The sequence below is a fragment of the Meriones unguiculatus genome, chromosome 2 (genome assembly GCF_030254825.1).
Source record: "Meriones unguiculatus strain TT.TT164.6M chromosome 2, Bangor_MerUng_6.1, whole genome shotgun sequence".
Classification (NCBI taxonomy): domain Eukaryota; kingdom Metazoa; phylum Chordata; class Mammalia; order Rodentia; family Muridae; genus Meriones; species Meriones unguiculatus.
The window spans coordinates 173,802,919-174,379,634 of record NC_083350.1 but is presented as its reverse complement, the minus strand read 5'-3'; the positions used below and the strand labels follow the sequence as shown (position 1 = coordinate 174,379,634).

Here is a 576,716-nt window from a genome sequence, read left to right as displayed (position 1 = left end):
CCACCTCCCAGCCACATATTTTATTTTTTAAAAACCATGTGTATATGCATATCCTGTATGTGGGTGCTCATGAAGACCAGAGGTGTTAGGGACCCTCAGGTAGTCATGTGACACATGGCATGGGTGCTGGGAATTGAACTCGATCCTTTGGAAGAGTGATAGCAACTCTTAACTCCTGAACCATCTCTCCAGCCCCATTTTCACATATTCTTCAACTAAGTTCGGTGAAGGGAAAGTCTAGGGCAAAACAGGCATAAAAATTTATGAAATGTGAAATGTGCTAGAGGAATAAAACTTCTAGAGGGAATCACTATGTAGCCATAGTATCTAATGCCCTTTGGATGAAAGAGTTTAATATGCTGTCCGTGGATGGAGAATCCCTTCGAAACTACTGCCATGCCAGTTTAAAGACCTGGGCATAGATGGATGAAAATTAATAATCCCTTCCAAAGATTTTTATCTGCAGAGTACAATGTTCAATTAACTCCTACTCAGCAGAAAGCTGCCCATTCTTTCCAACACACACACACACAGCTGATAAAGCCTTCACTTTTCCACCCCTCACTTTATTAGCTTGCAGCTGGTTTCTCTTCTTTCTAAGGCTCTAGGTCAAAAGATAAAAACGGACAAGGTTGTTTTGTCTTAGAAAACTTTAAAAAAGAATTTATCCTAGCTGGGCATAGTGGTGCATGCCTTGGGGATTCCCAGAACTTGGGAAGATGGAGGCATACGGAGCTCTGTGAATTCAAGGCCAGCCTGGTCTACAAAGTGAGTCCAGGACAGCCAAGGCTACACAGAGAAACCATGTCTCTCTCTCTCTCTATATATATATATGTGTGTGTGTGTGTGTGTGTGTGTGTGTGTATCCTATTTTCCTTTTATGAATATGAACGAGGGCATTACCTGCATGTATGTAAGTGCACCACGTATGTACTTGGTACCCTTGGAGTCCAGCACAGGGTTCCAGATACACAGAACTTGAGTCACAGGTGATTGTAAGCCACACCTGTTTGTTGTAAGCCAAACAGGTCCTCTGCAAGAACAGTAGATGCGCTTAACCTCCAAGCCTTCTCTCTAGTCCCTAACACTGTAAACCTTTTTAAAGGACCTCTTCCTTCTTACCAAGTCATCTGGGGACAATGCAGAATTCTATCTGGATATAACACTGTGACACAATTCAGCTTCGTGAAAGATTTAGCTTTTTAAGGCTGGCACAAGTATTTGGTAAGGGTTTTCCTTTCAACCCTTTGCTGATTTGTATAGCCCACCAGCACTCCTGTTTTGTAGTAGAAAGGACTGAGTCACAAAAGGAAATTTCTTGTGCAAGATCCTATGAAGAGACAATGAGCCTCTAGCACTCAACCTACCAGCTTCTTTGCCCCAGCCCCAGATAAAATTAAATTAACCGATGTATTGTTATTTTAGAATTGTCATTTGAGTCAACTTGCTTTCAAAACCTAAGGAATGAGTATTGTAAAGGAAATTATCAAAATTTAACACGTTAGGGTTAGGGTAAAAAAAAAAATTAACACGCACCAAAGAGTGCACAGCTCTTATGAACTCTGATAAATTTTCTCTAAGTGGAATACATAAGCATCAAGTAAGCAAGAAAAAGCACAGGACCAAAAGACTAGATCCCCCCCTTTTCCCAGCCTCAGGAGGTCACCACCGCTTCTGTGACTTTTACACTAAGATCATTTTGAATTTTATGTAAATATAAGCATGTAGTTGTAAACTCAAGAATCTGGCTTCTCATTCAGTATTTCATGTATGAGATTGATCTGCGTGGGAAAGTGTACCATTTTGATCATTCTTGTTCAATTCGTCATGGTTCATTTTCTTTAATTATTGACGAATTTCACACTTGCTTCCATGTAGGGGCTGTTATGAACCATGCTACTGTGAAGAGTCCTGTAAATGTCTCCGGTGAATATATGTGGACGTTTCTAAGGTGCAGAGACCTAGGAAAAGAATCGTCAGCTCATGGGATTTTTCCCTTTTTCTCCTGGCAGGTTCAGTGGTATGCAGGAGTTGCTCCCCGGGACCTCTCAAGAATGTGTTTGTTTGTTTGTTTTGTTTTGTTTTTTGAAACAGGGTTTCTCTGTGTAGCCTTGGCTGTCCTGGATTCGCTTTGTAGACCAGGCTGGCCTCCAACTCACAGCCATCTACCTGCCTCTGCCTCCCTGAGTGCTGGGATTACAGGAGTGCGCCACTGCGCCCGGCCCTCTCAAGAATTTTGAAAGTTGGTTGTTAAATGCGGCTTTTTGTTTGTTTGTTTGTTTGTTTGTTTTTGTTTTTGTTTTTCAGTTAAGCCCAATAACCTTAAGTACATTCAGTTATAACAAAGACAATAAATATTCAAATCTACACTGCTTCCTTCCTGCATTCACCTGCTGTGTTCACACCTGGGCAATAGAAATGCTATGTAATGGGCCGCTGCGCATCTCCTCGGGTACACCATGGAGAGAATGTAAAGTCATTACTGTAGATGTTTATGGATGGGAACTAGAAAATGCTGCTGATCGGGGCTCAGCTTGCTCCTTCGCTGGTTTACACAGACTTCAAGTGATGAAGAAAGTGTCAACACCACATATTAAACTCAAACAACACGTTGTGCTCATAGGGTGCTGTGAATACGAAAAATCGACAAAACTTGTTTGAATTGCTACTTTAGATATAAACACACAAGTTTAACAAAGTCCACACAAACATTCTAGAACAGTCAATGAGCTGTTGGAAATTCGCTGTAAGTTAAAATATCACTGTTTACAAACTTGTGCTCCACACCTGTGCCTGCCTGGTCATTCACACACACCTTTTCTTCTGCTTCTGGGAAGTCTGTTTACCAACACGTCTGTAACAGCCCTGTACTGAGTGCATGGGTTGTGTGGCTTGGGTGCCATAGCTCTGACTAGGGGCGTCAAGGGAGTGGAGCAAGGACAGACACAGACACCAGGTTAGAGTTTTCCAACCACCAACCACAGAAACCTGGAACCTCGGCCTTTTATCAGGTACAGCACAGGGGTGAGGGGTCTCAGGGGGAGGAGGAGTTTCAGCGTGTGAACACCCCGGAAGAGGAAGCCGCGCTGCTAGTCTTTGTATCCAGTCGTTCATGAACACTCAGATTTCACAGGAGAGCTTTGCCATCCCTCTAGAGCCTGTCCCGTCCAGGCACCCAGTTTTGTTAATGTCTCGGGGTCTGAGGCCTTGGAGCCTTCACACGGCTGAACAATACACATGTGAACCCATGTGAACACTCAGTACTCAACTGACTCAGGTTTTTCTCCATTGGGGTGGAGTGGGGGAGGAGAGGCACTGCACGACATCATGGCGGGAGTGGGGCTAGAGCTGGGAGCAGAGGACAGCTTTTGAGAGTTGAGTTCAGGTTGTCAGGCTTGCTTTCCAACCGGCGGAATGGTCTTACTGGCTCTGCAGAGAAGCTCCTGGCGTTTCCTCAGTCCTGTCTTCTCTGTGGTGCTCAGCGCTCTGTTGCTGTTTGAGAAACATTTGCTCTGGGTTTCTGTTTTCTTCCAAAAGCTTGATATTTTACTTTTCTAAAAGTTTTAAGTTCTGCTCAGAACCAGAAGACCAATAAGTAAATGTGGTTCCCAAGTAGCTTAACATAATGTCCAGGGTTTGCTATGGCGCATGTAACTCCATTGCGTTGCTCTTCCCACGTATCAGGAGCCCCGTTCCTCAGAGAAGCCCTCCAAACAAGACACTGTGGCGGTACTTAGTTTGACCTCTTTGATATTCAAATCTGCAGTCTTCCTGGAGAAAAGAGGCAGGATAAAATAAAAACTGAAATTTATTTTGCGTTTGTGTCCATGACTATGCACTCGACTCGGAACTAGTTGTTGAAAAAGAAAACTCTTTTGCTCTTGTATTTCATTTCAGTGCTTGCTTTGTCCCAGCCCAAGGAGCACTGTGAGTTTGACAGTGTCTGACCACTTGTAACCAATGGAGCAATGGATGTTAGCATTGTACAGATATTTGCCACCCTAATTATTTCAGTATTTCATCCAAAAGAGATTTTCTTTCAAATAGTTAGAGGATAACATGTCTCAGCTCATATTTTCAGTGCTTACTGATTTCCATTTAAACAAGACTCTAAGCCTCTGAGAGCATGTGCCACACTCCCCTCAACTGCACACAGTCAGTCTTTCTTGAGCACCTTGAGTCTAGAATTTATAAATCAAACATTTCTATCTTCCTTTAATAGAAAAGTACCATTAGATCTACTCATGGCTTTGCAAAGTATTTTCTTTCTTGACATTAAAGCAATTTCTTTCTTAAAAGTAGATGGGGGAGATGGTTATTGGGAAAAGCAGTAAGAACACTTGCTCCTCTTGCAGAGGCTCTATGTCTGCTTCCCAGCACCCACATCTGTAACTCCAATCCAAGGCCACCTCCTCTGGCCTCCACGGGCACCGAGCACACACATGGCACACACAGCACACATGCACACATTCCGGTAAAGCACTAAGGCACATAAAACAACAAATAAATATAAATAAATATAAAAATAATTTAAAAAACATTTTCAAAGTAGATTCTGATTCCCTATGGAACATCAAGATTTACTTGTATAAGCTTATGAGAAAGAGTAGATTGGCAGATACTATTTTTAAAACTCAATATTCTTATCTTTCTTTCAATTTTTAAATTAAATTTATTTATTTGTGTGGGAGAACTGTGTAGCTCCCTGGGATTGAATTCAGTTCCTCAATCTTGGCAGCAAGTGCCTTTACTTACTGAGCCATCTTGCTAGCCCACAAATACTACTTTTGATTAGAGAAAATCACAGACTTTGGTGACATGACATCTTATAAGACACTCTTTTTTTTTAATAGAGTAATGAATTCCGAAGCAATTAACATAAATAAAGTCCTTTTAAGAACAGATAATCTGGGGGCCTGGAGAGTTGGCTCAGCAGTTAAGAGCTCTTGTTGCTTTTGCACAGAATCCAGGTTTTATTCCCAGTACCCTTGTGGTGGCTCATAACAGTTACTCATAACTCCAGTCCCGGGGGATGCCAATACTATTTCTGGCCTCCTTGGTACAGGCACACATATGGTGCACCGACATACATGTAGCCAAAACACTCATAGGCATAATAAAAATGAATAGATCTAAAATGATGTTAAGAATAAATAATCTGTGAGGAAATTGATTTTTATTTATAGTATTGGTTCTGTTGTTCATAGCAAAGGCAACAGCTTCCCATCACAGTTGAACATGTGCAGCACTTTATAAAAAAAAAAAATTATAAAGATTCTCACTCTTTCAATTCTAGTGTAAAGAGGACCTAACCTTCCACAAGGGGGCATCTTTACACCACTTGGTGTCTGAGAAAAAGTTTTTTGCTTTGATATTACTTTACCTTTTAACTACACCTGGACAGAACTCAGAATTATATGAAGTGACATAACCCAGACTTAGAAAAAAAATATCACACATTCTTCTACACATGCACATCCTCGTTTCTAATTTTTTAATGTTCATGTGGGAATGAGTGAGGTCATGAAGCTAGGAAGGAGCCCATGAGAGGAAAGAGGAGAGTTTTAAGGGCAGGAGAGCAATAGAATGCAAATGGCACTAAAGTGGAAGGGGAATACTGGGGGTAGAAGAGTTTGAGCAGGGATGAAGGTCAGGGAAATGGGGTGCAGCGTCAAACAAAACAAGAACCAAGAACGTATGAAAATTCCACACTGAAGCTTATTAATCTATATGCTAATTAGAAACAAATAAACCACAAACCCCTAGCAACTACAGTGTAACCAATTCAGACAACACCTTGAATATAAAAACAAAATTAAAGTGACAAATGAGGAACAGGTGATACACAGATTGCAGGCCTCTGGGTGTGATACCTTGAGGCTACAAAATTCTATATGGGATATTCTGGTCAGGATCAATGATCTAAAAGCAATCATGAGAAGGTATCAGACAAATGCAAAATAAGGATGGTTCTAACTTTGTAAACAAAAAAATGAAAACTGTATGTCATAATAGTCAATAAAAAAAAAGGACACATTTCATGTTCAGACAAAAAAAAAACCATAACTAAAGATAATATATTACAAGTGGGGATCTTGTGCTGGAAAGGGGAAGAGGGCAAAACTATAGAATATATTACTGGACCAATCAACAAGGTTGGAAAATAAGTGGTAGAGTAGAAAAAAGAATAGGATCAATGAAAAGTCTGCTAAAGTTGAACTGGACTATGTTTGTGTCTACAAGACTCAACCCTGTTCTTAATAAATACAAACTAAAATTATTAGGATAGAATTATTAAATATTAGCCACTGCAAGCATAAGCAAAATATAAAGCTGTCTTTCTTGCTGTCATCACTGCAAGTACAAAATGACTGCCTGTCACCTACCAGAAAATGCTGCCAAAATGCTACAGGAATTATTAGATTTTCCCTCCTCTCTGTAAAAATAGACCATAGAATTTCCAAGGCCAGGACCGGTGAGTTCTGACGCATTCGCGGTTCATGAAACACTATCACTAGACATTGACCATTCATCTGTCAGAAGCTTCTCGCTGTTAAGAGACACTTTCTATGTCCCTTCAGAATGGAATTTAGTTTAGGAATGCCGTAAAACCCACACGTTTAGCCAAATAAGAAACAGGATTTTATTTCCTTGATAAGCTGTCTACAAACAGCCTGCTGCTGCTGTTCTTTTATGTTGCTACAGTGCATTACCTGAGGGAGAATACTTCATAAAGAAGTAAGGTTTATCTAGTTCACATTATTTCTGAAGGTTTAAGAGAATGACACCCTCGTACTGGTGAGGGTCTCGTGGCTGCATCACAGTGCAGCAAAGTACTAGGAGCGTAGGCTGCACGAGTTCAGAGCCAATAACTCCTCAGGAGACCAGCTCACTCTGCAAGGCCTCTTATTCAGGGCTCGAGGGGATACTGAGACAGATTATCTTTTGAATTAGCAGTTTATTAGAATTGTTGACACCACGGAAAGCAGCATAACAGGGCCTCTGAGGGAGTTTAGGCCCATGAGGCAAAGTGAGGGTCCCTTTACAACTTTAAAGGTCCCATGCCAGTTGCTTCATGAGGAGCCCATACCTTTGACATTCCTGGGCTACGGCAAGAGGAGCAACATTTTCGTCCTCTAGTTAAATATATGTGCGCCACTCTGCACCACCTGTAACCCCAATTGCTTAGTTCTTGATAAACTTCCTTTGAGGAAGTGAGAATTACAGATTGACAGCTAGACTCTCTCATTAGAATGCCTGCCATTTCCCTGTGTCTTAGCTGGGGTTTCTACTCCTGAGAAAGAGAAACACAATGACCATAGCAACTCGTGAAGAAAACAACTAATTGGAGCTAGATTACGTTCTCAGAGATTTACCCACTTCTCACCACGGCGGAAGCACGACACAGGCAGACTGGGGAAAAGGCGCTGAGAGTTCTACATCTGGGCCAGAAGGCCATTTCTATTCAAACCACCACACCCACTAACAGTGGGAATGGCTGAGCCAGCTCTGAGGGAGGAAGTGAGCATGGCCTGAGCAGCCCTTTGCCTACACCTAACAGTACTTCCATAGCTTAACTTCCTTCCACTGTGCCCCACCTCTTCCAGGTTCCATTCTCAGCATCGCAGACTAGGTGCCAAGCTTCCAACACGTAACTAAACCACATCCCAACCATGTCAGCTGCCGAAGAAATGCCCGTCAGGAGAACATGATTTGTACCTTATCATATCTGCATGATGACGGGCAGATATGATACATGTGAGAGAATGCCAGCCTTTTGTTTTCCTGCCACCTTGGAGCCTACAGAGGTCTGCTGAAAACAGGATGCCTTTAGGCAAGTATGAGCCAGACATGGTCCCAGTACTTGGGAGGTAGAGGCAGGAGCATCTCTTGAGTCCAAGGCTAGCCTGGTCAAAAGATGGAGTTCCAGGAGAACTAGAGCTACACAGAGAAACCTTGTACCCCACAAGCAAAACAACAACAAAAAAGTTAAAAAGCCAGTATGTGTGCAAGGCTCAGTGATACAAGGGCATGTTTGCTGTCAATAAGCAGGGTACTCAGAAGCAAAGGGGCCCCTGCACTTCCTAAAATCAAAAGCGCTCCTATCTGAAGCCAAATTCTACTTGGGCAAAGATGTGCTGTGTACACAAAGCAGAAACCTTGTCTCCTGGTAGCAAACTGAACCAACCCGAGGACTCTGAAGAAAGGTAGTTTGGGCACATGGTAACAGAGGCATGGCTCATACCAAATTTCAGAAGAGTCTTCTCGCCAATGCCACTGGACACAGCATCTGTGTGATACTCTTTTGTTCATGAAAAGTACACAAACGAGTGTGCTTTTGATGTGTGTTCTTGTGGGAAAAAAAACAAAAACAAAAAAACAGAAACAAAATCACAAGGAAGTTCAGGACTCAGATTTCAGTTGCAATTCTGAACAGAAAGGCGTTAGCTATGTGGCCGAACCGCATTAAATTCCTGGGGGTAGCCATAGCAAATGCCATAGCATAGGCAACTTAAGCAGCAGAACTTTATTTTCTCCCAGCTCTGAGGACTAGAAGTCCAAGGTGAGTGAGTCACCAGGCTCAGTCTGCAGAGACTTCTCCCCTTGGCTTGCAGATGACCACTTCCCCGCTATATATTTGCAGGTGGCATTTCCTCAGTACATAGCCAAGTGATCTTTTCTTGATATGTGTTCATCCATTTCCCCCTCCTCCTTCATATCTACCCTCTCCCTCTCTTGTTTTCACTGTTAAGCCCGTTTCCCTGCTTCTAAAGATGCCAGCCATGTGGAATTAGCAGTAACTCTGACAATTTCATCTCTTCAGGCACCCTTTAAATACAGCGCCATTCCGAGCTGGAAGTAGGCTTTCAACACATGAATTTGGGGAAAAATCAATCCTATAACATACATGTATTGAAAGCTAATATGCATGTTATGAACTATCTCCTTCACCCCAAAGACCTATATTAATTTATGTAAACTCTGACAATATATAGTATTGTAGAATCTAAGAAAAGCAATTTATATAAAACTGGAGGAAGAGGAAATTATTAATAGTATTAAATAGTATTGAAGTATTAATAGAATGAATACTCTGTGCATAAGGTATTGATTAGTCTTTATTCTCCAGAGAACCAATAGAAAAATCTATCTATCTATCTATCTATCTATCTATCTATCTATCTCTTTCTATCTATCTATCTAAGCATACATCCATCTACTTATCATTGATTGTTTGAGTAGTACCACCAAAACTGCTGTTCATATTTAATCGCCATCATGAAGTTTTATAAGTTGGGACTGAAACGAGCATAGTGGTGCATGCCTTTAATCCTAGCACTTAGGAGGCAGAGGCAGGCAGATCTCTGAGTTCAAGGCCAGCCTCGTGTACAGACTGAGTTCTAGGACAGCCAGGGTTACAACAGAGATCCCTATCTCAAGAAAAAAAGAAAAAAAGAATTGGTGCCAGGTAGAATGTTAAGATGTGACTGAGTCATGAGGACTCTCTGTCCTTTTAAATAAATTAATCTATTCATAGAATAATGAGTTAATAGGTTCCTGAGTCACTGTGATATCAGGTCTGGTATGAAAGTTAGTTTGGTCCTATCTCTGAGATGAATTCCTCTTGATACGTGACATCACACACCACCTTGAGTCTTTTTAAGAGTCTCTAGCAGTGGAGCTGGGGAGGTGGCTCAGTGGTTACGAGCACTGACTTCTCTTCACTAGAAAAGCCATAGGTTCTCTTCATGGTTCTCTCATGGGTTCAATTCCCAGCACCCATTATGGTAGCTCACAACTGTTTGTAACTCCAGTTCATGGGATGTGACACTCTCACAAAGACATACATGCAGGGAAAATACCAGTGCATATAACAATAAATAATTATTTTTAAAAAGAGCCTCTAGCAGCAAGAAGACCCTTACAAAACAAAGTTCATTGATCACAGATTGCAAACTCCAGACCATGAATGGGATAAGCTTATGTTCAGTCACAGAAACTAGATGACAACATTATTGAGAAAGGTTTATTCTAGAGAATTAGCTCATGATATTGTTGGGACAAGGAAGCCATACAACACAACCCCTATAGAGTAAAGACCAGGAAAGCTGGTGGGGTAGCTCAGTATGGAGCTGAAGGTCTGAGAACAAGAAGTGTGGATGGAGTAGGTCCCCATCTGAAAGCAAGAGAGCTACTGGATTTAACAAATCGCCCCGATTTCTTTTCTTTGCAAATCTAAAATGTATTCACTAATGAAAATTTTTCATAGGCTTATATTTTAAACGAATAAAAGTATCGGTTTTTTTTTCTTGTATAAAAGATGAGATGTTGCTTGGAGTGAGTTCATTTTGTGTCTTGTCCAATATCTGCTACCAATCCTAATGTGAGACTATAGAATCCCTGAGTTAGTCTCTAAAATAAATGTGACTCAGTGCACAAAGCCTATAATCAATGAAATCATTCTCTTTGCCGTTTTATTTCAGAAGGCTTATTTTTCAGGTCAGACTCAGAATATAACAAAATTTTATCAAACAGACCTCTAAAAAAAATAGTTCTATCTTTTTAATGTAGCAGTAATAAAAATACATACATTGTGAATAGCAGCCCGGGGGAGGCTAAATGTGCTGTTTTCTCACATTTCCCACCAGTAAGAAAAGAAAGTACTTTCTGCTTTGTTAATTCTGCATTTATAACGTTCCTGAATTGTGGTTAAGGAACAATAGGTTCAAATGTCCCATGAACAATCTCAGCGAATGAAGTAATAAACATTGCTAGAATGGAAGCAAAGGCTAAACAGACAGTGTGTCACTTCTCGGTGCTCCGGTTGCTGACTTAGCTGAGGTGCTGCAGACAGATCCACAGCTGCCCTTCTGGCCCTTACAATGAGTGACTCCTAGCCTACTGGCAGAGGTCCTCAATGAGGACTTCATTCATTGTCTGCTCCACTGGGTGAGCACTGAGTCATAAAATAAGCCATGAAGTCTCCGTGGAAAAGTGATCACAACCCCTGTGGAATATTTTTCCCGGAGAAATTAAGCTAGGGGTCTGGAAACGTCGTTAGGTGGTTGAGCACACGCTTGAAAGGGCTCAGCCTTGGCTTCAACCCCCACTCCCACCTCACCCAAAACAAATGAAACATTTATATAGCTTTGTCTGCATGACTGAAGCCTCATTATGAAACTTTAAGTGTGTCAAAGTATAAAATTGTCTCCACTTTCAATTCTAGAGTCAGGAAACCCTTTATTCCATAAAATATAAGAAGTGTTCCAATAAGCTGAGGAGAAGTTGGTTCCATAAACGGAAAAGAACTGAAAAAGGAAGCAGACAGGTCATTTCCTTGTGAGGCAGGAACAGGGAATGGGAACTATGGGAAAATGCTAACTGATTGGCTACCTTTTCTATGAAAAGATAAAGCAAAGGGAACTTGGTTATCATGTCAAGAGAAAGTGGCCTGTCCCTGAAACCTGGCTGTTTTCCTGGAGGCCTGTTTTCTCAGATGTCCAAAAAAACTGTTTAATTTAAATTGGTGGTTTCCAACTTTATCATGAATGACTCCACTTTGATATTTAACTTCCTGGTCTATTGGAGCCCAAGGAAGGAACTTAATCCAAATTCTCCTAAAATTTTTATTTCGCGAACATGACATTCAAACGATGCTGGCCTCTTTATAGGTGTCATGCACTGGTTTGTACTCCTGGGCATGTGCAAAAATGAGCTTCTGATGCTTTCTTCTCATAGACACAGCTTTTCCCACAAAGTACTGCCTTCGGGTCAGACACATGGCTTCTTCCTTCTCTGGAACCTGGAAGATGACTGTAACCCACACGTGTAGTTTATTTGTTCTACAGTGCTTTAAAGGGCAGCACTGGGGGGTGTAGCTTAGTTGGTAGAGTGCTTGTCTAGTGCTCCTGAAGCCCAGGGTTGGATCCCCGGCGCACTTAAACCAGGTGTGGTCAGTCTCACAGGCCTCTCTCCCAATGAACACAGGAAGATCTGAAGTTCAAGGTTAAGATCAGAAGTTGAGGCTAGCCTGGGATACATGAAACCCTGTCTCCAGAGAAATTAACACATGCAAAGTTCACCTGAATTTTAAAACATATAAACAGGAGTCCATATTTCTAGTCTTCTCTTAAAAATTTGAAGACCCTGTCAACCGAGGATTCAGATTTCTATAGGAGAAGCCTGGGTTGGGGTGAGTGCATGTTTAAGGGTCTGGTACAATCTTTAAAGAGCTAGGCCCATTCGTTTTCCTAAGCTGCACTGCCCTGGAGTTAGTTGGAGGCCTGGGTCTTCTCTGTGCTGCTGGGGCTTTAAGCACCAAACACATGTACAGAATGAGTAAGCTATAGAGTGAAGAAATGATCTCAAGATTATGAGAGCAACAAGTCTATCATCAAACCCTTACATAGAAAACTTAGACTTCTGAGTAACTATCTCAGCCACCACAAACCATTATTTTTCTGTATTAACCATTTCTTTACAATGTAGTTTCATGCTTTTTAAACATTACTTACTTTATTATGGTATCTAGGAATTTACTGTTTGTCAATCGTGTTTCTAACATGAATTGAAAGTTGAAAGGTTGTAACTCTCAAGTGAAGAATAGTGGGAAAATTGGAGAAACAAAACAAGAGCTGAAAGTTATCAAGGCATCAAAAATTGAATTCAACAACAGAATAAGTATAACCTAGATACTTTTTGACCAAAATTCAGATAGAAAAAAAAACAAAAACCTATGATGGTTTTATTTAGCTGCCATTTGTTCCCATTTAATCACAGTGTGATCATGTGATGTGGATTATAGTTTAGTTATCTTTATTTCATTAGAAGCTGCCCTAAGTTTAATACCACAAGCAACAGGCCTGGTGTCTGATTAAATGTCAATAAGACATGGGGAATCTGGCAATGCAGAATTTTGAAAACATCTCTTACATGTTAAAAAGCTAGAACTTTGGCTGGACCTCTCAGTCAAAGTTAATAATACACCTTGAGGTCACTCAAGACTGCTATTCTACTGTGTACTCAGGCTGTTTGTTTAAGCGGCCTTTAAGGGAACAATGCAACAATCAACCCTACTTGACTTGGATTTCCCATGTAATCAACATTTACAACCTAAGCTAAAGAATAGCTATAATCTTAAATTTTGTAGTCTTTGATGTTCCTAGCCCAGGATATGCTTGTATATCATTTGCTGAAGTCAGCAAATGCAAAGGTTGGAAACAATCTTCTAAATTGAACATCTACTTATGGACTTTGGTTGATAAACAATGATGTTTGAAGTACTATTTATTGTCTAGGCCAGTTGGAGTCAGTGACTTAACCCATTGTAAAACTCTGTTAAAGATTTCTGTAACGAATGTCCCATCCCTTCTCTATGTGATGATTTCTATGTTGTTCAATAAAGGCAGAGATAAGTCTTTTGTGAGGGACACACACAGACATACAGTCGCACAACACATAAAGACATACAAAGACAGGGACAGAGTCCCAAGGCAGCCTTCAGGCAGGGAGAGATTCAGATTCACATAACAGACAGACACACAGAGGAGAAAGACATGGTGGCATGAAGCAGAGAATTCAAATCTGTACTCACACTTGGTTAAATGTCTCCAAGGGGAAAGGTTTTGATTTCTTTCTTCATTGTGATACCGGTGTACTTACTAATGCTAACTCAGCTAATCACTAATGCGTTTAATCAGCGCAGGGAAAATCTCTGTGATGACTGTCAGTGGTGAATAGACACACTCCAAGCTGCAAACCTCAGAAGCCCTGATGAGTTCCCTTCATCTTTTAGAGACTGCTTCTCGGGCCAACTCAGTGCAGCAAAGAACTTCAAAAGTAGCCAGTATGAAGCCGAGTTGGGAAAGTATCAAAAATGGAAAGCAAGCTGCTCAAGGAAAGAATAAAAGCGCCTACTCACTTCTTTGAGTAAAAGTGGCAGCTTACATAAAAAGAACAAAAAACAAACATATTTTTAACATAGGCTTTAGACACCAGGGTTAAGGAAAAATTGAGGTGCTCAGAAAAAGATATACTAAAGTGTGGGTATGGATTTCCCAAGGGACAGCTGCAATTAATTGTCTTCCCATTAGCCATAGATATTATATGGTATCTCTCAAGTTACATCACAAACACTGCAAAGAAACTGTGCGTGTGCTCATGCTCACATGCCCGCTCACACGTGTGTGTTTTCCTTTTATCTTTTGATGGTTATAGGATGACTCTTGGCAGAGACGGCTGGGGTAGAATTCTAATCCCGTTAGGGTTGCTTGAGGGATTTAGTGTGTGTCCTTTCCCAGCAATGTGGTTCCTAGTAAGACTCCTAGGAAATCGTATGTTCACAGGCAGAAAAAGAGAAAACCCTAAACAATTGTCAGCTGTGCTGGGATTCTTGCTTCTTTTTTTTTTTTTTATTTTTTATATTAGTAACAGTTTATTCACTTTGTATCCCAGGTGTAGAACCTCCCTCATTCCCTTCCAATCTCACCCTCCCTCCCTCACCTCCTTCTATACCCCTCTCCAGGTTCACTGAGAGGGGAGGTCCTCCTTTCCCTCCATCTAACCTATCAGGTCTCATCAGGACTGGCTGCATTTTCTTCCTCTGTGGCCTGGTAAAGCTGCTCCCCCATCAGGGGGAGGTGATCAAAGAGCCAGCCACTGAGTTCATGTCAGAGACAATCCGTGTTCCCTTACTAGGGAATCTGCTTGCACACTGAGCTGCCACAGGCAGGGGGTTCTAGGTTATCTCCATGCATGGTCCTTGGTTGGAGTATCAGTCTCAGAAAAGACCCCTGTGCCCAGATTTCTTGGTTCTGTTGCTCTCCTTGTAGAGCTCCTGTCCTCTCCAGGTCTTCCCCCCTTCTTTAATAAGATTCCCTGCTTTCTGCCCAAAGTTTGGCTATGAGTCTCAGCATCTGCTTTAATACCCTGCTGGGTAGAGTCTTTTAGAGGTCCTGTGTGGTAGACTCCTGTCCTGTTCCTTGTTTTCTCCCTCTTCCAATGTCTATCCCATTTGCCTTTCTGAGTGAGGATTGAACATCTTACCCAGGGTCCTCCTTCTTGCTTAGCTTCTTTAGGTGTATAGATTTAGTATGTTTATCCTATATTAAATGTCTAATATCCATTTATAAGTGAGTATATATCATGTGTGTCTTTCTGCTTCTGGGATACCTCACTCAGGATGATCTTTTTTAGATCTCACCATTTGTCTGCAAATTTCATGATTCCTTGTTTTTAATTCTTGAGTAGTGTTCCATTGTGTAAATGTACCACAATTTCTGTATTCATTCCTCAGTTGAGGGGCATCTGGGTTATTTCCAGGTTCTGGCTATTACAAACAAAGCTGCTACAAACAAGGTTGAGCTAATGTCCTTGTTGTGTACTTGAGCATCTTTTGGATATATGCCTAGGAGTGGTATAGCTGGATCTTGAGGAAGCACCAGATTGATTTCCAAAGTGGTCGTGCAAGTTTACATTCCAACCAGCAATGGAGGAGGGTTCCTCTTTCTCCACATCCTTTCCAGCATGTATTGTTACCTGAGTTTTTTATTTTGGCTATTCTGATGAGTGTAAGGTGAAATCTCAGGGTCGTTTTGATTTGTATTTCCCTAATGACTAAGGATGTTCTTATCTTTCAGGGAAGGAAGATTGTTTTTCTTCTCATGTCTGTCTTAGTCAGGGTTGCTATCGCTGTGATAAATACTGTGCAGGTTGGGAAGGAATGGGTTTATTTGACTTACACTTCCACATTATATTCATCATTGAAGGAAGTCAGAGCAGGAACTCAAGCAGGAACTCAACTCCTGACAGTAGGAGTGCTGCTTACTGACCCACTCCTCATAGCTTGCTCAGCCTGCTTTCTTATAGAACCACCAATCCAGGGATGGCACCACTCACAATGGACTGGGTCTTCCAACATCAATCACTAATTAAGAAAATACCCTATTCCTACAGCCCTCTCTTATGAAGGCATTTTCTAATAAAGGTTCCTTCCTTTTCAGTGACTTTAGCTTGTGTCAAGTTGCATAAAACTATTCAGCACACTGTCTCAATTACAAAATTTAAATACATACTCTCTCTATATTACACAATATATATCATATTATGTATAAATAGACCCTGCCACTTATCCAAATCTTTTATAATAATCATATGAATAGATGCATGAAAAAGTAATACATATATATATGGTATAAGTAACATTATGTCAGAAAAAAAAAACAATAAAACAATGTTTTTCATGTGAACTGCTTCTTCCATCCATCACAATCTTTTTAACAGTGCTTCTTGGTCTTTAGCAAGTCGAGAGCTTCATTGCTAAATTACTTCCCTCTTTTCTTTATTTTCCTTTTACTGTATCCCTCATTGCCTCTTCAGGAAAAAAAAACTCATTTACAAATTATATTTGAATTTTATGAGCTCAACTCTGTTCTTGGGGTGCCCTATATGAATTGGAAAGTAAAATGCATTCAGTTTTTATGCTAACATTTTGGATGAAATTAAGACTGTGGTATAACAAAGCATAAATTGCTATTATAGGCTTTTCCATATTACAAATGAAATAGTTGGCCATAGGACACATGCAACATCTGGTAGTTCACATTAAAATGAATGAAAAACTGAAGCAGAGTTGTTTTCTTTCCGTTTAATGATGTAGAAGACAAAACAGTATGAAGGAGGCATGTACAGTGAAAACATATTATGAAGGAGGCATGTACAGTGAACACATATTATGAAGGAGGCATGTACAGTGAAAACATATTATGAAGGAGGCATGTACAGTGAAAACATATTATGAAGGAGGCATGTACAGTGAACACATATTATGAAGGAGGCATGTACAGTGAAAACATATTATGAAGGAGGCATGCCTAGTGAAACATTATGAAGGAGACATGTGTCGTGAACACATACCATGAAGGAGGCACGTGCTGTGAAAGCATATGATGAAGGAGGGGTGTGTAGTATTTTCATAGTGTTGCCCATTCGTGAGCTTGGTACAGTAAATTGAAACAATAACTAAATTAGTATCCGGGGGCTTTGAAGAAATTGATAACTGTGGCTGCCTTGGTACGTAATTAAACAGCTGAATATGGCTATCACAAAACACTAATTCAATAAAGCAACAGAAGATGCAGATTCGTACTTAATCTGTAGCCGATACTGGAGTCCTTTTAATTGAGCTGAAGCATGTTCAATTTCCTTGATTTACTTACCCTACCCCCTACCCTCTATACTCTCTCAAAATTTGCATAGCATAGCAAAGCAACTTAAATATCATTTTTGAATTCTGGATTATAGATTCTTTATAAAACAGGAGAGACCAATTTTTTTTTTAAATACCACATCATCAAATATTTAAAAGCCAGAAAGGCAAAATAAAACTCCATTTCTTGTTGCTTGTGGGTAGAAACCACCACCTCTTTCCCCTTCCTGTGGTTCTTCACGCAGACTTTTGTAATTATATTTGTGTGACAATATTTGCGAAGTTTTGGAGGTGTGTTTTTTCTCTTTTTAATCATTCTGATACCCTATAGAAAATTAAATTTCCTTCCTGTCCCCTTTCAAAAGTACATACACTGCTACAGTTTAGATATTAAATCTGCCTGTTGTTTTTAAAAAAAGAAAAGGAAAGGAAAGAAAAGAAAAGAGAAAATCCCAACTGTTCTGTTTTACCAATAAAGACTCAGAAGCCAGATCCTGGGGTGATAGCCTGCTAGCTCAGAGAGGCAGAGAAAGCCCCCAGATGACCTTCCTACTCAGCTCACGTCCCCATGGAAAACACCGAAAAGGCTCACTAACTCAGCTGACAGTCCAGAAGGAAAAGGCCAAAACAAACAAACAAACACACAAACAAACAAACAAAATCCAAGGCCAAAGGCTTGCTAGCTCCAAAAACCCCAAAAGCCAGAGAGCTAAAGCTGAAGAGCTAGAGAGCTAAAAACATTCCTTCTACATCTACATGGTCTTAAATACCCTCAATTCAAAGTCCCTCCTACGCTTTAATCCCTGTCGGCTGGTTTCTTCCTTGCTTCACCTCTTGACCTAGGGTTAACCTGGCATATGGAAAGCTCTTGGATTAAAGGTGTGTGCTAGGGCAGGCTGAACCACACCATGATCACCTGTTTACAATAAAAAGAAAGTTCTTAAAATAAAGGTGTGTGATAGGGCTCAACAACACCAAACAAGAAACAGGGTTTTACAGATCACAATTTTGGGGTTCACAATAGGAACAAATATTTTGCAACATCTGCCCTCAAAACTCCTGTGTTGACAACTTGTCTCCCAGTATTCAGAGGTTAGCCTTTGGGGAAGTGACTGGATCATGGGGATCTTTGGCTAACTTGGAGTTATCCAATTATGGATTTATCTTTTAATGATGTTATTAGGAAGCGATTAAAAACTAGGAGGTGGGGCCTAGTTGGAAGAATTAGATTCACCAATGTGAATGAATGCCTTGAAAAGCGTATTTTGTCCCCAGTCACTTTATTGCTCTACTTCTTGGCAACAGTGACGTGAGCTTTGCTCTTCCCTATTCCTTTGCCTCAGTATTCTTACTTCACAGTCCAGAGTGACTATAAACTGAAACTCCGAGTCAAAGTGATTCTCTTTCTTTTAAGTTTTTATACCATGTTATTTTGCCATAGTAAGAAAAGCTCACAGTAGACCAAATCTCAAATACTGGATTATCCTCACCCTAAACCCAAAATGATATGAAAATCATCAAATTATTCCACATTTTTCATTTCCAAAGATAAAAAATGATATGTAGTAGTAGAAATTATCTTCAATTATATGCATATCAATATAGTATATTTTACATTGTATTGGTTACTTTCTGGATTCTGCGAGAAAAAAAAAAAAAAAAGATGCCTAACAAGAAGAAATTTAGAAGGAAGAGTTATTCTGGTCCATGGTTCAAGAGCATCCATTATGTCATTGTGGAGAGGGCTTGGCAGCAGGGGCGAGAGGCTGGCTGCCCACACTGCATTGAAGGTGAGAAAGCAGAGGGTGAAGAGGAAGCTGGGATACACAACCCATTTCCTCCAGCTAGGTGTATCAGCTCCTCCAGGTTCTAAAGCCTTCTGACAGCACCACCCGCCAGGAACTAAGTGTTTGAGTGCATGAGCCTATGGGGGACATTCCATGTTCAGGACTGTCTTAGTTACAGTTCTGTTGCTGAGAAGAGATACCAAGACCAAGGCAGCTCTTACAAAAGAGAGCATTTAATTGGGGACCTGCCTATAGTTCCAGAGGTGAGCCCATTACCGTTCCAGAGAGGATGGCAGTAGGCAGGCAGGCAGAATCTCTTATGATTCTTCAAATAGGTAATCAAAGCTTAAATAGCTTTCTGCTCTAACATTACTAAAGTATCTTTTTCATCTTTATGAACACTTCAGGCTACCTAAACAGCTGCATGTCCTTCTCAATTCCGGGGAAGAATAACAAAATAGAAAAGAGACAAAAGGTATGCACCAACTTGGTTGAGGTCTTTTTTGTTTTTTTGTTTAAGAGTGCTTCCTCAAACATCTTACATAACAGATTTATCTCTTTCCTATCCAAGGCTGTGTCATATGTCACCTTCCAGTTTAACCAAGTCTTACAAGCTGCATTCACTGTCATTAAATCCAAAATGGAGTTCTATTAGGAAGAAAGGCATTAGAAATTCATGCCAACTACCACTGTCTCGTAGCTTAGAGGACGGAAAGACTTGAGGGTGTCATGATGAACACAGATTAATGTCACTTCACAGCACCTGATAAAATGAGTACCAGATGAACATAAGAATATATGCCAACATAAGAATAAATGATATCCCAGAGAAGAACTCTAGATCAAAATAGGAAATGCAGATTGGAGAGATGGCTCAGAGGTTAAGAGCACTGGCTGCTTTTCCAGAGGTCCTGAGTTCAATTCCCAGCAACCACATTGTGGCTCACAACCATCTATAATGAGATCTGGTGCCTTCTTCTGGCCTGCAGGTGTACATGCAGGCAGAACACTGTATACATAATAAATAAAGCTTAAAATAGGAAATGCATTTTAAAAACTAAATGAAGGGCTGCAGAGATTTCTCAGTGGTTAGAATACTTGAACAAGTGGGTGGATGTGCGTCTATATCCGTATAAACCAGGTAAAACCATGCTATAATCTTAGTGATCCTATGATGAGACGAGCGATGGGGACAGAAGAATCTCTGGAAGATTGTGGGCCAGCTAACCTGGCATGGGTGGCCATTTAATTAACAGAGAGAGACCCCAACTCTAACGAGATGGAAGGCAAGAACTGACATCGGACGTGGTCTTCCAACCTCAGCATGTGGATCATGTGATATGCACATCACAAATTTAAAAAAGTAGTTGCTACAGTGTGCAAGCCGCCAGCCTAGTCATGAAACACTGTCTCAAGGGACTAAGCTAGAGAATGAGGGTTAGAAAACATAACATCCTCTGGCCTCTACACACACAGGGCCACACACAAACTTACACACACGTATGTATACACACTTACAGGTGTATAGGCAGCTTTGACCTGAGAAGCCACCCAGCTTTAACGAATCCTGAAGCCTGCAGCTGAAGCCCTGAAGCCCTGAAGCCCTGAAGCCCTGAAGCCCTGAAGCTCCTGCACAACTTGCAGGCTGCTCCGGGAAAGACTGTTTTTTTTCTCCGGCAATTGGCTACTGCTACCTAACCCTGGGGAGGGGCTGCTGTGGCCTGAGAGGTTCCAAGCCTCCCGACCATGGTGGGTTACCCGCGTTTCTTGAGTCTTAGGGGCCTTCCTCCTTCCTGTAGCAGGGAATATTTTAATTCCAAGGAAACGACATGCTTATAAGCTTAGTAAATTTGAACCATCACTTTTAATGACCTTCAATTAGTAGCTGGTTTCATTTTCAGACTTAGTTAATTAAAATGTTAATATGTTTTAAGCTGAGTTTTCTGAATGACAAAATCTTCTCAAGTAATAAAGTCAGTCTTAAAAACTAAAATTAATCAAAAACTATGGTGTACCTTAAGGACTATTTAGGCATTCTTACACCTTATAGAGAATAAAAATTTTACTTAAATTTTCAAGTTCAAATCAATAACTCATTTCAGTATTCTAAACTGAACTTAATTAAATAAAAACCAAACTCATGCTTATATTACCAATATATGATACTAATTATTACAGAATTTTTAGTGAGATAAAAATGTGTGTATGACAAGTTTTGTTCTCTTAAATGCTAATTACTAATATTAATTCCATAATTTTATGGCCAATAAAATGATATCTAATTTAAATTTCAGATAGCTGTTTTCTATAAAACTTCAGTTATAAATTTTTAAGGTATTCTACTATTCTTTATGACTAATTCGAGTAAAACAAAGGACTTTTTACAGGCTTTGACTTCTCTTGATCTTCCTATGATGAGAGTAGGGGTATATGACATGTGTGCATGCAATTTTGCTTTATGTATTAGAAGGGGGTATTTGTATATTTGTACATACTTGTATGAGTGTGTGTCCACCTGTGTATGGAGGGGTAGTAGGAGATATGACTCTAAATATTCTCAAATGAGATATGGAGATCATTTTCACCAATAATAATACGGATTACTTCAAGATACTAAGATTTAGACATTGCTTTACTTGAAAAATTTTCCTATTAGTTAAAAAAAGCATGTTTATTTTAAGAGAAAAATGTCTAACTATTACTTGCATTACACTTAATTTGTGTGTGAAAGAAAGAGATGCGTGCATCTGTGTGGCACAACACATGCATAATTGTCAAAGGGTAACTTGTGGGAGTCCGTTCTCTCCTTCCACCATTAGGGTCCTGGGGATTAAACCTGAGTCACAGGGCTTGGGATCAGGTATGCTGCTAAACTTTGGTGGGCCTAAAATGTTTAGAAAAAAAAATTAATGTGGTATAAATACAGATGGGTCTTAAAAGATTCCCACCAATATTAAGAGTTAGAGAGTTAGAGCATTAGAGAGTTAGCTCAATACTTAAGGACACTCGTTGCTCTTTCAGAGAACCAGATTCAGGACCACGTGCTAAGTGGTTCACAACCATATGTAGCTCTAGTTTCAAGGGATCTGATGCCCTCATCTGATCCCTAGGAGCACAGACAGACAAAGCTTTCAATACACATAAATATAAAAAACAATTTTAACAGGGTGTGATGGCACTCACCTTTGCCTCAGCAGAGGCAAGAGGGCCTCTATGAGTTCAAAGCTAGCCTGGTCAACATAGCAAGTTCCAGGGCATCCATTGCTACATAGAAAGATTCTGTCAAAAAAGGTTCTGAGTGTGGCTGGGATGAGAGTCAGCACATAAGATTTATAAATGCCTAGAAAAGAACCACTAAAGAAAAATACTTTTTCTCATATGTCAAGTCCAAGGGAAAGCTAAGTGGGGGCCCTTGGGGCTCTGGGTCATTTGTTCTCCATCTGAGTGTTTTCCTTACCCAAAGTCACAAGGTTGCCTTCAGGAATTTTCTCCAAATCAATCACTGAAAAAAAAGAAGGAAGGAAAAAGGGAAGGAAAGAAGGAAAGAAGGAAGGAAGGAAGGAAGGAAGGAAGGAAGGAAGGAAGGAAGGAAAAAAAGAAAGCAATATGGGCCTGAAATGTGTGTGTCCTTTCATCAGGGAAGAACTAGCTTTCCAGGAGACCCTCCCAATAGACTTAAATTTGTACTTGATTGACCAAAACAGTGTTGTGCAGCCACGCATGAAGCATGGATGAGAGCGCCAAATAAGCAAGCCTACCTTGTGTTGAAATGGCATGTTGTGTATGCACTTCTCTGTATTGCTTCAGCTTTCTTAAGAATATACTTGTCATATGTGCTGAGAAGAAATGTGTGTGTGAGATAAAGAGAGCATTCCAGAGATCAAACAGCGTGATTAATCTAAAACCTCTAAATGTGTGAGAGAATTTCATACAATTGTCTATAATTATATATTTAGTTTAATTAAAAAGTAATTGCTAAAAGGATACAAACTGCTCCATTTCCCTTGTGGCACCATTCATTGTTTCTAAGAAGCCACGTTTAATTAAGCTCCAGGCTATACTCCAGGCAAATCTTCATGTCGGAAGCAATGGGTTGGTTCTAGTCTGGCATTTGCTCACCTCCAGGTAGGGGGGAGCAAGCTACACAGACTCCAGTGGGAATGGAAACAGTATTGTCCTTGTCTTTGTTACTTTTCTGCTGCTGAGATAAAACACCAAGATCAAGACAACTTGTAGAAGAAAGGGTTTATTTGGCTTCAGGTTCCAGGGAGATAACCATCCATGATGGCGGAGCCAAGGTAGCAGCCTGCAGGCTGCTGGAGTAGCTGAGAGCTCAATGGCAAATCACAGACAGGAATGAGAGAGATGACTCAAATGGCTTAAGTCTTTGGAAACCTCAAAGCTGCCTCCTTTGAGGTTTTGCTCCATATTTCCTTCAGCAAGACCTCCTAAACTTGCCCAACTAGCATCCCTGGGGCCTAAGTAGTCCAAAGCCAGAGAATGTGGAGGTGTGTATCAGTCAAAAGCTGTAGGTTTATGCTTTACTCTTGGATTACTTTATTTGCTTGAACTAGTTAATGTGGCAGGAGAAACCTCCCTTCAGCCCCTCCACAGCCATTTTTTATTTGAAAGAATTTCTGCCATGTCAGCTCCCAGCCTTCTGAACAAGCTTTACTTTCCTATCTGTAATCACAAATGATTTTCTGCTTTGTGAACTAGAAACCAACAATTACTGAGGGAAGCTAATGCAAACATTTCCTTATTTGCATAATCAAATAAAAAAGACACAGCATTGAGGTCTGAGAGAGTAAATAGTGCAATGTGCTGTATGGGCGTTTTTGAAATTCCGGATTTGAGAGTAACAGATTTGCTAGTTCCATTTTTAACTTTCTATTTAGATTTTTTCCTCACATTTGCTCTGTGTGTGTGTGTGTGTGTGTATGTGTGTGTGTGTGTCATAGTGCATCATGTGACACTGAGATCAAAAGACAAATTTGGGGAGTTGGTTCTCTCCTTCTTTCTACCCTATATATTCAAGGCCGGCCTTAGCTGCAGAGTGAGACCGTTTCAAAAAACAGCAACAAAAAGACATCTACTGCTTTCCAGCTCTAATGAGGCCTGATCATCTTCCTGCTAGATGTTCTGTGAGATTTCTGTATTCCACTGTCCTTCACTTAAGTAGCTGGAGTTAGAATTGTCTTCTACAGCTAAGGCGTCTCATATAAACACACTTTGCATTGTGCGTTGCTCATTAAGTGCTCATTGAATTGAACTATTAAACAGTACTATCCTGAGAGGAATTCTCTTGGGCCACCCTGGGACTAAGTCCCTGGATATAGGATGCCAGTGTTTCACATGACAGTTGCCAACCTGTCCAGAGTGAGCTCAACATGTGCGCAAGAAGAAAGCCTCCTTGTGCTACTCTGAAATGTCTGATACATATTCTATCAAAAAAAATCAAGAGTCCTTTCTCCAGAGCAACATACGCTTATTACTTTGGCTATTAAAAACGAGTAATTAAAAAAATGAGTAATTCAATATTTTATATGTTTTTCCAAATTTTCAGTAATCTTGGGGTCAACTTGTTATTGATTGATGAAATGAGCACTATTGCTAGAAGGCCACATGTAAAATATTTACTAGCAAAATCCTGTGGAGCGCTTTAATCACAGGAGACTTGATTAAAATGCATGAAACTCTGTCTGTGTAGATCTTTTATAGGACAGTGCAGAACTCCTGCTACAACCAGACCTGCCTACCAGATGAGAACTGACTCATGGGAAAAGTTGGCCACTATAGAGATGGTCACTTTAAAACCTTTTCTGGATTAGAATAAATGAAAAAAAACCATCAGTGCTGAGACGAGCAATACTTTAAATATGAAGCTGATCTTCCATACACCATCAAGGCTGTTATCAGAAGCAAAGCTTAAGGACACATTTTATCTTACAACCATTGCCTTTTCGGATGTACACAAAAATGTGACATAGTGCTTAGGCAGTGACTGCCATATACCACAGTAGGAAAAAAAAAGTCAGAGGGCAGCCATATTGCTTCTTTGAAAGATGATGTTTTCTCTATTCTTTCCTCTTTCAATTTTTCTTTATTTTTAGTTTCTCTCCCTTCCGCGAAGGGTCTAATGGACTGAGCTCAGGTGATCAGGCTTGCACAGGAAGCACTTTTGTACCTCTGAGCCTTCTCATTGGCCCTCAAATTTATTTTTCACATGGCCATTTGCACAGTTAGTTGTGTGCAGCACATTGAAATGCAGAACCTAGGTCATTTGGGCCAAACAAATGGAAAATTTAAGGGCTAGCAAGATGGCTTAGTGGGTAAAGGTACTTACTGCCACTTGTGAGGACCTAGATTTGAGACTTCAGGGAAAGAGAGAACCAACAACGGAAAATTATTCTCTGACTTCCGCAAGTGCCCCACAGCGCCCCCCTTCTACATTTCATAAACATATAGAAAGTGGTAGCTCTTCTTTAAACCATTCACCTCTGATGGGGAAAATGAGGAAATTAAGAAATGATGTCACCTTCCAGAAGGAGATTACATACACATGCACACATAGAGACATCATTTATGAAGAGCCATAGGGGTACGTTACAGAGGCTTTAAAAAGAAAAAGAAAAAAGAAAGCAACAATGCCCTGGAACTCTTCAGTCTTTTTGAATCTTTTCTATCAGCTTATTTGTCTATAAGGTTTTCACGTAGTCTTAACCAGTCCTGCAAATTGAAGCAGATCAGTCCAAGCCCACTGATTCCCGAGGTGTCGAGGTCAAGCGCCAGTGGGATCACACAGGGGAATGAACTCTATGCCAACACTGCCCACATCTGTCAGCCAATTCTCTCCTTGACCCATGGACTCTCAGAGTGTCAAATGTGGTCAGGAGAATGTGTTCTGAGTAACTGAAGAATGTGACATTTCACATTTAGAACTCATCATGCTTTGGGCCAATGCTTCAACTAGATTCATTATAAATGTTATATCAGGAAAAGGATCTGGATGGCTAAGAAATGTTAAAAAATTATGTTTAAACTACTGGTGCATAAATGACCTCTCCTGGGGAGGTAAAAATGATGTCTTATTCACTCCACACAGGGTATCAATAACAGACAAGGAAACAAGTGCACCAAATCCAGCTTGGTGAGTCTATGGCTCTATGAGGTTATTTACAGGGGTGTGGCTGATGCAAAGACAAATGTATCACCAACAAGTACATGCTAATATGACAGCTAAGGTGACAAGCTCAGGAGACCTGCATCCTGGAGAGCCCTGCCCACCCTGGAGGCAGCTCCACAGGAGAGAGTCTTCTCTTACATGTTATTGCTACTTATATAGCTTTAGGAAGGAGCCTCGTGAGTATCAAGACTTTATGTTCTTCCTAATCCTTGTTTCCTTAGCTGCCTCTCCCTCCTACTTCCAAAAGGGGGTGTTTCAGTTCAGAATAGCTACATAACAATGACTAGAAAACTAGACTTATTTAAAAAAAAATGTGTGTGAGCACATTCACCTGTGCTCTGCTGGAAACACATGTAAGTATGTGCATGAGTCCATTTGGGAACCAAATGATATGGGATGTCTTGCTCTCACTTTCCACCTTACTCCGTTAAGTAAGGTCTCTCACTGTATCTGAAACTAGAGGCCGCAAACCCCAGTGATTTCCCCTGTTTCTAATTCTCAACACTGAGATCACAGGCACATGGGACCATTTTTTTCATGGCTACTAGGGATTTGAACTCAAGTGCTCACCTTTGTGCAGCAAGTGTTCTAGCCCAACAGGCCAACTACCCAGCCCAACTTTTCATCCCTTTCAACTTCCACTGCTGATTTTGGTCTTGCTGCAAAGTCAAGAGATTCATCCAATGGGAGAGGGGAGGCTTTTAATAGCCACACGCACAAGAAACTGTTTTTGTGGAAATAAGGCACCCCTCTTCCTCAGCTGCTGCGTGTGTCTTCAGTTCTCTAATATGCAAAGGCCCAGCAGCTGCTTGCAGAGATGCTGCATCTACGATCTCCACGTAAGGTTTTCTCTCACAACCAAGCCTACTATGGTTGAGTACCTAAATTTTCAGCGAGGTAACCAACCTTTACACAGGGTGGCATCATGGCTCTGCGGTCCTAACAAGTAGCTCTATCACTAGCCTTCTTTTGTAAGGCATATTTCATTAGGAAAGAGACCATCCGCAGGAATTAATGCCCAATTTCATATGGGGCTTCCCTTTCCCATCTTGCCTTTGCCAGCCCTGACATCATACATACCAAGTGACCTGCATGTAGAATTAAAGTTTTTTTTTCTACACCCATTCTAGCTCCCAAATAATGACGCAGCAACCTATTAGATTTATTAATAAGCTTTAAAGCACTACAGCTGGGCAGAGATTGGTCTATTCTAACCTATCTACACTAGCTTGGCTACTTCCCAGACACTTGCCCCGTGTCACTTGCCATCTTAGTCTTGCCTTGGCTGGTTCTGCTGCATCTGTCTGTCCTCATATCTCCTGGCAACCTCTTCCTCTCTCCTTGACCTTCTTCTCTCTTCCTCTCTCCTTATTCTTCTCTGGTCCCTACTTGAGACCCCCTGACTGGCCTCAGAAGTCCTGCCTTCTGTCCTCTCTTCCCCAGCTAGAGGCTAATCAGCTTGTTTATTAACCAGCCAGAGATGATGGAGAACAATTTTTAATTAATTTTTTTATTGTTTAATATTAATTACAGTTTATTCACTTTGTGTCCCAGCTGTAGCCCCCTCCTTAATTCCCTCCCAATCCCACCGGCCCTCCCTCATCTCCTCCCATGCCCCTCTCCAAGTACCCTTCCATCTGACCCTCCCTTATCAGGTCTCATCAGGAATGGCTGCAAAGTCCTCCTCTGTGGCCTGGGAAGGCTTCTCCCCACCTCGGGGAGGGAGTCAAAGAGCCAGCCATTGAGTTCATGTCAGAAACAGTCCCTGTTCCCCTTACTAGTTCCCTACTTGGATACTGAGCTGCCATGGGCTACCTCTGAACAAGGGTTCTAGGTTATATCCATGAATGGTCCTTGGTTGGAGTATCGGTCTCAAAAAAGACCCCTGCCCAGATATTTTGATTCTGTTGCTGAGAACAATTTTTACCCAACACTGAGACAGAAGATTTTTCATAAAAATGACAATGCCTGTATCCAGAGTGCAACCAGATCTCAGGGCACAGAAATCAACATCTGAGCACAGAGTACACTAGACCATCCCTCTAGCATACGCCACTATACGTGTTTAGTATTTCCTTGAAAGAGGAGTTTACTTGATGCAACATATTTGATAGAATCTATCAGCAGATAGATATAGGTAGGTAAAGATAGATAAATAAGAAAGGTAGATAGAGAAAGACTGATTTTGGTATTTTGCTCCTGTTGGTCTCTGCTGCATTTTCTCCAGCAGTTTCCATCATATGAGATTCACAGCTCTGGCCTCCCTTTACAAATATTTACAGAACGAAGCAGAGAATACAGGAAGTAGAAATGACTGACTCAACTTCTGCCTTCCTCATCCTTCAAATTTCTGCTGGGCCTCTTGGCATGGTGTAACAAGATTGAATAGTTAGCTGCACTCTCTCCCCCTTCAAAAAACAATTCATATAATTTCAATTAAAAAAATCTTTATTTCTTTTTTAGTCTTTAAATTTTTTTGCCCATGATTCTCCAGAAGAACTTTCAAAATATATTATATAATACTAAAAATTTCAGCATAATTTTAGATGGCTATCATTTTCGATATGCAATAACTACTGAAAATTTAAAATAAAATGCCATTATGATAAAGGAATTAAATATAAACAATACAAAAGCTATATGGAAGTCACTAGCATCCATTAGAAATAGGAGCAGATGGTTAACTTTTGCAAGTTTTATGTAACTTTTTTCTCCTTAAATTTATATTTGTATTCTACTCCCATTGCCAAGCTTAATTCTAGCATGTTTTATTTATATAATTGAATGTCTGTTATTAATCTCTTACATTTCTGGGCAACAAAATTATGTATATAGACTGAAATTAACTTTTAAAATTCTGCATATATAAGACTTTAAGGTTGTACACATCTTCTGTATTAATTAATACTATATATAATTACTACACAAATGCAAATGGCTAAATTAACATTAAAATGTTTTTGTAAATTTAAGAAATAAAATTAACATATTTATTGGAGAATTATCTATTATTAAAGTCCATGAGGCTTTTAAAACACCATATTTCAGGGCTGGCAGGATGGCTCAGCAGGTTAAGGCATTTTGCAGCCAAGTCTAATGATGGTGGAGTTTAATCCCCCAAAGCCACACACAGGAAGAATGGAAAATGTCATTGAGTCTTATAATTTCCCCAATTTGTCATCTACAACAAAAGTTAACTCAAAACAAACTATTGCCAGCATGCATATGCCGAGCTGATGACAATGTGTATGTGTGTACAGATGTGTTTTTACACTCAGGCACACAGATGTGTCCTTCTGTAACTTGACCTTTTCTGTCCCATCATTTTGTGATACACAAGGTGGTGCTGATAAGAAGCACAGCTCTGTCCTCAAAGGGAGAGAGATGGTTTATTCTGGAACCAAATATGAGTGACCATGGTCTGGGAAACACAGATTTATTTTGCCTCCAATACATGTTACAATATGGCAAAAGTTTCATATGGTTTTCATATGTAATAGAGCAAAGTCATAAATTAAGGCACATTTATCCAATTAAGACACATTTATCCAATTTCTAGACCTTGAATGCTACAATAGGACCTGTCAGACAGGATTATCCACTGGTGTAAGATGGCAGGAAGGTTATTCGGATAACCACTTTCTAACTGGATCTGAGGCCTCCTCCACAGGAAAGAATTCCTACTGCAATGCAAGCCAGGTCAAAAGTCCATGGCTTGAGAAGGCATAGTTCCTAGGGATGTGGGGTGGAGGGGAGGGTTTCATTACTTTTGTAGGCTTAGATTTTTTTAAGCCTACTTTATTTAAGGTTCTTAACCGTCTTTACCCCCCTTTCAGCTCCCTGAACTTCAGTAGAAAATTAGTAGGGAAAGCAGCTGCAGATCTCTTTTATCTACTTCCTGCTGATAAGGTTAGATGGGTCCTTTGGGGATTACCAAACTTAGTCATCAGGACACCAGTAGTCTAGTCGAACAGCAAAGCAGCAGCAGAAGGAGGAGGAGAAGGAGAAAGAGGAGGAGGAGGAGGAGGAGGAGGAGGAGGAGGAGGAGGAGGAGGAGGAGGAGGAGGTGGAGGAGGAGGAGGAGGAGGATTCAGTAGAAGTGGCTAGACTCTGCCCAAATGATAAAAGTCTGCTAAAACCAAAAAAAAAAAAAAAAAAAAAAACTCCGTCAGCGAAGGATGCGAACCATAGCCATGCAGAAGCGTAGAGATGCAGAAAGTGTTATCTCACTGTCTGCGGGCTTCTATTTAACCCTTCTCAGAGTCCACACAAGGATATTTTGCAGCTCACAAAAACCAGGCCCCTTGCACAAGGTAGCTTTCAGCTGTCCACCATCACGTGCCCTCTCACAGGGCCTGTTTTCCTCAGGGGCTGTTTTCCACAGGGGAGAAACATTCTCAAATCCTACCCTTGGAACCAAAACAAAAAACGTATTCACATGACACAACAAAGTAACCAGAACCTTCCACTTCAACTACTGTTGTTTTGCTACATGGACATGTTCTTAAAGTGCTTTTGAAATATTTATGTTTATACTCATAGGTTAGCGCTTTCCTCAGCCTTAACCAGAGAGGCCTCTCTCGGCCCTGGCCTCCACTGCAGAGAATTGTAATGGGGTCAAGTGATGAGAATAAGTGCCTGAGATTGCTCAGCCCTCTACCCCTCCACCCAAGGCTTGGGGAACATCAAGGCAGGGGAACAGAAGGCATGTAAGAGCTAGAAGAGGAAGAAGCATGCTATGAAATGCTGTCTTCTGGACACTCTGTAACTCTTGTACTCGCGAACTCTCTGCAGCTATGGTTTCATGCAAAAGTCGAGCCAACAAGATCAGTCAGCTTTTCAGCAGGCAGCACCAACTGGATTCTCAGTTACAAATGAGAAAACAAAAGATGACATGGAAGTGGGAAATGGACTTGTGCAGAGGTGTCCAGCAGGAGCATGAGGAAGGAGTTGCCTGAATAATCAAGATGTATTGTATATGTGGATGAGATAGCCAAATAATATGTAAAGGAATTCAGTGGAAAGAACAATGAAGTAGATTGGTGGGAGAGTCTGGCAGGCAGGTACATCAAACAGGGATATCTCTGTGAGGAGCCTCAGATCTTCTCAGAGTGACCAAATGGAGACAGAAACCAGCCTGGAAGTTTAGGGGCAGGAACTTTGCTTTTTGTTCTTGCTTCCATTAGTAGTTCTGTCCTCGCCGAAAAATGCCAAAATTGTTGAGGGGAACTTATATATGCTTTGGTTTCTCTTTAGCTTCCTTCTTTTATACAGTGTAAAAAACCCCACAACTGCCTGGAAGCTAAGTATCTGGGCTGACCAGCTCACACCCGATCTCTGTCTGTGTCAGTCAGGGTTCTCTAAACAAACAGTTTATTCAGCAGTTTCAGTCTGGCACTGGAACCTGGATGGTTTTTGGAGAGCTGCCACCGGAAGGTGTGGCCCAGATAGAGGGGGACTCTTTCTGCTTCAGGAAGAGTCCTGAACGGCTACTCTCAGAGAGTATCGGTTGTTCCGCAGCCATCGAGACTGTAACCATGAGTCGGCTTTATAGATGCTGCTGCAGGTACAGGTTGGGGTGACCTCCCTGCCCCGCCCTCCACCCTGGAGCTGAGAATGATGAGACTGAGTGGGCGAGAGAGCAGTCTTCAGAAGACAGAAAGGCTGTTGAAGCTGCTGAGGAATTAAGAACTCTCTGGACAGATCAAGCTTTAGCAGCCATTATTATCCAGGCTTGGGTTCTCATTTTTTTACCCCCTGTATCTGACACAACACTTATGTGTGACATATAAGTATAATAGAAGTATGTTACCAAAAGTTAAAATAATCAAGAACACAATATGGCCTAAAGAGTTAAGGCAGCAGATGAAAGAAGAGGACATTTTAACCAACCAAAAACCATTCTTTAACCAGGCTGACCCTATGTTTCCCCTGTGTTTATAGGTATCTGTAGTCTATGAAAAAAATCGGATGATGTTTAGAATGCTTGAAATAATTTGCGATCTTTTATTTTTGTTTCTCTTTGAGTAGTTTTGTTTTGCAGTTTTAACCATGTGCTAGTACAGTATAACTTATTAGTGACAAATAACTTTATTGGTTCTGTTATTTTGGTATTCTATCAGATTTTAGTTTGGAAAAGTAAATCGAAAGTGAAACTATAGAAGAAATAAGATAACAACAGAACATCGTTTCAAATTTCCTTTCAGCCAGTCCTGGTAGCACATGCCTTTGATCCCAGCACTCATGAAGAGGTAGGCAGATTGCTGAGTTTGAGGCCAGCCTGGTCTACAAAGCGAATATAAGACAGCCAAGGACAAGAGAAACCCTGTCTCAAAACACCAAAACAAAACAAAATCAAATTTCCTTTTATGAAAATTGTCATTTCAAGTGTTATTACTGAAATGGACAGAAACAAAAGGCCAGACATCAGAAATAAGCTTCTACAGATTTTGTGGGTATAATCAAGACATTTCTTTTTTTCACAGTTATTATAAAGGGAAGCATGCATCTCTCTATAATATTGCCCAATTAATTTTCATTGATAAAATGTTTATCAGGATTATACTTTGCATTTATTTTAGAGTCAGAGTTTCAAATAGCCCAAATTGTCTTCTAACTTACGATGTTCTGAAATTGGCCTTAAACTTCTTATCCCCCTGTTTCTCTCTCTCTCTCTCTCTCTCACACACACACACATTGTATCTGTATATACATGTATATGTATTTGTGTTGTTGTATTTGTATTACGTGTGTGTGTGTGTGTGTGTGTGTTACAGGCTGTGGGCCACCTAATCCAACAATGGCTGGCTACCAGTGGAAGATTCAAGAATCCAGTAGCTGTTCAGTCCACAAGGCTGGATGAGCTGGCCTTTGGTATACGCCAGAATCCCAAAGAAATAGTCTCTAATGTCAGCGAAGGAATGAATAGACTTGTCCAGTAAGAGGAAAAGCAAGCAGGCAAAAAGCAAGCTTCCTTCTTCCATTTCCTTTAATGGGTTGCCAGCAGAAGGTGTAGCCCAGATTGATCTTCTCACCTGATTAAAAGTGGCTCTTTCCACCTCAAATGATTTAATTATGAAAAAATCCTCCATAGGTGTACCTAGCCATTTGGGTTTTAGATAATTCTAGAAGCAGTCAAATTGACCACCAACAATAACCATCACAAGTTCCAACCCTTACTTACTGCTTTTTGTTTCTTTAAGATTTAAACTAACTGTATACTATAACATACCTTAAATATATACTTGATCAATAGCCATGAGCTCTTAAGGTAGAAAACATCATGAATGTTGTCACCGGAGATTGATTTTGCTGTTGTTGGATTAGAAAGACTCAATTCAAATCTTTATGTATCTCTAATAAGAGTCAAAGGAGTAAAAATTACTGTAAGTTACTTAGAAACATGAGTATTTCATGCGGCTTCCCTGGGGCTTTCCTTTCTTGCAGCGAATATTTTAAATGGTAATAGTAGAACAGTAACTCAATTGAATGGACCCAGTTCCTATTTTTCTTAGTAGGAGGAAGTTTGCTACTAAGCCTTAAAAGTTTGGATTTAAATTAGATGTACCCCAAAATAAGGTCCTCGTGGAAGAGCTAAGATAACCATTTGCCCATTTACTAACGAGAATTGCAATCCAATTTATAGTGAATAACGAGAAAATTCTTTTATGAAGGTAGCATAAAGCTTAGCTCTTTTTAAACATGAAGACCCGATTCAGATAAAGTAATGTTATTTTGAAATGTTAAGTGCCACGGACCAGCCCAGTCGGGCTCCCGGCGTCCGAGGGAGAACAAGGCTTTGGACAGGAAGACACGGTTTCGGCAAAGAATTGACAGACAGAGACACCTTGATGGTTTTGACTCTGCTGCGACTTTACTGAAGTCAAGCTGGTATTTTTATAGTGATCTCACAAGGAAGCACCTTAAAATTGGCATGCTTTCCAGAACATTCAGACTTGTACCAAGGATACAAAGTTTTATGTTTAAACATAGGGCAGTGCCCACAAGAAATCTTTGCCTAGAAACTTTCTGATCAACGCAAACAAGAAACAAAAACCTCAACTATGGCTCCATTATCACTGACTAGTGAAGAAGAAAGTCAGGAGCTGCAATAGTCCTCCGAGCCAAGTCTAATACCTGCCAAAGTCTAAACACACCTTTGTCAACCATCCTCCCTTATGTCCTGCTAAAGATTTATGATCTTCCCTAGGAACAAGACGCTGAAGGGAGGGGTAAACTCGTGCCAGCTGTACTTCTCATGTTATTTTTTCTTAAGAAGGAGCCCATTATTTTTTCACTATTCTTATAATGCCTATTAATACTAAATCTAATTCATTACTTTTCTTAAACTTATTCCTTTTACATTTTATTTTTATTAAAGCCTTTAATAATCTACTAATAATAAATTTTTTTATAAAATTAGTTGTGCTGTTTCAGGAGTCACAGAGAAAGATCAAAAAACTCAATCCAGCCCCACAACCGCAACCAAAAAAGCGTAGAAATCTCAGAACACGTCTCTTTGCCAGACGGGGGGGTCTGCCAGGGACCTTCCAGGGAGCGAATTTCTGAAGAAAGCGTGTCTCCTGCCCTGTAGCACATGCTACTATGGCGACACTAGCGTGGGTGTAGCAGTTAAGGTTATTAAGCTCAAAGCCTGGACCCAGGGAGCCCTAACAACTAGATAACAAATTATGCAAGCTGTAGCTAGGAGAAAAGACCCAGTACGGATGGCAGCCACTCATAGCCAGTGGTCCTCGAGTACAGAGGAAGATCCATCGGGCGAGCACGGCTACTACAGTCACTTACTTCAGGGACTTAAAAAAAGATTTTAAATGTTTTATCTATGAGTGTGCACACGCCCAGGGATGCCAGAACATGGTGCTAGGTCCCCTGACCTGGAGTTACAGGTGGTGACAAGTCACCCAGTGTAGAGGCTGGGAACCAAGCTCAAGTCCTGTGGGAGAGCAACTGGGTGCCTTTGACCCGGGAGCCACATCTCCAGCTGCAAAGGACTTTTCTAATTTTCCCACATCAGTGGGTATCTACTGCTTTGCAGCTCAGTTTGGTGAAGCAGCAAAACGTGTATTCGTTTCTGTGGTTTCCGTACTGAACTCTGTTTTAGACCCTGGAAAATGTCTACCCTTTTTGTGAGTTTCTCCCTGTGAATTTGGGGGAATTCTTTTCAACTATTTTGGTCGATGCCGTTTGGTAACTAGCTTTGTCTCCGGGAGTTCTTCTGAGCCATTTCCATGCAACTATTTGACATATGATGCCATTTATGGGGCAGACTTTGCACGTTGGAAGCCCTCATTAGCAAACGGGGAATTCTGTTGAAAAATCTGGTAGTCTATGAAATGACAGGGAAGGGTGAACTGTGTTCCTCTATTGTTGTTGAGACATTAGGGGTCCATTGAGCTATTTGGAAAAGCAAACAAGGCCATTGAAGATTTCTCTTTTGTGATTTAAATCATTGGAAATCGTAAGTTTGTCCTGTCTTGGGCCCTTCTATTTGAGTAATCTTTTGTGGATTCATGATGCTGTCTAAGGCAGCGTTACGTAAACCTACCTTACCCTTAGAGTTCTTGAAAATAATTTAGTAACAAACATCTGGCCCCTACAATTTTTCATTTCTTTTTGAGTTTACTATGCTAATTAGTTTTTTTTTGCCATGTCTAATTTAGTGTGTATGTATGAATACATGTTTGGGAATGATTTTTGGGCTGCATTAATATATAGGATGCCTCTTTTTCTCTTTTCCTTTGGAAAAGTGGTTAACTAAAATACACAGTTTAGTAGTTAACTATAGAATTTGAGACTGAATGAAAACTAGCTATGTAAGAACTTGACTCAGTTAGACCTAAATAAAATACTAAATAATTGAAATTTAATTTTGAGTTTCTTTCCTGGAGCTTTCAACTGTTTCTTTTGGAAACTAAGTCTGAAAAAACTCTTACAGTATTTATAAGAGCTGCTGATCTTCTAAAACAAGCATCTTAGAGAGACAATATACATCTAAATTATTTTCTGGAAGTCAAAATACCTCTAAGTAATGCATATTATAACAGTGTATCAAGATAAAAGCAGTATGTGGTCCAAAGTCTTGGTTCATTGAGTCAGTATTTACATTTGTAACAAAAAGTGCCCTTTTTCTAAGGTCAAGGAGAAGGATAGGTAGACAAGAAAATAACTTCAGGACAGAACCAGGGTTTGTTTTGCTTTTCAGAAGAAAAACCTGTAGAAGGACTCTAATGAAAAGAATCAGTTCCCTGCTTGCAAGCTTAGGTACTTATAAAACAAAAAGTGAGGTGGGGTGAAAAGATTGAAAAGTCCCCATTTGGGGGCAGGGATTGGCATTGCTAAGGGTCATAGCTTCAGATCAGGAGAAATTGAGTTGAGAGGTATTTGGCAATAGCCCCTAGTCATAAAGAGTTGCTTGTCCCAGCCTGACAGATCTGCTCTACTTGCAGAAACAATATGCCTGGGTATGAGGAACCCAAAACAATCCACCTTGTTTCTAGTCAAACCACAAAATATAGCTGTAACTTTTTGGTAGCCATCCATATTTGTGTGTATATGTTTACTGTAAGACCCACCTGCCCAAGAACCAAGCAACTTCCTGTAATGCTAGGAGTTGTAGTTCTTGGAGGATAACAAAGCCTCATGGGAAAATATGGTGGCTTTTTGGTTTGTTCTCAGTATCTTAAGGCTACTCAGCTGGGAATTCCAGAAAGTGGTCCTGACCAAAGCCCATCCTGGTCAGTATTTAATTAAAAACTTGCTTCAAATTTGGCTTAAGTGGTGGAACTGGTTTTTCTCTTGGCAAACCTCAGGATTAACAAATCCCAGGCCCCCTCAATGTGCCCAACCTTCATCCCATGGAAAGGTTGGATTCCTGTGAGGAGAATTCTGAGTGCTTGTGAGAAAACACCAAGAAAAAAAAAACAAAAAAAAACCCAAGAGTCTTTTGACCTAATTTCTTCTAAACATGGAATTGTTCTTGATCTGTGTTTTCATTCTCCTCCCATGTGTATCAGATAAGAGTGAGTTTACTTCAGAGTACTCATTATTGCTTGCTGATGTTATTCAATTATTCCTCTATGGTAGCTTGTACTGACATTGTATATGGCTTGAACTCATAAGAACTTCACTCATGTGATATTTTTAACCCTCAGAGTATAAATTGTCTACGGCTCCAAATAAAGTTAGCCACTACATGAGGCTTTAGTCCACCTCTGTAAAATAAAAGTTTTTCCACATCTGCTCTAGTTGCTAAATAATGGCACAGACATCTATTACATTTATCAATAAGCTTCAAGCACTATAGCTTTGAGATTGGCTATACTCATCTATTCTAACTTGACTAGGCTTGCCTGGCCTGCTTCCCAGCCATGTGCCCCCTTACCTGCCAACTAATCTCACCCTGGATGTTCCCGCTCCATCCATGGCCTTGTGGTGACCTCCTCCCTCTCTTTCTCCTCTGCTTGGGACCCTTCTCCGGGGATTGCGAGTCCTGCCTGAACTCTCCTCCTAGCTATAGGCTGTTCAACTCTTTATCAGCAAATCAGAGGTGATGGGCTGTTAATAGTTATTTTTATAAAGTTGTGTTTATTTCTCATTTTCTCTCTTAACCTGGCTATCATGCAAATGATTGAGACTCCATTATGTTATTTTAACAAGATTCACAGCACAAGAACTGAGCAGCATTAGGTCTATTCTTAACCCTCTAAGCTAATTTGGCTTTTTCCCAATGTACATCCCAGAAATACTTGCACTTTGTGGTTTTCTTGCTCCAGCTCCTCTCTTTGGTACCTCCTGGACCTCTGCCTATAGCTGAATCTCCCACTTCCTCTTCTAACTCCCCCTCCCCAGACTGACAGGAAGTCTGGCCCTATTTTTTCCCTGCTTATCTTACAGCAATTGGCTATAAAATGTTTTACTAGCATATCAAAGGACAATTGGGGAGCAGTGTTTACACAACATTGAGATAGGAGATTTTCAGAGCAAGGATTGCAACCAGCTATGGGCAGGGGGAAGGGGTGCAGAAATCAGCATTTGAATTTTACAATAACCTTATGACTACACTGGAAAACAATTTTTACACAATATTAAGATGGGGGCTGGAGAGATGGCACAGAGGTTAAGAGCACTGGCTCCTCTTCCAGAGGACCTGGGTTCAATTCCCAGAACCCACATGACAGCTCACAACTGTCTGAAACTCCAGATCGAGACCCTCACACAGACATATAGTCAGGCAAAACCACTGATGCACATAAAATAAAAATAAAAATAATTGTTAAAAAAAAAAAAAAGACAGAGATGGATGCTTCAGAGAAATGCCAATGCCAATATCCAGACTGCAACCAGATCTCAGGGTACAGAAATCAGGATTTGAATACATAGTACACAAAACCACCCCCCAACACACCTCATTTATTGGCTCCATTCTCCCAAGTCCCACTGCCTCTAGAAGAGTGACAAGTGATACCCAAACAGGGACTTGAGGTCAGCTATAAAGAAGGAGATGCGTGAGAATAATGGGACAGAGATCAGGGAAGGTTTCGCCTTGTGTCGAGCTTGTCTATCACTGTTTAAAGAGAGGAGGATCACAATTATTAAAACCATGGCTCTTAGATTGCTCGCAAGCTGCTTATGAGTATAATCTCTGGTTTCCAGAAGAAAAAACTTTAGATGAAGAAGTCTGGGGCACAGTCTGAGTGTTGAAAAGGCATATAAATAAGGGGAAAGGATCCCTGATCAATTTATGTCACTTGAGCATTAATTCGGACTGCTATTAAAATACTTATGATAAGAAGGATATTAACCATGAGGAAGAAATGACTAATTCCCTAATTAAATATAAACTGGATGATCAAACCTTCAGATTGATAAAAGATACAAAAAAGGAGATGTTTCCCAGTTAGGCAAAAGCAAAAGCAAAAACAGTGCCACTAACAAGTGTGCTAGCAATGGTTCCATCAGCTTTCTTACTGGAGCCTCCTGTAAGAACTTATCTTCTATTGCTGAAGATGACCATGGGGTGAGGCATTTGATAAATCAATTGAACCGTGAATTCTCCCTACTTCCTAATGAGGACTTAGGAGAGCCTATCAAATCCTAACTTCACAACCTAGGCAAGCTAGGTCATGGCAGGGAAAAGGAATTTGTTTACCAATCACTCCCTGGCCTCGTGAGCTGTGCTTGTTACTTCCAGCACAATTTCAGCCAATATTTGTGACAAGCAATTACAAGAACAGCTGTTAAACAAACAAACAAACAAAAAAGTCCATTAGAAATCTTAAAACTGTTAACAGCTTTCAGTAATTATTAAAAACTATTAATTGGCTATGCCCTACTTTAGGAATACACAATTATGCACTAACCAGTCTGCTTAAGGCTCTAGAAGGAGAGACAGCATTAGATAATCATCTCATATTCTCTCCAGAGGCAAGAAAAGAACCACAGCTCTTCAAATCCAGACTAAAAGAAGCATTTGTGCATTGTGTGGATCTTTGAGAGATTAATTTATCAATTTAATGTGCAGTGGTGTTTTGCCTGCATGGATGTCTGTGTGAAGATGTCAGATCTCTTGGAACTAGAATTACAGATGGTTTCTTTTTTCTTTTTCATCTCAACAGATGGAATAGGCTGTTTTGATTCATCTATTCTGGTCAATTCATAGGTCCTTAAATACTGTTTCTCTTACCTCTCTTGTTGGCAGTGTGAACCTGAGAGATTGGGGCCTAAAAATGAGGTGGACTAAAGTCTCATTCCATAGACATCTTTATTCAGGCCATCAGAGAGTTTATATTCTGAGAGTATTCTGAAGGTTAGACAAAGTCACAGGAGCAAAGTTCACCTGAGTTCAGGCTCTGTACAGTCAAAGGGCAAAGTCATGTAACTTTAAGCTGTATGTAGTCAGGAGGACAGCTCACGCTTGGAAACATCATTCTGAAAACTAGTGGATTAGATGGCAGGGGGTCTAAGGTAGATGCATTCCTGTTTGTTCTACCTGGCAGGGGCATGAAGTACATTCTAAGAATAACCCATGTTATGGAGGGGCAGAGATTAAAAGACTTTTGCCTTCTTTCCTTGGCATATCTCATAAGGTCTCAGAAACCTCCTACTCAACTTCATTCATGGACCACATTCTGACAATTTCAGACTCTGCTTAAGTTGTAGGATTGTTTCCAGCAGTAGAAGCTGCTTTAATCTTGTCTTTTCATTCTGTTATCCTCCCATCACTGTAGGAACTACAGCATGTAGTTAAAGCCTGTATCCTTTGTTATTCACACTCATGCATAATTTAAATTTTCTGGTTTTATTGCAGAAGGAAATAAGCAAGCTAATGCATCAACCTGCCCTACTTTTTGCTTCTCAAGAACAGGAACATCAACACCAGACACTAATGCTGACAGGCTTCATGTACCGTACAACATCCCTCTTAGACAGGTAAGACAAACGGTGTGATACTGTCTTAGTTGTGCTCCCTTATGCTGTCGTATTCCTGTAGCTGGAATTTATCCCACAGGTAAAAATGCTGATGAATTATGGAAAATAAATGTCACTCACTTTGCTCTTGTGCCTTGGATGCCTCACCCGCACATTTGCATTGACATATATTCTAAACTTTTTTGGGGTATGCCTCAGTTCTCGGAAAACGCTTCTGTAATATGTTCTTTTCTTGCACAAACTCTTGTTGTTGTGGGAATACCTATTTCTACAAAAATGGACAATGGCCCAGTCTACTGTAGTAAAAAATTTACAGATTTCTGTAAAGAACGGAACTTCACCATGTTGCTGGGTATTTCTTGTAATTTTTAAGGTCAGAGTATAATTGAAAGAGCACATAGAACATTAAAACAACATTTATTTAAAAAAAAATAAAAGGGGAAGCACCAAGAAAGGGATTTTTTTGTACTTTCCTTATTTACGCTTAATTTTTGCTCAAAAACATTTCTCTGCAGAACATTCTGAACTGGTTTTAGATAGGCCTGTGTGGTTTTATACATCTTGATACTTGAAAGCACAGCTGTCTGAAGAAAATCGGGAAGGGGTCTGTCATTGCAGATGGATCCACTGAAACATTATGATTCCTTTTCAGCTTCTTTGGCTCTGGGCCATCAAAGGACAGTGGCAGAAGGAGAGGAAACAGCAAATCTCCAGCTAAAGGGCAAAAGGAGATATCGACCATATTTTCAAAAGTCAAGTCTGCCCAACTGCCAAGTTAAGGCCCTGTGTACCAAGAGAGAAGTTATTCTATGAAACATACACGTGTCACCTGAGACTCTCTTTCTGGAAATGCTATCTTCTATGACATGAGCATCTGCGGTGAGTGCCTCTTTTGGTCTTGTGTTCCTCATCCCCCTCTGTTTCAGCTTGTAGGCTGGGTTGATCCACCTCCGATTGTCTTCACTAATGAGTCTGTATTTATGACTTGACTTGGGGACTATAACAGACTCAATCATTCATCAGGAGAAGGGACTGCATTTAATTTTTTTTTTCTTGGGACTTAAATCACTTTCTATTGCATAGGAAATTATAACATTTGTATTCCTATAAAAGGAAAATACAGACTTACATTCTACAAGATACCAGAACTGCTAATCCCACGGCTCTTTCCTCAAGCTATTCTGTAGATTTTTCTGATCAATATAATAATGTAGCTGATTGTCTTAGTTAGGGTTTTATTATGGTGAAGGGACACTATGACCATGGCAACTCTTAAAAAGGCAAACATTTAACTGGGCTGGCTTACGGTTTCAGAGGTTTAGTCCATTATCATCCTGGCAAGAATCATGGCAGCATGCAGGTGGACATTATGCTGAAGAAGGAGCTGAGAATTCTATGTTTTCACCTGAAAGCAGCAGGAGACTGCCCCACTAGGCCTAGCTTGAGCATATAAGACTTCAAAGCCCATCCTCACAGTGACACACTTCCTCCAATAAGGCCACATCCACTCCAACGAGGGCACACCTCCTAATAGCACCACTCCCTATGGGCCAAGCATTCAAACATATGAGTCTATGGGGGTCATTCCTACTCAAACCACCGCACCAGTAGTACTGGACATAGCTGAATCCTATTCTTGGTGGCAAAGTAGTACACACAACATTTTTACTGTTCTAACATTCATTATGTTTATATTTTGTTATTATGTTTATAATTTGCTTGCTCATATTCATGCATTAAATGACAAATCTATCTATAACACCTCAATCAAAACCACTCTGTCTATATGTGATTTTTAAAGATAAAAAAGGGGACATGTTGGAACATAGTCCCGGAATGGAGTCATGTTAGGAGAATTCTGAATGCTTGTTGGAACACTCCAAGAAAAAAAGAAGAGTCTTGTGACCTCTGTTTCTTCAAAATATGGTGAGGGAGGAGGGGGTCCCTGGGGGTCCCTATAGGGAAGTGACCCACTCAAAGAAAGAAGAATGAAAACCTGGTGCAGATTGACTTCAGCAACCTGGATCAGACAGGTGTCTAATGACAGGTGGTTTATTCCCACTGTCTTTAAACTCAGTATAATTTTGGGGGAAAATGTTTCCTGGTGTAACACAAACCCTCATACACAAGGAAAGGTTCTGACCAGTTCACGAACCCCAAAAGACAAGGAATAGACAAACTCAGCTGTAAAGACATGAGGTTCTTTTTTATTGTAAATTATAAGCTGCAGCTTGGGCCCACACACCCCTACCGCCAAAGCCAAAGTGGTGGGAGCTGAGAGCTTCATGCTCAGGTTAGTTGGGTGATTTAAAGATTCTGGTCCCTCCCAGCATGCCCAAGGCAGGGGCAATTCCTTCCTGGCAAGCATCTATTGGTCAAAATGCTACATTTTGAATTGATTGGCTATAAGGAAGGTCCCCAGACCATAATGACCTGGTGTCCTTCCCTAGGAGGATGGGCCAGTTTCCTAGCAACTGTATCTCTAGTGGGTGGGGAAAGAATGCAGTAAGGCAGTCCTTCCCCTCAGGGCATTACTAGACTTCTCCACCCACCTAGTTCAGGCCTTAATTAATAGCTGATAATTTTTAATCTTTTTGGTCTCTCAGAAGCATCATTACATTGAGACTCAACTCAGGGTATGTCTCATTTCTTTCGTGAAGATGGGTTCTAGAGACAGGCTACCTCACTAGGTAAGGGCCTAATGGTCTGGTCTGGTTTTGGTCGTATAAACCGTCTAGAGGACATTTGGGTTATTACCCGCCTCTGCTCCTGGCTGTGGGAGCTAGGCATGGCCTGGCCAAACAGATAACACAGATCACCAGGACATTAGTCACTTCCAATTCTCAGCTTTCCGGGTGGAAGAACAGGTTTTGTTAGCTTGTTTGCTTGTTTCTAACATCTTTCCCATTGGAAAGACAATCCTATGTGCCTAACACTCTGTGTTTCTCTGGAGAACATGGAATGTGTTTTCCTGTGCCTCTCAGGTGACTAAGGTAAGAGTGAGTTTACTTCAGATTACTTACGGTAAGAACCAGAACCTACTGTCTGCTTACGGGCTGCAGCACTTACAGGGCAGAAAGAGAACAGGGAGAAAATAAAAACATTTCCTTTTATAGCCCACGGTTTGCCGTTGCTAGGGGCAACCAGGGAGTGGTGAGTTAAAGAATGTCAGATGACATTAAACATCTCCAGTGCTGTCCTTTATGGGAGTCAACTGGACCGGGAGAGCCGGGATCCAGGAAAACAAGCTATTATGATTCTATAAATGCAAATTACTGTACTTTGGGAATTATGGTGATTTTAACCAAAATGGAGGAACTTTACAAAATGGATTGTGATAGGCGTATTATAACAATGCTTGTATAACAAACAGAACATCTGTAAGTGTTACAGCTCTGAGAAGAAAGGTATCCTGGCAGGTGGAAGCCAAAGGATGCCACCGCAAGGTCACACTGCACCACAAACCTCACACAAGAGATGTACTGGGGAAAACACAGGAGGGTGGTCCGGTGAGACGCTACAAAAAGCTGAGCAGGGGGCAGGCTTTATGTGGGGCAGTGGTCCTCAACCTTCCTAATGCTGCAACGCAGTTCCTCATGTGGCGGTGACCCCCCATCATAAAATTATTTCTTTACTTCCTCATAACTGTAATCTTGCCCCTGTTATGAATTGTAATATAAGTATCTGATAGGCAGATGCTCTTTGTCAACCCCTGTGAAAGGGTCACTCAACCCCCAAAGCGGTCACAACCCCAGACTGAGAACCACACTGCTCTAGGCTTGGTGGGTGTTCAAGTCCGGAGCTTTTCTTTTTTTCTTTTTACCTACAACATTGAATGAAAAGGTGAAATAAAAGGAAGAGGACATGACTACTCGCAAAGCATGGAGATTTATATCGTCGCTGTAAGGGAGAAAGCAGGCAGAGGAGAGAGTCCAGGTTGAACATGACCAGCTGACTAACCCAGACCATGAGAGGAGCAAGAGAGGAGCCACCGACCAAAGCCAGGCCAAGAGGCCAAGAGACTGGCAGAGTGAAAATGGCTGAGTCATACAGGGATCAGGATGGGGTGAGGGAGGCAGACGCCCACCCCCCATCCCCCACAAGGAAAGGTTTAGGATAGGGGGCAGGTTGAGAAGTGCTGAGAGGACCCACAGGTACTGAGTACTGTGAGAGCTGGTCAGCCTCCACTTTGTAATCTTATTACAAATTAGAAATTTTACTAGAAATTTTGTTCATTTAAAATATTTTTCAAAGCCTAGTGTGATGACTCTTTTTTGAAGCGTCTCGCCGGACCTGAGGCTGCCACCCTCCTGTGTTTTCCCCAGTACATCTCGTGTGAGGTTTGTTGTGCAGTGTGATCTTGTGATGACATTCTTTGGTTTCCAACTGCCAGGATATATCTTTCCTTTCAGGCGCCTTTAATCCCAGCACTTCGGAGATCTGGTCTGCATAATGAGTTCCAGGACAGCCAGAGATACATAGTGAAACAATGTCTCAAAAAAAAAAAAGAAAGAAAGAAAGAAAGAAAGGAAGGAAGGAAGGAAGGAAGGAAGGAAGGAAGGAAGGAAGGAAGGAAGAAAGAAAGAAAGAAAGAAAGCTGATACAATTTCAATAAATAGACAACAATTGCATCTGTAAATGTCATGAATAATTTTTCTGATTATAGACATACATTTATAAATTACAGAAAATAAGATTTATGTGTAATTAGATTGACCAAATGTAATTTTGGTCTACCATTTCCAAAATGCAGTTTTTAAGAGTTTTATATTCATACTTTCTGATTTATTTTCAGACAGTAGGAACAAGGCTAACTTTGAAACACAAAACTTTAAGCCTGGTGTGGTGGTGCAATTAATCCCAGCATTCAGGAGGCAGAAGCAGGCAGATCTCTGAGCTGAGGCTAGCCTGGTCTACAGAGTGAGTTCCAGGACAGCTACGACTACACAGAGAAACCAGGTCTTGAAAAAACAAAAACAAAAACAAAGCAAAACAACAACAACAAAAATCCCAATAAGACTTTACTGTTCCCTGTTTCCTGTTAATTTTGTCAGGCTTTTTAACAGGATCAGGACTCATTTAAATGTATGCATAGGCTGTTGCCTTTTAATAACTTTGGCTCTGGTCTTGTAAGCCCATCAAAAATATGACCTATACTTATGCACCAGGTGATTACAGAAACGATTTTCAAAAACTTAAGAGATGTATCCAAAATTTATATTTTAGGGATTTTTTTTTCAGAGATCAAAATTTATTATGCCAATGAAATACCAGAACCCAACTTGTGTGCCTAAAGCAATGAAACTTTCTTGAGGATAGTGCCTTCTCTTAGTAACAGAAAAAAGGAATTGGCTTAGAGCAAGATTTTATACTTTGTCAAGATAATTTTTTATCATTTCTGCCAATTTTGCCAAACTTTTGACTAGTTAGGAAATTGTGTCTTACAAAGTCAAGGTTCATATGTACCTGTTTATGTTAAAGTCTTTTAAATTAACATTTTATCAACAACCATCTTAAATTTATTTTAGTACATTTAACGTTCTATGTATCCGCACCCACAAATGTGTAATATCGTGTATCTAAACTTTACGTTGTATGCAAAGTTTACAGAGATAAAACATGCATGCAAAGTAGCCAGTAACTATTTTGTACACCATGCCTTATAATTGAACAGTGAAAATCTTATGACATTCTCTCTCTCTCTCTCTCTCTCACACACACACACACACACACACACAAGATCTCACTGTGTAGCTCTGGCTGGTCTGAAACTTTCTATGATTGGATCCTATTTTGTTTGGATAGCTTTTTCTTTCTGATACCCCTCCTTGTCTTCCTACATAGGAAAATAAAAACAAATGAAACAAACAATGTAAGCCAGGCAAGGCTTGAACTCCTCCTCCCTCTGCCTCCTTAGTTCTGAGATCAAAGGCTACCACAACTAGCCATTTCTGATATTTTAAGTAAGTATCATGTGGACAAAAAACTTGCCATATTCGCAATCTTACCATTTGAAACTTTTGTGTATATTTATTTGTCTTAACTAAATACATCTTCATACTTGTATAGGTGAGATCCATTTGTCCATCAGAAAATGTAACAGTGGTCCCTGGCATTGGTCTCTGACTTTTTAGAGGTCTAAAACTGGATTTCTGTCCATGTTGTGGAATGATTATCCTACTGAGCCATAGATTCTGAATTTTGCTTCAACAATAGAAGCTGAATTCCTATGTAAGTCCTGTGTGGTTCTCTGTAATCGTTGCCGGCTCCTTTCTTTATGTGTTAAATGCATATAAACTGCCTAAAAGGTAAAGCTTGGGGAAACGCTTTTCCAAGTTGATATCTCCAAACTACACTGTTAATGCTGCTAATCTTTCCCAGGTTGTGCTGAACCTTGGCTATTCTCTTTAAGCAAGGATATCTGGACATATTTTAACCCTGTGCATTCCAAGCAGTGTTTCCTAATTAATAAAGATTGCTGGACATCATTCACCTAAGACTTCGTGCGTCTGTGTCATACTTGCTTTCTTTAAATATTTGCTCTTATTGATTGCATTTTTGAGAAGCTTCTTGATTGTTGTCTGTTAACATCCTATGGAAGTACTTTTGATAGAAAGAATCTGAATAGTATTTGCAAGATGACAGGCGATAGAACAGCACCCATAAGATGCACAGAATTCAAGTAAAAGAGCCTCTGTATGTGTTTAACCTAAGGACTATCACTTCTATACATCAGGATTGCTTAAAGGACTCTATTGGCACTAACTACTTGATATCTGCCACTAAAAACCCACGACAAACTGTGACAGCTCTCACCCTGAAGTTAGTTTCAGGCTTGTCCTGCACATTTGTGGGAACTCTGGGAAGACACCATGATCACCCATTATGTGCATCTTCCTGAGTCAACAAAGTTCCTTCCAATCCAACAAGCCATGGGGGTGTTGACACCTTCACCAGGCTGAGCTGGAAGCAATGTTTCTTATCTGTCTTCTATTTATGTACAGTTGTTCACAGCTGTCTGTAACTCCATTTCTAGGGTATTCAACGCCTTCTTCTTGTCTCTGGCAGGCAACAGGCCCCCACTTAAGACACATACATACATATAGGCAAAACACTCACAAAATAAAAATAGTCTTTAAACACATACACAAGCACAAACATATCAAATACCTTGATTTTTTTTTTCTCAGACACAGAATTTTCAATGCACTTGTCCTTGATGGGTTGATCTGTCAGAGGAGACTAGGTTTCTAGTATGGCCACCAGAAATCAAAGTCAATGCCACATCTGTCACTGTGATAAGATAGGCAAGTACTGAGGAGGGGCCAGAGGAATCAAAATACAGAAGCTGTGATTAATGCTGGGGTCACGATGGCAAAATAAGACACCCTCCAAGGATAGACACGGCATACTGCAGATGAGTGCATGTGTCGTTTGTTTGTTTGTTTGTTCTGCTTTTCCAAGACAGGGTTTCTCTGTGTAGTCTTGACTATCCTGGAACTGTTCTGTAGACCAACCTGACCTTGAACTTAGAGATCTGCCTGTCTCTGCCTCCTGAGCGCTGGGACTAAAGGTGTGCATCACTAGGCCTTGCCTTGTGGTTGTCTTTAAAGTAGCCATGATTTTGTGGGATTGTGAGGGGAGCAATAAAAGTTTTTCTTTGTTCTGTATTAGTCTTTTGACGACGTCTTTCTTGACTTTTCTAAAGTCGTGAGAATGCAAACCACTATGTTGAGGTTTGTGGCACAGGGCAAGCAGATCCTCAAGGTGAAGGACACTCTGGTTGTCCTCGGTGATCTCATAGCCAGCAGTTTTCAGCGTACTATGGAAACAGCTCACTTAATATAATGCTGTGTGCATTTGTTTAGAGAACAGAATGCAGTATCAGCCTTCACGCCTATCAAAACTGAAAGGGGTAAATAGACCGTGAAAGTAGAAGTACTATGTAGCATAATGATGTTGATAGGAATTTGACAGGTAAAATGCTTCCTGGAAAAACTGTGTTGGTCACCTGGCAATGCAGAACAGATAGGAAGACCTAGCAGGTTAATGCATCAGGTCCTGTCTCCTGCCAGGAGCCCAGGGATTGGGTGCCCCTGAGCCTCTTAAGAAGCTTCTGTCAGAGAGCCACCCCAGCCTTCACAGTCTCAAGGCTCCAGTGAGCGTATCCGCTTCAGGTTCATGACTTTGGTGGCTCCTTACAGTCTTGAGGTCCTAGCTGGCTGTTGGGCAGACAGACATGTTCACAACCCAACACTTGCATTCTCTAGAGGAAGAACTAGGAAGGAGCAAAGGAGAAGAATAGAGGGGGAAATCCGAAGAGAGAGAAAAAAAAGCAGAGAAAGGAGAAAGAGAGAGCCTTTGAAAGACAAGGGCTCACCTCCACTCCACCATTTGACAGTCACGATGAATGCTCAGACTCAACGCCATGTAATCCATTAGAGCTATGACTCTTTTTCATGCTCACCTTGTCGCAAATTTGCCCACAGGAACAACTTCAAGGCAGCTCCTGCATTCTTTCGACACGGTCCCACCGTTTTTACACAGCCTCATTTCCTTCTATCAAATGCTTCCAAATAACCATGTGCTTTTATCGCAGACATGGATTTGCCATTTCTCCAAGGAACTTGGGCTCCTTTCAGGAGGGAACAGATTTCATCTTGAAATCTGTTTCTGAGGGGGAGGCATGGTGGCTTTGATCTCTGCTGCTGCTGCTGCTGCTGCTGCTGCTGCTGCTGATGATGATGATGATGATGATGATGATGATGATGATGATAATCAGTGTCTGGGGAGCAGGTGAGATGAATGTTTTGGTTACCGTATACTATTGTTTCTAAGATATTTCAGAAGTCAGAGACAGACAAGTAGAACTTCAAAGGTTCATGGATTATCCTATCTCCAATTCCAATCAAACCAAATTATAAAAACCTTCTTAAGTGTCTCTTCAATGTGCATCCGCTTCTCCCACAGCAAAGAAAGAAAAAACAGGAAAAAGAGAAATGCCTGGTTTTCTCTAATGAATAATGCATGTTGTCACTAAGCCAGGCAAACTGCTAGATTAATTCACCTCCAAAGCACCTTTTTCTTTCTTTTCAGCTGAAACTGCAGGACACCAACAGCCTAGAAACACCAAGATAAGACCGTGAACCCTGCAGCCATAATCACACGTCCGTGTAAGTGGTTGTTTCAGGTAGATTGTCAGAGCGACAGGAAAACGAACTAGTATGTTTGTCCTGCAGACAGCTAAACTCAAAACAAAACATCATGGCTCTTTCCTATTAGCACAACTCCTCTGCTTTGAAAGAGGAGTTATGGGTATGTGATCTTTTCTAAATGAAAAAAAAAATCTCTTTATAACCATGGCACAAAAATAATATTCATTTAGGTTCATTTTTTTCTTTTTGTTTTCAATTTTAAAAATTAATTTATCTCTCTTTTTTTTAAGTATTTAAAATGTTCTTATGGTTCCAAAGCCAAAACTACCTAAAAAAAAAATCCGTATTGTATCTTTGTCTCTTAATCCTGAGTTCTCCATTCCAACTGGAGAATATTATTATTATTATTATTATTATTATTGTTATTGTTATTACGTGTATGGTTTAATTGTTTTAAAAAGTAAACAAACATATTTCTCTCTCAGTATTTCTCATAGGAAAGAAAGCATACCATAAATACGCTCTATTTGCCTAACAATGTAACCTACAGCTGATTTATACCTGTATTTAAAGATAATCTTTATGCTTTCCCTTTCTTTCTTTTTTTTTTTTTTTTTTTTTTTTTTCTTTTTGAGACAGGGTTTCTCTGTAGCTTTGGCTGTCCTGGACTTTGTAGTTCAGTTGACCTGGAATTCCCAGGGATCAGCCTGCCTCTGCCTCCCTGAATGCTTGGATCAAAGGCGTGCACCATCACACCTGACTTAATCTTCGTTAATCTTTTTGATTTGCTATAACTTTTTTCCATTGCTGTGACAAACAGAAAGTGCTTACTGGGAGAATAGTTTATTTGGCTCAGAGCTTTGAGGACATCAGTCCCTCCTGGAGGGAAAGGCAGGGTGTCTGTATGGTTCTGTCCATGGTCTTAGGAGCTTGCAATGTGGTTTATTCCCATCGTGGTGCATCAGGAAGCTGAGACTTTGGATCAGAACCATAAGTACACACACCCGGCAAGGCCTTTTCCGAAACAACCCACTTCTGTTAGCTAAGATAGAGTCCAAAATGTTTCACAACATCCCAAAATAATGTCACCCACTGAGGTAATGACTAGATGCAGTATTCATACGCAGGCATCTGTTGGAGAAATTTCCATTCAAGCTATAACTTGTGTGTCTCCACTCCTTGGAGGTGACACGGCTCATCTAATCCCGCTGGACACTTAAGTTATTCTGGGTTTCCTGCTGTTGCTGTTTCCTTGTTCGTCTTGCTCTGGAACATAGACCACCTCTAAGCCTTGTGTGCCTGAGTCTCCATTTATCTAAGGTATATTTTGGGGAAGCATTCCTGAGTTTGCGATTTCCTCGTGGTTAATGATGAACATCTCCGTGTTTTTTTTTTTTTTAATTTATTTATTTATTATTTATACAGAGTTCTGCTTACATGTATACCTTCATGACACAAGAGGACACCAGATCTCATTACAGATGGTTGTGAGCCACCATGTGGTTGCTGGGAGTTGAACTCAGGACCTTTGGAAGAGTAGTCTGTCCTCTTAATCTCTCCGTGTTTTTATTGGTCACTGTATCACCTTCTTTGGAGAAGCGTCTATTTAAACCTGAAGTGTTGTTGTGGAGTTTGCTTCTTTGATTTTTATGGTTTTGATTATTTTTTCATTGAGTTTTAGGTGTTTATAAATTCTGGATATACACTCCTCACCAAATAGATGATTCCAAAATATTTTCTCTCACTTTGAGCCGCCCTCTTACTACTGGTAGCAATTGTTCAATGCACAGTCTTTTATAAAAATAAAGTCTAACTTGTCTGTTGTTTATGGTGCCAACACCTTGGAAATATTCAAGAAATCATTGTCAAATCCAAGTCAGAAAGTTGTTGATCCTTTGTTTTCTTTGAAGTTTTTATAATTTTAGCTCATAAACACAGGTATTTGATCCATTTTGAGTTAATTTTTGTCACATATTGTTTTGCATTTGGATAGTGTGTTTTTTTCATTATTATTTGCTAAAAAATCTTTTAAAAATCTAAATAAATAAATAACTTTGGAAAACATATCCTTTTCCTATATGATCTAGGCACCCTTGTTAAGAGTTTCCTTAGTTAAGGGTTATTTCCAGCTTTTATTCTATCCCATTGTTCATTCATCCTTTTGTCTGTGTTGCACTGTTTTGATTATGTAGTTCTGTCACAGATTTTGAATCAGGTTGTATGAGACCACAAACTCTTCTTTTTTATTTAATCATTTACCTAGAGCTTTACCATATCACCTCCTCTTTTGTGGGATTCCCTGAGTTCTGAGGGGAGAGATTTGATAGAAACATCCCATTTAGAAATGTGTGTTCCAAAGACTCCCTCTCTAAGTAATGACTAGATGTGGGTCTCTGCATGTGAAGGAAGGAAGGAAGCAAGCTTCTCTGATAATGATTGGATAAGGCACTGATCTATGAGCATGGCAGAATATCATTAGGAATCATTTTATTAATATATCTATTTTAAGACCAGTAGTGTTTGGCTTTACTCTAGGCTATCTATTCTCTGGTTCTTGGTTACCCAAGCAGTGTGAGGTATGGGTTCTGTCTCATGGAGTGCACCCAAAGTCAAATCAGACATTGGTTGGCTTCTCCCACAAGTTCTGTGCCACCATTGCCCTAGCATATCTTACAGGCAGGACAGATTGTAGGTCAAAAGTTTTTGTGGCTGAGTTGGTGTTTATATTTCTCTTTTGGTAGCTTTCAGAGTGCCCTTCCATACCATTGACACTAGAATGTAGGCACCAGCTTGACTTCTCTATTGTTCAATTAGTTGTGTGGGTGTTGTCTCAGCAAGTATGATTTATTTTGTGTTCCTGGACCTTTAAAGAACTCTATACTCTTCACTGTCTTGGACTTCTGGGAACAGGAGAGTATGTAAAAAGTCAGCAAAAGCTGAGAGCTGAGAGTAGTAGGATTGGGCAGTAGGCAAGAGTAGGGTCTACGCACAGAAGAACAGGGTCAGAGAATACAGCTGATGCAAGGGGAAAGAAAAGAGAGTAGGACTAGAGAGAAGAAGAAAGAGATCGAGCAGAGTGAAAATAAGAGACAGTTGAAAGCGAATTAGCATTGGTGGCAGATGAGCCAAGAGAAACCGAGCTGAGCCAGTGAAGATATTGAAGATATTGTTAAGATGCAGAAGAACTCACTAGAAATGCACAAAGTAGCTAAAAAGGAAGGAAGGAAGGAAGGAAGGAAGGAAGGAAGGAAGGAAGGAAGGAAGGAAGGGGAAAAAAACAACATATGTAGATCTTGAAGACCAGTAACACCCATCAGACTAACCTCCAACACAACAACCTGGGTTGTTTGGGGCCAACAGTTCACTTGAACATAATCCAGTCCTTCTACTGGAAGACTCAGTAACAAGAGATGGCCAGTTGAGACTCTGTAGCCCCCCCGACTATTTGGAAACCTCATTAGGATCACCTTCATATATTTTAGGAAGTTTCCCCGCATCACATTTTCATATAATCCCTCAAATGCCTCTCAATTCCAGCTGTCTCTTCCTGCATTCTCTCCCTCTCCCCTCTCTCCTCTCTTCCTCCCCACCTCATCCTCCCATTCCTTTCCACATCCACATTGGTTTATGTGTAAAATCTGTTTCTCCTCCCAGGACTAGCTGTGTGTTCTCCCTAGGCTCTTCCTTTACACCTAACTTCTCTTGGTCTACATTGTAGCTTGGTTATAATTCAGTTAATAGCTAATATCCACATCTAAGGGACTAAATACCATATTTATCTTTTTGGGTCAGGGTTACCTCACTCGGGATTGATTTTTTTTTTTTTTTAAAACACCTGAATACTATTCGGTTGTGTAAATGGGCCACATTTTCTTTGTGCATTCTTCTGTTGAGGACATCCAGGTTGTTTCCATTTTCTTGCTATTATGAATAAAGCAGCAATGAATGTGGCAGAGCAAGTGTCCTTGTGGTAGGATAGAGCAACACTTTTGGTATATCTCCACAAGTGGTATAGCTGGATCTTGAGTTACATTGATTCCCAACTTTCTGAGGAACAGCCATATTGGTTTCCGTAGTGGTTGTATAAATCTGAACACTAGCAATGGAGGAGTGTTCCCTTGCTCCACATCCTCACCAGCATTTGCTGTCACTTGTGTTATTAATCTTAGCCATTCTGACAGGTGTAAAATGAAATCCCAAAGTAGTTTTGATTTGCATTTCCCTGATGGCTAAGGATATTGAATATTTCTTTAAATGAAAACCATCTATTTTCAAACAAGAGTTGAATTCCAGTTGCATACGCAGTATGATATAAGATTATCTATGTATAGATTTTCAGTTACCAACCCCTTTGTTATAAGTTTTATGCTAAATTTTTGTTACAGGTTTTTAATTTTATTTTCCAGTTTTTTAACCATTTCCAGTAAACTTATAAATTTTGAGGTACAGAAAGTTTATGTAATAGTCTTACAAATCTTGAGATAAACTCTATACTTTAGCAAAAGTTTTAGAGAGTTAAATATAACCTCCCCAAAAGTATGAGTATGAGTTGAGTTGTGTGGCAATAACTCCAATTGAGAATAGCTAAACAATCCACATTTTTAGCTATTTTGTTTTTCTCTGTCATAGGTCATTGGCCACAACAGAATGACAGAGCCAGCTTTCAATCAAGTAGGACAGCATATATAAAACAATGCTTTACTGGTATCCACACCCAGAAGATGGTCCTGGACCTGGGCCCTATGAGGTGGGACTGCGTGAGGCCAACTGAAGGCGGAGTTTTTGTGCCCATGGGACTCGATGCTGGGGTTGTCTGCATTGTTCTAACGCAGTGGTACAAAGGCGGCAGCTGTCGGAGTTCCAGAGAGAGCCCTGGTTAAAGACAGAGGACACTGCAGGAGGAAGCTAAGACACGTGCCAGTGGGTGGCACCCAGGGCAGCTGAGCTTGCACTCTTGCGTTCTCCCTAGACTACCCTCTTACTCTCTCCCTCACTTATGGTCCGGCTCCCAAGTCCGAAGCAGATTTATGGGCACATCAGAAAACACAGATCACCAAACAGTAACTTAAAAAGACGGAGCGTTCATGTAGTGAGAGGACACGCCTGCAGTGGCCACCTTCATGTACCCAACAGTTCCTAACCAAGGGGACAAGAGAACATCTCTTCTGCCCAGAGACTGGGTTAGTGAGGGTGTCTGATCCACCCTGACCTCTCCAGATTGTCTAGATGGCAAGACCAAAACAACTTGCCAGTTTGCAAAAGGGCCACGTTGGACTGGCTCCCATTTGGATCCCAGGCTAGTGATAGTTAATTTGTGGCAGCCATGATCTCAGGCTCCCCAGACTTCTAAGTCTACCAGGGGCTCTCTGTTGAAGGCTCCCTCGGCAGCTAAGTCTTAGGGCTTTTCCTGAACCCTTGGCCCTGAGTCTGGGGTCTCCCAAGGGTCTCACTGGGACCTCCAGAATGTTACAGAGTTTGAGACAGATCACCAGGGAAAGATCCCCAAACAAAACAAAATTTAAGTTTAAAAGACAAAAAAAAAAACAACAAGTTTATTTTCCTAATAGCAATATTGGGACAGCCTCTTTGCCATATGACAGCTGCTGCAAAAGGAAAAGACTGTGGAGGGAGTTTTTAAAGGAACAAACTACAGATGTCTGAACGCTGGGGACTTTTGTTTGTTTGTTTTTCGAGACAGGTTTTCTCTGTGTGGCCTTGGCTGTCCTGAACTCACTTTGTAGACCAGGCTGGCCTTGAACTCACAGAGATAAACCTGCCTCTGCCCTCTGAGTGCTGGGATTAAAGGCGTGGGCCTCTGGGTACTTTTGTTACCTGAGGCATTATCTTATTTTTTTTTCTTCTGAGCAAGCAGTGGTAGAGTCTGATAGTTAACATTACATTTAAGGTTTTAATAACTATTATATATGTGTGTGTGTGTGTATTCCAAAATGCCTCTAGCATGTCAACCCCTAGCTTGTACAGACTATACCCCGTTAGCTTGCTTCCTGTTTCCTAGATATTAAAGACTATTCTTAAATTGACTGATCTTGTCAAATTTCTGCAAGATAGTAGGCCATAAGACTAATTACTATTTATGTTTTTGTAATCAAGCTTTCTCCGTTCAAAAAGACAATTACAAGGCCCATACTTTTAACTTTATGGTTTTTTGTTTTTGTTTTTGTTTTCTTTATAAGTTCTGGGCTGATATGGCTAGATGCTGCATCTTGGGGGTGCTCTCAATGCAGTCCTGGTGCCAGGTGCCTGGTGCTGGCATCTAAATAAAAAGCCTCTTTTCATTAAAATTTATTCATGGTCATGGTGAATCTCTGAGTAACCCCAGTCTCATAACAAAATGAGATTATGGAAGTCGACTGAACATCTGGTTAATGTTTCAGATAGCAGTTACACAATAAGGGGAAATGAGCTAGGTGCCTCTGACATCAGTCTCCTCTTTAGATTGTTGTCAAGACTCAGCTGCTGATGGGGCTGACCTTAGGATTCTGGTCTAGACATCCTGTGGTTAACAGTTCTCAGACTAAGCTTTAAGTTCCGGCTGACTCCTGCATGTCCCTGCCCCCTCTCTTTCACAGTACCTTAATTCGAAACTCAGTTTGAAAGGGAGCTAGTGTGTAACCATTACAATAAAAGCTGTAAACAGAGGAAAGGAAACTCTTCCAGGGAACTGATTGGTTGGCATGGAAGCTGGAGAGGGAGCCCCAGGGGTCTAGCTTTCAGGAGCTGTCACCCATGTTCTGGAGAGCAGCTCCAATGATACAGCTGCCGTTCTGCGTTCTTCTAAGTAAGTCCTCAACCCTGTCCCTATAAGTAACCCCAATAAGCCCATTGGCATGCCAAAGTTAAACTTAAGTGCAATCATCTTTGGGGATGCTGTTGGGAGTACCCTATCTGTGGTACACAGCTGTTTGCTCTCATTTCTCCAGGAAATATGTAGGATGTGGCTCTTTTTTTCTCTCTCTCTCTCTTTCACAACTGAGATTTTATTGGCTGAGGAGTAGAGTACACAGACATTTCAATTCTTAACACAAGTACCCAAACTCTGAAGTCACAGGTTGTGTTCAAATGAAGAGACACATATCCGTGTTCAGGTACCCAAATGAAGAGCTATGTGCTGTCTCTCTTTGAACCTATCCCAGTGACATTCCTGCCTCAAATTTAACGAGTTTTCCCTAAGACCTCACATAACAACCGAATACTCGTAATCCTCAGTTCCACTGACTCACAGTTTTATTGCACATACAACACATGCTCAAAATTTCCATCTTTCATAGTACATTATCACAATTGCTAGGAAAATGGACAGTCATGACCAGAGAGATGTTAGGTTCTGACAGGACAAGGACCAACAAGTGGTTTTCTTAGGAAACCACTAAAAACGAGAGACCAGATATAACTGAAACTATCCCAGACACAAATGCATAACTGAGGCTCCAAATTGCCCTTTGGTGTGCTTTGTATTGTAGGATAAAACTAGCCCCCTCTACGGAATGTTATGGTGACCCCCAAGACAGCCACAGCCTCTCCTGATTCAGAATCCTGCTATTTCCTGGTTGTACCAAAAAATAAACAACCAGCAAATGATTTAGCCTCTTTAAAAAAAAAAATCACTTACACTTAAAAAACTGGGATGAAGTGGAATTCCCCCCAGCTCTTAAAAATGTTGCTAGAGCTACTAAAAACTCGCATTTACAAAACAGTTAACAAGATTATTCGTCTGGATTGTACAAGAACGGAGGCATGGCCCACTGACAGACGCTAGTCGGACTTGGCATCTTTTTCTTCTCCGTCAGAGGCTGGACTCTGGTTCTCTCCATTTTCTGAAGGCAGATCTGCAGTGTGCTGGTCAGCCACGTCAACCTGTTTGCCCTTTGCTCCCCTCTTCCCTTTTGTTTGCACTTTTTTTTGGGGGGGGGTCTGAAGATTTATCCCTTTCTGTGGCCTTTTTCAGCTTTTCCTCCGCGGGAGGGGCGCATGCGCTCTGCCTTCCCTGTGCCGTCCTTGCTAACCTTCCTCTTGTGCATCGAGGCGGCGAGGGGTGGGAGATGTGGGCATCATCAAACAAGTCACAGAGCTGCACTGTCTAGCCGAACTGTTGCAGCCCGACCAAGATGTGGCTTCTCGTGGTCTCAGTGAAAAAGAAAAAAAAATAATTTGTTTATTTTTTTGAGCACGGCCTCATGCAGTCCACACTGGTTTGGAACTTTTGATATCGACAATGAGGACCTTGAATTCCTGATCCTCCTGTCTCTCCTGGGATTACAGGTTTGTGCCACCATACGTGGATTTTTATGGCACTGGAGATGGAATCCAAGGTTTCATGCACGCTAGGCTAGCATTCCACCAACTGTAGCTCCAGCCCCCATTCTGAGACTCCATGGCCTGCCATGTTGGATTAAAGGAGAAAGATGAATCAAAGAACAAATGTGGGGAGTTGATAAATGATGCTGCTTGGATCAAAGGAGATTCAGGAAAGCCATCATGGAAAACTATGGAGATTGGCTTTTGCGTGTGAATCTTCAGATGTACCCGATAAATGTCTGAAGGAGGAAATACAGGCCTGGTCTGTAGCCAGCTTACTTGGCACACTGCGTGTCTAAATAAGAAGCCTGGCACACGGTGCTCCAGAAGGCAGAACCCTGAATTCTGATACAGCTTGAGCGGGCTACGGTGGCAGGCCTGAGTCTGTACCTTCCTTGTCTCCTTTAAAGTGCTTCTTCCACAGAGAGACCCCGGTGGTAGTGAGTTCTCTATCCAATGCAAGGTGACGTGCTAAGCAATCACAGCCACTAGGCTTCCACTACATAAGTGGTTGGTTGCTTGCTCGCATGCAATAAAGACAATAAAGTAGTTGCTGTTCTCTGAAACTATCTCTGGAGTAGTTTCTTCACCTCACGCCCTTTATTGACATAAGGCTATTGCAATCTTGGGGGACACACACAGACACACACACACATGCACACACACACACGCATAAATGTTAACAAGGACAAATGTCTTCACATACCAAATGGCAAGGACAGTATCTATCAAATCCGGTTGATTCGTTAATAACCAATTGTTGCCATACAGGTGAATATTTTGTTAATGGTTTAATGTCAGGTTCCTTTTAGAATCACGCCTGCATGATTCTGTAACCTAAAAGAAGGAGGTGGGGGAGAGATTGAAGACACTGCCTGCATTTGCATAGGACGGCACCATCCATCAGTCCAGCAAGACAGCAGGCCCTGGAGAAAATGCTCAAGAGGATGAAATATGAAGACAGTCGAGGAGGAAATATAAGAAAGCAAATCGTCAAGTAGGAGTACATCCCAGCTGCTTCTAAAAGTAATAAATTTTCAAACTTTCCCATCGAGTGAAGCAAGACAGGGTTACAGTGAGATTTTGGAAAAACACATGTTGAATAATTCAACTGAGCAATTAGCAGCAGCCTTCACTGTAGATTAGAAACCCTATCTGGAACCCATCCTAGAGTGGAACAGGGACTGCACAGACTCAAAGTTTCTGTTACATTTCAATTTTCATGTGCAGATAAACCTAAGGCTAAAATTTATAATATTTTTAATAAATGCACTTGATAGCTTAAACTTACAAATAAGCACACGGCTACTAAACTCTTGATCATGTGTTTGAAAACTGCTAGTACGTTTAGCCATCGGGCTGATACAATACTTGGGCATGAAATGTGACCTCTTGGTGCCTGCTTTTCTTCTGGAACCTGTAGGTAACAGTGGATTGTTCATTTGGTTTGCCTCTGTGAACTATAACCTGTCTTTAAGCCCCATTAAATCTCAGTAAGATCCATGCATACCTATGAAATATGTTTCAAGTTGAGGCAGAGCGATGAGGCCCTGGTCTCTTTCCTATGATAGCTCATCATGTCATGACAGACACCTGTAAAGAAGTGCTCAGAAAAGTGAGTTAGTGCTCTGCATTATAGCAGGGCAGGGCTGTATAGTGGAAGGGACCAAGAGCAACAGCTAGCATTAGAATTAAAACGTGGATATTTATGCCACGGTCTGAAGCTGTTTAAAGCCGGGAAATCTGATCCTGAAGTCAGCATCACCTCTTAAGAGTCCCTTGGTTGAACATATGGTAGAAATCTTCTCCTTGGGTTGTGCTATGCCCATGATATTGTAACTCCCCCCTACTGAGAGGCAGGATCGATTTGTCTGTCCCTGGAGTGCAGAGAGATCTTATAAGTTGCTCCGACACATAAAATATTGTATATATGACCTTTGGGGGTTGGTCTGGTACTATGTATTCTGATGCTAATGACTGCCCCCCCACACACACACCAAGATCTAGTTGCTGCCCAGAGAAGCAGACACTCAGGTACCTTAAAATGATGTTTGTAACCCTGCCTGAAAACTTATTCCTGTTTGACCAATAAAAAGCAGACATATCTGGGCAGGGCAAATGGGGTAAACTTGGCTAAGGTTCATGGGCTTTGGGGACAGGAGAGGATCATGGGAGGATCATGGAAGAGGGGGAGGAAGGAAGTGGAGAGCAGCCATGGGTGAGCGTGGAAAGACGCACATCACGGCCACGGATGGAAGAAGGGACCCAGATGAAGAATAAGCAAGTATTTTTGGAACTATGGATGGGAGGTAGCCTGGCATGGGGCTGGAGGTAAAGGAAGTTTAGAGGGTTAATACCTGCGCTGCTCTAGGTGAAATAAGACAAATCTAAAGTCTAACAGGTGTCTGTGTCTTTATTGATTGTGAAAAGTTTAGATAAAACCGCTATAATAATCTAAGGGCAAATAATAAACATTATCAGCCCACTACCATTGAATTAACAGCAACATATGACCACATGGTTTAAGAAGTCCACCTGCTTCTACCTGTACTCTCCTGGAGGTGGCCAAAAGCCAGGTACCTTATCCTACTGGAGAGTGAAGGCTACCCAGTGCTCATAGCTACGTGAGGCCACCTGTGTCCTTCAGCTCAGCTGATTCTCCAGTCGATGGAATTGCCTCCTAGTACGTGACATTCCTGAGGTGAGCCAATGTGTAAAGGGAAAGGCTTTCGTTGGCTCACAGTTTTCGGATTCTTCATGTATAGTCAACTGGCCCCATTGCTTTGGTGCCTGTGTCAAGGCAGTACATCACTGCAATGTGGGAGAGAAAAGCCACTCACATCATGACTTGGAAAAAAACCTGTCATTGGTACATACTGGGTACCAAGCCTTTAACACTCACTGCAGATCTAAACCACAGCAGAAACAAAGCCTAAACTATTTACTATCTAATCCTTTAGAGAAAACTTTTTCAACCCTTGAATCCTTGAAGTAGAGCATAATTTTGTTGAATGAGCCCAGACAAATCCAGAGAAACCACACAAACAACTCTCAGAACTGAAAAGGATGATGATGATGAGTTTTTTGGCCTGGAGACTGAACCTAGGAACTTATGTATGCCTGTTGTATGATGACACTTTTCCTGGGGAGAAGCAGCATACATCTTCTCACTCCAGACATTGATTTCTCTACAGACCAGAGCACAGATACCAACAGAATCCAACCTGATGAATGAATCACTGAGTCTTTTTGGAGTTAATTATAGGAGCAGAAATGATTCAAAGCTACATCACCAAGGTCCATGTGGGGCACACTGCTGAGCTTGCTCAACAGCTTGGAGGGTGTCTTTCCAAAGACTGGTGACTCTGGTCTAAACCAGCTCAGCTGGTTTCTGCTTGTTCCAGGCATGTTGGCTAGCCTCAGAGTTCTCCTTGCTGCTGGGGTTGTCTGAGAGTCTTCTTTGTAGCTCAGTTTCCTTCCCTCTGAGAAGGGCTCTCAGCTTTCATTGCTGACGCTGGCAGGGAGGGGTCTAGTGAATCTAGTCAGGCTCAGGTACTGCCTGAAGCTATGTTGAAGCTGTTTACCTTCTTACAGGTTGGAATGTTCAATTTCCAAGGAAACTTACACAGCAATGCCAGGTAAATACTCTACCACTAAAACTATTATCAGATTAAATTAATATTTGTATAGGCAGCTAAACTTTGGGATGGCTTATTCCAGCACAGATAGCTGAGTTCCCAGCCTTTAGATACTATAGGAAAGAGAGAGAGATTACATGTTAAAAGCTTCTGAATGTCATCTCCCATTTTTCATTTTGAGAACTTAATTCCCTTGATCTGAAGTTTCTGAGTCTCTGTGTTCTAGAGAGTTCTGGAAGTGAGCTTATGTACTTACTAGTTATTCAAGGATCATTAAAAAAATTGGAATGAGGTGTTGTAAGTTTCTTAAAATTAAAAAGTGAAAATCTAATATTAATATCCTCAAGTCAAACACTGAGGTCTATCCCTTTCTTCAGTATATTAGTCTCTTTGCAGTGGAGCACGCCAACTTTGTCATTAATAGACCATTCCTCCATGAAGTGAGCTGTCAACCCAGGTGGGTGAGGACTGGCAGTGATAAATGGATAGCAGGGCAGCAATCACTTTACCCTTTGCATTGGGTACCTACTAAGGCGGAACTAAGAAAAGAATCATGGCTATGATTCAGATCCAAATGTTTACACAATGCCAGCTGAGTCCTGGATTACACTACCAATATGTCAGCTTTTCTTGTGTTCCCACTTCAATCTTCAGTCCATCCCTGTTTCCAGAAAATGTTCTAATCACCACAAATGATTTTAAATGTCTTTGTTCTTCTTTTCTTTTGCAGCAAAGAAAGAGCTGATAAGAAAGAAACTGTTGAGCCGAGGGATTAAATAAACGGACTGATCTTGATTTTGAACTAAGAATCAATATAATCAGTTCTACAAATCTGAATTTATTTTTTGCCTATGCCTCTGGTATCTGCTTTCCAAATTGTGCTCCTATTCTTAGCTTCATCTTCTGGTGATTATGCTTTTGCTTTGGATCTCTTCACTTTGGGTCTTGGACAGTCTTCTGCATTATGGGCGCGTGCATGGGTGTGTGTGTGTGTGTGCGGTGTGTGTGTGTGTGTGTATTTGTGCGCGGTGTGTGTGTGTGTGTGTATTTGTGCACTCACATAAACACCTGTGCTCTTAGAAGCCAGAAGTTGTGTTGCTTAGGCACTGCCTACCTTGACTTTTTTTTTGTTCGTTTGTGTGTTTGTTTGTTTAAGCAGGCTCATTTGTGGCCTGGGACTCGCCAATGAGGTTAAACTGGCTGGACAGCAAGCCTCAGGGTTCTGCCAGTCTGTTTCCCTAGTTTTGGGATTTAAAGCACTTAAAAAAAAAAAAAAGTGGGATCTGGGAATGCCCTTGCTGCACAGTACTTTTTCCAATTGAGCCATCCACCTGGAATCATATGACTCTTAGATAGTTTTTATCGTGTCTTGGACTCCGAGAATATTGGCTCTGATGAAGTTCGGGTCAGTTGTCCAGGGTAAGTGTAGAAGAATCTAATCTACGTGCACAAGTGAAGACTACCAACAACATCCTGACTGGACTGACTTGGACTGAAAAACTGTTTTCTTTGGGAGGAAGATTTCCAACGTCACCTTTGCCTGTGGAATAGATGATGTCTTTTGAGAGTTCCCTTGCAGGATGGAGATGGTCATTGTTATTATATTTACAGACTTGGCAGAGCTCTTGCCTAGCAGAACTTGAGATTTTAAACAGATGTGTGCACACCCATAAGTATTTCTGACATAAGTCAGCAACCAGAAGATTGAAGTAAAAGATTATATAATGTTGTGAGGTGTGCTTAAATCCAACTTAACTCAAACACCAGGTCAATGGAGATGACAAACATTTATTGTAATCAAGCTGTTACTAATCGATCAAGGCCAAAGAACAGACTCGGGAGCTGAACTGTGACCCTGAAGGAACATTGTACAGCAGGTTAAAGGATGAAACCATACAGCAAGGGGGAGCTGGGTGAGCTGTAGCATTGTCCAATCATATTTTGACATAATGGGTTGAGCAAGGTAGTTTCCATCATTCAGGACAGAAATAGGTTTCTGGGCCTGGGAACATGAATTTAATCTGACCCTGCCAGAAAGATGGAGAAGTTGTCCTTGAGATGTCTAAACTCAGACAACTTCTCCTTACAAGTTATTCCTGAGATGTCTGGACTCCAACAACTGTTTCTTTACAACAGAAGCTGTTTAGCTATTAGGAAGTCCCCAGCAACCCCTAGGGCATGGGACCTTGAAATTAGTCTGAAAACAAAATGGTAGTACTTAGAAACTTAGAATAAGTTTCTTTCACTTGCTCTCAACACAGTCTTGATTTCTCTCCATGATTGAAATGGCTATGGGAAATTTGACCATATATGCCTATGTTAACACGGGAAACACTTGGATTTTGTCAAATCTGAAAATGTACATCACAAGGCCCCACAGAGCACCATTGCTTCTAGTAGAAGTATCCATGGAAACTCTTCAGGAGGCCCAAACTGCACAAAACACAGGTCTCTGGGAGCCTTTTGAGTAAAGCTACTCAATTTTGATGTATCTACTGCTAGGCTATCTGAAGTCATAGGTGCCAGAAAAATCTAGAGGCTTATTATGGTATGTATCTAAGCACACAGGCTTGTTTTCAAAGTCTCCTGACAGATGTCACAATTTCTTGTACTGAAAACTCACAGCACCTGGGGACACAGTAAAGGGACAGCTGATCAAAAATTAGTTTGGCCACCAGTATCAGTGGCTTTCAGTGGTGTGCCCAGTGTCCTGGTGTTCCTACAGTCTCCCTCTATCCTGACACCTCCTCAGCAGGTCTCATCAACAGAAATTATCCTGTGTGTGAGTCTTAAAGGACTTTGTTTCTCTTGCTCACTGACTTGGCTCCAGTGACAATATTGGGAGTGTTACTGCCTTATCTACACACAAGTCTTAAGTACTCTCTGTTCTTGAAGGAATTTAAACATGCTCTCAAGAATTTTCAAAATCTTCATTTGACATTATTACCTACTAACCACTAAGAAGAAATATTCTCCATCCTTGTTTATAATGGAAAATTTTGGAGACCATCTCTCCTTACTTCAGTGGTATTAGTTTTAGGACAACTGAGATGGTGTCTAAGATTTCATATTCTCCCCCGTGGGAAACAATACAAAGAACACTACAGAACGTATGAAGGAGTTGCACCGTTATTATATCAAGCTTCTCCTTCCACTTAAATTCCAAGCTAAAGATAAGTTAAATCACACTGGGAGGGCAAAACATCAGACGAGCCCAGCTGAGCAACTTCCAAAAGTACTGCTATGAAAACAAAACAGGTTGTGCTAGAGGCAATACCCGATCTTGGTTAGATGATCTTTCTAGGAAACCACTATGACTTTTCGAATTATATTGATATAAAGTTCTAGTTTCTCAAAAGCGATAATGCTGTGTAAAAGGTCCGGGAAAAGTAGGGCCAGTACAGCAACACCCAGCTCTCATGACCAAAGGCCGCTCCCCTCCTCTCCCCCAGGGAGAAATCATTTGGGTGGCGCCGACTCAGAAAGCAACAGGCCAATGGATTATTTCTAGAAGCAGTTGGAGGCGCGCAGGGATGGGGTGGGGTGACGGTGGGGGGTTGTGGATGGGGTCTGAGCCCACACAGACCTAAGGAACCTGAAGGGTTCCTCACCTTTCATTCCCCGCACTCTTGGAAGGAGAATCCGCCTTCAGGGAGTGCAAGGAATTCCTGCCAAAGGCTTCCGAATTCTTTCCTGCTCTGCCCGGTGAGGAAATCCTGCCGGTTGGCTCTGCATTTAGGCAGCTTGAGGAAAGATGGCTCGTGGCTAAGAGCAGGGCGTGTGTGTGTGTGTGTTGGGGGCGGGGGGTGTCATAAGCAGACCCCGTCCTTCAGGGCGGCAGAGATGCCAGCGCTCGCGGCAGAGGCCCGGAGCCCTGGCGAGGACAGCGCTGGCTGCGGGAGCCGGGTCCCCGCGCGCGCGTGCGTGGACGAGGCGCGCGCCGGGAGTGCGTGCAGCTGCGGGGAGCCGGTGGTGGCGCGCAGGAAGCGAGCCGGGTTCGCACCGCAGCGGGTGCTAGTGGCTGGCGAGCCGGGGGTGAGTGCGGGCCAGGCGGGCGGGGAGACGGTTGGGCGGCGGCGAGCCGCCCCTCTCCGGGCGCAGCCTTCTCGGGACGCAGGGCCCGGTTCCCAGGCCCCAGGCGCCGCTCGCCAGTGGCTCCTCCAGGGAGCGCAGCCCCGCGAGCTGCCACGCCCTGGGCCCGGGCCTCCGCTGCTCGTCTCCTCTAGCTCTCGAGGCTTGGGACAAGGGACCCGGGAGTCTGGGCTACTGGGAAGGGACGCCAGTGCTCGTGGCGGGCCAGGCTTCCTCCGCCGCTGCCGCGCGGATCCCTCCTGCTCTGCTCCGGGCGCAGTGAGCCTCGGGGTGGCGGGGGCTGGGAGGGTGGCTTGGTTGTCACCGTGGCCAAGGAGAAGCTGGGAATACTGTCAGCACTGCCCGTGGACCTGCAGCAGGCCCGGACGAACGCACATTCCAGGCGGGAAAGGGCCGGTGGTCCCCAGGGTAGGAGAGTGCTTCATGGGGAGGGATGGCGCGGAGGAAGGGAGTGGGATATTTGGAAAGCGGAAGGAGGAGACACCTAAAGATATTAAGGCTACATAATTAATAAGAGGTCTGAATGAACATACAAAGCATTTTAAGGGAAATCTTAGATGGAGGGGGCCTCACTGTTTCGGGGTGTAAAGGAAGGTGCGGGCCTCTAGCACAGATAGCTGTATTTGGTGTTTGTGACTGCTTGTGTCTGCAGGACTAAAAGGCAGGCTTTGATTTTTGAGCAGAGTAGATTATGTTTTCCACATTGCCAGCCTTTAGGAGAGGCCGCCGCTTTGTTAGGAAATTCCAAGGAAGAGATTGCCCAACCGTTTGTTTCGGAGGTAGGACAATTGGAGTTTGCAGTCTTCACCCAGAACGAATTTGTTTTAACTCTGGTGTTTGAGGCAGAAGCAGGGAGTTAGTGCGGTCTGAATGATTGACAGCTCATACCGAACGTCCAGTACTCTAGAGAAGAGATCTACCTGGTACTAGCAGAGAGCGAGGCATTTTCTCTCTATCACATTGAAAAAGCTTGTTTAAAATGAATGACCATTGGGGAACTGCAGCGTTAAAAATAGCCCATTGTCAAAACTGTTCAAATACAATTCTTGGTTAGCATAAGGGACAAGAATAGAACAGAGATGAAGAAAGGACCCAGGTCTACCCAGAAACCAAGAGCCTGCTGGTGCATGCTAACTTTTCCTAAAACAATTTGATAGAAGATAGGTTTTAGCTGTCATAGTGTTGATGTTACGATATAAGACTTTTTTTAAAAAAAGATTTTCTAAAAAGAAAAAAAATCTATGTGTTCTGCCTGCATGTGTGGATGTGTACCAGAGGTATGCGTAAGTGCCTGCTGGGGTCAGAAGTGGGGCATTTTCATCCCCTAACCTGGAGTTCCAGGTGGGGTAGAGCCACCGCATGAACACTGGGAGCTGAACTCCCGTCGTCTGCAAGAGCAACAAGTGCTCCTAACCACCAAGTCCTCTCTCCAGCCTCCAGATATAGTATTTTCTTACATTCAGTTGTGTGCAGCAGGTCTATTTTAACTAAAGCAAAGAATACAGGAATCTCCCTCTCTCTTGTCTCTCTCTCACACATACACATTTATCTAGTGCTTTAATTTCATCTGAAATTCTGTAAGTGGGCTCTTTGTATTTTTAATTTGAATTTATCTAGATTAGTTGAAAATGCCCACAATGGTACCCTGTCTGGGTTTTGGGTATCACTGACATAGCTGCAAACTTTAGTATATTCTGGTGTTTCTTTCCCCAGCAGGTTTGAAAAGGTGCAAGACTTAAGCTTTACTAAGTCATTTTGGATAATAATATATTTTCCCCCAAAGTTGATTTTTTATTAAGAACTGTGGTGCTTCAAGAAAACTTGGCAGATCATATTCAATTGTGAATTTAGAGTAAATTTTTTATCCCTAATAAAATGCTTCACTAGGTGCCTTGCTTTTCCTTCCCAGCCTACAGCCCTTCTCTGTCCTGGTGAAGGTAAAATGTCATTTCAGGAAATGTCTTTGTCCTATTTATACCTATGTATCCAGGGAAAGTACGCTTGGCAGATGCAGCTTGTCACGTGATAGGAACCTACTGTATGTTAAAGAGGCTCATGGTACCATCTCGTGGGTAAGGTCAACTGGAGGTCAAGCAAGGTACTCTTGAATGAGCCTATCCAGAGTTGCAGGGCTGATGGCAGACATCTCCTTAGGGACTGTAAGAAGTGATTTCATTTTAAGGAAAGTTGCATAAGCATTGATTTGCCTTTATGGACAAGATTCCTGTCTTATTCTGAATTAGAGGAAAGGGGAGATAAAGTGTGAACTAGGGCTAGGTCTCCGAGCTATAGAAGATTTACGCTCCTTGAAGCCCTGTGATATTAAAGAGTAAAGACCAGAAAGCAAAACCAGATTATGACTGTCTTCTGTCACTCACGTGCCTTTGACCCTTCATATAATTAACTAGGAATTCAGTCCTTTTGCCCTCTTGTACACACAGCTTAGGTAACCGTTCCCAGCTCCATCTACCCTTCTAGAGCCATTTCATATAGGGAATGTGTGATTGGTTGGCCTAGGAGTTCTCCTTTGGGTCATGAGGGAAAAAAAGAAAAGTTAAATCTCTGGAGATTTGTGACTTTCATAGATAGAGAGCAAACATTTCCAGACTGATACGGGATAGATATAATCAGTTCTTTGGGTGCAGAGGTTCCGTATTCATAGACTCTGCCAGCCTTGGAACAGAAATACTTAGAAAAAACGTCCTAAAAAAAACGCACAGATGTTCTTTTCTTGTCAGCATTTTCTAAACAATATGTAGAACAGCTGTGCACATCATATTTGCATCGTGGTTGAAGAGCATTAGCTGCTCTTCCAGCAGACCTGGGTTCAATTCTCAGCACCACCATGGGAGCCACAATGTCATTCACTGCAGTTCCAGGGAGGTCTGAGGCCTTCTTGTAGCCTCCATGGGCGCTGCTCACATTTGGTACACTTACATACATGCAGGCAAGACACCCATACACATAAAATAAAAATATATCTCAGAAAGTATGGGGATCTGTAGAAGATATACGCAGATATTGCACTTAATATAATACTATATATACTGTGCAAATATTGCATTTGATATAATTATACGTATACATATACAACCGAAGCCTCCTTGAGTTTTGTTTTCTGTGGAGAACCTAGATATACCTGTTTGCTTATAGTTGCCTGTGGGTCCATTGTTTAACCCAAAAGAAGAATCAAGTAGCCAAGATAGATGCATATAGCCTGCAAAGAAAATATTCACCATCTTGTCTTATGTGGAATACAAAATTTTTGCCTACCCTTTGGACAGCACATAGAATTCTGAAAAATCCCCAAGCTGTATACACATTTTTTTTTTTTTTTTTTGAGATAGGTTCTTTCTGTGTAGTCTTGGCTGTCTGGGAACTCAGTATGTAGACCAGACTGGCCCCAGACTCGAAAAGCTCCACCTTCCTCTGCCTCTCCAGTGCTGGGATTAAAGGCGTGTTCCACTTGTTGATCCGCCATGCCTGGCTTGTTGAGAACACTCTTACTAGTTAGAATAAAGAGATGCCATTGCCTTTAAAGCATTTCACCAGTCTGCAGCCTGCCGCTGTAACAGCAGAGCTTCAGGTGTTGTATTTGGCTACTTGTTTAGTTACAGATTTCGGTTTTGAAATGCAGTTAATCAGTTTCTTTACTATTATTATTATGTGTGTGTATGTGCTCGTGTGGAGATGGATATCTTTTTTGTTTGCTCATCACCTTATATTTTGAATTTTTAATTAAAAATTATATATATATATATATATATATATATATATATATATATATTTAGCAGACAACTTGGAGGAGTCAGTCCTCTCCAGGTACCAGATTTAAATTAGGCTCTTATATCTGGTTTGGTGGCAAGCACCTTTACCCAATGGTCTGTCCCACCAGCACTTACCTTCTTTATTAGAGACGGGGTCTGGACTGAATCTTAAGCACATGGGTTTGGTTACATTGATTGGCCAGCAAGCCCCAGAGTTCCTCTTGTCCCTGTCTCCCTAGTGATGGGATTACAGGTGTTGCTGGACCCAGATTTTTGCATGGGACCAAAACCCAGGTCTTCATGCTTGCATAGCAAACACTTTAGCAACTGAGCCATCTTCCCAGCCACTATCCCTACCCTCCCACCCCGGAGAAAAAAATTATCATAGTATTAATTAAATATTTCTTTATCTTAGTGTAAGCTGTGTAATTTGCACCTTTATTAGGCATTGGCATAGTTTTTTCCTATTTATTTATTTATTTGTTTATTATTTTTAAATTAATTACAGTTTGTTCATTTTGTATTTCAGTTATAGCCCTCTTCCTCATCCCCTCCCCATCCCATCCTCCCTCCCTCTTCTCCATCCATGCCCCTCCCTCAGTCCATTGATAGGGGAGGTCCTCCTCCCCTTCCATCTGATCCTAGTCTATCAGGTCTCATCAGGAGTGACTGCATTGTCTTCCTCCGTGGCCTGGTAAGGCTGCACTCCCCACATGGGGAGGTGATCAAAGAGCAGGCCACTGAGTTCATGTCAGAGACAGTCCCTGTTTCCTATTACTAGGGCACCTGCTTGGAGACTGAACTGCCATGGGCTACATCTGTGCAGGGGTTCTAGGTTATCTCCATGCATGGTTCTTGGTTGGAGTATCAGTCTCAGAAAAGACCTCTGTGCTCAGATTTTTTTGGTTCTGTTGCTCTCCTTGTGGAGCTCCTGTCCTCTCCAGGTCTTTCTATCTCCCCCTCCTTTCATAAGATTCCCTGCACTCTGCCCAAAGTTGGTCTATGAGTCTCAGCCTCTGCTTGGATACTCTCAGGGTAGAACCTTCCGGAGGTCCTCTGTGGTGGCTCCTGTCCTGTTCCCTGTTTTCTCCCTCTTCTGATGTCCATCCAGTCTGCCTTTCTGAATGAAGCACAGTTTGAGAGTACAAAGGTAGTTCTCCACCTTTGCATGCTGATTGCTAATTTGGGGGCATTTGAAGTGGGAACCTTCCTAGTTCTCTGTAGAGGGTTTCAGTCCTGAGGTTCGGGTTGAACCCGGAGTCATGAATCTTCCGCCTTATACTTTGCCAAGCGGCAGCAGTGTGAGGGGTGAGCTTGTCTCCCGCCCTTGCTGTCTTAGTGTCACAGAAATTAGCGTATGAGGTGTGTAAATGGATCAGTGAGTGAAAGATTCACAGGTAACTAAGGGGCAGACCATTAGTGACTTAGCCTGATGGAGGAGATGCATGACAGAGATCTGGGCCAGTCCCAAGGAAGTGGGCAGCAAAGATGGACAGTTAACTAGAGCTGCTCTCCTGCCCCCTTCGGTGGCTGAGGCTTTAGAGGCTTTCAGGTGCAAGCTCTTTGCTCCCTCTTTAGTCTCTCTGCCCTGACACGCTGCTTCTGTTCCCTCTGGCTGTTCTGCCACATTCTGTACTCAGCCTGTCCACGCGGAATGTAGCGGTGTCTTCTCCCTGGCTCCCCTGGACCTGGGTGTGAGGTCTGACTCCCAAGCAAGTGCTCTGCTTTGGGAAAAGGGGCACAGCATTTGGAGTTGAAAAGCTTCAGGTTCTAGGTCTGTCTGTTGAGAGTGGATGGAATGAAGGTAGGCAGAAGCAAACTGAAAACGACACCTGAATTTTGATTCCTGCTGCTTTTGGTTCTGTTTACTTCCCAGTCCAAAGACCCTGCAGAACCCAGCCACCAAGTCGAGAAAAAAGTACTATCTTCAGGGTTGCTTTAACAACAAGAAACCTATTGGCTAATAGTCCTTAACACTTGCCAACTTTTTTCTTTAGAAGCCCATTTGTCTTCCACCCTGCATGCAGAGGCAGCGGGTCTCCATTTCCATCAGGCTGGGATGAAGGCCCCTCTTCTCTCTGAACACACCAGACTGTGGTGCTGCAGCGGACCTTGGGGACCTCAGGGGCAGAACTGAGACGGAGCAGTGGAATGACGGTATTTAAACCTACTGCCTATTGAAAATGTGTAACAGTTTCAGGGAGTGGTGCTGAGTGTGCTTTTTCTCTTCTTAAGGACAATGAATATTTCAGGTTCCTTATTAAATACTAAGCAGTTAGGGTCTAAAGAGATGGCCTGCTGAGAACACACACTGTTCTCATGTCGGATCAGTGTTTGGTTCCCAGCACCACATCAGGTGGCTCATGACCACCTGTAACTCCAGCTCCAGGGAATCCAATGCCTTTGGCATGTTCGGGTACCTGCACTCATGTGCACATAGATACATACGTGCATATAATTACTTTTCAAAAGAAAATTGAGTAATTAAAACTTGTGCACAGGGGATGTAAAGATGTCTCAGCAATTAAGATCCCTGGCTGCTTTTCCAGAGGACCTGGGTTCAATTCCCAGCACCTACATGGCAGCTCAAAATTGTCTGTAACTCTTCCTCTAGGAGTCCCACAGAGACATAGATGTAGGCAAACCACCAATGTACATAAAAATTTTAAAAAATTTTGCCAGGTGGTGTGGCAGGAGGATCACTGTGAGTTCGAGGCCAGCCTGGACTCCAGAATGAGTCCCAAGTTCCAGGATAGCCAGGGCTACATAGAAAAACCCTGTCTTGACCCCCCCCCCCCCAACACACACACACACACAAAACCCTTTTGTACAGGCAGGAAGCCTAGCTATGATGGATTAGCCACTTTCTGAGCTACCTGGCTGCTTTCCTTGGATGTGCAATCCATTTTGTTCTTAAGGAATTATAAGCACCTAGCTCTCATCATAAAATGTAATTTTCGGGTTCGCTCATGTTTCTTTGGACTTTGTGTGAAGGAACCCTGCAAAACATAGGGTGAGCTAGTCAGATGGAGAGTCTTTTTTTATTCTTTATTAATTATACTTTATTCACTTTGTATCCCCCCTGTGGTTCCCTCCCTCCTCCCGTCCCAATCCCTCCCTTCCTCCACCCTCTGCATGCATGCCCCTCCCCAAGTCCACTGATGGGGGAGGTCTTCTTTTCCTTCCTTCTGATCCTAGTGTATTAGGTCTCATCAGGAGTGGCTGCATTGTCTTCCTCTGTGGCCTGGTAAGGCTGCTTCCCCCTCAGGGGGAAGTAATTAAAGAGCAGGCCAATCAGTTCATGTCAGAGACAGTCCCTGTTCCTATCACAATGGAACCCACTTGGATACTGAACTGCCATGGGCTACATCTGTGCAGGGGTCTTAGGTTATCTCCATGCATAGTCCTTGGTTGGAATAGCAGTCTCAGGAAAGACCCCTGTGCTCAGATTTTTTGGTTCTGTTGCTCTCCTTGTGGAGTTCCTGTCCTCTCCAGATCTTACTGTTTCTCACTTCTTTCCTAAGATTCCCTGCACTCTGCCCAAAGGTTGCCCATAAGTCTCAGCATCTGCAGGGCAGAGCCTTTCAGAGGGCCTCTATGTCAGGCTTCTAATTTGTTCCCTCTTTTCTCCTTCTTCTGATGTCCAGCCTCTTTGCCTTTCTGGACAGGAATTAAGCATTTAAGCAAGAGTTCTCCCTCTTGATTAGTTTCGTTAGACGTACAGATTTTAGTAGGTTTATCCTATATTATATGTCTATATGAGTGAGTATATACCGTGTGCATCTTTCTGCTTCTGGGATAGCTCACTCAGGATGATCTTTTCCAGATCCCACCATTTACCTGCAAATTTCATGATTTCCTTGTTTTTTTATTGCTGAGTAATATTCCATTGTGTAGATACAGATGGAGAGTCTTAGTGAGTGTCCGCTAGTTCCTCATGGTCACTGCTCTTGTGTCTACATCCCTAACGCTCATATTGCTCAGCAACTTATTCAGGGTCACTTCAGATATAGATTCATTAACATCATTCTTTCAGCATTTTCCCCTCGGCTAAAAAGTGATGTAGGATGGGAAGGCTGTTGGAAACTGGGTAAGAATTTGGAAGACCTGAGTGTGATTTGCATGGAAAAAGAATGGTGCCTGCATCCAGGTTCTCCTTTGAAGTTTTTGGTTCAACTCTAACTACTTTTCATCCCCAGGGCAAAATAACAGAGAGGCTCCATTTGAGGAGAGCACAAAGATCTCTGGCCAGCAAGATAAGACAAGGTACAAGGCTGTTACTGGGCAGTAGTTAGATTCCATTTGCACGGGGAGAGGGCTCTGAAACCTCAAAGCTGCACTGCCAGCTTGGGTCTCCTAAGTTACTGGGCACAAATCCCAGGCTCCTTAGCTGGAAGTGAACTATTACAGCATTAGTGCTAATGCAGAAGGCTATTGAAGCCATCACACAAATAGAAATGTGAAGAAGGCTTGCCTGCTATAGTGCCAGGATAAGCTGTTGGTAAAGTGATAAAGAAGGGGAGAGTGTAAAGGCATTAAATAGGAAAGAAAGGAAGTATTTTTAATGTTAAGTTTTTACCAGGAGACAAATGTAAACTTACCAAATGCGCATAGCAGGCTGGGGAGATGGCTCAGTCTGCTTGACAGTGGGACCCTCAAGGGGAATGAGAGAACTGACTCCCTCAGGTTGCCCTCAGACATCTACACATGTGCACTGGCACACGTTAAATCTTTGTAAAAACAATTAAACAGAGGCATATCCCTCAAATAGTGTCCCAGTGCTCACTACTCCCTTGGCCTGAGAAGGAAGGTTCTTGTATTTCGTGGTTGCTGGGAGTGCCTAAGCTAGGACTCGCAGCCGTACACGCTGTACCCAGAAAGGAAGAAAGGAAATTCAGTGCAAAGTGACTGTGGGGTTGAAAGAGGACTTGGAGAGAGCAGAGCATGTGGGAAAGGAGCCCGAGTCCACCTGCAGCTGTGTGGCTCTCCGCGGAAATGCCTGGGACACAGAGGAGTGGGAGGCAGCAGGCACTGATCTTCTAGTGACATCAGAAACCGTGGCCTCTAGAAAGCAAACCAGTTGGAGGGAGAAGGTAGGCCTCGTGGGCTTTATTTGCATGCTTAACCATATTGTAGAGCGTGCAGAATCATATCACACTTGGGAGTAGCTGCAGGCTTTGTAAACAAAGTACAGGCAAATAAGAGCTGGAAGCGTGGAGAGAGGGTGCCAAGAGCGCCAGTACAGCTACTTAGCCCTGGTGTGCCGGCTCCGCCCCCCATGCTGGCTGTGCTCCGTTCATGTGGCCTTCACAGATGTCCCATGCAGAAGCCATTGCTCTTCCTGTTCCATGAAAACAGTAACCAATGCTTCAAAGGTTAAAAGATTTGTTCAGGTTGGTAATCGAAGCTTCTCACATTCCCTAAGTCTTGAGTCTTGTTTAAAAACATGGATTCAGGAAATCTGGGGAGAGGCCCGGAGCCCCGCGATTCTCCTGTCCTGGGTGTATGCTGAGTGGTGAGGGCCTGTGAGGACTTACTGGAGTCATCTGGGAGCTAAGAGCAGCGTCTCTGCAGGCCTCCCACCCTCCCAAGCTGAGTTGGTTGGTTTGGGCGTGGCCAGACACCCAGTCACACAGCGGACAGGGCCTGGGCTCAGGGCGGGCCAGGAGACCGGTGGTTGAATGGCAGAGGTGGGTTCTTTGAGCGCAGCTTCCCTCAATGGCCCTCAGGGCCTCCATGTGGGGACACCTCTGCCTTATGGTTGATCTCAGCAGCTTTCCTTAACCTCTGAGGAAGAGTCTACAACCCCTTTCCTCCCGTATCCTTCACGACTCTAAAGCCAAACCACGTGGCTGATGTACTGAGTACACATTGTTCTCAGTATCGCTGTCTTTCAGACTCCTTAGGGTGCCATTAAAGCCCCTCTACAGCACTCAGCTGCTTTTCTAGACCAAAGGTGCAAAATCTTCCACATTCCTTCAAAACCCATCAAGGTCAGACCTGCCACAGCAACTTCTGTCTTAGTTACTTTCCTACTTCTGTGAAGACACCAGGACCTAGGTACTTCATAGAAAGAATAGGTTATTGGGTTTTCTTACAGTTTCAGAGGGTTAGTTCGTGACCATCATGGAGGAGGACATGGCAACAGGTAGGTGTGGGACTGGAGCAGTAGCTGAGAGCTTACAGGTTGAGAGAACAAGTACAAGGCAGAGACAGACAGACGAGAGAGAGAGAGAGAGAGAGAGAGAGAGAGAGAGAGAGAGACCGAGCTGAATGGGGAAACCTCAGAGTGCACCTGTAGTGACAGACCTCCCCAGCAAGGACTCTCAATCCATTCTGAACAACTACCAACGGGGACCAAGCATTCAAATAGATGAACGCAGGGGGACCACTCTCATTCAGATTCCCACCCAGCCCAGTAATGGCCCCAGCCTGTAAGCAGATTGAAAGCTGTTTCTTACACAGAGAACCAGAGTTTTTCTCCTGAATAAAAGCTTGCGCTGTTGAGTTGTCATTCCTTCCTTTGCTTCTTGCTGATCTTACGGGAGTCCAGATGCAGGCTCCCCAAAGGAGTTCCCCTCTGTCTTCTCTCGATCTGGTTTCCTCCCCAATTCCTGCACTACTGCTTGACTGACTCTAGCAGAACTGACCGTCCCCATTGTTTTGATCACATTAGTGGCTGACTGATCCCACAGTGGAATAGTTTTCAGATTGTTTGCCCCTCCCTCTGGAAGCTCTTCTTCTAAAACTCCACCTATGGGCGGGCAGGCCCGTGCACATTTCTGCTCCCTACTGGGTTGAAGGATGCCCCTTTTGGCATGCTTTATATTTAGGAAAAAATACTCCATCTGCCAACACTCCTTTTTAAACAAACAAAGGTTCCATTGAGTCAAAATCTCTCATGCTCTATGAAGATGCTCTGGCCAAAGTACCACCTCACATATGCCCAGCTTTGGCCAGAGAGTGGGTTGTTTAGTTTCCAAATTCTAAGAGACCCTGGACTTTTCCTTTGGCACAAAGTTCAAGCCTTTATTTGGCCGCTTCTTCTCTGCAGTCCTTAGCCACACCCCTGCGAGTCAGCTCCGGCTCTCTAGCCAGCAGAATTGCTGTCTCAGTGTTCTCTTTTCTTTTCTTCTGTAGTCATTCTTTCTCTCTCTCTTTTTTTTAATATTTAATTGTTTATTTTACTTTTAAATTTATTACAATTTATTCAGTTTGTATCCCAGCTGTAGCCACCTCCCTCATCCCCTCCCAATTTTGCCCTCCCTTCCTCCTCTCTTTCCCTGCCCTTCCCCTAGTCCACTGATAGTGGAGGTCCTCCTCCCCTTTCACCTGACCCTAGCCTATCAGGTCTCATCAGGACTGTCTGCATTATCTTCCTCAGTGGCCTGGTAAGGCTGCGCCCCCCTTAGGGGGAGGTGGTCAAAGAACTGATTCTCCAACCAAGGACCATTCGTGGAGATAACCTAGAACCCCTGCCCAGATGTATTCATGGGAACAGGGGCCATCGCTGACAGTGTTCTCTTTTCTAGCCAGACTCAGCTTTGCTCAGATAAGGGAGGTTACAGTTGGCCCAGAATGCTCACCTTCTGGTTCCCTTTCTGTGGCTTTGTTGTGACTCCTTCCTCCTCCACTCCCATATACCTGACAGCCCTTGGCCGCTACCCTCTTCCCCTCTGACAGCTTCTCTGTCAAGATGTCCACCAGCTTCCCACTGTTCTCTTTACTGACACTGGCATTTTCTGTGAGGCTGTCTGTCCCATGCTTGCTCTGCAAGACTTGCCTCCAGGCTGCCTGAGGTGCCCACCACGCCTGCCACCTCCTTCAGCCACAGCCTCTCCTCTCCTCTCCCTCTCAGCCATTGTGTGGCCCACGTAAATCCATGGTTTAGTCTCCATAACACTCTAGGTTGCCAAGCTCCTCCTTCATTGGTGTCCACTCCTATGGGATTCACCCCTTTAGTTACATTTTAAAAGAACTAAGCTGGGCTTTGTGGGCCCACACCTATAATCAGAGGCAGAGGCAAGCAGATGTTTCTGAGTTCGAGGCCAACCTGGGCTACAAAGTGAGTCCAGGACAGCCAAGGCTACACAGAGAAACCCTGTTTAGAAAAACAACCAACCAACCAACCAACCAAACAAACAAACAAACAAAAAGAGCTAATTTGTGTTCGGTCCTCACATTTCCAAATTCCTTTTTTCAGCCTACCAACACCCTCAGCCACACCTGTTTCTTCTTTTTCTCTTCCTACTTTAGGGACCCATACACCAGAGCCACAAAGCCTATAATCCTTGCTCTTGAACTCCACCCCCTACCCCATCCTCCATCCCTGGGCTCCCAAGCCAGGCTGCTGTACTTCTCTCATGCAAGTCACAAAAGATAGCATGTTATTTTAAAAGGGGGCTGGATTGTAAATCCGCTCAGAGGCACAGTTCTTTCATCTCACCCAAATTAACTCTCCTGCAAACTTTCTTTAATAACTGAAAGGACTGAAAACTTCCCCTCTGTCCTTTGTGTGCTTAGTGGTTAAATGTGACTGTGGCAGTTAAATATCTTGTAATTTTATGTACTTTGGCTGTTTATTATCTAGAGGTTACATGCCCGTAACTTGTGTTTATGAGGGTTTTTGGCTCAAAGTTATATAGGGACATCTTTAAATTGACAGATAATATTTGTGCTGGCCAGTCTTGCTTGTCAAAATTCACTACACTTGGAATTAACTAAAACCCAAGTTAGCGGGGCGAGGAGGCACACGCCTTTACTCCCCAGCACTCAGGAGTCAGAGGCAGGCGAATTGCTGTGAGATTGAGGACAGCCTGGTCTACAAAGCCAGTCCAGGACAAGCAAGACTACACAGAGAAACCCTGTCTTGGAAACAAACAAACAGACATACAACAACAACAACAAAAAACTAAAACCTAAGTTGTTGGATACACCTGTGAGGGATTTTTCTTGATTAAATCATGTGACGTGGGAGGAACCACCTTTAATCTAGAAGACGGACCTTAAACCTTGGCCACACTGGCTGGTGGCAGCCTATAGAAAAGATATTTTTTATAGCACTGTTCTTTTACAATGTATTTGGGATAATAACTAAGTTCTGTGAGACAATGTAACTTCCTGCGTTTTCCTTTATTTAATATGAGTTATAAAATATATCTTTGGTAAAAAGCATTAATATAATTTCAGAGGATTGTTATTCTAAGATAATTATAATTCCTAAGTTCAGTATTCTGTTACATCAAGTTAAAATGGATGCCAGATTCTGCCTACAACAACAAGATTTTCTTTTTGTTTTTTTGAGACAGGGTTTCCCTGTGTAGCTCTGGCTGTCCTGGACTTGATTTTTAGACCAGGCTGGCCTCGTACTCACGGAGATCAGCCTTCCTCTGCCTCCCAAGTGCTGGGATTCACAAGTGTGGGCCACTGTTCCTGGCTAACAAGGTTTTCTTAAGTATTGATCAGCTCTCAGTAATGTTTAAAAAGCTGACCTTAGGAAAACACCAGAAGATCTTGTTTTATCTTTTTACTAAGTGAGGCATTTAAAACCTGTGATTAGATTTCTCCAGATGCTGTTGATATGTTTTCCTGCTGGATAAAGTCATCCCTTCCTGGATGGACACTGCTGTAATACCAAACAAAAAGTCAGAAAAAATGATTTCTCCTTGGAACATACCTGAAAAAGTACATAGTAATGGTAAAATGTACTTTACTGGTCAAATAACTTAAATCTGTTTGTAAATTTGGCCTGCTATACAAAATCATGTTGGGCCTCTTGTGCTGAATAGTTTTATGTCAACTTGAGGCAGGCTAGAGTCAAGAGGGGTCTGTGGGTAAAACCTCAATTGAGAAAATGCCTCCCTAAGATTGGGCTGAAGGCAGTATGGCATTTTCTTAATTAGTGATTAATGTGGGCCCAAATGACCGTGGTTGGTGCCATCCCTGGGCTGATGGTCCTGGCTTCTATAAAAAAAGCAGGCTGAGCAAGCCATGGCAGCAAGCCAGCAAGCAGCACCCCTCCCTGGCCCCTCTGTCAACTCCTGCCTCCAGGTTTCTTCCCTGTTTGAAGTTCCTGTCCAGACTTCCTTCTGCAGTGGCCTATGATGTGGAAGTGTAAGCAAAACACACCCTTTCCTCCCCATGTGCTCTTTGGTCCTCGTGTTTTATCTTAGCAGTAGTAGCCCTAACTAGGATACCTGTCATCCTCAGTCCTCTAGATTGATAAGCGGAACAACTGTCGTTAATATATTGGGAGTTTTTCACAATAAGTCCCTAGGAAATAAACACAACCAAATGGTTTCACCACTTTCTTTTCTTTTTAAGAAAGGACAGGACTGTACTTTGTATTTTGCAAATCTTACTGTTTTTGAGAGATGTTTACAAAGCTGCTTGGTATACTTCTCAAAGATAAAATGCTGATCTTGATTCTGATAGGATTTCAGGTAAAGACAGCGTTAGGTCCTCCAAGTCTGTTTCCTCAGGCTTGCCATACTCGAGCCATTTGGAGGTACTGTATTTAAACTCTTCTAGTCTCAGTCAGAGTGCCTATCTGCTTCAGGTCCTCTCCTGAGCTCCTTCCAAGCAGAGTATGTTTTTATTATTGCATCTGATGCTGCTATGCTGTGCCTGTAGTGTCAGAGTTTCAGTGGTAAGGGTGTGGTTTAAATAAGCGTGGCCCCATAGGTTCATATATGTGAATGCTTATCACCAGGAACTAGCACTATTTGAGGATTAATAGGTGTGACCTTGATGGAGGAGGTATGTCACTGGGGGTGGGCTCTGAGATTCCAAAAGCTGAAGCCAAGCCCAATGATTGTCTGTCTGTCTGCTGCTGTTTCTTTCTCGCTTTGTTTCTCTGTCTCTGTTTCCCTCTTTCTGCGTATGTGTGTGTGGTGTGTATCTGCCTCCAGGTCAAGATGTAGCTCTCAGCTACTTCTCCAACACCACACCTGCCTGCTGCCATGCTCTCTACCATGATGTACTGACCTAACTTCTGAAACTGTACACATGTCCACGGTTAAATGCTTTCTCTTATAACAGTTGTCTTGGTCATGGTGTCTCTTCATAGCAGTAGAACAGTGACTAAGACAGCAAGAATACAGAGCAAAAATTGGTACAGCTCCAAGCCAAAACAATCCTGGGCTGTCGTAGGCTTTTGCGGGTTTCTTGTTGTTGTTGGTGGTGGTTTTGTTTTGATTTTTAATAGCCCATCTATTCTCTTCTTCAGTATGTGACTTATCACTTTTGTGACCCAAACTCAAAACTATGTAACGGGATTAACTTAAGGAGATCTATAGCAACGCTGTTTAAATCCTGTCTTTGGTTTCTGATGCCTTAGCTACATCTTTAAAAGCGAAAGGTTGAAATCTTACAAATACCCATTGCTCTGCCACCTATTCTGGTATTTATCTTCTTTTTAGGATCTCTGTCCTCTCAGAGATGCTTGGGCCATGGCTATATGTAGCTGTGTCTCCCCAACTTCCTGTTTCCTATATTCTGTTAGGGTTCTTGGTGGCCCTCAGGCTTTTCCCTATTTGTGGGATTTCTGGTAGCCAATGTTGGCTTTGTCCTACTGTGGAGTTTCTGGTGGTCCCTTAGGCTTTGCTATACTGTTGGAGTCCTAATGCCTCCTCCTCCTTACTGGATTCTTTGGTTAACTCCTGGGGTGCTGGTACCCTTCTTTTTGTAGAGTGGGAGACAGTGGTAAGGTAGCAGATACTGGAAGGGACATGCAGAATTCTATTTGAGTTTTTTTCAGGCCAGGTATGAGCCTGGTGGGCCTAAGCCAGCTGCTTTATGAAGACATCTCTTACACTGACTGCAACAGTGACAAGCAGACAGAATGATCAGCCGGGTCCCGACTGTGACTTTGACAGAAGTACACAGTCCTAAGAGGAAAGAACAGACAGGACCCTCGTGTAGCTCCACACAGATGGAAAATCAGAGCTCGAGCAGGGTTTCTGAGCACCCTTAGCCCCTCTCCACCCGTTCTGTCCCCTAAGGCTCCAGCAGTCTGTGTCCCAGCACTCCAGTTTGTCTGCTTTCAGCCTTGTGTGGATGGAAATTTGGCCCATGGAGCAGCTTCTTGTGAATGTCATACCATTGGTGTTCCTCTCTTCAACTACAAGAGGGTGTTGGGTGGCTCCTGTTTTGGAGTTGGCGCCACATAGAATGGTGTTACGAGCTGTCTTATGGATTTTTGGGGCAGAGCCCTCAATTGTGACAACTCGGACCCCATTTTCACATTTCTTGGTACACATTATTATAAGTGTTCTACTAGAGTGTACTTGTGTCACAGGGAAAATAAACTTTCAGCTTTATTGAATCACATCAAAGTGATTGAACTAATTTGCATTTACTTCAAATTCCTTGCTAAAGACACTAGAATAGATGCTTTGTTTAGATAACTTGATAAACATTTCATATATTCCTGGAGAATGCTGCTGAAATCTCTGAAGATGTGAATTACTTCTAGGTGTTTCTGTCCTGGTTCTTCTAGGACTGTTTCAAACTGTTGGTGTTACTCTCTTCAACTGCAAGAGGGTCTGGGTGGCTCCTCTTTTGGAGTGTCCTAAATAGAGTGCTTTTATAACACTTCTCATTTATTTTGGGGAGGACTGAGTATGATCACAGTATCATACAAATGTCTGGATTAGAGGGAGCTGCAGCTGGGGGTGAGCAGAGAGTGGGACAGGGTGGACATTTTTTTGCTCCGAAACTGAGATACCAAGTCCTTCTTTGAGGTGGTGATTGAGACACTGGTATGCATCATGGAAGAAGATAGAGAGATTGTAAGAGCTGAAGGCCAGGAATAAGGGACATGGCCCCTCTAATCACAAACATACACGGTAGACACTTGCACAAGATGAGGCCCTTCATCATTGTGTCATGGATGGAGGAGGGTCTCATGAAGCCCTACCTTCCAGGAGGAGCTTTTGGCATTTAAGCTTATTGCAGGAAGGGGAGCAGTTACAGGTGTCATTTTCTTCCATGGTGTAGCCTCTGGTAAGCTGCCCACACTCCAGTAAATGACACCCTATCCATGTTCATAAAGTGGCCCTGATTAACTCAGTGGGTTAAAAAGAAGTAGGTGGAAGAAGGGGGTCAGCAAGAGTGAGAGGGGAAACGGGGCAATAGGGAGTGAGTATGATCACAGTACATTGTATACATCTATAAACTCATACCCAGGCAGAGTGGCTTATGCTTCTAATCTCAGCACTTGGGAAGCAGAGGCAGGTGGATTTCGGAGTTCATGGCCAGCCTGGCTTATATACTGAATTCCAGGACAGCTAGAGCTACATAGTGAGACCCTGTGTAAAAAAATAAACAGACAAATGATATGTTTATATCTATAGAAAATAAGTAAGGGGATTTACTGAAGCATTTAAGTGACATTAGAAAGTCTTACTTTCACCCCCTTACTGGCAGGTGCTTCATACAGTCGAAAGTTATTTCAGGTGACAGTGAAGTGGTATTGCTAAATTTAATGCCTCGGAACCATTTCCACTATAAAAATCTAGATCGCTGTCATCGTCCCTCTATACCCTCAGGCCCTTTTCGTGTTAGTGTCTGGCTACATACCCAGCTGTTACTGTGCTGGCTAGTCTTATCTCAATGGAGGTTACCTTAACTGAGAAAACGCCTCCATGAGATATGGCTATAGGGCATTTTCTTACTTAGCTATTGATGGAGGAAGGGACCATTGTGGATGTTTCCATTCTTGGGCTGGTGGTCCTGGGTTCTGTAGGACAGCAGGCCAAGCAAGCCAGAGGAATCAAGCCAGTAAGCACCACCCCTCCTGGCCTCTGCATCAGCTTCTGTCTCCAGGATCCTCTCCTGTTTGAATTCCTGTGCTGACTTCCTTCCACAATAAACAGCAATATGGAATTATAGGCCAAATAAACCCTTTTCTCCAACTTGCTCTTTGGTCCTGCTTTTCATTGCAGCAATAGAAACTGTAACTAAGACATGCAATGCAGTCATACAGTATGTGGGCTTTAGTGTCTGGCTTCTTTTAGTTAGCAGTTTTTAGTTTCGTGCACGTCGGGAACTCTTTCGGCTAATGTTTGTAGCAACACTCCACTTTATAGCTGAGTAATGTCCTGTCACATGGCTGTTAGTACATTGTCCTCATTGAAGGACATTTCCTTTTGCCCTAGTTGATATTATCATGCTTTAAAAGAATTAGACTCCTTGATAACCTCATGCCTAGATTGCCTTCAGATTTTCCCGGTCCCAAACCAGAACCACACATCACAATTCTGTGTCCTTATTCTCTCTCTCCGCACTCTGAGACCATGCTGGTTATCTCATAGACTCACCATTGCATGATTGTTTCCATGTGGTGTTCCTTAGCTTGTCCTGTCATCTGAGTTCTTGTAACACCGATCAGACTACTGTTACATAATTTTGGCCAGGCTGCGTCAGAAATAACATTGAACACCTTCGCTCACAAGGAGACCATAAGGTGCTTTCCTGTCACTTACAGGGTTACCACAGACGGTCCGGTTAAAGCCATGACGTCTTTACTCTCACTGCCCATCACAAGTTTTATATGACTTTAGCACTTGCACCAAAAAGAAACTTTTGTGATAATCTTTGGCATCACATGCCCGCTCCCCCAGTCAGCCTTTCTTCTGATGATTAAATGTTGTTTAATGATCAGCACTTGAATCACTTTTGTGAGATGTTGCAAGATGCTTGTTTTGTAATTAGATCATTTCAACTATATTTATAACTTCCATTTTTCCATAAAGGAGACCATTTCCTTATCATTTAGAGTTACTTGTTTATCTTAAGCAACACATCATTCTTTAAAGCAGGAAAAAGAAAAAAACTACTTGTTACCCCCACACCAGGAAATATTTTTCAGATTAAGAGTTGGTGAATTACTAAGTTGTTGAAGTCCTCAGTTATGGATTAAAAAAAAAAAATTTACAATGTGACTGAGACTCTAAGTTTGTGGCCTGTATGTGTAAGGATTTTGAGTTCCTAAAAGTGTGTCTGTGTGTATGTGTTTTGCTGGAAGTTGAGCCCAGCAATCATACATGCCAGGCAAGCTTTTTTAAAAGATTTTTTATTAATTACACTTTATTCACTTTGTATCCCCCCTGTGGTTCCCTCCCTCCTCCTGTCCCAATCCCTCCCTTCCTCCACCCTCTGCATGCATGCCCCTCCCCAAGTCCACTGATAGGGGAGGTCTTCTTTTCCTTCCTTCTGATCCTAGTGTATTAGGTCTCATCAGGAGTGGCTGCATTGTCTTCCTCTGTGACCTGGTAAGACTTCTCCCCCCTCAGGGGGAGGTGATCAAAGAGCAGGCCAATCAGTTCATATCAGAGACAGTCCCTGTTCCCATTACTATGGAACCCACTTGGACACTGAACTGCCATGGGCTACATCTGTGCAGGGGTTCTAGGTTATCCCCATCAATGGTCCTTGGATGGAGTATCAGTCTCAGAAAAGACCTCTGTGCTCAGAATTTTTGGTTCTGTTGCTGTCTTTGTGGAGTTCCTGTGTAAGGCAAGCTTTTTACTACTGAGCTGTATCTCCATCCCCTAGGGAGATTTTTTTCAAATCTGTTTTTCATGTTACATTTTTGTAGTTACTAGAACTGTGTTGTAGGTAAAGAATGTAGCTTGTATTGGGTGTTTAAGGATTGCCAAGTAGTGAAACTATTTCTGTGATGAAACAGCAAGACCAAAAGTGACTTGAGGAGGAAAGGGTGTGTTCATTTGGTGTCCAAATACTGAATCACAGTTCACTGAGGGAAGTAGGAACTCAAACCCAGCTCCGGAGACAGGAGCTGATATCATAGAGACGTGCTGCTTTTTGGCTTGTTTAACCTGCATTCTTAGAGCATGCAGGGCCACCAGGCCGGGGTGGTGCCACCCACAACGGGCTGGGTCTTCCCACATGAGTCACAGATTAGGAAAATGGCCTACAAGCTTACCCACAGCCCAGTGTTAAGTAGGTGGTTTCTCAATTGAATTTATTCTCTCTGAGATGACTACAGCTTGGTTCAAGTTGACGTAAAGCCAGCACAATATGTAATCTAGTGTCAGGTTTGTCTTTTTTTCTTTTTAATGCGTGTTTGATACAGTCTTATAGACAAGTAGAGTGGTTGCTCACCATGCAAAGGATGATCTTGGGCTCCAAGGTAATATCACACTCAAATTCCTATGTACGGTGGGTAATATTTGCATACAGTGTGTGTAGTCTCTAAATTAAAAAACCTAATGCAGTATTCTAAATTATAGATAAGTAGCTTTTTCTCAATATTTCTTAGGGAATAATGACAGAAAATAAATCTGTGCATGTTTAATACAGAAGTACAGACATATCTTCCTTTAGGGGGAGGCTGTTTTTTGGTTTTATTTTCAAGGGGAGAATTGTTTAGACAGGGTTTCACCCCAGTCTAATTCAAGGCCTTGTATTCACTATGTACCCAAGATTGTCTCAAACTCTTAGCCCTCCTGCTTCTATCTCCCAAATACTGCCAACACCAGCTGACATGCCAACATAGGCCTCATATAGGCCCCACTGCTATATGAGGAGCTATAGATTAATCGCTGCCAAGAGAATCAGTCTTCTCCAGGGACAAGCCACCTGAGAGATTATCCAGTCACATGTGTATACAAACAAGCAACACTTAAATAGACTTAACAGACTACATACACAAACATACATGTGTGTATATACACGTATACCACTATACACATATATAATAAAGAGGTCAGTTTGGGAGGGAGCGAGAAGCACATGGGGGCAGTGGAGGGGAGAGAAAGAGGTGGAAATAATGTAGACACAGTACTCACATTCTCAAAAAAAAAAAAAAAAAAGCAAAGATTCCTGGGCCGGTGAGGTAGCTCAATGTGTAAAGGTGTTTGTCACCAAGCCTGATGACGTGAGCTCAGTCCCCAGGACCCACTTCTCCACCAGCTGCTGGAAGTTGTTCTGTAATTCCCAAGCATGCGTGTATAAACAGAAGAAACAAACGTAATTTTAAGATTTCAAAGAGATCACTGGCCTGACCTGCAACCCTCATCCTTACTTTCCATTGCGGGAAATGCCTCTTAGTGCCATTGGCTGTTTTCTGTTGCTAGAACAGGTCCATGGTTAGGCGGTGTTTAGCTCGCGGGTCTAGAAAGCAGAGAGCCTGGTGTCAGTATATGCGGGCTCCTTGAGGGGCTGTATGCTGTCCCACACAAAATGGAAGGAAACGGGATGTGTACAGGAGCACATGTGCAGAGGGGCTGAGGGGAGCTGCCAGGCCCACTTTGTAAGAGCTAACCAGAGACGACCATCTCATTTCATTAGGAACCATATTAATTCCTCTTTAGGCCCCATTACACTGGGGACCAAACCCCAAGGTGGTCTTTGGTGGGGACAAACTGTTGAGATCATAGTATTTAGAGCGACACAGGGACAATCTTGAAGACCAGAGTGGCGATACATACTTGTCACTCTAGCACTCGGGACGAGACATAGAGAAAAGGAGAAATAAACCAAAACCAGGAACAGGAGGCCTTGCATAAGCTGATGACTTATTCCAAACAAGTTGTTTTTTTTTTTCCTTTTGTTTTTCAAGTTAGGGCTTCTCTGTGTATCCCTGGGCATTCCTGGAACTCAGTGTGTAGATGAGGCTAACCTCAGACTCAGAGATCCATGTGCCTGTGCCTCAAGAGTGCTGGGATTAAAGGCATGTGCCACCACACCTGGCCCAAGCAAGTTTATTAAGAAGCACAGCATCTTATATCATACATACTATCTGCAGGAGGAGCAATGGCAAGGTCCGCAGAGAGCTGAGGTAGACAGCGCTGGCAGAGAGAATGTGAATACTTAGACAGCTCTCCAAGGACTGATAGCCACAGCCCTGGGGAAGAGCTGGGTTCCCAGAAGCTGCAACCTTGACTTCTTCAGAGACACGAGCTCCAGCCCTAGATCAGCCTTGCAGCATCCTGCACAAGGACACAGAACTCAAGTTCCCTTTCCCTCTCATCAGGACCTCTGAGAAAGTCTTGGGTGGGACTGGCACTGATGCTTATTTTTGTGATGTTGCTTTATGATTGTTACGTTATGGTGCTTTTTCTTGAACTCTGGCCTTCACACACTTACCCGAATGCATGCAATCATATCCACACATGCACACACACAAACACACATACACACACACACACACACACACACACACATACACAGTGGATAAAGAGATCTTTCAAATAGAAATTAGCAACAAAATATTCTTTGTTTCTCTTAAATGCTACTCACTTAAAGTATATGGCATGAATGGTTAGCTATAGACTATGGTCCTAGTTGGTTGATGGGCATTTTCCTGGTACACACATTCCTGTTTCTTAATTTTTAAACATTTTGTGTTTTGTTTTAGGTGTGAGCCCTGTAAGTAACATATGGCAGAAATCTAGGCTAAGCCGTGAAAGTCCTGTGGTTAAGGTGAGCCAGCACCCCATTCCGATATATGCTGATGGTCACAGCTGATGGTCTTTTGTGTTTTCCATTTGCCGCACATTTTCTCTGCGTTCCCTCTCTGTGTCGTCCTCTTTCAGTGTGTGTCACAGGTGGCTTGCTTTGCTTGCTTTTTTTTTTCTGTCATTCAACTCAGAAGGTTCTATATCTATTCTTCTACTGCTTATGCTCAAGGTTTATTTTATTGTCTTACTGAAGGGGTGTGTGGACAACTTCTACTGTATATGTACTCAGTGTTTTTATCGTAGGTCGTTAAGTGTTTGCTTGCAAGCATGAATGTGCACACATGTGCACAGTCTGTGCACAGAGACCCAAAGAGGACATCAAGTGGTCTGCAGCTGGAGTTAGAGATGGTTGTGAGCCATGTGGGAGTGGTGGGAACCAAACCTGTGTCCTCTGCAAAAGTGCTGAGCCACTTCTCCCATCCTAGTGTGTGTATGTATGGATATACTCATACTCATATATATATATATACACTCACATACACACACTCATTTTTTTAAAGCAGAATGCTATGTTTATCCTTATTCCTGCTGAACAGTCTGTAGAGTTTAGAGTTTTTCATTTGTAATGTTTTTGAAGGCAGGTGTGTGTGTTTGTGTGTGTGCGTTAGCGTGTATATGCAAGCTTGGAGACTAGCGGTCAACAGCAGGGCCTTCCCTCAGTTTCTGTCCGCATCTTTTGAGACGGGCTCTCGCACTGAACTTAGAGCTCACCGATTTGGTTAGACCCGGTGGCTGCAAGCTCCAGGGATCTGCTTGTCTTTACCTAGCCACTCCCACCCCGGTGTGGTCACAGACACGTGCCACCATGCCTGGCATTTATGTGAGTGCTGGAAATCTCAACGTGGGTCATGCATGGCAAGCATTTTACCAACTGTGTCATCACCCCAGCCCATCACTGTGTATGTTTACCTGGTATTTCAATGTGTGTGTGTGTGTGTGTGTACTTGTCTGTGTGAGAGGCAGATGCAGGTGGATCTCTGTGACCCCTGGAACTTTTGAAAATATTCCTTGTGACTACTCTAAAATCCACGTATAAACTAGGTAGAGTAAACCCCATTTCGGCAAGGTGTGGAGGACGGTGAGTGCTTGATACACACACTTCAAAGTGTGTGTATTCAAATGGGCTTCTCAGCAGTCCCTGGTTGAAATGACACACACCGAAATAACGAGACACTTACCCAATAGAAATGCCATGAGTTCCATGTGGTCACACCCCTCGGGGAAAGCCAGGGCAAGGTGTCACTCCGGCTTCCGCCTGTACTTAGTGGATTGCAGCACCATAGAGGCCCAAATTCCAGGTTTTGGGGTTTGTTTTTATTTACGAAGAGACAACACAGGAAATCCACAGCAATGCATGTACATCCGACGATACAGACCATTGCCTTGGCGGAACACATCCTTTCGGATACCTTGCTCTGCAAAGTGTGTGTAGAACGGTAGGTGGTTGCCATTCCACCTTTCTGAAGGAAAGGACATCATGGACACCGCTCTGTATTTTAGTCAGTGACGTGAGCGAATTTGGGAAGCCAAACTGCAAGTAAGGAGTGAAGATTTCCTGTTGGCTGACAGCTGTAATTTCACTTCACAGGTTTCCTAATGATGGACTTTTAAGTCGTGTTTGTTTGTTTTTTGTATTATGAAGGACCTCCACAGTTTTCTGATTTTTTTTTTTTTAGGATAAATTTGTAGCAGTGGTGTTGCTTGAGTTGGACACAGACTAGAAATCCTTCAAAAGACAAGCGAGACCTGCTTACTAATAAGTAAGTATAGTAGCCAAGATATGGAGTCACTGGAGACTCCAGTGATGGGTAAAAACAATGTGGTAGTCCACAAGATGGAGTATTATTCAGCTGTGAAAGGTTAGAATCCTGGCACTTGAAGCAACATAAATGGAGTAAAAAGAGCCAAGCACAGAAAGACAAATATTTCATGTTCTTATGTGTTTTTGGAATATTTTTAGCTTCCATCTTTCTTTTTACTTTTAATTTTGAGACAGGGACTCTCTAAGTCACCTAGGCTGGCCTTGAACTTGTAATCTTCTTGCCTCATCTTCCCAAGTAGCTGGGATTACAGTTATTTGTGTGGTGTTGTTTGAAAATGATTCCTGGGTCTGCTTTTGTTGTTTTCAAGACAGGGTTTCTCTATGTAGGCTTAACTATTCTGGACTCACTTTGTAGACCAGCCTTGAACTCACAGAGATCAGCCTGCCTCTGCCTCCCAAGTGCTGGGATCACAGGCACGAGCCACCACGCCTGGCTTTTGGGTCTATTTTAACCTCGGTGTCTGTGTCCACTCTGGGTGGTGGTCCATTTGTGGGGGTTAATGCAGTCAGGCAGGCTTCAGTCAGGCCGTCTACCTTTGCGTGCGAGCTTTCTTTTCCTGTTGTTTCTTTTTGACTAGCTGACGTCAACTGATGTGTGTGTTGGGGTGGAGGACACTCACCCAAGCTTTGCTCCATCTTGTAGAAGCTGTGCCTTCTGTACTCCTCGGCTGCTCTGGATGGCCCCGCCTGTCTTGACTACCCTTCCCAATAAGATGTCACTGAGGTCCCTCAAATGGAGCCTCCTGCTGCTGTCTCTGCTGAGCTTCCTGCTGATGTGGTACCTCAGCCTTCCCCACTACAATGTGATCGAGCGTGTGAACTGGATGTACTTCTACGAGTATGAGCCCATTTACAGACAGGACTTCCGCTTCACGCTCCGAGAACATTCCAACTGCTCTCATCAGAACCCGTTCCTGGTCATCCTCGTGACCTCGCGCCCCTCCGACGTGAAGGCCAGACAAGCCATTAGAGTTACTTGGGGTGAAAAAAAGTCCTGGTGGGGATATGAGGTTCTGACCTTTTTCCTGTTGGGCCAGGAGGCCGAAAGGGAGGAGAAAATGTTGGCACTGTCCTTGGAGGACGAACACCTACTCTATGGCGATATTATACGGCAAGATTTTTTAGACACATATAATAACTTGACCTTGAAAACCATCATGGCTTTCAGGTGGGTCATTGAATTTTGCCCCAATGCCAAGTATGTCATGAAAACAGACACTGATGTTTTCATAAACACTGGCAATTTAGTCAAGTATCTTTTAAATGTAAACCACACGGAGAAGTTTTTCACGGGTTATCCTCTAATTGATAACTATTCCTATAGAGGATTTTTCCAGAAAAACCATATTTCGTACAAGGAGTATCCTTTCAAGGTGTTCCCTCCCTACTGTAGTGGGCTGGGCTACATTATGTCCAGTGATCTAGTGCCGAGGATCTATGAAATGATGAGTCACGTGAAGCCTATCAAGTTTGAAGATGTTTATGTTGGGATCTGTCTGAACTTGTTAAAAGTGGACATTCATATTCCAGAAGACACCAACCTTTTCTTTCTGTATAGAATCCACCTGGATGTATGTCAGCTCAGACGCGTGATTGCAGCCCATGGCTTTTCTTCCAAGGAGATCATCACATTTTGGCAGGTGATGCTGAGGAACACCACGTGCCATTATTAAGCCCGTGCTCCATACATCCAGGGAGGGGGCTCTGTAGAAAGGGTCAGAGTGAGGGCTGTGGAGAACTCTGGAAGTTTGGTGTGCTGGCTTGCCTGAACCGAAACTCCTGGAGTTCCAAGGCCTAAGCTGACTAGTGATTTGTTTTAATAAAATTTAACTCCTTTGATCCTTTGAAGGTGATAGAGAAGTTAAACATAAAGCAAAGTTAAACAAATGGTTTTTCTAATAAAATCAAAGGAACAAACAGTCTGGGTGACCTGGGTGTTAGATTAGAATGTCTTAAGATTTTCCTGAAAGAAAAGCTAACTAGTCCACAGCAGCAAAACAGTGCGGGGTTGTAATTATTAGATAGTCTAGTCACATAATGGTTCAGTGTGTATCTTAGGCAGTTATTATTAATATGTATATTTCTTGTAAAAAGCTTTACTGAAGTTATTCTGAAGAAAATTTCATTTATATTGCTTTCCGTCACAAGATACTTGATGATGTGGTGTTTGAGAGTTATCAAATATTATTTAGTGTTATTTCAATTTTCTAAGTTTAAAGGCTATGGTGGTTTCAGTATTATATAGTGAATCACCTTTCATGTTTGGACTTTGCTTTACTCCACTGATCAGTTGAACTCTGAAAGTACCATTAATGTGACATCATAGGTTTTCACTAACAATAGTCTGTTGAACTTCGTTGCATCCTTTCCTGTAGACATATGGAGAATTAAAGCAAGAAAAGTCAAGTTATGTACAGTTTTTTAAAAATGTGGTCAGTGTTTCTAGATGTCACTTCATCTGCCTCATTTTTCCCCACAGAACTTGAGACTAATACAGAATTCCAAGCAGTCCCTTTCCTAAAGGCACAAAAGGCTCAGGTGGCATAGAGTATACTATTATTGCAGTATTTAAGCTGGAAAAGGAAGGTGGAAGATTCATGTTGCATTGTGAACCCACCCAGTGTGTATTTTCTACTGAGTAATCAATTGGTGAATAAAGGATTTTAAAAGAGAAGAAAAACCACTTGTGTCGTTATTAGCTGACCATGGAGACCGGAGTCTGCCTTGGAGTCTGATTTAAGTCTCCTGTCCTTTCCCAGGGCTGGTGCTCCCTTGCAGACCTGTTACTAAGAGAGGAATGGGGATTCCCCCTCCCCAGATTCCAGCGATTATGCAACTTTCTCTTAGAGTTGATTAAGAGCAGGTGACAGCTTTCTTATTATCTCTTAGTGAGAGTTCAAACTTATATTTTTGGTTGTGAGCCTAGCCTTTAACGGCTGAGCCATCTCTCCAGCCCTATTATTTGTAAAAGCCAGAAGTTGGAGACAGCCCAGATGCCCCTCAGTTGAGGAATGGATACAGAAATTGTGGTACATCTACACAATGGAATATTACTCAGCGATAAAAAACAAGGAAATCATGAAATTTGCAGGTAAATAGTGGGAACTAGAAAAGATCATCCTGAGTGAGATATCCCAGAAGCAGAAAGACACACAGGGTATATACTCACTCATAGTGGATACTAGACATATAATATAGGAAAAACATACTAAAATATATACACCTAAGGAAGCTAATCAGGAAGGAGGACTCTGGCTAAGATGCTCAATCCCCATTCAGAAAGGCAAAGAGGATAGACATCAGAAGAGGGAGAAAACAGGGAACAGGACAGGAGCCTACCACAGAGGCCTCTGAAAGGCTCTACCCTGCAGGGTATCGAGGCAGATGTTGAGACTCATAGCCAAACTTTGGGCAGAGTACAGGGAATCATAAGAAAGAAGTGGGAGATAGTAAGACTTGGAGAGGACAGGAGTTCCACAAGGACAGCAACAGATCCAAAAGTCTGGGCACAGGTGTCTTTTCTGAAACTGATACTCCAGCCAAGGACCACTCATGGAGATGGCCTGCACAGATACCTGCACAGAGGTAGCCTGTGGCAGTTCAGTATCCAAGTGTCCTCCATAGTAATGGGGACAGAGACTGTCTCTGACTTGAACTGATTGGCCTGCTCTTTGATCACCTCCCTCTGAGGGGGGAGCAGCCTTACCAGGCCACAGAAGAAGACAATGCAGCCATTCCTGATGAGACCTGATAGACTAGGATCAGAGGGAAGGGGAGGAGGACCTCCTTTTTCAGTGGACTGGGAGAGGGACACAGGTGGGGAAGAAGGAGGGTGGGATTGGGAGGGGAGGAGAGAGGGAGGTACAAGGGGGATACAAATAAACTGTAATTAATAAACTGTATTACAATAAACTGTAATTAATAAAAATTTAAAAAAGGAAAAAAGAGTTCAAACTTCCCTCAGAAAACATAACCATAAGTGCTGCAGTCAGCTCCCGTGATAGGAAATTCATAATTCTGTGTGGGAACTACTGTGATGTGAGTTCTGTGATCATCTCCCTGGAGTCATCAGTCCATGCCCCATATCCACATGGAGGTAGTGATATATCCATATCTAAATCTATATCTATATCATCTATATCTATATGAATGTATTTTATCAGTTTTGGAGAAGTTTGGGATGTTAAGAGATAAAAAGATTTTTCCCCCCGAAACAGGGTTTCTCTGTGTAGCCTTGGCTATCCCGGACTTTGTAGACCAGGCTGCCCTCAAACTCACAGAGATCCACCTGCCTCTGCCTCTGATGGGGTTAAAGGTGTGCATGGTTCAAAAGAATTTTTTTAGAGAGAACTTATAATTTATTCTGTAGTCCAAGCCTCAGAAAAGCCAGATCCAGCATTGAGGTGATTGTTCCTTCCAAAGTAACGATTTTCCCCTAAATATCTGTAAAATGATTATGAAAAACGTCAAACTATTCCACCTATTTTAGCTGCATGTTTCATAACCTTAAGGTTTGGGGGTGATAAAGATTAGTCAGTTTTATTATTAGATCTGTCACCTCTGGGCTGGTGAGATGAGTCCACAGGAAATAAAGGAACTTGCCATTGATCCCGACAACCTGAATGATCCCTGAACCCACATGGTGGATGAAGAGAATTGGCTCCCACAAGTTGTCTTTTTACTTTCACATTTGTGCTGTGGCACACACACGCCCTCTCACCCTTTCGGTAAACAGATAAATGTTCAAAAAAATTAAAAAAACACAATCTCTGCTAGTTTGGTAAACAGCTTTTAAAACTTCGGCCATAGGAAAGTTTAGTTCTAGAACCTGCCCTTTGGCTGAGCCTGTCCAGCCTGTGGTAGCCCTGCAGTTCACGTGTTCATACACGCCAGCCTCTGTCTGCTTTGCTTATGTGCCAGCACCGAGTCTGTGACCCTAGCACACTGCTTAGCTTGTGTGAGCTTACGCTGCAGTAACTCTCACGTCTCGGAAGTGTAAATGTAGTCTGTAAGCTCACATTTCTGGCCAGCAGTTGCCTAGTATCCTGTGCCAAGTGTCTTTTCACACCAGGGCACACATTCAAGGGCAGTGCCCATCTGAAACATGCCATTCTTACAGAGAGAAAGAAAAAATAATCATCGTTGGGGGGGGGCACAGCGAAGAAGCCACCATCAAGCAGTGCCATGGTTAGGGGGAAGGTTTTTGTTGTAGATGAGAGAGAAGAGCCAGAGCCATCTGGGGGAGTCTGCCATAGCTACCTCGCAGCGACAGACAGAAGACCAGGGACAAAAGGCAAGGAGAGGCAATTGCTAGGGCTATAAGAGCAGAGAAGATAGCAAAAATGGTTGGGAGAGTCCTGTCAGTTATAAGGGGTCATGTTGCAGAGGGAGGAGGGCAGGTTAGCTGGGACAGCCTGGGAACTAGCATTGACCTCTGATCTGTTGGGGACTTGTGAGAGCTCACAGAGAACTTGATGCCTTTTGTGGAAGTTAGGGGGCTGTGAGAACCAATAAAAAAGTAATGGCTTTCCTTGTAAACAGAAACCCACTTTACAAGGTTTCTGAGGAGTGCGGAGTGTTTGCAGAGTACAGCCTGAGTGAAGCCCAGACAGCCTTCTCAGGGTTGAGACTTGACGTAAATACAGTGGCATACATGCCAATGCAAAGGGCAAAACCACTCCCAAGCAAAGCCCAGTGTCAGGAGGGCAGAGAAGTGTATTCCCGTCACCAAAATGAATTGTGAGCCACACTCTAGCATGCACAAGTGTATTCTCGTCCCACATGGGAACGAGTGGCTAGGTGCAGTTACTGTAATCTGCCATACATACTGTGTGAAAAAGAGGGGGCTCGGGGGCCTTGGGTTCTAGTCTGGGTTGGGGTGTAAATGTCTCCAAAGGCCCATAGTTCAAGGTCTCATCTCCAGCCTGTGGAAGTGGGAGAGAGTGGAACATCTGGGAGGTGGGGCTGAATGGGAAGAGGTTAAACTCTTAGAATTACACCCCTGAAGGAGATACTGAGGCTACAGTTCTTTCCTCCCCACCCTCTACTGGACACTGTGAAGGGAGCAGTCTTTCTCTCCCGTGCACTTGGGCTGTATGGCTGCTCGTCTGTGAGCTGAAGTACCCTTCCTTCTTGAACTCTGAGTCTCTTAGGTATCTGTGACAGCAGCGGAGGACAGAACAATGCAGGTTCTGAGGCTCGCTCAGGCAGGACAGTTTTTCTGGCTCACTTGAACTTGTGCTTTGGGCTGTTGGTCATTTTCTGAGACGTCTGCCATTTTCCCATTCCTTAACCTTGGCTTCACCCTTACGTGGCATCGGCATTATTGTGTTCTCATCAAATTCCCAGACGCAGAGTGGCCAGAGAACAGCCATTGCAATGGGGGCATGCAGTGAGCGTGGGGTGGAGGGATAAAGCCCTTTTCCTTGAGGCCCCTTGTGTGGGCTAGTCCTGCAGAGAGAAGGGTAGGAAGAGGGCTAGCTTTAGGGGAGAGAAGGATGGGTGCTGTAATACCACTAGCCCATGCTGGCTTCTTCTAGATTCTTATATCCTTTGTACCCTTTCATCCGCCAGGACTCAGTTTCTCAAACTTGCAACCCTCGTGCCTCACCCAGCCTCCCAAATGCTGAGATTACAGGCTTGTGCCATCATACCTTGTTAAATTCATGTTAAAGCGAGTCCTTTGCATTTGTGAGGAGCCAAAGACCAGTTCTCAGTTGTCACTCCTTCATACTCCATCAGCTCCATGGCCATCTCACATGAGGTTAATGTGAGACCAAATTTTCAAGGAGTTCTTCAAAGTTGGCACTTGGCACGTGCCAACATTTATAGAAAGTGGCAGGTGTTTCTATGATCCTACTAACAGCACCTTGAGGTGTGTGTATATAGAGCTCTGTTGACTACATAGCTCCAATTTCTTGATCCTAGGTCTCAGCTATCTAATCTTGAATAATTTTTGATCATCCTACACTGCTCTAAAGGAAGCCCTCCCTTGCCGTGTGCCGAAGACCCAATGGTTCAGCCTGCCTCTCCCCTGGTGTCTTTCCCTGTTACAGCCCTCAAAGCCTGTGTCAGGGTCCCTCCTCACAGACACTGCTACCAATGTGAAAATACCACTCTTTAAAGTAAATTAGAAACCGGCTTTCTTTCTCATATGCAAATACCAATGATCACAGTCAAGAACGTGGGCTCTGGTTACCATGAGTGATGTGCTTTGCCATGGAAGAGATTTATGAACTTTTATAGCCACAGGACAAAGAAGGTCACAAGACAGCAGACAGGTGGTAGCAAAGTGGAGGAAAGGCTAAGGTGGTAGATTTAGTCAGTGACAATGTTGACCCACTAACTCAACCTCCAAACCACATACTTTTAAACCTCACATATGCAAAGTTACTTTTCTGGGAGCCTAGTGGTTAGGCCCTACTGGAGCACATCCTTACTACAGGGACAAAAAGAGTGCTCTTCTCGCTCAGGGATGCTGTGGCAAGGGCGAGTGGCAGAGGTAAAGAACTCTGTCAAAGTCTGTTTTCCACATGGCCAAGAGGAGGCAGCTGCTTTGTGGCCAGGGAGTCCTGGAGGTTTGCAAAGGAAGCTAGACCCCGGCTCCTTCTGCATGCAAACAGTACATTTATTCAGTCGATGAATCCACCTTGACACATGCTGATCACTTGACTCTTGGAGAGCTCTCAGTAGCACAATCCCCAGAGGCCGAATCTTCAAAGGCCACCAGCAGTCAGAAGGTCAGAGCGGAAGTAGGGTATATCAATCACACATTTAAGTATAATAAGGGTCACGGCATTAGGAAGGTGGAGAAACACGGCCCAAAGTAGAAAGGTTGAAAACAAACAAACAAACAAGCAAAAAACAAAACAAAAACAGAAACCCAACAAACAAACAAACCTTTCCTCCCCAAATTGCTTTTGGTCATGGTGTTTTATTACTGCCAAGTTCTAATCCCCCAAGATTTCATGGCTCAGCTGAGGCTGGACTCCAGCCCAATAAAAACTCAGCATTCCTCAGAAACCTTGTAAAGTGGGTTTCTGTTTACAAGGAAAGCTATTACTTTTTTATTGGCTCTCACAGCCCTCTAACTTCCACAAAGGGCATCTGTTCTCTGTGAGCTCACACAAGTCCCCAACAGATCAGAGGTCAATGCTAGTTCCCAGGCTGTCCCAGCTAACCTGCCCTCCTCCCTCTGCAACATGACTCCTTATAACTGACAGGACTCTCCCAACCATTTTTGCTATCTTCTCTGCTCTTATAGCCCTAGCAATTGCCTCTCCTTGCCTTTTGTCCTTGGTCTTCTGTCTGTCGCTGAGAGGTAGCTATGGCAGACTCCCCCAGATGGCTCTGGCTATTCTCTCTCATCTACAATACCCTCCCCCCGACTATGGCACTGCCTTGATGGTGGCTTCCTCACGGTGCCCACTCACACACATCAGGTGCCGAAACCCGAGAAGGCCACAAGTGTGCCCCCATGCCACTCCCAGGGCCCACCCTCTCCTAACTGAACTTCTGATTTGCCTACCCCTCCTTTAAGGTACAGATCATTCGTGTCTGCTGTCTTCTGCAACCCACCATATTGGATTCCACATTCTAGAGTCTGCCTCTTCAGCGCTTCTCCGCGACCTGCTCTAACCACTCATCTCTCTTCATCTCTCTACGAGCTTCCTGCTCCTACAAAATTGTATTGGTGCATCAGGCAGCCTCCCTGTGCCATTTTGGGCACCCCATGATCCGTCTGCTGATCCTGGGCATCTCTAACAAGTTATGATCTCCTTGGGGACACCCCTGGATCCAAACTCTGCCCCATGGCCGTTACCCTTTATGGTGTCACCCTTGTCTCTATAATCACAACATTGGAAACCCCAACTAAGACAATGGATTCTTTATTCTGTTCTGTGAGTTGCTTTCCTGTGCTGTCTTGATTACTTTGGCTTTTTAGTAAATCCTAGAGTCAAGCAATACACATCTTCTAATGCTGTCCTTCTTTTAACATTTTGTGTTGTTTTTAAACTTGTATTGGAATAGAATTCGGGGCCTTGCACATGCTAGCACTAAGCCTTCAACTATCTGAGCTACATCCCTGCCCTACAGAATTGCTTTGACTACTACAGCCCATTGTAAAGTCTGGGACCAGCTTGCTGATTCCTGTGACAGTCTTCCAAAGCATTAAAAGCATTTTTTTTTTTTTTTTTTGCGACAGTCTTGATAAGTAGTACACACTTAACTATACTCATTACTCTCCAGTCACAGCCTCCGAATGGCTGGGGTTACAGGGGCATGCCACCATGGCTGGCCTCCTTCCATGTTGTTTTATATATTATGATTGCATTAGATGTAAAACCTGCAGGCAAATAATTTTAAAGCAATATATTTCCAGCTTATGAATGTGGGGTTTTGTCTATTCAGATTTTCTTTAAAATTCTTTCAGCAATATTTTGAAATTTTTGATATGGTTATTTTATATAGTTTTTATTTCATTAGAATTAACCCTAGGCATCTTACCTTTTTAATATTACAAATGATATTTTTGAAAGGGATATAAACTACTTGTCACAGAACTTACATGGTCAGGTCAAGGAACTTGGGCAGTTTTATATATCAGTGCAGCCATGATATCAGACAAATCCCAGTCCAGTCCATTCCCACCGACGCACAGAGTTTCCAAATGCTGCTTTCCCTCAGTCCCTAGCAGAGTCTGATCCCACTGAAGAACAGTGCTCTCCAGTCGCCATCCTGTTTAAGACTTCATGTCAACGACTTTAGCCATTGAATCTGGTATCTTTGACTACTATAATTTATCTAAGATTAATACTTTTTTTTTTTTTTAATCTGAAGTTTATTCTCAGGGCTGGAGAGCTGCCTCAGTGGTTGAGTGCCTTCTGCTCTTCCAGACAACTGGGATTTGGTTATCAGTCTTCATGTCAGGCAGCTTAGAACTCTGCCCCAGGGGATGTGACCTTCACTTCTGGCCTCTGGGAGCACCCATATCTGCATCTCTCTCTCTCTCACACACACATTTAAAAAGAAACTTATTCTTTTAGTTGACAAATTATCCATTTAGACTGTTTATCACTCGGAGCTGTCATGAACAAGGCTGCTATGAAGATGTTAACCCTGTTCTGTTGACTCATGTTTTTATTTTCCTAGTGTAAACACACGTGGTGGATATATCTCCATTCTAAATGTCAAATAGCACCATGGTTTTTTATGGCCTATGATTTTTGTGTCTATTCTATTTTTACCTACCATGACATATAGACTTGTTTTCTTTGGTTTGGTCAGAGGACCTCCATTTAGGTAGATGACCCATTTCAAGTTTAGCTTTTTTTATTTCATTGATACAATGTCTTTCTGTGTAGCTCATGCTGGCTTTGAATTCAGGATCCTAGTTCCTCAGATTCCCAGGTGCTTTCTCTGGCAAACAGAAATGCACTTTACAAGGTTTCTGAGGAGTGCTGAGTGTTTATTGGGTTCTCCGGGTCCAGGCTGAGCTGAGCCCAGACTGCCATCTTGGGGGGTTGGGACCTGTCAGTGGACATGATCAATGCAAGTATGTGTTACATATCTGCCCCAAATTTACAATTTTTTTGAAGTTGGAGAAGTGTCTGAAAAATCACTTTCTTCAGAAAGGTATCTAGTGGTGCCAGGAACATTTTTAAAGATGACTCCTTCTTGGGAGTGTTGAGCTGCATAAAACTAATTGTCAGGACAACTGCATAAGTATAGCATCTTGCCAATTTGCATTCTGCACACTCTGCTCAGTCCTGCCTTCTTTTAACTATTCATTAGTGTTTCCTTTCCTTTGCTCCTGGTACATGTCTTCTATCATTGTAATTATTTTAGTTTGCTGCTTTAAGGCAGAGGTGTCCAACCTTGACACTACTGGCATTTTGGTGAGATGATTGTGTTCTTTCCTTGTATTGAGCTATCTTGTGGCTTTCTGTATTCTCAGAGTCTAGATTTGCGTGCCTTTTGTGTATAGAATTTGGAAAACATGTGGACAATACTTCTGTATCTTAATTTATGGTACCCCACAACTCTCAAAGGTTCTTCTAATTTTCCTGCAGTCTTTTTCTTGTCTTTTCTTCAGACTGGCTACTTTGTACCGATTATGTTCATTGTCAGGTCCAACTCACCATTTTTGTTATCTTCTCTGCTGCCAGAGCCCTGGCAATTGCTGGTCTGCTTCTCTCCTGAATTTTCTCTCTGCTCCTCTCTGTCTCTGAGAGATGGCAATGACAGACACCCCCAATGTCTCTGGCTACTCTCTCTCTTATCTACAGTAAAGACCTTCCTCTTACTGTGGAACAGCTTTGATGATGGTTTCTTCACTGTGCCTCTTGCTTATATTCGCGGCTACTTTGCTCATTTCTTGGTCCTGATGAACACACTAAGTATATTTTACATTTCAGGTATCTATTTCTACATTTATTTTGTTTTATTTTTCATCATTTTAATTGTTTGTTTGAGACAGGCTCTCTTTATGCAATCCTGGGTGTCCTAGACCTCGTTAGGTAGACCAGGCTGGCCTCGAACTCACAGAGATATGGCTGCTCTGCCTTCTGAGGCTGGGATTAAACATTTATGTCACCAGAGACAGCTCACAGTGCTTTAATTTTTAATGTTTTATCTCTGTGCTGATCTTCGTTTTCTCAATAGGACCATAGTTACTTTTAACTTTTAAAAGTTAACATTAACACATTTGCAGCTGTTGTAGGGTCTTCAGAGCGTACTTTATGGGTGGCTCGGAATTGGTTGCTACAGAAACTGTTTCTCTTGACTGTCAGTCACATTTTTTCTTTCCTTACATGTGATAATTCATTGGTGGAACATTGTCTGGAACTATGGGAGTGATATTATGAACACATAACTAGCCTAGCCTGGACTCTTTTCTTCCTCTGAGTAGTTTTGAGTTTTTAGTTCTAGGCAGTAGCTTAGTCCCTGTTACTATCTTGAACTTGGGAGTTTTTTTGAGGTAGACCGTTTTAAGGGTTACCTAAGCCAGTCACTGAAAGCCTAAGAGATTTCCCATGCTCCTCAAAATTGTTGGGGCTCAACTTTCCACTTTTTTTTTTTTTTTTGTAGCTCTTATGAGCAATTAGTCCTAAGCTCAAGTAGATTAGTGTGCAGTAGGCCTCAGCTGAGAGTGTGATCTGTATTTCTAAAGCATAGAATCCAGGTGTTAGCAATGTTTTAGTTTGGTCTCTCCATTTCATGTGGTCAGAACTTATAATTAGCAATGCTCAACCTCTGTATTCTTCTTCTTCTTTCACATCTGTAGCAGCTAATTCTTCTATTGTTCCCCCTAGTCCCAACCCTATGGAGTAAAGCCCTCAGCCGCAGACTCAGGAGAGAACCTATACCTATACACAAGCTTTTGACCCCCCCCCTGCCCTGCCTCCATTTCTGCAGATCCTGATCTCTGCTTGCCCTAATCCATGTGTCTGCATTGCATTCTCTGCACCTGGATTCCCCCCACCCCCCGTGCTGCCCTGGACTCTGATGGTCATGGGATAGCTGTGGCCCCTTCCTTCCTTCCTCGAAGGATCACTGTCTCAGACTTCCTGAGAACAGTTTCCCAGTGTATTTTGCCCAGTTTAGAACTTACCTTAATGGACAACCAGAACTCCACCAGGGTCAGACAAGGAATTCTTTCAAATTTATTCTAATCTGTGACAAAGATATCTTATTATACTCTTAAGTTTGGTTAGAAAATTCTACCAAGAGAAAGTGGTAGGTCAGAATTTAGGAATGCAGTTTCTATTGTATAATATCTATTATTAATGTTGAGAAGATTTTGCTAGGTAGTGGATTTGCCTTGAATTTATGATTCTTCTGGTGTAACTTCTTGAGTGTTAAGATTACAAGTATGAACTAACGTGTTTGGCTCATGTTGTTTTTAATGAAAAAGATAAAAACCATCAAAGGCTACATTTTTATGCTTTATATACACAATTTGTTATACTCAATTTCAAATTCAGCAATTTGGTGGCTGAGACTTATTTAGATGCCAGGTTCTTTCACGTTTGAGCATTTAATCTTCAGAGTACTTAAAAACAGCCTAGCATATACCTGTACACACACAATCTCTGCTTCATTGTCCCCGAACTCCAGTGTTGCTATACATGCTGTGAAAATCTTTGCAGATAGATATTCAGTTCTGTAATATTCTAGGTTATGTCATGTGATGTCGTCTAATCTACATACATCTGTAATTCATCTAACCCTTATTATCTAATACTGATTATTAAAGAAGGAAAGCTGTGTTAGGAACAACACGTATGTCACGTACATTTGTATGCATTTAAAACTCGCTTTTTTTTTAAATCAGAGCCAGGCTCATTACTGATCCAAACTGCCACCTGCTCCTCCTTCTTGCTTCTGTTTAGGTGTCCTCTACCCGTGATTTTCTGCCATCTCAGCAGACCCCAAGCCACCAAAACTCAAAACCACGTATCTTTCAAAACAGAGATTATAACAGAAAATGAGTATAGTTTCAAGGAAAAGAATGGTAGGAACATACAGTTTAATAGCTTTAATGTGTTTACTTTTTCTCTTTTAGCTGTTCATTTTGCATACAACATAGAATCAGTGATTGCATGAACACAGCAGTCTCTACAATGCCAACTATACCCAGCACATCAAAGGGACCAAATGACACGCCATGCATCTTGAGTGGCTGCATTGTCAGCTCTCTGAGCTCTCCCCAAACCCACTGCAGCCCCATTTCTCATGTCTCTTAGAGACAAGTACAGACGTAGAAATGAAAAGCTTTAAGTAGCTCCAAGTGCATGGCGGTTTCAGCAAGGTTTTGATATACAGATGGGTTTTGGGGACTGACGTCAGAAAGCCTGGTTGACCTGGCTGTCACACCAACCTGTGAGTTCATTAAACACAACGTCAAGAGTTTTTAAACATGGCTGATACATTATGGGTCTCGGTATCTTCTGATAAACAACCCCCTCTGATGTTTAAAGCAGGATGAAAATGCTGCCAATGGAAAGAATTTCATGACGTCAAATGGATATAAAGAACAACTCATACACAGCCAGCACTTCTGGCGGGACCAGCTCCGAACCTCTGCACTGTGGCAGCACTCACAGAAACTACTTCTCAGCTGTGACAGCTTTTGCTTCCCTCTTTCCCTTTCTCCTCCCTTTATTAAAAACTGGGCTCCACCCATGGCCTTAAGCATATCAGAAACTGGTGATATTTGTTCTGCAAATGGTCATTTTAAAAACAAAATCATCAAAAGCTGGGTTCACATTACTATAGATGCTGTTTCTGCTCTGAGCAGGCAAAGGACTGTAACTCAGTACGGTTCAAATAGCTTAGGGAAGAGGACAGGGCCAGCAGAAGTTAAAAGTGATTGCTTCTTTGCTTAAAAAAAAAAAAAAAAAAGTCTGATACTTAGTTTTTTTCCTTCACATAGAAAATAGATTTTGCTATTCTTGTTCAATATACAAAACATAAATCATGTTTAGAACTTGGAATGTCTACTGCTATGAGACCATTTTTGTTGTTAAAAAAAATCTGGCATTCAATGTTTGTTTGCATTTGAAGTTAAGTAATTGCACTCCTGAAATATGCTAGCTTTCCAAATGACAAATTCACCACCTACATTGTCAGGAAGGCTGATGATAAACACTCTCAGTCCTGGGTTTTCTTTCGGGGCATGACATCATTACAATTTATAGTCTCTGGGGGACAAAAATAGAAAAGACACATGGCCCAAGGTTCTCGTTCCTTCCTGTTGTCTCTCTCTGGAGGACAAACAGCCTGGCATCCATGACACCACTGCCGAGGTCATGCATACCCACTGTCCTCTCAGGTCTGAAGACTGCTTCAGCCACACTCTCATCGCCTTCTGTTCAGATGCTAAATGTGATGTCGTGCTTACTTAACACAGTATTTCTACTCGAGACCGTCCATAGTTGAAAAGATGTTCACGTAGAACCAGAGGTAAGACTAACAGTCAAGGAGCCTGGGGAGGGACAGTGCCCAAGACAACTAGAAAGTAAACATGTAAAAGTTATCAGAAATGTGGCTTATCAGACTCTAACCAAGTGTAGGTTCCACTGTTCCTCACTGGGGTAGTCCTCGGCCCTCGTCCTAGCCCCTCAGTGCTCTACATTCCAACCTTGCCCTCCTCCCTTAAGGAGGACATTGACAAGACAGTCCTAATCTCTTTCACAGAGCTACGGTTTTAAAACAGCACAGTAAGAGCTAAGAACGGAGGAGCTGTGAAATGAAGTTGAAGTTGTGGCATTTTTCCAACTTTATGTCTTAAAAAGGATAAAAGGATCTAGATGAGAAGTGCACAGACTACAGGAGATAGCCTGGGCACTTGTATGAGGGTATTATATTCTCGACTATGGTCTAGGGCTTAGGTGCTCCCATGTGACAGAGTTCAGAATTCCCTGCATTGCTCTAAGCAGTCCCTATTTGTCCTTACATAGGCTGGGGCAAATTTAAATTTTACAGGGTATATCACCTTCCCAATTTAAAGATGTCTAATACATGATTTCTATCAGGCTAACTGAAAATTATGAGAGCACTATGACTTTGTATTACATGGAGAATGCTAAATTGCCCCACAGTATATTTCTGTGAAACTTCCTGTTATCAACCAGGTAGTCACTGTTTTCCCTGTTGACAGCTGACATCAGGAACATTGCCAGCATGTTCAAACCATCTCATCTAGGTCAGGATCTTTAAACAGTATAAAAAGGAGAACGTTCTAAAGGAGAACGTTGAAAATGAGAACGTTCTAAAAAAAAAAACCTCATCCAGGGTCTGGACAGGAGTAGAGTAAGAGGGTGGCATGCTTACGGCAGTGCTGGGTGAGACCACATCTACCAAATTCTATTGGTGTGGGGGGGAAGGGATTTGGGACACTATTTACAATTTTCACCTGTTGAAAACTGAGGCTTCCTTTTCAAAGTGTCAGTTAGTGCCTTTAAGAATGATACCTCCTGCCTCTATCATGCTTTTGTACAGGAGTCAGAAGTTACTATCCAGAGCCACGAATTCTCAGGCATCTGGAAACGCACACTTGAGACAAGCCCCTTTCAGTTCCCTGTGGTTACCCTCACCACTCCATTCCTGCATCATGGCTTCTCCCTCTGCTTCTGCACGAACACACTTTAAATTATGAATGGGCTGGTTAGATGGTCTGAAGGATGCAAGCACTCCCATTCAACACCTGGATGGTCTGGAGTGTCGTGACAATGCACAGCCAGTACACTTCCTCGTGGGCACTGCAGGAATCAGGTAGATTTTCCTGCCGTGTCTCAAAACCTGCTAGCCCTCAGCTGCCACCAGAACCATTAAATGATCCCCTTGTGCAAAGAGGGAGGATGCTGGCTCTTAGAGGCCTTAAAGCTTCCTTTTGATGTGGCAAGTGCACCAAGATGTTGTGGTTCAACAATACAAGACTTCTAGAATAAAAGAAAATATACCCCTAAATATGATCTTTGCTTCATTCTTGCTTTTTGGTGCAATTCTGAAAAGCAAAAATTCCCATGATGATTTGTCAAAATGAACAGCATATGTTCTCCTCAGTGACGATAACTCAGATTGTACGAATCTGTAGCTATTACCAAGTGTATAAAATGATAATAACACTCAGCTTAACAGTATACAGCTTGGTGTTAAACTAAACCAATGATGGACAAAGCACCGGCATGGCTAAGAATCTACAAAAGCTCATTAGGAAACATTTGGAAACATGTACCTGTAGACCCCACAGTACCAACTGTCCTCGCTCTTTGCAGTCTACAACCTAGGTAAAGGGATGCTATTTTTAGCTTTATTTATATATACTTTTTACTATTTTACATTATTTGGTGGTATTTTCCCCACAATACTGGATGCAATTTTAAATTAGTGTCTTTGCCCCAGATTTACTCTGTATTTTACCCATTGTTTTGGGGTTACTTGTTGCAGCTTCCCAAGAAAAATGACCAGGCAGAGGAAATTGGAAAGGAATATGGCCAAGCCTTATAAGTTGCCAGATTTAAACACATATATGAAAGACAGGATGACATAGGGTATGAATTTCGGAAGTATGAGCTCTAGATTGCAAATTATTTCACAGTCTGGAGTAAACAGAGGAAAAATAATAAATGTCTGTTAATAGGTGACATTTCTAGTATACAGTAAAAAATAGTCAAAATGTCAAAAGTGAGTTAAAATCAAGTATGTACTTTTCGTGTGTGTGTGTGTGTAATTACTGTCAATGGAGACAAAAATATTTTGGTTTAATCTGGAAAGCAAAGCTAACTTCAGAGAAACAACCGAAGACTGTGGCGGCACAGCTGAGAAGCACCCAGCGTGGCCAAGCGTGTGCTTCTTACAGAAAGAGAGAGCTACCACAGCTACAGTGCCAAGTATGGCTGCTAGGCCCCTGCTGTCAACAGCAGACTGTTGGTCACATAAAATCAGCACATTCCAGTTTAGCAGGCAAAAGGCTCAGAGCTTCTGACTCACAAACTATACCGTTGGTTATTCCAAAGTGGTAATTAGGAGTCCACTGAAATGTCACAAGGGGCTACTCAGATCAAGTTAATTTGGAAAAGTTCCCAGACACTGTCTTAGGGTTTTATATGTGTTTTCTCCTGACCCATATGGCATTTAGCTTGGCCATGAATTTATTTTGTACTATGAAGTATGGTACCCCAGCTCCTCTTGGAAAGATATCTTTAGAATGTGTGTTCTCTTGTGTTGAGGGCCAATAGATTCCTGTTACTTCAAGATGCAGCCAAGTAGCCCAAAGGCCTAGATAAAAACGACTTAACCAGGGGCAGTTCACATGTCATAGTTCACAGCCACCATGTGGTGTCTGACTGGCGTCTTTTCCAGAGCAGAACCAGGAGTGCGGGGGGAACAGACTAAGGCAATTTTGGGTGACTATTCCAGGAAGATCTGTGTAATAACGTGTCAAGGGAGGAAAAAACATCTCTGGAGTCAGGAAGAAGAGGAGGAGGTGAAGAAACAAAACAAGCAGGAAAATCAAAGTGTATCTGACAAAGGGAAAGAGGTCACTCCTTTCGTGAATCCCTCATGCATTTCCAGATACACAAGCCAACAGAGCATCCAGTTCCCTGGAGCCACTTGAGAGAGGATTAATTGCGTGCAATTGCTGTATTTGTCCACGATGTCCAGATCACTACACTTGCATGACAGAAGGTAGCTGAAGTTACCAAGCGTGTAGAACTCTACACTAGAACCTTCTCTTGGTCATGTTCTTGACATATACCAGACTCAAGAGGCCAGTCCCTTCAGTTCAGAGCAAGGAACAGAATGTGCCGCTGGCCAACAAGAATGTGTGCATACGCTCACACTGTAGAACAGCGATCCAGGTTGGCCTGGGCAAGGAGGCCACATTAAAAAGTACAGGTCTTGGGGAACTAGCTTTGGATTGTTCTAGGTTAGTATAGTTTGTTTTTATGATTCAATAACTGCGAATGCAGCGAATTCTTAAAAATCCCTTTCCCTGCCCTCCCACCCCTATCTCACCTGAAGAGTACAAATTACCAGGGGAGCAGCAGCTGAGAAGTGGTTAACAGGGACCCGGGGCTGGCATCGGCTTTACTTCTAAAACACTGTAAAACCCTCCCAAAATTTGGCACTGTGGGGACTGTTGGCAATTAGAACTCAGGCTAGGTAGGGAGTCTCGGCAGCCTTGGGGATGATCCCAACGCTTTGGCAGTGCTGTTTATGGAAGCCTTCCACGCACTCTCTCAAATCCATCTCTCCTGCAGCTAGACTCACCCTTTCTGAGCTGCCTGAGAAGGGGGGCGGGGGGCAGAGTGCCCAGCCACGCCTAACTGCAGACTCCCACAGCTGGGCATAGGCCAGGAAGGGAGCATTCCAGGAGGACAAGGAGAAGGGCAAGGGTTTTATATGTAACTACTCATCAAACCGCTACCATTTTGCCTAGAATTTCTATCTTTTAAAAAAGGTCTGCGAGCCATGGGGGCGGGGCAGGTAAGAGGCAAGAAAGGAGTATGATATACATATATATATATATATAAATACATATTATATATATGTATATTCTATTTGGTTATAGTTAGAAATAATAAGTTACTTTTCCAAAGCAAAATTTACAAGTTACCCATAAACCTCAGTTAGAAGGTTTTGTAGCTAGTGCAATCAGCAGTGCTGGTTAAGAAACCTTGCTTGTTCAAGGGCTACCAATGGACTAATTTGGTTAGCTTTCCTTTCTTCTTCACCAAAACAGTTGTTTTTTGTTTTTGTTTTCTTTCACAATAAAAATGTTTCTCAAATTATTTCTTTCCTCTTGTTATACACTTTTGCATTAAGCAAATACAAAAGAAGAGAAGTTGACCACGTGGGCTCTGAAGTCAGGACCTTCGGTTAGAATAAGGGCTGCGTGGACTTCTAGAGCAAGAACACCCAGACCAACAAGCATCACTGACTGAACCGGCTCCTTTCCCTTCCACTTGACGCTTAACAACATCCGTGCATCCACGCCTCTCCGCACGCCAATGCTTCGGTATAACAAGAAAGAGTGCACTGTCATACTGCAGCATTCTGAGAAGCAGTAACGGAAACCCTAACCCCAATGCTGAAAACACAGGATACAAAAGGAAGATGGCTTCCTGGGAAGCCATTATTAAATCTTGATGCAGTCAAAGAAACGCAAGTTCCTGGAGGAGTCGAGACAGGTTTAGTCCTTGGAGCCCCATTAATCTTTCATTCTCCAATCTTTCATTGCCCTGGGCTTTGGGCAAGGTACACAGTGAAGGACAGAGGGCTGGGCAATGGGGTAGGGATGGCTAGCGAGTGGGCCTTGAGAGGCCATGCTGACAAACACCCACTGACAGGACAAAACAAGGCGGGCTCTGCAGTGAAAATCTTAGCTGTTTGGGGTGGGTTCAGTCAAAAAGGACAACCAAATATGTTCTATAAATTAACTTGTGAAGTACAGAGCCTGGGGGGCGGGTAAAAACCCCACGACTTTGGTGTTTGGAAGGGGAGAGCAGCAATCCAGGCCCCCAAATAACTCTGCGTTGCTTGAATTCCCCACCAGCTCTGGCAGTGCACACAGGCCCCCAACAGCCCGTCTGCTGTTTTCCCTGCAGGCGTCAGCAGTCAGTTTGAGGTTGCCCGGGGGTTGGGGGGGGGGAAGGGAGGGATACTGGGTCTGGACAGAGATTTGCAACCAAAGATGAAAGGCCTTCCTCTTGCCAGGAAGCATGTCCCAGTCATTTGCCATCAAATACCAACCTACGGTGGCTGGGTGACTCTAGGCTGCTGTCTCTCCCAACACTGCTTGAAAGACGTGAAAGCTACTAAGACAGGCTTGGGAAGGGCTTTGCAGAAGCCAGCAGCTGGTCAGTGTAAGCAGGTGATCCCTAGCTCCTGATTTCTCTCAGAAGCCATATTCCTCATTGAAGACGGAGGGTCACACAGCACTGCGAAGTGCCCCGCTCCATTCAATTTCTGTGGGTGCTTGGGAAGGTGAGACAAAAACTTGGGTCTTGTGGTGAAGTCAGCGGCTGCCTCTGAGGTGAGGTGTGAGCAAAATGGTAGAGTTGCGCTCCACAAGGAGAGGCGTTAGGGCTGCCTAACTGTGTTCTGACTCTGTTAAATTAATGAAGGGAGTAAACAGAAGGGGGCGAGGTCTGGCTTTCCATCCTTCAGTCTCGGAGAGCAGACAACGGATAAGAAAGGGCTGCCTGTCTCCTTCCAGGCTGCTGGAGTACTGAACACAAGCTCAGAATGGAAAGCATTTCCTAGGAAACAGCTGCGGCTGCCAGGCGGAGGGAGGGCTCAGCCAGCACATCATCTGGGGATGCCTGCAGTAGTAACTGGGCTGCCCCGCCCACAGCTGCACAGAGGGCACCAGGGCAGGTGCCTGAAAGACCACAGAAGAGATCACCAAAAGAACATTAAGAAGGAGAATACATGGCCCGTCTTCCCTCTGCCTCTTAGGTGGGATCTATGACCCCCTATGCACACATTTCAAACACTGGCAGAAGGGCTGGGGAACACACACTCTCTGCAGCCTCTCAGCAACGGCAGCCACGGGACCCTCAGCGCTCACAACTCAGAAGGGGTTCAAGACTGCCAGGGAGGGGGGTTCTGGGTCGGGACGCAGGATCCTAATTATAATTCCCCACCCCTTTTTACTACGTTAAGAGAACAGTGTGTAGAGAGTCCTTTAGTCTGGGGCAGCAGAGACCCTGCAGGGCTCACTGCTCTTCTGTCTTGCTACTATTCCTGAACTTCACCACCATGACTGTAATATTGTCAGGGCAGCCTCTGTAGAAGGACTGCAGAACGATGCTTTTGGCCCCAAAGTGCGGTTCATCCAAGCGCTCCTTGATGAACCGAACCGCCTCTTCATTGCTGAAAGCATCCCACAGGCCGTCTGAAGCCAAGATCATGAACTCAGGCTGCAGCTTGTCCAGGTCAAAGGTCAAGATGTCTGGGTCTGGGATGACCACGTTGAGATTTTTCAGTGGATAGTCTCCTAGGGATCGAGACATGGCTAGGATCCCCTGGACCCTCCAGGAGCCGTTGAAACTGATGAAGCCACCTGCAAGGACAAAGTGAGCCTGTTAGCTCGCCCAGCGCTTCTCTCTCACGTTTGGTGCACTCTGGGTGTGAGTACCACAAGCTGGCCTGCTACGTGTAAGCTGAGCCACAGGTACTCCTTCGCCTCCGTCACTGCCAAGGCCAACAGCATCTCACTGCAGAGCGTGGGGAAGAACTTCATTCTCTCATCCTTGGCATTGCTAATATTTGCAAGAATATAATCAAGGGCGGAGCACAGGTGAGATGGAGAATCGGTTTTCACAACAGGCTGCAGCAGCTCAGTGACTGACAGCATGGAGCTGCAGCACGGGCACCTGAGGGGCAAAGAAATGCTGGACAGCAAGTGGACATCTCTGAAGTAATCGCTTAGCAAGGTCACTCTTGGATGTACTGATGTGGATCCCAAGCCGAACTGGGATTAAGGGAAATCGCATTTTAGGCATGTTTAATGACCTTGGATGAGAGATACTCCCCTCATGTGATGCTATATTTTCCTAGCTGCCAAATGACTATAATATCTATTCCATTGGACTGTGAGAACATAACAGGTTATTCTATACAAATCCTCTAGCAAGTGCCTGACAGCACATTTGTTCAGTGTTATTTAGTCTCTCCTCTCCCTCTCTTCCTTTTGTTTTTTGAAAGAAAGCCTCTTTTAGTCCAAGGTATTCCTGAACTCACCATATGGCCAAGGCTGGCCTTACATTTCTGATTCCTGTCTCCACTTCCTGAGTACTAGCCCTAGAGACACTCGCCACCATCTCTGGCTTCTAGGATGCTTTCTTTAAAGGAGCTGGAACTTTGATTATTCACACATTTGTCCAATACTTATTGAATATCTACTCTGCAGAAGGGGTGTTTCAGGAGATGAAAGTTATAGAAGATCTAGACCTTTTACTGACAACCTTGAGGACAGAGAACTGCATTTGTCGCTGTCATCAAGCAGTGCTCTTCTGAGAGAGAGAGTGTTGCTAAGCACTGAAGCAAGGGAGGGGGGAGGGATGACGTGTGGCAGTGACCACTACAGAGGAGGGAACTTTAGCAGAACGGTGGGCAGACACTGGACAATCCCTGCAAGTGTGGCAGAGAGGTCAGGGACAGGGGCTCTGCGGTCAGTCATGCTTTCAGTTGTGGCTTCATCACTCGCTAGCTGTATGTCTCTCTGCAGTTCTGACTTACTGGCTATACAGTGATTACAGCATTATGGGCTTCACAGAATGTGTATAATGTAAGTGGTACTTGGCTTCTAGCACAGTGAGCACAGTGAATGGAAGCCAATACGAACACTGTTAGTAAAACAGCAGAGACAAAGAGATCAACACATTTGGTGCAGACTGGCTGGGACTTCTTGTCATGCTAAGCAGGAGGGAGAACGATGTTTTGAAGTCTACAGCCATAATAAACAAAAATAAAGATGACAAAACTCGTCATCATTTCTTACTCCTTCCTAGGGTGATTGAATCAGAGATTCACAACTGGTCCAGGCAGAGAACTATGACTGCAGAGCACTTAGCCCAAAATGGAACATCTGTACCATGCTCTCTGTGCCCAAGGTTCAGAGACCATTGAGGCAGAGGTAGCAGAGAAAGCATCAGAGCAGAGTTGGTATATGACTACAAGGAAACTTTCGTTTGTTTTGTTCTTTGAAAACAGCAGGGTAGCTGCATATATGAACTCACAACAGTTGTGACGAAATGCACAGTCTGTGTGCAGGTCAAGTCAGGCAGAATTCAAGCATGAAGGTGGGAGATGGGTGTGAAATTCCACCTCTGACAGCTGCTGGAAGAAAGGGTCAGTTTCATTAAGGGTGTGGCCCTTCGTACCTGGACTATGTTCTCAGCAGGTAGCCACACTTCTAAGAGGATTCGGGCAGTACAAACTGGACTTGGTGGGTAGGGAAGACAGCCACAGTGGCTTTCTTGACTGTCAACTTGACTATATCCAGAATGCACCCAAATGAGCTTGAGCATGTCTGTGAGGGAGCTTCTTCATTGGGTTGTCTGAGGCGGGAGGACTCACCTAATCTAGGCTACACATTCTGGTGGCAGCCTACACACATAACAGGACATGGGAGGAGGAGGATCTTCCTTTTTGCCTGCTTGACGTCATCTGTCCTGCTGCCGAGGCATTGCTTTGCTGGTATTAAAACCTGTTTCTTTGGGATTCTAATGTAGACTGAGACATCCAGCCTTGTGGACTGTACAACTGATGGAGTCTTTGCCTTTCCATTCTGAGACAGCCACTGTTGAACTAGCTGGACCACAGCCTTCAAGCTAGTCAAGTAAATCTCACATGTTTTTATATATGACTGTTTAACAATATATATATATATATATATATATATATATATAATTATATATAATGTTCCCAATCAGTTTTGTTCCTCTAGAGAATGCTAATAAGTACAGGTAGGGGGTGGAGCTGGGAAAATTTTGAGTAGGAAAGTGAATATGAGCAAAATGCATTGTATAAAATTCTCAAAGAATAAAATTATTTTAAAAATATACCCTTGCCTACTTTATGTAAAAGAACGAGCATGTCAGATTAATTTGCTTCTATAAGGAAGCCCTGGAGAGTGGGAGCGTACGCGTCAGGCATGACAGGGAAGGGACAGAGGATATAACATGATAGTGATATCTCAAGAACATATGCTGGATACTAAAATGGAGTTTCCAGGTGTATCTGTGTCCTGCCAAACTTAGCTGCCTGGATCTTCAGTTTGGACTCAGGGTGGACTCTTAGGGGACACGGTGCTCACATAAATGACTGTCAGAGTGTTTTACTCATCTTGCCTAAGCTTGACAGATGCTCTAAAAACATTGTTCCATTTTATCAACAGAAAACCTAAGCAAAACTTTCAAGAAGTTGAAAGTTCTTGAAAACTGTTCTGTACCACAAGCAGGAACTGAAGCGGGGAGCTATAAGAAAATTCAGCACACAGCTTCCTGCTGTGAAGACGTAAATGTTCATTAGGCTCCATCATATGCTCATTGGGCAGAAGCTAACCTGCAATAACCAAGGGTCATTCTGGAGGTTTACACAGGTGACAAGGGCCAGGTTGCTCTGCGCCTTGAACATCTCTGGGCTGTCAGTTTAGAGAGAGAAGGGACTGCTGCCTTCCATATATAGGAGCCTCTCAGATGTAATAACCCTCCTCAGAGTTTTGGTCTCAGTAACACTTTACTGACCCATGCCTATGATTGAAGGACTTGGGAGGTGGAGGCAGGAGAACTGGGCCAGCCTGGGCTACCTGAAATCCCATCTCAAAAATGAATACCACCTTAGTGATTTCACATGGACCAACCTACTTAAAGCTACGGCTTCCTGACATCCCCATCTCTTCATCTGCTCTATGCATGTACACAGCAGTCACCACCTTATGATACACTAAGGTATCCATTTCTCTTTGCTTGGTCCTATTAACTCTATCTTCATGTCAACCAACTTAAGAATGTAAGTTTTGTGAGGGCTGTGTTTGTGAGGGGGAGGGCATGCTGAATGAATAAATAGTGGGACCCATCTCCACTTAGGCTGATCACTGAGTTGGGTGCTGAGGTATAGAGATAACCAAAATCAAGCTCTTGCTTCCACATAGCTCACTGTTGTGTCTGCCTTGCTTGGCTCTGTAGTGCTGAGCACAGCTGCATTCCAAAGAGCTCACAGTCAGGAAGGCAAGATGGGTAGGAGCCAGCTACATGCATGCATTTTTACAAGCCAAAATGAGACTTACCAAGGATGCTGGAAAGAGAAAGGGCAGCCACCCCAGACTGTGGAAGTCTGCCTCAGTGGGACCTGAGAAGCTTCCAGCAGTTGAGTTTTAAGGGATACATACTTTTAATCCCCTCGGAAGTGGAAATGACACTTGCATAGGCACAAATATATTGACACTGGAGTTTTAGGAGTCAGGCATGGCTGCAAGGGAGCAGGGGTCCAATGATCAAATTAGACTTTAAATGGAAAAAGGATTGTCTTCGGCTCTTTTGGACTCTTTGGCCATGAAGAGTGGCAAATTAAGTCATCATTAATTATTAAGAAATGTACAGTTTAGGAATATACAAACGTAGAAATTTAGATCATGTCATAGTGTTCCCGTGTGCTGCTTGGTAAGTGAATGTGATCCTTAAAGAGTCTCCAAGCAAGCACCTAGATCATAAAAAAAAAAAAAAAAAAAAAGGTAGACTTCCTCCAAGGTGGGGGGGGGGTCACAAACTCACCAGCTCTCTTTATCCGTTTCCTTTCCTTCAGCTGGTAAGGCTTGTGATCATGAGACAAGGGAATGGCATTCCCATCTTTGTCACACAAGACTCCTCGAGAATCACCAACATTGGCCACGGTGAGGTCTTTATCTGATAGTAGAGCAATCAAACACGTAGTGCCTGCAAGACAGGAGAGAGAAGCAGTGTGGAGGTGGGCAGTGGACAGATGGTCCCTCCCGTCTCCTGGTCACCAGACTCCTCTGTCATCAAAGCCTCGCTTGCTAGGAGGGAGCCCGACTCCAGCTCCTCTGGGCATGATCACGGTTCACATCAATAGCGCTGATCAAACCTGACAGTCCATTTTCTTAACCGCATTACACTGTCACCGAAACAGGCTAGAAGAACAGTATCATTTTCCTAAATCACTTTGTTTCTGCTACTCCTAATTTAAAACACTGCTCTTAACAGGATGAGGACAGAATCAAAATCAGTTCAAAGCCCCACACAGCTGGTGCGTGTTGTTATCTTCTCTTTGGTGCTGAGTCTCTGAGAGGTCCCAGTGGCAAGTGTGAAAGTGTATAGGTGTGGGCGGGGGCTGGCTCCCGAGGCAGACGTTAACAACCATATCCTGTGGCGCTGTGACAGGACTAGTTCTGTCAGGAAAGGTCAAGTCTCAGTACAGAAAGTCTGAGAGCTGAGACCGGGCAGCTAGAAAAAGCACAGCCTGCCTCAGGTGTGAAGGGCTATGAAAGCAGAAGCAGAAAAACCTACAGGGAAGATAGCAGTGGAGCAGTGATGGTCAGATCACGTGCTTGCCTGAAGCCACACAAGACACACAAAGGCAGGCTTTCCTTAGTTCCTTTAGAAGTGAAAAGGAACAAAGCAAAGAGAATCGAACACTCTTTCGCCTCCCTCTCTGTCCTGCCAGTCATTGTCAACGGTCAACTATCTGCTGAAAGGCACCGCTCACAACTTAGCTCAGACTGAGAGCTTTATTTGCTGGAAAGTACTCACTGTCTTCCTTAATAGTCCCTTCCTCAGTAAGAAAGCCATAGTCCATAACAAAATATAAACTGTATCTAAATTACCTTTTAGTTTTTGTAGAACAACAAAAAGAGGACTCCATTTGTTGTTGTTTGTTATGTTTTATGCCTTTACCTTTTAAAGTATTGTGTGTGTTCATCCATAGTCTGGTTCCAGTCTTTCCTCTTCCCACTGTAACTATAATCTTTGAATTTGGGTTTCTCATTGCCTCGCTTTTCAGTATTTTTTTAATTTGTGTTTGTTTATGTATTTGTGTTTGTGTGTATTTGACATGCATGTAGTGTCTGTGGAGGCCTGAAGAGGGCATTCGATACCCTGGAGCTGTAGTTACAGGTGTCTGAGCTGCCTGGTGATGTGGGGGCTGGGACCAACCCGGGATCTTCTGCAGGGACAGTGATCACTCTCAGCTGCTGGGCCACGTCTCTAGCTCCCTTGCTTTTCTTCTTAGATTTTTATATTTTATTTTACGGTACATGCCTTTAATCACAAACAATGAAAGTAAAGTTAGTTTGTCAAAGGAAGCACCCATGTTTGAAAGTGATGTCTAACAGAGTGGAAGAAAAAGTGATAAAAGTGGTAAAAAAAAAAATCAAAGATTTGGCAGAATAGGATATACCCAATTCTCACAAAAAGAAAGAGGAAAGGAAAGCCACTTAAGGGGCAAGAGAGAGAGAGAGAGAGAGAGAGAGAGAGAGAGAGAGAGAGTGTTTTACTGGGAGAGTTTTACAGAGAGAGGTTGAGTGAGAGAACAAGCTAGACCTAGGTAAAGGCAGGATGAATCAGAGAATGAGAAGGAGCCAAGATATTAGAGCAGATTTCTTAGTTTGAGGCCAAGCAGAACAATTTAGAGGCTGAGAGAAAAGCCAGATTGAATAAGTTAGCTGGAAGAGGAGTTTGATCCAGAACAGCTGAGTTGAATCCGCAGCCAGAGCTCAGTAAGAATAAGAAAGGGTGAGTTTATTCAGCAATAAGTCTCAGAGGCTGAAAACATTCTAGGCCTATGTTAGATTGTACAAAGGCTAAAAGCTTCCAGGTTTAGGCCTAGGCTAGCAGACAAAGGCAATAATACTCCAAGACACTAACTGAAGCAGGCGAATAAAAGTTCCTTTTACACGGAGTCCTTTCTGTTATCAGGAACATTATCCCACAGGGGCAAAGGCTCTAGGGAGGCAGCAGCTAGACGTCCCCATGTTCAATAAGGTATGTAGGTATTGTCTTCCTCTTTAGATGCCTTGACATCTACAGCCTTGGCAAGAGCTTGGGTTGTTTGGGGGTTCTCACGATACCCTTTTGGCCAACAATTTAATTAGCTGTAACCCATTGCTAGTACTGAAGCTTCATTTGGTGATAAGAGATAAGATTGAGTTATGCTCTATCTCCCCCATTTTTGGATGATTTCATTGAGAGACATACCTCAACATTATAAAAGCAGTTTACAGCAAGCCCATAGCCAACAGGAAATTAAATGGAGAGAAACTCAAAGCACTGCTACTAAAATCGGGAACAAGACAACACTGTCCACTCTCTCCATATCATTTCTGTATAATATTTGAAGTCTTATCTCGAGCAATAAAACAACTAAAGGAGATCAAGGGAATGCAGATTGGAAAAGAAGAAATCAAAGTATAGTTTTTTGCAGAGGATATGATGGCATACATAAATGACCCTAAAAATTCCATCAGAAAACTACATCTGATAAACACAAGTAGCTGAATAAAAAAATTAACTCACAAAAATCAATAGCCTTCCTTTATGCAAATGGCAGATGAACCGAAAAAGAAATCAGGGAAAACAACACTTTTCATAATAGCCTTAAATAATACAAAATTTGAGGTAACTCTAACCAACCAAGTGAAAGATTTGTATGATAAAAACTTTAAGACATTGAAGAAAGAATTTAAAGAAAGTATCAGAAGATAGAAAAATCTCCCATGCTCCCGGATCAATAGGAATAACATAGTAAAAACAGCCATCCAACAAAAGCAATCTACAGATTTAGTGAAATGCCCATCAAAATTCCAACACAATTCCTCATAGTGAAGGGTGAATTTTCAGTTTCATATAGAAACACAAAAGATCCAGGATAGCTAAAACATCCTGAATAATAAAAGAACTGAAGGAGGTATCGCCAGCCCAATCTCAAATTGTACTACAGAGGTAATAATAAAAACAGCCTGATATTGGCACAAAAACAGACACATTGGTAAATGGAATGGAATTAAAGACCCAGACGTAATTCCATACACCTATGTTCACATGGTTTTTGGTAAAGAAGCCAGAAACACACTGGAAAAAAGACAGTATCCTTCACAAATGGTGCTCGTCAAACTGGACAGATGCACATGGAAGAATCCAAATAGATCAATACTGATCACACTGCATAAAACTCAACTTCAGATGCATCAAAGACCTCAACACAAAACCAGACACACTGAACCTGACAGAAGAGATAGAGGAGAACAGCCTTGAACTCACTGGCACAGGAAGAGACTTTTCTGAACAGGACACTGATAACAGCTTATAAATGGGACCTCAGGAAACTGAAATGCTTCTGTAAGGCAAAGGATATCATCATTCAGACAAAGAATTTTTCCTAATACACATATGATAGATGGCTAATATTCAAGATATATAAAAAAACTCCAAAAAAAAAAAACCTTAAAGACAATCCTATTTAAAAATGGGATACACATGTAAATGGAGATTGCTCCAAAGAGAAAACCTAAATGGTGAGAATCACTGAAAGAAATGTTCAACATCTCTGTTTGTTAGTGATACTACTTCTGTGATAGAACATCATGACTTAAAAGCGACGTGGAAAGGAAAGGGTTGATTTGCCTTGTGCTTCCATATCCCTGAAGGAAGCCAGGACAAAAGCTCAGACAGGGCAGGAACCTGGAGGCAGGGGCTGATGCAGCAGCCATGGAGGGCGCTTGCTCCCTATGACTTGCTCAGCTTTCTTAAAGAACTCAGGACCACCAGTCCAGGGATGCACCTCCCACAATGGGGTGGGGGGCCTTTGCTATCAATAACTAGGTAAGAAAATACCTGACAGTGTTGTCTATAACCTGATCTTATGGAAACATTTTCCCTCCTCTCAGATGACTTCAGCTTGTGTCAAGGTGACATGAAACTAGCCAGGACAGCATCCTTAGCCATCAGGGAAATGCAAATCAAAACTATTTGAGATTTCATCTTACACCTGTCAGAATGGCCAAGATCAATAAAACAAATGACAGCTCATGCTGGTGAGGATGTCGAGTAAATGGAACATTCAGCTATTGCTGGTGAAAGTGCAAACTTGTCCAGCTACTGTGGAAAACAGTGTGGCAGTTCCTCAGGAAGATGGGAATCGATTTACTTCAAGCTCCAGCTGTACCACTCTTGAGCCTATACCCAAAGGATGCTTCATCCTGCCACAGAGACACTTGCTCAGCCATATTCTTAGCTGCTCATTCATAAAAGCTAGACATTACAAACAACCTAAATGTCCCTCAACAGATGAATGGATAAAGAAAATGTGGCACATCTGCACAATGGGACATTACTGAGCTATTAAAAAAATTAAATAATGAAATCCACAAGTAAACAGACAGGACTAGGAAAAACAAAACAAAACAAAACCATCCTTGAGTGAGGTAGCCCAGACACAGAAAGACAAATATGGTATGTGTTCACTTATAAGTCGATATTAGCTGATAAGTCTATGATACTAAGCTACAATCAATGGAACCACAGAGGTTATAGAGTAAGAAATCAGGGGGCAAATAGATCTCCCTAGGAAAGGTTAATAGCACATATATTTATGGATAAATGTGGGCCACTGGAACAGGAGGATCAAGTGGGGAGGGGAGGGAAGAGAGGAACAAGGTAAGGAATGTGGGGAGGGGCAGCTAAAATGAAGGGCCATTTGAGGGATAGTATGGAAACCTAATAGAGTAGAAGCTTCCTACATATATATACATATATATATGCATATATGTATATATATACATACATACATACATATATATATATATATATATAAAGATGATCTAAATGAAATCACTAAAACAAATTTTAACATCCTACAAAAACAACTGAAATAACCAGAAATAATCATCACCCTTAAGTTTTTGTATTGGTTGAACTCGATCTGCAACTATTTTTACTTTGTTCTAAGTATCTGCTTGGCTAAACTTGCTCAATACAATCAGAGCATAAATTCTTCTATGTGGCACATTAGTGTTGGAAAGGTGAAAGGCTGCATTACTGGGAGTTACATGGCATGCGGGTACGTGCAGCAGAACTCATGGAGCTTTCTTTGACCTTCTTCCCTTCTCTATGCTCTCAGGGCAAGGACATCCCGACCAATGACTTCTACACTATTTTAAGTCTATGCAATTAGCCTCGCTGGCACTCAAGTTCACCCCAGCTTCTCCAGGAAAATGTCCTCCTGTGTAAGGAAAGGGGGTCCACCTGGCTGGGGGCTGGGCCTTTCCCCAACACCATTTCAGCCATACAGCTCTCCGTCTATCTGTTAGCTTACTGAGCTGTCAGATAAGGAAGAGGAGTCAGCACTGTGCCTACAAAACAGCCTGAAATTTCATTCTGTCTATGATTAAGAACCGCTAAGTGCACTAGCATACAATATGAGAATTTTTCCCGTGCTGCAAATCTGTCTAAACAATTGTCTAGCTATATTATAGGTAATTGGACTGGAGAATTCGATACTATGATGGAGCAGCTGAGAGTGGCCATTGTCACGGTAAATTCTACCAGAGTGGACGCAGGACTAGCCACAAGATTATCATCATGGATTGCTGCAACCATGAATCATCTGAAGGAATGGGTGGGCATGGGAGCGTTAGCAGGCCTTCTGGTGTTGGTCTCCTTGGGTTTTCCTGTGGTATATATGCAAGATTAGAGTCTCACAACAGCGTAATGCAGCCATGGTCATTCAGGCCTTTACAGCCATTGAAGCAGGACAGTCTCCCCAAGCATGGTTGGCTACCATAAAAAGCTAAAATGTTACGCTCAGGATGCGAGGCTAAGCACTGCACTCAGGGTCAGCTGCTTTGGACCCAGAGAAGAGCATGTCTGATTGCATGCGGGTTGATGCCCCAGGTCCCGTCTCTGAGAAAAAGGTATCGGACGGGTCTGATGCTCTTTGGGTGGATGACACCTAAATGAACATCGGTACAAAGTCCCAATTTATTTCTAATATCAGAGATCAGACCTCTACTCTTGCCTGCTGCGTCTAAAACAAAAAGGGGGAACTGTAGAGAGCTGCGTAATGCTGCGCCTTAAAGAAGGAGCTGGTTTCCGCCTTCCACCTTCCTGATGGTGAGTGCTCTCTGTCACAAACAACTCCACATTTGGCTAAGGCTGAGGATCTGGCTTACTTCCATGTATGTGGACCTATCTGCATTGCCCATGTGGCACGCTGAGGTTGGCTACCCAGAGGCTATTTAAGCTGTGGGCTGGCTTTCCCCAGGGTCAGATGATTGTTTAAGGTTCCTGAATAAACTAATAAACTGCATTGAAAAAAAAAAAAAAAAAAAAGAACCGCTAAGTGGATCTTCAGCACTATAGTATTACAATGAGGACAGACTGAGTAAATGAGGATCAGAATTAATATAGTAACCACAGGGGCAGATGGATGGCACACAGATTTAAAACCAGATTGAGGTCCATCAAGGAGGCAGAAAGGAAGAAGGGGATAGCTTAGAAAAATGTCTCTGTATCCCTGGGCAGGAAACTGGGCACACTCCCTGGAACTCAGGGAGGTTTACTATGAGTTTCTGGAAAAGGCTTTTGCTTTCACAGGCAGACACAGAGCAGAAAAGGACCATCTCTTTGGCTCAGTTTTGTCCTGTGAGTTTCACCGAATAGGGGACAACTATCTTGCAAGTGAGGGGATGATCTCAGCATCAAAGATTAGGGACTAGAAAGCACATAGTCCCCATCACGTCTGTCAGCATGAGAGTGAGCAGTGGCGGAGCTTACATGATCTGGCCCCATGCCAACTCTCCAATGTTGTGAAAACTGCTGACACAGTCTGTTCCACAGCATATTTTTGTTCCATAAGACAATAAAGCTCTTTTCTGTTAAGAGTCTTTTGAGCCAGGTTTAAGATCTATCTCAGGATGGAGGTTTCAGTATTATACTGCCTACACTGGCAAGAGAAGTTAAGGCTTGGCCAAAATGGTTGTATGCAGATGGCAGAAACAGAGCTATCGGTGGAGTTCTGGATAGCTGGACAGGGTCCTCTCTACAGAGAAACAACAGAACAAACCTGCCCACTTCCTCCAGAGGCCCATGTGGGTCTGGAGAAATAATCTATGTAGAACCAATGCAGAATGATCAGAAAGAAGCCAGGACACTGCGGCACAAACAATGCATTTAGCCTAAGGTTACAGAATCGTTTATAATATAATATTACTCAACTACTCTGTTGCGCCAATAGTCTCCAGAAAAATGCTTCCCAGGAGAAAATGCTTGCAATCACACTTTCTTTGGTATTTTGGTTAATAGTTTTGAGATAAATTGATTTATTCCATTTTAATGCTATTCATCAAAATACTAGTGCATAACATTATTCCTTAATTTTGAACCTCAGTAAGTATTTTCACATTAACAATTCCATTTTCAAGAAATTGTTAATTAACTGGGAAGAGATCTTGGAAAATTAACATAATAGCCTCACCTTACAGATGAAAACAAACAAACAAACAAACAAAAAAACAAAAAACAACATTCTGAACCTGGGTATACCTGTAATTTCAGCACTCTGGAGGTAAAGGAAGGGTTATCAGGAGTTTAAGGCTAGCCTGAGCTACATAGTGAGTTTGAGACTATATACAGGAGGCCCTGTTTCAATAAACAATAACACCAAAAATATCAACAAACACCTGGAAAGGTGAGTTTGCAGAGTCTAGACTTCAAAGCCTAGAGTGAGTGAAGCCTGTTTGAGCCATCTGACATTTGTATCTGAGGAAATGGGACTATGATCCACTCAGCTGCTCGAGCCAGAAGCTGAGGCATCCTGCTTGGTTTTCTGTTCCCCAATTGAGCCATCTAATATGTCACGAAGAGCTCTCTCCTCTAAAACAAATCCTGTTCTCACACTATTGGCACCAGTATAGGCCACTGTCATTTCGGCCAGCAGGTTACATCAGGTGAGCAGCAACAGCGGCAGAGCCTCCGTGCTCTGGCCCCAGCTGTCCATTATCCCCTCCCCCCCCTTGCTCACACAGGCCAAGCCTTTTGTCATTTGGAACCTCTTTACTCACTGTTCCCTCTGCTCTTCTGTCCTTGATACTGGCTAACACATCTGCTCTTGTCTGAGCTTGAAAGGAGGTTTTCGGAGAGTCCCTTTCTGATGGATTGCTCTCCTCTTTATTTCCTTATTGCCCTCCAGCACAACATTACATAGATACCCTGTTTATTTATTTAAAGCACTGACTATCAGTCTTGCCCTGTAGAATATAGGCTCCTAATGATAAGAGACATTGTTTCCATTAATCTGACGCTGCCTAGACTACTGCAGGCACTCAGTATTTGCTGAGTAAATGGATGAAAAGAGGACTGAATAAACAATCACCTGACATACTTATAGTCTGATGCCTTGTTCTGACAGGTCTGCCTAATTCAAAGCCTTACCGTACATGACCTTCTAGACACTACCATTCAAGGAACCACTCAGGGTTTTTCTTTTTGGTTGCTATTTTGTTTTCACCACCTGCTGAAAACATGGCACCCCTCCTGGGCAGGCAGAGCCCATAGTCCCATACACACTACAAATGGGTGGAGAAAGTGTGCAGCCCAGGTGAGTCCCCCAATGTTTCTGCTGGCCCAGGATCTGGTCTAGTACAAAGGAACATGGCTGGGACGCTCATTCTCACCCCGAGTTCCAAGGCTGTGTCCTTACAGAACAGTGAAGGTGCAACACGGTGGCTGTTCAAGGCGCCATCTTGGTCCCATTCTGCAGAGCAACAAAGCAGATCTGCTTTGTATGGCCCTAATTATTTGGGAACTACTCATTGGCTTACCCCTCCACACTCATATCCTGTCTCCTGAATTAACACCCTATAATGTAAAGGGAAACACGGAGAGCTTTTCTCCACAAGGTCAAATGTTTCAGGTGGGTGATATAAGGCTAAGTTTACTTTAGTCAATCAGCTGAGTTTCAAAATGTATATCAAATGGTGTTTAATGCCCCTAACTAAGTATTTTTTAATTAAAGAATTTTAAGTAAAATTCTTAACAACTCTTCACTTGTTATAAACTCCACTGAGCAGCTCACAAACTCACCTCAGCTGGTTTTCAAGGGAGGGTAGGAAGGGTACTGTTCTTTCCTTTCTACAGAGAGATGGGACAGAGCAAAGCGCTGTCGCTATCATCACATCACTCCGCTGATTAAATGATTATGTGCTAAACGGTTAAACAGCCCCAACCCAGCAATCCCAAACAATTAGTTCACTGCTAACAATGACCTGCCCCATTGCTCCCATACTTTACTACCTCCCTATACATTTTATAACTTAACTTCTGGAAAGACAAAGACAAAAAGGAAAGTGGCTTGGAAAAGTCCAGCATCTGTTGGTCTGAATAATTTTGCAAGCTCCGCGCCCTCAGGGACACAGGTCAGGTACAGCAGAAAGACTTGATGGCCCTCTGGGAGCAGCTTTAGCAACTACTTTTGGTAGGAATGTGAGTTCTCAAATATTTTCCTACTCTGAGAAGAGCAAACTTGGCAGTGGGTGTTGGGGCTATGAACGGAAAGTTGGGAGATGGCAAACTGGAGAAGGCAGCCGTCATGGGATGTGGAAGTAGCTGCCATGCAGGCAGGCAGGTCCATGGACACTTCTTTCAACCTTTTCAAAGTAAGTCATTTTTATACAGGCTTTCCTGATTATTATTATTTTTTTTAACGTAGGCAACTTTTGCTTTAACAGATATTGTAAGACACAAATGGAGAGGGTCAGGTTTTCCTAGCAGTAGGCTATCAGGGCTCCTAGCTTTCAATAGTGACACCAAGGAGACCTCACACTCCTGGCCTGCCAGCCAGGCTCAGAAATGTAACAACCACGGAATTCTCGAATCTCATCAAGTACGGGGAATTCTCATATCCATCTTTTAAGTGCATAAGTGATCTGAGGTGTTTGTTTAAGGTCACATAGGCCTGTGAGATGCTGTGGAGAGGGGCCTTCAATAGGAACCCAGGGTCTGCAGCAAGCTCTCTGGGCCCTGGTTAGTTGGCACTTCTTGTGGAGCTCCTGACTCCTCCAGGTCCTTTTCTCTTTCCTCCCACTTTTCTACAAGACGCCTTACGTATCACCCGATGTTTGGCATCTGTTTTGAGGCACTGCTGGGTAGCACCTCTCAGAAGACAACTCTTTCAGGCTTCTTTCTGCAAGTTTAGCAGAACTTAGCTCATAGTGTCAGTGTTGGCACTCTCCGATAGGTTGGGTCTTTGATTGAGCCTGGCATTGGCCGGGCATTTCCTCAATCTCTGCTTTATCTTTATCCCTGCACATCTTATAGGCAAGGTACAGTTGGGGTCGAAGTTTTTTGGTTGGGTTGGTGCTCCTCTCCCTCTGCAAGGAGACCAGTCTAGCTAAAGGGTGTCCTCTCAGTCTCGATGGCCTCTGCTACTAGGAGTCTTTGCTTGAGTGCCCCTCATATGCTCCCAGGAGCCTACCCTGACTTAGGTCTCCAGCTTGTCACAGAGATACACCCACTCTCAGTTTCTCTTTCTTTACAGACCTTCTGTCCTCTCGCCCTTGCTCTCCTCAGGTCCATTCTCCACTCTCTTAGCTGTCTGCACCCCTTCTCCTACCTTGTTCCCTCTCTTCAGTCACTACCTCTGTCTATTCTACCTACTTTTCTGAGTGAGATTTATGTGTCCTCCCTTGGATCCCCTATGTTACTTATCTTCTTTGAGTCTGTGTCTTGAAGTATGCTTATGCTGTACTATATGGTTAAAACTCAAATCCAAGCGGACCAAAGACCTCACTATAACATCAGATACACTAAATTCATCAGAAGAGAAAGTGGGGAAGAGCCTTGAACTCATTGGCACAGAAGACAACTTCCTGAAGAGAACAGCAACATCTCAGGCTCTAACATCAACAATTAATAAACGGGACGTCATGAAACTGAAAAGCTTCTGTAAGTCAAAGGGCAGTGTCAATAGAACGAAACAAGAGCTTACAGATTGGGAAAAGATCTTCACAAAGGGCTAATATCCAAAATATATAATGAACTCAAGAAATCAAACACCAATAAACAAAATAACCCAATTAAAAAAATGGGGCACAGAACTAAACAGAGTTCTCAATAGAGGAATATCGAATGGCCGAGAAACATTTAAAGAAATGGTCAACTTCCTTAGTCATCAGGGAAACACAAATTAAAACAAATCTGAGATTCCATCTCACACCTGTCAGAATGGCTAAGATCAAGATTACAAGTGACAGCACCTGCTGGTGAGGGTGTGGAGAAAGGGGATCCCTCCTCCATTGCTGGTGGAGTGTAAACTTGTACAATCACTTTGGAAATCAATCTGGTGCTTTCTCAGAAAATTGGGAATACCATTACTCAAGATCCAGCTATACCTCTCCTGGGCATATACCTAAAAGATGTTCCACCATACCACAAGGACACTTTCCTGAGTGAGGTAACCCAGACCCAAAAAGGCACACATGCCCTTCATAGGCTTTTGATTCATTCGAAACAGAGTTCCTTTTGGGGCCAAGAGAATGCCCTTTTCCTCACTGATACATTCTTATACCAGTGACCGGGAAACTGTAGCTTCATGCCAAGGGAGGGCCTAGTGGCTGGGTGTGAGGAAAGAAAACAGTCACCCCTTTGCACCACTTATACATAGGCACTCTATCTGCAAATACACATGCGTATAACACATATGTAACAGAAAAGTTTCCAAAATATAAAAAGGTAACTTGGTGAGGGGATTTGACCCATTTTGTTAGCTTCATTTAAACTTTTCTGTAGTAAGGTAAACTTTCTATGCTTCGTAAAATTATAATTTATTTGCCACATGGCAAAAATTATAATTTATTTGCTGACGGAGAACATTTACTGCATAAAGCAGTACATACATACAATGGGGGAGAGGAGGAACAGCCAATAATTTTGGCGACAGAGAATGAGATGGGGCAGATGGAGAAAGGCCCAGAGCAATAGCAATGGCAATGATGGCGGAAGCACTGTCAATAATTCCAGTTCAGATTCATCTTCAGCCACCAGTGATGTTCCTCAGCACCCTCAGTGATGGATACATGATGACAGCCATCTCTGCGCACCCTTGCATGACCTTACCTGTGCCTGTGCAGGGCGCCTCTATCTCCGCAGAGGGAGCACTATGTTTTTTGTGCCACCCACGTCATTTCCCCCTCACTTTCTAGAAGACCCCTGTACTCTTTGTCAGACACACAACTATAATTTTAAAACTAAGGTTGCGAGAACCCTTAGTTATAGAACTTCATCTTTACCATAACATTTTCCCCAAGTGAGTGATCCGTTTTGTTTGTGTTTCTTTTTTTTTTTTTTTTTTTTTTTTTTTTTTTTTTTTTGTAGCTGTGCTAGGGTAGTAGTCTTGATAGGCTGAAGAAAGTTCAGCTTGCAGAGATGGCCTAGTGGCTAAGAACATTTGCTGCTCTTGCAGGGGGCTGGAGTTTATCTTCCAACACAGGCCTCAGGTGGTTTACAACTGCCTGTAACTCCAGCCCCAGTGGACCTGATGCCCGCCTCAGGAGTGGCTAACATGCAGGCACGTGTGTGTGTGTGTGTGTGTGTGTGTGTGTGCATAAACGCACATATAAATAAAAATAATTTTTTTTTTCAAAACTAAAGTTTATTGGAGTGAACACACCTTGTTCAGTACAGCCCAGGGACACTCACTTACACAATGCTAGATTGCTCATGCAAATGACATTTCTATTAAATTAAGTATGAAGAATAAGGAAAACTGAAAGATATTTTGTCTTCTTTGGGAAAGAGAAAGAAATTGGTGAGTGTGGGAAAGGAGTGACAAGGGATAGAAAGCAGGTGCCCACAGAGAAAAGGGAAGAGACATAGGGATACTGCACTTCAAAGATTTCATTGATGTGTTATGATGGCCAGAGGGCCATCCTTTATACACAGTATGGGAGAACCAAGATATTTCTATGATCAAGGATCTTGCTGTCTTTCTCCCTCCTCATTTTATGTATCAAATAACTTGCTTTATGCAATAAATAGTCTCTTGAAACATTGTGAGTAAATTGTAGTTTTTATAACACATATAAAATTTATTTAACACAGAAGAGTATTGTCGGAACTTGGTCAAAAGAATTATACTTGGTGAACAATGCCCTGGGGAACTATAAGAGAGACTCCAGGGAAAAAGGCAGAAGGCAATTTTTCTCAGGTATATTTTGTTCCCTGGATTGTTCTTGGATGTGATTTTGTGCATCCAGTGTGAAACATTTACATTCCATTTATAAGAAATGTTACTCTTGTTGGATGTCAGAAAATAGGGATAGAACCCAATCTTGTCAATGAACCCTGAACCTGGACATGGTCTTCTGCCTTGCTTTCATGCTTTCCTAGATATAATCTGTAATACATGTCTGGTAATTTAAATTGGTCTGTCCTGAGAAAGTTTTGGGAAGAGGCTGCTCTGGTAACATTGAGTATGTGTTTACTGGTGTTTATTTACATGTTTTTCTGAACTCAAACAACCTTCCTTGGATCCTGGCTTTCTTTGTTTTATTTGTGTATAAAAGTACACTGAAACTGAAGTAAGGTTGTCTACAGCATTGGACTGCAGTTCACCTCATTCTTTCAGGTCCTTGGACCCTAGGTCCAGAAGACAAGATCTACACAAGTCAATGAAAGTCAACAACTATCAAAGAAGCAAACAAAATGGGCCAACACATTTATAAGACATTAAGTAAATTTATCTGATAGAGAGGTCTGGCAATGAGTGTTAGTTCAGTCACACCAATTTCAGGTTCTCAATACATCAGGCCTAATGATGGACAAAATTCCTACTGGCATGAAACATACTGAGAAAAGCAGAGGACGCAGGTCATTAGTGAATATATCACCCAGGAATGTTGAGATCACTGCAAGCAGAACTTTCCAGCCAGGTCTCCCACAGGCAACACTGTGGTCGCTTCCATCTCGAAGCACAATACTGCCCTCAGGTAACAGTCAGCCCTACCCCTATTGGCATTGTCTTTAGGCCTGAGCTACTTAGAACATCCGCTGGTCTCTTTTCTAATAGTTTAAGCTGTGGCACAGACTGACTTGGCAGGACAGTAGCTGGTCTAGAATATGAAGCAGTAGGCTCCGCCCTTCGTCCTTTATTCCCTCCTGTTTATTTCCAGACTCCCTGCAACTCTGCTCCAGGTCTCCTCACAGGCAGCCCCTCTCTGGTACATTATGTTGGCTCTGCCAAGATAGTACAATAAGATTGTAAAATTAATGATGGTTCACACCACAAATCCCCTGAAATGAGCCTGATAGTTATCAGCTTGTAAGTCATTTTATGTAAAGAGAGTTTGATTGAAAGTGGCTGAAGACAGATTTTACCCATCTGGAAAGTCATACATGGGCACAAGAGTTGCCACAAACTGAACATTCACAGTGTCTGGCTATCTGCCTGGTTCTGGGAAGAGACCATCTTAAAAGCCTACGGGGCACTACTGCCACCCTTGTTTAAAGATGATGGTATTGAGTTTAAGCAAGTGATTAGTCTAGTCAGAGGTATAACATGCCATTGCTCTCATTCACGAGACAGCTACTGCCAGACTGCATTTAAGGTAATATGCTTACAAACCAACAGCAACAAAGAGGCATCTTCTCCTTAAAAGACTTTCTACCATCTTTGTCATGTTCAAAGAGACAACAACCATGTTAAGTATTGTGCCTTCAAGAACTAGACACGTACCATGGTGTGGTACATGTCTGCTTCTAGGCTATCCCTGGTCTGTTTCAGCTAACTCCAGAAAGAAAAAATATCACAGGATGAAAGTAGGTGGAAAGGAAGCTCAGCAGAACAACATTACTAGAGGACCCTCTTTCACATCAACAGGCTGGTCGCCAAAAAGGATAGCATTCAGAACATGAGAATCTTTTTGTTTGTTTTGTTTTCCAAAACAGGGTTTCTTTGTGTAGCTTTGGCTGTCCTGGACTAGCTTTATAGACCAGGATGGCCTCGAAGTCAGAGATCCACCTGCCTCTGCTTCTGTGAGGGCTGAGATTACAGGTGTGTGCTACCGTGTCCAGCTCACATTAGACTCTTTTGCCAAAAAGACCTGATGCGCCAATGTGGCAGACTCTCTTTGTGGACTTCTCCAAGCAGGGAGAGGGTAGACCTTTATTTGCTGGGAGGCTTAAAGCTCCACGGACTAACGATGCCCAGGACAGCACCTCCTTGGGTCTTACTCTGCAACAACAGCTGCCACAGTTTCCGCTTACCCGATATGAAGAACAGTTCAGTGGGAATGACACTTTGTATGAAATAAGTCAGTTACACATGAGAATTTTCATCTCTGAATTTGTTGTTGTTGAGAGAGGGTTTCTCTGTGTAGCCTTGGCTGTCCTGGACTTGCTTTGCAGACCAGGCTGGTCTTGAACTCACATAGATCCGCCTGCCTCTGCCTCCCCGAGTGCTGGGATTACAGGTATGTGCCACTGTGCCCGGCTTCATCTCTGAATTTTTATATAAGCTAAAATCTCAAGTATTGAGTCTGACACTGGCTGGATTTGAGGTCGTCAGTTTTGTGGCAAATTCCATTGTTTTAAACCCTAGTAGAATAGACTTTGGATCTAAGTTTGGGTATATTTGGGTTCTTCCACATGTTATCAAACTACAGTCATAACGCTAATCATGTGTACTAGAGCATCTTAGAAAATCACATCAAACCCCCATGCTGCAGGGGCCATCATGTATACCCTCTTGGTCACGGCTCATGAACATTATCATAACTACTGCTGCCACTTAGTTTGGATTCTAGCATGTAACTAAAATTAATTTATAGTTACATAATTACAACCTGAATTCTAAGTCCAGCACCATTTCATGGTTAAAAAAAATAATTTCATGGTTGCTTTGATTCTTCTTACAGAAAAAGCAGTTTTTGTGCTTTGCATATCTTCATGTTATTTAAGAATTCCTCCTTTAAATGTCTCGCTTCTCTGCAGAGGTCCTAGCTACAGGTTCTGTCTCCACTGCTCAAATGCAATGTGCATGGGGAGAATATCAATAACTTCCAAAACTGAGCTTTATTAAGAAGGGTATCAGGGGGCTGGAGAGATGGCTCAGTGGTTACGAGCATCTGTCTGCTCTTCCAGCATCTGCCTGCTCTTCCAAAGGACCCGAGTTCAATTCCCAGCACCTACATGGCAGCTTACAACTGTCCATTTCCAAGGGATCAGACACATTCATACTAATGCACGTAAAATAAAAATGAAATAAATTATTAAAAAAAAGAAGGGTATCGGCCTTTAAAAAGGTGGGGAGAGGACAGAGATAGGGCTATGGAAGAAAACAGCTGGGGAATACGACACATCCTGCATTCATCTGTCTGGCAAAAGAAAATTATACTTTGACTTTTTGCTTAGCGTGGGATCAGCCCTTCTTATAAGTCAACTGAAAACAAGCCTGGCCTTTCCTTATTTAAGTTCACACATACCTATATTCTACTACATAGACTTGCGACGGTAGGATGGTATTTAGAGATATTAATGCAAGATGCTCCCCCTTCTCAATGTAAGACATTCATTGTCCCAAGAAGATTAGGATTCTTATGGCTGAAACAGAAGAAGGAAATAGTACTGCTTAGCTTTGGGGTCTCAGAGAAACTGGAAACTCTCAAAGAGACAGTGTTCTCAGCAGAGGAATCTGTGAATATTGGCTAGTGAAGGTGAAGAGGAGGCATGCCTCAGGGTCTCCTCTTCCACTGACCAGCAAGGCCGGCAGGATGGAGACAGTGGGGGCAGGGAAGAGGGCAGACAAAGAGGAAAGCCACACAAAGTTTCTGATGCTTGGGATCTGAAAACCTGTGTGTACAACAGCAGAGAGACTTCAGCTTTGCACAGCTGCCCAGTGCAAGAATCCTGATCCAGTATGGGACAGCAGTGGCCAAGTCTAGTGTAAAGCCCTGAGAACACGGCCCTCCCTTAGGAGAAATGGCAACTTGAAACCTTCACAGCTCAAATGAGTCCTCCCTTTAAACCACAGGCCATGGGACCCTGGCTTGTTCCAGCAGATACCAGGTTAGTAACAATATAGTGACACAGGGGTCTCCACGGCAGAGGGGACAACTCAGTGTGGCATTTCCATAAAAGAATCTGAAAAATACCAAACCAAAGTGAAATGAGCAAAATTTTAGTATCCAATATGGAAGGAAGAGCCATACTATTTTCAGGTCTGGAGAGACAAATCAACTAAAATCTCTGCACGTTTATTCTTTAACTATGAAATGTGCCCTGGCCTAGGATCTACAAGATCAATGCTTTAAACACTGTAGTAAGTACAGTTAGCCAAATAAATGCTGACTCTGCTGGCCACTGGGTTCACCTATCACCGAAGACCTTCAGTTGGGAGGCAGACAAGTTTCCAGAGCCGAGTTTGCTTCTGTGAAACATGCCATTGGCAGGTTCTAAAGTGACATAATTATTCCAGATGATCTTTTTCATCCGAATAAAGCATAGGCACCTATGCCCTCATTTAAATGAACAAGATAAAGATTGTGTAATTAGGTGCACTCCAGATAAATACCTATAATCAGACATGGGCAATCATATGAAGTAATTATCTGCTTGTTTTGGGATCAGCGATTATAGAAATGACTTTAAAGCTTTGTCCTTAGACACAGGAAGAGCACTGTCGCAATGACTTGTTTAAATTCTGAGTCTGATTCCAAATGTATTTATTTGGACACAAGCTACACACATCTTTAGTTGAGAAAGAAATAGCCCGTTACTTCTTGTCTCTCTCACTCACACCTCTGTTTCTGGTGTGAAGTATTAAAGGATTCCCTGTGTATGTAGTCAAGCACCGACTATATATTTTATGATCCTTGTCCCTTCAGTGAGTGCCTACATAGCACAGAGCAGCAGCCGTGGTGCTAGAGCAATAAAAATGAATGAGATACAGACAGCCCTCACCACAGTGGTGCTTGCTGTCAGTTATCAGCACAAACCCATGCACCTGGAGCCTAGCATGGAACAGCGTGGCACTGGTCTGAGAGCCTGGGACTTGCCTCAGTCTCAGGGAGATGATAGGCAAGAGGACTATGGGGAGGGCATCAGGGAGGAAGTGAAGCTCTTACTTTCTCTTGAAAAATGCAAGCTGGTAAAGAGTTTACTCAGCAAATATGGTTCTTGGTACAATGAATGAGGAAGAGAAAGTATCTGTGGAATAAACATGAAAGACAAGAGCAGCTTTTAAAGGACAGTTTTTTTTATTTTCCCCTTTCCAAATAAAAATATAGAGAGCAGGTCTAGATTTATATACTCTGACCCACTAATGACAACTCTTGAATTCTGTGCTAAGAAAATAAGCAAGATATGGGCAGGGTTGTACAAACAAGGACTGACCTCTCAGAATTGTCTATAAAAGGGGGAAAAAGTGGCTAAAATGAGTAACTGTAGGATGACAGGCCTCATGGTGGGATATTTAGATGAAAACGCATTGCAAAGAAAGTGCATGCAGCATTTCTGAAGAACATGCATTGCTGCTTTGTCCACACTGCTTGCTCACGCACTGCAAAGACAGTGTATGCAGCATTTCTGAAGAATATGCATTGCTGCTTTGTCCACATTGCTTGCTCACGCACTGCAAAGACAGTGCATGCAGCATTTCTGAAGAATATGCATTGCTGCTTTGTCCACACTGCTTGCTCATGGACAAAACTGAAAAACCAAGTGTGTATAAAAATTTTAGCATGAAACATTTTTTACTTAAAAAGAATTAAGTATAGGGCTGGAGAGATGGCTCAGAGGTTAAGAGCACTGTCTCCTTTTCCAAAGGTCCTGAGTTCCCAGCAGCCACATAGTGGCTCACAACCATCTATTATGGGATTTGATGATCTCTTCTGTCATGCAGGCAAACATGCAAATAGAATGCTCATATGTATAAACAAATAAATCTTTAAAAAAAAAGAACTGAATATAAATTATCCTAACTGAATTAATTTACATAAATAAACATGCATATAGATATGGGTCAAAATATTAAGATAACATTGGTTTTTAAAGTTGATTTTAAATATATTAAAGATTTTTTTCTGAAAATCTCCACATTTTCTATATATAATGTATATAGTGCCCTCAGGTCCACGTTCCTTGGTTTTAGCCATGTTTATGTTCTCCTGTTGAGAGCCGTCTGCAATGGTTTACACGGTTTGGGTATTTGCTTTTCCTTGCTGGGCTGACCTGCCATTCCAGTCCTAGAAGGCTGCAGCAAAGCTGATGAACACTGATAACCCTCTTCGGTTTCCATTCCGGTCTTTGTGCTTCTAGGAAAACAGTGCTGCATCGGGGAAGCAGGAAAGACCAGGACTAGGACTCATAAGGAGAAACCAAAAAAAGCTGACACCATGCTTACATACTGTGTCTTACCTGTGCTCAGCTGTTGCTGCCCCAAGGGACCAGGATGACCATGGCAGGCAAGGGAAAGTGGCAGAGGGCAGCAGGAATAGGCTAATTATGAAACATATTGCATGGGGCACCAAGGCCAGGTGGAGTCCTCGCCCAAAGGCAATGGCTGTGAACACATTACTACACGGACAGTCGCTGAGTGGATGCCATGTACAGGAGGCCAACTTCACAGGCAGGAGGTGGCATGAGGAGGAGTTTCAGAATGTCAGCCTCAAACTGGATGCTAAGTCTCCTTCTCTGTCTTACACACACACACACACACACACACACTCGGGCTACAGTGGGTCAGGCATTACACCTGTTGCATGCACGCTGCAGATCTCATTTTCTTAAAGGCAACCCTGCAAAGCATATCCATTTGTTTATTATCCTCTTGCTTCTTAGTCTGCAGATAATGAACAAGAAGCACACCAAGATCACACAGCTTTTGCATAGAAGAGCCAAGTTTTGAACCCTAAATCAACTGTTAACTTCCTCCACAATTCAGAATCTTCCTGGAGTGTGGGAAGGAGGCAGACAGCTTCATGGAAAGACACCTCAATCTTTCACTAAAAAGATAAGAGTATTGGTTTTTGTTGTGGTTTGGCTCTAAAATGGTTCTAAGGCGTGCATGCTGAAGGCTTGGTCTTTAGCCATGCTATATTAAGAAATCATTGAGGTTATGTTAGAGACAGCCCCTGTATCCCTTATTAGGGCATCCACTTGGGAACTGAGCATCTAATGGGCTTCCTTTGAACAGGGGTTCTAGGTACTCTCTATGCATGGTCCTTGGTTGGAGTATCGGTCTCTGCAGGGCCCCCTGGGCCCAGGTATTTTGGCTCTGTTCTCCTTGTGGAGCTCCTGTCCCCTCCAGGTCTTTCTATCTCCCTCTTCTTCCGTAAGCTTTCTGGCACTCTGTCCAAAGTTTGGCTATGAGTCTCAGTATCTCCTTCGATACCTTGGTGGGTAGAGCCTTTCAGAGGTCCTCTGTGGAAGTCTCCTGTCTTGTTCCTTGTCTTCTCCTACTTCCGATGTTTATCCTGTTTGCCCTTCTGAGTGAGGATTAAGCATCTTCCCTATGGTCCTCCTTGTTTAGCTTCTGTAGGACTATAGATTTTAGTATGTTTATCCTAGATTATATGCCTAATATCCACTTATAAGTGAGTACATATCATATGTATCTTTCTGCTTCTGGGACATGAACTCAGTGGTCGGCTCAGCTGGCTCTTTGATCACCTCTCCCCAGGGGCGCAGCCTTGCCAGGTCACAGAGGAAGATGATGCAGCCAGCCTTGATGAGACCTGATAAGCTAGGGTCAGAGAGAAGGAGAAGAGGATCTCCCCTATCAGGGGACTAGGAAAGGGCATAGAGGGAGAAGAGGGAGGGAGGGTGGAACTGGGAAGAGATGAGGGAGGGGGCTGCAGGATACAAAGTGAATAAATTGTAATAAATAAATATATAAATAAAGTTAGATATAAAAAAGAAGTCATCGAGGGGTTGGCAAGGTGACTTAGGATGACAATCAGGGTTCCAGTCCTGAGACCCACAAGGTAAAAGGAGAAAAATTATTTCCACAAGTTTTTCTTAGACCTCTACACAGTACTGTGGCATGCACTCACACACACAAACAAATGTAACAATTGTTCTGCTGGGTGTGGTAGTGCATGCCTCCCATTCTAACACTTGTGGGCAGAGGTGGACAGACTGGCATGAGTTTAAGGCCAGCTTGGTCTACACGGTGAGTTCCAGGGCTATGTGGTACGATGCTTGCCTCAGGGAAATGAATTTTTTTTTTTTTTTTTTTTTTTTTTTAAGAAATCACTGCAGAATGTGGGCTCTGATCAGATCAATCTACTGAGAGAGTCACCATTGGATGACATTATTGGGAGGTGGTAGCAACCAGAGGTAGTGCTGGTTGAGGGAAGTCAGTTGGCGGGGATGGGTGTGCTGCACTTAAAGGGTGTACCTTGAGCTCAGTCACTTCCTTTTCCTGCTTCCTGACCACATTCAGGTGCCCCTCTACCTAATCACAGGCTCAGAACCAATTGAGCCAGTGCCCAAGGATGGAAACTATGAGGTCAAATAAAGCTTTAAGTTGTCTCAGAAAAACAAAAACAAAAAACACAATCAAGGGCTGGAGAGATGACTCAGAGGTTAAGAGTAGTGGCTGTTCTTCCAAAGGTCCTGAGTTCGGTTTCCCAGCAAACACACGAAGGTTCACAACCATTTATAATGAGATCTGGTGCCCTCTTCTGGCATGCACGTGTACATGCAGGCAGACTATAATAAGTCTTAAAAAACAAAATCAAAATAAAAAACAAACCCCTCATCTAGCCTAGAACAGTGGTACTGAAGGTGGGATTGTTGATATAACTACATAAAATTCCAAGGTCCAAATGGCAGTGGGACTTGTTTGTGAAATGAAAAGTCCTGACTTTCATACATCCAATGAGGCAACAGGCTCAGGGAGCAAGAAACTGTTTTTAAAGATGATTAATCAGAGCAGGCAGACAAAGATGAGGTGAAGGGAGTGGCCCATGTGCTGGGCTGGGTGGGGCTCAACTCCCCGTCACCCCCTGAGTCACGGCACCAGATGACTGAAATAATGGAATGCGCTGATGGCAAGACAAAGTTTATAGTAAACAAACGCAGGTTCATTGGAAGCAGCTCTCTGTGACAAGCTGGAGACCTAAGACAGGGTAGACTCCTGGGAGAATATGGGGTGAGTCTACTTGAGACTCCTAGTAGCAGGGATCATGGAGACTGAAGAGGACATCCTTTAACTAGAAAAGACTGCTAGTGGAGGGAGGAGAACACCAACCCACCCGTAAAAACTTCAACCCAAAACTTACCCTGCCTACAAGATGTGCAGGGATAAAGATAGCGCAGAGATTGAGGGAATGTCCAACCAATGCCCGAACCAACCTGAGAACCACCCATGGGAGGAAGCCAACCCCTAACACTATTAACAATACTCTGCTACACTCACAGACAAATGTAGCATAGCTGTCCTTTGAGAGGCTCCACTCGGATTGAAACAGATGCTGAGACTCACAGCCAAACATTAGGCAGAGTGGAAAAGTGTGTGTGTGTGTGTGTGTGTGTGTGTGTGTGTGTGCGCGCGCGCGTGTGTGGAGGTGAAGTATAGAAGGACCTGGGGGTGACAGGAGCTCCACAGGAAAACCAACAGAGCCAACCAACCAGGGCCCAGAGGGGCTTGTGGAGACTGAGGCACCAATCAAGGACCTTGCATGGACTGACCTAGGCTCCCTACATAGATGTAGCTGATGGGCAGCTCAGGCTACATGTGGGTTTCCTAGTAAGGGGAACAGGGACTGTCTCTGACATGAACTCTGTTGCCTGCTTTTTGATAACTTTCCCCTGGGGGGCTGCCTTGCCAAACCACAGGGGAAGAGGACATGCTCAGTCCTGATGTGATTTGATCAGCTGGGGTAGGTTAGTAGGGGGAGGCTCCCCTTTTCTGAGGAATAGGGGAGGGTAGATGGAGGAAGACAGAGGGTAGGACCAGGAGGAGAGGATGTAGGGGCTACAATTGGGATGCAAAGTGCATAAATAAATAAATAAAATTAGAAAATTATATAATTTAAAAATTTATCTATTTATTCACTTTACACCTTAATATATATACATGTATATGTATATAATATATATATATTATATACATATGTAAACTAACTAACTCAAGATCAGTGGAACTCACCCTGCACTTTCCCTGTTCAGTGCAATCCTGGGAACCTCCCAAGACTCCAGCACACTCCAGGCTGCTGACTGGAGGGCCTGCTCAGTAAGAAGGCTCTCCCTTCCCAGCATAAGAAGAAAGGCTCAACAGTTACAGTCCAACAGTTTACACTTAGGGTGAGCAGGTGACCTCCCTGAGGAGACTTCAGTCATCAGGTTTTATGTTAGTGCTCTCAGTCTGTGGGTCACGACCCCTTGGGGGTTAAATGACACTTCCTCGGGGCTGCATATCAGATACCCTGCACATCACACGTTTTCATTACGATTTGTAACAGTAGCAAAATTACAGTTATGGAGTGGGAATGAAACAATTTTAGGGTTGGGGTGGGCACACCATGAAGAGCTGGGGGAAAGGACCGCAGTATTAGGGAGGTTGAGAACCACTGCCTTATGCGGGTCTAAAACTCCTCTCGGTCCCCTGCTTCAACTTTCGGACTTCGGGGGACATCTTTTGGGCAGACAAAACAAGACCGCTTCAAGAGCATTTATCTAAATCCCCTTTCTTGGGTCCTGTGAAAGTCCTGGGTCTGGCTCACAGCTGAGACACAAGGCTTCTTCTAGCTCCTACCCCTTCTCGCCCCCCATTACAGATCCACTCTTACATTGAACTGGCTTCTGCAAGTAAGCTTTTCACCTGTTACCACTGGCATATTTTCCAGACAAGAGGAGTTGACTGACTTGAGTGAAAAAATGTTTTTAACCATTAACCATTGAATCCTGATTAGACTTGATGAGCTGAGGTGGGCTGGTGGGGGGGGGGGTCCTCTTTTCTGAGGAAGAGGGGATGGGGATGGGGGATGTGGAAAGGGAAAGGGAAGGGTGAGACCGGAAGAAGGGAGGAACTACAATAGGAATGTAAAGTGAATAAAGAAAGTTTTAAAAAAGATTCCACAGGGAAAATATGGCTCTGAGATTTTTTGTTGTTGTTGTTTGTTTTATGTGTTTGTCTACATGTATGTCTGTGTACTGTGTGTACGTGTGTGTGTGCTTGTGGGGTAAATAGAGTCCAGAGGAGGGTCCCCTGGAACTGGAGTACAAAAGGTTGTGAGCCACCATGTGGGTGCTGGGGACTGAACCTGGGTCTTTTACAAGAGGAGCTAGTGCTCTTAACAGCTAAGCCATCTCTCCAGTTCTGTAATTACACTTTTCTTAATTAAAATGTTGGCATGCCAGTTCCTGAAAGAAAGACTTATTTAAAGAAGAAAGTAAAGCATTACCTGGAGATAAAAGACTACATTTCCCTAAGTACTAGCAGTTAGTCAGCGAGTGGTTTTCATAGGATGGTGAAGTGTCAGTCCTCAGCCTATAGGGGACTAAACAGGACAAACTCATCTCTCATCCAGCATTGTCAGATTGTTTGGCTGTTAGATTTACGTATGTGTAGGAGTCTTCTGTCTGCATGTATATATGTATATACACCATGCGCGTGCCTGGTGCCTACGCTGGCCAGCAGAGGGTGTCAGATACCATGAAGTTAGACTTACAGATTTTTGTGAGCCCTGTGTGGGTGCTAGAGGTTGAATATGGGTCCTTTTGAAGGGCAGCCAGTATCCGCAACCACAGAGCCATCTCTTCAGCCCCAATGCTGCTTGATTTATGCCTAGTTACCAAAGTAAAAAAAGGTTGCCTAAGATCCCAGAGAGCCCTTAGAATCCAACTTTTAAAGACTCAAAAGCTTTAAGAAGTTATATTGTTGCCTTAACACTTGACTCAGGTTCCGGTTTGTTCAGCAGAGCGCAAACGGGTTCCCAGAATGCTTTCTATTGAGTTTGGCCAATGGCATGTTATTATATTTTAAAATACAAAGTAATATGAATTTTGTACAATTCCCAGAGAAACTGAACCTTGGCAGTACCCCTACCGAGGAAGTGCTGAATGAAAAGCATATAACCTGCTCTATAGCTCCTATATTTAGCCACCCTACTTGCGAACAGGGCTGAATACAAGAACCTTGATCATTTTCTATAAAGAAGCTCTTCAGTGTTTAATTTCTTAAGAGGTAGAAGCTCTGAAGAAGAGTTTTCACATGACTTTCAGACTTCCTGGAGAGAACAGAGCTGCCTATGGTCCATTCAAAGTGACCGCTGCCAGTAAAGCAGGAAGGTCCACGAGGAATCACTTTTGCTCTTCAAAGGCAGAATAAGACACTGCTGTATGCAGCCTGTCACCAGACCTCCACTATAGACCTCTCTGAAGCACTGTGCCTGAGACTTGCTGAGGAAATGGGTACAAGACCGAATCATTCCTCAGAACTGTGGCTTGGAACTTGCAAGTATTTATTTCATGACAGCTTCTGAAAACCAAGACTCCTGGGCAGCTTCTCTGGGTGGCTGAACCTCTGGGTCTCACATGGGGTTGCAGTTAAACTGTCAGCCATCTCATAGCTCCTAAGGGGACCACACTTTAGGCTCATTTGCATGGCTTCTGGTGGACTCAGCTCCTCACTGTGTAGGACCCCACTAGCTACTTAAGTATCCTTATGGCATGGCAGCTTGTGTCTCAGGACGAGTGACTCCAGCAATAGACAAGAGCGAGAGTGCACTCTCAAGTCAAAAGCCACAACCTTTTAAAAACTATTATTTTAAAATAAACCTAATATAAGAAGCATCATCCCACCACCTCCTTCCTATTCATTTGCTGTAAGGGAGTGACTAAGTCCAGCCCATACTCATGTAGAGAACACTTAAGCCCTACTTGAGGGGAGACAAGGAATGTGCAGACACATCTAAAACCATGATTGTGTTTGCCACAGAGTGGGGGAATAAGAATCTGAGTCAGGTACCATTTAAGAGGATGTTTGTTTCAAATACCGACTTCTTTTCTGATCCCCAAATGATGGGCTCCACAGAGAAATAATAGCATCAACTCAAGAAATGGCCACAGAGAATTTTATAGTGGGCACTCAGGGTCGGCAGGAAAATGGGATTTGTCTCATCCCTTTCAGCCTTAGTGGGAACCCCCCCCCCCACATCACTGTAGCTGTGTGACCTCAGCAAGTTTTTGATGGCGAGAAACTCCTCCCCGTGAGGTCACCGAGTCTAGCTGTCCCGTGAAACCACCCTGCTGGGTCCTCCAGAGGGGAGACTGCAACAACTAACACGAAACTTCCGGAACACTGCTATTTCCTGCGTGAGACTTCCAGCTCCACACTTTGTGGTGGTATACGTGAGCTGCTGCCAGCCTACGCACTAAGGTGTTTTGGTGTGCACATGTGCAGGCTCCAGCAGTGGATCGGAGGGGAGAGAACAAGCATCGTCATCACTGAAGTACTCATGGGCTGGGAGTAGCAGAAAAACCGCAAGTCCATTGACTAGTCATAAGTCAGCCTTCTGTCGGTCTAGATGACCCTCCTGAGTCCACCCTGACCACAGTTCATCAGGATTATGGCCAGTACACCAAGCTGATGCTGAGGGGTACAGTCTTACTAATTAAAGTCGCAGAGCGCATGCACACTGTTGTCTGTCAGCATCCTGATAAGCTTCAGTTAGTGGTCACATCAGGCCTGTGGCAGCCTCTCCTAACACTCTCGCCACCTGCAAGGGTGTTATCCGCCGCCCGTGGTATCAAATAACTTTCGAGGCAGGTGGGAGGGGTGGTGGTGACATCCCACTCCTTTTCAGGACGGCTTTGATTCGTACCAAGAGCCAGGTCCGGTCCGGCCCTTTTAGAACTGATTTTCTTCTGAATTCCTGGGCTCCTGTTTTCCCTTTTCTCTTTTCCCTACCACTGCCTACTGTCTCTTCATAATGTAGTTTAGAGAAGCTTCTTCTTCCATTTGTTCCTTGGGGCTTGGTTCTTGGACACTTTTGTCTGCTGCTACATAAGGTTGACTAGACTATCCCATGTATCTTCACCCACGACAACCATGTATGCCCAACAAGTCTATACTTCCAGCTTTGGTGTCCATCTTCTCCCATAAAACCATATACCCTGCCTTCCTGCTCCTAATTCTGAAATCTATCAATTCTATATTTTTTTTTATAGGAACCTCACCTCGAACATATGCATTCTATGTCTGTCTGTCTGTTTCTCTCACATACACACACCATCTTCTTTAAACTTACACCTTCATTTGTGCAGTATGGATCAGAGAATGATGCCAATGGTATCAAAATCCAGAGGCCTGGGGGTCAACACTGGCAGCTTTCTTAAGGCCCATCACTAATCATACAGTGAGTCTTGCTAATTCTATCAATTTATGCCCTCTGGGGAATAAAAGGGACTAAGAGGGAGCTCTTAGTAGTTATGAGATGAACACAGTGGTTGACAACACAGGATTTGGGTATCATTCTTAGAATGACTACATCCCAGCTGGGTGACTGAGCAAGGACCAGAAGTGAGAAAGAAATATATTTGCCAAATCCTGACCGACCGAAGGCTGAAACCGAGGTCGGCTTGACCCTCAGGTGTGTATGGTACTTATAGGAACTTCTAACCTGCACTGTTTGCTTTCTGTAACCACAAGGCTTTCTGAATACCATGATGACACAACTGTGCTCTGTTCTTGTTAAAGGTTTATATCCTGTCATGCTTGCTAAAAGCAATCACAGCTTTGTCAGTGGGAGGTACCTGCTCACTCAGCTCAGGATGCCTGTTTGGACTCGTTAGTTACAAAAGTTTGTGTCCCTGGCCAGGTCTCTGTGGCCCAATAAAAAACTTCAGATTCATAAAGAGCTCCTCTGGGTCTCCTTGGTCTCTTGGGTAAGAACAGCCTACAACAGACTCACCTCTTAATACCGTTACAATGGCAACATTTGGGTTGGTGAGAGAGGAGCATGGCAAACCATAGCACTATGATGTAAGATGTCCAGAATCGCTGAGCGCGTATCTCCAACGACCTGCTCCGCTGTAAAGCAACTTGAATGCTCAAGAGCGGTCAAAACCAGATTTCTCAAAATTATTTTTTAGAAATATTCGAGGCTTTCAGCAATCAAGAGGTTTAATCAAGGAGAGAAGAAAGCCACACTCTTGGTACAATAGTGAAACCTGCGGTACTGTAGCTCACACCTGCCCCCCTCCATTGCCATCCGGGCAGCTGGCTAGCTCTGTGGCAGTCTTGAGAGCAAGGGGCCTTATAATCTTGGTAGTGATCAGGAGTTGCATCCTACCAGAAAGGGAGAACAATTCTGGAATTCTCCCAAAGAACCCCAGCCCTCCGGAAAATGGTAGCTATCTGATCTGTTTGGAATGCCTGCAAAAGCCTTGTTTTATTTTAATTTTATTTAACTCAGAGCTGTCTCATGAGGAAACTGCTGAAAATAATAGTACCACTTGCTAACAGTTCAGCTGGATGGTAAAAGTGAAAACAAATCTAGCAGGAAGATTCACAGAAGAGTTGTCCACACTTGGTGTCTTAGTTTCTTAATTTATTATTTAATGTGCATTTAGTGGGAAGGTGCCAGATCCCTTGAAATGCACATTATAGACAGTTGTGAGCTGCCATGTGGGTGCTGGGAATTGAACCCTGGTCCTTTGGAAGAGCAGACAGTGCACTTATCCACTGAGCCATCTCTCCAGCCCCGTGTCTTAGTTTCTTAAAAGGCTCTGATTTATTTCCTATAACTGATCTAGTGGTCTTGCATAAACAATAAGTGCAAAAAAATTACAAAAAATTTAAAGCAGCAACAAAAAACAAAAAAACAAACTGTCCTATCAACTTGACACAAACTAGAGCTATCTGAAAGGAGGGAACCTCACTTGAGAAAATGCACTCGTAAGATCCAAATGTAAGGCATTTTCTCAATTAGTGACTGATGAGCAGGGGCAGCCCATTGTGGGTGGTGCCATTCCTGGGCTACTGGTCCTGGGTTCTGTAAGAGAGGCTGAGCAAGCCAGTGAGCAGCACCCCTCCATGGCCTCTGCATCAGCTCTGCTTCAGGTTCCTGCCCTGTTTGGGTTCCTGTACTGACTTCCTTCAATGATGTACAATGCTGTGGAAGTGTAGGATGAAGAAACCCTTTCCAACTTAATGTTTGGTCATAATGTGTAACTGCAGCAATAGAAACCCTAACTCAGGCACGAACCAACAAAGAAACAAAACAAAAATAAGAACAATCCGAAATCAATCAACCAACTGGATGAACAAACAAGAAACAGCAAAAAAGAATGATCCCCTCACAGGAGGAAAAGCAGTAAACAGAAACTATGAGGCGGCACAGAAGTCTTCTGAAAAAAGACTGGAAGTATACTATCCTAATTATAATGTTTTACAAAAAAAAATAAAACTCCATCCAAAGAATTAACGTGTAAGTGTAGTACACCAGAGAATGTCAACAGAGACTGAAAGTCTCTTTTAAATGATCATGTTACCACATGTAAATTCTGGTTTCTATTGCACAGTTAATGAAACCAAATTTTCAAAAGAAGGGGTCACAAGTACATTAGAGGATGTAGGAGAGTCAGCAGATGTGGAGATGGGTATAAGCTTACAGGTGGTCCTGCTGGTCCGTCTGCCGGGACCTCGAAAGTGCTTATGTCATCACCTGACACCACCACCAGATGTGCCAGGTGTGCTGCAGATAAAAAGGGCCCACACGCCACCCCAGCTCTCTCTGTTCCAGGCATTCTCTCTCCTCACCCTCCTGTTCTCTGCAGGCACCCCTCCTTTCTCTCTCCTCTGCGCTCATGGCTCTGCTCCCCATCTGTCTGGCTGTCTACCTGCCCACCTGTTTGCCTTTATCCCTCCCTCAGGTCCTCACTTCTCCCTTCTCTGCCCTCATTTACAGCAGGCCTATTGCACGGCATGATTTCTCAGGAGCATACCTTAACATGGACCCACTAACAACCCCTCACCACATTACACTTCATAACAATGAGTGTGTTGAGATTATTCTGAAAAGCAGACAGGAAAAAGAAGGAATCTCTTGTAGAAGCCCAGTGATCTCCATGTAGGGTAAACTCACAGAGAGCTGACTAAGATGCCTCATAAGCAAATGTTAAAAGCCAAAAGCAGAAAGGAAAACAATTCATCATGTATAAAGAATCCTCACGAAGACGAACAGTCAATTTATCACCAGAAACCATGCAGGCCAGAGGTGGTGAGAAAACAGATTCAGTGCTAACACAAGAGAGATATCACAAATGGCCAAGAGCCATCGATATAATTCCTACAATCACTTTGGAAAACAGTCTCACATTTCTTCAAAAAGCTTTAGTTAAAGTAAGACTATGCAATTGTGATCTTAGATCTATAACCAAGAGAAATAAAAATACATGTCCACAAGTCCAGCAGTGGTGGCACACACCTATAATCCCAGCACTCGGGAGGCAGAGGCAGGCAGATTTCTGAATTCAAGGCCAGCCTAGTCTATAGAGTGAGTTCCAGGGCAGTCAAGGATACACAGAGAAACCTTGTCTCAAAAATAATAAAAATTAAAATATGTATGTCCATGTAAAACCCATGTAATACTGTATATACACCACAGGAGCCCCGAACAGAAACAATTCAAATGTCTATCATTTGATGAAGCAGATAATGAAAATGTGGTACTCCCCATACAATGGAACATATTTATTTGGCTGTTCCAAGAAATGGAGTAAATTACACACATCACAACATGGATAAACCTCAAAGACACTGAGTCAGATAAAAGAAATGAGCTACAATAGATCACACATCTTTTGATTACACTTACATCAGAACAGTGGACAGTGCAGGCAATCGACAGAAACGGGGATCAGAGTACTAACTGCCTGGCTCTTGGAATACAAGGCTGAGAAAGGAAGGGGTGACTGCTAAGGAGCACATGGCTTCTTTGGGGAGTGATGATAACATCCTATAACTAAATAGTGGTAGCAGATGTGCAAATTTGGATTTGTATCACAAGCAACTGACCATGAATGCTATGGTCTGTATATTATTAAAAATATATTTTATACCTGTCCATCTAGCTACTTACCTAAAAACCAACTATGCATTATCTATCCATCTACCTACTCACCTATCATCTACCTACCTATTAATCTATCTATCTGCCGCTCTACCTACCTATCATCTCTCTACGGACTTATCTATCTACTATCTGTAAGTCGTTTGTAGTCTTCGTCATCTCTTCTCTTCTGTGTAGGTAAGTGGCATAAAGCACAGTGGAGTTCCTAGAGCCCCAGTGTTGTGCTCTGGGAAGGGGAGACTGGGTTGCAAACCCTAGAATATGGTTCTGCTACTCCAAGTGGCTGCTGTGCAGAGACCCCTGGTTGAAGCCAACCTCACCCTGGTCTGCCCGGGATGCAGAACCTTCACTGAGGACATGAGGGTAGTGCAAGGAAGGAAGGAAAGAAGGAAGGAAGGAAGGAAGGAAGGAAGGAAGGAAGGAAGGAAGGAAGGAAGGAAGAATGTATTAGGCTCACAGTCACTGGACAGGACAGCAGTGAGATTACCATCACTGTAAACATGAGGACACATTTCAAGCCACCAAAAGAATCATACTGCCAAGGATGGCAATGACAGGGAATCCATTCTTTGAAGAGAGAACTGCTGATAAGCACAGTACAGAACTGAGAGCAGACAGGGTGTGACTGCAGGGCATCATGAACAAGCTGGGCGGTCATCTCATAGTTTACTTTCCTCTCAATACTCAGGGCTAGAGAGATGGCTCAGTGGTTGAGAGCACAAAATGCTTTTCCAGATAGACCTGGGTTCAAATCCCAGCACTCACCTGACAGCTCAGAACTATCTGTAACTCTAAGCTCTGACACTCTCACATAGACATACAGGCAGACAAAACAAAAATACACATAAAATAAAGGTAAATAAAAGTTTTAGAAAAAAAAAAACAAAAAAAAAAAACAAGCAGCTTTGTGATGCTCACAGTGAACAAATCCCAGAAGTTCATTTCTTTAAAACATCTTGTAATTTTGAATTCTAGAACACAATACTCATAATTGTTTTTCTTGTGCTTATTTTTGGTAATCAGACTTAAGCTCCTTTCATATTGCCCTCCCTTAAAAAAAAATCACATGTGTGCACAGAGAGGCCACCCTTTTCAGGAGTTAATAAGGTTGTGAATTTCAGGTTTGTGGCATCAAATATTTTCAAATAAATATCAAAAGAAACTTGAACAGCACTCAGTCCCTTTGCTTCCCAATGCTGGATGTGATTTAGCCAGCTGCTTTGCTTCCCAATGGTGGAGTTACCAGCTGCACTGAGCTTCTGTGCTACGATGGACAGTACTGATTAACTGTGAGCTGAAAGAAACCATTTCTCCTTTCAGTTGCTTTTGTCAGGGTATTTTAGCAAAGAGATAGGAAATAAACTAGGACCTCAGTTTTACAGTCAAGATAACAGACATGTGACAGCAATGTCTAACTCCAAACTACTATCTGAAGAGGAAGCACTTAAAGATTGTCTAAGTCAGTGTTCTATTGTCAAGAGACACTGTGACCAAGGCAGTTCTCATAAAACAAAGGATTTAATTGGGGCTGGCATACAGTTCCAGAGGTTCAACTCATTATCCTCATGGTGGGAAGCATGGTGGCACACACGCAGACATGGTAGCCTAGAGTTCTACAGGCAGATGCCCAGGTAGGAGGAAGAGAGAGACCCTGGGCCTGGCTTGAACTTTCAAAACCCCAAAGACCATGACTTGTGACACAGTTCCTCCAACAAAGCCACATCTACTACAACAGGGCCACACCTCTTAATCCCTCTTAAGTAGCCTAATGACCAAGCATTCAAATAGATAAGGCTATGGGGGCCACTCCTATTCAAACCACCAAAAAGATGTTCTAAGGCTCTTGTGAGAAGATTCCAGAAAGTTTCTGAATTTTATTACCAGTTAATAAAGCTGTTGTGCAGAAGTGTATACTTCTCATATATATACTGGTCTTGTACATAGGTTTTAAATGGACAGTGTCTGCACCAGTTTCATTAAAAAGTAATTATTCTGCCACCCTCCCCCCTGCAAAGACCCAGTAACCCCGATTTGTACATGTGATCACCTAAGCATGTACACTTTTGATCACTCTAGTATCTCTTGAAACTCTAAATAATCCTTTCCAGAAAGCACAAGTCAGATATCCACATGCTCCTTTAGGAAAGGAGATGTGCTGGAGGGACAGTCTTGGCAGCGAGAAGTTAAGCATTCCAGCTCTCTTGCCACATTATCCATTCTTTGCACAGACCATGTGAACAGCCACACCTAATGCTGCTTGTCCTCTTGTACAGAGGACAAGTGCTTCTCCCTGCCCCCTTCTGGTCTCCGTATGTCCAGTAGGCCATGGCCACATCTGTCCAGTTTTAGTTGAACAGAGACTACTGCAATACCACAACTCCATCACCTACATCGGAAGCTGAGGTGACAAATGACCAATGTGAAATGAAGTGAAAGGGCCCCAAACAAGCAGCCCTTTGTATGAAGTCTCATGTAGAAGAGCCAGGAAAGCAACTCCTAAACAGAACACCCCGGGAGGATTTTCACCCTTTGATTATTGACCTCACGAAAGCATCAAGCATCCATTTCTGAACACTGGTATTGGGGACTGTGATTAAAAACATGTCCTCAACTCAAAGACCTACATGAAGATTTCTTCCACAGTTTCTAAACACACACATGCACGCACACACACCCCACATTCTGTTTCTGTTTTCTAACTGTAGCTCTGAATTGAGGAGTTTAGTGCTGGGATTTAGAAGAGCAGAGAGATACAATGCTTCTTGGCCTGCATTTCTTCAGCTGTGACTGATGGATTATGACTAGCGCTCTATTTTTAATTTGAAAAATCTAAGCACCATAAACAAATTCTTTTCAATGACTACAACTCATTTTCATCATATTCGGCTAATTTTATCCTTGGTTAAAGCGGTCCAGGTGTGCAGAGCTGGCTACAGAAGCAAATCCACCACGGGCGCAGATTATCAGCATTCTGTTTACCACGGCCATTTTCAGACAAGGGCCGTGGTGCTCGCATAAAACACTCTCATTACAGAACCCTGGAAGCCTCGGCCTCAGAAACAGCTGCAGGCCTCAGTCACAAATGGTTTCAGGATGGTGTTTCTGAAGTCATATTCATCAGCCATAGGGACAAATAAATGGTATGCTTGGTGGACATAAACCACAAAAGAAGTCAGCGACCACTGGACTGAAACTTATGGGGAAATTAAGATTTAAAATTAGACTTGGCTTCCTTGCCTTTTTTTTCTTTTAAAGGACTGACTCATAAATCAGTTCAAAAGAAGCGTGTCATTTCTGAATGGTAATTTTCATTATTTACATAGAGAACCCACCTGACTGTAACCAAAGATCTTATCTACCTGTGGTTATTTATGAGCACACAGACAACAAAGCGGTTCTGCCTCCTTCCACAATTCAGAGAGCAGAGTAGTCGCCGTGCCCTCGTTTGTATCCACCGTTTCTGGCAATGCCTAGTGGAGTTGTGTACAGCATAGTGACTGCTCAATATCAAAAAGGGGAGGCACTCGTGTTTTGCATTGCCTACGGTTCTAATATCAGTAGCCTACATGGCCTTGGGTGAGGGCTCTTCTTGGGGAGTAGTATGGGGAGACTTTTTGGAGATTTAAACTATCAGAAGCAACCTTGTTTATTATTATTATTACTACTACTATTATTATTATTATTATTATTATTATGAAAGGGTATCAACACCAGGAAGAGCCTAATGCTATGGAAATTCTAGAAAAGGGGAGAAAGGATAGGCCAGAGCCAGGCTGGCCAGAGTCGTTTGGCAGTCACATACAACATGTAACCAATTCTATGGTGTAAGGACTTACAACAGCTTCAAACAGCCCAACTTTCTTATCCCTTGAGTGCTGGAAGTCTGGACCCAGCTGTGCTAGGACCTCCACTTAATGCTACAGTCAGTGACAGCAGAGCTGTGGTTCATACCTGGAGCCCGTGGGCCTCTTTCAAGTTCACTCATGGTGTGGCAGAACTGGGCTTCTCGGGTTGAAGGTTCCTATTTACTTCAAGGCTTTTTCGCTAAGGATCTCTCCCCGAGCCTAGGAGCTTCTGTCTTCCGTTCCTAAGCAAACAGCCATCTTATGGCATAGTAGCTGCAAAGCCATCTAGAGTAGGAATCTTAGAAAATGTAACATCATTATGGGATTCCTGTCCCGTCACATTTCTTAGACAGAGTAGTCTAATTAAGGGAGTGGCTAGCCCACCACAGTCGCAGATCCCTCACCCTACCATATAGGGCATGCACAGGATGCGGGTAATCTTTGGTACCATTTTGGACTATAGTTACTGTAAGGGATTTGAGGAAAGGCTAAAAGAAGGCTGAGCCACTCAGTACTCTAATGGGAAGCATGTAGATTTTTCTTTTGTAGTTACTTTTGTAGACTGTTATTAGTCATTAAAATGGTATTTCTTGGGGCCAGTGAATAGCTCAGTGGAAAATGGAGCTGCAGGCACTTGCCCCTAAATCTGATGACCTGAGTTCAGCCCTGGGAACACATGGTACAAGGCAAGAATCAACTCCAGCAACTTGTTCTCTGACCTCCAAACATGCACTATAATGCATTTGCCTGCAATAAATAAAAGTATATAAAGACTATTTCTCTGACTGCAGGTTCTCGTATAGCAACTCATTTATGGAAGAACCCAGGTGAGCAGGGCATAGTGGGGAATGCCTTTTGTTCCAGCTCTTGGGAGAGAGAGGCAGTCTGTGAATTCAAGGCCAGCCTGACCTACATGGGGAGTTCTAGGACAGCCAGGGCTTTGCAGAGAGACACTGTCTCAACAAACAAACAAACAAACAAACAAACACAAGAATTCAAGTGGGAAACCAGGAAAGTGGAACTCTGGGTAGTTGCCTGGAGATGGTGCTCAATCAGCACAGGACTTACTTCTGAAGGGAGAACAATGTGGACCTTCAGGAAAGCACCAAAATAACAGGGAGCTCTTTCAGCAAGGTACTGAAACCTGGGAGATCTTTGCAAATTAGGTAGGGAAGTAAATAATTCAGAGTCTGCGTTCTGAAATGAACTTCTCTGTGAAATTCCTCTATAAATTTCTTTTGTCTTTTCCTTAAGAATACCAAGGTCTGACAAAACACCTCAAGTTTCAAAAAAAAAAAAAAAAAGGCAAAATCCATATTGTAAGAAACCAGTGCAATTCCCCAGCCATGATGACAGCTACAGGCAATAGAGACGTGCAGCCTTGGTGCACCGTCTCCTTGCTTTTCCTTACAGTTTAATCAATACGGTCAGTTGGATCTATCCATGTTGATATATGAAGCAGCAATTAATTAATTTTCAATTCTTTTCTTGCTGGTGAATACTTTTGTTTCCAAGTTTTAAAACTAAAAAATAAGTGGCCACAAACATTCTTATTGCTGTTTTCTGAAGCAAATATATAAGTTTCTGTAAGAAAAATAAATGGGGGTGTAAATGGTGAGCCATGATAGATACCTAATGTTCTAGCTTCATTTCTGCTGCTATGATAAAACACGATGGCTGCTCTTCCAGAAGACCCAGGTCAGTAGCAAACAACCAGTTGTAACTCCGCCTCCAGAGGCTCCAATGCCTTCTTGTGTTGTCTGCAGACAAATTCTGTATTTGTAACCCGCCATGGCAAACTCCCTTATAAAGGCTACCCTTCATAAAGAAATCCTACACCGATGTGGGGAAACCACACATCACAGAGAGGTGGAATGCCTTGTACTCTGCTCAGCTTAATACTTGCAGCTCAACTAAATGTCGGGCTGGATACCCCATTTCCTATTCTTTTAAAAACATTTAAATAAAATTTATTATTAAAAAATATTGCAAATAAATAAATAAATATCACACACCACAATTAAGCAAACCACAGCCTATAGTTTTTCAATGAACTTCTATACTGTTAGAAGAGCCATTCTTTCACTATCAAATATATTTTATTCACTTATCTATCATCCAAGTAAAAAATCTAGGCCAGAATTAGAATTAAAAAAGCAATTATCTACATATTCACTTTCAAAATAATTTCTCATTATTTTGAAGAGCCATTGGCTTGCTTTGATTCATTTTAAGCTCAGCTTAGGAAAGGTGGTAGGGGAAGGTTTTCTAAGATTTCTTATGTAAATTCAGATACTGTGTTTTTTTTTTTTTTTGAGTACAACAGACTCTTCATTTCTACAGGTCATTTATGTTGTAAAAATGCTCCATGTTGTTTCCCCATGTGTTTTCTATTTAATCCTGGCTCCCAGAATTAAAAGCATTTCTTTTTTCTTTTTCATCTGCAGTGGAAACCTTAGCATCAGGCAGCAACAGCCCTAGGTCGGACAAGGAGATACAAGCCATTATGCTATTTCTTTTTACAGTCGAGTTAGCACCTTTATATGAAGGACAAAATAGGACACGAAAAGGATGTAAGCAAATGCCCCTTTACCACGGAAATTTTCAGTCTCACATTGCAGTTCAGGTTTAGTAGAGCTGTGACACAATCAGCACAAGGACCCTTATTTCTGAGGGGAGAATAATGTGGCCCTTCAGAAAAGCACCAAAATACAGGCTAGGTACTGAAAACTCAAAGATCTCTGGAAATTAGGTAGGGAAGTAGATATAGTGCTAGCAGCATCAACAGTTAAGCTGACAAGCTCACAGTCTGTGTTCTGAAATGATTGTGTGATCCTTCACTGTTATCTTCCTCAAATCTTGCGAGTTTTGGTAATTTCTTTTTTTTTTGTATTCTGTGGCATTCTATTCTTTAATTCCCCATGGCAACAGTGTCAACACTTTTTTCTGTTTTGTTGCTGTTTGTTTGTTGCTTTTCCAGAGCGTCGCTGTGTAGGCAGTGTTGGCTTCAAGACTCAGATCCCTGCTTCAGCCTCCCGGGCCTACAAGTGTGTTGGTTTAAATGTGATGCCCCCGTCGTCCCAGACAGCTAAAGGCTTGGTTCCCGTGTGAATGTTCTATTTCCGTGAAGAAACACGATACACCTCTTACAATAAAAAGCATTTAATTGGGCCTTGCTCTCACAGTTCCAAGGGTTTATTTAGTCCATTATCATCATGGTGGGGAGTACGGCAGCACAGAGGCAGACATGGTGCCGGAGGCATGGCAGAGAGTTCTACACCCAGGTCCACTGGCAGCAGGAAGATAGCAGCACTGAGCCTGGCTTGGGCTTTTGAAACAATCCCACTGACACATGTCCTCCACCAAGGCCACACCTACTCCAGCAAAGCCACACCTCCTAACCCTTCTCAAATAGTGTCACTCCCTGATGACTAAGCACTCAAATGTATGAGCCTATGGGGGCCATTCTTATTTAAAAGAACACAGCCCCCAGATGACTGTGCTGTGCAGGGGAGCTCAGGAGATGTGGCCTTGTTGGAGGAGGCAGGCCACTGAAGGTGGGCTTTTAAAGCTCCTGCCATTTTTAGTTTGCTCTCTTTGCTTCCTGCATACTGTTCAGGATGTAAGCTCTTAGCTTCCACGTCTAGTCCACATGCCTCTGTTCTACCATCAAGGACTCCAGCCTCCTGGTATCACAACTCTAACTTTCTTCTTTGACAAGTTTCCTTGGTAATGGTGTTTTATCACAGCAACAGAAAGCTAACAAGCATGTGCCACTACACTCAGTTCAAAACAGACCTTAATTTGCAATCAGATGGGAAAGAATTTCACCCTTAAGATGAATGAGAATAAATTCTCAATTCTTCCTTCCCAAGAAGTAACATTCCAAAATGAAGACTATGAATTATCTCTATTTTAAAATGAGACATTTCACAAGCTTGTTCCCAACAAGAAGTACCAGTGTTTCAGACAGGTTCTTTCATGGTTTTTAAGACAACTACAGACAAGAGAAAAGACAGAGCATAGCTAACTGTGGTTAGTTACAGCAACATTCCAAATACCTTCTTCCCAGAGTGTAGAAGACACAATCCTTTCTTCCAAAATGAAGCCCAATCCACAGTCAAGTGCTCTTTTAATGGCTCTTTGGATAATCTCTTAGAAAGTTTCCTCAACCACGGACACAGTTATAGTCAGAACCACTCTAAAACAGGATGGAGTAAAGGAGCCCTTGGAAGTTAACTTGCCCAGATCTGTCTGGCCAGTGGTCTCTTCCTGGTGTTTATACTGCCTTCCCATCACAGCCTGTCTGTATTCTGCTTTGCCCTCTAGTAGAGACAGCATAAAATGAAAGTTTTCTGCCAGAAGCAGTTCCTTTACTGCTTCATGGTCTCTGGAGAGAACTGGCTTTTTAGATACTACATTCTCGGTGCTGGGAGAGCACCTGAAATCCAGCTGAACATTCCTTCCTATCTCTCTCCTCATGCCACCTGTTCCTTCCTCAACAGCCTGTATCTTAGTTAGAACATCATCATCTGCCCACTGACCTAATTTAGATATATGAGAGACACATATCACATCATAGTAGAATTATTTGTTTGAATATCTGCTTCATCCAAAAGACTAAAAGTCTTGGGGAAATATGAAGGGCCTCTCCTACAATATAATACCACATAATACCAAATAACATATTTAAAACAGAGACCACAGTCCAATGCAGTCAGCCAGCTGGGACAACACTATTCTTTTTTTTAATCAGTCACCTAGAATTCTTTTGTCAATGAAATGATAGCATTGTTGAAGCTTCCATAACTTGTTATCCACTTGGTCCAAAAATGTTGACTTTTTTTTAAAGCAAGCTAAATAGTGACTTTAAATGTATTTCATGAAGCCAAATGTCATATTGATATAACTGTTTCTCTTGGTGACCTGCCACCAATTATGGTGGCATTAGGGCTGTTTTCAGACCACAAGGCTCATTCCAAAGGATTTCCCCTAAATTGGGGATTGTGGGTATTCTTCACTCTTCAAGATAGGAACTATTTCCACAAGACATACAATCAAAAGGCAAGGTTTAGGCTGGCTAATTGTTGTTTACATGTCCATCCCTTCTAGTTATAAAAACGTCACGTTTTGGACTAAGTTCCATGCATGGAGGCTGCCTGCACACACTGAGCTGCTGTTGTCAGTCCAAACAGCAGCTGGTTTGGTAAACTGATGTGCGCTGCAAAGTCAAAGCAAACAGCAGGAGAAACACAGAATCCTGTTGTGCAAAAGCAGGAGCTAACATATCCCCTCTGCTATGAAACATAGGGCCTTGATGCGGAGCAGCTGAACCAGAACACCTTTGTCTGGGAGCTGGGCCCCAGGTGGATGGTGTTTGCTCTAACTCAGGGGATTTAATTAGTAAGCCAGCCGGGGAAGGCGAGTTAGGACCAGCTTAGAGATTCTCCGAGTGCATCTTTAGAGAAGCTCAGTCAGCACAGGTATGAAGGGAACCTAACTGCTGGGAAATCCTCTTTAGGATTTCAGATCACATCTGACAAATGGTTTTTATTACATTTGGACTACATCTAAGCCCAGGCAGTGAGCTGTGAGCACAGGTGTGAGGCCTGGCACACCCCAGTAGCAGACTCACAGGTCAGACTGTGGACCTCACTGAGGTGCCTATAAATAACTGCTTTCACTTTCCAGCTGGTTTGGGAGCCTCCAGTGAAGGGATAGTCACCTGCACTACCCTGAAAAGATGACAGCGTCTGCAAGAGAACAGCAGGGCCAAACTGCCAAAGGCTGGGAAGCGCAACCTAGTAGGACTCATAATGACTCACTATAAACAGACCATGTACAACTAAAGAGTGTAAGCTGCTTTAATGCATGTATATGGAAAGGAGTTCAAGGCCTCATTTAAAGATGCTCTTACTCCTGATGCCTCCTCCTGCTAACCTGACTCTATACACACACCAGAAGACTAGTGGTTTTCTAATTTACACTTGTGACTTTCCACCGGTGACACCGCCAGCTCCTGGAGATGGAAGTGAAGGTCTCCATGCACCAAAAAAGCTGGGCAGACTGATTTCCTCCATGAGTAATGGAGTGATTCCAGCTGCTTGGAAGGAAGCACATACAAACATGGCCTTCCAGACACAACCAACACACATCGCGAGCAGAAGGCGAAGGCAAGATCAGAGAGAAGGGAGAGGCAGTGCTTACGTTCATTTCTACTATTATTAAAAGTCTCGACTTCAAAGAGGAAAATGGCATCTGGCTTTATGAGCTGACAGTATTGACTGGCTCTCTAAATTGGAGAATACAGACATAAAGACAAAGGCAGTGAATATTTTCCATTTGGGAGTTGATGTTAGAAGCAATTTCTCCTGGAAAATGACACGCTGAATTTGAACATGTTCTTTAATGCACTTTTAGGAAATCATGAATCGCAGAAAGCCCTGCTTCCTGTGCTTAACTCGCAGGCCGGAGTGAGGCAATGAGTTTGGTTTTAGAGAATACAGGTTTCCAGTGTAGGACATGTTTTTGGCAGCTGGGATTAGGCTTTGCTTTTAGCACCTTCTAGTTAATTTTTTTCCTCCTAAAGCTCTTTTGAAGGAATAGAGGAGGACAGTCTATATGCAGCCTCGTTTTCTGACTCAAGGCTAATTTGTGGTAAGCGGCTACAGGGCTGTGCTGTAGAAAGTGAAATCAATAGGCTTGCCCGCGCCCAGCAGGTTCACTTGCACCTCAGAGGAGGCTGCAAAAGGCTGTTATTCACTGGGTGTGAGGCATGGGGTTGAGGGATGAACAGAAAGCAGGATACGATCATAAATCCAGCAAGACTTACAGTCAGCTAAATACTAGTTGACTGGAATCCTATTGAAAAAAAAAAAGCACTGCATCTCTAATTGATACAGACTAACATGTAGTCACATATTTGGAGGTAAATTTATCTTATTTTTAAGCTTTGCATATGTAACCTTACACAGTAGCTGTTGAGCCATTCCAAAAGAAGGAAGAACCCTGAAAACTTCTGTGGAGGAAACACCACTGGCAAACTTCCAGCTTATTGGTCTTAGCACATCCGAGTCCAAGATCATCAGCATTCGTGTATCCAGGAGGAAAATCACCCTGGCAGCTCACTAGAGCCCACGGAAAAACTATCAGCATTGATGAACCAAAGTGTCACTTGCTAATCAAAGATTCAATTGCCAATGCATTTGTTTTATATGTATTACATAACTTATACATTATTGTTTATCTGTGCATGTGTTCTGCAGCATGCATGTGAGAGTCAAGAGGATAAATCATGAACATCATTCTCTCCTTCTACCATGTAGGAATCATGGGGAATCAAGCTTGGCAAGCCTGGGTTGTCAGGCTTTGCAACAAGTGCCTTCACCTCCTCAACCATCTTGCTGGCCTGAAAGAACATTTTTGGAGACTACAGTCTCCTATATACAATTGGCACTGGCTACTTCTTTACTATGTTGCCTCTTCTGTACCATCCCACCTTTGAGTGGCATCCTAGGGTTCAGTCCACAGAACCTTTGTCAATTACCTTTATTATGGGGCTAGTGGCACCCACTCTACTGACTTTAAATATCATCTCTACATAGAAGATTTCCAGCCTTTATTTTTCTGTTGAGCTTCAGACTCATCTATCACACGACTGACATTACAGCCATGTCAGATATAACACACAGACGACTAGCCTCCCTTTGCAGCCTTCTCTCTGCTTTAATTTACAGTAACTCCACCTAGACAGCTGCTTTGGTGGAAAACCTGTCCCCAACAGCCTTGTTAATGAATGGTGTTCAGAAAGTGAATATTTATACGTACAAGAATGAGGCTCTGGGGGTTGGAGAGATGGCTCAGTGGTTAAGAGCACTGGGTACTCTTCCAGAGGCCCTGAGTTCAATTCCCAGCAACCACACTGTGGCTCACAACCAATCTGTAATGTGATCTGATGTTCTTTTCTGGTATGCAGATAGTGCACTCATATATAAAAATAAATCTAAAAACAAACAAAAAACCTTAAAAAACGTTAAAAAAAAAAAGACTGAGGCTCTATCAATTCAAAATGCACCAAAGACTTTACCGTAAGACCAGTGGGATGTCCATCAGCAGGGGAGTGGACGACAAAGTGTGGATCTAACACAAGGGAGTTTTAACGAAGAACAAATCATGTTAGTTTCCAGAAAATGGATGGAACTGAGTATCAACATGCTCAGTGAATAAGTCAGACTCAGAAAGACAGATGTTGTATGCTTTCTCTCATGTGGGGAGACATGCATTTGACACCAAAATAAAAGGGGTCTATTAACAGCGGAGGAGAAGAACTAGCAGAAGTGATGAACAGGAGAGGGTGGAGATGAGTGTGAGCAGGGCACGAGATAGGAATGTGTGAAGATGTCATAATGAAACTCATGATTTCATGGGCTCATTAATAACAAAAAAAAGGAACAAAGCTCTTATTTCTCCCATGCTTCCTATCCAACTCTTTAGGAATGCCCTTCACGATGAACTCAGAATCTGAGCACATCTGGGACCGCTCTTGACATACCTGGTCTCAGCCAGTACCACTGCACTCCCAGACTGTGCACGTTTAATTTTTAATTTATTTGTCTGTTTATTTTTAGCTAGGGTCTCTATGCAGCCCTGGCTGTCCTGGAAGTCACTATGAAGACCCAGCTGGACGTAAACGTACAGACCTACACCTGTCTCTCATTCCCAACTGCTACGATGAAAGGTATGTGCTGCCAGCGAGGCTCTCTAAAAACTTTAAATTACATTCATGTTATTGACTACGCCGGGCACACATGTGCCAAAGTCCGAGGACAACTTCCAGGACTCAGTCCTCTCCTGCTACCATGTGGAGTCTAGGGATCAGACTTATCAGATTCCACAGCCTTTACCTGCTTTACCACTCAACAGCCCCGTCCTCACTGGTGGTGGTTTCATCCACTCTGTGGGCTGCCTTTTGTGTGACTATTTGCTTTGATGGGCACAGGCTGAAGCTTGATAAGGTCCCATCTGCTCATCTTTGCATTTGCTGCTTGTGCTTTTGATCTCTGTTCAACAAAGCATTGTCAGCTCAGTTCTTTTCTCCTAATAGTTTTAGGATCAAAATTTTTGCTTTGTTTGTATGGTGGGGCTGGGGATTGAACCCAGACCACTGTACATGCCAGACAAACACTTCCATCAGTGAGCTACATCCCAGCTTAAAAAATGTACTTCAAAAAACAAAACAAAATACAGTCACATAAACAGTGAAGATTTAGGCCTATTTTCGTTAATCACGTTATAGGAATGGATTTGTTGTAAGTTTTCTGTTGCTGTGATAAACTAGGAACTAAACGGGAAAAGGTCTACTTGATTCATGGTTTCAGAAGGATGGAGTCCAACACAGCAGGGAAGGAATGACAGGAGCAGGATACTGGCTGATCACATTCATGAACACACAGGAAGTGGACAGGAAGAACAGGAAGTGAATCCAGCTGTAGGACCTGAACATCCACCACAAGGCTCCAACAACTTTGCCAACAACTCTGCCGACCCTGTGCAGATACACAAGCCTGTGGGGACTCTTCTCAGTTAAACATCACGGTTGTGGTCTCATACGAAAGGAGTACAGTTGAAAAGAAAAGCAAGATTTCGAAGAGAATTCAAAGGACAGTTCAGAGACTAAGAATGTAAAAACAGCACCACCTGTGAATTCAGCTGAGATAATATTAAGCTTCCTAGTTCAGGAAGTAGAAAAGGCAAGATTGAAGTTTCAGACAGTATGAGAAGTGAAAAAGAAAAGAAACAGTGAAGCAAGGGAGACGTATCTCCTAACTCTGTGAAAAGGTTCTGGCTCACTTGCTGGTTTGCATCCAAGTACCCACAGCTCTTTTATGTGGTAATTTATCAGCTTATTTGAGCAAAGAACAATTCGCAAATCGGGCAGTACACAAAATGGGAAGAATTCCAATAGCCCAATTCTGCAGTGAGAGTCATTTAACAGGCTCCACCAGGCACCTGTCACTCAGTAACGCTTGGCTACCTATAGGAGAACCTGCTACTAAAATGTACTCTGACGTTAGGCTTTAGCTTGCGTGTAGGTTGAGTCAGGGTTCAGGCCATCTTCCTATTTAACATTTTTTAAGAGATTGGGTTTTTTTTTCATTACATGTACATGTGTATGGATGTGTGGGAATATGCACAGGAATGCAGGTGCCCACGGAGGCCAGAGGAGGGTGTCGGATCTTCTAGAGCTGGAATTAGAGGCAGCTGTGAGCTGCCCACATGGGTCTTTTTGCTCTCTTTCCTGTTAAACCATCGCTCTAGCACAGTGGTTCTCAACCTGTGGGTAGCGGCCTCTTTGGCAAACTTCTACCCCCCCAAAAAATTTTACATTGCAATTCATAACTGTAGCAAAATTATAGTTATGAAATAGCAATGAAAATAATTTCAACATGAGGAAGTGTATTAAAGGGTCGAAGCTTTAGGAAGGCTGAGAACCACTGCTGCAGCCATTGCCTATTTAAAGAAACATGGACACTGGATTTATTTTATCTCAGGGAAAGCAGACTAATCTTTGCTCTTACACTGAACAGTCCACAAAGCTTAACCCTCTGGCTGGATGAGTCTGAGGTAAAAATCATCATGCTCAAAATTCAATGGTGTGGACAGCCTAAAGAATGACCGGGGTAAGTCCAACAGATAGGTAAGCATCAATACAAAGTCATAAATGTAAAAAAGAATTACTCAACCAAAAATGTAATTTTAGGAGCCCAAGAATAAGAGGATGTGTGGTGGCGCACACCTTTGATCTCAGCAGTCAGGAGGCAGAGGCAGGAGCGTGTGTGTCCCAGGGCCAGCTAGAACTGCAAAGTGAGACTCTGTCTATAAACAAAACTGAGCCACATTATAACTGCCCCGCCCCATTCATCGGCTTTTCCCCTTATTTTTCTTGGCCTCTCACATATCTGACTTGCTTACCATCCTGTGTTTCATTTCTAATTTCAGTAATACCTCCAGCAAATGCACTTCCTTTTCTATTCCCAATACACGGATGAATTGCTTGTCTGGGCACCGCCCTGCCCTCCTTCGCTGGACCAAGTGGGCCTTGTGCATGTTCTTTAAGGCTCACACTTTGCTTCTGTCTTTCAACGCTGCTTCTCTTTAAGATCTACCTTGAATTAGCTTCAATTTTGAATTCTTCACTAGGGATAAGTAGCTGAAGCTTTGAGCTCCAGTTTCTGAGTCTTATCTTCTCATTCATTACTTAAAGCACATTCGTACTTGAATGTTTCTCTATCGTCGTTAAATGGTGGAGTCCAAACAGAACTTGCACAAAGCTACTCCTTTCTGCAACCTATTTATTCAACCATCTGTTCAGATAGCAAGCATTTGCTGGATGAGTGGAATGCGCCAAAACCTTGGATGCCAAGAAGCATGACAGTTCCTAGTTTGGAACATTTTAGTCTTGGCAGGAAGAACACCTGTCAACCAGTTCACAAATACAAATGCGAAAGATGGGGAAGCCAGTGTGCACCACCACTGGATTCTGGGAAGGGTCTACTAGGGAGCCAAAGGTATGTACCTATGTTTAATTTTTTATTTGAGCACAGCAAAATGATTCACATTATACTTCCTTCTGCTGGAGGGGTTGTTATTTAAGCTGCGTGTGTGAAGGTTGAGACGTGATCTCACCTGAATTCAGGCACTTACGGGCAGGTGCCTCATTTGTAATCAGAGTGGGAACATTAAGGTAGATGCACCTAATCCACTGATTAGGCCCACCACGGCAGCAGTCTCCTCAGAGGCAGAAGTGCAAGCCACAGAGGCAGCAAGTAAAGAGGCTGGAAAACGAAGTCCCAACACAGATGAAGCTGGGGAGCAAGGGCTGGTTTCAGAGGTCCTTATTTCCCTCATGGTCCAGTTATGTGGATTCTCGGGAGCTGGTTTCAGGGGTCCTTCTCAGCACGTGGTTCAGTTATGCAGATTCACAAACACGTTACAAGGCCAAGGCAGATTATTAGGTCAGTGATCTGTGGTTCACTAAGATTTTAAGCCTTTGAGGATCATGTGCTCTAGAATCAGACTGTTATAGAAACTAGTTTGGCCACTTTCACGTACCATGACCTTGAGAGACTCAGGAAACTTTACCATGTCCCAGTCTCCTCAGCTACAAAACTGGACTTGTCATTTTTTCTCCATAGGGTGGTTGGAAGGGCTCCTTCAGTTACTACATGCAGAACACATGAAAGAGAGCAGGAACTTGACATAAGCTTAAAAGCAAACCACCATCAGTATTTCTACACGTTACTACACAGTGAGCCAAAATAGAATTTGTTGCATTAATGCACAGAGCAACTGCATCAAACTTGGTGTGCCTTTACATTCACAGTGGCTTTCGTAAGCAGCCTTCTCAACTTATAAAAATGGGAATTTGTGGGCTGACAAGGTGACTCAATGGGCAAAGGTACTTGGCGCCAACCTGATGACCCCTGGGGCCCGCATGGTCCAAGGAGAAAACCAGGTCCTAGCAGCCGTCCTCTGACCTCCACATGTGCACCATGGCGACGCTCCCTCCATGTGCAATTAATGAAGAATAAGAAAAGTTCATAAAAACCGAATCCATTATTTTATTAGCTGAGCTCTTTATTAAGAAGCTGTTCTTCCTAGCTCTATATTAACGCAGACCACTGTAAGATGCCTTTCAGGTCTACGCTAGGAGCTGTCCTTCCTAGTACTCGTGAATAATACCTACCTTGTAGTGTCATCACTTAATGGCCAATACTTATTCTCTCTTCACCAAAAGTAACACTGAGGAATGACTTTGAACAGACTTTCTCATACTGTTAATGCATCTATTTATCTGTGCTCAATTTCCTGAAAAGTCATCCTGGGGCTCCAAGTCTCCCCAGATATCTCTTTAAAGAAGCCTGTCAAAAAAAAAAAATCTCCTTCCAAAAGTTTCTTTTTAATTCAATGACCCAGAAGAAGGTGACAATAAAGCCACCTTTATGATTTGCTACAAAAGGAAAAAAGGAGCCAAGAGGAAGAGAGAGACACAAGAATGATAATGACAAAACCCACGTTGAGAGTAAATCTCTTCTAGGTTTTTGTTCTATTATCTTGAATATACTTTTTGATATTTGGCAAATAGACACACACTCTAGTCGAGGTGATAATAAAAACATTAGCAACTAGCAAGGCACAGATGCTGACTAATTAGAACAGATGTTAGCTATAAACAACTGGAGCAGTGAGTCTCGGGTGAAAATCGACCTGCTTTACTCGCCTACCATTTCTGGTCATTTGAGGCACACCTCCGTGAGCTGTTTTCAGGGTAGAAACTGCAATGTGGAAATGTTTTATGACAGACACATTTCCCCAATTACTGTTGCTTGTTTGAGTGCAAGAGCTACAAAGGAATTTGTATAACAGGGCCTTTCAGCTACGGACTACTTTCCTTCTATTCTTCAAATACGTTCTGTAATGCACTTCTAAAACTTGAATTCTGCTTGGCAAGGCTCTCAGCTGCTCTAAGAGCTGGTAGACTCTTCACAGTACACACACTTTTATTTTGAGATTTCCACAATAGGCTACTGTATTAGCCTAGAAGCAAACAATACATTATACTAGAAAAACTGCATAATGCATCTTCCTGCTCACCCAACTGACTTTTTTTCTCATCAAAAGAATTTCAGAGCCTGAATGAAGACAACTGCCAACATCCAGAGTTTTCTGTATTTCCCAGGCGGGAGGACTCCCTTATGAGGGCAGGAAGTCATGAAGCTAGTCCAGCTTGGTACCTGACAAATGGAACCACCAGCATTCCTCACGATGTGCTTCAACAGCTGTATCCAGCCCAGGTAAAGAACCCAACACACTGTTTTCCATGTTGTGGTCCACATTCATTCCCAGCAGCATTATCCGTGTCCTTTCACCCAAGCTGAAAATCCTGAAAGTCATCTCCAGTGGCTGGATACCATGTAAGGACAATTCTCATCATTTTAATAACCAGGAGGAGGCAGAGTACACTCCCTGCGACAGACAATGAAAAGTCTATCTACTCACTTTCCCAACTTCCCTCGCCAGCTAGGATGTGGTATATGACCTCACTAATCAGGTCACCTTGCCCTAAATCCTAAACCTGGAGAAAATGGCAGAAGGTTCTAGGGATGTTAAAGAATTCTTCTAAGGACTGGTTATATAAGCCACTGTCCAGGAATGCCAGCGCCAGCAAATCTAGCTCTCAGCCTTGTTGATGTAAGAGGCAGGAAGGGTACGTGTGTGTGTGTGTGTGTGTGTGTGTGTGTGTGTGTGTGTATCTGTGTGTTGGGGTGGTGGAATGGTTCAACTCTGTGGCTTCCACCATTCTTGTAATTTTTTTTTTCAAACTTGGTTCTTTTTCAAATTTGCTGCACAAATCTCCCTAGCAGATTTGTGAACTACCCAATTGCCTTCTAAATTTTTTTATTTTCTGATTAAATTATCTAGAGACTGTTTTTACTGCTTACAACCACCACCACCTGAAAGAACCCCAAATTCCCAAGCCTTCCTCATCCACAGCATCCTGTTACTTTCACAAATTCTAAGTACAGTGGAGCCCAATACTTTCGGAATAGCCAGTTTCTGGTTGTCTTTTTAGCTTAAACCATGCCTGTCAGGAATAGTACTGTCCCAACTGTGAACCATCACCAGCAGCCCATCCTGAACTTCATGAATCAGAAACTCCAATGTGCAGCTTTACCCCTCCAGGATATTTTGATGAATGATGAAGTTTCAGAACCATAGATCACATTCTTCCAGTTTCAGATGCACCAACACAGAGCAAAATCTCATCCACCATCTTAGTTGGGGTTACTATTGCTATGACCAAAAGCAACTTGGGCAGGAAAGGGTTTATTTCACTCACAATTCTATTCATCAGGAAAGCAGTGAGGGAAAGCACCTGGAAGCAAGAGCTGATGCAGAGGCCACTAGGGGGTGCTGCTCACTGGCATACTTCTCTTGGCTTACTCAGCCTGCTTTCTAATACCCACCAGGACCACCAGCCCAGGAGTAGCCCCACCCACCATGAGCAGTGTTCTCCCCTATCAATCACTAATAAGAAAATGTCCTACAAGGTTGGCTACAGCCTCATCTTATGGAGGCATTTTCTCAGTTGGGGCTCCTTCTCACATGACTCTAGCCTGTGTCAAGTTGATATAAAATTAGCCAGCACAGTCACTTAATGACTAACGCAGAATCAATCTGGGAGCCTTCTGTGTGTTGACATTTTTTTTTCTCATTCATTCATTAATTCGTAAGACAACACGTGTCAGGCATTAGTCTGTAACAGTTAGTATTCGTCATCAAACAGAGCAAATCCCAGGACGGGCAAAGTTGACACTCTAGCAAAGTTATTCTTCTGAAGCAGGTCTCTTCTGTAAGCTCTTTCTCCTATGCCACAGCTTTCAGATCAAAATTAAACAAGTGGTCCGAAAATGGACATATAGAATCTTCCCTTTGGATATACTGGCTGGCCTGAAACTCATGATGTAGACCAGGCTGGCCTTGAAATCTGAGAGCCGCCTACCTCTGGCTCCTGTGTTCTGGGATTAAAAGTGTGCACCTTGCTCTTATACTCTGAAACCTCAACCATCATTCCAAAAGACTGGCTTAAACAGACCGGGAGTAGAATGGTATTGAATGTAGGACATCGCCAGTATTTGTACAGCTATGTTTGTTGTTGCTCTATTCACTAGCAAGGAAATGGAATAAGTCTAGATGTCCATCAACAGATTAAGGGGGGAAAAAGCATGGTACATACACACCATGAAATTTCATCGTCTCTAAAGAAAAATGAAGCTGAAATTTACAGCAAAATGGATGTGTGGTTATGTCAGGTGAGGGCAGCCAACTTAGACAAAGGCCATATTCTCTATTGCATGCCAGTGTGTGCCTCTCTTGTCTGTGGATCCTAGGTGTGTGTGTGTGTGTGTGACAGAGAGATTGAGAGAGAGGAAGGAGGGGGAGGGAAAAGGAGAAGAGAGGAGGAAGAAGAGTACATTTTATAAAACAAGACCATGAGCAGGAGGAAAAAAGACATTTTAAAGAAGAGGACAGACAACAGAATACGTGTGACCTAAAGGTAGAAAGGGGGCTATTAGGGTAGGAGAGACAAGGGGCAAAGTGGAGGAGGAGGAGGAATATAGAGAAGCGTAAGGCAGGAGGACCGACAACAACAAATCATGCATGAAAATTACACAATGGAACCCACTGCCTTGTATGCTAATTAAAAACAAGCAGATAGAACAGTTAGATGGTAAAAAAGAAAATTAGAACCTCTTCATGTATTATTCATTACTATATTCTGTACTAAGCTTTACAGCGCAGTACAGCTCCAGCTGGCCTTGAACTTGGAGCCTCCACCTTGGCCCTCCAAGAACTGTGATTATGGATGTGTGCCACCACACTCAGCTGTCGGTCTTGCTGTGTATCTTAGGTATGGATAGAATAACGATTGAGAACTTGGTTTCTGGAGGCACAGATCAGCTACATTCAAATTTGGGTGTTGCAACTTATTAATTAGTAATCTCAGGCAAATTAGTTAACCTCTCATTGCTTCAGCCATCAGGGTTGCTGAGAGAACTCAGCATACTAACACAGGTGAAAGCCTGAACCATGTCTAATGCCACCAATGCTCACTTACAGCTTGTCACCAACAGTTACTGTGTAAGAGTGAGGAAAGCTGGCTGGCCATGAGCAGCAGAGAAGCAAGCAGGCACGTGGAAGCATCGTCTCTCTGTCCTTCATTTCAGATAGGAAGGAATGAGCTGCCTGAGTTCCTTCCTTGACTTCTTCCAAATTATGGACAATAAACTGGAATTGTAGGCCAAATAAGCTCTTTCTTCCCTAACTTGTTTTTTGCTCAGATCTTTTACCACAGAAACAGAAATGAAACTCAGCAGCTCAGAATGATTGACATCAGCTACCTGGACTCACGCCTGAAACGGTTTCAGACTGTACAGCAGTGCTTTTGAGTGGGGATGTTTGAGATCTGGGGAAGGAGATTACTGGCCGTCACTATGGCAGTGGGTGTCCATGAGATTTCATGGGAAGGGGCCACGGATGCTCAGGACTCTGCAGTGTGACAAATGGTCCTTCAGAGCAACAGCTTCCCCTCGGTGCACACAACTCTCACATAACAGTGAAAACTGATTGTAATCAGTTATGCCTGCCGTTTTCATGTCAACAGAGTAGTTTAGAAAAGTCATCATTATGCACTGACTTTTTTTCAGGAATATAACTACTGTACAAATGGAGAGCTTGCACTTTTACCTTAGAACTTTAAGGAGTTACCAGCACCTCAGAAAAATCACCTCTCATTGTACTGAGCTGTCAAAAGTTTGTCAGCTGTCAGTGTGCATTTGTAGCTGTTGCTCTTGTGGGTCCATGGTTTAGCATCGAAGTCCAAGAATCTGACAGGTCCATTATGAAGCCTAATGTGTGGGTGGTAGTTGAATACTCTCATATAAAAATACCTATAGATTATTTTACATTAATTTCCATTTATATTGTTAGGGCACTTTGTTGAGTTTGAAAAACATGCATAAATATGGAGTATTTAATCTACGAAGTTTATGTCATGATGTCACGAAAAATATATTAAAAATGAAACAGCTTCTATTTCCTTAAGGAATATAGGACTATTTTTTACCTGGTCTTGATTTAGCTTTGGTAAGTGGAATCAATCAAGAAAATTGTCTATTTCATTTAGGTTTTCAAATTTTGTGGCATATAGGCTTTTGAAGTTAGACCTAATGATTGTTTTGATTTCCTCAGTGTCTGTCATTTCTGATTTTGTTGATTTGGATTGTGTCTTTCTGCCTTTTAGTTAGTTTGGCGAACGGTTTGTCTATCTTATTGATTTTCTCAAAGAACCAGCTCTTGGTTTCACTGATTCTTTGTTTTATTTGTTTTTAATTGATTGATTTCAGCCCTGAGTTTGATTATTTCCAGCCATCTAACCCTCTAAGGTGTGTCTGCTCCCCCCGCCCAATGGCTTTCAGGTGAGCCATTAAGATGCTTGAATGAGATGTTTCGAATTTTGTCTTGAAGGCACTTAGTGCCATGAACTTTCCTCTTAGCACTGCTTTCATTGTGTCCCATAAGTTTGGGTATGTTGTGCCTTCATTTTCATTGAATTCTAGGAAGGCTTTTTCTATCTATCTATCTATCTATCTATCTATTTATCTATTTATTATTTCTTTCCTGACCCAGCTATCATTGAGTAGCGAGTTGTTCAGTTTCCATGTGTGTGTGGGCTTTTTGCTATTTCTGTTGTTACTGAGATCCAGCTTTAAACAACAAGGACATTTGCTCAACCATGTTTGTAGCAGCTTTATTTGTAATAGCCAGAAGCTGGAAACAACCCAGATGTCCCTCAGTTGAGGAATGGATACAGAAGCAGGCAAATGGTGGGAACTAGAAAAGATCATCCTGAGTGAGGTATTCCAGAAGCAAAAAGACTCACATGGTATATACTCACTTATAAGTGAATATTAGACATATAAGATAAACATACTAAAATCCGTACACCTAAAGAAGCTAAACAAGAAGGAGGACCCTGGGTAAGATGCCCAACCCTCATTCAGAAAGGCAAATGGGATGGACATCGGAAGACGAAGAAAACAGGGAACAGGACTGGAGCCTACCACAGAGGGCCTCTGAAAGACTCTATCCTGCAGGGTATCAAAACAGAGGCTGAGACTCATAGCCAAACTTTGGGCAGAGTGCAAGGAATCTTCTGAAAGAAAGGGGAAATAGAAAGACCTGGAGGGGACAGGAGCTCCACAAGGAGAGAGAGAGAGAGAGAGAGAGAGAGAGAGAGAGAGAGAGAGAGAGAGAGAGAGAGAGAGACTGGGCCCAGAGGTTTTTTCTGAGACTGATACTCCAACCAAGGACCATTCATGGAGATAATCTTGCACAGATGTAGCCCATGGCAGCTCAGCGTCCAAGTGGGTTCCCTAGTAATGGGAACAGGGACTGTCTCTGACATGAACTCAGTGGCTGGTGTTTTGATCACCTCCCCATGAGGGAAGAACAGCCTTACTCAGGTCACAGAGGAAGACAATGATGAGACCTGACAGGCTAGGGTCAGATGGAAGGGGAGAAGGACCTATCAGTGGACTGGGGCAGGGGCATGGGAGGAGAATAGAGAGGGAGGGTGGGGTTGGGAGTTGAGGGAGGGAGCTACAGCTGGGATACAAAATGAATAAACTGTAAGTAATAAAGAAATAAATTAAAAAAAGCAAACATTCTGTTTCTTTGTCATCTTTGCTCTAGTAGCAATCCTGCCTCTACCAGACTAGCAGATCTGTGTTTTTCCATTGCTTACCGCCCCAGGATGCTCAGCAAAGCTAAGCGGATCAGTTAAGCAGCTGGAGATCTCAGAGGAAAGAGGCTTCATTTGATGTGGTTATTTATTGACTGGGATTGACAGACTGGAGGTGGAGGAGGGCTGATACTTAGCATCTGTTTCGAAAGGTACAAATCTCTAGCAGCTGTGCAGGGTTCTATCAATTTTTTTATTTTGCTCAAGGTCAAACGGTTCTCATTTTAAGAACAAGGTGTATTTTCCGATATCATTCACCAGCTCCCTAACCTGAGTACTCCTGCGCCTCTGTGGACATCCCCACTTCTTGTGGATGACATAGAAACATCAGAAAGACAAATGCCGGGCTCTTGGCAGCATCTGTACTGGAAGGCCCTGCTCGTGTTTTTCCATTACCCCGAGTCCGCCCCCTCTCTCTTGCCCAAGTTGTTCACGGAACCACCTGTGGAAGACAGTGAGCTAGATACCACTAGGTCATGTTCATTCTTCCCCATGCATGAACTCTAAGGATCTGACCTTTCCAGAGTGAAGACAGGTACATTCTGCTGAATTTGACATCTTTTCCTTTGACATGACTGTTAGGACCAGAGGGACCAATTCATGGAGTAAGCTGAGCTGACTAGATTAGACTTTTAAAAGGGAAGTGGATAGTCCAGCGAATCAATTTTTAAAATACATTGACACTCTTCCTCCAGAGAGATGCAGCCTCAGTTCCCTCTCCTTAAGTCTAGGCGCGACCATGACCATTTCTAACAGCTAATGTTGGACAAAAGGCGCCCCAGTCCAGGTCTGAAAATGCCATATGACTTTCACTGTCTAGGAGTGACATGCTTTGGCTGCCACCTCTTCGGACAGAGCTTCTGAAAACATCGTTTTTCCCATGCACAGCATCTATCATTTGGTTCCTATGCTAACCGACCCATGTGCTTGGGACAGCTCTGGCCAAGAGACACTGTGAAGTCCAATTTGTTTCACCATTCTAGCCAAGGTGCTAGAAATAACTGAAGTCTTCCCAGATGAAGCCCAGGGAAGATAAGACAAGCCTTTCCATTTTCTTTGACCCATAGAATCCACATACATTACAAAATGGCTATGCCTCTGGGGTCATTTGAGACACGATAGTAATTAGAATATCAAATCACATAAATGGCAGAATGAAGACCTCTACAGTTTTCATGTTTCCAGAGATGACCTGATTACATTCTTCTCAAGCTCAGCTTTTCCTTGAACTCTAAAATGTTTAGCTCTACTTAAAATGAAACAAAACAAAAACTGCAGATAATTTGATGTTGAAGAATTTTAATTCAGAACACGACTGTTCTGGCAAGAGATCACACCCAAAGACCTTCTAGGTCTGTGTGATCTGGCTAGAATACAAATACACCTTTGATCCAGGAGACAGAGGCAAGTAGTTCTAAGTTCAAGACCAGCCTGGTATAGAGCAAGTTTCAGGTGAAGAAAAGCTTAGGTCCAGGCATGGTGGTACATGCCTTTAATCCCAAACAATGAAGGTAGATTTAGTTGTAGAAGCACCCATGTTTGACAGTGATGGCTAACTGAGCGATAGAAACAGTGATGAATCAGAGAAAGAAGAGGATACATCCAACTCTCACATGAAGAGAGAGGCAAGGGAAGCTACTTAAGGAGAAACACAGAGAATAAGAGAGGAGTTTTTTTTGTTTTTTTTTTCTCAATGCAGTTTATTCAGGAACCTTGAACAATCATCTGACCCTGGGGATAGCCAACCCACAGCTTAAATAGCCTCTGGGTAGCCAACCCCAGCGTGCCACGTGGGCAATGCAGATAGGTCCACATACATGGAAGCAAGCCAGATCCTCAGCCTTAGCCAAATGTGGAGTTGTTTGTGACAGAGAGCACTCACCATCGGGAAGGTGGAAGGCAGAAACCAGCTCCATCTTTAGGGCTCGACATTACGCAGCTCGAGAGAGGAGTTTTTACTAGGACAGTAATAGACAGATTGCAAAGATAGAGAACACAGGTAAAGACAGAATGAACCAGAGAATGAGAAGGAGCAAGAGATTAGAGCATATTTCTAGAGTTAGTATGAGGCCAAGTAGAGTGATTCAGGGGCCAAGAGAAGCTAGATTGAATAAACTATCTGGAAGAGGAGTTTGATCCAGAACAGCTGAGTTGAGCCAGCCATCCCAGAACTCAATAAGAACAAGAAAGGGTGAGGTTATTCAGCAGTAAGTCTCAGAGGCTGAAAACATTCTAGGCCTAGGTTAGCTTGTACAAAGGGTAGAAGCTTCCAGGCCTAGGCTAGCAGACAGAGACAGAAAGCTTCAGAGACAACAACTGAAACAGAAGAATAAAAGTTCCTTTTACAATTAGATATGTTTTGTTCCTATGATGAGGTATATTCTAAAGGATCATCCATTCATCATATGACTGTATACAACAAGGGTACTATTTCCTTTTGCCACCAAACCTGTCAGTTCTTAAGAGGCCTAAGGGGTGCCAGGACAGTGGTGTGACATGGGTCCTCTCCCGCACCTCAGCGCCTCAGTCGTAAGCAGTAATGACTATGGTGGACCTGCACAAAGCCAGATATTAACAGGGATTCCTTAACTTCTTTTGAACTTCTTACCCAAATCTCTGTCCACTGGGGCTCAGATCCATTCTAGGAATTACATAGGCAGACAAGTGAGACATAGAGTTGCAAGGACAGATTATACAGAAATGACACTGAAGGTGCATGAAGACTGTGGGGACAATGGACTACTTGGTATAAGGATTCTCGAGGGGAGCGCTGGACCCAGAGGACAGTCTATGGACGAACTTTCTTCCTCAGCAGCTACAACTTCTGAAGGTCCAGGATCTGCAGGGGTTGGCGAGCCGGCATTCACAGCTAACACTAAGCTTATGCCTGCACTAAATCTATACCACTCAGAGTCTAACCAGTTTGTGTCCTCATACTGAGAATAATTTTTGGTGTTTACCTTCTGTAGAGGAAAATGAGGTGGGTTTTCATGAAGGTCTGCCTTCTCTGCAGAACAAGCCACCATGGCGTGTTTGCTGGAGTGTCCTGGCTATGGACACACGTCCCTTCACATTCCAAGAGAATGAGTGAATCTGTCCTCATGAGCACTCCCTTCCCTAACAAAGCCATCACCCATTTCACATTGAGGACTTCCCTACATGCTGGGGTGTGCCAGGTGAAGGCTCTGTCAGTGCCTTAGGCTTGACTGTGTGGACAGCTCAGCTGTCTGCTCATCACTGGCCACGCACTTTACTCCTTCCCTTAGTAAAGGAAGTGAGAGAGGCTCTAACTTTTACGGACTTTCTAGATGACATGTGGACAGAACCTGAATGAAACCAATCCCCGGATTTCATTCTCTAGACCTCGCCTTTGTAGCTTGAGCTGACACTTCCATCTGCTTTTCTACTTTTCCTCTCTCCACTGTCCTCTTATCCACATTACAAAAGGATGACATCCCCACACCTGTCAAGAATCTTGCCATGTAGCATTAGCTAGAGTGTAAAGAGCTAGAGGCCAAAGGGTAAAGTATAGTCTTTCCTAAATCCACATGCGTATGTAAAGGAGTTAGATCCTTCACTTTCCCCTTCCTTTATCCACCACCCATGCAGTTATTAAAGTTAAAATTAGACTTCTGAGTATGTTTTTAGAACTGAGGGACGGGCTGAGGTTGAGAAGCGTGTGACCTGGTAATCTCCGGAAACACTTCAAGCATGTTCTTTCTCCACATGTTGCTAACCCCTCTCTCTGACTCTGTGACAGGGAAAAGCAGAACAAAACAGTCTAAGAAATTAGATACATAAGGTAAGAGTTAGAAATGAGTGGGTCGTTCCTTAGAAAGACCTGGGAGCTTCTCCTTCGCACTGCTGTCTTTATCTCTTAAAAACAAAACAAAACAAAACAAAACAAAACCCCACCACTCCCAACTACTCATGGATTCAACTTCCTCGAGCAAAACAGATATTTATGCTATAATCAATGTTTTAAATTTGATACAATTTATACATTCTATAAAACACACTATATATGTTTTATATGATAGACTAACATACCAACAAAGAGAGCTAACATTTTGAGACTGACAAAAATAAATGAATAGTAATATGCACAGATTACTACAGTTGCTGCCATTAAAGAGCTATAAAGTAGGTTCTGCTGAATCATAATGCCTAAAAAGATGATTTCTCCCACTCCAAAACACACTTTTCCTATTATACAATTGCTTTAAATAAGCAGGACATGTGCATGCTCTTAAAATGTTTTTATATATTAATAAACATATAAATACAAATGTTTTAAAGAATTTTAAAGATATATTTTTACCTTTACAGTGTCTTTACATACAAATTAATAATCAAATGGGTTTTTAAAAGCTCTAACACAGGGCTTTTGACTTACATTCTAAGTTAAACAACTGCTATCTTTCTAACAATTGTGCCAGCATAAAACAATCCCAACAAAACCTGTTAAATGTTAACACTCTTCACAATAAAATGAGATAAACAGGCCATCCCCAAAAATTTTATTTAAAAAAGAAGGGGTCTATTGGAGTATAAAAATATATTAAAAAATATGTAATAAGAAGAAAAAGATACAATATTAAAAATAAAAATTTTATAAGGACAAAATATATGGTATCAAAATATATTATAAAGATAAAATTATAAAATAAATAACATATATTGAGGTATCCTGTATTCTCTTTGCCAACACTGTCTGATTTAGCATTCTGTTAACCTTGGCCATTTCTCTCTCTCTCTCTCTCTCTCTCTCTCTCTCTCTCTCTCTCTCTCTCTCTGTGTGTGTGTGTGTGTGTGTGTATGATGCTGTACTTTTTAATAAACTTGCTTGTCCAAGACTCCTAGTACAAGCTCTTGCTTTTGTCTTCTTTATTTCTTATCCCCCATCCTCCTACTTGACATCTCATTGTTCAGGACTTTTATTCCCATGGGTTGGGCCATGTTTTTAAAACCCTTTCAGGGTATCCTGAAAGATGGCTGAACCCTCTGGATGCCATGTTGACAAACCCAGTCTCAGTTTAGATTCCGGACCTATGGTCTGTAAAGTTTCTACTCACCACCGGAGACACTTGGTCCTGGTTACAAAGGCTTCTCATTTCTCTGAAGTCTGTTTCAGGTTTGGACCCCATTCCTGAGATCTCAGGCTAGCTCTGAATCTCTCCTCTGTCTCACTCAGGTCCTCTCCCTCAGCCTCCAGCTGGTTGGAGACTCTCAGACAGGCATATGCTGGAGTGGCTTAGGGCTAAACGCTGGAATTCCAGGTTGCTGCTGGATTTCCATCTCTGTTAACTCATGCTCTCCTACAAATCTCAAGATCAACTTGCTTCGGTCACAGCATACTAGTCACACTTTTGACTTCTGTGTGTCATCAGGTCTCACATTTGGTTTATAGGAGACAGACTCTTGGTCTGGCCGTCTTACACTGTCAGAATCGCTATCTCACTGCTGGTCTCATCTTGAAACCTGACATTTATGTTTCTTTGCTGGTCTAAAATGTAATTAGTGAGCATCCTTTCTTATGCATCTATCCTGAAGTGCAGCAACTGCCCAGTGTTCTAATGTCCAACTGTTTCATTACAGGATTACATAGGAAGGGATGAATACACTTTAGGCCAGAAGTGCAGTTATTTGAAGGAAATGAAATATGAACTTGTGGTCCTTCCCAAGGTCTGAACTATGTGTTTGTGAAAAACGTGAAGAGGATATAGGGGGAACTAGGGCATTATTAGGTGACAGCACCTTCTTTACTCCGCTTGACTGTATTGTCCTTGTTTCTAGAGTGTTGTTAGATTGGCCTCCCTCTGGGATCCAGCTAAGTCAAGGATATGTTTAATTGGGATGTACTGAAACATATTTATGTGGTTACCATTGCTTTCCCATCTAATTTCTTGCTGACACAACTTCATAGGCCAGAGGCTGGGGAGAGGGAAGATAGTATTCGAATCAGAATTTGGCTGATCCTAAGATCAATAATGTCATTACTTCATATGCTTGCCAATCCAAAACAGTCCTGGGCTTCTTAAACAAGTAACAGATAATCCACCACAAGCTGCTTAACGACTTCCTACACATTCCCCGCTTGTTTAGCTCATTCTGCTGCACTCTCCAGCTCTGCTGTGTCCGCCTGGGAAACTACACTATTCCATCTGCACTGGAGACTGTGCCTTTGCTAAAACACTTCTGTTCTCTCTGTATCCAAGACGGTCTTGTCATACCTGCAGGTTCTTAAAGATAACCTGAGATCCAGTGAGGATAACTGATTATTTTCAAGGAGGTGCTATCCCTTAGAGCTTCTACCCTTTAACACAGCCACACCGGAAAGCAGGCTTTGGGGACAGAAGCCTTTGAAGGACCAACTGTTTATCAACTATAGCATCCCAGACAGGCCTGTGGGGGCACCAGTACTATGAGCAGATTGATGAGCCAGCAGCATATGGTGTTCTACAAGTCCCACCTCCCTCAACTTCTTCCAAGAGCTAAATAAATGGTTTTGAGATGGGGACAGCCTAATTTGCATGATGCTCCGAGACAAACATGGGGAGGGCAGTTCATGGCAGGAAATAAGCATGCTCTGGTCTTCTAGACGGAAGAGTTTTTACTAAAATTGTTCCTTTTACCCTATCAGAAGGTTTGAGACATGTCATGGGTTTTCTGAGCTCTCTGAGAACCTGTACCAGCCACAAGAGCAAACTAAAATAAAAGTTAAAATGCTATAACCATAACCCCTGGAGAATCTGGAGTTCGGGCCAACTGTCTGTGAATTTTAATATTTAATTTTTGGTGTGAGGAAATAGTTGATAAAGGAACTTATGGAGAAGACATTGAGTAAAATCTTAGTAAAAGTACATCAGGCATTTTGCAAGGCATAGCAGTCCGGGTAAGTAAACAAATAATGACATTCATTACAAACCTTCAAGAGAAACAAATTACCAGGGCTCCAATACAGCAAACATTTTGTGGGGGAACTTTACTGACGAAAGCTACTGATAAACACTTGCTATCTACATGGGGAGAGAAAGTGCTATAGAGAAAGAACCAAGGGGAACACACTCCCACGATAGCACCAGGAATGGCTGTTTTTAAAGCTGTGAGCCCTGCCTTCAAAAGGCAGAGAGGGCTCTTACAATTCATTTGATTTCACCATAGTGACGGGTCGCCTCCCAAAAGGTCAAGTCACACTGGAGTGACTTCTTCTACTTGCTTTAGTGAGGTTTTAGAACTATTTGTGGGGATGTCTAAACTAATCTTTTCTTTCAGACAAAAAAAAAAAGATGTCTTAAAGTAGCATGTCTTGGTCTTGGCTGAGGACCTGGGAAGATGTAAAAATGAAGCTGTTTGGGCTCCACCGCACAGAAAGGATGTTGCTGTTCTGAATGCTGTCTGGGGTCAGCGACCCACACTCCTCCAAGGTGATTCTAATCTGTCAAAAGGAATTGCTGTTCTAAAGTAGGTTTTCAACTTTGGTGACAATGACATTTTTTTGGTCAGATAAATTTAGCTGGGGCAAGGTGACTTGTACATTTTAGAATGTTTAGTGGCATCCTTAGATTCTGCCTATTAGATACCACCAACTTCCCTCTCATTCCCACAACACAGAATGCTTCAGATATAGTCCTGTGAGACTTGGGGTAGAAATTTCCCTTGCTAAAGCAGCCATTTTCTAAAGGAAAAGCTGTTACAGAATAAATCTACTTTAGCTATCACTAGTGGTTAGAAATCAATTCCTACCCAAAACCGAACCCAACCAAAGGCAAACGGAGCCTCTAGTGCTTGGGAAACTGTGGGCACCGGCACACAGAACTGTTCACCGACTCACAGAATGCACTGAGCACTCCTAACAGGAAGTTTAGCACAGCTGCAAAGCATTCATTTAAAAGTCAGCCCAACTGAGCAGGCCAGGCATTTCCAGAGAGAAGGGGGATGTGACCACATCTGTCACATCTGACCTCATTTCATTTTATGTAACTTTCGTATTTAAAAAAAAAAATCTGCTAAAACCTCAGCAAAAGGCAACTATTTTTAGCTAAGCCCATCTTCTTTGGTGGCTGTGTAAGACTCATTTCCCTCCAGGGGCAAGCTTATAAGGAAGTAGAGTCAACCAAAGGGGTCAGAAGTTATTAGCAAAGCATTCCAGAAAAAAGGGAAAACTAACACATTTAATTGTATTCTGAGGCTGACCTCGGAACTATGTGCATTCTGTTTGCAAATGCAATTATATCTCACTCATACATTTTCAGATGTGATTTTTAAAATGTATTTATTTATTCTTTCACAATTCCATACAGAAAGATTTGATCTTTTATTCTCCTCTATTCTCAGTCTCTTTCACCTCCACTGGAATCCTTCTTCCAACTCTCATGTCTGTCTCTTTTCTTTACTCTCTCTGTGTGTGCATACCTGTAACACACTGCATTTACATAAGGTTGCTTGACATAATAAATTAAGTTAGAGCTGAGCTTGGAGCTTCCTCCCTGTTGGCTATCTTCTCTAGTGCTGGGGGATAAGTCGACTGTCTTGGATCTTACCCAGCTGTGGACCTACAATGCCAAACAGTTGCCAGATGTGCCCATTGGTGCCATGGGATCATCAACCATGTTTCTTACTGGACATGAGGACTGTCCCAGAGGGAAATCACACCTAGCACCATAAACTTGAACAAAAGACTTGTGCGTAGGGAAGTCATAGGCCCTGGGGTAGGGACGACGTGGGGCAGATGACCTCTGATGGTTTGCTAAATGGAAATGTTGTCAAATCATTTTCTAATATTCATGCTTCTACTTCTAAGATTAGTGATAAGAGAAGCCTCTTTGTGCAGTAAGTGGTCATAAATGCAGAGACTCATAATAGGTCAAAGAGATGAGAATAGATGATTATTTGGTGTGTAGTCCTACATGAGATATTTTTATTGCTCCTGGAAAGGCTCAAGGAATTCGTAGGCAGTGAGCTCAGCTCGCCTAAGCTAAGCAACGTCATGCAAAGATGACAGAGGATGATGCTCAGTATGGTATATGTCTACTACTTTCCAAACGTTATATGTACTTCTCATCAAAACTCTTTACAGTACTCCGGCATAAGGAATCATCACAAAGCCAGCGGAACATCAAATCCAAGGACTTCTCTTATTTTTTATTTTATTTGCTTCTATTGCACTGTACGGCTTCACAGTGAAAACAGGGAGGGTCTGGTTATAGCTCAGGAAAGCACCTGAGAAGATCAGGCCAGGGAATGAAGGAAGCACAGACGCAGACACACTGCGAAGCTGCGCTCCGGTGGGGTGACCACCACAACCTGCTACCTCAGCATGTTTATCAGGTACCGCCCAGGGGGAGGGGCTGGCTAGGAGGAGCTGCTCATAGGCCAGCAGTCAGTCTGTAAATACGCAGGAGAAGAACGTGGCACTTGCTGGTCTTTGCACACACTGTTCAGTCAGTCATGCATAAACACTCATTCAGACCTCCAAGGGAAACTCCTCCTGAGCCTTGCATCATGGGTAAGGGATTTGCTACTTTACCATGGGGCCAATTGGTCTTGCAGTCCTCAAAAGCCGTGCTCATGTCAAAATACACATTTGCTCAGGACTTAACTCATTCAAGGCTTTCTCTACTCCCTATTCACTCCAAAGATCTTATTAATTTTCATTTAAAAAAAGAAAATATACATAACAAAGTTAGAAATATAAGCAATATGTTGTCAGCAAAAAAGTTAATTTTTTCCTAGTTTTTCCATGTAGAGTAACTGCTAAGAATTTCTTTTTTTTTTTAAATATTTATTTATTACTTACACAGTGTTCTGCCTACATGTGTGTCCTGACACCAAAGAGGGTACTAGATATCACTGTAGATGGTAATTAGCCACCATGTGGTTGCTGGGAGTTGAACTCAAGACTTTTGGAAGAACAGCCAGTGCTCTTAACCTCTGAGCCATCTCTCCAGCCCCGCTAAGAATTTCTTATCTCTGTTGACCACTCTTTTTCACACATATGAAAAGACATGCCTCAGCTGTAAGCCACAGCTTACTGTGCCGCTAAGATTGAAGAGCCTAACTACTCGAATTCATTCATCATAGAAACAATTAGCCAAGCTTTCTGCTTTGAACTACATAGCTGTCCTGCTGAGCTGTTACATCAAATAAAAATTACCCATTCCTTTCACCTTCTTCTACATCTAAGATTTTCTATAGATGCAATTAAGTACTTAAAAAAGAGTTTATTTACAGGTACACCTGTAGTATCTTAAATAGGGCGTGGGATGCAGGGGGGCAGTGCAGCCGTGCCATTTGATGGTTTGGGTTAATCTTTCTCCTTGCATCTTTGGGATTACCAATAGTTCCCAAACATTTCTGGTCACCAGCCAGGACAGGACTAAGGGTATTTCTGGTTTAAAGGCCAGACACAAATTGATGCCCCTATCTCCAAATTTCCTGAAATTTCTACTTCATATCTTCATCATCCCCACTTCTGGAGAGGTAGGCCTAAGTGCTCGTAGGAAGTAGGTTCAGCAGTCTATTGGGCTTTTTTAGGCTGAGTTGGGCCATCATGTGTAGCAGTTGGGATAGTCCTTCATTGAGCACTTTATTGGACATATCTACACGTTGCACAGAAAATCTAAGAAGACAGCAACTTATCCAAGCTTTTAAAGATGGCTAAAGCAAGAAATGAACATAAGATAAATTCACTTGCATTTGGTACACAAAATTTTAATATTCCACCTTCTGTGCTGGTCAGGGCACTTCTTCCCCATTGGCTCACAGTCTCTTGGTCTTACCTTTTAATTAACTCCTAGCAAGGGCACTATTTGAGCCTAGATACAACCTTGGTCTAGAACCCTTTACCATTTTTAATTTTATTTTAATTTTTATTAATTACAGTTTATTACTTTGTATCTCCCCTGTAGCTCCCTCCCTCTTCCTCTCTGAATCCTCCCCTTCCTCCCTCCACCTTCTCCACCCAAGCCCCTCCCCAAGTCCACTGATAAGGGAGGTCTTCCTCTCCTTCCTTCTGACCCTAGCCTATCAGGTCTCATCAGGACTAGCTGCATTGTCTTCCTCCTGGCCTGGTATCACTGTAAGGCTGCTCTGCTCTCAGGGGGAGGTGATCAAAGAGCAGGCCAATCAGTTCATGTCAGAGACAGTCCCTGTTCCCATTACTATGAAACCCACTTAGACACTGAACTGCCATGGGCTACATCTGTGCAGGGGTTCTAGGTTATCTCCATGAATGGTCCTTGGTTGGAGTATCAGTCTCGGAAAAGACCCCTTGGCCCAGATTTTTTGGTTCTGTTGCTCTTCTTGTGGAGCTCCTGTCCTCTCCAGGTCTTACTACTTCCTCCTTCTTTCATAAGATTTGCATTCTACCCAAAGTTTGGTTATAAGTCTCAGCATCTACCTTGATACCCTGCAGGGTAGAGCCTTTCAGAGGCCCTCTATGGTAGGCTCCTGTCCTGTCCTTTTACCATTTCCTTCCTTCCTTCCTTCCTTCCTTCCTTCCTTCCTTCCTTCCTTCCTTCCTTCCTTCCTTCCTTCCTTCCTTCCTTCCTTCCTTCCTGTTTTGTTTTTGCGATAGGGTTTCCTTGTGTAACACTGGCTGTCCTGGACTCACTTTGTAGATCAGGCTGGCCTTGAACTCAGAGATCTGCCTGCCTCTGTCTCCCCCTATGCTGGAATTAAAGGTGTGCACCACCACACCCAGCTTCATTTGTTTTTCACCCCCTCAGGAATTACACTGACATCCAAGGAACCTATGGAGCACATGAGCATTGCTAAACCAGGAGTGAAGGGACATGACTGACATGTGTGGCCCTTGACCAGTATGGGGAATGGGAAAGCAGCTCAATGGTTCTGTGTGTGATCCACAAGCTTCCTAAGAATGTAGTTCTGCTCACGCAGCAGCTGTCAAGGAGACCCAACTCCACCTGTGTTCCCTGTTTCCTGCTTCAGTCCCAATTTCCCCACTCTTGTTGCCTAGAATCATACTCCTGAGTCAACTCTAAAAGGCTGTTTTTGAGAAACCCAGAACCCAGATGAAAACAAGCTCAGTGCTCCATATACAAGGTATCACAATGTTGTAGAGTGAAGAGTGCGGAAAGCGCTGAGGAGAAAGTAAATGAACTTATTACAGCGTGTCTGACATTTGGATTGCATTGTTCTTTGTGGTTAGTGCATTTATTTCACTCTTTATGGCTTTGATTTCCTGTTCTATAATAATATTATTGTTAACTATGGAAAACCATACTTTTGGTTATAAATAAAAAAAAAACGATTATTTGTGGTGCTTCTCTTTTTAATGAACTGAGCTCTGGCAAAGAAGAGGTACATTGTACAGACAGCAAAGATTAACAATAAATTCAGACAAAATTCTTCTAACTGTCCTTCCCCACAGCTCAGACTCAGCACCCAGCTAGAACATTGTACACAGTAAATGTCTGTGTTAGTGAGCATTAGTTTCTAGTAATTTCTCTGTGCTGTTTGTTAGCTCCCCTTGGATTGATGACTACAGGAGTTTCTCAAGGATACATACTACAAAAATGCTCCACCGCACCAGCCTCATCAGAAACGGACTGAGGCACACAGCCCAGAGACAAGGACATTAATTAATGATATAAACACAATGAACCCCTGGGCACTAGAAGGCGCCTTGAAAGCAATGCATCTCATATGGCAATTTATCAAAAAAAAAAAAATTACAAGTGTTTAGAAATGCCAAAGACTGAACTCAACATGTTGCAAATGACTTTAACAGCAAGACAGTCTTGTGGTTACAGAGCTTCTACAGTCAGGCCAAGGATGCATTTGTTTGACTTTTATACAGTAAGAAGGCAGTCCGTAGATAAGAAATCCTATCATTTAAATCACCATCTTGTTTTTTTCTCTAAAGTAAAGGGCTCACTTTTAACTTGGAGCACCTTAGAATTTATAACAAACATTGCAGCAAGCCCACAAAATACAGGTCACAGAAGCGCAGCAGCACAGAGAGCAAGTCATCCCTGCAGTAGATGTCAGCAGCTTCATCCTAATCGCCTGGCACCAAGTATTTTCTTTGATGTGTGTATACGTTTTCCTCAGTCCTGGTAATCAAACACAACTTCAGAGACAGGGAGCAGCATCTCTGCTTCCCTTGTGGCAAACAATGACAACTTGATTAGAAAGATAAACAGAGCTCTACCCCAAGTGTCTTAATCACTGGAGGCGACACCTCCTGATAGTCTAAATATCAGCATTAACCTGTGGTTTCCAGCAGACTCAGCAGAACTTGCTGAAATTTAAATTTTTTATCTTGCCCTCTATAAAATCTGCACTAATATATTTTCAGAGTGGAGCTGAAGCCTTCTATTTAAAGACTAAGCAGTTGAGAAATGCGAATTGATTTTCTTCTTTCAATAACTCCCTAATCAGACCATTTTTTTTTATACAAGATTCAACTGAAATTATAATTTTTTCTATGCTGGGAATTTCATAAGCGAACAGGCAATGCTGCTCACATATTAATGCAAGCTAATCAAACCCATTAGAGTTAGTTGGAAGCATTGCTTAGGACATCGTAGGTGGCAGCATGGCAGAGGGCAGGGACAGCTCTCTAAGGCAAGGGCTCCTAATAGCAGAAGCAAAGAAGAAGAAAGCATTGCTCAAAGCCTGTGTTGAAGATGCAGCCAACATTAAGGCTCAGGCTGAACAGTTCAAAAGACTTATGGGTTCTCTTACAATTTTCCGATTTATTTAATCAAACCTTCCCAAACCTAAGCCCAGTTTCTTCCTCCTCTGCCCATCCACTGGCCTCTGGAGGATCTAATGCACTAAGTTATCTGTTTCTGCTGGCTGCTGCCCTGGGGCTTCCTACCATCACATACACGCACTCAGGCAAATACTCTATGTCCTGACTGAAGGGTCAACTAGTGGTATATCATGCCTGGCTCAGAGGTGCTCAGGCAGTCAGGGTTTACTGACGGGAGACAGGGCCACCTATTGTAAAAGCTGGGAGAGTCTTAGAAACCAAGGCTGTTGCTATTTACAGTGGAAGAGCCAAGCACAGACATGAGTGTCCCCTTAGCTGAATCATATGTGTAGGGACTGGTAAGCTGGGAGACGGTTCCTGTTTTGCAGGTAAGAAGGCTTAGCTTTGGCTCTCCACCACCAAAGTGGGGGAGTTGATTTAGCTGTTTGGAATCTTGATATAAAGGAAAAATGAAAAAAGAAAAACCCCATAAATTAAATAGAAGTTGGCTTTGCTTAAAAATTAGAATTAGGAGCTGGGTACATTGTTCATTTGGTAAAGTGCTTGCCTTGTAAGCTTGAAGCCCTGGTTTTGATCCTTGGCACTTGGGTAGAGGGTTAGGGTAGGAGGCAGAATTATTGGCCAGAAAATCCTTGGTTCATACGTGAATTCTGGCTACCCATTTTCTCCACTCCTTTCACATGGCTAATAACTGGTTACATTAAAAAGTCTGTACGTATCTGTTAATCACACCACCATTCATGTTTTCTTCACAGACAAAAGACAACCAAATTCAGGGGTCCTATATAGTGATGAGAATTAAAATATGAATAAAGAAACATTAAAAGGCCACAGGCATGGTGACTGTGATATAATTACTCAACAAATACCAACCATTAAAGGAGTTTATAAGATCATGAAGAAATAAGTTATGCGTTAAATTCTGTGGAAAGATATAACTGTCCATAAGTAACTAAAACCCAGCAGAGAAAAAAAATGACTAGAAGGAAATGCACTAAGGATATTAAATGGTAAGATTAAAATATTTTCTTATTCTTTTCCATTTTTTTCCCCTACTTTTGTCTCAGCCTGGTGGTGGTGGCACAGGCCTTTAACCCCAGCACTCAGGAGACAGAGGCAGGTGGATCTCTGTGAGCTCAAGGCCAGCCTGATCTACAAAGAAAGTTCTAAGACAGCTGAGGCTACACAGAAAAACCCTCTCTCAAAAAACTGAAGAAAAAAAATCCCAAGATGTATTTATAATAGGAAAAGAAATCATATTTTAAATCTTTGACAAAGTCTCAGAAGGTGCTAACACACTATACCATCAGGACTGAGTGTCCCTTTGTACGTCCCTTTTGGGCCCCTGTTGTTCTCTTTCTTCCAGTTCCTGTCAGCAAGTCCCGAGAAGAAAGCTTTTAAACCCAGGAGCAGATTGATGGGAGATAAAAGTAAGGAAGCCTTACTGTTTCCTTCTCCCTTAGGACCTGTTTGAAAAACATACTGAGAAAGTCAGTCTGTCAGAGTGAAGAACTTCCCAAAAAAGGATGTCACTGTGCTTTCTAAAATGCTCTCAGAAAACCTGGAAGGGCCCTAAATAATTCCCACGCTCCCTCTGGGTCTGGGTTTCTGGATGTGCAGTCAGTTTTTGCCTCTGACAGTAAATGGCTTTCCTTTGGAGCCTGCTGATTACTCTGACACTAATGGCTCAATTAAAACACGGATGTACGTCTCAGGTATCGGCTGTTTCAAAGGGAATAAAATAATCTCAACAGGGGGGACCTTTCAGCTACTCCCTAAGTTGCTAACAGGACATTTCTCTTTCCCTTTTAAAAGCTACTTCTCCAAAAAGCACACCAGTGTTTGATGTGTCTTCACCATGGTTTCACTTAGTTTCTGCTCGCAGGCATTTCTTTTGTAAAGCTCCATCGGGAATCACAAGGAAGACGCGGAAACATTGCTGCTGCTTCTCCATTCTCCCCTCCTCTGGGGAAGCTGTGTGGCTGCCTGGCACTTGTAGCTGATCTGCAGGCCCCAGGTTTACCTAAGGGCTCAGTTTAACATCACACACAGCCAGCTGAACTCTCTCCTTTGGTCATCTGCACCACATGGTTCTCTTAGGTCCCATGTCTGACACTTGTGCTCACTGTGAAGCTGAATTTCTGGTGAAACTCTAAGAACAGAAATAAAGACCCTTGCTGGTCTGAGGAGAGAGCTCAGAAGTGGAGATCAGGCAGCATTTCAGGCAGCTGTCTCAAGGCAACACGGGCTACCACTGGGCATCCTGCAGGCACGAAGGAAAAGCCTGAATCTCTGCTCCTGTTTCCAGACTTCTGTTTAGGGCTCAGTCATTCTCAAATAAAAATGGGCCTCCTCTTCTCAATCCCTCCCACACAGAGCTACTACTATATAAGCCGTACTGCTATTTCTCTTGCAAAGAACCACAGGTTATTTATTCATGCAGAAGGACCCAAGACAATTAAGAACAGAATGTAAGGTCACTTACAGGAACATAAGGAATAGATTAGCATAGAGTAATCAAGGTGCAGAAAACATCTGTGTCCTGCCCGCTGTGGTAATGAGCAGCGGCTTAGCCATGCTTTCTCCTGGTGAACCACTGTTTCAGTTGTCTGCATAAATCATGTTACGGCTTGCCTTCCTTGGACACCTCTCTAAGCTAACTCTGATTTCCTTAAAATGTGTGAACATGTACTTCAACTTAAATAAACACAGTATTAAATATAAGCCACACCTCACTTCCTATTCTGCATTTTGCTTAGCATTGTCAAATGCTGATGAAAGAGGTCAAACCACCTTATGGAGAACCCATGAAGGACAGATCCCAGAACAAACCTAGGGGCTTTGCTGTATTTGTTTTTTTTTTTTTTTTTTTTTTTTAAAGACAGAGTCTCTAGTAGTCCAGGCTAGCCTTCTGATCCTCTTGCCTTTATCCCTGAATTGGTAGGATTGTGGCCATGGACCAACATGTGCAGCTGCAAAAGCTACTTTTGTTTGACGCAAGAAGTCAATGTCACTCCCCATTCGTCACCAAATATTTGCATATACATGTGCAAATACTGAAAAGACCGAGGGATGGTCACCTTTTACTCAGTATTTGGTCAATGACAGTGGCAGTGAGAGAAAGGTGACAGAATAAACAGGAGGTTCGTATCTACTGCAGTCTTCAGAAATTACAGATACCCAAATTTTCCAGTCTCAGGAGACCAGAGGTATCACTTCAGAAACAGAAGGTATCCATGAGATTATATCCATGCCACGGATTTGTAGGCAAGTGGGCTTTATGAATGTTTGGTTGCTTGAACCACGTACCTGACTGGCAGCAGCATTAGGAACAGAATCTGTACCTGTTGTTTCTAAACCCAGTGCCAACCTCTCTAGAATAAAACTTTATTTCTACAGTCATCAAAGTCTAAGCCATTTAAGTAATGATCCTAAACCAGTGTCAGTTTTTGTTTGTTTGTTTTTCATCTTCATCCCTATGTTAAATTCTGTAATGACCCGGATATGAAGCCCACCTCCCCACAAAGCCTCATGTGTGGAAGGCTCGACCCTCACCTGATGTATCTGATGATTGTAACTGGTCCGTGGTGGCTCTGACCCAATCAATGTACTGATCCATCAATGGATTCCTGGCATTGTCTGAAGGCAAGGGAAACCATCAGGGGACAGTCCTTGGAGCTATGTCTTCCCAAGGGCCTTTCTTGTCTCTCTTTGCTTCCTAGGCACCATGAAGTGAGCGACTGCACTTTGCTTCATGTTTTTGCTGTCATGATAGTCGGTCCTATGGCAGGCCCACAGCAGTGGCTAAAGACAACCACAGTGGACGCCTCTACAGTGAGACTAAGGCTTGCCTGCTGGGAAAGGGCTGCTCTCATGTGACAGCCTTGGAAGTGTAAAGAGCTTAGCAAAACCTTGTACCCTCAGTGATGCCACTTGAACTGTGAGTAGGCCAGCAAGGCAGGGCCCTCTTGACTAGAGCTAGCATTCTTAGAACAGGGGCTTCGGAAGGATTCGGTCATCCCTCATGGCACTTGAAGTTACAGGCAACAAACAGCTGTTTTACAATGAAACAGTTCCTGACTCTGAACCTGTGGACACCTTTTTCTTGGGCATGCCATTGTCCAATAGGATAAAAGATGACTTTAGAGCTACATCAATAAAAGTGTGTAGATTCCAGGAGAGGGGAGACATCCTGTTTCCAGGGACGTGACATTTGTCATGTCTCTAAGTTCTGTGACATGGTCTGGATGCATTTTCTTTTTATCCCATTTTGAGACAAGGTATCTTATAGCTCAGGCTAGTCTCAAATTCCCTGTGTAACAGAGGAGAACCTTGATCGTCCTGTCTCTATTTCTAGAGCCCTGGGATTATAGATATGTTCTATCAAGCCTGGTTTTGCACACATAGTTCTTGCTTATCTCCCATTTCTTTCTTTTTCTCTTTTGTTTGTTTTCTGTTTTTGTTTTTTTTGAGACAGGGTTTCTCTGTGTAGCCTTGGCTGTCCTGGAACTCACTTTGTAGACCAGGCTGGCCTCTAACTCATGGAGATCCACCTGCCTCTGCCTCCTAAGTGCTGGTATTAAAGGCATGTGCCACCACTGCCCAGCCTATGTCCCATTTCTTTGCTAAGTTTTAAGTTGCCTGAGATTGACCATTTAGACAATTTGGGTATGCAAGGTTTAAATTTTATTGTATTTAAAGGAGATGAGAAAAGGCAGGAGCAGGGGAGGAGGAAAGGTTTGGAGCCAATGCTGTAGCTAAACTTTAAAGGACTTTTCCCATCATTAATTATGTTTTAGATGTTTGGAAGCCACAGATGGTGATGACTGCCATTAAGGTCACTAAGGCTGGCTCTGCAGCACATGAGCATTAGGGACAAATTAAGCTCTCTGGAGCCTATGGTACAGCTAACTGACAATCCACCCCCTCCTAACACTGGGAGAGTGGAGGTTAAAATGTGAGAAAGCAAAAGCTGGGACAGCGTGGGAAGAGGCAGAGCACTGGCCGTGAGGATCCTAGCGTATCGTGCTGCTCTCACAGTCTTGGATGCTGCTGGCTTCTGGATCCTTCATGTTGCAATGTAATAGCTTTCTGCTAAACAGCAACGGCTTTTCCTATTTTTCTTGTCTTACTTTGGCTGAAGTCAGTAGTGCAGGGGCTACAGAGGAGGAGGTAGTGACTGTCTGGTTTTACAACATAGTGTCATTTATTCATCCACATTTATCGTGTCTCCTCCAGACCTGCCGCCCTGCTCAGACTGACAGCGATGACCAAAGGCAGGCTGAGCTCATGCTGTGAATTACATAGATGTCGCTTAGCTTCTCAAAGTTTCTGAAGATACTCTGAAAATTTTTCTGTCTCCCAAGCACCAGCTTCCCTCCACCCACCCCACAAAAGGCCCTAAGAAGTCCTTTACATGGTCTGAGGAATTAGCAAGATCCAATCTGTCCTCAAGCAGGGCTTGTGGAATTAATTGGCCGTATGATTTCTAAGGCCCTCGTGACCAAATATCATATCCTTTATTATTTGAGCAACCCAGTGAAATATTAGCTCAATTATATAAAATGAAAAGCAGAGATTCTGAGAGATTAATTTTCTAAAGATCACAGCACTAAGGTGGAGCCTTGGACCCTGAACTCCCAGGCCTGTGTTTATTCCTGCTACTTATTGATTGATTCTGCACAGAAGGATTTGTCTCTAAAGGCCAGGGCCAAGCGCGTGCATATGTCTGAACACGATGCATGCTGGGCTGATGGATGAGGCTCCGAGTTTTATGTGGTCCTGGGGCTCAAAGCCAGAGCTCTGTGCATGCTATGCGTGAGGCTTAGTTTGACAGCCTGACGCAAACAGAGTCACTTGGAAAGAGGAAACCCTATTTGAGGAACCGCCTCCTTCAGACCGGCCTGCAGCATGTTTGTGGCACTCTTTCTTTCTTTCTTTTTTTTTTTAAATGGTTGAGATAAGGGAGGGCTCAGCACCCCATCGGTGATGACAACCCCAGACAAGGTCCTGGGTTGTGAGAGAAAGCTGGCTGGACAAGCCACAGGGAGCAGGGCAGTAAGCAGCATTCTTCTCCAGCCTCTGCTCAGTTTCTACCTTGAGTTTTTGCTTGGACCTCCCTCAGTGACGGATTGTTCCCTGGGAGTGTAAGATGAAACAGACCCTTACCTTCCCAAATCACTTCTGGTCAGCATTTTATCCCAGCAGCAATGGGAAACAAGCTGGGACCGTGGGCAGCCGAGCCACACCCCAGCTGCAAATTTCACTTTACTAAAGGTTTCAATGGGTTCAACAGAACCTGTTGTAGCTCACAGAATATGTAACAGATAAAAATGGCATAATGAGGAAGTCTGTGCGTGACTCGGTTGAGAAGTCCTATTGGAGGAGATAAAGGGTACGTGGTCATCCAAATGTCTGTTGTGATATTAAAGAACAGATGCCATTTGAGTGGTTGAAGAAAAGAAAGTCAAATCCAGATAAAATTTCAAGGGGCTAAGGAAGTACCACTTGAGAAAACCTAATCTCTGACATTTAAAAAAAATTACTCAAATCAAATATAGCTGTTAGATTACCAAATGTAAAGATTTTCATCTGGTACTCAAAATTGAAGTGACTTCAGAAAATCAGATCCATAGCAGTACAGCTGACAAACAGACAGAAATACTCCTTTTAAAGTGAGCAAAAGCTTAAGGGGATTTGATATGTAAGAGCCATTGCCCGGAACAGTTTTAACACTAAAACTGCAGAGAGTAAACTCACCAATAACCAATAGAACATCGAGTCCAGTTTGCTCTTAGTCACCTACTTTAGAAAAAGACCCTGATTTAGCCAAGGTCTAGGAGTCCAGCAGAGATGGAGGTGTGTGTATTAATACCAAACATACCTGCTTCATCATAGGATACGGTCAACTTCTCTAGCATTTCTCGGTCAATTGACAAGATCTGCTGCTCCAGGATGGTGTGGTAAGACAGAACACTGTTTTCTTTATCCTTCTCATAATCCTGAAGATGCTGTTTAAGCGCCTCGGGGAGTCGGGATTTCACATATTCCGCTGCAGTCTGTAGATAAACAGAGAAGCCCATTAGTACTTCTCATCTGAGGCTTTTCATTTAGTCAGAGCACTGTGCATCCAACGTCCAAACACAACTGTCCTTGTCACTGTGACTTTCAGATGGATCTTCAAACTGTCAGACCCCAGACCTGTATGAGTTTTTTTTTTTTTTTTTTTTTTTTTATCTAGTCTAAAAGCATGAAAGATGATGCATTGTATGTTCACAGAGTAAGTACTCGGACTTTGAATGAATTCAGTCCCAATGAATTCAGAAAGGCTGCATCACGTAATGTTTCTGACACACAACAAAACATTCTGCAAAAACCATTCCCGGTCCACATCTCTTTTGCACGTTGCTGGTCTCCACCCACAGAAGACACTTCCATCCTGTGTGGCGCACACTTCACTATGGTGCTTTGCTGTTTTCCACCCACCAACGTTCAGAAGAACTCCTGTGAAGTGAGTGGAAAGGAGAAACTTCTGCTAGACTGATAATGAAGTTCTGGGACACATAAAAAGAGGGATCTAGGCTGGTGCTGTAAGTCAGAGGGAGAGCGCTTGCTCTCTAGGTCCTAGCTTCAATCCAACAAACAAACAAAAGTATAAATGCTTACTTAGAAAAAAACGAAACCCTGAAAGACAACCATTTACCATTTAATTATTATAACCTTTACATTATTATTAATTATTATTATGTCAACTTCTCACTCCTTTTGCCTGTTTGCTTATAGTTTGCTTCTACATCCCCTGCATAACATATTTCCAACCAGTAAGATCTGAAATTATGTGCAGAGAGTCTCAGGCAGCTAGTCACACTCTGCCTGGGGACTGAAGGGACGGCAGATTTTGAGGAAGGCCTTCCTGAAGATTCTGATGGGTTCTTCTGGTAGGAAGGGGGTTGAATACTCTTTCTCCCTCCCAGTTGAGAATCAGTATGATAGTTAAGCCTTACTTTATGAGAGACATTAAATCCTATAAATCAGAGGAATTCTCTAGTTCCTAGACTGTATCTCTGGAGAGCATCAAGTTCGACATCTCCTTGTACTTCACACCTGTTTCATTCACACAGTGTCTAAGGTCAATAATCCAATAAATGAAGGTGTACATATTGTTCAAAACTACAATATAGTCAGTGGCTTACACCTGAAAACCCAGCATAAGGCCATTCTTAGCTATAACAGTGAGTTCAGGGCTAGTCTGGGCTACATGAAACTGACTAAAAAACAAATATGCCAAAAAAAAAGCAAAACAAAACAAAACAAAACAAAACAAAACCAAAAACCAAACACTGTATCTATAGCACTAAAGAATTTCAAGGATACTGTGAATGAGGATCATCTGGTTTGAGTCTAGAATAAAGCAAAGACCCATCTACAGAGTTTATCTTTTAAGACCCACACAACTATTAATTGTGAAATATTCTAAGGTATTGGCTACAAATAAGTGAAAAACCTTTATGTTCATAAACTAGAAAATTATTATTATCCAATGTGATCCACAGGTTCAATGCAATCCCTACATTGATTTATAGGTTCAATGCAATCCCTACCCAAAGTACCAAAGACATTTTTCACAGCAATAGAAAAAAATCCTAAAATTCATATGCAGTACAATCTCAAATATAGCATTAAGAAATTGATTTCTTAGAACTAGACTGCATGGTCGTTATCAGAGGCTGGGTAGTGGTGGAGGGGATGGGAGATATAATTTTTAAAGTTTATTTTCTTACTAGATTAGAGGAATTACTTTCAATAGAACTAATAAAAATGGTAATAACTGATAATGATACATTATGTTCCGAAAAACACGGAGCATGGATGTTTTGTGTGATATGGTCATCACTAACAGGATAACCATGTGAGGTAATTGTTTTTGTTGTTTCGTTTTGAGACAGGCTCTTCCTATGCAACACTGGCTGGCCTGGAACTTGCTGCATAGACAAGGTTGGCCTTAAACTCACGGAGATTTCCCTGCTTCTGCCTCCCATGCATGGGTTCAGAGGCGTGTACCACCATAGCCAGCTAGCAATGCATTTTCAGTTAGGTTTCTGTCAACTGAAAAGAGAAACAAAATACATGTACCTTAAAATAGAAACACACATACATTTGTGTTTGCCGTGAATCAAAAGAAGGTCAGGGTGTTTCCTCACTTACAGACTAAGGTAATCTGTATTCTTTGGGAAACATACAGCAGGGGCTATGTGCTGGCCAGGAAGAAATTGTGAAGTGCTGATGAGGTTATAGGCAAAGCTATTAAGCACCAGATACAGCACATCCCTTCTGGGTAAAGCACACACACCTGCACATACTGTATTTGGGGTTCCTGACTTGAGGACCCAGGGAAGGATCCACCCAACTGCAACACATGCTTTTTACTGTCTGTATTTCAGGAGTATTTTCATTTTCATTATTATCATCATTTAAAATGTATTTTCTTTTTTTTAAATTTTTATTTTTTTAATATTAGTTACAGTTTGTTAACTTTGTATCCCTGCTATATCCCACTCCCTCTTTCCCTCCCAATCCCACCCTCCCACCCTCATCTCCTCCCTGCCCCTTTCCAAGTCCACTGATAAGGGAGAACCTCTTCCCCTTCCATCTGATACTAGTTTATCAGGTGATTTCAGGACTGACTGCAAAGTCCTCCTCTGTGTCCTAGCAAGGCTGCTTCTCCCGCTGGGGGAAGGGACGGGGGGGGGGGGGAAGAGAGACAAGACACACATGGTATATACTCACTCATATAGGCCTACCTACAAGATAGGATAAACATACTGAAATCTATCCACCTAAAGAAGATAAACAAGAAAGAGGACCCGGGGTAAGATGATCAATCCTCACTTAGAAAGACAAATGGGATGGACATTGGGTGTAGGAGCAAACAAGTAACAGGACAGGAGCCTACCACAGAGGGCCTCTGAAAGACTCTACCTAGCAGTGTATCAAGACAGATATTAAGACTCATAACCAAACCTCCGGCAGAATGCAGGGAACCAAAAAAAGGGGGGAGGGGTTAATACGACCTGGAGAGGACAGGAGTTCCACAAGGACCAAATATATCTGGGCACAGGGGTCTTTTATGAGACTGTTTCTTAAAATGTATTTTCTTGTAGCCTTCATAGCTTCTAAATGCTACCACAGCATACTGTGGAAGGAAACTCGCTGGACAAGGGCTACTGGCTTCCCAGAGGGCATCCTGGGAAGTGGTAGGCAAGCTCTGTTGGGGGCCCACAGAGTAGCTAACAATAGTGTCCAACACTGATTTCCAGATTTAGAAGTTGAATTTTCTAAATCGGATACTGATGATGCAATAGCTTCAAACTATCGCCAACTAGAGCTCACTTTCTCTGCCAGCCAGCAAGTGCAGAACAAACAAAATTATTCCATCAAATGTGAACGGACTCGGCACTACATTAGCATAACGCATTGAACTCTAGAGTTTAATAACAAGTTTCTCCTGACATAAGAAAGCAACACCCGATACCACAGAATAACTATATTTAAACACACTACCCTGCTAGTCACTGTAACATCTGTCTTTAACAATTGTGTTTGTTGGAATATTTATGGAACACAGGCAATGCCTTTGTAATTTATCACATTTTAAAATATTGATCTAGTCTTTATTACTGAAAGTGTACCACATTAATTCTTCCCAGTTGTGCCTCCTGATGGTGTCTAGAATGAAATTTACTTCCCTAATTAGATTCATGCTGCCGGTCTCAAAAGAGTTTCTGTATCTCTGACATTAGGGCTACACTTTGGCATTTCAACTCTGTAACTTCACACACAGAGCTCTTGCTAGAGATGCATAAGAGAAACAGAAGGAAACAACTCTCAGCAAATATTAGATTCTGTTACAATATTTCGAGAACCCTTTTACACAGAGTGACACTTTAAATGGATTGAAATGGCAGCTAACCCTTATGTTCAAGCAGGAGCTTATGTTCAAAGCATATTTTTAAATGAGACTGGAATGATCTCAGACATAAAAGAAAATTCAAAGAATGGCTTACACTCAAAATTTTTACTGACATTCTAAATATGAACTGAAAAAATTTAAAATTTGGGATTATTTACCTAGTTTTTATTTCATTTCAGATTTATTTATTTTATGTGTATGGGTGCTTTGACAGCAAGTAGGTATGTACGCGCAGTCTTAAGCAAAGGAGCTGATCTTTGCATCACGTGACAGTAGAGTTAACGCTTCTCTCACACACAAATGTCAGATCTTACTCTCAAGCCCTCAGATCAATGAGGTGCTCAGTAACCTAGCGTGGCATAAGAAAAACACAGGGAGATAAAAGGAGAAATCGATTCTGAAAACACTGAGCTGGAAAGAGCTGGGTTTGGGGACAAGGTGGGGATGGTGGCTAGGTATTCATAGGATGAAGCAGAGAGTGACATGGAAGTAAGTCCTTCAGAGTCTGTGCCGACACAAGGGTGCTGCATCTTCCTGCACTGTCCAAGCGACCAACAGACCCGGCCGGGGCAGTGAGGACGTAGAGAAAAGGAACACACAGAGACATGTGGAAAGGCTGAGTGGCATGGACTGGACTCCCTGAGGAAGCTCAGAACCCCAGAAGGTCTGCATCTAATTATATCCAGCTGAACAAGAGGTGGGGTCGCTGCAAACAGTGGAACAAGGAGGTGGAGTTAGAACATACAGATAAACAAGGAGGCAGGGGGAGGATTGGGAGGGAAAGAGGGAGAGGGTTACAGCTGGGATAAAAGTGAATGTATAAAATTATTTAAAAAACAAACAAACAAACAAAAAAACAAAACAAGAAGGCAGGTTACAGCTGGATCACGGAGGCAAGGGTACCTAATCTGGGCAGGAGTAGTTCTCTAGAGTAGTTCTCTAGAGAAGACTTCAGGCCATAAACAGGGGGAGGAGGCTGTGGTGGGGAGAAAGCTATGGCGAACGTTTGCTGCATATGGACAAACATTTGCAGTAGACCAGGAGAGATGGCTTTTCGCGTCGTCTCCCTCTGAGCCTACTCTTGGGAGAGGCTCACCCACTTGTTTTGGGGGATGACACTTTGGGGTCCTTCACATGGCTGGCTCACGTCAATTGCACACATCCACCCGGGGCTTCTCACACTTGGGGCTTTCTATACTCCCTACAAATGAGCAATATTTCATTGCAGGCAAGGTTTCCCTGCCCTTGAGTGGAAGCTAATGTTTGTGTGCCGATTTGGCACTAGCCAGCACAGAGCCTACACATTAATTCTCTGAGGTCCACATTGGAATCCATCTTTCTTATGGTAACATGTCATTAACTTCTGACAGGTGTTCTTTGGCTCCAGGCACTTTAAAACAAAGTCAGAGTGAACGCCCTTGCCCACCAGGACAAGGACAGAAAGCAAGAGTGATTTCTCTTTTCTGCCTGCCAACACTGTCACTTTTTGCCATTTTTAGTCTTTGCTACTTCTAACCTGGAGAGATTATTTAAGGAAAGAATCCTTGAGAGACCATCTTGTATCCTAAAACTCATAATTCTGCCTCAGGAAAACAAACTGAGTACCTTCAAGAGATGGCACCCAGGTGGTCACCAGAAGCACAACAATGAAATCTTGATCCTATGGCAATTTAAGGTTGCTGTGGAGCGCTAGGGCTGCTGACGTGAGAATGCCAGTCAGCGATTTCGGTGGAGGCGGAGCCCAGCATGTGGAGGACTGGAGACTACGAACATACTTAATGTGGCAGCTCAGGTTTTAACTTGAGCATTAAAATGGTGACCACTAAGACCACTCTCCATCACTAGGGATGATCCCTCTGAGATTCCTCACGAAACAAACGTTTAATCGCTTTATCAGTCTGCTAACTCACATTTCTTACCAGGTCAAGTTCATGTGGTAGCATGAAGATTGCCGGGACACTTAAATTCAACTCTTATCCCACACAGAGCATGTCCTCCTAGGCAGATACAGATCACACCACCCCATTTTCCAGATTTCTGGTATAATTATTCCAAGATATAATCAGCCAATGGATCAGACATTGTCTAGCCATGAGTTAGCTCCACTTATTATTTTGATCAAACCTATATTTAAACCCTCAGGCTTATTTTTATAAAAACCTGTTTACAGATAAAAAGTTGAGGTTACTTCTCTACTACCAAGTTTAAAAAGAAGGAATTCATTGCTCCTCAATCACCACACATACTCCAGGGAAAAGTTAGGATTTCAACAGTAAAGGTCACACTAGTCTGATGGTTCTTCCTTTAATTTTGTTTTGAGAGCACACATACACTTTTAAATTCTAAGAGATGGCAGCATAAAAACAGCCAGCCTACCAGCCCAATGCTTACCAATGAAGCAGCACTCAATCAAAGTTGTAGAGCTAATTTTTTTTATGAAGGGCAAGTTCCTAACCTTTTCAGTAGTCATACAGAAGACATAAAGAAGAAATTGGTTACACACTTATGATCTATAGAAGAAAAATCCAAAGTAATATTTATTTATAAAGAAATAGGTTTCATATTTCAAAAATTATGTGGTTTATTCCTTATTAAATTTCCTTCCATTTTTGAATCTTGGGCTATAGAGCTTGGGGAAATATTAACTTCCATAAGTACTACTCAAATGTATTCTCCACAGTTCCACAAATAATTCTTACTGAAAATGCCCTTGAGAACTGAAAAAGCCAATGGGACTGTTACAAATGAATTATAAAATACTCGTGAGTTATTAATCAAAACGATAGCATTCCAATGCCATGACAGTAGAGCAGACCCTGGAGGTCTCAGTCAGAACACACATAAACTGCTCTTGGCTTGCAACAGCTATTTATACAGGAACAATTCCAGAAGACTCCTGCTGGGCCTCACTTGGCCGCTACCCCATAGCTACCTCCAGGAAGCAGGGGTGGCCAGAGTGGCAGAGAAGTTTCAGATGGGAAGGGCTGATGTCCCCAAACTGATGTGGCTGAAGAAGGGTTTTCAAGACCAGTGTCAGATTGAGGGTCCTTTTATACGGAATGGAGATGGAGTTAGAAGGGTTGGACTTTCTAATCAGGGAGCTGGTGACAATTTTATCTAGCCTCTCATGACTAATTCAAACAGAACCCCCACGCCCCTTAACCATTTCTTTTTTTAGCTTTCTCTGGTGCCTGAAATTCTGTCCTTGTTGCTCCTTTCTTTCTTTCTTTCTTTCTTTCTTTCTTTCTTTCTTTCTTTCTTTCTTTCTTTCTTTCTTTCTTTCCTTCCTTCCTTCCTTCCTTCCTTCTTTCCTTCTTTCTTTCTTTCTTTCTTTCTTTCTTTCTTTCTTTCTTTCTTTCTTTCTTTCTTTCTTTCTTTCTTTCTTTCCTTTAACTGATAAACTCACCTCTATCAAAAACCAAGTGTTTTTCTAACTTTCACAGGGATGGCTCCAGGGGTAAAGGCACCTGCTGCCCATCTTGATGGCCTACGTTCCATCCCTGGGACTGACATGTTAGAGCTAGAGAATTGATTTCTGCCAGTTGCCCCCTGTGAGTGCCGCACTTGCAAGAAGTAAATGCAACAATAAATGCAACTGCAACAAAAGATTTTTTTTTTTTTAAATCAAACATTTTAAGGTGCAGTTGCGAGTTCCGTAATGTTCAGTTTTAGGGTGGGCAAAGTGGTCAGCATCGTTTTACATACAGAACAGTAGACTGCACAGCAGGTGCCCTGGGAAAGTTCCAGGAACAGGACATAATGGGAGCGCAACATCTACTCAGATATGGAGCTTCGTGTAAAGGAAAACACAAAGATGCGAACTGCTCGAAGGTTAAGCACCTCCGTTCCGCCTCTGTCCTGGGTCCACCATCAAGTGTGTTTGAGGATAAGCGACCAAAGCAAATGTGGTTTGCTGCACCTCACGTGTGGGTAAGAACGCACTCAGCAGCATCCGCCGTGATGCTGAGTTTCTCCTGAACAGCAAGAAGTTACCTCTTGGGTGGCAAAAGTAGGATCTGCAGGAAAGTTACAGTTAGTCACCTCTAGGCCACGGCACCTTCCACTGTCTGAACTTCGCGTTCAGTCAGCTGCTTTAGAGTGTCTCCATCAGTCCCCTTTACCTGTGTGGCTTTCCTGAGCTCTCCAGGTAGGCATGCCAGAAGCAGAGGGAGGGGGTGTTTTGAAACCAGCCTTAATATGCTGGACTGGAAATTTGAGGGGAGCACATGGGAAGATTTAAAAAGACCAGTGCTGTGCCTTCCCTGGTGCTCTTTGATAGGTCTTGAGCAATGGGTCCTAGTTACACAGGGACTGTGTTGTCGGGGCCACTGGTTTGTAGAGCTCAACATTTCCAAATATTTAAAAACTATTTTTGTATAATATTGAACCTTGTTAAAAAGCTTTGTGAATAATAGCTTTCTTCCTAACACACATACAATCAGACACACAAACACACACACACAATCAGAGAGGGGGGATACCTAAGGCCTCATTATTGAAATCTGGGTATCAAGGTCATAGAGCGTCACAGGGAAGCCTTAGTAGATTCTCACATGGGAAAGGCCTCAGTTTTCTCCAAATTGGATGGCTGACCTTGATCAGCATCTTTGAGAGGTGATGACTTCCTTTAAAATTAGCCATGGGTTGTGTTCCATTCAAATTTGCTTTAACCTGGCTATATACTACGCAAAGGTAGATCTCCAGATCCCACCTGCTAGAGTTTGATACGATCCAGCATGGATTGCTACCAAGCTTTATAACAAGTCCTGATGACTCTTAGGATTGTACCAGACCCATCACGATGACAGTCCTTTGCATATCCCAGGATATGGGCTGGCTAGCAAAGGTTTATAATTATTGTTATTATTACTAATAATCTAGTTTATTAAGTTATCTGTATTCACTTATTTCCGTATGGGCATCCAAGGGTGCCCAGGGGACAACTTTCAAGGATTCCTTCCTCCCTTCCACCCTGTGGGTTCTTGGGCACGAACTCAGGTCATTAGGTTTTGCCAAGGCTTCCTTAACCCATTGAGCCATCCTGTCAACCTCTAGGTCTTATTAAAACCACGGCTATATGTACTGACATTGATGTAGGGCCTCAGTGCCACAGGCTCCTTTTTTTTTCTGTCATTTAGAAATGGCAGTTGGTTGGGCCTCAGAAAGCCAGAGCCTTCCCCCTCCAAAGCAAACTGACAATCCTAGGAGATGCTAGGCAGCAATGAAATGCCATCCTAGCAGCTTGTGGCCAACCAAGCGATCCTTGGAAAGCTGTGTAAAACAGGCCACAAAATGACCTCCAGAAAAGCACCTTGACCACATCTTGGTTTGCTCCTGACTGCACTCTGCATGGTCAGGATATCACCCTGACCTCTGCTAGGGTCAGCCAGAGTGCTGCGGCAGGAAAAAAAATCAGCAGGCAAACAGAAAGGACTAATGTGTCACCAGCACTAATGTGTAACTTTACACACAGGATTCAAAAGAACATCTTATTTTAGCAAAAAAAAAAAAAAAAGGGGGGGGGCGGAGGATACCTAATTGCATGGAAAAGCTGTTGTTTCAGCAGCGAAGGTGCCTGCTTATGTAAATATAAAGTGACACATCCTTAGCTCTGAATAGGCGAATCCTCTGTAGACCTTAGAAACAAACTCCAAATGAGGACAGATCGGCGCACAGTCAAGGGCCAGGACCGCATTCTTGCAATTCGTTTTTATTGTATGTGCCAGATAAAGCTGTGCTAGAGATGGGGATAAACAGTGGGGGAGGGGCACCGTGCCTGCTCCCAGAGTGCTCCTGGGCTGTAGTGGAGACGAGGAACCACATGCTGACTGAAGTAAGGATATTCTTTCAGGAGAAGCAACCAGGAAACCTTACAGCCTGGAGTGACCCCAAGGCTTCTGGAGACAGCCAGTTCCGCCAAGAGCTAAACATGGTTTGAAGGGTCACAGGCAATGGGGTTCAAGGGCAGGAGGCAACAGAAGCCCAGCTACATCGGTGTGAATTTTAAGATGTGGGTAAACTGGGGTCACAAGGAAATGAAACTGGTAATTTTACAGGTAGAAAAAGCTCAAGACTGACCTGTCCTCTGCAGTGTTGGAGAGCAGCCCTCAGGGCCTGTAGAAGAACGGGTCTGAGCAGGTGGTGGTGTGTGCTACCCACCCCAAACAGAACCAGCAATTTGCCATTTGCTGTTATGAGAAAGAGATAGTTCCCGGCCTTATCGTTAACATGGATTTAATGTAAAGAACCTGAATCTAAGACAAACTTAGACCCCAATGCCTTCCTATTTCACAACTGTTTTTCACGTCATCTTCACCTGCTCGTTGCTGTTTTCCTTCAGCCTTAGCCTCCTTTCATGTTTCTCTGTCGTGCTGAATTTACACCGTTTGAGTTTTACCACGACGTACAAAAACATGACACATCTGTTAAAGCAATTTTTTTTAAAAGTCAGAAACATTATTTTCTGAACGAAACTGTGAGCTGAAAAAAAAATCAGCCTGACAGAATCAGGCGCAAACGAACCCTGATCTATTAAGAAATGTGTGGGCGCTCTCCCAGTGGGGATCGAAAGAAGCATTTGTGCAATTGTACAGGACAGAGGCCCAATGGGCTCCGCTTTCCAAACCCCACCCACACCTCACTCTCCCCTCACGCAGCAGAAAGCTCCCCACCACAGAGAATTTGAGAAAGACAGACAGACTCAAGTACAGAACAGCCCAGTATTTCCCATTATGGGAGACCCAGTTCCCAAGGGGAAGTCCAGTGGGAACACCTAACAGTGACAGGCGTCTACCCACCTAGGTGTGCTCCTTCGAGGAGAGCTGGGAAAACCACACACAGATTCACTCACCCTTCTGGGTGGGCCAGGCACACTCCTAACCAGCCCACGGGCGTACAGAGTACTGTTATGTCGTAGGTTCCTGTCTCATTTAGCCCTTGATACAACCCTGCCAGGCAGGTATGCTCAGCGGTTCCACCGGCATGTCCTCAAACACTCTAGGAATCATCTCCTCTTTAGCAAAATCTAGCCTTTCATGAATATTTTGCATGGGCAAACTTCAGGAATCACAGCTAAAAAGAACATGCTAACAAAGCTGACTGAAGCTAGGTAGCTCAGACACACCGCACATACGCATTTAGATTTCTTTTATTTGCTAGAGATGAATCAGAGACAGACTGAGTTTCTTGGCATTCAAAACAAAGAAATAAAAGCCACCATCTGCACAAATCACAGTATCATTCAAATAAATTATAGGGAGGATGAAAACAATGCCCATGGCAGACATAATTTATCAGTCAAAGAACACGATGTGTGAAACACTCAACAAATAATTTCATTTCCAGGATAAGTTGCATATCTACATTGAAGAAGAAAGACCATTGGACAGCTATTAACAGGCTAACCTGACAACTCTGAACTATTTTCCTTCAGGAGCAGAAAACAAAATTTTATACACTCATATCGCATTTTAAAACACACCATTTGAATGTCTTCTTCCAAAGAACTAGATGAATCTTCAAAGCCTTTTCTAGTTCTTCAGTAAGAAGATAAGTATGGAAGTCCCATGGCATTTTTTAAATGATGTCTATAAATGGCAGCTTGACTGCATAATACCCCATTGCACATAAGCCATCAGGCAAACAAGAGTTTTGTATTAGCATATCACTTATGATAAAAAATGAATTTCTATTGAAAGAAACATATATTCCCTAAATTTAAGAAATTGAGCATCTCCTTGATAAAGTAAGGCCAACAGAGGAACATATAAAAATGGTGGTAGTGTGCATATCTAAGGTAAAAGGTAAAGAAATATGAATTTTGAATGCATATGCATGTTTAATCAAAACTAAGAATTTCCCTTGAGTTGCACATTCTCTAAGAAAATCTATCCAAGCAGCCTGAATAAAATGGTAATGTTGTCACTGTTTCTAATGGACATGAACGGGCCATGAATGTAAGGAATATCTATAAAAATATAACTGTGTTGAAAAAAAAAGTAAACTCTTGAAAAAAAAACTTGCACATTAGGATGTATACTTTATGTATAATAAACAAAACATAGAAACAATAAAATATATATATATATATATATAACTGTGATTTGTATGCTTTTTCTCTAATCTAAAGATTCATTCCTTGGAACAACACTGCTACTGTGTTTTTCTTTCAGCTCTTTGTAAAAGTGTCAAGCATTTAGTAGATGACCAATAATGTTTTCTGAATGAACAGATCAAAACTCTGTGTAACAGAAACATTAAAACATTCAGTATCTGTAATCCCAGCACTCGAGGAGGCAGAGGCAGGCAGTTTTCTGTGAGTTCGAGGCCAGCCTGGTTGACAAAGCAAGTCCAGGACAGCCAAGGCTACACTGAGAAACCTTGTCTTGAAAAAAGAATTTCAACATCCAAAATTTCAATGAGTTCACCTTAGATCACATAAACTAGTAAACAATGAACAATATTTAATAAGGTATATGTTACTGGGCAAATTAATGTTTTTAAACATTATTCGTGATTGGCCAACTCCCTAAAATATTATGGAACCATACACAGAAATGGAATTACCATAAAGTTTTGCCTTAGAACGCTTCTGAAATATGCTAAGCCACAGGAAACCTTCCATATTCATGAGCAGAAATACTCTTCCACATGGTTTGAGTGAAGCATGTGCCTGGAGTTTCCTCTTTATCCACCAGATGGCACTGAAGAATCAAACAAAATGTCTAACTTCTGAGCTCCCCTGGATGGACAAGGAGAGCATGAGATGCTGGTGGTCCTTTTGTTGACTAAACCAACCACTGCCAGCACCCTAAATTACAACAACCAGAGGCCTGGATGAACTGCGTTACAAAGCAAGCCTTACGTCTATTCATGTTTGTTTAGTATTTCCTGACTATGTATGATGATGTTCCAAGGATGATAATGGATACAGAGAGCTAAAGAAAGTTCTGGCCGTTGAAGAACTTAAGCAGATAACCAGTAAACAGATAAATACAAGAAAGCATAATCAATTATCTGACTGAGACACTTAAGAAACACTTTCTAGTGGGATATGTGAGCCAACTCCTGAGGAATGAAAGGCGTTTGCTAGGCAGAACACTCGACTACTGCTGTGGCTCAGATCTGCGGGGTCTCCAAATGGCGTGGTCCTCAGCTGCTGGGTCATCACTGACAGGCCACGGGGTTATGGGACCACTCGCTTCGCCAGTGCTGCGATGCGCGCTGAGTGATGCATTCTGCCCTGCAGTGCCTACCAGAGGGAGGTCTTGTAAGGTGAACCTTGACCCCTTACCTGTTACCCTCGGCTCCCAAGCCACTAAGAAGCAAGAACCCTTTTTACAGGTTGCTCTGGGTGCCATGATATTCTGTCACCTCTCAGGCCCGGAGTGACAAAACCAGCGGACCAAGAACTGAAACCTCTGAAACCACAGCCAAAATCTTTGTTCCAATACCCACCACCCCCATCCCAGAGATCACGTACTTTGTCGATATTACAAAAAGCTACCTACCACAACAGGGTAGAAGCCCAGGCAGAATCCACACAACTCACACAGGCACAGAGCTGAAATGGGGTTATGGGTAGGGGCGTCAGAGGGTCAGAGTCAAGCAGATGTAGGAGTGTTGGAGGGAGAAGAAAATGTGAGGGAAACAGAATATAAGGAAGTAACAGCAGGTTGAAATCAGGTAAAAACCGGTCAGGAATTTTAACGATAATTATTAGTAACAGCTACTATTTATTGAAACTTTCAATATGCAAAACACTAGGCTTAACTGTCCTATTGTTTTTCTTCTTCTTCGGAGTCCTAAAAATGCACACTAATTTTCATACCCCCTTCTTAGAGTCTACCTTGCTCTGTTCTTGACCTTGGAGATACTGAAACAACGAGTCTCTCCCCGCTACCCACCCTCTTTTAAAAACCTTAGAGGACAGCTTGGTGTGCGATCACTGGGCAACATTCTATTCCTAAATAGGACATGCAACCTAGAACTGCGTTCTAAGTCGCAATGCAATTGCTAGCTCTGTGGCAGATGCACTTGAACATAACCCTCAACCTGGAGGTGCCTGGTCCCTTCACCTTCAACACGAGAGTGAGCTGCTGCGAAAACAGTGGCTTCGGAGGAGCTTCAAGGACCCCTCCCCCTTAAGTTCTATTCTATGAAATTTCTTTTCCTCTACCATACTACCCCATGTTAGAGGTGCTGGAAGTGACATGACACAGGTTACAAACAATCCATAAAGCCTACACTACCTGGAGACTCTATTTAGCCCAGAGGCTGATAGATATACTGCAGAGGAAAAACAATGCAATGTCTTTCAGGTCCTGATGTGACTGCTTTGCTTGCATCACATTAAGTGACAATCTCTCGAAGTTCAAGTTATTCTGTAAGAGCCTAACAAACAGAAGGCACATTGATTATCCAGAATGCTAAAAATACGCCCATAGTTTTAAGTATTTCTAAACAGAAGTTTCTCTAAAACCTCTACATATTAACCGTCATCACTTACCAGCCTTTGATTGGCAGCATGAAGCCATTACTGAATTAACAGAGCCAGTGAGGAAGTCACACGGCTTTTAAGTCCTGCCGTCGCGTTAGTGACAGGGAACCAACCCACTGATTAAGTCACAGAGATGTTCCCTCTGAGCCTGAACTGTGGCAGCAGGCATGACAGCCAGCGTGACCGATTCGCAGCATGCCAGACTGGGCAGAAAAGAGAAAGAGCGACTTCTTGTATGGAATTCCTGTAAACCTCTTTACACACTTAAAAATTTAAGGAAAGCAGTCTGTCCAAAAAAAAAAAAAAAGTCTCAAAGAAACGGCACACTCTGAATTTCATACAGACCAGACCCACAGAAAGCGATGTTGAACAATAGTCTAAATACTAAGATAACCTTAGAAAGTGCCCTGAAGTTAGAGCGTTATAGCCTCTACTGGCTGAAAACCATGATAATCTACCAAAAACATATTTTAAAACTCTTTTAATTCAATGAGACTGTATAGAAAAATTCTCAGAGAAGGAATTCAAACAAAAACATGCTGGCTTCTGCTAGAGGTGAAATTTAAAAAATAGAAATATTTTAATGAACATGATAAAAACATTCCCAAGTACTAACACCTCTGTACATTAACTTTAGGCTGGACACTAAACCAAGAACCACGTGTTTGTGTCCTCTAAAATCAGGAGATGGAAGACGAAGGATGCGGCCCAGGGGCTTGTTGACTGTGCAGTCTCTACTCTCGGTCCCCAGAACTGGAACCATACTGAGAGGAGGGGGGAGAGGGAGGAAGGGGAGGAGAGGAGAGAGAGGGGGAGGAAGGGGAGGAGGGGGGAAGAAGGGGAGAGGGGAGAGGAAGGGGAAGAGGGAGGGAGAAGAAGAAGAAGCCAGCACAACATTTACACTAGATTGGGTCTTCAGCACAATCCATTCTATCAAACATTGCCTAGCTAGTAACACATTTCAACGCAGGTGCTACCTATATGAAATGATAAAAAAAAAACCTAATTGAGAAATTAAAATAATAACATAAAGGTGGCAAATGAATTAAATTCTCCTAAAAAAGGAAACAAAATATCATATATCTTGTTACTTATTAAATCCATTTGGGAAACATAATTATTTTTAATGCTTCATATTTTGTGTTTTGTTATTATAACACCATTAACTAACTGGCACAGTTACTCCAGCCTACATCCAGTATGTTAAATGATTTGTGGATACTGAAGCCATATTACAGAACACACCATGGTAATCTTAGAGCAACGCTGAACATCTGCAAGACTATCCACTTAGCTGTTCGGGAAAGACACTGATTAACTTTTTCACGTGTCATTAGCCTGATACCTAAGCTTTAATGAATTCTGGACTATTGAAATGATGCAAAATTTCAATTAAAAATTCTGCTAAAAATTCAATTAAATATTTTCCCCAATGCCTCACACAACTCTGTTAACTGTAGCATAGAAGGCGGGAACCTGGGGAGACCCAAACAGGGGGGAAACACTTATGTTACACCCACTTCAACGCCACAGCTTTTACTCAGGTGACTGCTCGCTGCCCAGTCTCTCACAGGTTTGTTCTGCAGGGCCCATCCAAGAGCAAACAAACACAGGCTGGAGAGCAGGGATGGCTGGCTCTACCAGCTTTGCCAGGCTGTCAAAATGTTTTCCTGATGTTTTCACAGTACAAGAAACAAGAACTATTGAAAGGGAAAACACATTCTTTTGGAGCAGATTCAGTACATGGGCCCACTGACATTTCTAGCAGTGGAGCAGCCGGTAATTAAATACCAGGGAGTTAATGACCTGGCTGATTCAATGAGCTTTGATTTGATGCACTTAGGACTCTATCAGCGGGGCTCATTTTCTTATGAGACTCCTGAGGTGCACAGCTCTGGGCCCCATGGCACCTCGGCTGGTCAGAACAATCGAGGGAGCTGCAGCACACAGCCTCTGCTCTTTCAGGATGCTCAGTGTGCAAGCATGTGCTTCCTTTGCCTTTTCTGGTGTCTGTGCGGCGATGCCGAGGTCCTCCTCCCACCAAGGATGGATCACTACTTCTTAAACTACATCAAACCAAAGGATGCAGGTAAGCCTGTGCACACGCACACACACACACACACACATACAAACACATGCACACACCAGTCTCTCTCAGCCTCTACCCTCTTCAAAGTTTACCCCACTGTTGCAGGTTACCCTATTTTTTACAGAAGATGAAAATGGAGTGGAGAGTCCATGATGGGTCAGAATCTCAACTCCTCCCTACGGAAAAAGATGAGAAGACCGTCAAGGTAGAGTTCACAGGAGCCGTAGTCATTAAAAGGAGTTGAGTGGCCCTTGCAGACTATCCGTTCTTTGGCTTTAAAGGAAAGGAAATTTCTCTATCAATTCTCTTATTCCTTTTGAACAATAAGAAGAGCGAAGAACAAGCTGGGAGTGGTGTCTCACACCTTTAATCCCAGCACTTGGGAGGCAGAGGCAGGCGGATCTCTGTGAGTTTGAGGCCAGCCCGGTCTACAAAGAGAGTTCCGGGACAGCCAGGGCTATTACATAGAGAAACCCCGTCTTAAGAAAACAAAAGAAGAAGAAAGAGGAGAGGAGGTAAAGGAGGAGGAAGATAAAGAGGGGGAGAAGAAAGAGGAAGGGGAGGGGGAGGAAGAAGAAGACCTGAGGGCACTTCCCTGAGGTTATCCTCAGTCACCTAGAGAGTGAAACAGACTGCTAAAAAAAGAAAAAGGAGGCCATGTAGCCCCTCGTGTGGGGCTCTTCAAGCCTCTGTGTGGTCCTGGCAGCTTCCTCATCTGGAGAAGAAATACAGATCTTCTGGTGCCTGGGTTATATGGCTTTGACTTCCACTCAAGGTTTCAGGACATCGAGGCTTTTGACATCAGATAACTCCATTTTGATTCTGTCCCTATTTGCATGCATTCCTATGGCAGGGAAAACATCTTCAGACACTTAAAAGGCAGGACTCGGGAGAGGTTTTCATGACATGAAGTATCTACAGTTTAATGAATGGGGGGAAGACGCCGAGCCACCAGCAAGGGTGCTTGTCAGGGCAGAGGAATTACACGATAATTCTGTTTTCTCCTCTAAGTTTTTGTGTTTTTACGATTTCTACAACAATAGTAAATCACTTCCCTAATAACACAATGTTGGCAGAAAGAAAAGAACAATTGGCCATACTGTCTCTTTCTCCCAGAGAAGAAACGGGGGAAAGACTGAACACGTCATCTTCTCCTAAATTAGTCACATAAGTGTTAACCTTTTCTCTGCCAATTTATTATTATTATTATTATTACTATTATTTATTTTGGTCACAGCAGGAAAACTACCTTAAGAAGTCTCTGGGAAGACTGGGAAGAAGATGGGAGGGGGGGAAAAAAAAGTACCACACCGAAAATGGAAACCTAGAGATGAACAGTGCAACCAACTTCACACCAGAATAGCAGGGGATGGGGAGGCCGCTCCTTCAAGGATGGAGATGAATAGTTTCCACTTTAAAAAAAGGATCATCCAGATTTCTTATTTGTCATACCCTTAGCTTGTCAACACACATTTAAAGTGAATAATGCGCTGGAATAGAAAACATTTGCTCTTACTGCACTCCAGCTTTAAAAGCAAAGAAAGGATGGCCTCCGTAGGAACAGGATTGATGGCATATGGCGCTACACGATTAGGTTGAAGGATCCATAATAGCATAAGCTTCCATTAAACACATCCCTCAAGAGGCACACTTACTAAAAGAAATCAGGTCATTTACAATTCATAAACAAAAAGTCATGCGTTAAAATCTTTCTTGTATAGATTGTCTGAAGTCATTTTTCTACCACTTCTGGCTCGGGACCATTTCAGAGAAAGTTAAATGACACTGCAGGCAAGAAGCAGAAGATCTGCAGCTGTGATGTGTGAGGCTCCCAACGCAGGCGAGGCTGTCCAGGCCACAGGAAGAATGCACACCGCCTGTCGGCATGCTGTAAAACCTGGTCAGCTGTGGCTCATTTCCAACTAACCACCCAGGCCTCTCAGGTCTCCAGACACAGAGGAGATGGTGCCACCAAGTGAGGAGCAGTGAGGAATGATGGCAGATGGTGACAAAATGCATCAGGGAGCCACCCCAGCCCTCCTCTTCCCTCCAACCTTGCCATCACCATCACTTGCTGTCAGACATCTGGAGACACACGCCTGTCCAGGTTCCCTTTTGCCTTAACTTCACTTTCAATTGCCTCGGTTTCTACTGGGCTTCATTTCATTAACCATTTAAAAACTTTCCTAGGACCAAAAAGATCTAGGTCTGACTAGGTCTGACACAGATATCAAGAATGCTATAACTCAAGTTATAGCATTTCAAATAAAGTAAATAAAAATGTTTGCTGTACCATTTCTATCACAGAGTAGCTGTACTTAATTCTCTGTAAAAGCTGGCATTCACTAAACACTTTCAAATTCACTAAGACACTTTCAAAATGTAGTTTTTTGGTTTTTTTTTTTTTTTTTTTTTAGAAAATAAGTGCAGATGTGATGTGCTTTCACAGCTGCAGCAGAAGTTGAACAGAAACTGAATTTCGTCCATAAAGAAAACAATCTGTTAAAATAAATACTAGGTTCCATTCTGTCTGTTTTCAAAGTGAAGAAAACATTTTAAGGCCTACCATAACATTCAGCAAGCAGTATTCACTTCTACAATTTCTACCATTTTATGTTTACAGCTATTTCACAGATGAGGAGACTGAAGTACAAAATAAGCAAATTCTCCAAAGCTATTTAGTGGTCAGTGGTGGAGCAGAAACTCAAATCCAGGTATCTCCAACTTTGAGAGACACGTTTTCCTAACATAAATGGCAGCCTGGAAAATCTGTGTTAGTTTGAGTCCCATCAAAAAACTTTTATCTAACCTTTGGTTGGGGAAGTAGCTCAGTGCTAAAACATATGCTTATAATGTTCAAGGTCCTGGGCTCAAGTTTTACCATCACAAAGCAATGATGCATACATAGATACACACACACACACACACACACACACACACAACACAGTCATATATACCAACAAAATGTGAGTCTGGATCTAGACACAGTGAATTGAGGTAGAATAGCTTAACAGACTAAGGTCACTCACAAATGTCAACACTCAAAAACAAATGACAAAAAGAATTGTTTTATCAACTGTAAAGGTTTTTATGATTTATAAAAGCCTTAATTGTATAATAATACCCTGTTTATTCCCTCAATAATCTTGAAAATTAATGAGGTGTGATGTGCTCAGCATCTTTACCTTTACCTAAAGAAACTGAGGCAGAAATGACACCCAAGGTGAAGCAAGAGGCCAAGGTTCCCAGTGGCGATCAGCCCTATTTTTATGACATGCAGAGTCCAGGAAACATTTTATCAAAATAAAACTAAAATTTATCCTTCAACAGGAATGAAGCATTCCTTGTAGAGTGAACCTCAAAGAAGTACTGTAGTTCAATGGAAATACACTTTTGCTCAACCTGTACCATTGTAGTCAGTCAACCTGTTAGTTCATATTCATAACATGCTCTCAACTATGTTCATTTTCTTGTTTCGGTAATTTATTGGAGAAAACAGCCTAAGCAAATTCCTACTGTCTACTATCTTATCCAAAAAGATTTTGCCATGTTGCAGTCATTCCCAAGGCATCTCTTATAAAAGAAAACATTGAATTGGGGGCTTACAGTTTCAGAGTTTTAGTCTATTAGCATCATGGTGGGGAACACAGTGGGCATGCATGGTGTTGGAGCAAATATTCTAGAGCTACATCCTGATTAACGGCCAAGAGAGACACTTGTCTTGGCACTGGCTTTTGAAACCTCAAAGCTCACCCCTAGTGACACACCTCCTCCACCAATGCCACACCTCCTAATCCTTCTAATCCTTTCAAATAATGTCACTCTCTGGTGCCTAAACATTCAAATATATGAGGCTGTGGGGGCCAATCTTATTCAAAGTACCATACTCATTTTTCTGTGCCTCATATTTTGCAACAGAACAAAGGAACCAAGTAGAGAATAAAAGCAAAGCAATCAAATAACCCCCCAAAAATTAACAAACCAAAATAATAACTCTCCTGAAATAGCTGTTCCGTTTTGACAACAAAAGAGCTGTAAGAGGGCAGAGATGACCATGGATAGCACAGAATTCAGAGACTTATACTGCAAACAACGAGAGATGTTTCCCAGCACAGAGCTTGTAAAGAAACTCTGAGCTCTACTTGACGAAAGGGTCACACACCATCTCAAGGAGGAAAGGTTTGGGAAGTAGAGGTTGTCTGAAAAATCCCATGTCTGAGATATTTCATTTACATATCAACTAATGCTATTCAGTTAGGAATATATGTGAATGGCAAATAAATTGGTGGCACCAATACTCATAGCTCCTCTAGTAAAAATGCCTTTAAAAAGTTAAGATTGGGAGACCATTGTCCTCCCCATCCTGTTCTTTTCCTTCTTACTTAGCACTTAGAACTAGGCATGTGTCAGATGTCTGTTTGCCCCCATGAGATTGCAAGCTGTTTCTCAGGTTCTTCCTGCTAGGTCTACTGGCTAGAACGATGCTTACAGAAAAACAGGTGTGCAATAGATAATTGCTTATTGAGCTAAACAGATGAACAATACACGTGGATTCTAGGTGACAGGTGGAGCTTTCCATTTATTATTTCTCCCACCTTCTGTCACTTCCTCCAACTCTTGACTGAAGAAAAGTATTTCTTTGGGTATAGGATGGTAAATCAGTTTGTGCATGTGGCAAAGTATCACAACTCTAGAAACCTACATTAAGCAGCCTTACCAGGCCACAGAAGAAGACAATGCAGCCAGTCCTGATGATACCTGATAGGCTAGGGTCAGATGGAAGGGGAGGAGGAGATCCCCTATCAATAGACTAGGGAAGCGGCATGGGAGGAGATGAGGGAAGGAAGGAGGGCTGGATTGGAAGGGGATGAGAGAGGGGGCTACAACTGGGATACAAAGTGAATAAATTGTAATAAATGAAAAATTATATTTAAAAAAGAGTGTGGACATGATATGTCTTTGTACAGAGTGCAGGCTGTCTCAACTACTGGTGACAGAAAGGCTGGCTCCCGGGCAACTCTCCCTCTTTTTTTTTCATTTCAAATATTGGTCCCTACTGTCTCAATTATTGCCATTTATATATTTGGTTAGGAGAGCAGTGTAAATCGCAAGTTGTGTATTAACAGTTCTACCTTCACTAACTAAGAATGCATTAACTGGACATAAAACAAAGTTACCTGTGTAAATGCACATCGAGCACTTACAAGGCCTGCTTTGTCAAGTGCAGACACATTTAATGCTCTGTTCTGTCTCATTAGGTCCTTGTGCCTCTTTAGCATGAAAGGACCCAACTCCCTGCACTTGTAGAGTGCTTCAACTCTACAGAGTGCTTCTTCAAAGAATTGTTATATCAGCAGTTCAACTGAGGTGCCAAGATACCGTCATGAAATGATAACTTGAAGTTCCAAACCCACATGCAAATTTGAAAAGAGAAAAAAACGGCTCTGGTCCAGTCAAACAAAGCAAAAGTGTGGACAGTAAGGGAGAGGGCAGGAGGAAGACTCCTTGGACGCACAGTGTGCTGTGGATCCCTCTGCCTCTGCAACCAGGGGGGAGGGAGAGATACACAGGGAAGTTACGAGAGGAAGACTTCAAAAGGATAGAAGGCTGTCACATACCCTACACTACAAGAATGTGGTGGGTATGTGCTTGACTCTTCCCTAGGAAAGGCCAGAGAGCAAGAGCGGAAAAGGAGCTAGGAGGCAAGATGACTGTGACTGCTGAGCTGTGCTGCCCATCCCAAACTTGTCTAGCTAAGGTCCACATGGCATCCTGCAGATAGAGGCAGGCTACCAGAGGGAAGGAACTGTTTTGACACCTCACAGATGCTGTTCAAAGGGACAGCCTATGGGTTAAAAGACCTCATCACAGAGTCTCTTTGGACCTAAGAACTACAAATCCTGGAGATGAAGAGAGCCCGTTGCTTACAAGTAAACAAGATGGGAAGTACGAGAAGCTCTCACAGAACACTCCACTTGAACCAAGCAACACTAAGCATCAAGCCACGCTGGAGCCAGCAGTAAGAAAGCACTTGCCTGCTTCTCTTGTCCTTCCTTATCCAGCACAGGCTCTGCCAGATCAGACTTTGGCTATCAAGAAGAAACTTACAATAGGCTTTTCAGCTGGCAAAGAGCTTATTTACCTGGGGAAGGAAAGGCAAGAGATCTAATTTCATGGCTTGAGTTTTGATTACCTCGTGAACCGTGATGGATTTGCAATTGAACCTTATTACAGTGAAGAATAGTGCTGAAACTTACATAGATTGCCTGAGTTTTCATCCCGGAGATGAATACTTAGTCTGGGGGAAATACTTATATTCTGAATATATTCTGATTTGATGTCAGTAAACAAAAATAAAGACCCTCTCAGATGAGAGCCCATGAATTCTATTTGACCTAGATCAGAGGAAACGATTATTAATAATCAACTCATCGAGCCCAACAAACTGCCTTAATCTAAATGGGGACTTGGGGTTAAAAACAATGAAAACCACAGAATAGTAGTTAGGTCAGCCTCAGGATCAATTTAAATGAGAAACTTAGGCTCCATCCGCCTTGCATCTCTGCTTATAACTGCCATTGTAGCATGTTCCTGTTGTTACAACCAAATGCTTTAGACAGTGTCTTTGTTAGGGTTATTATTGCTGTGACGAACTCCACGATTAAAAGCAAGTTGAGAAAGAAAGGGTTTATTTGGCTTATACTTCCACAGGACAGTTCATCATCAAAGGAAAACAGGACAGGAACTCAGGGTAGGGACCTGGAGGCAGGAGCTGATGCAGAGGCCATGGAGGAGTGCTGCTTACTGGCTTGCTTCCCATAGCTTGATCGGTTGGCTTTCTTATAGAACCCTGAACCACCATTCTAGGGATGGCACCACCCATAATGGGCTGGACCCTTCCCCATGATCACGAATTTAAAAACTGCCTTACAGCCAGATCTTATGGAGTCATTATTTTCACTTGAGATTCACTCATTTCAGATAACTCTAGCTTATGTTAAGTTGCCATAAATCTAGCCAGGACAGACAGGGTAACTTATGAAGACAAATTTACTCTCCTTTGGTTCCAGAAGAAGAATGCTCCAAGGTCAAGGCTTGCTGTCCCTTACAGGAAGAGCTACGTAAGTGTCTTCACATGGCAAACATGACAAGCGGATAAAAGAGACCTAAAAGTTTGCTTTTGGTCCTTCAGAGGTCACTAATCCCATTCGTGAGGGCTCCCATCATGACATCATCACCTCCTAAAAGCCCCCTCTCTAGCACTGTTGCACTGGGGAGTAAGTTCCCATTTTGGGAAGGCCACACTCATCAAAATATCATCACCCACTACTCTTCATATGTCACCTTTCCCTTTCAGTAATGGGAGAAGACAATGAGGACTAGCCTCTCCAGAGTCAGAGTCAGGTCCTTAACACTAGTCAGGTTTGTTTTGAAAGAACACCCCAGAAAATCTCTAGTTGGCCCTGCTTCAGTCAAGTCCCACCTCCTGAGCTGATCACGATTCAATGTGGTGAGGTGTCAGCCAGCCAGTCCTGTGGTCACGATGGTAAGGGGTCTGAAGTGACCAAGGGTGCTAGGCAGAACAGGGGTGAACCTTGACCCACATCCATGGTCTAATCATTGAGGAGAAAAACCAAGTAACACATCCAAAGTCATACAAAGAGCAAGCAATCCTTTGGCTGTGGAGCCCTGCTCAGCTAACTGAAATCTGGGCCATCTCTGCTGCTCCAAAGCTCTCTTTTACACTCACTATTTATGGAGTGTGTGTATATGTGTGTGCGTGCACGCGTGCATGCAGAAACACATGCCAAGACATGCATATGGGGCTGAGAACAAGCTGTGGACCCTTCCTCCCTGTGGGCTCCATGACTGGGACTCAGATTGTCAGATCTGGCAGACAATACCTTTCCCAGCTCAACCACCTCACTGGCCTCGACCCTCTCTTTTAAGAGATTTTCTAGATCACAGAGTAATTCATTTGCTATCATCCAATGAGAATGTAGATTAGATGGCCTCTAATGTCATGTGAAAGCACAGCAGGTCACAGCTGGTTTCTTACAGGAGCCATTCATTTCCTTTTGATTCATTCCATATGTATTTACTATCTCGTGTGTGCCTGACACTCCTCTTCTAGGACTGTGCTCATGAGCACCAAACCAAACAAATCCCCAGAACCAAATAGTAACTGACTGACAAAAAAAAAAATTAGCATAATAAGTCCACAGAAGTCCTCAATTAAAAATAACCATTAATGACTGATTTTCTTTGATTGGCTACAGGAGGAGACAGGCAAATAGTTTTTCTTACTGACATGCTAATCATTAACACATACATGATAGGAATAACAGATGTCACAAACCCAAGACATTTTATGGCATAAAAAGTCATATGCCTTCCAAGAGTTTCACTGTCAAAAAGTTTGTATCTAATTTACCAAGCAAAGTCATCGGCACTGGAACACAGCCATGGCTATAGAGTGAGGAAGGGAATCAGACAGCAAAGGGTGGCTGGTGGCAGAGGATAGCAGGCAGCAGATGGAGGGTACCACACAAAAAAAGGAGGTTAAAATTTTTTACGGAGGCTAAATTTAGGCCTTAAACAAGGCTACACAAGCAGTCGTTTTACACTGTCACTCTGACTGCTCGCTGCTTTCAAACTCCCCACAGCGTGTCCTAACACCCACCACAGATGACCACACAACTTCAAAGGCACAACTAGAAATTCCTTTGCTTTTCCAAAGCTACTTCCTTGAGAGCACTTCTGGTTAGGAGAGATAACACAGCCCAGCTTTGATTAAGGGCCTCTGCCAACGTTGGCGTATTAAAGTAACACAGGTTAGGAGCACTTATCTTTCCTTTCAGTCGTGAAATGCTCCTTGTGCATGGAGCTCCTGGCAAAAACAGATACAGCAAAACGGTCCCATCAGCAGCCTTTAGAGCATCTATTTGCACACCACTGACTTAGGTAGAAAACCTAATGGCTCTTGCTTTATTGAACCATTTGCATTGTGCTGTGAGGCATCCTGGGAGGATCAATGATTATTTATAAGGCTATACCAAGTTCCTTGGCATATACTTGAAATGAAACAAGATAAGTGATTTACCTCTTAAGAAACTCCCTCTAGCAATCCAGGCTTTAAATATCTAATAAGCTGAAAGAGTTAGAAGGGCTCAAGAGAGCCCCATCCAGATGTCCCTATTTAGGGTCAGAATGCCATTTGATGACGCTTCCTTGACTGTATCTGCCTCTCACACCCCGCCCCCCTGAAAGGGAGTGATCCCTGTGTGTTATGAGTCTGCAGAGTAAAGAAACAAGGAGGCAGGTGAGAACAGGACCAGACAGGACCCTGTAGGAGACCCCCAGTGGATAGAGGTCCTGCCTTAGAGGTCCTTTCTCCAGGACACACCCACACCACCACCTCTGCTTCCACTGGGCTATCAAAAGCATTACCTGGTGCAGGAACTCCGAATCCAGAAGTTTGTGCTCAGGAGACCAGCTTTCTAAAACAGCCAGAACAGACCCAGCCAACCACCACCACCAACTAAAAATAAGGCAGTGGATCGTGCTTGGTGGGGTCTGTCTTCTCTCCCCCTAAACAGCTCTTCAACCCAAGAGTAGACACCTCTGTGTACATCATTTTTCTCCTTCCAAGTACCTGCTTCCCTTTCGTTGCTAATTACCTTTGAGACTACTACATGAGTTAACAGGTAACTAAGCCCCGGGGTCGTCTAAAGACATAGGGTAGAGTCATTTTTATCTCATTAAAGCACAGATCTGAGGACTTACTAAGATGATGAAATTAAGGACTTGGTACTCCTTTTCCAGTAATGGCAGATTATTTTGCAGCAAGAAGAGCAAAGAGTAATTTTCTAAATGTATTATAGCAGGTGTGGAAATGAAAGATCGCAAATGCTACCACTAAGGATCAAATTAGAACAATATACCGAATTCAAATGAATTGTTGTCTTGATCACCCAAATAGATAACATGAAGTGAAAAGGCATTTTATTTCTATCTCTTTGCCCAGTAACATAGCAATGTTAAATATAAAAAGAAAAAAAAAAAAAAAGCTCAAAACCTTTAGGATCCCCTTTCCAATACCCACCAGCAGTGTGAGTGTGAACTGGGATTCAGAGTTCAATTTTATGTATGTAAATGTGAGGTTTTAGTGGCTGGTAACTCGAATCTGCAGAGCAGCACTGCAAAAATGGTCAGGACTGCTTCTCATTTGAAAAAGCACTAGCTTTTCATAGTCAGAATTTTAAGAGCTAATTTCAATGACCAGGGATGGCTGCTTGGTTTTTCTCCTTCTTGCACGTTGAGTTTTTTTGGACAGATGCAGTTTGCTATGAAAGTGAGCATAAAGCAAACAGGAACAAATGGTCTCTTTACATGCTTCTTGTTCTGCTAGGTAAAATGAAGCCCCAGGCCTTCCTCAATGAGGCTTTAAGCCAGGAAAGAGCTGACAGGACAACAGACCCAAAAGGAAGTCTAAATATGACATATTTCCTATCATCTGGCATAGGTCAGAATTTCATTTATATTCTTAGGTTCACTTTGCAAAAATCTCACACCTGACCTGTTTGACCCCTATGGCAACATTACCCTATTTTAACAGATAGTTCGTGAGTTGCTGTGTGTTGCATTTAACTGAAGGCATACACCAGCACCCTCTATCAAGCCTTGAAATGGCACAATTTCCTAAAAACCAACTAACTTGAGGACACCGTGTTTTCGCAACGTGTAATCTTTGTGTAAGCTCTATTATATGCTTTCCTAGCAAAACATGGGAGGCACAGAGTGACTTCTGTAAGTTGACACTTCCAGTGACATCTGGAAGTCGTCCCACCATTATCAGGGTAGACTTGGCTGGCTCCACTTTTTCTATATTACAGAACCTTCAAACAGGAATGACCTCCTTTCGGGCTAGACTCCCTTTCCATCCTGAGATTCTCACAATAGAAAGAGATCAAGAACACACAAAAGCTCTAATGTCCCTATCAAATGTAACACTGCCCCCACCACTTCTGAACCTCCCCAGAATACTACATTACTTCATGTCTACTAGATTCCCAGGCTTAAAACTGTCATGCCTAGGCTTCACTCATGGCCAACTGCTACCCTCTGTGGGAACAAAGTGCGGGTACCGAAGAGCATGATTATCCCTAGACAGCATCTTCCATCGTTTGAGGGTGGGTAAGAAACAAACAAAATACAAGCTCTAAATGAAGACTGTCAATAAGACACCTGCAAATGACAGCCTGCCTCTTCTGCTACAGTAGCTGTGTTCATGGGCAGCGGGCACAGAGGCCATCCAAGGGTACACTCTGTCTGGTTCCTCCTTGTGAAGGCATCAGGAGGAAACTACCCAAAGGACCTTCTACTCTCAATGTTTCGATGGACTTCAACAGATTTTGATAGAAAAGACTCTTCGGCCACCCGAGGACCACTCTGAGGCGCCATCAGATGCCATCTTGGTCTGCATTCCTGAATTTGTCGCCCAGCCTCACATGCTAAGTTTAAAAGTGAGGGGCATCTCAAGAGGAAGCTGCCATCTTCCAGTTGATTGCTTCGCTGCTTAGCATTCTAGCACCATTTCTTTATTCACTTATGGGAGGCGATTTGGGCACAATGTTAACAGAAGCTATTTACAAAGCATTACTGAAGTGAGCCCATTTAAGAACCCAATCACATATATCGTCCAATGACCTACAACTTGCTAAAACAAGGCCACAGTTTCCAAGTCATCTTGAATGACTAGAACTTCCAGCCTCCTTCACCAGAACAGCTTCTGAGTCACCTGAAAATCACAAAATAAAATAGGACTTTTATCATGGGGTTTAGAATAAAATATTCAGAAAATATCTTCAACGGAAATAAGGCAAGAAGGACACACCACAATGGCTTCTGTACTGTTTGAGTCAGTTTCCCAGCTGGCTTTCAGGGAACTGCCAAACTCTCACCATCAAGCATATTTCATGTGTATATGAAAGCCTCAAAGGCTTCGGTTAAAGTAAACATCAGAGGACACAGAATGAATACATCGCTTTTATAGGCAAGCTTTTTTTTTCTTGTGTAAGATTACCTTTCCATTAGTTAATTAACGAATTAATTAATTATATTTCATGTGAGTGGGTGTTTTGATTGCCTATAAATCTGAGCACCATGTGCACACCTAGTAACTGTGGAGGCCAAGAGGGGGACGGATCTACTGGAACTGGATTTACGGAGACTTATATGCTGCTGAATGGGCTTAGGAACCAAACCAGGGTCCTCTGCAAGAGCATCAAGTAACCTTAACGAATACAACGCTGTTTCGGACTACAATAAACTCGATGCACTCTGCCACAAACTCATTAACCTGCTGCCAATAATCTCTAAGTTAATTCTATTGCAACTCTTGAATGGCATTGATTTAGACTTAGAAAAGAAGAAAATTAGTACATTTAGTAGTTTACTCAACAGAAAAAAAAATAAGATTTAGGTACCTGATTACATAATCCTGAATTTCACTGATGAGTTGTGTTCAACCTCGCTTTACCAGATGCTTTATAAGGAGAGAACTCATGTCTTTTAAAGCTAAAATCACATTCCTTTTGTCTTACACAGTGCCTGACATATGGATAGTTCTAAAAATACTATTACATAATTTTGCTTGCTGTCCATGCCAAAAATACATAAATCCTTTCAACTGCACTGCTGTGGGGGCCATGAGCACACCCGAGTTCAACTGACGTCATTGTAAGTGTTGGGACTGTGCAGCCCAAGGGAGCTCACCTAGATCAAAAGTCTTTAGGCCTAGGTGGACCCTGGTGGTACAAGGTAGGTCCCAGAAGATAAAGCTCGGTCGATAATGAAGATTTTTTGATTAGTTAGCTGTCCTGGATAGTTTTATGTCAACTTGACACAAGCTAGGGTCATATGAGAGGAGGGAGTCTCAGTTGAGAAAAACTAAGATCCAGCTATAGGGCATTTTCTTAATTAATGGTTGGTGGGGCAAAGCCCAGCCCATTGTGGATGGTGCCGTATCTGGGCTGGTGGTCTTTGGTTCTATAAGAAAGTGGGCTGAGCAACCCGAGAGGAGCAATCCAGTAAGCAAGCACCCCTCCATGGCCTCTGTATCACTTCCTGCCTCCGGGTCCCTGCCCTGTTTGAGTTCCTGTCCTGACTTCCTTCCATGGTGAACAATCATAAAGAAGTGTAAGCCATACAAACCCTTTCCTCCCCAAGCTGGGTTTCAGTTGGAGTGTTTCATTGCAGCTATAAAAACCCTAAGCAGAAATGTGGGAAAAATCTGAATCCAGGGACTTCAGACATACAAGATAATGTGCCTTTTTCAAAGTCCTTGAAAAAGTCCTTGAAAACTATGAAACGGGTTTTATGAGTACCATCCAGGTAGCTACGAATCTGTCTGACTTCGGATGGAAATCTCTGGTCATGCGTCCATGTACTAAGAAATATCGCTGAACTCTGTGGCATTTGACAGTGTCCTCTGACAGTGCTTTGCCTATTCTAGGCATCCGCAACTCTAAGATGATAACTGACTGAATTGCCCACTCACAGTATTCTTGACAGAAATGTCAACTGCCTTCCCTAAGTGGGATTGTATTTTTATGTCCTTGATCCTCAAAAAGTTTTGCAATATAACAAACCTTTTTTTTAATAAAATTAATTTCTTATTCGGGAATCAATTCACTTTTGGCATTTTATGTGATTTAAAACATAAGTTTAAAGGTGATGGTCACTGTTATTTATTAGATTTAAATGTATTATTATTTACAAACCACTGACATTTAAAACCAGACAATTTACATAAAAAGGGAAAGGAGATTTATTGTTTATAAGCATACTTGAAATGTCTTATTAACTTCGTAAATGAGATCACACTCAGCTTAAAATTAATATGAAACTTGGGGGCAGGGGGCAGGGTACAGTTGTTAGGAGCAGTTGCTGTTCTTGTAGAGAATGCTGGTTGGATCCCCCGCCCCCCAAGTGCCTCAAAGCTGTCTCTAACTCCATCACAGAGGGTAGGATGCCCTCTTCAGATACTGCCCACACATGGTGCACTGACATGCAGGTAAAAGAAAAGTAAAACGATTAAACTTTACCTAGTTATAAATAAGAGAAGACAGTAGAATTGGAAGTTAAAAAAATAAAGCCTAAAGAAAAACTAAGCTTTGAAGACAGCAATAAAAGTCACACATGCACTCGTGCACACGCATACACACACAGAGAGACAACCTAAAGACCTTTAAAAGTAAAAATAAAATCTCGCTTTCTTTCTCGTTCTATCTCTAACTCCATCATCCTCATGTTTAGCCTGCTGGTTGCCCAGTTATTGTGGCTGAAATAGATACAGAAGGTTCCTCCAGTGATTTAGCAGCATAACTGTAGGCTCCTCCATTATTATGCAGGAGGGGAGATTAAAGAACATGGGCTTTCCAAATATCAGGTATTTCAATACGTTTTGCCTAGTGAGATCTGATCTAATTTTCTGTGTCTAGCAAAACTAAAATTAAAAAAATAGTGCTTCATAAGTTTTGGATCCAAACTAAGCAAGATAAAGCTAGAAAGATGAAGAAAGATACAAGACGATGCAATCACAGTCAGTACCATGCTGCCCTCTCACGGGTGTGGCCATGTTCCAGGCTGCCACCTGAGACTTGGCATGTACGTTTCCATACTGAAATTGGACCATGCTATAGTCAGTCTCTAGCATGTAGTAACTTTAGAACGTCAGCATTTTGTGACAGAGACTCCCCGACCACATCCTTCTACTGTTAATAAACGGGATGAGCCAAAACAATTATCTGCAGGGTGTGTGTGTGTGTGTGTGTGTGTGAGAGAGAGAGAGAGAGAGAGAGAGAGAGAGAGAGAGAGAGAGAGAGAGAGAGAGAACAGATTGAGAGGGGTTAGGAGGTAAGAAAGAGTAACCATTTTCTGTGAAGTCTCTATGGCAGGGTATATGGAATCCTAAATCCTTAAGCTATAGAACATGTCATGACAGCCTTTGAAAAACAGTACAGCTGACCAGGAATTTAATGTAGCAGGATACAGAAATCAAATGCATAAATAACTCTGGTGAGTTTCACCTGTCTCGAGGAAGCATGCCGTCCATCTTGGGGAATAGAAAATCTTACTCTGCACCCCTAACCCAAGTCCTTCTGAGCAGAAAGTGTTAACAGGCTGTTGTGCTCAAGCTTTTTCCCTTCAGTCCCCATTCTCAAACTCCACTGTAAAGAAACAGGCATTTTAAGGAGAGGCGAAGGTCTGCACAGAGGAGGCAGGTCCCGGTCCTTCTTTGCCATAGAGTTTTAGAGACTGTAGACTTCTGACAATGATAGCTACAGATGGATGCGCTGAATGTCTGCCCCTGGCACATGCTTGAGTTTGGTCCTGTGGGATACACCAACAAGGACAAGGACTGTGGGGCAGGCGCTTTGGGAAGCGGCCCACCTACACACAGTGTACTGACCTTTGGGCCTTGTCAAAGAGTCGGACATTACCATAACTGATAGTGACCTCCCCACGACCCACTTTAACCCTGGCAGATTAGTGGGAGTGTGGTGGTAGGAAACTCCGACGATGAATGACATTAGATTTTCACAATCAAGAACAGCTCAAGAATTGACTTCACCTGGGTATCAAAAACAAAGACAAGTGATATGCACAGAGCAATTTAGATTAGTTACTTGCTACCTTTCTGCGGCAAAATGGGGTGAGGGTGAGTGTGTGACTCCTCCCCACCTTTTTGAGACAGGATTTCACAGTATTCCTCCTACCCGAGCCTGCCATGAGCAGGACTGCAGTGTAAGACACCATGCTCTATGTCAGTTTGATGTTTCTATTTCTAACAGGATAGTTTTCACCAGTATAAATGAAAAAGATCTTACAGTTCAGCTTCTGTTCAACAAGGGTACAGTACGTGTAACAGATACACTTTTCTTCCAAGGGCCTTCCTCCAATGAGATGCAAGCTAGGGACAAGCCACTCTACGAAGCCCAGGGGTAATTCAGGGAAAGGTGTGTGTATCTTTTTATTGTTAAGGCAGGAGTTCTCAACCTTCCTAATGCTGTGACCCCTTCATACAGGTCCTCCTGCTGTGGTGATCCCCAACCATAAAAGTATTTTCACTGCTCCTTCATAACTGTAATTTTGTTTCTGTTATGAATCATGTTGTAAATATCCAGGTCTTAAGTGGCCCACTTATGAACTCAGATGAAGAAGAAGCAGAAAAGTACGCTAGACACACAATGAGATCAGACAGAGAGAAAAAAGGACAGGTAATTGCTTAGAAAAGCTTTGCTGTGGCAAAGCATTCATAGATGATCCGAAAAGAAATTAGTTCAATCAGATTTTTCATGTAGTATTTCATAGGGTTCACCTAAACCAACAGTATTGATGGCATGATTTGCACGCATGCAGATAAAGGAATTCAAAGTCATTGTCCTAGGCTGAGAGACTGCAAGGTTTTTCATTAACCATCCCAGTGTTCTACTCCCTGTTCTAAACACCAAACTTGGTCCCTCTCATGTATGTATTTCCAAATTGAATGACTTGAGCGTGGCATTCTGAAATCCAATGCTTTGCCTCATGCTATTCTCCTCTACCCCGATTTTTTTTTTTTTTTTTTTTATCATTACCAAATTTGTCACCACTGAACTACTTCTCTTTTCCGGATTAAAATTTTTCCAGGAAACACTTAAATAACACTCATTATTAAAGTAAAATTGAAAGTGAATTATTAATGGTTCCTAAAACATCATTTTTCAGAGAGGGTCTCACATAGGCCAGGCTGAATGTAAACTCACTATGTAGCTCACGACAGCATTGAACTCCATCTGTCTTCATCTCCTCAACGTCGATGTTATAAGCATGCATTACTATATTGGACCAATGCGGTGGTAGGGCTTGAGCCCAGAGCTCTGCGCATGCTAGACAAGCACTCTGGCAATTGAGCTACATACCCAGCCTTCCAAAATGATATTTTAATGATTATAACCCTTTAAAAATATATTTATTTATTTATTACAAATACGGTGTTCTGTCTGCATGTATGCTTGCAGGCCAGAAGAAGACATCAAATCATTATAAATGGTTGTGAGCTGCCATCTGGTTGATGGGAATTGGACTCAGGACCTCTGGAAGAGTAGCCAGTGCTCTTGACCTCCTCCAGTTCCCAAAATAATTTTTTAGGTTATAAGAATATAGCTTATCTAATTCTGCATTTGCTATTAAAATTTTTATAAAAATGAGAATGCATAAGGAAAGATACATCTAACCCATTGTTTTTCTACTATTTTAGAAAACACAGAAGTTCTCAAAATTTCTCAGATTGTTCTGTTTTCCAAACCATAAAGATATCCCTGGCCCTCTCCTGAACTCATATTTATCATGATGCTTCATGACATAAATTTTCATGCAGATTAGAGTACAAAATTTTGAGAAGGTTTTGTCAGGCTGAGCTTTCTAAAGTAGCACACAGATCCTGGCTCCCCAAAAGTTTCTCTGAGACTGGCTTAAATCACTGAAATGACTGTGAGTGGCATGATCATACTTGCAGAAGGTGACAGAAGGGGGCAGCTGGGCCAGCCTGTCTTAGATAAAATGGCCTTAAGCAGGTGAAAAAAAAGGACAAATGGTGCACGCAGGGACATTCAGGACGAGCAAGAAAATTTCCCAGATGGTACAAATATTCAAGGTGTAACAGATTTGGTCTAGTTGTTTTGGTTTGAAATCTATGTAGAATTTTATCATAGAAAAGAACAAAAGAAGCAAGGTGATGCCTTCTTCATATTTCAATCCCATCGTGCTGTCAGTATGTGCTGTCATAAAGAATGTCCACGGGATCCACTGGGCCTTGCTACCCCTGTATTAAATGGTCTTATGTTGGCCTCACTGAAAAAGTAACATCATTTTTCATGCAGGCTTCTGCAGCCTGCTGTCAATGCTTATGTGTACGAGGGTCCTTTTCCACCTGCTCTTTTGTGTTTAATAGCTATCGACATAGAAAAAAGATCACAAAGGTTATAGAATCATCTTCAATATAAGAACACATAATCTCTAGGTGAGGGTGGAAGTGTTAATGCAGGTGAAAGGAAGAAAAAGCTGTACACTGTCTATTTTATCATCCAGGGATCACTTCACCTCCTGTTCATTGATTTGTTATATTCAAGGTAATTAAAGCCGAAATGCAAAGTCTAGTAAGGCCAATAATTTCTAAAAGTAGAAACACTTTCCCTGATGTGTTACTTTAAAGGTTACATAAACTTAATTCTAGGTATATTCATCTGTACAACCAGACAGAACAGGCTATTTATGAGGCCACTCAATTGGGATTCCTTTAATACTCTTAAAACCTTTAAGCATCAGTGGAATGTGAAACAAAATCTGTCCCACTAACCATTTGCTTGTGTGTGTGCACAACTCTACTGAACCAAATACTTGCTGTCTTATATGCTTCTCAGTGATAGCCAATGATATATGATGTTATGAAGCCCAGAGACAAATGGAATTACATGGGTTCAACAATCTTAGCTCTTTGTCAGCGTCAGCAGCTGTTCTCCAAGCATCTGTGCCTGTGTTCTTCTCTAGGAACTTGAACTTGAGACAATGAACAAAGATGGTACTGCCTTCCCTCTGTGTCCCACCCAATCCTACCCAGTACCCCCACCAGCTGAAGCATTAGCCCCGTGCATGGTTTTACTTTACATAACTCCTTTTCATTGTTTGTTTGTAATGCTGGGATTGAACTCATGACCTTCTGGATGCTAGGCAAATGTTCTACCACTGATCTACATCTACAGCCAGAAGAGCAAGTTGCTTACATAGGTTACAAATGAAAACTGGCCTGGGGAGGTGGCTTTGTGGCTAACCACTCGTGGCTCAAGCATGAGGACCTGATATCTGATCCCTAGATCATACACGAGACCAGATACAACAGTGCGCATCTGTGATCCCAGCACTCCTAAAGAGGAAAACTTCCAAGGCCTGCAGCAGTGCCAAGAGGCTGTGTCAAAGTGAAAAGCAAGGACAGATATTCAAGACTGCCCTCTGACATTTACCTCATCGCAAAATGGCAGGAACGCACTTGTGCTAACACAAGAGATCACCCATTTCAATTTTTAAAAATTAAAGTTGTTGTTAGATAAGAACTTCGTGTTATATATTAATATCTATAAATATATGTCATATACTTTATATACATTTTCAAATTGATGATGCTCTCTTTCTCTCCTGTTTGAAGGCATGACCCCAAAGCTCAATTGTCTTAACTACACATATTTTCAACGCAAAATGTCTTCCTGATGCCTAGAAATGGGGCAAGAAGCATATGGAAGTAAAAGCAGAAACTAAAGTTAGAAACACATTTCTGAAGGGTGTTGCAGAGGGAAAATTTAGAATCTAAAACTGGTACCCAACTGGCAGATGCCTAAAACAAACAAACAAAAAACCCAAAGAATTTAAAGTAGATTGCAGAGTAAAGTGAAGAGACAGGAAGACAGGTATCAGGACTAACGCTGGAGATAAGAAAGTAAAAGATGACAACAGGAACATTTTAATCTGTTTTTTCTATTACATTTATCAGTCAGCATTGACGCCCCCACAGTAACTGCAGCAATCCCCTGAACTTCATAATCTTGTAATAAATGTTTCATGGACTTGTACATAAAACCACCACCACACTGTAACTACCACTTTCTCATCAGTTCTGTGTGACACACATCTATATTTACAAACATCTCCCAGCATAAATCATATCCTACAAGAAGACCTCGGAGACTTAGGAATGTTGTCTTGGCATTAGTGGGATTTCAGGATTAGAGGAAAAAGAATGCCTTCAAGATCCTTTTTCTTGATAGTTTTATTCTTATTCTTAAGGAGTTTGTTCTCTTTACACAGAATCTTTTTTAGCTGAAATCAGTAGGTGCAATCAAATAGGTACAGAAAAAGCAGCATTGATGAAAGCAGGCAAAGCAATTCTGAAACCCAAGCCCTGGCAAGAAGATCCTAAGTTCAAGGCCAACCTGAGCTACATAGCAAGCCTCTGTTTCACATAAAAAGAAACAAACACAAACAAACAAAGGAAGAAAAAAAAAAAAAACAGAGTTGAAGAGATGGCTTCCTGGGTAAAATGCATACTGTACAAGCAAGAGATCCTGAGTCCCCAACAGCCATTAAGCCGCACAGGCCTGTAACCCTAGCACTGGTAGGCAGACACAGGAGGGTCCCAGGAACTCAAAGGCCAACTCGTCTACCTAACAGGTTGAGTGACAGACCCTGCCTCAAAAGTGTATGTGCCCTGACCCCGACATACACTTACGCCAACCCTAAAGAAAGGATTTACCCAAAGAACACATTCCCCTGTGGTGGTGGGCGGGGTTAAACTCAGCACTGCATGTGCAAGTGCTGTGTAAATGCAGCACCAACATGCCTAATGGATTCCTTCCTGACCTGTGCGAGGCTAGGAGCCATGGCTTCGCTCAGGAATGCCGGGCTGAAATCGTCTGTGTAACAGCTTGTCTGAATTACTACATTAGGAAGCGCGGAGAGGGTTTGGCCTGGGCCCTGGAAGGACAGGGCTGAGCTCACAGAATATCCCAGGTAACTTCCGAATTTCAGTTCAACCTTTGTGATTACTACTAAACCCACACATCTTCCTGCTCCGCCACGCCATTAGCATCGTCAGTCAGGTTTCCACCTCACTACTGTTCCTTATTTAACACAGATTAACTTAATAAAGTGAGGAAGCCTTTCCTGTTAGCTTCTCTCTCTCTCTTAACTGCAGAGATACAAACCGCTCTTAGACATTCAAGAGTCCTGATCCCCAACTACCACCTCCCACCTCAACCTGCCTCCAGCAGCCGAACTGGCTGTGCTGTGGGATTAGTGACAAATGTTCCTTCCACATGTCAGCAAAATAATGGATAGAGATCTTGGGTCCACTCTACACGCCCCTTCTGGATTTCTCTACTGGAGCTGACAACAGGTACTAGGTAACATTTGGGATATTCCTCTAACACGTGACAAGTCTGCCTCTTGCTTACCCTCTGAAGGCTGGAAAGCAAGGCTAAAGGTTTGGCAGGAATCAAGAATGAGCGTAGGAGGGCGGGACCTCACAGAAGGAGCCCAAGGACACTTACATCTACCCAATCAATCAGAAGGATGAAAAATGGACTTATAAGAAGTTTGGGTCAGACAGGTAGAGCTGAGTCTTCTACAGAGCTCTTTAGGGTCAGCCCAGCAATCACAGAGAATGCTGATTTGGTAAGAGCCTGCAGAACTCTCTGCAGAAACTTTGGCAGTGTTAGGTGGCTATGGTTAAGGTTTGGGGCCTGCCTAGTCATCTTTCAAGCTCTACATCAGAGATACATAACCTATGCTAGATCTCATCACTCTGACAGCAGTATCTTCTCTGCAATATTAACTCTTAGTAAGATTTCTTACTTGTAGGCTTATAAATCTTAATGCTGAGGATGAGGCTATTGGTAATTTAGAAGAGCCTGGCTGTCCACAAAATCCTAGCTGTTCACAAAGCAAGGTGAGGACCAGTTTTTCTTCAGCACACGTGACTGGACGCTAAGTTGTTATGTCCAATCGGGCACTTTAGTCTTTTAAAAGGACCCAAGGAAGCCACGGTGTCAAAGAAATTTATAGGGTAAGTATCATGGTTTGAATGTGAAATGTCCACACTGGCTTGTGGATTTGAATATCTTATCCCAGCTGGTCCTGCCATTTGGAAAGAGATGGGTCATTGGGTAGGCCTCTGAGGGTAAGAGCTCAGCCCTGACTTTTGGCAGTCTCTGCTTCCCAGCTTGTACATTCCCACGGCCCGGGGCCAAGCCACTCCACCCGCCATGCCCTGATGGACAGCACCCTTGACACAGTGCCCAAATGCCTCCCTCCCCTTGCCTCTGTGTGGTGCTCTGCCACAGTGACAAGCAACCATTACAAGAGTGTCTTCAAATCTCAGTTCCTGAACTCCTGGGTTCAAGAAAGTTGTTTTGTTTTGTTTTGTTTTGTTTTGTTTTGTTTTGTTTTGTTTTGTGTGTGTGTGTGTGTTTCAGAAGAAATAGCTTGCCACAGTATATATCAACATAATGACCAACTGCAGCCTGCAAACAAACTGCCACATTAAAAATTACTCTTCCAGCTGAAGAGACGCTGAGCAGCTAAGAGCATCTGCTGCTCCTGCACTGGACTGGAGTTTGACTCTGAGCACCCCCATCGGGAGCACCCCTGAGCACCCCCATCGGGAGGCTCACAAGTGCCTATAACTCCAGCTCTAGGGGATCCAATGTCCTCTTCTGGCTCCTGCAGGTACCTGCACTCATAAAGTAAAAATAAATAAACATTTCTCATTTTTCTCACGAAAATATAGAATCACAAAAATTACAACTTCATAAAAATTTACTTAGCATATGCAGTTGTCGACAAGTTTTTAAAAACATATGCATACAAATAAGATTTAGAAAAAAATTGACTTTTAAAAATAACAAAACCCATAAAAATGAAATAATTAATGGACTAAAAATAAAAAATTTAGTCTGAACTCTGAAAGTATGTTTAAACTGAGAAACCATAGTTACACACCCTGTTGTGGCCATATGTTTAATTGTTTCTTTTGTTGTCGTTTTTGGTGGTGCTAGGGATCAAACCCAGGGCTTTGTGTAGGCTAGGCAAGGGCGCTACCCCTGAGCTATTTTTCTGCCTCACATATTCAGTGTTTTGAAGGAATAGCCAGGCTCTTTTATCACTTTTGACTTGAAGACACAAACAGTTACTGCTTCTGACAAGACCTGACACACTATGACAAGATCTGTCACTACAAAAAACAGAACCTTCCTGCGAGGCACCATGCCTCTCCCCAGGATGACAGCGCATTAGCTGGCAGGCAGCATCGCCTCAGCCCTGCAAATTTGCCTGCAGGATCTCAGTAGGGCCAGAGTTTCTCCTGTCAACATTGTGGCCTCACCAAACCACTCTCCAAAACAGAATTTAAAGTTTCTGCAGGGGACTAATTTACAAGTTGCTATAAACACAGCTCTTAAGTTGCTTAAACACAGCCCTACTGTTGACTTCCAAAAACTTTCCTCTGCAGCCTCTATGACAACTACGGTCCTGATTTTCCTCTTAGCCCTTTGATCTCTACTTTCTTTATGGCCTTTTAGGCAACTTATCCTTAAATGGTTCTCGCTTTGCCCTTCTTTTTCACTCTGAACTCCCTCCACGGAGAAGGGCTCTCTTTATCCTCATGGCTTTAAAAATCAACTTTGGTTCAGGGCAACCTGGCAGCAAACAGCAGTCTTCTCTGTCACGACTGTGCAGCCTGCTCCCAGTGTGCATTTCCTGCGGGACCCTGGAGCCTGCCCCTTCCAACACATGTTCATGTCTGTAATCGCTGGCTGTTTACACATTAATCTCCGGATAGGTATGTGTGGGTGAAGCCTTTGGGGAGCCCCAGGGCATTGTGGTCGGGGCTCACACTGGCCAAGCCATTATGTCTAACCACACAAGCTGCAGAACAAAGACCATGAGATTGAGGCCCTACATAAGACAAGTTTAAAAGCCTGGCTGACAGAAGATCCCTATTTCAAAGTAGTGCTGTTCCTCTCGACCTTGATGCCATGGTGGCTGCGGGCAGACCATCTCAGACAGCAGTGGAGGCAACCGCCCCAACTCTGGCCCTCTGGAGAGGTCGTGGCCTCTGTGGTCATAATAGCCTCTCCTTTGTTTCTTCCCTTCCTGGAGGCACATTCATCAACAAATCCTACTTCCTGTCTTTAAAAAAAAATTACTTGCAGGTTGATGTGTTTGGTTTAGATTCCTGTCCTTAGGCCCAGACAATTTCTTGCTCTCCTGATTAAAACAATTGTCGATATTGGACAAATGTCTAATTCTATTATTTTATAACAGTTTTTAAATGTTCTTGCAAGATCAGATCTTTCCTTTCTATTGCCTCTTAGTTAATGATGGCACCTCCTGACAGTTACCCATCCTCATCCCCCAAGTCCCCTCATCTCCCCTACAATGTAGCCAAAGGCCCCTCTCCACCAGCCTCTTCATGCTCAGTTTCTCCCTTACTTCACAAGTACTTTTCTCCCCGTCTCAAAAGAATCTTTATAAGCTGTGCAGAATAGCAAAGTTCTGAGCAAAATACTCAGGCGTTTGACTGACAACCGGGCCCTGTTGTCAGAGCCAATCTTCCATCACCTCTTCACTCCCCATCGCACTGTGCCTAGCCGTTCATGCCAAGGCTCCCTTTTTATCCATTCTCATTGTGCTTGTATTTCTTGTTCACTCGTGCTTTGTCTATAAATACCCAAAGTCTAAAGGATTTCTCCTCTCTTTACCAACAATGTGGTAATCAAAACTCAAGGCGTGGACATCTTGTACGCCAGCACCTCTCAGGTCACTTTCTGCTTATCCTAGTGCCTGAGGCACAGAGGACCACAAGATGCTGTCTACCGTTACAAGTTTACACGTCAACGGCCTGTGCTGTTCATCTCCGCGTAGTCATGTTAAGTAGACGAACCTCTATAAATACTTGGGGAATTTGTAACAACCTTTCCTTCTGTATATTAATATAATGTGCCTTAAAAGCCATGACGCACATTAGAGTCTTCTCCCATGCAGATGTTTTCTTTCACGTTTATGAGTATTTATAAATCAGGACTTGAGGAAATAGGTAAATAATTATCCAACAAAATTAAGTGTGTGGCCAGCATTGCTTCCATTTCATATAACTGCAAATGTAACAGGGATCTTTCACAGTAAAGGTGACCCAGCCCACAGCTCTCACCTCCCCACAGGACCATGAGCTAGAGGCTAAGCCTTCGACACACAAGTCCCTGGAGTGCATGGAATACCCAAATCGTAACCACAGTGGGCACATCTGCAGTGGGTGCATCATCCTCAAACACAGACAACACAAAGAGTCCATCCTTTGTGGATACTCTTCTACACTCCTAAAATTACTGGCTCTCCTCCTCTGTGGTCTTATATAGTGAGTGGCTGACCAGCAAGTTCTCTGCTTCTGGACTCTCATGGAGTTCAGCAGCAGCAACAACAACAACAAAAGGCAAGAGATCAGAGGTGGGAGGAGGCAAAGAATGAAGTCCCCCCCCTCCATGGATTCTTTGTTGTTGGGTCATAGCTCTGGCCATATCTGTATTCCAGTTGAGCTGGCCTTCTCTCCTGCCTTCAGCTCTTCTGAGTTTCTAGTAAGTGACATAATTCCTTCGCTCTCCATTTGCTTCTTCAGGCACGAGCCTGTGACAGTGTCTCATCACTGCCAGCCCAGGGGTCCATTACTATTATCCTTAACTCTGCCACACATTCATCAAGTCATTCATTAAACCAGTGACAGTAACTGAGACAAGAATTTGGTGCGGTAGTTTATGATGAAGTTGCTAGAGCTTAGCAATTTAAAGAAATAATGTTATACTCAGAAGACAAAAATGCTATACTGTCATTTAAGAGAAACAAGCTATGTTAAAAAATATAACATAAAAAATGCACAGAGGTTAGAAATGGTGTTACAATCAATTCTGGAACATAGATTGCTTCATTATTCTTGGATTTTTCTAACTGTCTTTACTTATAAAGAATCAAGTAGTGGCAATGAAGAGTTCATTAAATGAAGGTAAAGAGACTGAAGATAAAGAGACCGAACACACAGTGATGTGTTTTCTCCAATCTTCATCTGTTTATCTCTCATTATCACATTTTGATACAGCTCCAGAGGGACGGAAACAGCCCTGCTCTGAAGTCAGGAGAATTGGACTCTGGGTAAGCGCCACCTCCGTGAAGTGTGACCAAGAACACATTCTTCAATTCTTCTTTTTCCAAGGACTTCATGAGCATGAAGTCCACACTGCAGACCCTTAGAGGTCATTTTAAGCTCTGCATACTCAGTTTCATACTCCATCATATTTGTTTGTTTGCCTGGGTTTGGGCACCATAATGAATCTCCTGAAAAATTATATGATGCTTAAAAGCCTGGCACTCACCAGACCGAGGTTTAAATTCTAGAGCCGCCATTTCCTAACTCTGACAACATGCAAGTTACTCATTTCTCAGGGCTTTTCTTTTCCCAACAAAAATTATAGTAATACTATTGCCATGAAGACAGAAAGACAGACACACAGACACACAGAGATACTGTGCATGTAGGTGTGTGCATTACATACACAATGGCCGGCAAAGGCCAGGAGTGGAGTTCTGGGAACTGCAGCTCCAGATGGTTGTTAGCCAGCACACGAGCATGCTAGAAGCTGAATCTGGGACCTCTGCAAGAGCAGCCAGTGCTCTTAGCCAAGCGGCCAACGCTCCATCCTTCAAGCTCTGAATAAATGGTAATGATGATGTAAGCGGCATAAAATTTAGTCCATGCTCATTAGCACTAAGGCACGACTCTTACCTGCAATAGAACAAACGCACAGGAGGCAAATCCTTCCTAGGATAGCAAGCTAACAGCATGCCCAACATCTGTGACAATCCCGGAAATCCTCTGCCCGAGTCCTGTTTAAATGATCACACGGCTTCTGGGCTTCACAGTCTAGGACAGATTTCCCAAGGATGGACACTGAACTGAGCTTACACAAAACCAAAAACCTGTACAAAACAAACAGATCATTTACTAATATGAAAAAGAGTCGAGGAGGGTTGTCTGAGGTTTTGGTGGTTATTGTTGTTTAAACAGCCAGCTTACAGCCAGACATGGCAGTACACACCTGTAAATCCAGTACGCAGAAGCTCAAGCCTAAGCATGAGGAGAAGTTTGAGGGCAGCCTGGGCTACAGGATGTCTTCTAGGCCAGCATGAGTTGTGAGAGCCTGAATTAGAGAGAGAGAGAGAGAGAGGAAGAAAGGAAGAAAGAAGAAAAGAAGGATGGAAAAAACCTTTCTACTTCTTATTTACTATTTCAATGAAATTATTAAAAACAAGGTTTAAAAGCAAGGGCTTAAAACCATAAGAAAAGGTTAGAGAAGTAAAATTCTGCTTAAAGAAAGGTTAGAGGCTAAAATTTATATGTCAAATAAGAGTTGAAAATAAATTACTTGAAAAATGTATGATGACTAAAATATTAATAGCAACTTGCTTTTCATCAGCCTCTTCCTTTAGAGAGCAACTCAGTTCTAAGAAATAGAACCATTTCAAATTTTAAAAACACACACCTTGGTGATACTGTAATTATCTTTGTTTTGCAGCTGTTGTTAAGCCTGTTCCCATGGGGTGCAACTCTCCCAAAACAAGGTCATTTATTTGTTTTGTTTTATTTTGTTTTGAGACCGGGTCTCACTATGTGACCAGGCTGACCTCGAACTCACAGAGATCTGCCTGCCTCTCCTTCCTGAGTGCTGGGATTAAAGGTGAACAGGAACACAGCTGGGAAAACCTTGTTCTTAGGTGATAGAAACTGTTCATTTCATGCAAGAAATTGGATTCAGCTGATAAGTGGCTTTGGCTGATGAACTTTCCATCATTTCAATTTCTAGACAATCTTAGTTTGCTCTGTTCCATCTTATCTATGAGTTGTAGACTATAGATTGCTTTAGTATTTTTATTCACTCAATGCGCTGTGCTCAATCTCAACTGTTTTGTTTCCAAATACCATGCTTGATTTGTTTGTTCAACCTCGCTCCACCCACAGATACTAAAAAAATAAACATAATTTTAAAAGAAATGAAAATAAAATCTTCAAATATCGCAAAACAACTCGTCTTAGACTTTCTGAAGGTTAAAAAATGTTGCTTTCAAAGGTAGCTAAGAAATGGCCTTGGTTTCCTTTAGTCACTAAGATCTATTAGAACTAAATATAAACAACAACAAAATGTAAAACTAGAAACCACAAATACAAATTATTTTTCTGAATAACTCAATGAGTGAAAACAGAACAGAAATATCAATATGTAGCCCTTTCATGATTCACTTCTACAGAATGGAATTTTGATGCCAAGGTAATCTAAGCACAGCTGGTTCCCATGGATGGAGCTCTGAAGGCAGATTCTGAAGACCTCGTTCTATTTCTGACCTGCTTCCAAAGCAGTAGAACACAAATGGATTATTTATTCTGTTCCCCGTGCTTTAGTGCTCTTTTCAACCTTTTTTGCAACCTTTATTGCAAAGATCGGGCAAAGCCCAGAAAACTATAACACTGAACTTACAGGAAAAACAGAATGAACTGAGGCAAAGTGAGGCTTAGTTCGGATGTCACAGACTAGGATTGCCTCCTAGGGGACAGTGGTCCTAAACATTGAGCACCCAATCAGAAGCACCTGTAGGATGACCTTTTGACCCTAAGATTTATTTATTTTTCATTTCAAGGACCTATGAAACACCACAGTCCTCCAATTTGCCAACCAGAAGCCAGCTTCCTAACAGTGTCCTGAGGATGCTAATGCTGGTGCGGCTGGCCAGGAAGGCACACTAGGATATCAGTTTAGAGTACTGGGTACCACGAAGCACCCAGCCTTTACACCAAAGGGCAGGCGTGGAGTACACAATCAGCTATGAAACAAATTCCGATCTATCCATGATCACCCAGACATTTTACGTCAATTAACCAGAAAATGTTAATTTTTAACGCTCTAGAGATCTTTTCATTATATACTGAAAACAAGATCCAGTTTTTTCACAAACTTTGAGCATAAGTTTAACTAAACTGATTAGGTTTCTGCAGGCAGCCTCTCTTTCACACCGGGCTCAGAGAGTATTGGGTATCGGGTGCCAAATCTGAGCTCTGTCCCTAAGACCTACACAGACAGAACCTTTGAATCGCTCCGATTTTCTCCTGTGGCTGCAGTATGTGGCCTGTACCACATGTGTTCCCTTGTGTAGCACATGTGTACTAAATAAATGCAATAAATACTCTACAGCTCATACAAATCAATGCGTGCTGCCTAGCTGTCCTCTTCCAAATGTAGGACTGTTGATGGTTTAGGAACTCGATGCTAAGATACTGTGTAAATATAGACAGCTTTCGTGTCATTTTATAGAAACCTTTGCTTAAGAGTCTAAGAAACTTATGGTTGCTGTTCAATCAGTTGTGGTTTTTTTTCCTGATATAAAAGTAATACATATTAATATTGAAAAACATATTGAAAAGTCATTCAAGACCAACTATAATCCTTCCGCCACCAAAGAGCTTTGAAACTTCTAATGTATTTACTTCTAGTCTTTTTCAATACATACAAGGATTATACCAATTATTGCTTAACATTCATTTTCCTCTTGCTAATAAATTATAAGTACATCAAGCCAGGCAGTGGTGGCACACTCCTTTAATCCCAGCACTTGGAAGACAGAGGCAGAAGGATCTCAAGAGTTCCAGGCCAGCCTGGTCTACAGAGCAAGTTCCAGGATAGCCAAGATTGCACAGAGAAACCATATCTTAGCAAACAATAATAACAATAACAAATTAGTTAATTAAAATATTCTTGTAAAGATATTTTGCAGCTTCTTAACATTTTACTATACAGATGAGCCAAGTTTCGTGCTATGTATTACCCAGAGAAACATCACCCTCAGCCTACACAGGAAATGTCTTCATTCATTGCTTCTGAAGAGTCTCACCAACACCCTCCTAAAACAGCACAGCTGCCTGGCCCACCACAGTCATGGGAGACATTCATTCACACAGTGATGTCAACCAAAGCTCATGGTAATTTTTATATTCCCTTCAACTTGAGGCAAATCTATTGACTAGAAGGGTGAGTGGATAGATAGACAGACAGACAGATATACAGATGTATAGATAGATGATAGAACTGAGATATAGGTATATATCTTTACTATACACATTTATCCACATGTAATAAACAATGTGATGTACAGTATACAATGATTTCTGTTGATGATTATAGTATTGTCTTCACAGGGCTGGAGAGATGGCTCAGCAGTTAAGAGCACTTTCAGCTCTTCCAGAGAATACAGATTCAATTACCAACTCCCACACGGTGGCTCACAACTCTCTGTAACTCCAGTTCTAGGTGATCCCATGCCCTCTTTGGCCTCTGTGGGCACCAGGCACATGTGGTACATGGCCATACACACAGGCAGACACTCACACCCGTAATTTTTTTTTTTTTAAGAAAGGATATTAACTCTGTGGTCACAGGCCCTAGAGGAGAACTGAACACTATTTACCGTATTAAGTTAAATTGACATGTGCTAAATAGTCTTCTAAATATTTATGTTTATTCTCCTAGACAGTTGCCATCCTCAGCTTTAATCAGAGCAGCTTCTCTTTCGAGGAGCGGTGGTGAATGCAAACACTCACGGCTGCAGGAGGTGCTGAGAGTAAGTGACAGATTAGTGTCAGCACTAAACAAGATATCTATGCCATCCTCTCTCAGGCTCGGGGGTGCTGCGGAAGACGGCGTGGAAAGAAAGTAAGATAAAGCAAGGGGCCGTGAAATGCTACCTCCTTGACAAGCTGCAATCACTGCAATCATGAGCTCACAAGTGGCTACAGATGCCGCAACTAGGGCTGCGCAAGAATGTGCCCGACGACAGGCAGGCACAGAAAGGGAGGGCTTCTGGGACCCTAACTCTCACCATTCAATGCTTGATACTCATAGATTCTAGGGGGAGGAGAATCATTGTCCTCAGCCATGTACCCACCAGGCTCTCAGCTGTGACCCTTCCCCAGGCTCCAGCGAGATGGCTCAGTCGCTAAAGTCACTTGCTGTGAGGCCTGTTAACCTGAGTAGTAAATGTTGGGAAGGCCAGATAGGTCTAGAAATGGGTCCTAGCTCTGCCAGATTCTCTCTGGCATTGGGGCCAGTGGCTTACTCCTCTACCTCCTCCTCTCTCGTTTATAAATAGGACTGGTATCATCTACTAAGTAGGTTTGCAAAATAAAACCCCAACTCAGCATCTAGAGTTTGGTGCGAGGTCAAGGGAGCGTATTATAAATACTGCGAAGTCAGATGAGTACAGAAAATGGCCTGAGGTTGCTAGAGTAGAAAATTGTGTACTCGGGAGCCTAACAAACTTAGCATATCCTGGTTCTGGCCCACTATTTAATAAAATCTGGAGCAAGTTAATGAATGTCTCCAAGTCTCCCTCTCCACACCTGTAATTCTGTAAACTTGCTAAGTTGGAAATGAAGAACAGCACCTCCCAGAGAGCCCAGCACACAGCAAATGTTCACAGATAGTGGCTGACAGCACCACGCCCACTCCGCTTCAAATGCAGGTCCTCATGAGGTCTGCTGAGGTGCGAGCCTGACGAGGAGGTGCGCTCCTGAAATCCCAGCACTACAGAGACTGAGGCAGAAGGATCACAAGTTCAAAGGCATCCTGACCTACACAGCAGCAGTTTCACCTGGGCTGCACTGACAGCAAGTTATCAACATGGTAAGTTAAGCTCGTAAAAAATCCTGATGTGTGACTGTGGTTTGGCAGGGGCTAGAGTAACTGAATCTTCACAATGAATAAGCAGCGTCTCTCATCAGGTTTTCTTTCTGGATAATTCATTTAAAATCCTTCCCATGAAGTAAGATCATTAAAATCTGACACTGGGGCAATAGCTAAGAAAGCTCTAAGCAGGTCTCACTTCTCATTAATATAAAATTAAATTTCTCAAGGGATGCATGACCCTCCACCTGACACTGCTGATATTTATTGGATTTCCCTCTGACCTCCAAACAACTATGAATAAGCTACTATTTTGACTTTGACTTTGCAAATACCTTTGAGAATAATCCACTTGCCTCCCTCCCCCCGACCCCCGGCCCCCAGAATGGCCTTCATTTAACATATCCTTCTATATCTCATGCTTGGGATCAGGTAAGATTCTGTATTGTAACAGAAGAATAGGTGTGAAGGGGACCTCAGTTCTGGTCCATTATTCTTTACTAAAGACTTTTGTTTCTCCATTAAATGAAACAGGTGATTTGTTTTTCTTCCTTCAAAAGTCAAAGCTGAAATTCTTACTGTGAACTGTGTTAAAAGTATGCACTCTATATTAAGACATCACTGCTGGTTCACCTTGTGGGCTCTGATGGGTTGCATTCAAAGGGAGGAATGGGTCCTTGCCAAACAAGTGACTGGATAGAGTGGGGACACAGGATACTGTTATAAGAAGCAAACACGGAGCTGTGTGTGGTTGCTCACACCTGTCATCCCAGCACTCTGGAAGCTGAGGCAGGAGGATTGCCGTGAACCTGAGGCCAGCCTACACCACAGGGTGAGATCCTCTACACCATAAACAACAAACGGGAAAACAAAAACATGTATATTCACCAGGGAAAGCACAGACTGGAATGTTCAGCCCTACCCTTTCTCTGCACCTACCTGTCAGTCTAATTATCACAGTGCTGTTCTGGCAGATGAACTGTCAAGTACAGAGTCGGGGTATTTCTGACATCACCTAACCCAATGCATGTATTTCAAATAAGAAAAAGGAGATCTACAGCGGTCATTTGCCTGAAGCTTTCAAGCTTCTTGGCTGTCAAAGGCAATGCTAGCATTGGGCTTTCTTGGTCTCTTTACCCCATTTCATGTTTCTTTACATTAGGATTACCAGCTCAGATGAACGGCCTCCTCTACAGTACACAGGGAGGGCCACGGGCAGAAGCCTCAGAAAAGTAAAGGGACCATCTGGTCGAATTGAGGGGCAGTGCCAGCATCTGGGGATAAATGTTTACAACAGAAATGGCAGCCACTTCCTATAGCTAGACCAGGAACTGACTTCTACAAAGGATGTTCACAGTCGAAGAGGATGCACACCAACCCACGCTTAGCAAGAGCACTCAAAGCTTGAAGCACACCAGGAAGTGAAGCCCTTCTCCCAACTCATCACAGTACCACCGGTCATGTGGAGCTTTCAATGGTTTTTTTTTTTTTTTTTTTGTAATGATGTGAAACATTCTAGTCACATCTTAAATTATTTTTTAATTTTAATTTTTATTAATTAGTTTATTTACTTTGTATCTCCCCTCCCTCCTCCCCTTCCAATCCCACCCTCCCTTCCCCTTCTCTACCCATGTCCCTCCCCAAGTCCACTGATAGGGGAGGTCTTCCTCTCCTTCCTTCTGATCTAGCCTATCAGGTCTCATCAGGACTGGCTGTATTGTCCTCCTCTGCGGCTTGGTAAGGCTGCTCCCGGCCATCTTTAGTCCACACAAGTCCTAAGGGTTGATTGCTGCAGTGCCAGACTGAATTCTGACTCTCAAATTCCTATTTTCAGAAGTACAAGCTTATGAGGCAATAATGTTTTTATTTTCCCAGAAGCAGAATTGTTCTTTTAATCACAACAGCTAACGAACTGCAGCTTCCCTGAGGGAGTAGTGACTGTGTGTATACGGCACAGGGCCTCAGGGGTTTCAGAGGGTGAAAGGCAGACACTTCGGATGGCAGACTCCACTGGCAGGTCAGATCCCCTGCAGCCTCAGTGTGGCAGATACCAACTCCAACAGGTTTTACCAGTCAGGTCAACTTTCTTCTCTGGAGCTTCTTAGTCCATCTGAGGTGTTTAGGTCATTAACCCTTCATTCCAGACCCTGAGGACAGATAGAAAGACTCAGGGCTACAAATTCTCTCACCGGCTACGTCTTGAAGAACAGGGGCAAGGGAGGAGGACTAGGCTCTCTCACCACTATCTCTGGGGCATAAGTCACAAAACAGGAGAGTTTTAACTTGGTCAGGTGCGAGTGGATCCTGTGATTGCCATCACACTCCCCTGGAGAAACTTCTGGAAAACCGTTAGACAGAGGTCTAAAGTATGTGAGATGAGACTACAGATTAGGGGAACCAGTAAGGAACCTGGTTGGGACAGCCACTGTCCCACTGTTGATCAGGTGCCAGCAGTGATTTGGCCCAGGAGGAATCTATTTAAAGTGTTTAAGACATGTTAACAATGTAATTATGAGGATAGTAAGGAGGAATGAGGTGATCAAGGAGGGGGCCAGAAGCCCATCCAAAGGAGGAGGCTTGTCACTGGGTTTATGTTTATCATTCTCAAATGAGTTTGGGTTTGTTGGTACAGAAGCAGCACTGTTCCTGGAGGGGGCACAGATCCCCCCCTTAGAGTATTCAGGAGGTCTAGTCGCCTTTACTTCTGGAGGGCTGCAGCAGCCAAGCAACCAAGTGATCTCAAAGGAGGTTAAATTCATCTGAAATTTAAGGCTTTCTAAGAGTTGGTGAGACAGCGAGGTTAACTGATGCAAAGAAGCCTCAGCCCCACTGCTCTGGTTCTGAGTCCTGAAAAAGCGCCCACTCGGCAAGAAGAATGATGAATTGGGTGGCCCATCAGTCCAGTCCCCTTTACTTCTGTCAACCAAGGGAAAGTCAAGCCAACTGTTTTAGGGGTCTGGGGACGCGGGTGCAAGGTCTCTTCAGTGCTCTGAGCTGGCAAAGGGGGTAGGGTAGAAAGGGCAGCAGTTAGGCAGCCTCAGAGAAGGGACCACCTAAGCAAGGGGCCATGGTAAGCCTGATGCAGAAGACAGCATTTGATATCAGATGCATCCTTCTGGGTACAGTGCAAGGGAGGCAGCATGTGTAATGTGGCAGAGGGGAACTGTTAGGGCCATTATAATGCCCGCTGAGAGTGTAGTTAAGGAAGTAGTTTTGCCCTTATTGGAAGAAGAGAACAGGCAAGAAAAGCACAGAAAGAATCCTTGGCAGGCTTCGCCATAGGTGTTAAGAGACTGGTGTCACTGTTGCCAACCAATAACAAGACATGAGCCATAGGTTTGGTGGAAGAGCTTGAGACGGTTTTCACTGGCCAGCATAGGTTCAGAATGGCTCACTGGCTCTCCTCTACTACAACCTTGTGGGAACCATTAAGAAAAAGCTAACCAGGAAAATTATTATCATGATTAACATACGTTTTGTTCAGTAAGGTGAAATGTAACTGTACAGCACACTGGACCACCACATACCAAAGTCTGATAGAAGGCTATGGCAACTGTAATCATCCATTTGAAGGAGAGAGGCAGGGCTATATGGAATGGTTGGGAAGGACGAAGAGGAAGAGAGAAATGTTTGAAATAAGTTATAATCTTTAAAAAACAAAAGCCAAATCTGTATTGTGGCTCCTGCTTCCAGTCCCGGGGCTGGGAAGGCAAAAAGACCACTGGCCATTCTGGGGCTCACTGGCCAGCTGGTCTAGCTACTTGAGAAGCATCAGACCAACGAGAGGCCCAGCCTCAAAGATGAGCAGCAACCGAAGCATGACACTTGAGTGGACTTCTGGCCTCTACATGCATTTGCAGACATGTGTACACACATGCACCTGAGCATATACGTAGACACACTCACACATTTACCTAGTCACATGTACAAAATTGTACAACACACACATACACACACCTTGTACATACGTGAACTCCTATTTACCTAGTCATATATACAGGATTGTACAGCACACGTACGTGTACACGCGCACACATTGTATGTATGTGAACTACAATCTCCCTCACTTGGGTAGTCATGATACTTTTGAATCATGTTTCACTGACTGGACACTGAAAGTATTTTTTTTTTCTTTTATCTCTTTTTCTTCCTTTTTTTCAAAAATTCTGGAGCTGAACCCCAACCTTGAATATGCTCAAACTGGCCCTGTTTCCCAAGCACACTCAGAACACGCTCACTCTGGACTATGCACCTGACAGTTACAAATGCCAAATGACATAGCATCTGCGGTGTAACAAACCAAACCCAGTGAAACCAAACCACTGGAGAGCTCTCCGTAAAGAATCAAACCATATCGCTTTCTTGTCTAAAGAACTGATTTCAAGCTTCTCAGAAACCGGATTCTAGGATCATGTGTCAATATACAGCTGTGTATTTTAAGTGAATACATGGTAGAACACATCGGAATTGTTATTAACCTTGTAGTCTTTTCATTAGCCTCATCTCTCTGAGTGTGAGAGAAATGAAACAGAAATAAAACGCTTTCTTTGCATTTTGCTGACCCAAGGGAAAAAGTCTTTATTTAAATTATAGCACATTTCATTGCCACAGTATTGAATATTAGAAATTGATTGCCCTGTTTCTTCTGTAATAGCTTCATTAAATTTGGAGGAAGCTGTTCTTTTGTTTTTGAAAATTAGAAAAAAATAAGTTATGAAAGTAAAATCTTTATTTTATTGTATTTTTGATTTCAATTAAAGCACATTGACTATAATTATAGCATTAAAACCTTTATTTTTCTTCTTTTATAGGTATGCATATGTACCTCAGCGTAGGTATGTGCATCACCTGTATGCAGGTACCCAAAGAAGCCAAAAGAAGAATCCCTGGAAAGTTTCATACAATTTTGATCAGCTTAATGTGTGTGCTGGGAACTAACCCAGGTCCTCTATAAGAGCAGCAAGTATTCTCCAGCGCCTGCAAAACTTGGGAGTGGTAACTGCTAACAATGTTTGACCAGCTTAACTGTATTTTCAGGTCATAAAACACTTCACCTTTGTCATCATTAGTAGATATTTGGGGATCATGGTGATAATTCTTAATGTCCTCACTTAAAAAACAAACAAACAAATGAACAAAAAAACAACAAAGAATCAAAAGCTCTGAAATGAAACTAAGCACTCCACTGTAAATCTCTAACGCTCTGAACATCACATTTTAAGACGAAAAGGGCTAAGTCTTATTTCCAGTATATCAATCAGGAAGTCATTTCAGAAGTCTGAGGAATTACCCAAATAAAGCTGGAGTAAAGGAGTGCCCTGGGCTGGGTTTCCAATGACAAGAACATCTCTAGATCAGGCTGTGCCATGTCCAGCCCTCATCCCCAAGCAGGACAGTAATGGAAAATAGTCTAGGGCAAAATCCTTTTCTTCCTTCCAGATACAGTTTAATGGAAGGCATTGGAAAAACAAGACGGAACACAGGCAATTTACTACAAAGAAGAGAAACAACAGTAAGTTAAATTCTTATGACATGAAGCAAAATATCACAAGACTCTTCAGTGGTGAAATCATTAGATTTACACTTCAAAACTGATCATGATACCAGTTATGGAAAAAAAATGCTGAAGGCAAGCTCATCATTAAATGTAATTTTGTACCTACAAAAGAAAAACCTCAAAAAGCTTAGACTTAACAAAACAGGCAAAGTGAACACACTGTGGAGACTGCAGGTCTCCAGAACTGAAAAACAAGTAAGAAGCCAGGTTAATAGCAGAGCTGAGATGGGGGAGGGGCTCTGCAAGCCTAGAAAGTGAGGAGCCTGGCCCAATTTATTTTTTCTTTTTGTTTTGCTTTGCTTTGTTTTGTCAAGATAAGGTTTTGTTTTTGTTTTTGTCTCTGTGTAGCCTTGGCTGTCCTGGACTTACTTTGTAGCCCAGGCTGGCCTCGAACTCACAGAGATCTGTCTTCCTCTGCCTCCCAGAGTGCTGGGATTACAGTTGTCTGCCATCTCATCCAGTATAACCTTGGTCTTTTTTATTTACGGACTCTGGTAAAAAAGTTGCATGGACTTTCACCTTCAGATTTTGACATCTAGAGACTGGTTTGTGGAATCAGGAAAATGACAGACAAGACTTAATAGCAAATTCTATTTGTTCATGTCCCAGGGACATAATTGAACAAAAATGCTGAGTGGGCAGTTTCAAAGCCTCGCAGGAGGAAAGGCACTCACTGTAAGCTATTTATGATGTATTTAGAAATATCTCAGAGGGAGAAATTTTAACAGCCTACACACATTCCTGCAGGCATTTCTCTACACCAACTCTGTCTTCTATACAGATAAAACATTTTCCACAAAACTAAGGGAAGACGCTATTTCCAATAGGAGGCACATGATGAGAGGAAAGAATGCTGAGAATATTCTGATGTTTTTGGTCAGGAATTTAGGATGCCTTGCTTCTGGGGGAACCACAGATAGCCTTCTCTGTCTATGATGCTATGATACTACATTTAACGTGCAACAATTGGATAAAACCTATTTTTGTGGCAAAAACATAAGGGCATACAGATAATGGAGACAAGATACAGCTGTATCTGAAAACTAGAAAAACAAAAACGAAACACTCAGACTTTTAAAAGAAAAACAGTTATGTTGAAGCCAGGTGTGGTGGCACACATCTTTAATCCCAGCCCTTGGGAGTTCAAGGCCAGAGCAAGTTCCAGAATATCCAGGACTACAGAGACAAAGCCTGTCTTGACAAACCGAAAAATGAAAAGGAAAAGAAATAAAGAGTTATGTCTATAACAATAATGATTTCTATCCTTTTCAGTAAACTGCAGGACTCCAATGACTAATTGCAATCTCCTTTACCCCCTAGAGAAGATGATGTGTAAAAACGTGACTTTTATCTTGCCTCTGGTGTCCTAAGTGTTGAGTCTGAGAAACACACATACACAGTGAGACATGCTATTTAGTCACACAGTAAACCATTCCTAACACGAAGCCAAACTACAAAATCCACATCCTACTTTCTCTTTGCTAACACATTGGTATGTATGTTTTTCTTCACACTTTTTATAAGATCTTTTCTGAACAAAGATTTACCCATTAGGGAACAGGAGAGTAGACATTAATTAACTGTTCCCACAACTGATAAAAAAAGGATTTCTAATAAGTTAGGTCAGGCCAGAGAAGGAGCTGGGACAGAAAATAGGAGAAGGGCAGAGGACGGTTCCTGGCAATCCTGAAGCTCACCAGAATTGCCAATGAGCCTATACTACTCCTATCCTTCCCCATATGTGCCCACCCCCACCCCTACCCACCTGCAGGATGATGCAAAGGGAAAAACTGAAGGAGAGAAACAGAAGACCACCAGCACCTTGGTCATGGAAAGAGAATGGCTTTGGGGAGGTATAATTTTGCGCTCTAGAAGCTTTGGTCCCAAAATCTCAAAAATGCCACATCCTGAATTGCCCTTTGTGAGAGTTAACACTATTTCTTAGCTCAGCAAAGCTTTCTGAGAGGTTTTTAGTAAAGATGCTTGGTTTTTACTTGAACTAATGGTATGAATTCTTATCTATTATGCTTTCCTTCAATACTATTTCAGGAAACCCTAGAATAGTCATGAAAATGGCCCTATTCCACTGTATGGAGGCTGTATTGGATAAAATCCCTCAAACCAGCCAGAACCCAAATGTAGCTATCAGCTCACTGTTTACTGCAGAATGGCTTCACAGTGATTAGTAAATATATTAATCACTGAAGAGTCTCTAGGAACAAATCTTGCATCATCAGCTCCACGGGGTGCCTCACACCACAGGGACAAGCTCAAACATCTGGTTAATCTCTACTGTCTATCCACTTGTCATTTCTTAAACGTCTTTACTTTCCAATACTAATTCCTTTGTAGTTGGTTTTAGCCACTACAAATCATGCACGCATCCTAAGTGCCAGGATAGCTATGAGTTCAACCCACGAGCACAGGGTTATGCTGCAATGTCAGCTAGCATGGCATCTACTCCTTGTTCTATCTAAAGCTGTTACCCTCTATGAAGATTTCAAAGGCAAAGTCTAATTAATCATACAGACCTCCCCCACAACTGAAATGCTGGCTTTTCTATGAAGCCTTTTAATTGTCTACAACTGCCCGGTTTCTCCCTCTCTTAAAAACACCCACTCATGATGTATGTCTCTTTAGAATAGTCATTCTTCTTCCATCACCACTGGTCTTCCAATTTTGTCCTTCACTTGGGTGGTAAATTCTTGATGGATCAGAATAGCGTCATTACTCTATTTAGATGAATAAACTGAGGCTCTAGGAAGTGCAGCAACTTTTCTAGGGTCAAATAATAGCAAGTGGCAATGTTGGACTCACACCAGATCTGACCAACCCTAGACCTAGGCTTGTTGCTTCTCTTAACCTCTGTATCCCTGAATGTGCTGTAAACAGCAGCAGGTCAGCTGTTCCCACAGAAAAGAAGAAGAAGAAGAGGAAAAGCACACCGCCTATTGGAGGTGGGAAACACAAAAGTTCTATTATTCACAGGCCACCATTCCTGAAAACATACTCTGGAGAACAACAGAAACACCACATGTAACTGAGTCCGGAGGTTATTTTATTTTTATTTGTTTAATATTTATCAAGTTGGGGGTGTGACTCTGTTGGCAGTGCTTGCCTACCATGTACAAAGCCCTGGGTTTGATCCCATGTGTGTTATAAGGCAGACAGGGTGGCAGACATCTGTACTCCTAGCAGGAGGGAGGTGAAAGCAAAAGGATCATAACCGGTAATCCTTGTCTACACAGTGAGTTCAAGTCCAGCCTGGGATATATAACAGCCTGTCTCAAAAACAGTTTTTTTTAAGTGGGAAAGAAAAGGGAACATAAAGAAGTTAAACAGATACAGGCAGCTTTATTCAGGACTCATGAGATCATTTAACACTCATGAGATCAAATACACACAGTTCTCTGTGTGTATTTCATATTGTAAAAGATAAAGAAAACTAACACATCTTGTCCCAAATCACAAAATACAACCATCCTTCATGAATTTCAGCCAAGTCAGTAGAGGAGTATCATGTAACATGGGCTTTGACAGTAACATTTCGCAGGTATAACCCAGACAGTAACAAACTCACTTCAAAGCCATGGAAAAACCCCACGGCTATTGCCAGCATTTCCTGGTCAATCCTCCCGCATCCCCACTGCTTTCTTGCTTGTGGCAGTGCAGAAATGAATCCACCAAAACTCATGGAACTTGTCAAATACTTGTTCGTTATTAGATGTAAATTATAACTCGATAAGGTTGATCAAAATGCTAAGGCATGCATTTAAATACAGTCCCAAGCCAAATGCTCTAAGATTTAAAGAATTAAAAATTAAGAATGGAAAACGAAAGCCAGGAATAGCCTACCCTGTGCCAGCACATGGGTGAGCCAGCGCTGCAACCCACACGCGTCTGACATTTAATGAGGAAGTCATGGGAGAGCAGAGCGTGCTTCACACCACGATTAATATAGGATCACTATATTTAGTTTCTGTTTGAACATTTCTCCTTCTTTCCCCCATCCCCGAACCCTGCTGAGGACATGGGATAAATCTGAAAGGTAAAAATCACAAAGTTTTGATGAATGAAACAGAGAAGAACAAGACAGACTTTTCTAGGACAAAATGAACATCTCTCCCCCATTGTCATTTTTAAACTAGTTGTACTTATTCAAAGCAAAGTAAAATGATGTATGTAACCTCTTGGGGTGGCGAGCTGGGGACAGCAATGATGTCACCTCTTCATTTACACACTTTTATCTACAGCAGATAGTACAATGTTCCTTCCCAGAGAGGCATGTTCAAATCCTACTGCTATACTTATGGATGAACGTATATGATATGACCATATTTGGAAATTTGGTATTTAGAGATGTAATTAAGTGACATTATGTCACTGAAGATTGTAGTGGGCCTAATTACAGCAGCCCTAGAAAACTAATACAATGCTTTCAATTTTTTATACAGTGTAATTACACTACCTATTCAAAAAGCAATCCAATTAAAGAAAACAGGTTCTGCTTTTTTAAAAAAATTAGTTTAATAACTACCTTGAACCTATGACATAAATATGAAAATTTTTCATCAAAACTTTACCTATTCCTTCATTTGCTCATTCATTCAAGCTCAACTAAGTGTCTAAAGAGTCTGTGTCAGCCATCAGCACAGGCCCTAAGAGCAACAATCAATAAATGGGACCTCATGAAACTGAAAAGCATCTGTAAATCAAAAGACACTGTCATTAGAACAAAACGACAGCCTACATATTGGGAAAAAAATCTTTACCAACCCAACATCTGTCAGAGGGCTGATATCTGGAATATATAAAGAACTAAAGAAGTTAAAAGGCAATAATTCAAGTAACCCAATTAAAAAATGGGGTATGGAGCTAAACAGAGAATTCTCTGTAGAGGAATATAGAATGGCAGAGAAACACATAAGGAGATGTTCAACATCCCTAGCCATCAGAGAGATGCAAATCAAAACAACCCTGAGATTTCACCCTATACCCATCAGAATGGCTAAGATCAAAAACTCAAGTGACAACACATGCTGGAGAGGCTGTGGAGAAAGGGGAACCCTCCTCCATTGCTGGGGGGAATGTCAACTGGTACAACCACTATGGAAATCAATCTGGCGCTTTCTGAGACAATTAGGAATAGTGCTACCTCAAGATCCAGCTATACCACTCCTAGGCATATATCCAAAAGATGTTCAAGTACACAACAAGGACATTTGCTCAACCATGTTTGTAGCACCTTTATTCATAATAACAAGAACCTGGAAACAACCCAGATGTCCATCAATGGAGGAATGGATACAAAAATTGTGGTACTTTACACAATGGAATACTACTCAGCAATTAAAAACAAGGAAATCATGAATTTTGCAGGCAAACGGTGGGATCTAGAAAAAAATCATCCTGAGTGAGGTATCCCAAAAGCAGAAAGACACACATGGTATATCCTCACTTATATAGACCTATAAGATAAGATAAACATACTAAAATATGTACACCTAAAGAAGATAAACAAGAAAGAGGTCCAGGGTTAAGATGATCAATCCTCATCTAGAAAGACAAAGGGGATGGACATTGGAAATAGAAGAAAACAAGAATCAGGACAGTAGTCTACCACAGATGGCACCTGAAAGACTCTACCTAGCAGTGGATCAAAGCAGATGCTGAGACTCATACCTAAGCCTTTGGCAGAGTGTAGGGAATCATATGAAGGAAGGAGGAATTAGTATATCTTAGAGGGGACAGGGAGCCCCACAAGGTCTAAATATATCTGAGCACAGGGGTCTTCTATGAGACTGTTTATCCAACCAAGGACCATGCATAGATATAACCTACAACCCCTGCTCAGACATAGCCCATGGTAGCTCAGTATCCAAGTGGGTTCTCTAGTAAGGGGGACAGGAATTGTTTCTGACATGAACTCATGAGCTTCCCCTCCCCCCGAGGGAGAAGCAGACTTGCTAGGCCACAAATAAGGCCTGAAGATACCTGATAAGCTAGGGCCAGACAGAAGGAGAGGAGGATACCCCCTCTCAGTGGACTCGGAGGAGGCAGGGAGGAGATGAGGGAGGGAGGGGAGGATTGGGAAGGAAAGAAGGAGATGGCTACAGCTGGGATACAAGTGAATGTATACAATTATTTCAAAATAAAAAAAAAAATATTTAAAAAAAAGAGTTTGTGTCAGACACTGTCTGTCCTTCAGGATGCTGTCTATTGTAGGAAAACAAAAACAAACAAACAACAACAACCCCAAAAAAACAGGGAAACAGATGATAGACATCAATACTGAATGCTCAAGTCACGATAGATTATGATCAAGGTTTGAAGGGGTCTTTGGCCATGTGTTCAAGGTAGATGACCTCTGTCCTTCAACTCAAAGATTAATGATATAAAATTGATGTCTATCACTTGACATGGTATGAGGTATGAGGACACAAATCGTAAGACAGTACAGTCATTAGGTATACACCATGGCTTAAAATTCTATCACAAATACTGAAAATAATAAACGCTTTTTATTTTTTAAAAAAAAGCATTAGAGAATACTGAAAAGATATGTAATTTCTTCAGTGACTGTGAGGATGAGAACAGGACATGAGTGAATCACATTGGAGGGTCCCTCCAGCTTAAGGAGAAGAGAAGGGCATCTTCAAGTCATTTGGAAAAATAATACCCAAATCGGAGCTATGCACAGGTCAGGCTCAGCACACTCCCTCACACTGTCCTCTGTCCCAGCTTCCTGAGTTAAGAAGAACAACAGAGTACAAGGGGCTGGAGATGTAGCTCACTTGTAGAGTACTTGTCCAACAACACAAAGCCATGGACTCCACCCACAGCACTATATAAACAAGGGGCAGCGGTGCACATCTATGATCCTAGGAAGTGGAGGCAGGGGGATCAGAAATTCAAGGTCATTTTTAGCTACATGGCACATCTGGGCAGCCTGGACACACTAGATGCAGGATCAAGAGAGGGAAGTGATGGTGGTGGTGGGGAAACAGTATAATTCAATCATTTCCCGGTCTTAATGACAAGAAGGAAGAAAGGGAGAGACAGAGGGATGTAGGGAAGGAAGGAGGGTGGGTGGGTCCTAGGGTTACCACTGCTGTGCTGAAACACCATGACCAAAAGCAACTTGGGAAGAACAGGGTTTACTGGGCTTACACCTCCATATCATGGTCTACCATCAAAGGACATCAGGACAAGAATCCAATTGAGGCTCCCTCCTCTCAGATGACTCTAACTCGTGTCAGACTCACATAAAACTGTTCAGGACAGGGAGGAAGAAAGAGACAGAGAGGGTAGGGGGAGAGGAAGAAAGAGGAAAAATGGTAAAGAAAAAAAAATAACAGTGCCATTTCTTGGAACCAGAGCCTCTTATTAGAAGTAAAACGCGACAAAAGTAACAGCTATCACTTGACATGTATCTTCACATTAAAAATAAAACATTTGTTGTCTCGGCCCTGTAATTTGCAACATAATAGCACAGTACACTTTGATACCTAATTATGAATATGCATTAATATTTTAAGACAGAAGCATTAACTTAGAGAAGCCTATTTTCTTTTCTTTTTTTTTTTTGAGAAGCCTATTTTCAAATGCTTCTGAAAATGGGATAAATAATAAGCTGTTCTCTTTATTAAGAATTTGATGCAATTAAGTATTCTAAAATTACCATGAAGTGAGACAAACACTTACTGTTCTACTATGAAATAACCCTGCATTTTACCATACCCACAACCCTATTGTCAATGGATTTGAAAGGAGGTTGAATATGGCTAATTAAGAAAACAGAAGGGATGACAGAACAGGATCTGAAGCAGGTGGGCTGGGAGGAAGGTGGAAATAGGCGCAAGGAATGGAAGACAGTGTTGACTTCTCCCTGCTCAGTCAGTTTGACTGAATCAACAGTTGATGTTGGCTCCTTGGAAGTTGGTTACAGTTAAAAGCGGAGACACTTCAGGAGAGGTTTTTATACTGCTCAAAAGGGCATTTGATAGAACTTTAAAGAACATGAATCTAAGAAACCCCAAAAGACACTATTCCCCAAGGAATGTGAAGTAATTGGAAAACACACTTGGGAGCAGAACAGTTTGGACTATGCTAATCTAATAGCAGTGAAACCTCCCACTCCACTACAGTAAAACTTTATGATAAAGCTCCATGCGGAGGATTGGAAAATGTTGCTGTGTGAGTTCCAGGAATATACACATTCAATCAGCACAAGGTCCTCTCAAAAGCACAAACCAGCCCCTTCCCAGGAAGCTTGTTTGCTGATCCCTTCAACTTTAGTAATCTCCGAATAGCGCTCATCTCCATTTTTCTAGTTTTGTGGTAAACAGCCATAAATCTGAAAATTCACATTTCCTATTTGCTTCTGGGCATCGATAAAAATAACTAATTTACATCATGGAACACAGGGATGGAAGGAGGGAAGAGAGTGACAAAAAGTTAAGTTTTACAGTCAGAGCAAAACCAATTGCATCGCTCTGCTCCTACTGCCGCAAGATGGCACAGACTTCCTCTCCATACAGGGGCTGGCTAATTATAGAGAAAAAGCATGCCTCCCTTTTATATCCGCCTTTTATATCAAAGGGGATGTTTCAGGGGATGCTGCACACAGTTCTGGGAAAATGGGAGCCGCACAGGAGTGAGGGGTAAGTACAACTCAGGATGCTGGCAGGAGCCCACCTCTGCGTATACCATCTTCTCTTCCTCTCTTCCCCACTCCCCTGAGCTCTGCCTCCCAAACTGGGCTCAGCAGAACAGTATTATCAGCACTGCTTGAGAACTTATTAGTAATACAAATAACTGTTGACCCTTCACAATTCAAAACTGTGAAGACTTGGGGGCCTGTGTCTTCACAAAAATTCTACAGGAGTCTGCTCAGAATAATCAGAGTCCTGCAGAGCTGCACTATCTGTCCATCCATTCTGCTTTTGAACAATATGCCACTTAAGTTGTTGCTAAGCATTTGCATGTGTAAACATGAATTATTCAGGGTTTTCTAGAGGAACAGAACTGATAGAATATACATACATACACACACATATATACATTTATGTATATATACACACATGTATATATATTGTGTGTATATATTCTATGAAGAGGGTGGATTTATTAGTGTGCCTATGGGCTATGGTCCAGCTAGTTCTACAATAGCTGTCTACCAACAGAAAGTCCAAGAATCTAGTAGTTTCTCAGTCCACAAGGCTGGATGTCTCAGCTGGTCTTCAGCATCTTCTGGAATCCTGAAAGCAGGCTCTAATATCAATAAATCAATGAAGGGATGGACTGCCATCGAGAGCAAGGTCAAGCATCCACACAGAGAGCAAGCTTCCGTCTTCTATGTCCTTCATATAGGTTGCCAGCACAAGACACGGCCCGGATTAAAGGTGGATCTTCCCATCTCAAAAGATCTAGATTAAAGGTGGGTCTTCAAATTATTTAATTAAAAAAAAATCCCTCACAGAAGTTTAGTTAATTCCAGATGGAATCAAGTTGACAACCAAGAAGAGCCATCACAATACATTTCTGACAAATTTATAAGATCCTCAGGGACAAAAAAAACAAAACAAAAAAAAAAAAAACACACAACCAAAACACAACACTCTTTTCCTTTTTCTTGTCCTGTATCCAGGAATCCCTCACCTTATAGAGCTAACAAGCAAAAGCAAATGTAATGACCGTACACTCATAATGACAGAAGCTGGAGAGGAAGCCCAGGGCAGAGCTCTCACCGCACGTATGACGCTCTCATCCACCTGAGATTTTCACTCTCCATAATTATGAGGACTCTGGACCTCTAATCTTCGGTCTCTGGGGATCACTAGCAAAGAGCCCTTCTCTTCAGGGACGGAACTGCTCAGCTTCAGGATGTGAGTAAACCCAACACAGAATCTGTAAAAAGTATTTCCCCCAAAGGCTTGGGGACCTTAACTGGGGAGGAGGGGAGAAGGGGCACGATTCCCCTCCCAGAAGCAATGGGGGTCTTGGGAGAGGCTTCCTCAGCTCCCCTGTGGAAGGGTATAACTTGGCCAGCTCTTTTCATATAAAAACGCATGTTTGTTTGCCTATTTGCCTTCTGCTTGTTCCATTCAAGGAATGAAAGCCCGTATTCCCCCTCACACAGGGTGTCATCACTGTCCTCGAGCAGTGTGGAACCAGTTCCTTGGATAATGACTCCGGTTCTACATTTCCTGTTTGAGGCTTGATGACGGTTCCAGGGGAGGCCACAGCACAGGGGAGTTCTTGAGTGCAGCATAAATGAACTAAGTGTCTTCCATTAGCACGGCACATAAACACTGTTAAGCTAAATGTGCAAAGTTGTTCACATTATGACTGAAAGAGCACCAGGGCCTCTGTCTCCTAAACATCATGCTTTAAAAAAATAAAAAAAGGAATAAATGAGGCTTCCTTGGTTTTACTTCTTCTTGTTTGCTTCTTCAATACATACATCTGCAAGTTTGAAGGTCAGTCTGAGAGGAGCCAGGCTCTCCTGAAATGTGTGTGGAAAATCCTTAAGCCCCAGTGCCATGGTACTGAGGTATTAGGCCTTTGGGAGTAAATAGGTCAAGAGGGTGGGGCCTTCATGATGCTATCTGTGGCCTAATTAAACACACTCAGACAAACACACACACACTCACACACACAGACCAAAAGCTTTCGTTCTTTTTCTTGTTCTTTCTCTTCCCCCTTTCAACAGATACACAGACAGAAGATGGTTATTGGCACGCCAAGAAGGACCACACTAGGAACGGGTCATCCGGGACTCTGACCCTAGACCTCCCAGCTTCTACAACTGTGGAAAATAAATAACTCTACCAGTGTATTGTATTTTGTTACAGCAGTGCAAGGAGTTCAATCCTGAACTTCTTAACTTCTCAATGCTCTCTCGCTAGAACTCTTAGTTCAAGTATTTGTTAAAGGTAGGTGTTTGGTGTGATTGTGTGACCATGTCACTGCTGGTGTGAACTGAATTACCTGTGTACAGTCCACTGGACCACAGTGGTAGGCAACAGAAGCAACTGGGAGCCAATGTTCAAAAACAAAGGTCAGTTTCATAAAGCAGACAGAGCTGGAAAGTAACAGAAAAGAGTGTGACTGGATAGATGAGGTGTGTTCAGGATGGCGTGGGATGTCATGGCTGGAGACAGGAAGCTACTAGTCAGGAAATGCACAGCAACATGATGCAAGAGGCCCCTCGGTGGAAATGAATGCCATCCCAGGTTGCCATGAGCCTGCAAGTGGGAAAAACTCTTAAAGATGTTAGATGTCTTTCTGGCTTGGTGAGAATGGAGAAAGTTCTTGGTTGGACATTAAGCTATCCAAACAACTTAACTGTAATATTTTTCAGACCCGTATGAAGACATGTTTATACCCTTGAACCACACAAGAATGATAACTTTTGGGAGAATACTTAAATCTAGGCCTCTCCTCTGAAAAACTCTACCCAGCAGAATATCAAAGCAGATGCTGAGACTCATAGCCAAACTTTGGGCAGAGTACAGGGAATCTTATGAAAGGAGAAGATAGAAAGACCTGGAGGGGACAGGAGCTCCACAAAGAGAGCAACAGAACCAAAATATCTGGGCCCAGGGGTCTTTTCTGAGACTGATACTTCAACCAAAGGATTGTGCATTGAGATAACCTAGAACCCTGGCACAGATGTAGCCCATGACAGCTCAGTGTCCAAGTGGATTCCCAAGGAAGGGGAACAGGAGCTGTCTCTGACATGAACTCAGTGGCTGGCTCTTTTATCATCGCCCCCTGAGGTGAGGTAAGCAGGCTTACCAAACCACAGAGGAAGACAATGCAGCCATTTCTGATGAGACCTGATAGGCTAGGGTCAGATGGAAGGGGAGGAGGATAGCTGCTATCATTGGACCTGGGGAGGGGCATAGGAAGAGAAGAGGGAGGGAGGGTGGAATTGGGAGGGGATGAGGAATGGGGCTACAGCTGGGATACCAAATGAATAAACTGTAATTAATAAAAAATTAATTAATTTTTAATTAATTAATAGCAGGCGCAAAACAAAAACAAAAACACATATGTTTCTGCAGCAAAATTCCAGAAAAAAACAAAACAAAACAAAATATTTTTCAGGCAAAAAAAAAAAAAAGCAAGGCTTTGTCTTTGAGTAACTTCCTGCAGAGCAAGACATTCTAGAAAGTGACAGTGGTACCTTTCTCTGTGGCCAGTTGGCAAAACCATGCCTTTCCTCTGGGGTTCTCAGACTATGATTAGTTGCCTAAGTGCAGAAGTCATTCCTGGACCATACAAAAATAGCAGTGGCTTTTTGTCACAGCCAGGCTCAGGCTGCTACATTCCCTTCCATGTCATTAGGGAAGTGGGACCGCACCCTTCCACCATGGCACTGCACACACTACAGCTGTGCCCAGCGAGATGCTCTGCAGTAAGTGGACTTCTGGTAACCTGAGGCAGGGCTGCCAAGTTTGCAGAGGCCCCGCTGTCGGCTAGGAAATCAATTCATCTAAATAAAAGATCCAATGAGACCGCAGAGAGGAATAATTCAGCGTCTGTAGCAATGTGCAGAGCACAGCTTCGGGCTCTGGTGAGAGGCAGAGAGAGACTGAATTCTCCTCACATTGTGTTTGCCGATGTTCTGCTGTAAATCATCTAAGTGCGTGGAATGAGGCCTGACGCACGTACAGAACACCATGTAATCAGGGTCTCACTAAGTGCCGCCATAACCTTCCTGTCCTCAACCCGAGGCCAGCACAGTTTGCCCTCATTCCAGGCTAGGAGATGTGGCAGGGAAAATGCACACATCAACATACTCAGAACCAGAATGGCTCCACATTCTTCCTCAGAAGCCCTGAACTCTGGTTACTTTGAGGAGTCATTTAAATATGGAGCACTGAAAGCAATGTAAACACTCAACAACTGGTATTGAACTTATTTTGTGTCACTTGGGTACAATGTATATACTTGCAACAACTTCAGAGCTGGGGATATGCTCAGGCAGTGTTGAGGACCAGACTTCAGATCGCCAGAACGCAGGTAAAATGCTTGGCGGGTGTAAAAGGACACCTGTAATCCTGGCACTTAAGCGAGGCAGCTGGGTAGCCAGAGGAGCTGTAACCCACTAGAGTTTGATTCAAGGGAGAGACCCTGTCTCCATGAGTAAGATAGAGAGCAATAAAGGAAGATTCTCGAGGTAAATCGCAAGTATCTACATGCACATGAACACACCGACATACATGTGAACAGGCATATACACATGTGTATCATATATACATAATAAAATTTTTTAATAAAAGAATGCCACTAACCAAACAAGTCCTCATAAAACTCGTATTTTCACACCTTCTCTAACAGGGTAAGAAGCAATATGCCTTAATGAGACTTCAGGACTAGGCATCCTGCCAAATGAAGGTATAGAAAGTGTGTTCTTTCTGATTCAAAGTGAAATGTGTGGAATGGGAGAGTTTCTGTGAAGAACCCTTTAAAAAGGTGTCAACAAAGAAAGAAACAGAGAGAGAAATGCAGAGACCTCGCTCAGCCGTTACGCATATACGGCATGATCACTCCAAACACACAGACCCTGGACTGACGCTTAGTCCTGGCTCTGAATTCCAGACACGACCTACCTTACCCAGCAAGTCTCGCTTTGTAGGGAGCAGGGAAGTGTTAACTCCATGCCAGGCACTTCGCAAGTGCAGGCAGCCCTTCTCACTGAACACATAGCGCGCCTGGCAATGGAGCTGGACTAGCTGGCCCACAGCCTATAAGCCATATATATGTATGCATGTATATATATATATATATATATATATATATATGTATGTATGTAAAACATATTTGGTAGATTTTCCAAAAGTCTAAAAAGAGTGTCACAAAATCATCAGCTGGGCCTACCCACTCATTCAAGGCAGAGTAAAATGAAACATTCCTACATATATATTATATTATTTTATTTTATTAATTCAATTTACATCTCAGTCATAGGCCCCTCCCTCCTCTTCTCCCACCCTCCCTCCCACATCCCCTCTCCCCTATTCCTCACAATATGGGACCCCCCCCACCCATATACCCCAGCTCATCTACTCAGATGATTTATTAATATATATATATCATTCCTGTTCCTCTAAAGAACTCCAACTATTATTAACAATAAAAATCTGTGACATTGCTCCCAAAAAATAATTTTACAATATTGGTAGAAGGGCATAAAATTGCAAAATGGAATTGGGAGAAATAGATAATAAATAGAAGGCTCGATTCGAGGTATTCTGGTTGGAATACTCAGGAAAGTCATCAGTTTAGATACGTAATTCCACACCCTAAACACAAAGTGGACAATATGGCGGATGGCAGAGAGCTGGAGAAGGAAAGGAGCATAAGGGGGCTGAGAAATGGCTTGTTGATAGTGGCTATGGGGACATGGAGACGGGGAAGGCCACTGAAACCACGAACAGAAATCCTTGAGTGCTGGACCCTACAGACCACTGATTTCAAACCAAGCATGGACTCGTCAGCTTTTGTTAGACACATGTGAAGTCCTAGCCACTGGAGCTGGTGACTTAGGATGCCGGCTCCTGTCAAATCGGGAATTGTCTGGTTTTACATAGATGCATGTTATAGACATGAGCACTATAATGTTTTTAATCTAAATACAGTTTTCATTTAGGTCTAAAAATGTTGAAAGACCCAAGGCTGAAGTTGCTTCAGGGTTCGTAAGACAGTGTTCTTAACTGCGTCGGAGTCCCACATTTCAACAAGACTTACCATTTTAACAACACTTTCTACAGACATTTCTTTTTGCTGTATGTGGCCTGGGCTCTGTCATAGCCAGAAGACAGATCGATGGAATGCTAATATCGCTTCTAAATTATGCAGATGGTATGGTAAATTATGAAGTTGGATGCAAGCTCCACGTCCCTTTGCTAGATGGAGGACAGAAGGCTTTAAAGGAAATGCCCAGGTGACTTTGCCTGAAATCGCTGCTTGTACCGAATGCACACTGGAACTTTATCCACCAAAGGACAATTTCCCCGTTTGCACCACTGCATCTGTGCCCAGGCTATGAGAACACTGTATCAAGCATGTAAGAATGTTGAAGCAGCCTTTGTAGATGGGATTCCATTAGATGACCCTTAACATATTCAGTGGATTTTCCAAAATCTGAAAGAAAGTGTCACAACATCAGGTTAGAGTTGCACTGCAACTGAGGTTTCTAAGTTAGCCCCGCTTATAATCAGCTTCCTGAAAACACTCGGTGTTCCCTGTCGGGGAAGCTACAGGAAGTTCTAACAATCTAACCAGAAGTGTTCTCTGCAAATGAAATCTCCGGCTATCACAGCCACTTTAAGGGGAGTAACAGGACACTTTACTTACTGTCAGTAACGTCTACTGATGAACTAACAAGGCCAAATCTTCACAAGTTGTTAAAAGAACTGGGACTCGCTGATGGACAAGAACTGGCTGTTGTGGATGTGTGTGTGTGTGTGTGTGTGTGTGTGTATGTACACATATATGTATATACACATACTATATATATATTCATTCATTCTATATTCATTCATTGAATGACTCTTTTTAACTTTTTAAATCTCTTTTGAAGACTGAATCTTGAGGTTGGGCTGGTCAGAATTTTCATTAATAATATGGATAATGATACCCAGAGAGAAAGATAATGAACAAATACACTGCTTCCTTAAAGCAGGACACACTGTCTTTCATGTGAGTTTGTTATTATGGTCAAAGGCTTTTTCCTCAGCTTGAACTTCGGTGTCCATGTGCATAGAAATGTATCCTTGAATGGAAATAAGGACTTAAGTTTTAAGAACATTGAAGATTACAACCTGACATCTAGCTGTTTCTTCATTACTACTCACATAATTGTGGCTATTTAAATGTGTATTAACTATTTAAAGAGTTTAACTTGTTCATAATAATTAGTAAACAGTATTATAGCTTAATACTTATGCATGAAAATAGCAAATATTTTTATGTATTTATTTGCAATGCCACAGAGACCAATATGCACAATTTTAAACCATGGCTGCTTAAAAAAATTAATGTTTAAACAGTTGTCACCATTTTATACAATTTATTAATAAAATTGTACATTGTCTAAAAAAAATAAATAACCCAAAGTGGCTTAATATAATGACCATGTTTATTGTGTTATGAATCTACAGTCTGGACAGGGATTCAAGATAGTTTACATCTGTTCCACGTTGTCAGCTGGGCCTCCTCTTGAGCTGCAGCTGGGAAATCCTTCGATTGCTTTCACAAATCCACCCTGTCACCTAAATCAGGACAACAGCTGGGTGCTGGACAGCTGGGCTCCTCTGGCATTCTTAACCGTCACCTCTCCATGAGATCACCTTTATATGGTACACTCAGAGGACCTGGGCTCAGGACTCCTGCAGGAGTTTTCCACTGTTATAAAAAGTACCTAAGATACACTGAAAATTATGGAAAGAGGCCAGTGAGAGATCGGTGGCAAAAAGTACCTGCCACCAGGGGCCTGGATTCAATCCTGGAGACCCACGTGGAAGAAGAGAACCAGCTCTGTGTTATGTTCTGTAGTAAGTAGGCCCCTCCCGCTATACAGCACCTAAACATAATTTTCTTACCAAAGGAAAGATTTATTTTTGCTCCTAGTTTTAGAGCTTTAAGCCCCCGGTCAGCTGACCTGATGCTTTTGGCTGTTTCCCCTGATGGTGACAGGGAAAGCTGTTCACTTCAGAGAATTAGGGTATGGTGAAGCAAGGAAGCAGCTGGGGTCCTGACAGCCCCTTAGAGCGCATACTGCCAGCGACCCAGCTTCTTCCCACCACAACCTCTTACAGGTTCCACCTCGCCACAGCCGGGCAAAAAATCTGTAACGTCCAGACAAACAAACAACAACAACAATAAAATATAAAGAAACAAGCCCGACAGGAAGTGGCATTGCCTATTATGACATAGCCTAATAACTCACATTATTTCCATCCCACACCTTTCTCTTCATTTTCCTGGGTTTAAGGAATGGGAACACAAACTCCAACCACTCAATGGAGGAATGTGAAGCCACACTGCAAGAACTTACAGGACAAACAGGAAACGTGTGAGTGGGACCAGTGTTAGAAGGTACACTCTGCCTCAGTTACCTTGCTTTTCACACAGTGTACTGGTGCAGGTTTTGATTAAAAGCCACAGGAGCCAGTTTGGGCAGGCTAACAGGGATTTCCTTGGTAAGGCATTGAGGGCTCTAAGACCTGAAGGGAAAGATGGAAGGCTGGCCTGGAAATGAAGCAGGATTGTGAGAGTCTGAAGGGAGGCTGTCAACAGAAAGCAACACACCTTTGTCATCACTGCTGTGACCGAACAGCAAAGTCCCTGGGCTCTCAGTGCCACTAATGGTAAAAGAGCAAACTGTCGTTCCATGTTTGAGCCATGTCCTCACAGTCTGAGGCCTCAAGTCACACATCTGAGTGGTGCCATTGCTCTGTGAGCCTCCCTCTGTGGAAAGCAGGCCTTCTCTAAAGGGGTCACACTGGACGCTAGAACTCAGATGTGTGACAAGGTCCACCTCTAAGCAATGGCCTCCCCACAACACAGTGTGCTTGCTGTCTTCATGGAGAATGGGTTCATATGATGGGTGAAGGACAGGTGGCAGACAGTATCCACCTTGAGCTGCTTGGAATTAAGAAGAAAACATAAGTGATGGCTCAGATGACAGTTCATCCCATCACACCTGGGGTTTTGAACGATTTATGTGGCCTACTTTAGCAGCAAAACTCAGTAGACCCAGTTAATTCTACTGTGGGGGACAGGAAGCACACCAGACCTTACAGCGTCTGAACTCTGGCGACAGACGCTCTTGTCCTGCTTTATTTGCTAGCCTGAGGAAAGTACTACGTACTGGTGGAAGTAGACACTCACATGAAAGGTGGCTGTGTGGAAGAAAATGCCACACTGATTTTCTTTTATAAAATCACCCTAAGCAACGTCAAAACCTTAGGATAAAGAAACTACACAAATCAGTCATAACATTTTGAATGTAAATGCTGACAGACAATCCCCAAATGCTGCAACTGAATACCTTTATACAAAATTTTGAATGTGTGGACTAAGTAGCATATTTAGTGATTTTCTCATATTAAGAGTAAATTAAAATGCAGTCAATTTTTTTTTCCTCTGGAATTACTTCTCAGCATTAATTCTGATTTCGTTCTTTGTCAGGTAAGTGAGTACAAAAGGTCGGATAAATATAACTTTCATGAGATCAGGGGACTTGGCTGCTGTGTCATGTTCACTTCTGTATCTCCCCTGTTCACGGTAGAAAGGATATGGCAGGAGATCAATAAATGTCAATGATAGTAACTGTCAAGTGTTTAAGATTTGTTTGTAATTACGAGCTTTGTTTTCTAAATATTTTTATTATTATCATTTATTACAATTTATTCAATTTGTATCCCAGCTGTGGCCCCCTACCTCATCTCCCCCTATCCCACCCTACCTCCCTCTTCTCCCCCTAAGCCCCTCCTCTAGTGCACTAATAGGAAAGGTCCTCCTTCCCTTCTGTTTGACCCTAGCCTATCAGGTCTCATCAGGACTGGTTGCATTGTTTTCCTCTGTGGCCTGGCAAGGCTACAGCCCCCAGCGGGAGGTGATCAGAGATCCTGCCACTGAATTCATGCCAGACACAGTCCCTACTCCCCTTATTAGGGATCCCACTTGGAGACTGAGTTTATGGGCTACATCTGAGCCAGGGTTTTAGGTCCTCTCCATGCATTGTCTTTGGTTGGGGTATCATTCTCTTCTGGGCCCCCAGAGCTCAGTTTTGTTTTTGTTTTTGTTGACCCTGTTGGTCTCCTTGTGGAGCTCCTGTCCCTTCCAGGGTTTTCCTATCTCCCCCTTCTTTTGTAAGATTCCCTGCACTCTGCCCAAAGTTTGGCTATGAGTCTCAGCCTCTGCTTCAATACCTCAATCAATAGAGTCTTTCAGAGACTGCCTGTGGTAGGCTCCTGTCCTGTTCCCTATCTTCTCCTGCTTCCGATGTCTATCATATTTATCCTTCTGAATGAGGATTGAGCATCTTTCCTAAGGTCCTCCTTATTGTTTAGCTTCTTTAGGAACATAGATTTTAGTATGATTATCCTATATTATACGGCTAATATTCTCTTATAATGAGTATATACCATATGTATCTTTCTGCCTCTGGGTTACCTCACTGAGGATGATCTTTTCTAGTTTCCACCATTTGCCTGCGAATTTCATGATTTCCTTGTTTTTAATAGTAGAGTAGTATTCTGCTGTGTAAATATAGCACAATTTCTGTATCCATTCAGAGAATTCTCAATAGAGGAATATTGAATGGCAGAGAAACACTTAAAGAAATGTTCAACGTCGTTAGTCATCAGGAAGATGCAAATTAAAATAACCCTGAGATTTCACCTTACACCCATCAGAATGGCTAAGATCAAAATCTCAAGTGACAAGACATACTGGAGAGGATGTAGAGAAACGGGAACCCTCCTCCACTGCTGGTAGAAATGTAAATTTGTACGATCACTTTGGAAATCAACCTGGCACTTTTTCAGACAATTAGTAATAGCGCTTCCTCATGATCCAGCTATAGCACTCTCTCCTAGGCATATATCCAAAAGATGCTAGAGTACACAACAAGGGTTTTTGCTCAACCATGTTTGTAGCAGCTCTATTCGTAATAGCCAGAACCTGGAAACCGCCTCGATGTGCTTTGTTTTTAATTATGTACACAGGAGTGCAGTGCCAGGGAAGACCAGAGCTGTCAGATCCCTGAAGCTGCCCAGTGTGAATACTGGAAGTTGAACTCAGATCCTCTAGAAGAGCCTTCCTTATTCTTAACCAGTGAGCCATCTCTCCAATCCCTAGAGAAAAGAAAACAGAAAAAAAAACAGGGCAGGCATGGCAGCTCATGCCTATAACCCCAGTACTTGGGAGGCCAAGGCAAGACAGGCATTCAAGGTCAGCCTCAACCATATGTCAGGCCCAAGGCCACCCTGGGCTTTATGAGACTGTGTCTTTAGGAGAAAAAGATGAATCAGTAATATCTAAGGACCTTTACTTTGGGTATCTGGATGCTATCAATATACTCCCTAGCTCTCTCTCTGAAATGAAGATGCTTTAATATTTCGCCCCTAAGCCTGACAGCAAATGTTCAAGACAAACACTTCTTAAATCACCAGAGCTTGCTGACTGTTGCTTCGGTGCACACTAAAAGCCCTTAGCATCTTTCAACACTGACGGAGCGCCTGCCTCAGTTTGGGACTTATTTCTCAAGGAAGACTTTCCTGAATATGATGAGGAAAGATCTGCCTTGTACCAAACGCAGCTTCGGCATTAAGGATCAGATGTAAACACAAATAATGGAGAAAAGGGTGTTTTAACTCCAGCACGTAAGTAGATGTTTTCTAATCAGTATTCCTGTTCTTTGCTATTCAATCTACAAGAGTCACAGGGAAAGGGAGACACTTTAATAAGAAGATTCTGAATGACAGACAGCTGGATGTAAAATGCTCTTCAATGTTATAAGGAAACTGGGGGTTGGGGGGAAGGAGAAGAGAGAATAAACCCGAAGGGCTTCAGAGCCTGTTAAAGTGAAGTCAGTCTCTACATCTCAGCACCAAAAGTAACCTGAGGGTGGAAAAAAAACAAAACAAAACATGCCACCCCAACTCAAAAGCTATCCTGGCAGGATCAAACAATCTGCAGCCCTTTCTGACAAGTGGCACAATTAGAAAAACAGAGGGTAGGTAGAAAGGAAGGAAGGAACCGAGAGGGGGAAAGAGAGGAAGAAGGGGAGTGATGCTACCCAATCAGCCGGTCCCCTAACCGTACAAAGAACAGGATGAAAACAGTGACGGAATTGTGCCTAGCTTTAAGATATATATCTGCAATCTAAAAGAGTGAGTTCTTAGTTCATCTTCCAAATCTGTTTTAAAGATCCCTTCTCTACCTTTGCCTTTAGTGTTCAGTCTCGGCCCTTCCACCCTCTGTCTCTCAGCAGAGTGAAGAACAGCTAACAGCCAGTCCAGGAAGAGCACTCCACGTGCATGAAGACTTCTGTGACAACATCTTGGCCTTCTGCTCCCCCACATGAGCTCAGCTGTGTCCCTTCAATCTCCTTTGCTTTGGTTTTTACATCCTACTGTTACATGATTCTTGATTCTTCCAAACTAGACTCTCTTCCCACTCAAGTTCAAATCCTACCCAAAACAGACTCAAGCAGCGCCAATATAAGAAAATTATATATAGAGGTGTAACAGCAGACTCTAAAAGTGTATATATATACATACATTTAATAAATAATAAAAGGAGTGTGTGTGTGTGTGTGTGTGTGTGTGCGCGCGCGCGCACGCGCACGCGCACACGCATGGATGTGCTGGACTGGAAAGGGAATAAAATTTTCAAAGCCTCCTAAAATGGATCCTTGGATTTCAAGCCAATTACTTTAAAGTTGTGTATTAAAATTCTAGATTTTGGATACAATCTAAAGGTCATGTTATTTAATTTCTGAAAAATTATAAACACATGCTCAATAGACTAGGAAGGTCCCACTTCTCTAACAAGATTTAAAAAGAAATCTTTCTCACATCCACCTTCTTTTTAAAATTATTAATTCATGATTTGCCAAAAGCTAAAGCCAAGCTTCCACATTTAAGTGAAATGTTACAGAAGAGGAATTTAAATAATCTCTATTAATTACTGTGTTTTCAAAAATTATATGTAAAGATCTCTCCTATGTGGGAGGCCTTCAGTAAGTCTAATTATCAGCTTCAGAAACACTAATTACAATTATAAAGCTTCAGATTCAATGTTTTTAAAAGCCATCTGTACCTGCAAGGCAAAGAAATGACCACGAACCGATGCTCCTTGTTCACCGCAGGGGCACAGAAATGTTTCCACCACTTCGTGTGGGTCTTGCTTACTGTGTGACACCTTCAATGCTTGATTTACCAGTGATTGCTGTGCTCCACAACTGCCAACCCCTTCAGGCAAACGCTCTTAATATAACACATGCACGTTTTTTTTAACGTATAATAAAGTGGAAATTCATCTCTTATGTCCAGTGTCTTTACTGTGTAAGAAACAGTATCGTATGGGGTTGTTACATTCTTGGAGCCCATTTAGTGGCCAATCATTTCCTTCATTCTTTTGGAAGGAAGGGGAGATGAGTTTTCTAGAATGGAGCTGTGGCTGCTGCTGCTGCTACTGCCTTCTATTTTGTGATCTACCTTAGAAAGTTTGGTCTAGGAGAAGCAGGAGATACTAGGAAAAACTATTAGCCCTGTCCTCAATGCAATTCTAAATTGTGCCACCACAGAGGCAGGTATGAAGAGGGACTAAGCTAAGAGCAGGTGGTGGAGAGGTCCAGCAGTCAGGGCAGCATGCGATTCCAAAGACAATGCACAATCCAAGTCCCTGAAACAGCAAGGCCTGCAGTACATGCCCAGAGTTCTAGATCTAAGCAAACTGTTCTTCAACAGTTGTCTTCAAACAAAACATTCCAGAGCTTGTCATCTTTACAATTACTTGAATTTTATTCATTTATTCTTATTAACTTTTGACCAAGTATCTCACGCTTTTCCAGATGGCTTCAAATTGGCTATGTGGCAGTGGGTGACCTTAAACTTCTGATCCTCCTGCTCTGATCTTCTAAATTTGGGTTGATAGATGTGTACCACCATGCCCAGTTTAAACATCTTTCTTCTGAGTGCAGAGAATGAGCCCAAGTTAAACACACGCACACACACAAACACAAACACACACACACACACACACACACACATGAAGGAGGGACTATAGAAAAGTGTAAGTGAATCTATGAGAACCATCAAAAATTGAATTCTATTTAAGTGATGCTAACAACTGTATCTTCACATTCTGATATCTCTGAAATCACAGGCCATATAACCAAGTGGCTGTATAGTCCATGAAAAACAGTAGATCTGATGACTTAAAAACAAAATGTGAAACTTTTATATGCCACAAAACACCATATATACTGTTAAAAGACAAGGCTGGAAAAAAATGCTTAAAATATGCCCAACCTATAGTTTCTATCTTTAATCACTAGATTTTTTTACAAATGAGGCCAAAGCTGAACAGACAGGAAAAACGGACAATACATGTGAACACAAAACTTACAAAGAGACAAATGTCTGTTTATAGTTACACCATTATTACATTGTAATTGTAGAGTCCTGCCTCTTCCCTAGCACTCCTATTAATATACTTACCAGCATCTCTGACCCACAAACCATGTGTCTACATGTTACCAGCATGAGCTTGTTAAAAGCCTCTCACACACTTCCTTCCATTTCATGAGGAAATCAAGGACACACACAGGTGGCCCGGAGCAGCTGTGAAGGCGGCCCAACGCAAAACCATTAAATTCCTTAAAATACAGTCTCTGCTGCTGGCAGTGTCTGTGACTTGCTCAAGTTCGCAGGCGCCGTCCTGCTGCCTTGTCAAAAGGACAGGCCTGCTAAGGAGTGAATAAGCAGCTGAGATAAAGCCAAGGCTCCAAGCTTGGACTATAAAGCTCTTTACGGCTTCTGATCAAAACACATGTCTAGAACTAGTCAGACAAAAGATGTACCCCAAGAACGGTGCGAGGCCATGATGTTCTAAACCCACAGTAGGCAGCTTACTAGTGAGAAAGTGGATGTCATTTCGGGAGGCACCTGTGTTTGTCTCCAGCTCTACCGGTGATTTCTCTGTGTTTCTCTTCTGAGAAAGCAGACGCCAACTACCATATTAAATATGTTTGATATTAAATATGTACCAAGTTCAGAGAATGTGGTACTCCTGGTGAAACATGACTGAAAAACAAAAAAAAATCTCTATTCTGAAATATGCAGTTAAGCTCTGACCACTTTCCTAAAACATAGCATTCGCATCAAGACTAAGTAAATTCCTGTTCTCCCAAGTCTCAAGTGAGGCCGTGAAACCTGATTCCAATGTCTAGGCTCCTCTAAACACTGAAATTTTGGCAGGGTATCTTAAAGACAAGCTATATTTCTGGAAATTGCCATGGTTGTATCTGCCGGCAGACCCCTCCCTCACCAGGGGTTAAGCAACAAGACTTCCTCAACAATGGGGAAAAGAAAACATATATGTCTCTTACCCTTTGTTAACGTATCAGATATTAAGCATGTTCAGTAGTGAAAGTTTTGTTTGTTTTTTTTTTTTTTTTTGGTTTTTTTTTCATTTTTTTTTTTTTTATCCCAAATGTAGGATGTGGAAATGTTTTTTAGTTAATCCTCAGTTGAAAACAAACTCATGAGAGGGCACACGATCTTGGTCAGCTGAAAACAGACATGTGAGAGGATGTGCAATGTTTCCCGAGAAGCTGCCTTTTACAAGGGACATGGTTTCACCCAGCTGGGAAAGCCTTCTGTGGCATCTGAGAAGGGACAAATAGAAGCTCACAGACAGAGACAAAGCTTTTGCATCGCTACGCTTTGTTAAGGTTCACATTGCTTCCCCGGTCTTTGTTTTCCTACACTTCACTTCTCAGAAAGAAATGTTCCAGAGGACTTGTCGTGACACTCTGGCTGAGGCTGTCTGCTCTCCCTCACTCATGGTGATTTGGCAGGATCTTGTTTCTTCTGAACTGTGCCACTGCTGTTTATTTATGATGCTCTTAAGTGTTTGCTTTTTGACTGGACTGTTGGTATCCAGACAACGAAGAGTGGAATCTCCCCGAGGAACTACATCTACAAAGGTCCACAATCCCCTTTTCCTAATATCCTTCTTTCTCCTCTGTTCAATGGGTTGAAAGGGAGGTTTTCCATTTAAGAACCCTAAATAAAGTAGGTTTTTGAAAAACCTAAGCCTACAATACTCACTGTGGTGGACAGCTTTTGTGTCAGCTTGACACAGGCTGGAGTCACCTGAGGAGAGAACCTTGACTGAGAAAATGCCCCCGTGGGGTCTGCTTGTAGGCAGGCCTGTAGGGTGTTCTATTGGTGATTGATGGGGGAAAGCCCAGACCAATGGTGGTTAATGCCACCCCTAAGCTGGTCCTGGGTTCCGTAGCAAAGCAGGCTAAGCAAACGGTGTGAGTAAGCCAGTTCATAGCAAACCTCCTTGGCCTCTGCGTCAGCCCCTGCCTCCAGATTCCTGCCCTGTTTGGGTTCCTTCAAAGATGGAACAGTGACTGGAAATGTAAGCCAAGTAAACCCTTTCTTCTCCACCTTGCTGTTTTGGTCATGGGGCTTTATCACAGCAATGGAAGCCCTAACTAAGTCATTCACTTGGACACTCATGGCTAGGTTACGGAGGACTAAAGCAGGATGCCTCCAGTTGTGCAGTATCGGAGCCGGTCTTCAGGACCAGGACTAAGATCATACTTCTCAGCTACCATGATTCCTCATGGCCTGCTCATAGGCCAGCCTCATTTTTAAAAATCCACCTCCCTTTCCCCTCAATGAGAAAAATGTGATATAGTATGAAGTCAAATAGCTTAGACTATTTAACCTGAATTTTTATCATTAATAAATATATATATTCAATTATTTATATATTTATACATGTGTATATTTTTTTTCAGGACAAAATTTTCTACTAGATTCAACTTATAAAGAAGGGTAGAAGAAAAAATTTGAGAAATGAGAAATATAAAAAAAGTTATCTGGAGAGTAATAATATTTTAGTAACATCATAACACTACAACGGGGAGAAAAAAAAAACAACTGGGCACTCAGGTATCTGAGATTAAAGGATAGAAATGAAAACAGCTTAGCAAGTCTGTTTGCCCTGATGCAAAAGACTGAATAGAATATAGACTTGATTCTAGACCAAAGTATCAGATAAGAATCTGATTTTAAAATTCCTGTTATGTCAATTATAAGATTATAGGCACTTTTAAGTGTTCATTAAAAATTCAAAAGCAATAGTTTCCAGTAACTGCGTATTATTTGCTGATTGCCTTTCCTCTCAGTTTGTTAGGAAGTTGTAAATTGATTCTAAAGAATATAAAAGGCACTAAAAGAAGGCTGTTGTTTGGGTCTCAAAACAACAACAAAAAATGTTATTCTGGGTGACTATGAATTAGAAAAAGAGAAGTAATCAAGTGTCATATTAATTGTTCATAATATCTCACAAATAAGGTTAAAAAACTTGGAATATAAAAGGGGTGAGTTATGTGCCTTGAGAGAGATGTTTTACTATTGTCACAGCTTGTAAACACAGTACCATGAAACTCACACTCCATTTTGTAAGGGATCTTTAAAGCAATTCTAGGCTTAAAAACAAACAAACAAACAAACAAACAAAAACCCCTCAAAATTCAAAGGCATTTGATGCCTACATTACCTGATCCATATCATTATCATCGAACCACTAAGAATTAAGTAGTGAGTTTTCTGTTATCTTATAGTAAATATACAGATGTCAAAGAGCATGAACCTTCTGAAGAAAACAGAGAAATATTGTAAAGCTCTTGTCCTATTTTCCTAGGCCAGGGCTTCAGTAGGAATAACTGATCAAATAGCTTCGGAGCCTTTTGGTTCCTAACACTAGTGTATAGACCCACCCTGGCAGTAATAAAGGCCTGGGGTGTGTCTGCATGCCCATTCTACCTGCAATCAAAGACAGAAAGAATGGTTTACAATCAGGCGAGCTGACTGTCTTAATATCAGTTTTAGCTGCATATCTTTTTAAGCATGGCTGGGTAGAGGCTCAGGTAGGAGGGTGAATCTCATTTCTAGAAGGAAGAGAAAAAAGCCACCAGCTGTTTCCACTTAGGACAGGCTTGTTGAGTCTGAATAAGACCAACTGGCATGGAGACACTCTGTGTACAAGAAAAACATCAAAATACATTTTTAGGAAAAACTACAATTGTCCTCCACTAACTCTGGATGCAGGATACACATTTAATATTGCCTATTTGTTCAGTAATTCAGTGTGACTCTACCACCCATTGGTTAACAGGTATCCCTTATCAGTATTAGTAAGTCTGCATAATTCACTGAAATAAAAAATTAAACTCTATTAATCTGATAAATCTATATTACTCACTTAAAGAACTTACTACTTAAATTTGGAACTCTTGTGGAGGACACCTTTGACATAACTAAATTCCAATGGGACAGCACAGTTTTAGAACTAACTGAAGGGGGCTAATTACTACAGCAGCCAAGGGCATGGCTTTTGAAACGGCTTCAGATCAGGCAATCTTGAAACGCTATCCTTAAGGTCAACAATAAAGTACTCCTTGGACTTTCCATATTGCCTATTGCTATGGCAACATGCTCTCTAGGGCTGGATGCAGACATTTGGGTGTCGCTTCACTACGTAGTTTATGATCTCATCAAGGGAGTCATACGTTTGTTGAGACTGTCTTTCTGCAAGCAGTCTTCCTTATCAGTCACTGTACTAAAGCCATGCTGGAGCCTGTTATTGGCCTTTTCAGAGGAGCTCGGCTCACTCTCTCTGACGCCTGGCATCAAGGCTGGCTACATCACAACAAATGATACCAGTAACGAACATAAGAGAACTACTGTTGAAATTTGGTTTACAAAACCTCTTCTTTTTCTGGCTAGGTTTTAGTTGAACCTGTAGAAACTTCTCTCGTGAGCTGTCTCCATCTGCAGACACTACCTGGTAGATTACAGTGCTGGCTCAGTCTGTGATGCTGGGGGCTAAACCCATAGGTTAGGAAGGCGCTCCACAACTGAGCTACATCTGTAACCACTGGGCTTTCCCCTCCAGCTTGGGCACCTGCTAGACTCAAGCTCAGTTATTCATTCACTCATTTGTTTCTGTGCTTCTATGTGTTGGGTGCCTATGGAGACCCGAAGTTGACATCTGCTGTCTTCATTAATCACTCTCAACTGTACTGGAGCAGGCTCCCACTGACTTAGAGCTCTCCAATACCACCTAGTCTTGCCAGCCACTCAACTCCATATGCATACATGCATATAGGCATACATACATGATACATACATATATGCTGAGACCTGATTTCTCTGTGTAGCCCTGCCTGTACTGGAACTCACTCTATTGACCAGGCTGGCTTGCACTTAGAGATCCACCTGCCTCTGCCTTCTGAGTGCTGAGATTAAATGCACAAGCCACTACCACCAACCTTCAAATCCATATTTTTATAAAATACAATTAGTTTTTTTTTAGTATTTCTACTTTGTACTTACAAATTTGAATTTGTTGTCAATTTTTATACCTTATCATAAGGTCTACATTACTATTCATATCCTAGATGCAGTCTTTCTTGGAATAATTGCTATAGTCCCAGCACTAAGGAGACTGAGATAAACCAGTCAGTCTGAGGTCAGCCTGGGTTAAACAAGAAAAAAATTTTTTAAAAAATCGTAACTTTGATACTTTAAAGATTTAAACAGCCTTTTATTACCCACAGGACCGTTCTCTCTATGTTGGTTGGCCATTTCTGTTTAGGACCTAGCCAAAAGTAGATGCTCAAGAAAACACACCTGCAGAAGGAACTGACACGGATCTGAAACCAGCCCTGCCTGAACAGAGATAAGGGATTGCTGGGGAATTCTACCTTTTCTTTAGACACCCTGCACACCGTGGCCAGAAAGACAAATGAAAATGAGATTCCAAGCTCTCTTTGGGATGTGAGTATTTAAAGAGTGTCAGCCGGACCCTAGCAGTTCAGTTGAGGATGGTAACAAATCTAATAAAATGTTCTGAATTAGGGAAGAGATTCTTTGGAGTTCTTCAGATCTTTGGGCACTGCTGGCACAGTTTCTTTGTCTATCCAAAGTCCCCCCATTGACCTGCATTCTCCCAGCTCATTTGTCCTTCTCAGCTTATCAGCTAGATTAGCTGATTAGCCCTCAAAGAGATGTGTTGGCTCTGTTTTTAAATTCTACTCTATCTGGGGTTCCTTTTGCCTCTACCTCCTCCCTTTAAACCCCCCAACCCTAGGCATGAGAGAAAGAAGGTTAGAAGGGAAAGGGGATGTAAACCCCTTTAGACTTAGTTCTGGCTGGTTAGGGTTTTCGGGTTCTTCGGGACAATACTAATCTCAGTCATCAGGATATCTAGCAGTCCAGCAACAACAATGGCAAACAGGAGTAGCGGGAACGAACAGCAGCCTTCTTTCTCCTCCATCCTTCTATCTCCCCAAAGCCACCCCACCCACTTTCCCTGGGCTCTTGTATTTATACTCTCCCAGAGTCCTCAGACTTCCACTACCTCCAACTGGCACCTCTCGAGCCCACACGAGGCTGTTACTAGCTGGCAAAGACCATGCCCCACATGAGGCAATTATCATCTGTGGACAAACTAAATGCAACTTCATATCCCACACTTGGAATTAGACACATATATTACATATATATATTTACATAACATAACTGAGTTTTTAAAGAAATCAAAACTTCCCCTACAGAGGTGTTCTTAACCAGGTTCACAGGAGCAGAGGACTGTAGATCCTCTAGAACTGCATTGCTCTGCATGTGAAATAGCAGTATCTAAACAGTGAGAGTTGAGGATCTCAGGCAGAACTAACAGTTTAGACAGGCTTGGGCAGAGGAGATGATGCAAGCATGAAGACCACAGTTTGGATCTTCAGCTCCCAGGTACAAAGTCATGCTTGGTGTCACATGTCTAACATTGTACCACTAGGAATTCCAGACAGAAGGACTCTGAGAGTTCACTGGCTACTAGGTCTAAGCATTTAGTGAGCTCTGGGTTCAGTGAGGGACCTTATCTAAAAAAATAATGTGGATTTATAGGAGGCCCCCAAAATTGATCTTTGATCTTAGGCATGCAAGCACTCACTCACAAGCACACATTCACATGCACACACACACCACACACACACAAATTAAACAAATAAGAAAACATTACGCTTATTTATATGAACACTGAACAACTACTGACAACAAATTAGGAAATTTCAAAGTACAGGGGCGCTGGGAATCAGTGTAATGGTAGAGCACTTACTTAGCGTGAACAAGGTCCCAGCTCCCCTCTCCAGCACCACACACGCACATATGCACATACATGCACACACACGAATACACACACAAACGAGCAAATAAATAAATAATTTAAAACTGCAGCAATATGCTTGATAGCAACATACTTGATACTTAATGCATGAGTGGCCCAGTCATAGCGCAGCGATTTTAGAGTCACACTACATGTGTGTTTGTGAGTGTCCGTGTGTGTCTGCCTATTCAGGTGCATGGACACCAGAGGACAAGCCCACAGTCTGTACATTGTTTTTAGTTAAGCAGGTTTCCTCACTGTCCTGAAACTGCAAATAGGCCAGCTGGCCCGTGGCACCCTCTCCCTGCCAAGAATCCACTTGCCTCTATCTCCCCAGCACCAGGATTACAAGTTGCTCCACCACTGTCCAGCCTTTTGGCTTTGTTCTGGTTTGCTTCCTATTGCTCCCCAAAAGCACCCTTGAAGAGGAAAAGGTTTATGTCCTGATCACCACAGTCTATTATTGATGGAAGTCAAGGCAGGAACTCAAACAGGGCAGTAACCTGGAGGCGACATTAGAAGCAGCAGGGAACAGGACAGGAGCCTACCACAGAGGGCCTCTGAAAGACTCTACCCTGCAGGGTATCAAAGCAGATGCTGAGACTCATAGCCAAACTCTGGGCAGAGGGCAAGGAATCTTATGAGAGAAGGAGGAGATAGAAAGACCTGGAGAGGACAGGCGCTCCACAAGGAGAGCAACAGAACCAAAATATCTGGGCACAGGGGTCTTTTCTGAAACTGATACTCCAGCCAAGGACCATGCATGGAGATAACCTAGAACCCCTGCACAGATGTAGCCCATGGAAGCTCAGTGTCCAAGTGGGTACCTTAGTAAGGGGAACAGGGACTGTCTCTGACATGAACTCAGTTGCCTGCTCTTTGATCACCTCCCCCTGAGGGGGAATCATCCTTGCCAGGGCACAGAGGAAGAAGATGCAGCCTGATGAGACCTGACAGGCTAGGGTCAGATGGAAGGGGAGGAGGTCCTCCACTACCAGGAGACTTGGAGAGGGGCATGGGAGGAGATTAGGGAAGAAGGGTGAGATTGGGAGGGGTCTAGGGAGGGGCTACAGCTCGGATACAAAGTGAATAAACTGTAATTACTAAAACAATAAATGAATTTAAAAAATACTCTCTGAAAAAAAAAATAGAAGCAGACACACGGAGAAGCAGGACCTACTGCCCTGCTTTATGGTGTGCTAACATGACTCCTGATACCATCCATGACTACCTGGTGCCCAGGGGTGGCACCACCCACAATGGGTTATGACCTTTTATATCAATGATCTATAAGAAAAACACCCACAGACTGGCCACAACCTGGTGGAGGCAATTGCCCAACTGAGTTCTCTCTTCCCAGATAACCCCAACTTGTATCGAGCTGACCAAAACCTAAGAGGACAGACACGGAAGCTGGGATTGAATTCGGGGCCTCGATCGTGCAAACACACGCTTCACCGACTGAGTGTCCTCCAGCCCCAGGGCTGGGCTCTCTGCTGGTGGAGGGAACGTCTCCCACATCACAGATAGTTTGAGCTTGACCAAAGGGGCTGGAGAGCTGATGGCTCGGGGGCTAAGGGCATCTCTGCTCTCGCAAAGAAGCCACGTCGGGCATCTCACAAACCCCTGTATCTCCAGTCCCATGAGATCTGATGCCCAAGGGTGGAGGGAGACAGGTTCCCGGGACTCGTTAGGGAGCCAGCCTATCTGAGAACACAGCAAGCGCCACGTCCAGAGACAGACCCTAAGTCCGGGAAATAAATGACGGAACTCCAGACTTCCTCCTCTGGCCAAAGGTGTGCACTTGTGCAAACTTACACACACGCATTTAGCATTCGAATTGAGTGTTTTATTTAAAATATGATTGTTTATACTTACCATAAATCGCAAAACACTTAATGCATGAAAATGTGTCAGGGAAAAGTGGAAAAATAGAAATCACTAAGGTATTTAGTGGAGGAGAGTGTCTAAGAAAGGCAGGAGATGGATATACAGACTGCCCATCAATCAAAATTAGCAGAGCCGCCCCCTGCTGTGGGCAATCTCTCGGATTTGTGTTTCCAAGAGAGCAACAGCCTGTCCTTGTGTTTCTGTTAAGCAGACCTATCATTTGTAATAATTGGAAGAAAAGCTAAAGCAAACGCTATCTTTTCCCAACAGTGTTTTTAAAAGCTGATAGACATTTTATTTCTGTTGCTACTTCACTTTGTTTTGTTTTCATTACTACTTTCCTGAATGTGACCATTTTGGTCCATAGTTTCCCCCAAGAATTGAGACTTGTCTGTGGATTTGGTAGTATTAGGATTTCAAAATTCTGTGTATATAGGCACATATGTGTGCATAAAAAGTCCGAGTATGTACACGTATGCACATATGTGTTCACAAGTATGTAGGTGCATGTACATGGGCGTGTGTGTGTGTGTGTGTGTGTGTGTGCTCGTTCCGTGTGCACATGGGCACATGCACACTATGGTTGGAGGGAGATAAAATTTGCTGTGAAATTTTGAGTAACAATGTCCACTAAACGGGACCCAAAGAGGTGACTGGCTATTTCAAACACGGAAGCTAAAAACTTCCCTCCTGTCACTAAGTCAAAACCCTCCTGTCTTCACGTGTCCTTAGCACTTTCCATGTGTTGGGACAAACAGTTGTGCTACTGTCTACAATTACTGTCTCTTAATTTGAGGGTCATCCAACCTAGGCTCAGCCAGTCATCTGAGCCAATGAAAAGTTAATGGCAAAAGGCAGGAAAAAGAGGCTTATTCAGTGTACCACATGGGAAGGGAATGAAAGGATCCAGCAAGCCCTATGCCTGACTTCATCTCTGGGGTAATGAAGTGAAAACGAAGTTTAACCAGAGGGCCAGGGATGTAAGCAGTCAGGTATGGCCCCGCCCGCATCGCTGTCTGGGGTCCACGCTGATCCTATAGGGTGGTCTGAGGAGTTACTAAAGCCCTGTGGAACCTCCTTCCTAGACTCCCCCTCTGACTGCTCTCTCAGAGCAGAATATTCTTTTGGGACAGTCCCATTCACTTGGGGTCCATTATGCTACTCATCCGGCAGTCACACTGGGAGGCATAAGTGTCCTTTTAGAGAAGCTTCATGTCATCCAGGCCAGTTATAGTAGCTGGTCACATGCATTTGCTGACTTTCAATGCCTGAATCCAAAGGGCTTAGTGTAAACATTCCAGAAGTGTTCAGGCAGCTGTATGAGGAAGTCATCTTTACCTTCAATAAGGAAGCTTTCATAAAGTCAGTTTGGCTTGATGCTACTTCAAAAAAAAAAAAAAAAAAAAACATGTTTGGGGACAAAAAATTTGGTTTTATTTATACTTTTAAAAATAAAATATTAAAAGCACTTGGGGGCATATTCAGGTGTAGAATCTTAGACTCAGAGAGCTCTCTCTTTCCTTTTCTTTTCTCTGTCCTTTTTTTCTTAGGTAAGGGAAACGAGACTGAGAATAAGGGAATATAGAAATATCATATAGGAATAGTGAGAATAAAGGGATAGATTATTAAATCTCCTCTTCAATTATAGATCTATTGTTATTCTCAAATATTTTACATTGACATGGATTACTGTATGTTGATACAGGTTTAAGGTTTTCATTGGTTTATATTATTTGATATTAATACAATTTTAAGGTTAGTTTTGATACACAAAATGTATGTATATTTCAACTCTTATACAAGGTATTGTGTCTATGCAACTCATTTAAAAATGCAATGTGAAATTTGAGTCCTCTTGAAAGCTACTATTACAAGCTGTTCAGGAAAATTAAGTAATACAGATTGACAGTCAGACAATCAAACTCATGGTCATGTCAGATACTAGTCTAGTTTATCAGATATACATCCTAGGTTGACAGATAGTCAGTAGTTAGGGACAAGCAATATTTGCCTATTCAGATTTATGATAGATAATAGGCAGATAGATAGATAGATAATTATTATACACTACATAAATATAAGTATATAGGTGATCTTTAAAAACCTCAGAGACAGACAGAATGTGGCATTAAAAGATGGCTGTTTGTTTTTGTTTTTATTAATGTAAGGCCTTATGACACTGAGACATGTCAGCTTTTACATCCTCCTTGAAGGAGGATGATGAGTATCGAAGAATCTCCTTTGGGACTTTGCTTCAGAAGTGGCAAGCTGCCACTGGGTAGAACTGTTCCTGTTCCCTCTGCAGACAATATGCTGTCTGAAATGGGAAAAAGGCAAAACTTGGACACAGTCAAAGTCAAGTGCCAAGCTCTGCCAAGGCAGGGTAAGCAAGTCCTTCATAATTCTGCTTCACAAATATGTCTGTCAGATATTCTGGGCTAGAAAGCTAGAGATGATGCTCCAATGTTACAGAGAAATTTTGGGTGACTGTCCAGGCAGCCAGCTATCCGTCAATTTAAAATTGGAAGCTGCTTGCCTGCACTTCCTACATAGCAAAGGAATACTATTTCTTTCTCAAGTCTCTGATAGGGTTGAAGACTAGATAAATACAATCTCACAATTAAGCTTAAATTATTTAGGATTTAAGGAAATGTTTTTAATCCTGAACATCTATGCCCCAAATACAAGGGCACCCACATTTGTGAAAGAAACACTGATAAAATTTAAAGCACATATAGATCCCCACACATTAATAGTGGGAGACTTCAACACCCCACTCTCAACAAAGGACAGGTCAACAAAACAGAAATTAACAAAGAAACAATGTCTCTGACAGAGGTCATGAATCAAATGGACCTAACAGACATTTACAGAACTTCACACCCAAACACAAAAGAATTTACCTTCTTCTCAGCACCTCATGGAACCTTCTCCAAAATAGACCATATAGTGGGTCACAAAGCAAGCCTCAACAGATACAAGAAGATTGAAATAATCCCATGTATCTTGTCTGATCACCATGGAATAAAGCTGGACCTCAACAATAACAGAAATAACAAAAAGCCTACACACACATGGAAACTGAACAACTTGTTACTAAATGACAGCTGGGTCAGGGAAGAAATAAAGAAAGAAATTAAAGTCTTTCTAGAAATCAATGAAAATGAAGACACAACATACCCGAACTTGTGGGACACAATGAAAGCAGTGCTAAGAGGAAAGTTCATAGCACTAAGTGCCTTCAAGAAGAAATTCAAGACAGCTCATTCAAGCACCCTAATGGCTCACTTAAAAACCCTAGAAAAAGAAGAAGCAGACACACCAAGAAGGAGTAGACGTCTGGAAATAATCAAACTCAGGGCTGAAATCAATCAATTGGAAACAAATAAAACAATTCAAAGAATCAATGAAACCAAGAGCTGGTTCTTTGAGAAAATCAACAAGATCGACAAACCCTTAGCCAGGCTAACTAAAAGGCAGAGAGACACCACCCAAATCAACAAAATCAGAAATAAAAAGGGGGATATAACTACAGATACTGAGGAAATCCAAACAATCATTAGGACTTACTTCAAAAGTCTATATGCCACAAAATTTGAAAATCTAAATGAAATGGACAATTTTCTTGATCGATTTGACTTACCAAAGCTGAATCAGGACCAGGTAAATCAACTAAATAGTCCTATATCCCCCAAAGAAATAGAAGCGGTCATCAAAAGTCTCCCATCCAAAAAAAGCCCAGGACCAGATGGCTTCAGCGCAGAATTCTACCAGACCTTCAAAGAAGAGCTAACACCAATTCTCTTCAAACTATTCCACAAAATAGAAACAGAAGGAATATTATCAAATTCATTCTATGAAGCCACAGTCACCTTGGTACCTAAACCTCACAAAGACTCAACAAAGAAAGAGAATTTCCGGCCAATCTCCCTTATGAACATTGATGCAAAAATACTTAATAAAATACTTGCAAACCGAATCTAAGAACACATCAAAGATATTATCCACTACGACCAAGTAGGCTTCATCCCAGGTATGCAGGGGTGGTTCAATATACGGAAATCCATCAATGTGATCCACCATATTAACAAACTGAAAGAAAAAAACCACATGATAATCTCCCTAGATCTTGAAAAAGCCTTTGACAAAATCCAACATCCATTCATGTTCAAAGTATTGGAGAGATCAGGGATACAAGGCACATATCTAAACATAGTAAAGGCGATATACAGCAAGCCTATAGCCAACATCAAACTGAACGGAGAGAAACTTAAAGCAATCCCACTGAAATCAGGGACAAGACAAGGCTGCCCACTCTCTCCATATCTCTTCAACATAGTACTGGAAGTCCTTGCTAGAGCAATAAGACAGTTGAAGGAGATCAAGGGGATACAAATTGGAAAGGAAGAAGTCAAATTATCACTATTTGCAGATGATATGATAGTATACGTGAGTGACCCCAAAAACTCTACCAGGGAACTCCTACAGCTGATAAACACCTTCAGCAAAGTGGCCGGATACAAAATTAACTCAAAAAAATCAGTAGCCCTCCTGTATACAAAAGACAAAAGGGCTGAGAAAGAAATTAGGGAAACAACACCCTTCACAATAGCCACAAATGACATAAGGTACCTTGGAGTAACCCTAATCAAGGAAGTCAAAGACTTGTATGAAAAAAATTTCAAATCTCTGAAGAAAGAATTAGAAGAAGATATGAGAAGATGGAAAGATCTCCCATGCTCATGGCTTGGCAAGATTAACATAGTAAAAATGGCCATCTTACCAAAAGCAATCTACAGATTCAATGCAATGCTCATCAAATTACCAACACAATTCTTTACAGACCTGGAAAGAAAAATTCTCAACTTCATATGGAATAACAAGAAACCCAGAATTGCTAAAACAATCCTCTACAATAAAAGATCTTCCGGAGGTATCTCCATCCCTGATCTTAAGTTGTACTATAGAGCAACAGTTTTAAAAACTGCATGGTACTGGCATAGAAACAGAATGGTGGATCAATGGAACCGAACAGAGGAACCAGAAATAAACCCACACACTTATGGACACCTGATCTTTGACAAAGACGCCAAAACCATACAATGGAAAAAAGATAGCATCTTCAACAAATGGTGCTGGTCTAACTGGATGTCTACATGTAGAAAAATGCAAATAGATCCATACTTATCTCCCTGAACAAAACTGAAGTCCAAGTGGATCAAAGACCTCAACATAAAACCAGACACATTAAATCAGCTTGAAAAAAAAGTGGGAAATACCCTAGAACTCATTGGTACAGGGGAAAACTTCCTGAACAGAACACCAACAGCACAGGCTCTAAGAGCAACAGTCAATAAATGGGACCTCATGAAACTGAAAAGCTTCTGCAAAGCAAAGGACACCGTCATCAAAACAAAGCGACCACCTACAGATTGGGAAAGAATCTTCACCAACCCTTTATCTGACAGAGGACTCATATCCAGTATATATAAAGAACTAAAGAAGCTGAAAAGCAGCAAACCAAGTAATCCACTTAAAAAATGGGGAACAGAGCTAAACAGAGAATTCTCTGGCGAGGAATACCGAATGGCAGAGAAGCACTTAAAGAAATGCTCAACCTCACTAGCCATTAGGGAAATGCAAATCAAAACAACCCTGAGATTTCACCTTACACCCATGAGAATGGCCAAGATCAAAAACTCAAGTGACAACACATGCTGGAGAGGTTGTGGAGAAAGGGGAACTCTTCTCCACTGCTGGTGGGAATATAAACTTGTACAACCACTCTGGAAATCAATCTGGCGCTTTCTCAGACAACTAGGAATAGCACTTCCTCAAGATCCAGCCATACCACTACTGGGCATATATCCAAAAGAGGCTCAAGTACACAAAAACGACATTTGCTCAACCATGTTTGTAGCAGCTTTATTTGTAATAGCCAGAAGCTGGAAACAACCCAGATGCCCCTCAACTGAAGAATGGATGCAGAAATTGTGGTACATCTACACAATGGAATATTACTCAGCAATGAAAAATAAGGAAATCATGAAATTTGCAGGTAAGTGGTGGGATCTGGAAAGGATCATCCTGAGTGAGTTGTCCCAGAAGCAAAAAGACACACATGATATATACTCACTCATATAGACATACAACATAGGACAAACCCACTAAAACCTGTGCATCTAAAGAAACTAAGCAAGAGAGAGGACCCTAACTAAAATGTCCAATCCCCATCTGGAAAGGCAAAGAGGATGGACATCAGAAGAAGAAAACAGGAAACAACCTAGGAACCTACCACAGAGGGCCTCTGAAAGCCTCTGCCCTTCAGACTATCAAAGCAGATGCTGAGCCTGATGGGCAACTGTTGGGCAGAGTGAATGGAATTTTAGGTAAGAACTGGGAAATAGTAAGAGCTGGAGAGGACAGGGTCTCCACAAGGAGAGCAACAGAACAGGAAAATTTGAACACAGGGAACTTCCCAGAGACTCATACTCCAACCAAGGACCATGCATGGAGATAACCCAGAACCCCTGCACAGATGTAGTCCAGGGCAGTTCAGAGTCCAATTGGGTTACATAGTAATGTGAAGAGGGACTGCCTCTGACACAATCTGATTGGCCTGCTCTTTGATCACCTCCCTCTGGGGGGGGCAGCCTTACCAGGCCATAGTAGAGGACAATGCAGCCACTTTTGATGTGAACTGACAGACTAAGATCAGAAAGGAGAGGAGAACCTCCCCTATTAGTGGACTTGGGGAGTGGCATGCAAGCAGAGGGAGGAGGGAGGGTGGGATTGGGAGGGGAGGAGGGAGGGGCTTATGGGGGGATGCAGAATGAATAAAGTGTAATTGATGAAAAATTTAAAAAAAGGGAAAAAAATAATTTAAGAACCTTAAATGACTTTCAAAAGTGGAGGAAAACATGGAGTTAGTCAATTGGCATGGAGCATGTCTCGCCCCTGGGGGCAATGGTCTCCTGAACCTACTCAGACCTCGGACACCACCACTGCTAGTTCTAGAACTGACGCAGGATGTTCCAACGAGGGGGTTAAGGCTTCTCATAATATTTCCTATAAGCCCACACTTGTTTGTCTATATCCCCCATTTTTATTCATTATTAGCCAGATAGAGCCAAGTAATTGTGGTGATGATACTTGCTTTTTTGCCCAATGCTGGAATGCCAGTAAATTTAGGTATGCCCTGGTTACTCACATGCCTCACTGCATGCCTGTGCCCGTTGATGCCCCTCACGCTATGACTCTCTTCAGACAGAAAAGGGATCTTGGAACTACAGCCACCATTGTTACTACCATCTCATTGGCGGCTGTTGGAGCTACCACCGCGGCATTAGCCAGGAGTCATACTGGGCAGACTGCTCAGACCCTGAACAATCATTTAGCCAATGTAGCTCATGCCTTAGTTGTACATAAAGGAATTAATGCTCAACTAAAAGGAAGCTTGATGGTGTTCAATCAGAGGATTGACCTCGTGCAGGAGCAAATTGATACCCTATGGCAAATCGCTCAACTTGGCTGTCAATGAAAATATGCTGGACTTTGAGTCACTAGCATATAACATGAGAATTTTTCCTGTGCTGCAAATCTGTCTAAACAATTGTCGAGCTATATTTTAGGTAATTGGACTGGAGAATTCGATACTACGATGGAGCAGCTGAGAGTGGCCATTGTCACAGTAAATTCTACCAGAGTGGACGCAGGACTAGCCACAGGATTATCATCATGGATTGCTGCAGCCATGAATCATCTGAAGGAATGGGCGGGCATGGGAGCGTTAGCAGGCCTTCTGGTGTTGGTCTCCTTGGTTTGCCTGTGGTATATATGCAAGATTAGAGTCTCACAACAGTGTGATGCAGCCTTGATCATTCAGGTCTTTACAGCCATTGAAGCAGGACATTCTCCCCAAGCATGGTTGGATACCATAAAAAGCTAAAATGTTACGCTCAGGATGCGAGGCTAAGCACTGCACTCAGGGTCAGCCGCTTTGGACCCAGAGAAGAGCATGTCTGGTTGCATGCGGGTTGATGCCCCAGGTCCCGCCTCTGAGAAAAAGGTATCGGTCGGGTCTGATGCTCTTTGGGTGGATGACACCTAAATGAACATCGGTACAAAGTCCCAATTTATTTCTAATATCAGAGATCAGACCTCTACTCTTGCCTGATGCGTCTAAAACAAAAAGGGGGAACTGTAGAGAGCTGCGGAATGCTATGCCTTAAAGATGGAGCTGGTTTCCGCCTTCCACCTTACCGATGGTGAGTGCTCTCTGTCACGAACAATTCCACATTTCGCTAAGGCTGAGGATCTGGCTTGCTTCCATGTATGTGGACCTATCTGCATTGCCCACGTGGCACGCCTGGGTTGGCTACCCAGAGGCTATTTAAGCTGTGGGCTGGTTTTCCCCAGGGTCCGAGGATTGTTCAAGGTTTCTGAATAAACTGCATTGAAAAAAAAATATGCCAGCCCTGAGGGAGGTACAGTCTTGCTAAGCCACAGAGGAGGACATTGCAGCCAATCCAGAATATACCTGAGAACCTAGGGTCAGATGGAACAGGAGGAGGACCTCCCCCAGCATTGGACTTAGAAAAGGGCAGGGAGGAGATGAGGGAGAGGGAGGGAATGAAGGAGGGGCCTACTGCTCGGATACAAAGTAAATAACCTGTGACTAATATAAAAAAAATAAAAATTATAAAAAAAGAAAAAAAAGAGATAATTTCAGGTCTAAGTAGATTTTTTTTTTAGGTTGATAAATGTAACTTATGATAGAAAGTGATTTGGGTACAAAACTCTGAACTCACCAAGATAGGATAGATAACAGAATACTTTCTCCTAAGTTGCCCAATATATATGGACTGGAAACTAATGAAACTCTTATGTGACGGTTTTCCTGATTGTTTTATAATTGTCCTTACTATATATAGTTTATTATGATAAGAGAAAGAGGCTTTTTATTTAGACAAAAGGGGGAACTAGTGGGGGTTGGTCTGGTGTTACGTCGTCTAATGCTAAATACTGATCCTGAAGGGCTGGTTGCTATCCAGACAAGCACATTCTCACAAATATCAAGTGATGTAAACCTCACTCCCCAATTTAAAGTTGGTTTGTTAATACAATTAGCTAGGTGCCTGTGACTGTGCAGAGGAGAAGTAGGCAGAGTTTGTATTCCTTAGCATGGCATCAGAGAGGAACCATGAAGAGGAGAGGGAAGCAAAAGAAAAAAGCCAAAGAAAAGAAAGTCACCATGCGGCAATATGGACCATGAGTGCTGGCCTGATGGAACAGAGCAGCCCAGCAGGAACAATTATTGTAAGTGATGTGGAGCTGGGAAATAGCAAAATGTCTTAGAGGGTTTGTATCTGCCCAGTTACTGTGCTTCAAAGCTTTTATAAATCCAAGAGGTTTCTGAATTAATTATTTGGGAACTAGCCAGGTGGAGAAACACCCCTAGAGGCTAATATCCCTTAAACACCAAGCCACTCTTCATTTCTATCACCATCACCACCACTATCATAACCACCATCATTATCATCATCATCACAGGAGTAGGCAGAGGAAAGAGTAACATCCTCTTAGATGGCACATCCTAGTCCCTAAGTCCTGTGAACATGATTCAGCATAGAAACAGATGTGATAAAGTAAAAAGTTTTGGATCCCCTTCCTGGATCGTCTAAATGGACCCAAGGTACCCATGTGGCCACAGGGTCCTAATACTCCACAGGCAAGAATAATAGTGCTGGGACAGGTATAGCCCTATATTTATCTTTCCATGTCTATAATCCTGGTACTTGGGAGGCAAAGGCAAGAGAATTGCAAGTTGGAAGCCAGCCTGAATTGTATAACATGTTCTAGGCCAGCCTTGCCTATAAAGCAAGACTCTGTCTCAACAAAACAAAACAAGTCAACTTCAGAGGAACGAGAACAGAAACTGCAGTGATGCTGTGGCTGGAAGGAGGCTAGGAGCCACGGAATGTAGGCAGCTTCTAGAAGCTGGAAAGCAAGGAGTAAATTCTCTTCTAGAGCTTCCAAAAGGGTGACAATTAGCCTTATGAAGGCCATTTTCAGAAGCATTATCTGCAAAAATGTAACAATAAGCTTGTGGCATTTTAAGCCACCAGTTTAATTGTAATTTGTTAAGTAACAGTAGAAAGCATTATAATCAATAAATTCTATGAGGCAACTCTACCAATGGGCATAATGATAGATGCCTGTCATCCCTGAACATGAATACAAAAACAGAAGGTCATCAGTTTGAGACCAGCTTAGGTAAGGCTGCAAGACCTTGTCTCAGAAGAAGAAAAGAAGAAGAAATAATAAAGGAAAGAAGACCTCAGAAGGTCAGAGGGAGCTCACTACGTTTAAACTGCTTTGAACATTTGTTATCTGTCCTAATATAAGGGCAATGCAGGCCTTCATATACACGCACACACAGAAGCATAAGAAAGCAAAATGTGTATGGGTATCTGAGAGGGAGAATGAGAGAGGAGGAGAAAATTCCACAAAAGAAAATAACCAGGGCCTAGAAAGATAACTCAGTCAGAAAAGCGCTTGCTGAACAAACATCAACACCTGAGTTGAGATCCTCAAGACCTATGTTGTTGTTGTTTCTTTTTCTTTTCTTTTTTATTGCTTTATTATTTATTACAATTTATTCACTAAAGTCTAAAGTCCGAAAGAAGCTAAACAACAAGGAGGACCCTAAGGGAAGATGCTTAATCCTCACTCAGAAGGACAAATAGTATAGACATCGGAAGTGGGAAAAGACAGAGAACAGGGCAAGAGCCTCCCACAGAGGACCTCTGAAAGAATCTAGCCAGCAGGGTATTGAAGCAAAAGCTGAGACTCAAGACCTGTGTTAAAGAACAACAAGAGAGAGTGGGCAAGATGGTGCGTGTTTGTAATCCCAGAGAGGCAGAGACAGGAGGACCCCAGAGGATCCCACTTGGGCCAGTCCAGCTCCAGGCTAATGACATATCCCATTTCAAAACAACACAGACTGTCTAAGACATTATACCCATCCTCTGTCTTTCTCTCTCCCTTCCTCCCTCTCCCTCTTTCTGCACGAGCAAGTGAGTGAGAGAGGGGGAAGAAGGGAGAGGAGAAAGGGACTAGGGGCTGGGGAAAGGACAGCACTGGTAAACTGCCCGCTGCATGAATATGAGTCCATGAATTTCAATTCTCAGCATATAGTTAAAAACCTCAGAGTACACCCATTCAGGAGGACCTGACACTCCCTGGCTGGCTAGTAGCCAAATCCAACCAAGGAGCTCCAAATTCAGTGTCTCCTGTCTGAACAACAGTAACAACAATAAGAGAAGAGTAATTGTAAAAGACACCGAACTTCAACCTCTGGCCTCCACATTCTATAATATAATGTTTTTATTTCCTCAGAAGAGGGGATGAGATGAGAACCATACCCAAGCAAGTACATGGCTTAGGCTAAATCCAGAGCGTTAACTATCCCTAGGCCTAGGCCTGGGAGCTTCTAGCCTCTGCACAATCTAATCTTCTGCAAAGCTAGACCTTGAAGGCTTCAGCTTCTAGCCTCTGTCTCTGTCTCTGTCTGTCTATCTCCCTCTCTGTTGTTCTTTTAAGTAGTTTCTCTTTCCTGTCTATTCTCTTGAGAGTTGGGTATATCCTATCTCTGACTCAATCTTTCAAATCTTTCTCTGATTTGTCACTTTGTCTGTCCCTCAATTAGATGTCACTGTTTAAAATTAAAGTTGTGTACTGAATTCCAGCCAGAGGGATTAAAGGCATGTCATGTCCAAGGGCATGCTGTATTTCAACCGGATCACACAAAACTAGGTCTTTGGATGTGATCCCTTGCCAGAGAAGCCATGTTGCTGGATTAAAATTCCTCTACAACATACACTTTATGCAGCCACAGGAACACATACATAGCATACATACACACACACACACACACACACACACACACACACACACATACATGCACATTAAGAATTTAGCCAGAAAGTTTAGGCCCCAAGAATGACTTTGTCTCACCACTACAATAGCATTTATGACTTTAGACTGCAATTGTTTGTCTTTGGCTGCTGTCTGGCAGTCCAAAAGCTTTCCCTTTAAGGTCAGAGACCATTCCTTGTATTTTGCTATGCTAAGACTAGTATGGAAGAGTGAACTAATGGTACCATATAAATGAATGAAGTTCAGAAAAAAGATACAGTCCAGCTATAAGACAAATTGTTGTTGTTGTTTTTATTTATTTGTTTGTTTTGAGATGGCTGCTTTTCAAATCATGTTTGAAGAGAGGCATTTTCAATTATACTCTGAGTCACAGAGGGTGGCCTAGTTGATCTAACCAGCAACACAATTAAAAAAATTTCAGCTGAATACCAAAGCAGAATTCTGGTTTTTCTGTTTTGTTTTGTTTTCTCTTTTTTCTTTTTATCCTAAGCCCAAGGTCCTTTTTGTCCTTTTTCTTGATTTTTCTTACTTATTCTTTAAGAGTCTTATACAATGCATTCTGATCATTATCACCCAACTCCTCCAGAGCCTTTCCTACTTCCCTAACCCCAACTTCATGTCCTTTTTTCCTCTATTTAATAGCCCACCAACTCTAGTTTGTGCTGTTTGTATACCCATGGGTGCGAGGCCATCCTCTACAGCATGGTTCACCTACCAGGGGCCCTTAAAGAAAACTGACTCTCTCTTCCCTAGAAGCAATCAACTGGCCACAGCTCCTCGCTAGGTCCCTGTGCCCTCCATGATGGAATGTTGACTGCCTTGGTCTTGCATGGGTCCTGCAGGGAGCCACAGCTACTGGGAATTCCTAACTATGGTCCTGTCCTGTCTGGAAGTTACTGCTTTGCTTGGTCCTCCCAGACCTCTAGCTCTTACTGTCTTTTCTCCCATCTTCCCTGTGGGTCCCTGGATGCCCCATGTGTGGCTGAGCACGCCACTGACACTTATTGTCTGAATTTTGCTCATTTCTAAGTCTGTGTTTAGCATCACCCGCTACATAAAGAGACTTTTCTGATAAGGACTGCAAGGCACACTAACCAACAGAGAGATGTGCCTACAGTGTTCTATCGGGAACGGCTGAAGTCCTTAATTCTGTTCAGGCTAAAGATGTACCGTGTCTAATTTTAAGAAAAGTGCCTTGAGCAGTAGGGTGGCTCCACACTGTCAGAGCGCCAAAGAATGGAATTAGAAAACAAGAAATCATGACCTTTCTGAAACATTTCCATATTTTGCCTGGAAACAAAAGGCACTCTCAGAATGACATGCAGCAGGGGTGCAAGCTTTTCCCTAAAGAGGAAGAGACTTAAACACAAAAACCCGGGGGCTTGTGTTTGCCGCCTTTGGCTAAGAAGAGGGTAGAAAATATGAAATAAAATGTCAAAATACAGTTTTGGACAGCCAACTATAAAAATACTCAGAGTAATTCTATTGTCATAGGAGGAGAAGGAGGAGGAAGAGAAAAAGGAGAAAGAGAAGGAGGAGCGAGAGGAGGAGGACGTGAAAGGAAGCACCCCTAGCCCAGGCTTCAGTTCCTGCCAGGACTCAAGGAATCATCCTTACATTTCAGAGCAGAAGGCAATGCCTTGGGAACATCCAGATGAGCACAACCTATCACTACCTTGTCACGGACACTATCAGTTTCACCCATTTCCAGGATGGGGAAAACGACTCCCAATCAAGAATCCAAAGAGAATCCTGTAGCTTGCAGGAGCATGCCAGGTGGCTACGGCCCCTTGGGCAGAAGCTTTCTGAATCTCAGGAAAGCATGGGCAGCCCAGGCTCCAGGCTTCACGTTTAAACTGAGCCACACAAGAGGGTCAAGACATCCAAGTGCTCTACACATCTGCTAGAGAGATCTCGCCCAGTAACCCAGCATATCTGCTTGGCACACCAGTACCACCCAGCAAACCAAACAGCCTGCGGGGGCAGTGCAGATTTCTGGGTACCCTCTGCTGCAGCTGGTGCACAGGTTTGTAGGTGGAAGTATTCATTTCTATAGAGAAAGCTTAATTAAGGTTTGACAATACATACTCCCTTCTTCCTGAGCACTATGAAAAGGGAAAACACTGTATTGCCCTCTATAAAAATGAGGTTAGAAACAAATTTACTACAAGCCATCTTTAGCTACACACTTTGTGAACATGATCATAACATATGTGGCCCATAGATTACCATTTACCACATTTCAATCCCAAGTAAGTTATTTTCAATTATATCAAGGATTTTCAATTACTTGAAACATCTATTAAAACATAACCCAGATGTATTCTAATCACTCGGTAGTTTCTGGGTGTAGAAATGATGGAAAAATAATTTTTAATATTTCATGGATTGAAATACCTTTGGACTTCACTGGTGGATGAAGGTCAACTAGAAAGGGCACTGAGATTACGCTCCTTTTCAAGTTTTCTGCTTTTTAATGTTGTCATCATAGCATGCGTCATCAAAATCGGGTTTGTTACTGAGAAAGATGAAGGTCATATTTTTATTTTCATCTTCATTTAAATTATGATTTTTAGAATGGTATATTCTTAGTAAATACAGACTGGGAGTACTGAACATATAATAAAGCTTAAGGACCAATAAAAATGGGTAAAGTACCTGCAGTAAATTGAAGGGCACTCCCCAAAACGATCCACGCTGTGCCCCAGAACCTACTGCTGTTACCTGATGTAGGGAAAACATGTGATTGAAGCAAGAAAAGGTGCTCATCCTGGATTATCCGAGTGGCCCCCAGGTGTAACCAGAGACAGTTCAGACAAAAGGAAACAGAGGTTGGAGTTAGGTAGCCACAAGACAAGGGATGCCAGGGACAACAGAGCTGAGGCCCAGAACTATGCTCATCTGGAGATTTCAAAGAGAGCCACCCCTTTGTTTGAGACAGCTGGCCTCCAAAAACAGGAATGAATATATTTCTACTGTTTTAAACCTCCAAGTTTATGGTGATCTGTAACAGCAACAACAGGAAACCAACATAGCACCCTGACGAATATCTGTTTGCAATTAACTAGAGAAATGACACTGCTTCTGGTGAACTCTAAAGGACATAAAATTTGGGTGGCGTTGTATTATAAACCGAATTCTGCGGTAAATCGCCTGGAGTACAGAGGACGAACTTTCTATAGAGTGGCGTTGGAAAAATGCAACATGAAATCGTCTCAGCTGACTCCACAGCCACTGAACGGCTAGGGCACTTGCAGCAGCTCTGTACAGGGAATGAGCTGGACCGGGCAAGGACCTCCTCCTTCAGCACAGGGGTCAGTCTGCATTCCAGGGACATGCTTCTTCAGACGAATGAGGTCAAGAAGAAATTAGCAGCCCACTCCGTCCTGAATCCATGACTGGAATGTGTAGGTTTTATGGGAGGGGTGGGCAGGGTGGATGGATGCATGTTCCTTTAAACTAAAATGATGTTTTACATGACTATTCTTCTTTGGTTTTAGGAGAGAATTATACTCTCCCCACCCCCAAAATAATCGGGAGTGGTGGGCATTATGTTCTTGTAAGTCACAAGACAGCAGCACAAGCAGCTGCTCCAGTTGACCTGGATACTCAGCTGCCTGCAACCCTCGAGCCTCTGATTTCACCATAAATCTCACTGTTCCAAATGGTTTCTTATCAACAGTTTCCTTCTGAGGAGGGATAATAGCTGGCATCTTCCTTTATGAAGCACTAGTCGTGAACATTAAATTCAGAGTTCAATACATTCTAATCTTCATTTTCCCTGAAGACTGAAGCAGAATTACACTTGATGATTCAGAAAATGATTTTTATCTATAGAACAGATAGGGCCTTTTTCTTCATCAGAGATCTCTCATCATCTATCCCTCAAAGGGGGAGGGGTAAGGGCATAATGGTAAAAACAACAGTGCAGCCTGGGGAAGGCAAACCCAGTGCTTTATTTGAAAGAAAATGGAAAGTCTCAGCTCTGAGCCCAAGCTCTAGCAAGAACAGCCTGGGGAGTAAGAGTCTTGGGCAGCTGCCCTCCTTCTTCTTCCCTCCACTTCCTGGTTTGCCTCCCTTCATTCAAGGGTAGACCCCTTTCCCTGCTGGCAGCTAACGATTTTTTGTTTTTTGTTTTTTTAACTAGGAATGCATGTACCGATGCACTCTTCTTGCAGAAGTTCCCTTCTATAAGTGCATCTCCATTCTTCCCTCCAGAGCATCCTGTTAAGACACTGAACAAGGGAAATGCTTTCACTATTTGACTAAGCTACTCTTTTCAGAGATGAAATGTTTAGTTCTTCCAGGAAGATCTAATTTCCTAAGGAGTAATTTACCTCCATTTGAAAACTACTGTGCTCGTAAATTACTTCTGCCAAACAGCTTTGGAATCTACTGGCAAAAGGTAACTTTTTTTTTTAAGGACTCATTTAAATGACCTATTTTCACCATATTTGGTCTCAAGTTTATACATAGCCCTTGATTTTCAAATATAAGAAGAAAATAAAAGCTTTGATGCCCCTTTTCTAATCCCAAAAGATAATAAAAAATGCATCTATACAAATAACTACAGATTAACCAGAGCAAATGCTGTCTTTAATTTTTAATCATCTCTCATGGAAGAAGCTGCCCCTGTGTTTTTGTAAACAATGGGATCTCACTGTCCTACCCTCCAATCTGAAACACACACACACACACACACACACACACACACACACACACACCCCAATCCTGTCTACAAAAAAAGAGAAATTTAATCTCCATCAGCACTGACTGTTAGAGTTGCAAATCTATGTCCTGGAGGCAGCTGTGATATCACCAGGTTCTTCTGCCCCGAGACTCGGAACACACAACTAGTAATAGAAATAGAGACAATTTATTAAGAAAGAAATTGACATGCCCAAGTAAGGAGTGGGCTAGTTTAAAAAAAAAATGACATATACTTTAAAGCACAGGGCATAAACCTCTAGACCCTGATACCCACAACCTGTGATTGGTCATTTACACTGCATCAGTCTCTCCTGTGGGTCCCAGGAACTGAACTCAGATGATCAGGTTTGGTGACAAGAGCCCTTTACCCACTGAGGCATCAGTGGATTAAAAAAAAAAAATCTTGACATCACCCTTGCCAATCCCTATTTTCTTGCCATATTATAGCTGAACTACATCCTTTGTGACAGAGGGAAGAGAATGAAAATCAGTGTTATGGGATGATGATAATGTCAGGTGCATCTTCCAGAGAATATGGACTAGAAGGACATACAAGCCCTTGCAGAGGTAACTACAACAATTACCTCCTCACCAATAGATGAGGGGACCGAGGACAATAACAGAAACGCAACTCCCTAAAGTAAGCATCCTCCTTTCATGGCATCTGTAGTGATCCAGAGTTAGCCAAGGGCCAGCTCAGTGAACCTGTTCCCTGTGGAGCCCATGGAAAAAATGGTAACTGCAGCCAGGACTTAATAAGAACAATATGCTTGCTTGCTCTCTGACCCAGTTGCCTGGCACAAAGCTTCCAGCCCCGTTGGAATCTCCAAAAGTTATGAGTTTCTTTTGGTATGCTAATGAAATGACTGGTGGCTGAAGGGTCCTGCCTAGCCTCAGGAAGGGGGCTGGTTGTCAGGGCAACCAACCCTGACTGGCAAACTGGGACTTTCCACCTTTGCTAGCTCCCGAAGTCCAGGGAGGTAGACACAGAAGATGCTGGATGTTGACCTAACTGCTCTAGTTTGTTTCCATGGCAGTGACCAAAAGCAACTTAGGGGTGAAAGGTTTTATTTGCATTTCAGCTGCGGGTTACTGTCCATCATTTCAGTGATCTCAAGCAGCTCGTCACATACCACCTATAGTCAAGAGCAGAGAGAAACAAATGCATCCATACCTCCCGATTGTTGCTAGCTTTGGCTCTGATCTAGCTCTCTCCTGTCCCAGTTGGCTTGGAGTCCACTGGGTTTTCCTACATCAACTATCAATCAAGATGATTCCCCACAAACATGCCCACAGGGCAACTTGATATAACAATTCCTCAGCTGCAGCCTATGACCCATGTGACTGTAGGTTGCAGCAAGTTGACACTTAAAAATCAACCAGTAGAGTCACCAATGACTTAATGGTTTTACATGCCATGCCTACATAATAAGACTCCTCCCTCCCAAAGAAAGTTCCAGAAGGACAGCATTTAGAGAGCATCCACACTGAAAAACACATGGAGGTATCTGGAAAGCTCGGGAGTCCCTCCCCCACCCTATAAGCAGCTTTCATGTCAGTGTTCTTAAATTGTATACTTTATGATAACTAAGTCAGCATGTATAAAATGAGCCCTGAGTTCTGTGACCCATCCTAGCAAACAATCAACCTGGGGAGGGGTCACGTGGGCCCATGATTTACAGAGCCAGACAGTCAGAAGCATGGCTGTCTGCCTGGCTTAGGATTGGCGTCATTTGTGAGAGCAGGCCGTATGAACTGAAACCTTACTCTCTGGGATCTGAAGCTATCTGCAGAGAAGACAGTGTTGGAACTGATTACTATTCTGAGACACCTAACTGGTGTTAGAGAATTGGCTGCTGTAGAGAAAGTACCACATGCTCCGGCGACCAGAAGGGCCTTAAAGGTCAAAGTGCTGAGTATGAGTGTAGAGACGAAAACAAAGTTTGTTCTTTGTAATCAATCACTGAAGACAAAGCAGAGAAAGTACATCTTGCACATACATCAGAGCCTCTTCCTGTTACACACAGGGTATCTTTCATTTCAGAGAAGAAATTTAAAAACAAAACAAAAAAACCTCCCCTTGTTTGGCTCTAAACAGGGCCGGGATCTTTCAGGCATAAGGTAATTCAGACAACTCTAGGCAACTCAGGCCAGCCAGATGCTGTGAAGCATTAACACAACAGCACATGTGTTAAGAAAAGCTGTGATTGTAGAAATGGCAGGACCATTAAAAGCAAGCTCATTTAACGTTTGACACATATTTACATGTGTGGCCTGTCCTGAATTAGGGACCTGGGATTCCAAGGGAGGAAACTAGGAAACACAGTCATTTTTCCACTCCTAAGAAGCACATTTTGCTGCAACAAACAGAACCGAAGAAAGAAGACAGTGTCTTTGGAAATATAAGTGCAGAAAACTTAGGGGAAATTTTTTAGATTTTTACGGTAAACTTGAAGGAAGAAAAATCCTAGATTTCCAAACCTGCCAGTCAAGACCCCTTCCATGCCCTACAGATTTTTACTCAAATAACTATGAATACTAATTATGAATCATGAAGAAATTTCTTTTTAAATAATTATTTGATTACATATTTACTAAATAAATTTGTGAAATAAATTTGTATACTAAAGAGAAGAATGCACTTATTTATTCTTATTCAAAGAATTAACTCTTGGCTGGACATTTTATACTGGATGATATAAAGTATGTTTGATGTGTGTCAGAGTAGATCAATATTTTAATTTCATAATAGGCAATCCTGAGAATACTAATTTGCATAAATACATAGAACAAAATGGAAGAGGGATGTTCAAGGCCATATCAGAAATATCCTGGCCTAACCCCAAGCCAAAATTCATTTGATGATTTTTTTTTTTAAATGAAGGTCAAGTCAGAAACTCAAATAGCAATTTTTTTAAATCAAACATTCTGATACAACACAAGCCAAAGATACACTAATTTGACAGATTTAGGGAATAACAACATGAAGATATTAAGAAAAATGTTTCTCAAACAAAGGTTGCTGTTGCTGCTCCTGGCTGCCTGCCTAAACTACATGGTAAGCCCCCTCTGATGGGAACACCACACACTCTGCTTGCAAGACAAGGAGATGAAAGTGATCCTGAAACTTCCTGCTGACCTTTGCCAGTGCCAGAAACTGCCATGCAGGCTGCTGGGGAAGAAAGGCCAACAGCGGTCCTACCGGGCACTGACCGTTCATGGGACAGTACTGACTCTCCAGGCAAGATGTGTCCATGGGTGCGATGTTGTTGAGGCCTGCTCCCTAGCAGGCAGTCAAAAGCCACGGCTGCAGAGGACATAGAATAAGGGGCCGGGGTGACCTGTTTCTGTTTTGCTCAGTGTTACCCTGTTATCTGAATATTTATTCTTACGCCCAGAGATTTGTGCTGCTCTCAGTCTTGCTCAGAGAAGCTTCCTTTTGCAGTGGACAGTGGTAGATGCACAGATTCATAATTGGTAAATGTGCAGAGAATATGTGACTGGGAGTGGTCAGCCCTGCATGGGACATCTAACACACACACACACACACACACACACACTAAGGGGGACTCTCCAGGAACGTTGCAGATGAGGAGGCTGAGAAAATGTGGAGCTGGATAATGGGGCGGGACTGTGAAATGTTGTCCGATGCATACAATGTGACCACTGCACTCACGAACTCGCAACAGTTGCCCAGTAAGGGTCCTGTGTAAAACATCAAGCCACTCAAAATTCCAGCACGAATCCGGGGGAGAAGTTCACAGGGTCTTTCTCTGGCTGAGAAACCACTGGCAGTTAATGATCGATGGGGGAGGGAGAGTCGTTTTTCCTTCAAAGGTATGACCACTTGTAGGTCACTGTCCATACTCAAGCAGATGACTCCAGACCCAAGTGTATACTGGAAGCAGAAACTGGATTCAGTAGTTTATTTCTTTAAAAATAAAAAAGGAGGTCAAGGAGGAGATGAAGTTGGGAAGGGAATGTGTTGGGAGAGAGGCCCAAAGGAAACTGGAGGAGTCAAATGGAGGTAAATATAAAATATTTACCTCCATTTGACTCCTGTATAAATATAGGAAATTCTCAAAAATAAAACACATTTTAAAGTCAGTTTTTTCATAATTAACCTTTATGTCTCTATAAAAAAAAACACTGCAATAAAAACACTGGAGTTCGTAATGTACTATATATATTCTCAAATCTGAGCTGAGGTGTTTCAGACCATGTGACTTAACCCTGTACAAGGCAGAGTGTGCATGCTGTGTACTCAGACCCAAGACTACAGTAAAATGCAATTGCTGCTTAAAACACCTTGGAGTCATGAGTAATGTCTTGGTAGGTTTTAATCGTTGCCCATTCAGGAACCTTTACCAGTGCTAAAGTTTCTGCAACCTCTCCGTTCAGTTAGTGACCTAACATGGGTATGACCCACTGTTTAAAGAGCTATGGCCTAGAGACTTGATTTGCAGATACATTCCTGGCTTCATAAATGGAGCTAGCAAGAGATTGAAATGACTTTTATCTTTTTAAAAGATAAAAGTCACATAGGGGAGAAGAGTAACTTCCTATTTATAAAGTGGGTGAAGCAGGACTATTCTGGTATAGGGTCAAAATGCAGCTATTAGGACAAAAAAAAGATGTTTATGGAAGAGAACTGGATTAAAAGATGCAAGGAGAGTGGCTGAGAACCCCCATAATCACGCTGTGTAGACAAGGGCAAGACCTGAACAACCTGCAGACACTGAGACCAAGATGCATGCTGGCAAGGAGAGTCTGGGATGTGCTGACATAGGTGTGGGGGTGTACCATTCCAGAAATGAGAGGAAAGAGCTTCAAAAACAGAAGGGTTAAAGTACTTTCAAGTGTAACAGGAAGTTCCAGAAACACAGCAATGGGTACAAATAAGTCCTGGATTTGAAGACTGGGTCGTTGGCAGAGCAGAGCAATTTCAGTATTCTGATGGGTGTCAGGAACCTATCTGCAGAAAATAAGACAGGCACTTCAACAACAAGCCCTCCATTTACCTGGAAGTAAGACAAGGGAGAAGGGAGAGAGGGAGGGAGGAGGGAGAGAGTGAAGGGGAAGAAGGAGGAAGGAAATTCCCTAAGCTCATATGAGTAAAACTACCTTCTATCTACAACCAACATATGCCACAAACTGTTGCTCGGAGAAGCATCCATGCAGTTAAGAAAACATCTGCTAAGTCTCTAATACGGTTCAGAAACACTACAAAGTACCAGGGGTACAAGGATGGTAAAGGTAAGCCCTTTACTCGAGGGGTTTGCAGCTGTAGAGGAATACACATACATCACCACCTCTCTGTCTCTACCTCATCAGACACCCCACTACAGAGTGCTAAGGCCACTGCAGCAACACAGGCTGGAAAAAGAGCTGAGAGTCATAGCTGTAGGGCACCCCTGTCCAGAAATCTCACAAGCTGAGGCTTGGGGGATCTAATGGGTTGCGGTGGGGTTGGGGATGGGACCAGATTCACCAGAACATTGGCATATCACAAAGGGTTTATATGAGCCTGCGGGTCTGGAAGCAGAGTTTGGGGCTTTGCTGGGTTATTTTGTCTGTAGATTCCCTTTCGTCTTGTCTGGTGACTGTTTTGGTTTCATATAACAGAAATTCATCTTCATTTCAAAAGCAGAATCACTACTGGAAAAAAGCGAAGCAAACAGGTCTGGAGAGGCAGCCCACGGTTTAAGAGCACAGTCCTTCCAGAGACTTCTGGTTCTGTCCCAGCGTCCTCATGGCAGCTCACAACGGTCTGTAACTCCAGTTCCAGGGATTCTGGTGCCCTCTTCTGGCACAAACATCCACGCAGGCACTAACCACCGAGACACATAAAATAATTTAAGCTGCGAAGGGGGTGGGGCGCAGGCTAGGAGAAGTACGGAATTCCTAAGATCACACTGCTCACCGTCTGGGAGTAAGTCCTTGTTCGAAGTGTTCTGGGGCGTGCAAACGCCGTAGCCTACCCCACACGTGTTTTCATACCAAGCAATACTTTGCAATCAACACGTGATGCGGTTGGCCTCTGTGTTTACGTAAGATTGACATCATAGGAAGGTGCTCGTTCCTCAGCACATTCCTTCAGATGTTCGCCATGCGTGAGCCCCTGCCCGCATGTGAAACAGGGCTTCCAGCCGAAGAGAGGAGCAGGAGCTTGGAGAGGGGAGCGGAGGGACCGAACTTGTTTAGGGGAAACAGGTTAAATGGTTAGTCGATGAATAGGCGCTACCAGACGAAGCTTCAGGATAGAGCGTTTCCCCAATGAAAAAATAGTACTGGTTTCAGCTGAGGTCCATGCGCACGAGTACATGCGTGCTGGCTACGTGCCATGCAGACCAGGCTGGCCTCAAACTTAGGAGCCTCTGCTTCCTACGCGCAGAGACAACTGGCACACACGTCTCGCTCCTACGGGCATCTCTGCTCTCTCCATTACACCGGCCTTCGGATAATTACCGGTTACAATGTAAGCTAGTTCAAGTCTGTTCTGGTGTGCCACACATACACAACAGTGAACATGAACCAAAAGTGGTCGTTAAGTCCTGGGATGAGCGGTGACCCCTGCACAGCTTTGTGAGCACACTCAGGACCACGATACTGCACACTCCAAAGGCAGAACCACAGGCTTTGGTGCACGGCACACGTAAACTATAAAATTACGCATCAATTTTAGAAAAACTTTAAGTCAGTGCAAAATACTATGCACATCATCTAAATATACAGCCAACTAATTTTACTCGAGACTCGTCTGCAAAGTATATGTTAATTCTGATTACTTAGCTACTCCTGAAAACAAACTGGTGCGCTTTTTTCTATTTTTTTAATTGGCATAAGTGTGCATTTGTGTGTGTGTGTGTGTGTGTGTGTGTGTAGTCATGTGCACATGTGTTACAGCACACACACGTAGGCCAAAGGATCACATTCAGGAATTCACTCTCTCTTTTCATCTTGTGGGGCCCTGGGTCTGAACTCAGGCAAACACCTTTATGGCTGAGCCATCTCACCATCTCATCTCATCTTTATGGCTGAGCACGGCAATGATACAAAATTTTTAAAGTAACACAGGGAGGAATCTGGGTGTCTGAAGGGTAAAGACACTCCAAATCTGGGTTTCCCCAGCTTCTTGGGACAAAAAGCCTCATCTCATCAACAAAGGCCTTTCTTCAGGCAGAGCTGAAAGGAGAAAACAGAGGTCCTAGAAAGCGCAGGCTGCATCAGCACTGAACAGTAAGACCCATGAGTGTGCACGGTTCCAAAAAAGACTTACGTTATGAAAGACACAATTACTTTTAATTGTGGTTCATTGTGTTCACTTATAAATTTTGGTCTTTTATAACAACAACAACAAAAATGTAGCCAGGCAGTGGTGGCGCATGCCTTTAATCCCAGCATTCAGAGATAGAGGCAGGGAGATCTAGCATTGGAAGCCACCCTGGTCTACCCAGAGAAACCCTGTCTTGAAAAAAAATTAAATTAAACAAAACCAACCAACCAAACAAACAAAAAAATAACAAAAAGTGTTTTTTCCTGCAAAGAGAAACTTTGTATTTACTACAAGAACCCCATTAGATGCTATTCTCTTCCAAATCTCTAACAATGCTGTGAGACACCTTTATATTGAGAATCATTTTGTTCCTTTTGTGGGTGCTGAGGACTAAGGTCCCATACCTGCTAAACTCCTCCCCTTGAGCTACACACAACCCCAGGGTAAAAATGGTAATTTGGTTTTCAACAGTCATATTTTTATTTTGGCAAGAAGATTTATCTGTTTTTTTTGTAATTTAAAAAAAAAATTGAAGGTGTTAACACATTCTTCCAAGCTCAGTCTCTCCCTCATGTTTATTTTTTTTTAAACCTAATAAAGTAGAAGATTGCTTCTCAAATGTAATTTCTTCCCAGAAGGAAAACCAGCATAAAGTCAAACAACTGCATCTGTGGCACTTAAATTTTTAACCTAAAAGTTTTTATTTAATTGCTGGATTCAAGTTCAGCAAATTTTATTGGCACTTCTGGCACATTTTATAGAGACCAACTCAAAGTGGATTATAGAGTTGAATGTAAAACGTAAGGCAATAAAACATTGTGGGGGATAAGAAATCTTTACAATCGCATTAAAAAAAAATCAGTTCAAAGTGGATCACAAACCTAAATGCAAAAGCAAAAAGTGCTTTTAGATAAGCCCTAGACACTGAGGCTGGGCTCTCTTGCGTGCTGTACCCTATGGCTACACACTTATCCCCAAAATTCTTACAATAAACACAGAAACGAATCTGCAGCTGTAGGTCAGACAGTAATTCTTAGGTATGCCATCAGATTCACATGAAGCAAAAAAAATAATTTAATCAGCTGACAAAAAATTGGGTCTGTTCAAATTATAAATATTACAAATGTCAGTAACCAGAAAGTAGAAAACACCTCCAGGAAAGAGAAAAAAGTGTTGGCAAAGAATATACCTAACAAAAGATTTACATCCAGAATGGATTTTATAAAAATCCCTCTTGCAACTCAATAATAAAGAGATTAAAAGTCAATTTATGGCCAGGGAGGTGGCTTAGCGGATGAAAGGACAAGCCTGCCAATGTGAGTTCAACAGAGTGGGGGGTGGGGAAGACCATAGGATAAGGTACATGCAGCAGCAAGTACCTAAAACCCCTGTCATCCTGAGCTATGTGGCAAGGACAGGAGAATCATCCAGAAGCACATGAGCCAGCCTGGCACACTCAGGACCTCAGCAGAAACAGAACAGACCCTCATCAAGGCAAAAGGCAAGAACCATTTTCAGAACTGGTACCCTGCCTCCACACATGCAAATTGTACACACACACACACCCCCACACACATACACACGCACACACATACACTCAACCCAAATAAATCTTCAATTTAAAAATTGGCAAAGGAGGTAAACATTTCTCCAAAGATTATGTACTATATTTTCCCATGTGCTTATTCAGTACACAGAATGCATGCTTCATGTTTATATAAACGTGCACAAATATCTACAGCAGTGTGATTTACAGAAGTGAGATGATTACCAACTAATAAATAACAAACTGTGTCCTAGCCACACCATGAAACATTATTCAGCACTGAAAACGAAAGCTACAACACAGGTGAACACGGAGAGCACACAAGTGAAAGACGCCAATCCTAAAGACTGCATATTGTATGATCCCATTACATAAAACATGCAAAATCAGCAAACCAATATGCACTGTGGACCAGCAAGTTGCTTAGGTAGGAAGAAATGGAGGATGGCCAATAATGGAAGGGGAGGGAGGAAAGAAGAGAAGAGGGGAGGGGAGAGGAAGGGAAGGGGGAGGGGAGGGACACAGAGGAAAGGGGAGAGGAGGAAGAATAGGGGATATATAATATATACGCCAAAATCCTGATAGAACATTCTTGAAATGGCGAAGGTAGAAGTCAGTCACCAGGGATTAGGAAATGGAAATGGTCAGAGGCAGCTTTGGAGAAAAGGGGTCGTCAAACATAGGAGCCATCTGTAGACAGAATTATTCCAAATCCTGACTGTGGCAGCAGTCATGAGTCTGCATGTGACTAAAGTGCTTAAGAACACACACACACATACACACACACACACACACACACACACACGCATATGCACTGAAAACTGGTGAAATCTCAGTAAGGACTTGGATGGTGTTGGAGACTCCTGATCCTATGGTTATGAAAGATGCTTTCCTGGGGTGAGGCAGGGGATGGGGGAGCACTGGGGATCTCTGTGTTATTTATCACAAATGCATGTGAAACTACAATTATATCAAAATGAATATTCAAAAGTGTAACTCAGATATGTAGCCAAACAAATTATTAAAAAAAGAAAATAGGGGCGGGGGAATGTAGGCTTTTCCAACAGCGGGTTAGATACACAAAGGGTATTCACGTATGTCCTCATGGTCTTTCCATCTTGGCTGTTCCTGTGACTGCAGGACAGATTCCACTGCTATCTTCAGAGTTCTCGAGCGGTAGCAGGAGACACGGCAGCAGATCAGTCAACTTGACTGAACTGAGGAATGCCTAGCTGTAAGGTGCAAGCTGGGGTCGTGGTGTGATAATGTCTCCACAAAGTACTAGTTAAAGACTGGCACCATCAGTGGCTGAGAGCCCAGGAAAGGGAAAGGAGGAGGAACCAGACAAATGAAGGCTTTCAGTTCTCTCTGCTTCCTGCCAACTCTGTGCACTCCATCCTCCCTGCTAGGATGCTCTGCCTCATCAGACCCAGGGACAAAGGAGACAGCCAACCAGGGACCAAATCCTCTGAACTGTGAACCAAAATCAACGCTCTCCTCCTCCACTTGTTTATATCAGTTTTGTCAGAGCCATTAAAAAAACAACTACATACTCTATGGAAAAGAATAATGGTGACACCAGACTGAATGACTACAAGTTCAACCTGATCTCTTTAACTTAAAAGCATAAACATTTTACAGTTCTTTCAAAACTGAGGTAAAATATGAATCTCCCCCCCAAAAAATATTTAAGATGGTCACATATCCTTGAAGAAATCTACCTTAATAGGATCACCAGCCTGAATCACAGAATCATGTTAAATGGTTTTACAGAGACTATCCATCAAAATCTGATTTTCTTCTCTTCTATAGATTTCCCAGCCTCCACTGCAGCCATGTGACTGAGCTGTACCCAAGGGGATGGCAGAGCAAGTACCCAGATGGCAGTTTCTAGGGACCCTATAATACAACTTTTTGGTAGGCATTTTGTTTTCTGTGTCCTAACTTAAGAGTCCTGGGCTCAGTGGAAAGAAGTTCATGATGCCTTACCCAATCACCCAATCCTGAGGCACTAAAGTAGCTAATGGTTGGTGGAAGAAGGCCAGACACTTTCTTCAGTAGCCCAGCCCATGCCCCTGCAAATCACCCCTGAGCCATGCTCACATAAGCAACCCTACAGAAAGCACTTGCAGACAATTTTTTTTATTATTTTTTTTAAATTATTTTTTTAATAATAATTTCAAAATGCATGAAAGTAGAGGAAGAGCATGGTAACAAGACAGGGTAATATAGTGTAAATATGACCAAACTACATTATATACATGAAAATGTCATAATATCCAATATTGTTTGGAATTAACATCTGCTAATAAAAAAAAAATCACTACTGCAGTACAAAAAAAAAAATCCAAGTCAGTAAGTAACACAACTGTAATAATAACTATTATTATTACATCTTTGCCCCTAATAGCAGCAGCCACAATTTTACAGACTGCCCGGAAGAGGCCTAACACTATGCTGACTTCCCTGCTTCTCTATGCTTAACAATCCTGCATGTAAAGGTAAATCGGAGGTTAAGAAGCCGGTGCAAGGGAAGAGCCAAGGACCTGAGACAGCATCACTCTCAATTCCTAACCCCTCTGTACCTCAACGGGCCTCAAAAGGTCTGTGGACTAAGGGAAACCCTTAAAATGTGCATTTTTTTTTTTTAAGATTTGTGTTTGTGCACTGACATGAAGAAAACAAACCTACTGTAAGTTCTGGCCCTGGGACTAAGAACACGGTGGGTGGTTCACAATCCTCTCATGTTACCTAAGGACTAAGGGCCAAGGGAGCTTCTGGAACCAGGTCCTTCTGGCCCTAAAGCTTGTAAATGTATGTCCTGTTTCCCTGTGTGCACAACTCCTGCTGGTGCTAATGCTGACAGTACTGCCTAGAATTTACAGGTTCTGGGGCTTGGAGAGGGGACTCAACCATCTGCTGCTCTCGAGAAAACCCCAGTTCACTCCGAGACCCCTCATCACATTAATCACAAACACCTGTAACTTCAGCTTGAGGGCTCCAGTGCCCTCTCCCGGCCTTTAAGGGCACCAGCACACAAGCGGCATACACTCAGACATCCACACTCAAAAGAAATAAAAATAATTTTTTAGAAGGTCTAAACCATATCAAGAGCTCATTTTGTAAAATAAAAAAAATACCATTTTGATAATTTGTAAGATAGGAGGTAGAAATTTAAAACAAAGAAAAAATATTGTACCAGGTTATTTGCAGACATTCCTTTATAGTTTTGACTTTTTAAAGTATGCAGCAAGCCAAAACCTATTCAGAAAAAGAAAAAAGAAAAAAGAAAAGGGAAGAACAAAGGGATTCAGATATTCCTGGTTCTGAGTTCTATGTCTTTTGGGTCTAAAAGAGCCAGACAGATAAGTGTTTAAGCAAAGACAGAAAACATACATAGCTTTCAGCTAACTGGTGAGCTAGAACTAGGCCACATCTCATTTCTGTCCCAAAGTGCTTAATTTAGAAGTCAACTTTAAAACAATCCTCCACAGACCAGGTCTGGCCCTTCCAGTTGTCACCTGGACATCAAACTTTTGTGACAATCTGGAACAAATGAAAATAGCTTTGGGTATTCAAACTCTCACTCTGTAAGAAGGGTCATCTTTGAATTAATGCATTTGGGGACTGGAGAAAACTCCAGCCCAAAAGGAAAGCAAAGGGAAATGGAATAGAAGCAGTGAGAGGGCTCAGGCAGAGCAGAGCAGTTTGCATGAGCTCACTTCTCCATTATCGTGCTTCCAAAGGCTCTTGGGTAATATAAGCCACTTCTACTCTAACTAAACAGCAAAGCCATTAAACTGTCTCCTTATTCTTTGTTCAAGAACCTACACTGGTAATCCATTGATTACAGGAAAATAAATTCTGAATGTCTTAGTTTAGCATAATCTGGCAGTGAGCTTGGCATGGTCTTGAATCACCTTGGAGACAAGCTCCATCATGCCCGTGAGGAGTTACCCAGACTGGGCTAACTGGGGTCGGAATCCCCACCTTAAATGTGAGCAACGCTGTTTGGTGGCAGAGGCCCTAGACTGAATGAAAAGCAGAAAGCTAGCTGACACCAGCATTTACCATGTGCTGCTTCCAGCCTCCCGGTGTCATGTGGCCAGCCACCAGCTTCTCCTGACACGGACTTGATGGACTGTACTCTCCAGCTGCAAGCCAAAGGAAACCTTGCCTTCTGTCGGCTGCTCTTGTCATGTTTTCTGTCACAGCAATGAGGAAAGTAATGCACTACCTCGCTGGCCTCATTTCCCATTCTTCTTCCTCCTCCTTTATTAGACTATTAGAGTCGAAAGGTCTCACGTGGAAAAGGCACATTTTGGTCTAGCGACCACGATTAACGCTACGAGCATGACACCCTCCCATCTTCTCTAAGTCCTTCCTGTCTCTTGGGACCAGCCAAAGTCTCCACTTCCTGTATGAGTGGGCTACAAGTATCTCAAGAAGCACGAAAAGGCTCCCTCTCAGAAATCGCATGTCAGATGATAAGCCATGGTGTTAGTTGTTTCTTTCATCACTGTCACGAAACACCCAGTGAACGTTGCTTGAGAGACAGGGGCTTTAGTGTGGCTCGTGGGTCAGGAGATACAGTCCACCTGGCCCTCAAGGCATGGTGGCCGCAGTGAGTATGCCCATCACAATTGGGAAGCAGAGAGCTTGGCCAAACAGCGAGCCTACAACCTGCAAGCCTCGCCCTTTGGCCCTACTTTCACCAGCTAAGCCCCACATCCAGAAGGTTGCTGGATCTCCCAAAATACCACCACCATCTGCAGACAAGTATTCAAACAAATATTTTGCACTGAAATCTTAACAACCTTTCATCATGACTTACGCTAAATTCATTTCTATGTCGCTCCTGGAATGGATCCCCAAGAGTAAGCACCCTCATATTCTTTATCCATGTACATTACAGTACACCTAAGCCGGGACAAACTAATGTTACCTGAACTTCAGCTAATAGGATTTAAAAGCTCCCCTAACAAGGTGATGAATACACAGCTGTGTGTAAGCCAAATGGAGGTGGTATGCATCCACAAAAGAATTTGAACATTTATTAATATATAAGACAAGAGTCTCTTTAATTTCATTTACCAAATACAAGAGGAGGCCGGATGTGTTAGCAGGACAGGAAACTGTAACTACTGTAGCACCCGCTGAAATTAGTGACAAAAGGTTGAATAGCAGCACAATTTCCTAGCTTGACTCTACATTACATGTGATGGTGCTGCACCCTGCAGCCTGTGGAAGAAAGAACTTCCAGAAAGCCCATTCAAAGACAAATCAATGTGTGGACAGAAATAATTTTCCTGCTGTTGTAAAAGTACTAATCAATTTTCCTCTCAATGCCAGGAGAATACAAAGTTGATCTATGCAGGCAAGCACCGTTTCATATTTGGAAACATAGTTCTACATGTATACTCCTTGTTCTCAAGCAAAGAAACCACTGTTACTCTAAAGTCATGGTACTCTATGTGCCTATGTGCTGACCTTCGATCTTAAAACAAAACAAAACAAACAACAACAACAAAAAAACTCTACAAAGACAGAGACTTAACTCCTGTGTTCACTGAATTCTATCTGTGAAAACAGGGAAGGTGTCTAGACTGGGTCCATTCATTCCTCAACCAGCAAGCTGGACTTAAGCCCGCCATTCCTCTGCTTCAAGCACTATCACACGCAGCATTTTTTTTTTCCAGAGAAGTGAGAACTCAGAAGAAAAGAATGGAGAGATGAAAGAAATGTTGGGTTCTGGCACTCACAGACTGACTCACAGTCAGTAATACAAATGACCAGAATGGAATTCCGAAAGGTCCATCTCTTCCTGGATGGACTGGGCTCTGTGATAGCTAACCTCAGGGTCCGCAAGACTGGAACAGTGTGCTCAGATAGTGGCGTGGAGCATAATCTCCCAGCATTTCCTTTGTATCACTCCAGGAAAAGATTCCTGATAGAATCAGCGGGCTAGGAAACAGAAGAGCCTTCCTCACTCTATGTATGGCTGCCATACAATTGGCCAAGGGTCCAGACAGGATGAAAATGCGGAGCATGGTAACTCCCTGTCTTTCTTCTGGAGTTATGACTTTTGTCTTCTTTTCACAAAAGAATCACGAGTTTTCCTGCCCTTGGAGTCCAGTATGTACAAGAGGACACCCCCCCAAGGCCCTGAGCCATCAGACACAGCATGAGAGGTTAGCTCGCCTGCTTCTGAGGCCTTTGGACTTGGGCTGAGCCATGTTTGTCTTGTTTTTGAACTAAGATGATGTGCTATCTAATTTCTCAGCCTCTGTTCTCATGTAAGCGGGTTGCTTAATGAACCTAGCTAACTCCTAACCGTCTGTGTCTCTGGAGAAACCCAATGCACTAACTGTAAGGCCAGGCTTTCTTTCAGAATCAAGACGTTTAGGTAAGTCTTATGAAACCCAAGGCAAATTAGGATTAAGCAAAAGTTTCTGAGGACTGACTAACTACATACCTCTCCCCCAGGAAATGGTCACAAATAACTCAATTGCATTCTTACCACAGGCCATGATTCGGATTTTTAAATACATCATAGCATTTCCCAAAAGCTTTAAGAGGAAACATTTTAAGGGTACCGTCAGCCAACGAAGTGGAGAATCCTCTTACCATGTATTCCTACTGGATCCCTCATTCCAAAACTAAAGATTCTTGGAAAGTCTTAAAAGATATCAGTTTGCTTTCACATAAGCTAGCTTTCCCCCAAGCTTTCCCAAAATCCTATTTCCCTGAAATTATCCCTGCTCCACACATTATATGTCTCAGTTCTTGGGGTTACAGGTGGCACAGCTACAAGCACCTTTAACATGGATGCTAGGGACACAAACTATGTCCTTGTAGCTATTAGGTAGCAAGCACTTCACCCACTAGGCCATCTCCCAACCTCCACTCCTAACCACTTAACCAAGTTCCCCCCTCATCTGTTCCATCTGCTAGCTCCAAGGACCTTGCCCTTACCTGGCAATCTGAGTCTGATCTCTTTGCTTCTGCCTCTGCATCAACCTTCCTACAAGCAATCTTCTCCCTGACACAAAGACTGGCCTTCCCAATAAGATGTATGGCAGACCATTTCCATCAGCTGGAGCTATGACCCCAGTGCTATTCAACAAAGCAAGGGGCATTAAAAGAAAAAGCAGGATATTTATTTAAACACCAGAATGGAATATTATTTGTTTAGATTTCTTTCTTTACTTGCAGTTTCTATTTGACAGTAACAGGGGTTTAAGGCCAAGGAAACTCATTTATTTGTCTTTACAAACTCATGTTTCCAGTCTCATTTATCACGTATCTAGTACATAGACTTGTAACAGTGTCCTTTCTGTTTCTTGTCTTTCCTATTTTTTTTTCTTTGTTCCTCTCTTCTTTCAACATTCAATCAATCGATCCAGCTGGTCTCAAGGCTCCCCAGACGATAACACACAGAAGACTCAGATAGTACAAAGCAGCATTTTTTTTTCTATTTACAATTACTTTACTTTAAAAGGAATCGGTAACAACATCATAAATCAACTTATCAGTTCGGTTACTAAGTTTTAACGTGTGAGGTAAAATGAAGAAAAATTTAAAATTATTAAGAAAGGAAAACATGTCCAAATAGGACTTCAATAATTTCATTCAAAAAACACTACTAACTTATAAAATGAAATAAACATTCATGACTTTTTCTTTTCCTCCAAAGAAACCAATGTTTCTTTAACAGGCAGAATACCAGCACACTGTCTAGGGCTTCCATACATGAAACTGTTTTGTTTGTTTGCTTGTTTGTTTGTTTTTCTTTGTAAAGCCACTAAAAAGTCAAAGGCCGTTAAATGTTTAGCATGTTCATGGTAATGCAAAAGCACTTGTGCACTACAGCTAGGTTAGTGAGTAAACACTGATGATCTCCACCCATCCACGGCTAGACCACAATGCAGATGGGATAATCCAGATGTAGGGGCTGGCTCTGTATCGAGAGAATCATTAGCTTTTCTGTGTCTGTGGACCAGACAGCAGAGATTTTCAGTGTGAAAACACTCAGCACAGCCCATCATGTCCCAGATGACTATCAGGTGCAAGGGCTTACTCAAGGACATATGCTTCTTAGTGGAAAACTACAAGCCAGTCCCAGTGAAGAAGAAAGCCGCTGAGTTCCCTGCCGAGAACTCAGCCGGCTGCACGGTATCTTCATTTTTCTCCGACCGCAAGCAATCCACTCAGATGCAGCTTCCTACGAACACATCTGGAACCTTTCAGGCCTTGGACTCCTTGAGAGCAACACACTTCCCACCTACAGAATCAGTTAGGTTCTTCTAAGTAATAAGCTATCAGGAGAGAGATGGGAGTCCTCAAGTCCTTTTCTAGCTGCCCTAGAAAAGATAGACACTTTGATTTCTGGCCCAAATGGAGAAAGAAGAATTAATCAAAGGATGGACTTAAAAAAAGCTGACCTGAGTTCTCTTCCACTGGTCCTCCCAGGACAGTAGCATTATGATTCAGAAATGCGCCAAACAGCATGTTTGAAAAGGCTTGCCTCTGAAAACAACTTTGCTTTTATTTTGTTGTTGGTTTGAGTTTTTGCTTGTTTATTTTTTCTTCTCTTTACTTTGTTTTGAGACAAAAATCTCACTGTATAGTTGTGACTGGCCTAGGCCAACCCGACCCAGCTGGCTACAGCCTCCTAACCAAGCCAGGGCGGTGGCTCACACCTTTAATACCAACACTCTAGAGGCAGAAGCATTTGGATCTCCATGAATTCAAGGCCACCCTGATCTACATACAGAGTTCCAGGCCAGCCTGGGCATTAAAAGCCTGTCACAAACAAGCAAACAAGCATTTAATCATTAACATTTTTAAACTATAAATTAAGATCTTTGTTTTCTCTTTCAGAACTGAAATCCACAGAACACACTAGAAATCTTGGTGTGCTCTGTTGTTTGGTGTCTCACAAAGTACAGCATCTACTTGGGGGTTCTTACACCTGCTTTTAAAAAGACTCTCCCCAGTAAGCTGTTCCCAGTTTCCTCCAACATGATTTGTCTGTGAGGAACACCTCAGTTTTAAAGTCCTGAGACAGTTCAGTTCACCACTCAGACAGTGGAGGGGTAGAAGGCCACCTCCCCCATGGAGCAAGCTTCTCAGTCAGGCTGCATGGCTTGCTACAGTGCTCAGTGGGGGTTTGCTGAACAAACTCATGGAGAACCTTTTAGTTGCCTTGAAATATCACAGGCGTCCACTCCAGCACCACTTCCCAGATAAGGATCACTAGGAGTCGAACACAGCCAGTAATGACAGAAACAGGTCATACATTCTGCTAGGTGCGATGGATTTCATCTCTACAGCAACCAATAAGGAATGAAGACATTACTCTACCCTCACACAATATATCCTGATTAGTTTTTCCTCTCTCTACTCCTCCCACTTCCTTTTCACCTGCCCTCCCATCCAGATCCACTCCCTTTCTGTCTCTCATTAGAAAACAGACAAGCTTGTAAGGATAATAATAAAATATAACACAATAAAATATAATAAGATTAAATAAAACTACCACATTGGGGTTAGGCAAGACAAACAAAAGGAAAAGAACCCAAAAGAAGGCATAAGAATCAAAGACCCACTCCTTCACACTCTTAGGAATCCCATAAACACACTAAATTGGAATATATATATATATATACACATATATATATATTCATATTCAGATGGTGCAGAACCATGCACACCCAGCGCATGCTGCTTCCGTCTCATTGACTTCATATGAGCTTTGCTCATGTTGATTTAGAGGCCTTATTTTCTTGGTGTCCTCCATCCCCTCTGGCTCTTACACTCTGCCTTCTCTTCAGCAGAGTTCCTTGAGCACTAAGTGGAGGGATTTGATAGAGGATCTCTGGCTGAGAGTTTCAAGGTCTATCATGCATAATGTGAGGTTGTGGGTCTCTGTGCAATTTGTTCCCATTTGCTGAATGAAGACTCTTCTCTGATGACGACTGAGCAAGGCTCTGATCTATGAGTATGGCAGAATATGATTAGGAGTCATTTTACTGCTACATTTCTTTTTTTGAACAGTGGTATTTGATCTTACTCTGGGTCCCTGGACTATCTAGTCTCAGGTTCTTGGTCACACAAGCAGTGTTGGGTATGGGTTCCATCTGACGGAGTGGGCCTTAAGTCAGTTCAGGTATTATTTGGTTACTCCCACGAGCTTTATACTACCATTGCACTAGCGTGTCTTACAGGCAGGAAACTGCTGTAAAGAGTTTCTAGCTAGGCTGGAGTTTATGTTTTCCTTTTGGGAGTGTGCAGTGTACCTTCCTGTACCAAAGACACTGTAAACACAGGGGTGAAGACTCTATTTAGGTACCAACTCGACTTCCCCATGCTCAGTATATATGTGTTGTCTTCAGCAATGGGGCCTTGCTGTCAGTTTGTGAAAAGCAAACTATATTTTTTGCAACGACCAATCTATAGTGTGGGTTGTTTGGGATTCCCATGAATCGTTTTAGCCAACAACTCAATTAGATGAACTCAATGCTGGGGCTAGAAGCTTCATTTGTCAAGAGGCCTTACTCTCCACCTCGCCTCTGTGGTTCTACACATTGTAGCTTGGTTATTGTTGATTTAACAGCTAATAGCCACATACATATTTGCTAATACATATTTGTCTTTCTAGTTCTGGGTCACCTCACTCTGGATGATTTTTTTTCTAGTCTATCCATTTACCTATGAATTTCATGAAGTCATATTCCCTCATCCCTTTGAGGAATACTCCATTGTTTAAATGTACCTCATTTTCTTTATTCATATTTCTCTTGAGAAATATCTAGTTCATTTCCAATTTCTGGCTATTATGAACAGAGCAGCAATGGACATTATTGAGCATGATTTGTGGCAGGATGAAGGATCCTTTGGGTGCATGCCCAAGAGTGGTATGGTTGGATGTTGAGGTGAACTGATTCCCATCTTCATTAGGAAATAGCACACTGATTTCCATAGTGACTGTGCAAGTTTTCACTCCCACAAGCAAAGGAAGACGCATCTTCCTCCACATCCTTGACAGCATGAATTGTCACTCTTTTTATTGATTTTTAGCCATTCCGTTGGGTGTAAGATAAAATCTCAGACTAGTTTTGATTTGCATTTCCATCAGAGCTAAAGATGTTGAACTCTGTTTCTCTGACATTTGAGATTCCTCCTTCAAGAATTATGTTTAGATCTGCACCCCATTCTGTAACTGAAGTACTTATTTTCTTGATATCTAGCTCATGAATCCTTTACATATTTTAGGTATTAGCCATCTATCAGATATGTAGCTGATAAAAATCCTTTCCCATTCTACAGGTTGAAGATAATGGTGTCCTTTGCCCTACCGAAGCTTCTCAGTTTCATGAGGTTCCATTACATAATTGTTAATCTTAGTGCCTATGCTGCCAGTCTTCTGTTTGGGAAGTTGCCTCCTGTACCAATGAGGTCAAGGCTATTCCTCACTTTCTTCTCTATCAGGTTCAGTGTATCTGTTTTTATGTTGAGGTCTTTGATCCATTATGAATGGATAATGTGTAGTTTGATAAGTATGAATCTACTTGGATTCTTCTACAAGTAGACATCCAGTTGAACCAGCTCCATTTGTTGATGATGCTGTCTTTTTTTCCACTGTGTATTTTTTTTTGGCTTCTTTATAAAAAAAATCAGGTGTGCATAGGTGTATAGATTTTTATCTGTGTCTCCAATTGATTCAACTGATCAGTGTGTCTGTTTTTGTGCTAATACCATGCTATTTTTATTACTGTAGCTTTGCAATATGATTTGAAAATGGGGATAGTGTTACTTCCTGGAGTTCTTTTTTCAATCAGGATTGTTACAGCCATCCTTAGTCTTTTGTGTTTCCATATGAAGCTGAAAGTTATCCTTTCAAGATCTGTGAAGAATTGTGTTAGAAATTTGATGGGGATTTCACTGAATCTGTAGACTGCTTTAGATTGGAGGGTCATTTTTACTATATCACTCATATCAAATGAGCGTAGGTCATTTTTTCAACTTCTGATGTCTTCTTCAATTTCTTTCTTCAATGATCTGAAATTTTTATCAGATAAGTCTTTCACTTGTTTGGTTTAGAATTACCACAAAATACTTTATATTATTTGAAGCTATTGTTAAAGGTGTTGTTTACCCTACTTCTTTCTCAGTCCATTTGTCATCTGTTTATAGGAAGGCTACTGATTTCTTTTTTTAAGTTAATCTTGTGTCCAGCTACTTTGCTGGAAATGTTTATCACTATAACAGTTCTCTGGTTGAATTTTTAGGGTCACTCTCATATACTATCATATCACCTGCAGATAGTATTTTTACTTTTCCCTTTCTAATTTGTATCCCCCTTGATCAATCCTTGATGTTAAGGTATGTTTCTTGGATGCAGTAGAAGGATAAATCTTGTTTTCCACCAATTTTGTTAGTCTATAATTTTATTGGGAAATTGAGACAATGAATGAAAGACATCAATGAACAGGAGTTGATTCCTGTTATTTTGTTGTTGCTGCTGTTGTCATGTGTATGTGTGTGTGTGTTTCCCCTCTCTTGATATGCTGGTCTGAAATTATTTATTCCCTAGAGTTGTGTGTGTGTGTGTGTGTGTGTGTGTGTGTGTGTGTGTGTAGTTAGTCTCTTTAGGTGGATGCATTCCTTCTAGCACCTTCTATTGGGCTGGGTTTGTAGATAAATATTTCTTAAATTTGGTTATATTATGCAATATGTTATTTTCCCCACCTACTGTATTTGAAAGTTTTGCTAGGTATACTAGTCTGGCATCTGTAGTCTCTTAAGAGTCTGTAGATCATCTGTCCAGACCCTTGTGGCTTTTAGAGTTTCCACTAAAAAGTCAGGTGTAATTCTAATAAATCTGCCTTTATATGTTACTTGGCCTTTTCCCCTAGGAGCTTTTAATATTCTTTCCTTCTTTAGTATATTTAGTGTTTTGATTATTATGTGACAAGGGACTTTCATTTCTGGTCCAGTTGATTTGGTGTTCTGTAAAGCTTCCTGTACTTTGATAGGCATCTCCTTCCTTAGGTTAGGGAAGTTCTGTTCTATGATTTTGTTTAAAATATTTTCTGTGCCTTTGTCCTGGGTTTCTTTTCCTTTATCTATTCCTGTTTTGGTTTGGTTTGGTTTGGTTTTTTAGAGTTGCTCTTTTCACACTGTCCCAGATATTCTGAATGCTTTGTGCTGGTTGATTTTTAGATTAATAGTTTTTTTGACCAGGTATCCATTTCTTCTATCATGGCTTCAATACCTGAGATTCCTTCTTCCATCTCTTGTATTCTGTTGATGGGGCTTGCCTCTGTGGTTCCTGTTCAAGTTCCTAAATTTGTAATTTCCATATTTCCCTCAGTTTGGGCTTTCTTTATTGATTCTATTTCCACATTCAAGTCTTTAACAGTTTTATTCATTTTCTTCCTTTGTTTGTGTTTTCCTAGATTTCTTTAAGAGATTATTCATTTCTCCGTTGAGGACCTCAGTCATATTCATAAAGGTTGTTTTAAGATCTTTTTCTTGTGTTTCAGCTATGTCGCAATACTCAAGGCCTGCTGTGGTAGGGTTGCTGGGCTCTAGTGGAGACATATTGTCCTGGCTGTTAGCGATTGTGTTTTTATGCTGGTGTCTAATCACCTAAGACTGGGCAGACTGTAATTCTAGGTACCGATATCTGCTCGTCTTTGTTGGGTGGGTGTTTGCGCTTGGGTTTCTGTTTCCTCTCTTAGGAGAGTGTCCTGACTGTGTGGTGCCTAGTAAGAAGTTCTTCTGACGTCCTGATAGGTGTGGGTATTGGGGGTTCCGGTTAAAATGTGTTTCTAAGTATTGGGAGCTGACACTTCAGTCCGGGGATGTGATGGAGTGGGGCTGAGGTGGTCCACAGAAGGAAAGCGGGGTGGTCCACCAAAATCTGCATAGTTAGTCCCCTGGAATTGTAGACAGAGATGAGAAGGGGCCACAGCAGAAAGTTTGCTACAGAACTAAGGATGAGACTGTAGGAATGGACTTGGAGGAATAGAGAGAGGTCAAGATCTCCAGTTAGCCTACCTGCTTCCCTGGTGGGAGTGGCCAGTGAGTTCTCAGGGAGTGTCTGCTGGATTTGGGGGCAAGGATAAAGCAATTAGAGGGGAGGAAGAAAATATGTGTGATCAAGCAGGGGTGGGAGGGAGGCTTCGGCAAGTATTCTGCTAGAGATCTGGGGATGAGACTAGGGGACTGGATTTGAAGGAGCAGAAGGCAAGGTGAAGATCTGCAGTTAGCCTATCTGCTTCCTGGGCACAAGAGGGCTGTAGGCTCCCAGAGAATGCTTTCTGGATTTGGGTTCTGGGATAAAGCAATATTGAGGGGAAGATCTGTATGCCCCACTCGAGGTGGGAGCAGGGGGCAGGGAATGCTCAGGAGGTGATCTGGTACAGAGCTAGGGATGAGGGTGGGGGATTGGATTTAGAGGAGAGGCAGGACCCTGGTCAGAATCATGAATTACTTTGTAATCATGTAGCTACTGATAAGAAGCCTTAGTTCTCCAGAGCAGCATACTGAGCTCATTTAAGCAAGAGCATTCCAATGTGTCCCACTCGGGCGCTATTCAGGCTGCAGTAGGTGCTGAGCTCTGTCCCCAGTACCTAACACCACTCCTGGCACGGAAAAGGAATTCAGAAAGTGTTGGTTTATAATCTATGCTAAAGTGGGCAATTAGAAACCTGCTTCAAATGGCTCTTTATATGCACATTTACAAGTAAGAAATGTAATGTCTATTTTTAAACTATTTAAAATCGCCTTAGAATTTCATGAGAAAAAATAAAATATTTAGCTCCATCTAGGAAAAAAAAAAAAAAAAAGGACCAAGGGAAGGAAGGAAGGGAGAGGGGGAGGGCTTAGAATGCAATTTTAATGTCTAACATTCCCCACTACAGCATGTACAATTTAGGCTAAGATAGAAGCTGATGTCCATAACATTCACCAGTTGGTATGAGCTCCTTAGAACTCTTAGAGCAAGAAAGTACAGTTGTGACTCGACTGTTGCTCTTCTGTGTGAACCCAAGCTTCTCGGATCAATTTTAAACCCTACAGATTGGTCTGTGGATGTAGCTTAGTCTGTAGAGCAACCGCCCCGGCACCACCTAAGAAGGGCATATGGCACATGCCTGTAATCCCAGCACTAGGTGGAGGACAGTAGATTGGAAATTCAAGGTCTTCTTCAACCACACAGCTGGATGCCGTCAGCCTAACATATATTAGAACTTGTCTTTAAAAAATAAAACACCCCTGCACAGATGTAGCCCAGGGCAGTTCAGAGTCCAATTGGGTTACATAGTAATGTGAAGAGGGACTGCCTCTGACATAATCTGATTGGCCTGCTCTTTGATCACCTCCCTCTGGGGGGGGAGCAGCCTTACCAGGCCACAGTAGAGGACAATACAGCCACTTTTGATGTGAACTGACAGACTAAGATCAGAAAGGAGAGGAGAACCTCCCCTATTAGTGGACTTGGGGAGTGGCATGCAAGCAGAGGGGGGAGGGAGGGTAGGATTGGGATGGGAGGAGGGAGGGGCTTATGGGGGGATGCAGAATGAATAAAGTGTAATTGATGAAAAAAAAAAGAAAAAGTTCATGAGAATGTAAAAAGAAATGCAGATGTTTCTACACTGTTGGGAGTGTAAATCTGCATATGCTTGGTAAAAACAGCAATGCTGTTTCTCATAAACCTTGAAAACAGAAAAAAATGAAATAAAATAAAACAAAAAACAAGAGCCAGGCATGGTGGCACTCACCTCTAATCCCAGCACTCAAGGAGACAGAGGCAGGCAGATCTCTGTGAGCTCAAGACCAGCCTGGTCTAGAGTGAGTTCCAGGAGAGATAAAACTACACAGAGAAACCCTGTCTTGAAAAACAAACAAACAAACAAACAAACCAAAACAAATAAAAAAAAAAGCACAAAACAGTTTTAAACATCACAAACTATTCAGGGTGGGATGGGAAGACACAAAACATTGCCCTTTACAAATGGCTTTCCCCTCACAAGATAATGCTACCTCAAAGCTGAGGCTTCCACTAGGAAAAATTTTAATTTTTCTACGTTAGCTTAGGCAGTCTCTTTATAATAATACTGAGGAACTAAATGAGCTAACAAACATGAAGTTTATGAACCATACATCAAAGCGGCTTTCAGTAACAGCAGACATAATGACTTTCCAGCCACTAAGAATGTTGGTGACAATGCCAGAAAATATGAAGGTTTTTTGTTGGTTGGTTTTTTATTTTTAAACCAAGATAACAGTGTAACAGAGAACCAAGTTAGCTCACAAAGCCAAGATTCATCACATCAGGCGTTGGGGATTTCTTCTTGCTTTCTCAACTGCCAGGAGGCTTCAACCCTGTTTATGTGACAGGCCAACCTACTTGCTTGTGTCTTCCTGGATGAGAAGTGGCTGCCAGACGCTACCTGTCTAGGCTAAGTTGCAATGTGTGTGGAGGAAACTGATGGACTGGGAAAGGACAAGAAGGGCACGCTAATGGGACCAACGATCTCTGTAATGAAGTGGAAAATGTCTATGTATCCATCCCTCACTACCCACCCCTTGATAAACCAAAGCAGCATCTCCCTTAATGACTCTGCCTCCCAAACCCTTCTTAATGCTCAACCATATCTCTGCCAGATGACGAGGCAAGCTGACAGGTTACAAATGAAATCCTGTTCCAGTCTGTCCCTGTCCACCTACGAGATGAGAAAGGGGGCTGGTGAAGGAAACAGAAAGCCCTTCAAGAGGACTGCAGCTGCAGCTGTTTAAAAATAAATAAATAAATAAAAGAGGCAGATGGGAAAAGGTGAACTCTATATGTTGGTTACTCCAACAAGAGAGGAAAAGCCTCCTCTCTGATGTGATGACTGGGTCGCCTGGTGGCCAGCCGCCTTCCCCACAATCCCACTTTGTTTTAATAAGAGGAATGTGAAAAGGGGGAGCATCTAAGACACTTGCAGATGAGACCAAGCCTTGAGACGCCACTTGTAACAGGCAGTCTACACGGAAACATGAAGGAGGGATATACCAGCTGAGACTTTCCACTTCCATTCTGTTCATTTTGTGTATCACACATTCATTGATCATTTGGGGGTGCCAGACAGGGAAACAAAAGCTTGGGGACTCCAGGACTACATGGAGTTGTGAAAAATAAAAACAAGAAGGGAAGGCATTTCAGATCAAGGAAACCCAAACATTAGGCTGAAGAACCACACAGGCGGCGGCAGGCAGGCAGCCAGGACATGCTGGAGAGCAGAAACCAGGCCTTCCACCGCTTTCCTTGAGCCTGTGAATGACACACCCTGTGCCCCAGGGTGTCTCCTGTGCATTACCCCTTCTTTCTAACCAAGGGTATTCTTGCCTACATCAAAAATAGCAACCCTGTTGTGGGCACAGAGATGCCAACTCAGTTAGAGATCACGAGCTCACTTTGCTTTGCTTTGTTTACGCATCTTTGTCAGGATCTCCAACTGTTTGCTCCTTCGCTATGCCTGTTTATTTCTGGTGGCCAGCTACAACCAAAGGTATTTGGAATGTCTGGGTATGGTTTAGTTTTCATTGACTCTACCCACCCCTATACACTAAAAGTTTCTTTTTTTTCTTTCTTAAGATCTGAGAAGGTTATAGAACCTAAGGAAACAATGCAGAAGACTCAAGAACTGCTATACAGCATAACTCCATGTCTCAGACATCAACATGACTCACTCACCAAAAATTATATTCTCAGCAGGGCGTGGGCGCACACTCCTGTGATCCCAGCACTTGGGGAGGCAGAAGCAGGTGAATCTCTGTGAGTTCGAGGATAGCCTGGTCTACAAAGCAAGTCCAGGACAGCCAAGGCTACACAGAGAAACCCTGTCTTGAAAAGCCCCAAAACAAACAAAACAAAACAACAAAACTCAACAAAACTATACTCTCCACTCATTCAGAACCGCTTCCTAACTCCTCTCCATGCTTTTGCTTTCTTCCTAGTACCCATCATCATCAACCCTACCTGATCTATCTATCATCTATTGTTTATCTCCCCTATCTAGAGAACAAGAAATATTTTTAAAATTTGTCACCACGCCCCTCCCCATTTATAATAATATCTGGCAAACAGTATGGTTCTACAAAGGCTTTTAGAGTTCATGCTGATGTATGAACTGCAAGACGTCTGTCCCAAGTCTAAATAAGACGTCTATCCCAAGTCTAAATACCCTGCTGCACTGTCCCCATAAACATGCCTCTGTTAGATCACATGTCATGACTCACAGTCTCATAGCCAGGCAAAGAGTCCAGCAGGGCCTGGAATAGATGTCTAGGTGGGCAGAAGAGTTTACGGTGTGGAATTCTGGAAGACATTTGAGTGCCAGACTTATTCCACATCAAGAAGTATTAACCCACTGATTAGGCAGTTTCTGTGCATGTCCCTTTCAGCCATTTGTCAACTGAATGGAGTATGAGAATTGGTATCCCTGTGCCAGCACTGTGATTTAACATATACTGTTACACTCTCTGTGCTACCTTAAAACTATGGCTCCCTGGATATGAAGGCACAAATTCTCCCCAGAGCTTCAACTCTTACCCTTGGAATGTAAAAGATACAGAAGGCATCTACTCAGAAGCTGAGACAGAAGGACCGCAAGCCTGAGGCTAGCCAGGGCTACACCGGGATTTCCAGGCCAGCTTGAATGCCATAGGAAGAACCTGTTTCAAAACCAATCCAGCAACCAAAGAAATGAATCACACACAGACTTAAACCCTTCTCCTAAAATACTCTCTCAGTGTTCATTTTATTTTTTTATCAAGGCATGCACATCCCTAAAAAGAAAGAGAATTAAAAGGAATATTAGTAATGTATCCACAGAAGCATCTTTAAACATTACACTTTTTTTCCCCCAAAACTAGCCAATGAAAAAGTACTTGGAAGGACAGCAGAAAAAACAAATGTCTTCTGGAAGCCAATGTGCAAAGGCGGACTACATTTGCAGTTGCAGAATTATCTTCCCCAGCAACCTCAGCAAAAGTAGTCTATGGTCAACAAGCAAAAACACAGGAGGGGGAGGAGCTAAACAATGGGGAAGTAAGGCAGCCAAGGGAAAGAATGTGAGAACAATGGGCTCCTAGTGCAAAGGCTGTAAGCAGGCTGGTTTTGGAAGTGCACTTTGTCACACACAAACCCACCATTGTTCCTCTGTCTGTTCTCTTTCTTCCCCACTTCTTTGCTCTTCTCAGCTCTACTCACTTTGACTGTCACCTCTTGTGAGGTTTTTTAAACCATGATGTATTTGTTCAATTATCTGTAGACCTACAGGCTCTTCATCAAATTAGCTGATCTCTATTTATAGCTGATAATTCTGTACAGGAGATCTAATGAAAATTCCTGGGAGTGATAAAACTAAGTCAAATTATCCAATGCTGTTTCCCACCCAGTGACTGCTGCCGTTACTGAATACATTTGTTTCAATAAATATTATTATGAATACACATTCTTTTAAAATGTATGCTTTTAAATAAAAAAAAAAAAATCAGACTGAGTAGTATCCAGAGATAATGTTTCCACATTTCGTTTCTCATCCTATTCCAAGACCTTACTACAAATAAGGGAGAACTCTGAGTGGCAAAATGATAGAATAAATCTAAATAGACTTTGAATAATGATCCCTATCAAAAGAGAATTCATCTGTACCTAGGAAATGCAATCACATAAAATGAGCTTATCTATTTTTAGCAATTATTATACAAAATTACCAAAAAAAAAGAAATTATCCTTAGCTAAAACTCAAGTGCAACTTTTATCATTAATGCATCTCCATAGTCATTAATTTCACATTTATTTCATCTGCTATATTCAATGTACCAATTGTTTTGATGGCTTATAAAGATGTTTTAAATGTATTTATTCATTTATCTATATATTTATTTATTTTAAAAAAAGAGAGAGAGAAGAGAGAAAAAAGTAAAATCACATCAATAGGCCAGGATCAAAGACCTAAGCCATATTCTGAACTATGACCTAATGCCATACTAAGGCCCAAGATGCAAATCACCATTCTTTAAACAATTACAATGTGAACATCCAATGCCCATGCCCTGAAATGTCTGTTATAAGAGGCTTCTGGTTTGACTCATCTCAAAGGTAAAACCATAGGCAATATGGTGGTACTATGCCTAAAAAAATAGTCATGCCTGTAATTTGCATGTACAAGTACAAATTACTCCATTGTAAGCACCTATATATTTATCTGTCTACTGTGCATCCTCCTATAAAGATGTTTCAGGGCTAGGGAAATGACTCCATTGGCTAAAGCATGAAGATCTGCATCTGGATTCCCAGCACCCACACAAAAGACTGGCACCACAGCACAGGCCGTAAGTCCATCACTGCGAGGCTAGGATGGACACAGGAAGATTCCTGGAACTTGCTGGCAAACCATTCCAGTCAAAGCACTGAGTTCCAGAACCAGAGCGAGAGTGTGTCTCAAAAAATGAAGCGGAGAGCATCTGAGGAAGGCACCACACACACACACACACACACACACACACACACACACTCTTTAAAGATGTGTTAAGAATAAGGAAAGTAAGCCTACACCAGGATACAAGGATGTCACAAGCAGATGAGCTGACCACAAGGGTTCTCATGTGTCCGCCCGCGCATGTGTCTGCCATACAGTTAACAATCTGAGTCTTTACCATATTTAAGATGTTCTAGCTGTGGAACAGAAAATGAAATTCCAAATAAAAGAAAGTTAAATTAAAACATGGATGTTTACACATTCCATAAGGAAGAGCTTCAAAAATAAAAAACTTAAGCTTGAAAAAAAAATGATTCTCAAAACAAGATGGAAAATATGAGATCATCCTTAAGGCACAGGAAACAAAAGCAGAAATTGACAAATGGGGTTACATCAAACTAAAAAGACTCTATACCACAAAGTCAACACTGGGAAAGGCAGAGTCAATCTGCAGACTGAAAGGAAACAACTGCAATGTATAAATTCTTGTAGCTGCCCCAAATAAGCAAAGAATGTCAAAACCTTAATAGTAAAAATTAAACAACCTACTTAAAAAATTGGCAAAATACCTAAGAAGACATTGCTAAAAAAAAAAAAAAAAAAAAAAAAAAAAAGACACAGAAATACAAACAGGGCTAAGGAAAAAAAAATGTTGAACACCACTAATTATCAGCAAAATGCAAATCAAAACCACTGTGATACAAGGACTAAAGTATCACTACACAGTGATTCAAAGACTAAAGATAAATGCTGGCAGTTGGGCTTAGTGGCAGGTGCCTTTAATCCCAGCCCTCAGGAGGCAGAGGCAGACAGATCTCTGTGAGTTCAAGGTCAGCCTAGTCAACATAGTAAGTTCCAGGACAGCCAGGGCACACAGTGAGACCCTGCTTCAAGCAAACGAACAAACAAATGAAAAACAGTAAGTGCTAGTGAGGATGTGGAGAAAAGCTACCCTTTCCACACCAGTGGTGGAAATATACATCAATATAGCCATTATGGAAAACAGTATGGAAAGATCTACCATGAGATCCAACTATCCAAGCACTAATTATATCCAGGGGAAATAAAATTAGCTCATCAAAGAGTCAACTGTACTCCCACACTTAGAGTGGCCCTGTTCACAACAGGATAGAAAGTGACGCAACCAAGCACTCATCAGCTGATATACACAAGATACATAAAACACAATGCTATCCAGCCATAAGAAGTTAATATGGCACTGTCATTTATAGCAACACAGGAAGAATTTGATGTCATCATGTTAAAAGAAAGCCAAGTCCCATGTGTCCTCAATGCTGGGTAGAAACTTTAAAAGTTGATCTCATGGAAGTTGAGAATGCGAACAGTAGGGCATGGAAGGGTATGAGGAAAGGCTGGTCAAAGGGCACGTGGTTACAGTTAAAGGCAAAAAGTTCTGGTGTGCTATTACCCAACACAAAGAATAAGGGTAACAAAAATGTGATGCACATTTCAAAAACAGTATTATGAAAATTTTAACTATAAAAATATAGTAAATGCTTAAGAAAATACATTACACAATGTGTACATACATTAGACACTATATGGTAGCATTAATATGTACAACTTTCATGTTTTATGTAATAGTTATGAATAAGGGAAAAATATAAAAACATGTTTTAAAAATGAGCTCTATATACCAAGGCCTGAATTGGAGACAGTTTAAAGACCCTAGGGAAGATGCTTAATAATCATTCAGAAGGTCAAACAGGATAGACATCGGAAGTAGGAGAAGACAAGGAACAGGATAGGAGCCTTCCACAGAGGACCTCTGAAAGACTCTACCCACCAGGGTATCAAAGAAGATACTGCAACTCATAGCCATATTTTGGGCAGAGTGCTAGAAAGCTTATGGAAGAAGAGGGACATAGAAAGACCTGGAGGGGACCGGAACTCTACAAGAAGAACAACACAGCCAAAAATCCTGGGCCCTGGGGGGGCTGCAAAGGACCAATACTCGAACCAAGGACCATGCATAGAGAGAAACTAGACTCCTTGTTCAACGAAAGTCCACTGGTTGCTCAGTTTCCAAGTGGGTTCCCTAGTAAGGGGAACAGGGGCTGTCTGTAACATGAACCCAGTGGCAGGCTCTCTGATCACCTCCACCTGAGGGGGATGCAGCCTTGCCAGGCCACAGAGGAAGATGATGCAGCCAGCCTTGAAGAGACCCGATAAGCTAGGGTCAGAGAGAAGGGAGCACCCCCTATCAGGGGACTAGGGAAAGGGCACAGGGGGAGAAGAGGGAGGGTGGATGGGACTGGGAGGAGACAAGGGAGGGGGCTGCAGTGGGGATACAAAGTGAAATCACTGTAATTAATTAATTAATTAAAATAAAACAGACAGGCAGACAAAAAGGGGGACTAACCTCAGCACTAGAACAGAACCATCTGTTTTGGATTTTCTCAAAGTGCTTAAGATGGCATCCAGGGCCCTAACACATTAAAAGCACTCTACCAGGAACCTGTACTCTCAACCCCTCAGTGTTCTCTGAAGGATATAGCTCTATACACATAACATGTACAGACACAGGACTTCTGCAACTGAAAGCCACCAATGGGGCTTTCAGTGATGAAGCCTGACTTGTGAACATGGTCCCAGCAACGGAGTTTTACTGGTCCAAACACACTGTCTCTTCTGGGCTCCAAACGTCAACAGGTTCACTTTTGACAGGTGGGCAGCAGAGTCTATACCCTGCTATGGAAGGCTGGCCACAGAATGAACAAGCGGACAGCTATAGTATTCTAACCATGGCCTTTCCCTCATAAAAGAATTTCTTGGCTGGAGAGATGGCTCAGTCAGCTACTGCTTGCCCTGCAAAACTGAGACTGGAGTTCAATCCCTAAAAACTACACTGAAAAAGTTGGGCATCGTGACGTGAACTTTGGCTGGAAAGGCAAATGCAGACAGGTCCTTGGGTCTCAAGTCTGACTGCTCAGATATCCTAACCTAGTATGCGAGCCCCAGGTCAAGGAGAGATCCTGCTTCAAAAAACCAAACTCACACTGGAGAGATGGCTCATCACTTGAGGGCTGCTTTTCCAGAAGCCTGTATTCAATTCCCAACTCCTACATGGTGGCTCACAACCATCTATAACTGTGGAACACAGACATACATGCAGCCAAAACATTCATATATATTTTTCAAAAGAAAATCAGAAAAAGATTGGTAGGTGAAGCTGTCAAGGGTGAAAGTAATCAGAATGCACTATATACATGTATAAAACTGTCAAAGAACATATTTAATAAAAAGGGGAACCAATGACACCCAATGCTGTCCTCTAAACTTGGTACGCATATATACAAACACACACAGACAGAAAGAGACAGAGGACCTCCTGGCCTAACACACTAATGATGATAAAAATAAATTAAAAATACCAACTATAATATTCAACGCTTTTAAATGTGCTCTTAGTTTTCAGAAGCTGTGTCAAATACCACAGACTGAATAGCTCTTAAGACTAGAACTGTATTTCTCACTGTTCTAGAAAGTAAAAGACTAAGCTTGTACTAAGGGTACAGGCATGCTCAGGTTCTGATTCTTCCATGCTGCCAACTTCTTACCTCTTCTGTATTCTGCCATGGCAGAAGACACTAACTAGCTCATTCAGCTCTGCTCTCAAGAGCATTAACCCTGTTTATCTGGGTATCACCTCCACAACCTAATCACCTCCTATCTGCAAATACTGTGGCACTGGCAATTAAAGAACAATCATTCATAACTTGCACGGCCACCTAACAGACTAAACTTTACTTTGAACTAACATCACAAAATAACTAATTTTGGGAATTTCCTCATTGTTCCAGCCACCTGTAATCAAGAACAACATTAAGAAAAATCAAAAGAAGTATAAAACGCAGAACAGAAAACAATATTCACTGGTGTCTTGTGAACAAGAACTCCCATGAATTTCATCTTACCAAAAGCTATTCTGGCAACCTTCCAGGAGTCCACTGCCTGCACAAATTATGCATGCTGATTTATGAAAAGCAGGCTCTCCTTGTCTCTGGAGATAACAGGAAACGGTTCCATCTTACTTTATGAGTGTGACTTTACTTTCCCTCCTAAGATTGCTTTTTCTTGTTCCCTTTCTATCACGTTTTCCTATAGCTATTTGTTTTCTTTAAATATAGTACTTTTAAAAAATCCTTCCTTAAAAAAATCCTTCCTTTTATTTGCAGATGAAATGATAGTATTCCTGAGTGACCCCAAAAATTCTACCAGGAACTGCTGATAAACATCTTCAGCAAAGTGGCTGGCTGCAAAAACTCAAAAATATCAGTAGCCCTCTTGTATACAAAAGACAAATGGGCTGAGAAAGAAATTAGGGAAACAACACCCTTCACAATAACCACAAAGGGCATAACGTACCTTGGTGTAACTCTAACCAAGCACAGTCAAAGACTTGTATGAAAAAAACTTCAAGTCTCTGAAGAAAGAAACATGGCATGGAAAGTTCTCCCATGCTCATGTCACAGCAGGATTAAATAGTAAAAATATTCATCTTACCAAAAGTAATCTACAGATTCAATGCAATTCCCATCAAATTACCAACACAATTCTTCAGACCTTAAAAGAAACATTCTCAACTTCATATGAAATAATAAGAAACCCAGAATTGGAAAACAATTCTCTACAGGAAAAGATCTTCAGGAGGTATCTCCATCCCTGATTTCAAACTGTACTATAGAGCAACAATACTAAAAACTGCATGGTACTGGCATAGAAACAGACTGGTGGATCAATGGAATCGAATAGAAGACCCTGACATAAATCCACACATTTATGGACACCTGATCTTTGACAAAGATGCCAAAACCATTCAATGGAAAAAAGACAGCATCTTCAACAAATGGTGCTGGTCTAACTGGATGTCTACATGTAGAAAAATCTAAATAGATCCATACTTATCACCCTGCACAAAACTAAAGTCCAAGTGGATCAAAGACCTCAACATAAAACCAGATACACTAAACCTGTTAGAAGAAAAAGTAAGGAAGAGCTTGGAACTCATTGGCACAGGAGACAACTTCCTGAACAGAACACCAACAGCACAGGCTCTAAGATCAACAATCAGTAAATGAGACCTCAGGAAACTGAAAAGCTTCTGTAGCGCAAAAGATCTATCATCAGAACAAAACAACAGCTTACAGACTGGGAAAGGATCTTCACCAACCCCATAACTGACAGAGGGCTAATATCCAGAATACAGAAAGAACTCAAGAAGTTAAACAGCAACAAATCAAGTAATCCAGTTAAAAATGGGGTACAGAACTAAACAGATAATTTTCAATAGAGGAATATCGAATAGCAGAGAAACACTTAAAGATATGTTCAATCTCATTAGCCATCAGGGAAATGCAAATCAAAACAACCCAGAGATTTCACTTTACACCCATCAGAATGACTAAGATCAAAAGCTCAAGTGACAACACTTACTGGAGAGGATGTGGAGAAAGCAGAACCCTCCTCCATTGCTGGTGGGAATGTAAACTTGTACAAACAATTTGGAAATCAATCTGGCACTTTCTCAGACAATGAGGATCCTCAAGATCCAGCTATACCACTCCTAGGCGTATATCCAAAAGGTGCTCAAGTACACAACAAGCACATTTGCTCAACCATGTTTGTAGCAGCTTTATTTGCAATAGCCAGAATCTGGAAACAACCCAGATATCCCTCAACAGAAGAATGGATACAGAAATTGTGGTACATTTACACAATGGAATACTACTCAGCTTTTAAAAACAAGGAAATCATGGAATTTGCAGGCAAATAGTGGGAACTAGAAAAGATCATCCTGAGTGAAATAACCCAGAACCAGAAAGACATACATGGTATATACTCACTTATTAGTGGATACTAGATATATAATATAGGATAAACATATGAAAATCTGTACACCTAAAGAAGATAAACAAGAAAGAGGACCCTGGGTAAGATGATCAATCCTCATTCAGAAAGGCAAACAGGATAGCCATTAGAAGTGGGAGAAAACAAGGAACAGGACAGGAGCCTACCACAAAAGGCCTCTGAAAGACTCTACCCAACAGGGTATCAAAGCAGATGCTGAGACTCATTGCCAAACTTTGGGAGAAGGGCAGGAAATTTTATGAAAGAAGGGAGAGACAGAAAGGCCAGGAGGGGACAGGAGCTCCACAAGGAGAGCAACAGAACCAAATAAACTGGGCACAAGGGTCTTTTCTGAGACTTCTATTCCAACCAAGGATCATGCAATGGAGATAACCTAGAACCCCTGCACAGATGTAGCCCATGGCAGCTCAGTCTCCAAGTGGGATCCCTAGTAACAGGAACAGGGGCTATCTCTGACATGAACTCAGTGGCTGGTTCTTTGATCTCCCTGAGGGGAGAGCAGCTTTACCAAGCCACAGAGGAAGACAATGTGGCCAGTCCTGATGAGACCTGATAGGCTAGGGTCAGATGGAAGGGGAGGAGGACCTCCCCTATCAGTGAACTGAGGGAGGGGCACAAAAGGAGAAGAGGGAGAGAGGGAGGAAAGGATTGGGAGGGGATGGAAGAGGGGTACAGCTGGGGTACAAAGTGAATAAATTTTAATAAATAAAAAAATTAAAAGTTAAAAACAAACAAACAAAAATCCTTCCTTTTAAACATTCTCATTCAGCTTTCGTTAACTTTACATTACTTTCAGGCACTTGAGACCTTGGACGGAGCCTTGGAAATAACAGACTCTCAGCTGCTGTCTAATCATAAAACTTCAATGGTCAGCTCAATTATTTGGATTCTATTGGGATGCAGGCCATGTTTCATAACTAGCAATATACTCTCATCACCATTAGACTTTATATATTATCACTTAATACAGCAATTTGTATCTCACAACACTTCAAAATTGAAATGTGCCTTCTAATCTATACTGCTCAGTGATAATTACTATGAATATGCCCAATAAAGTCAGTTTATTATAATAGGTACATTTTGTAAACAAACTTCTCTTTTTTAAAGATTTATTTTATTTTTTATATATTAGTACTCTATCTGCATGTACACCTGCATGCCAGAAGAGGGCATCAGATCTCATTATAGATGGTTTGAGCCACCCTGTGGTTGCTGAGAATTGAACTCAGGACTTATAGAACAGCAGCCAGTGCTCTTAACAGCTGAGCCATCTCTCCAGCAGCAAAACAGGTATAGTTTTTGAAGAACTATGTTTTTTGAAAGAACTACAGACATGACATACTATTAAATACCAAATGCATGAATCAAAATTTGAAAATGCAGAAACATTCTTTTTCTATTTTTTACTTTAATTACATAAAATAAATATCCTTAGAAGGTTTGCCTTTGAGGATCTTAACGACGGCAGGTGCTGTGGGGAAGAACATTATCAAAGAGGCCAGGATGAGAAAAAAAAAATGTTAAAAGTTGGTTTATTCAAATGATAGATCTCCTGAATCTTTCTTTAGCATCAGAATTCTGGAGTCTCATATTTTCATTTAAAGAACACATTGTTTTTTTAAGAAGCCACAGAAATAGCTTAGCAGTTAAGACCACAGGCTACTCTTCCAAAGGACCCAGGTTTGATCCTCAGATCCCAGATACTGGCTCACAAGCATCTGTAACTCCAGTTAAGGAGATCTGATGCCCTCTTCTGGCACAAGGCACACACGTGGTACACAGACATACATGCAGGCAAAACACACACATAAAACAAAACAAATACGTTTTGTTTTTTTTTTTTTAAAGAACACATTTCTTCACACAAGGAACATCTTATTTTTTAGAAAGAGAATTCAAAAAGAATTCCAATAATGAGAATTGTGTTGGATGATTATCTTTAATTCTAATTAGCCTACAATTAATAAATAGTGCTATAGGCAGTAAAACAAAAATGGAACAATGGAATAATTCTCTTTCCTTGTTTGTTTTTGTTTTCTTTATTTCCTTTGTCTAGTAGTTGAGACAGGCTGTCACTGACGCTGATCTCATGCTGGCGACCCTCTGATTCTGCCTCCTGAGTACTGGGACTGTAGGCATAGGCCACCACGGCCGCCTCGAGTTATTCTTTGAAAAGCTCTATAGAGCTATGATACAGTGTGGAGAAGACAGGCTTTGCAGCAAGACAGCATCAGTTCTAACCCTGCCCTGGTCTCTGGCTCATAAGCCTCTGAGAAGAAAATGAAATGAAACTCTGTAGGTAATAACCTTAGTGCAGGACTTCACTAACAAAATGTCAATAAAGAGCGCATTGCTATTAACAGAAAGAATGCTAAATATACATTTAGTTTTGTCACCTCCCAAAGTCTACTGGAATGCAGTGAGATTCCAGACAGAGAAACCTACAAATACAAAGAAAAGTAAAGAAAAGCCAGGAACAAAATTTTGGAAAGTGGAAAACAGCTGGAAGAGACATAAATAACCTCGCACAGCCAAGAAAATGGGATCCTGGGATCCGAGGTCCAGTACAGGACTCAGAGCCGCGGTGTCGCAAATTCCCCAGAGGGGCCTACTTATTTTCTGCAGTTCTGTTTCAAAGCCTCCATCTCTAAAATGACATAATTACATATGACACTGCAACTCACTGCTGCCAACAATACAGCAGTGACACAGTGGACAGGATTTCAGATTTTGGGTTTTCTTTTTTCTTTTACATTTTTAGTTTTTTAAATTTTTTAGCTGCAGCAATAATATTAATAAAATGATTCAAACTGGGTAGAATAAACAACAAAACAATTCAAAGGGAGGGGACGAAAGGGTTTCAGGACTAGCTATGTCCCTTTAAGCCAACCAAACACAGAGCGGTAGGTTCTCAAAGAACGAGCCACACGCACCAACCAAGACTTCCTACAATTAAATTCCTCAGGTTCTGATACTACCTACATGTATGGCACCACGGGATCAAAACTTAGAGAGGAATGGGAAACTGGAGAGGTCTATGCTTGGGTGAGTGGACTGTCCCCTCACACAAAACCTCCGCCCTGTGGACTAGCAGCAGCCGGAGACCTCTAGGACTAGGATCACTGCAACGGGGTGATAATCTCATTCAATCAATGTACAGAACAATTTGGTAAAATCTAGTTAAGCTTGAAGTGTGTGCATACTACTGCCTGGCACCTTCCTTCATACAAATATACCCTTTCTTGTATTTATACACAAGAAGCCAACACAAAAACACTCATAACAACATCAGTTACAGCAACAAATGTGAAAAATTACTGACACGCCCAATATCAGAAAAACAGATCAATCCGTCATTTTAAACCGAAAATAAAGACTTGATATTTGAAATCCTCTAGCTGTATGTCACTAGCTGTAAAAGCGTGAAAGGGGGCAGAGGTGATTTTGTGAACACGCCCTTTATCTAAACACTCGTGAAGAGTTGGTGAATAACACAGTCCACAGTTGATAACACAGGACAGGAGAGCCCACCCTTGCCTAGGTGCCTACCACCAGGTGTGAGTGAACCTGTGTACTCTGTGTCTTATCCATAACACACAAACGTATGAGAAAGTCTAATTTGTAAATCAGAGACAAAGATTGGCAATGACTGATAAAAACTGTAAAAATAAGACAGAATTGTAATTATAATACCATAAAATTATTTAAAATTATAAAATGCTATTTCTGGAATTTCCCATTTAACAGTTCTCAAACTAGAGTTGAAAACAGTTAACTAAAATCTCAAATAAGGAGACAGTATCTTAATAAATTTTCCCTTCAATCCAATGACAAAGTAATGCTATCAGGGAGAGGTTGAGGTAGGAGAAAAGTCATGCGTACAAAGCCACCTAGGGACAGAGTAAGACCCTGCCTTCAAATGAAAAATAAATGATCTAACAGAAAGACAAACATAGCATGTTCCTACCTGTTTGTAGACAGCGATGTTAACTTTGTGAACGTACAGAATGAAACTCAGCAGCCTCTTGAGAGAGCAGTGCGGAAAAGGCACAAAGTTTGATAACAGGCCCCAAAGCAGAGAAGAATTAAGTTTGGCTCTTCATTATCACCATAAACTACCACTTAAAGCAATCTATGAAAAGAATGAAACTCTCAACATGTAAAATGATTGTCTGAAGATGTGGGAATATAAATAATATGTATATTACTGAAATACCATAATGTACCTCTAGAGATATGTGAATATTGTATTTCAAACAGTTATTTTTTAAGTCTAGAATGACTATATTTGGACTATCTTAGGCCCACCCCTTGACAACAATTGGGACAATTAATTTATACTATTTCATTTCTCTTTATCCACATCTCTTCGGAACCAAGCTACCTAAACAGCAATGGAATTTTCACTTTAGAGGAGGCTCTCCCGTGTTTAGGTAAGACTTGAGGCAGCTCACTCAGAAGGGGTGGAGGGCGGGACAGAAGTCAGAACTGTGCACAAGCAGAACAAAGGCTTGCTTGGGCTTTTCCCAAAATATATCAGAAGTTCCCACAAAACAACAATGAAGGAGAAATGAATTTGATGAGATAAAAGCAGGACCAGAAAGAGCTAAAACGGCCCTGGAAATGGAACCAGATTAACATTTAATTGTATTTTTCTGTAGTCTATACTGTTTTTTTTTTTTTTTTTTTTTTTGGAGGGGGGAGTTTTTAAGACTATAACTTGGTTATTTAGCCAATATTTTTATTGAAAGAAATACAGACTAAGCAATGAGCCCAGGACCTTTGTGAACACTGCAACATTCCAGCTTACGAGGCTGCCCAACACTATACAAAGGTTTTCAAACAAATCCGCTGCCCGGCCTGACTGATGTGCTGATTTCACACAAAACATGCCTGGGACTGTTCTTTTTATAGGTGTCCACAGGTTTCACTGTCAGTGCTGACTCTTAAGATGCAGTGTCGTCTCGTCTCTAACCTATTAGCTTTACTGTGTGTCTGCTGCTGCGCTTCAAATGTCCAAACTCCTTGTCAAATCCAATGTCCTTACTTCGCCTTTCTAGCATCTGGCACCATTAGACTAATCTTTCCTCTTTGAGCGGCCCTGGCATCTACCTTTCAGCTTTTCCCACACTATGACTCCTTCTCTCTTTAAATCCCTTTCTTTAAAACTTAAGAGATGTCTCATTCTTGAGTCTCCACTTCAGTCTCTGCTTCGACTATCTACTCCAGGCTTTAATCCAGAAGAGATATTCATTGTCTCCTCTATCAAAATATACCCACAAGTAAATTTCCAGAAGCCAGCCTGCCACATTCTCATCAAACTCTCTCACTTATGTCTCCTAGCAATGATATCCCAGCTCTCTTAAGGTACTCAAATAATTATGAGATCATATACATATATGTATACTTAAGGACGGTTAGTTGAGTCTCCACTTCACACATATATATATATGTATGTATACATATGTACATGTAAAGACATATATACACATACATTCTCTTTTAACTCCCTTATAATAAGGCTTTCACAATTTTTCTACCAGATTATGGTCTTTCTACATTTTTCTCTATGCCAATGTCACCAACAAGAACTTACAATCAATAGTAACTCTAATGATTTTACTGATAAATATTCTAATTTTTAATAAATATTTTAATAAATTTTAAATAAAAATTTTTAATAAATATTCTAAAATTTCCAATTAAAAAAACACTCAAACATAATAGAATGGGAGTAAAAGGAAGGAAAACTTACCTGTGAAATAGCTGTGCGCTACAAGTACAAAATAAGGTCAAAGAGAGCCCCAAACAGCTCTCAGATCAGATAATAGGGCCTTGTGGAAGGACAAAGCTACCTTGCTACCCATTGATGCGAGAGTACAGAACCATGACACCACCTGTGTCCGCCCCATCCCCACCTCTGTCACCCCATCAGAAACTAGATGGGGCCTTGGATTTTCCTCCAGACAGAAAAGAACTCTGTTCTTAATATAAAATTAGAGAATTTGGGGACATTTTTAACACAAACCAAAAATATCCCATCATTACAGAGCCTGTATTTAGTCGGTCTAAAAAAACTTAGATTCTGTGACTTCCTTAAATCTCACATTTTAACTAAATTTTCTTAGACTATGTTTATGTCTTCAAAAGAAAATGAATTTTCTTTCACGTTTCATTACACGATTCTGGTTTTTTTTACCCCTCAAAGGAAAAAGGGGGTATAGCAAATAAGTCTCACCTTTCTCACAAAGACCTCAGCCCAACAACCACTCCCAAGATCGCTGTCAATCACTGACACACTCCTGCCAACACTCAACCCATCTGCCATCCCCCAAGACGCTTTAGTCTTAAAAGGAAGGAAAGACCCCAGAAGTGGGGGCAGGAGAGGCAGGAGATGCTTAGGGCACAGGCCAACCTGGCTGTGGAGCAAGAAAGCAGAGCCATTTTATGGAAATCTAGATGTTTTAAAACAACTCTGTCTCTTCTTTTACTGAAGCCAAAACTGGGAGGTCTATGCAAAGCGGAGGCTGTGTGTGTTCTGACAACATATTCTTCTGAGAACACAAAAAAGCAAAGGAGGGATGTGAGAAAGACGATCCTTGCTCCCTGGATAGTACTTATTGCCATAAAATGCCCTAACCGTTCGGTGTGGGGCATCTGACTGAAACACAGGATCCCTCTTAAGGAAAAATAAGGCATGGCATTTATGTGTTCACTCAACTGATGGAGTACCCTTACAGGCTGCCCTGCCCTGGGCAACATGTAGAATGTTTGCTTTGCTTTAGCAAATGATAACTTTCTCTTTATTTCCTCTTCACACTTTCCCCTTCTCTTCAATTCCATCCCTGAAATCTGACGCTCTGCACAGGCCTCTGGGAAGAATTTCTCCCTGTGGAATGTCAGATATTTTTGAGCCAATAAAGAACAGTTATGCCCTGCAAGAGTATTAACTGAGCAAAATTGTTTCAGCACTAGATAAAGGTTACCCACAGCCTTCCACATGCCAGTGAGGGCCCAGGGCTCTGACAGTAAGCTGTAATGTGCAGGCATTCCCCAGTCTTATTTGACCGGCAGAAAATTTGGGCTCCATAAAAAAAATTTTAAAAAAATAAAAAATAATAAAAAAAGTTACGCTTGGAGAACATTCTGCTGAAATGGAAGAATGAAACATAACCCCCGAATGAGCATATGAAGCAGACCCTTAAGGCTAAAATAAAGTAAAACATGACTGCGGAGAAGCAAGAAGAAAGGACAGGTTCACCGAGGCTGAGATTAGTCCTCAGAGGCCTGTGCAGAATCTACTGTTCAGACCCCAGCAGGATGCAGCTGCCCAGCCAGGCCTGAAGACACGGCCCTGTGGAAGGAAGCCCAGGAGATGAGGTCTAGGTGAGAAGAAAGAGGCAGCTCCCTTGAGGGAGAAGGCTGAGCTCCTCCAGCGTCTGCTTTGGGTCACCATTTTGTTTGGTGGTTTTCTTGTTTTGTTCTGATTTTTGTTTGTTTGTTTACTTGCTTGGTTTGGTTGGTTGGTTTTGTTTGGGGAGTTTGGTTGGTTTGTTGTTGTTGTTGTTCTGTGGTGCTGGGGAAGCCTGGTACGCGTGGGCAGCCACTCCTCCACGGAGCTACAACACAGCCTGTGTCCTGCTAAATGGTTCCTTTATATTTTCCTTTTGTGATCTGAGCAAATTAAAATATGTTTCTAGTGGCTGTTTAGAAAAACAATACTAATGCCCTTGAAAATCAGAACCTTCCTCTTTCCCATTAGTCTGTAAGTTCCTCAAACATACGACGCACATGGCTGCCCAGTTCGCTTGTGTTAGTCTACACAGCTGCTTCCCAGACAAAGCAGACACACATGGTGCGCTGACTGACTGCTCTACTCACTCAGGCTCACTCCCCGCTTCCCACTCTGAGGCAAAGGTCGTTAGAACATAGTATTTGGGGACTTGAAACTTAAATCTGTAGCTTAAATACCCATACGAGGCTAAATCAGTGGCTTAGTTTGTTCTTCATTTATGGCAGGATGCAGAATATTCTTTGTTTGTAGAACAATGCTAAAATTGTATTTATTTTTAGTTTATAAACAGACTGACTGCCAAGGCAACTGCTGTTTAATGATTTCTTTAAAGCCTCAAAGTCTGTTGCTGCTCTACGATTTGGCGGACTTTAAAAATAGAGTATTTGTAGGCCAGTGAGATGGCTCAGTGGCTAAAGGTACTTGCTACCGAGGCTGATGACCTAAGTTCAACCCCCAGAAGCTACATGGTGGAAGGACAGAACAGAATCAGTTGTCTCCATGTCTCATGGCACTGCACCCACCCACAGCCAGACACATATACACAATAAATGAAGAAAGAATGTAACAGAATATTTTAATGATGGAATACAGTAACATAAGACTTTTTCCACATTAGCATTTCTAAGTCCCAATGGCATCAACAAAAGAGCTCATACACAGAAAACTTTAGTTTACCAAAACAATTCAGAAAAAAAAAAATGTCATTTTGCTCATAAAAAAGAAACTGTTAACAGTTGCTAAGAGGAGAGAAAAAAAATCCTTGCAAAACATGTAAATAACATATATATGCAAATTACCCTGCAAAGGAAGGTGCTCCAGAAATAAACATGATCTTCCTTCCCTCCCGTTCCGGACCTGCACACCCTCTCAAAGCCTCATCGACTAATGCTGCTCTAAAGAAACAACAGGACCACACATGCCCTTGAGAAGCCAGGCAGAGCATGACTACACAGAAAGAGGACTTTCCGGTCCCCAATTTCCGATCATCAAGTAGAAGGGCAGTTCCTGAAATCACACCCACAGCCTTTGCCTCCACCAAAAAGAACCCAGATGCTCCCATCCCAAATGCCAAGCATCTAGGTAGTTAATGACCCTAGTTTATTTCTTAATCTAGAAATAAAGAGGAATATCCCAAACGACAGAGGCAACCGAGGAGAGGGGCTGTGTGAGAAGGACCAAGGCCAGCAGAGCCCAAGAGCTCACAGGGAATCTTAGCTCTCTGGGAGGCTAAGACAGAGGACTGTTTGAGCCCAGGCAAAGCCAGTCTGGACAAGACAGTGAGAGCCCATCCCTAAATGAAGAAACCAATTATTTTTTTACCTAATTAACTACACACATTGTCTCTTAAAAAGGAAGGGGGAGGCGTGAAGAGAGAACTGTTTTGGCCACAGATCACCATCAAAGGCCCAAATGCCTATAAACATTGGTGTAAGTGTCTGGTGCGGAAGTCTAAAGACATGAGCACCTGCAGACAGCTGAGAGACATGGAAGGCATCGGGGATGCTGAGCAGAGAGACAGCAAGGTCTTGTCAAGGTCTGAAGTGGGTACCAGCTTTGGAGGAGAACCAGCAGTACTGTCCACTGAAGCTTGTTTTGAGACTGAGACATTAGGATGGTGACCACTCAGTGCCACAGCCACCGCCTAACAAGTCCCGGAGCTCACAAAGGCCCACTCCAGACAAACAGCTACAGTCTCCTTACAGCTACCCATGAAGTGTGGGCTCCAGAGGTGGCTTACATCTTTAAAAACTAGATATGCATATATATAAAATAAAGAGTTGAGGATGACCTTGAACTTCTGATCCTCCTGTCTTTACCTCCTCAGTGCTAGGGTTAACTTTTAAGTGGTTTAATGTGGTTCTGGAAACAAAACCCAGTGCTTTTCGTGCAGGCTAGGCAGGCATGCCACTGACTTAATATATACATAACATACACACCTCCAGCCCTGGTTTACTGATTTTTAACTGAAAAACTATCATTTGCTCATACTAACCACTGAATAACTGGGTCACAACAATCCTAAAGAAGCTGGCATTTAGAGGGTGTAAGTTAATCCCCGCTCTCTCCAGAGAGGAGTCAGGAAGGCAGGGTGCAGACTGGTCTGTCCAGCTCTGAGTCCACAGCTGTTTTCCTCTTCCACTGTGCTGACCTTCCTAGACATAATTTATAATGGCCAAATGAAGCTCACAGAGAAAAATAGCTCATGTACAATATACTAATACATCCTTTTTTTTTCTATAAAAGGCCAAATAGTTAATATTTAGGGCTTCTTCAAGTAACACAGGCTTATTTTGCTGAATTTCCAGTTTTTGTCCTTTAAAAACATAAAAAGCACACTTGGCTCCCACGGCCACATCAAAGCTGGCCTCAGGCCACAGCTCCCTGACCTCTGTGTTGGAAACTCGGTCCAAGCAAGGCCCAACGGTTCTGACCTGATGAGAACTGCAGCCCTGATTCGATGTTGGAATTTATTGCACTGCATTACATTTAAAGATGGTGCCACGGGGGCTCAGCATCTCAGCAGAACAGGGGTGGCAGATGAACCTTCCACTTAAAACAGTCAGCTTGCTCCATCATTCAGGACGGCGTGAGAGAGAGGCCGCCTCATTCAGAACCCTTCTTTAGAAGGGTTCTAGAAATTATTGGGCACGTCTTTCCTTTATTTCCATCCTTTGCATATTCCAACTTGAAGTATTAATATTCATGTGCCACTGAAAATCAATGCTTCCCTCAACCTAATTAAGACTGACTATTTCAGAGGGCCACAGCATAATGAACAGAAACCTGGAGCAATTTAAGCTGACCAGAGGCTCTTTCAATAGGAGCAAAAGCCTGTAGGGAGCTATTACTGGAAATTACAGAAATATTCTCCATTCACTTTATGACATTAATAAAACTGCCTCTGAACACTCCCGAAATGTGTAAGAACCATCAGGTCCACCAGCAGATGTAGCAAACTGCATCCAGCTCATCAATACAGAAGTGCAGATGAGAAGCATTTTCAGTGGCATTCAAATATTGCTCGAAGGGCAAAACCATCCACCATTTATTATCTCCTTGATTTTCTCTTTGGATACTAAATTTGTACCCAGGATTTGGGTGTGGACCATGCATAGGTAAATATTTGTCATGTGAGCTGTCAGTTGGCTTGGTCACAGCTAACCAACTTTGGTGCCCGATCTAAGGGTCTCTGGGTAAAATATGTTCAATTCTGTTGATTTATGCCTTGCTGCTTCTTAGCTATAGTGGAAAAAGAGGACAGGCCCCAGGGACCAATTTAATAGCAACGAATGTTATTTTCATTGCTGAGCTAAACAAATTGGAAACAGAAGACTGGATTCCAAAGGCCACTAACTTATTTCACATGAAACCATATGGCCCATAGGTCAATAAGTACAGGCTGATTTTATTCACAAGAGCAGCAGAGGAACAACCGCAGCTCTTATTGGATTTTGACCCTTTTGTCCAATGTTACAATCCCCTCTTGAAGAAACCTTGAACAGTTAAGAAAGCCTGGCCAAAACCCACTAGCACACATCAAAGAGGAACGACAGAAAGTGACCAAATGCAAGAGCCAATTAAAAATGTATGCTTGAGCAAGGCAAGTCTTTCTTTCTTCTTCTGTGTACAAAGGGACATGGTGACCTCGGTCACAATGTAAGAGACCAAGGCGGAGGGGGCAGGAGAGGAAAAAATGTGACTTGGACTTGGAAATATACTAGAAATGTTATATACAGTAGATTATATAATCATTACAAGCCTATAAAACAGGAAATAGCACCCCCTATCTCACAGATGAAGAACTAAAGCTCAGGATAAAACGACTTCCAAAATCACCTATAAGAAGTGCCAGAGCTAGCAACTGATCATGGGCGGTTCTTGTTCGAGCTGCCCCATTCACTCCATCAGGTGGCCTCCTCCAAATATAAACACAGTACAGAGCAGTCGACATCCAGGAGTCCGATAGACAGGTGGTGTTGGGAAGCAAAAGGACTCTAGGCTCAGGCCAGGGCTCTACTGTCTCACAGAAGATGTCCCAGTTGCTAAAAATGTCACACTTGTCAGAGCCAGCCCTCAAGGTCTACTATATCAACACGATGCTAGACATGTGAACACACAGTAGGGCCTAGGGAAAGCTGAGACGCAGTTTGCAAGGCAGGAGTGCAGGAGGTCAGCTGCCTGGAAAAGAAGGCAGGACACCACTGAGAAAGGACTGGAGCTGTCCAATACTGTTCATCTGGGGCTACAGAGGGGCCTGAACACTCAGGCGAGAGAGCCTTCGGGAGGGAAACTCAGTGCGGGGAAGACAGAGCCAGAGGCAAGGGCTATGAGATAGGAGCTAGATTCTTTTTTTTTAACTATGGAGATATAACAACTTTTGTTTCCAAGTATTCGTCAACCGACTGCAGTCATACCAGTGGTAATGACCTTCATAGAAGGTCAAATCTCCACAAGAGAAGAACAGATGGAAATGGAATAGCAATCCAAATAATTCAAGAAAAGAAAAAAGAAAAAAAAAAAAAGAAACTTGCCACAATTAGAGCAGAACTTTATATTTCCACACAGCAGCCTCAAGCTAGCAAAGACGGGAGCCACGAGAGCAGATTGAGGGAAGAGGACTGGTGCCAGGCGCGCTGATACTGGCAGCTGGGATCCCTCCCCTTCCTGCCAGCACTCCCCTTCTGTAGGCAACTGTCACCTCTTTACCTAGGTCATCTGATCAGATACATGAAGCCTGTTTTCTGATCATTTTAGGATGAAGGGGAGGAAGTTGGCAGCAGAAGCAGAGAGCAAGAAAACGGGTGTCCAGAAGGGTAGAATGGCCTACTGGCAACCTTTGTCTCCAATCCAGAAAGGGGAGGCTGGACAGCTATGAGAGAGGGAGAGAGAGATGTTCAAAACCACGCCTTAATTCAGGAGGCTGTGAAGGGAGATCCAGCTGAGTGCACTGGGCTGCCTGACAAATCGAGGACCTTCTCCACTCCGTGATGGAAGCCACCATCTCAGAAGCCACATGATGGCATCCTGGGTGTCCACAGGTGACTGAAGGTAACAACCAGGTCTGGCAGGGATTTATATCTGGCTCTTCTGGGCTGACCAGTTCTCCTTCCTGGTCAAGTGATGTTACTGCGTCAGCCTGGGCATAAGCCAGACGAGGTGAGGGGCCACAAAAGGGGCTGTCCCATAAGGGCTGAACTGGAGTTCTGAACCCCCTTCTTCCTAACAGGAGGACCCTGCCAGGAGAGGGTAGAGTTAGCAGACCCCCCCCCACATCTAGTCTCAGTTAGCACGGGGAGGGAAATGGAGCTGAGAGAGCAGACAAGTCTTAGAAAATCTAAATTACATGAGGCTACTGCTGCTGGATTTGATGTAGATAAAGCAGTTTTATCAGGGAGATAAACCGACACTGTGGAATAGATCGTTTGCTTCAGGTACAGAGATTAACTGGATGAGATTTTCCAATCACGAAGATAAAAGAAATCTCAAGGATTTTTCCAGTCACCAGTCTTCAATGCTCTTCATAAAACTCTCAGGGAGAAATCCCAGTTGATGCCACTACCCAACAGTCTTTATGAATAAGAAATGACCCTTCAGTTGTGAGTCTCTGAAACTCTTAATTTTAACCCAAACACTTACTACTGCCTTCTCAGTTGAAACAAAATTAAGTGAACACCAACAAAGTAGGACGGGAAAGAGGCTAGAGATCTAACTCAGTGAGCAGAGTGCTTCCCTAGTGGTGGAGAAGCCAGTTTGATCGCCAGCAAAAACTGGGCATGGATGTTCAAGGTCATCCTAGGCTACATCAACAAAATGAAAGGTAGCCTGAGCAGTAGAGACCCTTGCCTCAAAAACAGACAGACAGACAGGCTGAAGGTCAGATGAGCTGGCTCAATAGGTGAAAGTGCTTTCATCCAAGTCTGACCTGAGTTTGATCCCCAGAACCTGCATAAAGGTTGAAGGTAAGAATGGACTCCATAACATTGACCTCTGACTTCTGACCTCCACAAACACCATAGCTTGGGTACCCATCCCCAAGGAGGTGGAGAGCATATAGAACTTTTTTCACTTCAGTCTACTTCTAAACAAAGGCAACCCAGGTCATAAAAGTATTTTCAACTCTTTTGTTGTCTTTTCTTTTTCTCTTCTGAACCTTCTCCAATCAAATCATGAGGTTAAGCCTGATCATTTAATTATTAGACAATGTGGCTGGCAATAGCTTTCGCCAAGTTAAAATGACTTCATCCCCAGTGTGCGCCACACCAGACACCAGTTAATGTTTATTTTTATTCATCTTTAGTCTAACTAGCAGTCTCAATATAAAACAAAGAAGGATATGCACATACCAAAAAGTAATTAGTGTTAAAAAGTCAATAAATGCCTTAGCTAATCTGTAGAGTGCCTGGGAAATAATCCACTTGAAATTTAAATCAAAATGCAGAACAGCAGCGAACGTCGCACGGCTACACATCATAAACTACCGACATCATGAAGAGCTGCGGCTGGGCAGCACGGAGCCCTGCTGCCGGGCTCTCGGCAACCAACAGCGCATGCAGGATCGCTGGGCTGTGGTGAAGGAAGCTCATCTCTTTCAGATACACGTCTACTTATTTAAATGACCAAGTGCTGCCGGGGGTAATGTTCTTCTAAGGCAGGTTGTTCCTAAAACAATAGCCTAATGTTTTAATCTTTGTCTTATTTGCTTCTCTGTTACGGTGGTAAAACAGACCAAAAGCAACTTGGGAAGTGTTTATTTGGCTTCCGGCTTATAGCCCATCATCAAGGGAAACCAATGCATTAACTCAAGTCAGGAATCTGGAGGCAGAAACTAAAGCAGAGACTATGAAAGAATCCTGCCTCTAGCTTGTTAGCTTCCTTCTACAACCTTCCTTCTAGCAGCCAGGCCCCCTGCTTAGGAGTGATAGTGCCTGTAGGACCTGGGCCATCCCATATCAATTAGCAATCAAGAAAAAGCCCAACAGGCCAATCTGATGGAGGCAATTCTTCATTGAGGTTCCTTCTTCCCAGTGTGTCAAGTCAGCCACCGTGGCTAACTATGACAAATCCTAAATAAAATCATGGTCATTTAGCCAGGTGTGGTGGCAAATGGACGTGATCCTAGCCCTTGGGAGGTGGCTGAAGGGGGACGGAAAAGAATTCAAAGTCACCCTGCATCCACTACATAGTTTGAGGCTAGCCTAGGCCACAGATGATCCTGTCTCAACAAAATGGAGCAAATAGAATAAATCATGGACAATTGCCTTTTGTTAGATTACTTAAATACTATCGATCAATAACTCGAAGCCTTGGGTACACAGTGGAACTCCTAGAAGCTTTAAACCCCCAAATCCTAAGCCCTACCATCTAAGGGTACAGCTGACCCCAGCAGGGGCCCAGGTGATTCTCACATGTAGCCAAAACAGATTATTGCCTTAGGCAAGTTGAAATATAACAATCAAAATAATGTATTGCAATCATCTATTGTAGCAAGAACTGTGAGAATTTGCATAAATCAAAGTGTGGGGAAGTGCAGGCCTTGTCTTCAGAGGTCCCTGATCTAAAGGGGAAAGGTCATTAACACAACATGAGCAGGCAGCAGTGAGGAGCCAAAGCAGTGAAGGGCAGTTGCAGAGGGTCATGTAACAGCACAGAGGAGGGGAAGATGTGCCTGGAATGGATCCCCAAAATCTTTCAGCCCAGGTAAGAGGCAGCCAGGAGGAACTAGCAGGGAAAGGAACTGCAAAGGTGAGAATGGGCAAAGGTTCAGAGCTCAGCAAGTCGTTCCGACAGGTGAGGTGAGGGTGAGCAGGGCAGGAGGATGATCTGCGAGAGTGTTCCTGGCTGTCGAGAGCGCAGAGACTGGCAGTGCAAACGGGACATGCAAGCTGAGCATAAGGCATCAGTTGGTATGGCAAGCTGCCCAAACTAAGGCATGCAGGGGGTGAGGGGGGCTGCTTTCTTAGATCCAGCCAACGAAATGCTCAATATTGACACAATCTCCAGATTTCCAAAGGATACTCACAATCTAGTCCTTTCGTGAAATTGCAAGTTTTAAAAGTCTTGCCAGGGCTAATAAATGGATTTGCAGGCCAGATTCTGCCTGTACGCTGCAGGTACAGACTACACCTCTGCTGGAGAATTGCTGAAGGACTTTAAAGGGGGGGGGGGGGCACAATTTAGACATTAATACACTTTAAAGCTCACTGCACCACAACACTGCAGACAGCAATCCAAGCCCAGTGGTGCAAAGGTTTTCCACCCAGCAATGTCAGTGAAGAGATCACCATTCTGAAGTTAACCCCCTAATCTTTCATTTGCCAAATTTAATACAGGACCTTCTTACTTACAACTATAGGGGGAAGAAACTAATTTTAAAAATCGCTACTATTCAGATGGCAGGCAATGATCACACTTACAAGGCTCTGAGGTGATGTAAATTACAGTGGGTTCTGAATTACACATGCTGGTGGGATACAGAGGCAGTAATCAAAGCCCCAGACTAGCTTCCTAGCAGGCCAAGCGCAATCCTCTGCTGGGAACACAGCCAACAGTCCCACAGGGCAGTCTGATAGCAAGGCAGAGCGGGGGAGGAACCCAGGTGCTACAAGAAAGTCACCCTGTGCCCAAAGAGGACCTTGGCTTCCTGAGTTGGATGCTAACTCAATCTCCTTCCCACGGCTAATTTGCCAAACGTGAGGGAAACGGCAGGTCCCCTTCACAGATGACCTACTGCCAAATACTGTCGGGGCCAACTGCAAATGTGAATCCTGTCACGCGAGAGGTGAGTCTGTTCAGTCACAAGGGAAATAAATCCAGAGAGGTAAACAGAGTACTTGCAAAAGACACTCAAAATAGCTCAAAACAAAGTCTTTAAAAACACACTTGTCTTAAATTTGTCAAAGGTCTATTTTACAGACACAGCCATCTACATACAAAATTGGGGGTTGAGATTATTTACATAACTTCATAGATGATGGGTTAGGGAAAAATAAAATCCAAAATGGAAAAAATAATTCCCATCTATTTATTAAAAAAAAAAAAAATCAAAATTTGCAGTCATAGGAGATCAGTCATAGGTAATTGGCTACAAGTGATTGTTAAATCAAATCAGCAGATGGAAGGTCTGTCCCAAAAGGTGACAGATATACAGGTTATTTAATAAAGACCTAAGTGCTTGATTTTTTTTTTCTTCATGTTTTCTCAAAAAGAGGAAAACATGTAATTACCACGTCTGGTAAAAATGCCTGCAGTCTCTGTATTCAAACCTAATTTTAGGTGTAGAAGTGGGATTTCTTTCCTCAGGCTTTCTCATTTTCAAAGCTGGAGTGTTGAACTTTGGGCTATCACAATCTCTGGAAGCTGCAATACAATCACACTTATAACCCAATGAATACAGTGGTCCTTTAACAGGAAAGAGGCTTTTTAAAAACAGCCTTCTGATTATTTCTTAAAGATTAAGTACTACCTAGAAAAAAAAATGAAAACCTCTAAAGGCAGAGGGAAAGCATATTTGAATATGAAAGCTCAAAGTCTAACATGAAAAAGTAGTCTCCATCTGTCGATTGTTATATACAATTAAATAGCATAAATAAAAATTAAAGAAAAAAAATAACAGTAGTCACTGCAGTCCAGTATTTTTGGCTCTGTTGGTCTCCTTTTGGAGCTCCTGTGCCCTCCAGGTCTTTCTATCTCCCACTTCTTTGATGAGAGTCCCTGTACTCTGCTCAAAGTTTGGCTATGAGTCTCAGCCTCTACTTTGATACCCCAATCAGCAGTCTTTCATAGGTCATCTGTAGTAGGCTCCTGTTCCCTGTCTTCTCCTGCTTCCGATGTCTATCACATTTGCCCTTCTCAATGAGAATTGAGCATTTTCCCTAGGGCCCTCCTTGTTGTTTAGCTTCGTTAGGACTATAGATTTTAGTATGCTTATCCTATATTATATGTCTAATAACCACTTATGAGTGAGTATATACCGTATGTGTCTTTCTGCTTCTGGGTTATACCTCACTCAAGATGATCTTTTCTAGCTCCCACTATTTGTCTGCAAATTTCATGATTTCCTTGTTTATAATAGCTGAGTAGTATTCCATTGTGTAAATGTACCACAACTTCTGTATCCATTCCTCAGTTGAGGGACCAAGGACCATGCATGGAGAACTAAAACCCCTCCTCAGATATAGCCCACAGACTTAGTCTCCAAGTGGGTTCCCTAGTAAGGGGAGCAGGGCTGTCTCTGCTCAGTGGCAGGGTCTCTGATCAACTCCCCCTGGGGGGTGCAGCCTTCCCAAGCCACAGAGGACAATGCAGCCAGTCCTGATGAGACCTGATAGGCTAGGGTCAGATAGAAGGGAAGGAGGACCTTCCCTATCTGTGGACTAGGGGAGAGACAGAGGGGGAGAAGAAGGAGGGAGGATGGGATTGGGAGATGAGGGAGGGGGCCACAGTCTGGATACAAAGAATAAATAATAAATAATTTTTTAATAATAATAATAGTAAAAACCACTTAGAGAGTGTTCTCCACCAAGAATACACTCACCACAGAGCACCTGCATGCCTCTGGTTAGCTAACTGCAAACACTTCATTTTTTCATTAGATCTTATCCAAACGTGCATGAAGATGGTAATTTTGTTTTTAGGCCTGACAAGGTCTCACAGTATGGCCTAGGCTTCCCTCACACCCTTGTTCCTCTTGTCTCCACTCTAGAATTATGTGATCACAGACCTGTGCCATTCTGGCTCCCAACCCCCATAGAGACATTAACATTTTTGAATAATCAGTAGTTTCTTTGAAACATGGAACGAGGTCTGAGTGTGGAGTTCTTATTCAAGACGGGCATAATTTTGGTTAAACAAATGGTGTCACAACCTTAGTTTCCACACACACACATTTCAGGCTCAGGTGCTAGGCTACCCTTAGGGTTCTCTTAATGCACTACTGACCAACAATATCACTTCGCCTCTCATTGACTCACAGGGAACTCGGGAGTCTTACAGCAAACCCAGGAAGGGAATTTTCCCATTCTCCATCCAGAGGCTGTGTTTGCTTTCTTCCAATGAATCTGTGGTATGAGTAGCTAGGTTTTGTTTCTGTTTTCTGTTTTTAACTCAATCATGGAGGTACATGCACTATAATCCTAGCACAGGACATTAAGGCAGGAAGATCACAAACCTGAGACCAGGCTGAGCAACATTGTGATCTTCTGGCTAGCCTAATTTTCACTCTTTACTACATTTTATTTTCTTCTTTTAAAAAATTAACTTTACAAAAACACCTTTCCTGGAGCTGGAGAAATGGCTCAGCCGTTAAGAGCACATACTGCTCATTCAAAAATCTGGGCTCCATTCCCAACACCCATATCAGGTGACTCTCTTGTCCACTAAATTCATATCACCTATAACTCCAGCGCCCAAGGAATCCAACAGATCTGGCCTCTGTAGACTCCAGAATTCATGCACACATACTTACACAGACATACACATAATTAAAGATGATCTTAAAAATAAAATACACTGTCTCAAGAGAACCACTGCTTTTCCACAGCAAAAAAAAAAAGTATGGAAACCCAGATCTTTGTGACTTTCCAAAGTCCACATTCTTTCCGTCATACCATACTGTCTTCTAATACAACTTTATTAAAGATGTTTATAATTTATACTATAATGTGTATGTGTATTTGTGCCCATATGTGTGTGTTCTGTTTGCTATATATTTGCTCTACCACAGCAATGCTCTGAGAGCTTAATGAGGACATGAGAATAGCTGGACATGGTAGTACATGCCTGTAATTCCAGCATTCAGCTGGCAGAGACAGATGGCTCTCTGTTGAGTTCAAAGCCAGCATGGTCTACATAACACATCTGGGACCAGCCAGCCCTACCTAGTGAGAGCCTGTGTGTGCGGAGGGGAGAGAAAATGAGAGAATAAATAAATGTAAACACAATAAGTGCCTAGCACAGGGCTCAACTGGCAAATACTAGTGCTCTTCCTAATGGCCATAGGAGAATGTCTCCCCTATTTTAAAAAAATTTAAAGAAATCCTAATGCCAGTGCAGGGTCACCCCAACATCCTGAAATCTCAGTTCTAAACAATGGCCTAGCAATTCTTCCACTCAGCCGGCATACCACAACTCAGCCACACAAGACTGCCACAGACCCCAAAAGCCACCTGGAGCTGGCAGTCCTGGTGCTGGTGGCTGTGTCGATGATAATGCTGGTGCTTGTGGTGAAAATCAAGGGTGAGAGCAGGAAAGGCCAAACCAGGAAGGTGCGGTTAAGAGAACACTCCGGAATTCTGGAACACTGTGGAGCATCCGAGTGAGGATGGGATTTTCCAGGCAGAAAGCAATTCAGGGAGGGGTTTTACAGCATGAATTCTGAGGACAAGGTGCCCAAAGAAGGAATGTTGGGCATCTGGAAAGCTAAGAATGGGAGAAGCCTCTGGCTGGGGCAACTGTTAGAAATAGCTGTAAACACAGGAGAAGCCGGCAGGAGAGCCAGGAATGACTCTGTAAGCTAAAGCTAGGTATGACCCCAAACCAAAAGTGAGGAACATCAACTACAAACACAGCCAAGCTGTAGATAACAGAAGCCCCGAAACGTCCTGTCAGGACACAGAGTCAAATTAGCTCAGGCTTAGAAAGTGGACAAGAGAACAAATGAAAAAGGAAAATGCAATACAGGCAGGAACCCAGAAGAAAAACGCAAAAAGCCACAGACGGCCCCTGAGTAGCATTAAGGAAGCACAGGTTACCTGGACACAAAATTGCACACAGCTCTCCTGTGCAGGGCAGTCACAGCAGCTGCATCGAACCCAGGTAAGAACCCTCACACATGGGAACAGACATCGTTTGCATCACCTCCTGAAGAGCGGCAATAGAGATGGCCGTCTTAAGTGCTCCTTGTCACATGACTGGACACAGACTGGAGGTGTTAAAGTGGACGGTTCTCTACTGCAGATTGCCAGAAATGAAATGTTAGTATCTCCTTAGCCTTGTGATTTAGACCATCCTCGTAATTAAAAACAAAGCAAACAAACAAACAACAATAAACCTTTCCTTTTCTCCAAGTGCAAAAAGTCCTTCAGAGCAAAGGTTTAATATTCGTTAGGGGCTGAGTTTAGCTCTGAATGTTATGTTCATGTCCTTTAAAGGGCTATCTAACAACTACGTGAAAATTCAGCAACCTGCTTTTCTACTGACCTTCCACTGTATGCAGTTTAGGTTTCATCACCATTTTCACTAGAGCCATCACGTATTTTCTTCTATTCCCTCCCTGGCCCCTGAGTCCTCTGTGTTCCCCATAACAGCCCATTTCTATTTGACAAATACGTAGGGACGACTCCATGACTCTATAAAAAACCCAGGATCCAAAAATGAGAAAACAATACAACATTTGACTTTCTGTGTATGAATTTACTTCACTCAATACGATGATTCCCAGTTGCAGCCATGTTCCCTCAAATGACATAATTTCATCCTTCTCTGTAGCTGAATAAAAGCACCACATTTTCTCCTTCCTATGTCAACAGCCACTGAGGCTGGTTTCATAGCTCAGCTATGAGAATGTTGCTGCAGTGATCATAAGATATGCAAGTGTCTCTGTAACAATCTGCTCTTAAACAACCAATGAGTAAGGAAAATGTTGAGGCAAACTCTAAAGCTCTTAAAAGAAGAGAAAATGGAGATGGGACTCACCAAAACCTATGGAAGTCAGTGGAGGCATGATACACAAGCGGGTCTCAGTGCCCCTGGAGAGCACCAGCAACCCACACCTGCATCAGAAAGTGCAGGAAGAGCTCTGACGACACCCCACTGCTGCACCTCAAGGAACCAGAAAAATCAGGACTTTGAAGAACAGAAGATCATGAAACAGTGAGCTGCTTCTTCAAACAGATGAACAGACAAACCCTAATTAGACTAAGAAAAAGAGAGGAAAGACTCAGATCCAAGAAAGCAGAAATGAAAAGAGAGAGGTTACAATCAACACCAATGAAGTATAAAAGATCATTAGAGATTAGTAGAACCATCATATGCCAACTAATTGGAAAATCTGGAAGAAATGGACTCACAGACTGAAACACATTACCGAGATTCAATCATGAAGAAGCAAAGCCTGAAAAGACCAGGACCGTGAAAGTTACTGAATCAGTAATACAGTCGCCCATGGGGAGGGGGCAAAGCCCGACACAAGACTGAACCGTGTCCCTCCCCCGCTCTACCTAAAGAACAGCTGCCTCATGCCTCTCTCATGAGCAAGAACAAAAGCAAAGAATAGCCAAGCGTGACACACACCCACCATCTCTATGCTCAGGAGGCTTGGGGGCAGGAGAATCAAAAGTTTGAGGCTCCTTTGGGCTACAGAGGGAAAGCCTATCTCAAAGGAGGAGGAGGAAATAGAGAATGTGGTACTTACAGTATCAGCTCACTTTCAAGTATTCCAAGTGTACACAAGGAAAGAATTCTAAATGTAGGCATGAGACCATCATTATGTGAACACCAGAACCAGAGAAGGAAAGGACAAAATGGAAAACCACAGGTCAGGATTACTGATGAACACAGAGGCCACAGTCCTCAACAAAACAATCCAAAAGTGCACTAATTCTTATTAATAATTAATAACTATTAATTATTGATCCATAATTAACAATTCACTGTCATGAATATCAACAGTTCAATACATACAAATCAGTCAATTTGATAAATAAGTGAATGAAGAGCAAATCACATGATCATCCAAATAGATACAGAAAAGGTATTTATAAAATTGAACAAATTAGTTCTAAAATAAATAAATAAATATATATATATATGAAAGTTGGGGAGGGAATATATATGAGCCAGCAGCTACCAAAACACTGAATGGAAGGAAGTTGTCAACCATTTTCCTTTTCAGATTTAGAAGATACGGGTGCTAACTTTTAATTTTATTCAGTTTTGCTTTAGACCTCCTACCCAATGCAACAAGGCAAAAGAAGAAATGAAGCATCTAAACCAGGAAAGAGGAAGAAAAAGTGTTACCATTTGCAAAAGACACAGTCAATGCCAATGTACCAAAAAACTATTTGAACTGATAAAATTTACAATGGTGCAGGACGCAGAAGCAACACACAAAAATCAGGAACTTTAAAAGGAAATACGCTAAGCATGAACTGCCCAAACTACAAATAAACAACACATTTTCATTTATGGTAGCTACAAAAATACAGATAGAATACATAGGAATAAAATGAAAAAAAAGTGAAAGAACCCTACAATGAAACTAAACAATTCTCATTAAAAAAAAAAAAAAAAAAAACTGGAGGACACAAACACACATACACACACACACAGCATCTCATGCTTACAATTGAATCAATATAATTAAAATGTCTGTGTTACCCAAAGTAATTAACATATTTAATACAGCCCTATCAAATGTCAATGACATTCTCAACAAAACTGAAGAAAACAATCCCAGCCGTATCCTCCCAGGAAGAATGGCTAATCTCAGAAAGGCTAGAGAAAAACAAAAGGAACACGGGTGTGAAGAAAATGGAACCCTGCTCACCTCCATGGAGGTACTCAGAGCAGCCATTACGAAAACATGGCCCTTCCCTATGGTCCAGCTATCCCATTACTGGGTACCTCGAAAAGGATGAGGTCAGCATCTCACTGCAGCGCTGCACACGACAGCCAAGGGAACAGCTTAAGTGTTCATCAGCTGCCGAGTATTTAAAGAAACGGTGCTACAGACCTCACACAACCAACGTGCAGTCACAAAAATAATGAAATTTTGTCATTCAGAACACAGCGATTGGGCTCGCTAGATGTGACATAAGCCACATGGAGGAAGACAGCTGCATCCAACTTTCCTCGAATGAGAACACACAAACAGAAGTTGAGACTGGAAAAGAGAGAAAGGGAGCGATGGTTGAACGCTCCGTTACCGTGAGATAAAAACAAGACCCTCCAGTGTGCTAATATCAGCAATGGAACCCATAATTATGTGCTAAAAATTTCAACAGGCTAACAATATTTTAAATTTTAAAGAAATGACACATGTTTGAGGAAAATATCTATGTATAACCTGATTTAACATCTACATATCAAAGTATTTTTATGTATCAGTTAAAATTAAATTAAAAGAAAAATGTCAAAGTGCACAGGTAAATATTTATTGACATGAGTGAAGAAAAAGTGTAAATACAGAATTAAATCATAGAAAAAAGAGAGAGAGTAGAACAGGAGAGATGACTGGCTCAGCAGATAAAAGGTTTTGCTGTTCTTGCAGAAGATGCCAGTTTGGTTCTTTCGCACCCACACAGCAACATAAAACCATTTGTAACTCCAGTTTTAGGAGTTCAAATGACCTCTTTTGGCCTCCGTGGGCTCCTAAGTTCTCATGGTACACATACGTAAAAATTAAAGAAATAGTTTTAAAAGTACCAAGAAGGTACAGGAAATAAATGGAAAAAAAATTTTTGCTTTTTCTCTCATTATCACTGCTTTTGCATATCATTCCCGCACTGAAAAGTAGGCCTGTTTATAAGGCTATGTTTTCTTAAATAAACTGTGAACACATACACAGAGCAAAGCCTTGAAAGCTGTCCAACTTTATACATGGGAGTAAACAAAAAATAGTAGCAGTGTTCAGACCTGCTGGTTGGTGTGTGTGTGTGTGTGTGTGTGTGTGTGTGAGAGAGAGAGAGAGAGAGACAGAGAGAGAGAGAGAGAGAGAGTGAGTGTTCACAGAGGCCAGAGAATCTTCAGGTGTTGTTCCTCAGAATCTATCCTTTCTGGGTTTTGTTTTGATTTGATTTTTAAATTATTTTAGATTTCTTTATCTTACGTTTGTGTTTGCCTATGTGTTTGTCTGTACACCACATGCATGCCTGGTGCCCACAGAGGTCAGAAAAGGGCATCAGATCCTCTGGAACTGGAGTTATGGGTGGTTGTGAATTATCACGCGGTCGCTAGGAAATTGAGTGCTCTTGACCAGTGAGTCGTCCCTCTAGCCCCCTTCTTGATTTTAAGACAGGCTCTCTAACTGGCATGGAATTCACCAAGTAAGAGGCTGCTTGACCAACGGGCCCCAAGAATCAATGGTTTGCACCTCCCCAGTGATGGGGTGACAAGCACACTCCACCATACATAGCTTTCTATATATGGGTTCTGGGGGTTCGGGCCTTCATGCTTGTAAAGCATTTTACCGAGCTGTTCCCCTAACCCCCAGTTCTTAGCACTTCCTCTGAAGTAAATGAAGCCGAGGGAACGCTGCTGTACAATCAGGTGGAGGACCTGCAGGATAAGGAGGCACCTGAGGTCAGGGCCTTAAAGAATTACAACTCGCCGGCTAGCACAGTGTAACTGTCATCACAACTGCTAAAACAGAAAAGACCAGAAACCAGTGAGGTGGCTCCCCTAGGAAGAATGCTTGCCCTGTGCCTGAAATCTGAGTTCAATCCTCAGAACTCACCATTCCTGCAAATTGTCTCCTGACTTCCTCCACACACTTAATATGGTATGCAAGCACACACACGCGCGCAAACATGGACACACACACACACATACACACACACACAAACACACACAAACGCACGTGCATGCACTTACAGGCCACAGGGTAAATGGATGTATTTAGTTTTTGATGACCACAACTCTGTTTAGACCACAACTGTTTAGATGCTACATACTATTCTTTTCAAATAAAAATAATTTTAATTAAAAATGAAAATGTCACACACTTGGCAGGAGTTTTCCCACACTAGCCAACTGATAATCAGCTGGGAAATAGATATTGATACTATATTGGGCTATTAAGGAAATTTCCCTAATGGATAAGTAAGTAAACAAACCTATTGTGCACTTTCTCCATTGAGAAGGGTACTAAGGACCTAGACAATCAGCTGAAGGGCACAGAGAGGTGGTATAAATAGAGCACAGGTCTGTTTTCCCAATCCTCCACACAACAGTGACCTACAGGCAGGAATGTTAACGATGCAATTAAAAGTTCTCTAAAATTAAAACTGCATAAAGGGAAAAAAAGCCTCAGAAGAAATTGTGTTTTCACATCAAACACTGAAGACCGAAGTGGTCACCTATAAACCAACATCATCTGAGACTACTTAAATAACTAGTTTTAAAATCCACATGTGGCATCTTTTTCTTGAAAACCTCAAGGAAAATGTGCTGTGACTAGCAAATAATAGTCATTCGCTAATGTACCTGACTGAGTACCAAGTGCTATCTGGACACCGAAGATGTAGCAACTGAGTCCCTGTCCTTGTCAGCCTCATATGCTGAGAGACAGAGATAAACAGCATGCCCATAAAGAATGGGCCACAGGGAAAGCAACGCCATTGAGTCGGGAGAATGAGAACCACCAGAGAATAACCGGCAAGTCCTACCGTATCTTCAGCGGTCAGACAGCCTATCTGAAGGGGGATACGCAGTGGATACCTAAAGGAGCAAGCCACACAGACAGCTGCCTGAACCAGGCAAACAGATCAGCACGTGCCCAGGGCCAGACCGTGACCATGCCGAGACACGACAAAGGGCAGCAGTCAGGGCGAGCCCACGAAAGCCAGTGGGAGAGGACCTGGTATTTGCAAGCGACTGGCTTTGGGGGGTGACCAGTAAGGAAAGCAGAGAGAGAGGAAGAATAGAAGCTGCCTTTCACTAGCTTCCTGTCATGCACCCAAGTCCCCAGGAAAGGGCACTATCTGATTTAATCAGACTCCATCCTACAAGTCGGGGGAGGCAGCACATATACTACTTCTTTTATGGATGAGCCGCCCGGCTGGTAAAAGGGCAACAACAATTTAAATGCAGAGCCTTCCAACTCCAAAGTTCAAGGCAGCTTCTCCAAAAATGCCAGCTCCAAAAAAAGAGTGTTTCCACACAGGAACTCAAAAGAAGGCACTGGAGGCAAGAGATGTTCGCAGGCCCCCTTCAGCCTCACACCATTTTCACATAAAGGCAAAGAGACTCGGTACACCTTTACCTACAACATACAACATACAGAAAACGTTCAATCACATGACTATGCATTTCCATGTTCCCAAACCAGGGTTCTCCTATGCTCCCCGCTTGGAGTTGAGGGAGGAGATTAAGAGCAGGTAGTCCCTGGAGCTGGCTGGTTCCCTCGGGTTTGGAAACTTAGATGGGCCAATGACTCAGATCTGTAACATCGCTTTGCAAAAACTTCTCCAAGATCTAAGAGCTGCAGATGAAAACCGTGAGGGTAGTCCTGAGAGGCTTGGTGGAGAGATAAGTGAGCAAATGTTTGCAATGTTCTAAAATGAAAAAGATAAGCAAGAGTAAAATTAGGCAGTGCTGAGCTAGTTAGCTTCAGTTTAAGTTGTAAATTGTATAATACTGCACCAAGATAGATTTGCTACACAGCTATTTGTTAATGCGTTACTCTACACTGGATCTGGAGACATGATAAAGGGCATAAATAATTACCCTGTTTGACAGCCAGAAAAAACCACGACGCTGGTGATGGTGTATGACAATGCCAACCTAGGGTCAAAATGGGGTTCTCCAGGCTATGCTAACCCAAGATAAACCAGCAGGCCTACCTGCCATGCAATAAACTGGCCATGTCTGGAAAAAGTTCTCCTCGCTACAATCTGGAGCAAGTGAAAGCCACTACTAGAATCTAGTAGTAGAGGCCAGGGTTGTGCCTAAAACCCTACAGCACATACAACAATCCCACAATAAAAACTGAAGGACTAGCCACAGGAGATACCTCGTCTAGCATGCACAGGCCCCAATACCACAAAAGATAAGAGAGGAGGGAGGAGGAGGGAGGGAGAAAGAGAGGGAAAAAAGGCAGAAAGAGAGAAAGAAAAAGAGAGAGAAACAAACAAACAAACAAAGAAACTATCCAGCCCCACATGTCAATAGTGTTAAGACTGGGAAACCCTAGTCTAGAGTTACTAAGAAAAAGAGGTAATATTTTTGAATATTACTAAACTGGAAGAGTCAGTGCAGGGGGCGGGGGAGGGGGAGAATACTGACAGATTATAATTTTAAAGAAAATAGATTGTCCAAACCACCCTGTAGGTGGTACTTTGCCATTTTTATCCGATGTTCAAGTCCACAAGTGATATTTCTGCCCCAATAAAAGTCGGTTTAACTGGCATGAGGGTGAATTCACCTGCCAAGGCTAACAAGCAGGCCTTCATTTCCTCCCTTGCACCCCGCAGAGCCAACCCGGGCTAATCTCCCAAGCTCCCCCAAGGCCCTAAGTGGGGCTGTTTCTCCAGCACACTCTGCATTTCCCTGCCACACAGTGAAGAGAACCCTGCTGCCGCCGCCGCCACTGCTTGGATTGACCAGCCCACCGAGAACTTCAGGCAAAGGGCTGAGTGGTGCTGGATGTTACAAGATCCCTGCTTGGCGCACTTGAAGGAGTAACAGGGAAAAGATGGATGCAAGCCACCTTCCCCTCTATGGCAGCTGTTGGCCAGTGACTATTCAGACCCAAGGTTTCAAAGGACTTGCATGTGGCAAAAATGTCCCACAGGAGCTGGGACAGCAGTCACAGGAGGGTGAAGCTAACTCAGAATGCACTATCCCCAGGTTGCCTCTGCCTCAAGAGCAAAATGCTTCCCTCACAGGCACAAGGCCCTAGAGTCAATCCCTAGCACCACCCAAAATAAAACAACACTTTCTCCCCCCTTAATAACTGTAAGATTTAATACAGTAATCATGTTTTCTCAAAGTAATTCCTCTAAGTATATATATATGCACATACATATATGTGGTATGTATATGTGTATATGTATATATGTGTGTATATGTATATATGTCTACATACATTGTATATATGTATATACATATGTTCTATATATATTATATTCAAATAATCTTCACATACTGGCAAAGATTGTGTCTGGGTTACACTGGACAACAGAAGAAAGGAAACATTGTAGGATGAATTTAGGCTTCTCAGCAGCAGGACGGATCAGCCTCTGAAGGATTGAACTCCAAACTGCCTTGCAGAAGTCTCTTCATTGTGACACAAAAGGCACCTTTAGCAAGTCAGTATCAAAACCTCTTATCTGATCTATGGGTTGTCTGAAAACTATTACCCAAGCCACTCTCAGCCGTAGGAGACTTCTTGGGTTACCACGGATGTCTCTGGACTAAATTATGCAGAGGTTCTGTAAATCCTTCAGCAAGAGCAACTCCATAAATCTCAGATAACAATCACACTATCAACAAAAGGGCTACTTCAAAGCCTAGGTGCCATCACTTGGGAATTCATGCCAGATACAATGGCTCTGCTAAAATTCTGCTACAGATTTTATCCTATGCACAAACCTTTAAGCCTAGGTGTAGTGCTTTCCCACTTTCCTGTAAGTTACTGAAGTGAGTTACTGATAGTAGAAACCTCTATCAGAAACAGGGGCATCCCAGGAGCGCCAAGAATTTGCAGCTGGTATCTGAAATGAGAAAAATCTTTTGGAAAAACTATGCCATCAACCTATGAAATCCGTATTAACATCAGGTAGTTAACATCAAAACTGCTTTGCAAGTATGGACTTCTGTTTTTTTTTGTTTTGTTTTGTTTTTTTAAAGTACTGTATGCATAATGGTTCATTAGTTTTGACAAATCTATTATTCAAATGCCTAAGAAATTAATAGGGAAACCTGGGTATATCAGAACTCTCCCGTGTTTCTTACACCTCTCCAAATCCAAACCTCTTCTAAAATTAGAAGTAAGGGCTGGAAAGATGACACACAGGTAAAGAGCAGCGGCTATTCTTCCAAAGGACTAGGGTTTGATTCCTATAATCCACAGGGCAGCCCACATCCATCTGTAATCCAATCCCAGGGATTCAATACCCTCTTCTGGCCTCAAGGCACCAGGCACACACACAGTGCAGAGAGATACATGCAAACAAAACATCCATACACATAGATAGATAAATAAATAAATAAAGTAAGTTAGAAAATTAAAAAGCTTTATTTTTTTACAAAATATACTTTTATCTTTAATTCTAAGCTGCATCAAATGAGTGATGTTTTGTAAAAATCTGTCAGTTTTTGCTTCTCATGTTATGCTTCAGTATTTGAAGAATTATCATAAACTAAATGGCACTAAGGAAAATAATTAAAAGTTAATTATATAAGCATATTACTTTAATCACCTCTCATTAGCTAACACAAAAATTAGTCATGTTAGCAGGGCCACCTACACCTTGGATTTTAAGCCATTTACTTCACTATATTAAAATAAGGCTTTTACTTTCATTCTCTCCAAAGGCTAGTATAACGAAGGTTGTTGGGTATGCTGACACTGGGCTATTGTGCAATAGCTCACAGTCGTAGTTGTAAAATAACACGTACCCACACATCTCAGCATGGGAAGTTCCAAACACAGTAACTTCATGCCCAACTCTAGAAGCTACCCCAGCCTACTCTTTTACACTAACACAAGCTTATTATGCCCCTGCACTAGCTGGCCCCTAGGCCAGGAATGTTCTCCCTGCAGGTCTTAATATAGCCAAGGCCTCGTAATTTAATTCTTAGTAAAATGTCACTTTATCCAAGCAGCCCTTCCTGTCTATCCAACCAAAAGAAGCATACTCAATGGCCTATATCTCCTATTTATACTTTTAATTGCATTGCGAATCACCACTTGATACTTTCTAATTTTTAAAAAATAACTTTCTATTTTCCTACTAGAATGCAGATTTCATGTCTGGGCAAGACCTGTGAACACCTATAACCCTAGGACTCAGAAGTCTGAGGCAGGAGGATAGCTAGTTCCAGGCTGTCCTGGGTTATATGACGAGACATGTCTCAAAGGAAACAAACACACACAAAAAAACAAAAAGCAGGTCTTCCCTACCCTGGAGGCTACTCTAATTCCAGCCCCTAGAACCATGTCTGGTGTAATGTAATGCTTAATGAAGGAGTCTGGGAAGAGTGACTGAAGGATGATGGATGATGGAGGGATGAGTGGATTGATAGCTGGATCAATGATGGATGGATCAATGGACTGATGATGAAACAAAATTTATAATTGTACTATAAGACTAAAATGCAAGCTCTTAAGGAAAATTTTAAGAAAAGAAATTGGCATGCTAAGGATTGAATCATTATTAAGAAATCTGGTAAATCCTAATTATGTCCAGGTTATTCCAATACATAATCTCATGCAAACCTTTACAAACCTCTACAAGGTACTACTTATTACGTCTATTTGTTATACACAGATGGGACTGGGAGAGTTCAATGGCAAAATTTACATGATTTACATCCCACTGATGCTAAGATAGTCCTTTTTCCACTCCTTTGATATGTAAGTTTAATTGTTTATTACAAACCACACAGACACACGTACACAAGTGCACATGAACAGGAACTTGGGTGGTGGTTGTGTTTTATTCTGTTGTTGTCACTGCTGTTTGAACCCAGAGCTTTTCTTGTGCCTGCTAGCCAAGCACCCTAACACCGAGCTACGTCTCCAGCTGCAATGCATGTGTTCATGGTATCACTCGTGGGGTTGTTTGTTTTGCTTTGGATTGTGTAAACTATGTTTTGGTCCGGGTTTGGTGCTGCTGGGAACAGACAGACAGCATTGCACGTGCTAGACAAGCACTCCAGGACTGAGCTCCACCTTCGGCTCCCATTTGTTCATCTTACGGCTGCCTTTAAGTGACCTCAGAGCAACTGGAAGTCTAGTACAAGGCCAAAGCTGTGACTCTTGCTGTGACTGACAATAATAAGGAAGTCCTGATGACAGCTGTGCTGGGTATAACAGAAAAAAAAATCCTATTGGAGCAGGATGTCTGGTCAGGAAACATGGGAGATGGAGAGAAAAAGGGCCCTCCTCAGTCTTCTTGTTCTGACTGACACCTGTCAGTCGCTGACATTCAAAAATCTACATACACTCATCAAGGTCACCCACAGAATGTACTCTCATTTCTAAGAAACATCACAAATGAGGTTGTGGAAATGGCTGTGAACTATGCTTATGTTTAAGCAAGGCTCCCCTTTTTTCGGTGTTTTTATCTCTTCTAGCACTCCCCTGTCCACCTGCAAGCCTGCACAAGCCAAAAAGTGGCTTGTCACTGAATAAGAAAATAAGTATACCACCCAGACCTTCCCTAATATCTAAACCTTGCTGCAAATTAAGTAACTTCCAAGCCCTGAAACCCGTGACACACACTGAGCTTGACACCACACCAGGCTCTTCGGGTGTCTTGTCCTGCTGCTCAATCAGTAAATGGACTAACCCTGCTTCCCCCTGAGCTGATGAAACTCCTTTCTGTGGCCTCTGAGGCTCTGTGGGGACACATCAGCCTGCTTTGTTGGCATTTCCTATGGCCAGTGACACTGTCACCCAGTGAGAATATTTACAAGTTCAAGGTCCTTCAGCCTCTTTGCTGGCCAAAGCATTTGGTTCTAATGAAAATGAAAGAGGAGTTCAAAGAAACCACCTAGAACACTCTCTAAACATTCTACAAAGACCACCTAAAAATAACTCAACAGAGTGGCTTCGACCTGAATAACATTGTCCCACGCAGCTTCCTTTCCAGCGCAGATGAGAATATATGCACGCCGTTATATATAGAAACCTAACTGCTGACCCTTGAATGAGCCACACAGCTGTCCTCCAGAGAACAGCCTCCGCCATCCCTGGGTCTCCCTGCACTGCCTCTGCGGCTCTAAAACACAGAACCAACTGTACCGAACAGTCACAAGTAACAAAACCTCAGCAAGTTTTCCTGGCAGTTATACCTCCTATCCTCAGAGGACATCCACCTGTCACAGGCCCTCCCTCCTGCCACTATCTTCCGTAAGGCTGTGTCCAAAGTGTTCTCAACCTCTGGGTCACGACCCCTAAGGACCTCATGTATCAGAAAACCTGTGTTTCAGCTATTTACGTTATGGTTCGGTTCATAGCAGTAGCAAAGTTACAGTTATGAAGTAACAATGAAAAATATGATTGAGGGTAAGGAAAACATTAGGAACTGTATTAAAGAGTCGCAGCATTAAAAAGGTTGAAAACCACTGCTCTAAGCTAACAGAGCCCCATACTGCTGCTTCTTTACCAGGCCAATCTGCCTTCCCAGCCTACTTCCTCTTGTTACATATTTACATTAGACATATATTGCAAAGAACTGAGCTATATTTTTAAGCAGCTAAAATGTTTGCAGGCTACAGTTAAAGAAGCATGCTTAATTTCTATGTTGCTGAATGAGATGAGAAGATCAGTAAAACCTTAAATGCTAAAATTGACATCTAAATTCATACAGAGTATTTATTGTCACACATACAAACGGTACATCACTGGAGAGTGGAAATGCCATCAGAATACAGTGATAACAGCTGGGGCGATTAACCCGGCATCAAAGCCACACAAAGAATCTCAGCAGGAAGCAGCACGGGTGACACCCGAGACTTTATGGAAATGGGCAGTTCCCATGGTTTTTAAATGCCTGGGAATATGGAGGCTTAAGACTCCATGACTGCTTTTGCTGGGTACATGAAATGCCCTACACAGAAGACATTCTAGCACCGACCAATGGTACCACACTTCAGAGGGGGGAAATCGAGCTACTCAGGTAAAGTGGGGAAATAAGACAAACTATTACATACTCACAATTCAAATGTAAAACTAATACATTAGCATACGAGAAAAGTAACAGGTCATTATTATCTCTAAATATGAAACTACTAAATTTGATTGCTTGAGTTTTAGCTACAAAGGAAAAAAACAATGTTGAAGTCAAACATGAATAACAAACAGCAAAACATACTAACACACGTTAAAAAAAAAAAAAGAGTACAATTTCTTTACATGGAAAGAATTCTTACAACTTGATCAGAAAAATTCCCAACTATGCTATAGAAATATGGTTCTACACACTGCTCACAAGACAGAAATGCTAGCAAGTGACTTGCAGCATAAGAAGACACTCAGGTTCGCTCACAAGTAAAAAACAAAAATTAAAATAAAACTACTTAGACTTATCCAACCAGCGAAGATCAAAAGTTAAAATGCACAGAGCTATGGCAGAGTATGACGGCCAACTGTTTATTTCTAGTACATGAGGGTCAGCGATGCTGGAAATTCGAGGCCAGCCCTGACTATGTAAGACTTATCTCAAAAGCCAATAATAATAATTATAACACTACAGTACTCGAGCAGGAAAGTGAGAAGCTAGCCCCTGGAAACTTTCTTTCTCAGTGCCAGTGGTTGAAGCCTGGGGCCGTGAGCATGCTAGATAAGTACTCTACCACAAAGCTAACTGGGCTATATCCCCATGTCTGTCTGTCTGTCTGTCTGTTTGTCTTTTTTTTGAGATGGGAGTCTCATCTATCTCAGGCTGGCCTCGAACTTAACCTATATACATAACACAGACTGTCTTCAAACTCCTGGTGCTAACAAATTGAATTATGATTTGTTCTCATTGTTCTTGCTCGGGGGTACAAAGGCTCAAACTCACAGCCTTATACACATGAAGCACGCACTCTATCACTAAACTGCCATGCACAGGTCTTTCGAGATCAGCACTAAGGAAGTATAAGCTGGTCACCCTTTGTAAAACTCTACTGGGCAAACAGTATCAAGGTTGGAACTATACATACTCTTTGACACGTTAATTAATGTTTAGTTCTGGGAATTTATACTGACAAGATCCGTGTGGGAAAAGCATGTGTGAAGAGTGTTGAGTGTGTGGCACCATTTGAAAAAGCAAAAAACCTGGGCAACCGTCAGTGTCCATCAGCAATGAGTGGTCAAATGGCAGTTCGTCTGTGTAATGAAACACTGGACAGCCAGAAAGAACTCAACAGATCTGCCTGAATTAATCCTCAAAACACACTCAGGGAGCAACACGAGGCACAGAAGCTTCCTTGCTGCTGTTTATTCAAAAGGAGAACTAGAATCAAACAGACGGGTTTGCACACACTTAAAATGTTGCCCAAGAAACGAAAGGAAACTGACAATGATGGTCCCCAGAAGAAGGGAGATCTGGGTTAAAGATGATTTTTAAAATATTTTTATTTTATGCTTATGAGTATTTTGCCTGGATGCATATCTACACACCACTTTGGGGAGGCCAGAAGATGGCATCAGATCCCCTGGAACTAGAGTTATGGACAGCCATGAGTTGCCATGTGGGTACTGGGAAGTGAACCCAGGTCCTCTGGAAGAGCGGCCAGTGATCTTAACCCCTCAACCATCTCTCCAGCCCCAAGAATTTTATTTTTTTAATTGAGCATACTTTCACATTGTGTGAGATTTTTAGCTTGACTGTTCTATGTTATAAAGTAAAACATCGTTTACGTTACTGTCAGGCTTACAAGGCTTCGAAATCACAAACTTTTCTTTACAAATGGTTGTTTTCTTAGGCTTAGAAGCAAGGGCTTGCCACACAAGTGGGAGGGTCTGCCTCAGATGGCCAGAGCCCAAATTCAGCAGAGTAGGACAGTACAGGTATAGAAAACCAGTGTTCCTGAGGCAGGATGGGAAGCAGAGGCAGGTGACTCTCTAGATCTTCACAGGTCAACTGACCTGATTTACCCAGAAGCAACCGAGAGCCTGTCTCAAACAAGGTAGAAGGCAAGACAACCCAAGGTTGTCCTCTGACCTCACACACATGCCATGGCGCACGCAAATGCCATGGCACACGCTCACCCTCACTCACATATACATACAGACTTACACATACATAAATAAACATATAGTTGTATACATATAAATAAGCACTGCTTTGCAAACATATAAAATAATAATTATGGGGGGAAATTGGGAGGAGAGAAGGGAGGGAGCACCCTTGGGATCTAAAGTAAATAAACTGAAATTTTTTTAAAAATCCCTTAAAATTATTATTATTATTATTATTATTATTATTATTATTATTATTTCTTATTCAGATCTTTAAATTCTACAGAACCTACAAGGTGTTCTCAGAAGAAAAATTTCTAAATATTTTTCCTCTAAAACTTCAGACAACAATTAGACCATTAAACACAGTAGTTTAACACAAATATTTAAATACCCAGCCTGCTAGAGTAGACACACACTTTATAAAATATCATTGGATAAGATAAATAAATAAATAAATAAATAAACAAACTGAGTACACTGGCCAAAACTGAGTGTTCAGGAATGAGAAACAACTTACCAGTTTGCCAAAGGCTGAAAAAGCTTCCAGTGACCATTAGAGCAATCTTGGAGCCAGGTAGGCTGGTCAGAGGAGATTCTTGACCATCACTTCCCCAGACAATCACCATTCTGCCTTCCCACTTTCAGCTTGTTGGTGAGCACACCTTTCCTTCACATTCCCACTCAGTCTTGACATGAGGCTTCTCAGAGGCAAACACACATTTCCGCTGTAAACTAACCATACGGCGGACCCCAGCTCTACACAAGGCCAGTGTTTAGCACAGACTGGGACCATAATAAGGTCCTGCTAAGATAGACAGGTCAGATGATTCTGTATGGAAATGAAAAAATACTAATTTTTAATTAAATAATTATTAGGTCCAACTTTTTGTAGAATTTTGAAAGGTGGGCTTCAGATTATACCTTAGATTATACTGTAGATATGCTGGGCTGGGAAACAGCATGTGTTAGCCAGACCTCATTCATTGCCACTCTCTACATTGTGTGGCATTCTCAGTGTGGTTTGTTTGTTACTTTTTCTTTGTGCTGTCTCATATCTACTATAGCTCCCTAATTTTGAAAGCCACAGACAAGAACTTAGAAGACATTTGGCCTGGTCTTAGAAAAGTTAGGAAGACAGCTCAGTGGCTAAGAGCATATCCCTGTGCAAGAATGAGGACCTGAGTGTGGACTTTCAGCACCCACACAAGAAGCCAGGATGGCCCGGCCATGAGACCGAGACAGGAGGACCACTGGCTCCTGCTGGCTGCCAGCCCAGCCGGAGGTTCAGTGAGAGACCCTGTCTGAAGGGAATTAAGGCAGAGAGCGATAGAGAAGGATGCTGAACATTTTCCTCTGATCGAAGCTTGTACACGCATAGACTCATATACCACATATACCACACACACACACACACACACACACACACACACACACGCACACACGCACGCATACGCATGCATGCATCAGCACTTCTCTGACAGAAAGGACCCCTGTGGCCTTCACTGACGATAAGAGATGTAGCTCTTGAAGAATACACATTTACACCATCGCCCAGACATTCCACTGACCCATAAAGAGGCCACAGTGAACTTCCAGAAAAGATACTGTTTATTCCCAACCATTTCTATTTTGGAAAGCAAAATATTTTAAACATTCCATCAGCTATAAGCAGGGATATATCATAGAATAACACGGCTCAATAACCAAGCATTTCTGAAGTACCCTTAAAAATTAAGTCAGGTTAAGCGGATTATTTAGGATGAACGTGAAAACACTTAACTTGTAAATTGGAAGTGAAGGGCAGACAACGGAGAGCACTTACCAGCAAGTCTTCTTAGCGCTTCGAGTCTGAGATTTTCCTCAAAAAGTACATGCTACTTTTGAAATAATAAAAATGCATATGCAAAAGCTTTTAAAAATCTAAATATGCTTTGTTAAATATGCTATGTTTTTAGAAATAACTCTAGTGCTTTAGAAATCAATTAAATAGAAGTAAAGTTTATACATGTTTTTCAACACCAAGTGTCGCAGAGAAATAAGCTTTTCATACAGACCAAATGGACTCAACCTCTCAATCCTAAAATTCTTTCACAGCACAAGCCAACCCTGACACTTGTTCAGAGTTCTGTGTGAGGCACACCGGTGCCATATATCCTGAGAAGGGCCTAAAGGTGACTAGCACGCCATCTTTACCTCCTATAACGTGGGTTTGTGATGGTGCTAAAAACACACACCCTGAGCATACAATGGATGGGACATACCTCTCTGCAAAAGGCCAGGAAAATTCCTGTGAACTGAAACAAATACGTCTGTGAGAAGATGACAGAATAGCACACATCTGGCCCCGTGACAAGCAGACTGAGGGAGTGGCTGCTCATGGCATCAGGCTTCCCTAAGACAGGGTCACACCTGTAACCCTAGTGCTCAGGATGCTGATGCGGGGAAATCAGTGTGAGTCTGGGGCAGCGTGGATGACATAGTGAGATTCGGACCAACCCAGCCGACACAGTGAGACCCTGTCTTAGGGAAAAACAAAACAAAAAGTCCTAGATAAATAAAATAAGTCAATAGCCCAAAACCTAGCAGTGCAATTCTAACATACCCATGGGAAAATTTAGCACAGGCAAGCTAAGTACAGAGAGGTCAAAGAGACACATACAAGGGGAGAAGTTGCCAGGGTCTTCAGAATTTGTATGTCCTCTGCTTTGATTGTGAAAGGAATCAGAAAGGGCCTCAAATTCAATCTTTATTCTTCCAGAGAAGCTGCCTTGTGAAAACTTTCCTCCAGTTCTCTGAACGTGCCCAGACAGAGGCTGGGCAAACACATGGCAGTCAGGGCCTCTAGAAGGTGCCTGCGCTCGGCCTAACCACCTCCTTCCACACGGGAGATGAGTCACCCAGCACTGCGCAGGCTCCTCCACCACAGGCTGCCTCCCTGTGCTTTGCAGAGGGGACAGCTAAGAAGCCCCGTGCAGCGGGACCTGTTTCTTTTAGTATAATACACGACTGTGTGTTCAGTGAACTTCTATAGCTTGGGAAAATAAAAGCAGAGAACACATCACCCATGTGTAGAAGACCTGCAGGATCCCTCAGCCTCTCCGTGCACAAACATAACAGCCCCAGGGAATCCCTTTCCAAAAGACATGCTTTGAAAGCAAAAGGGGGAGAAAAAGGCATCTAATGAGGGCAGCCATACTGCTCCACCTAGCTACCATAAGGACTTGCACAAAGCATGAGGCGACGGTCTACATGACAGTATTTTTTCCCCTAAAAAAAGAAAAAAAATATTCTTTCCCTAAATAGACAAAGAGAACAAGAACAGAAGCTGCGGATAGTGGTAATATTCATTTCTTTCTTGCTCGTTTCCTTTTGTAAAGGTGACAGGAACTTATGATTTTTATTTATCTATTCTTCTCTCATACATTATATCCCTACTGCAGTCTCCCCTCCCTCCAACCCTTCCAGGCCCACACACACACACCGCCCCTTTCTCCCACATCCAATCCATCTCCTTTTCACTTCAGAAAAGAATTTGTGCCTTGTGTTACTGTAAGTTGATATTCTGTGTTTAGTTAATATTCTATTTCCTGAGTTGAATGTTGAGTGAGATCAGTGTGTAAAAATTCATCAAGCTGTAGAATTTTGCTAGTTGTTCTTTGAACATGTGTATGGCTGTAATAGCCATGTTTTTAATATCATCATTCAGGAAGCAGAAGTAGGCAGAGCTCTGTGAGTCCAGAGCTGGTCTGTGGGACCAGCCTAGTCTACATAGTGAGTTCCAGGCCAGCCAGGACTATACAATGGGACTTTGTCTCAAAAAAAAGAAAAAAAGAAGAAAAGGAAAGAGAAGAGAAGACAAGAGAAGACAAGAGAAAAGAAAAGAAAAAGAAAGTGGTGAGAGGAAGCTTGATGAGTGAGGAAGCACTGGCTGCTCTGTCAGGGCCCAGGTTCAGCTCCCAGCACCCCAAGGAAGCTCACAACCCCAGGTCCAGGCATCTGATGATCTCTTCTGACCTCTGTGAGCAAGAGACATGCAAGCAGTCTACATACCTACTTGCAGGTGAGCATTCATACACATAAAATAAAAACAAATAAAGCCTTTTTTAAAAAATGCAAACAAATAAATGGAATTTAAATGGAAAACTAATTTCATTAGGTTCTTCACTAAACTAAGATAATTTGAAAAAAGAAAAGATGATAATAGCACTGAGGATATGGTTCAGTGGCTAAGAACATTTGCTGTTCTTGCAGAGGCCCTGGGTACCTGTCCCAGCATTCACACGGTGGCTTACAACTCCAGTTCCAGGGGGATATGACCCCTCTTTCTGTACTTTGAGGGCAGTTGACTCAAAAACAGTGCACATAAACCCATGCAGGCAAACACTCATATGCATATATAAAATAAAAATAAATAAAATGTTAAAAAAAAATGATGGTGGTGGTGGTGGTGATGATGATGATAGCTAATAGTTAAAGCACTACAGTGGTAGTGATGATGATGATGATAGCTAACACTATGGTGATAGAAAGCACTATAGTACCAGGCACTCTACTGAAAATCTTTACATACACTTTTCATACACTTTACATAGGATTACATAGCATGCCCTTATATATCAAGGAAGGATTGGGCCACGGGTGCCCTATGAATGTGTCTGTCTACAGTAGAGTGTGGCGACTCAGATCTAAAATTCACAGGACTCACATGGCTGAGGAAGCTTGGGGCTACAAAACAAGACCCAGTCTCAAGACAGAAAAATCCGTCTACAGTCTAGCTCCTCGGGGGAGCTGGTACAACCAGAGACTTGGCTCTACAGTGCTGCCTTGGGCTCAGTCCAAATGCTCTACACTGTCAAGAAGGAAAAAAAACGTCCAATCAAACAAGAATGAAGACTTGAACACAGAGAACCACATGTGAGTGCAGCCTGTACTGTCCTCACCACACACAGTAGTGGGTGTGAGCCCCGTGGCAGAGAAGAAGATTCTGAGTTCACAACACATCAGTGACTCCCCCAGGAATACACAGCGATGCATGGCCCTGGATTCAAAACTGGGTCTCCAGGGCTTCAAAGGCCAGGCGGTCTCCAGTCCCTTCCCGGATACTGGAGTAAGTGATGAGGCAGAACGGACACTTAGCCTGTCGACCCAAAACTGAGAATTGAAAAGAAGCCATTAATTCGTCTTTACCTAAATCCGCCTCTTTCTTCCTCTAGGCTTCAAGATCTTTCCTATAATAACAATTGCTTTTTTCAGAGGTGAGTGGGCATGGTTTGGTTTGGTTTGACTTAGAAGACAATGTAATGACAGAAACATGCTAGCTGTAAGTGACCACAACACAAAACTAGGAAAACATTTTCAAGTATCTCATTACAGAAGCTTCCTAGTAAGCAAAGCCAGGTTGACTCAGTAGGTGGAACGCTCACCTAGGATGTATGAGGCCCTGTGTTCCATCACAAGTACCCTATACATACACTGGGCATGGCGGCCCATGTCCATACTTTCAGAATTTGGTGAACAGAGACAGAAGGATCTGAAATTCAAAGATATCCGAGCCTACACAGTGAGTTTGAGGCTAACCTGGGATATATATATATATAAACTTAAACCTTAAACTCGGTGTGTTTTGTACATGTGTGGGTACATATGTATGTGTGTCCATGGAGGCCAACTGTCAGCTGTCATCCACCATGTTTGAAACAGGGTCTCTCACTAGCCTGGAGCTCTCACAGTAGTCTACACTGTGGCTGCCTGGATTGGACATGGGTCCTCACACATGAAGAGCAAACACTTCACAGCTAAGCCATCCATCTCCCAGCACCCCTTTAAGTCCTTTTGATGGGTATGAGGAACTTCTGGTTTCAGTACCTTTAAGAGGCTCAAGACATGCTTTTTGCAACACCTAGTTCTTGTGATAGGACAAGATTTCTCAATCTCCACAATACGAAATGTGGACCTGATACAGTCATACAGTTGTCCTGGCCATGAAGAATGCTTGAGCGGCATCCCTGGCTCTATTCACTAGAAAACAATAGGGCAGCATTCCCTCACAGTTTCGGCAATCAGTATCTTCCCAAACGCTGCCAGGAGAATCCCGCAGATGCGGTACTGTCACATTCAGAACCACTGGAACTAGACTCCAATTCTAACAAACCTTAAATCTTCTTACCTTTCACCTCCTCTCACACTGTCCCCACTGTGCTGTCCCCATCTACATTTGTTGTTTTATGAGCAGTATTTGCTTCACATATTCAAACAAGTGCTATGTTCTCATTTTTTATCTCTCCCCAAGCCTCAATTAATTCACTATATTTGGACTGGCTCAACACGAGGTCAACCTAAAATGCACCCTAAAAGAACAGGGGTGATCCTGAGTAAGGAGCGCTTGGAAGTTTCTTATCCAGGCTGTACATTCCTAACCTAAACATCCACAAGCCCTAAAAGCAGTGGCGCAATACTCAAAAGTTTTAGATCCGAGATCTCCAGACTAGCAAGGCTTAATTGGCAGAGCCTACATAAATATCTCAAAATCTAAAAATCAGAAATACTTCTGTATGAAGTATTCTGGATGAGGGATTTTCATCCTACATACTCATGTAACTTCCCTGTAAATTTGAAATTATAATTTCCATTTTTAAGGTTATAAAAATATATAAGAAATATGGAAAACATTTGCATATTACTATTATATATATATATATAGTGGATAATATCTAAAATACTTAAAGAACTCTTAAAACTCAACTATAAAAACAAATACCCCAATTTAAAAATGGGTAAAGAATACCAGACATAGGGGCATATGCCTTTAATCCCAGCTCTTGAGAGGTAAAAGACAGGAGTTCAAAATCCGTCTGGTCTACATGAGACCGTGCCTCCAAAAATACAAAAGTAAAACTACGACTGGGGTATGGTTCAGTGGGAAAGCAGTTGCTGAGCACGTATGGGGCTATGGCTTTGCTCCCCAGCACCACATAAATCCCAAACAATGGCGTAATCTGTAATTCCATGTGGGACTGGGCAGGGGCACCCTGAGGAAGATGAGAAAGAGGTTACCCCTAGCATCGACGTCAAAAAGAGCTATCCTGGTTTTGAGATAATTCACACGCCCTCCACAGTAAAACATAACCATTTTTTAACCTGCAAATTATACAAATTACTCACTTTGAAATTCTTCTAAATGCTATTCATTTAACTCAAAAATGTACGTGGGTGAGAAGGAGAGAGTGGTTAGGGAAAGAAAATGTTATTCTTTATAAGATATTCCCACACTACCAATAAGCTGTTTTCTGTCCAGGTAAACCAGCCTCAGAGGCCTCCACCTGAAATCTCAGCACTAAGAAAGCTGAACTGCAGGCTTGCTCCCCAACTCTGAGGCCAGTCTGGGCTAAAGTCCATATTGAGTGTTGCCAGCCTGGGCAACACAGTGAGATTCTATCAAAGAATTAAAATGAAAAACTTTTGAGTTCCAAACCTCAAGTGTATGAATTAAAATTTAAAAAGCCCAGTCTCTCAGAAACACCACAGAAGATAATGGAAGGAAAAACAAAAAGAGCTTTCAAAACCTCAGGTTGAAAAGCTGTAACATGACAAAAGGCACTTCGTTAGGGAGAAGACACCGGGGCAGTCCACCCGTGCGTGGAAAGGCCATTGCCCAAGCGCAGCCTCCTGCTTTTTGACCTAGAATAGGAGAAAACAGAGAAACCAAGTCTTCAATGGTTTCAAGTCGTAATCTTCTCTTGTTCCATCTGACTTCTTAGTTCCCTTCCACATTCCTCTGTCTTTGGGTCTCTCTCCTTTCCACAAGACGTGGTTCTGGCTAGCACTGCTTTCCCTTAACAAGCCACCATACATCTACAAGACAACCCAAACAGCCTACCCAAGACGAAAGGAAGCACATACCCACACAGAGTTTTGTACATCAGTATCCACAGCAAACACTTAGCTCAAATGCCTAATAGGTAAACGTGTTTGTTTGCTTGTTTGTTGAGACAGAGTTTCTCTGTGTAAGCCTAGACATCCTGGAACTCATTCTTTAGACCAGGCTGGCCTTGAACTCACAGAGAGTCACCTTCCTCTGCTTCCCAAGTGCTCTAACTAAAGGCATGCACCACCACTGCCCGGCGTATTTTTAACAGATTTTGAAGTTTCCATATACTGGAACGCAGCTCGGGAATAAAAACAGACAAGCTTGGCTGCAGAGTTGGCTCGGGGGTGAAGAACACGCGCTGCCCTTGTGGAAAACCCAGCTTTGAATCCCAGCACCCATGTGGTGGTCTCCAACAAGCCATAACTCTAGTTCCAGGGGATATGACACCCTCTTCTGACCTGCAAGGGCACCAGGCACACATATGGCACACATATATACATAATACATGCATTCATATGTACATACATACAGGCAAACACACATAAAATAAAAACACATCTTTTCAAAAGAAATAAGTGGATGAAATAGCCCAGCTACCAAGGCAGCCCTGACTCTGCTCAACAATAAGACCATCATTTTAAAAGTGAATGACTGATATAGGTGAAATAACAGGGACCCCAAAATGACTGTGCTGAGCATGGGGAAAGGAAACACACACACACACACACACACACACACACACACACACTGTGTGCTCCCATAAAATTTACATAAAATTTTATAAAACACAAACAAGCTAAAACAGCCAAAGGCAGACTAACGGTTGCCTCATGATGGAGGGCGGGAGTAGGACACAGAAGGACCACCTGATTGCAGCGATGGTTCCACAACTCTGTACAAAGCTGATTAAACCGCCTAATTAAATAAGGAACTGGCTGTGTGTCGACCACGCCTCAGTGAAACCTGACACAACTGGAGATGGACTCTAACTAAACCACATCAACGCCAATGTCTTTATAATGAAGAAAATGATTGTCTTTGTCTCTACTTGTGCTGGGAGTGAGGATTTCTCTCTGGCAAAGCAGAAACACTACTTTTATCCTATGTTGTTTTTCAAGACAGGGTTTCTCTGGGTAGAGAAACCTTCTTTCAAATGAGGACCAAAAAAAATTTTTTTAAAACAAAACAAACAAACAACAACAACAAAAAAAGAAAACACTATTTGTCTTTTCAAAGAATTTCCTCTTAAGCAATATTCTAAAATACAAGCTTGCCTGCAATTTTTCATGTCTAGTTCTGCTCGCATTGCAACAGCCTTGGGAATAAAGAGTTTCTGTCTCCACACAGCACCTGGACCACAGGAGGGCTGGTGAGTCTAGCATGGGCCATAGAGAGCTTCTCTGGCAGCTCTTAGGCTCTCCGGTCTTTGCCCTTCGGGGTTCCTTCGGATCCCTGTGCTAAAAACAGTAGCTTTCTTTCCCAGAATTATCAGCTGCCTTTTGAGTCTCGCACTTGGACAAACCCAGAACAAGACTTTTACCAAAACAGGTTTGGCCTGAGTGTACCATATGGATGCTCAGGAGAGTAGCCAGGAAGGCAGGACAGAATGCCCACTGTTCTCTCTTCCGAAGACGCTGGAGAATAACACCCCTTGGGGCCTCAAGCCACAGGGAGGAAAGACAGGCGAACACAAACTTCTGTGTAACTATGAGTATAAATTACCAGGCTCGTGCCCATCTCTGTATTCCCTATCCTAAGCGATGCCTGGCACTTAGGTTAAAAATAACGCTTCTAATGTGGCATTATCATTACCTTCCCCAAACTGACTTTTAAAACCAGCCTACTACTGATAAATTCAGCCTACTACTAACTCCAAAAGCTCATATTTATTCTGCTTTGTATCTCTGAAACTTTCAGAATAAATTTTCTCAACCTGAGCATATAGAAAGACATAAGACATTCTTCATTTAAAAAAAAAAAGCCAACTGGTGCCTGAAAACCTCAGACTATTCCTCATTTACTCAATTATTATACAGAAAAGTGGTACCATTCGCCAGCCTACAGAATTTAAGATACTCTTTTATATCATTTAAAAACTATAAGGTTATGATTTACATAAATATGATAGACATTTACTTTGGATAATACACATTTATAACTATATATTATATAAGCTATATATTACATAAATTATGTATGCTGTTCTTTATGGGTAATGTGACATATCTTTCAAAAGACTTTGTTTTATTTTTGAGATAAGGTCTTTTTACGTAGGCCTCAAACTCAGAGATCTGCCTGCTTCTGCTTGCCAAATGCCAGAATCATAGGTGTGTGCCATCACATCCACTAATTAAGGGAATAATTTTTTTAAATGGCAGGTTTCAGATTAAAACCTTTGCTGTCTACAAGTGTCTCCCCTATTATTAAAAGTAAAGTGAACTATTAAGATTTATTGCTACAGGGCATTAAATGCCCACTGACCTTTATAATAGCCAAAATCTAGACTATCAACATTTAAAGGCACATGCACATAATGTTGACTTCTCCTTCCAAAGAAATCATAGTTTTTCTGATTTGGTGTGCAATTCACAGCTAGTCCCTGATCCTACAGCAAGGACATACAGAGGCAGGATGAGAAGGGCACGAATGTAGACAATGTGCCCTAAAAAGAACTGAATCTCTGAACAGGCCAGTGAGGTTTCCAGGTTATTGTGGATTTGTAGATGCTTAGCTGGGAGCAGGTGGTTTTCATGCCATTAAAACACGGGGTCTCTCTAGCGGTGGTGCTGTGCAGTGAAGTGCCACACTAATGACCCCCAAATAACCTTCAGGGAACCTGTGCCTAGTAGCTCCCTTGTCCTCTGGAAATGGAGGAAAGTGAGTCTCATTCTTAACATGCTCAACTACCAAAGTCCTCTCCCATCCTAGAAGAGGTAGAGGGCACTAAGATTTCATTTCATTAGCTTCTATTTCCAAGACAAAAAAAAAAAAAAAAAAAAGGAAAAATATTGTTGTGGTTGGTTTATATCCCTGTGACAAAAACACGACCAAAAGCAACTTGGGAGAAGCGTGCATTCAGTTCACAGGTGCTATCAATCAAGAGCTGATGACTTCCTCTCGGCTTAGAGTTCATAGTCAATCGTGGCAGGCAGGGCAGAAACCTGCAGGCAGAAACTGAAGCAGAGGCCATGGAAGAGTGTTCCTAGCCCTTGCTGGAACGTTTCCAATACCCTAAGGTCACCTGCCCAGAGGTGGCCCCATCCACAGTGGGCTAGGCCCTCCCACACCAACCATGTATCAAGAAAATGCCCCACAGACACCTCTCCTGGCAGATGTCATGAAGCAAACCATCTTCCTGGTAGACATCTTCTCTTTCCAGAAGACCCAAGTTTGTGTCAGGTTGACAGAAATAAACAAAAAACAACCAACCAGCACAAATACAAAATATCTTCAGAAAAAGTCTCTGAGATTCATTTACTTTAAATAAAATATTATCTCTTCATATCTCAAACTCAACTTTGTCATAACACCGACTTCTACTTCATGGAAAACATGTCAGTATATCGAAAAGTAAAATGTTTACCTTCATGAATATTTTAAAAATGTTTTGTGCTTTGCCAAGGAGAAAGGCTATGTAGTGTTACAGCTATTGTTATGATTTGTGTGAGATGGGAAGTGTGCCTGCAGAGGTCAAGATACAACATTGTGGAGGTTGGTTCTCTCCCACTTCTATGGGTCTCAAAGATTGAGACTGGTTTTGAAGGTTTATAATAAATAAACATGCACCCATAAAAAAAAAAAAAGAATATGGCTTACTGTTGACTAAGAGAATAATGTATTCAAAGCATTTTGGAATCGAAACACGAGCCTAGCATGTAATCAAACCAAGCGTGCCACCAATATTACAACAAATGAGAAAGTGACATTTTACTGTTTAAAGTGAAAAATATATATATATGGACGGTTTTGGTCTTCCAAAAGGGAAAAATAAACTATCAGTGCACTGCTACACAGCGGAACTGTGCAAGCGTTTACAGATCCCGCACCCTGATCCTAAAGCCTGCACTACCCCAAAGGAAGTAAAAGATAAAACGTCCTTACTGTTCCAACTGCCCGCCCCGATACAGTAACTGCTCGGCATGTAGGGCCTCCACAAGGAGACACAGGTTGTGCTGGCAATGAATGGGTGTCTACAACCCTGCTTGACTGGGAGGCCCACTTGCTGATTTCTGACGCCAGTGCTTCCATACCAAGAGGGCTCTCCTAGACAACTACCTACCAGAGATTCATGTACCGAGGTCTGCGAGAACACAGATCACGGGAATCTCACGGTCTGAGGAAAAATCTGGAGTCCTATTGAGCAAAGTAAAAAAGCACAGGCGGTAATGTCTACAGACCAACCACTGTCTGCGTTTCACCGCCCCAAAAAGCTTCAGCCAGAAACTAATAGCATGGGCTTCGGGGACAGATATATCTCGGCTGCAAGTTCCCACTGAGCATCTCTCCAGCCCAAGGGACACAACAGTCTGAATCTCAGCTTCAAATTCTAGTCTCACCACTTAAAAGCTACAAGGAATGGAGTAGATCACTTAATTTCTTAGTGCCTTAATGCATACATCTACAAACTAAGCTTAATTTATAGCTATCTGACATACTCTTGTGAAAATTAAAATTGGATAACATGCAAGAGTACTGTGAACAGCTCTGTCCTGGTGTGACTTCTGTCACTGTGATAAAACACCGACCATAAGCAACTGCGGCAGGGAAGGATTTACTCAGCCTGTAGGTCACACACAGTCCATCACTGAAGGAAGCCAAGGTGGGAACCCAAGGCAGAATGAACTTGGAGCAGGAACCATGGAGTAACCCTGCTTGCTGGCTTGCTTCCCCTGGCTTACTCAGCTCTGTCCCCTATGCCTCTTCAATAAATGGTGAGGGGAAACTGGATATCCACAGAAGAATGAAACTAGACTCTCAGCCTCTCTCTGTACAAAAATCAATTAATAAAAGACCCTAATATACACCTCCTTCCCTGTCCCAGTTCCTTATGGTCTGTATTTTCCTTTATTTTTTTTTTCTTGGTTTTTTGTTTTGTTTTGTTTTGTTTTGTTTGAGACAGGGTTTCTCTGTGTAGCATTGGCTGTCCTGGACTCACTTTGTAGACCAGGTTGGCCTCAAACTCTGAGATCTGCCTGCCTCTGCCTCCCTGAGTGCTGGGATCACAGGCGTGCGCCACTGTGCTCAGCTATAGTTTTATTATTTTAAAATGCATCTGCATAGGAACATAACAGGAATAAAGCTCTGCAGATTCAGAAAGCACGCGGTCAGCACATGTTTTATGAATCCCTGACGCAAATTCACAGCCAGACTCACTGTTGTCTGAGCTACCCTCTTCCCTCCACTGGGAGAGGCATGCTGGGAAGCCTGGCAGCTGGAAGAGTGGTCCTCCTCTCCTGTTTGAGCAATAGCCCACACCCATCCATGCATTTTGTCCCTCCCACATTGGGCCAGGCTCATCTGACTCTCCCACCTCACCCTTCTAGCATCACTCAAATCAAGTCTTCTGAATACAGACGAGGAACAGGGCTGCTAAAGCAGCACTTTACACTGTTTCTTTGCTGGACACTCTCTGGGGCCCTCAAATACCCATAGAAGGCAGCCCAGGTTCCTCAGCCACTGTCAACATAAGGCCAGCACTCATTCAGCAGTGTCTCCCGTTCCCCCTACTTGCATATACCCTGACCCCCAAACCTTGACTCCTCAACCTTGGGTCGTAACACACTGGGTACAGCACTGTGTGTCAGAAGCAACTGCAATGAATAATTGTTTCAATATCAAAATGTGCTGTTTGCTTTTAAAAACTAATCTAGCAGGACAGAAGAGATGCTCAGTGGGTAAGAGCATTTGCTGCTCCTGCAGAGGGTCAGACTTCAATTCCCAGCACCCGTACAGCAGCCCACAACACACTAACTCCAGTTCCAGGAGATCTGCTGTCCTCTTCTGGCCTCTATGGGCACTGGGCATGCAGGCGGTACACATATATTCATGTAGTCAAATGCACATAAACATAAAAATAAGTCAGTCTTTCAAAAAGAGAAAAAAACCAAATTAGCTAGGTCTAGCTATGTGTAGTGATTTGTGCCTGTATTCTGCTATTGGAGAAGCTGAGACAGGAGTATCACTGGAGTTCCCATGGTCAAGGTCACTGTCAGGGTAACCACGGGTAATACAGTGAGATCCACCCTCAAAGAACTAAACAAAAATGCAACAACAATAACAGTAAAACATAGGAAGGACTTCAGGCAATGTCCACATACTTGCATTAGAAATTGGGTAGAGGGCTAAAGTGCACACACAGCATGCACAAAGTCCTGGGTTCAATCCCTACCACACATGGGAAAAAGTGAGTGTGTGTGCGAGCACGCAGGTGGTCATGAGCATGCTCACACATGTATAAAATAATCAGTAAAAATGGACATTCTTGTTATAGCTTCAGTATGAAATGTCCCCTGAAGGCTCATATGTTGATGACTTAGTCCCCATTCGGGGGCGTGATGAAAAGGTGACTGGATCATGACGGTACCACCTGAAGAAGAGACTTGGTGGAGGACACAGGTGAGAAAGGGTGTGTCTTATCTCAGTATTCCCCACCTAATTGGTTGCCATGAGAATGCAGATGTTCAGCCTGTTCCTTACACGCCAGGGACTTTGTGCCATTATATCTCTAGTTTACCCCAGACTTGAGGCAATGAAGCCAGGCTCGGACCCGCAAAACATGAACCAATATAGACCTTTCATCCTTTAAGGTTGCTTGGGTTTTTCCGGGGAATTTTGTCACGGTGGCAGGAAAGTGACTAGCACCCCCGACCAGTTTCTTTCAAATGCAGCATTACCACAGTATCTGGCCCTATCAAGCAGTTTGCCTTGCTTCAAATCATGCACTGCAGTTAACTTTTCTAAGATTTTCTGATCTTAAATAGCAAAAGAAGCCTGGCATTGGTAGCACACGCCTTTAATCCCAGCGCTTCGGAGGCAGGTGGATCTCTGAGTTCAAGACCAGCCTAGTCTACAGAGTAAGTTCCAGGATATTCAGGGCTACACAGAGAAACCCTGTCTTTATAAACCAAAAACAGAAAAAGAAAAAGAGGCTGAAGCAGGAGGATCTTAAATGAGGGGCCAACCCTAGACTATATAGCAAGACCCTTTCAAAAAAAAATAATAAATACGTAAAACAAGGGTGGAGGGTGGAAGATAAAAGGACTCTAAAAGAACCAGAAACTAAGAGGAGCCTTCAGAGAATCATTCTACCCCATCAGGATGGTGGCAGCTACACAAAAAGCTGAAGGCCAATAATCTTATTTGATGGATTATCTGCTCCCAGAGCTGATGAGAAATTTACTTTCCAAACAAATGCACTTAACATAAAAGTTACTGTAAAATGATCATGTAGATTAAAATGGACAGTGTACAAACACAGGAAACACAATGAATGGGTTTCCAGAATGGCACCTGTTGACAAAAGTCTGCTCTCAGCAAGGAAGTCTCCCTACTTTTCTTTCATCTAGGCCCACTGAACCATTTACACACTTTCTCTTCTACCTGAAATATTATCTTCCCCTTCTCCCTCCTAAAATCCTAGGATACCATGGAAAGTCAACGTCTTCTCACAAGTATTCCAGATCCTAAAAGCTGGCTCAGACAGACCACCACATGCTTAAGGCTGATGGGTGCCCTGTAGTTACAGATCCTAAAGCATTTCCCCTTCCCACAGTTAGGCAGAAGCTTCTTGAAGAGCTAGGGGGACAGCTCAGTGGATGAAGTGCTTGCCACACAAGCCTGTGGACCAGAATTTGCATCCCCAGCAGCCAGGGGGTGTGGTGGCCCACCTGGAAACTCAGGAGACAGACAGGCAGTCCTGGGTACAAGCTGGCTAGCTATATCAGCCAAACTGGCAAGGTCCAGAATCGATGAGAGACCCCCCACCTCAGTAAGTAAGGCTAGAAACCAACTTCTCGCCTACACACACACACACACACACACACACACACACACACACACACGAATGCTTCCTGAGAACACAGAACTCACTGACTCATCTTTGGACATCACACAACTCAACCCTGTTTTCCACAAGTGGCGCAACACACAGATAACAGCTGTTGGTGGCATTCAGCTGGTTTTCTTATCAGTTTGTTTAGAAGATGCACAAGGTCACAGCCAGTCTTCTACATTCACTTGCCAAGATGCTCCCAAGAACAGGAGAGAGGATCTCACTGAAGAGGAAAAAAGACCCCCCGCCTTTTTTTTTTTTTTTTTTTTTTTGAGAAATGCTGATGTACCACTTTAAGCCAAAACCATCTTTATTTTCTCTTAAGCCATAACGCATTTCTCCTCAGGTCTCTGTACACTATAATGTGAGATTTAAACATTCACTAACCTCAGCTGTAATGTCTGGAAAGAGATCACTGGCTGCACCACTTGTAATTTATTTAGGTAGAACTATTTCAGAGGGAGCCAATGGAACTTACACAAACACACAGAACACCACAAGATAAAGAGGACATATATAAAGGGAGAAAGAGAAAAATGGGACAAAGGGAAATTGAATGTAGCAAAGATGAGCTATCCTGAGGGTAAGGTTATCACGCCAAATGAATGTATTCTATAAAAGTCTACACATTTACTAGAGGGAGGGCAGAGGTTTGGCTCTCAGCACTTTTAGCTGCAAAAATCACAGGATGACTCAGTTGTTCAACAGCTTTAAGATGAAGACAAGAAGGCTTTAGGGTATATCTCTCCCTTGATCTTCATAAAAGCCATGCTATGTAATGCACCAAAATTCTCAATAACATCCTCGCAGTCGATTTGTCGGCACGACAGAAGACCATGCCTCATAACAACCCTCAGAGGCATAACCACAGCACACCAGCACGAGTACACACGCTGGAGAAGGCAGGCAGCCCAAGAAGAGACCCGGGTGCGTTACTCTTTGTGGGTCTAGATTTCATTCTATCTAAATTAACCTCAAATGCAGAGGCTTCACACACCACTTGCCTTTGACTATAACCCAAATCTGATGGTCACGTGTGCTTTTTCTGGAGAGAATGTCTGTGGTTTCCTAACACTCTCAGAAGGAAGCCCAGTGCAAAACAAGTCTCACTGATCAGAGTTCGGAACCTGCGTGCCCGGATCCTGCAGGCGAGCCTCTCCGTGGCTTCTCACCTGAGCCTCAAGACTGAAGCTCCTTTTGAACACTTGAAGTACGTTCTTCTCTAATATGAATACAAATGTTTCAAACTGTGTCCAGATATGCATGACCTTTAATATAGGAATGCCCACTAGCATGAGAGCATTTAAAAAATAATCCAGTCACCTGGATAAATTTCAGCCAAAACTGCACCAAAGGATTGGTAATTTTTCCTCTATACAGTGCTAAATAAATAAATAAATAACAAAATGCCTTTTGCCTGTGTGTAAATTATACGTAAGTGCACTACCAATCATTTTCCTGGATGATATTGGGGTGGCGGGTTCTTTATTAGTTTCATTTCATTTCATTTGTTTATTTATTTACTTATTTATTTATTTGAGTCACTGCTCTCGTGAAATTCATTATGTAGACCAGATTTCCTTTGAACTCACAGAGATCCACCTGCCTCTGGCTCCCCCGTACCTTGAGACTAAAGACCTGGACCACTATTGCTATAGTCTGAGCTTCACCGTAACCTGTGATTGTCTTGATCAAATGTTACCCAAGAAAATCACTGCCATAGCTTCAGATACATTCACAGGCAGTCACCATCATGTGGTGGATAGGATGTTTCAAGGGTCCAAGAGAATCAAACGAAGAGCCTGGTCCACTGGATTAGAGAGGTGAAACTTTTACACCTTATGCAACTCAATGACGTCATAGCCATTCAGGCTGGTCTTCAGCACAAGCTCAGAGATGAGTTTGTGGAGGGAAAAAACAAAACACTTGCTGAATATGCTATTCAACTCACAGGGATACCTGCCAATCTATTAACTAATCATAGAGAATATTCCTTTTCAGTAATCAGAAAACTCCAGCCTGATACCAGAGTGCTACTTTCTCAATGTCCATAGAATCTATAATTAATAGTCAGAAGTGTGCCAGATGTTCAAAAGAAGACACAGAGAATCTGGGGAATAAGTTAGTTATGGGCGCCCCACAAGCATCTTTCCAGTGACGAAAGTTGTGACTCCCACAGGTAAACCATCTCTCTCTTGGCTCTCACTGCCTTAATATGGCAGACTTCCAGATGCCTGAGCTGTCTTCATCCATAACAATCTCCCCATTGAGTCCTTCCAACTAAGACACAGAACAACTGAAGAAGATTCACCTTACATTCATTATCCCCCCCACCCCCGTATTTTAGATAAACTACTCCCAGAGAAAGCTGCTTCAGCAGTTGGCCCAAGGTCACAGCTGATACTAAGTCACAGAGATTCAGAGCCAGACTCTAAGTCAAAAAGCACTTACTTTCTCAGGGCACCATGGCACATGCCTATAAGCTCAGGTTAAAGCAGGAGGCTTGTGAGTTCGTGGCCAGCCTACACTCCATCACTAGACCCTGTTTCTAACAAGAAGCAAGCAAGCAAAGCCTTTCCTTTTCATCCTACAGGAAATGGTGCCTCAGTGGCAGCTTACCTCACCTACCGCTCATCTGGTGTAAATGGTTGTTCGGTGTTCCCAGAACACCATAAGCACACCATACTCTCACTTTTGGACTAAGAGTCTATCTCTCTTGCTAGACTGAAACGTCTGGAGGGGCAGAAGTTCGTGTCCCTAGCCTGCTATATATCTAGGAAAATATGCTAGCCTATTGTCCAGTGAAAAGGCCAATAAACCAAAGGTCTCACACTAGCCAGACAGCCTCAGGAAGGTCACAATTCCTCTAGCCATTTGCACCCTATCTAAAAAACAGGAAGAAATCAATGTGTAAGGATGAAATACACAGGGACAACTAAGTTCCCTTCTGAATCTAAACAGCACTTGTATGACTTATTTTATCAGTATGAATTATCACGAATAAAATTCAACTCATTTACCCACAGTGTTGTGTATATTTGTGTGTGTGCATGTGTACACACACAACTAACAGTTCGGAAAAGGCACCCTTTCTGAAAGGATGCAGCTATCATCCAAAACCTCAAACAGTGGCACCCTCCTCTGGTGAATGTTAAAGAATCCAAGAACACAAATGATAATAACTAGAAGCTGGGAGTCTCTTAAAATGATATAACAAGAGAATAAAAAAGCCAGAGAGAAGTCTCTCCGTAGTGTCTGCTGTTATCACGATCCCAACAGCAACCCAAAACTCATACACAGCACTCCCCATTTTACTTTCTTAAGGTAAAACAAAGCCAAAGAGACTGAACTGACCAAGCATGACAGGAGGCGACAGAACAATAACCCTATTTTTGTGAGAACTGATAATGGTAACTATTCTGCAAACAGCAAAGGTTCGATAAACAGCATTTCACGGTTTGGCTAGCAGAGGTCATCTCTTCCCTTATTGCTTCTTTAGCTGTAATGAAAATGGAGTACGTGTAAAATGCTTTGAATTAACGGAAAGCATCCATTGCATCCTTTCCTGGGGGAGAGGGCGCATTTACCCAGATATTACTAGAAATTGCTCAACTGAAACTTCTGGCTCTGCAGCTTCAATGTCTTGAAAGACTCAAAAAAAAAAAAAAAAAAAAGGTAATCATCCAATCACAAGTGCAAGGCTAAATCATGCCAATATGTCACAACTAGAGAGCCACTGCCCCAGTGTTCTCCAACACAGTCCATCAGGATTCAAAAGGTGTGCTTTCAAAACCCAGAATCAGATTATTAGCAACTGCTTTACTTCACATTTATAATAAATATGTTTATTAAATTATTTACAGGGAGAGACTCCCAGTTTGCTTCGCCTCCACTGAGTTCCTGCACATAAACTGAGCTTATGACTGAGTCATTAAACTATCTCCCTTGTCACTCAGGTATCTTTTTACTCAGTACGCGGTGTCTCCTATCTCCAGCTACCCTATGGTCAAGGGGAAGAGAACTCCAAACCACCCGAGACTACAAAAGTACAATGAATAAGAAACTTTCATTCTGAAGGACACGTTATAAAAGGAGTAAAGGGGGTGGGAAAAAAGGTTTAAAGCCAAATTCCATTCTTATCACCTAAGTTTTTCAACTATTTGCCATTTTCTGCAAAGCTGGCGAGGAGGCACTGTACCTGGGCAAGATTTGCAAACGGTGAGTGGAGAATGCAGATAAGATAATCAACTGAAAGCTTCCTTGATGTTAAAAAAAAAAAAAAAATATGTAGGCAAAACGGCCCTGCATTCCCTGGAGCCCACCCGGAGGAGGAAGAAGGGTAGGAATGCAGTGGAACCAAGAAGGTAAAGGCGATGAGGAATGCTGCCAAGAAAGAGGTTGGGGAGCAAGAAGCAATGAAACTGTTACAAGTGTCCAACTGAGACAAATGTGGGGACTCGCTCTGGAGCCATATTTTAACACTCACTTCGTCTGGGCACAGGCCCAGGGGCAGGACCTCTAGGAAACCTGAGTCTCCACACTCCCGGTATCGAATGTCGCAGAAACAGGCGAGAAAGACCTAAAGCGGGCTTTAGCCCATTTCCTGCTCCCAGATAAACCCCAAACAAAGGTTTACAGAAGGAAGGAGGCATCAGTATTTCCACGCCGGCCGCTGTACAGAGATCAGGTGTGCCCAGCCACCTCTGCAAAGGCCAGGGAGCCAAAATCCAGCAGTGGTGAGCTACCCTGTGTGCCCCACACACCCCCTACCTCCGCCTGACTGCACTCGCTAAATTGACAGAGTTGGGAAGAAGCTCGGCGTTGCCGCGGGGAGTCCTTCCCTCTCGTGAAGAGAGTGGAAGAAGTCACAGCCTCTTCACCTTCACTGAGTCTATCCATCTGATGCAGGAGGCTTCTGCCCTGAGGGGTGCACCCAAGACCCTGTCTTCCTTAGTGGCTCACTAGCCTCAAACTCGACAATCGGGACACTGAGGCCGGGGTGGGGGTCACTGTTATATACTAATGATTCTCCCCGGAGAACCAGCAGTCATTAACTGTCTTCTGACCTTGGGAACTTTGTATTGGAACGGCACGGAATAACCAGTGCATGTCTCTCAGCTAAACTGAACGCTCGTACCCAAGATCTCCTTGGCAGGGTCTCGGCAACTTGAATCAGTTTTGTCAGCACCAGGTCATCACCACGCCTCTCTCGCCCACACCCGACCGGGCCACGCACGCGACGCCCGGTTATTTACACAGACACAGACCCAGAGAACTCCTACCTCGCCGCCGTGCCCATCAAAGATGCCGAAGATGGACGGGTGCGTCTTGTTGGCCAGATCCGTGAGAACTTCGAACCGATCCTCCATGTGGTCTCTCCGGCCCTGGATGGAGTACACCGCCACGTTATGGCTCTTGAACTCCCAGGTCTTGGAAAACTCGGCCTCCAGCACGTCAAGTCCTCCGAGGCGATCGTTCTGCATAATCTCGGCCACCTTGCCCTTCACCATCTTCACGGCGTCCCGGCTGGACTTGACTATGGTCTTCACTTCGTCCGTGTGGAAGAAGTAACTCCACAGAGCCAAGCTGATGCACAGCAGGAAGAGCGTCTCGGGTCTCAGCAAGAAGTAGCGCATGATGCGACCCAGCAGAGACAGCAAAGTCATTGTATCCTCTATCATTTATTATCCCCTGGAGCCCCGAGCAGCAGCAGCGGCGCGCGCCCCGCAGCCCGCGGGGTCCGAGCACTGCGGGCACAGCCCGCGGGGACCCAGGCGGGGAGGCAGCCCGGGCCGGCAGGACGAGCCCACGGCGACTCGGAACAGTAGTCCGGAACGGTGGCAGTTTCCCTTTTGTCTCGGCAGCCGGAGGCCCGTTGCCGCCGCCCGCCCGCGCCGCCTTCCCTCTCCGCGCTCTTTGTGAGACCGCAGCGACGGCGGCGGCGACGGCCGCCGCGGGTGCCCCGGGTGGACGGCAGGAATCAAGTTAAAGTTGCGCCGAGCCGGTCCGCAACGGTGAGGAGGATTTCGGGGCGCCGGTGCCCGCGCGGTCCCTCTCGGGGTGCCCGCCTCGCGGCTCCCGGGAGCGTTTGGCAGGTGAGGAAGCGCAGGGCGCGAGAGCCCGGCGGGCGAGGGCTGCACGTTCCCTCGATCGCCGCGGCGGGCGAGCGCGGAGACAGCGGAGCGCTCGATTCCGCCACACACCCGGGGGGGTCCCGAGACAATAAAAGTTTTGCGGGCGCCCGGGCGAAAGCAGGGGGAGCAGCGAGCCGGGAAACGCGGCGCGATGGGTGCGGAGCCGCCGGCAGGCTCTGCCTGCCTCTCCCCGGCACCTCGCGGCTCGGCTCCGCTCGGCCGCGCTCGGCAGCTCCCGGCCCCACTCGCCCCGCCCCGCCGCGCCCCGCCCCCGGAGTGGCGCTTCCGAACCGCGTAGCACTCGGGCCAGGCTGGGGCCCCGAAGCCGCTCGGCCGGGTGGGCGCGCGTGGGCACCGGGCGGGGCGAGGGGCGGGGGGGAGCGGCGCGTCCGGCCGCTCAGCTCTAGTGGTTGGTCGATTCCGCCTTGCGGGCTGGCTCCCGGGGACAATGTGATAGTGACGCGAGGGCCCTGAGCACGGGTTTCTCGCGCGGCGAGGCCCTGCTTGCTGGGAGCCCGGAGCTGTACGTGAGCGCTCCCCCCTCCGGCACGCCGCGCGGTGGTGCCGTCCACGCCGGGCCCTTTGGTAAGGCTAGCGTGATGGGACACACTTCTCCCGCCTCGAGACTCGGAACGGAGCGGTGGGTTTGAACACCCGGGGCGGCCGCCTCGGAAGCCCGCTGGGATCTCCCGCGAGGGGGACCCCAACAGCTCGGTCACTCTGAAAGCAGAAGCCCCGAGCCGGCCAGACTTGCATGGCAACCTCGGGAGGGCCGGGAAGGGCCGGCCGCAGTACACGGGCACTGTGCAGGCGGCCACGCTTCCCCGGGAGACCGTGTCCCTAGCGAGCGACTCTGCGTGTGCTTTACAGAAGTCGCTGGAGGCTCCGAAGTGACAACCACCTCCTCAGATCTCGCCGAAGAGGAGGGTGGGAGTGTGGGTGCGCAGAGGTGGACTTCGGAGGAGGACTTCAGTGTGGGCAACCACTGTTCGTCTAGAATGTGGAGCCAGTGACCTTTAAAGGAAAATTTTCATCCCCTCTACCCCTGTCCATGAAGAACGGTGCTGATGCATTGGGCAGTTCAGGCCGCCGGATACCCTCCCAGCCAATCTGTCCTCCAAACGCTTCTGCCTCCTTTTGATGCCAATCATTTTTTTAAGATACAAAATATAAGAACTACTGGAAAGAAATATAGCAAAATGTTCACAGTCCATAACTTAAAGTAGTAAATACATACAATTTTTATTTTCTTCTTATTTTTGTGTGTTTTCCATAACTGCCAAAGTTTCTACAAAAAACCCAGACTTACCTAAAAACCAAAAAAAAAAAAAACGTGCTTAAGTATTTAATTGACACATGTACTATAACCACAACAATATAAACATAAATAGAACTGTAGGAAAGGAATATGAGGAGCTGTTAAGAGTATTTTTTTGAAAGTAGGATATAGGCTTCAGTATGTGGTTATGGCTCTCTTTGGCTTTCAGTATTGTCGACCTGAGCAAGGAAATAGAAGTTGAAAACAAATCAGCTTATTTTTTGCTTAATATTCAAAAGGTTCCAAAATCAGACAATAAATAGTTCTTTAAGTACTGTAATAGAGGCAATGTCCTAGGTGTTGCTAGGAAAACAAATTATTTCTTACTGTAAACTGTCAGATTTGAGGTACATTAGTAGTTTTGTCCATACAACTATGTCTCTAAAAGCAAACATAGTTTGTAGATAAACTGATAATGTCCCAGAATGCCTACTCTGACCTCCCTTGAAGTTGTAGTAAAATTCCAAGGCCAAAGGCCCACTGGAGCCTCTACCCAGACTCAACGTTCCAAGCGCAAGGATTGGAGAACATGCCTAGGCCCTGACTTATTCCCCGAATGCTTAAGAAACTAGATTATTACCATAATAGCTTGACTTAATGACTTAAGTAATAAATTTGGACATCTTTAAATTCTGTGATGTTGTGCTGTGACATTTACATCTATGTAAAAATCAACATTTTCAAGAATGTTGATTAGGCATTTTCCTATTTCTGTTGAGAAATTTCACTTATAATTTTAAAATATCTAAATAAGCATTTTGTTATACTTTACTGTATGTTTGATATGCTAGAAAAAGTAGAAACCCTTTCCACTGATGCCAAATTCCTGTTTGTTTATACTGATTTACAGACATTTTCTTTTGTTGGTTTTTTTGAGACAAGGTCTCTCTGTGTAGCCTTGCCTGGCCTGGAACTCGCTATGTAAACTAGCTATCTTTGAATTCATAGATCCCTCTACTTTGCCTCCCTAGTGCTGAGATGAAAGGTGTGTTCCACCATACCTAGTGCAAGGGTTTTTACATGTATACGTGTTTGTTTCCATTGGTACAACAATCTTCTAAGGAAGACAGCTGTTACGTGTTTATGGTATGAGGAGGATAGGGCCTCAAGATGTTAAATATCACAATACAGGAAATAAGAAATTGGACCCAATTCTGATCAACATCCATTGATTTCTGGTGACTTGGAGATAATTTTTATATGTTATCTAATGACATTTCATTACTCTTCATTACAGGAATATTAGCAACAACAACAAAAACTCCATGGATTCTGGTGATACAGATTTGAAGCAAAACACTGCACTTTTAGTATCTAACACAAATACAAATAAATTGTCCTTCACCTATATAGTAAACACCTAAAACCGTGTTGCTTAAGTGAAATTTTTTTCTAAATTTCACAGGAAAGAAGGTAGTGGAAAATTCATATTGTACAAGTACTTTTTCTGTACAAAGAACTTGGTAATGAACACTGAGCTAATGGCAGTCCTAGGTTTTGATGAGATAGAAGAATAGTGATAATTATTAAGTAAGGATGGCTCTGTTGGTGACTAGCTTGCTGTTCAAGCATGAGGACGTAAGTTCAGATCCTGTTTTAGTTAGGGTTTCTATTTCTGTGAAGAGACACCATAACCACGCAATTCTTATTTAAAAAAAATAGGGGCTTGCTTACAGTTCAAATGGTTAGTCCATTGACATTATGGCAGCATGCAGGAGACATGGTTCTGGAGAGGTAGCTGAGAGTTCTACGTCCTGGCCCATAGGCAGCAGGAAGAGTGAGTGACACTGGGCCTGGCTTGAGCTTCTGAAGCCTGAAAGCCCACTCTCCAACAAGGCAATACCCTCCCAACAGTGCCACTCTCTGTGAGCTTATGGGAGCCATTTTTATTTGAACCATCCCAGATCCCAAGCATCTATGTCAGAAGCTGGGCACCTATGATCCCCTTGCTGGGGAACTGGAGACCTGGGGATCCCTGGGACTTGCTGGCCAACTAGCTGGGTAAGCTCAGCACTAAAGTGTGAGACATTCTCTCAAAAAAATAAATAAATAATAAAAAGCAGTAGATACATTCTCTAGTACGGTATTTCATTATGTCCTCGTCTATTTCTGGTTTTGCTATCTTGTAGGAAGTCATTAACATCTAATGTGGTTTATCTGCTAAGCCTCTGGATAATAAATATGATAAAACTTCTGAAGTAGAAGCTGAAGAGATGGATCAGTGATTAAGCACACTGGTTGCTCTTGCAGAGGACCTACCTCGAGTTCCCAGCGCCCACATAGTAGCTCACAACTGTCCTTAACTCCAGTTCCAGGGAGGTTGATGCCCTCTTCTGAGCTCAGAAGGCACCAGGCAAAACATGCATCCAAAACATTCAGACACAGAAAAGTAAATAAATCTAAAAATTAATTTTTAAAAGAAAGCTCTGAAGGAACTTTCAAATCATTTAGAAATTCTCTGCACATTTTAAACTTATCAGTTATCACTTTGAGTCATACCTTTAATTTTTTTCTGTCATTTCTGCACAAATCTGTGCTTTGTGTTTTTCCGACATTCTACAATACATGCCTCTCTATGAATACCCTTTCCAGCTCTGTGTATGAAAGGGTACCTTGAAGTGTTATTATGAAGCACAACCCCCAAAAATGCGATAAACCTAATCCAATGACCTGGATGAAAAGCAGGCTGTACCGGCCACTAAGTTGTCTCCTTACCTCCCTTCTCTATCCTCCATTGCTGTCGTGCCGAGCAATGTCTACATCCCTGAATTATTTCTGCTCAAGTGTTTGCCTGCGTTTGTTTTTGTCGTTTTGTTTTGCTTTGCTTTTTCTTAAATAAAAATCACTGTATTGCAATGAAATATAAAATACAAATAAAAACATCACACAGCTAGATTAACATAGTCACTCAAACACACGCTTGCCCAGGCCCAAAATCTATACAGCTCCTGGAACTTCTATGTAGTTGGCTTGGGGACTCTGAAGTCCTGGAGCTTTAATTCAGGTGTTAGACACTTTCACTATCAATTCTGTTGTTATGCAGTTATCCACCACAAAAAGAAAGGAAGAAGGAAAGAAAGACATGACAGAATTGAAACAAGAGAAACTATCAGCTCTTCTCTTCTTTCATGGCGACTGTATGTAATCCTGTCTTGCCCTGTTTGATCCCTAACATTTGCTTTTCACCCACATTTAAAGTTCCTCATCCTTGCGTTGTTATATATAGCTGGAATTTGATCATTTTGTTGTACAATATTCCATAACTAATATACTTGTCCTTCTTACAGAAGTATCTGGTTGCTAAGTTTTGGTTTTTTTGTTATTTGATTTTGCTTCATTTTAGTGAAAAATCTCATGAATTTATATGTGTATTACCTCATGGTGTGCATGTATAAAAATCTCTGCTAGGTATAAACAGGGGACTGAAATAGGTAGACAGCTGGGAATGAAAATGTTAAACTTTATATTTTGAAAATGTTATTTCTATTTATAATCCTACCAACAGTGTGACCAAAGCTTCTTAATGCGAGGGACCGTGAGCATTCTGTCATAAAAGTACATTCTGTCATAAAAGTGGCTTTCAGTATTGGTCCTTTCGGTAAATAACTGACATGGTTATAATAGTTAAGCCATGTAAATCTTCAGTGCATCTTCTAAAACATTTCCAGATGAAAAATTTGATAATAAATCTTAGTTTTGAATGGTGTGAATGGGGGAAAAAATGAATGTTTTAGTTGTACCACTAGGAAAGAAAATTCATCATTTTAAGCAAATGTAATAGTATATCAATTAGACTTATTCTAATATCCCAGGTGTTCTGTCAAATGAAGAATTAATGTGGACACACTAATGTTCAGGTACAACATAATTTTGTTTTACTGTCCTCAAGAAGCATAACATCATTTTCTATAGCCCAAGTTTTTATATTAACTACAGAAATAGATCAAGGTTACCTGTTTTCTGTATAAAACTTACACTACCACGCCAAATCTGTTTATATAAACCACTTTTCCTAAGAAATGGTCATCCAATTATTCTAGCCTTCCCTCTAATAATCTTCTAAAACTTTGCCGAATGTTAATTTGAAGCATTTGTTAACTTTTTATCCTAGTTAAAAAATACCAGTGTTCTACCCAGTCTAGAATGTGAAGAAATGTGAAGAATTAATCGTTCGGCAGTGTGCCCACTGGGAACAAGAAGAGCATGGGTTGGGGGACAAGCTATGTCTCCCTCCCTATAGTCAGTAGGTGGGTATTTTTTCTTTTGAGCAATGCAAATGGGAAAAGGTAGCTTCAAAAACAAAACTAGCTGTTGAGCAGTCAGGCAGAAAGAGAAAGAAATAACTCGGGGATTGCTGATTCTGGATCTTAGCAGATGCCTCGGTGGTTAAGAGCAGGGCTACTCTTCCATGGGACGCTGGCTAGTTCTCAGCGCCCACCTTAGGTAGCTCACGACTGCCTATCTTAGAGCGCCAGGGTATCCTACACTTCCTGGGCTCTTCAGGACCCACACATGTAGACACATATGTGCAAACACACACGCACATCATGGAAAATCAACGGTATTTGCCGGCAGAAGTGGGTCCGAAGCAGAGAGGGCACTTGCCTAGCTGCACAAAGCCCAGAACCACATGTCTTCATCAGGGTTTATGGCTGTGAAGAGACACCATAACCAAAGCAGCTCTTATGAGGAAAACATTTAACTGGGGCTAGCTTGCAGTTCAGAGATTTATTCTAGTCTTGTCATGGTGGGAAGCGTGGTGGCATCCACCCATCCAGGCAGATGGGATGCTAGCATGGCCACTAAGAGTTCTACATCTGGATCAGCAGGCAACAGGAAGACACTGTGAGCCGCTGGGCCTGGCCTGAGCTTCTGAGACTTCAAAGCCCACACCAGTGGTATGCTTCATTTAACAAGGCCACACCTACTCTAACAAGGCCATGCCTTGGACCTGAGGGGGCCCATTTTCATCCACACCACAATACCATTACTGTTTGCCCTATGAACTAACTCGGTGAGTAAAAGCCTGAATTTGATCCCCAGGACCCACAAGGTGGAAAGAGAGAAAAGACTCCTGAAAGCTATCCTCTGGCCTTCATACTTGTGCCAGGGCAGCATACACACACACTCACACATGGACACACACAGAGACACACTACATCTATTTCTTAAAAATAAAAATGCAATTGGAAATGTATTGCTTAGGCCAAATGAAAGTTAAATTAAGGACTATTTGGGAGCACAAATTAAAACATGTCAGAAATTAATTCAGGGTGGGTATCTACTTGTATCGTAACAAAATACTGTTACTAATATGCCCTTGCGGAGAGGTGCCGGGGACTGATAGCAGGCCTCACTGATGTGAACCAAAAATTTTAACACACACACCACATATACATTGGTTATATCATATACCCAGTCCTCCTGAAGGCCTCACTGCATACCCTGAGAACAACTGGATTGCTTTCAGGTTGCCTGTGCTCCACAAATAGTTTCTATTGAAAACATATGATTTATGTTGGGGACATTGGTAGATGAAATTGGGGGTCTGACTAATTTTAACGTAAGATTTTTTTTTTCTTGTGTGTATGTGTCTGCTGTGGGAATATGTGAAGGCCCAAGGTTGATGTGGGGAGACTCCAATTACTTGCCACTTTATTCATTGAGACCAAGTTTGACTGAACACAAAGCTCCCTGATGTGTTTAGCCTGGCTACCCACTTTGACCCAGGGACTCTCTGTCTCTACATCTGAGCCCTGGAATTACAGGCAGCCCACCACACCCGCTTGGATTTTTGTGGAACTTGGAAATCCAAACTCCTGTCCTCACGACTTTCTGCTGGCACGCTTAAGTGTTTTTTTTAATTAATTTATTTTTTATTAATTACAGTTTATTCACTTTGTATCCCAGCTGTAGCCCCCTCCCTCCTCCCCTCCCAATCCCACCCTTGTTCCCTCTTCTCCCCCCATGCCCCTCCCCAAGTCCACTGATAGGGGAGGACTTTCTCCACTTCCCTCTGACACTAGCCTATCAGGTCTCATCATCACTGACTGCATTGTCTTCCTCTGTGGGCTGGTAAGGCTGCCCCCCCTCCCCCCCCCCCCCGCTCAGGGGCAGTGATCAAAGAGTCAGCCACTGAGTTTATGTCAGAGACAGTCCCTGTTCCCATTACTAGGGTACTTGGACACTGAGCTGCCATAGGCTACATCTGTTCAAGGGTGTCTAGGCAATCTCCATGCATAATCCTTGGTTGGAGTATCAGTCTCAGAAAAGAACCCTGGACCCAGGTTTTTGGTTCTATTGCTCTCCTTGTGGAGATCCTGTCGAGGTCTTTCTATCTCCCTCTTCTTTCATAAGATTCCCTGCACTCTGCCCAAAGTTTGGCTATGTATCTCAGCATCTGCTTTAATACCCTGGTGGGTAGAGTCTTTCAGAGGCCCTCTGTGGTAGACTCTTGTCCTGTTCCCTGTTTTCTCTATTTTCTGATGTCCAGCCCATTTGCCTTTCTGAATAAGGATTGAGCATCTTACCCAGGGTCCTCCTTATTGCTTAGCTTCTTTAGGTACAGATTTTAATATGTTTATCCTATAGTCCATGTCTAATATCCACCTATAAGTGAGTATAAACCATGTGTGTCTTTATGCTTCTGGGATACCTCACTCTAGAGGTGTCTAGATCTAGAACTAATTCCCACCATTTCCTTGCAAATTTCATGATTTCCTTGTTTTTAATTGCTGAGTAGTATTCCATTGTGTAAATGGTGCCACAATTTCTGTATCCATTCCTCTGTTGAGGAACATCTGAGTTGTTTCCAGATTCTGGCTATTACAAATAAAGCTGCTACAAACATGGTTGAGAAAATATCCTTGTTGTATACTTGAGCATCTTTTGGATATATGCCTAGGAGTGCTATAGCTGGATCTTGGGGAAGCATTATTCCTAATTGTCTGAGAAAGTGCCAGATTGATTTCCAAAGTGATTGTACAATTTTATATTCCCACCAGCTATGGAGGAGGGTTCTCCTTTCTCCACATCCTCTCAAGCATGTGTTGTCATTGAGCTTTTGATCTTAGCCATTCTGATGGGTGTAAAGTGAAATCTCAGGGTCATTTTGATTTGCATTTCCCAGATGACTAAGGACACTGAGCATTTCTTTAAGTGTTTCTCTGTCATTCAATATTCCTCTATTGAGAATTTTCTGTTTAGCTCTGTACCCCAATTTTTAATTGAACTACTTCATTTGTTGATTTTTAACTTCTTGAGTTCTTTATGGATTCTAGATATTAGCCCTCTGTCAGATACGGGGTTGGTGAAGATCCTTTCCCAGTCTGTAGGCTGTTGTTTTATTCTGATGACAGATCCTTTGCTCTACAGAAGTTTCCTGAGGTCCCATTTATTGACTGTTGCTCTTAGAGCCTGTGCTGTTGGTGTTCTGTTCAGGAAGTTGTCTCTTGTGCCAATGAGTTCAAGGCTCTTCCTCACTTTTTCTTCTAACAGGTTTATTGTGTCTGGTTTTAGTTGAGTCCTTTGATTTACTTGGACTTTAGTTTTGTGCAGGATGATAAAAATGTATCTACTTGCATTTTTCTACATGTAGACATCCAGTTAGACCAGCACCATTTGTTGAAAATGCTGTCTTTTTTCCATTGTATTGTTTTGGCTTCTTTGTCAAAAATCAAGTATCCTTAGGTATGTGGGTTTATTTCCAGGTCTTCGATTCTATTGATCTACAATTTTGTTTCTATGCCAGTACCATTCAGTTTTTATAACTATTGCTTTGTAGTACATCTTGAGATCAGGGATGGAGATACCTCCAGATGTTCTGTTGTTGTACAGGATTGTTTTAGCAATTCTGGGTTTTTTGTTTTTCCATATGAAATTGAGAATTGTTCTTTCTGTAAAGAATTGTGTTGGAGGAACTCAATGACTGGCTCTTTGGTCTCCCCACCCCCGAAGGGAGGAGCAGTCCTGTTAGGCCACAGAGGAGGGCTTTGCAGCCAGTCCTGAAGATACCTGATAAAACAGGATCAGATGAATGGGGAGGAGGTCCCCCCATCAGTGGACTTGGAAAGGGGCACGGTGGAGATGAGGGAGGGAGGGAGGGACTGGGAGGGAATGAAGGATCGGGACACGGCACGGATACAGAGTTAATAAAATGTAACTGATAAAAAAAATAATAATAAAATAAAAAAAAAGAATTGTGTTGGTATTTTGATGGGAATTGCATTGAATCTGTAGATTACTTTTGGCAGGATGGCCATTTTCACTATCATACTGATCCATGAGCACGGGAGATCTTTCCATCTTCTGATATCTTCTTCAATTTCTTTCTTCAGAGACTTGATCTTTTTGTCAAGCAGGTCTTTCATTTGCTTCGTCACACCAAGGTACTTATGTTATTAGTGGCTATTATGAAAGGCGTCATTTCCCTAATTTTTTCTTGGCCCTTTTGTCTTTGGTACACAGGAGGGCTACTCAATTTCTTGAGTTAATTTTGTATCCTGCCACTTTGCTGAATGTGTTTATCAGCTGAAGGAGTTCTCTGGTTGAATTTTGGGAGTTACTCATATATACTATTATATCATCTGCAAATAGTGCTATTTTGGATTCTTCCTTTCTGATTTGTATCCCCTTGATCTCCTTTAGTTGTCTTATTGCTCTGGCTAGGACTTCAAGTACTATATTGAAGAGATACAGAGAGAATGAGCAGCCTTGTCTTGTCCCTGATTTCAATGGGATTGATTTAAGTTTTTCTCCATTGAGTTTGATGTTGGCTGTAGGCTTGCTGTACATTGCCTTTACTATGTTTAGGTATGTGCCTTTCCTGATCTTTCCAAGACTTTAAACATGAATGGGTGTTGGATTTTGTCAAATGCTTTTTTAGGCATCTAAGGAGATGATCATGTGGTTTTTTCTCCTTCAGTTTGTTTATATGGTGGATTACATTGATGGATTTCTGTATATTGAACCACCCCTGCATGCCTGGGATGAAGCCTACTTGGTCATGGTGGATGATATCTTTTATGTGTTCTTGGATTCAGTTTGCAAGTATTTTATTGAGTATTTTTGCAACAATGTTCATGAGAGACATAAGTCTGAAATTCTTTTTTTGTTGGGTCTTTGTGTGGTTTAGGTATCAAGGTGACTGTGGCCTCATAGAATGCATGTGGTAACGTTCCTTCTGTGTCTATTTTGTGAAATAGTTTGAAGAGAATTGGAATAGTTCTTCTTGGAAGGTCTGGTAGAACTGTGGGCTGAAACCGTCTGGCCCTGGGATTTTTTTTTTTTTTTTGGAAGAGAGACTTTTGATTAGGGCTTTTATTTCCTTGTGGGATATAGTACTATTTAATCTATTTACCTGATCTTGATTTATTTTGATAAATGGAATCTATCAAGAAAATTTTCCATTTCATTTAGATTTTCAAATTTTGGGGTATATAGGCTTTTGTAGTAAGACCTAATGATTGTTTGGATTTCCTCAGAGTCTGTTGTTATGTCCCCCTTTTTGTTTCTGATTTTTCTGATTTGGATAGTTTCTCTCTGCCTTTTAGTTAGTTTAGCTAAAGGTTTGTCTATCTTGTTGATTTTTCCTTTCTTCTGCAGATTTAGTGTTTTTGACTATTATGTGAACTGAAGAGTTTCTTTTCTGGTCTCGTCTTTGCTGTTCTGTAGGCCTCTTGTATGTTTATGGACATCTCTTTTTTTTAAGTTGGGAAATATTTCTTCTATAATTCTCTTGAAAATATTTCCTGGACCTTGGAGCCTGGAATCTTCCTTTTCATCTATTCTATTATTCTTTGATTTTGCCTTTTCATGGCGTCCTTGATTTCTTGGATGTTTTGTGTTTGGAACTTTTTCTATTTTACTTTTTATTCGAGAGATGTATCAATTTTTGCAATTGTATCTTCAGCACCTGAGATTCTGTCTTCCATCTCTTGTATTCTGTTGTTGATACTTCCCTTTGTGGTTCCTGATCTGTTGTCTGAGTTCTCCCACTCCAGGGTTTTCTCTGTTTGTGTTTTCTTTATTGATTCTAATTCTGTTTTCATGTCTTGCACCATTTCCTTCATCTGTTTGAATGTGGATTCCTGTCTTTCCATGATGGCGTCTGCACATGCTCACTTGAAGGTGCAGAGCTAATTGGAAAGCACAGGGGTTCCCCCTATACTCTACACCCAGGTTTGGGCCTGCAGGGGCAAAAGAGAGTATATGAGATCAGTCAGCTCAGAGGTATCCACTGTTTGGCCTCTGGGAGGCTCCTGCTTAGATTAGCATCTCTGAAGCAATGTGATGTATAAAGAAGCCTATGGATAAGCAAATACAGCCTCTTCCTCGCTCTCCGGCAGATTTATGTGCTAATTTATCTTATTTCAGCCAGGGGAATCAAGTCTAAGCAAATAACTAAGAGCCAAAGATAATTTATCTAACTATCTTAACCTAAAAGGAATGGCCTAATTTTTACACACAATTCACTTCAGAGATGAGAATACCTCTCCCCCTGGAGGTAGAGGAGAATATGAATTTATAAAAATAAGAGAAAACCAGGGAAAAAAGAAAAATTAACTGAACTGTGAAAACAAAATTTAACATTTTCATTTACATTTTTTTTTTGAGCTAGGTTTCACTGTATATCCCTGGCTGTTCTGGAAGTTACTAACCTGAGTGTTGTTCCTGTCTGCACCTCTACTTCCTAAGTCCTAGCATTCCACACATGAACCACCACACCTGGGTCAGAGCTCTATTCTTTTTTCTTTTTAAACAACATTTTATTAATTCTTTGTGAATTTTACATCATGCACCCCAATCTCATTCATCTCCCCATCCCTTCATATCCACCCTCTGACCTTATAACCTCTCTCTCAAAAGAAAACAAACAAACACAAACACAGAAACACATTTAGCTGTGGAAGCTTTGTCACGCTATGTCACCCAGTACACCCTTTTGCCTGAACAGCTTTGCTTGCAAATGCTCATTGCAGTGAGTCATCAGTCTGGTTCGAGGCCTCTGGCTTCTGCTGCACCATCCATACTGGATCCTCACCGGATATTCTCTTGTTGCCCTGTGTCATGGAGTACCTGCAGCTTTGTTTTGTCAGGACCAATATCTTCATGTGCTCCAGTAGTTCACAAATAGGGTAGATGCTGGGGTGAGCCAGCTCTGAGCCTGGGTGGAAGCTGAGCTGGTCAGCCCACTAGCTCTCCTATGACTGTGTCACCAGGGCCAGTTCTCCCACTTTAGCTGGCGAGGGGCAGGGCTAGCTCTCCCACTCTCATGCCCTCGGGCCTGGCTCTCACACACCTTTGCCATCAGAGCCAGTTCTACTGTGCTGCCCAGGTGAGGTGCAGGGCTCACTGAGCTCTATTTCTACTGAAATCATCACCTTCCAACTCAGCATATTCAGTGCAGGCTCATGTTCCCTTTGTCCCATTCTTTCTCATCCCACATAGTCAAACTATCAAAGCCTGCTGACACTACCTCTGCTAGTACAAACATGTACATTACTTTCCACTCTTCCATGGTAACTCTTCCAGTCAACCATCGTTGCACCTCAGGCCATGGCTGTGACCTTACAACCGTCCATTGTCAGTCTCACCCTTGTCCAATCCACTCTCTTTTTAGTAACCAGAGAAGACAACTGACAGCGGGGAAAACACGGGCATATGATTATAAAATAAAGAGACACCTGGAAATGTCTAGATGCTTTTAAATCATAAATCCATTCTGTAACCATCTTACTTAGAGCCCTTAAGTGATCCCTCAGACAGCCTGCACCTCGGAGTGCTCATCAGAGTATGAAAACCCACCGCACAGATTACATATGGCATCAACATGGTTGAGTCTGGTTCATTTTGTTCTACTTGATACGAGGCCTGACTATCTAGCCCAGGCTTAAAACTTAGGATTGTCAGCCTCTGCCCACAAGTGCTGGGATTACAGGGTAGACCGCCATACCCAGCTGTGATTTTTAAATGAATGCCTTTTCCCCCTGCTCTCCTATTTATTTACCATGAGGTCAGGAGCTATGTTTGTTCTATTCGCCATTGTAAGTCAACACGGGCAGAATCCTGGCACCTCCTAGGCGTACTCTAAATACACATTCACAAATGAATGAAAGTGGCTCTTCTGAAATCGCTCAGTCCACTCAAAGTCAATAGCTGTTAGCAGTAGGTAAGATTAATAATAATGTCTTTGAGTCACGGGCAGCAGTGAAAAGAGAAGTTAAAGAAAAAAAGGTATTCATGGGTAGTTGAAAATTGATTTTACTAGCTGAGAGAAATCAAGGCATTATAAGTTTTAGGTTTAATTTTCTTATACTTGCCAGACATGGTAGCACATACCTTTAATTACAGAACTTGGAGGCAAAAGCAGGGAGATCGCTGAGAATTTGAGGCTAGTAATAGAGCAAGTTACAGAACAGCCAGGGCTACATAGGGAGACCCTGTCTCCAGAGGGCAAGAAAACTTCTTACACTGGCATTCAGTTCACCTTAAAACATCACGTCAGACTTTGGTAGGTGCTTTGCAAGAACAAAGGACTTTTCCAAATGGGTATCCATCATCTATGGTCCTAGTTGGTCATGAATATAAATGCCCAGGGTAGCAATACAGAGTGAGAGCAAGGCATCTATGAACAAACATTGAGAAAATGCAACACTTATTGGGGCCTGTGTTCTACTTATTTTATGTCCCTTTAATTTCTTAGACATTTTATAATGTGCAAAGCTGCTTTTGTAGTAAGAATGCCACTCAGGTAGTAAATACTTCTGTCTTATCATTTACCTTCACATTGTTTATGATACTCTGGAATATAACAAACTTCACTGGATTTGATTTTTAGAATGGGACATTCCTCCAACCGCTTTTTGCCGCCATTCTGAAGATACTGCTGGTTATAAGCTGTTCATTTATTACTTCACCTGTTTACAAATTTACGAGTCATTCTGCACAAAATGTCAGGCACTGTGCTAAGAACCAAACAAACTGGACACAATGCCTTCTCTTCACAGAGTTTGGAGTGAGAACAGTAAACCTTCGATGTATCATCACTTATGAACATACAACCGCACACTGGCCAACGTTGTTGCCATGCCAGCTTGCAGGATACAGTCTGTTTCCAGTTTGCCCAATCGTGGAATCTGCTAAGGGGTGAGCAGCCCGTTGGTGGCAGAAGAAATTGCCACTCTTGGGTTTGTCCTTTAAGTGTGCATCACTGCTCCTCCACCCTGTCCTCTCCTCCTTCCATCCCAGAATCTCAACTTGCATCCATGTCCCCCATTCAAAGCATGCTGCACGCCTACGAGAATGTCCAGGACGCAGACAAGGCCAAACGCTGGCCTGGGTGGACAGGAATGCTCATCCTGGTGGGAAGGTGGGAATGTGTAAGGAGCAGCAGTTTGGAAGAATTTGGCAGTTTCTGACAAAATCAGGCATCCTCTTGGCACCCTGGCAGCAACTGCACACACTGGTATTTGCCCAAATTAGTTGAAAACATACCCATAATCCTCTTCAGGAGAATTGCAGGTTTGAAGGCACACTGGGACAATGCCCTGTCTGAAACAACAACAACAACAAAAAATGTTTAGGGATGTTTAATTCATAATTGTCAAATCTTGAAAGCAACCAAGACATCTTTTTTTTAAAGATTTATTTATTTTTATTTCATGTGTATGAGTACTTTTTTTTTCCTTTATGTATGTCTGTGCATCATGAGCATGTCTGGTGGCCATGGAGGCCAGAAGAGGGCATCAGGTCCCTGGAACTAGAGTTGCAGATGGTCATGAGATGCCATGTACGTATTGGGAACCAAACACAGATCCTCTCTAAGGACAGCCACTGCTCTTAACACTGATCCATCCCTCTAGCTCTCAAGATGTCCGTTAGTAGTTGTATAAACTGCTATCTCCAGAAAAACGGAGTATTTCTCATCACTGAAAAGAAATGAGCTATGACCCTATGAAAAGACCTGGAGGAAACTAAAGTACATATTACCAAGTGAAAGAAGCTCTCCAGAATACAAGACACCCTGTATGATTCCCATTTATAACTCCAGAGAAGGCAAAGCAGAAACAGAAAGGATCCATGACAAGCAGGAACCTGTAACTAGGGAGAGGAAACAGGTGACCCCAGGTTTCCAAGCCAGTAAAACTATTGTACAGTCCACTCATGGTGGAGGCATGCCAACTGTGAATGCGTCTGTGTGGAAACCCACAAGATATAGACACCTCGAGTGAGCTCTAATGAAGCCTTCGTGGTGGACGCTTACGAAGTCATCAGTGTGAGTTCACTGATTGTAACAAGAGGAGGCGGTGTGTAGAGTGGGGGCATAGACAAGGAAAATCTCCTTTCTGCGCTATTAAGCTGTGACGACTGATCTAAAGCAGAAATATTTCCATGTGCTTGCTACGGGATTTTTAAAAGAAGAAATCATGTGGTCGAAGGGATCAGGGCATCTTTACACGAGGCTTGAAGCATGGGAGATTTTGAAGTACAGTAAAAATAATTCGGGGTCAAAAGGACAGACTTCTGGGGCCGGTGACACAGCTCAGGTGAGGGTGCTTGTGTCTAAGCAGGATGACTTGAATTTCCTCTTCAGAACCCATATAACAGAAAAAGAGGACAGACTCCCAGAGTTTTCCTCTGACCCCCACATGTGTGCTATGGCACATATCCACCAACACACGGGCAAAGTAAATAGTAATATGATTAATTAAAATAAATCACACTTGGCTCTCAGAGCCTTCGGCGTGTTTCACACTAATTAACTAATATTGCTTTCTCTCTGAAAGACCTGTCAGCCTTGTCAGTGTTCATCACATGCCGATAGCGGCATGTCCGTCTTTTGTGTAGTCTTTCCTTGGAACTGGCTGATTCCATCTATAGTCCTAGGCAGCAGAATTGCAATTCTATAACATGAAAGCTCAAATCAATGCGAATTTAGCACCAGAGTGTGTATGAAAACATGAAATAGTGAGTGCCAGAGGTCGAGGCATCCCGTATAACATAACCACATCTGAGACAGATGTGGAAATTCTGGACCCAGCCAGAAGCTGAAGTGGAGGCCTAGTTTCTGTGATGTGTCTGTTTCTAGTTTTTAAAATCTGCACCTTTACATCAGAACTCTGTCTTAGGGCTTGGGAGCTTAGGAGAGAAGTACATTCTCACTTGGCATTCATCCCAAAGATGAACAGTTAGTGAACAATACAGCTTCCTCATTGCCTCAGACAATTCTCAAGGGAGGAGGAGAGAGAAGCACATGTCTGAAAATTGGATCAGAAGTGTGATTTAATAAAGCATGTTTCTAACTTTTTTTCTTTAAAAATGAAATACATTGCATAAAAGAGAAATATCTATTTGACTTTGGTTTTATATTTAATTTTTAGTATTTACTTGTGTAGCTTCAACAAACACACACACACACATATGCTCATGTTTCCCTCTGAGAAAGATCCCCTCTAATTTGGGCTCTGGGTAGCCAGGGTCCCCTTTCCCAGAAGGGCACTGACGGCTTCTTCAATGGGACTGAGACTTACAGGAGATTATATGGAAGGTCTGTGCTTGGGGGAGGAAGGGTTTCCAGGGAAGGAAAGGACAATGAGGGACAGGTAAATTAGTGCAGACTTACCACCCCAACCATGACCTTGGGGACCCAGGGAAGACTCCAGTGTCCAAACTCAGCATTTGTGCAACGCAGCCAAGTGTGAACAGCCAGGCTGCAAAGCCACACATGACACTTGTCCATCACAGGCAAGGCCACTGGATGGACTCAAGGAGAGGATTTCCTATGTCCCTGGTCAACAATTTAAACCTCCCAAGGATTGAGTCTCAGGAAGCACTGATATACGATATAAGAAATGTGTGTGTATGATTTTTTATGTAATTTTATTTAAATATTTATTTATTACAATTTATTCACTTTGTATCCCCACTGCAGCCCCCTCCCTTGTCTCCTCTCAGTCCCACCCACCCACCCGCTGTGTGCGTATGATTTTACTTCTGTAAGTTGTTACAACTATTTTTGAGACAGAATATCACTATATGCTTGCAATGTAAAACAGGTTATCCTCAAAGAGAGATCCATCTACCGCCTGAGTGCTGGGATTAAGTGCAGGTACCGACACACCCCACTTAAAGATTTATTCATTTTTAAAAATTTTGTGTATGGACATTTTACCGGCACATTTATCTGTGTACCACATCTTTGCCTGATACGCAGAGAGGCTGGAATAGATCATCAGGTCCCCTGGAACTGTAGATACAGACAAATGTGAGCCATCATGAGGGTGCTGGGAACTGGGCCCCAGGTCCTCTGGAAGAGCAGCTACTGAAGCATCTCTCTGGCCCCAAGATTTTGTTTATGTGTGTGTTTATTTTGCCTGCCTTCCTGCATATATGTGAACCACATACATGCAGTGCCCTTGGAGGCCATAAGATGGCATTAGACCCCTGGGACTGGAGTCCCAGATGGTTGTGATTAACTATGCGGGTGCTAGAATCCAAACTTAGAGCCACTGCCCACAAAGTAAATGCTCTTAACAGCTGAGCCGTCTCGTCTCTCCAGCCCCTTGCAATTATTTTTCTACATGTAATTCACTGAACTTTTACATTGATTCTAATCTCTGTGGGAAATGGGCAGATTATAACAACAGTTTAAACTCATGAGTTGTTTGCTGTTGAATTTGAGATGGGATCTCACTGTGTAACTCTGACTGGCCTGACACTCGCTGTGAAGACACGCTGGCCTCAGACTCAGAGATGCGCTTGCCTCTGCTTCCCAAGTTCTGGGATGCATGGTGAGCGCCCACATGCCCTGCTTGGTAGAATTTTTTAAACACTAAATTTTGTGTCTAGTTCAAGGGCATGCAAACTGTGCACAGTACTTAACACAAACAATAACAACCGCTCTGGTTGTTCTGATGATCAGAAAGTGCTGGTTTAACCAACTTACACCCTAACAGGTACATATTATTTAAACTTCACTCTTTGACAGTACATTTAGAAAATGTTTAAGCATTTGCCAATAGCCATCATGGAGTCTTTTTTTTTTTTTTTTTTTTTTTTTTTTTTAATGATGGCAAATGGGAAGCAGTCAGTGATGTTTGTAATATCTCTTTCGGTATGGGACCACTTGTGTTCAGAGGGACACCTTGTACTCATTCTATTGTGGAGGTCAGGTGCTCCAGCAGAAAAAGAGACACGGTATGTATCGAGTATAGAAAATGCCCTGAAGAAGAGCTGCTAGAGCACGGCTAGCGTGGGAGACGCTGGACAGTAGTCCATGCGACCTTTGACGAGCCGTTCTTCACCATCAGGCCTTTCTATGTGTCTTTTTCTGGGCTACAACCATGGGGCCAGGGAGCCCTTTACTGAACAACTTTATCCCCCATTTATTTCTAGAACAAATGAAAAATACAGACACAGCTGCTGAGCACATCAGTAAACCATTTATGAAACTCGATAAAGTAGACATCAAAACAGAAGATGAGTTTCTACTTCCTCTGGTCTGAACCCCCTTGACTGCTGTCAGTGTGGATGAGAGGCACAAAACCCCACACACACACCAGGCTCTGGCTGCCTGGCCAAGCTTGTCTAAGCAGCGGGGGGTTGAGGACATTTGATGGGATCTGTCTCAGGGTGGAGGAGCTGGCACTGGAAGACGGAGAGTGATGGCTCCTTCAGTGATTCTGACACTACTGGATGGCACAGTTGGCAGAGGGCCCATACTGCAGTCCATCTCTGAGTCTGTGCTGAGGTCAAGCTTGCAGCTGGCTACTTACAGCCATTAGCAAAGTTCTGCAGGGCTGCTAAGTACCAACATAGGCCCAGTGCCGGAGGCCCGGGATGTTAGCACATCACTGACTGGGGGACTTCCTGACAGCCGTCCTTAGATGCTGGGCCATCTGGGGGGCTTGTGCCTCGCCTTCCTTAGAAGAAGCCACAAGTCTAATCTGTGTTGCCCATATACTCCGTGGAGCATGGCCAAACTCCCAGTGACACCCTTCCAGAATCCATCAGCTGTGACATTAGCATCCTTATCACTGTGATTTAGAGTTCTCATCAATGGTGTCCTGTCTAGGCTGTCACTTGGGGAGAGGGTACACAGAGCCTTTTATGTCCCTCTTTCTCAACTGTGAGTCTGCAGTCATCAATACCCATGCAAAAATATCTTCCCTGATCTCTACAGTCAGCGTGACGCTGATCACGGACTTCTGCATGGTCCCTGGTCACAGTACACACTGGACATCAACAGACCTCAGACATCAATACAGCCCTCTGCTGCAGCTCGGGCTAGGGCCACCATTGTAGCCTTCTGTGGCAGCACAGGCCAGGGACGTCAGCATGGCTTCCGGTGGCAGCACAGCCCACAGGAATCCACATGAACTTCAGGCTTCAGCATGGTCTGGTACAGTCCCCACTCTCTGCTGCATATGGCTCTCTTTTACCATCCTTTCCAATTTCACAAGACTCCCTAAAAGGTTTTTGTTTTGTTTGTTTTGTTTTTTTCTGTTCTGGAGCTACTTTGGGCTCTGCAGACTCCTCTTCCCCTGTTGTATCACCCTGGGCAGCCTCATGGGTCTCTCAGACTCCTCAGTGTTCGTTCCTCAGCAGCTGCCAGCGGCCACCATCCTCTTTGTTTTTGTTTGTTTGTTTCTTCCCAAGTTTGCTTCTTTTTAAACAAAACTAAAAATATTTCTAGGTTCTAAAGCTGTGTTCACTGTCACCGTCATGAGGTTAGGCAGGACTCTATACCAACCAGGAAAAGACAATGACATGCAAAACTCTTACACATAATTTTATACAAGAACCTTAAGCTACCGGTAAAGGTTATCTATCCTATATATATGTGAGTGAGCGTGTAAGCCCATCTGTACCATGTGCATGGAGGTAAGACAAAGGCATCTGATCCCCTGGAACTAGAGTCGCAGGCAGCTGTGAGCTGCCACGTGGGGCCTGGGAATTGAACCTGGGTCCTCTGCAAGAGGAGCCAGAGCCCTTAACCACCGACAGATCTACCCTTCTACTGGTCTTTCTAGTCTGTTTGAGGACATCCCAGTTGCTGCCCTTAATTTGCTGTATTTTTGCTTCCTACTCTGAGTTGGTTTCGAAATGGGAAAGTCAAATTTGTTGTCCACAGATTCTCTGGAATCCATATGTAAGTCAGCATAACACAGAGCCTGTGTAATCTATATTTAACTGCGATGATCATGTTTTCATATAATTTTCCTATCTGAAGCAGGGAGTTTATACAGGAACGTGCAGATGGCAGCATGTGAATATGGAACACAAGCTCTGCAGACTGGGCTATTCCTTAAACATTACCACATCTTGGAGCCTAAAGACTTATGCTCCCCTTCTGTAGATATCCATCCCCTCCAAGTCTATTTGGCTTATACTTTAGGCCATTCTCAAGTATGACCTTGTCAGAGCCCTTTTCTATAAGTGTCTTCTATTTCCACCCCAACTCTGCATTGGATTTCTTCATAAAACTTAACACCATGGGATACATCATTTACTTTGTGTATCCTCCTAAAAAAAATAGCTTCATGTACACACACACACCCCAACTCCATGCTAGAACACGAGACATTCAATAACTATTTGTGAAATAACTTGCAGAGCCTTTAAGTAATATGCATTTTGAAATGTTTGTAGAGAATTAAACTACACCTTATATGAGATTCGAAATTACTTCAATAGTATGCTTATTTTTCTTTCTCCTATATGGTCTCACTGTGTAGGCAAGTGGGAAGGTTTGACTAAGAACAGCCCATTCTTACTTTTATAAGAATGGCTCATGTTTTAGTGCTCAGTCACCAGGGAGTGGAAGTCTGACAGGATTAGAAGGATTAGGAGGTGTGTAACTGAGGGTGGGCTCTCTCTTCTCCTGCTGCCTGTGGATCAGGACATAGAACTCTCAGCTACTTCCCCAGCACCATGTCTGCCTGTGTGCCGCCATGCTCTCTGCCACGCCGATAATGGACTAAGCCTTTGGAACAATAAGCAAGCCCCCACTTAAATGCTTTATAATGTGAATTGCCTCGGTCATTGTGACTCTTCATAGCAAGAGAACTCTGACTCATCAGCCTGGCCTCCAACTCCATAGCCCCCGCCCTAGTCTCCTCAGTCCTGGATTAGACAAAGGTGACACTAGGCTGGGTGTGATGATTTTTCTTTTCTTTCCTTGTTTTGCACTCATTTGTTTTATTTTGTAGGTGTAGGGGGCATGTCAAAGCGTGCCACAGCATGTATGTGGCGCTCAGAGAATGACTCAGGGGAACTGGCTCTCTCTCTACCATAAGACTTCTGGGAATCCAGCTCAGTCATCAGGCTTGGTCACAAAGCGCTTTTACACTTGAGCCATCTTGCCAGCCCCTAAATGAATTTCAACACATACTCTGTCTACAGAAATACAGTTTGGAAGTGCATATTGATTTTGTTATCTTTGTATTCTAATAAAATGTCCTTCGATAAATGTATCTGAAATGCCATAAATAATTACGCTAATGCCTAATTTGTGCTTACGGCTCTAAGAGCTCACTCTATGCTAATTCATCCCAGCCTCTAAGAGCCCCGCAGCATGATTATTACCCCATCTTCCAAATAAAAAAGCCAATGCAGAGAAAGTTTGTCGTCTGCCCAAGGCTACCAGTTAACAAAAGGCAGAGCAGTGCTCAGCCCCAGGATTCTGGCGGCCTGGCCTCCATCCAAGCTCTTAACTGCTTTCTGCAGACCTCTTCGTCTAAGACGAGGGAAACTGTGTTTAAAGTCGGGAAAATATCAGTGTTTTCCGTTGCTTGTGCATTCTGCTTAGAGTGGGTTTATTACACTGCTGTGGTTATATAAAGCATCCAAACTGTCTCTCCTCAAGTGTCTAGAAAATGTTAATTGCTTAAACCATAGACTCTTAACGCACCAGCAAATTGTTGGTTGCCAGTTTTCTCTCCCTGTTAAGCAGCTATGTATGTGTGTGTGTATTACACATATACTTCATGTATATATACTATATGTACTATAGTGTATGTATATATATAGACTGCATGTATATACTACATGCGTATACCACATATGTGCTACGTCTACATGTATATGTTATATGTGCTATATGTACTATATTGTATATACTACATGTATATATTATATTTGCAGTGCTTATACCACATACACATGTGTTTATAGTGTACAGTATTATACTATATTCTGTAGTACTCTGTATATACTCTATATAGTAGTATATGTCGTACATGTTTGCAGCATATCATATATCTATAGTATAGACATATCTATAGTATAGACATACATACTATATAATCTACAGTATGTGTGTGTGTCGCAGCTCAGTGAATTTGTAGAATCACCCTAGCAGCTTAGGAGATGCGTTTCCATAATAAAGGTAATTAGTTTGTAAATGTTTCCAATAGAAAGTTTCGAAGTCTCTGCAGCTTGGGAGAAGCATGACCTCACCTGCCTGGGAAGGAGGGAGTTTCCAGAGCAATCACACTCTGGCACCACATATTTTTCATTCTTAGTTTTTATTGTTGTTTTTTTATTTTGAAACAGGGTTTCTCTGTGCTGCCCTAGCTGTCCCAGAACTCACTCTGTAGACCAGGCTGGCCTCAAACTCAGAGATCCCCTGGCCTCTCTGCCTCCTGAGTGCTGACGTCAAGGCAGGCACCACCGCTGCCAGGCTTCATTCTTAGTTTGTGCTGATCAAATGATAATGCCCTCTGTGGCAGCAGATGCTTTTAAAGTAGACATCACTTTCAATTTTTATTTTTGTCATTATTTTTACCGATTCCAGATATCTGATGAATATGAGAAATGGTTTTGGTTTGATTATAACGTTGTACAGCACACTGGAATTTTTGCCAAGTCCATCTGGGAAAACAACTTGGCAGGTTTTCCAAATTTCAAAAGCAGGTGTGAAATAAACTTCAGATTTATGGGTGACGGGTATGGAGGCCAGGCTCTTGGGTGACCATTGTTTACCGCCGAGCGCTGTGCACTAGGAGTCTGTGCAAACACCGGCTGTCGACATTCAAGTGCCTTTGCAAATAGCTAGTTGTGTTTCCTGCCAATTTTGCTTCATTTTCTGATGCAAATAGCAGATGTGCCCGTAAGTGTCTACGAATGTGACTGAATTGCACTGCGTTCTTTTTTTATCCTGGTAATTTTGGATTTTAGAAAAGTGAAGGTGTTGAAAAGAGTTCACAGATTTCAAATTTTCCCATTAACATTTTTTAAAGAGCAAAGAGTTTGACATTTCTCCAGAAGCAGCTGCTCCAAATCACTATTGATTGCCTTAACTTGTAGTTCTGGAATAAACAGAAGTCTTGTCTCACAAATGTTCATGCTATGATTTAGCAAAGGTTCTCAGATAACTATATCTACCATCATTTCCCGAACAGTTAAATCAAATCCTGTGTGTTAATGGCAATCTCTGGACCTAACATCATTGGTTGTCCCATCTCACATTCTGCTTAGAGTAGATAATATCAATCCAAACGCATCTTTAGAAGGCACTTTCTAATGGGGCTGGAGAAGCAGTCCAATGAGTAAGAGCACTGGCTGCTCCTCCATAGCACTGTGGTTCTGTTTCCAGCACTCTCAGGCAGCTCACAACTGCTTGTCTGCAACCCAAGTTCCAGAGATTTAGCACTCCCTTCTGGCCTCTGTATGTACATGGTGGACGGACTTATATGCAGGCACTCACATATACACATAGGAAAAATAATGTAAGCCCACTCAAAGGGCCAGAGAGATGGCTCAGAGGGTAAGAGCACTGGCTCTTCTTCCAAAGGTCCTGAGTTCAGTTCCCAGCAATGACATGGTAGCTCACAGCCATCTATAATGACATCTGGTGCCCTCTTCTGGTGTTCAGGCACACATGCAGGCAGAATACTGTATAAATAATAAATAGTAAACAAACACATAAATAAATAAATGAACAAACAAACAAATAAAGTCCTCTCAAAGGTTGGCATGGTAGCACATACCTTAATCCCCTATAATAGAGAGGCAGGTACACTGTCTGAGTTTGAAACCATCCTAGTCTTTTAAAAAAATCTAGGCCAGCCAGGGCTACATGGTGAGACCCTGCCTAAAAAATTTTTTTTAAAAAGTTCGTTCTTCATAACATCACCAGCCCACAGAGTGAACACTTGACTCTCTCTACTGTTTGTGTTCCTCCCTTCTACTTAAGGACTCCTGGGATTTCAAGAAATCTGATTCTATCCTCACCTGGGATTGCATTTAACTTAGGTTAAGCCAATCAGAACATTCCAACTCCCTGGCCTTTTAAAGGGGTGCGATGTGGAAATGTGAAGCCTAAGACCATGGTAAATGGCTTTGTAATCATGAAAACTGATCAGAAGAAGCTAACACATGGAGGAGACAGTGTGTAAAGCACAGAGAGGGAAAGTCCAAAAAGAAAAAGAAGAAAAGAAAAAGAAAAAAACCTATATGCTATCACCGCCATGGTTCAGCAAGTAAGGCACTTGTGGCAAAAGCTTAAAGACCTGAGTTCAGCCTCCAGAACCCACGTAAAGGTGAAAGAAGAGAAGAACAGACTCCCACACTGTCGCTCTCTGACCTTTATCCATGCACCATGACAAATCCCCCAACACAATTAATAATAAACTAATTATTAGAAAGCCCCTAGATGAAAACTCCCAGAGCCTGCCCTTCTCATTTATAAAAGCAAGTGAATTCCTTTTCCTTTCCGTCTGAGTTGTGGGCTCTCTAACTTGTAATTTGTAGCTCTCTGAACGGTAGTTCTGAGACGTGGATAAAGCCTCCAGTGAATGAGTATTGTTGACTAGAGCACAACCATGTCAAGGACTTCAGTGCCTTACATGGGAACTGGCAAGGCCCTTTCCATGCCAGGCCCAGGGAACTGTCAAAACTTTCCTCGGATCCACACCAGATGCTGACGGTGCGTTTAGAAGCTAGCAACCAAACAGTGTGTGCAAAAGCTAGCAACTGCACCTTCTTCCTCTGGGATGACTGCAGCCGGAGACCGCTCTCCTACAGCGGCCTCCTGTCAAGATTAGCCAAGCTTGCCTTATTGTTCAGCTGTATACAGTAAGCCCGCCTCCTCGATTCAGACGTAGAAAAGAAACCTGATGAAATTTCTGGGTTGTTACAAGTGCCCTCATCAGGGTGAGCATAACCGTCCAATCCTAGCTTTTCTGTATGTGTACCTGCTGTTTCCTCAGTATCCATTGGTTCTTTAGTCCCACTTCATCTTAGTGAGGTTGCTAGAACCACGCCACTCAGGATTTGGCAGAGAGTCACTTGCAAGATATAGATTGGTACAGTAGGGAGTTCTCTTAATATCGGAATCTTGGCTGCCCTATTTTACGAAGTAAAACATTTCTGAATGTAGACTCTATGGCTAAGCAAGGTGTGGTGACACATGCCTGTAATCCTAGAACTCGGGAGTCTGAGGCAGTGGGGTCACAAGTAATAGGCTACCTGGGCTATCCTAGATGAGATACTGAAACCGTGGGTTTGTCATTTTTTTTTATAATGGAAGGCAAGAAGGAAGGAAGCAAGGAGGGAGGGAGGGAAGGAAGGAAGGAAAGGAGTTATCTTTCACAATCTGTCTAAGTTTTAACGATAAAGATAAGCTTTAACGTGCTGCACAGTCGGTTTGCTCAGGACTTGATCTGCTGAGTGGCTTTGATAAGACTTTTAGAGCAGGAAGTAACAAGAAGTTGAAGGATGAATCTGACTTGTTATTGGTTTAACTAATGAGCTCAACAAGGCCACTGAAGATCTATATTTGTTCCTCTTATCACTCTGCATCCTTAGTGTGTTGCCTTATTCCAGAATGGCCAGCAGAGAAAGGTTTTTGCTTGTTTGTTTTTTGTTTTTGTTTTGTTTTTTTCTCAGAAATGCCCTTAAGACTCTGCTGTCACTGGGTCACCAACTGACACAAGAACAGAAATGAAGGGGACTGAGTAAATTAAAATATGGATTTGGGGACTTAGGAGAGATGCCACCTGTCTTGTGTAGATTGCTAAATATCATCTGTTGGAGGGATGTTTTTGTGCACTGTGTAAAGATTGTCTTTGTGTTATTCAAATGCTGATTTCTGTGCCAGCAGAGAGCCGAGTTCAGACGGCACTGTCATTTTTTGCGAAGCCTCTCCTGCTTCTGTATTTTGTAAACATTATTCTCCATCACCTTCTTATTGAGTGAATAAAGAGCTGACCGGCCTATAGCAAAAGTAAGAGAGTGAGGCAGGACTTCTGGCAGAGATGGAACTCTGGGAAAGAAAGAGGCAAGAGAAGAGTCGCCTGCTGGACACGGAGAATTTCAGACTTATGAAACTGAGGATTGGTAACACGCAACATGGCTGAACATAGATTAACATAATTGGGTTAATAGGCTATACGAGCTAGTTAGGAACAAGAGTAAGCTAAGGCCTAAAGCTATTATAAATAAATATAAGGCCCTGTGTCATTATTCAGATCAGGGACAGGAATAGAAAGTTCTTATGGTTTTAAGCATCTTAACAAGAATGTCTTAACAACTATGTATTGGCTATAACCACCAAGGTTAATCAAAACACCTATTTCAAAGCCATGTATGTTCTACCTTAAGAGTTTATTAAAAGTGGCATCTTATAATATAAATAGAGACATATGGTTAAAACTCAATTTTTTGCATTCAAGTTGCTATATGTCAAATTTACTTCATATTACTGTTAAACTATTTGGATTACTTTTGAGCCAAACATTTAACAATTATAATAATTGTATATTATGTAAGTAACCCCTGCCAATCTCATTACTGTTTGAAGATTTTTGAAAGCGTGTTTTCTCCTCTCTCCTACTCTCTGCCTCTTTTTCTTCCTTCTTCTAAAAATTAGTATACATTCATTACATATAATGTGTTTCCCAATGGCATTTTCATGAGTACATATACTTTATTTTAGTCATATTCACACCATTTCCCTCTCCTGTACCTTTCCCACTTTCTCTGATCCCCTTTCTGTTCCCAGCTTTCATGTCTTTGTGCATGTGTGTGTGCCTTCCTATTACACTCATAAGCATGGCTCAAGGATTACTGACAGAACTATCTATAATTTTTTTTATTTTATTATTATTTTTTTATCACTTACATTTTATTAACTCTGTATCCCAGCCGTGTCCCGATCCCTCATTCCCTCCCAGTCCCTCCCTCCCTCCCTCATCTCCTCCCTGCCCCTTTCCAAGTCCACTGATGGGGGGACCTCCTCCCCATTCATCTGATCCTGTTTTATCAGGTATCTTCAGGACTGGCTGCAAAGCCCTCCTCTGTGGCCTAACAGGACTGCTCCTCCCTTCGGGGATGGGGAGACCAAAGAGCCAGTCATTGAGTTCCTGTTAGAAATAGTCCCTGTTCCCCTCACTTTGGGAAACCAATTGCTTACTGAGCTACCACAGGCTACATCTGAGCGGAGGTTCTAGGTTATATCCATACATGGTCCTTGGTTGAATGTCAGTCTCAGAAAAGACCCTGTGCCCAGATATATTTGGTCCTTGTGGAGCTCCTATCCTTTCCCCATCAGACTAACTCCCCTTCTTTCTTATGATTCCCTGTACTCTGCCAAAGGTTTGGTCATGAGTCTTTGCTTTGAAAACACTGCTAGTTAGAGTCTTTCAGATGTGCTCCGTAGACTCCTGTCATACGTTCAATGCACATTCCATCTGTCTTTCTAAACGAGGATTGATCATCTTACCCCATGTCCGCTCAATTGATTATCTTTTTTAGGTGTATAGATTTCATTATGTTTATCATATCTTATGGGTCTATATAAGTGAGTATATCCCATGTTTGTCTTTCTCCTTCTGGGATATTTCACTCAGAATGATCTTTTCTAGATCCCACCATTTTGCCTGCAAATTTCATGATTTCCTCCTTTTTGATTGCTGAGTAGTATTCCATTGTGTAAAAATACCACAATTTCTGTACCCATTCCTCCGTTGATGGATATCTGGGTTATTTCCAGGTTCTGGCTATTACAAATAAAGCTGCTATAAACATGGTTGAGCAAGTATCCCTTTTGTGTACTTGAACGAACTTTGGGTATATACCTAGCAGTGGTATAGATGGGTCTTGAGGAAGCACTATTCCTAATTGTCTTAGAAAGTGCCAGATAGCTTTCCAGAGTGGTTGTACCAGTTTACATTCCCACCAGCAGTGGAGGAGGGTTCCCCTTTCTCCACAACCTCTCCAGCATGTGTTGTCACTTGAGTTTTTCATCTTGGCCATTCTGATGGGTGTGAGGTGATATCTCAGGGTCGTTTTGATTTGCATTTCCCTGATGGCTAATGAGGATGAGCATTTCTTTAAGTGTTTTTCTGCCATTCGATATTCCTCTGTCGAGAATTCTCTGTTTAGCTCTGTTCCCCATTTTTTAATTGGATTACTTGGTTTGCTGCTTTTCAGCTTCTTTAGTTCTTTGTATATACTGGATATTAGCCCTCTGTCAGATAAAGGGTTAGTGAAGATTCTTTCCCAATCTGTAGGCAGTCGTTTTGTTTTGATGACGGTGTCCTTTGCTTTACAGAAACTTTTCAGTTTCATGAGGTCCCATTTATTGATTGTTGCTCTTAGAGCCTGTGCTGTTGGTGTTCTGTTCAGGAAGTTGTCTCCTGTGCCAATGAGTTCTAGGCTGTTCCCCACTTTTTTTTCCAATTGATTTAGGGTATCTGGTTTTATGTTGAGGTCCTTGATCCACTTTGACTTTAGTTTTGTGCAGGGTGATAAATATGGATCTATTTTCATTTTTCTGCATGTAGACATCCAGTTGGTCCAGCACCATTTGTTGAAGATGCTGTCTTTTTTCCATTGAATGGATTTGGCTTCTTTGTCAAATATCGAGTATTCATAGGTGTGTGGATTTATTTCTGGGTCTTCTATGCAGTTCCATTGATCCTCCTTTCTGTTTCTATGCCAATACCATGCAGTTTTTATTACTGTTGCCCTGTAGTACAGCTTGAGATCAGGGATGGAGATACCTCCAGATGATCTGTTGTTGTACAGGATCGTTTTGGAGATTCTGGGTTTTTTGTTTCTCCATATGAAGCTGAGAATCTTTTTTTCAAGGTCTGTAAAGAATTGAGTTGGTATTTTGATGGGAATTGCATTGAATCTGTAGATTGCTTTTGGCAGTATGGCCATTTTCACAATGTTAATCCTACCAATCCATGAGCACGGGAGATCTTTCCATCTTCTGATATCTTCTTCGATTTCTTTCTTCAGAGACTTGAAGTTTTTCTCAAACAGGTCTTTCACTTGCTAGGTTAGAGTCACACCAAGGTACTTTATGTTATTAGTGGCTATTGTGAAGGGTGTTGTTTCCCTAATTTCTTTCTCAGCCTTTTTGTCTTTGGTATATAGGAGGGCTTCTGATTTTTTGAGTTGATTTTGTATCCTGCCACTTTGCTGAAGGTGTTTAGCAGCTGAAGGAGTTCTCTGGTTGAATTTTTGGGGTCGCTCATGTATACTATCATATCATCTGCAAATAGTGACACTTTGACCTCTTCCTTTCCGATTTGTATCCCCTTGATCTCCTTTAGTTGTCTTATTGCTCTGGCTAGGACTTCAAGTACTATGTTGAAGAGATAGGGGGACAATGGGCAGCCTTGTCTTGTCCCTGATTTCAGTTTCTCTCCATTGAGTTTGATGTTAGCTATAGGCTTGCTGTATATTGCCTTTACTATCTTTAGGTATGTGCCTTGTATCCCTGATCTCTCCAAGACTTTAAACATGAATGGGTGTTGGACTTTGTCAAATGCTTTTTCGGCATCTAAGGAGATGATCATGTGGATTTTCTCCTTCAGTTTGTTTATGTAGTGGATTACATTGATGGATTTCCGTATGTTGAACCACCCTTGCATGCCTGGGATGAAGCCTACTTGGTCATGGTGGATGATATCTTTGATATGTTCTTGGATTCGGTTTGCAAGTATTTTATTGAGTATTTTTGCATCAATGTTCATAAGAGAGATAGGCCTGAAGTTCTCTTTTTTTGTTGGGTCTTTGTGTGGTTTAGGTATCAAGGTGACTGTGGCTTCATAGAATGAGTTTGGTAGTGTTCCTTCTGTTTCTATTTTGTGGAATAACTTGAGGAGAATTGGAGTTAGCACTTCTTTGAAGGTCTTGTAGAATTCTGCGCTGAAGCCATCTGGTCCAGGGCTTTTTTTGGAGGGGAGACTGTTAATGACTGCTTCAATTTCCTTGGGAGATATAGGGCTATTCAGTCTTTCTACCTGATCTTGACTTAGTTTTGGTAGATGGAATCTTTCAAGAAAATTATCCATTTCATTTAGATTTTCAAATTTTGTGGCATATAGGCTTTTGTAGTATGACCTAATAATTGTTTGGATTTCCTCAGGGTCTGTGGTTATGTCCCCATTTTCATTTCTGATTTTGCTGATCTGGATAGATTCTCTCTGCTTTTTAGTTAGTTTGGCTAAGGGTTTGTCTATCTTGTTGATTTTCTCAAAGAACCAGCTTTTTGTTTCATTGATTCTTTGGATAGTTTTATTTGTTTCTAATTGATTGATTTCAGCCCTTAGTTTGATTATTTCCAGCCGTCTGCTCCTCTTGGGTGTATCTGCTTCTTTTTTTTCTAGGTTTTTCAGTTGGGCCATTAAGTTGTTTGTATGTGATGTTACGAATTTCTTCTTGCAGGCACTTAGTGCTATAAATTTTCCTCTGAGCACTGCTTTCAATGTGTCCCATAAATTCGGGTATGTTGTGCCTTCCTTTTCATTGAATTCTAGGAAGTCTTTAATTTCTTTCTTTATTTCTTCCTTAACCCAGCTGTCATTGAGTAGTAAGTTGTTCAGTTTCCATGTGCGTGTCGGCTTTTTGTTGTTTCTGTTGTTGTTGATGTCTAGCTTTAGTCCATGGTGGTCAGATAGTATACAAGGGATTATTTCAATCCTTTTGTATCTGTTGAGGCTTGCTTTGTGACCCACTATATGGTCTATTTTGGAAAAGGTTCCATGTGGTGCTGAAAAGAAGGTGTACTCTTTTGAGTTTGGGTGAAACGATCTGTAGACGTCTATTAGGTCCATTTGATTTAGGGATTCTGTGAGTGCTTTTATTTCCCTATTTGGTGTCTGTCTAGTTGATCTGTCCCTTGGTGAGAGTGGAGTGTTGAAGTCTCCCACTATTAAGGTATTAGGATCAATGTATGATTTACCCTTTAATAATGTTTCATTTACGAATGTCGGTGCTCTTGTATTTGGGGCATAGATATTCAAGATTGTAATGTCCTCTTGGTGGATTTTTCCTTTGATGAGAATATAGTGGCCCTCCTTATCTTTTTTGATTAACTTGGGTTGAAAGTCTATTTTATTAGATATTAGGATGGCTACTCCAGCTTGTTTTCTGGAACCATTTGCTTGAAAAACAGTTTTCCAGCCCTTTACTCTGAGGTAGTGTTTATCTTTGTTGCATAGGTGTGTTTCTTGGATGCAACAGAATGTTGGATCCTGTTTCCTTAACCATTCTGTTAGCCTGTGTCTTTTTATTGGTGAGTTGAGTCCATTGATATTGATAGATAATAGTGACCAATGCATGTTAGTTCCTTTTGTAATGGAGTCGGTGATCTAACCCTGTTTCATTGCTTGTTTTCTTTTCATTTTTGTTGGGATATTATCTGTATGCCCTGTTTTCTTGGGTGAATTTGTTTTCATTGGATTGGAGTTTTCCTTCTAGTATCTTCTGTAGGGATGGTTTGCTGTGTAGATATTGTGTAAATTTAGTTTTGTCATGGAATATTTTGTTTTCTCCATCTATGTTGATTGAAAGCTTTGCAGGGTATAGTAGTCTGGGTTGACATTTGTGATCTCTTAGAGTCTCCATGATACTTGCTCAGGCCCTTCTGGCTTTCATAGTTTCTGATGAGAAGTCCGGTGTGATTCTGATAGGTCTACCTTCATATGCTACTTGGCCTTTTTCCCTTGCTGCTTTTAATATTTTTTCTTTGTTCTGTAGATTTAGTGTTTTGACTATGATGTGACGTGATGTGTTTCTTTTCTGGTCTAGTCTATTTGGAGTTCTGTAGGCCTCTTGTATATTTATGGACATCTCTTTCTTTAAGTTGGGAAAATTTTCTTCTATGATTTTCTTGAAAATACTTTCTGGACCTTGGAGCCTGGAGTCTTCTTTTTCATGAATTCCTATTATTCTTAGATTTTGTCTATTTTGTCTATTCCTATTATTCTTAGATTTTTCATAGCATCCTTGATTTCTTGGATATTTTGTGATTGGAACTTTTCTGATTTTACTTTTTCTTTGAGAGAAGTATCCATTTCTGCAAGTGTGTCTTTAGCTCCAGAGATTCTCTCTTCCATCTCTTGTATTCTGTTGGTGATGCTTACTTTTGTGGTTCCTGATCTTTTCTCCAAGTTCTCCAGCTCAAGGGTTTTCTCATTTTGTGTTTTCTTTATTGATTCTAATTCTGTTTTCATGCCTTGCACCATTTCTTTCATGTGTTTGAATTGGGATTCCTGTCTCTCTACGATGGCCTCTATTTCTTTTTTCATTTCCTTTTTATATGCCACTAATTTTTCCTCTACTTGTGTATCTATTTGTTTGGCTATGTTTGCCTGTGTTTCTTTAAGGATATTGTCTATTTCTTCTTTCTTTGCCTCCAATTGACTGGCCATCTCTTTGAAAGACTTGTTCATTTCCTCCTTATGAGCCTCAAATAATTGGGCAAGCATGGCTTTAAAATCATTTTCCTGTGCTTCTGCTGAATTGGAGTATCCATCGATTTTGGGGTTTGCTGGTGAAGTCATGATGTCCCGATTTATGTTGGAAGTGTTCTTTCGCCTACCCTTGGCCATTGGCTTGTCTGAAACCTTCCCTGTTTGTTTTTGGATTCTGCAGATCAGACTGGTGCTGTCTCTCTCTGGTGTCGGGAGAGTTCTTCAGGAAGCTGAGAACTCTCAGCGTGTGCTGAGGACTAGCTGTACCTGTGGGAGGAAAGTACGCAGGCGCAAACGGGGCAAATGCAAGCATGTGTGTGTGTGTGTGTAAGTGTGCGTGGACGTGTTTCTCGAGGGACAGAGTGATGGCTAATGTTGAACCATTGAGTGTGTGGGAGGGGCTCTGCACTGTATATGTCACGGGCGCTAATGATGATCGCAGAGCAATTTCTGGCATTAACTGCCTTAACTTTTCGATTAGACCCACAGGGCAGGAACTTCAATGTCCCTAGTGCCCCTCTGTTTCCCACAGTGGGTATGTGGGTGGGAGGGGGTTCGATGCCTGGCTTCTGATTTAGAAGGACCCAGGATCTGGGGAACTGCAGATTCTCAAGGGTGCACTCACTTACAGGCAGGTCTCTTGGCAGAGATCTTGGTATCCGGGGCTCTCTGCTCTCTGGTTTGGCCCTGCTTCTTTGATGTGCTCCGCCAGTTCTGTGCTGCTGTCACTGCCAGGTTCTGAGGTCTTGCTGCAGCTGGAGATTTCAGGGTGGTCACTTCAGCAGGGATGGGGTAACCAGGCTCTCTGTTCTCTAGTTTGGCCCTGGTTAGTCTTAAACTGGAGGGCTGTGGTGCCCAGCCAGTTCAGTGCTGCTCGGCCACCACGTCCCACTGTAACTGGAGACTGGGTTGCTAGTCCCAATGCTTTCTGGGAAGTCCTGGGGTCTCTTCGTTGTGCTCTCCAAGCTTGGGAGGCCCAGCGCCTGGTGTGTCCAGGTTGTATGACGTTTCTGCCTGGTTTTGGTGAGTATATAGTGTATTCTCTGTCACTGTGGGATTGGGCGGGCCGTACCGTCAGTGATGGCGATCCTGTGGAGCTAGTATGGCATCTAGCAGATTCGCGCTCTGGGAGGATGGTGCAGCCGCTGCGCGAATCTGGGACTCTGGGACACGTACTGCTGGCTTTTGCCTGCCGCTAAAGTGCTTGGGGCTCCGCCTCAGAGGCTGTATACCCCAGGCAGTTAGGTCTGCGCTGAGAAAGATGAGTCCGCTGTGCTGCTGTGCCGAGGAGGAAGGAGGTCTGGGGGAAGGGAGTGCCAGAAGATCAAAGGATGAGAACTATCTATAATTTACCTGTAGTTAGATCACTAAAGAAAACGTCTCCTCTCCCCATCAGCCTTTAACTGGCAATCGCTCCTGGGAGGGGTGGAGCCTTGTGAACCTTGTTACAGAATACATGACTTCAAGTTCTGCCACGATAATGAAGGCAGCACAGTCGTGGCACCGAGACAAACACACAATGAATGAAATAAAGGAGAGAACACAGATCTGAGACTAGGCAACAGCAGCCACATACTTTTAACAAATATGCCAAAGCATACATAGGAGAGATAACGTTTTTTAGAATTATGCTGGGAAAAGTGGGTATCTATGTGGGAGGATTAAACTAAATCCTTATCTCTCACCATGAAGGGAAACTCAACTCTAAATGCATCAGAAGTCTCAACACAAAACTTGAAATTCCTGGAGGAAAGACTGTGAAGTACACTTTAAGACACAAGCATAAATAAACCTTTTTTAAAAAGATACAGGCATAGGTAAGTATTGAGGCAAAGTGCGGGGTTTTTCCTCCGGTGCCTAGTTTTCAGAAAAACAACTCAGACTCAAAATATTTTAACAAATACGTAGACTGCATTGCTGGGCCCTTCTCTGACTAGCTCTTAACTTAATAACCCATTTATACTAATGTACATTCTACCATGTGGCTGGTTGCCTGTGCTCAGGGGCTATCATTCATCTTCTTCTTATCTTGCAGGCTGAATCGCCCAGTCCTGGCTCTACCCCAGAACCCTTTATGCCTTCAAGATGCCCTGCCTCCCATTTCCTACCTAAGCTATAGGCCTTCAGTTTTATTATTGACAGGTGAAGTTTCTCTACAGACACAAAATATTCTCTCAACAGGTAAGGACTTTCCGAACAAGACTGTCATACCTAACAAAATAAGACCGATAACTGGCGATCTCTTGGGGTCTTGTGCAATTGAAAAGTAAAAGAAACTATCAGTTAAGTAAAGAGGCAGCCTCCAGAATCAGAGAAAATAGTCATCAGCTGTACTTCTGTCAGAGGCTTCATACCCAGAATACAAAGAACTTAAGAAACTAAATATCAGTGTGGGTGTAATGAGAAGCCATCAGGAGTTGACTTCATACTGTGCCCACTTAGCAGTGGTCTCTCCCCTGGCACCTGTGCATGACCTGCCGCGTCACAAGTTTTGGCCCTGATCTCAACGGAGGTTTCAGTGTGTGGAGTAACCCCGCAACCCACGCGTAAGGCGGTTGGTAACTCCCATGACATGCACAGCACTATTACACAAATGTGTGGACCTGTTTATAAGTATATATAATTTATTTTAGTCATGTTCATCCCGTTTCCCTCTCTTGTGCCTCTCCCACTCTCTCTGATCCCCTTCCTCTTCCCAGCTTTCATATCATGTGTGTGTTCCAGTGAGTTTAAGTACTGTTACATTCGTAAGCAAGGGTCAAAGATCATTCAAGATATTCGCAGAAATATCTCTCCTTTTCCAGTAGTTAGATCAGGTCGGCCGTTACTGCAGCTCCCAGGGTTCACAAACAGCTGTGTGACATTGGTGCTAGCTTTCTGTTCTAATAGGAATGTTACCTCCTTTGGAACTGTCGGTCAGTGAGGTCTCTTAGACCCCCAGTTATTGTCAGTCCTCTTGGTTACCATCCACAACCCTATTGCTGAAGACACCACACACTTGAATCATGGAACACAGAGAAATCAAGCTGGTCCCTGGAAGCTTCATCCCTACTGGCTATCTTTCATGACGCTGGAAGGTGCTACGCATGCTATTATTGTTGTTACTGTGTGTGCATGGTAGCTATGAGACACACACACATAACAATAAATACGATTTTAAAATAAATATAAATGGCTACCCCATCTACTTCAATCATTACAGAAGGAATATCTCTGTATTAAGCCTATTTCTCCCATACAGATTTTGTAACTCATAAATTGATATTATAAAGAATATAACAGTGGAAAAGCAGAAAATGTATGTTGAAGCTAAGAGCATGTTATTAGAAAAGCCAAAGTAGTAAATGTTCAGCCAAAGCCAAATTCTCTATTACTAGAATCTATTCTGGAGTCACAGTAAAACTCCCATACCAAACAAAAATAATAGAATTGAATATATATATATACACACATTGCAATCTTCATAGCTAAGCATGGTTGTGTTTTCAATTATTGCTAGAGCAGTTTAGTATGAAGTAAGTGATGTGTAACAAATCCGATTTTGATACAGAAAGCCAGGTGATATTAATAATCTGACACTAAATTGTCTTATATGAATAACAATATCTCTGAAAATATCTACTTGAGTGGCTTTATAGTGCCTAGACCTAACGATGGAAGAGTGATTAGCTGGAAAGAGAAAGGGCATCAATTGAAATGGGGAATAAGAAAGGGCTGTCTGGCCCCAGGTCCTGCCTCTAAGAAAAAGGTATCGGACGGGTCTGATGCTCTTTGGGTGGATGACACCTAAATGAACATCGGTACAAAGTCCCAATTTATTTCTAATATCAGAGATCAGACCTCTACTCTTGCCTGATGCGTCTAAAACAAAAAGGGGGAACTGTAGAGAGCTGCGGAATGCTATGCCTTAAAGATGGAGCTGGTTTCTGCCTTCCACCTTACCGATGGTGAGTGCTCTCTGTCACGAACAACTCCACATTTGGCTAAGGCTGAGGATCTGGCTTGCTTCCATGTATGTGGACCTATCTGCATTGCCCATGTGGCACGCTGGGGTTGGCTACCCAGAGGCTATTAAAGCTGTGGGCTGGCTTTCCCCAGGGTCAGATGATTGTTCAAGGTTCCTGAATAAACTGCATTGAAAAAAAAAAAAAGAAAGAAAGGGCTATCTGGGTAAATATGATCAGAATAAAGTATATACATATTAAGTGCCAAAAGCCCATTATTAAATTCATTAATATTTCTACCCAATATGTAAAACCATAAACATTAGAAACACACAGAAAATAAAGGTTGTTGCTGGGCAGTGGTAGGACATACCATCAATCCCAGAACTTGGTAGGCAAAGACAGGATCTCTGTGAGTTCGAGGCCAGCCTGGTCTGAAAAAGGAGTTCCACGACAGCCAGGACTACATGGAGAAACCCTGTCTTGGAAAACAAAACTAAACCACAAGAAGAAAAAAGTGCAGACTGTAAGAAGGAATCTTGGCTTCTTTTCCTGCTGGTATGATAAAATACTCTGACAAATGCGGAGAAAGGGTTTATTTTAGCTCACAGTTGAAGGTAAAGTCGATCAGGACAGTGCGTCAAGCCAACAGGAGCTTGAAGCTTCTGTTCACATTACATCCACAGTCAAAGAGACAGAAATGAATGCATGAATCTCTTCTCCCATAGCCCTGAATTAGTGTTCTCCACAGCCCCTGTCACTACTGTCTTATACACGTACTGTTTACTGCCTCTTTCCCCCGTGGGAACACGCTCCATGAGAGCAGGGCCTTTGCCTCTATTCACTGATCATCCCAGCACCGAGAATAATAGCAAGCATTCAGAAAGCTCTCCGTAAATATTTAAGTGACTAACTGAGGGAGTGCTTTCCAGCTACCCAGTCTTCTCTCCAGGAGAGGTTTTTGTAATAATCTCTCCCCTGGTTTTCACATTTGCGGTGATGAGCATATAACCAGAGCTGAGTGGGAGCCCTCCAGCACCTGGAAAGCTCCTGGCTGGGCCTCTCTCTCGCAGGACTTTCACTGACACAAAGCCTACAAGTATGTTTGCCGAAGTGAATAATGTCCTAGTGTTTACACCATTTAACCCCACTAGCTCTCCTCCCGATAACTGATCTTGGAACCACTATTTCAAACTCTAATCCATATGTTATTCAAAAGAAGAACACAAGTACAACATGTAAAAAGGAAAGCCGCTATGCTCCGTTGCTGTTGCAACCCTCGGTTAAAGTTCCCAAAGGAGCTGTGCAGGCTCCTGAAGCCCGAGATGACACACTTGGAATATCTGTCTCCTAGTATATATGGTTCCTGCTGGTCCCCCAATTTAGGCAGTCTCCTCAACACTGTGTACCCCAAGAGGTAACTAACAGCTTACTGCTATTTACAGCAGGAGAATGCCTGAAGGGTAAGAATTTATAGACTGTCACAATTCTTTTCTTTCTTTCTTTCTCTCTTTCTTTCTTTCTTTCTTTCTTTCTTTCTTTCTTTCTTTCTTTCTCTCTCTCTCTCTCTCTCCTTCTCTCTCTCTCTTTCTTTCTTTCTTTCTTTCTCTATCTTTCTTTTTTCTTCCTTCCTTCTCTCCTTTCTTTTCCTCCTCCTCCTGGAAACATGGTCTCACTATGTAGCCCTGGCTGGCCTGGAACTAAGTATATAGACTAAGTATATAGACTAGTCTCAAACTCACAGAGCATCACCTGCCTCCGCCTCCCAGGTGCTGACACTAAGAACAAGTGTCACCATGCCCGGCTATCCTGTCTTCTCACAGGTGTCCCCTAGACCTAGGTAATCCAGAGTCTGCTAATCCTTGCTCGGGTTCCAGAACATTTACCGAAAGGCTGAAGATATTTCAATCCAGGCAAACTTAATGTAACAATATCATTAATGAAATGAAAGGGAAATCCTATGATGCCTTCTATTTTCTGCCATAAAGGCTATATGTAATTATCATCCAAAGCAGAGGGTGGGAGGTGATGGGAGATGGCTCACTGGGTAAAAGTGTTGGCTGTACAAACATGAGGACCTGAATCCAAATCTCCAGCAAGGCATGGCCATCCGCACACCTGTAACCCCAGAACTGTGGGATGCAGAGCAGGAAGATTACACTGGGACCTAATGGCCTCCAGCCCTTCTCCAGGGTCAGTGAGAGACCCTGCCTCAAAGGAATAGCGTAAAGAATGTTACAGCATGATGCCTGATGTTCTCCTTGGCTTCTGTGCACTCAAAGGTACATACCCCATGCATGTACGTGTGCTACAGGCACACAGACACACACACATACACACACATACTGGGGGGTGGGATTAAATCAGGTAATCAGAAATGAGTGTGGTACCTGTCTCAGTAGGCTGAGGTACCATCACAGAAGTAGTGCATTTGTTTTTACTTTAACCATATGACACCTATGTCTCCCTCCCAAAGTGGCTGCTACTTTACCCTCTCACTTGACCAAAAATCCCTGGGCTCACTTTAGACGGGACTATCCGGACTTCTGCTTCCCACTGCCTGGCTGTCACGGGTTAGTAGCTGACTTTTCAAACTGCCACCTGGGATGAGGGCGAATGAGGTGGGCTGCTGCCCCGGTTTTTATACTGCTGGCCTGGTTTTCATGCTGGAAGCAAAGCTGCCAGGGTCCTCAGATTTTTCTTCAAAATGTGAGCTTTCATCTAGCACAAGGTTCAGTGCGGCCACTCAGACAAGGAGACAGACTCACAAAGACTCCGCTCCTCACAGAAGCTCCCAATCTGTGCGGCACACGGAATTCTGGTGCACGGTGTACTGTATGCATGTTTGCCTCATTCTCCCTTTTCCTCTTCAGAGTTATTTTCATTCTTCTACTGGTTACCACTGAGGTGAAATGAAACTTTAAGAATAGGCAATAATCTTTACTGGTGCCCTCCAGCCGAAAGACACAGCTTTAGATTCTGTGCCTACTCTGTTTGCAAAGGCTGCTACCAAGGACGGTGCTGAGGCCCATGGCAAAAGCTTATGCCGGAAGCTATGTGGGTGTCTGTGGCCTATGACACAGACACAGTTTCTATGCTGTCACCAGATACCTTATGGAAGTCCATGATCTATGTTTCTGCTGACTGAAAAGGACAAGGAAGCTTCTTCTGCAGGGGTATCAATGACTGCAGACTCACAGGAAAAAGAATCACAACCTAGACAGGAAGTCATCAAAGAGAACTCTTGAACAACTGTGATACAGATGCTCAGGCGTAGCTCCCCACAACAGAGGCTACTGGCTGGGGTGCGGGTGGGGAAGAACTTGACTTTCTTTGGGGACTTGGCCCCTGGGAGTTTGACCATGCTTCAGGGACTACATGGATAACACAAATTAGACTTGTTTTTTTTCTGTAATATTTTTTGGTGAGGGGAAGCCACAAGGATGGGGGCAGACCCGGAAGGACTGTGACGTAAGGGTGACTGGGATGCTTTATGCGAAACTCCCAAATAATCAATAAAAATATTATGTTAAAAAAAAGATAATTTTTGTACATCTTTTCTCCTCTACTTTGTTCTTTCCTAGATCCCTCTGAATCCAACTGGGTGCAATGTTGGCGCACAACTATGAACCCAGCACTCGGGAGGCGGGGACAGGGTGATTAGGCATTGAGGGCCATCGTGGGTTACACAGTGAGACTCGGTCCCCCGCAAAAAAATACCTAAAGTTATAGTGTTTTTTTTTTTATTTTGACCTTATTCACATCTGTTTACCTATGAATACTTATATTGATTTATTGTTCCTTTTATTTTGCTTTCTGTACTATATGAGTGTGAACTCAGAGGTGAATACACATTACACAGGCATGCCCCTGACCTATCCTATTTTTGGTAATCCTATTTAATGACCATGATCAACTCTGTGACCACACTTTAACCACACAGATTTAAGTATAATCCTCACCGGTTCTATCTCTGGCCACTATTTTTTGTAGATCATTGATCTTTTTTAATTCTCCTTGAACTCTTTCTGTTGACTCACATTTGATTGGAATAACTTGTGCAAATGTATTTTCCTCAAAGTGGGCGTAGTTTCTAGATACGTAAAGGTTAAACTGGGCTCTGTTCCATGCACAGCCATTCTGCTCACAACCTTATGCAAATATCCAGTCACTGTTTTCTGGTGTGTTACTGGAGGAGACGTTCAGGATCAATCAGTGTTGTTTTACTGTGCAGGAGCTCTTCCCTAGCCTGTTAGGCCAGCTTCTGCCCTCACCTGCTTCAAATCTTTACTCAAGTTTAGTTTCCTTCCTGCTTAACTCATGTGGGGGGGGGAGGGAGGGTATGTGTGTGTCTGTGACGTAGATCCTGGGGTTTGAACTCAGCTCATCAAACTTGATGAAAAGTGCCTTTACCCCTGAGGCGTTTCTCCAGCCTCCTTCAAGTTAATACACGTTTCTAGAATTTTCAATTACTTAAATAAAAAAAAAAAAAGAGCAGTTCAAAAGTACAAATCTAAATAGAGTAGCATATCCTTTATCACGACTCCCAGAAAATTACCACAAGCCCAAGAGCTGAAGACAATGAACATATTGTTTCCATTCCTATTAGGAATGGGGTCAGGGGGTTAGCTGTGCTGCTTGGGGTCTCACAGGGTGCCGTCAAGGGACTGATTGGGTGGCATTTCCACTTGCGCATCTGACTGCTGATTGGCAGGGTTCCTTCCAGGCGGCGGTGGGGCTGTGGGCCATGACTGGGAGCCCACAGTCCGCTGGCAACAACACCCAGCTCCTCCACACCCTGGTTAGCTCTTAGAGGCCGCAGACAGTTCCCTGCCACAGTGTTTCCCCAACATGCCTATCACCTCATCAAGTCATCGAGGAGTGGCAATGTGAGTCACTGTTCTTGGGGCCAGGAAACCCCATCTCAGGGAGTTCAGCTTCATCCTCTTGCAAAAGGGTCATCCCAACCGGGCTAGTTGACTGCTTACATCCCCTCAAGAAGAGGCAGGGCATCGCGAGACTCTCTCCTGAGTATCCAGCTTCTCCCTACGACCTGCTGTACACAACTTTACCTTAATCGCACATGTCCTTGCTGTTGGGGGTTGGGCTGGTGCTATGTTAATCCCTTTCCCATTCCACCTGAGGGCTGCTTGCTACAAGCAGACACTCAGCTACCCCAAATGGTGTTGTACATTTTGCCTCTCTGTTTAACCAATAAAATACGGACACACCTGGGCAAGATGGACGGGAAGGTGTGGCCAAGGTTTGAGGGCTTTTGAGGAGACAGAGAGGATCTTGGGGAAGAGGATAGAAGGAAGAAGAGAAGAAAGGAAGAAGCCATGATGGGTTAGCATGGAAAAGAAACCACTTGGGCCGGGAGAAAGGACTCTAAGAACGGCATGGAAAGGATCACATCAAATGAAGAACATTAGCAGGTATACGGGATTATGGATGGGCGGTAGCCCAGATAGGAATGATTAAAGCAGATGGAATGGCTGGGAGATATGAGATAGTGGAGGTGAATTATCTGCCCAGTCCAAGGTGGAATAAAGCAAATCGAAAAATTAACAGGACTGTGATAGTGGGTTAGATAATACTGCGGCAATAATTGTAGGGCTGATGATAAACTATAGTAGACCTTACCATTAACTTTTTCTGCAACACCTTGGGGAGAGGATAGAGAATATAGGTCCAGAAAGACTAGAGGCGGGGGCTCTATTTATGGAGCTATGGGGAAGCCCTCATTCCTGCTTGGTAAATTCTATGCAGGTATGACCTGTTGTGAGGGGATCATCTATATGCCTATAAGTAGCCCCTCAGCTGTGCCCTGTTAGGAGTCCCCCAAAAAACCTCATTAGTTCCCCAGATTCGATGCCTCAGTTTGTTGTTGACCTTAGAAGGAGGGGTAGACATTGTTTATGTCTCCCCCAGGGAAGAAATTTTAGCAACCAGAGGCTACAGGATAAATTTACTAGCAAGACAGAGTCTTCTACAGTAAACGTCCGTCATGGAATCATGTCCCGTCACCTTTGTTATATTCTCCTCGTTAGGGCAAAACAGAAGGTGTGCTAGTCATCTTTCTCGTAAACCCCATCCCCAGGAGAGAATCAATTTAAAAGCAGGAAGGTTGGTTCTGGTGAGATGCTTCACACCTGTAATCCCAGCACTGAGGAGGCAGAGGCAGGAGGATCTCTGTGAGTCCAAGGCCAGCCTGGACTACATAGTAAGTCCCAGGGCAGTCACAATTACACAGAGACCCTCCTGCAACACTCACGCAAAGGAGCAAAGTTTTATTTTGGCTCATGGTTTCAGTCCCCGTAGCTTCCATCTGTTGCTCCAAGACTGTGACAGCAAAGAACATCATGTCAGAGGAGGCCTCCTAATGTCAAGGCAGGAAGGAGGCAGGGAAAGGAGAGGGAGATGGAAGGAGAAGAGAGCCCAGAGTCCAAATTCCTTCTACTTAGCCCCCCTTCTTAGACACCACCCTTTTCAAACAGTGCCAATGCCAAACTGAAGACCTCACTGAACACGGGCCTTTACAGAACATTCCAAATCCATACCGCAGTGAAGGGTCCTTGAAAGGCATGGACTACAGGTGACAGGGATCCCGGCAGCCACCACAGATACTGTATAGTGGTTAGTGACTGCCTGATGGAACTGAAAAGTTTCCTCCTCTTCTAGCCACACCCCCACACTTCCTCGTCCTCCTCCTTGTCCTCTCCCTCTCCCTCTCCCTCGTCTTCTCGCATGTGTATGTTTGTGTGGTGTGCGCATTTGGATATGCATATGCACATGTTTACCTTATGGTGGACAGAGATTATACATAAAGCTTTACAAAGCTATTCGTAGAATTTGCCTGTATTATCCAGTTTGCAGTTATACGTTTTCAAAGGTCACACACTGAAATACTTGAGATTATAAAATTCCTGATCCTAATTCATCCTACTAAGTGTTTGGTATTATCCGGTCCTTTTTAAATTCATGCTAGCTAGGGACTGTTTTTTTTTTTAATATATTTTCTTTTTTTATGTGTGCAATTATTTTGCCTGTCCATGCATGTATGTCTGTGCAGCACATGTGTGCCTGATGCCCACAGAAGCCAGAAAGGGGCATCAGATCCCCTGGAACTGGGGATGCCGGTGTGAGCCACCGTATAGGTGCTGGGCATCACATCAGGTTTTCTGAAAGGGAAGCCAATGTTCTTAAAGGATGAGCCATCTCCTCATCCCGTTTCTTTTTAAGACAGGTTTCGGGGGCTGGTAATAGAGCTCACCTGAAGGGCGACCTCAGTTCAAGTTTGGGGACATGATGAGAGGAGAAAATGTATTTCCATTGGCTTTTCTCTGAACTTCATATGTGAACCATGTATGTAGACACACACACATACACATGTGCACAGTTTATTAAGTTGGCTTACTTTGAGACATGGTCTAACTCTGTATCCCAGGCTGACCTGAAACTCCAGGCAAGCCTTGAACTTTTGGAGACCCTTTTGCCACAGTTTCCCAAGTGATAGTATTAAAGGTGTGTTTTAAAAAATACACAGGTATTTTGAAAATTATGATTCCAATATCTAAATAAATATGCTGGAGGAGGGCTTTGCAGCCAGTCCTGAAGATACCTGATAAAACAGGATCAGATGAATGGGGAGGAGGTCCCCCCTATCAGTGGACTTGGAAAGGGGCACGGTGGAGATGAGGGAGGGAGGGAGGGACTGGGAGGGAACGAGGGATCGGGACACGGCTGGGATACAGAGTTAATAAAATGTAACTGATAAAAAAAATAAAAATAAAATAAATAAATAAATAAATATGCTGGAGTTCATTCTTATTTAGTCCATTCCAAATCTGAATACTAGCAACTAAGCATCCTTTGTATGATATTCTTTTATATAAGTAATGTTTTCAGCTATCACTAAAATATATCATTATAACACTGCATCATTATAAATTAAGTAATGAGAAAATAATATTTTGATTTAGCACCTTTTTATAACTTGCTATAGTGTTGATGAATTTGGCCTGCACATGAACCCACACATATGCTTGCATGCTTGCATGCACACACACACACACACACACACACACACACTTTAACAAAACAGATAAAATAACAATAATTCTTTCTTAGGATATAATTCAGAAGGAGCTGCTTAGACTCCTATTTTTTGCTGCCTGTTACATTGTAGCACTTGATATGGAAAAAGTGCATAAGAGTAACAGAGTAATCACAACCTCACCTGAGCCCATAAAAAAGTAATAATTATTTATTCGTAGTCATATATACTAGATGCTGAGCAATTGTTGCATTAGAAATTGGAGTTCCAACAATAGTTTACATTTTATTTATGAAGATTTATTTATTTATGTGCATTTTTATGTGTTTTGTCGGCATGTGTGTCTGTGAGTGTGTGCTAGCTTCTCTGGAGGTGAAGTCACAGACAGCTGTGAGCTGTGGGTGTTGAGAATTGAACCCAGCCCCTCTGAAAGAGCAGTGCTCTGAACTGCTGAGCCATCTCTTCAGCCCCTCATTTACATACTAAGAATGGTTACAATGCTTCAAACTTAAAGAGATTATTTTTTTGTTTGTTTTTAACTTACATATGAGAATTATCTGTATTTATGGGGTAACTTGTGGAATTTAAATTCCCACATAGGAGCTGAAGACATGCCTCAGCAGTTAAGAACACAGACTGCTCCTGGCGAGGACCCAGGTTCAGTTCCCAGCATCCACACCCAGCAGCTTGTAAACGCCTGTGACCCTAACCCCAGGAATCCAACACCTTCTTCCTTCCTCCAAGGGCACCTGCGCTCCTGTGTATGCACACACTCAACTGGACATAAAGTAAAACATTCTTGTTTTAAATTAAATCTGCAACTCTGTAACATTCAAATCTCAAAATACAATTTAGTGCTTCAAACCCTATCATTTCTTTAGGGCAAGCATTATCTTTTTTAGAAAGCCATTTTCACTACATATAGTCACCCTACTGTGCCGTAAAACTCTAAAACGTTTTACCCTGCTCCAACCTTTACATCTGCTGGCCCGCCTTTTCGATTCCTCCTTTCCAAAAGCTATTGCTAACGTCTGATAATCATTCCTCTGCTCTCAGTTCCTGTGAAATCGACTCGTAAGTTCCATCTCTGTGTGATAGTTGTCTTTCTGTGTGTGGCTTATTTCGCTTAACAGTTTGTCACAGTGACAGTACTTTGTTCTTTTTATTCAGTGTGTGAGAGAGAGAGAGAGAGACGTGCAGTTTCATGCATATGTATATTCAGGTGTTACATCTCAAGTGCTGTACACATTGGTTTTTTTGTTTGTTTGTGTTTGTTTTTGTTTTTGTTTTTGTTTTTTGATACAGGGTTTCTCTCTTGCCTGAGCTGGCTGATTAGGCTAAGCTGGCGGGCCAGCAGGCCCCAGGGGTCCTTCTGTCTCTACCCCCATTACTGAGATTACATGCACAGCACATTACTGGATCTATATCTTGTCATGAAGCTTCCGAGAACCAAACCCTGTATGCCTGCACAGCAAGAACTTTGCTGACACTGTCTCCCCAGCCCCCACTTCATGCTTTCATGGACAGAATATCATCAGTTTATGTGCACAGCCTATTTCTTTATCCACCTGTCTACTGCTGTACTCAGTTCCATTTCTTCACCGCTGTGAACTAGCAGGAAGGCAGACATCTCTTCTGACGTAGTTGCTTGGTTTTCTTTGAGTAGGTAATCATGGTGGTATTGCTGGATCCAGTGGGAACCCTATTTTTAATTTTTTAAGGAACTTATGTGCAGTTTTCCACAATGACAGCTCTAATTCACCCCACAAGTAATGTGTGAGCATCTCTTTTCTCCTCATCCTTGCCAGAACTTGCTCTCCTTAGTCTTTTTGATACTAGTCATTCCAACTGGGATGAGGTGATGTCTCCCTGTGCTTTTGATTTACATCTCACTAGCGATTAGTGGTCTTGAGGGTTTTCTCCTGCACTTGTTGACCATATGTATGTATCTTAAGAAACATTTGTTTAAATTTGCTTTAAATTATTAAAATCAGATTAGAGAATTTTGTTTGTTTTTATTTGTTTGAATTTGTGTGGTGTGTGTGTGTGTGTGTGTGTGTGTGTGTGTGTTTTCGTGTGCCCATGTGTGCACATGAGGATTATGGAGGAGGGCTTTCTGGTGTCTTCTTCTGCAGTTCTCCATCTTGTCCCTTCATTCTTTCTTGTTGTTGTTTTTTGAGAAATTGTTTCACTAGGTAGCCCTGGCTGTCCTGAAACTTAATATGTAGACCAGCCTACCCTAAATTTAAAAAGAGCTACCTGACTCTGCCTCCCAAGTGCTTGGATTAAAAATCTGATAGAACTCAATTTCATGCGTCTTTCCCCCCATTATTTCTCCTAGCAGCTTCAGGGTCTCAGTGCTACACTGTTAGCATTCTTTTTAAATCTATTTTACTGTGTTCTTATACCTACTACCCTTCCTACCCTTATTCCACCCCAATCCCTTCCAATTCCGAAACACTAGGTAGGAGAGAAAGGTTAGAGGGGAAAGGGAGTGTAGACTGTTGCTTTTAAATAAAATCCCAAACGTTTGATTTTACCAATAAAGACTCAGGATCTAGATGCTGGGGTGAAAGCTCAGAGAGGCAGAGAGGCAGAGAGAGCACCCAGTTGACCTTCTTACTCAGCTGATGTCCCAAAAGAAAAAAGCTCCTTCTCTTTCTTCACAATGCCTTAAAACCCCTTCAAAATGAATGTCCCTCCTTTCTACTTCCTGTGCATCTCTCAATCCATTCTTGGGACTTTGTCTCACTCTCTGTTTTGTTTTTTTTTTTTTCCTGTGTTCACTCCCTGTCAACTGGTTTCTTGTTCTGCCCCTTGACCTATGATTGACTTTATTTAATCCTGTTTACAATGAACAGAGAGCTCTTGGATTAAAGGTGTGTGCTAGAGCTGAGCCACACCACAACTAGAAACAGGTTTTTCCAGTCCACACTCTCAAGGTTCCTACTGAGATCAAATACCCTACAACATAAACCTCTATAGGCTACTTCCTGCTGATTAGGGAGTTTCTTGAGGCAAGTCTGTTGGGGATTGGTCTAGTGCTATGTATTCTAATGCTAAATACTGGTCCTGAGGTCTGCTTGTAGTCAAGAGGAGTACACCCTCACATATACCAGCCTTGGTTATATAAACTTTGCTCTACCTAATTTAAAGTTAATTGGTTATGAAGTTGAAGTGAATGTTTCTGTGAATGTTTTGAAGAATCAGTTGAGTCATGCGATGTTTTGTTAGAAGCTGTCTTGTGAGAGAGCACATGGGGTTTTGCTGTGAGCTTTCTCATGTGAAAGGCATGACTTTGGCCCTCTGAGAACATCCCAGAGCAGACTCTGAGGAGAGGAGATACATAGACACCCACGGTTATCGAGACATCACTTTTTGGATTGACATTGCTGTAAAGATCTTCATGCTTCGACACTTCACTTCGAAGAGAGAAACATTCCAGAGAACTTCTCTAGGCAATCCAACTGAGTCTTGTAGCTTTTGATGACGATCTTCTGAATCATTCTCATTTGTGTTGCTGCTTGGTGTTGGCCTTTGGACTGGACTGCTGGTATCCAGACAAAGTGGACTTCGTTGTCTAAAGAACTACTTCTAAAAAGATCTACAACCCCCTCTACCTAATAACCTTCTTTCTCCCCTACCTCTCTGCAGTGGGGAAGTAGAATCCTAAATAAAGTTAAGTTTGGTGAAAAATCTAAGCCTACATGAAGTACCTACATCCCATAGGCGAGCAGAAGAGAAGTGGGCAGAGCTTAGGCTTCCCGGCTTGGGGTTGGATGGGAACCACAAGGTGAGAGAGAAGCAGCAGAAGAAGCTGGAGAGAAGGAAGTTGCCATGGGTAGAATGAACCATGTGCACATGGCTATGAGGGCTGGCCTGGTGGAACAGAAGCAGCCCAGGCAGGCTTGTATTACGGCAAGCAAGTTGGGGCGTGTGGCTGGGAAGTAGCAAAATAGCTTAGAGGGCTGATATCTGCTCAGTCAGTGAGCTTTAAAGCATTTATAAATCCAAAAGATCTGTCTCAATTATTTAGGAACTAGCTGGGGTAGAGAAGCCCTCTAGAGTCTAATACACAGTCCACAACAAAGTCTAGTCCTCATTGCCAGAATATCCAGCAGTCCAGGAAGCCAGCAGTTCAGCAATAGTAAATGCAGCCCCAGGATGAGGCAGCAGCAGGCAGGGGTGGGGGGCAGGGGGCAGCAGCCACCTCTTTGGAGCCCCCAGCCCCTCTTGGGGCTCTGGTATTTATCACCTCTGAAAAGTTGCCAGGATTCTAAACATCAATTACCCTCAGCTGGAAAAAGTCATGCCCCTGCCAGAGCAGGAGACACATGATAGCCAGCTGGTGTGACCAATCTGAAGCAGCCCCACATCCCACACCTAGGATTAAAACAAAAACATACCCACACAACATAACTGAGTTTTTTAAGAAACCCAAATTCTCACTACACTACACCTAAGCCCTCAACCCAATTTTACTTGATTTTGATGTATAGTGAGAGGGGGAGGTCTAACTTCATTCATGTGTATATAAATATCCAATTTCCCCTCATCTTTGTCTTTTCCCTGGCGTTAGTTCTTAGTACCCTAGTTAAAGATTGCTAATTGTAGAATGAGTTAAGATCTAAGCTCTTTACTGTGTTCCATTGCACCATTTAATGTCATGGTGTTTAGATTGCTTTGTAGTGTGCCTTAAAGTCAGGTTTTGTTCGTTTTGCTTACGAGTGATTTTCTGTGTATTTCCACATACATTTTAAAATTGTTTTTCTAGTTCTGTGTAGAATGTTATTGGTGTTTGATAGGAATTGCCCTGAATGTATAGATTTATTTGTATAACATGGATATTTTAACAACATGGAATTTCTTTGTGTGTATGTGTCGTCCTTTTCAACTTATTTAGTCAGTTAGTTTTTGTTGTATAGACCTTTCACCTCTTTTAGGGAGGCAAGTGGCTGCATGTATATGAATTTATATGTGTTGGTATGTGCATACATGCAAAAGCACATGAGTGAAGGTCAGGACACAACCTTGACTTCTTACTCTCTGCTTCTTGACTATGGCAATGTGATCAGTTGCTTCAAGCTCTTAATCTGTGCCATGATGGTCTGTAAACTTGCGCTGTGAGCCAAAATGAACCCTTTCTTCGGTAAGTAAGGAAGTAAGTAGATAGATAGATAGACTGACCGACAGACAAATAGGTCATTGACACACAGACAGACGAACGAATGGACGGACAGACAGATAGATAGATGGATAGATGATGGACAGATGACAGCCTTGGGTGTTGGGTGTCAGTCCTCGATTTTTTAAGGCAAGGTCTATTTGTTGCTCATTGCAGCCTAACTGACCATGAATTTCCAGGATTCTCCTCCCTCTACCTTCGTTTTTGCCATAGGAACCCTGGGATTACAGACGAGCATGACCACACCTGGATTTATGTTGATTCTGGAGATTTGAACTCAAGTACTCATGCTTATGTGACACAAGCAGCAACGCGTAAAACATCTCCTCAGCCCTTGGCATCTAATTGTTTCATGGTTCATGTTTTTATTTTATAAAAATAGCATTCTATTTTTATGTGCGTGTGTGTGTGTGTGTGTGTGTGTGTGTGTGTGTGTGTGTCCACAGAAGATGGAAGAAGGCAGTGGATCCACTGGCTGGCACTGGAGTTACATGTGCTTTTGAGTTGTCTGATGGAGGTGCTAGAAACTATCTCCAATCCTTGGAAAGAGAAGTAAGCATTCTTAGCCACTGAGCCATCTCTGAAGCCCCTTCCTAGCTCTTATGGATGAAATTACTTTCTTGATTGCTTTTGTAAGTAGCCTACTTTGGGCTATAAACATTTTTTGGATTGTGTGTGCTGATGGGTTTCTCTTTTGTTTCCTTCCTTCCTTCCTTCCTTCCTTCCTTCCTTCCTTCCTTCCTTCCTTCCTGCCTTCCTTCCTTCCTTCCTTCCTTCCTTCCTTTCTTTCTTCCTTCCTTTCTTTCTTTCCTTAATTTCTTTCTACACAGTCCAAGAACTTGGACCTCACTGTGGCATCAAGCTGGCTTTAAATCCTACATCCTCCTGCCTTAGCCTCCAACATGATGTGATTACAGGCACGCACTGCTGCATCTGGCTTGCTTTTCCATCCCTCAGCTTTGTGGGATTCAGGAGTTCTTAGCTCATTTGGGGCTTTCTAGGTAAGAGATCACATTGTGTGCAAACAACAATAATTTGACTTTCCAAGTTTAGAGAGACCTGATTTTTTTTTCTATTGACTAACTGCAAGAAATAATATTATTTATTACTAAAAGTCATAGAAATCTGTATCGTTTCTTATTCCATATCTTAGAGAAAAATCTTTCACCTTTTCTCCACTCAATATGATGTTAGCAGTGGGCTTGATAGATATGGTTTTTATCTTGTTCTGAGACAATTATATCATACCTAATTGATCCCATTTTTAAATATAGGTTGTTGAATTTTGCCAAGTGCTTCTCTTGCATCTATCTGACATGATCATATAGTTTTGTTCTTCCCTGTGCGGATCTGAGTCATCTCATTATTGATCTGCATTACTGAGCACCTCTGCACCAGTGGGGTGAACCTTGTAGAGAATATGATAATAGGGTAATTTTTATGCTGTCAGAGTCAGTACCTCGATAAGGATTTTTGCATGTATGTTCATCAGAAATATTGGGCAAATCTGTCTTTTTTTGCTGTATTGACTGTTTTGGAGATTTGAGTTTAGAAAATTTCTCTCCTTTTCAATTTTTATGAAAAATTTAAAGAAAATTACCTTTATTTCTTTAAGTGTTTGGTAGAATTTAGCAGTGAAGCCATCTGGCTTTTGCTTTTCTTGCTAGGGGAATTTTTTACTGATTTGATTTTGTTACTAATTATTGGTTTGTTTGGGTCTTTTTTTTCTCTATGATTCAATCTTGTATATGCTCTAGAATTTGTCCATTTGTTCTGCATTACCAATACTGTTGGCAGAAATCTGTAATTCTTCAGGGATTATTATAGTTTCTGTGGAATCAATTGTAATTTCTCCTATCTCTGTGTTTTAACTTCATCTAAAGGAAAAGTTTAGGTGGGGAAGATGTATACTGTGTAAACATAAGGATCTGAGTTCAGTGGGGTGTGGTGGTACACACCTGTAATCCAAGCTCTCAGGAAGGCAAAGATTTCTGTGAGTTCAAGGACAGCCTGGTCTACAAAGTGAATCCAGGACATCAAGGGCTACACAGAGAAACCTTGTCTTGAGAAACCAAACCGAAACAAAAAAAGATCTGAGTTCAAGTCCCAATATCTCAAGGTGGTGTGCACCAATGACCACAGCCGTGAGAGACTGAACACAGGGCAATAGGGATCCTGCTGGGTCTAGCAAATCAGTGAGTTCAAGGTCCAATGAAAAACACTGTCTCAAAAATAATTGGGCTGGATTATTGGATACAAGTGATTGCCTCCAAACTCAGTGACTTGAATTCCATCCCTGGGATCCACATGGTGGAAGGAGAGAAGCAACTCACTCTGTAGACAAGGCTGGTCTTGAATCCAGAGATCCACTTGCCTCTGCCTCTCAAGCGCTGTGATTAAAGGTGTGTGTAGATGAATGTTAATTCAGAAAATGGCTGTTTGGCAAGAGATCACATCCAAAGGTCTTCTAGGTCATGTGATCCTGCTGGAATACAAACAGACTTTAATCCAGGAGACAGAGGCAAGCAAATCTGAGTTCAAGGCCAGTTCAAGGTTCAGGTAAGGAAAATCTTAGGCCCAGGTGTAGTGGTACATGTTTCATCCCAAACAGTGAACGTAAGTCAGTTTGCAGAAGAAAGTACCCAAGTTTGAAAGTGATGCCTAATTGAGTGGCAAAAAAGGTGATGAATCAGAGAAAGATTTTATGGAATAGGAGAGAGAGGAAAGGGAAGCTACTCAAGGGGCAATGAAGAGAGACTGAGGAGGCAGCTCTACCAGGAGGGTTTTACAGAAAGGGGTTGAACGAGAGAGCAAGCTAGACATAGGTGAAGACAAAATGAGCCAGAGGATGAGAATGAACTACAAGGTTAGAGCAGGTTGCTGGAGTTAGTTTGAGACTAAACAAAGCAATTCAGGATGAAGAGAGAAGCCAGATTGAGTAAATTAGCTGGAAGAGGAGTTTGAGCCAGAACAGCTGAGTTGAACCAGCAAGCCAGAGACCAGTAAGAACAAGAAAGCGTGAGCTTATTAAGTCCTAAGTCTCAGAGGCTGAAAACATTCTGGGCCTGGGTCAGACTGTACGAAGGAAGGGTAGACGCTTCCAGGCCTAGGCCTAGGTTAGCAGACAGAGGCAGTAAGCTTCAGAGACAACAACTGAACCCGGAGTAAGAGTTCATTTTACAGGTATGTGCCACCACCACCTGGCCAAGAAGACAATTTCAAATTCTGAGTCTCTGTTTCTGTTTCTAGCAGATAAGTAGTACAGAAAAAAAAAAAAACAACAAAATTTAATTATATTTTAATTCAATTATATGGAAGAATTACCTGGAAATATGAGTTTGAAGAGAAAAGATATTTGCAAAGACCCCAATATATGGAGAGGTGTCGATGGGCACTACAGCACTGTAATATTTAGGTTCCTCTGGGTCTTTTCATAGAATGACAGGAATGTTTCATTTTGAAGCACATATGAAATACAACACTGTTATAAAAATATAGCAAAGCAGTATCTTTACAATCATACTTTTCTGAGTTCTTTGTCACCTGAGCAGACTTGGTATACGGTATTAGATTTAAAAGATGCTTTCTTCAGCTTATTATTAGCCCCCAAGAGCCAAAAGTATTTTGCCTTTGAATGGAATGACCCCGAGAGAGGAATAAATGGACAAGTAACATGGACTCGTTTGCCACAAGGACTTAAAAACTCTCCCACCATCTTTGACGAAGCCCTCCATGAAGATCTGGGTGAGTACCGAAAAGAAAATCCAGATATTACTTTAATTCAATATGTTGATGATCTCCTAGTAGCAGCAGGGTCAGATCAAGCTTATCTGGAAGGCACACAGAGACTTTTGCAGACCTTGGGGGACTTGGGCTATCGAGCATCAGCTAGAAAGGCACAACTTTGTAAGACTGAAGTGACATATTTGGGCTATATTCTAAAAAAGGGACAGAGAGGGCTATCGGATACTAGAAAGAAAACAGTCCTCAGTATTCCTCCACCTACAAGTCCTCGTCAGGTGAGAGAATTCTTGGGGCCAGCTGGCTTTTGCAGACTATGGATACCTGGGTTTGCAGAAATAGCTAGACCCCTTTATGAAGCCATCAAAGGAACCAAGGTCTTTGAATGGACTGCAGAACAGCAACAGGCATTTGAACAACTCAAACGAGCTTTGTTGTCAGCACCAGCTCTTGGGCTACCCGATATAACCAAGCCTTTCCACTTGTTTGTAGATGAAAACAAAGGAGTGGCAAAAGGGGTGCTGACACAAACGTTGGGGCCTTGGAGAAGACCGATAGCATACCTGTCTAAGAAACTTGATCCTGTGGCTGCTGGATGGCCACCATGTCTTCAAATCATTGCAGCAACTGCACTTCTTTTTAAGGACGCAGACAAATTGACACTGGGCCAAAATCTGATTGTAACCACCCCCATGCCATAGAAGGGATACTTAAACAACCACCCGATCGATGGTTGAGTAATGCCCGTATGACTCATTATCAGACTTTGTTAATTAATCCCAGACGAGCCCCCAAATGTTATGCCAGGTTCACTGGACCCTCAGAGACCACCAGGAGATGACTCGATGCAATTGCAAGAGAGCTTTATTACGAGAGCGATCAAACTTGGGACCCAAATCTCACTGGCGCAGCAGTAGAGAAGTGGGACCCCGAGCTCTGAGTGAACAGGATTTTTAAAGGGAAAGTCTGTGAGCCGGGGATTTCCATGGCAGCAAGCAGGGGGGCACAAGCCTTGGCGTTACAGAATTGGGTGAAGTTTAGCAGGGCAGGGTGACCTTTTCTGAGGCACATAATCACAATGGCTAAGGCATATAATCACAACGGCTATTTTTCTAAACCATATCTGAAACATTGGGGAGAATTTTCCCACCCGATTCTCAACTGATTCCCATTGATTATTGCCAGAGAGTTTGTCTCTATTTTCTATGAAGTATTTATTCTGTTATATTTCCTGGAGGCTGTTGCTAGGAGAGTTAACTTTGTTTTCTGCCAGGTGTACACTCTGTGATATTTCCTGGTACCTGAATTCAGTTCCCAATCAAAATCTTTATTTCAAAATGGAGTTATATTCTGGCTAATTTAAACTCTTCAAACTCATAGTGACAAAGTTGAAGTACCAAGTCTTTAAATGTGATAGTGAGTGGATCCACGGCCTTTAGAGGTGCCTTTGGAAAGCCATACTCAGTGAGCTGTTTGCTGATGACTGTAGACCACACACGCCTTAAGATACTGTACTCAAATTCTTTCATGTCTCTTCAAGGAAACTTATTTGTTCGTAGGAAAAAGAAAATAAAAAAATTGATTTGTTTCTAACAGTCAGCAATGTTAGGTTACTCGGAAAAGTTTGGTTAAAGCTAGGCTCTTGAAGATGACGGCTTTCTCCACCACCAGGTGCTGAAGACAGCTACCCCCTCTCCTACCTCTCTCATGCTTTAATGGGTTGTGGAGGTCACTGACACTGACCTGTATTAGAAGTTCATTTACCATAGCCCATAAATGCTAGGCCAACGATGAAAAAAGACAGCTACTCTGGGCCAGTTTTCTCATTTCACATCAGAGCAGAGTGTCTGTTCCCTCATCTTCTCTAGTAACTCACTGTAATGGCTACTGTTGGTTGTCAACTTGACCATATCTGGAATTGACTAAAACACAACAATGGAAGGCACAGTGGTGAGGCATTTTTGCTGAATTTGAAGTGGGAAAATCTACTTCTAATCCAGATCTTTGGGGTAGAAAGACACACCTTTAATCCAGACCTTTTGACCTGGGAAAACCCACCTCTGGTCTGGCCCATGCCTCCTGCTGGAAGCCTATAAAGACATGGACAAAGGAAGCTTTTGCTCTTTTCCTGCTTGCTCTTGCTAGCAAGTCCATTCCTTCACTGTCTTTAGAGCCTATATCTTTGGGATTCCAGTGTATACTAAAGATCAGCTGAGACATCCAGCCTCATCCACTGAATAACTATTGGATTCTTGGACTTTCTAATAGAAAGTCCATTGTTAGAATACCTGGACCTCAGCCTGTAAGTTGTTCTAACAAATACCCTTTAGATAGATAGATAGATAGATAGATAGATAGATAGATAGATGCATACATACATACATACATACACACACATACACACATACATAGATAGAGGATATAGGTTCATTCTGTAAAGTTTGTTACTCTAGAAAACCCTGACTAATGCACTCACATCACTCACCTGGCACTGATGACTCTTGGGTACCCTGGCAAAAGCAGAGCCTGGCCTGGATCCCAGAAAAACAGGTCTCCTGGGAAGGTACCAAAACCTTAGATGTGGCTACAAGAGATAAGGCCCTGCTTACTGGAACCTGGGCAAAGCAAGTGACTGTCTCTCAGAGAACTTGAAAGGGATTTGGTGCTGAAACTGGAACTACCAGGAGGGAACACAGCAAAACAGCTGGTGTACGCTTCTGAAGTTTGTGCAGCTAAGAAGAGATTTCCCTGATACCCTGTGATACAGAAGCATGAAGGCAAGGCTGAGCGCTGGAAAAGGGCTCCATCCAACAGCACCTGCCTCACATGCGGGAAGCAGTGTACTCTGTTCCCGCTCTGGGCAAAATGAAGAAAAACCGATGTGATGGTGTAAGCCTGTACTGCTAATCCTCAGAAGAATGAGGTAGGAGGACTGGGTTTGAAGCTAGCCTGAGCTAAGAACCATGACTCTGTCTTAGATGGAGGGAGGGAGAGTTGGGGGAGACCAGTTGGGGGTTGGTCTAATGCTTGTATTTTGATGCTAGTTACTGGCCCCCAAGATCTGGTTACTGCCTGGATAAACCTATCCTTATGGTGTAAACTTGTCTAAGACATTATACCCGATTGGTTGGTTAAAAGCCTAAAACCTGGGCAGGACAGAATGGGATAGGTGTGGCTAAGGATTCAAGAGAATCCTAGGAAACAGAGAAGAAAGGAGGAGGATGGAGGATGCCATGATGGGTTAGCATGGAAAAGGAACCATGTGGACCGGGAGGAAGGACTCCAGTAACAGCATGGAAAGGCCCAGATAAAGAATACAAGCAAGTATTTATAAGAGTGGATGGAAGGTAGCCTGGATGAGGATGGTTAAGGAGGATGGCATTGGATGGGGGCTGAGGGATAGATCACAAGGTTACTGAGACAGCAGAGGTGGGTGTATCTGCCCAGCCCAAGGTGTTTTAAGGCAATTATAAAATCTAGCAGGCATCTGTGTTTTATTTAATTGTGATAGTGGGTTAAATAATACCGCCGCAATAATCACAGGGCAAATAATCATAAACAATATTTAGCCTAACACTCATTTTATTTACTACAACAGAGACCCATCTGATTAAATAATTTAAAGGGATCTGTGCTTAAGACTCCAGCACCAACAAGATGGCTCAGTGGATGAGGATAGACACCACCAAACTTGAAAACCCGGGCTTGAGCCTCAGAACTCATGTGGTGGATGGAGAGAGTCAGCTCCTGCAGGTTGTCCTCTGATTTACACATACACACACACACACACACACACACACACAGAGAGAGAGAGAGAGAGAGAGAGAGAGAGAGAGAGAGAGAGAGAGAAATGTAAAACAATTACAACAACAACAAAAACTTAAGGCTCCAAAGCCTGCAAGAACAAAGGCTGAATTCTGTCTTCCATAAAGGTATTTGCTTGTCTAAGCCCCAGAACTGTGGATGTGGCCTGATTTTGGAAATAGGGCTTTTTATCTTTAAGATGTAAGTTATAACAAGGTGGGTGCCACATCTAGTCACTAGAACCTTCCTAAGATGAGACAGAGACATGCACGCATGGAAGGAAGATGCCCGTGGGCATAGAGAGATGAGGTGATGGGACTGCAAGACAGAGAAGGAACACTTCAGAGAGACCAGAAGCCAGACCAGGGATGCTCCGGAACCTCCAGAGGAGCCTGCGTTACCAACAACTTGATTTCACATGTCGGGACTACAGAACTCTTCAAATGCGAATTTCTGATTAGAGACTTAGCTTGTGAGAATGTGTTGTGTCATTCCTATGGAACGATACAGCTTCCCTCAGAATGTGAGAGATCTAGGAACCCTGCCACTTACCTAGGTGGGTGTCATGGCCAACACCAACATTCCTGAAAACTTAGCTCAGCTAAGCCAGCATTTCTTTGCTCCATGGTGGGTGCCTGTCACTGCCTGGTGTGTATTTTATGTTTGTACTGATGACCAAGATGACAGACACAGACAGCCACTGACCCCAGTGATCTTGGGGTCTAGAGAAAAAGGGATGGAAAGTTGGACCAAAAAAATATGAGACATAAAGAGGAGCATGGCATGTTTTTCCAATATCGCACTGGGTTATTATTTAATGTATCTGTGGGTTATTTGGTTCCCTAGCAGAATGTACTTTTGTTTAACTCAGATTTTTTTTTCTTTTTTTTTGAGACAAAAGATCTCCATATGCAGCCCTGGTTGGCCTTGAACTCACAGACATCCAACTGCTTCTGCCTCCTTAGTGCTGGGATTAAAGGTGTGCACAACCCCCCCCCCCGCCTTAACTCTGCTTTTTGAAATTAGATCGGGGGCCCAGTTTTGAAGTTACATGGCAATTTGCAGACCTCTGTCTAGTAGAGAAACAACAAGCTATAACTGTATAATTGTGTCCTCTGATGGACACTTTGGGAATGTCTTTCCTGCTCAGTTATCCAAGCTCTTGCTTTTGAAATGCTCCTGGGTGCTAACTTTGCAGTCTTACTACTGCCTTCACTCACTAAGCCCGGGACATTTTTGACACTGTTCATTCTATTTTTGTAGATGAGTCATGTCTTTGACCTTCTGAGTCTTGTGCGTTGACATCAACTGTTGCGAAGCTCAAGTGTTATAACATGAGCATTTTGACATGGTCCCTGGAATTTGGTGGGGGCTGGTGCATGAGTTCAAGTTCCCCAGCCCTGAAAAGCCCAGAAGATTCTGAGCAAGCGATCACTTGCAGGTGGTCCTACAGACAAGGAGTGTGCACCAAAGCGATCGTAAGCCTCTTTCTGGTTCTGCTCTTTTTTCTCACCCTGTTCTTGTCATTCATCTCGGTTACTAAGGAACACTCACGAGGCAGGAGACTCTCAAACTGAAGTCCAGCCTGGGCTATGGTGAGTGTCTGTCTCATGTGGCACTTCTGTGATGCACTCCCATTATAAAAGCTCTCTAGCATTCTTTCCTTTGATCTCTTAGGCATAGCTCTGCTTAAAATCACAGAGCAAAATTATGCTAACACAGGGATTACTGATGAGTTTAAGGATAGTGCTTCCCATCCTCTGCTACAGCATGAAAGTAAATAACGCCAAAATCCAAGTGAGGGCAGGTTTAGCGGTGCCTTTAGTCCCAGCAATGGGGGGGGGGGACGGAGTGGAGATCACTATGAGTTTGAGGCCAACCTGGTCTACATTGTGAGTTCCAACCCAGCCAGGGCTACGTAGTAAGATCCCTTGTGTTGGCTGGTTTTATGTCAGTTTGCCATAAGCTAGAGTCATCAGAAAGAAGAGCTCTTCAGCCCAAGAAATGCTGTAGGTAAGTTTGTAGGGCATATTTTAAACTAGTGATTGGTAGGGAGGGCCCAGCCCACTGTGAGTGGACACAACCCTGAACTGGTGGTCCTGGATTCTATAAAAGAGACAGCTGGGCAGGGCATATGGAGCAAGCCAGTAAGCAGCATCCCTCCATGGCCTCTGCATCAGGTCCCTCCTCCAGGTTCCTGTGCTGTTTAAGTTTCTGCCCTGACTTCCTTCAAAGATGCCCTGGAGTGTGGTGGTGTAAGCCAAATAAACCTTCTTCTCCCCAAGTTGTTTTGGTCGTGGCATTTCATCGCAGCAATAGTAACCCTAACTTGGATACCCTGTATCTCTACATATAAATCAAACACGCATACACACATTTTCATGAAAATGGACGTAATACCACATGCTGTAATCCCATTACTTTGTGATCTGAGGCCAGAAGAGTCCTGAGTTTAAACTTGCCTATGCATGGGAGGTCCTGTCTCACAAAGAAAAAGAGGAGGAGGAGAAGAAGAGAGGGAGGGAGGGGAAAGGAGGGAGGGAGGGAGGGAAAGAAGAAGAAGAAGAAGAAGAAGAAGAAGAAGAAGAAGAAGAAGAAGAAGAAGAAGAAGAAGAAGAAGGGTGGGAGGGAGGGAGGGGAAGGGAGGGAGGAAAGAAGGGATGAGAAGCCAGGTGTGGCACTAACCCCAGCACACAGGAGGTAGAGGCAGGAGGATCAGAGGTTTAAGACCTGCCTTGGCTACATCATGAGTTTAAGACTGACCTAAAGTAGTGAGATCTCAGGGTGGAGAGGAAATGAAGAGAAAGAAATAGGGTCTGGGGTACCTGAAGAGCTCCACAGAATGCTTTGGGGGTAATCAAATAACAGGAGGGTACGACTGGTTTTTGTGCGTAGCGCTCACACAGAAGGCACATTTTATTACTGTCATAAATTTAGTAACATTTTCTAAATTAAAATGTAGTCACATATCTACCGTGCAGGTGCATTGCATATTACTAATATGTATATGTATTAGTGATAGTAAATTTCAGTTTGTTTTTTCTTCTTTTGCACCAATGCATCACTGTGCTCTTGATTTAATAATTTTTTTAAAGTAGAATATATTTTATTCGTATATAAGATCTTGGATGAAGCTACCTTAAACATCAGCTGTAAGAAACTTGGGCCGCGGGTAATTGCTGCCACCTTGTGGAACAGTGAAAGAAGTTTAAAATCCTGATGCTTTCATTGACTCAATAGTCCGGTACAACATGAGATGAGTAGATACAGACTGTGTTCTCAAGTGCCCTGTGCAGTCATCCGGACAAAATACGTTGTTAGAAGACAGCACCCTTCTTGGGTAGGGTGAGGAGAGGAGCTCAAGAGACTTTCACTAAAGACAGTAACCTGAAGAGTTCATGAGGAGCTAACTCCACTTGACCTGGCTTTCTGCCGTGAAGTTGTCTCCTAGGCCAGATTTCCTGCTCTTTCTTATTCTTTCTCACTAGCAGGGAAGTTAGCACTTTTGCACGCACTGCTCACTTATCTCTGAACCTCAGTGGAAGCCACGAGGAAGAGGGGAGGGGCTTTATTTTGCCTCTCTGGATGCGCTCTCCTGCCAGAAGGCTGGCCTGGGTACACTTGTCTCTCTCCCTTCTGTTGTACATTTACTTCCAGTTTCAATCCAGTGATGGGGGGGCGGGTAGTGAGGTACCATGGGCAGCAGATTTTCCAGGAAGGAGGACAATAGGACTTTTGCTCAGAGCTCTGGGTCATCTGAGACACACTTTCCTGGCAATACAGGCCTCAGTGTGTCTCTCCTGTGCGCCGAGGGAACCTGAGGGTACTGCCCTAATCCTTGTGGTTTTCCAACATCAGACTCACACTTTCGAAATAATCTCTTTAAAACATATTTTCAAAAATTATTTTTCATTATGTGTGCGTCAGGTAGGGTGAGGTGGGCGCGTGCGCATAAGTGCGAGTCCCTGTAGAGGCCAGGAGAGGGCGTCAGATCCGCTGGAGTAACAGACAGCTGTGAGCCTGCCAATGCTGGAAACTGAACTCAGTTCCTTCACAGGAGCAGCTGAGCCAGCTCTCCAGCCTCCAAAGCATCTTAAATTTAATTTGTTAGGTTTGTATGTATGTGGTGTGTGTACATGTTCATGTGTGCACACGTGTGTGGGGGTGTCCACATGGAGGCTAGAGGCCGATGTCAGCTCTCTTCCTTAATTGCTATCTACCTTGTTTGTTTGTTTGTTTGTTGAGACGGGGTCTATCACTGAAGATGAAGCTCTTCAATTCAGCTAGAATCCTTGGCCAATGTGCCCCAGGAATCCACCTGTCTCTGCCCGCTGTGCTTGGGACGGGCCTCTGAATGCCAGGATACCTGAGTCATCTCCCGAGGCCCCTCCAGAGCATCTTCATGTGTGAGACTGATTTCTTTCTTTCTGGGGGATAGAAGAGCAATTAATTAATTTAACTATTGAACGTTTGAATCCCGCATAATGAATGGCTGAGTTCAGCAACTGAGTGAATGAAGAGGGGCTAAGTGCACATAAATCAGACGAGGTACGTAGAATGTATTAATAATTCATGTAGGAATTATGACATGGTAACTAAGGAAATGAATGACACCCGTGTGAAAATGAGCCCAAGCATGAGTAAAGAAAGAATTCATTAAGAAAACCAGACCATGTCTTAAACTAGGTTAATTTTAACTGATATCTAACATAATATTGTACATATTATACAGGGTAGGATGTGATATTTCCACATGTCAGTGTATTATATTTTTAAAATCAGTTTAAACATATCACTGTTGCCTCACACTTGTCATTTCTTTCTGGTTTAAAAAACAAAAACAAAAACAAAAAAACCCACCACCACCAAAAAAGAAACCTTTCTTCTAGCTTTTTGAAATAAAGATCACTTTTTTTAGATTTTTTAAAATTTTTTTATTAATTACACTTTATTCACTTTGTATCCCCCCATAAGCCCCTTCCTCCTCCCCTCCCGATTACACCCTCCCTCCCCCTTCTTCACGCATGCCCCTCCCCAAGTCCACAGATAGGGGAGGTTCTCCTCTCCTTCCTTCTGATCTTAGTCTATCAGATCCCATCAGGAGTGGCTGCATTGTCCTCTACTATGGCCTGGTAAGGCTGCTCCCCCCCAGGGGGAGGTGATCAAAGAGCAGGCCAATCAGATTATGTCAGAGGTAGTCCCTCTTCCCATTACTATGTAACCCACTTGGACACTAAACTGCCATGGGCTACATCTGTGCAGGGGTTCTAGGTTATCTCCATGCCTGGTACTTGGTTGGAGTATGAGTCTCTGGGAAGACCCCTGTGTTCAAATTTTCTTGTTCTGTTGCTCTCCTTGTGGAGACCCTGTCCTCTCCAGCTCTTACTATTTCCCACTTCTTACATAAGATTCCATGTTCTGCCAAACAGTTGGCCATAAGTCTCAGAGTCTGCTTTGAGAGTCTGCAGGGCAGAGCCTTTCAGAGGCCCTCTGTGGCAGGTTTCTAACTTGTTTCCTGTTTTCTTTTTCTTCTGATGTCCATCCTCTTTGCCTTTCAGGATGGGGATTGAGCATTTTAGTCAGGGATAAAGATCACTTTTAATGAATCCAGACACGCAACTTTCCCTCCCTGAGGACCGTATCTATCAGAGCAGAGCACATGCAGAGGAAAGGGTGGATAAGTGGATCCTTGAAAAGGGCTGCCACGTGACAACAAAGCGCAGAAAGAGGCATTCATGAGGTAGGCTGGGGAAAATCTCTTAAGGAAGAAGACAAAGTTAAATTTTACAGAAAGTACTGCCAGTCAAGGTAGAGATAACCTCACAGGTGGACTATGGCAAGCAGAAGGAATTAAACTCCTTTTCTCTGGATGAACACCAACAATGATTCAAGGACTCAGAAAAGGAGCCATAAGACAGAAAGCCAGCCAGCAACCCTGTCACTAAGGTTCCACTAAGTGATGGATGACAGAATCGGGAAGCATCTGCATGACGTGGTGAAATATCTTCCTCAAAGCCCAGCTCTCAGCCATTAAGCAAATGGGTCACATAGTAAAAACCACTTTCCAAAAGATGGCCTACGGTCAAGACGCAGCACTGCTGTGCTCACGCTAACATATGCTGGGGCTAAAACTAGAAGAAATTTAAAAGTCAAAAAACAACAAATGGCTGTAGTGAGACTTTCGGTTTCTTTAAAAAAACAAAAAACACAGCTATGTGATGTGAAAATACAATGTGATGTATTTTTGTGAATACATTTTTGTTTTAATCCCAGGTGTGGGATATGGGGCTGCTTCAGTTTGTTCATGGCTGTTAACTATGTTTGTCTTGTCCTCTAACAGGGGCATAATTTCTGCCAGCCGCTGGTAGTTGAATTCTGGGGACTCTGGAGAGGGTATAGATGGGAGAGCCTTGGGGGACCTACAGCAGCTGCTGTCCCTGCTGCTGCTGGCTCTTGCAGCTGCGTTTTCTATTGCTGATTTGTTGCATTTGCCGGATCGCTGGATATTCTGAAGATGAAGATCAGACTTGTTCCTAGAAACCCAGTGCTCCTAACCAGCAGGAAGCAGTCTAACGAGGTCTATGCTCCCTTGTCCCTCTCACCTTTCTCTCCTAGGGCTGGGGGGTTGGAAGGGTGGTAGATATAAGAACATAATATGTACCCCCCCAAAAGTACCCCTACAAATTCTACCCCACACAAGTTCAAGTTCCTATTTAATTAAAAAGGAAAAGGGATACATTCATTTAGCCATGCAGCCCAAGAAGACACGATTCTCACTCTAGAAACTTTAAATTCTGAAAAAGACAAAAGCTATTGTTCAGGGGGGAAAAAAACCTGGCCTTTGATCTGTGAAATGTTTGAGTCTGGGTCAAAGAAGACACTGAGGTTAATTGTCCTTTGGAGGCAAGCGATCTATTGGAAGAGTGATTTGAAGCCATAGACAGACAGACAGCAGTAGTGGGGAGCCTCCAAGAAGTAAGAACTTCAAGACAAAGTGGGGGTTCCTTCTTGTAAGATTCAAATAAGAGGGGAGAAGTTTTGTGTCACATTGTTGATGAGTAATCCTCAGCTTCCAGTCTGTCCATGACTCTCGGTTGGCAGGGAGGAGGGCAAGAATGGGTCAAATCGTTGAGATGTGCCCACTATACAAGTGTGTTGGAGAGTTTAACACCACCAGGAGCCCTCTGATGGCCTGAAGTTTGACAACCTGAGCCTGTAAACTTCCTTGGTACCTGCCATTCTCCTGAAAATCTGGGCACCTGGTTCTTATATCTACCACCCCTCCAACCTGTATTCTACCCTAATCCCTTCCAACCCCCCAACACTAGGAGAGCAAGAATGTTAGAGGGAAATCTCGAAGTCTGTTCTGGGGGTTAGAGAGTCACAGTCTCTCCTTGGAGGGCCTGCTGTTCCTTTACTGCAGCTCTAAAAGACTGTTCCAGGTAGCCGTGACCCAATTAACTGCTAGTTGAATATCCAACATTTTGGAAACCCTATTTCTGAGGATTTCTTTGAAGAAAATAATCTCTCTAGTATAAGAAGAGGTAGAACAAGGATGCTGCTCTGTGGCATTATTCCCTATCTAGAATACTTGGATTAAAGCTGTTTCTAATCATATTTTCTCAGATTTTGCTTATTGGTTTACTTTAGTGTGTGTGTGTGTGTGTGTGTGTGTGTGGTGTGTGTGTATGTGTACATGATGCAAGGAGAAGGGCATGCATGCTATAGGGCACATGCCACAGTGGAAGGCAGACAATTATTATGGTTGGATTTTAATATCAACTTGCCACAAATTAGAACCACCTAAGTAGGGACTATCACCTGAAGAACTGTCCTGATCACTATGATGGATCAACCCCACCTGCCGGAGCCCACTGCAGAGTCGAATAGTTCCTGAGTGGGAAGTGACTGAAATAATTAAGGCAAGTCACACTACATAGCTCCAGAGGGCCGTCAGTAAGACTGCAGTGTGAGTTTATTCCACAATTCCTTTTTATAGGCAAAACAAAAACAAGTCACATCAATACTAGAAAGAAGTTTGTGGAACTGCCAAACTTGTTTTCTTAAACTACTTCCCTGTAGAGGATATGGTCCAAGGTCACACAAACAAGTTTTAAGAAACTTGGAAAAACATCCTCTTATATCTCTGTCTCAAGGTGAAGGCCAGGGTAAAAACATATTTTTTCTGCTGAATAACAAAGCAGCTTGACAAACCAGCAGCTCTCCAGACCCACCACCAACAACAACAACGAGAGACAGCCACTGTAGTGCTACTCAGACTGCTGGGACATCAGCCATGAGGACCAAGTAACTCTCCAGTTCTCCATTCTCAGAGATGCTGCTGTTGCTGTTGTTATGACTTAAATAATAATAACTTAATAAATGTGTGATACGTGCATATCTGTTAACATATTGATATGTGCCATCCCGTTGGTTCTGTCCCTCTGAAGAGCCATGACTAACACAGCGACTTCATGGAGTCTATGCTCCCTTTCCACCTTCCTGCTGTTTTTGGAGGTTCTCCCTTGGGTCTCCAGGCTTATGTGGCGTTCGCCTTCACCTGCTGAGCCGTCTCTCTGGCCATGTGGTTTTAGATTTTAGATATAAATAAGGAGCTGTCTTGAGGATGAGGTCAGAGGCTAAGTAAGAAACACATTTGTACTTAGACACAGTCTGAAGATGGTTCTAAGGTAGTCTTAGTGTGTCTAAGCAACAGATGAGGTCACATGTGAACATTTCCCCTTGTGGTAATAGTATCCATGCTCAAAATAATTTCAGGTTTTGGAGCAAAATCAAAAATCTGATTTCAGATTTTTGGAGTCAGAGTCCTCAACTTGGACAAGCCAAAAAAGAAAAACAATATAAATGTCAATTTTTAAAGAGACTGCAAAGCAGCCCTAGGCTTTGGACTGTAGATCCATTCCTTTAACCTTCACAGAAATCCTTTCTCAAAACTTAATTTTACTTAATCTTTAAATCATTTGAACAATGTAACCTTCAAATGGGCTGAATTTTTTAAATATTATGTACATGTGTATGTATGTGTATATGGCTATATGCACATGAGTGCAGCTACCTGTGAAGGCATCAGATCCCTCTGGAACTGGACTTACAAACAGCCGTGAGCCTCCTGACATGGGCATTAGGAATCAAACTCCTTTGTGAGAGCAATATATGCTTTTTATCCACTAAGTCATCTCTTCAGCTCACCTTCATAGTAACTTTAGCTACTGTTATAATACCCATTTTAAAGGTAAGAAAATAGACGCTCAGGGAGTTCAGTGTACTCTTGCAAATGAGAAATCAGTGTGCCGTCTAGTCCAGAGGATAAGTGCCCACACATGAGTGAAAGGAAGGCTGCCTACAAAGTGTGGATCTAGGAAAGCAGGCCACAGAAACTGCACACTGAGCCAAAGCGCACCTGTGTGGAGTGATAAACACAGGAACACAGACACAGCCGGATTAATGACGACCAAATGGTGAAGCATTTTTCTCTGATGAGAAAATCAGTCTTTTGAGGAACTTCATGTACACATTCACTTTTTTTTTTTTTAATTGTTGTATGTAGGGGCTGGAGCAATGACTCTGTCATTAAGAACAATTACTACTCTTGCATAGGACCTGGGTTCAATTCCCAGAACCCATATGGTGGCTCACAACTGTCTATAACTCTAGATCCAGGAAAGCCAATGTTCCCTTTTGGCCTCTGTGGGCACTAGGCATTTATACAGTGCAGGCAAAACATTCACACACACAAAATAAAAACAAATTGTGTATGTGCCAGCTTAAGGACTTTTATTATTTTAAATTGTATATGTGTGGGAGAGGAGGAATGTGCATATCAGTGCCAACGCCTGAGGAGGCCTGAGACTAGATTCCCAGAAGTGAGAGCTAAGGCAGCTGTCAGTCACACCCTCCATGGGTGCTGGGAACCAAACCCAGGTCCTCTGTAAAAGCAGTGACTTATCCACTGAGTCAACTCCATCCCAGTAGGTGTCATTGAAAACAATTATAAATCTGATGCTGTAAAATCTAGCAAAGCTTTAGGCAGATGCCTGTTCTTCTCACACTTAGACACACCTGTGGGCACATACAATCCATAGTGTGGTAGAGGTGCCTTATTTAACAATCGGGGAAATGTACTGTTTGGGTTAACTATTCCTTTCTTCCTTGACTTCACATACCTGTTGGAATTACTGTGTTTTTTTGTTTGTCTTTCTTTCTTTCTTTCTTTCTTTCTTTCTTTCTTTCTTTTCTTTTCTTTCTTTTTTGTGCTTACTCTAGCTCTCAAATAATGAGATAGAGACCTATATCACATTTCCTAATAAGCTTTGGGGCACTGCAGCTGAGCAGATACTGGTCTATTCTAACCCGTCTATAATATCCTGGCTACTTCCCAGCCCCATCCACTTGCCATCTCGCCTCACACTGGATGTTCTTTGTCCTCATGGCCTGACAATCTTCTTCCTTTCCTCTCCTTCCTTCCCTTCTCCCTTCCCCCTCCCCCTCCCCTTCTCCTCTCTATCCAGGACACCCAGACTTCTGAGAAGTTCCGCCTATTGTCTCCTCTGCCCAGTCATAGGCTCTTCAGCTTCTCCAATCAGAGAGAATTGGGAAGTAATTTTTTATACAACATTGAGACAGGAGATTCCTCAATAACAAGGACAATACCAGAATCTGCTAGCTTTTAGCTCACTGTCAGTTTAGCAATTAACAGTCAAATATACAGAGACACACCTTAATACACCATGAATGAAGGTCACCTCTGCACATAGCCCTGTTATCTGGCCAGATGTCTCGCTGTTTTCATGGAGCTGGCAGAACTCTGTCTGTCAGAGAACAATGGTCATCAAGCTCTTCAAATAAATGCCACTGGCCTCTTACAGCGTGTTCTTTATGGCCTCATTGTAGAGAGCATCTGATCCTCTTGAAGGTTATAAGTCCCTGGGCCTTGTATAATAAATTTATTCTGATATTTCCTGTGCCGAGAACCATTTGAATATCATGCCAAGGAAGTTATGGGAACTCCATTTTATTTGATATTGGCTTTTATCATGTCAATGAGTCATTGAAGAGAGCCCTCAGAAACCAATATCCTGAAGTTCCTGCCAGATAGGAAGTGCTGAATCATAGGTAAGCTGTCACGGGTCAGTGAATCCTCCAACCAATTGCACATTCTTCTACTGGAACAACACAGACACTCGCACGAAACACATTTTCCTGCCTTGTTCTCCCTATGGATATTAGTAAGGTCCCACAAATTCCATCAGCGGCTAAGCTGTTCTTCCTGTCAATCGTGCTTATATTTCATTTTAAACACGTAATTCACTTTAAAGAGCTGACCCTTGGTACAAGCCCAGCAGCAACAAAGTGTGAGAAGGTCCTGAGGGAACCAGCATCTTCCCGCGAGAATGGGCTCGGTGTCAGGTCACTGGGCACTCTCTCTGCACGGAGGCTTTCCTTGTAGAGAAGATGCCTTTTGTCCTGCCTCAGATTCATCCACCAACGAATTTCCATCCCGGGTCTCAGGTTCCTGGTTTCCTGTCAAGCTCTGACTGGCGTGAGAGCTTTGTTGGATCCAAAAACCCAGTCCCGTGCAGCTCTGCTACCCTCATAAGCAGGTCTGAGGCTCTCTGTCAGCAGTCTGCAGGTGGGGCAGGAGGCGCACGGGGCGGACAGGGGTTTCACGGTTTCTGCAGTTAGGAAGGCAGCACAAGACCCGGGAGCCTGCTACTGCAGGCAGATCACAGATTTGAACTCGCACTACCTCTGCTGACCCCGACACACCCTCTCCACGCTGCAGCTTGGGACCTTTGCGTGGTGCTTAACTTTCAGTGCCCAGGGCTTGTTTTTGAAAGCTCCTGAGGGGGCAGCTGGGATGTGGGAGGGGTTATAGCAAACATTGCTGTGTAGCTTTGGTGGTGAATCACTTAGGAGCCTGTGGAGGATTTCCTCGGTGTTCTGAGAGCTTCCTGTTCACCTACCACACCAGACGCCCGTGGAATCAGTTCTCGTCTTCCAGCTCCTTGCTTCCTTCTGAGTTTTGCTGATTTTGTTGTTTGTTTTGGTTGTTTGTTTTGGTTGGCTTTGTTGGTGGTGGTTGTGGTGGCAGTAATAGTGTGTGTGTGTGTGTGTGTGTGTGTGTGTGTGTGTGTGTGTGTGTGTGTGTGTTTCAAGATGAGGTTTCTTGTAGCCTTAGACTCATCCTTCACACTTCACTGTGAAGTGAAGGATGATCTTGAACTTCTGATCCTTCTGTCTCTACCTCCTAAGTGCTGAGATTAAGTCACAGTAAGGAGGCTTGAACACAGGGCCTTGTGCATGCTGGGAAAACGGTCAACTAAAACAGTCAGCTACCTCCCCAGCAATTCACCTCTTTAGAGGATGGAGCCACAGATCATGTACCATCCTAATCATTAGTGTGCTTTGCTTGAAATGCTCCTCATCATTTCTCCAGATGGTTGCTACACACAATCCAGGCACCAATGGGGCAAGGCTCACGTGTTTCTGGAGAGAAAATGTATGGAAAGAGGCAAGGCGAGGCAGAATGGCATCGGGAGGAGGTGCTGATGGCTCCTGCCCATTTCATCCCTCCTCTTTCCCCAAAGCTGGTTCTGTTGTGGGCCAAGAATTGCTCACCAGGAAATTACCTCTTGGCCCAAGACGCTAAGGGTGAGCTGATTGCTCTCCAGTGATGTGACCTTAGGGCTAGGGTCAGTTATCATCATCAGTTCACTTTCCTGAAGAAGATTGTCACTATCATTTTCTCTCTCTTTCTTTTCCCCACCGCTCCTTCTAGTTATCTTGCTATTTTCCTTAGATGAACAATATCTAAAAGTTTCTCTTTAGCGACACACACACACACACACCAAAACAAAACCTTGAGCTGAAAACTGAAAGGGGAAAAATCTTTCCCAGGAGAGTATATCAGCGCAAACTAACCAAATATTTTTGAACTCATTGATTAGTGATTAACAAACATATTGATAAAGAATACATATTCTGGAGCTGGGCAGATGGCTCAAAGGTTAAGAACACTTGTTGCTCTTACAGAGGGCCCAGGTTGGTTACCAGCATTCACTCACAGTGGTCTGTACCTGACCCCCTTCCTGTCCTCTGTAGATACACACGTGGTGCACACACGTACATACAGGCAAAACACTCATACATATAAAATATGAAAATAAACAAATGTTTAAAAAATATTAAAGGGGCTTGAGAAATGTCTCAGAAGCTAAGAACGCTTGCTGCTCTTTCAGAGGACCCAAGTTCAGTTCCCAACACCCATGTCAGGCAGCTTTCAACCACATAACTCCAGTTCCTGGGGATCTGTCATCCCTCTGAGCTCCACGGGCATCTGCACTCACCTGCACAAACCCATATGCATGTGAACACACGTGTGTGCATGTGCACACACAAACCTAACTAAAAAAAACTTTAAAAAATTAAAAATAAAAGAATATACATTACACATCACCAGCATGATGGTTCAGTAGTTAAATGTGCTTGCTGCTAAGTCTGATGACCTATCTGAATTCAAGGCCCAGGATCTACATGGTGGAAGGAGAGGACCAACTCCTTCAAATTGTTCTCTGACCTCCAGATGTTCGAGCACGCACGCACGCACGCACACACGCACACACGCGCACACACACACACACACACACTAAATGAATAAACAACAGAATAGATCTATTATCTGAAAGTAAAATAGGATTCACATACAATGTAAAATGAGCATATGTCAGAACATGTGCCAAAGGTTTTCTTAATTCATCGGTGAGAGAAGCAGTATAAATAATTGGTTCAAAGGACATTTCTAACTGGTAACACATATGTTCAGACAAATGATGCAGATAGATAGACACAGATGATAGACAGATGGTATACAGATAGTGACAGTTAGATAGATGATAGATTTATGAGATGGTAAGTAGATGATAGATAGATGGTTACAGGTAATGATAGACAGACCAACAAATAGAATGCTGCAACACTGGTTTTCCCAAGAAAGGCAAGGGAATGAATCAGTTGTCCCTTTACTAGACAGGACTCACTTTCACATTTGTGAATTTAGAGTTGTTTATATTGCTTTTGTTCAATTTCACTTACGAAGTTCTGTTTTAAAAGAACAGGGTGGGGTCCCCTGAGGAATGTCCAGCGGTAGAACGCCTGGGTTTTATCTTCAGTCGTGAAGGAAAAAGGAAGAGACACCCGGAAGAACTCATAAGGCATAATATTCAGTAATCTTTCAATTAAATTTTTGTGAGGCTGGAGAGGTGGCTTCCAAGTTAAGAGCATTGGCTGCTCTTCCAGAGGACATGGGCTCAATTTCTAACATGTACATGGTGGCCCACAGCCATCTTTAACCCCAGTCCCAGGGGATCTTACACCCTTTTCTGGTCTTTGCGGGGGCCATGACACAACTAACTCCAGTCCCAGGAAGTTCAATGTCCTCTTCTGTGTACCAGGCACACACATGGTACACAGACACACATTCAGAAATAAAAACACCCATACATATTATATAAATAAAATTTTAAAATCACAATTTTGTCATTTCAAACTCATGCACAAATTTTTCTGCCTATTAAGTTAGGGCATGTAATTATTTTTCATAGTATGCAGATATGCTTCTTAAAGGAAATTATCTGATATTGCCAGTATGTCTTATTACTCATTTAAACATCCAAGGAAGAGAGTCCTCATTTCTATATTAATGTAAGCAGTTCATTACTTATAAAATTCCTATTGTCCTATTGACAAATTAAAAAATCACTGTATGAATACGTTTTAGCTGACCTTAATGTGTGTGACCATATGCTTCTACAAGTATAATCACTAGATATGTCAATCTAAGGATTGCTGGAAAACACAATTAAATCTGAATTTCAATTAAAGAACAATTTCTGGACTCACTATAAAATAGCCCAGCCTGTCCTAGAACTTCCTATATAGCCTGTGCTGGCTTCAAATTCATAATTTTAAAGTGTTGGCAGGATAAGGGTGCTTTACCATACATAATTAACATTTTCTTCGTAGTATAAGCATGAGTCAAATGTTGTAAGAGGAAAAAGAACAGTACTTCTTTACTAGGCTATGTTGTGCTTGCTCCATCTTTAAAGTTTTGCTTCCTGTGTGATTCTCTGTGCATGTGCACCTCTGCAAGTGTGCGCACTCACAGAGTCTTGAAGAGGGCACTGGGGGCTCCTCCTCGGGCTCCTCCTCTATCGCTTTCTGCCTGTTCCTTTAAGGCAGGGTGTCTCGCTGATCCTGGGGTCCTCTTGCTCTCAGCTAAGCTGGAAGCCAGCAAGCCTCAGTGATCCTCCAGTCCCTGCTCCCCTCAGAGCTGGGTGAGGCATGCACAAGACACCTGGCTTCTCGTGTGGGTGCCAGGATCCTCGAGACTGTGTGGCAGGTGTTCCTAACCACTCAGCCCTCTATGTCTCCAGCCCCTTACTTGATTTTTCTAATAGCAAAGAAATGACCGTTTTCACACATAGAACAGGCTCAGATTCGTTCATTAAAAAAGTGTGCATGCATGCGTGCGCGAGTGTGTGTGTGTGTGTGTGTGTGTGTGTGTTTGTGTGGTTTATGCCTGGGTGTATGCATGCCACAATTTGAATATGAAAGTAAGAAGAAAACATCGTGGAAGGTACAAGACAGCCCTAGCAAAGGCGTCCCCCGGCTGGGCACCTTCAACTAGGCTAGGCTTCAAATAGCTTTGAAGTATGAATGGAGCACTTTCATGACCCAATTACCTCTCACTAGTGTCTCCAGGTAGGACCAAACCCTTAACATATGAGTTTTTGTAGACAAAACTCCATATCCAAACCAGAATGGAGATGCCCAGTAAGAAAAAAAGTAACAAAATTCATACCCCACCTTATTTCTATAGAATAATAATTTAATAATAAGAAATAATTTATTACTAAATACATAATTTATTATTATTATTAAATAATTTAATAATAAGAAAATTCCTTATTTTCTTTCTATAATCTCAAGATTATTTCCAAATCCAATGGCCCTGCAACTAATTGGTTGCAGAAGCAAGTAATTGTTCTCTACCCCTACTCTCATTTATTTCTCCTATCAAATCCCAAATCAAACTATTGACTCTACCTCTGTCCCCCCTTTAAAAGATCTTTATCCATGCTATTATGACCTTCCTTAATGTCAGGAAGACTCTCTCCCTTCATCACATATGATTCTGCCTCTGTCTTGCAGAGGTGTGGAATTAAAGTGCTGAGCAAGCCAGGGTCTACATGATGACGCTGTCCCAAAGGAGAACTCGTGCATACTGCAACAAGGAAGAAAACATGTCATCCTTGTCAAGTGCCTGTGCCATGTCTGTTAATGTCCATCACTTAGGCTTGCTAGTGACTTAGTTTTTAACAGAAAAGAAAAAAAAGAGAGAGATGTGTCTGTCTTAGTTAAGCTTTCTATTGCTGTGATGAAATACCGCAACTAAAGAATTTGGAGAGAAAAGGGTTTATATGGCTTTTACTTCCATATCGCTCTTCATCACGGAAGGAAGTCAGGACAGGAACTCAAACAGGGCGGGAACCTGGAGGCAGGAGCTGGTACAAAGGCCATGGAAGGGTGCTACCCACTGGCTTGCACTTTATGGCTTGCCCAACCTGCTCACTTACAGAACCCAGGACTAGCAGCCCAGGGATGCCACCACCCACATGGCCTGGGCCATCCTCACCACTCACTAATTAAGAAAATGTCTGAGAGGCTTCTTGTAGCCCAGTTTTATGAAGGCAATTTTTCTTAATTGAGGTTCCCTCTGATGACTTCAGCCTGTGTCAAGCTGGCATAAAAGTAGACAGCTTCAGTGTCTTAAATGATCTAGAGAGCTGTGATTGGGCATCATGACTGAATCTAGGTAGTGAAGTTAGGGTATGAGGCAGCAGCTCACTGTTCCTTCATAAAGAGAAGGCATAACTGTGGCCAGACCACTCCCCATCTTGGGCAATTGGCCGAGCTGTGTACATGAAGAAAAAAAAAGCGTAAATTTTGCTTAACCTTGTCTCATATTAGTAATAAAAGTTAAGAAACAGCAACAGGGGCTGATGAGATGGCTCAGTGGGCAAAAAGTGCTTAAGACAATTCTGCCTCCTTGAGTTTCATCCCTAAAACACACCTAAAAGTGGAAGAAAAGAACTGACTCCCACAAGTTCTCCTCTGACCCTCACAAGTGTTCTCTCTCTCTGTCCTATGCACACACACACATTCACACATAAGAAAAATAAATATTATAATAATTTAATATTAATAACTATACTATGTCATTAAAACTTCTGATAAACCTGGGGTTATCTGTGTTTTCTTAATGACTTCCTATAAATGGTAACTCAAAGTAAATAAGCATAAAATTTTAATTACAACATTCAGCCTATTGAGAGAAATGGAAAGGTGGGTAGCAATTTCCTCTGAGGTAAAGCATCCCCTCTTGGAAGACATCCTCCATGCTGACCTGTGTGGGCTCTTGTTGATGTCTGGATTATTAACCCCTCGTTCACATTCATACTCCTTTAAATTAACTTATTGTAAAACTGACTGATTCACCAAGTTGGACTTTGGTCTTACTTTGGGCTGTTGTCAGTTCCTTATCTGGGATGGGTGGACATATGTTTACATCTCCCCAGCAATAGCATCATAGAACAATTTCCTGTTTGGCTTTTGACATACTAAATATAGCCTCTCCCGAGCCTCCATCATGTTTGGTGTTATTCAGCCCATGAATAACTGTTAGAAAATAAAACAATATTTTAAACACCCCATGTGTAGTTCTAAGGTCCATGAAAGGCTCCAATTGTTCATGAGCACATCACAGTGACTGGTGCTGACAGCTTTTAAATATGTGAAGTTTGTTTCTCTCTTTTTTTTCCCATTTTCATGTTATTAGCTAATATTGCACAATTAGTCCCATTTCTACCCACGACCACACTGCCAACCACAAGACCACGACACTCAGTCTGTTGATAAAATTCCTGTCTACTTTCCAGTTGAAAGAAGATCCAAACTCTTCCATTCTCTGGCCCTTGGCAGCTTGGCTGTGTCCACCCTGCCAGCCTACCTCATTCATCGCTGTCCCCAGACACAACCTGAATTTGCAGCCATAACTGACACACCAGTGGCTCCTCTCACCTGCTCTACTTCAGTCTCATTTTGGAAGACTGAACTCACACGTCACCAATCCGCTAGGAATCCTTCAGCTTTCAACATGGAAACCCTGCCCAGGGAGAGGGGAAAAGTGCCTGCTGAGTAAGTGACTTTTAAGTTTCATTCTGAGAAACCCAGACCAAACGACACCCCAAAACTTATTATTCTAGTTATGATCTAAACAAATAAAAACAAAAGATTGCTAGCATCTTTGAAAGGAAAATCTCTGCTAGTCCTTTGAAATCAAGTACAGAAAATATTTTATATATATATATATATATATTTTTTTTTTTTTTTATCCAAAATACTTGCCTATGGCGCTAGGCTGTACCCCATTGGTACTCTCCTCCGTTAGGTAAGCCCCTGTGCTCACTCTTCCACAGGGGGGAAGACAGTGTCACATGCCTAATACAATCTATAAACTCTCCTCATGAAGCAGTTGCTTAGAGCTGTTATGATGACTGATCATCTGACTGCAGCTTCAAATTATGCATGAATAACATGCCAATCTTAAGTATTCTGACAATTGTAAGTAGATCAGGGCTTTCCTCCCTGAGTTCAGGTGATCTTACTTTAACTGGAGGTGAAGAGATGGACAATAAGTTTTGTATCAAAACAATCATAGCTAAGGAGAACTTTACAATTTTATTTATTTGGGATTTTTTTTTTTTTTTGCTTTTTTGTCTTTTGTTTGTTTTTGTTTGTTTGTTTTTGAGACAGGGTTTCTCTGTGTAGCCTTGGCTGTCCTGGACTCTCTTTGTAGACCAGGCTGACCTGAAACTCACAGTGATCTGCCTGCCTCTGCCTCCCAAGTGCTGGGATAGCCGGTGTGTGCCACCATTCCTGGCTTGTTTATTTTTAAATTTGGTTTTAATTATGTGTCTGTGGGGGCAGGGTATATGTGCCATGTGAGTGTGGAAGAGGGAGTCAAATCCCCTCCGTTGGAGTTACTGGCAGTTGTGAGCTGCCAGTATGGGAGTTAAACTCGGGTCCTCTTAACTAATGAGCCATCTCTTTAACCCGAGATTGAGTTGTGTCTTGCTAGGCCAAGAAGGGTAGCAAACAGTTTTAATCCCAAAGAGTATATAACACTTCCAAGAAGGGAATTGGTAGTCAAATGGCATGACAAGTCATGTGAAAACAATGAATTGATCTTCTCGCTGCAATGGACACAAAAACAGAATATGCAAATGTAAGCAAACAGCATAAATATTCATTTATTCAGAAAAAGAAAATCGGGAGTGCACAGGGCACTAACTCAAGAAACTGTCCAAATGCGCCAGAATACCAGCCCTTTCGAGGCGGCAAACACACTTGGAATGTCAGAAAGAAGCAAGGGACGCTTCACTCACACAGAATCTCAGGCAACCTCGGTTTCAGAGCTGATGTGTGAAACCGGTGGCGCCCACAGTGCGATGTCTCCTATGGCAGCCCAAAGCACTGCTACTCTAAATTCCAGTTATTTACATTCCAGTCACTCATCAGTTCCAGAAGATTTGTCATCTCAGCTCTCAGGTCAGTTTTGCAAAGTCCCAGGTGGCAACTGTCTACTCACACATTGGCACAGCCTTGTCAGGGTGGTTTTCAAGCAGCTACTGCATCCAACGACAGCTTCGGCTATAGGGGAATATTCACAAGATACTGTTGTCAAGACATAGTCACCTACACAAGGGTCACCACCGCCCCAAGACACACGTCACACAGAGCGCCCAGCTTCGAATGGAAGGTCTGGGTCTGTGGTCCTGTCTCCTAACGACAAAACACAGGTGAACAAGAGGCGCAGAGAAGAATTCCGGAGCGCTCCTGGGGGAAAGGCCTGGGGCGCAGCGGGAAAGGCAGGAAAAACGAGGTGCCGTGTACAACAATCGGCAGAGGCGGATCGCAACAAAGCCAGCACAGCCTGGATCCAAATCCCCAAACTAGACCCTGGAAAGTTTAAAGAAAAAAATAAAATAAAATAAACAAATAAATAAATATATATATATATAGTTCATTTGTTCGTTTCTTCATAGTTTATTAAGTTTGTGTGTGTGTTGGGGGGGTTGGTGCCGCATGCTTGAGGTGGTCAAAGAGTCTTCTAAGCGCCTAAGAGTGGTCGAAATCGGACGCGTCCCTTCGACGCATCGCCAAAGACCGAGGAGGCTCTCACACGTGCGCACGTGCTCCTCAAACCTGTAACGGCGTCTTTTCCAACACACTAGGAGGTAAACACAGGCTGCAGAATGAGCGGGAGAAGGAAGGAAGCGAAGACAGCACGTGCATCCCGGAGTCGCATAGGTCACGCCTCCACCGCTCACGCAGGGGAGCATCCGTGCGCGCAGCCCGAGCGAGGCGCGCCCGGCGGCCGCAGAGACAGCCGTCTCCAAGGCTGGGGTCGCTCGGCCACCGCACGTGCCACCGCCTTCAAGCACCGCCCGCACCTCTGGCCGAGCAGCTTCGGGATCTGGGGGCAGGGGGATGGGGAACGCCCGCGGGGTGACGTCAGCACGCCGCGAGGTCCCGATGGGCGTGGATGCTAGTGTCGCGGCAGGGACCTGACCCGGGCGGCTGCAGGTGAATGTAGGGAAGGGCGTGACCTCCCCTAGCGCCGAGTGCGCACAGGCGCCCACGCACGTACTTTAATGATTTTTTTTTCCTCTGAGAGTAGCGTAATCTTCTCACTCGTGAGATAATCTGAAAAGTAGACCAAGTAGCGCTCGTAAACATCTACACATCCCTAAAATTTCTGTTTCCGGCAGAACCGCAGAGCAGGGACTGAGTCTGATTTCTAGCTAGGCAGAAAGGAGAGCCAGATTCTGAGCCAAAGCCGGAGGTGGGTCCAGACAGTAGGTCTTAGCACGCAGAAGGTGAGGGCAGCCGAGCACAGGGGCCCATGCCTGTGATCCCAGTCCTGCAGAGATGGTGGCTGCAGGATCAGGCATTCAGAATCTTTCTGGGGAAGCTCAGGCTCCGTAGCCAGTTCAAAGCCATCCTCAGCTACAGGAGACCTCGTCTTGAACCGGTAAGGGCGAACACCGTGTGGCAGCTGCAGCTAATCAAACGCACTCCCTGGCACCTGCCCAAACTCACGCGATCTTTTTTCTTTAATTTTTTAAAAATCAGGATCACCGTTGTAATTCAGGCAGACTTTAAGTCTGGAGTCAGGCTGCACTTGCACGGCTTCACGTCTGACCTGGCACTCCCCTGATTAGGCGCTGAGTCAGCCCCGTATTCCTTCCCTGGTATTTATCCCCCTAGACCCAGCCTTCTGAAAGGACCTCCTACTCCTTCACGCTGTTCAGCTGTTAAGGAGTGCTCTTCACCGGGGCTCCGCAGTGGTGGAGCTCACCAAGCATTTCTGGCTTTCACCGCTTTCCAGCGCGCGGTGGAAACGGACTGCCTGGCAGCTGGGAGGTGCCCGCGTGCGTCCCACTCTGCCGGCTCTGTCACCTCCAACACTATACTTAGCTGTCACTTTGAGATGTCAGGACTCTCTTTCTCCTCTCTCCTGCCTAGCAAAGGTGACTTCTGAAATTGAGGTAGTTTAACCCATCAGGGTCACTGAATGGTTGCGATGAGAGTCATGGGCTTCAGGAAAGTATGTATACACGGACTGTTGGGTACATACGTGGGCTGTTGGGTTCATACGTGGGCTGTTGGGTACATACGTGGGCTGTTGGGTACATACACAGACTGTTGGGTACAGACACGGACTGTTGGGTACATACACACACACTTGTGTACAGACACGGTCTGTTGTGTACATACATGGCTACTGGAATCACAGAACTCTGATCTCTTTTGACTAACAACAGATGCCTACAGATGTTTGATCCAAGTTTGATCCCTGGCCTGGTGGACCTTGTAAGTGTGAAGTTAACAGTATCCATTTCCTGGCTTAAAGCTTTTCAATTATCTTCCTGCTGTTTGGAGAATGAGAATTCAAACTCTCCTTTAGCTTTTTCTTCCAAAGGTCTATTTTTATGTACGTGTAGCTGTCTGTGTGTGTGGACACATGTCTGGCGATGCTGGCAGAGGCCGGAGGAGGGTGTCAGGGCGTGTTGAAGCTGGTTTACAGGCTGTTTTGATCCACTCAACAGGAGTTCGGGGACTCAAACCTTGGTCCTCTGCAATACTCTTAAGCTCTAGTTTAGGTGGTTTGCCATTTTGCCAAAACCTACATTTCAGGATCAGTTTCCCTCTTTCTGGTCTAGCCACGTGTCCCTATCGGCTCTTCACAGTACGTGGTGGCTAGTTTTCATGTCAGTGTGACACAGGCTAGCGTCGGTTCGGAAGAGGGAACTTCGGTTGAGATGTTCCCACACTGTCGGCCTGTGGGCAAGCCTGGGGTGCGTTTTCTTGATGGCTCATTAATGTGGGAGGGCCCAGCTCACCACAGAAGGTGTCAACCCGGGACAGGTGGTCCCAGGTGCTGAAAGCGGGCTGAGCAAGCCAGTAATCTGTGTTCTTCCACAGCCTCTGGACCAGTTTCTGCCTCCAGGTTCCTACGATGCTGGAGTTCCTTCCTTAACTGTCCTCTGTGATGGACTGTTACCTGCAAATATAAGAGAAATCTACTTTCCCTTGTCAGGTTGCTTCTGGGCATCACAGCAACAGAAACCCTTACGAAGGCACATGGGAAGACAAGTGTGTTCGAGTCCCTTCCAAACTCTGTCCATTCTCTACATCGACCCTGGGATGGCTTCTATATATCCTTCTTTATATCCTTGTGTTTGTCAAAACACCTCTCATGACACCTGCTACTAACTCTTGTCATTGTTGCAAACATCCTAATTACATGGTCCAGGTACAGGCTTCTCCTGGTATATGTGGAGTTCATGTTTAATGAGCGCCAGCCGCTTGGACCCTTAATCAGTGAAAGCGCAGTTAAGTCCATGTATAGGTTCTTACTGTAACTGCTACGGGGTTAATGAATTCGAACACTATCTATGGTGTGTCTTGCAGGTCTACAGGTGTTTGCAGGGTTGCACTTGCTCTTTGAGGCCCTACATGAGAAGGTCTACTTGATTTTGCCAGCCCCTGGAGACTACTCACATATATCCCGGGTCTCATGGCCTCCGCATTCAAGCTGGTATATTGCATTTCCCTGACTGTTCTTCAGTGTTTGCGTCTCTTCTGGCTCTTAACTCAAGAAATGTGTGTGCATGCGTGAAAGGGGTGCCTGTGTCCCAGCACCCACATGGAAGTCAGAGGAAAACGCCTTGGAGTTGGTTCTCTCCTTCCACCCTTGCATAGGTCCCAGGCACGGAGCGCAGGCTGCCGGAAATGAGCAGCGGTGTCTTCATCTAGCCGGCCATCTCACCTGTCCCGATTGTCTATTTTAAAGTGAATTAACGGGTCACCTGAAAGGGTCATGAGGATCTCTCCATTTTAATGTCCTGGATTCAGTCATTTCCCTCATACACTGTATAATGTAACGTTCACACACAGTTCTGGGGGCTGCCGCATGAGCACGGTTGGGGGCCGACACTGTTTTGCCTACCGCATTCCACAGTCTTACCTAGTTAACTTCCAACACTGGCCAAGTGAGGCGTTCCCAAACATCACTGAGAGAGACACTTAAGAGCGAAAGGGAATACGTCTTGTCAGGTGGTCCCGAGGAGAAGGGGGCAGAAGAAATGGGTGTGGTTTGCAGAAGCCAGTATCTTACAGAGAAGGTCACTGAAGCGAGGTTTTTCTTGAATCTCCAGTCCTCTGGCTCCTGCTCTACTCCCTCCCGACAAGGCTAGCCACTAAGCTGGAATTTCTCCTTCTTGGGGTGAGTCATAGAAAGGAGAGCCTCTTTTCCGAGGCAAACGATAAGGAGTAAACTTGTACTTTCAGCCTTCCTCATGACACTGTCTTAGAGCTGCTATAAAGTAACTCTCTGACCTACTGCGCCTGATAGCAGATTACGAGATACCTGGTACGGGAGGGATCTTGCCCCAGATTCAGAGAAGGAATGCTGCCAGCAGTTCAAGAGGGATCGGAACAGATGGGACTCGCTGGGTCTTCCATTCTGTCTAGTAGCATTAAGCCAGAGTTCTGCATGGCTGTCCCCGCCCCTTCCTGAAAATGGATGGCTCTCCCTGAGTGTCCGGAGTCTTCTGAGTGTCTTCCTCAGTCTGAAGATGCACCCATCATATAAAACTATGGCCCAAATAAACGTGTTATGCTCTTCTCCTGTTAGACCGGCTTCTGTTCTAGGTAACAACAGAGACTGAGGCTGACCTTATTCTTCTTTTGGCCCAGACCGGAACTGCGGCTTCTTCCAGGAGCTCTGGCTCTTCTTGGAGGAGGATAACAGATCGAACCCACGCTCTGCGCTGGGGATGTGCCTGCCGTCGCCCTGTGCCAGTGCCTCTTGCCTTTTTGGTTTCCATTTGCCATGTCCCTTTGTTTGGCTGGACGGTACTTCGCTCTGGAAACGTAGCTTTAAAAGTCTCCTAGGGAGAAGCACTTGAGTTATCCTAATATTTTTCTATTTCAAATAATGAAAAACGTTGTACATCTGTTGCCTTAGGCCTGTGTTCGTGAATCCTGAAAGCAGATTCCCACAGGGAGAGTGCTAGACTAAAGGAAAACCAAATGGAGTTTTGCTCCATTTTGTCACATTCCCCTCCACGGGGGGAGACAGGAAGAATGTGTATGACAGCTACTGTGCAACAAAGTGACCCATTTATAAGCATTATGTGCTTGAAAATCACCGGATAGGTTTTAAGTGTCCTCACCCTGAAAGCGTAAGTGTAATGAATGTGCCAATTAGCTCAGCCAGTCCACAACGTATGCTTGAAGACATGATACACCTCATAGATGCGTGGAGTTTTTATTTACCAATTACAAAACAACTTTTGTGGTTTTTTTACATTTATTTTTTAATTTTAAAATGTTACATGTGCATACATGGGTGTGTATGAGTATGTGTTTGCATACGTGTACGCGTGTACAAGAATGCGGGTCTCCTCAGAGGTCAGAAGCTCTGACCCTGCAGAGCTGAAGCTGCATGAAGACGGGCCAGCTGATGCGGGTGTTGAGTCTCTGGAAGAGCAGCAGGTGCTCTTAACTTCTGAGCCCTCTCTCCAGTCCACCAAGTAAGTTCTTCGATGATCTGTTGGCTCAGTGTACAAATGAAGAAAAATAATGACTGCAAGATGTTAATTCTACTTCCCTACTCTCCAGGCTTTCTATTATTTTAGGATACATTCCTGATGAAAAATCCATTTTTGTTCAACAACTGATTCTATGTTCCTTAGCTGTGCTTAGACTCTTGAGTTTAGTGGTAGAGCAATTGATAGCAAGACTCAGGCCACGGCTTACGAGAGAACTATAACACTGCAGACACCCAATGCAGAATGCTCACCAAGAACTGGCTGGGTTATAGCCTAACGGCCACAGTTAGCATTTTTCACAGTAAAGTAGCTGAGAGTGGAGGCGTGCGTGGCTCAATGGTTAAGGATGCATAACTGCTCTTGCAGAGGACCTGAGTTCAATTCCCAGCACCCTCCTCAGGCAGCTCACAACTGCCTATAACTCAAGACCTAGGGAGATCTCAGGTCTCCTAGAATAGCTAGCTGCACATGCAAGCATATACCTACCCACAGACAAGCAAATACACACAATTACAATATACCAGGTATTGAGACAGAGGCAGGCAGACCTCTGTGAACCTGGGGCCAGCCTGGAATACATAGCAAGTTCCAAGGTTACATAGAGAGACCCTGACTCAAGAAAAGAAAGGAAGGAGGGAAGGAAAAGACACACGAAACTCAAAAATAAAATAAAATCTTTACCTAGGTACACAACTGAAGTGGCTGCATGGCTTTGAGGTTCAGATCTCCTCCCTGAAATTGGCGGTGGTAATCACCGATATTGTTGCGTGAGGACGCAATGAGATGGTAACTAGAAATGTCTAGGACAGAAGTTCTAAAGTGTAGAAGCCTTCGTGCAGGCTGGTTGTTTTAGGTTTTGTAGTTCCTACTATGAAAATTTGGTCACAGTGCCCCCATGTGCCCGTGCACTGCACTATTTCTGACCTCCAAGGGGATTTCTCACATTAATGTACTTGAAATGAAAAATGTAGGGATATTTCTTTTACACTCACATTTTATATAGAATATGAGGATTAAGTAGCTTTTAAGAAAATATGTCTTGTCTCTGACTATGAAAGTACTATATAATCAGCCGGACATGCCTGTAATCCCAGCACTCAGGGAGGCAGAGGCAGGCAGATCTCTGTGAGTTCAAGCCCAGCCTGGTCTGCAAAGCAAGACCAAGACTACTGAGGCTACACAGTGAAACCCTGTCTTGAAAAAAACAAAAACAAAAGCAAACAGACAAACAAAGGAATACATAATCAAACACAGAAACACAGAAGGCGACAGCAAAGGATCCTGAGTTCAAGGTCATCCTAGGCCACAAAACAAGATCTTGTGGGAAGAAGGAAAGGGAATGAAGGAGGAAGAGAAGGGGAGGGAGAGGTGGCTCAATTAGTAAAGCCCTCTAAAACCTGAGTCAGATCCCTAGGACCCAAGTAAGAAAGCAAAGCAAAATGGTTCACACCACTTCTGTAATCTGAAACAAGTGGATCCCTGAGGATCCCTGAACTGGGGAGCTCTCTCCATCCACTGAGACACACTCTAAAAACTTAAAAACGGGATGCAGAGATGGCTCAGTGGTTGAGAGTACTTTTTCCTGAATCATGAAAACAAAGTTTCAATCCCAGCAACTATGTAATAAACTAAGCAGCCTGCAAAATATCTATAGCTACATCTCTGAGAGATTTGATGCCCTCTTCTGATCAAAAGTCCACCCCATCACAACACACACACACACAATAGGGCTAGTGAGGTTGGTTTAGCTGCTTGCCTCCAAGTCTGAACACCTAGGTCCAATCCCAGGGACATATATAATGGGAGGAGAGAAATAATAACTTCAAGTTGTCCTCTGAGCCCCACAAACAAATTGTAGAGTGTGCACTCACCCCCACAACCCCCAAACACTAAATAAATAGCTGTAGTTCTAAAAACAAATAAATACAACATATATTTCAAAAATAAACAAGATGGAGAACAACTAAAGCATACACTAGTCTCCTATGCACCTATGCACACACAATAATAACAATAACAATAATAACTGTTCTGTAGGGAACAGTGAAAGAGATGGCTAGAGGCAAAGAAAACCTAGACTTGCAAGACCTTATTACAAGAAGGAATGGAGGGGGGAGGGGAGGGAGAGAGGGAGGGTGGAAGAAGCTACAGAGGAAGAAGGACTAGCCCTCACTTTCTGTGCTCACTGTGCAAAACTTAGAAGATTCTAGTTATCCCTAATGCAAGCTCCCAAACACTTTCCGTGTTTTACAGATTGAAATCGGTGTGTCCGCAGAAACTGAATTTCAGAATGAATGCAGACTATATCTTTTGCTTTTAAATGACCAGAAATGAAACCTGACTAGGGGCTGTTTCCTGTGGTACAAAGCAGATGGTCTCTTGTCACCACAGTTTCTCCTGTTCTCTCTTAACAGACAGCTAAAGTACACAGAATGCTGGTCGGGAAACGCCTCAAGGTGAAGGAAATCCAGCCTGCCTGGGGAACACCACGCCATCTTGTGTAAAGTAAGGAGTGTCTGTGAAGTTTGCTATACTAGACAATTACCATTTTCTCTAATGCAAGTAAACACCTACTTCAAAGTTATTTCTTCAGTGTGTGCGTGTGTCTATGCGTGTGCATGTGTGTGTCACCTTTTGGGGTAAGAAAGTATGGAATACATAGGCTCACAATTAAATGCATTCAATTAACTTTAACATTTTTATCTTTATGTGGATATGTGTGTGTATGAATGCACACCACATGCACGCATGAACCTGTGGAAGTCAGAAGAGGGAATCAGATGTCCAGGAACTGGAGCTGTACCCAGTTGCGAGGAGCCGTGTGGGTGCTAGGACTCAAATCCTCCTCCTCTGCAAGAGCAGTAAGTGCTCTTAACCTCGGATCCATTTCTCCAGCCCTGTATTCATCTCCCCTTCAGCGGTACAACAAAGAAAGACACGCAAGAAAAAAAAGGGGTTTGGTTACAAGCAGGAGAAGTGACCCAAATGTCTCCAAATTCCCTTTTCATATAGTTTAGAGGGTTTTGTTGTAGGATAGGGTGTGTGTGTGTGTGTGTGTGTGTGTGTGTGTGTGTGTGTGTCTTGAAATTGGGTCTCAGAGAATCTCTCTATGTAGCACTGACCAGCCTGGACTTGCTAAGTAAACCAGACTGGCCTGGAATTCACAAAGATACATTCATCTCTGCTTTCCAAGTGCAAGATTAAAGGCATATGCCATTACACCCAGCCTTCATTTAGACTTTGGAGTTATATATTCTATAAACTCAAAATTTTTAATTAATGCAAAAAGGTAGAATTAAACCTTAAAAGTCAAATAGCTTATTTAAAAAGCATGAAATCAGCATATGTATAAACCCAATCACACAAACACACACACACACACACACACACACACACACACACCCCAATCAATGCATGTGACTTTTAAACAGAGCGTTGCGCATAAGAAGAGAAAGAACTAAAAGTAAACCTGGACTTTCCCCGAGGGGCTTGCTGGAGCTCGGGGATTGACACAATGGCAATGTAATAGTTTGTTCTGTTGTAGGACAGCACAGAGAAAATGTATCGGCACTTTGGGGAATCAGTGTTCTCTGTAGAAGAGGGGAGAAACAAATAAGAAGTGGATAAAATAAGAGAAACCGAGATGGTCTAGATTCAGTGAAGTACCAGTATGTGCATGTGTTGTGGGATATTTGATCACATGAACAATATTAAGTAAAGATAACCTTACATAAATCAAGAGGCAGAGCAAGCAACCAGTAGACAGGGAGTGAACATAATAAACCATAAGAGGAAGTCAGGAGAGATGAACAGGAAGTAGAAGGGAGAGACATTGAGTTTGAGTGGTTTTTTTGTTTATTGTTTTGTTTTGTTTCATGTTTTGTTTTTGGAAATACCATAGGGAAGGAGCTCTTCTTTTTTCCCTTTTTGGATGTCTGGGTGCTTTCTCTGCCTCTCTGACCTATCAAGCTTTCATCCCAGCATCTGGCTCCCGAGTCTTTATTGGTAAAATTGAAAGATTGAGATTTTTTAAAAAAGAATTTTGGCACTCCAGTGAGTGGCATGGACAGAAAAATCGTGGCAGCTGCAGACAAACTGAGAAGCTATCAGATTTGATAAGTCACCTGGGAAGTCCTCAAAGAAAAAGTTAAAAATGGGAAATAACATAATACAAAGCATTATGACCCTGTATTGTGCTACTTTAGATGGCTTAAAAAAACAGAAGTATAAAATAAAAAGCCAAATGACTTAACTGAAATTGGTTCAGTATTGATTATGATTATCCTTAATAGCCATAGTGGCTTTCCGTACCCTCTCAAAGAAAAAAGCTTTAGAGGTAAAGAAAAAAGAAAAATATGAAAAATGGATTGGTAAGATACAAGCATTAGAAGGAAAACTAGAAAGACTTATAAAGAAAAAATGAGAAAAATACTCAGACATAGCCAGAGAAATTTAGACAAGAACCTACCACACCATTGAATGATGAAACTGAAGACAGGTGGCCCAAGGTTGTTAGAAAACCAGCCTGAGTTTATACAGTTGCTATACAAGACCTACCATCAGACAGTAGGCACCCTAAAGGTTATTAAGAAGTTAAATGGAATTCTATTGACATATTAGATTTGAAGAAATATAGGGAAGCAATCATTTCATTTGGTATGTATTCACCCTATGTGAAGGAGATAATTAAACTCATGGGCAACTCAGAACAAAACTATCTCAAGACCGAAAAGATTTGGCAACAGCAATATTGGAAGCTGGTCCTCAGTTACAATGGTGAACATGGTGGAAAGAGAAAGCTAGGGCCATAGAACAGCAAAATAGGCTAGAGGTATTGATATTTCCCAATATCAGTTGATAGGTAAAGGTCAATACCCTGAGTTACAGAGGCAGCTTGAATTTGATGATCATACCTTGGCACTATGTCAGTTAACAGTTTTAAATGCTTGGGACAAGGTTGAAGAATCAGGAAAGAGGTATGAAACATTTACTAAAATTATACAAAGCCCAAAAGAAGCCTTCACTGACTTTTTGCAAAGATTGACTTCAGTTGTAAATAGATTAGTATCAGATCCAGAAGTCAGAAAAGTATTAACAGAACCTTTGGCTTTTGAAAATGCTAATTCAGAATGCAAAAGTGTGATCAAGTCTTTAAAGGCAAGATTAGCACCAGTAGAGGACTGGATTAGAGATTTGGTTGAAATTGGATCTCATGATTATGATGCTACTGTGAAAGGAGAATAATTCCTAAAAGTTTTAAGAAAAATCAAAATGTCAGATGTTTTAAGTGTGATAAGCAAGGTCATTTGAAAAGGGGTGTAGGCAAAGCATTCCTAAAAAAAACTATGCTTTTTCTATAGATAATTCTAAAAGGAGGCCCAGGCTTCTGGAGTAGGCAGGTGTGGCAAAGACTGGCTTTGTACTGCAAGGGAAAGGCAAAGGTAACCCTTTGTCATTGGGAACCACCCCTGGGGACCTCCAGCAGGTGTTTCAAATTTGATTCAGTCATTCCCTGTCAGCTTCAGGGAAACTGATCCACAGAGCAATTAAACGATTTAATCCTTGTTGTTAAAAACATAGCTCTGGATGTAATCAGAGAACAGCTTCAGTAGATAAACCAAAGAATTCAGCAGAGACCGAAAAAACTAGTATTTTGTCAAACTGCTATAAATGGTCAGAGACCTAAGTTACAAGTACAAGTAAACAACATTGAAATCAAAGTCTTATTAGACACAGGAGCAGACGTAACAATAATTTCACCAAAATGTTGGCATCCAGATTGGCCTATTCAGCTTCTAGGGATTGGAACTTTATCTCTGGTAAAATAAACTGCAAGATGGGTCAACTGTATAGTGCCAGAAGGACAGAAAGAAAAATTGAAGTCATATTTTATTTTATGGGGACATGATTTGTTGCAGCAATGGAAAACACAGATTAACATTCCTCTAAGCTCAGAAACAAACGGTAAAATGAAGAATGCTTCTGAGAAAAACATTAAAAGACTTTAATCAAGAGTAGTCACAGGCTGTTCAGGTTGTACATAAGCAGGACCCAACAGCTGTTGGTCTTCCAAAGGTACCAATCACCCTACCTTGAAAATTGTAAACTAGGCATAAAAATAAAAAAATAATAATATTTTCAAATGATAATTTGCAAAGGCACACTTGCCTTACTGGCATGAAAGGAAAAATGGGTTTTCTCAAACAACATGCCTTAATTCTATGTTAGAATGTCAGACCGTAGATTGCCACAGGCCCATGCCGTCTTGGGCATCAGCTTTTGAGTCTCCTTCTTAAACAAAAAGTAATTTTTTTGTTGTTTTTGTATTAAAAACACAGTTAAGAGATTTTAGATGTTTTAAGTAAATTCAAAGGGTTAGTAAAGTTCAACCTTGTTTTCTAAATCTCTACGAGTTGGAGTGATTCTGAGCTAAGATAAAATATTTGAGCAGGGCGGTGGTAGCTCCATGCTTTTAATCCCAGCAGAGACAGGTGGATCTCTGTAAATTACTTGTTTTTCTAAATTCCAGAGTTATAGTGAACCAGGTGGTGGCACACGCCTTCAATTCCACCACCCGGGGACAAAACTCAGATACAGCTCCAAATGGTATGTTTGCCACTAGAGAAGTCACATACCATATTACAGATTAATGTATATATACAGGATTACTAGAAAGGCAGCTAATTTCCAATGGGGACAGGAACAAAAAGCAGCTTTTGCAACCACGGGTAAGCTCATCTCCCTGAATGCAAACCTGACCAATATTGAACCAGATTATACCCTAATTACAGATATCATATTTATTGGTAAATTGGCAACTGGAGACTCTTTATGAAGCAAAAAGGAGTCACCAACACCTGCCTGTTGGCGTCTATTGTAAACACTTTCCATATACAAAGAATATTTTCTCTGTGAGAAACTAAACACTGGACTTTAGTTTCTAAATGACCGGACATTTTACAACGCATGGAGAACCTTATACTCGGTCATTGCCAACCACCCTATGGCTATAAGGATACTCCTTACAATGCTCAGTTGGATCCATTTGAAGGCAAAGTCCTTTGCAGGCTTACCCATAGAAGGAAAGGTATTACGGTGGAACTGATACCTATCCGAATTCCTTCAAAACCAGGATGTGGTAACAAAGGAGTCTGTGCCTTCCCTCTCTGAGGAAATAGCTCAGTTGCCTGCTATTACCTTCCTTAAAATCCTCTCCACAAAGAGACACCTGTTGAAATGTGAGGCCCAACGGAATGGTCACCACATTTGGCTAATGTATGGTGTGTCAATGGCTCATCAACCACTGATGGAACCAAAACTAGTGGAAAGCGGCAGCCTATAAACCAGGGGATGGAACAGCCAATGCTGAGGAAGGAACCGAAAAATCAGCACAGCACTATTGGCTATCAGACAAACAACTGGGAAAGCTGAAGGAAAATCTCTGTCTTCTCCGATTCACAGTGCATGTGCAATGGGATAGCTATGTGGTCATCAAAATGGAAAACCGTTAACCGTCAGATAAATGGCAAAGATATCTGGTCACGGGAGGCATGACTAGAAATGGCAAAACCTACCAAAACTTAGTGAAGACATCAAATTTTATGTTGTTCATACAGGCAAGACAGACAAAATGTCTGAAAATAATGAGATAGTGGACAATTTGGCATCGTTTTTAGTTAAGACTATGATATTAAAATTTGCCAGGGAACAAATTCAGAATAAATAAGAAAGAATGATGGATTACACATTCAAAAAACTTAAAAGCTTACTCCTAACATTAAAAAATAAGGGGAAATAGAGAACCAAAATAAAATAGGACGACCCTATGAGAATAACTATTATAAGGAATCCATAGCCAGGTACTGGTTTATACCTTTAATCCTAACACTTGGGAGGCAGAGGCAGGCACATAAGAATTACAGTGATTTACATTTAAAAGCCACTTGCAAAAGGCAGGCTGAAATTCAAAGTGAATGTCCTTTGTGATTCTAAAAATAAATACACTTAAACCTGAATTTATATATAAAGAGAAAGGAAAATATAGGTATATTTATCCACACATTCTAAGGTATATTTAGTTTCAAAAGAAATTTTTAATTTCAACTGAAAGACTTTTTCTGTTGCCAAAAAACATTTTGCCTTAGGAAAGGTAGAGCCTGCCAAAACCTCAGAGTTAGGGTTGGAGCAGGGTTTTATTTTCATCTTTCCAGGAGAATAAAAGCACCCAACTAAGGAATCTGGAGATCACTGGACAAATGAAAAATATGAAGAAAAAAAAAATGGGTCATCCACACAACATGTCCCAAGAAAAAGAGTAAATTAACCAAGTGGTATCACCCACCTCCATCTTGTCTCTCTGACCTCTACAGATGTAAGTGGCAAACGGTCTTTTTTTTTCTTTTGGGAAATTTTTTAAATTTATTTTTTAAAATTTATTACAACTTATTCACTTTGTATCCTAGCTGTAGCCCTCTCCCTCACCCCTTCCCAATCCTGCCCTCCCTCCCTCTTCTCCCCCCTTCCCCCCACCCAGTCCATTGATAGGGGAGGTCCTCCCCTCCTTCATCTGACCCTAGCCTATCAGGTCTCATCAGGACTGGTTGCATTGTCCTCCTCTGTGGCCTGGCAAGGCTGCCCTCAGAGCCAGTCACTGAGTTTATGTCAGAGACAGTCCCTGTTCCCCTTACTAGGGAACCCACTTGGACACTGAGTTGCCATGGGCTACATCTGTGCAGAGGTTCTGGGTTGTCTCCATGAATGGTCCTTAGTTGAAGTATCAGTCTCAGAAAAGACCCCTGGGCCCAGATTTTTATGTTTGTAGCAGCTTTATTCATAATAGCCAGAAACAACCCAGATTTCCCTCAATTTAAGGAATGGATAAAAAAAAAACAAAACTGTGGTACATTTACACAATGGAATACTACTCAGCAATTAAAAACAAGGAAATCAGGAAATTTGCAGGCAAACGGTGGGACCTAGAAAAGATCATTCTGAGTGAGGTATCCCAGAAGGAGAAAGACACACATGGTATATATTCACTTATATAGACCTATAAGATAGGATAAACATACTGAAATCTGTACAGCTAAAGAAGATAAACAAGAAAGAGAACCCGGGGTAAAATGATCAACCCTCATTTAGAAAGACAAATGGGATGGACATTGGATGTAGGAGAAAACAATATCAAGGACAGAAGCCTACTGCATAGGGCCTCTGAAAGACTCTACCTAGCAGTGTATCAAAGCAGATACTGAGACTCAAAACCAAACCTTAGGCAGGGTGCAGGGAATCATATGAAAGAAGGGGGAGTTAGTATGACCTGGAGAAGACAGCAGCTCCACAAGGACCAAATATATCTGGGCACAGGGGTCTTTTATGAGACTGTTTCTCCAACCAAGGACCATGTATGGATATAACCTAGAACCCCCGCTCAGATGTAGTCCATGGTAGCTCAGCATCTAAGTGGGTACCCTAGTAAGGGGAACAGGGACTGTCTCTGACATGAGACAGTGGCTGGCTCTTTGACCTCCCCCCACCCCCAGAGGGAGGAGCAGCCCTGTTAGGCCACAGAGGAGGACTTTGCAGCCTGCCCTGAAGATCCCTGATAAGCTAGGGTCAGATGAAGGGGGAGGAGGACCTCCCCTATCAGTGGACTTGGAAAGGGACAGGGAGGAGATGAGGGAGGGAGGGTGGGATTGGGAGGTAATGAAGGAGGGGGATACAGCTGGGATACAAAGTTAATAAACTGTAACTAATATTTAAAAAATAAAAGAATAAAAAATATTTTTAAAGGCCAAAAAAAAAAAAAAAATAACCTGACGTCAGGAGCGCACACTGGAAATGTTTCTACAACGAAGGGTTTGCTCTACCGTATGTTCTCTCAGAACGAGCCAAACCGAGCGCTGCGGCAGCTGGGAACAGTGGAGGCCTTCCTGCAACCTTTCTGAGCCAGCTGCAGGGAAAAGTGTGAGCCTGAAGCTCTTCCGTGCACCAGAGAAAAGGGAGACAGGGTGAAAAGACCAAAAGGCTTTTCTGCCAGGCAGAGGGACTTGCAGCCCTTTGCTGCCAAATTGGAGCAACAAGTGTCCAGTCTTTTTCTCTGTGCATGAACTTGGAAGAGCATCTCTGGGTCCTGGGCAATGAGTTTACACGTGTGTGTTTATGGACTGCGGGTTTTAATTTTACAAATTGAAATCGGTGTCTAGGAGAGTAAATTTTAGAACGAATGTAAACCAGACCTATTGCTTTTAAGTGACCAGAAACGGAACTACATGTCTTGGAGGTTTTCCTGTGGTGGGACAGATGGTACCTGTCTCCACGGTTTCACTCTCATCACTCTCTCTCTTCTCTTTTTGAGACAGGGTTTCTCTGGCTTTCCTGGACTTGCTTTGTAGGCCAGGCTGGCTTCAAATTCACCAGCCATCCACCTGCCTCTGCCTCCCTGAGCGCTGGGATTACAGGCATTCGCCACCGCGCCTGGCTGATTCTTTATTAACAGACAACTGAAGTGCACGGAGCTCCTCCAGTGGAAAAATGCCTCAATGTGAAAGAAACCCAACCTGATTTAGACACACTGTACCAGCTTGTGGAAATTAAGAAGCGTGTGTGATAATAGGTTTGTTGTACCAGGACAATTAACATTTTCTCTAATGCAAGTAAATGCTCATTTTAAATTTATTTCTTCCGTGTATATAGCTCATGCTCTTTGATTCAAGCCAGGCTACGAAAGCCCAATCATCACACACTATCACTTCAGTGATAAAAATCTAAGTGTCCCTTTTATGGGTGCAGTATGGGAACCCTGGAGTAGACAACACACATGTTCAAGATCACCCCCAAAGTACTCAGCCTAAAAGCCATGCCCAGGCTCCACTCCCCATTCACTGTAGAATGAGGGAAGCAGAGTCCAGCTCCAGGCAATGAGTGAGCTGCCAGGAAGCAAGGAAAGGATGGACAGTGAGTTCTTTGCTGCATGCGGAAGTTGTTTACCTTAGCTGGGAGCTGGAAGCATTTGAGATGCCGGCATCCGCGTTCCTGTAGAGATTGGGGAGATGGTAGCTGTAGAGCTCTAACTCAGGGAAAGCTGAGTGAAGGGCTTGGGTAATGCAGGCAACACACAGCATTGCAGAAGGAAGTTGGAGCTGGGAATCTGCAGTTCTGGGTGACCTTAAATCACTCTCGCATGGAGGGAAGAATGGCAGAAAACACAAGAGTAGACCTAGTGGACTTGAAAAGAGAAAATACGAGACTCTGTCTTTCACAGTTTTCTGTTTCCTGGCTGTTCTGTGCCGACTCTGTTCTCATGTAATAGATAAATGGCACTTACAGAACCCTCTCCCAAGGAATAATGTTGGGTGGGGCAGGTGACCCAGGCCTCTAGTCCCAGCTACTTGGGAGGCTAAGTAAGGAAAATCATAAGTTCAAAGCCAGCCAGAGCTCCAGAGTAAACTCAAGGCCAGCAAGTTCGTGAGACCTGGTTTCTAAGTACTTAAAAGTCTTAGAGCGTATAGCCTAAGTGTGAATGATTACCCAGCTAGTGCGAGTTAGGCCCTGGGCTGACTACTCGGTGCTGTCATCACCCTAGAACAGTGGTTCCCAACCTACCTAGTGCTGCGACCCTTTAATACAGTCCCTCATGTTGTGGTGACCCCAACCATAAATTATTACACTGTTGTTTCATAAGTGTAATTTTTGCTACTGTTATGAATTCTAATATAAATATCTGTTTTCTGATGGTCTTGGGCAACCCCCCCCCAAGGGGTCCTGCTCCACAGGTTGAGAAGACTGCCCTAAAGAGAAAGAGGAGGAAAGACAGAGAGAGGGAGCTGAGAGGAGCAGAGGAAAAGAGGTAGAGGAGGGAGGGAGATGGAGGAAGAGTGAAAAAGGGAAGTGAGAATTCAGATGAATGTTGGAAATGGATAACAGTGTTCATTGCAGCGTGAGTGTCCTGACCACCGCCATCCTCATACACTGCGATCCTGTTGAATGTGTTGGGTGGACCCTGAGAATTTAACTTAACTTTTCTAAGCAGATTTCAGGCGAAGCTGCAGGTGCGGACCCATGCCCTGAGCTTCAATGGCACTAGATTACAAAACACTGACTTTTTAAAGAATGTATGACAACAAAGCCTCTTCAAGCATGCCTGTGAATACCCAAGGATGAGAGAAGAGCCCATGGAAGAAGAGTATGGAAGAGAAAGCTGATCTTGTGAAAGGTAAGTGTATGTAGCAAATGTACAGGGAATGATGGGTTTGGGGTGGAAAATCACCATTTTGCAGTGTCCAGTACAATAACTGATTCAGGTAAGGGTCATTTGGTGAGAGGCTTTGGGGGAACAATGTACTCACAAGGTCTCAAAATATTTACCATATCAAATGAATTTCAAATTGCTTACTAAGAACTGTTGGAGAAAGAAGACACTATTATAAAAATAAGTGATGAAATGTAAGTGCCACTGTAATGAAGTACATGGACCTTGTGGCTCGCTGAAGGGCGCAGCAGGAGATACAATTGCATTTGTGGAATACTCTAACTAAAACTGTGTGTCCAGAATCCAGTCATAAAGCATTAGACAAATCCAAGCTGTGGGGCATTCTGTAAAACACCAGAAGCCAGACCTGGCGGCAATCAGCTGTCGTCGCAGTGGGTTGGGAGCCTGAGGCAGAAGGCTTGCACATCTTCGACAAGTCTTGACGACATAGCGGGGCACACATGAAAAAGGAAATGCGGCCCGAACTTTCCAAAACTTTCCAGGTAGCAAAAAAAAAAACCAAACCAAGAAAATATTCTAAATAAAAACCAATTACAGTAGATTCTGGGCCAAACTCATTCTATAATTGGTGATCTAGAGAAAATGTTATTATGGGCTGTTAAATAATGTTTAATAACTATAAAATTGTTTATATTGCAGTGGCACCGCAGAGGCGTGGAGGTTGAATCTGAGGGGATACACGCTGAAGTACTCAGGCATGAGGACCATTGCAACTCAAAGTGCGTGCACAGCGTGTGTGTGTGTGTGTGTGTGTGTGTGTGTAAGGGGGGGAGACAGGGAAAGAGAGAGACAGGAAAGCAGACAGACAGAGTGCAAAATATGACATAACTGTAACGTTGGGAAACATAGGTAGAAAATAAATAAATGTTAAATTTATTTTTCTTTCAACTTCTCTAAATATTTGGATTTTTTTTTAAGTTAAAGGGGAACTAAATCCTCTTTCCTACCTGTTTTAGGGTGACTCGAATGTGGGCCCTGGGACAGGTATAGGGAGAAAGGTCAGAGGGCATCTGTGAAAAAAAAAAGAGAGGCTGGGAAAAGGGAGGTTTGGGTGTGCCAGATAGAATCAAGAGACGTGATCTAGTTTATTGGGGGTAATTTAAAACTGATGCTTCCAGCAACTTTCACTGAACAGCCTACCACAAGGACTGTCTCGTACTCCAGTCACAGCTGTAGCTAAGAAAACTGACGCCGAGGGGTAAACAGCAAGGCAGTGGCCAAGCGGAAGGCCCACCAGGTTTGGATTCTAAAGTGAGAGCACTGCCCTTGGGCAGAGCACATGTGTTTGCCGTCCACAGCTGGAATGGCACCATAGAAGTTCCCACTCTTCCCTCTGACACCTGACAAGACCTTATTTGGGGGGTTCAGAGCAATTTTTATGTTCTGCAAACATCTAGTGAATGTCTTCTGCCCTACACATCATTCTAGGTTGTAACAGAGTCCCTGCACCTCCCAGCTTACCTGGAGAGAGGAAAAGAAAGAATAAAGAATAAGAAAGTCAGCAGGACAATGGTGGTGCATGACTTTGATCCCAACACTGGGGAGGGGGGAGGGCAAGGTGGATCTCTGTGAGTTCAAGGCTAGCCTGGTCTACAGAGTGAGTTCCAGGACAGCCAAAGCTAAACAGAGAGACCCTTTCTCCCCTCTGCAACAGTCAATAGCAGATTTGGAGAATGTCTCTGCACTTTCAATTGGATACCTCAACAATTTAAAGATTCAGAGTTGGAGAGATGATGGCTCAGAGGACCTGAGGTTGGTTCCTAGATCTCATGCCAGGCAGTTCACAACTCTTATACTCTAGCTCTGGGGAGTTGCAAGTGCTCTGGCCTCTGTAGGCACCTGCTCTCATGTGCACATGCCCAAACACATACACACAAATAGATAAATAGAAACAGACGGTTCTGAAGACTCAAGGGAAGTGTATCCTAAGCTGGGGAAACAGGAAGTTCAAGGGCCCTGGGGCAGTCATGAGCTGGAAGCGACAGACTCGAAGCCAGGTCTGACTGCGGTGGGAGGATTAAGAAACAGGAGGTTGGAACCTGGCCAAGTAAAAAAATAAGTGGGAGGCAGTTAAACTAAGAGAATACTGTGATCTGACAGAATTCTTGTTGGGAATGTGGTCACCCAGATGAGAAAGGACGGCGGGTTCGCAGTAGCGTGGGAATGACAGGTCCTCCGAAGGGACGGATTTTGAATGTGGTCTTTACTATCTGCTGCTGGGTGTGGGGCAAAAAGAAAAAGAGCAGCTATCTTCTAGGTTTGGGGTGAAGAAGCGTCATGGCCCATAGTCCCCTTTGAATTGTAGAAACATTAAACGGCAAAATCTGTGTGGGCCCCATTGCTTAACTCACTCGACACTTACTGGCTATCCTTTATTAGAAGCTCAGGAGTCACAGGACTGGGGGTAACAGCTGTGCCATCAGCTTCCTTGAGTGCTTAAAATAGTGTCCATAAAGGTTGTTGTGTTCCTGTGAGGGCTTTCTTTTTCTGAGGTAAGTTTTCATGTATTCCCAAGACAGACTCAAACTCACTGTGTAGCCAAGGATGGCCTTGAACTCCCGATTCTCCTGCCCTCACCTCCCAAGTTCTGGAGTCACAGGCCTGTGCCAGTCTCAGCTTTATGCTCTGGAGAGTGACCTAGTGATGGGGCATTTTCTTGACTAGCCTACACCTGTGTAGGGAGGGTTCCTGGTAGACACCGCCTTCGACCCCATCTCTTCTTGTAAGAAGTGTTTCCTGTTTCCCAGGGTGTCTCTCAAGTGCTGCGCTGCTCCAGCCACCAGACTAGTCGCTTTACCCAGTAAACTGCAAGGCCTCTGGGAGCAAAGTCTGCCCTGGCTTCCTGCCTGGTCGGTACCAAGAGCACCCGTGTCCTGGGTAATGGGGCTGCTGAGCTGAGTTCCACTGAGGCAGGCCCCGGGCTGCAGAGCACCTCCTCTGGGCTGCTGATCTGAAGTTAAAGACTCAGTGGGGGCAGGTGTGTGTGTGTGTATGTGTGTGAGAGAGAGAGAGGGAGAGAGAGAGAGATCAACAGACATTGCATGAAATGCTCAAAGAATTACTTAAAAATATATATATTTTAAAAGACTCATTCATGGAAGTTAGCAGCAAAAGATAAAAAAAAAAAGCTGACAGGATTGGAGGACAGGTTATTTTTAGAAAACAAGGATTTTTCAAAAGGTTAACATCAACCTTTTCCCTCTTTACAATTTAAATTTCTTGTTGTTTTCTCTCCCAGGAAAAGGGTAGAAATTCAATACCTGTAACAGCTGGAAACTATTTGAGGAAAAAAAAAAACCTGACCATGTAAGCAAACAGCTATTTAAACATATAAAATTAGTAAACATTTATCCAGGTCTAAATTTGACTTTCAAGTCATCCAACGCTTTAACCGTTTCAAAAATGCACATTCTTCCGCCTCGATCATCGTTACCCCATAGTTTGCTCTAAAGTTCCTTCTGTAGCTGCACGGGGTGAAACTCTCCGGAAAAGGCCGCCGACTCGGTAACTTCCTTTCCTCGCTTTACGTGGGAAACAAGGCGGAGTTCCGTCTCCTCACCGTCCCTCGAGGCTGGGGCGGCCCCGCGGCATCACTTCTGCTTGAAGAACGCCAGGGTCTCCCTGGCCTTGAGGTGGCTTTTCACGAACTCTGTCAGTCTCCTGAAGCCGTCGTCCAGCCCCTCCCCGGTGACGGCGCAGCAGGGCTGCACGTACCAGTTCCGGTCGCTGCACAGCTTCTTCACCTTAAACATCCTGGTGATGTCCTCGGCGCTCAGGGCTCCGGGCAAATCCTGTTTGTTCGCCAAGACCACGACCGGCGCGTTCCGGATGTGCTCGTTCTGTAGGATGTGCTTGAACTCGCGGCGGGAGTCCTCCAGCCGCCGCGCGCCGTCCGAGCAGTCCACCACGTACGCCAGCCCGTGGGCGTCCTCGCAGTAGCAGTCCCAGACGGCTCGCATCTTCTCCTGGCCGCCCACGTCCCACACCGTGAGCGCCAGCCCGCCCTGCAGCTGGACCATTTCCACGTTGAAGCCGATGGTCGGGATGGTGCTGACGGTCTCCGCCAGCTTTAGCCTGTACAGCAGAGTCGATTTCCCCGCGGAGTCCAGCCCCAGCAGAAGGATGTGGGCTTGCTTGCCTTTGGGGTTTTTAGAGTTCAGCAGACCCATTTCGGGCTTTTTCTTCCCTAAAGAGCTTTTCTCTTGGCCAGAGACAAAGCTTCCTTTCCAGGTCTCACATGAGGGAGAAATAGCGTCCGTGCCACAGCCATAGCCTGAGAACAGGTGCCTGTCCTCGTTTATAGTGTGGCTTATCGACTTGATGATAGGCAAACAGTGTTTTATTTGCCGTCCCAGCCAATCCTCAGGAATCTGTGGGAGTCGCCAGCGGGTATCACAGTGGCTCAAAGGGGACATTCTTTGTGAGTGAGTAGGGTTAGGCGCGGCCTGGTGCTGCAGGGTTATTCTCTGCGGTGCAAAAGTTTGGAGGAAGTCAAAGACTAAGGCAAGCACAGGAACAGCGCGGCGGAACGAACACAACCTTTAGTTTTAGGTAACTTTAACTAATTTTTTTTTTTTTGTAGAATTATCTTATCCAGCTGTAAATAAGCATCGGGGTTGTCTAAGTGCCTGCAGAGTTTATCTCCCGTGTCTAAACCCTTCCTCTTAGCAGATTACGCCACAGACTTTGAGCCCCTTTCTGGTTATCGGAACGTTAGTCTCCGTGTCTCAGAAAGCAAGCATCACTTCTTGAGGCCTCCGGGGAACTTACACTACTCACAAAACCAAATTTCCCCAGGAAAAATCAATTTATTTGTTTGTTTGTTTTGTCCAAGCAGTTTTCAATAAAACAAGGTGGTGACTGAGTACATGTATTTATCACATCTCCTTCCCAACACATCACCAGAGGGATAAAGGAACATACAAAGTCGTCAGAGGGTCCATCAGAGGGCGAGATTTTAAACAAATATTCTGAAAGACAGAAAAGAGGTAGAAGATGGGAGGTAACTGGTCTAGTAGGAGGGAGCCGAGCGGTACACTGGAGAAGAGCGTTGAGAAGAGAACACACAAAAAAACTTTTTTATAAATATTTTTTTTTAAACAAGCAGATAAGATAGAAGGGAACACAGAAAACAAGACCAACTCCTGAAAACTTATTTTAGAAAGCAGATATTTTAAAGCCAGGCAGTGGTGGGCATGCCTGTGATCCCAGCACTCGGGAGGGAGAGGCAGACAGATCTCTCTGAGTTTGCGGCAGCCTGGTTTATGGAGTTCTAGGACAGCCAGAGCTATGCTCTGATAGGTTACAGGTAAGCATTGAAAGAATTCTTCAGGAAGCAGAGAATGAGAAAGAAGAGCAAGAGGGACACCTCAGCCACGTCTCAAGGACAGGGTCTGATTCCTCAGAAGACAGAAAGCGTGTCAGGGGGACGCTATCAAATAAGTGTTGCAAAAGGATGAACTCTCCAGCTGGGATGCTCCGTGGGCAGTACAGGCACTTGCCACACAAGCCCAAGCGACCTGAGCATGACCCCAGAATCAATGCAGAGGTAGAAGGAGAAACCCAACCCCATAAAGTTTTCCTCTGACTTCCACAAGCACATGGTAGCTTGTATGTGTATGTGTGTTTAAAAGTTTTAAAATAAAGAATGAGATCTCTAGATGGAAAGGTTCTCCTCAATGCTTAGCAATATAATTTTTATGAAAAAAACTTGAGGCATATGACATACATCTTTTGGTTTTAGTAAAAATTTTACAAAAGGAAAAAGTTCTCAGGTAGAATACTGTGTGCACAAAAAAAAAAATCCATATACAAGGAAATGGGGATATGGAGAGATGGTCTGACAGTTAAGAATGCTTGCTGCTCTCACAAAGGAATGGAGTTTGGTTCTCACCACATCCTTGGACAGTTCAGAAACTACCTATAACTTCAGCTGCAGAGGATCTGGCACCTTCTTCTGGCCTCCTCCAGTACCCAAACATGTGCCATACACATACATATTCACAATAAAAATAAAATAATTTTATAAGTGGTTTAAAAATTTAAATTTTTAACCAGTTCATTATGTCTCAGCAATGAAACATCCATACCCATCCAAGTAGCCCTCCAGCCAGCAGGTAGATACGTAGGCAGATCTGTGATGGACAGGTAGATTGCCTGCCTGTGAACCACCCTGTGCTAGATGCCAACCCACAGAGATAAGCTAGACCTGCCTTTAAGTGGCCTTTCCTGGCAGAGAAGTCAAAAGATACACAAACAAATGAGAGTAACATAAATGGAATATGATACATTCCCTAAGAAAAGCTAAACTTAGGTATCTGGGCCTTCCTGGATTGTTTCAGGGTGGAATTTATCAGGGAATCGTGAGGTGAATCTCAAGCTTGGAAAAACATGGGATGAAAAATTAACAGCTTATGCACAGGTTGTTGTTTTTCTATAAACCTCCAAGTGTCTCAAGAAAGCCAGCTTCTTGGACATGAAGTAAGACTCTTCAATTATGTCTAAATCGTGAAAGAACTAGAAGAAAAGACAGAAGTGAGAACATGGAACAAAAAACACTGATAAAAAAAAATAAATCAATGAACCAACACGAGCAAGGAGTGTGGATCTCTGCTCCTCTGAGGCCGCTCTGGTCTACATAGCGAGTTCCAGACTAGCGAGGGATACATAGTAAGACTTGTTTCAAAAAGCAGATAAGTGAGTAAATGAATGAATGAATGAGGATAACTACTGGGGAAGCTGATTGGAGACTATTTATTTCAATGCACTAGGCATAGGCTGAGACTGGGGGATGATGTACTTGATGTGAGAACAAGATAGATGGCTTGAATCCAGGTCCAAACCTAACAGCCAAGTGCAGCAGCACATGTCTGTAACCCCAGCCCTTGGGGTGGGGCCATGGGAAGCTGGGTGTGGGCGCTCACTGGCTCCCCAGGCTAGCCGAAATGGTAATCTCCAGACTTAGTGAAAGATTAGTGAACCATTACAGGCGCGTGCGCGCGCACACACAAACACACACACACACACACACACACACACACACACGGTGTGCCCATTGGTGATCAATGATAAATTTCTTGAGGGAAGTGGTGGAATTGTGGGTATAAATTAGGGCATCCTTGTTCTAAGAGTGATAGCATTAATTGAGTCAAACAGATACAGGCCCATCACAGTAAGTTGGGGGGGGGGAGTATGGCCACAGTGTGCAGCTGGTGGGCCTAGTGGAGCAGTATTGAAGTCTTCGCACTCTTGTTGGTGTATAATGATAACTTTTAGTCACCTGATGTCATTGTTGTCTCCAAGGCTTACTGCCTCTGTCTGATAACCTAGGAGCCTCTAGCCTCCGAACAGTCTAACCTAGGCCTAGAATGTTTTCAGCCTCTGAGACTTACTGCTGAATAAGCTCACCCTTTCTAGCTCTTTCTGAACTCTGGCTGGCCGGCTCAACTCAGCTTTTCAGGCTCAGACTCTTCTCCTAGCTGACGGATTCAATCTGGGCTCTTTCAGTTTCTTACTGAATTGCTCTGCTTGGCTTCATACTAACTTTGGCAATCTGTTCTGATCTTCTGGCTCCTTCTCATTCTCTGCCTTGTTCAGTCTTTACCTGCCATCTCTTCAACCTCTCTCTGCAAAACTCTCTGGTAAAATCTGCCTCTGAATCCCAGGAACTCAACTGCCAAACTCAACTCCATGCCACTGCCTCTCAATTCACTCTCAGCTGAACTGCCTGAACAGAACTGAAGGGAACTCAGAGATCTGCGTGCCTCTGTCTCCTGGTACTGGGAGTAAAGACCTGTACCATCCCACCTGGACCTAAGCTTTTCTTTACCAGAAAATTGCTCTATACCAGGCTGGTCTTGAACTCAGAGATCTGCTTGCCTCTGTCTCCTGGGATAAATGTTTTGTCTGTATTCCAGCCAGAGTAGCCATGTTGCTGGATTAAAATTCATGTGCAATGATGGTTTGGGCCTCCCCCCTCCCCCGCACTTCCTTCTAGGCTTGAAACTATTCAGAATAACTTGTTGAAAAGGAGCTGAGTTGGAATGAGCTGATCAAATTAGGCTGCATTCAAAGAAAGAAGTAATTCAGCTCAGAAAGTGAGAAGACTGTTCTTCCAAAGGTGACCTTGGAGAGCCTGAATGTCACTCAAGCTCTTTTCCACTCCTTATTTTGAATAAGTTAAACATAACAGAAAACTTGGACATAAACTTCATATTAAACTCACTGATGTGATCTTGTGGTCCTCTGTTGGTGTGGGGGAGGCATCTTTCCTTTATCTAGGCCACAAAGAGGATACTGCTCTGCCCTTGCCTTTACACTGTTCACATCAAAGCCCAGGTCCCTTTTTAGTTGAAGACAAAGGAGTAATGTGGGTGGATATCATAGTTCAATGGTCACATGGTTTTCTCCTCTAAACAAGAGAACAGAATAATTTCTTTCTACTGTTTATTGTCCAGAACCTACAAATGTTTCAACATCCTTTGATCTTCTCTCTCAAAACACATATGGATTTTCTTGTTACAGATACACCCAAGGGGAAGCAAGCAATTTGATTATTTGCAAGTTATTCTTAGATTATGTAAATAAATACAGGATTGTAATGGAGTCACAGTCACTGGCCCATTTTTTTTAATTTTCTGATGCATGTTTAATTCTTTTTTTTTTTGCCTACATACTAATCTTTTTTAAATTGATTAATTAATTTTATTAATTACAATTTATTCATTTTGTATCCCAGCTGTAGCCCCCTCCCTCATCCCCTCCTAATCCCATCCTTCTCCCTCTTCTCCTCCCATGGCTCTCCCCTAGTCCACTGATAGGGGAGGTCCTCTTCCCCTTCCATCTGACCCTCGCCTATCAGGTCTCATCAGGACTGGCTTCATTGTCTTCCTCTGTACACTGGACCACTTTGTAGTGTCAGAAATTTGGGAACCAGTGAGATAGCTAAGAGGGTAAAGGAAGTTCTCACCAATCCTGGCATTCTGTGTTCAACCCCTGTGATCTATATGGCACAACAAAAAACTAATGCCTGAAAGTTGTCCCCTGACCCCCAGGCACACACCCATATACACACACAAGGAAGTAAATAAACATATTTTTAAACATATGTTAAAATGCAGGTGTAAAAAAGCCAGACACTTACCCTGGGAAAAAACGAAAGTCGTGAGCTAGAATTTCACTTTGTATTACATGTTTGTTGGCTAACCAAGCAAATAAACAAACAAACAAAAATCCAAATCAAAACAAAAATCCTTACTGCCCATTGTCCTCTTTTTCCCCACAGATAAAAAGAATAAATATTTACATGTCTTAGCTTTTGTAGACTTAGAACATTGACTGCTTAAAAAAAAAAACAAAAAAAACACCTATTTTGAAAAATGGCATACAGAAAGATCTGACTCAGAAAATCCTTACAAGTAGGAATGTCCATGGCCCGATGCTAAGAGCAGCATCATTTTTACTCTTCCATTTTGTTTTGTTTATGTAGTTTAGTTTCTTTCTTTATGGCTTTCTTTTTGAGACAAAAGAGCCATGTAACCCAGGCTAGCTTCAGGTTTGCTGTGTAGCTGAAGATGCCTTTGAATTATTTTTTGTTGTTGTTGTTGTTTGATTTTTGTTGTTGTTTTGTCTAGCTAGTTGTCTGTCTATTCATTTATTTGACACAGGAGCTCACTATGTTCTCCTGGCTGGCCTGAAGCTTCTTACGTGGAGCAGGCCTGAGCTACCGCAACTGGCTCTCTCGAGCTCGCAGTTTGTAGAACACAAAGTTTTTTACACTAGTTTTCAGACGTGCGTTCTGGCTCAGAACAACAGGCACTCGGGAGACTGTCGGAGTCCAATCTGTCAACTTCCTTCTCAGTGCCATGATCTCCGACAGAACTAACGCTTTCATCACCAGCCACATCCCTAAAGGTCCACATGGGCAGACTGATGGATCTAAGTTCAAATCTGCCTTTTGTCTCAGGAAGCAATGCATGGTGTAAACAGAGGGATGCCAAGATAATTACTTTACATTAAATAAATGTGAAAAGATTTCGCTATAGAGCCTGCCGTGTGGATGATGTTTTCCCCTCATTTACAATGACTTTTAGCATTGGCTCACATTTAAAAATACCCAAGAGGTGCCCGCTGCCATGCCATGCAGCACGGGCCAGGAAAGATCCAGAGACCTGCCTGCCACCACACAGCCTGTGGCTGTAGACGCGCGCACAGGCCCACCTGCCGTGTGGCCCACCAGCAGTGGGAGCCACCACACTGTGCAAACGTGGGAAAGAAAGAGAAGTGGAACCTTTGAGCATTATGAAGAGAGATGGAACTGGAGACGTGAGGGTGGAGGGGCATAGCCTGAGGTGAGTAGCCAGCCCTGCGCCCAGGGGCCATGGTGAAGCCCAGCCCCTGCTTCGGGAAAGCACATGCCTGGGTCCGTGTTGATGTCCGCGGCTCATATTACCACTAACTACCACGCAGATGTCCCTGGTCTAGGCAACAACCTGTGACCAGGTAGATGTCCTAGAGAGCAGAGCGGGCCCTTCACCTTGCCTGGGCAGCACAGTAGAGACGGCCCTGGTTGGGCGGGGTGGGGGCGCGGTGGCGCTCCTGAGCATGCTCCAAGGGATGAGCGAGGGCGAGCTTACCCTGCCCCCTGCTGGCCGCAGCAAGGGACGAGCAGCCAGGGTAGTGCTAGAGCGCTCACTCCGGAGCCTCGAACCAGACTCATTGCGATGAACATTTGCAAGTAAAGATGTGTGGACGAAAGGGTAAACTGTGGGACATGCTGTAGCTTCCATGGCGTGATGTTGTCCATGCTTTGTTTTGTTTTGTTCATTTTTGATTCTTTTTATTTTTGTTTTTTATTTTCTTTTGGGAGGAGGTTACAAGGGCAGAGGAGATGAGTGGGGCTGGGGTGCATGATGTGAAAATCACCAAGAATCAATAAAAAGTTTAAAAAATACCTAAGAGGCTGAAGAGATGTCTCAGCAGTTAAGGACACCATAGTGTTCTTCCAGAGGACCAGAGTTCTAGTCCCAGCACCCGCGTCTGGTGCTCACAACCACCCGTAACTCCAGCTCCATGGAAATCCAACAACTCTGGCCTCTTCCAGTACCTGCACTCCCTTTCCCAGGCTCACACACACAGTTAAAAACATGGTGCCATCTGTCTTTAATGCCAGCACTCAGAAGGTGGAGGTAGGCAGCTCTCTGCGTTTGAGGCCAGCCGGGTCTACAGAGGACAGCTGCAGGATAGCCAGGGCTCTACACAGAAACCCTGTCTCAGCAGCAACAGCAAAACAAATATGACTCATCTTGAAAATGAGTAAAAACAGCACTGATTTTAGCCTCTTCCGAGTGAGGAATAGATTGATGTCTACCACGAGCGTGTTTCATTCTTGAGAAAGCGTCACTGTACACTGTCTTCTCATTAACACTCATCATTTTGCCAGTCTCCCACTAACGTTAAAATGAACAGGTGGAAAAGACCACGCAAGAGAGGCAGTCTGGAGGCTAGGGTCAGAGCAGGAGAGAGGCCATCGACCCCTTACCCTGAGGAGGATGAAGGATGTAGTTAAGGACAGTGACTTGACCCCGCTACACGTAAACCTGCCAGTGTTTTCTGAGGTCTGGCTAGCCAGGAAGCAGAAGGGGGCAACAAAACAACACAAAACAAATTCACAAACAAACCACCAACAACAAAACAAACAAGCAAAATAACAAAACGGGGCCCTGCAACACGGGCCACCATTTTTCTTCCCAGTTCCCTTGGTTGGCTCAGGCCCCCATTGCTTCAGAGCTGTTCATCTCTATAGCACTAGTTAACTCCGAGGCAAGTTCTAGCTAGCTGCTGTTTGCCAAGTAGGGAACAGTCCACCCTTTACCAAGTAACTGAAGGCCAGGTGATGTGGGTTCATGTCTTTAACCCCAGCACTCAGGAGGCAGAGGCAGGCAGTCCTCTAAGCTGTAGCCTAGTCTACAGAGTGAGTTCCAGGACAGCCAGGCTTACACAGGAAAACCCTGTCTCAAAAAAAAAAAAATTAACTGAAGGTTAAACTTTTTTTAATCTTTAAAAGAGTTCTTGTTGCTCTTCCAGTACCCACTTTGGGTGGCTCACAGCCGCCTGTAACTCCAGCTCTAGATGACCTGACCCCTGGCTTCGGGCATCTGCAGGTGGCACACACAAACAAAAAATAACGCCAAATATTTAAAACCTTTACATTTTACTTTATATGTAGTTTAACTTGTTGAAGAGAATCTTTTATATATATAAAACAAATCTTTAAATCCTCTAAACATGAAAAACCTGCTGTGATTATAAACTGCACTTTTGCCTATTTTTCCTGTTTTAGTTCAGGTAGAATTTTTTATGCCTTATACATACGTTCATCAAACCGCTTGGCCCATTATGACTTCACTTGACTCTTTCTGAAGGTTAAGGTCAAGGCCATTTCACTGTTTTCCCTTTCCTGGTGGCTTCCCAGGCTCTTGCTTGTCTCCTTCTCCCTTCCCACTTTTTATTTCTCATCTTTCCCTTTTCTTCTTTCCAGCCGAGGGCCGAATGGCCAGGAATTACAGCCTAAATTAATGTGGTTTTCACAGTTGGGTGGTAGTGGCGCACACCTTTAGTGCCAGCACTTGGTAGGTGGAGGCTGGGTGATTTCTGTAAATTTAAGGCCAAGCCTAGTCTATGGAATGAGTTCTAGGACAGGCTACACAGAGAAACCCTGTCTTGGAAAAAAATAAAATAAAATAAAACATGGTTTTTCACCACACGACCCATGGCTTTGGGTTTTGTTTTGTTTCGTTTTTGCTTTATGATGTCTTTTCTGGAAAGCATTCAGCGCCTTCCTACGGAGCTGTGCTGTTCCTGATACCAGCTTTCAGGTTGTGGAAGAGAAAGTGTCAACATGCTCCTGGCTGTTCATACTGATTAATTTAGAAGTAATCCCAGCCTGAATGATGCAAGCCAGTAACTCCAGCATTGGGGGGCGGGGCCGAGGGGGGAGAATTGTTAGCCTGAGGATGCGCAAGCTACGTAGATTCTGTCTCAAATAAAACACAAACACGCACGTTAACAAAAGTGAACCACTCTGCCTAAGTTTACAGTGTTTAAAAAAAATCTACTTGTACGTTAGGCTTTTTTTGTTTGCTTGCTTTGTTTTAATTTCATGTGTGCCTGCATCTGTGTGTGGGTACACACATGTGAGTGCAGGACACTCAGAAGCATCAGGGCCCGGGGGTTAACAGGTGAGTGTGAGCTGCTTCGTGTGGGCGTTAGGAACTGAACCCAGGCCCGCTGTTCTCGGCAACATCAGCAAACGTTCTTAACCGCTGAGCCACCCTTCTAGCCATACACTATCTCTAAAGAGCATCAAGATACTACTTGAAAAAAAGGAAACAACACCAAAAACAGAAGCGCACTTCTCTTGTGCTCATGCAGTTTCCACTAGAATCTCCACCTCTCAGCAGCAAGGACTTTGAGGCTAGGAACTATCGCTGACAGCTGTCGTCAAATATAAGCCACAGCATTTAAGAGCTAAAAAATACTCAAAGGAAATAACTGCCAGGCTGTCAGAGAGACAGCTATATGGCCAAGAGAGTTAACTTTTAAATCCTTGTTTTACCAGAAAAGCAAACTTAGTGGTGAGGACTTGTTTCTCCAGTTGAAGGTGACCCGGTAGCTTTCTTTCCTAGGACTTGTTGCTGAACACTGAAAGACATTTTTGAGCTCTACATTTCATCAGACTGTTGGTGTTTTCTGTTTTATTTCTTTTGAGAACCTTTGAATAATAATAATAAATAAAAAAATCTAAAACTAGCCAGGCGTGGTGGCGCATGCCTCTAATCCTCGCACTCAGAGGCAGGCAGATCTCTGTGAGTTTGAGGCCAGTCTTGTCTACAAAGGGAGTCCAGGGCAGCCAAGGCTACACAGAGAAACCCTGTCTTGAAACAAAAACAAAAAAACTAAAACTTACAAAAAATATATTAGTTGATATCCATCTGATTCTCAATACTCCACCGTGAAAGGTGAAATGCAGTGTTTGTTCATATGATCATGAAGAAAAAGCTCACCTTCAGCCATTTTTAATATATTCTAATTAAATTACTCTAAGATACTAAGTAAAAGTAATTCTATCTGAGTGAAAGCTAGAGCTTACAGAAACAAAGACATTATCTCTTCTTTACCTTCAGAAATTCCTATGATAAGCATGAAAGTAATAACGGCCATAAATAGATTGAGATGATAAATATGATATAGTCCTCCGAGTCCATAAAGGATATACCAAAGTAAACAACCAAGTTAAACACTTATGTAAACAATTGTTCCTTTGCTAATACATCTGGAGGACAGTTTCTGATAAGACATTTCAATGGGAATTTAAAAATAGCTAGTGATAAAGGAAATGGTAGAGTGAGACAGAAAAGCAAATGTTATTACAATTAAAGAGACAGTGACCCAGTAAGTCAGGCCACCAGGCGGTGTGGAAGTGTGGAGTTGGAAAAATGGCTTAGCCAGTCAAGAGCATTTGGCTGCTTCTTCTTCTTCTTCTTCTTCTTCTTCTTCTTCTTCTTCTTCTTCTTCTTCTTCTTCTTCTTCACTTTCTATTGGACATGTTAACAAAAGAGGTTTAGTCAAAAAGGCCAAAGCCTGTGTCATCATCAGACTCTTCAGATTCTTCCTTCTTTGCTTCCCCTTTCTTCTCCTCGGCTGTGGCAGGATGGAGGAGCGATGGAGGAGCAGGATTGCCTACATTGCAGATGAGGCTCCCAAGTGTTGACATTGACCAGGGCCTTTGCAAACAAGCCAGGCTGGAAAGGTTCAACTGTGACACCAGCTGCTTTAATGAGGGCATTGATCTTATCCTCCGTGACAGCCATTTCAGAGGTCATTCTTGTCAAGGATGAGGGTAGAGTAGATGCTGGTGAGCTCTGGAGATGGAGGCCATGTTGTGGATTGCCAGCACGGTGCTAGTTACCAGATGAAATGAGGGACTCACCCCAACGTGGCCTTAGCTTCCTTGGAAGGACAGCAGACCTTGGTGGCAGCTAAGAAAAGGAGCACTTGGGTTCCTGCAGAGGGCAGTAGCCCACTTCCCAGCATCCACACTGGGCAGCTCACAGCCATCTGTAACTCTAGCTCAGTGGATCCACTGCCCTCTTCTGACTGCCCTGAGTATACACAGTCTTAGACACAGACATACACAAACACACAGGTAAAAATCATTAAAGAAACAGGGCCTATGCCATTGCTACAGTGTCTCAGTTATTTTTGGTTCTTTGTTTGATCTGTTTGTTTTTGTTTTCCAGCAATATGAAGCAAGGGTCGGATGAGACAATTATCTCATTAAAGATTCTGCACTTACATTTTATTCTGTATATGAGTGGCCGTCTTTACCTCAGTGCCAGAAACTCATACTACATTTAAGAAAATAGCTAAGTCTAGCTGAAGCGTGAGAGAACGTTGAGTTTGGATCCAAACTCTGGGGAGTCTCAGACTCAGCGTGGGGAAGCACCAGACTTTCCGGCACAGACTTCACCCTCCGCCCCAGCTTCTAGTCACAACTGTATCCTTTCTTTCTGATGAATCTGCACACATTACACAGTCTGATGCCCCTGGGGGGTTATAAAGAGAAGTAAGTGGGACATGAAACAGCCTTGTCATGTCAGTAAACGGCCAGGGAAAGCAGATAGGCTCATATTTTCTGGCCAGATAAGCTTTATTGGCAGCGTCCGAAATTATCTCAATTCCACAGGGCAGAGACACAGCTTGAAGGATTCTTTCTGAGTCTTGGTTTCAAGGTATCTCGGTCTATTAAGGTGGGGAAGAGAGCGGCTTAGTCCACGTCAACAGGAGATGCAGCTGGCCACACCACTAAGACAGATAGGGCGTGGTCAAGGATACTGTACTCCCGAGAGCCCATCACCACTATCCTACTTCCTCTGCTAGGCAGGACCTCCCTGAACAGCTCTACCAACTGGAGACCTAGTGTTCAAACGTCTGAGCCTACAGGGCATAAATAGCGCTACCTGCCGTGAGTGTAGGAGAGTGCTTGCTAGGAACTGCTGTATACTTACTTCCCAACAGTGTACTTCCCAAGCCTATAATCCCTCCTGCCCATGGTTGAACCAATTTATTCCCCCCCCCCACCCCCAACTTTGGTTTTGGAGACAGGGTTTCACTGTGTAGACCTGGGTGTCCTAAACTCACTCTGTAAACCAGGCTGGCCTTGAACTCTGCCTCTGCCTCCACTGTGCTGGAATTAAAGGCATGTAGCACCACTGCTCAGCTTTTTTCTTTCTTTTATTAATGCTCAATAATGATCGGAGAAGACAAACCATTAGGCAGTTCTAATACTGAAGACCTAATTTCAACCATGAATCCAACATAATGTATCCATTTTCTTCTATCTTTCTTTCTTTCTTTCTTTCTCTCTCTCTCTCTCTCTCTCTTTCTTTCTTTCTTTCTTTCTTTCTTCATTTTTTGTTTTGTTTTTGAGACAGGGTCTCTCTATGTAGCCCTGGCTGTCCTGAAACTCACTCTGTAAACCAGGCTGGCCTCGAACTCACAGAGCTCTGTACTCCTGTTTCCCAGGTGCTGGGATTAAAGGTGTGCATCCCATGTGCTCAGCATCAAGAACTTACCTGTTGAGCCCACTCTGGCTTCCCCATCATTTTTCTGTATACCAACACTTTTCTCCATACGTCTCAGCAAAACACACCATAGAGTTTATTATGAAAATATTTCTGTCAACCCCACAATAAAGCATAAACAGCTTTGTTTGTTTTGTTTCAACAGGTGATCTTGAACTCAGGATTCTCTTTCCTCCACCTCTCAGGGCCACACACACCTGGCTGAAAGTGCAAACATTTAGAACGAAGATCTAAAGAAAGTTTGTATCATAGGATTGTCTCTCTATCCCATTATTGACACTGGAACATTTTTAGTTCCAAGGGTTGACAGAAATCACTATTTATTAAGAAAATACCTTTATACCAGAAATTAGACAAATATGTATGAATTGCCATGTGCCAGCACCTAGAATAGTGGTCACTAAGAAAGTCTCATGGAGAATCTGTAACAGCCTCATGTTGCTGAACAGAAAAGGTGTTGGGCTAAATGTGTTTATTATCAGCCCTATAATTATCATGGCGGTATTACTTAACCCGCTACCATGATCACATAAAGGCAGAGACACCTGTTATATTTTTTAATTGCCTTATTTCCCCTAGGACTGGGCAAATAAGTCCACCTACTACGCTGTCTCCTATCTCCTAGCCCCCATCCCATTTCATCTGCTTTAATTGCTCCTAATTGGACTACCTTCCATCTAGAATTCCATAAATATTTGCTTATTCTTCATCTTGATAACTCCTTTCCACGCCATTCTTGGAGTCCTTCCTCTGGCCCACAAAGTTCCTTTTCCAGATAACCCTCATGGCTTCCTCCTTCCTCCTCTCTTCCTGTCTGTCTCCTCCCCAAGACCCTGTCTGTCTACCCCCAGCCCTCCATCCTTAGCTCCGCCCACCTCACCTTTGCCTTGCCCAGGTGCCAGCTTTCTGTTGGTCAAACAGGAGTAATTTCTTAGGCAAGGTTTACACAAGGGCAGCCTTACAGGAGAATATGCTCATCCAGGGACCAGATTTTGGTGACCAGTATTTTGCATTAAAATACATAGCACCAGACCAACCCCCAACAGTCTCATTTCAAGGGAACCATTCCTGGAGGCTGCATTGGTGCAAATCATGCAGAGGAGAAGCGCGGGGAGATCAACACCTTTGTGTTTATTTGGATCCCGGTGGAGGCTTCGTGGCGCCCAGCGCTCTCCTTACCAGAAGAACATTCCTCTTGTGAACAGTGCTTCCTTCGGGATTTTAACAGAAAAGACCCAGAAGGGGGTCTTGACACCTGCTTTATTTCTGCTGCATTCTCATCTCTGGATGGAGGGCGTCCTCTGCTTCCTGGGCTACAGGAATGGGTATGCCGGCCTCACCACCATTCGGCTCAGCTTGGATTGTTAATACATTGCACTTCCTCATACACTTACTGATGATTGCTGTCTTGCTCACCTACAAATGCTCTCCAGAATCCCACCCTCCCAGGTTCCTAGTAACCCAAGTTCCTGAGGCAGCCTACTCAAACACCAGGCACGATTTTCACAAAGGAAAGACACACACACACACACACACACACACACACACACACACACACGTATCCGCCCGGCTGTAAGCCAGAACATCAAAGGAACACAAATTTTAAAGATTTATTTCACATTTTGTTTTGTTTCATTTTACAAGACATTTTCATTTTCAATTTTTTCTGTGTAGCCCAGGCTGTTCTGGAACTCACTCTGTAGGCAAGTCTAGCCTCCAACTCAGAGGTCAGCCTGCCTCTGCCACCCAAGCGCTGGGATTAAAAGCCTATTCCACCACCTCCCAGCTTATTTTACTTTCAATGTTGCGTGTGTGTACATGTCTGTGTGGGGGGGGAGGGGTGCACATGAATGCAGGAAGGCAGAGAGGTCAGATCCCGAGAGCTGGAGTTACAGATGGTTTGGCGAGGAACCAAACCTGGGTCCTCTGGAAGAATAGTGCATGCTTTTATCTGCTGAGTCACTTCTCCAGGCCCAAATAAACAAAAGTTAAATTAAAATGTCATTAGTATACTATTTACATTAAATTTGATAATACCCACTGAGCCCCGAAATGTAAGGGACTCATCAAAGAGTCCTGTGTCCAAGGGACTATAAAAAAACTACGGATGGCATGTCAGTCTAGGAAGGCCAGAGATTAGGATGACAGACCAGGACCTTGCATTACAGCCAGCCACACCCATCAGTATAGGAAGTAGTGTTCCTCTCAGCCAATGATAACAGAGAAAGACTCCCAGCCAGAGTAGTGAAAATAACTAAATTACGTAGACATTTTCTCACCAACACATGCAGAGAATCTGAATGAAGAAAATAACACATCTTTATAGCTATTCTTAAAAATAACTGAATACAGGAAGAGGTAAAGCATGGCAAAAAAAAAATACCAGTTCACTGCTAATTTATGAGTTAAAGTCAGTCCTAATAAGAACATAATTGGTTGCAAATATTTATAGAGCATTTACTCATACCAGTTACCAAGCTCTGGAGATGTGGGATCATCGCCTGTCACAGGCAAGCAGGAGGCAGGAGAGGAAATACACAAACCATATCCTAGCGGATCATGGAAAGTGCTGAGGGGGAAGATGGTTGACGAAAAAGAGCAGGCAGGAGACGGGACTCTCCGGTGACTAGGCTGATGAGAGAGCCTCACAGAGGAGGTATCACAAAAAGTGGCTTATGACAGACAACAGAAGTGAGAGCAAAGGCTCTAAATGCTGCAATGATCCCAGCCAGCTAAGATAAGAGCAGGGCTGTGGTCAAAAAGGGGAATTCTGGGGAAGATGCGAAGGCATTATTAGGAAGGTCAGTTGGACAAGAACTGTAGGCCACAGGGAGGAGCTCGGAGTTGATTCTAGATGCTTCTGGGAAGCCACTGGACGTTGTGAGCAGGGAAACCACATCTTCTGAGTCCTATGCTGGCTGCCATGCAGCAAGAAGGGAGTAAGGGAGTAGGCAAGGTGGAGGCGGGGAGGCTAGGGACTCTCAAGGTTGTCCTAGTTGGAGGTGGTGGCAACTGCAGACGAGGCAGGAGAAAGTGAAATGTCATCAGAGTCAAGCCATACATTGGGAGGAGCCCATGGGGACTTGCTGGATGGGGGTGAAAGACAGAGGCTTGAGACAGAGCTTGTGTTTGTTTTGATTTTTATCTAAACAGCAGGGAGATGATGTTGCCAGTTACTGAGAGAATGAAGGAGGTTTTAAGAAGAATTCAAGTTTTTGAGACAGGGTCTCATGTGTCCCAGGCTGGCTGGAACTTCCTATGGAGCTGAAAATGACCTCAAACATTTGATTTTCCTGCCTCCATCTATTCAGTGCTGGGACTGAAGGCATGTACCGCCTCACCCGGTTTGTGCTGTGTTTGAGAGCACACCCAGGACTTTGTGCATTCAGTAGACACTCTGCCAACTGCATCCCTAGCCCATCGCATAGAATTCTTAACAAGACAGGAAACTTTTCAGTCATTAGTGTTGACAAACTTCTTCTGAACATTTGAGAACCAGACATACCATGGGGTAAGGTGGAGTAAAACAGCAGAGAGAGAGTTCTAAACCTATGAAAGCACAATGACAAGAGCAGACTGAGCTGGAGAGATGGCTCAGGGGGTTAAGAGCACTGGCTCTTCTTCCAAAGGATCCAAGCTCAATTACAGGCACTCAAAGATTTGATACTCTCTTCAGGTCTCCACAGACCCCTGCACCAGCATGTACTTATCCATGTACATGTATGTGTAATTAATCACAAAGTCTTCTTAAAAAGAAAGAAGAAAAAGGCATCATATTACCTACGTGGTAAGGAAGTCATTAGTGCTATTACCCAAACAGACCTGGTTTGTTCCCTCTAGATGCCGCAGAAATCTGCTTCCTACCTACCTCCAAGGGCTTAAATTAGCCAGTGAGCTGTGTGAACGGAAGGGGAGAGGAAGGGGAGGACACTTAATTGCCAGAAGTTAGCTCTTCCCGATATGTCACAGCAGCTAGTAATGTTTGTTGTAGTGGTCATTGGGTCCGGCTGAGTCCTGGGGGCTAGAAGAACCTTCAGAGTGCCCAGTCATCTCACAAGAAACAGGCTGCATGAACACAAAAATAAAGGTTTGTTTGTTTGTTTGTTTGTTTGTTTTTATGACAAGCTACAAAGTATCTAACTTTGCTACTATTGCATGATCTCACATTTGCCTGACGGGAGGTGTCAAGGAAAACAATTTTCCCAGTCACATCATACTGTGAAATGGCTAAAAGACAGTCAGGTTGGTGCCCAGTACTTATGTAGGAGAGCTTGCTAGAAGGTATTATTAAGAAGAAAAAGAAATTGTAAAGTGTAAACAAAGCTACCACGTGTGTTAACTAATACCTCCCAGAAAAATAAAGTCTATGTTTCTGCAAATATAGGTACACAAAAGCCTAGTGAAATTGATAATAATGGTTACCTCGGGAGAGGTTTGTTTACAAGAGTTTTTTGCTTTGTTTTGTCTTATTTTGTCTGTGTTTAGGGATTTTGTAACAAAAAGTTAAAAAAAAAATGGTTGCTAGTCATGGTGGTAAACACCTTTAATCCTAGCACTCAGAAGGCAGAGGCAGACAGATCTCTGAGGGTTCAAAGCCAGCTTGGTCTATACAATGAATTCTAGGACAGCAAGGGCTGCACAAGGAAACAGTCTCAAAGACAAAATCTTAAAAGAGACTGGAACTATGTCAAGAATTCCTATCTGCATACCCTCCTCTTCCAAAAAGGTCATATATAAAAGAAAATTGTAGATGTGTAGACACATTTTAAGAATGGAAAATTTCACTAAAAAACATAAATGATCCTAAATTATAAGTGTGTGTGTTGTGTAGCTATTCTTCTGTTGCTGTGATAAAATACCACGACAAAGAGCAACTAACAGAAGGAAGAGTTTATTTTGGCTGACAGTTCCAGAGGGTTAAAGCTCATAACAAAGGGATTGCATAGCAGGCAGCAGGAGCAGGAAACTGCCTGACCACATCTTTCATCCAGGAGGAAGTGAAATGTCATCAGAGTCAAGCCATACAATAAGCAGGAAGCTTATTTCTCAACAGGAAGCTGAGAAAATAAGCAGGAAGCAGGGCAAGGCTATAAACCCTCAAAGCCCACCCTCAGTGAAGACTTCTGCAGCATGGTTGCATCTCCTAAAGGGCCCATAGACCTGGAGACTGTAGAAATAACTTTCATTCGCCAGATTGTGGTTGTCTCAGGGGCTTACTGCCTCTGCCTGCTAACCTGAAAGTTTCTAGCCTCCATACAATCTAATCTAGGCCTAAGATGTTTTCACCTTCTGAGATTTACTGCTGAATAATCAACCTTTCAGACCTTTCTGAACTTTGGCTGACTGGTTCAACTCAGCTGTTTTGGCTCAAGCTCCTCTCCTAGCTGACTGATTCAAACTGGTTTCTCTCAGCTTCTCCTTGAATTGCTCTGCTCGACCTCAAACTAACTCTAGCAATCTGTTCTAATCTTCTGGTTCCTTCTCATTCTTTGGTTTGTCTGTTTTCACCTGTGCCTAGCTTGTTCTCTCTACAACCTGTCTCTGTAAAACTGTCCCAGTAAAACTGCCTCCCCACTCTCTCTCACACTGCTCTCTTAAGTCACCACTCTTCCCTCTCTGTTCTCGTGTGAGTTGGGCAAATCCTATCTCTGACTCATTCTGTCAAATCTTTCTCTGATTTGTCACTTTTTCTGCCCCTCAATTAGACATCACTTTCAAACACCAGTGTTTCCTTATACAAACTAACTTTGCCTTCACTGTAGGGATTAGGGATGTGTACTAACGGCATATCTGCATTCCAGCCAGATTGCACAGGCATGGGAGATCTTTGGATGCCTTGTTGCTAGATTAAAATTCCTCTACAGGAAACCAACTATCCAACTACATAAGCCTATGGGGACATTTCTTATCTAAACAACAGAGTGTGTGTAAAAATATATATCAGTCGGGAAAAAAAAAGAAACAGAGCATTACTAATGCCACCACCAACCTCTACTTGCCCTTCCATGCCTGCATCCCTCCCATTCTCCCAGATACCTCACCACTAGCCTGAAGCCGCTGTTTAACATTCCTTCCCTAAAGTTTTAGTTTTTCTTTTTCTCCCTTCTCCTTGGTTTTTGTTTGTTTTGTTTGTTTTTTTGATAGTCCCTCTATTACGTAGCTATGGCTGTCATGAAACTCAGTATGTAGCCCAGGCTGGCTTCAAACTCACAGAGATCCACCTGTCTCTGTCTCCCAAGTGCTGACACTAAACATGCCCAGATAGTTAAAACAAGTCCTTAAATAATATATTACTTATTTTCATTGTTTTTTAAAAATTTATATAAATATTATGCTAGTTAGTTTTTGTCAACTTCACACAAACTAGAGTCACCTGGGGAGAGGGAACCTCAACTGAGGAATTTCCTCTGTCAGGCTGGCCTGTGGGGATGTCTGGGGGGGGGTGGTTCTTAGTTACTAATTGGGGTAGGAAGGCCCAACACACTGTGGGTAATGCCATCCATGGGCAAGCATTCCAAGGCTGTATAAAAAAGGTAGTGGCTCAAGCCAGTAAGAAGTATCCTCCAAGGTCTCTGCTTCAGTTCTTGCCTCCAAGAGCCTGCCTGGAACGCCTTCCCTGGCTTTCCTTAATGATGGACTACAAAGTGAAATAACCCCCCCCAACTTGCTATTGATCAGTGTTTTATCACAACAGCAGAAAATCAAAGTAGGACAAACACACACACCTGCAATTCCTTTTTCAATTCAAACTTGCAAGTCAAGTATACCTACAACCTCAGCAATTGGAAGGCTGAGGTAAGTATTTACTGTAGTTGCTGAGAGAACTTAAGGTTACCTGAGCTACATAGCAGGACCTTGCCTCATAACAGCAAAACAGGGCTGCATTTTGAGTAAACCTAATATTGCACACAGACTTTGTTTCTTCATCTTTACTTTAGACTATTACTTCAGAATATATTCATATTGTTAATGAATATTCAAGAACCTTTTCAGGTTCTTTCTATTATGAATAATGATGTTATGAATACTCTTGTTTATATCTTAATAAACATTGTCAAGTTTATCTGCCATGTAAATATACCCAAGAGTGTAGACTGGGAGACAGGGTTAAATGTATTCAGTTTTCTTTGCTGTTTGATTAATGTTACTTGCCTGACTTACTTTCAACTTTCAATGTCCTTTTCATTAGATGTGTCTTTTGTCAAAAGTGAGAATTTGAACCATTTTTTGAAATGCACTTTGATAGTCTTTGTGTACATTTGAGGACATTTTTGTTTTGTTTTAAAAGTAACTGTGGTTTGTGGCATATGTCTATCATTTTATATTTCTGCTTGACTTCTTTATCTACTTATTTCAGAGTATTAACCTTACTTTTTCCTAAACATTACAATTTTCTTCTTTTTTCTAAAACTTCAGCCAGTTTGGAGATTAAATAATTTAATTCTAGTTTTCTGTTTGTTTGTTTTTGTTTTTGTTTTGTTTTGTTTTTGAGACAGGGTTTCTCTGTGTAGCCCTGGCTGTCCTGGAACTCATTCTGTAGAGCAGGCTGGCCTTTGCCTGCCTTTGCCTCCCAAGTGCTAGGATTAAAGGCAAGTGTCACCACTATTGCCCAGCTAATTTTAGTTTGTAAGTATTTACTGTAGTTGTTGAGTGGTGATGGTGTACCCCTTTGATCCCAGTACTTAGGAGGCAGAGGCTGGTGGATCTATGTGAGCTTGAGGCCAGCCTGGTCTACAAAGTGAGTCTAAGACAGCCAGATCAAGTTCTAACACAGTCAGGGCTACACAGAGAAACCCTATCTCAAAAAACAAACAAATAAACAAGCCAGAGAAAGAAAGAAAGAAAAATATTTTTTTCACTGTAGTAGACAGAACTCCAAGTAGCCCCTAAAATTATCATCTTGGCTGGCAAGACAGTTCAGTGGGTAAAGATTCTTGCTGCCAAGCCTGATGATTTGAGCTTGATCCCTGGGAATCCACACGGTTGAAGGAGAGTACTTATTCCAGTAGGTTATCTCTGACCCCCACATGCCCATGAAAATTAGAAAAGCAAATAAGTAAAATGATGTTTCTCTCGTCAGATTGCTGACTGACTCATTTCTTGGCAGAGGCCATGCACAGGAAGGAGCCACTGGACTGGAGACCCAGATGGCCCCGCCCTGTCTCTGGCTCCTGTGAGGCTGAGTCACCTAACATCTTTATCAGGTCCACGCCCATGAAGTGTGGCTGTGGCATTTTTAAGTTTAGCTGTCCGGGAAGGGCATTTTCTCAAGGGCTTATAGAATGTGACGGAGGTTCTACGTCCTGAATGTTAAGCGGTTCAACATTTAGCTTCCTCTGCAGATTTTATAGTTCAGGTTCATACAGTTCATCTTACTTAACATTGCTTTGGGTCCCGTTGAGTCCTTAAGAGCAGGCAGATACTTGTTTGAACCCAGTCACAGAAACACACAGGATTTCATTACACTCGACTCGATGTTTTTGGCTGACTTGGTTACAGGTCTCCCAAAACACATGGCTGTCTTGGGAATGCCTTTTCCTTTTTCAGATGTCTTCATGAATGTCCTGAGAATCTCCAAAAGAATACAAACACAGCAACAATACAAATGCAAAGGCTCAAAATCTCTAAATTAGCAGCTCATAAAATTATATACATCACTCTGGCTGGGAAAATGGCTCGGTTGTTAAGAGCACTGGCTGCTCTTCCAAAGGACGCAGGTTCAATTCCCAGCACTTACATGGCAACTCATAGCCATCTGTAACTCCAGACCCAGGGAACCCAGCACCCTCTCCTGGCCTCCTCAGGCACCAGGCCCCCGGCTGTGACTATGTTTGTGAAGGGTTGTCTTGATTGATAATTGACGTGGGAGGGAAGAGTCCACGGTGCAAGGCACTATTCCTTAAGCAGAAGTTCTGGGCCAGCTAAGTACAAGCCAAAGAAAAGCCAGGGAATGAGCCAGGAAGCAGCACTCCTCCATGGCTCCTCCCTGCAGGAGCGACTTCTGCCTGTAAGTGTAAGCCGAGCAGGCCCTTCTCATCCCTACACTGCTTTTGGCCAGGGTGTTTTTGTCACAGAATGAAACTAAAATAATCCAAATGCCACACAGTTCTACAACAGCAACACAACAAACCAGCTTTCCTGGCAGTCTCCTTGCCTGTGTGTGTGTGGCAGAGGGGTAACTAGGGTTGTTCAGCTCCCTGGTGATGTCTGCAACATTCTGTGAGTGTGTCACACTGAGGACACTGTGAGGGGCAACGAGCCTACTCCAGTGACAGGCCAGAAGCAGGGCCCTGCATGCAAGAGGGTTTATTTCCACGCGGTAGGAAGCCCCCATGCCTAGGCGAGGGTGAGCTCGCCATTTAACTTTTGTTTCCCAGCAGTGATCCAGGTTTGTGCCAGGAAGCAGGCAACCAGGCAGAGAACTTTTGGAAGAATGAGAGTTTTTGGAGGAGCAGTGAACCACATCGCACAAAGAAGTGGAGAAGCTTGTCTACGCTGTGTGGACTGCTTGTAACCTCACGACGACATGAAGTCCCAGCAGTCCCACGGCTCAGATGGGCTCCCTACCGTTTCCACTTCCCAGAGTGCTCAAGGAGCAACAATTCTAGGCCGCCCGGATGGAAACGGCAGTGGACACACACACAGTACCTCGCGTGGCACACTGGATCTGAGTGAACACCGCCCTTCCCTTTTTATCCAGACTGTGGCCTCAGGTCACAGGCTCAAATGCGCGGTGGGCCCCCACGTCTCTGTTAAACATTGCTGGAAACTTCCTCCGCAGAAGCACCCGGAGGTGGATGTTTCCAGCCTGATTCCGCATTACTCTTGGCAAGCAAGATTAATCATTACACAACTCACAGGCCCCAAACAGTAGCCCCTCGTCTGCAGCACGGGAGGCGAGACCTCTCCAGAAACCGCCCCTGCAGGCACCTTGATCTGGGATTCCTTGATCTGGCTTCAGAGCATGAGAAAGTTCACTTCTGTCATTTAAGCCACCCAATCTGTGGCGTGCTGTTCTGACAAACCCAGCAGACTATTACCAAAAGGGAAATTCATATATTCTCCTGAAATAAGATATTCATGGTATTAATTTTTGCTCTTTAAAATGTATTTTATTAAATTCATTTGTGTGTGTGTGTGACTGTGTATGTGAGTGTATGTATGAGTATATGTGTGTGTGTGTGTTTGAGTGTGTGCAAATGTCTGTGTCTCTGTGTGAGTGAATGTGTGTGTGTGAGTATATGTGTGTGAATGAATGTGTGTGTGTTTGAGCATACTTGTGTTACAACACATGTGTGGAAGTCAGAAAAAAACTTGTAGGAGTCAGTTTTCTCCTTCCAGCCATTTATGGGTTCTGGGGACCAAACTCAGCCAGGCTTGGCAGTGCATTTACCCCTTGAGGCACCTTGCTGGCCCCTAATTATAGCTCTTGATCCTCAATAACCTAATCTTTGAGTCTTTTGTCGGGGCAGGAATTATACAGAGCGGTTTTGAAACTTGTAAAGGTTGACTTGGTTTTCCTGTTGCTTGTTTGTTCTGCAAAGTTGTGGAAACAGCCACCCTCCGAACCAAGACTTGAGGGAGGTCACAGCATGAGAGTGCGCTGCAGAAGAGAAGAGAAAACAAACAAAGCCGGCCGCTTTTTCTCCGCTGAGGAGGCAGTGGAGTCGGACAGCAGCCCCCCTTCTCTTCCAAGTTCACAGCTAACTCAGAGGGCGGCAGTCAGCCTCCGGCTCCCTCTCCCTGTTTTTGCTACAAATATTCCAGAAGAGATCAGGAACAGACAGTCTGAGGACCTCCAGTGCCATCTGCCCTGGTCTGGCCAGAGCCAGAAGACGGACACCGTGGTCTTGCCTCCTCGAGGCTCTGGGCAATGATATAGGGAAACTGGCTGGCCTCTGCTTCAGGAGGACCCATTATTCAACCTCCAAGAAATTGTACTGCCAGCCACTTTAACAATGCTGTTACTAAAAAACAAGATGACAGCTGAGTGAGAAGGCTCAGCTGGCCAAGTGCTTGCCATACAAACCTGGTGACCTCACTTTGATCCCCAGACCCACATGGAGATGGAAGGAGAGAACCAACTTCACAAAGTTGCCCTTGATCTCCACAGCGCACAGTGGCACGTGCAATAATAATAATAATATTTAAATAGAGGATGGAACGATGGCTCTGTGATTAAGAGCGCCCGTTGCTCTTCCGGAGGACCTGCGTTCAGCTCTGAGCCCTCACCTGGTGGTTCACATACTTTTGCTACTACAGTGTCAGGGGATCTCACACCCTCTTCTGGTTTCCCTAGACAATAGGCAGACACACCTACGGGCAATGCATAAAATAATAAAAATAAATTTAAATTAAAAAGAAATAAAATCAAAATGATGGGAATAAGAACGAAAAATATTCAAAACTCAGAGGGTGGAAAGGAGGAATGATAAGCAATATGGTGAATGTGGTTAAATCTTACCAAATTTACTAAGCAAAATCACGGCAGTAATGTTTGTTTTGTGGGTAAGAATATCAAACTAGCTATAACTAAATCAGTGGTTCTCACCCTTCCTAAAGCTGTGACCCTTTAATACAGTTCTTCATGGTGTGGTGACCCCCAACCACAAAATTATTTTCATTGCTACTTCATAACCGTAATTTTGCTACTGTTATGAATCACAATATAAATGTGTTTTCCCGTGGTCTTAGGTGACCCTTGTGAAAGGGTCATCAAAGGGGTCATGAGAACCACTGGTCTAGACAGTAAGGCATTGAGAGCTAAAGTGTTCTAAGATCCTTGAAATTTTCTACAAGTGAAAGCAATGATTTTCAAACATTAAAGATAGTAAATGCTGCTATAGCTGCAAAGCAAGGCACAAATAAGGTACATTGTGTACCTCAGTTTCCCTGAAGTGGGCGGAAGTCCACAAGCAGCTCGAATGAATCCTCTGCCCAGAGTCTCCAGGACAGTAGTTGGGTTTTGGCCAGGCTATGATTCTCTCTGATCACGTTTGTGTTCTTGGCAGAATTTAGTTTCTTGTGGTCACAGGCAGGAGCTTCAGCTCATGCGGAAGAAGCTATGAGGTTGCCCCTCTTCACAGACAGCTTACAAGGGCTCCACCTTTTCTTAGGCCAGCAGGAAAATCTCCTCTGAATCTCCCTCTTCAGAATGTCCCCAGTTCCTCTTGGAAGTCACCTGATTAAAACAGGTCCATTCAGATAATCGGCTTTTGATTAGCTCAAAGCTACCAAATGTCAGAACGTGGGACTTTAGATCTTCAAAACTGCCCATGCCTTTGTCATATAATTTAGTTATGATATGGTATCTATCATAGTCCCAGGCCCCCCCCCCCACATCCATGAGGGGATAGGAAGACAATTATAATCCATGGAGAAATAATTTTATTACATTACAAATTTGTGCATGTGTGTGTGTGTGTGTGTGCATGCCGGTGAACACACATGAGTGCAAGGTGCCAGCTGTCCCTGGGGCTGGAGTTACAGGTGATTGTGAGCCACTTGACATGGGTGCTGAGAATCCAACTGGGGTTGTCTTCGAGACCAGTACATGTTCCTGACCTCTCCTGCCCTGATTAAACAAACATTTTAAAATCCATCCACTGTGGCCTCACCACTGCAACTTAGTAAGTAGGAGGCTGATACAGGAGGACAGCTCAGAGTTCTAGGCTAGCCAGAGCTACATATCGATAGATGATGGATGAATAGATGATAGATAGATAGATAGATAGATAGATAGATAGATAGATAGATATAAATAGAGGGATAGCTGCATGGTAGACAGATGGATGAATAGATAGATAAATAGATAGACATGTAGGTAGATGATAGAGAGATGTATGGATGGATGGGTGAATAGATAGAGAAAGAGAGAGGGATGGCTACATGGTAGATAGATGGATAGATAATACATTTAAAGAACAGTTCAGAACAAATCTGCCTCAAAGGAGGCTGCCATTTTTGATGCATAAAATAACTACCTGTCTCCTGAAGTTTCTAAATTATATTTCAGAGAAATTTATAAATGTCCCATCTGTGAAATTACCATAGATTAATCAAGATATTTATTCTAATGTTACCTAATAAAGCACACTCATGCTTCTATTACTGGAGTTTTATGTTTCTGACTATAAACGGTTGTAGGTGAGTGGCGTGACACAGCCTCTTGAGCAATTTCCGCTACCGTTCCATTTCCTTCGTAGCTGTTCGTAGCTTATCAAATTACCAAATAAGACCTGACAGAAGATTCTACAGAAAATTGGCATTTCACACCAGATGCCAGAGAGTCTGTTCTACAACTCCAAATTCAGAGCATTAAGAAATAAAATATGGAATTATAAAGTCCAATTTATTAGCCACATAGCAAAGATTTACTGCCTCCTTTTGGCCGTGTTCTCATTCATCCAAACCAAAGGAAAATTTGACTTAGTCATCAGGAAGGCTAAAACACAGAAGTTGCTTTTGCCAGGAGTGAAGAGGAAAATAAATCATACTGACTTGATACCAGGAACCTGTGTTCCCATGGGTCTGCCTTGAAGTCAGGTGCAGAGCATCAGTTTATGGGGAGAGAAGCAACCGCTCCCCCAGGCTCCTTACCCGGGGTCAAGTTCATTAAAAAGATCAAGCCGAAGTGGAAGCAAGGCAGCCTGCTGAACTTGCTACAACGTTGCATGTCCCAGTTTAAAACATTTAACTTATTGTCAGTGTGATGTGATGCCTGTGTAAGTGTAGGCATGCGTAGCCGTGGTGCTCATGTGAAGTGATTCATCCTTGTGGCTACAGGGTCGGTACAGGGGAAAATGGAATCAGCGCATATGTTAAACATTATATCAATCGGGGTTGATAGAAGCAAGCAGGGTTTCCTGGCCTCATAACCCAAGATTGCTTCAAGTCTCCCTCGACTGGGTCTGCACTAAGTCACCACCACCCACTAACCTAACACCTCCGTCCTGTTCTGTTCTGCAAATGTCGGCCTCTGTGTCGCTGGCCACTCGGAGAATTAGCTGGATAGTAATTATAAAAGGCTTTTCTAATTAGAAAGCCTAATATTAGTTTGTGTGCTACATAATGGCTTAAAATAAGGTTTTAGTAAAAAAAAAAAAAAAAAAAAAAAAAAAAAAACAAGCAAAAACTACTTTGGACTCCATATGAGGATAAGACTCAGAAGAAAGCTTTTGTTCAATGGAGCAGTTGGGCACTGAGAAGGGAAAGTCTCTTTGCATCCTACTCTAGAAAGAACATGGGAAAGAGCAAAGTACGCAGACAATAGTTATGCCCTAACTAATGATAATGATCATCTCCCCTTGAACTGGTCATATGCGTATATATGCTAATAAGATGTTTTCCACTAATAGCTTAGACCCTAAAAATAGAGCTCTCCATAGAAGCCAAAATAATTGAATTAAAATGTTTTAATTATTTGAAAGATCAACTCATTTCCCTACAGGATTTTTACAATTTAGCCACACCCATATGTAATAACAGGATTTGCTGAATTACCTCAAATGAGATTCAGTTGTCGTGGTAAGAGGAAAACCAGTATGAGAACCACAGAGAGCTCTACAGAGGAGGTTACGGTGGACAGAATTAGACTCTGGGTTCAGATGGACACTGCTTGGGAAACTGGGCCTTCTCCTTGATGACCCTGTGGCTTTTAGCAAATTATTTAACCCTTGAGTTTTAGTTTCTTTGTCCATAAACAAGATAATCTATCTCTCTAAATATCCTCATGGCCCCTTAATGTAATGTTCTTTTAATGACTTTGAGTAAAACTTAAATCTAATGCATTACTGCTGTTTTGTTTTGTTTTGTTTTGTTTTGTTTTTCAAGACAGGGTTTCTTGTGTAGCCTTGGCTGCACTGGACTCCCTTTGTAGACCAGGCTGGTCTGAACTTGAGGAAATTCACCTGCCTCTGATCCATGAGTGCTGGGATTACAGACATGCACCACTGAGCCTAGCTATATTACTGCTTTAAGAAAAAATATTCTGATGAGCTTTTGAACATTTTTCTTGTAGATTCATGCTTTACATTTTTGTATTGACAGAGGACCTATGGGAGTTCTCCATGTAGGAGGATACTCAAAACAGACATTTCCAATGAGTAAATTATTCACATCTTTTTTTTTTAGTTGACAAAATTAGATTTTACTCTCTGTTTGACATCATAATTAAAAATCATATTTAAGTTTATGAATGGAAACTAAAGATTATGTTTTTGTACTTATATAGTGATGATGTAAATTTTCATGTTCCCTTTTCTATTTACATTCAGTGTTGGTTTATATTTCTAGAAGACACGTATTCTGAGAGAAACTAGAAAATAAGGTAACCATAAAATGTTGCGTTAGTTATAAAATAAATGAAAGTAAAAATTATGTTTCTAATCAGAGAGGTTATACCTACCAACTTCCATCATAATAGTTACTTAGTAACTATTCCAATTGTCACAACACTGCACAGCTACTGAAATTCAAATGCAGCAGCATGAGAAAATTATATTCTAATGACTCACTAGCAAATATGCATTTTATATGTTATAAAAAAGTTTGCACAGATGAGACAAAAAGAAAATATACAAATGACAAATATGCATTATATTAAATTCTCTAAGAATGAACAAAAATATTATACTAAAAAACAGAAAGAAAACAAGAAAGAAAAAATAATGATAGTAGCTGTGTTGGGATGCATGCTGGTTAATTTTCACAGGATCCAGGAGACAGGCCTTTGGGCATGCCTGTAGAGTATTATCTCCATTAAGTTAACAGAGATGGGAAGACCCGCCCACTGTGGGTGACATCATTTCCTGGAATCCTGGATCAAACAAAAAGGACAAAGTGAGCTAAGCGCGAGCATTCACTGCTCTCTTCTTTCTGACTGCAGATGTAATATGACCAGCTCTTTCAAGATCCTGCCACCTTGACTTCTCTGCCATGATTTTCAGTGAGCCAAAATAAACACTTTCTCCCTTAAGTTGCTTTTGTCAGGGTGTTTTATCGTTGCAGTGGAAAAAAAAATAAAAAAAAAAAAAACGGAAACATGGTAGGAGACAATATAAGTGTTTTTTCCCACTAGTTGTATTTTCTCTCTTCCTTCCTTCCTTTCTTCCTTTCTCTTTTTCGTTTTTTTTTTTTTTTTTGGGGGGGGGTTGTTTTTTTGTTTTTGAGATAGGGTTTTTCTGTGTGTTCTTGGCTGTCCTGGACTTACTTTGTAGACCAGGCTGGCCTCGAAATCATAGAGATCCCCCTGCCTTTGCCTCCCTGAGTGCTGGGATTAGAGGCATGAGCCACTGTGTCTGGCTGTCATATTCTTTCTTGACAGAGAAGTTTGTGAGTAAGGTAAAATGAGTTCTAGAAAAGAACATTGTGCTGGTTTAATTATCAACCTGACACAGTGGGGAATCACCTCAGAAAAGAGTCTTTCCAGATCAGGTTGGGTTATGGGTGTTCCTATGGAAGAAGGCAACATTGTTGATTGATGTAGCAAGTCCCATCCCATGTTGGCTTCACCATTCCCCAGGCAGGGATCATGAACAGTACAAAAAAAGAGAAAGTTAGCTAAGAGCAAGCAAGCAAGCAAAGACGCATATTTTCCCTCTTTGCTCTTGATTATGGGTGTGATGTGACTGGAGTCCTTGCCTTGACCTGCACAAAATGATGAACTGTTACTTGTAACTGTAAATCAAATAATCCTTCCTCCCATGCTACTTTTTTTTTCAGGATGTTTTTTCCCAGCAACAGAAATGAACCTGGGTCAAAAGTATCCTGAGTATTTAGTATTCATGCAGTCCTTGATCTTTTGAAAACTACTTTACATTTTGACAGTTTATGACACCATGTAGCTTGACCTCCTAAAGTAGATTAAAAAACTTAACAGATTACGCTGGGGGCCATAGCACCTGCCAGTAACCCCAGCACTTGGGGAGGTAGAGGCAGGTGGATCTCTGTGAGTTCGAAGCCAGCCTGGCATACAAAGCAAGTCTAGGACAGCCAAGGCTACCAAAGAAACCCTGTCTCAAAAAAACAACAACAACAAAATAAAATGAAAACAAAAAACAAAAACAAACAGTTCACAACTTTTCAAGACCTGATGGGTTAGCACCTGTAAGTTTGGAACTCCTGGTCCCAAACTGCCTGCAGAACAAAGCAGGTAACCCACAGTTGTCTTGCCAGAAGTATTTCCAGTGCCATGGGGTCAGCAACAAAAGCGGCAGCTTCTGCACTGTAACAAAGGCAGCTTGCTTCTGGGTTGCTGGTGGCTTCAGCTAGAACCTTGCCCAACCAACCTTTCCAATGATCACCTGAGTTTTCTCACCTCCATTGAGTCCTCACCCATTTACCAGCTGGTGTTGAGTGTTAGTCTACCAATGCTGAAAAGACTACCAGCAGTGGAACCTGAGTGAGGAAAGGTGGATCAGGTGAACCCAGAAGTTTCTGGAGTCACTGATATTCAGACCATAAAGCATCTTATCTTCAAAAGGACAGTGTGATAGAATAAAGGAATTCTGGTTGAATAAATGACGGGAAGGTCACTTTATAGACAAAGCATTTCAGATCTCTTTTCTGCTGAAGCCACCATGCTGGCCTCACATTCCAGAGAATAAAGCTATAACTTGTCAGAGTACAGCTCAACTTGGGTCCTAGAGAGAGGCAAAGATCCTCACTGGTCCAAATAAACATGTCAGGCAAACAAAAAGCAAGCCTCTAGTAATGTTTACAGGAGCAATGAGATTGAGGTTAGTTTGCTATGTCTTTGTCCAACACAGTCTGACCAACATAGAGTAGAATCTAAAAGTTGGAGTGTTGAGACTGGAGAAATGTATCAGAAGATAAACGCTCACTCTGCTCTTCCAGAGGACCTGAGTTAAGAGTCCAGCAGCCACATTGCATGGCTCACAGCCAACTGGAACTCCAGCTCTGTCAGCTCAGACTCCCTCTTCTGACCTTTGAGAGCACTGCATTCTGTATTCATGTACACACACACACACAATTAAGAACAAAATACACCTTTAAACAACAGAAAGTTCAGGCAGGTGGTACAGCCAACAACCCCAGCCCTTGGGAGGTAGGAGTAGGAGGGTCAGCAGTTAAGGTCCTCCTATCTACAAAGCAAGTTGGAGGCCACATGAAACTGTCTCAAAACAAATAAGTTATGCGTTTCAGCTCTCCCACTTGAAAAAACAGTTCAGGATGCTGAGTATTAGTTTCAATAAGATTACTCCTCAACCAAGGAATGCAATTAGAAAGTAAAACATTTTTATTATTAGTTGTGGAGTTGTTTGTCTTCAAAACAAACAAGCAAACAAAAAAGGTGTGAAAAAATTGACCGCAGAATTTGTTGAAACTGGGACTGGAGAGAGGCTTGGTGGATGAAGGTCCGGGCTGCCAAGCCTGGTGACCCAAGTTCATCTCCAGAATTCAGGCAGAAGTTTTCCTTTGGCTTCATTGTGAATGCCATAGCATTCAACCCCATCCCCTGCCACCTACAAACACATAAATAACAAAGAAATAAAAATAATTACAAAAAAGAATTTATCAAAATTGCATCTGGAGCTATGAATACAACCCTCGTTTGAACAGTCATCAGTGTCTGCTTGCTTCACAGCCCTTTTCCTTCTAAAATGCCTGCTTTGGTCTGTCAGTATCAGTTTTTCTGCTCTTTATTTCTTAATGTGTGAAATTCTTTCACCTGCAATAGCTACTGACAAGGTTATTCTCCATTTGTCCGTTATAATTCACACCATGCTGTCTGCAGAGACTGGCCCAGACTACTAGGCCAACAATGGTAGACGGAGCCATTACCAGAGTCCCACGCTTTGGACAACCTCGAGGCTCAGATGCTCCAGTAAGTGGTCAGAACGCAGCCGAAGAGCACGCAGGTTTCCAAGAGTTCATCCTCCGGCTCAGGGTCAGCGGGGCGGAGTTCAGAGCTTTCACACTCCAACAGCAACGGTCTTGTTCTGGGATTGCTGGCATCCACCAAGACACAGAGACAGAACAACTGTGCCTTAACCGAGTTAGTGCTCTCACTGCTGTTTAAAAACACCTGGCGGAAGCGACCTGGGAAAAGAAGGGTTTACTTTGGCTCACAGTTTAAGAAAAGGCAGAGTCCACCGTGAGGGGGAAGGCACAGGGGGTGCAGCTTTAGGGAGCTGGTCAAGCTGCACCTGCCGTCGGGAAGAAGAGCCAGGCTGTGAAATCTGAAAGTCTGTCCTCAGTGGCCCACTTCCGCTGTCGGCTCTGCTCGCTCCTGGGGCTCCACCTCCTAACAGCCGCCAGAGCTCTCAAACAGCACCGCCAGCTGGGCACCACCTTTTCAAACACAGGAGACCAGCAGGGAAATTTGCATGTGAACCAAAGCAGCTGCGAGGAGTTCGTAAAACAGTCGGGTTTGTTTGCTCTACAGCACAGAACATTCAACAAGAGAAAATAGGAGTAAAGTGGGAGAGAGTCCTTTTGCATATAAAGATCTTCCAAGTACTGTAATCAAAGCCTGGCAGTGGCGACCCACACACCTTTAATTCCAGCACTCGGGAGGCAGAGGCAGGCGGATCTCTGAGTTCCAGGACAGCCAGGGTTTACAGAGAAACCCTGTCTCCAAAAACCAAAAGAAAGAAAAGGAAAAGGACTGAATTTGAATGTTGAGAGAATGCCTGTCTTTTCGCCAGACTTGTTAAGAAAGATTAACTTTTCTAAAGGAGATGAGGCTGCTCAAGTGCTTTTGTATGGTCCTTCCTGATGTTGCGGTTTCTACATGTCTGATTAATATCACCTCAGAATGCTCTTGGCTTCTCCTGTTTTTCAGCATGTCATATCTGTTATTGGTGAGACTGTGATAAGGTCTAGGCCCTTTCATGGACAGTGGACATGTGTGTGAATGTGTAGAAACTCTCTCTCTCTCTCTCTCCTCTCTCTCTCTCTCTCTCCAAGCAACGTTTTAAAAAGATTTACTCATGTCTATTTTCTGTGTATAAATATTTGCCTGTGTGTGTGTGCACCACCTCTGTGCCTAGTGCCCGAGGAAGCCGGACGAGGGTTTAGGATCCCCTGGAACTGGACAAGCAGATGGAGATGAGCCACCGTGTGGATGCCGAGAGCTGACCCAGCTCAGCAGTTCATGAGCAGAGACCACGCTGACAGGACTGGGACGGCCCCAGACGCTCCATCGCTCCATCGGCAGTAGCCACTGTTCTCTAGCTCCCTCCTCTCCTCACATCTTTTGCTTCTGCCCTACTCTACCTGAGTTATCAGTTACTTCACCTTGAGTCTGTTGTGTCCATCTTCCATGTCCAGAACATTAGTAATCCTCTGGCCCCTTCCTATGGCTTAGTACATGCTAACAAAAAATTGACAATTCTCTTTTCCCAGTCTGCTCCTGTTGATGAGAAAGAGGAGAGGGGAAGTTTGTATCATGAAGGTAGGAACTGGTCAGAAGTGAAAGTGTTCAGGTGTCTTTGGAGCCTTTCTTGAGGAGCTAGGGCCCCAGAAACTCAGTGGCCGCCAAAGCTGCCCCAAGCCGGTGGCTTGTCTCACAAATTCCAAAAGTAAAGCTCGTGTATTACAGAGGGTGAGTTTTAGAGAGTTCATTATAGATTCATAGATTGGAGCATAAGAGGAAGAGCCATAATATCAGCTTGAGTTAGGCATGGAGATCAGCCACGTGGAGGACACAGCTACAGGGCAGGCAAGTGTCACAGAGTACAGAGGGGAGCTTTACAGAAAGAGCAAACAGAGCCAGAGGTACCAGGAAAGAAAGAAAGAAAGAAAGAAAGAAAGAAAGAAAGAAAGAAAGAAAGAAAGAAAGAAAGAAAGAAAGGAAGGAAGGAAGGAAGGAAGGAAGGAAGGAAGAAAGGAAGGAAGAAAGAAAGGAAGAATGACACCTTTTTTGAGGCAGTTCTCCGAATGTCAGGCTGACCTAACTAACAGAACCTCATGGCAGCTTGTGTGGACTGTGTGTGCTAGGGCAGGAATTCTGGGAAGGAAAAGTACAGCATCTCATTAAAGGGATTATTATTCCTCCTATCTTTTTAGTATTGTTTAAGGTGAACCTGCCTCCCTGACGGTGGTCTCTTGAACTGTTGATTGACTGGCCCAGCTGGATTAACTCTTAAGGGCTGGACCATGCAATGTCTCTACCCAGAGGCAGATTCCACCGTTTTGACCATAGGAATGCTAATGTAACAGAAGGACATGGGCTAGACAGTTTTCTTTCTTTTTCTTTTTCTTTTTTTTTTCGTGTGTGTGTATGTGTGTGTGTGTCCTTCTCTGCTTTGGCTAGCACACGAAAATCTTCAGACATCTTGCCTCAGAGACTTCACCTCCACTGACAGGTCTCAAAGGGTTGCTACATGCAAATCAGATTCCTCCTGCTACTCTGACCTGTACACCAATTCACACCGATTTCCTCCTCAACCTTGGGCCTCCTTCATTAAGCATTCTCAGAACTAGCCATTGTTCTGTGGGTTGAGAAAAGACAGCCTCACACACACACACAGTTGTCACAGGTCAGCACGATAATGGTTATGGCCTGTGAGCCAAATTCAGCCCTTTGCCTGTTTCACAAGTATAGTTTTCCCGGAACACAACCGTGACCACTCTTCTCTTGAGTACATCTTTGTTCAAGGCAAAGGTGCATTGTTGCATTACTGACAGTGTGGGTTGTAAAGCTTAAAATACTGTTCATCTGGCTCCTCACAGGGAAAGTTGGCCAACCCGATTTATCTTCTCCTGCGTGAAAGCAAAGTCATCTCCAAGCAAAGGATGATCCTAGTGGCCACTCTATTGTCTCACAAACAGGAGGCCTGAGCTCTAGATAAACCCATCTTTTCATTTCTCTTTCTTGGACCCTGCAGACCTGTATTAAGGATAGAGCTGTCTTCTTGAAGATGGCAGGATCTACAAAAATTATCACTTTCATGGAACTGATCTTTGCTTTCCATGGGCAAGTCATACACTGGAAACCCTGAAAGATCTCTTGATTCCACATCTACATATCCAGCTGGTCACGGACTTTTAATAATCTACCTCCTGATGGCTGACATTAACCCTTTACTATTCACAGCGCAGCACTTGTACCCATTCTCAGTGTGCTCTGCCTCGCTCTCCCTGGCCACCCCACCCCCACTAAGCCATTCAGCAGAGGCACAGCCCCCTCCAGGGCACTCACTCTCACCTAGGGTGTGCCTCTACCCTCAGAATCAGGGCTCCTGTAGCATTGTCTGGTAGCAGCACCATTTTCCTACTCAGTCAAGCCAAAGCCTCGGAATCATCTTTCACCTTGCCAGTTTTCCTTCCTATCTCACACTCTACTCAATCAACAAGCCGTGTGAGCTCCACCGACAAGAACTAAAGGAGGAGCCAGGTGTAGCAGCACATGCCTGGAATCCCGGCCCTTAGCAGGCACATGCAGGAGGACCAAGAGTTCAAGGCTACTCTTATCTAAATGAGTTCCAGGCTAGCCTGACCAACATGGACCCGAACAATGCTAACAAATAACAATAACAGTAGTGTAAGAAAGCCCAATCACTGATGCTTACCTCCCCACTCCAAGCTGAAATTGAGAACAAACCGAAAGATAAACGGAAATAAAACATTACCTTTACAACACACGACCTAAAAACAGCTGTCATCCACACCTTGTTCTTCTACCTGCAGATACGAAGGTAGCATAGTTCTGGATACCCACAGCTATTCAGGCTACCATTCAGTCCCAGGCAGAGCATGGGCCACTGTGGACATCCCTGTATAGGCAGAGCTAGACCGAGAGCTGCTCCTTTGATAATTTCCAGCATAGGAATAGGGCCAAGCACACATCCTCGGCAGGCAGAGATGTGGGTAGACTTGGACAGAAAGCAGGAGCAGCATGGTGGCGTTTCCCAGCACTGCCTGCTCTGCCATCAGCCTGACACCTTCTGAAAAGGGGAGTGTGAGCGAAAAGGTGACAGGGTTCCCAGAAAGGCACAGCGAAGATTTGATCTTTTCCTCCATTGGATGTAACCATTAACTAGTGGTGTGAATGCTCTCTCTGGGGGACATGATTGAACGTCAAACAATTCTAGTCCCACCATCAGAGGCCTTCTCCCCGGAAGCCAGGCCTGACTCTTCCAGGGTGCTGCTGGCTGGCATTTATTAGAGAGAAGACACTAAAGTGGGTCAGAATATTATATTAATTAAATTAATTCTAAAACCTGTATCCCGAACTGGAAATCCTTTCTCCTGTTGTGTTTCCTTGCCTGCTGTCCACTCACACCATCCAGTGGATCTCATCAAACACTGGCGTTGAGATGAAAATAAAAACATAAAAATATGCTAATCGTAAAATGCTGGCAACATGCAAAGTTCCAGATTTGAATGCTAACTGCCTTCTTAAACGGATTTTCCCGGGAGGAAATTAAAGTTAAAAATTAAATCTGCATGCAGATTAATCCAAACATTTCAGAGGTCAACAATCAAAGTCCAAAAATCTCACTGTCATGTGCTTGGGAGTTGAAAATTCAGAGAAATTGAAATTAACCCAAACGTTATCCTCCTCAGTTTCTTGTTCTGTCCTGGCTGGGCCTGGAGGGGTTTGGTTGCGGGTGGAGCTAGGCACTAGCTGGGCTGCCTCAGCCTCCCCTGTCTTCAGTGGCACAGATGGAAGTCTTGAAGCCTCTTCATTTTCTTCTGTTTGAGGATTTTACAGTACATGAAAGATTGTCACAGCCTTGAACCAAACCCACCGCACCTAGGAAACAAACTGATACCATTATCTAAAGCAGAATGTTTCCAGAGCCCAGGATCTGTGTTGCCCAAGTCACTTGAAATAATTAAAAGGTCCGAGAGGGAAGGAGGTCAGTCCAGGAAAGGAGGTTTGGGTTAACCTCTCCGTGGTGCCAGCCAGTTGTGGGACAGTTCTCTAAAGTCTGGTCTCTGCATTTACAATCTGAATCCCTGCCTGTTCTGTCACGTATGTGTGTGTGTGTTGGTTGGAGAGAGGTGGTGATCTATCACACATCTGTGATAATAGAATTTAAGACAGTGCAGTCTTGTTGCAAAGTTAGAAGCCTGAACTGTCAGCAGGCTACATCATAAGGCTTTGTTTGCTTTCTCCCTGTTTTTTCGATTTATCTGTGATCTCTAATTCCCTTTATTCTTTGAACACCATTCTTCCAGCACCCTGATGCAGACTGAATTCAAGCCTCATCAATAACCCATGAGCAAACCTTTTCAGGAGCCTGAGCCAGAAAGGGTGTTTCCGTCAGCAACGGCGGGGCAGGAGCCAGGGACACACAGGAGCCCGCGATAGCCCGCTGCAACCGGCTGCAGAAGCCTGTGCATTTTTGTTCAGAGAACTCCACTCAGGTGAAAACGTCCGTTCTTACAACACTAGGAAATACAGCAACCTGTAGCTCTCCAGGTGCTGTCCACGGAACCCCTTTGACCAATGACTCAGCAACAAGTAAACCGTCTGCTCTGTGGCATCATCCACCTCATTATATGATACTCCATTTAGATCTCCTTCTTCTATGTATATATTTTAGGGTGTTTCTACAGCATAAGGTAGAAACATCCACATGGCTTTTCAAAAGCCCTTTGGTGTTAACTGTCCCTCTCCATATTCCCTGCTTTACCCTACCTTCATTAGCTCTCTCCCCATTTAATCCTCCTATTTCAGAGTCCCCTTTATATCTATAAAACACTATATTTTATTTCTCCTTCTTTGGAAGATCTCCTCCTTCCTGCCATTTCTTACTAGCTACATAACCTCTGTTGTTATCCGGATTGAAGTACATAGAATTAAAGCTTAAAAACTAACATCCAAGACCTAATAAGCTAGGGTCAGATAGAAGGGTAGGAGGTCCTACCCTATTAGAGGACTAGGTAGGGGCATAGGTGAAGAAGAGGGAGGGTAGGAGGGACTAGGAGGTGATAAGAGAGGTGGCTGCAGCGGGGATACAGAGTTAATAAATTGTAATAAATAAATAATATATATATGTAAATAAAATTAAATTAAAAAAACACTAATGTCCATACATCCCAAAAGACATGCAATGTTTGTCTTTCTGGGTCTGGGTTATTTTACTCAGGATGATTGTTTCTGCAAACTTTATAATTTCATTTTTCTTAACAGCAGAATAATATTCCATTATATAAAAATACTACACTTTCATTATCTATCCATTAGTCAATCGACATTAAGGCTGTTTCCAATTTCAGGTTATTATGAATAAAGCCAAAATGAACATGGGTGAACAAGTGTCTCTGTAAAGATGTAAAGTCTTTTGAGTATATACCGAAGAACAGTATATCTGTGTCTTGTGGCAGGTAAAATTTTGTCTTCTTGAAGTTCCTCCACATTGATTCCATCATGGCTGAACCAGTTTGTACTCCCACCAGCAATGAATAAGTGTTCCCCTTCCCCTGATTCCTCACCAGCCTGAGCTGTCATTCCGACTCGGGTAATCTGAAATCTCAAAGGAGTTTAATTTCCATGATGGCTAAGAATGTTGAATATTTTAAAAGTGTTTCTCAACCTTTGGGGGTTTTTTTTTTCATCTTTTGATAATTCTGTTTAGTTCTATATATCATTTTAAATCTGGGTTATTTGTTTCCTGAGTTCTTTGTTTGCTCTAGATATTAACCCTCTGTCAGATGTATGATTGGTAGAGGTTTTCCCACATTCTTTAGACTGCTGCTTGCTGCTTTGCTCGAATAATGGTGTCCTTTGCTGTACAGTTTTTTCTTTTTTCTTTTTTTTTTTTTTTTAGCTTCATGAGGTCCCATTTATTAGTTGTTGGTGTTACCCTCCAAATCCTGATGGGAAGACCATATTACTGAAGACAGCACTCTGTGATCAAACAGAGAAATTTAGCTGAGACCCAACTAGAACCCTCTGGCCTACAATAGCGACCTTTCTGCAAGATATCCACCGGCAGGCACAATGGTGGCATAAATGTTCTGGGAGTAACCAAACACATTTTTATTGGATTTAAGGTCCACTCCCTGAGATGGAAACCACCAGACACTGCTAACATGATCAAGAACCTGGGACTAGGTAAGTCATTTGCCTTAGGGGAAAACCTTTCCGCTAAAATAACATAGCAATAAAACAACTCCTAATGACAAAGACCAGCGCGTTGCTCAACCCTTATCAGAAAAATTTCTTCTTGGAATGGATGGTAATTACCACAGAGGCCCACAACTGGACAACGTCCAGTGAGTGAGAGACACTGAAGCGCTCAGTCCTACACGGGAGGCGTTTATTAAACTCGCCCTTTAGGACTCAGGGATCTTTGTGGAAGAAGAGATGAAAAGATTGTGAGTGGATGACTCCAAGGAAACAGCATCTTCCAGACACCGTCCATCGGGACCTGTACCGATGCAAGCCACTCAAAATCCCAGCACGGAGAAGGGGAGGTGGCCACAAGGCCCTCTCCTAACCAAGAAGCTCTTTGCAATGAATACCTGCTGGGAGAAGGGAAAATCCGTTTTCGCAAGTGGAGTAATACTAGGTGTATGGGCCACACTCTAAGACAAACCATATGCTCAGGTGTGGCTGGCCGCCCCAGAAGCACTCTATGGTTTTTGTGTGCTTGTTTTGTTTTGTTTGATATTTGTTTGTCTTTATGTTTGTTTTGAATTTTTTGAGAGATAGAGAAAGAACATGAAATTAGGTGGGGAGGGAAGTGAAGGGGATCTAAGAGAAGTCAGGGAAGGGGAAAGTATATAATAAAAATATAGTATATGAGTAAAAATTTTAAAGCCAATAAACAAATACAAAGAATAGAAACATAATGAACTAGAAAATAAAATAAAATAAACACACACACACATATCTTGACTTGGCTGCAGAAAAGCATGAAGCAGAGTTGGAGTTTATTTGTAAGGGGTTTTTACATGGATTTAAGTTCAAGATTAGTAGAGAAAGACACTTGGGGAAAGGCTAAGACACATACAGATGTGAAGTCAAAAGAAGCTTACTAGTGTATCTTAGCACTGGCTACATGTGTGGCTCTGGTGGTTTCTGAGTTACATCTAAAAAGGTTGCTAAGAAACATTTTAGATTTTATTTCTTTAATGTGTATGTTGTTTGGTCTACATATAAGTCTGTATGTCTGTGTGTGTGTGTTTGTGTGTGCATGCGCACACCTGGTTCTCAGGGAGCCTAGAGAAGAGGGCACAGGATCCCCTGGGACTGCAGTCATAGATGGGTACGAACCACCAAGTGGGTGTCGGGACTTGAACTCAGGTCCTCTCCAAGAACAGCCAGCTGCTCTGCAAGAACAACCAGTGCTCTTAACTACTGAGTCATCTGTCCAGCCCCTGTTTTTCTCTTTTCTGATAAATGAGATTATAGATGGCTCCAGAGAAACCTTGGACAGGATTCCAATCTGATAAGGTAGAACCATGGCTCTCAGGAGTTTCACGAGGGCTGAGATGTGTCTTTACAGGAAATGAGGTAATACATGAAATGCCTTGAGAACTGCAGGTTTACAGGTCAGGAAGGATAAAGACATGTAGCTCAGGCCTGAGGTACAGTTCACTGACACTTTTACATTCTTTAACAGGATTTTATTATGTTTATTTATTTACGTGTGTGTGTGTATGTGTGTGTGTGTGTGTCTGTTTAAACTAGTGCCACAGTAAGTGTGTGGAGGACAGAGGGCAACTTGCAGCAATTCATTCCCTCCTCCCCCCTCCTCATTTCCCGTCTTTCTGTACTGCCCCACTTTTATCACTCTGGCGAGAAAGTTGCTCAAGGCTGTAAACTTTATTTTAGAGAGGAGCCTTCCCCTGGTTGTCAGATTTGATCCAGCTGAAAAGTAAGGCTTACAAGATTCCTGATCTCAATTACTCTCGAGGCCTCCAAACTGCGCTTTCTTTGTTTACATTATTTATCTGTGTGTGCATGTCAGGGGTCAAGATAAAATTTTAAGGAGTCAGTTCTCTCCTGCTACCATGTAAGTTCAAGGCACTGAACTCAGGCCATCAGCCTTGGTGGAGAGCATGTTTGGCCGGGCTGGAACCATGGGAATGAGTTTCTCTCCAACCAGCTTCTTGATTCCGTGTTTTTCCTCACCTTTGTTCTCCATTAGTGAATAAATGAATTCATAGCTCTGGAGCTTCATTCTTTGCTGAAACTCTGTTCCTCCTAGAATTGGTGCCCGCCCGCACTCCCTCCCTCCCTTCCTCTCTCTCTCTCTTTCTTTCTTTCATTTTTTGTTTTGTTTATTTGGTTTTGTGTTTCTTTGGTTTTTTTTTTTTTTTTTTTTTTTTTTTTTTTTTTTTTTTTTTTGAGACATTGTTTCTCTGTGTAGCCCTGGCTGTCCTGGACTCCCTTTGCAGACCAGGCTGGCCTCGAACTCACAGAGATCCACATGCCTCTGCCTCCCTGAGCACTGGGATTAAAGGTGTGCACCACCATGCCAGCTCTTTTGTTTTTCTTATGCGTGCTAGGCTGGAGCTAAATCCTTGATTTTCTCCATGCCTACAATGAAAATGTTGTGTTTTTTTAAATTGTATTTCTGTAGCTTTGATAGAGTGAACCACCTAAAGAGAAATATGAAATCCACAAAATTTCTACCAAAGGCTGTTTCATTTAAACAGACCTTGCTTAAATACCCATGCTGCATGGATGTCGAGACAGATGTTTCGTCAAATCAAGAAACTTGCCTGATTGTTACTTCATCTGTTCTCCACTTAATTTTTCCTCTCTGCCACCCTTCCCTTAATAACAACTCCATAAACATCAGGCAAATGTGTTGAAGGAACAGGCTACACAAGGTCTCTGGTTGTATCACTGGTTCTGATTTTAACCCATTCAGTGGCTGCTGGAACGTTTTCCATGTATCTGGGTATCCGTGTTCTTTCCATTTGGGACTTGTTCAGATTGTTGGTGTAACTCTAGCATCATCAGAAGCTTGTTCAAGTGCTCACACTGTGGGTTCTTCAACTGGACGATGTCACAGGAGCCTCTGTTGGCTCCTGAGTCAGGCTTCTTGTGGATGTGGGGTAAAAGTGATTCCTGTCAGAGATCATAGTTGCTGCTCCTGAACCAATGAGAGACAAAACATCTTCAGCTCTTACAACCCTCCTCTGTTAACGAGTGGGCCTGGAGGGACCCAGCTGCTCCTTCTGAATTTCTCTGTCCTCACTGGGAGCTCACTAACCTTCCTAGGGATCCTATCTCTCCACTGAGCGCCACTTCCCTCCACCCAATCACCTTCTCCTTTTCATGTTTTTTCTTCTTTACTTCCTCCATCCCTCTAGACAAATGGAAATACAACTTTCTTGGTTTCCTAAGAAAACCTCATTGCCACCCTTGTGGACAAGTCCAGGGTTGCTTGGGATGGTGATAAGAGGACTGTGGGTCTGTCCACCAGCAAGCCGCATGACAGAGCTGTGTCACAATTTCTTTCTTGGGATCACCGTTCTCTGAAGCACAACAGTATTTCAGACAGCTGACATGACCCTGCCTGCCTATAGCCAGCAGCAATAATGTAAACTCAACCTTTTCTTCTGCAAGTCTTTGCTAGCTAGCGTTGCTTGGATCATTGCAATAGTTTCCAACTTGCCTTCTTGTCATCATCCCTTCATCATCTACGTATCTGAAAGAGTACTTTTTAAAACAAATTCACATGATTTAGCTTTGGTGGTTTATGTCTGTAATCCCAGCACTTAGGAGGCTGCAGCAGGAGGATGACAGTGGGGTAGCAGTATTTCCTGTCAGAAACCAAACCAGCTCTCCTTTGTTTGACAGGCTTGGGGAAGAATGAACTATGTAACACATCTCTGCTTCAAAAAGGAAAACGGAACTTATATAAGGCCAAAGCGCACTGGGGAAAAAATTTAAAAACAGCTCATAGACTACACTAATTGTTTTATTATTAATAGTAATTAATAAAAATTAATTATACAGTAGGTACACGCCTTTAATCTCCAGCACTCCAGAAGCAGAGGCAGGCAGATCTCTGGGAGTTCAAGGCCAGCCTGGTCTATATAATGAGTTTGAGGATAGCCAGGGCTATATCAATAGACCCTGTTTTGAAAAAAAAAAAAGAATTAATTTTTAAAAATAATATATCTGTTAAGGGGCAAGAGCCTTAAATTTATAGAGATCTTTTATAACTCAACAGTAAAAGACAATTTTTCTTTGAGTTTTTAAGTCAGGCAAATGACTGTGGAAACTCTCTTTAGAGAAGATGTACAGATTGCCTCAGACTAGGAAATGACGGTGTTGATAGTCACAGGAGAAAGGCAAGTGTCCTTTTTGTTGTCGTGATAATCATCATGAGCAAAACTTCTCCAAACTTGGAGAAGGAAAGACTTTACTTGGCTTGCTGTTAACCACTGAAGGAAGCCAAGGCAGGAACTGAAGCAGAGACCACGGGGAACACTGCTTGTTGGCTTGTCGGCAACAGCCTGCTCAGCTACCTTATACGGTCCAGGTCCAGATGCCTTGGGATGGCACTGCCCACAGTGGGCTGACCCTCCCACATCAGTCATTAATCAAGAAAACACTTCACAGATGTGCCCACAGGCCAAGCTAATGGAGGCAATTCCTCAGCTGAGGGTCCTCTCTCCCAGGTGACTCCAGATTGTGTCAAGTCGATATAAAACTGACTGACAATAAGCTAAAACAACAATGACATGTTCTTTTGTACACATCTGAACGCCTACAAGTCACAAACCCAGAAAATAATGTGTCAAGATGTTGGGATTTGTATCCATTGCCTGTGGGAATATAAAAGGATGCAGCCATTTTTGAAAAGAGACTGATAGTTGCTCAAAAAGTTAAACATACAGTTACCACATAATCTATTAATTACTCCCTCCTTATGGAGAGAAATGAAGATCATATTAGAATGTCCATGGTCATATTCACAACAGCCAAGGCGTGAAACAGCCCAAATTTTCCAAAGTTAATCAGCAGAGAAATAAAACATGCAATGAAATATTACTCTGCCCTAAAAGAGAGCAAAGTATTACTACATGCTACAACATAGATGAACCTTAAAAACATGCTCAGGACTAGAGACATGGCTCCGTGGTTAAGAGCATTGGCAGGTCTTCCACAGAAACCAGGTTTGATTCCAAGCAACCAACATGGCATCTTGCAACTGTCTGAAGCTCCAGTTCTTGAGATCTAATACCATGGGCATGTACACAGACGTGCGTGCAGACAAAAACTCAAAACAAAGGGTTCTGCTCAGTGAAAGAGACTAGACTCCATAGGCTGTACCGTTAGCGTTTGTCAGCTTGACACAAACCGACACACACCTGGGGAAAGAGAACCTCAGATGAGGAGTTGTCTCTATCATATTGGCCTGAGGCCATGTCTATGGGGGTATTTTTGCTGATTAATAATTGATGTGGGAGGGCAAAGACCACTGGATGGTGTCATTCCTGAGCAGTTGGTCCTGGGCTGTATAAGAAAGCAGGCTGAGGAAGCCATGGAGAGCAAGCCAGTAAGCAGCACCCCTCCATGGACTCTGCATCAGCTCCTGCCTCTAGTTTCTTGCCTTGGCTTTCCTTATTGATAAACTGTAACCTGCAAGTCAAATAAATCTTTTCTTCCCTGAAGTTGATTTGGGTTAGTGTTTATTACAGTAACAGAGAAAATAAACTAGAGCAGGCTCCATGTTTCATTTACCTGAAATGCCCAGGACACACAAATCTACACAGACAGACAGTAACTAGAAGCTGCCTGGGGCTGAAAGGAAGCAGGGAATTACGGTCCATAAGGCCATTTCTCAGAAAAATGTCCTGGAATTCCCATTGGTGACTGTACCCACAGTAAAATGCTAGAACAAAATTCAACAACCCCCACCCTCAAAAAAACTAATGAAGATGGTAGACTTTGTCATGTGAATTATATCCTCATAAGTGAGGCTGGAAAGATGGCTCACTGGTGAAGAGCTCTGTTGTTCTTACAGAGGACTGAGGTTTGTTACCCAGAACCCACAAGGCTGCTCACAATTGTCTGTAATTGCAGTCTCTGTGGCTCAAATTTCCTAGCCTCTTCTGACCTCTGTGGGCACGGCACACAGTAGACTTACACCTCATACACACAAACGCCGTAGAGCAGCATGTTCCTCCCCCCAGACCCAAGATCCTAGAATAATGACTCATGAGACCCAAAATAAACTTACAAATACCCAGGCCATATAGCTAGGCTCTTCTAGGACTAGCTCATAACTTAAAAAAACCCATTTATACTAATTTACAGTCTGCCATGTGTCTGGTTACCTGTGCTCAGGTACCATGCATCTGTCCTCCTCACATCTTGCCTGTGACTCTCCTGCATCTGGCTCATTCCCAGAATCCTTTCTGCCAAGCAGATATCCCACCTTCTATTTTTTGCCTTAGCTATAGGCCATTAGCTTTTTTATTGACAAATGATGTTTCCATACAAACACAAGAGATTCTTTCTACACAAAAACTAAACATAAATACATTTTTCAAATATTCTTAATTTAAAAAAAAAAACTTACATTGGAGTCTGGAAAAATGGCTCAATAGGCAAAGCGCTCACTGCTCAAGACTAAGGACCTTAATTCAGATCTCTAGCACCCATATAAAAAGCTGATTGGACACTGAGGGGAGTCAGCCTTACCAGGCCACAGTCGAAGACTATGAAAGACAGTCCTGATGATACCTGATAGGCTAGGGTCAGATGCAAGGGGAGGAGGTTCTCCCCTATCAGTGGACTGGGGAAGGGGCAGGGAGGAGATGAGGGAGGGTGGGCAGGATGGGGAGTGGAGGAGGGAGGGGGCTACAGCTGGGACACATAGTGACTAAATTGTAATAAATAAAAAATTATATTAAAAAGGAAAGCTGACTGGAGTGATGTGTGTCTGAGAAGGTAGAGACAGGAGGCTGCCTGGGGCTCACTGGCCAGCCTGTCTAACTGAATCGGTGAGTTTCCAGTTCAGCTGAGAAAACCTGTCTCAGAAAAAGGAGGAGTGGAGGAAGAGACCTGGCCTCAGCTTCTGGCCTTCTGCCCGCACTCTCATATACACAACTACACAATATGCGCATATACGTACCTTACATTGGTCATACACACCTTACATCGCATCATAGTCGCTGCTGGTTGAGCTTTTCAGTGGCTTCCTGTAGCACTCAGAGTACAGTCTTTTCTAGTAATCCTGTATGGTATGAACCCTAACCCACATCTCATGTCCTCCTCTGCTTCCTTAGCCATTAACATTCCATTCCAGCACCAGAGGCTTTCACTCGCAACTCTTGTCTTCACACTTAACATTCCTCCTCCTGCCTGCAGCATTAGCTCTGACAGGATTCTTGTGGCTCCCTTCTTTCATATCAGCTTCTTTTAAGAGGCCTCTCCAACCACTCCCATCACTGCCTTTCATGCTACCTGTGTTTCTTTCTGTGTAGGTACTATGGTTAACCTTGATTGTCAATTTGATTGGATTGAAAGATGCCTAGGAGTTTAGTAAGCGCTCCCTGGGTGAGCGATTGTGTTTCCAGTTGATGTGGGTGCCATACATATAGGATGAAGGCTGACAGAACAGGAGATTTGTGCAAGCTGTGTTCTTCCTGAGGGATGGGTCCGTTGACACTCCGTCGGCAGTGGATGGACAAACCCTCTTCAGCCTTAACTCAGGGCCGTGTCATTGGTTGTCTTTTTTTTCCTGAGACCCCCAACTTGTTGGGCTGAGCAGCTTTACAGCATGCAGATGGCCGCTGAGGGATCTTGCAGCCTCTAATCATATCAGGGCAATACAACAAACCTCCTTTTGTAATTATAAACAAATCCTTTCTATCCACTCTATTCCTCTAGGGAGCCCTAATTAATACAAGAGCACTTATCAGTCTCTGAAATTGTGTATTTGCTTATTTGCTTTCTCGTCGGTGAATACATACAGAATGCTTGAGTGTCAGTCTGCCTTGTTCACTGCTGTAATCCGAGCGCTTACAGCATTGTTTGGCGCTGACGTCTGATCAGAAGGGTTTTTAGTGAATGGAGAGAATCTTACTGGTGTGTTTGAACGATTTGGTGTTTAAGTGCTGACAAAACTGATATGTTGGAGTGAAGACCCTGGAAACCACAGCCCTGGACGCATCAGGCCACCGTGGGAGAGGGTGAGAAACAAAAGGACTGGGGAAAGTTCCCCGCCTTCATTTCCAAATTTCCCCAAAACTTGTGGAAACTGTTAAATCTACCCAAAGGTTACAGAAGCAGCTAGAGAGAGGGAGTAGAAAACATTTAGCTCTGGAAAGTTACTAAGGCGTTCGTAAATAACCCCATAACCCCTCACCCGTGCTCAAGTCAGCAGCCTTAATTAAACTCATTAGGAAAGGCCTACACCCACACACATCCTCACGCATATACTCACAAAGGCACGCACAATCATGCGCGCGCGCGCGCATACACACACACACACACACAGGGTGTTGGACTAGAGGAAAGAGGAAGAGGAACAGTGGGAATGGGAGGACAAAAAAGGCAAATATTAAAACGTATTATATACATGTCTGAGAATGTAAAAAATATTTAAATTAAGTCAATCATCTACATAAATAATGCAGTGTAACACAAGATTGTGTCTGTTCCCATATGGAGAGTCAGTTGCTTGATGTGTGGCACCAGGAAGAAATCAAAGAGAGGGGCTATGGCAGCACAGTGGGGGTCCTTGTGCCTGCTGCTGAGATCAGCCTCTGGGCTCAAGCTTTGTTCCTGGAGATGAGCAACGATAAAGAACAGAAAACCCATAAACCACAGAGCACAGGCACATCTGCTTTGTGGCCAAGGGAGAGGGCAAGCAGAGACAGGGTGGAGTGATCCAGCCATTGCGAATCGAGTTAAGCAGCAACCACAAACACACCAGTGTGGGAAGCATGGCAGAAGAGTGGGAACCCCACTGGCGGCGTGCCAGGAGTCTATAAAGCTCGCCAGGCCGCAGACCCCTGTGAAGATGGTCTAACCTGGCCTCTGTATTTCTCTGGAGAAGACCAAAACACGTGCTGAGAAACATGGATTCCACCGAGAAGATAGGAGATGGTGTTACTATCCCCTTCTGCAGAGGAAGAAAGCATCCTGCTTTGTAATTCGGGGATGATCTATGAGTCACACGTGAGATAAACTGAGTGGAAGCGACATCAGGAGAAAAGCCATCTGTCACTGTATATTCTAGTGAGTTTGAACAGCAGGCAAAAGAAAATGCCTGTAAACTAAGTTGGATGAAAAAAAAACATAATTCTAGTTTAGGTTTAGGTGATCCAATAAGGAGAGGGTGCCGAGGAAGGAATTAGAAGGTATGGAAGGATGACACTATGAGGAAATGAATGGCTAGTCGGGGGCCAGTGAGATAGCTCCAGAGGGAAAGCCTGATGAATGTAGGTCAAGACCCGGGTGTCGTGAGGAGAGAACAGACCCTGTAAGCTGTTCTCTGGCCCCCACATGTGCACCATAGACCCCTAGGCCCCCCCAATAAGATGTAATAAAAAAAAATCTAAAGACTAGTTGGGAAACAATGCTAGAATTATTTTGTGAGCTTGGAGAGCCAATGAAAGCGACTTTTGGAAATCTAAGCAAGTGAGCAGAATGCTGTGGGGCCAGACTTCCACAGATAGGCTGAGGTGTGTCTTTGGGTGTCGGGGAGGAGCCTAGTGACTTGCCCAGTGATTATCCAGGTTTGAATTTCCAGTGGTGCCTGCTAGGTGGCCTCCATAGCTAACCTACCTGAAACAGGTCTCCAGTCATTATAAAACCATCAACACCCTGCCGGGCCTTACTAATAAATGGCTTTGTAGAGTTGAGTCTTCTCTTCTGACCTTTAGCACACCCTTCTTTCCAGTCTGTGTCTCCACTGGCCTGCTTCCAGGGCCATGCCCTTGATGCTGCCTGTTGTCTGGCAGGCTAGCCAAATATTATCCTTCTGTCAAGGTCAAGCTCACATTCCCCATGAGCCTTTCTTGATTGCCTTTCTTTGGACTCCTAAAATAAAATTGCTCAATTACATTCTGCCATTATATTCACAATTGTTTTATACATATTAATGTTGGGAAGTAAAAGGAGGAAAAGGAAGAGATTAACAAAGAGAAAAACGAGCTAGAGAGATAGAGATAGATAGATAGATAGATGATAGACAGACAGACAGATAGATAGATAGACAGATAGATAGTAGATAGACAGATAGTAGACAGACAGATAGATAGATAGTAGATAGACAGATAGATAGATGGTAGATAGACAGATAGATAGATAGTAGATAGATAGATAGATAGATAGATAGATAGTAGATAGATAGATAGATAGATAGTAGATAGTAGATAGATAGATAGATAGATAGATAGTAGATAGATAGATAGATAGATAGATAGATAGATAGATAGATAGATAGATAGATGGTAGATAGATAGATGGTAGATAGATAGATAGTAGATAGATAGATGGTAGATAGATAGACCTTGCTGCTCTTTCGGTACTAGTATTTGGTTCCCAGCACCTACCATGTGTGACTCACAACTCCCTGTACCTCTATCTCCAGGAGATCCAACACTCTCTTCTGGCTTCTGAGGGCATCTGCACATACACACACACACACTATATATATATATATTTATATATATATATTTTTTGTTTTGTTTTGTTTTTCATAAAAGGAAGAGTGAAACTCAGGGGGTATCCCGACTGTAGCTTCTGCTTTGGGGTAGCTATCGCTGGCCTTTCACTGGAGGAAGCAAAGCAGAGTGGTCCAGAGAGACCCTGGTGCGGGCAGTGGAGCTGGGCTGACCATGGTAATCATCCGTGTCGGTAATTCACCTCACTCGTCTGGTGCCGTGAGGGATGAGAGGAACACATGTGTACTCCACATGATGAGGCTCGCCACGTGTGTTCTTGGGCCTCTCCTAAGGCGCTGACTCGGGGTGTCTACAGTGGGACCCACAAATCTATTTTTAAACATCATTCTAGATAATTCAACCACACTGCAATACTTTTTTTTAAAAAAAAATTAAATTTTATTTATCTGGGGAGAGAGCCGCACTCATGCCACTACGCGCACAAGGAGGCCAGAGGACAATGTGCTTCAGTCACTTCTTCCCTTTCATCCTGTGGGTGCCAGACCTCAAACTCAAGTCCTCGGGCTTGGCAAGCACCTTACCCACTGAGCCCTTGGGTAACACTCAAAAAGGACTTCTTTAGAACATAGAAGCCTTAAAACTCACGATGTAAATTCTCTCTCACGCACATTACATACTTGCTTTTGTTTGAAGGGAGGTACTAATGGTGACAGCTTATTTCTTGTGGGGACACTATAATTTACACGGCTTCTGGCCCAGGGCCACTAGCTGAGAGGTATTGTTCTAGACAGAACAATGGGAGGCTCCTGTCAGAGCCACCTGGTCTCCTCTGGCAATTTGCTGCAACTATCTGTGTGAGTCTAACCAGCCCTGATCATTACAAATAACAGTTCTAGAGCTTGGGGCTTGTTTTTTGTTTTTGTTTTTTAGCTTTGAGCTTTATAAAAACAACACAACTGCCCCTTGAAATGGGCTGGATCACAGACTTTAAACACGTAAGGAGCTCACTGATTATACTCACACCTAGCCCTGCAACAAAAGCTGAAACAGCATTCTGGTATACTTCAGTGTCTCCTGACTAAAGAGATTATGAAAATCCTGTCTTTAACGTTTTCTTACTTATATATATATCCACTATAGAAATCAAAAGGTTTTGTTGTGGTATTTCCACATAAATATATCATGTGCTTCCGCCATGTTCATCTCCATTGCCATCTCTCTCTTCCCCTCCTCACTCTCACAGGTTCCCTACCCTTTCTTGAATGGTATTATTTCTATGTCACATGTGTGTTCATGTATGACACATACACATATGTGTGTGATAAACACTAAAGCCTGGGTCCCACATATAAGTGAAAAGGTTTATTATGATTAGTATAATAAATGAGTCTGTTATTGTGATTAACACAATGACCTCCAGTTCCATTCATTTCCCTGCAGATGACATAATTTTATTCTTTATTTATTTCACAAGCTGGAGAGTTGGATCACTGGTTAAGAGTGCTTGTTGCTCTTGCAGAGGACATAGGCTTGATTCCCAGCCTCCTCATGGTGGCTCCCAGGGAACATGACACCCACTTCTGGCCTCCTTTGGTACCAGGCATGCATGCGGTGCATAGACACACAGGCAAAACTTCATACACATGGAATATTTTTTTTCTTTTGGTTTTCCGAGACAGGGTTTCTCTGTGTAGTCTTGGCTGTCCTGGACTCACTTTATAGACCAGGCTGGCCTTGAACTCACAGAGATCTACCTGCCTCTGCCTCCCTGTGTGCTGGGATTATAGGCGTGCACCACCACCCCTGGCATAATACTTTTTAATTTAAATTTTACTGCATTGTATTTAGTATGTGCACATATGTGTGAGCATGTGTGCACCTGTGTGAGTATATGCATGGAAATCAGAGAGAAACTTTCTGGACTCAGTTCTCTTTCTACTATAGAGGTCCCAGGAATAGAACTCAGGTCCTCAGAGTTGGTGAAAAGTGATTTTACCCATTGAGCCAGTTTGCCAGCCCCAAATTTTAGTCTTCTTCATGGAACACAGTTCCATTGTATATATAACACACTTTTAAAGATTTTTATTTGTTATTAATTTTAAAATTTCTCTCATATATTTTGACCATATTTTCCCTCCCCCAACTTCTCCCAGATCTCTAACCACCCACTTCATATTCTTTCTTTTAAATAAAATTTTTAAATCAAAACAAAAAGAAGCATAAAAAATTAAAAATTTTAAAAATGAAGTCCATCTTGTGTTGGCGAACCATTCCTGAATGTGTAGTGTAGTCACATGAGTACAGGGCCTATGGTGGCCAGAAAAGGGCATCGGGATCCCTGGAACTGGAATTGCGGTGGGGGGGTGTTGAGGCTCCTCTGGGTGCTGAGAGCCGAGCTGGGGTCCTCTGCAGGAACAGTGAGCGCTTTAATGGCTGACCATCCCTCCAGCCCCGTGACACCCTTTCTTTACCCATTCATCTACTCGTGGGCAGCCCTGCTGATTCCGTATCTTCGTTACTGTGAACAGGGCAGGAATGAATGTGGACGTGCTGACTTAGATACCCAGCTGTGGTGTGGCTGAGCCATGCCGTAGTTCTAATTTTAGATTATCAAACTGCTAGACCACACTAGTCATTCCCATTGAGGCTACGCTAACGTAGGTTCCCATAGTGTGCAGGGTCTTCCTCATCCCGTGCAACGTCGTTGTGGTTTTGATTTGCGCTGACGGAATGATGGGATTCTTAGGAAATGTTTCTGTTCTCAGCTGGATTTCAATGGCTACTAGTCAAGCTTTACTGATCTTCCTCCAAGTGGCACATTCTCTTTCTGTCACATACCAGGTTGTCCAGGAATAATTGTTTCCTTAAACTCATACAAAATAATTCTCAGATTTGGACTCTGAAATTGTTCCAGGGTTCAATTTTGTTGTTGTTGTTATGCTTGTTTTAGATGGAGTCTCGTTTTGTAGCCTAGGCCTGGAACTCACAGCTATCTAGCTGCTGTGATTAATTCCCCAAAACCTGGGATTAAACTGTGACCCACCATACCTGGCTTCTATGAGTTTCAACAAGACATCTCCTTGGCCAAAGGGATATTTCTTCTTGAATGTACAGTACTGAATCTGCCACTTCCTCCTTGGGGTCGCACCATTTTGCAGACCCTCAGCTTTGGATCTGACATTATCTCTGTTTTCCCAGACTGGGGCTTTTAGTGAGATTTGTGCCCAGCTCGTTGGAGGAGAACTTAACTGCCGACTGACCACAAACTGAATCTGTGGCCCTTAGGATCAACGCATATGAAAATGACAACTATTGCCAAAATACTTCTCACAGGCGTCCTGGTAATGTTCCCCAGAGAAAGTGCCCATTTTCCCAAAGCCTCAGAGACACAGCAAAAAGTTCTTTCTGCTCGGAATTTTTTAAAATACTTCACGTGTATGGATGTTTCACCTCCAGGCCCGTGTGTGCGCAACATGGAGCCCGTGGAGGGCAGAGGCATCTGATTCCCCTGGAACTAGTCTTCAGGCGGTTGTGAGCCACCATGTGGGCACTTGAAACCAAACCTGGATCCTTTGCAAGAACAAGCTCTTCTCCTGTGAGCTCTCGTTCCCGTCTCTGGATATTTTCAGGTCTTGGTGAGAGCTGCCGTCACGCCGTCACACACCCGTCTGGATGGGCCCTTTCTCACTGTGCAGCTTTTCTTTTCAGTGTGGTGCACGGAGCTGAACTGAGAACTCACTTTGAAACTAGTTCTCACAGGTAGGAAAGCCAGCGAGTGAACAGCTTACCTGTGTCAGTCACAGTGAGCTCTGGGGATAACCTGGGGAATCTTCTGCCTGCTATAGTCTTTCTCTCTTTGAAGACAAATCAATTTTTCAAATCAAAAGGAACCAAAAAATTTTTAATTGATCCACTCCATTTTTTTCGTACATGGGAACTTAGAGTCCTGTAGTATTTGCTTTCATAGTTTAAGTCATTTTCTCTCCTCAATAATTGCAGTACCACAAAACTCTTCCTCTCTAGTACAACTGATCCTCAGAAGTTAGACACGTAACCTTCACGTCCTGAAAACCTATTTGCTTAGGGTGGCCTTCCATGCCAATATTACATTAAAAGCACACGTTAACTGGATACTTCCATCTATCAGGCTGAGGAGAGCAAGTTCACAGCTGCAAACAGGCAGAGCAAGCTCAGAGAGCCAGCAGGAAGCCCGGCAGAAGGCTCCGCCTCTTTCCCTGGTGACTGCCACTTTCCTGTCAGTCTGGTCCAGATGGTGTTGAGCTCAGGAATCCAGAAGGACACATTCTGATGTTTGAGGGGCGTCATTGAAGTCTGAAAAAGTAGTGTTGGCTTTCTCTCTGTGTCACAGATTATGCAGGTATCTGGGTCAAATCTGGCCAGTGGGGAGTGAAGAGAAGCAAAGCTACTCGGGGCAAAATTCAAGCAAGAATCTGTTTCCCCTGTCCTTGCAGAAGCCCACTAAGGTGCTGTCTGATTTTCTCAGATGAAACATTTTAGAAAGATACACACTGGAGCACCAGCTTCCCTTCACGGTGGTGGAACTGATTCACATTCAAAAACTACCTGGGAAATAAAATTGTTCCCGTTGTTAGTACTGATTTTTAATAACTCCTGCAGTTTAAGTGCCCTAAACAGAACTCTAGAAGCAAACATTAAATAAGAATTAAAAACACAGTTTACATTCCTTCTATGGTAGAAGCTTGTAATTATATAATGTTTAATTGAGCTGTACCCTAGGCTGGTCCTAAACTCGCTCTGTAGTTGAAGATGACCTGGAATCCCTGATAGGTCGACCTCTGTTTCCAGGGTGAACCGCCACACCTAGTTTTATGAGGTGCTGAGGAGCAAACCTAGTACCCTGCGCATGCTAGGTACTCAACTGACCTACCTTCTTAGCCCAGAATTCAAAGTTTTAAAAGCCTTAGCTCCTTCTAGTGTTCTATTGAGCCAACAAAGCACACAGAATGAGAGGATCTGAGTAATGAAGTTAATGGCCAAAGCACGTACAGCTGGCTAAGCCAAGTCAGTGTCGGTTCATGGCCCTGTTTACTGCCTCCCGTTTTCCCCCATGCTGGCCATCGGGAACCTCAGCTTGCCAGGCACCTGGCATTGTTTTACAAGAGCAGTGCTCCAAGCTCCACTTGGAGTGAAGGAAGGTTTTGAAACCTCAAGGGACTGGGTTGTGCCTTTCACAGGAGCAGGGAGTCCACCCTTACAGCTCTGCCTGTCTTCAGTCATACACTGTGAAGCAATGGGAATTGACTCTCTTTTTCTCTTAGCCTTTTATTGGTTCTTTTTGAATTTCACATCATGCACCCCAATCCCACTCATCTCCCCCACCATCCTTTCATACCTGCCCTTCGCCCTTGCAACCTCCTCTCCAAAAGAAAATTAAAAATAAATAAATAAATAAATCTCGTTGTGGATGCTGAAGTGTTTCACTGTGTGCCCCTTTTGTTCACACATCTTTACTTGCAAATATTCATTGCAATGAGTCACTGTTCTGGTTCGAGGCCTCACGTTTCTGCTACACTCTCAATATTGGGTCCTCACAGGAAGCCCTCTTTGTTGCTCTGTTGTTGCCCTGTGTCATGAACCAGCACGTGCTCCAGCTGTTCATAGATGGGGTAGCTGTAGGGGTGGGCCAACTCAAAACCCTGGATGTGGGCCTGGGTGAAGCTAAGTTGGTCAGCCTGCCAGCTCACACAACTGGCAAGAGATAGGGTCGGCTCTCCTGCTCTCCTGCCCACAGGGCTGGCTCACCTGAGCATTCCCCACCAGGGCCAGCTCTCCTGCCTGCCACAGGTGTCAAGAGGCAAGGGGTGGTGAGGGCAGGTGATGAGGGTACAAGGGGTAGTGAGGGAATTGACTCCTTTTACAGCCTCACAAAACCACTGGATTCCAGGGAAGGTAAAGGAAATGTCTTACATGACATTTAAAAATTCTTCAGCAAAATGATATGCCGTTTGAGAGCCTGACATTTGCTCTAGAAGAGTGGGCAGATATGTAGGAAAGCGCATAAGTATACAGGATATGGGTTGGCTCAGCATGAATGTTGAGGCTAAGTTATGAGCACAGGAGGCATTATTTAAGCTTGTCTATATTTACATGTTTGCAGTTCAAAGACTAAAATGTTAATAAATTAACAAAACAAATGATGAAATAGGAGATGGTAAGATGCCCCCGTAGGTGATGGCATTCGCCACATACCCTGGAAACCTCCATTTGGCCCCTAGAACTGATGTCAAGGTTAAAGGAAAGAGCTGACTCCACAAAGTTGTACTCTGACCTCTGCACATGTGCCATGACATGTGACTCCTGCCCTAGTAATAAATTTAGAAAATTTAAATGAAGAAACAAATACTGTTAAACGCAAAGCCAGACTCTGGAAGAAATGGGGTGTAGCTCAAGTTTGAAGACCATAACAGTAATTATTAGGGGCAATTAATTCATACATCTTAAGGGGTTGTCATTCCCACACAAAAGAAAGTACTTTCTGTCTCACAAAATGGTCTGTCAGACTCAAAGAGTGGTGGTGCTCCTTAAAGCCACCAGGGACTCTGGGAGAGAAGTCCTTGCTGTGTTCAACATGAGTCAGCAAGGTCATTCGATATACCCCATGCCTGGCCTACAGTAAGAAGGAAAGCAGCACAATGGCAAATCTTGTGAAAGCACAGTCCAGATGGGACACAGTTCTGCTTCCGTGAGGCAGCTGCACGGGAAGTTGGGCAATGTGGCTGAGGCTTGACAGGTTCAGATCTGTCTCCCTCAGTGGCTCCTGAGCTAGGCTTGCCTCACAGATGGGCACTACTGGGAGATCACAGAACTGTAAGAGGTGGGATCATGGGGGTTCTGAGTCTCTCTATCGCCCTGTGATGTTAGTGATCAAATCCAAGTCCTCATGTGGCTTTCTCTTCTCTCTATTCCTTTCATGCCACTAGGGGACTACTAATCTTGTAGTCTTGCTCCATCACAATCCCAGAAAAATGGAGCCAACTAATCAGATTTAGATTCCCCAAACCATGAATCCAAACAAACCTTTTTTTATGATTTATTTATTTTTATTTTATTTACATGATGTTTTCCCTGAATGCATGTTTGTGTGAGAGGATCCCTTAGAACTGGAGTTACAGACAGCTATAAGCTGTCATGTTGGGTGCTGGGAATTGAACCTAGGTCCTTTGGAAGAACAGCTAGTGCTCTTAACCTCTGAGCCATCTCTCCAGCCCCCAAGCAAACCTTCCTAAGTATGGTATCTCGGGCATTTCTTACAGTAACAGAAAGTGCACACAATAAACAAGGCCTTCTGATAGGTGCAGTGAAAGCTCAATGGACACATTTTTATGAAAAAATCAGTCATCTCTGCTACAATTACCTATGAGTCTGAGCTACTATCCTAGGCAGAGGTCAATTGTCAAAATGTCCCTGAGACTCTGACACTTAACTCTCAGGGCCTCTCACTAGTGTAGGTCTCCTAAAGCCCCAAGCAGAAGCAGCATTGATTACCAATTTTAAAAACATAACACCTTTGTTATTATTGTATGCAGGTGTCTATGATATGCATCTGTGTGGATGAAGATACCCATGTGCCAGAGCATGTGCGTAGAGGTCAGGGAAAAACCTTCAGGACTCAGTTCTCTCATCCACAGTGGGCTCTAGAGGTTGAACTCAGGTGCCACTGGCCACATAATTTCTTTTTTTCTTTTCTTTTTGTAAGAGAGAAGGAGGGATTGGTCTCATGTATACCAGGCTGGTCTTGAATTTGCTAAGTAGCCAAGGATGGCCTTGAACTTCTGATCCTCCTATCTCCACCTCCCAAGTGCTGGGATTATAGGCATGTCCCACCAGGCCCAGCTTCTATGGTGACAGGGATTGGACCCAGGGCTTTGTGCTTGTTCAGCAAGCTCTACCATCTGAGCTCCATCCCCAAGCCACCATCACCATTTTCCTCATAACAAGATGCTCTGAGCAGTCTAAAACATTAAGCTTGTTTTTTTGTTTGTTTGTTTTTCATGTCACTTCTAAGAATCTAAGAATCTGGGTGGTCTGTGTTGGGCCATCTCATGAGGTTACAAAGCTATCAGAGCTGTAGTTATCTGAAGGCCTGACCAGGGTGGAATAGCCATTTTTTTAAATGGCTCATGTGACCATGGGCTAGAGGTATCAGTTCTTTCTCCATGCTTCTTTTGAGTGTTCTCATAACATGATAGCTGGGTTTCCCCAGACTGAATGTCCAGAAAAAGATGGGGTTAATGATGTTTCTGTATCGTAGCCACAGAAGTGACACACCAGCAGTTCTACTGCATTCCGTTGGTAAAATACAAAAACAACTCAATATGTAAGAGTTATCATTCATAAGTAAGGTAGCTGTGTGCATATGAACTGGACAAAGTTGTGAATGCCAGGAGCCAGAGATAATGAAGGAGAATCTTCACGGTGGGAAGGAACCTTCCACCGGGCCTTGGTAATGTGGTCACATCATTTCTTTTTTGTACTATTTAGAAAATTAAGACATCTTTATGTTCTTTCCCCAAAATCATATTAGTATTAATATTAGTATTAAACGGAATTTCTTTCTTATAGGATCTTGACACTTTTGAAATTATTTTAGAACTTGGTAAAAAACTACTCCACAAACCAAAATCATAGTGTGAAGTCCTGATAGGAACGACTCTCTCCCTCTCCCCACCCCCTTCCTCCAGCGTCTCACTAACGTAAACCTGGATGGCCTGGAACACTCTCTGTAGGGAAAGCTGGCCTTGAACTCAGAGAGATCCACCTGCCTCTGACTCTGAGTGCTAGGATTAAAGGCGTGCACCACCACACTGTCTTCTAGTCCATATACATATATTCTTTAATCTTTCATAAAATGCATTCTGGGCTGGCTGGTCAGACCAAAGTCAAGTTCTGTTTAGTAATCTGAACAAGTACTTCCTGATAGCTCAAGTCTATAAATTAATTATATGTCTCTTTATGCCTCAAACTTCTCATTCATAAAATGAGGATAATAGCACTTACTTCATAGAGCTGTTGCAATGATTAAATAAGATAACGTCCCCAGAGTACTTAAAATGGATCTGGCAAGCAGCACATGCCAGCAAATCTTATTTGTTTTTATTATTATGCCTCTGAAAACCTCACCAACTTCAGGAAGCCAGTTTTGGATACTTTTTACAGGATTGCAGCAATTTGTAATTTCAGTGTTCACCTCAGAAGATTGCATACATTTGTACATGTTGGCTAACAATGATAGGAAGTCATATCAAAGACATGGAACAATTGGTATTAAGTATTTACTGGTGGCAGTATAAATGGGTAATGATTTTGGCAAAGTGTTTGCTGGTGTATCCACACAAGATAACTGTGTGTACATCCTACAATACATTAACTCTGCTCCTAGCTATAAACCCAACTAATCATAATAGCTAGATTATGCTAGGAGGCATAGATTATGCTACCAGGAGGCATATGCAAAAATTTTCCTAATGGCTTTATTCGTGTTGATCCAACATGAAACAATGCCCTCTGATGTGGTACAGCATGTTCATGAGGAAGCACAAATTTAGCAACAGAAAGAACCAATCTAATCAACACCATGTTGAATAAGGGAGTCTAAGAACAAAAATTAAATAGTTCAAAGACGGATTACAAGGTTGGGTGGTGTCCTAGTCATTGTCACTGCTTCGGTGCTGAAAGACCATGACCAAAAGCAACTCACAGTTCTGTGTAATGGTTCATCATCAAAAGCAGTGAGGACAGGCGCTCACACAGGGCCATGCAGGGGTGCAGAGGCCTTTGTGCTCACTGTGTTCACTAGGGGAGCCTGGACTGTTAAGCACACAGGTTTTTCCTTCAAGGGAAGGAATGCAAAACCAGTTTCCTGCCCAGAAGGCCGGAGTGCTCTTGCTTTCTAGCCTGGTGACTGTTCCACAGTCCGTGTGTCTGAAGACGTTCCCGAGCCAGATCCTCCTCCAGACCGGTTCTCGGAGGTTTGTCTCCATCAATCTACAGAACTTATTTTCATGGAAGGTGTTACATGACTTTACAGAGTACTGATGTTCACATCTAACCTATTTTTAGCTTACTTTGTTCCTCAAAGAGTTTTAGGTATGTTTTGTTGTGCGAGTGGGATTGAGGTAATCATCACAAGAATACTTTTCACCAGACTGTGCTCTGTTTAAATATCCCTAAAATAAACAACTCAGGAGGCAGACTCCTGAAGTTTGAACCAACACCAGCTACTGAGTCACGTGGAGAAGAATTGCTTTCTAGCCTCCCGTGGCTCATCTCTGCTGCCGGTGAAGGTCAAGGAGTCCCCCAAAGGGCAGGAGCCTGGAATCAGGAGCTGATGCAGAGGCCGTGGAAGAATGCTGCTTTTCTGCTTGTTCCTCATGGCTTGCTCAGCCTGCTTTCTTATAGAACCTAGGACCACGTGCTCGGGGGAGTCACCATTCATAATCAATCACTAATTAAGTAAACACCCTACAGCCGATTATACAGAGGCCTTTTCTCAACTGGTGTTTTCTTCTTTCAGAGGACTCTAGCTTGTGTCAGGTTGATATAAAACTAGCCAGCAAAGGTGAGTAAGAAGGTGTGGAGGATCTAGAAGGAGTTGGAGAAGGGGAGAGAACATGATCAAAATATGTTGTATGGGAAATTATTAATAAGAGAATTAAGGGGAAAGCAGGTCACTCAGAATTTCATTATGTAGACTTTGAAATCAGTCAAACAATTAGCAGAGATTAAATCGCTGATCATCTTTTGGACAATTCTACCTGAAGGATTGACCAAGGGAGCCTTCTGTGGTTGAAAACCTCCTAATCATTGATCTGAGTGACAGCACAGGTGGATATAGGTTAAAAATTAATCAAACTTTCAACATCACATTTGGATATCTTATTGTAAGTCGTACTAATAGGACTTCCACCCCCTTCTAAAGTTAGTAATGGAAGGCAAGGTATGGTGCCAGATTCCTGTGTTCTCCAGAATATGGAAAGGTGAGGCAGGAGGATAGTGAGTTTAAGTCTATAACAATACAAAACAAAAGTAATGGCTGGGCCATGGAGGTGGCTTAGTGGTCAGGAAGCTGCTGTTTAAGCATGAGGACCTGAGTTTAGATTGGCATGAAAGCAGGTCTGTCATCCCGGGAGGAGACAAGAGGATGCCAGGGCCTTACTAGCCAGCCAGTCTAGACAATTGGTAAGTCCTAGGTTTCAGTGAGAGACTGTGTCAAAACCAGAGTGACTGGTTGAGGAAGATACCAGATGCCATCCTCTGTGTCCAGGTGCACACACACAGGATGTGCTTGTGCATGCACACTTCCTTAGTTACTTTTCTATCGCTGTGATGAGACATCCCCACCAGAAGAAACCTGGGGAGGAAAGGGTTTGTTTCCCTTCACAGGGCACAGCCCATCAAAGGAGGTCAAGGCAGAAACCCAGAGGCAGAGGTGGACATAGAGAGGCCAGGAGGAATGCTGCTTGCTGGCTTGCTCCCGTGACCTGCTCAGCCTGCTTTCTTACAGCTCACAGGACCGTCAGGCCAGGAGTGACACCACCTGCACTGATCTGGGCCCTCCCCTATCCACCACCAACCAAGAAAATGCACCCCAGCTCACCCACAGGCCAATCCAGTGGGGGCAAGTTTTCAGTTGAGGTTCCTTCTTCAAAAAATGACTCTAGCTTGTTGTCAAATTGTCGTAAAACTAGCCAGCGCGCTCTCGTACACACACACACACACACAAGCACGCGCGCGCGCACACACACACCATACACACATAGAAAAGGTATAAAAAGTAGTAGTATCAAGAAACCCACTGCTGAGAACATTAACATAAGCCTGGCAGTGATTGAGAGCTGGTCAAAGTTTCATTTTGCCAACCCTAAATCTTTATAGAGTCGCTAAGCAGCAATAAAGAAGAGTCATGTATTTGTTCTTCACCTTAATAGTTGTGTCAGTTTCACTCATTTCAAAAATATTTGAGTGTTCTGTGAGGTGACAGCACTACTATCAAGGAACAAATGAGACATAGCTCTTGACCCACAGAGCGAGGTTGGCTGGGGTATGACAAAAGTAAATCAAAAGCTAACAACTGCAGACTTTTAGGGCGGGTAGAAGGACCTTCTCTGACACAGAAGCTGAAATCAGTGCCTTCAGCAGGGCTCCACAGGCCGAAGGCAACTGGGTGTCCAAGGGAGGGAGAGAAGGATGGAGAGAAACTCAGTGAGGCTGGACATATGTGTGCCCTGGGGAGGCCCGGAAGAGTGTAACGAGGGCAAGAGAGAAACCCACTGAGGGAGACACATGGAGCCTTGTGCAGACCTTGTGATGCCATAGGCAGGAGAAAGGCGTGATGCCACATTAGCCTCGATGTGTTCATCTGCTTTCAGCATGAGGAAAGGATGAGGAGGGGGCAAGTAAGGGAGGACAGACTGACTGCAAGGCTGCGGCAGCAAAGCAGGTTGTAGGTGTTTAAGCTAAGAGACGAGACTTGAGCAATGTTCAGAAGCAGCAGGACTGGTTGGCTCAGCCCAGGAAAGGTGAATGGCAGCTAGTGTCCAGTTTCCGGCTTCAGCAACCCTGTGGACTGTGGTGCCATCCACCCGTACAGAGACCAGATGGAAAGAGTAGCTTCCAATGAGAGAGATTTTTGAGGGGATAGGAAAGGGAAGCTAATGAGTTCTGTTTCGTCCATGCTGTAGCTGGAGTGCCCGTGAGATGCTGAAGTGGAGATGTTCAGTCTATGGTTGGTCCTTGGGAGAGGTGACTCTCTTGAAGAAACCAATGTAGAAGCCAGTGCTGTGTAGAAATGACTTAAAACCTTGGGAGCAGAGAACATTGAAACTTGCTCCCTTTGGATGTTTCGGACAGTGAGAAGCAGATGGAATTTAGAACACCCAGGATCCTCTTAAAGCACAGGGAGGAGGAATGCAGAGAAAGAAGGAAGCCTGTACTCATGGGAGCTTAAAGAAGGGACATCTTCCACCAGTGTCAGGAGACAGGATCTAAAGCTGCCAGGAGGTCTAATCCAGGATGTCTTTCTGACCTTCAAAAAAGCAGCAGACAGAGCCTGGGTGTACTGGTGTACAGCCTTTATGGCAGACCTCCAAATCAGCAGCAGGCAGATCTTTGCGAGTTCAAGGCCAGTCTGCCCACCATAGTAAGTCAGGTCCAGGCTCTTGTGAGTTCAAGGCCATTCTGCCCAACATAGTAAGTAAGGTCCAGGTTCTTGCTGCTCTTGCACACGATCTAAGCTTGGTTTCCAGGACCCAGATGAAGCCTCACAACTGTCTGTAACTCTGGGATCTGACACCTTTTGGCCTCTGTAGACACCAGCATGTATTCAGTGCATATAAATATATGTAAGAAAACACTCACACATATATAATAGAACAAATAAATCTCACAAAACAACAAGAACCTCAGCAGAGGTGTATTTGCCAAATTTCAGAGATAAAGCTGGCTCCGATTAAAGGCCAAATGGTTGTGTCTAATTCTCAGGTACCCACCCCACTTCTTTGTTTCAAAACTGTGCAGCCTGGTCCCCTTGCTAATCTAGAAACAAATCTAAAAACGAATATCCTCGTTTTTAGAAGCAGAGCACCCTCTTGCTTGATTACTCAGAAAGGATTTCTTCCAGGGTACTCACAGCATGTCTCTGAAGGTCTAAGAACCAATGCCTAACTTTTGTATCGCCATTGACCACACAGTTAGGAGAAATACTAACCCTGCCATGGAACCTCTCTAGCAAATATGTCTCTGCTGTTGCCACCACCTTCTTCTGGGTACATGTGGGTCTAGGATCTTGTCAGCAGAATCGCTACATCATTTGCATAGGAAAAGCAGAAGTCTCTTCAGTTGTGCCTGCCAGAAGAACTGGGAGGCCCCTGCGCTCCATTCATCCCATCTGCGACTTCAGGCAGGGTTATTTTATCTGCGAGCCAAGAAGCTACATCCCAAGGGAGTCTTGGAAATGTAGTTCTTTAGCTCCCCAGATTTTAAAGCTCAGGAAGCCAAGCTACCATGAGATTGGAGGCTCGTGAAATAAGCCAGTCACAGGATCTGCTGCTGCCCATCTCTTTTTGTTCCAGTTTGCTTTCTGTTGCTGTGATACAGACCGTGACTAAAAGCAACTTGGGGAGGAAAGGGTTTATTTCATCTCATTGGCTGCAGCTGAAGGAAGTCAGAGCAGGAAATCCGACAGGAACCTGGAGGCAGGAGCTGAAACACAGGTCATGGGGGAGTGCCTCTTACTGGCTTGTTCCTGTGGCTTCTTCAGCCTGCTCAGGGGCGGCACCACCCACAGTGGGACGGATCCTCCCACATCAATCATTTAAGAAACTGTGCGGCAGAATTATCTACCAGTCCATCTGTCGGAGACATTTTCTCAATTGAGATTCCTCTTCCCAGCTTGTGTCAAGTCGACAAAATGAAAACCACGCAGTATGCTTTTCTTTTATGCATCTCTTCACCCTTTTCCCACGCTAAAATTACAAATGACAAGGATAGCAACATGGTCCTGCCTCTTGTTAAGCAATCATTCCTGGTATATAAGAAACTACATGTATTGACTCTCTGTGAGATACAGAACCTCATCCATAACTTTATTTTTAGGTAATACTTTTTTTCTCATCTGTTACAACTAAGTATTGACACCCTCATATGTGTAGACTAAACTGTGAAGTTAACCACAAGTGAAAGAGGAAAAGAAAAGGAGGAAGAGGGAGAAAAATAAAACGGAAGAAAGTGAGGTCATGAGGCCATGGCTGGTCCTTCCAACTTCCTCCGCGACATATGCAATGCTGCCCACACCCTCAGCCGGAAGCTTAAATGGTTGGCATCGATGACCTGATGAGATGACCTAATCTTTCTTCACAGAGGGCCTGAGCCTCTCATGGTTTGACACATAGGCCTCCGAGGTTTTTCATGGTCACCCTCCTCCCGACTAGACTGGCGGGAGTCAAAGGTAAAGGACGCTCTAAGGTCCAAATATCCTCCTGCCTCCTGAAAGCCTCATTCCAGAGCCCTAGCTCCCCATTGGAAATTGGAATTAGGCATTAATGACAACATAGACAATCATTTAAAAAACCTGTTATTATTTATTGTGCAGATGGGGGTACACGTAAGTCATGACACTCATGTGGAGGCAGAGGACAATTTTCTGGAGTCTGTTCTCTCCTTCTACTTTCTTTCTAACAGTTAATTTGTTTATATCCCACTCTAGCCAGCCACCTGGTTTCCTCCCAGTCCCACCCATCCTCCCTCTTCTGCCCCTATGCTCTTCCCCTAGTCCACTGATAGGGGAGGACCTCCTCCCCTTCTATCTGTCCCTAGCCTGTCAGGTCTCATCAGGACTGGCTGCAACATCTTCCTCCGTGGCCTGGCAAGGCTGTACCCACACATACACACAAGGACAGGAGCCTTCCACAGAGGGCTTCTGAAAGACTCTACCCATCAGGGTATCGAGTGCAGGCAGAGTGCAGGGAACCTTATGGAAGAAGAGGGAGATAGAAAGACCTGGAGGGGACAGGAGCTCCACAAGGAGAGAAACAGAGCCAAAATACCTAGCCCCAGGGGACCTGCAGAAACTGATGCTCCAACCAAGGACCATGCATGGAGAGGACCAAGACCCCTGTTCAGAGAAAGCCCGTACATAGGCTGCTCAGGTTCCAAGTGGGTTTCCTAGTAAGGGGAGCAGGGGCTATCTCTGACATGAACTCAGTTTCCTGCTCTTTGATACATCTCCTTCTACTTTTACATAGGTTCCATGGGTCATATTCAACAGCCCTATATGGCTGGTGCTTCATCTGCTGGGACATTTTGCTGGCCCAACACACAAAATTTGTTTCTTCCCTTGTTCATTAGGCATGAGAAATTCGAAAGAATCAGACGAGCCTCAAGCCCCAGCTCAACAAGATTACTCTTGTATGTCTTAGAAGATTCCTCACTTTGATAGCAAAATTGTTAGAACAAAATTGTTCAGACTAGTGGCACACACCATTAATCTCAGGACTCAAGGCAGGAAAATCTCTGCAAGTTTGAGGCCAGCCTGGTCTACATGACAAGTTTCAGGACATCCTGGGCTTTCCAGTGGTACTCTCAAACAAAAGCAAACAACAACAAAAAACTTGCGGACGTAGGGAGCCAAAATTTTAAACGTGACTTGTTAGGTTTACTAGTGAGTGTCAGTCATGTGTGGTTCCGAACTCATAAACTGTGGTCATGGAAGGTGTACCCTGGTTCCACATCACAAGCTGTAGTTTCTCAGGAGGTATGTTAACTGGGTGTCCTACAGTTCCTGAAAGCCCATACATTGACTTCTGGATGATTCACAACCATGTTAGTTCATTCATTAGTAGTAAGCTCTCAGGTCGGAAGCATGGGTAAAAGGATGGCGGAGAATTAAGCACTTAATAGGTCTACATTGAAAAGGGAGAGTTTGACACGGAGGAAAAAGAAACTTCTATCTACAGGAAACACATGCTACAGTAAGGCTGTCATCTTGGTGGAAATATATCTGTGCCATCAACCTGCCGCTGGGTGGCTGCTTGATTCTGGAGGGCTGCTGGTAGCTAGATGTTGCTCAGTGCAGCAAATATGTTAAATATTTATGCCTTGATGTAAGCCAGTGCCAGTGGGGCCAGTCAGTCTTGAACTTATGTGGAATCTACATTCCTGCCCTCATGGAGATTCTTTTTAATATAATTTTTTTTGTGGTTTTGTTTTGTTTTAGATAGGGTTTCTCTGTGTAGCCCTGGCTGTCCTGGAATTTGCTCTGTAGACTAGACTGGCCACAAACTCACAGAAATCCATCTGCCTCTGCCTTCCAGAATGCTGGGATTAAAGGCCTGCACCACCCCAAGTGCTGGTATTAAAAACATGTACCACCACACCTGGCCTAGTATTAATAGTGTGTGTGTGTGTGTGTGTGTGTGTGTGTGTGTGTGTGTATGCACATTTGCACTTGTGCCATGGTGCACATGAAGAGGTCAGAAGACAACTTATGGGAATAGTTCTTTCCTTCCATCTTGTTAAGGTGGGTTTTAATTGATTGACTTACTCTACCTCCCAGCCCAAGTTGCCCCTTCCTTCTCTCCCCCCCAGTTCTTCCCTAACAGCTCCCCCACATACACTCCTCCTCCTTTTCCCTTCAGAAAAGGGGAAGCCTCTCATGGATCTCAACCAAACTTGGCATATCAAGTTTCAGTAAGATGGAGCAGCCCAGTTAGGGGGAAAGGGTCCCAAAAGGCAGGCAATAGAGTCAGAGACAGCCCCTGATCTTGCTGTTAGGAGTTCCACATGAAGGCCAAGCTGCACAATTGTTACATATGTGCAGAGGGGCTAGGTCCTATGCTTGCTCCCTGGTTGGCAGTTCAGCCTCTGTGAACCCCCATGCGGTCAAGTTAGTTGATTCTGAGTTTTCTTGGGGTGTCTTCGACCCCTCTGGCTCCTGCAACCCTTCCTTCCCCTTTTCCACAGGATTCCCCAAGCTCCATCTAATGTTTGGCTGTTGCTCTTTGCATCATCCAATTCCTGGGTGAAGCCTCTCTGATGATGGTTATTGCTAGTCTCCTGTCTGCAAGTATAGCAGAATATCATTAACAGCGTCAGGGATGCCCCCTCCCCCCCATGTCATGGGTCTCAAGCTGAACCAGTCATTGGTTGACCATTCCCTCAATTTCTGCTCCATCTTTGCCCCTATACATCTTGAAGGCAGGACAAATTGTAGGTCGAAGGTTTTGCAGCTGAGTTGGTGTCCCAAGCCCTCCACTGGAAATCTTGCCTGGTTATAGGAGATGGCTGGCTCAGGCTCCATGTCCCTACTGCTAGGAGAGACCTTTTAGACAAATCTAATGAACTAACCCTTCCTTCGATGTCTGGGGATCTGTTTTGTGCATCTAATTGCTGAGAAGCTCCTCTGCCTAAAGAGTTTGACAGGTGCACAGCTGTTCGCCGACTCTGGACATCCTCTGAAGATGGCCTTCTTTCTGCTTGATCTCCTTGACAAGGCCCTGCAATCTTGTTCTTTTCATGTCCTGACTTAAGCCTGCCTTTGACTCAATACAGACCCACACCTCAGGACTAGAGCTCTAAACCCCGGGGGGGGGGGGGGAAACACACAAAAAAAGAGCAGGCCTGGTCAAACACACAGCTGTGAACACAGTTCTGTGAAGCGTGGAGGGGAGAGAAGAGGACTCTGTGGTTTGCCATTCACCAGTCTGCTTTCAGGCTCAGAAAATGGTGAACCCTGTGATCATCCTTCAAACGACACAGTAAGTGAGTGATCCCTGCCTTGTGGTATTTATAGATAGTAGAGCAGCACTCAGTAGCACAGGGCAGGGAAAAGCTATATGTGACCAGCAATGTTCTGTGGGAGTAAAAAAAAAAAAAAGAACTCCGGCTATACCAGGAAAACTTTCCTTTGAGGGAAAAACAAGTAGTATTAAGAAGAGTTTTGAAGGGTGGAATTAGCGTGTCAGGGAAGAAACAAGATGGACAGGTGCGTTCCACTGAGGAAACACTGTGAGCAAACATGAATAGGCCTGAGAAGCGTCCAAGCCCATTCAGACAGCTGAGAGAAGATACTCTAAAATGGAGTGGCTTGTAGGAAACGAAGACTGAGAGCCAAGCATGGCTGTGCACTCAGGAGGCAGAGGCAGGTGAATCTCTTTAAGTTCCAGGACAGCCAGAGCTGTATAGGAAGACCGTGTCTCAGAAAGCCAGAGACAGATGGGAGTGGGGGAATTGGAGGTAGCGTTCTTACAGTTCTGGACTCTGCCAAAAACAAAACAAATGAAAAACCTAGATAAGTAACGCTAAGGTTGGGTAAGAACCCTTATTAGTGACATAGAGGTCAGAGAACAACTTACATGACATTTTTGTCCCTTAAAATTGGTTTTTTAATGTCCTGCCCTTGCAGCTCAAGGGGCGGCTGCCCCTGCAATGAATAAATATGTGATGGAGAGATGGGAAAGATAGAAAAATAGAGCTGTTCGTGTGCTGTGGAGAGAGGTGTAATTGGAGATACAGCAGGATACGCCCAGGCTAGTGTGAGTGGCCTGCAACCTGAGGCCATGGCAATGTCCCAGTTCAGGCTGTCGCTGAAGGCCACGTCTGGGGCTGAGGTCCTGCTGCAGTCAGGGTTTTGCTGCCACCGAGGGCCCTACAGATGTCCGTGGTCTGGGCCGCTGTCTGAAGCCAGGCTGATGTCCATGCGGCTATGTTGATGAGTGGCCTGAAGTGCTACCTGAAGCCATAGTGATGTCCACGTTCTAGGCTACGTCTGAGGGCTTTCTCTGGGTCTGTGGGCCTGCTGCAGAATAGCCACCATGTCTGTGGGCTGTGCCGTCACCAGAAATCATGTGGAGGCCCGTGATCCACGCTCCTGCTTACTGTAAAGAACAGGGAAGCTACTTTACAGAGATATCAATGATTGCAGACAGATTACAGAGCTGAGAAAGAGGAACATAAGTTTCTGCAACAACCCCTCCTCCTGCCCCAAACCCCACCCTCCCCAGAGCCACAATTTAAACAGGAAGCCATCAAAGAGACCTCTTAAAGGTGTGCTAAAGGGTGCTGAAGTTAGCGCTCCACAGTTGACGGCTTCTGGTGGGGTGAGGGAGGGGAAGGACTCAGTTCTGTTTAAGGAAAAGGCCACCAAGCGTTTGACCACAAGTTTGACATAAATTGGACTTTTTATTTTTAAGGGGTCACAAGGCTGGGGGTGGGGAGACATGCAAGGACTGGGAAATGGTGTGATCAGGGTGCATGATGTGAAATGCCCAAAGAATCAATAAAAATATAATGTTGAAAAAAAAATTAGTCTTTAAGGTACGGATATTGAAAACCTACTTAAAGCATAATAAAACCGTCGTGCACAGGCTTATGACTAAAGAGACAATGTCAGTGGCAACGTGGGTGTTTTCCGTCCAGAAGGAAGTGAAGCCAAGAGTCTGCTCAGCTCTGGGTGTTCTAAGGGCCCCGTGACTGACTGCGCAGTCTCCGACTGAGGAAGTGGCTTCAACATGCTCAGGTCAAGGTCTTTCATTTCCCTTTCACAGAAGGTTAAAACGGAGTTTTCTGAAAGGAATTATCTACTGAATTAGTGTAAGGATTTTCCACTTGACTCATTAAACAATATTAGTGAGCCCCATTCTGAGGACATTTCCAGAACAAGACAAACCGTAGGATGCCGTGATGAAAGCTATCGGTTAAGAGGGGCTTATCACAGTGATCCCCGCCTCGCGCAGGGTCACATGGGAAGCCCAGGCTAGCCTTACAGCTCTCTCATCAGTTCCACCAAGATGTGATATCTGCTGAGGATTCTGTATCTGTGTGAACGTGACCCACAGCCTGTGTGTTCAGCAGATGTGATCTCTCAAAAAAACGACACAAACATGAGTGGGAAAATGACTCACCCTCAACCATTAGCCATCTTACTTTTCGCTGCAAGGTTTCTTACCAATTTGTCTAGCCTGGTTGTCCATTGGCCTTACCCTGCAGTACAGTCTGGCCTTAGACTTATAGTGATCCTCCTGGCTCTGCCTCCTGAGTAGTGGCGAAACGCCATCATGCCTGGCCTTGCAAAACAAAACAAAAACACCCGGGGTATGCTGGCACACATCTGTAATCCCAGCACTCAGGGAGGCAGAGGCAGGCGGATCTCTGTAAGTTTGAGGCTAGCCTGGTCTACAAAGCGAGTCTAGGACAGCCAAGACAAAACAGAGAAACCCTGTCTTGAAACACTATATTTTAGCTGGGCCTGGCAATACACACCTTTAGTCCCAGCCCTCAAAAGACAGAGATAGGAGGATCTGTGTGAACTCAAAGCCAGCCAGGTCTACACAGTGAGTAGACCTAGGACCACATAGAGGGACCATGTCCCATCATCATCATCATCATCATCATCTTAATGTATTTTATTATTTTGAATTATGCATAGGTCTGTGTTTGCATGTGGGCATGTGCACATGAGTGCAGGTGCCCTTGCGAGCCAGAGGCTTTGGACCTCCTGGAACTGAGTGACAGACGGTTGTGAGACCGCTGCCGTGGACGCTGGGACCACTGCTACAACTTGGGTCCTCTGGAAAAAGCACTAGGTGCTCCCAACCACTGAGCCATCTCTCCAGCTCGTGGCCTCCATTCTCAGTCTACACACCTCAAGCACAGAGTTGGCTCAGTATTTAAGAGCCCTTGCTGCTTTTGTAGAGCCACAAGATAGGTTCACAGCCCCCACCTGTGGCTTAGAACCACGTGCGACACCACCTCCATGGGATCCGACCAAATGCCCTCTTCTGATGAGTTTGCACATGCACACACAAGCACACAGACACACACACACTAAGATAAAACAAAATAAACCCTTTTTAAAATAGGAGACTCAAGCTGCCTCCAGGAAACTTTGATGTGGGTGGCTGTATGCCTTCTTTACCATGCTCTTAACAACTGTCTGTTAGCTCAACAGCCTCAACTGTCTACCGAGCATCTGAAGCATGGCTGCTCCAAACTGAAGTTCACTGCATCAAAAATAAATTAAAAACAAACGAATCCTTTAATCCCAGCACTCCGGAGGCAGAGGCAGGCAGCTCCTGGGGCTGGCAGCATCATTCAGTCGTCTTTGGGGTGACAGAGTGTGACCCTCAGTTTCCTGCCACATGATTCTCTCCACAGCAGAGTGCACTGCGTGGTAGCTTGTTTGTCTCTCATCAAGACAGACTCTCCGGTCGCAGCTTACACAATCTCATACATGTGAACAAGCACTTCTCCTTTTCTGTGCTGTGAACAGTTAGAAGCAGGTTGCATGTTCCCACACTCTCAGATGAAAGATATTACCCACGTAATAAGTACCAGGAGGCAAAGACTGTAGAGTTACACTCACCATACGACACTAGTTTAGGATAAAAAGCTAAGGAAAGGTGTCCCAGTGGTGCTCAAACTCTCTGTATTAAGGCCATTTTATTCATCCATCCATCCATCCATCCATCCATCCATTCGTTTTGATGCAGGGTCTTACTTTGTGGCTTGTGATCTTCATGCCTCCACCTCCCCAGTGTTGAGACTGTAAGGCTGTACCATCATGCCCAGAACATAGTATGGTTAATTTAGTTAGTATGTTTCACTATGTAGCCCTGGCTGGCCTAGAACTCACTACATTGACCATGCTCACCTTAAACTCGGAGAAATCAGCCTGCCTCTGTATCTCAGTGCTGTGCTCAAAGGCAAGCCCGTTTTTGTTGTTGTTTTGTTTTTTGTTTTTCAACACAGGGCTTCTCTGTGTAGCTCTGGGTGTCCTCTGTCCTATCTGAAGCATGGCTGGTCTAAGTTGAGGTGCACCATAATCCCTTTAATCCCAGAATTGTGTAAGCAGAGGTTCATTGAAGTTTCTCTGTAGATCAGGCTGGCCTTAAACTCAGAGAACCTCCTACTCTTTCTCCCAAGTGCTGGGGTTAAAGTTGTGTGACATCATAGACTGGCTGGGAAGGCCAGGTTTTTTGTTTTTGTTTTGTTTGGTTGGTTGGCTGGTTGGCTGGTTGGTTGAGACAGGCTTTCTCTGTGTAGCCTTGGCTGTCCTGGACTCACATTGTAGACCAGGCTGGTCTTGAACTCACAGAGATCCACCTGCCTCTGCTTCCCTGAGTGCTGGGATTACAGGCATGTGTCATCTCGCCTGGCTAAGTACAGTTCTTTAATAGATTTTTTTTTCCTTTTTTTGAAGGTATTTCTCTCTCTTTTTCTCTCTTTCTCTCTCTCTCTCTCTCTCTCTGTGTGTGTGTGTGTGTGTGTGTGTGTGTGTGTGTGTGTTAGCAAGTCTGATGACCTGAGTTCAATCTTTTGGACACACACTATGAAAGGCAAGAAAAGACACCCATAAGTTGTTTGATATCCACATGTGTGCATGGCATGAGCATACCAACACATACACACAGACATACATGCAACACATACACAGAAAGATGAAAAGCTGTAATATACAGTATCAGTGTGCAGAAAAGATTATTTGATGCATGTATTGCAGCTTCTACATTAAGGATGATTTACTTCTCTTTTAGGCAGTCTAGCTATGTAGTCCTGGCTGGTTGCCAACAGCCTGGACTGGGCAGAAGAAAGGTAGGTGGAGCTAAGAAATTGAAAAAAAAAATAGAAGATGGAAAGATCTCCCATGCTCATGGATCAGTAGAACTAACATAGTCAAAATGGTCATCCTACCAAAAGCAATCGACAGATTCAATGCAATTCTCATCAAAATTCAAATTTGAAAAGACTTTACAGACCTTGAAAGGACAATACTTAACTTCATATGGAAAGACAAAAAAATAAATAAATAAATAAACCCACAAGGTAGCTAAAACAATCCTGAACAATAAAAGAACTTCCAGAAGTCTCAACATTTCCAATTTCAAGCTGTACTACAGAGCTATAGTAATAAAAACCACATGGTATTGGCATAAAAACAGACATGCTGATCAGTGGAATCAAGTTGAAGACTGAGAAATAAATCCACACACATGCAGACACCTGATTTTTGATAAAGAAGCCAGAAATACACACTGGGGGTGGGGGGCATCTTCAACAAATTGTGCTGGTCAAAGTAAATGTCTGCGTGTAGAAGAATCAAAAAAATCCATACTTAATCAAACTGCACAAAATTCAATTTCTAATGGAACAAAGACCTCAACATAAAACCAGATCCACTAAACCTGACTGATAGAAGTCAGAAAATACCCTTGAACAGATTGTAACAGGGGTTGATTTTCTGAACAAAACAGTGATAGTGAGGACACTATTAAAAAAAATGGAACTTCATCAAACTGAAAAGCTTTTATAAGGCAAAGGGCACTGTCAATAGGACAAAATGGCAGCCTATAGAATAGGAAAATATTTTCACTAACTTCACATGTAATAGGGGCCTAATATCCAAAACATACAAAGAACTCAAGAAACTAAATATCAAAAAGCCAAATAATCCAATTAAAAATGGAGTACAGATCTAAACAGAATTTTCAATAGAGGAAACTCAGATGGCTAAGAAACCTTAAAGAAATGTTTAACAACCTTAGCCATCAGGGAAATGCAAATCAAAACTATGAGATTTCATCTTTCACCTTTCAAAACGTCTATTGTCAATAACACAAGTAACAGCTCCTACTGGTGAGGATGTGAGGCAAGGGGAACACTCCTTCACTGCTGGTGTGAGTCAAAACTTGTACAACCAATAGAAAGCTGGAAATCAGCCTAGCTCAAGCTCCAGCTTTACCACTATACCCAAAGGACACTACATCCTACCAAAAGGACATTTGCTTTATCATGTTCATTGCAGCTTTATTCATAAGAGGCAGAAACTGGAAACAACCTAGATGTCCCTCAACATAAAAACAGATGAACTGGAGCGTTGGTTAAGAGCATTTGTTCTTGCAAAATCGACCTGGGTTCAATTCCCAGTACCCACAAAAAGACTCAAAACTTCCTCAGGTACAAAGTGTGCATGTGGTTCACAGACATACATGCAGGCAAAAAAACCTCATATACACAAAATAAAATAAATCTAAAACAAACAAACAAAAAAACAGAAGAGTGGATAAAGAAAATGTGGTACATTTATAAAATGGAGTGTTACCCGGGTGTTAAAAAAAATGACATCATAAAATTTTCAGGCAAATGGATGAAACTAGAAAAAAATCACCCTGAGTGATAACCCAATCCCAGAAAGATAAATATAGTATGTATTCACTTATAAGCAGATATTAGCCATTAAGTAAATAACTGAACTATAAGCCACACATCCAGAGAGGATAGGCAAGAAGGAGGGGTATAGGGGGAATGCATTGATCTCCCTGGAAGGGAGAAATAGGGAGAAGGAGGGAAATAGTCACACTCACCTGGGCCAGGGTGACAAATAGGGTGGAGGAAGAAAGTGCAAGGAAAGTCAACTGGAATTAGGGGGACTTTGAAGGATGGTGTGAAAACCTAGTGCAGTGGAAATTTCCTGGAATTTATGAAGATGATCCTAGTAATTACTTGTGGAGAGCTGCGTGTGCCACACCCTAAAGATGGCGCCGGTTTCCGCCTTCCGTCATCCCAACGGCGAGTGCTCTCGTGATAAACAACTCCTTATTGGCTGTGGTGTGTCTGATGATCTGCCGTCTACCTATCCACACTTCCCATGTGGTTTCCTGGGATTGGTTGGCTCCAGGGTACTTATTACTGAGGAGGGCTCTCCTAGGAGAAGAAGATTGCTCGAACTTCCTGAATAAACTACTTGGAGAAGAGTTCGTGTGCCGTGCCTTCCTTGCTGGTCGAGGTGGTCGCGACAATTACTCCTAGTAATAAAAGATATTAAATCTCAACTTGCCATCTCTTGTAGCCAGACAAGGCTTCCAGTGTGGGACTAGGTTGCATTCAATTGAGTTGTTGGCCAAGGGAATCCCGTGGAAACCCTCAAACAACCGACACTGTTGCTAAGACAAAGGATTGCTCTCTAAAAACCAACAATGGGGAAGGTCCATTGCCAGGGACACCACCATACAACTCATTGAACATGGAGAAGTTGAGGTGGTTCCTACAGGGAGCCTTCACCCCTACATTCTAGTCTCTTTGGTTAGGGAAGAGACTACTAAAAGAGAAACATGGAATCCAACCCAGCCACAAAACCTTTGACCTATAATCTGTCTTGTCAGTAAGATATGCTAGGGCAATGGTGGCACAGAGCTTGTGGGAGAAGCCAACCATTGTCTGACTTAAGGCCCATTCCACAAGAAGGAATGTATAATGGACACAGCTTGGGTAAACAAGAACCAGAGGCTAGACATCCCAGAGATGTAAAAAACCAAACACTACTGGTCTAAGAAAAAAACCTATCACTAGAAGGACTTCTAATGATATTCTGCTATATAGATCAGTGCCTTATTCAGTCTTCATCAGAGAAGTTTCCTCCAGCAACAGATGTGAACAGATGCAGAGATCCACAGCCAGACATTACATGGATAGTCTAAATGGGAATGGGATGTCTCCATCAAATCTCTCCCCTCAGAGCACAGAAGAAGAAGAAGAAGAAGAAGAAGAAGAAGAAGAAGAAGAAGAAGAAGAAGAAGAAGAAGAAGCAAGAAAGATTGTAAGACTCAGTGGGGATGGAGGACATTGGGCGAACAAGACCCCTGAAGCAACTAAGCAAGGAACATATGAGCTCAGAGCCTGAAGCAGCAAGCACAGGACCTACATCGGTCTGCACCAGGTCCTCTGCATGTATACTACAGCTCTTAGCTTAATCTTTTTATTGGATTCTTGACAATGAGAACAAGTAGGTCTCTGACTCTTGTGCCTGCTCTTGGGACTCTTTTCCTCCTGTTGGGCTACCGTGTCCAACTTCAATATGACAGTTTTTGCTTCATCTTATTAGATTGTATTTCATCATGTTTGGTTGTTATGTCTTGGAAGCCTGTTCTTTTGTAACAAGATACAGAAAGGGAGTGGATCCTGAGGGGAGTGGAGGTAGGAGAGGAACTGGGAGGAGTAGAGGGAGGGGGAACTATAATTAGAATATATTGTATGAGGAAAGATTCTTATCAATAAAAGGAAAAAGTTCTGAAATAAAAAAAAGATTTTGTGTGATAAAAAGAGCAGTTGTATCAATAATGGTTCTGAAAATATACAAAAATATGACAAGTGAATTCAGTACAGGTAAGTGTTAAGGTAAGCGAATTGGAAAAAATATTCAGATCACATTAATGAAACATTGGATTACAACCATCAAAACATAACCCAACAGTCTATGACACAAAGAAAGAAAGAAAGAAAGAAAGAAAGAAAGAAAGAAGCTCTGTCTTGAACCAAAACAAAACAAAGACTAAAACTGAGTTTGATAAGCCACACTTTAATCCCAGCACTCAAGAGGCAGAAGCAGACAGAGTGAGTGGGAAGCCAGCCTGGTCTGTTTGGAGAATTCCAGGCTAGCCATGGCTATGTAGTAAGACCCTGTCTCACAAACAAAATAACAACTACAAGAAGAGAAAGGAAGGGAGGGGGAGGGAATGAAGGAAGGAGGAAGAAAGGAAGAAAAGGAAGGAGGGAGGGAGGAAGGAAGGGAGAGAGAAAGGAAGGCAGAGGGCACCCACACTCCTGGAAGCAGGTTGGCAGGCAGGTTTGTTTGCAATGGGCTATCTGCTTTAATATCTGTATGTCTTTTCTCCTATAACATATATATATGACCTTAAAATCACCACAAACCCCAACAGTGAGACCAAGACATTTAAAAGACCCAAAGCCAAACCTCCTAACTCATTCTTCACTTGAGCCTATCTCTACCGTTCCATAGAACATACTCCTATTCTTACTTCAAAATTCTGTTATATAAAAACAGCTGAACCTCTATCTGTTCAACAAGAACAAGTTAATTCTATGTGTTCCCAGCATCATGATACCAAAAATAAACTAACTCTTCAAAATCCCTGTCTCTGTTTCATCAAGATTTTGATCTCACCTATGTGACTTTTTGTTAGAGCACAAAAAGCAAGAAATATAACAAGAAACAAAATGGGGGCTAAACTGAATTTGGTACTTTTTTTCTTAAGTTCCAAGCTACAAGGAACAGCATGAGCAAATGCAAATGTACTGAAATGAAACAATAGAAAAAAATCAATGTAAAGTAGGAAGAAATTAAGTCATGGTAGTAGAAAAAAAAAACCTTAGGAAATAATGGACATTCACTCACTCACCTTAGAACTGGGACCCAAATCACCTCGAAACGAGACTTGGGTAAATTGATAACGCTATCTGTGTGTTTCTATGGCTCCGTTCCACTAGTAACTAAGCCTACTGAAGAATAGTGGGCAAAGAACCCTAGGTTACCTATATTATCTTCCTTAATGAAGTATGTTAGAATACTACTAGAGCCTTCAGACTCCACGCCAGAGGGTGCTTTGAAATTCAAGTCAGAACCCAAGACTTACACAGTCATAAGAAATGTGGCTTATGCTGTTTTTTTCTCCTTCAGCTCTATGTTGGGTCAAAGAAAAGGAAGAAGCTATACATAATTTCAAGACAATTTATCGGGGCTCGAGAAATGACTCAGTGGGCAGAGGGCTTTGCTCTGTACGGACATAAGGGCCTGAGTTTGGACTGCGAGGACCATGTATAAAGCCTGGTGTGGAGGCTCAAGCCTGTAATCCAAAAGGCAGAGCAAGAGAACTGGAGGAAAGGACTTGCTGGATAGAGTGCTGCAGGCAAAGGAGAGACACTGCCTCAAAAACTGAGGGGGAGTGTGACACCAGAAGAGAAAGATGCTGTCCTCTGGACTCTGTATGCCCACATGCAGGAGTTTGCAACCACACGTACATACAGACATATATGCATTCAACATATACTCACCATGTGTGTGTGTACCTGTACAGACAAACACACCTGCACACACAGCAACATAGACACACTCAGAGGGGGAGAAAAAATAAATTGTTTTTTATTAGAATGGGGCCAATGAGATGGCTCATGGTTGAAGGTACTTTAAGCAGGACGAGCAGAGTTTTCTCTCTGGCACTGGCATGGTAGAAGGAGATAACTGACTCCTGCACATTGTCCTCTGACACCCCTCACATACGTGGGCCATGGCATGGGCGTGTCCACATCCATACATGTAAATGAACGGGATTTTTATATTTATGGCTCTGAGCCTAGCCTTTAATGGCTGAGCCATCTCTCCAGCCCATGAATGTGATTTTAAAATTAAAATGAAAATCACTTTTTGGCAAAGCCAGATTTTTTTTTCTTTAACAATTTTTAATATCTGTTGACTTTAATTTTTCTGTTAACTTTTACCTTTTTTTTTTTGCTTCTGAACAATGAGTAAAAAGAAATAGAAGTTGGAACGTTCTCTAGGGTGAGCTACCACAGAACATAGAACCTATGTGTGTAGCTTACAGGCCGTGTGGTTGCCCTGAACTGTTTGTGGCCATGTGTTTTCAAGAATGGACAGGCCTCCTGACCTGTGTACAAAAGTTTGGAAGGTCTGTGCCAGGGCTGTTAATATGCTTTATGTGTGCCTGTCCGACTCTAGTGTGCACACTCACACAAGACCGCATTCAACACGCAGGGAACTGTTTCAGATTTCATCCCGTCCCAGACAGGACAAGGCGCCGTCCCTCCCACCACCACAGAGAGCCACTGTTATCTTCAGCGCTGTAAAAGGATCTGCTGAATACCTAGTCGTTATTATAAACCGTTTTACAGATGAGAACGCTGAGGCCGGAAGGTTAATCTGCCCAGCGTTCTGGTGAGGGAGCAACAGAGCTGCAGATATGGCTCCTCTCAGTTTCCTCTTCAGTTTTTTCCGAAGTCACTACCAAGCATCATCCGACTCATTCGACTCACTTTAAAGACGTGATGGGACAGTGAACCTCGGTACTTGATAAAAGCAAACAAACACAAGTCACTCTAACCAACACCCTTCCGTTGCTTCTAACAGAGAAAAGAGTTGAGTTTTCTCAGGTTTCCAAAAGGGCCACCTTAGAAAAAGGGCTTCATGATAAACATTTAGGTGGGACAGAAAACCTTCAGGAATTTTTAAACAAACCAAAGATAATGCTTAACCATGGTGAGGCACTCTGAGAGTGAGCCAGCGTAGAGGACGAACAGGCCCAAAGCTACGGCTCTAAGAGCTGTGTGGGCTGGGCAGGTTCAGCCTTACCCTTGTCCATGGATACACAGTAGAACACGTGAACATGAAATCTGCCGGGTAGATTTCACCAAGCTTAATTTTCTTATTCTGTATTAGAAAAACAATAGTCATATTGAACAAGCTTTTAAAACATTCTACAAGCTTGTAGAAGACTGCTGTAAGTTTACCATCTGATTCTCCTGCTAAAGTACTCTTTTAAGTGTATATGTGCCATCTGCCTGCCTAGTAGCTGCAGACAGGAGCTGGAGGGGGTGGGGGTGTCAGATCATCTGGAGCTGAACTTACAGATGGTTGTGAGCCACAGTGCGGGTGCTGGAAACTGAACCTGGGCCCTCCAGGAAGTCAGCAAGTTCTCTTAAGCATTGAGCCATCCATCCATCCATCCCTCAGAATCCGTTTCTTAGACATAGCCCTTATACCCTCATTAATGGTGAGATTCTAATTTATAGTAATGTATAGATGCCATTACAAAAGACTGTCCCAATAAATTCTGGGTGAGTCTCCACATGAGCATAATGTCTCCAGGATATATTGTGACACTTGCTTCCACTTGTGAAATTCACTGTTATGGTTCTGGCTTCTGAAAAATAATTAGCCCGCTTTCACAAAGTTGTGCTTAATGTAGCAAGACACTGAAGCCTGGATTGTGAAGACACAGGAGTTGAGAGTTCACCTTAATTCTCTCCTGAAGCAGTCACAGCCTTCTAAAATGAAAGCTTTGCATTTAAAGTAAGCTTCAGCTATGAAACCACTTAAAACATTTGTTGTTTTAAATCCTCTCTCTCTCTCTCTCCCTCCCTCCCTCTGTTAAATTCACTTTTAAATGTCAAGAGATTCAAAGCTAGCCACAATGATGGCTATCTAGGATCCAGGCACTGAAGCATGGGCAGTGTGAATTTTAGGCCATCTTGGGCATATAGATAGACTTTTTCTTGAAAGAAAATAAGAAAGAGTAACCTGAGAGATAGTCCCATGGGGTGCCCCGCAAGTGTGTGGATCTGAGTTTGTTCCCTGTGTATTGTGGTTGATTTTAATGTCAACGTGCCGCAGAAGAGTGTCACGTGAGTAGGGAGCCTTGCTTGCTTGAGGAACTGTTCTGGTTGACTGATGTGTGGAGGCTGCCCCTAACCATGTGCAGCACCTCCCGGCATGAGTGGCATGTCAGACTGAAGATCACTCAGCTTCCGCTGGTTTAGCTTTTTCCCCTCTTGCTGCTGAGTTACTCTGCCCTTTCACTGCTTCTGCTTCCCTTGCTGGTGTCAGAATCAGCATTTCAAGCTTTCATCACAGACTAGGACCATTGGCTCCTGTGCCACATTGGGACTGCTGAGGGAGCCAGCCCCATGGACTGAGCAACTGTGGGTTGTTGGGCCTCAATGAGAGACAGCCATTGTGGAACTACTCATACTTTGAGGCACCTAGCAACCAGCTCTGAGTGAATACTGGGTTCTCAGCTTTGAGGTGTGATTCTGCTTTTGTAAGGATATGTATGATGTGTATGTATATGTAGATATGATATAGGTATGTACTCATCCCGCTGGTCCTGTTCCTCTAGAGCAGGCTGACTGATGCATTATGACAACTTTGTAATGACAACTTTGCGAGGTCGTCCTCCATGTGAATGCTGTGGCACACGTGTCTGTATGTACACACCACCACCACCACCACCACTAAGAAGCTTTTAACAAGCAGTAAAGGAGAGATGGGGGTCAGGGGTGAACCATGTAAGGAAAACCAGCTTCTTCATTAGCCATGCCAAATAGCTGCCACAAAAAGCCCATGTCACACTCTGCTATGTAAAATGTTCTTGATTTCCATCACCTTGATTTGAATTCTTAGTTGTCGTTTGTTATGTAACTTTCTTAATATCATTCCTCTATTTTTGAAATAACATGAACCTGCTAGAACTGCTTCTTGACTGTTTTTCTAGCATCGCTTTGTTATCTGTATGGATGCCGTTTTACAATTCATTCTTTTTCCTTGTAATAATTTCATGTTACATGTTTGATGTTGAATTTCTTTTTCTTGGACTTTAAGAAGAAAGCTCGATTTAGGTAGTATCAACAACCTTGTTAAAAGATATGACAACTGGGTCTGGAGAGTTGCTTCAGCACTTAAGAGCACTTGATGCTCTTCAGAGGGCCCGGGTTCAAGTCCCAGCACCCACATGGGGCCTCACAGTTTCCTGTAACTCCAGTCCTACTGGACTCCAAATCCTCTCCTGATCATGAAGGGCACCAGCACGTCGTCATACACCAAAGGCAACAAAATAAGCCTTTTTAGAAGTACAGCTTTGGGACTAGCGGTGTTGCTCAGGAAGCAAAAGTGCCTTGCTGCTCCGTCTGACCTAAGTTCCATCTCCAGGAGATGGAAGGAGAGAGAGAGAGAGAGAGAGAGAGAGAGAGAGAGAGCGCATGTGCGCACACGCTATTAATAAAAGATCCAAGAGAAAAGGTGGTAGCTTAGTGTTATCCCCCTAAGCACACAGACGCCTTCATTTCCAGTATGAAGACATTATTTGCGAATAATCAAATATAATCCCCACTGGAAGAGAGGGAAGACAATCTCTTTAGGAAGGCTCTGGAAAAACAAGTCCAGGGCATTGACACAAGGTTTTGGCGGCACATGGTAGTGTACACCTGTGCTCAGGAGGCAGCCTCAGAAGTACCAAGGCTAGCCTCAACTACAAAGTCACTTTGGGGCCAGCTTAAATAAAATATGAATAAAAAAATAAACGAACAAAGGAGTTTCAGTTCCGCCCTGCCCCGTTGGGAGGAGTCTGTCTCTTTGGAAATAGTGCATGTTATTGTGCTTCCATAAACCTCAGCTGTGTATTAAAAAAAAAAAAGATAAATAAAAGTAAGTAAATAAATGAAAAACAACAACAACAACAAAGACTTTGGGAATTTTCCTTTTTTTATTGCTTAATTTACTATTACAAATTTCTATTATCCGTAGTTAAGGGCCGGTTCCCTAATCTGCTGGTAAGATTCTTATTCTTTCCTTTTAAGGAAATTTTTGATTAGTGTTGGGGGTTGGTCTGATGCTTGTATTTCGATGCTAATTGCTGGCCCTCAAGATCTGTTACTGCCTGGATAAACTTATTTTTCTTGTGTGAACCTGCCTAAGACATTACACCTGATTGGTTGATTAAAGGCCTAAAACCCGGGCAGGAGAGAATGGGGTGGGCATGGCTAAGCCGTCCCCCACAAGGGGTGGAGTTCAAAAGAATCCCAGGAAGAGAGGAGGTAGGAAGACACCACCGGTGGGTTAGATTGGAGAAGGAACCGCGTGGGCTGGGAGGAAGGACGCCGAAGATGGTGTGAATGCAGAAAACACCAAAATACAAAAGTAAGCAAGTATCTTGAGATTATGGATGGAAGGTAGCCCAGATAGGAATGCTTAAGGCAGATGGCATTGGGAAGGAGCTGGGAGATGGATGGCGAGGTTGTTGTATAGGTGAAATATCTGCACAACACTAGGTAAATGAGGCAATTATAAAATCTAACAGGTGTCTGTGTCTTATTCTTTGTGATAGTGGGTTAAATAATACCACCATAATATTAGTAGCCTAATAACATTTGTTAGGCCATGCCTTTTAAATTTACAACAGCAGATTAGTTTTAGACATGTAAATACAAAACAAATAAATAACTCAAACAAACAAAAATCTAACCGAGCCAGAGTTGTGGAATCTTAGTTGTATCTCTTTTACACCATTCTATGACTTATCTGGAAAAAAAAAAAAAAAGAAAGAAAAAAAGAGTCAAAAGAAGAAAAGAAGGCAAGGAATCTCCTACCACTAAAAGCAAATGTCTGTTTTTGTTTGTTTGTTTGTTTGTTTTGAGACAGGGTTTCTTTGTGTAGCCGTGGTTGTCCTGGAACTCACTATGTAGATCAGGCAAGTCTTGAACACATAGATCCACCTGTCTCTGCCTCCCAGAGTGCTGAGATTAAAGGTGTGCGCAACCATGCCTGGCGCAAGTGGCCTTTGAATGAACCCTGGACCAGATTTTTTCATCTTTGTTCAATGAACTGGGGGAAATGAAGTTTAAATAATGTACGTTCAGAATAATTTTGAACCTGTTTTTCTATGATTAAGAGTTAAAGCACTTGCAGTACATTATCCCTAAAATTGAGGTAGCTCAATCAGGATGCAAACAATTTATTCTCAGAGCTCAGCACAAGCAAGATGTGAAAGCTGACTAATAAGATTTTACGGTGTGGGGAATGCTGGGGAGCAGTGCAGGCCAACGCTCTGTACCGGTCTCCTACAACTGCTGCAAAGTTAGAATTGTTTTTAATGGCTGGGGTGTTAAGAGCAGAAGAAATCTGGAGGAGGGTGCACACTTGCAATCTCAGTATTGGGAGGTGGAGGCAAGATCAGGGGTTCAGGGTCATCTGCACCAGCATACTGAGATCAAGGCTACCGGACTACAGCTCGGTCTACATTTCACGTAGTGAGCATTTCGGTGTCTTTAAAAACCCAGTTATGCTATGTAAACGTGTTTTTGTTTTAATCCCAGGTGTGGGATATGGGGCTGCTTCTGTTTGTCCCCAACTGTTAGCTATGATTGTCTCATGCACTAGCAGGGACGTAATCTTTGCCAGCTGCAGAAAGTTCACATTTGAAATTCTGGGGACTCTCCCAAGAGGGATAAATGCTAGAGCCCTGAGATGGGTGGAGGGTACTCCGAAGAAGAAGGGGGAGGAGGAGGAGGGAGTGGAAGAGGAGGAGATGTCCTGACAAATGAAGAGTGGACTTGCCCCAAGAAACTCCATGCCCTAATCAGCAGAAAGCAGCTGATAGCTCTCTAAAACCCCTCTCCCCACAATGTTTCACTCTTTCCTACCTCGTTGTTGGGGTGTTGGGGGGTTGAGAAGGGTGGTAGATATAAGAACCTAAATAAAGTAGCATTAAAGAAAATCATGCCAACAGTTTCAAACAATAACAAAAGAACAAGCAGTGAGGTCCCTGTTTGGGGTCACTGTCAGTGCTTACAGAACCTTGAACCAAAGGTAACTGTGGAAATCAAAACTTTTTGCCTTAAAAGACATGCTGCCAGTGGTGGTGAATGCCTTTAATTCCAGATTCAGGAGGCAGAGGCAGGAGGATCTGCTGAGTTCGAGGCCTGCCTGGTTTACAGAGCAAGTTCCAGGACAGCTGTGGCTACACAGAGAAACTATGTCTTAAAAAAACTAAAAACAGAAGAAGACAATGCAGCCACTCCTGATGAGACCTGATAGACTAGGATCAGAGGAAAGGGGAAGAGGACCTCCCTTATCAGTGGACTGGGAGAGGGACACGGGTGGGGAAGAGGGAGGATGGGATTGGGAGGGGAGGAGGGAGGGAGGTACAGGTGGGATACAAAGTGAATAGACTCGAATTAATAAAAATAATTTTAAAAAACTAAAAACAAACATAAAACCAAAACCTAAACAAAACAAAACAAAAAGACAAGCTGGGGCTTAGAGGAATGTCTCACATATGAGATCAGGAAGGACCCACAAAATCTCTACCCAAAACGGGCTCAGGACAGCAGCAGCGAGAAGCTTAACTCAGTAAACTGCCATTTCCAGGTAGGAGGATTGCGGCGGGGGGGGGGGGGGGGGACCCTAGCAAGCTAAGACCATTAGAAAGAGGAGGTGGTATAAGATCAGCAGAGTTGAGGTTGAGTTATTGGCCAGTTAGCATGCAGGGCAACAGTCGTGAATGTGCACCAGTGGGACTGGAGTGCTCTAGCACCTTTCTGAAAGGCAGCAGGTCGCGTGGGTCACACTTTAAAACAGTCCTATCCTTTGACTCAGCAACTCTCCTTCTAGAAATTCATCCTCGGGAGTTAGTGAGGCAAGTGCACAGCACGCGCTAAAGTCGGCCTGCTCTGTCGTAGCAAATTATCAAAGGCGCATCAGTAGGAGGCTGCTAGATTGATTAAACAAATTATGCCTTTTCCACATAAAAGAGCATTCTTCAGCCATCGGAAACTATGAAATAAATTGATAGGGAGAAATGTTACCAAATTAAAAGGTAGGTTGTAAAATGGTACACAATATGATCCTATTTGCATTTATGGTGCTCATTTACATTTAAAATAGAAACACCATATAGGCATTTTCTTCGAAAATCGAGGCAATGCATGGAAAAAAAAAGTAGTAATAATCTCAAAAGATTATATACTTCACCATACCAGGCAAAGAGCATAATTTTGAAGATGTGGAGCCCTTGTTCAAAAACTAAGAATTTCAAGATGGTGAGCACAGAGCATTAAACTAAGCCTGGGGCCTTATGTAACTGTATGGGCCACATGTGCCTAAAGCCAGCCCTGAGAATTCATATAGATACATGGCTTACTATACCACATACTATTACAAGTCACACATACAGCACCCAGGAGGATGTACAACACACTAACGGGGTGGATATCGAGTGGGTGGGAAGGTATATGTGGTCTCTTTCCCTCCCCTTCTGTTTCGTGATTTTAGGGATCATGACAAAAGCAATACATCTTGTAAGAAAGGCAATCCAAAGTTTAGTCAAATTGTTCCTACAAAGAAGCAGCACTTATGGCTGGTGAAACTAGTTGTCTGCCAGTGTGCCATTTGAACACTCCACAAGAGTACCTCCAAGAGAGCAGCCAGGAATGAAGGGCTCAAAATGGGTGGCTCTTCAAAAAGATTTCTGCGGGATGTGGTAAGCCCAGCATTTTAGACTCTGAAGATCACCATGAGTTTGGGCTACACAGTGAGTTCCAGGACAGCCTGTGAGATTCTGTCTCAAAAACAAAACAATAAAAGGAGATCTAGCTATATGGCCTGGTTGACAGAATGTTTATGTAGCCTATATAAAAGCCCACGTTTACACTCAAAAGTAACCACTAGGGTTACTCCTCTTCCTCTCTCCTTTCCCCCCAACCCCATCAATAGGGTCTCACAATATAACCTTGGCTGACCTGGGATTCACTTTGTACATCTGCCTAGTCTTGAACTCACAAAGACTTGCCTGCCTTTGCCTCCCACGTGCTGTGATTGAAGGCTGGATTAAAGGAATGCACTACTATTCCTGGCCAAATACGAATCACTTTCAAAGAGTTTCACATACCAGTGACTCTTAAAAGATACTAATACAGGGCAAAATTTCCTTTCTTTCATATAGAAGACAGAAGTCTAAGATAAAAGCTTGATTTGGGTGACACATCTATAATCTCAGCAGTTAGGAAGCTAAGCCAGGAAAACTGCTGTTTCTAGGCTGACCTGAGTTACATAGAAGGACCCTGCTTAAAATAGTAAATAAATAAATAACTAAAGAGATTTTTCCCCCCTTTGGAAAAGAAACTGCTCTTACATGTCACTTGAGTATGAATATTTTCCCACTGTTCTAAATGGTTCTGACAGTCACAAATTCAGCCAAATAGAAGTATTGCTAGTCATTAGTTGGTTTGATCACCTCCAAGTTAAATGCTTTCTGTAGCTGTATTCTGCTCCTTTGTGGATTCTTTTTCCCACCCTTTATGCCCTCCCCCATTTTATTTCCTATCACTAGATAAGAGAGAAAGAAGAATAGAGGGGGATCTAATTCCTTCATGTTTCTTTACTTGTAGCTGGTGTTTGCTACTTTGTGGGTTCTTCTTTTTCCCACCCCTTATTCCCCACCCCCACTAGAGAGGAGAGAAAGAAGGATGGAGGGGAGAGATACAGATTCTTGAATCTAGCTTCCTTCTTCTTGTTTCCTTTTTGAGCATGACTACTACAAAGTGCAACCAGCCACCCTGAATAACCAATAACCACCAGCCCCACCTGTCAGGGCTCTTGCATTTATATACACTCTAAACAGTTCCCGGAATTCCAAATGTCACACAATTGCAGAAACTATCTGCGACTGGCAAAACCACGCCTCTGCTAGAGCATGAAGCAAATCATTATCAGCTCTTAGAAAGCAGCCCTATATCCCCACACCTGAGATTAAAAGGAAAACATATTGTTATAGTATTTCTGTGCCTTTTAAAGAAACCAAAATTCCAGAATTCTCACTACAGTTTCCCCTGATGTTTATTTACAAGTAGAGCTAAAACCCGGGAGGCCTACTCGGGGTCAGTACGGTAGCATAGGTTCCACCTTGGAGAACACCAAGGTTTGACTAGACAGATCTCCAGATCGTAGCCAAAACACAAGAGCATGTTGGAGTCAGGTTTTTGTGCACTGTGTATTCAAATGCTACTTTCTGTACTCAGAGAGTTGAGTACAGGCTAGACTTTGGCACTGTCATATCTATGAAGCCTCTTCTGTCTCAGTGTTTTCTAAACATTGTTCTCTGTCACCTTCTGATTGATTAAATAAAGAGATGAACAGCCATTAGTTGGGCAGGAAAAAAAGGCCCAAAGAGGGGTTCTATGTAGGGGCTTAGAGAGAGAGAGGAGTTGCCATGGGGACATGGATAAAGAAGGCAGCGCCAGGGCGAGACTAAGATGGCACATAACGGGTCACAAGACTGGGAAGTAGGCCAGGCCAGTATGGTCAAGCTAGAATAGCTTACGATCTGCCCAGTCATTTGCCTGAAGCTTGTAATAAATACATCATTATTCACAGCAAGAATAGGCACAGAAAAACCTTGCATTTTACAAAGGGTACAAGACATTCTCATGTTTATTGATTCCAAATAAGATGGTCTAACACTTCCCAGGTTCAGACTCTCAGTTATACGGTCAGCAACCTTTAACAGGGTCTAATGAGTGTTAGAAAAAGCATGTAGGCGAAAGGACAGTGCTTTCCAGAATTTAGCACTGTGATGTAGTGAGAAAAAAAGTTAACAGGTTCAACAAAAATCTTTTCTCGAGTCCATCATAAGGTGATCCGCGGTGACCAAGTTTCTACAGTACGTCAGGAGTTGCAGACCTTTGACTTCGGAAGCATCTGAGGAATCCACTGCAACTCCATTGGGGAAGCTCTCCAGGAGACTTCAGGGCTTTGTGTAACATAGTGACAAACTATAAATAGAGTGCTGGTAAATCCTACAAGGTGTGTATTTCAATTTATGTGCCTTGAAAGTGTTCAGTCTTATTTTTAATTTTTATTTGAAAATTATATGGGTATAATAAAACAGAGTACCTTATACCAGTGTGGTCTATGCTCAGTCATAGGGACAAAACTAACAAATGCTTTAAGCTAATGTCTTACTTCTGTGATTACCTAAAGCAGAAACCTGTTTTAGGACACCAGTCTGTCTTCACTGACACGACTGAAACCACTCATTCTTGAGAGAATTTTTACCAGGCTGATTGGCTGTTTTTCTACTATTCTCAGTTTCAAAACAGAAAGTATAATGCAGTTGCAAGACATTTTAGAGGATAGGGAGCTATCACATTCACAACACACACGCATACACAGAGACAGACTGATAGAGACAGAGACAGAGACACAGTTAATACATTTACCCTTTTCATAGCCACAGAAGTGTTTTTTTTTTTTCCTTAAGAATTTTAATAACATTTTCTTTTTTAAAAACATGGTCTCCCTGTGTAGCCCCGTCTGAAACTTGATATGGAGACCAAGCTAGCCTGAAACTCATAAAAATCTGTCTGCTGCTGCCTCCCAAGTGCTGGGATTAAAGGCATGCACCACCAGGTCCAGCTATGACATTTTCTTTTAAATGATTGTATCAAGCACACAAGTGTGTGACACGGAGTGTGTGTGTGTGTGTGTGTGTGTGTGTCACTGCGGATGAAACTTAGGACTTCATATACGTTGGGCAAGTACTTTCTACTGAGCTGCCTCCAGCCATTTGTCATTTTGTTTTCCATTTTGAGGCATGGTTCCCCTAAGCTACCCAGGATGGCCTTGAGCTTTCCAGCCCTTTGCCTCAGTGCTCCCGAGTACCTACCTGTAACTATAGATGTGTGTCACCTGGCCTGGCTGCAAGAGTCATTTTCTAACATATCTATTTGGTAGATATTTTGATATTTTGAGACTGAAAAAACCTAGTTGAAGGGAAAGCTGATGTGAAAGTTCGCACACAATGCAGGGGGAGGAACCATCTAGATAATAGTTACACTCCTCTGCCAGCCATCACGAATATGAAACAGTTTCACTGACTTTAACAGTGAGGGCGGGAGGTGGTAGCCCTGGGATCGGAGAGGCAGAAGACTACGGGATGGGACGTGGTGAAGATACTGTTAGTCAGTATACTTTACTATCAAGAATCGGGAGAATGAGATTAAGAATCAACGATAGCTAATGCTTTCAGATGAAGAAACAGTGTCACCTTTGGTAGAACTGATAAAGGGTTGTGAGTTAACAGCTCTTAGGGGTTTTTCCTTCATTGATTTGGTTGAAAAGGAAGCTCCCTGAACAGGGCAACTGAAAACAGAGGCACTAAATCTGCATTCTGTCGTTTGTTAGTGTGAGAGATGGTTACAAAAGGAGACCGACCATATTCCTCACGAAATCTTCAGGACAGGCTGAAGTGGAAGTTTTTGGTTTCTTTAGAAACTCAGCTGTGTTGTGTGAACTTTTTCTTGTGGGTGATGTGGGAATGACACTCCCCCTTATACATTATTTTACGGGACACAGGATCCGTTGCCATGATATATCGCCCTTATTTTAATTTTTTTCAAGGTTGGAACAATATTAAAAATTGTTTGTCATGCCAGATCCAGTAGACCTCGAAGTCATCCCAGGCAGCAGAACACCTGCTTTTAGTGAGGGGTTCAGACTTCCTAAAACAGAACGCTTGGAGAAGAGCCCGCCAACATGGGTGTGTGCCTCCCATGTGATTTCTATGTGCTTTGAGGTTTGAGAAACTGTATCTTGCACATTTCAGAACTAGAGTTAAGAGATCGAGCTGAGGTCTGTGTGGGAGACACACAGGGAGACAGACCAGGAATGTGTTTAAATCTAGGCAGGCCCAAAGTCAAGCTAGGGCTCCAGCACCTACTAGTGGTGTGAGACCCAGCCGGTTACTTAACCACACTAAACCTTGGGCTTCTCATAAATGGAAAATGGAAAGAATAGCTCCCTTCAAAGTGCACCATGAATATGGATAACTGACGTTTCTGTCCTTCCCAGGTGGCTCTGGTGTCAGGATCGGTTCAAATGCCTGCTCTAACATTCCTTGTGTGACTTAAATCAATCACTGCCCCCTCTATGGTCTGATTTTCTAATTTGTAAGGTGAATGCAATCACTTCATAGAATCATCGCAGGAAGTCCATGCATTCATATAGCTAGGTGTGGTGACTCACTCCTCCAAGCTAAGCACTAGAGAGATGGGGCAGGAGGATTAGGAACGCAGTCCTACACAGCAAGTCAGAGGCCAGCTTAATCTAATCTGAGAAACCCTGTCACAGCAGACATTTAAAAGGCTGCCTTGGCTGGGCACGGTGGTATGGGTGTAAGCCTAGCACTCAGGAAGCTGAAACAGGATATGAATCACAGGCAAACCGTAACTACATAGTAAGACCCTGTTTCCAAAATGACTATTACATAGTATTGGATAAGTGCTATTTATAAGAATAAACACACAAATAACTAATAATTTTTTATAATCCACTCTCTTTTCTAAATAGCCTCTGTGGGGTATATCAAAATTAACCTTTTAAAAAGAGATGTATTTATTTTTATTGAATGTATATGGTTGTTGGCCTGCATGTTTATGTATGCAAGTATGTATGTATTACAGCACACGCATGCAGGCATGCAGTGTCCTTGGAGAGAGCGTTAGATCTCTTGGAGCTGAAGTTACAGGTAATAGTGAACTACCCAACCTGAGTGCTGGGAACTGAACTCCAGTCCTCTGCAAGAGCAACAAGTGTTCTTCTCTGCTGAGCCATGTCTCTAGCCCTAAATGCTTTATTTGGATAGATAGTTAAAAAGTGCTACCTTTGGATGTGGTGAAAGAAAGGGAAGCAAAATCACCTACTACCCTTTTGTTGTAATTCTTATACATTTGTAATTATTTAAAGGTGTAAAAAGTTTTAAAAATCAGGGCAGGAAACTTGTCTGAAGTGAGAGGTATTAAGGTGAAAGCTGAGCCGAAATTCAATTTTTTTTCCTTGATTAAATAGTCAAAACTAAGTTGGAGGAAAAAGATATTCTGGTGTGGTGGCTTATACAAGAAATGCTAGCACTGGAGAGGCAGGACAATCAGGAGCTCAAGCCAGCTTTGCCTCTATAAAAAGACTGAAGAAGCCAGTCTGGACTACATGGAATACTAGGTCAACAAACAAACAAAAATTTAGGTGTTTCTCCTCCCACAACCGAATTAACATCAATTTTCAAAATAAACAGTCATTTTCTTCAGACTCCCCAAACTGTAAGTCAGAATCTTCTGGGAATAAAAAGACATGCAAGAAGTCTCCCATGCCCAGTCAGTTCCCCCCAGCCACTCCTATCCCACCCTGCACACACAGAGAATACAAGGATGCTAATGTATTAATCTATTTTTGTTTCTGTAACAAACAGAAACAAAATACTTTGGCTATTTTCTAAAGAGAGGGTTCACATTTTTAGTATTGTGTTCAAATAGTACAATACCGACTGGTGAGCTCCTCCCTCCCCCCATAGCAGATGGTATCATGGAGGTGTGAGAGGAAGATCTTACCGTTAGATATGCAACCAAACAAAACTGGCCAGCCAGCCTTGTCTTTTTTTATAACAGCTCTCTCTTGTGACCTATCAAAGGGTCCCACAAGAACTATCTTGATCCTTTCCTAGGATAATTCCTCTGAGATAGTCAACCTTCAACACATGAACATTTGACAAACTACACATAAACTACAGTTACTGCCTATGACTCAGGTTTTCTCTCCAGAAAGAAGCAGCCCAACTGTAACAAACACAAATTGTCTTTTAGGAAGATCTAGCAACGTATACAAGGCCTT

The 576,716-nt window shown here is 42.9% G+C and overlaps 3 protein-coding genes, 4 long non-coding RNA genes and 1 pseudogene across 22 annotated transcripts; 3 read left to right on the top strand and 5 right to left on the bottom strand.

Moving 5' to 3' along the window:
* Positions 1 to 41,301: 41,301 nt before the first annotated feature.
* Positions 41,302 to 55,975, top strand: LOC132652230 (uncharacterized). The gene is made up of 4 exons (XR_009589710.1): positions 41,302 to 41,506; positions 49,227 to 49,423; positions 49,724 to 49,800; positions 54,412 to 55,975. It is a non-coding gene; the product is annotated as an uncharacterized LOC132652230 (long non-coding RNA).
* Positions 55,976 to 65,268: 9,293 nt separating this feature from the next.
* B3galnt1 (beta-1,3-N-acetylgalactosaminyltransferase 1 (globoside blood group)) lies at positions 65,269 to 93,731 on the top strand. 14 transcript variants are annotated; one of them, XM_021648060.2, is made up of 6 exons: positions 65,554 to 65,771; positions 71,593 to 71,752; positions 73,795 to 73,861; positions 87,981 to 88,045; positions 89,760 to 89,843; positions 90,549 to 93,730. In XM_021648060.2, the coding sequence occupies exon 6, from the start codon at positions 90,583 to 90,585 to the stop codon at positions 91,576 to 91,578; it is 996 nt and encodes a 331-aa protein (XP_021503735.1). In that variant the 5' UTR covers positions 65,554 to 65,771; positions 71,593 to 71,752; positions 73,795 to 73,861; positions 87,981 to 88,045; positions 89,760 to 89,843; positions 90,549 to 90,582; the 3' UTR covers positions 91,579 to 93,730. The 14 variants fall into 14 exon arrangements, with proteins under 14 accessions (XP_060234413.1, XP_021503732.1, XP_021503737.1 ...); XM_021648057.2 differs by lacking the exons at positions 65,554 to 65,771; positions 73,795 to 73,861 and adding an exon at positions 65,271 to 65,441; XM_060378427.1 differs by lacking the exon at positions 73,795 to 73,861 and having other exon boundaries at positions 65,549 to 65,771; positions 90,484 to 93,731.
* Positions 93,732 to 103,430: 9,699 nt separating this feature from the next.
* On the bottom strand, positions 103,431 to 385,872 carry Ppm1l (protein phosphatase, Mg2+/Mn2+ dependent 1L). Of its 3 annotated transcripts, none has more exons than XM_021648055.2 (4): positions 384,842 to 385,872; positions 190,844 to 191,018; positions 115,696 to 115,857; positions 103,431 to 111,482 (listed from the first exon to the last, which is right to left on the bottom strand). In XM_021648055.2, the coding sequence occupies exons 1-4, from the start codon at positions 385,238 to 385,240 to the stop codon at positions 111,136 to 111,138; spliced, it is 1,083 nt and encodes a 360-aa protein (XP_021503730.1). In that variant the 5' UTR covers positions 385,241 to 385,872; the 3' UTR covers positions 103,431 to 111,135. The 3 variants fall into 3 exon arrangements, with proteins under 3 accessions (XP_021503730.1, XP_060234405.1, XP_060234406.1); XM_060378422.1 differs by lacking the exon at positions 384,842 to 385,872 and adding an exon at positions 348,776 to 349,863; XM_060378423.1 differs by lacking the exon at positions 384,842 to 385,872 and adding an exon at positions 205,437 to 205,456.
* LOC110555062 (NEDD8-activating enzyme E1 catalytic subunit-like) lies at positions 204,935 to 259,623 on the top strand (annotated as a pseudogene).
* An 82,596-nt stretch (positions 385,873 to 468,468) lies between the features above and the next one.
* On the bottom strand, positions 468,469 to 483,831 carry LOC132652229 (uncharacterized). Its single transcript, XR_009589709.1, has 5 exons — positions 483,352 to 483,831; positions 481,937 to 481,999; positions 479,708 to 479,944; positions 472,188 to 472,308; positions 468,469 to 468,717 (listed from the first exon to the last, which is right to left on the bottom strand). It is a non-coding gene; the product is annotated as an uncharacterized LOC132652229 (long non-coding RNA).
* Positions 483,832 to 484,047: 216 nt separating this feature from the next.
* On the bottom strand, positions 484,048 to 485,586 carry Arl14 (ADP ribosylation factor like GTPase 14). The gene has a single exon (XM_021663188.2). It carries the CDS (start codon positions 485,402 to 485,404, stop codon positions 484,580 to 484,582), a length of 825 nt encoding a protein of 274 aa, XP_021518863.2. The 5' UTR covers positions 485,405 to 485,586; the 3' UTR covers positions 484,048 to 484,579.
* A 13,642-nt stretch (positions 485,587 to 499,228) lies between these two features.
* On the bottom strand, positions 499,229 to 514,775 carry LOC132652482 (uncharacterized). Its single transcript, XR_009590122.1, has 2 exons — positions 514,041 to 514,775; positions 499,229 to 509,813 (listed from the first exon to the last, which is right to left on the bottom strand). It is a non-coding gene; the product is annotated as an uncharacterized LOC132652482 (long non-coding RNA).
* A 1,093-nt stretch (positions 514,776 to 515,868) lies between these two features.
* On the bottom strand, positions 515,869 to 520,776 carry LOC110565499 (uncharacterized). The gene is made up of 3 exons (XR_002477403.2): positions 520,231 to 520,776; positions 516,437 to 516,694; positions 515,869 to 516,117 (listed from the first exon to the last, which is right to left on the bottom strand). It is a non-coding gene; the product is annotated as an uncharacterized LOC110565499 (long non-coding RNA).
* Between the last annotated feature and the right edge of the window lie 55,940 nt (positions 520,777 to 576,716).

Coding starts and splice junctions, on each gene's coding strand:
- Ppm1l (XM_021648055.2), bottom strand. CDS start 385,240: ATGATAGAGGATACAATGACTTTGCTGTCTCTGCTGGGTCGCATCATG. Junction 191,019..384,841: donor TTGATGGGCACGGCGGCGAG/GTAGGAGTTCTC, acceptor GTTTATCTACAG/ACTGCAGCGGAATATGTGAA. Junction 115,858..190,843: donor CGTATCCTATGATGAAGCAG/GTATGTTTGGTA, acceptor CCTGTCTTGCAG/GCACTACGTGTTTGATTGCT.
- Arl14 (XM_021663188.2), bottom strand. CDS start 485,404: ATGTCCCCTTTGAGCCACTGTGATACCCGCTGGCGACTCCCACAGATT.
- B3galnt1 (XM_060378430.1), top strand. CDS start 90,583: ATGGCCCCGCCTGTCTTGACTACCCTTCCCAATAAGATGTCACTGAGG.